Raw genomic sequence first — 561,299 nt, 5'->3', positions numbered from 1 at the left:
AATCGATTTAATAAACTTTTCGGGAGTTTTAAATTCAATTCGAATGCTAAAATACGCTCATCGTCCCTCTGCCGCCCAAAACATGTTCGCCGCCCCCTACCGCCAAAAAAAAAAAGTTCGTTGCCACTCCGCATTCGCCTACCGCCCCCGTTGAGAACCAATGATCTAGAGTAATCATATCTTTTCAGAACTATCAGGCCTTTTGTGTCTACTTATTACCTAACGTCTGCATTAGTGTTCAACGGTCTTATCCACCTAGCTATTGGCGTGTTCGGCAAAGAGATTTCTAAGTAAAGTTGTACTACTTTTCTACTTTGTTACACCTGGAGAGATTTTTAAATGCAGCATTGCAATTAATGCTATCATAGACCGCTCGTAATGCGTGGAGAGAATGTTTACTTAAATAATGATTAAACAGATGATTAAATATGCAGAGTTCTGAGATCTTTTACGAAATCGACGACTCCATATCAAAGTCATAAAACTGCATTTTTACAATTTTTATTTGCACCTAATTATTATGGCTTTTTTAATGTTTCATACTAAGAATTAATGATACCTAAACGTATTGTATGAGATGAATACATAAGAATTTATGTAAAATATATATTTATGTAAACGTCATGGCACAAGTTTTCTCAATATCAAATGTGAGCTAAATTTTCAAACACTGTTTTTCGGAAAAACAGTGTTTCTGACAAGTAGCTGCCGTGACGACACTCAATACTGAAATTAGAATATTCACTTTGACAATCCATAAATTAAAAGTTTTGTGAAATTTCATGGAAAAGTATTTTTTGATACTAAATTCTATGCAATTCCCCCCTCCCCCGAAATTGTCAGCTATTTTGACATCGAAAATGTCCTTGCCAGACTTTTTCCGAAATTTTTGGCAGTTACATTATCCTATCATGACGATATTATCATTCCTCCTAGCAAGAGTATTCATTTAGACATAGAAATATAAGGTTTTTAGTTTATATTCAATGCTACCTAGCGCTTAACCGGTTGTTGGAGTCTTGGCAGTTTATTGAACCAAAGATGGTAAAATTATCTTTCGAATTTCATCAAGCGGTAACAAACTAAACGATTTTAAACCAATAAACGCCGCCCAAACGGAACAGTGGCTAGTGACGCTTTACTGCCGTACCGAAAGGCCCGGTTTCGAATGACGGAGAAGGCATGGATGTTTATAAATGTGTAAGTGCGGCATGGAGGCACTCTGAATATGCGGCAAGCCAAAAGTCCTCTCGAGAAGTTGGTGTAAAGAGAAGACGGGTGGGAGACCCTCGGACCCATCCCCCGAGGTGCTCTTTATCAAAATTGGGGCGGAACTGAGGAAAGCTCTTGCCAACGCCAGGCGCAATCCACGATGAATTCCGTGGGCTTATTCTTATGTTGCTGTCAGACAAATGAGATACGTAACAACAACAACAAACCAATAACTCATTTCTTATAATTTTAGACGCTTGTTTTATTTTTTAATAATTTATATAATTAATATAAATTAAAATACATGCAGAGTTTCTTTTAATATGAACGAACGTTATTTGCACATAATTTTTAAATTTGAGATTTTTCTTTTCTTACAGATTAGGAAGTCAGGCTAAAATCGTTACTATGTAGAATCTTGTATACTTTAGGAACTATTCTATTTTCGTTTTAATGAACCGTAATAAAATAAATTTGGATAATGATTCTTTCTTTCTTTCTTTCTTTTTTAATTTACAGCAGAATGGATTTATCTCAGGTAATGTGGATGGATGCTGCTTTGTACAAATGGAAACGAAGAATAAACGAAAGGCCATGGCTATATGGAATAAAACCTTATAAGAATGAAAAATTTCTACAATTCGTACGGTACAGTATCACTTTTATACCTCTTTCACATCTTATTGAATTCGATGTTGCATTAAGTGGAAGGAATAATTAAAGTTCACAAGTATTTTTTTATTACACAGTGGCTTACATTTGTTTTCGAGCACTTCTGTTTTTCAATTTTATTTGTAAATATCAGTTGCTAAATATTAGCGAAATGACTTTTTTTTTCACGTATACTATTGGTAATATTTTTTAAAACCTGATTAATTTGAAGAAAGCTATTAAAAACATTTTCGATAAAAAATTGTTTATTCAGAAAGTTCTGAAAATGAACTCACATAATTATTCAACGGTGGGTTTCAGAGACGCAGAATAACAGGAACTGCACATACTCTGTGTTTGTATTAAGTATGCTTATATGTGGTACGCATGTTATGTCTTTTAATTAGCAGATTATGGCAATTACAGCGCCATCTGTGATAAAGTTGTGAACTATTTTTTCTTTCATGAGACAAATTACTGTTGCCTCATCTATATTCAGATCAAATTTCAGGCCATTCTGATCTGTGGTTTTTTTTTTTTTTTTTTTTTTTTTTTCAGCATTTTAAAAGTGGAACGTTAATTATAATCACCCTGTGTTTTGCATTTTAAGCTTTCTGGCACATGCTTACAGTTTTTCATTAAGAATATTTATATATTTATATTGATCTGTATTATTTTTTATAAAAATTAAATTTCCCCTCTCAAAGACAGCGGAACATTCTCACGCCATTATGCGTCTAGTCTCGTACTTAACAGTGGGCAACTTTTTTCTCGGATTCAGTTCTTGTTAAGAATTAACTTGTTAACAAATTGTTGGCTTTCTCCAGCCAGCAATTTGTTTACCAGACTAAAATATATTAAATTTTGACTCATCTGGAAACATGACATTGTTTCAATATGATAAATTTTTACCTACCATAGGTTTTGTAAATGTCAGTCGTACTTTTCTTGTTGACGAAAAAATTTCTTTTCGTCAATCGCCCGTTGTATCTATGCGTCCTAGTGACTTTTAAGAAAAATTCGGGGTTAAATTTTTATGCAAACCGTCCTTCACACTCCTCTGCAATTTTTACAATACTAAAATTTGAGTGATTGTTTTACAGGATAAATCTCCGATTTCTTCGTGTTAGCTTAGAATGTGGTCCTGACTTCGGTGCATTTTGAGCAGTTACACGCACTTCCCATCGTTTTCATACATCAAAGCTATTTGAATGTTTTATAATTAAAGATTTTTTAAATGTTCCAGATAATGTTTCTAAGTTTAAAATGGTAAAAATTTAAATTTCTAATAAAACTTGTCGTTAACGTGTAGCGTCTTCGCTTTAGATAAAGAACTCTCAGTATACAGGATTTGTCTGGAGAGTTGTAGGAATGAATGTTTTTATTCATAATTTTGACACATCGACTGAATAGTTTTCAAAATATGCCCCTTCTGTATCAACGCAGCGTTTTCAGCGACTCTGCCAATCACTGAAAGCTTTCTGGAACACAGAAACTGGGATGCTCTTCAGCTTCCTCGTTACTGCCTCTTGAATGGCTTGGACTGAGCCGTGGTGCCGTCCTTTCATCACCCTTTTCAGTCGGGGGATAAGGAAGAAGTCTGTAAGAGCGACATCTGCGGTGTGGGGTGGCTGGGAAGATGTGTGATGCCATGTTCGGTATAGAAGTCCATGATAGTAAAGGCGGTGTAGCTCGGCGCATTGTCGTGATGGAGCCTCCATGATCCAGTGATTGCTCGACAGACGCGGACGACCCGTTTATTGAATCTTTCAAGTACTTCTCTGTAGAGTGCAACATTCATAGTATGACCAAGAGGTACGAACTCTCTGTGAAGCTTTGCAGTTAAAAAAGATGATCAACAGCAATTTCATTTTCAATTTGCTCATGCATTCCTTTTCGGCCGAGGTAAGGCGGGGGTGAGCGATTCAAAATTTTGGCACTTTATCACGTGGTCGTACTCAAAAAGCCACGACTCGTCTCCGGTGATAACATTCTCGAGAAAATTTTGATCGTCACGAACACAATCAGGGAGTTCTTGACAAATAACAAGGCATCTTTGTTTTTGTTCATCGGTTAACACTTTCGGCACCAATTTTTCTCATTCCGAAGTTTTTATGTCACAGTTTCGTCCACAGTATTTTTTGACAAGTTTAATTGTTCTAATATCATCCGCACACTCAATCAGCGGTCAGAGTTCAAAAGGTTTCGCACTTTCACTAAGCTTCCGTCACCTTTTGGTATTGAAGGGCGTCCTGAACGTTACTCATCTTTAGCTTGTTCTCTTTCCTCCTGAAACAATTTGTGCCACTCAAAAACACTTGATCGACCCGTGGCATCACTCCCATAAGCAGTCTTAATCATATCATGGGTGTCACTCGCAGTTTTACCAAAACTTCATCGTGTAACGCTGCTCTAACAAACGATTCATTGTGAAGATGACAAGCTACCTTGAAAGGAGTTCACCGTAAAACCGATCTGCACTCAGTGAAGGCTTGGAGTCGATTGGCGATTGGTGCGCTGATAAGCTAAGATCAACCCAACTCAAACCAGTACAGTAACATCCCCCTCCTTTACAACATTTTGGCGAAAAAATAATCAGTCCTACTGCTTCCCGGACGCGTAATGGCAGACCGCACATTGAGTTGAACAGTGTTAAGCGAATTTCGCTTACTGCGGCATGCTTGATGGTGTACCTTTGGCGCGGGGAGAAATATTGGCGACTAAGCAACCCTACGCTAGCTTATTCGTGATCTCCATGGCGCTGTCGAGTGTGTTCGAGTGATGTTTACAATTGCAATGTTGTGGAACTTTGCTAATTAGTTATTTTAACGTCCATACCGATTGCTTATTTTTCTAATATATGTTTCATTTTAATTTTTCAATAACAGTGCATTTAATATTTGTTAACATATGTTCGTAATAATTCGTTACTTAGATGTAATTTGTTCACATGTTATAATTCAGTAATTGTAAACTGGAGATTCTAGCTTAGTTTGTTAGAGTATATCCGCGCTTTTATTTTCTCATTTTAAAGAATTTAATAACTAGCATTAAGGAATTGTAAAATTCAGTGTTATTTGCAAGCACTTGTTATATTCCTCAGTATTTCTTTATGTATGTACGAATGGAACGTATGGTAAATCCTGAATTGTTTTTATTGCTTAAAAGTATAATGAATAAATTTTCAACTAATATATCCTAAATTTCAGTCTTTTTCTGAAAGAAAATTTGTACAGTTCCAAAGGAATGTGCAGAATTTCATAAGTATTATATCTTACATTTTGAATGCAAACACTGCTTCACATAACTTCGCAATAATTTCAGCTTTCTAGTTGTTTGAGCAGTACAGCAAAAAATAGTATTTTAACACAGTAATTAATTTACATTTACATTATACTCTACGAAGTTTTAAACGCTAGATTTGTTTACAATCAGATGGCGGTACATATACCGTATTTATCTTCTTTTCAAATCGCGCCAACATAGTTATTACGCCAAATTCTTTTCTGAGCATGCGCAGTATGCGACATTCGTTTAACACTGTTTAACTCAATGTGCGATTTGCCATTACGCTTCCCGGACAAACCCTCTATTTTTTTAAACAAGTAATAATTTCCAAATGCAGACAATAATTTTTATGATGTATTTTAATTTAAAACAAAAAAAAACATATGACAAGAAATATCTCCTGCCAAAACACCTCAATAAAAATTTCGTATGTCCAAGTTATTATGTGAGTTACGGATTAATCTGCCGGAATAGATGAATTTATTACAAAGATATATTTGTGCTATTTATTTTGTAACAAGCAAGTCTTAAAATATAGAAAAAATAATATATTTGGAAAACATTTAGAGTCTTTGTTTCAATACTTAGCACAAGATCTAACGCAAATAAACTTCAAAAATACATGCGTCCTAAAACAAGTGTGAGCGATTGTATGTTCTAAATATATTATGTCGCATTTTAAAAGGAATGTTTCGTTTCACGTCGACGTTAAAAATAAAATTAAAGCAACAGAAGCGAAAACATTTGTTATACATTTTATGGCTTTAAATTTTGTTGAAAATATCATTCAGTACTTTTTTTTTTTTAGTTTGTAGTGGTTTCTTGTTTCTTTGCAGCAGCATTACGCAGTCCCATAAGAAAAAAAAAAAATGTCGGTAGATATAGTATCTTTGTTCGGTTCATTATGCATACAGGACCTTTTGATGTTATTTTTGGAACATCTGTGTGAGAAGTCTGGTGTGAATTTTTCTAGATTTATAACAGTATTCTTGACGAAGTTTTTGTGAAATGTCAAAAATAGTTTTGTAAAAGCAGTGTTTTCAGGGTCTCCTCGGATAAAGCGAAATCTCGGTTAAACAACGCCTGTATTTTTCTTAATGACCCTCTCATGATTATACTTTATATTTAAAATAAAGACAATTTCGGGAAACCATTCTACAAGTTTTACTGAAAAAATGTCAGTTAGATGACTAGATATGTAGACAAATAATTACTGCTATTAATGGTTACTGGTTTATAAAAGTGGAAAAGGTCTGTCGGAATCAAAGACACGCAATCGGAAAGAAATAATATTGATTTCAATCCCAATTCTATTTCCCACATTTTAGAAGCATCAGTTTCAATTTTGATTACCGTATATACTCGCGTATAAGTCGATACCGCGTATAAGTCCACATAAAAAATTCGTAGAAAATAAGAAACCTGCGTATAAGTCGACCCCCCCCCCCACTTCCGAAATCGATCGAGAAACTTCGAAAAAAATTTTTTAAGTACTACATTTATTCAAAATCATCTGAGGAAAAAAAGTAAATATACGATAAAAAATACCTTGGTAAATAAACAAAATCAATGGCTCGTCATCATACATATTTTCAGTCTCGAACTCTGTATTGTTACAATCACTACTAGAGCCTTCGTCGTCATTTTCACTTTCAAAAACAGTATCATCTTCCGTGCCGTCTAGTTCGTTGCTAATACAACAATTTTTAAATGATTTTATAATCATTTCAGAGGGTATTTCGTTCCAAGCATCTTTAACCCACTGAGCAATTAATGTAATATCGGGCTTTTTAATGTTGCCTTCCTTTGTAAATGTTGGTCGACCGGAACTAATCCACACTGCCCAATATTTTCTAACATTTACTTTGAAGGGCTTATTGAGGCAGACATCTAGGGGTTGAATGACGGATGTTAATCCTCCCGGAATTACGGCCACAGTCGGTTTAGGTGTTTTATCACTTTTGTCACTTCTTCAGAAAAGTGTCCACGAAAAGAATCGTATACTAAAAGCGAAGGATTTTTGAAAGCTGCTCCCGGTCTTTTATCCCACACATTTTTAAGCCAATCGACTGTTCCGTCAGCATCCCTTTTCATGGGCGCGAACCAGCACACCTGATGGAAACACAACGTTTTTCGGTAAAGTTTTTCTTTTAAAAATGATCAACGGACGATCTTTAAAAATGACTATCTGCATTTCTCTTTTCTTGGCATGTTGGCGGAACTTTTTTATTGCTCGATATTGATCGGTTGTTCGGGGGCCGAAAATTCTTTGGTTTAATCGAAATGTACTCTAGTTAAAGTATGAAACTCTGTGATTAGTTCGTCACATAATTTAAGTCATGAAATTACTTTAAGTAAGTGGCTTATTTGATAAAGATTTGAGTCCAATTTGAGCGCGGGAAGAAAATAACTGCATTATATAAAGAAATTTTTGAACTTCCGATTCTTTTAATTTTTTATGGACCCACGTATAAGTCGACCCCCCCCCCCCCACTTTGAAGTCCTTTTTTTGTCCAAAATATCTCGACTTATACGCGGGTATATACGGTACATCTGCAGAAATGTTTTTCAGTTTTCTTTTATTTTAGACGGTCATACAATAATTCTCCCATGTGCACAGGTATTCAGAGTTGGTCGCATATACGTGAAATATCCAAAAATAACGAATGCTATATGTTATATGATATTCACGTTACATATATAAGTGTTAAAATATTAATTTCTAAACTATACTTAGAAATAACAAAAAATGTGGCGTATGCGGAAATATATTGCATTTATAACGCCTGTTGTTTAACTTCTGATTTAACCTAATCTTCTGGAGATTTAAAAAATGGACAAAATGCAGTTACTCTCTATATATTGTCAAGACATACTGACGTTACCGATATATTTTGTGTCGTGGTATACAGCATGAGTGCATGTGTGGCGGGGACGGGAACTGTATAATTATTTTTGTTTGAATTCAATTTAAAATATCTTTCTTATTTTACTAACTTAAGATCTTCCTTGAATGCAAGACATTTTTTTCATCGAGTATTTTCTTAGTTTTTCAGTGCTTGGTCTTTGTTTCGTATTTTGACAACTCTCGGGGAATTCTGTTCTCGCTTTCAATAAACGACTTTCATATTTGCCGTACTTGACACTTTCGCTCTGCGCAGACGTAATGCCGCCCAATCATGATAGTGGTTAGTGACTCTGACTGCCGTACCGAAAGGCCCGGGTTCGAATCCCGGGTAGGGCATGGATGTTTATGAATGTATAGTGTATGTGCCGTATGGGGGCGTTCAAAATATGCTGCGAGCCGAAAGTCCTCTCGAGAGGTTGTAGGTAAGGGAAGAGTAGGTGGGAGGAAACCTCGGACACCATCCCCTCCGGTGTTTTCTCTTTCAAAACTGGGGGCGGAACAGAGCAAAATCGTACTATCACCTGTATCGTGTCCAAGGCTCTTTCCAAGGACAGGCGCAATCTAGCCTCCATGCCACATGAATTTCGTGGGCTTGTTCTAATATCAAACAAGCGAGATTAGTCACAAGAACAGAGTGGCAATTCGTTCTTGAATGCATACCGACATTAGATAGAGCAAAATAAAATTTACTTTAATTTTAGGTTTTGCTCCACCTCTTTCTTTATTTGGGTAACAACTGATTTTTGTCCTTGATTCTCAAAAGGATATTTTTTTTTAGTTTATGACGTATCTCAGTTCTTCTATTTAAACGAATATCTTTACATCGATTTAAATTCATTCGCGATTCAGGTTTTATTTTCAATTGCAGTTTAGGTTACCAAAATACTTTCAGTTTCTGTTCTTTTTCAAAAAAGAAATACAGATTTTAAATTTTGTCGGTCATGATTTAACGCGATCTCTCAATTCTAGATATAATGTCACGGTTAACACCTCCCTTACATGACGCACTTTTAAAGTTACCAGAGTAAGAGAAAGTAATTAAATTTAATTATTTGTAAATTTAGTAATTTGTAAAAGTTTAATTAAAACTTAACTTTTACAAAATATGAAACATAAAATTTAAAATTCAAAATTCGGGATTCCAGGTGCACAGGTTCAGGTGGAGAACAGCTTTCTTCAAAATGTGATGACCTAGGTGCCGTCGTTTTTTAATAGTACGAGAAACATTACATTCACGCAGATTCCTCACTGTTTAATTTCTTTAAAAGTAATACAGGACGATAATATTTTGCGGCAACAATTTGAAAAGTAATATAGACATTTTAAGTGATACTCCGCCAAATCTTGTTTCGGGACTGAAGCTTCGTTCAGACGGGGGCGTAAAGGGCATAAGTGGTTAAAGCCGAGCTCCGTTGCCAAGGCAACCAGTCTGTGCAACATCACAAAATCTGGTTTAGGGCTCGTGGCATAGGGTTCAAAGTTTTCAACTTTACGCCGAGTTTGGGATAAGCGTCGACCAATCATAGCGAAGCTAAAACGAAGCGGCGTTCTACAGAAGATTTCGCTGTCACAAAACAAGCAGAGCGAACGCGGGAAATCGAGTAGAAGAACTGCGCGGGAAAGTTGTAGACAAATCCACGCATGCGCAAGTTTAGCTTCTCTCCCTGCCCACGGCTTACACCTTGTTCTCGCAAGAGTGAACGGAATTCCTGTATTTTATGTCCTTATGACTACGCCTCTATGCCCTTTACGCCGCCGTCTGAACACAGCCTAACAGACCATTCGGGCTAAAGCTTTTTTGGGCAAAAAAAAAAAAAAAATCCTGAATAGTTTTAGGATTGTTATTACTATTAGAAGATTTACATGGTTAATTTTGAGTACATGTAGCTGCACTACATCTCTTGGTTTGTTGTGTTGTGACTTATCCCACTTGTCTGACAGTAACATCAGAGCAAAGCCCACGAAATTCATCTTGGCAAGGAGTGCAAAAATGCATTTGTCGTTGGCAAGAGCCTTGAGCACCATACAGGTGACAGTACGACTTCGCTCAGTTTCGCCCTCCCAATTTTGATGGACAGTACTCGGGGAAGGCGAGTCCAAGCGTCTCCCACCCCTTTTTCCCTAGCAGCAACTTCTCGAGAACGGCACGCCGGATATTTAGAGTGTCCACATGTCTCACGGACACTATACATTCACAAACATTCATGCCTTCTCCGGAATTCAAACCCGGGCCCTAGGATACCGTAGTAGGCTTCCCTAACCACTATACCGGATACATCTGGGCGGCTACATCTCCTTTTTTTGTCCTAAACCTTATTACAGCGATTTTTAAAATAAATTAATAATTTTTAAATAAATCCAGCATTTCATCTCTGTTATTAAATATTGAATTTTGTATGCATATGTATGTTCCTCCCAATGTAGAAAAACGGTGGCACCAAAAAGATGCACCTCAATGTTGGAATTTCGAAGTTCAAATTTGCTTTTTATTTATCTTATACTTTGTGCTAATTTAGTACTAGAAAGACTGTAACTTCGTATATACCTATATTGCCCCAAAGCAGTCAAAATGACTGCATTGTGAAAGAATAACTAATGTGTAAAGAAACTTGTTTAAAATTAATTTTTAATATTTTTTATATTATTTACTTATTAGGAAGTATTAACAATAAAAAAATTATGTGTTTATATGTTGTACAAAAAGGTCACAAAATTATAAATAGCTGTGTGATTATATACATAATTATTTTTCTAATTGAAATTGAAAAACAGTGAAAATGACTTCCTTAGGCAATCTAGTGTTAATGAATTTTTTAGAAACAAACTCAGTGAAAGCAATGTGTTGCCGTTTGGCAAAATATAAAATAGAAAATTAACTCGGGAAAAATAAGCAAAATTTAATCAGAAAACAAACTGATTTAAAAGAAATGTGTGCCACTCTGCAAAACGTAAGGTATTTATTTCTCTTTCAAATTAATTAACAAATTTAGCAAGGTAAAAGAAATGTGTTGCCTCTTCCCGGAAATAAAGTGCTTTTTTCTTACATGTGCCAGTGTTTAGTCATGTGGGAAAGTGTAAGATAATTAATTTTTTCTTTAAAACCTAATATTTGCGGAACGCGATTTCGCATATACCGAGTTATCTTAATTGTTTCCATTTGATTTGTCCAAAGAAAGACTTTCATTATGCGGTTCAACATTCGTTCATCAACATTGAATACTTGTTGGCATTGGTCAGAAATAATCAACAATTATAAAAGAATTCCATCAACTGAAAATTGAAGCCAGAGAAATAATACAGATTGCAATGGCATATGGCAGCGAAAGATTTTTAGGTACGGATGACGAAGAAGTCAAAGAATTAATCGAGAAATGGCAAATGAAAAATTGAATGATTTTATAACACCAGCCGACGACAAAGAAGAAAAAGCATCTTAAACTTTCAAGAAGTTAAACGAATTGTTGGAAAAGGTCGTAGGAATTGTCTGATTTTGCAATTTTGCAACGGATGCTGCCACAGATGAAGAAAGAAATGGACACTTTGTGATAAGAAATGAAGGAAAAAAAAAAAAAAAAAAAAACAGCATCTCAAGCATTGAAAAGTTCTGCGCTCCAGGAAAACTTTTAACAAGTTGCGTCAATCGTCAGTATTAAAAAAATGCAGCACAATCGTCAGTATTAAAAAAATGCAGCACAAACTTATCACTCGGGGGGGGGGGCGAACTTCAATTAACATTCGTCTGGTTTCCCCTTTTAATTACAGCAATATTTAGGTTTCTTTAATTTACAGAGATTTTCACCCAGCAGTTTTTTGTTCAACAGAAAGTAATCTTCGCAGTACGCGATTTTGCCGTAAAAAACGATGTGTGTTAATGAGTTAACTCCCGCGTTCTAGAGGAGTTTTTATTGTTATCTCAGGTATTGCTAGCTAGATCTATGACATTACTCTAGCTAGACCCATAAAATCATTATAATTTTTTTCTTTTTTTATAATAACCTTTTTAAGCGGGTAGTAATAAAGAAGCCTCTATCTTGTTAAAGTTTATTTTTACGGTTATGCTTCTTTATGTTTCAAAAGAAAAATAAGCTGACTCAGCGATTTTGCAAATTTATGCAGCAGAAATGAATAAATATACATATATCATGTTATCTAAGGTATTTAAAAAGCGTGACAAAATGCGAATAGCGATTCTCGTAACAACGATACTGCTACATATATAATGAGACAGAGGCAACATCTTATCCTTCGTTATACATGAAGATTTACTGAGGTAGAAAAGTCGAGAAAATGAGATTCTTTCAAGTACGAATCCGCTAAAGACATTGTACACACACAGTTCCATGTAGTAAACCTAATACAAAAATTTTCCTTCAAAATTTTATTAAATATACATATGTACTCCAAGATTCTGCGAGTTTGGTTTACAGCCGTAAACCGTAAAGTTGAAAGAGTCATGTAAATATTTGACAGTTGAAACACAGTTTAAAGAGTCATGTAAATATTTGACCTCTAGTGCATATATGTTTATATTGTAGTATAAACATATATACTGTATCCATGTATAGATACTGTAATCCATGTATACAACAAAAAGGCTTTTCTTCTTATCATTAGTACGTTACGGATTTTGTATATATGTAAATAATTTTAGTGAAATTATATATAAAATTGTAATTTTTTTTATATAATGTAACATGAAAATCTAAAGAAGCAAAGCTTTGCCAGAAGAGTAAAAATACAAGGACAAATCTATTTAAATTTGAATAAATGATTATCTCTTTAAAGTGACGAGAAATCATCAAAAGTCGCCAAAACTTTGGCGACATTTTGGTCCAGTTCCTGTATAACTGTAATGTATATTGTAATTGAATAACTGTGAACCTCTGTGTAACCGTAACCGTATCCGGCCCTCATATGCTTTCCAGTAATTTCGAGAAGTACTAGAGGTTTCTCGGGCACCCGGAAGAAAATTATATAAGACCGGCGAGAGCATCGGTTTCCCAGTTGTTAGTTCAAAACTAAATTCAGAGTATTGAGATATCCATGAGAGCTTCGCCATTTAGATGCGATTTGCATTGCGTTGTGTTTAACGCTCTTAGTAGTTTGAAGTGTAACAACTGATTGTGTTCTGTGATACTGGGAACAGCTGTACGACTATTTTTGTGGCAAGTTACAGAATTGTGAAACGTTTCTTTTGACAAAATAAATTTTATTAAGCTAACATCCGTTTTGTGTGCATTCAGTCTGTTACGAACCCGTTCACACGCAAAAATGTTTGGTGTAGGAAATTAGATTGAATGCCTGCGACAAGAGCGGTGGATGAGCAACTAAGACAGCTCGTGACTGTCCTCACTGCATTTCAAGAAAAGATGGAAGGGACTGCCAATTTTGTTAAAGAAAGATGAAAGTAATTCAAATATCTGTTAAGCAATATATGAAAGCGGGAAAGTATCCTTTAAAGAAGATATAAGCTGTTCAAGAAAAGATTGAAGCAGCGCGAGAGGAAATGGAAGGAGAGCCAAAAAACTGACGCCTTAAAGAAATTCACAGCGACAGCAGAATGCAATTCTGACGGTTTTAAATTTTTACCCATAGCTTCTCGACCCTTTTTAAAGCTGCCTACTTATGATGGAAAGATCTCCTGGATGATCGAAATAGTCTCAATCTGTCTGACTAGAGATCTCCTGGATTTCTAAAGCTGTCTACTTATGATGGAAATACTCAGTTTTCTCTATAGTAGTAGACGTAAATGGTTGGGTAAAACAAAGTCTACGCACTTTATCGTTTGTTTTTAAACTGATTTTCATTTGGCATGTCATTCCTTCCCATTTTAATCAAATTTAAGTCCTAGGCTTTGCTTCTTCTTTATATTTAAATTCCGAGCAAGAGAATATACTTTAGTTAGAATTTAAGAAGATGTAAGAATGGTGCCTGCTTGAGTTAGGTGACCGGGTCGTGTTGAGCAGGCGCCTGGACGAAAGCCCTATCTTGAATAGAACAACATAACAATTTTAATCTTAGCTTGTTTTATGGCTATCATTGCTGTGAGGATGTATTTCCGAAAAATGTCTAGGCCACTTATCAGAAACAAAGGTAGTCTTACAAGTCAGTCAAACGATAAATCCAGTGCGAAATGACCTTAAACATTATAGTGGCTGAGATTTGTAAGCAGTTGTACGCTTTCCTAGTATTTTAGTGTCAGCACATCATACTTTCATTCAAAGGTCCCAGCTCCGAGTTAAATTCTGGGGAAAAGCATCATCAATTTTAATCTGAATTCAAAACTGGAATCTCCACGTTCGGTGCTCGAACTAAATGATGGATGACTATTCGCCACTAATCTCGTATTGGTTGAAAGGTGATCGTTCTCTCTCTCACCGGTTGTAAGGTTTACTTTGATTCACATGTTACTTCTTACATCTTCTGCATTTTTACTGCATTAGAATATGTAAAAGAAATGAGTTATAAATAAGTTTAGAAGTAAAAATTGGCAATCCCAGGCCGCCGTGATAAAATTCCTCTGTTATAGTTTGCCTTCAGCGTTGTGCTACCAGCTTGTGAATTTCTAAGTTAATAATCGTGAAAAAAAATTACCTACAGTACGAACTCAATTTTTATTATCAAATAACATGAAAGGTTATTCTTATTCCTGTTCTTTTTATATGTTCTGTTACGTCTATGATACTTCTTTCGCAATATGAAGCAAACTTTATTGATGGAACACAGAAAAAATATTTTTATTTAACACTCAAAATAGTGACATACAAAACAGAAGAGAAAACGATAATCTAACATTTTTTAAAAAAAGAAATACATTCTTCGTGCGAGAGCTATACGTGGCTCTCGAGCCTGCGTTACAAACATTGCCGTTACATATAAATTAAAGTTTATTTATTTTAAATTACAATATTTTAATAACAGTATTCAGCTGTTACAACTTCTTCCTGACTTTTACCGAAGGAAAACGTTCTGTAAAATTCGAAAGTTTTTGAGCTTAAAAAGAAAAGGTAACTTCTCTCAAAAGTTTCCAAACTTCAGGACCAAAAATTTTAAGTTTTAAACAAATACTTTTACACCACATTTAAATAGAAAGAAAACGTTCAAATACATCAGTTGAGTATACATTAAATGATAAAGTAAATTATAAACTTGGTTACATACACTAAGAGATATTGTATTACTTAATTCTACTCAGAACATCTATGTTCTTGTGCAAAGATCCTTTGTGATGAATGACCATAAAATTATAAGGTTGTAATGAGAGGGCCCAGCGCATCAATCTAGAGTTACATTTGTCGTTGGATTGTAGCCAGACCAAAGGGTTATGATCAGTTTGAATCAAGAATTCTTGCTGACCATCCAGATAAAAAAGAAGTTTCTTGATAGCATAGATGATGGCTGCGCACTCCTTTTCAATAGTACAATTTTTTTTTTTTTTTTTTTTTTTTTTTTTCAAATTTAGCAAATTTTTTGCTTATATACAAGATAGGATGTTCATGTTATTCATCATCTAATTGACATATGCCATTGTCTGAGGCATCGGTTTGTATCATAAACCTTTTATCAAAGTCGGGAGCATACAGAATTGGTTTCTTGCATAGCAATTCTTTTAATTTTTTAAAAGCTTTGTCACATATTTCAGACCATTGCATATTTCCTTTTTTGGTTACCCCCTTCAAGGTGTCCGTGAGGGCTGAAGCAATTTCCGAAAATCTCGGTATGTACTGGTGATAATACCCTACTAGTCCTAAAAAAAGCACGTACTTCTGTTTTGGTCTTAGGTGTAGGATACTCCTTTACAGCCAGGATCTTTACTTCATCCAGAGTTCGTTGCCCTTGTCCCACAACATGGCCTAGGTATCTCACTTGATCTCGTGCAAATTTACATTTGGATGGTTTTAGTCGTAAGTTTGCTTTCTGTATTCTGTCTAGAACAGAAGTAAAGTTTTTAAGGCGCTCTTCTCAGTTTTTTGAGTAAATGGCAATGTCATCCAGGTATGGTACAGCGAATCGTTCACATCTAGCCGGGATCTTAGTCATAACTTTGCTAAAAAAAATATGGGGCATTTTTTAATCCAAAAGGTGAACGTAGAGGTCTGAAATTTCCAAAACTAGTTACAAATGTTGCATATCTTTGGGCTTTTTCTGTTAGCGAAATTTTCCAGTAGCCTATAGATAAATCTAATAGGGTAATATATTTTGCTTTTGCTACAGTTTCGATGCGTTTTTCAATATTAGGTAAAGAACAGTATTCAGTTTTAGTAACAACATTGAGTTTACGATAATCAATACAAGGCCAAGGATCCTTTGATGAAGATTCTATCAGAATCATGGGAGATGTATAGTCCGATTCTCCCAGCTCTATGATTTTGAGATCGAGCATTTTCTGAATTTCAAGTTTGAGAATTTCAGTCTATCGGGGTGACAGTCTGTATGGCCTTTATTTGTATTGGTTCGTTATTTAATAGCTCAATATCGTGACTAAGTTTGTTAGTCCAGGATTATCTGAAAAACACCAGAATATTTCCATAAAAACCTTTCGTAAATATTCTATTTGCTCGGGTTTCAACCTTTTCTCGAGTTCATTCTCCTCTATGATGTCCAAAAAATTTAATATACACTCATGTCCATAAATTAAGGATAATTCAAAATCAGGCAAAGGAAGAGTTAGAAGTAAAACAAATTTGGCATACTTGTAAAGCTTATTTATTAAACAAAAGGTAAAGAGCAAAAAAAGATGCTATATGTTTGATATTATTAAAAAAATTAGCGACTTTTACTCCCTGTAGCAAATTACAAAAAAAAAAAAAAAAAAAAAAAAAAAAACTTTTTACAAAAAAACAATATTACATGGTTGGTATGATTGTTAATACATTGTATGTCTCCCAGACGATGCAATACAGTCCGTACAATGCTTAGGCATGCTGAGTATCAAATTATCGATCTGATCTTGGGGGATATTACACCACTCAAAAAGCAATGCTCTCCGAAGTTCCGGTAGACATGTAGGAAGGAGGTTGACGGGCTGCAACTCCTCGGCCAAGTATGTCCCACGCGTGCTCTACTGGAAACAAGTCCGGTGAGAATGCTGGCCAGTCCATACGGGTGATATCCTCCGATTAAAGGCATTCGCTTAAGATTTTTGCACGGTGAGGACGGGCGTTGTCATCCATAAACACAAATTGTGCGCCCATGGCGCCCCGAAACAAACGTACATGTTGTTCCAGAATGACGTCCCGATAGATTTGGTTTGTCATGGTTCCAATTCGAACATGCAGGTCAGTTCTGGAACCCAGAATAATTCCACCCCAAACGAGCACTCCTGCACCACCGTAACGGTGTCGTTCATTGATGTTTCCTTGGTGGTAATGGGTACCTGGAGCTCTCCATATGAAAGTCCGGCGAGAATCAGACTGCAAGCTAAACCTGGACTCGTCGGAAAACATCACACAAGCCCACTGTTGCGGTGTCCACAATGCATGCTCTCTACTCCAGGCTAACCGCAGGCGACAATGAGTTGCAGTAAGTGGAACGCATCTGCCAGGTCTACGAGCGCATAGACCAATCTGCCCTAAGCGTCTGTACACGGTCTGTCTTGAAATTGTCGTACCAGTGGTTGAAGAGAGCTGATGTGACAGGTCTGAGGCTGTGCTCCTCCTGTTTGTTTTGGCAATAACTGCCAAATACCGGTCTTCATTCGGCGTTGTAACTCTGGGGCGACTTCTGCTGTAACGTCTACTCACATTACCATCATCTTGGAATCGCTGCCAAAGCCTGGAGATGACACTCTGGGCAATTCCAAGTTCGTCTGATACATCCAGTTGGGTACGCCCACATTCCAGACGGCCTATAATTCTACCACGTAAAAAATCATCCAAATGCGTCCTTTGTATCATAACTATTCGGTTATTGCACTGAAATGCTTATAAAGCGCCTGCGAACAATTTTACTTCTTTTCCTGTATTCCTTATATATCATTCTCTTACACTCTCGTCATTGTGACTTACCATCGGTGCCATGTGGTTACTTCCTGAAATTTGCATATGATTCTTGAAAATGTGTGTACTGATTTTACAGGTGATGTATTTATTTTAGAGTTCGATTTCCGCGTGACTCCGAATTATCCTTAATTTTTGGACATGAGTGTATTTGGATTGGAAGGTAAATGAGGTATGTCCATTTCTAAGTGTCCTTCCACTTCAGTTATCATATTAATCGTTTCTGGTCTTTTGTAATATGGTTTAAACATGTTAATGTGGTATACTTGATTTGGCTCATTTTTCTCCTCGAAACTTACAATATAATTGGTTTCTGAAATTTTCAACTCTATTTTTCCAGGTCCTTTCCATTGTACCTCTAGTTTATTTTGACGATTAGATAAAACAAGAACTAAATCTCCTCTAGAAAATTCTCTTTTCATTGCGTTCCGATCGTACCACGTTTTCCTCCATTGTTGAGCTTCTTTCATGGTTTCCACGGCAAGTTCTTGGCATTTCTTCATTCCATTAATAAGTTCGAAAACGTAACTGACAACATTATTACTTTCTTCAGTCGGTTCTAGCCACTGGTCATAAAGTAAAGTGACTGGTGTTCGTAGGTTTTTGCCATGAACTAGTTCTGCTGGTGTAAAACCAGTGCTTTCGTGTGTGACTGTTCTGAGAGCAAAAAGAACTGATGGTAGATAGTTCTCCGAATCAGAAGTCGCTCCTATACATATGATTCTTAACACCCGTTTTAGCGTTCTATGAATCGTTCAGCGGGATTACTCTGCGGATGATACACAGAGCTACTTACATGTTTAATGCAGAAACGCTCCAAAAATTCCTCTGTCAAAGCACTGACAAAAGAGGTCCCCTGATCTGTTTGGATTACTTTTGGGAAGCCGATACGACTGAAAATCTGTAAGAAAGCATCAATCACAGATGGCGAAGAAATATCTGTCATCGAACAGAATCGGGATATTTGGACGACATACACAGAACTGTAATAATATATTTTTTTCCAGTCCTTGAAATAAGTAGCGGACCAACAGCATCGACATTTATTTTAGTGAATATTTCGGAAATGACTGGTACTAACGTCATTGGAGCCTTCTTTTTTGTCATTTTCTCATCTCCCTTCCCAGTGCGCTGGCAAGCATTACAGGATTTTACAAAATCTTCGGTTTCTGTGTAAAACCTCGTCTAATAAAAATGTATAGCCAGCCTGTCTTTGGTCTTTTTGACACCCAAATGACCAGAAGTTCCTTCGGGGCACAACTTTATAATTGTCGGCTTGAGGTTTTCAGGTATAACTACAAGCTGTCTTTCAAAGCCCATTTTATCTGTTGTTTTTTTAACTAAAAGCTCTTTTCTTGTCAGACTATAGTTCTCATTTTTGCATGTACCTTCTTTAACTTCTTGGATGATTTTAGACCGTTCCTTATCAGTAAGCTGAAGCTGCGTAACTTCTTTTGAGTCAACGTTTACTAATTTCATGAGGGCTTCATCTTCCATATTTAATTCCGGTAATTTAACTTCTTCAAAAACATCTCTGGATGCTTTATTTTCTTCCTTCATCGGTTCCAAGATCTTCTCTTCAGCTATTTTTTTTTTCTTTTGAGCTCTAGTAGCGATAGCATTAACGTGGTAAGGACGACTATCAGGTTCCTTTTCTTGTTTATTCAACAGTGCAAAAGTTCGATTGCCTAATAAATACCTTCCTTTGTCGAGTTCATTTCTAATAATGGGAGCCTTAGCTATTACTCGCCCAAGATCGCAATTTAGTTCGATCTCAGCCAATGGTAAATAGGTTGGATTCAAATCTAATGGCTGTTGCACCCACACATTTTCACCTGTCAGCATTTCCGGCGTGATGTATTTGCGACAAACTATATCAATACTAGCACCTGAATCCCTTAACATAGGAATCTTATGACCATTTAGGTAACCCATACTAGTATAAGGTAATAGAAATTTATCCTCTGGTTTTGCACTAATTCTGTTAAGATTAGCAGGAGATTCAGTGCTGTTCTTAAATTTTAGACACTGGGGTTTTAAATGTTGATAGGATCCACACTGATAACATTGTGGCGTCTTCCGTGTTTCATATTTATCATATGGATGTGGACTTCTATGGAACCAGCTTTGCGAATTAAATCCTGACGACAATTTTTTTTTTTTTTTTCAGTTTTATTTTTATTATCTAAACTCACTTTGCTTTGAGTTAGTGCACTGTCTCTTTCTTTTTGCCGAGCCACTACAGGCCTTTTTTGAAAGTTTCCGGGAACGTTTGCATAGGCATCAAGTTTCTCAGCTTTAGATGAAATCATCTCTACCCACTCATTAAGAAAATGATCTCAAATTCCAGGAGGAACTCGACGTTTAAGTTGGTCAATCACCATCAAATCTAGCAACTGATCAAAAGTCTCAACTCCTAGACCAGTTACCCATTCTTTGCAATAATTTTCTATTTCATAGTTCATAAATTTCTGCCTAAACTTTTCCGGGTTCAGCTTAAACCGTCTTAACAATAAATTCTTCACGTGTTCGTAGTCTTTAGCTTTATCGGAGGGTTCTCTAGCTATTAACTGTGTTACTTTGTAAGGAAGTAGTCCTAATAAATGAGTTACAAATTCTTCTTTATCAATTTGAGACCATTATGCTTTCCTTTCAAACAATAGGAAATATAGACTGATATCTCCTTTCTTGTAATCGAATTTCTGCATAAGGTGACGCAGCTCCGTTTCCGTTCCGCAGCCAATGTAGTGCATTACGCACTACATTGGCTGCGGACTACATTGGCTTTGCCCATGTACACATCGATCGCTTTTCACTTAAAAATCAGACATTGAATAAACTCTGCATTGCTCATATACTAAGAAATCTGCTTTCACTTAAAAGAAATCGGAGAATTGCAGAAACTCGCGTATAACCAACTCCATTGATTCGCCAACTCCATTGTAAAAAAAATGTTTCTAGAAAAATTGAGCTTACTACAGGCGAACCAAGATTCTAGCATAATTGATTTCTCAGCCCTACACTTCTTGCATCTCCAAATACTACCATTCGATGACTTTTTCTGACTATCTAACCAGCATGGTATTTTACATTTCTCACAACAAACGTTATCCTTCAATAATCCACAATCCATCAAAAATCCTCTAAAAAGTTCACACTCACTTGTTAATTCATACATAAAATATCTGTTTCCAGACTTTTAACGCTTGTTTGAAAACTCCCACCTTAAATTTTTCCTTTAAAATGACCTGATACTTAATTACAACATCACTAACAGCAGTTTTAGAGCAAGCAATAACTAAACGCAAAAATATCACCTCCAAAGTAGCTAAAAAATATATGCAAAATAGCATTCACGGTATCTGACCGTTAAACAATCGCCAATAACAGTGTTACGAATTGCGTATTTAGATATTAATTTTAGTAGAATTCTAATTAAAAATGTTGTATTTCCCCCTGCAACGCAGCGTGAGACAAATTTTAAGAGAAATCTATACCGGAAAAGTGAGAATACAGAGCACGTGCATTAAACTTTGAGTAACGGATATCTCGGTAATTTGTATTGAAATTGAATAAATGCAACTGACTACTATATTAGCTATAACCGTAATTCCATCCTCTTGTTTACATTGCGTTTGGCGAAAAGTATGGGTTACCACATCATATCATTTATCGCCGCTCTTGGCGATATATATATTTTTTTAATTACGGGTGAGCTATACTGAAGCTGTGCCCTGAAAATTTATCAATTTGTTGTCCAAATCTTTTAGAAGCCGAAATTTGTTTTAGTGCTATAAATTGAATACACCAACTCTAATTTGCTTTAAGGTTTTCATTTTCATTCTTTTTTGCCATTTTTAAGGCGACTAAATGTACTCTGGTTCTTGTTACAATTAATCCATTCTGACGGTGTTCTAGAGCTCAATTCGAAACAATTTCTACTATGATAGGCCATTTTGTTACTTCTGCAAAGGATATTTATTCTTTGGCATATTAATTATTATGATTTCACTTTTCTTCCATTCACGTCTTTAACCAGCGCCAAATATCCTTGCTGGAGCACAATTTCCATTTCCTTTCGCAAGCTGAATGCTTTTGTATTTTGAAATCACCACTTTTTTGTTTTGAGTGGCAGGAGTCATATTTACTACAAAATGGAACACTAGATCAACTGTATTTCAACTAAAGCAAATGTGACTTACTAAAGTCTCCTGTGTTCACTTCAAAATCATGGCTTCAAATAACTGAAGAAAGAAATAACATCTGACTCCTAAATCTGCGAATTCATTCGTGTCGAAAGTGCGTTCTGATCCCAGTTTGTATCTCCATTTTCTCTAAAATCTAGAAACATACTTGTGCACAGCTGCATTGAATACAATTGACCCCGTTTTCAGAATTGTTTATTCCTTCAAGAACACACATATTGTTCCCTTCATCTCTTGTCAGTTTAATACCATTGTAAAAAACCCTGGGGAAAATCTTCGAATGAAGACTTCAAAAGATTACAGCATCACACATGTACATTTCAGGTTTCTTCATAAATAAAAGGTGAGGATAATATACGTAAAAATTAAAAAACGAAAATGTAACTTGAAATTAAAGGTGTGCGTTATACGTCGGAATATACTCTAGTTTTTGCGCACTGCTTAGGATTCTGTTATTAAAGAGTAAAGAGAGGAGAAGAACTCGTCCGGACTCCTATTTAGCTTAATTCCACTGGAGCTTAACTTTGTACCTTTAAATGGCAGAAAATATAAAAATTTTAAATGAATTTCTTTCTTTTGTGTTCTTATAATGTAAAGATGAGCACGTCTGTTAATTCAGAATTTTGGACTCGACTGAAGGCAAGGGGAAGGTCAATTTTCTACAAAGCCTCACTCCAGAATCCTCTTATTTCTCCAAAGCAATTTACTTTAATTTACTAGCAACAGCATCAAAGTGATTAAAGATTACTTTAGATAGCTTTATTTAGTGTCTAAGTTTGATACCGCAGCGCAGTAACATTGGCAAATTACTATCTTAGTAGAAAGATTATTACTAAACAGCCCCCTCCCCCCCAAAAAAAAAGAAAAAGAGAGAAAAGAAACTTTGTTATTGTTACGAATTTTGTACATATGCAATTAATTTCAGTGAAATTATATGTGAAATTGTAGTATTTTTCTGTATTATGTAACAGGAAATGCTTGAAAAAGATAAATCTTTGCCGAAACAACAAGAATACAGGGGCAAGTCTATTTAATATTGAGTAAATGGCTATTTGCTAAATTGGCGTTGTTTTTAACGACTTTTAACCACATTTGGCGAGCAATCCCCAAAAGTCGCCGAAATTGGCGTTACCATTTGGCTACATTTGGGTCCGGCTCTTATATAATTGTAGTGATTATTGTAATTGAATAACCGTGATTAATCTATATACGCAACTGTAACCGCATCAGGCCTCCATATGCCTTCCACTGATTTAGAGAAATGGAAGGTACTAGAGATTTCTAGGCGGGCGGGGGTAAACTATATAATATCGCGAAAGCATTAGTTTCTGAGTAGCCGGAGTTATTACTTCAGAGCTGAATTCGGAGTATTAGTTTACCTTTATGCGTTTTTTTCTAAATTGAATGGTTCTTCTTGATATTGTGAATCTAACTGAAATTAATTGTGTATAATACAGTAATGGATGTATTATATTTTGTTTGTTTGTATCATAGTTTTTTATTTAAATTAGTTGGACTCAGTTTTGAAAGTGTTTCGTATTTGCAATACAAATTATGAAAGTATACTCGGTTTATTGTTTGAATGCTATAGGTACTACTTATAACATGCTTTCTTTAGGGTTTATTAATGACTATGTTACTTATGTCCTTGTGTTCTTGAAGGCCTTGTATGCCACTGTAAACTTATTTTGTTTAGTGACAATAAATAGATTCTGGAAGCAGGGGCTTTAATCCGTGTAAGGCAGACATCATGTCAGCTAGGTAATGGAGCCCCTGTTCTCTGGTTAACAGTTAACAGTTATCCGTGACAGCCTCTTAGATGTCCTTTGCATTGCGTTGTGTTTAACGTTTTTTATGGTCTGAAGTGTAACTACTGATTCTGCTGTGTGATTCCAAGTAGAGCTGTACGACTATTTTTGAGGAAAGATCTAGAACTGTAAATTGATTGTTTTAGTGAAATAAATTTTATCAAGCTCTCATCGGTTCTGTGTGCATTCAATCCATTGCAACCACATGCTTTTTCCGAATATTTTATGTGAGACGATGTATTACTTAGCAGATGAAAGGGTGCATGATATTCGAATTAACTAAACATTTTATTTTTGAATTCCCAGCTTGAAAAGTTAAGTGACTTGTTCACTTGCATCACTTTTGTATATACATCTAAGATCGAAGATAACGTTTTATATGAAAAAACAGAGCAACTATATTTTAATATCTCATATAAATGCAATAAATTTCAAAGGCACATGTTTTCCTCTAGTTCAATTCACTGCAAAATCTTCATAATGTATCTAAATTAAGGTAAAGTAAAACATGGAATAAATATAAAGCAAAACTAGGAATACAATACGGTTTTTTTTTTAACCAGAGTAGTTAAAAAAGATTTTAAATTTCATAAGGTTTGTTATATTCTTATAAGTATGTAGAGACATTAGGTTAATCGGAAAAGCCAGAGAGATGAAAAATGAGCAACCGCCTTCGCCGGGAATCGAACCACTGGCCTCTGGAATACCGACCCAGCGTGCAGAACCACTACACCACGAAGGCACGCTAGGAAAGTGGGAGAAATACCTCATATACTCCACTTTCTAAAGTGTGACTGGGGTTTTCAGGGGACCCAATCGCCAAATCTTGGGTGTGGAGAGTCATCATCCACAACCCTTTTAGTTCGGGCGTCACTGTAGAGTTATTAGGTTAATTGGAAGCAGGAAAGATGAAAAATATGCAACCGCCTTCGCCGGGAATCGAACCACGGACCTCTGAAATACCGGTTCAGTGTGCTGACCACTACACAACGAAGGCACGCTAGGGAAGTGGGAGAAATACCTTATATATTCCCCTTTTTAAAGGGAGACTAGGGTTTTAGGGGACCTAGTCGCCAAATCCTGGCTGCGGAGAATCATCATCCCCACTCTTTTAGTTCGGGCGCTACTGTAGAGATATTAGGGTTTTTTTTTTTTTTTTTTTTTTTTTTTTTAAGCAGAGAAGATAAAAAATTAGCCACACCTTCGCCGGGAATCGAACCATGGCCCTCTGAAATACCGAGCCAGCGTTCAAATCACTACACCACGAAGGCATGAAAGGTAGGCGGGAGAAATACCTTATAAGTATATTAACGAAATTTATGATTATTCAGTTTTCCATCAAGTCATATTAAGTTGGTATTGTTTCAGTGCATTTGTACTTATAGCAATAAGCTTTTCTGCGCCTAAACACTTACCGAAAAATTTATTAAATTTACAAGAAAGCAAAAGTTCAAAACTTCATATGTCTTAATCAAATTAGACAAGACATTAAAAAAAGACAAATAGGTCTTTTAGGTTAGAGACATTAAAAAAATATATATCTAGGTGCAAAAAAAGCATGATATGGAAAAAGGATATCGGCAGTATATGTAAATGATTGTTAGTTCATTTAAATTAAAAGAAGGTAAAATTTCTGAGGATGACTATAGCAGATGCAGATATGGAAATTCCTTTTTTTTGATAAATCATCGTACAGTTTATCGTCATGTTAGCAAAATTCCAGCCACAGGTGTTTCGAGCTAGCAGAAGATGTGAGGAGGGAAAACATCTGTTAAAACTGTCAATTCATACTGTGCTGCATAGAGCAGAAGATTGCCTTGCACAGAACTCGAACCTGAGAGAAGTTAAAATTTCGGTTGAGAGAAGCTAAAATTTATTCACTCTTCGACATTAAGAGGATATAAAAGATACCAAAAATACAAATAAATTTTATTATATTTAAAAAGTATTTGGGGAATAGAAAGCGGAATTTAATGGAAAATGTGATTAATACCAAATTTCTAAAAATTTTTGCTTTAAAACTAATAGATTTTATTTCAAGATTATTATTTTACATCTGATTTTTTTTTAATTAGCCCTTTTGATTCAAGATTTTTAATGCATCAGAATAAAATAATTGACTATTAAAATAGTTAAAATTAGTGCATTTTATTTTAAAAGTAATTAAACCCATTGAAATCTCATATAGTTTCCTTATCCGAAAGTCGACAACGAAGTCCATGATGAATTACTGATTTTCTAGAGCATTATCCAGTCGGTCACTTTTGGTGCATGAAAAGCCCCAAAATGTAAATCAGCTTATATATTATTACAGGTTCAAACATTTTAAATTGAAGATGGTAATTAGTATGAATTTAAAAAACACTTGATTTAAAATTTGAAACTTTTATTTCAAACTAACAATATTTTGTTTTAAAGTTTCCAGATATTTATATTTTAAAAATCAGTGCATTCATTTCAAAATTAGCATGTAAGACACAAATTCCCTTTTTTGTATAATTTATTATTGGTCATAATGACTGGTTTAGTATGATGCACATGAATTATTTATATAAAAGCTGAAATTCGGCAGCTTTGAATATATTTAGTTATATTTAAATTGGCGCCAGCTTTTAATGAATGTGAGTATCAAATACCTCTGTTTTGGCAAAGAAATAAATAAAAAATTAAATTTTCTATTTCTGTGCATAACATTTGATCATATTATATACTGTTTGTACGTATTTATTACGAAAAATCGTTCGAAGACTGCATACCTTGAAAGGATACGTATGTGGAAAATATTGTAAGGGAAACCAGTCTTTGTTCTCCTAAGAGATGGAGATATCTCCGAATACCATAGCAAGCCACGTCAATCATCAGGAAACGAATCCTAGATAAGTTAGCAGTGTTCAATCATTTATACTCATTCAGTCATTGGTGAACAAAGTTAAATTACTTATTATTGTATAAATTTTATAAAATGGAAGGTTTTTTTTCCGATATCATAGGAGAATATTAAATATAATGAAACGTTAATATTAAGAGGAATTTTTAATAAACTATTTATAACTGAGAAGCACGTTCTAAGACTTTGGGAGAATTTTATGATGCAAAGCAATTAGCATTATGCTGTTTTGGAAATCCAAAAAAGAAAAACTTATACTGTAAATCAAGACCGTATCAGGTATCTGACGTCTGTAGTTTAAGAAGATTTAGGCGCCTGTATATATCGTCTTACATTCTTTCTCAGAACAATGAAACACCTTAAGATGACCATACACATTTCCAGAAAATTTTAATTTTTAGTGTAGATAGTACGTCTGACTATCAGTCCGAAGGTCTTGAGTTCGAATCCTGTCGAGGGCAGTGCGCATTCTTAGCCGCCCCATCGGGAGAGTGTTTTAGTGACGCTGATTGTTTTGAGCTCAGCTTCGAATCCCGAAGAAGGTATGGATGTTTGTTAGCATAAAGCCAAAATTTTCTCGAGAAACTGATAGTAGCGAAAGAGCGGAGAGAGAACCTCAGACCGCATCCCGGAATGTTCTCCGTCAAAATTCCATTTGGGGTAGAAGCATGGCATTTAACAAGCCCCGGTGATACCTAATATGCATACATGGAAGCAAAGCAGCATCAATAATTGTCAATATCAATATTCACATATGTTCTGGGAAACACAGGTCTCTTTCGTCCATGACAGCTTATTCCTTACATATTCATTTATAATACGTAATTGCATGTATAACATATTTATTTATAAACTCCAAATAATACTGATTTAATATTAAACTAAAAAGTATATTGCTATGAAGAATTTAAAGGAAGTAACAATCTACATTTTCTTTGCTTATGAGGAAATATAAGTAAGTGAGCCTTTATACCTTGGCCCCTTTAATAAGATTGCCTAGATTCACCTGATGGTGTACTGCACTCTGAAATCAGTATGTAATTTTATTTTTGATGTACTTTTTATCTTTTTATACTTAACAATAGTAAAGTATTTAATTATAATTTCATTAAGAAAAAAGTAGGTTTATTTTGATATATAACAGACTAAAAATCTGTAAAATTCAAATGAAATATATAGTGATGAGTATTAAAAGAAGTGATAATAGTATATAAACTATTCAAAGTAGTTGTTTTGAGAAAAATATGTTATATGAAATTAACTGGTAATTTTAAAAGCTTCTATTTTTTGAACCGAAATTAACTTAAACAATATGGAGAAATACATTTTGAATGAAATATATAATGCGGTAATAATAATATTAATAATAATAAAAAAAGAGAAATCCGAAAGCTTTAAGATTTTATATTACGCCCAAAGGGACGTTTTGTGCGTTATCTTTACGTATTAAATATCATGTTCTTCGCACTTAAACCATAAAATTCAACAGCAATATCACAAAATATTTAAAAGAGCAAGCATATCTTTAGAATTTCCGATACAAGTCTCGCGTGCTAAAGATAAAGTTCCCCCCCCCCCGTATAAATGTTGCCATTGCTCGCTTTGAAATCGTTGAGTTTGTTAATCAAAAATTCGTTTTATAAGAAAAGTTCTTATAAAATGTGAAATATATAATAAAACAGATTCCTAATTCCAAATTAGAGAGCTTTCAGATGCCTATGTTCGGTGGATGATTACGTTATTCCAAATTTGCTGGCTATATTCTGTGCAGTTTGTTTAAAATTCGACACGCACGCTGTGGTACTTTTGGACATGCAATGTCTAAATAAGCCCTTGGCGAGTTGTTATAATTTACGCGAAATAACGCTTCTGTGGGCAGATCATTACAGTTAAGTGGCCAGGAGAGTCCCACTTTTGAGTCCACTTGACTCCAAAGAAGGAATTGAAATACGGCGCTGATATAAAAGAAATAAAAGCAGATGAATAATAATAATAATAAAATATTGCTTTCTTAGCTATTTTTTCGTCTTCATTTCCGATTCTATTCTCTCTTTTCGAAGGTCCACCACAGAATGAGTGGTTAAGACCAATGAATGCAATAGTCTGAACTGGGTTCGAACCCAGTGAAGGGGGATGGACATGGGTGTCTTCGTGGTTTTCTTCATGTGTAACGAGAGTATGAGCCAGTTTCCGTTAGAAAATCCTGCACGGAGGTGGCATTCCTCTCCTTACGCAGATAGCCCTCGTGTACTTTACCTTAAGCGAATAATCTAACTTCGTTTTTTTCCCCCCAACATTGTTGCTACCATTTTTACTTTAGATGAAATTCTCCAAATTTTATATTCAATAGTGATTTAAACTAAGTACGATTAAATTTAGACTTTCTGCGTCATAACTATTCTAACAAAAGAAAGATGGGTTAAGCAGCAGCGAAGTGTTGTAGCGCAGAAGGAGAGAAGCAATCTGATCCAAAATGGCGCGACGTATTACGTAATAGGCTGGAATGTTCTCGAAAGTACTGGTCTAGAGGGAAGATCCTGAACTGCAGAAAGTTAATTAAAGGCTGCTTGTTCGCACAGAGCAAAGTCTTCCTATTTTTTATATTTTACATATATAAATATATGAGATGCTGTTAACAGCATTTACATTCCTCAACTAAAAACAACGAAAATTAAGAACTAAACCGGAATTCGATTGATTTTATTGTTGAACATTATAATTAGATTTTGTTTTAAAAACTTACGTATTATGTTTCTGTTTCAAATGTTCAGGGAACCGATATTTTTTTTCTAACTTGTTAAAAAACATTAAGATGAAGAAAAAAAAAAAAAAAAAAAAGGCAAATAAGCAGTATAATTATTCAAATTTTTATGGTAACCATTACATTTTAATTTTTGTCAAAAGTTAATTGTTATCGATTCGCCCTGTAAAATTATAACCACCCTGTAATACTAAACGAAAAATTTTGTTTAAATAGATTCATTGTGAAATAAATAAAATTTTATAAACTAAAAAGTTGGTATGTAGAAAATTTTCCTTTAATTTCGTTCAATTTGCAAAAAAATAAGAGTAAATAATTATTTTGATTCGAAAAGTTTGATGGAATATGATTTTGGTCGGTTGATGATAGCATTGAAAGAAAAATTAAATTAGCCGAAACGAAGATTGGTTAGGGTATTGTAATTACAAGGAAGCGTTCGAAGGTTACCTGCCTTCAAGGAGGATGCTTTAAGGGAAACTGGCTCATATTCACGTTACAGACGAAAAAAAAACACTAAGGCTTCCAAGCAGCCAGCCGTTCGCCAGGATCTGAGTGCGGGTCCAAACATCATGCTCAGCGATCTTAACACTTGATGTGGTGAGTCGGAAGATTATTGAGAATTTTCTCATGTAGTTATACAGCAGAACAGATCGTTTATCAGTAGCCATGCAAATACAATTCAACTGCAATTTTGACTACTCAAGCAATAAAATTTGCAGCTTTGGAGAGATTTAATATCTGAATGGTATATTCGCATATTGTCTTCGTTGTAAAAAATGAGTAGTTATTTCAAAGTACATGGTAAATCAAAATAATTATGGCATTTTTTATCATTAAAATCTTTTTTATCTTTAATACCGTCATAGCGAATGCTGGCCCGAATGCTGTTTTTTATGCCATTCATTTACGAGCATGTTATGTTTCACTGGGATAAAAATTCAAAGCGTAACATATAAACACACACAAAAAAGAGATATAAAATATAATACGTCTGTTATATAATGCTTACAATATTTTTCAAAGTTCAAGAAAGTTCGAAATTTCTTATGCAATAATAGGCTTTATCCTTTGAAGCATCAATAAAAATGAGAGAGCAATAAAAGAAATTACATTGTCGTTGATAAGATCAAAGATAAATTCTGTATGAAAATAAATACATAACATGTGATATGGCTGCGTTTTCGAATGTAAAATCTTCAAGTTAGAGTTCAAGCTTATGAAAACCGAAATTATACTTCAATTCAAACCACTGAGTCGAAGTAAAGGTTTGAAAGATTTTTCCTCTTATTTAAAATTATGACTAATTTAAAAATTATCCTAATTAGAGCATTCCAATAAATTTATCCAAATCAATTAACCATTTTAAAAACTTTTAAGGATGAAATTCTTTTACGGCAAAGTATTCCATCATTATCTGCTATAGTTCTACAGAAGAAAAGCCTTTGTGGAGGATACTTTTAAGAGAAACTGATTTGTATTTGTTAGGTTTTTATTTTAACTTTGGTGGTCATAGTTCATCGTGCTGGATTTCATACACTCCAGAAGTATGTAAATTTATCAGTATCTAAGATGTCAGAGCTGCCGTTAGCAAGCAAGAGTGAAACAGATGCGCACCTAAAATTTCGCGTGACTTTTAACACTTGAGCACTCTGCCATTAAGTTTACTTGAATAACAAACTTAATTTGCAACTTAAGACTAAGGATGAGAGATACCTACGGACATATTTTATTATTTGTAAAAAATTAAGATGAAATTTTCGAAATAATAAATAACTTAATTTTTTCTTAATTTTCGAAATTAAATTAAATTTGACAAAATTAAATTAAATTAAATTTTATTGTTTGTCGCATCAAGAGACTTTATTGTAGCCTTTTAGTTTAAGAGTTTTCAGTCCTTTTAGGGTAAGTCAGAACGTATAAGCTGTGTGTTAATTATTTCTCACGGAAATTTTATGTAGTATTTTAAAGTAAGTAAAGTATTTGTAAGCACTAGAGGCACTTTGGCACAAAGTTTAATATTTGTCTAAGAACTGTAGATTTTCATAGGTAGTTTAGTTGATTTTATTCCTATTGAGTTAAAATTAATCAAGTTCTTCATGGAGAAACTAAATTTTGAGGTATATAGCGAACGACTAAGAGATTTAACCACCCAATTAAGTGAATTAAGGTTAAAATGTATATATTTATATTGTGCGTCGAAAACACATAGCGACATCTATATTTTAATAGCCAGCAGTGTATTTTAAATTATTACGGTAAAGTAAAAACATAAAAAGTGGTAAAACTAGTACTGTTATTTATAACTAAGAAATAGTACAATAAAATACATTTACTTGAGAACGGAAAAGAAAACAGGAAAAATGAAATTTAGAAAGGGAATTCGTAAAACTTTGCAGAATCCTAATTTCTGAAAAAAAGTTCTAAAAATTATGAGTTTTCTCTCAACATAAAATTAATCTTAAGGAATTAGCTTCATAACATTTTACATCACATATGTCTGAAATCGAGTTGTTATTTGTTTTCATCAGGAGGCCTATATAAAGGACTATCATGATTAAAAAGTTTTGTACAGTTAGTCATTTAAATCGTAGTTCAGCGTTTAGCTACAAAGTTAGCACTTCACAATGCAATACTATTGAGCGGAACTTAAGAACTATTCACCTTTCGTCTTAGAAAGGAAATTTGAACGAACATTTTGACTTTTGGATACCTCAGTTGCCTAAGATTTCATGTACAATCTCCTCCCTGTATTATATCTCAAGATACTTTGCTCAACGCCGTCCAGCCCGTATTGTGGTTAGTCTCACTAACTGATGTACCGAAGGGCCCGGGTTCAAATCCCGAGGAAGGCATGGATGTTTGGCATATGGGGACACTAAAAAAACACGGCGAGTCGAAAGTCCTCACGAGAGGCTGGTGGCAGGGGAAGAGCATGGGAAACACTTAGACCGCCCCCGGCGTGTTCTGGCTCAAAATTGGGGCGAATACAAAAAGTGTTTGATGTACAATGTAGAGACTGATGAATCTTTTAAGCAATTATGCTACGTTTGTCATGATATGATAAGTGTCAAGGGGATGATCAGATTTCAGTATGTAGGCACTGGATACATGGCTGACATAAAAGTACAGTACGATAGTGATATATAATTCCGATGAGTGGTAAAACAAAGTTGAACCGGCAACCATTTAAGATTAATATCTAAAGTGCACAATTGTATGCGATAAAATAAAACAATATATAAAGTTTACAGAAGACATTGGATACAAGAGAAACAATCACTTGATGTATTAGTAAAGTTAAATGTTAATCAGGAGGAAACTGATGGCTGATCATATGTTTGACATTCTTTTGGCATCGCGTTCTTTTTGTATCCGTATTCATAAGTATGTGCGTACCTACATACACACGAATGTAGCTGGAATACGATTTAGAATAATTCATTTTGTTTTCTCTACTGCCGTATTTAATTAGGAAATATTATTAGAGTATACATGATAACACATTTTTGTTCTGTTTTTTATGTTCAACAACAGATATTTATTACTGCGCATGTTAATTAACGGATCGACAAGTGAGTATAAATTCTTGATCCTATCTTACTTAAAACAATTTTGCGTAATATAAAGCTGGAAGTATAGTACGGGACGTTTTTCTATCAGAAAGGGTTTATTAGGATTCCAATTATTTCTAGTGTTAGTTTGTACTTTTCAATCAAAACGTTACTTCTGTCGCCGAACTAGATGTAATTCTTCCAATCAGGACAAAGGAAAAGATCGTAGTAAACATGTCAGAGTGCCATTCTTACCATACGTGAAGTCCAGTCTAAATTACATAGGCGAATTAATTGAAAAAATTCGAAGAAGAAATATGCTTGAAATTTAAACATCTACTTAACATTAAGAATTCCCTGAGTTCTTCTTAAAGAAAGTTATGCTGAAATACGTATGAACTTAATATGTTAGCAAAATAATTTGAATTTGCGGTGATTCAATGCTTCACTTTCCTTCTGGGTAATAGCCTTTTTACTTTCTTGTATTAAGTAGAAAGGAAGTATTGTAATCGCGAAAAATTTCGGATATCATATTTCAACGAAAATACCGATTTTGACAGCTATCCAATGCACTTTAATGATGTTTTTACATGACATCCGCAAGTAGGACTCTTTTCTTCCAAAAAAATTAGAAAACTGATTTAAAATGAATTCTGAAGAGAAAACTTCGTGGCGTACGTATCTCGCATAACTCAAAAACGAGTAGCCTCAGAACGTTGAAATTGTGTATGTAGGACTGCTATAACATGTAGATGTGCACCTCTCAGCCGCATCAAAAGTATATAAATATATGTATATATATATATACTCTGTTACTCGGCTCAGCTCAGTTTCTTTATTCTTATATGTTTGTTTCTTTATTCTTATAAGTTGTGCATTTTTAGCTTTAAAAATGATTGAATTATGTTGTTCTTATCTTCCGGTTAAGGTTTTTATGCCTGTAGTAAAACTGCATGCAATATTTGTTTAGTTATCAACAATTTAAAAGTTGTTGAAGTGCAGCTAAGCCTAATGAATTTTGCGATGGCGGACATGTTTGTTTACATTTTAAACTTGGCAAAATAGTGGATTTGTTCCTAATCTAGAGAAACAACAAAAATAACCCCCTCTTTTATTATTGCGAATTAAATCGTGCTTAATCCATTCTGGAATTTATTCGAGGAAAAAGGTGTTTCAGATTTACTTCGTAATTTTTAATACAGATATTTTGAGTTTTATGTACTTTTGCCTTGTCGAAAAGCGAGAACTGAATTAATTGAATGAGAAATACTTAATCGTCTGTGAAAAACTGTTTCCTTTTTGTTTTGTTTGCTTAATTTCTTTTATACATCGTTTTAGATTTATTATAGCATTTGAATAGAACATGCGGCAACGTTTAGATAATTCTTCAAATGATATAAATTTATATGAATTCTGAGATATTACATGGACGAAATGTAGCGCTGTTAAGTGAACCTAGCGCCAGACTTTGGCTATGGTAAACAAATATAGTGAATTTCAAAGAGTGCATTTAATCTATTGTGGTTTATGCGCTATCGACAAAGTAGATTTAATTCAATCCAATAAGTTTAAATTAAATGCAAGAAAAAATGCGTATAATTTAATATTCCGTGAAGGGAAGTCATGTGGTGTATATATCAGATTTTTTCTTTTTTCATTTTTTTCTTTTCTTTAGCCTAAAGGACATTAGCCCAGAATTTCGTTTCACTTTTCAAATTGTTGCCACCAAATATTACCGCCCTATTATAGGTTATATTTAAAGAAATTAAATAATTAAAAATCTGCATAAATGTGCGTATGTTCCTCGCATTGTGATAAAACAACGGTACCCAGAGCTGGACCTAACCAGAATTTCTGGTTATAAATTTTGATAGTTGAAGATAAAAATTGTTTAGAAAACTAGTAAATGATTTTGCGAAAATAATCCGCGCCTCTCACCTGCCCGACCATGTCCATATTGTCTGTCGATTACTAAGGCTGGCACGGTGCTGGGTGGTAATAGTCGGATTAGAACTATAATGCGCCTTACATTCAAGAAGCAGGCAGATGAATTAGACTACTGACAGTACCTTACCAAATATGTAACACGACGCAAACGATATAAATAAATGTGGAGTGTGTAGCGTTGTTAACGCCGCCAAGCCACTTGTTAAATTAACGGAAACTCTTGGCATGGTGCCTTCGATTTTGGACTGGATTATTAGCAGATCTTGTTGAAAAACAAATGTTACTCGCTTATCCGTAATTCATAGTGTTAATACACCAATTGTCACGCATAAAACAGATTAAGATGTTAGAAGTTTTGGGGATTTAGAAACCATTGGTATTAAACCTTCTCAAGACATAAAAATATCCGCTAATGATACAGAAATTTTGAATCGTTTCCATAATGCTTAAAAAACACAGAAAGGCGTCGAGTTGTGATGTGGACAATGAAACAAGATGCCACCCTATCTTCTGACAAATATGATGTGGCTCTGAAACGTTTGCATATCTTGCGAAAAAATCTGTCTGTGAATCCAAATTTAGAGCATGTTTATATGGAATGCATGCAAGATTATATTGATAAGAATCCAGTCGAATTATTCTGTAATACTAATGTCAGAGCTTCTAAACATTACTTTCTTCCTCATCATGCGTTTCGAAAGCAAAAGAATGGAGAGACAAATTGGCGCATAGTATTCAATGCATTTTCTCATACACAAAGAAATCCTTCTCTCAATGAAGTCCTCGAACAATGTCCAATTTAATTCTAGGAATTTTGGCTATGTTACTACAATTTCGACTTCACAAACAAGCAACCACATGTGATGCAAGTCGAGGCTTTTCGCAATTAACATTTTCTCAAAACGAAAGAGACGCAACACGATTTTTTATGGTTCAGAACAGAACGGAACGCTGACGGCAAAAGAACTCTTAAAGAAGAAATTCTTTCTTACAGGTTTTCACGACTACCTTTTGAGTTAACTTTCAGCCTCTTTTTGCTATCTGCTACTCTACGAAAACTGGCTGTTATGCACTTAGACACTTATCCTATAGCAGCAAAACAGCTTGAAAAAAATACTTTTATGGATGACTTCATAATGGGAGTTGATTCTGAAGACGAAATCGCCAATCTTTATTATGAAATGCAAGATTTAATGTCTCTTATTAGTTTACCGTTAGCGAAGTGGACTACAAATTCACAAACACTCAAAAATATTTGGAAAAAGGTTGTTGAATTCAAAATTGTGACACATGTTTTAGGTATCAATTGGAATATCAAAGAAGACGCATTTCATCAAGACGTTCAAAGTAGCGTTTATGGCTTGACAAAAAAGCCCACAAAGAAATGTTTTCTTTTGAGAACAGTGTCTAAATTTTACAATTCGTTAGGCCTTTTTGCTCCAGTAGTTGTAAGAAAAATTCTTTTTCAGGATACCTGGCTCTGCGGATTGCTGTGGGTTGAAAGTCTCTTCCCCCCAGTTATCACTACACGATGTTACAAACGGACCACTGAGCTACCCCTTTTAACACTACATACATTCCAAGATGGATTGGAGTTTCATCTTCTGCTGTGGTAAACATTCCTATATTTTGCCATGCTTCCGAACGAACATATAGTCGACTAGAGCTGTTGGCAACAAAAATTGGAGTTCGTTTTCTCCACTACATTTGTAAAGAAACTGGCTTAGACTGGGGTACAGCAAGGCTTTGAAATGACTCCACTATAGCTCTAAGTTGGATTCGAGGGAATCTCAACCAATGGAAACGTCACTGCCAGGTAGTCAAAATCCAAGAGATCATCTTTCAAATGAAATTTCACCAGTAGAGCTCTCCACCTTAGCGTTGTGGTGGGAATTACCACCTTGGTTAATGCATCCGCAACACGTTGGGCCTACGAAACCTGTATCGATGAACCACTATCCTTCGGCTACTAATATCTGTGTACGACTGCATTTAATCCTGTCATAGATGTTACTTGATTCAGTGGTTACATCAAACTGATCCGTATTACGGACTGGTTATTCCGCTTCATTCACAATTGTAAATCGCAGCAACATTCATCCTTTGATCTTTCTGCAGCTGAAATAAAGAAGGCAAAAGCATACTGAATATATTGTATACAGAAAGAATGTTTCCCAACTGAAATGGAAGCTCTATGAAATAATTTGTCATTACTTACAAAGTCGAAAAGTTCTCGTTTCAACCCAATCCTGAAAGACAATCTTTTACGGCAATCCTTTACGGCTTTAAGGCGCATACTTGACGACTTCGTTTAGGTGCTCGAATAATTCTTTCCGAACTACGCTTTGATTCTTCAATCTTGCGAGGTCCTGATGCCATTAAACGGATACAACGCGATTGCTTACCTTTAACTTATCACAAGCGCTACCGGATAACCCTACAGGAGCTTCACTGCCACCAGAAAGAGTGACACACATCAAACCGTTCACTACAACTCTAATAAATGTTGCTGATTCTGTCTTTGTACGCAGTATGCAACCCTAGAATAAAGCGTACATATTGCTATTCACGTTTTCAACTACTCGAACATCGCATCTGGATCGGACCTGACAACTGATAAGTTCATGATGGCTCGTCAGAAGTTTATCGGATGATGTGGACTCCCTCATATCATCTATATTGACAACGCCACCATCTTCCACGCCGCAAACATAGAATTCGCCTCTCTCTTGAATACTCTAACATCTAAAATAGTCCAAAACTTTTATGTTACAAATGGCATCGAATCGAAATTTATTGTGCCACGGAAGGCTTGAGGGGAGCGTTTAATAGGATTAACTAAATGTTATCTTAGAAAATCATTTGGTCGCTTGTTGCTGGATGAAGCTCTCTCTGCTGTATTAAGTAGGGATAGAAGCTTCTATGAAGAACAAACCATTAGTGTATGAGGGAGGAAAAGGGCGATTTCGAAGAAGCATTGACTCAGGTTATTTTCTAACTGGTCAGATACTGACAACATTGCCATCAAAACCTCAATTCGGAAATACGAAACTTACACGAAATTATAGGATGCAGCAAAAATTGTTGGATACATTTTGGAAGAAGTGGTCTAAAGGATATCTTTTGAAACTACGTAGTTATCATAAGTACGCAATATCCACAAATTAGTTCTCATTAGGAAAGGAGAGTGTGTGGAAAAGGACCCTTGTTGAAAGGGTGATCGAAGGCCGCGATGGAAAATGCAGATCATGCGTGTGCGTGTTGATCACAAAGAAGTGACTCGGCCGGTGCAGCTGTTCATACCTCTTGAGGTTGGAAGGATGTTCCGACCTCTCTTTGGACAGCCACGTAAGGTCAGTCACGATTTTCCTATGTGCGGAGTTTGATTTAAATTTTGAATCTGGCAACACAAAATTGTAAGAGCGAATATTCATGTTTAGAACAGTTGCGTGTATGATGAGGAAAATACAATGTGTATATAAGTGCAATAGCTTTTATAGGGTTACCAGTTTTACTTCCTTGTACGGAGTAAAGGAAGTATTGTAATCACAAAAATTCCGGGTATCATATTTCAAAGAAAATATTAATTTTGATCACGCTATCGAATACAATTTTTTGCGTGACATCTGTTAGTATGAACAGAATACGGGACTCTTTTCCCCCAAACGAATTACAAAACTGATTTAAAATGGATTCAGAAGAGATTGTTTTCGTGGCGTCTGTACGTATGTTTGTATGTATGTATGTATGTATCTTGCATAACTTAAAAACGAGTAACCTTAGAACGTTGAAATTTTGTTTATAGAACTGCTATAATATGTAGTTTTGCACCTCTGTTTTTGGTTGCAATCGGCCGCACCAAAAGTATATATATATAAGATTAAAAAATCTGTGAATTAAAATTATAATTTAAACTAACGGTAAAACATTAATTCTCACTCTGTATTCTAATAACAGCAATAACTTCTCTGGATTGCGTCATTTCTAGATCATTCTATGGCCTGCGCAGCTCTGATGACGTAATAATTGGGAACTGATACTACCATTGTAAACCAAAACTTTTCTCTTCGCGTGCTTCTATCTTCCATAACTACGCACTTCAGCTTCTGTGCTTGGACACAATTTCGCTATGCGGCTTCCTATTGCAAAAATATCAATAATGTAAATGTTCTTGAACAGGAACGACTAGAGTGCCAAGTGATCTGTGGCCACATAATGTCAATTCGAAATAAAAATGGAATTAAAATCGCCTCGACTGCCAAGTTTTATTTACGAAGTCAACACATTAGCTTACGACGTAATCAGAATACTTCCTCTTCAATATAGGATAACTACGCATCAACAGTGTTTCGGCTTTTCCTTTCCTTGCTAGATAATATAGTAGCAAAAAAAAAATTGTTTAGAGACGAAAAATGACGCAATAAAACACATTTTTATAATAAAAGTTCTTAAAGAAAAAATTATCCTTAAAAAATTTCCAAAACAAATTTTTCCATTTTAATTTCAGCCATGAAAGTATTAATAGGGAACAAGCAATTATTCGGATTAAATCCTTAACAAAATTAGGGGAATCATAAAAAATAAATTGTAAGTTTAGAAATGATCGATATTAAAATGTATTTTATTGGTTGTTTCTCCATTATTAGCTATTTCTCCATAACAATTATTTTGAATTAGAGTAGGTCTTAATATTTCCTGAAATCCCAATGACATATATTTTAAGTATTATCACTCTTTTGTGCAAAATGTTTTTATTTTCATTTATGCTGTAAGGATTATGTTAATTTTATGAACAGTTAAATTTTGAGTTAAACTTCTTTCCTGTCAAATTCTTAACTTCAACTTACTACCGGCCAGAACGTAGTTTTAGAATCACGTCTGAATACATAATGATGAAGAGCGGTATTTAACCGCGAAGTTCTACTTGCTGAGTTAGAGAGAATCAGAGTTTCTGATTAGCGCGCGTCCGCCTTATTGGCTACTCTCTCTCAAAGCTGTTATTACGCTCGGCCGTGCTCATGCCCTTGAAAGCTCCGCAGTGAATTAGCGTTAAGGGGCCAACTCGGTTAGAATCTTGATAGCTTCGGCTATATCTCTTTAGTTTAGATTAGTTTTAGTTTATTTCTTAGCGTCTTAAGTTCAAGCCCAAGTGTCGGCTTTTATTGTACACTCCAAGACGGAGTTCTGTTAAATCTTATTTGAATAATAAAGGGCTATTTACCCTTCCATCTTGTTGTTTCTTGTCACACGAACTTAAGCGATTATTCGCTTAGGAGTTCTTAAGATTCTTCACGTTCAACCGTAAATTAGCATTTACAAAGTGAGGAACCCTACAATGTATAAGTGGTGGTGTGAATAAAAATAAGAAAAACTTGGTCAACATGGTCTTCATGCGAGAATCACGTTTATTCTTTAGTGTGATATAATATTATTTTTCTTGATATTACTATTTAATTGAATTTTATTTTTTAAGTGCAAAGAACATGATACTTAATAAATAAAGGTAACGTACAATACGTTAAATAAAGCCCCTTTGGGTGTAATATAAAATCTGAAAAGTTTCAGATTTTTTCCTTTTCTTTTCTTTTTCTTTTATGTATACATATGTAATGATTTCAAATGCGTAGATGAAAACAGTGGACCTCCCAACAGCTTACGAGACTGCGTAGATGACCGAGAAGACCGTAGTGGCTTGAAGGTGGCAGAGTGGAAAGCATGATGACGCAATTTAGCACAACATATCTTGAAAAATCACAATCTTTATTTTTTCCATGCATATCAAATCATCCTTTTTCAGACAAGATGTTTCCTAATTATATTTGAATACATAAACTGCAGTTTGAATTAGAGCGTCATCTTAAGTAAGTAAGCAGCAGCAGCATGGTTTAAGAACGTCTTGCCAGCAGGAAAGCTATGCGGGAAAGGGGAAGGTTATAGTACTTTCATAGGAAGAAGGCTGGGGATGGGAAAGTTTCAGTTCACAGTTTTGGTTTAGAATTAATTTGATTGGACAAGAGGCATCTGCATTAAAACATTACATAAGATAGAAAAGTCTGGAACCTGTGAGAAGAGATGAATTTAGGGGCAGATTACCAAATTTAGAATGTTAATTTTGAGGTCGTCAATTATTTTTTTTGAAACAGCTATCATATTTTATTATATATTACATATATATATTTTCAATTTTTAATAAAGATATTTTAAGGTTTTATGTACTTAAAACTTGTCGCGAAGTGAGAACCGAATTAATTGAATAAGAAATACATCCCGAATGAAATAAGTTTAAATGAAATGAATCAAAAAATGTGTATAATTTAATATTCCGTACAAGGAAGTCATGTGGTGTACACTTGAAATTTTTTATGATTATTTTCCTAAGCTGTTTGTAAAACTTCCAGTACGAGTACATGAATCTTCAATAGAAAATTCCCTTCATGAGCGAAAATTACGTATGAAATGCAGTGTAACAGCAAGAAAAAAATTCTCCAAAATTACTAGCATTTTTTTGTGTAATACTGTAAAAATATATAAGAAAACATCATGTATTATAATAATGCCATAAAGTGTTGTCATAAAAAAATCTGGAAGTTCAACAAACTTCCATTCTTATAGAGGGAAAAAACATGTACGTAATTACAGTTTGAAAAATTTAGTTTATTTGATAAGCGCATACATAAAATAAGACCATAAAACTTTTGTATTCTAGATAATATCACAGACTAGGCTGATACAGAGCAAACGTAAGGAATTTACGTTTTTGTCATGAAATAACATAACACAAAAATTTGGACTTTGCCACTGTAAAAGATGTTAAATCTTTTATAGAAGAAAAATACAAAAGATCTTAACTGTAATAAATAAGTGTGATATTTACACAGTTAAGAACCTTTCAAGGTCTTTAGAAATATTCCATGCAATAAATAAGCTCGCCGTTGCATAAAATGAACATAAATTTATCTATCTTCTATAAATGCTTTTCAAGCAGCATTCTACAAGTAAGTTATCTATTCCTTACCATTTTTGAAATAACTTTGCTCGATTAAGACACAATTTTGATGTTTTATGGTTTATTTTTTGTAGGAAATGACTATACATTATTTATAAACATTAATAATTTTTTAATATTGAAAAATGCTCAGCTTCTTTATTTCGTGGCACAGCTTCAGAACTTGCAAAATTTGTCATGAAAGGAAGACATTTACAGTGATATACATACATTTCCGTTCATTTGTAATTTTCAGTTTCATTTGAAAATACAATGAATATTAGCGAAATGATTCAATTTTTTTCACATATACTATTAATGATCGTTTTTTTAACCCACTTGGTTTGAAAAAATGTTTTCCATACGTTCTTGGTTTAAAAAATATTCAAAAAGCTCTGAAAATGAACTCGCTAAGTATTCTGACAATTTGAACAAGCAGTTTATATTTAATAAAAACATTAAAACAACAGGATATCCAATTTGTCTTATAACCTATAGCCAAAATTACGCTTTTCGCGTGCTTTGACGTGGATTAAACTAATTTTTTTGAGTAAGAATGTTCCATTTTTTTCTATTTCTTCGTAAGAATTGCTTTAAACAGCGCCTTTGAAAAAATGGCATGTTTCCTTATTATTTTCTGCAACTCATTCCACACATGTTCGATAGGATTTAAGTCAGAAGAATATGGAGAAGTTTGATTACTTCAAGACAGTTGCATAATAAACATAAGCGAAAATTTCGGGCTATACGTTCAAAATCGTTATCCTGACAGAACTTGAATGTATTTCACATTCCAAAATTTTTTGCAGATGCTTTCAGTTTTTCATTAAGAATATGTATATATTTATACTTATGAGGCATTTTCTTCCTCAATTCCACATACTTTCGCGGTGTAACTGGAAGCACTTTTGACGCGTATTCGAGAGATCAGGAGTTTGAATCCTGAGGAGAATTTTGAAGATTTCTTCAGCTTCCTAACATCGAAAAATTCTAAAATGCAGCTACAAGTGGCGCCCGAACTAAATGTGGTACACGATATTCGTCACCTCCAGGATTTAGTGACTGGATTCCCCCATCCCCAATCGCCCTTTTAAGGGGCAGTATATAAGGTTCCCTGCCTTCCGCATGCCTTCGTAGTGTAACTGGAAGTACGCTTAACGCATATTTGTGGGGTCCGTAGTTCGAATCGCGGCGAAGACGTTGCACATTTTTCACGTCTCCTGCATCGATGAACTTAACGACTCTACATACTAATCTACGTGATTTTCTGCAAACACAGGCAACGAATCGCTCTCGAAAGTAATGTCTCCATCCTTGGGGAGGCCAACAGATTTTCTGGATTTAATTCTTTATTCGGCTTTCGCCACACAGTAATCCGTCCATCGGACCCAATATCTGCAAACATAACATTGCATCAATATTATAAATCTTTTTTTATTGTGGAATTTGCGAAAGCCAAGTTATTCTCTTAATTTTCTTGTTCACGAAGAATTTCCTTCTTTCTGATTGCCCATTGTATGCGTTTGCTGTAATAACCCTTCTAACAGTTTCATGGTTATCTTTTATTCAGAACTGTTCTTCTAAACCCCCTGCAAGTTATTCAGAACTAACTTTTGGGTTTTATTTGATTTTTATAGGGTAAATCTCCGATTCCTTGGTATTATCTAGGAATGCTTTGCAGACTTGTAGTTTCCATAGTTTTAATAGCATCAAAAATAGTTAAACTCTTTACATTAAGTACATTTTGGATATTTAGAATGCTTTTACCTTCTTTAAACATATTTAAACAAAAATATTAAAATTTATAACAGATCTTATCGTTAATTTGAGGCATTATGCCATGTTCACTTTGTAGGATTTTTCTTAATTTGCATAACAAATTTATTTTAAGTTTTCCTGTTCTCAACTTCTGAAACTTCCCCTCACAATCTCTCGCCAGGATGTAAATTTAAAGTTAAGTGAAATGCTATTTAAACGTGTGATTATCTCAGTTTATTCAGAGCGTGTTTTGCTAGCCTAGTGCACGTTTCGTTGTTATTTCGCGGTCACTCGAGTAGGCCCTTTGGCCCCATTCAGTTATTATCTAAGTCAGTATATGTGGAAAAGTAGAGATAGATCTTACAACTTCAGATATGAAATTTTTATAGATTTTGCTAAACAAGTAATAATTTCCAAATGCAGATTCATATGATATGAATTAAAATGGCGGCGAAAGACTAAAACTATTCCAAAAATTTGTGCATTTTGGTTGAAGGTACTGAATTTTTTATGTAACGTTAAATTGTTCTAGTTCACAGATTTAAATAATGTTTCAGACATTAGGGGAGAAGAGAGAACTAAATTTTAATGCAAAATTAATTAAAATTCAACTTTACACTGGTGTTAGTATTATCGAAAATAAGAAAAACTCTATACGTTTTGAAAAAAATCTGACAGGATTTTGATCCTTCTGCGAAGGACCAAAATGTGCTCATTGTTTTTGCCTGAAATATATCTCTAAGTATGTCAAAGTAAAAAAAAGAAAGAAAAATAAAATAATAATTATAGCGCCATTTGTTGAACAAAATAGAGAAGAAAGAAAGAAATATTATAAGACATTACTTGCTAATTTCAAAACAATGCCTTTAAAATCGATTTCATTCCTTGAGTAAGAAATATTTCAAATATACAAATCTTGTAGGTTCATGAATTATGAGTTTTAAAAATTCGATGTTTATATTACTTTTTTTTTTAATTTTCAGAATTATTGTGTTCTAAAAGTTTTTCAAGAGTATATTCATATTTAACAAAAAAGAATTGCTTTACAATTTCCATTAGATAATAATTTAAGACATGTCCTAAGGAAGGCACTTCAGTACTTTAAGCACATTTGAGTAATATAGTTTTATAATTTTGGTAATGGTTTTCAATATTTAAGAGATAGGCATAATCAGATATTACACAAACAAATAATTATAAATGAAGTATTATCATTTATCTTATCATTATTAGAATCAGGATAAAAGTGATTCTTGAAACTATTTTTATAGGAGGCAAAATTTAGAGCTGTCACCAAATAATCCTTTTCGGCAATTTTTGTAAAATTCTTTTTTTAACAGAATGATTCAGTTAAAAATAATTGACCACAATGTTATCTTTTAATTCTCTGTCTTCAGACCGAATATTGAAATGATCTTAATTTATTTGAATTAAATTTATATTATTTTTTCCTTTGAACTTTATATGAAATTTATAAAACTCTATGTAAACGTTTGTAGTCTAATAGTTCTCGCAATTCAGTAATGCAGCACATTATTATTCTAAATAATTTTTTCCTCGGCAATACTTCTCCTGCTTGAAAAATTCATAAAATTTGGATATTCTTAAATATTGTAAGAAATTAACTGATATTTGTATTTAATCTTATGTTTGAGTTTCTTTCAAAGGTTTATCATTCTAATTTTTTCATATACTCTATATAGAGTCACTGAATACATTATATATATATGAATACATTATACATTATATATACATAATATACATTATATATAATATCACAATTTTCTATTAAAACATAATTATTATTTATTAATTAATAATAATTAATAGCATTATTATTAGTCTTTGTCTAAAATGGCTTCAAAACAAAATTTCTTACTTTTTATCTCTCTCTCTCTGTATACATATAATTACAAAACAATTTTTTAAAAAATATAATATAATCATGCCTAGTATTTCGCTCATTACGCTGCTGAAAAATTGTCAGTAAAGACATAAAGTAAGATATGAAATTTATTACTTATGAATTTCAATTTTTGTTTTTTGTGAATAATTTGTTCTAAATTTCTTACTTTATTTATATATATATATATATATGTGCCGGATGATTATTCTTAGAATTACTATGTGATGAATAGTCGATCTAAACATCTTTTCATTACACTGCTGTTTTAAAATACACATTCAGACTGCTCTTATTCTTTTCATTTTCAAAAACTGAGATATTAAAACGTACATTTTTTATAAAAGGAAAGCAAGTTAACAAATAATTAAAATACTAAGATTTAAAAAAGTAAATAAAACCTTTTCGTGGGACAGCTGTTCCACGTTTCAGGCTGTTTTTATTTCCCCTTAGAAAATTTCTTATTCTGCTGTACAGTAGCATATGGTAATTAAATGCACATTTGTACGTGGCTAACCATGGAAATTTGCTGCTTCGAAAAGTCAATATTCTTAGAAAAAATTGTGTAGGACTGCTCCTTTTAAATTAAGCAGTGTTAAAATAATTAGCAACTAAAATGCTTTATATAAACAATTAAAAATATGTAAATTATAAAGCTATTTGTGAGGCAGGGTTATTTGATTTCCGAGAATTTTAAAATGCTTTTAAATGCTTTCTTCAAAATGCTTTTAAATTTCTAACGTAGGAATTTAAATGTATCCCTAACAGTATTCAAACATCTGTAAAGTTAGGTATCATAACAGTATAGGTGAAACAGTGAAGCGATTTCAAAGCAGTAATATACATTTTGCAACAGTTACATATACCAGATTGAATAAATACTAAACTCAGAATTGTAAAAAATTGCAATTTGCTTACTAAACGGAAATAAAAAAATCAGTAATTTGCAACCACAGCAACTTACGTAAATATGTATAGGTAACTGAAAAGCAATCACTAACCCAGTTAGATAATAATTATAGGTTCCCAGATAAGTAATAGATAGGAAGTTTAGGTTCATTCCATATAACATTCGCTCATATTTTATGATTTATTTTTAAAATTTGCATTTTAAAATAATTTTTATAAATTTTTCGGGAAAAAATTGAATCATAACCTATAAAAGTTTTACCATCATTTTAAAGTAGACGTATTTCTAAGCATACCTGCAAAAAATTAGAATTTTTTATTCAAAATTTCCGAAGATATACGTGAATTTATATATTGGCGCGTTTTGAAGTTTGGTATATTTGTTGAAAGCGATTATAATATCAAATGTGGTTTAGGCACTTTGTTAAAAATTATTTGAAAGTAAGAACGATGTGACTTTTTTTCCGCTCATCCACAGTGTTAAAAAGTAGGAAAGATATGTTAGGTAAGTATGAAGGTATTAGCCCCACACACTAACTAGAAAACTAACAACATTCTGGCATCATTCCTCGAGTCATGATGGAAATTGTGACACCAGTCAGCACTACAAGTATTGCCACCGCCGGCGGCATCAACGGCACTCCTACCTTTCAGCGTTAAATTAGCTCAAGAAAAATGGATTAAAATACATGATATACATAGTTGTGTAGTGCATATTTTTAAGATGTTATCTATTGTAGTGCGTACAGGCAAACGTTTTTTCCGCTCCTGCACATTGGAAGGGAAATGAGATTAGGCTGCCATGTATTAAGAAGTTCGCTAAGTGAATTATTCTTGGCGCAAATTGGAAAAAATGCGCCATGTTAAATTTTTGAATTTCTCCATAAATTTCGCACCAGATTTTACAAAATTTAATATTTAGACATAATTTGTATCGTAGAATTGAAATATGCAAAAAAATTGGCATGTTATTTCAAAAAAAGTCCGATTTTATGTCAAAATACGTATATTACAACAAAGCTATATATAAATCTAATATATTTCCTGAGTCGCGCTTTCGAGATATGAAAAACGCAATTTGAATTTCGTCAATCGGCCCAGTAGAACGATACATATAGAACTGTTCCACTTTTTTTTTTTCGCAGTGTATATACCATCGCATACCATCGTCTCACATTCCAGAGCAGTTGAATAATATTCCTAAATTCGAGATTTCAGATTGAAGATTTCAGCTGTGGAGATTTGTGTGACAATTCCTACAGTAAATGATTGTTTATTGCTCTGCTTTAAATAAAAGGCGAAAATAACTGGCAGTGAGTTGTGGTGCTCCTTTTTGCATAAAAATTCACAAAATCCAATGCATGCCTCTTTTACGGGTATTATTTCGTAAGACTACAGCATAATGCTTAACTTTAGACAGAGTTTTAAAACAGATCCATACATTTAAGACAATAGAGTTTGACTTTATTTGGTATCATAAACTACACTGATAAAATAAATTAAGAGAATTTTCATATTTGATCTACGATCTCCAGAACTACTGGACAGATTTTAATAAAATTTGGTGAGGACATAAGTTGATATAATACAAACAAAATAAATATTCAACAGTTAAACAGACACACATGCTCGCGTGTAACACTCATGAGAGTCTGTAGGTCTGAAACAGCGATTGCAGGAAAAATGGGTTAATAGGGGCTATGGTTCCCTCTTACAGCCATATACAGACCTTGCAGCGTGATGTTATACTAGAAATAAAGCGGTTTATCAGTGCCTGTGGCAATTGGTCCCACTCGTTCAGCAACGCTGTTTTCAGTTCCTGGATGGTTCTCGGGGAGGTTGCAATTGCTCTTTCCAGAGCGTCCCAGACATGCTGTATAGAGTTGAGGTCTGGAGACTTGGCTGGCCAACCCATCCGGCGAATATCCTCACTCTCTAGAAATTCGTCGACCAGAAGAGCTCTATGGGGCCTCGCTTTATCGTCCTGTAAGATGAACTCGGGGCCCACTGCACCCCGGAAAAGGCGAACATAGGGCTCCAAGACCTCATCCCTGTACCTCACACCAGTCACAGAGCCTCTGTGAAAGACGTGGAGAGGTGTGCGGCCATCCAACATGATGCCTGCCCAGACCATTACACCATCACCGCCATAATTGTTGATTTCGCGGACATTGGAAGGTAGATAGCAGGTCCCTGGCTCTCTCCATATGAAAGTACGGCGAGAATCGGTGTTTAGGCTAAAACGGGACTCATCGGTGAACAGAACGGTCGCCCATTGCTCCGTACTCCCATCACTATGCTGCCTTCACCATCCTAATCGGACTCTCCTGTCCGCAGACGTGAGCGGGACGCAAACAGCCGTTCTTCTGGCAAACAAACCCTCTCTCATTCAGTCTTTTGGAAACAGTCACCCTTGTTACATGGGTTTCTGTGGCTGCATCGAGATCCGCAGAGAGCAGAGAAGCTGTAGCCCCTCTGTTATGCTTCGCTAAAATGGAGAAATATCGATCTTCTCTGGCCGTCGTGGCTCTTGCCTAGGCTTTCTCTCGATGGATCCAGTATCCTGGAACTCTTTCCATAGGTTACACACGACGCTGGGCGTTAAATTAAACTCTCTGCATATCTGGACTTGCGATTGGCCTGCCTCTAGCCTCCCCACAATTCGCCACCTCATTCCATCATCTTACTCGTTGGTGGTTACTTAAACGCTAGTTACTCATTTTTACTGTTCCGATCTGAATTTAACCGATTGCTGCAAGATAACAACAAGAAATTCGCAGAGGTATGCGAACGATGCTAGCGAACGCAATTCGTCCAATCCAAGCCGATATTACCGGGTTATCACACGAAGCGCGATGTTAACCGGCTCGTTGAAATCTGCCCAGTGGGCACCTAACTTTGAATAAGTCTGAACTGATACGACAGTCCAAGCTTGTATTCTTAGACCGGGCTTGTATTCTGTGCGAACGTGCTAGCTGCGTAGTTGGTTTTATGGGTTTTCGTCATACACGAGTTATTTTAGAAAACTCTTCACTAAGGCATCAGCCAAATAGTCCTTGCACTCTTTGTCATATTTTAATAACTCCAAAATCAGGTGTTGGAGGCAGCGTAAACAAAGTCAACAAGTCTTCAGAGTTCTTCTTTCAGACTCAAGAGCTCTGTGCTTATATAACCAAGATAATTTAGTAACATAAAATCTGCAAACCTAAGAATATGAAATAAGTATCCTCACTATATTTATTTATTACAGTTTTCAGTAATAAGTTGTTTATTCTTAACATGAATCAAATTAATCTCGCGAAACAAGATCTTCGAACTTTGGAGCGATCAATGAATTTTGACAAAAAATATAATGTTGATATCAAAAACAAGATTTAGGACAGTCATGCCTGAACTATAGCAAACATTTGAGATTCAACGATTGATGATATTATGAAGTTCATTTGCAGCATAATTTGTTTTTTGTTCAGTTCGTTATGGCCTAGTTTTTTTAGTATCTTTTTTACATTATGTTTTTATTTTCGGATTTCGCCATGTAGGCGAATACAATGAGAGTAGCTGAGATTTATCGAGAGCAAAACCCAATGCAGGTTTAGATATAAAGACTTAAAAAAAATAAATAAAAAAGAGAACCAACATTCGAGAACAGGAAATGCTCGGACTTTAATCCAAAATATTTCTCGAACGTTTGGTGCCTTCATTCAGAAAAAAAGCCTTCTCACTTTTCACGTACGTGTTTTCAGTACATTTTACGAAGTGTGTACAATAATTAGCAGTTAAACATCACTTGAAGAGATCTTGAAGTTGGAACCATGATCCCATTTAAGGAAATAAATAAGGTATGTTCGTAAATTAAAACAATTTTATTAATATGGTACCTTTTCTTTAAAATATTCACGGGGACAGAGCACAGATAAATTGCGGTAGACATCTATGCAGATTTTTGTTTATCATTCTACATGATAGAAACTTCAAGATATAGGTATGGTTTCCGATTTCCTGTTTTCAGCGCTTTTAAATTTAAAAAAAATTATGCGTTAAGAAAAAGAACAATTTTATACTGGAAATTTTCTTTGCAGAATCAAAATATCTACAAAAATGTCTGCAATAAATGTTTTCTGAAGAATATTTTTTAGTCCAAAGGGGCTTTGTCTCTGAAGGACTATTCTTTTCGGTTTGCGATTTTGCGTCGGAACCCTATAAACGGCGTATCACTTTTCAAATCGTTGCCATCAAATACTCTTGCCCTGTATTATATTTGAAAAAATTAAATAATGAAGAATCTGCATAAATGTATGTATGTTTCTCGTATTGTGATAAAACAGCGGTACCTAGAGCCATCCAATTTTGAATGACGTAATCTTGCTGCAAATATGCGCATCTGACAGCCCAAATTTGAAATTTGGAATCTGTTTTATTAGCGATTTCATATTTAGTAAAAGGAATTTTTGATTAACAAACTCAGCGATTTAAAAGCGAGCAATGGCAACACTCTACGGAGGGGGGAAACAACCTTTTTATGTCCAGCGCGCAGAAAGTGTATCGGAAATTTTAAAGACATGCTCATTTTAAAATTATTTTACGACATTGCTGTTGAACTGAATTTTACGGTTTAAGTGCAAAGAACATGATATTTAATAAATAAAGGTAACACACAAGACGTTAAAAAACGCCCCCTTTGGACGTAATTTAAAATCTGGAACCTTTCAGATTTATTTTATTTATTTATTTATTTATTTATTGGATATTCATAAGTCACTCAATTTATGTCGAATGGAAAACAAAAGTGATTCTCAAATTCAGGATCATAATTTTTTGCTTTTGAAGTTCAACAATTACTTTTTTTAACGTGTAATTTTAACGATAAATAAAGTTTTGCCAATAAATTACTTTCAAAGTGTGCATTCTTCATACATCTCTTATTTTCCTATTCAATTGTTATATATAGAGAAGGCTTTTTAATTCATTCAAATTTTTAAAGAAACATACATTAGATGATTTGTTATCTGTACTATAGACAAACTTAAAAAAAATTCTAAGTATCATCTGCTCGCCGAATGTCTATTCTGTATCTCTTTTTCTCCTACTTATCATAAAAGTCAAGAAAGAGAACGAACGCTTTACATGACGTTCGTTCTCAGCAGGAAATGAAACACCTAATTTTACAGCTGATAAGAAAAATAAATAAATGTTCTCTAGAAGATAAGATACAGCTTAAAGAAAAAAATTTTTTTTGCTTGCTCTTAACTGATTTACCTATGAACTCTGTTCGTTAGCATTTTATCAGTAAAGAGAGGGTATGTGTAATCGCACACACCTACCTTCTTATTTCGTAACTCAAAATTAATATGAGAGAAAATTCAGGATTTTTTTTTTAAATTACGTTTTTCATTTCTTCATATTAAGAGAAAATTAATTTTAACACATACTGATGTTAATTAAAAGTGAAAGTACTTTCAAGTTTTTGCTTAGTGCATTGTTTATAGACCGGAGTTACAAATGCAGTGGTTTGTCTACATAGAGAAGAAAGAAGGTGAAGGAAAATACTGTATTAGGTGCATGTTTATAGATACAACTTTAATAACAATTTTTTGTTTTTAAATATTAAAACACAGTGCTAGAACCAGTCTATAATTATACATTGAGTGTTTATATATGGAGTCTATTTACTTTCCTTGTCTGTTTGTTCATAAAAATGAACGACTTTTTATTGAATTACGTTATACATTTTCGCGTATTCTGTGTATAAGTTACTCAGAAAAAATTTTGTCAATTCAGTGTAATTTGTACTTTTTTTATGTATAAATTTGTACTTTGTGATATCTACATGTCCATGCATGTTACACGTAAAAGCTTCAGAAACATTTTGCGGTGTAACAGCAATTTTTTGGCCTATTATAGCAGATACAGCGGAATTTTTGTAGCATTTTTTCGAAGTCTTTTTCCAGCTGGCGAAACGCAAACTCACCAGATATGTTTTTAGCTTCATATGCCATTACTCAGATGCGGAGAGATCTGCTTCTTCCAATTATTTTGTCGATGCTCGAATAGATTCAAAGGAGTTCGAAATTACTCATGCTGTGCACAGGTTTTGGAATGTTTTTAACGTGGGATTACATTCCTTCATAATGGTCTGATGGCAAAGCAAAACTGAGAGTTATTGGACGTGTGCGCTTAAAAACTACAAATGTTACCATCAATCTAAATGCATCATTAGATAGATGAAAGAGCACATTAACAAACACATTTTTTTTATTGGACAAAGGGTATACGCATAGTAACGCATCCAAAATAGCGATATTTTGGTGACGTCAAAGCTCCGTGCGCATGTGCGACCGCGTGTGAGTGTCAGGGTTGTCTGGTAGACAACCAGAGGTAAACAGTCAGTGTGTTCGGGTGGCGTTCTTTGTATTTTACTTCATTTCGCCAAGTAGCAAGGCCGTTAGTGTGTTCGGTTGGTTAGGAATATAATTGCAGACATTTTAAATTATGTATCTTATTCACCATATCAACGATTTTACATAGGGTCATTTTGAGTGGATAAATGTAATAAATAAAAAATAAAAAAAAATAAAATATATACTTGTATATAAAATTTTTTGTTTATTGTATTTAATCTTCATCATCCTCTTGTTGTATTTGTCCCAACACTTTCGTTGCTAATCGTACGCATTAAACAGCAGCGGCACTTTAAACTAAAAAAGAGAGCCTACTATCAATTTCTTTCCCTCTGAGTTATTAAGCTGAGTTATCTTCATTAATACAGAGGCTAGTCCAAAAAGTAGGAGAATGAATTTGTAAAATGTATTAAGCTAAACTTTTTCAAAACATTCACTACTGACTGCTACACGCTTGTCCCAACGTATATGCAGCTTCTGGAATCCGTTAGGAGAGAATCTGTTTTTCGATGTCATCTTTAAAACCGTCTCCATCTTTTTCAAAAAACTGCTAATGAATCGAAATGGTGGCTTCGAAGTTCTGATTTTAAATGACAGATTAAAAAATAATCTCGTGGAGCTATATAGTCTATCACTCGTTTTTTAACCAAATATTGGACAGCAGCGTTAGAAATGTGACATCGTGAATTATATTGTTGTAAACACCAGATGTATAATGCTGAAATAATTTTCCTTAAACATGCTCGTTTAGAGTCATCAAAATTGTCACAGGATATTCGTCAGCAACAAGATCCTTAGGCATTGCGTGCTGATAAACCATTTCATGATTCAGACTCCATTTCTCATGGGAAAAAAAGAACTCTATCTATCTCTCTAGTCTGTTTGCGTTTTATTCCAGCGATTCTATGAGTACTTACTATTTATTTCCCCAAACATACAGTATTTGAGCTATTCGCTAAGATTTATCTGTCTGCTGTAATTAGCACACATTTAGAAATTCATTCATCCTCAATCGCTTTTGATATACTCTACGTATTTTGAAGAAAATCAAGAACCGTGAATTCTTGCCAAAACATATTCTCTCTTCATTCTCCAGCTGGTGACAAAAAGATGGTATTGTGCAGAATATTTAATTATTTTCTTTGTTTATTTGTTACTGTTTATTATTATTATTATTATTTATTTTTCTTTTTGCTGGTTTGTGAATATCTTTTCGATGAAGAAGGCAAAATCATTTGCAGCTGCATTCTTTACTTGAACTGCTTTCGATATCCCGATGCAAAGTGCAAACTTTGTACTAGTTTAATACACATAAGTGACAGGTTGTTACTAGGCGTTGCCGTATGTTATGTTTAGTCTGTAATTAATTAAAGCATTTTAACGTACGTAATTTCGTCTGGCCATATCTTATATATATAAGCATCGGGAAAATTGCATTACGCTAATCGCGTTTATTTTTCCAATTCGTACATTTGGATTCGACATAAATATTTTTTACAGGTAATATAGATTTGGCGTAAATACCTGTTTTTTTCCTAATACCACATGTTTCCTTAAAGAGCATTTTCATTCCATATGAAGGTAGAAATGAATCTCAGACGATAGAAATGATCTTCGGGAAAGTAACGTTGTAAAGAAGTTTTAAATCAACTCTTTATTGTGCTTTCATTCAGTACTGACCTTTAAGCATATTTTGCTAGATATCTATGGAAGCATATTGTTACGAATTTTGTACTTAGGTAGGTAATTTTAGTACAATTATAAAAAAATTTGTCGTATTTTTCTCTGCAGTGTAGCGCGAAGCAATTTTAAGAGAAAGCTATGGCGGAAATGTAAGAATACAGGGACAAGTGCATTTAACAATGAGTGTTTGGGTGCCTCGGTAGTTTGGCGACATTTTGGGCCAGTCCTCGTACCACCGTTATAAGTATTGTAGCTGAATAAATGTAATTGACCACTATGTTAGCTGTAACCGTAATTCCACCCTCTTATTGCTTTCCAGTAATTTCTTTAATCTTCTGAATGTTTTGCAGCAAATTTTCATTAGATCGGATGCTTTTTATTCAATACGTGATAATCACTAATTGTTAATGACATAACCAAGTGATAACTTACTTTTTCTAAATAGTTGACTATTCTTTTCCATGTTTGATTTCTTATGTGCCTATTATTCGCAAAATAATTATCTTGAAAACAGCTTTGAATTACCATAGGCAATACTGCGAAATGATGGTTTGCGTGTCCAGAAAAAGGAACTGGAATTGGTTCAATTTCCTTAGTCACGAATGTCTCAAAATGGAGTATTCCATTCGAACGTGGAATTTATGTAACACCAGAAGATAATCCTGAGTAAATTTTCTGTTTTTTTAGTCCAAAGGGATTTGAATCCCGAAGGACTATTAGTTTCGTTTTGGCATTTTGCGTCGGACGGATAAATGTCGGTTCACTTTTCAAACTGTTGCCATAAAATGTTAGAGTCCTGCATTATATTTGAAGAAATTAAATAATGAAAATCTGCGTAATCTGTATATTTCTCAAATTGTCATAAAATAACGGTACATAGAGTCATCGAATTTTGAATAACGTAATCCTCCAACGAATATGAGCATGTGGAAGACCAAATTTGAAATTTGTTTTATGATCGATTTCCTATTTTTTAAAACTTTGACGAATTTTTGATTAACAAACTCAAGGATTTCAAAGCGAGCAATGGCAACGTTGTGCAGAAAAAACATTTTTATCTCCAGCGCGTGAGTCTCTGTATCGGAAATTCTAAAGATATGCTCGCTTTAAAACTATTTTGCGATATTGCTGTTGCACTGGATCTTATGGTTTAAGTGCGAGGAACATGATATTTAATAAAGAAAGGTAATACACAAAATGTTTAAAAACGCCCCTTTGGACGTAATTTAAAATCTGAAACATTTCAGATTTTTTTTTTTTTTGGTTCCTATAGATCTAATCGAAAATTTATCTTACCCGTGAATTTTGTATTTTGTTGTCTATAGCTATAAGCAAGTATTTATATTATACGTGGGCTAGAGACGGCGGCTATAAAATACGTAAGATATGGATAAATACTTCGGGTAAGATACGGGATAAGCACGAATAAAATACGGATGGTCCCTGCATACATGATTATTTCTAAGACACCACCTGACAAGGACTCTCGTTTTTTTTTTTTTTTTTTTTTTTTTTTTTTTCATTCAAGCTCAGACATTTAATTGCAATTTCGGAAATTAATCCACATTTCTACGATTAGAGGCAACTCAACAAAGATTGTGTGATTACAGCAGCCAAGTTTACAAATTCACTTTCAGAACGAAACCAGCAACTGTTTTTATTTCCTTGTACGAAGTAAAGGAAGTACTGTAACCGCGGAAAATCCAGGTATCATATTTCAACTAAAATATCCATTTTGACCGCGACATCTGAACGCATCGACAGAGTAAAGGACTCTTTTTTTCAAAACGAATTATAAAATGTATTTAAAATGAATTCAGAGGATAGGTTTTTCTGGGGAGTGGCGTCTGTACATACGTATGAATGTATCTCGCATTACTCAAAAAAGAGTAGCCGTACAACATTAAAATTTTGTGTATGGGACTGCTATAAATTTAGTTGTGACCCCCCCTTCTTCGTTGGAAGCGGCACCCACCAAACGTATATATGCATTATGCATATATATATTCCCAGTCTTTTACCTGGCTCAGTGAACTCAGTTTTTTAACTCTTATATGGGTAAATTGTGCATTTTTTGCTTTAAAAGTGATTTAATTATTTTATTCTTATGTTCCGGCTAAGAGTTTTATGCCTTTAGTTAATCTGCATGCAATAATTGCAGAATAATAAACAGCTTAAAAGTTTAAGTGGCGCTGGGGCTAACGAAGCCGCTGTTTATTTACATTTGAAACCCTTGGTAGAACAGTGAACTAAGTGGAAGGGGTGCACCAGCTTCAATTTCATTTTGTCCAGTGGGTCCGAAAGTTAATTTTCAGTTTTGTGCACCGAAAGTTTTGTCTGCCTGCCCGCTGGCCGAATTGCTTGTTTTTGCCTAGAAACTCAAATTTTAATTATAAAAACGGCTTTTTAAACTATTTTTAACTATATTTAATGTTTTAGGTATTACTGTATTTTACAATTTTTAATGAAGGTGTTTTGAGTTTTTATGTATTTTTGTTTTGACACGAAGTGAGAACTGAATTGATTGAATGAGAAATATATCTCTAATGAAATAACATGTTTAAATGAAGAGCAGCAAAAAAATGTGTATACTTTAATAGGCCGTATTAGGAAGTCTTGTGGTGTTCACACCATTTGTGTCCATTTGTATTTACGCAACTTTCAATAAACAGAGGTTCAAGTAACAACATTGTATTAACTACAGTCGTATAAATAATGGTTTATGGCATATAGGTGCAAAATATGTGGAATGGAGTGGTTTAGGTTGTAGCTGTAAACGCAAATTATGCGTGCCAGTTTGACTTAACGGTCTAATTTAATAGATAGATATTTAATAGATAATTTATCATAAAAACCGGGAAAAAAATCATGAATAGTCAAGTAAAAGTGCCCACCAGCGGCCAAGTGGTTTCCAGGCGAACAGGCTGGCTATATGGATGTTTTCTTGGTTTTCTCATGTGTAACGTCGTTTCGAGCCAGTTTTCGTTACAAAGTTCTCCACGAAAGCATCCCTCCTCTTAGGCAGATAGCCTTCCAGTGCTTTGCCATGAACATATAAGCGAAACCAAAACCATTAAATAAAAATTTATGTAAACCACAACTCGTTATCTTACTGTATAACACAAAGGTAAGTTTTACCAATTGGCGAAAAAATTCAATATACGGCTGAAGCTGCAAAATGTTTCTAGTTCTAACAGCTAAACATCTCGAAATACTCTAAATAGTCTAATTTCCACTTCCTTCCTAAAGGTTCTCGAAATAACGTTAGTTACCAATGCAGTAATATTTTCGAAAAGCGACGAGCGTTTTCTCGAAACGGAAATAATCTTATGAAGCTTCATTAAAAATTGCGATTATCGAACTGAGTCATAAGATGCACAATATGAAGAACAATGAACATCTAAAAGGCTCTGAATTATGATATGCAACACAGAAAAAAACCATTTATGGAAACATCCAATATTAGTTTCCCATAGCTAACAGCACTTAAAATTTCTGTCCCTAATAATCATGTAAGACTTTCAGTACGATGGGTTATGATATGGGATTAAAAGCATAAACTTTAAGGACATATGCTGATGCATTTTGTTTATTTAACATATTCATTAAATTCATCGAATAGGAATTTTGATTGATTACTTTTAAATTATGGCCATCTGGAATCCTGTAAAACCCGACAGAATTTACTTACCTTTTTTGAAAAAGTTCTTCTAGTTCATATAACTTACATATATTAAAAAGATACCATCTTCATGAAATTCTTGTATTATATTTTTAAACTGAAGTATTTTGCATTTTTAGGTGGTGATAAAAATAAACTCAGCAATGCAAAGAACTAGGTTGCTAGATTCACTTGAGTAGGAAGCTTAGCTTCTGATTTCACAATAAAGAACCCTTCATTGTCAAATCAAAAGCTTGGTTTTGGTGAACATTTACTGACTCCTATATTTTCTTTTTATAAAAAACGAGAGGCAAATGTGTTCAAAGGTCGCGGAGAAACAAGTAGTTTTTGCCCGAGATTTATAATTCATACAATAAATTTGTTTTAATAATTTTGGAATATTTCAAATATTGACTGACACAATCTCTTTTTGCATAAATCAGTTGATGTTATTTCTTTTCCTGTATAATGCTTCTTGTGTGCATACATACTTTTGCACATAACTTCAGTTTTGGTTTTCGAAAATGGATGAAAAACTTTTTTTTTGGTTGGGGAGGGGGGGGACTAGCTTTGATAAATTTTGGTTTACTATCAAAATAGTTAATATAAAATTACAAACTTTTCTATGATATTTTAAGAAAAGGAACTGTAAGGCCATTAAAATCCCAATAAATTAATATAGCACCCAGTGAATGTTAGCACTGTTATTTGGCAATAGTGCTTGACTTAAGGCTACGAAGAAAGCAATTTTTATGCCGAGGTTTATGAGAAACGCAAGTTACATAGTGGTTCTGATAACATGGCTCAAACGAGCTCAAAAAAGGTGACCTTAAAGATGACATAAGCAATAACAAAACGACAGAACTGTTTTCTTGCTACTGTAAATACATCCAGAATTCATTTTCGACACATCCTCGGTCATTTCTAAATCACATGATATTAATTACTTGCTTTGTCGTTTATTTCCGTTAGTCTTACCTTTACGCCTTTTGTTACTCGTATATTACATTGCATTACACTTAGAAACACTGTACTTTTCTCTAGTAGATTAATTCTCATACATCAAAGAACCAACTTGTATATTCTCTGTTGAGGTTTAATAAAAGCAAACTTTATTTCTTTTTAAATTTATTGTTGTTATTTAGACAATTTAATCGCTTTGTTAGCTTTTTTATTTGTTACCTCATATAGGTTATTTAATATATTAGATGTTCGTCAAAAAACAGCGAATGAGTTTTTTTGCTGTTATGATCATCTGCGTTTAGTAGATAAGATTAAAATAAAAACGTCTTTTTAAAGCTTCAACTCGTGATTTCGAAAATATCATTTTGATCTCGTTATTTAATCGAAGACATAAATAGGAGTCATTATGCAATCAACCATTTGCTCACATTTTAATGTGTGGTTAAATCTACGCCTTTTAGATTATTTTTAGATAATAAAATAAAAAAGAACAGTCTTAGGCGGATTTCGCTCTTTGACCTTGTACGAGAACTGAGGCCGAGGTCTGATTAATAAGCAAGAGTTGGGTGAAAAGGGGGGGGGAGTCACGTGCATTTGCATGTGGATTACAATTTTTTTTTCTTTCTTTGTTTATTCATTGAGATACCGCAGATGGTCCAGTTATCAGACGTCTAAGATCTCAATATGAAGTTAAAAGCACTTTATTTCGTAGCTCGTAAAATTACTGTAAGATATATGAAGTTAAAAATTTAATAAAATTTGAACCTTCCCAAATTGTGTGCATTCTTAACTGAAACTTTTTGTCTGTAAAATTACGAAGCATTCAATTCGATGGCATAGTAGAGTTTGTATGCAGGTCTAGAGTTCTAAAATTAAAATTATGATTAAAAGCCAAACAGTAGTAATAAAACTCATCTCCAAAGGACCGAAGAACTTGGAGCATTTCATTCATGCTAGCGAGAGAAGCGCCGTGTCAGCCAATCAGCAAGAAGTGCATGTCACGTATTATGTTTTACGTCAGAAACTTTCTCTCACAATGCTTGCGGTACGAATTTCGTTTCTGTGTGTGAAATAAATTATATTTTTATATTAAATGCTGATCCATGCTGCTTCATTCAAATACAGGCGTCAAATCAACCGATGTCACCTTTAAACTCTAAGCACAGCTTTTTACATTATCTCTACATTAGATATCTTCAAATTTAGGTTATCGCTATCATACCCCCTGAATGAGTGGGTGAGTTTGATACAAGTTTAGTGAGATACAACTTTTCTCATTTCAGAACGTATACTAAAGTGTTCAACATTTTCGCATGAACATAAAGAAAATTACTTTATCTCACATTTATTATATCTCGCATTTGGTTTAATTAGGACTGAACTGTATTATTTGGACTACAGTAAAGCATACCAGGGCTATTTGGCTAAGTATAGGGATTCTTTCATGGAGGACGTTTTTGAGGAAATGAATTCGTATTCACTTTACACATGGTGAAAAACCATCAAGGTCGTTTTCTGAGATCTAAATCAAAGAATTTCTAGGCGTTCTAGATCTCTTAGAAGTTCTTTGCCTAAGTCATTGAGATCGCCTTTTTTACTACTCAGCTACTGATGTCCTTTGCTTAAATTGAAGGTACGAAAAAGAAGAAACTATGAGCAAGAAACGATACATCTTAATTCATCTGTGGGGTCGTGTATCATACAGATACTTCAGAAACTAGAAATGGTTCCCGAATTTTGATTTTGTTGCTGTTAAGGTAAAATATTTTTAAGGCCGACAAATTTGCAAGTGCTTATTTCGGAGCAGTAATGCACTAAGCGGGTGCAGCCCGCACCGGGTACCAGAGCACCAGGGTGACAAAAAAATCGCCATGTTCTGTGGAACAATTTAATAGAATCCGACTTAGTAAGAGCAAATGACCAGAGCGACGAGGAAATTTTGTTTCCAAAAACTAAGCTGGAACAATAAATAAATAAACTAAGCTGGAACAATAAATGATTAAGTATTTTGAGGTAAAAAAGCGTTCATAAATCAGTGCAATGCGCTGCTACATCTGGTTGCAACAATGGCTGTTATCTCGCTGGGCATCTAGTTGATCTGAACTTGGATTTTTTTTTTGACAGGTAAGGATACTTCATTCTATACGGCTTCAACTTTATGCCGCAGTTTATCATTCGTAATGACTGGTAGTTGGTAGCTTGCCAGTCTCCTGGCAACCCATGACCAACTGTTTTCAGTGAGTGAGAGATCTGGAGAACTCGCTATCTCGGGTAACAGTCGAAAACTGTCTGTATTCGGACAGGTTAAGACTGCAGAGGCAACATGTAATCGTGCATTATCTATCTGAAAGATGGTTCACGCAGGCCTCAAAGATAGGATACAACTATGAGCTTTGACAAGTCAGAAATGTAACTAACTGTACCATGGAGGTAAGAAGTATTGACTATACTTTGGAGGAGGAATTCTTACCTCCGTGGATATACGAACAAAAGGTGACTAGGATACGTATCCAGTGGCAGGCCATAACAGCAAGCCAGAAGCACTGAACCTATGATGACGAGGATGAATGGAAGCTGACAACATTCACAAGCAGAACCAGGATTTGTCTGAAAAGACCATGTGGTGCCAGTCCTATGTTAATTGTTGTTGTTTATCGCACCACTGTTGGTGTGCGTATCTACGCTGAAGCATCAAAATAAGCTGATGAGGGTAATAGGTTTAGTCAGACCAAGACATGCTTGATGTAGTGTTTCAAAAGAAGCAAAGTAATCGAGGAAAAAGGGAAGATAAATGTTAAATATTTCTCAGCTTTACTAAAACGTGCAGATTAATTATTAGCCCTTATGAATGAATAAACAGAGTTCAGCTTTAATGACGCATAGTTTTGAGCAATGTTTGATATTTTGACTGAAAGATTTTTAATATAGCTGTCGAAAACGAATATAACCAATTATGTACAGAAAAAAATTAAAAATCTATGTAAATTTTATTATTATTCCATTTTTGACGATATAAATATCTTCCATCTAAAACCTTTGGAGAGAATTGTTTTATTATTTTACGGTACCCATTCATCTTTATTAATACATGAAATTCTTAAGGTGGTATGCTGTATATTTACGTATGCATGTAGTATATGCAGATTTAAATATACATGTACGGATGAATGAAGTGATTGCAGCTACGTTACATATCGTGAAAGGAGGGGTGGATCTATGAGTGGAGAGTTAATTAAAAACGTCATGAAATCTAATTTAATTTTAGAAAAGATACATTTGTAAGGATAAACAAATATTATAAATTCACCAAGTTAAAAAGAACAGAAGGCTCTTGTAATCTTTTCCCCCTTATAATTTATGAGTCACATGCCTGCCAAAAATTGAAGATCAATTTGCATGTCGCACATATTCACATAAATTCATCTAATAGTTTCTTAAAAATATGTAGTATAAAGTGTTACATTTTTATGCTGTTTAAATCAACTAAAAAATTAAAAATACACAATCAACTTAATACAAAGCTTATTTTTTTAATCCTAATGGCGAGGGGGGAATAAGAGAAGTAATTTAGGTACGGGATTTTTGGACATCCGATATTGGGGCAGTTGGTATTATACTGAAGTCGCAAGAATGTTTTAACGACGATATAGTGTAGCACACGAGTAATGGTAATTACCCATATCTCGCTGATTAAGTAAGTCCATTTTCACAGCCATTCCTCAAAACGAAACACGTTCGTACTTCTGCTCAGTTTCTAACACGCTTACAGCACATGGTTTCAATAAAAGCGTAAAAAATAATCGCAGAAATAGACCAGACTGCTACCCACGGTCATGCTTATGACAGGAATATGCCTAATGATCCTTTTCGTGACACGTGATGTCCTCTCAGCTCCCCTCTTTCCAAGTAAAGACACTTTTATTATTGAAACCGCAGCTGTAATATCGGGAAAGGATTTTTTTTTAAGTATCACATTTTATATCTACTCCCATTGTTTGTTAACTAAAACAACCTTCAGATGGAATAAAACATCACTTCAGAATAGAAAAGATTTATTTTACCCTGAAAAATACATATTGTCAATGAAAAGTTAATAGAACAAAATTTTTATTAGTTAAATCTCATAAAATATAATCTTATTACGTATTGCGCGATTGAGTATTTTCCTCTTATGGCCATTTCAAAGGTGAAACTGCCATATATATTAACTTAACTGAGGCGTGATATCATCCGGCTTCGATGGAACGTGTTAAAATTACAGTTAAAATTATATGTGTTAAAATTATTTGAATTTTATATTAATTCCACTGACACTAGTATAGCAACTACAGAGAAGGATCAAAACATTAAGGAGTCTCCTGTAAATACTAATATGTTCTTCTAATAATTAATTTTTTACCTCCTCTGCACCAAGACTAGGTAATATATTACAAAGCGGTCAAAATACTTGTGGTGAAGGGTTGTCACCTAATTACTAATTTGTTTCTTTAGGTTTCTATTTAAATCTGCTTTAAAAGAATACAAGGAAAAGATTTTTTAAAAAAACTGAAATAACATTTTGTTCAATATTTTCTCTTTGACTGTTAAAAGTACCCTTTTGTTGTATTGTTTCCGGAATTACGGGAGCATTTTCGCAAACAGATATAAAAAACGTGGTATTAAAATAATGTCCATACCACCAAAACAGACATTATTAACACACTTAAAAAGAGTTTTCCTGGCAAGGGAAAAAATCATTAAAACCATGAAATTAATCGTGGTAAAAAGCTTGGTGTTACAGAAAAAAATAAAATCCAAACAACACCTGATAATTTCGGAAGTGTTTTTTAAAAACCTTTTTTTTTTTTTTTTTTTTTTTTTTTTTTTTTTATAAAACATATATAAATATTTTAAAAGCATGATAAATAAACAAACATGCTGTGATTTTTATTTACACATACAGTCTAGCCCTGGTGATTACCACTTAGGCCTGGGTTTAAAGACTCCAGAAGTCATCTTATGATTTGCCCAGACGGTATAGTGGTATAAGCCTACCCAGACGGTATAAGCCTGGCTGCGATAGCGAAGGGCCCGGTTTCGAATATCAGAGAAGGCAGGGATGTAAAATTGTCAGTCCCTTCATATGAGGTAACGGTAGCCGCCTATTACGTGACTCCACAATAAAATGGCCACCATTTCTGGCTTTAGTTAGTGGCCAATGCCGTTATAGGCAAATGCCCGCCATTGAAAAAAAAAAAAAAAAAAAAAAAAAAAAAAAAAAAAAACTTACGCATAAAAACAAGAAAAGTGGGCATTTGTAGGTTTCGAAAGAGAGCTGTGTACGCTGCCGTCTTAATTGCAGCCTATGCAGTCATTTATGTATTAAACTTAGTACTACTTATTGCACTTATGTGTATGTAAGTATGAAATACTTATGTGTATTTCTATTTAGATTGGATTTTTGTTAACATAATTTGTTGAATGAAATGAACCAAACATTCGTTTTGATACTTATCATTAAATACATTAGATACATACATAATTTTTACATACTGTATAAAATTCTATTGTTTACTGAACTCTTTACTTTTTGCTGAAACGTGGGCTTAGTTGTGGCTCCATTATTGTTGTATAAAAAGGCTGTACTCTATGTGTGCGACCGTAACATAAAATATCAAATACGATTAAAATGAGAATTCTCGAATTAGTGAAAAATAAAATGGACTTTTCTTAAAAATATGTTATGGGCTTTTTAAAATAAATTACGTCCATATTACGTACATGTATGTTATATTCACGTTATTATCATTTCAGATTTAAAATAAATAAATTTTTAATTCGTTCATTTTAAATTCTTGTATAATGTTGTTAATATAATATAATATAAGAATTATGTGAAATCAATTTACTTGAAAATGCTTTCAATATTTGTATTCTAAACTGATGTAAAACTATCTTTTATAAGATGTAAAGAACACCTTTCAAAATGGCATGGTTTTAATTAAATGCGCGAAAACCTAAAAATTATTTTTTAGCTATCGTAATATTCTTGTGAGTAGACATATAATAGTGGGCTGCAAACAAGTTCTATTTTAAAACCAAATTTGTCAAAAAAATTTAAGCAAATTGAAGGGAATCTTCTCCTGTTTGTCATTTCTTCCACTTCGATTGGTCTTTGGAATTATCTTAATATCCTAATACAAATCTAGTATAGGAAGACTCACGACTTTATTTTTAATCACGTAAGACGAAGAATGTTATGGCAGCTAAAATTATTTTTTCTCCTTAATGCATTTACTCTTTTGAATTTTATATACTGTAATTGTATTCAATTCATTTACAATTTTGTTTGCTTTAGAAATATAATTTTTTTACCATTTAAAATTATGGTGCTGGAAACAATAAAATATTAAATTCTTTCCTTATGAAAACTCATCACATTAACTACTGTACTGCATGATAGCAGAAAGTATGAAACAAAATTTGAAAAAACATAAAAATTTTGGCATATTACGTTAGAAATTACAAAAAGCATTCCATTTGGACGATTATTTGTGGCTCTATCTGCTGTTGCAAAGATTAAAATTCTGCGATGATTAATTTGCCCGTCAACACCAAACTAAAATAAAGAAAAAAGGAAAAAAAAAAAAAAACTAAACAGAATTTTGGAAAAATTTCTGTAGAATATTGTACCATAATCACAGATATGTATGTGTAAAAATTTTCAGGTAAATCAATTTGATAGAGTTTAAAAATTAACTATTAAATTTGACTTAAAAGAAACAGAGAAACCGCGTTATATAACACCGTGTAATAAAGATGAAGGTTCCTCAGGATCAATTTTTCCTGATGGACGATTTCATAAAAATTAAAGCATTCACCTGATAGTTAATTAGAGGCGCAAGGCCTATTTAAGCTTTGAATTCTTGGTAAAGTATCAGAAATTACTTTTGTGTAGAAATGCATAATTTGATATTCCTGATATTAATTTAAATATTTTTGTGCATACTTATGCATAACCAGTTAATTGTTTGAATGAACTAAAATATATTAAGAATTCAAATATAAATAAATCAGTGGTAATAAGATTCTTTCTTTAACTGGGAATACCTTTTATGTCGACTATCTAAAACCTTTAGCTGCCTTTAACTTTTTTCATCACTGAATAATATTTAATTAATACAATCAGTTGTGTCCAGCTAGATAAAGCTGTGCTCGTTGGTATTGAGTCAAAAGAAAACGATTTAAACATCCATCTTGATTATATGGAAAAAAATCTGATGTGGCCAGCCGGCAAAGATATGGAATTTACGGAGTTAGCAACGAGTTTTAAGTAAACTAGCACTTCCGGTTGATCGTTGTAAATAAAATTTAATTTGTTTATAGACTTCATGACTTAATTTTAATTAAAATTTGTATTCATTTGTATTAGTTTCTTCTTCCATACAATGGACAATGATAACTATACATGCTCATGTACGCCTCAGTTCTCATGCATTGCTTTGAAAATATCGCATCGATCGCAGTATATCCTCTGGTCATATAGGGTTTAGGAATCATAAATCTATAATTTAACAATCAAAAAAATTTCAAAGTTTCTATATCTTCAGAATTTTCGATAGAGCGTTACCATACATTTATTTCTATATTCCCTGTACTATTGATATTTGCTGTTTGCGGTGTTCGTTACACTTTTGCGTCGAATACCTTTTCAAAGAAAAGTATGCTGCCACCCAATGTTATTGCTGTCTATTATTTTTAAAGAAACGCTGACACCGGGCCCTTCGCTATCGCAGCCGGGCTTCCCTAACCACTATACCGTCTGGGCAAATCATAAGATGATTTCTGGAGTCCTTAGACCCAGGCCTAAGTGGTAATCACCAGGGCTAGACTGCATGTATAAATAAAAATAACACCATGTTTGTTTATTTATTATGCTTTTAAAATATTTATATATGTTTTACAAAAAAAGTTTTTTAAAAAACACTTCCGAAATTCTCAGGTGTTGTTTGGATTTGCTACATTATTTTTTTTAAAAATGATAGACAGCAATAAAATTTGGTGCAAAAGTGAAATGAACGCAAAAGTGAGAATTGAAGCTAATATACATTGTGAATCTGAACAAGTGGGCAAAACTTTAGGGGTCTGATAGAAGGCAGCTAGCTATACAAGCAATATTCCTGATAGAATGTTTGGTCAAAACGCAAAGGGTGAGAGGTTAAAGGGTAGTTTTTCCCTGTCACAGTTAAAGAATTAACACAGGTATGAGAGAAGATACTTTAGAAAACATTTTCTTAACAGAACTGGAAATTGCTCAAAAGACCTTCCGCCAGCTGTAATGCAAGCTTCACACCTGCGGGATAAGGACTGACGCACATTTGCGAAGACATCAGGCATTTGTCGAATGTCGCCGATAACAACGGCGATCCTGACGACTAGATCCATATTGGTTTCAATGGGGCACTCGTAGATTAGGCCTTTTTATATGGCCCCACAGGAAAAGTCCAAACACGAGAGATCCGGTGATTTTGGTGACCAAGCTATGGGACCACCTCGACCAATCCATCGCCCTGGAAATTTTGTGGTTCGCATAATCAGCAATCATCTCGGCAATCCACAGTAGAAAGTACGAGGACCGACGTTTTTTATACCATTTATTTACAATGTCACCTAGCGGCTCGCGGTTTGTTTTCCGAGCATACATTCTATGACGAATATTGCTCCGATAGCTGCCTTCTATCACCTTCTAAAGTTTTGCCCACTTGGTCAGACTCACCCTGTATTTTATTGCTTCATAGCGAGAGCTTCATAATGAGCTTATTCTCATGGCATTTAACACGAGTTCAAATATAGTGCTTATATCCAATGCTTATAAATGTAATCAATCATACTTTTCCCATTGATATAAAAGTTTTAATTACTAAAAATGAAAAGCTATAGATTATATTTTAATATACTTTTCCGTTAAAAACTGTTATAGGCTTTAAATAAACCGCCATGCAGTTGTCCATTAAAGGCTGTTATGGGTCCTCTGCAAAGTACCCCCTTCGGTTGTTCACTTTTACCCAAAATCTAGTCACCTCGTTATATGAATGTACAGAGTTTAATTACCTCCATTTCCTATGTATATATAAATTGGTGAAAGGTAAAAATAGCAAGTGCCTTTTTTTTTTTCTTTTAGCGGAGCTGTCAATTCATGAGTGTTTGTTTCCTGGGATCAATTCCGCTAATGTAAACGGGCTTTTAAGGGCTTGAAGTAAAATACCACTTCTGGTTGCCCAATTTTACCGAAAATCTCTTTTCATTAATGTAGAAAACTTAAATACGTAATGGAAAATTATGGAAGTTTTATGTCGTGAACAAAAATCATCGTCACCCACATACACACAAACAGACAGACATCTGTCTAAAAATAGAAAAGTAAAATGTTGTGGGAACCCCAGTTTTGCATATTCACTTAAAATTCACGTCGAGTTTTTGGACCGAAAACATTGGCTTCCTTATCTACATATATAAGTTAGCAGGAGCTTATCTACATATATAAGCTAGCAGGAGGCAAAAAGTGTTGCCAGTATCAAATTTAAAATTACAAAAATAAATAATATCTGCCTAATACTGAAAAATTAACATTAGTTTTAAGTTGAATTTTGCCTAAACACCAGCTGATAAAAATTACTTCAGGTTTACCTTGATTTTTGATTTACTTTAAATGCACGTTGATTATTAACATTAGAGAGGTATTCACTTGAAAAACGGCAGCAGAATAACAGTTTACTATTAAAATTGAAAAAAATTATATATATATATATATATAATTATAACTTAACAAAAGTTATACGAATATTTGTCTGTTCTTTTCAAATAAAAATAATATTTGGTTACTGCCAACTAATACTCATTTGTTACCCAGTTCGATTTACAGAGAACTTTAGAAACTTCGACGTTTGTTCCTGTTATTTTTCTCAAAAACTGACAAATACCAAACATTAAAAAAGGGTATTATGGCCTGAACAAAATAAAAATTAAAAATTTAAATATATAGAAATGCTTGCAATTCATATTTTGTTGCGAAATTTCATCGTAACCATCTAACTTTTTTCTTGGGAGTGGATGGTACAGATAAAACCGGTGCGATCAATGCGATAGCATCGGCAGCAGAATTTAGGGGAGGAAAACCTTTTAGATTTTACGAAGCAACTGGGCTTTAAGTTGGTTTGATTTATACGATTACGGCAAAGCCTCGAGGGTTATCTGCCTAAGGGGAGCGATGCCTTCGTAGAGGACCTTTTTAATGGAAACTGGCTCGTATACACACGGGGAAACCACGAAAACACCCATGCAGCTATCAATGCTCAGCGGAAATAATCTCGGATAGAACTACCAGTGCTCAGCGACTTTACCGCTCGGCCGCTGGTGTGCCTGGTAATTTAGAATAATTTGAGCGAAAGGCGAAAAGCCTAGCGCCGGCTTTGGGTATAAGGATAACGCACACAAGAAGTAAAAATAGAAATTTTTCAATCAACTTCTTACAGAGTTTTAGAAAACTTGCTTGATATAAATACCATAATTCATGGTATAAAATAAAACTTGCTGCAAAATGTTGTTAAAAATTTCTTAAATAATTAATTTACATGTATAGAGCAACGCACTCTCACAAGAACAGTGAAGTGAAAGATTATGAATCCTCGACAAGCAATAATATCTGTTTACGACGGATAGGGCTTTTCGCAAACTAAAACTATTAACGTTTTTTCTAGCTATCAAAAAATTTGAATTTGTATGAATATTTAGCCGCCATTACTTTACTTTTGATTCTCGTTAAAGTATGAAACTTTGTAAAATAAAATATTGTAACCTTGTCTTAAAAAGTTAAGAGCTGAGACCTCGTTTTTCTTAAGTCTATAAGCCACCTGACCACCAGATGGCGCACAACTGTCTAAGAATCGGTCAACCGTAATGTGTACTCAGCTTTACCGATGAAAGAACAAGAGGAATTAGAAAAGGAAAGGGAAAAAGGAATAAATAGTACGATGACCACAAAATTATGTGGGAACCATTCGAAATATCAAGTACACAGTGTAGTGACTCTGACTCCGAATATGAAGAGTATTCATCCAACAGTATCAACAGCGCAGAGGTAAGATGACGTGTACATTTCCCCTAAACTTTCTTTTGACCTCGATTTTTTCCCCGTTAAATTTCCCCTCTTAATCCTGTTCTCCATATTTTGATTAATTTGTTAACTCCGTCTTATTGGAATGAAACTTGTTTACTAAATTTTCGTTCTTGAAAGATCAGGTATATTAGATGGTTGGTAGAATTTTCTTTTCTTTTTTATTTGCTGGCGTGATAATTTACAAATCGTCTGGAAAAGTACTCAAAACGTTAAACGTAGCTTTTAACACCACTATAAAGCACATGACGTTTTCTTTCTTTCTTTTTTTATTTGTTTGAGTGATAAGAAACTGCGATGTTTAAAAATTTAAAATAAATATTTAAAATCGCGAACATGTAGCAGTATTCTTACGCAAGTAGATGTGAAGTGAAAGTCGCTTGAAGTATCTGTATTTTCGAAGTTTTATCTTGATCTCATTTTGCATGTACATGTTGTTTGTTCACAGCAATAGTGGTGTACGTTTATTTTAAAATTAAATGATCGGTAGATTATTATAATGGTAGAAAAGCTGTATACAACGAGTGTTTCGTGATAATATGTAGGCAAAACATGATATTAAAATAACAAATGACTGGTATTAAATCACTGGCCATACAGTTTAAGCTACGAAAATGTTATTACATCTGGTTTTTAATTTCGCTTTGGTTAGTTTCTATAGGCTTTTGTAAATTATACAATACTGTAAGATGTAACAGAGTATTGGAAATTTTAATGATTTTTAATTGATATATTTCCATTAAAAATGCCTATCCGCAAATTCAGCTATTCTCTCCGGTTTCAATTGAAAATGTTTCTAATTTTCTATTAATATTATAATAATATATCATGATATATTGTACCATGATATTACAGTTTATTCACATTTGCATAAATACCTTAAATGAAGTTATTTATTTTAGGAGTAAATACCGTTATGTTCGTGCTGATAAACAAGATAATGTTTTAAAAAATAATATTCCTAATAATATGGTGTATCAATAATTTCCTAGAAAGACAGAATATTTTCTAGTAACACAACACATTATTTAAAACGAGGAAAAATAAATACCATAGCCTGATCAATACCAATCTGGTTTTTTTAAAGTAATGTAATCATAAAAGTTGCATTTAAATATTTAAAATTCGTAATTAAAAATAATGCTTAATTAATACAATGCTTTAAACTTTATGAAAGAAAAATTTTACGAGATTAATGAAAATTCTAAAAGTATAATATAAGAAAAAATTCAACTTAATATTCTATTATCATTTAAAATGCTCACCTTCTACATCATAATATAAAAAAAATATTATCCCATGAAACATGAGATTTTGGTGGAAATGGAATAGGTAATTTTAAATTATTATCTCAATCAATTACAGTGGTGCAGGTGTTTTGAAATTATCCGAATTTAAAAGCAGAATATAACAGATAGCTAAATAGGTTATCATGACAAAAATTTAAGCAAATAATTTCGAAGCTTAGAAGCTGAACTTTATTGCAATTAGCCGTTATTTGTATCGCAGTTTCTGACCAATACACACTGTACGTTTGAGCTGAGTTCGAAGAAGGTATCCTGAATAAATATAGTTTGCTTTTGAGTGAAACTGGGAAAAAAAGTAATCACGCATTCACTTGAGTTTGTATATCTACCGTGGATGGCGAAGTCACTCGCGTTTCACTGAGTGTATGCGGTTGGAATATTGAATTTTTTTATAACGCTTAGGCTATTTCAGACAGATTTTTATCTGAATGCTGAAATGTTGGTGATTTGAAGTTTCTCAAAGTGCTTTTGTTTCCAAAAAAATCTGATGTGAACACCGCATGACTTCCATGTACGGCCTACTAAATTATGCATCATTTAAACTTATTTCCTCGAACTGTTTTAGCTTAACTACCGATCCCTCAAGACAAGTTGAAAAGGACATCAAGAACTGCAAAATCTGAAATTAAATTGACTACGACCAGCGATTGGGAAAATAAAGGCCGAGTAGGGACTTTTAAGGCGGATAAAGAGTGTGTGTTTGCGCGTATATATGTAAGATATAACAAAATGCGATGGCTGCTTTAAGAAACGATTGGCGACCTCAAAATTAACTATTCTAGATTTTATGTTCTCTACCCTAAATTCATCTGTTCTCCCAAATTCGAAATCTTTCCATGTTACATAACAACTTAAAATTAACCAATAGCAGCTTTGATAAACTTATGCATCTACTCGGTATAAATACTCTTTACAAAGTAGCTACGTCATTCATTTTCCTAGCTTTCACCATGCTGAAAACTTTGTGCTGCTCTTCTTTTCTAAGTTGCCTACGTCATACTTTTAAAAACCAATGTCACTGTGCAAAAAAAAAAAAAAAAAAAAAAAGACAGTTCTTTTGTTCTACTGGGCCGATTGACGAAATTCAACTTGCGTTTTTCATGTCTCGAAAGCTCGATGAAGGATATGTATTAGATTTATATATAGCATTTTTCGGTACTTTTCTGTTTTGCCGGCGCAAACGATAAAGTCGCCAATAGTGTTACAACTGATGCCAAACGGAATATCTTTGCTGATAACCTTTTACGCCTCATTTTCAAAACAAGTCGCAGCCATTTCTTACCAGATTGATTGTTTCTTTAAATACTGGCATACAATTACGTAGAATATTTACAAAGATAATTAAATTCTATGCCCTAAGACCATTCGCAGTAATTACGTCAATTAGGGTGCAATCACACCGCTCACCCGAAGGCGAAAATATAGAAAAGGCAAATACAAGGGTTAAATTCATCCATTTTAATGAAAATGCACTAGCGAAGTAAAGCACTGCGGTTTTACATAATTTCGGAGTAAGCTATTCGTATGAATTGAAATAATTCGTGCATTTAAACTTGTATTCCGAATTAAGATTTAACGTGAAATTCATGTAGATAATTACTGAGAGAATTATACTTTTGTAGCGTAGTTTACGTGAGATGAGATCACTTGAGGTCACGTGATACGAACCGGCGAATCAGGATGTTGAACCATAGCATAGTAAATTCTTAAATTAATGTGCTTTTACAAATTTATTGTCTTTATTTATTGGTTTTTTACAAAATTTTTAAATATTAAAAACTTTAAACATTAAAAATATTTAAACTTTTTAAATATTAAAAAAAATTTAAATATAAAAAAATTATTATTTAAAATATTTTATATATATTTAACCATATTAAAATGTTTATGCCTTCAAAATAACAAATTCTTAGAACCAACATTTTTTATGTGTATACTGTATATGTTGTCGCCAACAAAGTCATCTTGGCGAGATTTGCGCCGGCGAAACGGAAAAGTACCCATTCTTCTAATATAGGTATTTTGACACAAAATCGGACTTTTTTTGAAATAATATACCAATGTTTTTTCATGTTTCGATTATACGACTCAAATTACGCCAAACTATCAAGTTTTCTAAAAATCCAACGAGTAGTTTTTAAAAAATTAGCTCTCAAAATTTTAGCTCCTCAACGTTAGTTTTGGTATATATTTATTAATTTCTCTTTTTTATTAAGCTTATTTGATTCATTTGGAAATTTAGGTTCATTCCAAATAAAATTCATCCATTTTTTTATGATTTATTTATAAAATTTGTATTAAATAATCTTTTTTTGTAATTTTTTTAAAAATATTTTTGAATTATAATCTATAAAATTTTTACCATCATCTTAAAATACACGTATTTCTAAGCATATCTGCAAAACATTACATTTTTTTATTCAAAATTTCCGAAGATATCCATTTATTTGTATATTGGTGCGTTTATATATTGGCATATATTTGTTGAAAGCGATAAAACATCAAATGTGGTTTAGACACTTTTCTAAAATTATTTGGAAGTAGAAACGATGTAACTTTTTTTCCGCTCATGCATAACGTAAAAAGGTGGAAACGAGGTGCCCTTTTTTCCGCTCCGGCATAATGGAAGGGAAAAGAAAACTGGTTGTCACATATTAAGAAGTTCGCTAAGTGAATTATTCTTGGCGCAAACTGAAAAAATTGTGGCAAGATAAATTTTTGAATTTCTCCGTAAATTTTGCACCAAATTTTACAAAATTTAATATGCAGGTATAATTTGAGTCGTACAATTGAAATATTGGTAACAGAAAAATTGGTATGCTATTTCAGAAAAAGTCTGATTTTTGTGTCAAAATACCTGTGTTAAAACAATGCTGTATATAAAACTAATGTATATCCTGAGTCGCGCTTTCGAGACATGAAAAACGCAATTTGAATTTTGTCAATCGGCTCAGTAGAACAGGAGATGTAGAACTGCCCCAATTTTTTTTCGAAGTATGCCTAAAAATTATTGTATTTAACTATGATTGGATAAATGCCTTGTCTACCAAAAATTAGCTGATGCGAATAATCATGGAATAAAGTTGTGTTTAGAAAGAAGAAAGTTACTGGTGCATCTATCTCTCTAACTACGCATCTAAAATACTATAATAAAATGTTATATATATATAAGATTAAAACATTTTATTGAAATGGTTCATCAGCTAATTCTGGATACAGAAAAACAAGGATTTTGTTATGGAATGGGAATTGTAATTAAATTCGACATACCTCCTCCTGATGATGTTATGTCGAAGTTGACTGAATTCCTCTTCTTTCTTATTCTTTTATTTTCTATTTTGGTTTTTCTTGTGATGATATTTATTTTAATTTTTACATTTTAAAATAATTCTTATTCCACATTTATAAATTGTTTTTGAAGTTCATTTGAATTTCAATTCTTGGTCATTGTGAAAAGTTGGTTCTAAATTTCTTTCTTTATGTATGTAAGATAAAATATGAAAGCAAACTTCTAATTTTAATTGGCTATGGCCTCTTTAATTTTTTTTATTTGATTTGGGGCTTCCTTTCCCTATCTAAAAAGGAGCCATAGGTCTAAACTGCGTCTTTCAAATTGATCATGCGATCTTACTTAACGCTTGGAGCAGATACCTCTTGCCCAATCAAAATAATTGTGGACCAGGGCTTTTAACTCGAACTGAAACTTTTCCGACTTTCTCCTTTCTTCCTCTGCATTACTACTGCGACACTCTTTCCTTTTTCACTTATGCTTTCGTCTTGTTAAGACGCTTCTGCAATCATCTATGTTCGCTTCTGTTGCCATAGTATCAAAAATTTTCTAGAAATTGGCACGATTGGAGTAATGATTGAATATAATAAGTGAATTGTGACCACAAATACGAATTTAAATAAACGTGCAATTTAATCCGGCTCGACTGCTTCTTCTTCAAAATGGATGGACCTCTAAGCATCAAGTATCTACGCCATCAGTATTTCTACGCATCTACATCTTAGTGTTCTTACATCAGTGCTTCTAAAATTGTGCTTTTATTACATAAGATTAATTTTAGTAGAATTATCTTAAAATAGTGAATCAATTAGTAAGTTCAATTTCGAAAATTGTTTTAAAGTAACTTGAATGTGTTAAAAATTTTTAACGGGGACTTGAATTAAATCATGAATAACAAAATTTGAATTGTAAAAAGAAATAAATTAAAAGCAAGTAACTAAATTAAATGCAAGTAATCATTGCCATTGCGCAAGTAGTAAAATAACTCGATTTCGCACTAAGTGAATTTAAGATCATACAACATTATATATATATAAGTAATCTTATAAGTGCAACAAAGAATTTAAAAAATGTTATAAGCAAAATTGGGGTTTTGCTTGTTTGAAACATTTCGGTTTCAACATTTTTTAAATTCTTTGTTGCATTTATAAGATTATTTGAAAGTTATTAATTCTGAATTTCGATTTTTAGTCTTTGTGAAAAATTAGTTCTAAATTTCTTACTTTATGTCTTTAATGATAATTTTTCTGCAGCTTATTGCGCAAAAAATACATGGCATGTTTATATTTTGTTTTCAAAAGAATTGTTTTGTAATTATACATATATGTATAATTTATTTATTAAAGAAATATTGATTATATTATCTCCTAATATATATATATATATAATTTATTTATTAAAGAAATATTGCTTATATTATCTCCTAATATATATATATATATATATTTAAACTAATTAAATTTAAATTTTAACAAACACGTATAAAAGTAAAAAAGCAAATATAAAGCCAAAATTAAAAATGCAAATTTAAAGCAAAAAATATATATATTTAAAAAATGTGTAAACATATAAAAGATTTAAAAGATTTAATTCTCGAACTAATCTACAATATCATTTAAATTCAGAAGCATAAGCAAATCAAGTGCAAAACCAATCCATGAAAATAAATTCACTAATTTAGCAAATTAAAATTAATCCAAACAATTTTTTTTAAAAAGCATAAGGGAATGACTGTTGAGCAGGCAGGAGACAGACTTATCAAGGGGAATTTGCCTCCAAACCTAACTCTCCAATCATTCAATTCGTGTTTCGTCATTCATGCAGGCAAGGGTAAAAGTCAAAACCAAAAGTAAAAAGTGAAGAATGTCCAAAAAGAAATACCAATAAAGTGGTACCCTTAGAAATTAGCATTTAAGAATTAAAGTTTTAAAACGAAAATATTAATGAAGTCTTTTGAGAAACAAGCAAGTTAAGTCAAGTATTAAATTAAACTTTTTTTGAAAAATTAAATTTAAAAAAAAATTAATGTTTTATAAAAAATAATCTAGAAACTTATGTATTTTAGAAACCTTTGTCTACAGAAACCTCCCCGACACGAATATGCATATCAATAAAAAGAAACTAAAAAAGAACTAGACATAATCCATATAATCCAATAAGAAACATAAAGAACTAATTCACAATTTTTAAGAAACAAATATATACTTAAAAATAAAATTTCATCTAGAAAATACTTAAATACTACATAAAAAATTTTAAAAAATACTTAAAGCAAGTAAATAGTAAGTTTTAATTCTAACTTACCTACTAAATGAGCGTTGGGGGTCTGCTAAAGTGTTTTAAAAGAGAAGTAAGTGTGTTCTTCAAATTAATTATATAGATGGCGCTTATGTAGGTAAAGTTGAGTGCCAAGCTGCTATCTTTGTTATATTAAAAATTTTTCGCAAACATTAATATTAAAATATATAAAAATAAATCTAGAAAAAATTAAAAATTTAAAATCCTAAAGGTATGTAATTCAAGTTTTAATTTTAACGATAAATTATTTAGGGAGTTAAGCCAATCAAGAGAGGTAAGTTCCTTGCAACAATGGTTCCTTGCAGCAATGGCGCAAAGAATTATTTAATTAAATTTATATTTAAATTTAATTAATTTATTTAAATTAAACTTTTCTTATATATATATAAACGCGTTTAGTACTGCCGATTGCAATAAAAATGGGAGGTGCATAACTAGATGTTATAACAGTCCCATAAACAAAATTTCAACGTTCTACGGCTAATTGTTTTTGAGTTGTGCGAGATACATACATACGTACGTGCAGACCTCACGGAAAAAAATCCTTTTGAATCCATTTTGGAAAAAAAGAATCCTTTATTCTGTACGTACGTACGGACGTCACGCGAAAAAAAATTGTCCGAATGGATTCGGGAACGGTCCGAATGAATATTTCTGTTGAAATATGATATCCGAAATTTTTCTTAATTGCTATGCTTCCTTTACTTCGTACAAGGAAGTAAAAAGAAAACACATAGAATGTTTTATTGCATTTCATATGTACTGCATTTTTCTTATAAAATGAAGGTATATAGCTGCCCCGCATCAAGACACTCGTAGACGCCCTTTGTTCGCCGCATTTATTCACATCGTGATTCTGCGTCACATTCTAGTGATTTTTCGCAATATTTCACTCTTTTTCGTAATCATTAGTGTATTTATTAGTATGCATCTCTCCTTCTCGCAATCTTCCCTAGCATTTTCAGCAAATGATATATAAACTTTTGATTTAAAGTTAACGATATAATACGCAGTCACAGGAATCTTGTAAATAAAATCATTTACACGTCTACTCTTACATTTAGTAATTGTAGACTATATTAATATTAGTACCTCTGTTTGCATGTGCTTTTTAAGTGCTATGTGTGTTCTTCATTTATGCCTTCGTTCTCGAAATGGTACTCCCAATATAGTTTTCAGGCAGAATTAGGAAAAGAAAAGAGGGATAGAATACGGGAAAGAATATTATACATTACAATTAGATCAAGCAATAGCTGTATTGTGGTCTTGGAATGATTATGATAACAAGAAACGCTTCAAAAGACTATTTTCTAATTTTGTGTAATGCTAAAGTGATCACTTTCATGAAGCTCTGTTATAGGTTTCCTACATGTTTTGTACATTTAACATACAGACTGTTACTTCTCGCAATATTTCAAATAATTTCATACGAAATTAGAACTGAATAATTTTATTGAGGAAAAGGATGCTTTAAGGTTTGTTTGTTTAAATTTCATCTCATTTTTTGCTTAAAGTATGAAGATGATAGAGTTTCAGGTTTTCTTGCAGTTCTTTTCTTACCACTAAGTTCTTTAAAGAGCTTTGGGATTCGAGTGCCCTCATTTCGAAAATATATTATACAGTCAAAAGTCGTTAATTCGGACACCCATAATTCGGAATAATCTATAATCCGGACATCAAAACTAAAAACTTTCTGCGCATGCGCCGCGTTAACACATGCGCATAGGGGTTTACGCGTGCGCGTAAGACCTTTTACGTGTGCGCAAGTGCAAAATAGGTTTTCGCGTGCGCGTTTTATGTATAATGGACGTATAAGCTAAAATTATCTAATTATCTATTTCAGTTAATGTTGATGATTGCGTTGTTCCTTAATTTTCGAATTGGATCCGGTTTATTATTTTTTGCAGACTGTAAGAGCAATTTTATAAAAGTAAGCTTAAACTTTCGATTATATCAAATAGAATTTCCGATATATATTTGTTAATATGTAAAGGATCTAAAGCGAAAGTATGTTATGAAATCCGAAATCTGTTTATCAATTTCACGCTGCTCGGCGGGGGGATCGCCGCGGCGGGCGCGTAATGAATTGGAAGTTGATCTGTCAGCACTATCCTTATCTTCAGCGCAGATGTTTTTATTTTATTTGGCTTATAATTCCTTACCAAATGTAGTATTTCATCTCTATGTGCTCCGTCTTTGATATGATTTAAAACAAGTTCCTCGTCATTATAATTCGCTTCCGATAGCGAAGAAAGTGACAGAGGTTATTGAAAACGATAAAATTTCGATTGACAAATTAGTCGGTGTTCTCGTCACAGCAATTATAGGACTTGAACAGCGGAACTTTGTTACTGAACAAGAAATTATGTCTGTTTAATAGAATTAAAGAGAAAGTATTATCACATGAAGCGAAGCAAAACTTAAACAACTTACATTGAAAGAAATGTTTAATAAATTAAACAAATAAATATTAAGCTTTTTCTTTTTGCAACTTTTGATACCCTTTAGATCATAATTGTTCTTTATTTCATAAATTACGGTTTCATATTTTTAATTTTAGAATTTCTGCATGCCATCTTACGAGATTTAAACTGATGATCTATAATCCGGAAAAATCGATAATCCGGAATCGCCGAAGTCCCGACGAGTCCGGATTAACGACTTTTGACTGTAATTAAAACACAAATCTGCCTTATCTTGGATTTTGGTTAATCCTTCCCATGACATCTGGACGGCTTTGAAATTAGAGCAATTAGATAAAATTTCCTGAGATTATTTCAGTGAAAGCAGAATCGCACATATCTCGCATTTTGAATAAGTGATCAAAAATGATTAGTTTTAAATAAAAGCAAATAAACACTGAACGCCGAGAAAACCGAAAACTAGATCTGCGTCAAACGATAAGCGTAATCATGAACGCAAAGCAAACGTCTTGAAGAATAAAATGTGCTACTTCAGTGTGAACATACGGACGATTAGAGAGCAAAAGAGTGCAATCACTTTATAATCTACAGCTGGGCATCATAAATTTTTTCAGTCCCGACCCCTTTTTATCACAGAGATTTTTTCGCGATCTCAGGACCTCCATAATATCTACGAAAATTTTGTGGGACCTCATAACTATTGCAGTTTTAGGTCATTAATTTCTAATTTTAAGACATAGAGCAATGTGAAAATTTTAAATAAGTAACAGACGAAATGATGCAAAGCAATAACAACAACAACAACAATAATAATAATAATAATAATAATAATAAATAAATAAATGTAAAAAGATTGCATCGAAACGTTTTCGTTTTTTCTTTGTCTATAATGTCTTATCTATTTTCAGATACATTGCGTAAAATTATTTGGTAATTGTAAAATTATTATAAAAAGTTAAAGAAATATCAAAACTGTTAAAATTTTTGGCACCCCACAGTTTAAGAAATTCTGATCTAGAGTATAAAATATAAATTAAACAAACAAAATATTAATTCCTGAAACAAATCTATACAAATTGTAATCATTAATGCATGTAATTGTAATTATTAATCCAATCATTTAAGAAATTCTGTTTCTCTTCACTTGTAACGCCTTACGTTTAATTTTCCCATATACAGTCAAAAGTCGTTAATCCGGACTCGTCGGGACTTCGGCGATTCCGGATTATCGATTTTTCCGGATTATAGATCATCAGTTTAAATCTCGTAAGATGGCATGCAGAAATTCTAAAATTAAAAATATGAAACCGTAATTTATGAAATAAAGAACAATTATGATCTAAAGGGTATCAAAATTTACAAAAAAAAAGGTTAATATTTATTTGTTTATTTTATTAAACATTTCTATCATTGTAAGTTGTTTACGTTGCTTCGTTTTATGTGCTTTAATTCTATAAACAGACATAATTTCTTGTTCAGTTACAAAGTTCCGCTGTTCAAGTCCCGTAATTGCTGTGCCGAGAATACCGACCAACTTCTCAATCGAAATTTTTTCGTTTTCACTAACCTCTCTGTCACCTTCTTCATATCTTTATCCATTTTTTTGCAGCAATTCCACTTTTTGTTTGATGGACATCGAAACGTACTTTCGTTTTGTAGATCCTTTGGGAGCTCTAGCATCGGAAATTCTATTTGACATAATCGAAAATTCAAGTTTACTTTTATAAAATTGCTTTTATAGTCTGCAAAAAATAATAAGCCGGATCCAATTCGAAGATTAAGGAACAACGCAATCATCAGCATTAACTGAAATAGATAATTAGATAATTTTAGCTTATACCGTCCGTTATACATAAAACGCGGACGCGAAAACATATTTTGCTCTTGCGCACACGCATATGCGCAGTCGTAAAAGTAACACCTATGCGCATGTGTCAACGCGGCGCATGCGCAGAAAGTTTTTAGCTTTGAGGTCCGGATTATAGATCATTCCGGATTATGAGTTTCCGAATTAACGACTTTTGACAGTACAAGTCGCCATTTTACATACATGGATAAAACTCGGATTATTCATGAACTTTCGAGCATGATTGGTATTCCTGGGTTCAATCCATTTCGTTTAGCGGGGAGAAAATCCTTATGAGTGCCATATCTAATTTGTTTGCTACTTTTCAAAAATAAGGACTGACATTTATAATGCTTCTTTAAATACGTATCGTAAGAAATGTTTTGTTGTTGCTTATGCTCGCTTGTCTGACGTACTCAGCCCAAGCCCACGAAAGCCGCCTCGTGGCAAGGAGCGCTAGAATATGCCTGCCGTTGACAACAGCCTGTCTCCCCTTCTACCAAACCACACGAGAGGTCTCTCGGCTCACCGCATATTTAGAGTGCCGCCATGCCGCACCGACACTATACATTTACAAACATCCATGCCTTCTCCGGGATTCGAACCCGAGTCCTTCGGCACGGCAGTCAGTGACGCTAACCACTATACCGGTTGAGCGGCAGTAAAAAATTTAGCACATAAAATTGAAATGTTTCCTGCTTGAACTAATGACTTATAGTACAGTTTATATTCGGTGTGGAAGAATGTAAGAACGTTAAAAAAACAACTCTGTCCCCAAATTCTTTTAAATAAATAGGTTATACAATAACATCTTATACTTCAACATTGAAAGGTGTTACTAACATATCCATAATATGCTAATAACTTAAGTAGTAAGATATAATGCTTTTATGCGTTATTTCAATGCATAATTGCGTTAGACTTAAGCATATGAAGTAGGTTCTATGACTTAAAGATTCCATATCTGTTTTCATCAAGAGAAATGTAAATAACCCTATATATGATTATTTTAAGCATTGTAGAGTTCTCCACTTTGTGAATGCTAAGTTACTGTTGAATGTGAAGAATCTTAAGAACTCCTAAGCGAATAATCGCTTAAGTTCGTGTGACAAGAAACAGCAGGATGGAAGGGTAAATAACCCTTTATTGTTCAAATAAGATTTAACAGAACTCCGTCTTGAAGTGTACAATAAAAGCCGACATTTGGGCTTGAACTTAAGAGGCTAAGAAGTAAACTAACACAAATCTAAACTAAAGAGATATAGCCGAAGTTATCAAGATTCTAACCGAGTTGGTCCCTTAAAGCTAATTGACTGCGAAGCTATGTAGGGCTTGAATACGGCCGAGCGTAATAACAGCTTTGAGAAAGAGTAGCCAAAAAGGCGGACGCGCGTTAATCAGAATTTCTGATTCTCTCTTCCCCAGACAGTAGAACTTGGCGGTTAAATACCGCTTTTCCTCATTATGTATTCAGACGTGATTCTAAAACTACGTTCTGGCCGGAAGTAGTAAGTTAAAGTTAAGAATTTGACAGGAAAGAAGTTTAACTCTGTTAGTAAAATTAACATAATCCTTAAAGCACAAATAAAAATAATAACATTTTGCACAAAAGAGTGGTAATATTTTTTATAGTTTTGATATTTAAAATGTTTGGGATTTCAGGAAACATTAAGACCTGCTCTAATTCAAAATAATTGTTATGGAGAAATAGCTAATAATGGAGAAACAACTAATAAAATACGTTTTAATATCGATCATTTCTAAACTTAGAATGTATTTTTTATGATTCCCCTAATTTTGTTAAGGATTTAATCCGAATAATTGTTTGTTCCCTATTAATACTTTCATGGCTGAAATTAAAATGGAAAAATTTGTTTTGGAAATTTTTTAACGATAATTTTTTCTTTAAGAACTTTTATTATAAAAATGTGTTTTATTGCGTCATTTTTTGTCTCTAAACATTTTTTTTGGCTATTATATTATCTTGTTGAGTAATTTAACATAACGATGAATAAATATGCAGAATATTCTCTGTTTTGATATTTGAAATAAATGCTGTTATATATTCTTTCACTTGATTTCATAGAATTAAAAATCTGAACTTGTAAACGACTATTACGTTTTTATTTTTATTATTAGTTTAAAACTAATGTAATCCTTCTTTTTTACAAGAAATTCAGTATAAAATGTAACATTTGAGAAAGGCTTTTCTAATCAAAACTTGGAACTTGAGATATTTAGGATATTTATTAATTATCTTCTTGCCATTTTCATATTTTGTTTTTAATGTCTTTTGATTCATCTATTTATTATTTATTACAACAATAAATTTTGATTAAAACAGTAGCAAAAACCAATATTTTTTCAACAACTTCTGAAGATATAAACTGAAGCAAAATATACTTCCTCCTCTCTAGCGTTAGACTAGACTTTAGTTTAGAATTAGATAGTTTTCTAATATTTTGCAAATTCTTCCAGGAATGAATTCAAAATTTACACTTTCTGGAGTTCAGAAATGGTATTTAAAAACACTTTAAAACACTCTGTGCGCACACTTCTATGTTAACTAACCCATTACCTTATCACTATAAAAAATACTATCACTTCGTGCTTTTCGTTAGCTTTCACCAGGATGCAAATGAGATGTGTGTATTTAAGAACAGGGAGATGTAGGGAAGCACCGGAATTTCAAAAAAGATTGTTCAGGTAAAGTTCCACCGTGCAGCTCTGCCCCAATTCAAGAATGCAAGAACAAACCGCCGGCGGTCCGAGGGTCTCCCAAACTTCTAGAGTGGACTTCCGGCTCGCTGTGTATTTTGAGTACTCCCTTGCCGCACATACACTATACTCTTAGAAATATCCATCCTTTTTCCAGGATTCGAACTCGGACACATCGGTATGGTCAGCGTCTTTAACCAGTATACCGGCTTGGTGGCTGTATTTTTATTAAGAACAAAGGTCTTCGAATTTAGAAAAAATAAGAAAATCTTGTCCAACTGATTTTTCTTTTTAGGAATTTCTGATTAAAATTTTCAGAGAAAAGAAGCAATTTAAGAAAGGAAAGTTTTGAAATTAGCATGCTATTTGTATGTCTACCATCAATATCATTTGCTGGTTTCATTTTCTCGCGAATTGAAGTTTTATTCCTTGGGCAAGCGTATTCAAAATCCGAACCAGTTTCTTTTAGAAAATCCTCCACGAAGTCGCAATACTACGAACGAATCATATATAATTATCATGAGTTGTACCGTCCTAAATTATAAGTTTACTATTTCAGGTTATTCATGAACCACGAAATGCGATTAAATAAAATCCCAGTAATATTTTAAATGCTTTATTATGATTTTACAATTTGTGAAAGAATTTTCATTTCTCTTTATTTAAGTTACTCACTAATGAGTAAAAACACTAACATTAATGGTAACGTAAACTCAAAATATTGTAAAAGTGTCACATTGAAGTTTAACTGCATATCGATAAGGAATAGTAGCCAGCAGATAAATAGCCATCGAAAATACAGTTTAAAATGCCTTTTTTTCATCAGTCTTTATTATAACTTTTACATTTTCTTTATATTTAAAATTTTGAAATTCTCGAAAACTTTCAGATTTCTTTCAAGTCTGAATTATTTGGAAATCAGGCTTTTTACCCTATTGTTCTAAATAACGCCTAAACTTAACACCTACAGATTGAATTAATCTGTGATATGACAGGATACTTTAATGATTTACGCCTTAAATTTCATGAACAAATATCATCAGTAAAACAAATGCAAACTTCTAGGCTAAATGCGTCCTTTGGCTGATAAAATATATGTTTCCATATAGTTGTATACATCATTATTAGAATTTTTATAAGAAGTGAAAAACTTCTATTGATCTGAGAAAAACCTATTCTTGAAATACTTAGAAACCATTTTTAACTTTGTCTTTGATTGATTACAAATAATCTTCTTCATTAAATATACTTTGATTATTCGTAATATATGTATGTGACTTCTTGCTCTCGTTAAAAAGATCTATCATTTCCCTTCAGGAATCCAAAGGCTTTACATTCAGATCTATAATTGAAATTTCGATGCAAAATCTGCGATTGATGTAGATGCGCTGTCTTTTCTATCATTCTAGCTTGGGATGCGTAGTCTAAGTTCAAACTCAAGACAACTTTTGGGCAAAAAAATAAAGGGCCAGAGCTAAAAAAAGTAAAGATAAATTCCAATACTTGTGTTTTAATGAGAGAAATTTTTAAGTAGAAAACAACAACAGTTGTACCGTTCCAAATTATAAGTTTACTATTTGAGGTTACTCATGAACCACGAAATGCGATTAAATAAAATCCCAGTAATATTTTAAATGCTTTATTATGATTTTACAATTTGTGAAAAAATCTATTAGCTATTTCGGATTCCTTTCAGTTTTGCTTTTTAAAAGTTTAATTCAATATATGCTTCTGTTATTGCAAAACTGATTTTGGAAAAGAATCTGATAAAGGGCATCAATAAAAATGTAAAAAATGTATGAACAGGAGAACACCTGAAGACTCAGCGACACTCGAAACTGAGAGTTTGGATCAAATTAGGGTATAAGGTGTTCTTAATCCTGGTCTCAACAGTTCTTTCTATTTAGTAATCTGCGAGACAGAATCAATATTAACATTAATGTAATAATCATTTTGTTACAGGTAGGTTGAAGTACCGGTACACGTAGGTTCGTTTGCTTGATAAGAAATATAATGTCAGCAAACTGTTACAGATTGATCACACTTTGAAGGCAAGCGTTAAAGAAAGGTAGAATGCAATCATCCAATTCTGAAGTATTTTGCAGTCATTTATCGGTGGGTGAAAAGCAATATGTGTTTGATCGTGTTTTAACAGGCTAATAAGTGGATCCTACATAGAGAATTTCTAGTATTATGAACCCCTGCTGATAAGTATTGTGTAAATCTTACTCTGATATCATATTGTACATAAAGTGTAAAATAAAATTTTCTATACGCGTAGGAAATTGAGGAATGTTTAAGCTCTGAGAAACTTTCGAACCCTTATCGTCAGTTAGAGTCATTAGGTTATTTTGAAGCGAGAGTTGTGAGGAATATGCAATGCCCTTGTCGAGACTCGAACCGGGACCTCTCAAATACGCGCCGAGTGTGCTGCCGTTACACCATAAAGGCATGTAGAAAAAAGAGAGAAACCGAACCATCATCCTCAGCTGCAAAAGCGCAAATGAACGAGATAAGATATAGTGATTAGATGAGAAAAGATAAGAAAGAACGGACAAGCGTCAAGCTACTGGCGCTATCTGTTGATGAAATGTTATACAGTAAATTACTCTTCAAGGAAGCATTCGTTGGCAAGAAATTCATTCGAGATATAGGGATAGGTAGAAATATAGGGAACATCAGTTATTTACCAGACGGTGAATCTGGTATTGTTCCCATATACAACTATTTAGAAACACCACATTTAATGGCGATCTGTAGAGTTCCCCCCCTTTAAGTTCCAGACGATCTCTTTAAGTCCGCAAAAGGTAAACGCTTGATCCTACACCACAGGCTCTGCCGCCACCAGCGGCTCGTTTGGAATTCTATCCTTTAGTCCGGTGATTCAATAGAAGTACAGCAGTGGTTCTCAAAATTTTTTGCTCGACTTCTTTCAACGTTCCTAGACGGTCATCCGCTTCATTTCCTAAACTCTAAAATACATACATATTTGTTTCAATTTAGATAATTTTTTTCACGTGTTTTTATTAAACAAGAAAAAGTATAGAAAATTTTGATAAATTCCAAAACTTGAGTTTTTTATATTCATAACATATAAAAGATTTAAAAAAAAAAAAAAAAAAAAAAAAAACTGACCTCATTCTTTTCCTGAAAGTATGAAATTTCACCCCAGGGGTGGGGAAAGTCCTCCCTGGTTGAGAAACCTTGAAGTAGAAAGATGGATGTGTTGATACGCATCTGGTGTGGCAATAAATGTGAATATCCAGGTTGAAAAAAGAAGTATTTTTCTAGAATCCAGGCATTAATAAAGCATTGGCTCACTTATTTTGAAATGTAGTGTAGTCTAAATTGAGAACTAATAAAGTTCTTATGCGTGTTTGTCGATATTCCTGCAATATACAAATAATAAGCTTGATTTTCATTTCTTGTTTAGTGTATATCTTAAATAAATCGTGGATAAACATTGTTTCTCTTTAAATTAAAATTGTAATTGCATTTTAATGTTTAAAAATTGTTTAACCAGGAGTTTTGTAAATTTTAACTTAAAATTTACTAGCAAAACTTTTCTAGAAAAAAAAACTAAAAGCCACTGCACGACTAACAAACTCTCAGCCAAAGGACATTTCTAATTAGTCCAGGAGTTTGAATTCTGTATCTAGATTTCGCACTTACTTCACATTTAATTATATATATATATATATAAATATACACATTTAATACTGCAGCATCTCGTGCTTTATCAGTCTGTTACCAACACCGTCCGTATAGCTACTGAGTTCTTACTATTCTTATTTAATATTTCATCTGCCAAATTTCCAGCAAAGCACACTGTTTACCCACATATGAATATCAAACAGGTTTCTTTAGTCACTCTTGAATGGCCCGTTTCTGTTTCCTGAACAGTGATGGAATTAAATGAGATAGTGGTATCAACAACTGTCGGTGATTCTGTGTCGTCCTCAACTCCTTTATCAACCTGCAGTGTTCATGAGGTCGCTGTGGTCATTTGTTACTTTGTCCTGGCCCTGGCAAGTGGAATTTATGTAAGTATACATACTATATTTTAAAATTTCAGAATTACATATTGTGAGGCATTTCAGATGCTATCGATTATCTACAGCATTTCTTAAAAGCAAAGGCTAATACTGTTTTTATTACCTATATAATATTTTATGTTATTTGTATACCTGGACAGTTAGTTTTCTTCATAAATTACGTAAATTGAACTATGAGCTTAATTTTCTGAATGATTAATTCACGAAGATACCCAAAAATTGCACCTAAAATTTACATGGAATGAAATAAGAAGCCGCAAAGTTATAAACAAACTTTATTCTTTTAGGTTTTGTAATCAGTTTTCAGATCTGTTTTTAAATCAAAGTTCCTTGACTTCATATAAAAATTTCCATTAATAAAGTTTCAATGTTTGCTTTTTAACCTATGATACTGAATGCCGAGATAAACTGCTGACGATGTGCTCCAAAATTAATTTATTGAATTGAGTACAAGGTATTATAATTTAACAATGAGAATATTTTATAAAATAACTTTAAAAAATTCAGTTGCAGTATTCCTTCACATTAGTCCCCCTGCATTCAGCGTATAACTTTTCTCCCAATGCAAAAAGCAGGTGTGAAATAGTTGCACAGGTAATGTCTTCAAGATCATCAAATCGATGTCCTTTGATTGCAGAGTTCATATTGTTGAAAAGAGAAAGTCGTACGGTGTGAAATCTGGACTTAATAACGGACGCGGAAGTGTGGGAATTTTTTAGTTCAAATATCCAATTACTAACTGTGCTGAATGAACTGCGGCGTTATCGTGTTTAAGATACAATTTCTTATCGCGCAGTCTAGCCTTACTTGTACAACTCGGTGGCTGAAACGCTCCAGAACTTCACGATAAAACATTAAATCAACAGTTTGGTTCAATGGTACGAACACTTTGTGTAAAAGATCACTAATGTATACAAATGGAGGACAAAATAATGCGAACACCTATGAAAAAGTATGACGTATTTCACACCTGCAGTCCAGCCGCGCCACCTGCAACAGAAGTCTACCACCTAGTGAGCGTGAAGAGGAAGGTATAAGTCTCTCAACAGCAGTTACCTGCCTTGCATGCTTCGATCGAACTGTCTGTGAGAAGTTGAAATGTCAAACCTCTCAGAGTTCCTAAGAGGAATGATAGTTGGAGCGCGTTTAAGCGGAGCATCGGTTACGGAAACAGCAAACCTTGTGGGGTGTGCAAGGAGTAGAGTATCAGCCGTTATGACAGCGTACATGAAAGAGGGTAAGACAACGTCTTCAAAGCACAGCAGTGGCCGAAAGTCAAAGCTGGCTGATAGGGATAGACGGGCTTTGAAGTGCATAGTAGCCCGAAAGCACCAGCAATCGTTATCCGAGATAACATCCGAAATGAACACCGTTTCAACAAAAACTGCCAAAAGATAACTTCATGCTGCGAACAGAGTGGCAATTCGTAAACCTTTGGTGACGGCAACTAATGCTTTCAAGTGCAACCAAGTGAGTTTTCAAGTGCAAGTGATCACAAAGGCTGGCTCCCACAGCAGTGGCAACAGGTAATATGGTCAGATGAATCGTTATATTCACCCTATTTCAGAGTACCGGACGCGTTTATGTCTGGAGAACGCCCAAAGAAGCGTTTCATCCTGACTGCCTCTTGCCAACTCTGAAGCATGAGGGTGGCGCCATTATGGTATGGGGTGCGGTATCTTGGCGTGATCTTGGGCCACTTGTTATTCTGCATAGGAGGATCACATCCAATCACTATATAAGCATTCTAGGGGATCATGTCCAGACTGTATTCCCTGGGGAGCGACCGCTTTTTCAAGACGACAACGCGCATATCCACACTGCTAGGTGTATTCAAGAATGGTTTGAAGAGCATGACGATGCAATTGAACATCTCGCTTGACCCCCTCAGTCTCCGGACTTGAATATTATTGAACATTTAGGGGCATATCTGGAGTCCAAACTTCATTCCCGATTTCCACCTCCATCCGGACTTTCGGAATTAGAGATCGCTCTCCAGGAGGAATGGCTTAATATTCCATTAAATATTGTCCATGACCTTTATGCATCTATTCCATGTCGCATTCAATCTGTACTTCAGTTAAAGGGTGTTGCAACACCCTATTAATAAAGATTTTCCATTATTTCACAGGTGTTCGTATTATTTTGTCCTCCATCTGTACATATGTAAAAGTTAAGCCCACACATACATCTCGGCAATCCCATTCATACACACGTGCCTGTGATAAGGAATGCTCCTTTCCTAAATTCGCCGTCAAAATACTGCATGCCATGCAACATAATCGTATTCTGAATTTACAGATCATGTTCGCGTATTTGTAATTTATTAAATATGCGTGTGAGTCTAATAATACTTGATTAATTAAGTTTTTTGTTTCTAAGTTTAAATGACAAATAATTTCATTTTTGTTTTTGCGAACTTTCATAAAATAGTTGCGGCGTCTTGGAGATGGTATATGGTAAACAAGAATGAATTGCTATTAAGTACTGTAGTAGAAGTCCAAAACTAAGGGTATGGATTGGATTCCCACGCAAAGCTTAGCTATAGTTGAGTTGCTTTCCTTTCTACTTCTTGGCTGTAATATCACCTTTGGTGGTGCTACAGTGCCGTATTTACGTGTAAGCGAAGAAGCTATAGCTTAGGGCCTCCACTTTCTTGGAATCCCCCTCTCCGAAAAATTGTAGAATATCCCATATAAAAAAATTGACTCATATCTCTCGTAAAGGGCCCCATATCTTAAATAGTTTAGGATTTCGTAAAATCTAAAACCGGTCCTGGTGGTGCACCTGCAACATTCTCACTGATGAGATGGCTAAACAGCGTATGGGTTCGGCCATTTCCAACAAAGACTTTAGGAACAAATCTCCGGCCATTTAAAATAAATAAATAAATAAATTATTAAAGTAATTGAAATTATTCTTTAAAACGATGAAAGAAGAATGAGTTTCATTCATTAAAAAAGTACTACTAAATTATGCTTGGTTAAACTTTGTTTCAATTTTTATAATATTTTAACCATTTGTTAGAAAGAACTTGACAAAATGCAGCATTTATCTTTCACAAATATCACAAGATTAAACAGGCATGATACATAACAAAATACGAGGCATTTTTAATAGTGATTTCGAAATACATTTAGATTACCTGAAGTTAAGGACGAGAATCCTATCCTTCCAAGTTGATTTCTACTCATTTTCTGTTTCTGATAGTTCAGCTTCTGCAGAAAGATCTAAAGTCAAGCAGTTCTGTTAATTATCGCATGGCTTGTAGATAAAAGTTTCGTTTTATTGTAACGTTATTAGACACTCAAGTTACACAAGGAAGGTGGTCCGGTGTAAATTTTTTCTATGTCTTAAATGATGTGAAAATCTCTAAAACATGATAAATCCGCTATTACAATAATGCAACCGTATGTGCGGATTACTGCGACCCCAAAATAATTTTGCAAATTTATGGAAGATGGAACCTAATGAAATACAACTACTCAAATCCAAAGAGAATACTCCTGCGATAATCTCAAATATGAGTACGAATACACATACGGGGTTTAAACTGACGTTTCACTGCTTCGCAAAGTGATTTTATTATTTTATCAAACCTTGAAAGTGTGCGCGATACTACAACTTTGTACTTTTGTATATAGTGGGTTTTATTTTTTTATTATTTTTTTTTTTTTTACTGACGGTACTCAGAGACCTCTGTAGCTTGAACTATCAGCCGCAAAGCTACGAAATTTTGTACAGGGACTATTGACAACATGGGAAAAAAGAATTCGAGGGAAAAATAGTTCCAAAAGTTGCCGATAGAGGAAAATGTGGCGCTTTACTACACTTTAAGATAACTAAAATTTTGCATAAAACACGGGAAAAAATTGCAAAATCGCGATTACGTAGTCGACATTAGCGCCTGTAGTTTGAGTTCTATTCAGCTGTAGAGAGTACGGTGAACAGAATGCAATGCTTAGTCAAAGAAAATGGAAGTCATATTGAAAACAGCTGATGTCTTCCCCGGACAAGCGATTCTGTTGAATAAAAACAAAGAATAAAAAGGAAGTCGGATAGAATGTCCTCTTTTTTTTATATAATTTGTAACCATTTGCAGAAATTTTTTAGAATAAAGCACATTTGTGGAAAAATTAATTCTTTGTTATTCATTTATCTGTTTACTGTAACTTTTTAAAGTGGTCAGAAATTTTATCGTGCAGTTAAACTTCTACAATTGAGGAACTTCCGTCAGACCTTCATTTGGAAGTCATTGGTCTTCAGAATGATGACATGATAAAAATGATGTTTAAAAATGGATCTAATACCTTTTGCAAAATAAATACGGTCAATTAAAATATAAGCACAGAGATTTATATATGTATTTAAGAGTTATATATTGCTTATCAATGCGATGAGAGAGATATTGCTTATCAATGCGAAAGACACTCAAAAATGAAGTATGTAAAATTGGAATACAGATCATTGTTAGCTGATGACCGTTTGCAAAAACGTTAATGGTCGGAAGCACAATAATATTTTATTCATTTTTATGAAGTGTTAACAAAATGTGTGTAAATTTTATATAAAAATATCACTCCCTAAAAATCGTTTTAGAATTTGTTTTTGACCCGTCAAGCCTAAAAAAATCTTATGATCTGGCCCTTTCCAAAACATGTTGCCGACCCCTGCTTTAGATGAAAATTTTAAAATAACAAATGTAGAAGAGGATGATAATGATGGAGAAGGGGTTTCATTGGTTAATAAGGACTGAATTAGAGAAGAGAGAAATACGTGCTGAATAAGTTGCAGCAACTTCTTTTCATTGCTGAACGGAAATGATATTTTGTAATGAAAGTTTCAAATGCTGTTTAATACGCATATTGATTTTTGTTTCAAGGAGGGTTTCTTAAACTTTTTTCAGTCCCGACCCCTTTTTATCATTGAGATTTTTTCGCACCCCCAGGACCACATAATATTTGCAAAAATTTTGTAGGACCCCATTGCGCAAATCCGACACACGCGTGAGTGAAACTGTCAGTTTTTTCACTTGTACTGTAATATACCATTGCAGTTTTAGGTCATTAACTTTAATTTCTAATTTTAAGACATAGAACAATGTGAAAATTTTAAATAAGTAGCAGACGAAATGACAGCGTCACGTGCATAGCGAGGGAAATGAACGTTTATATTATAAAAAGAGTACGTCGAAACGTTTTCGTTTTTTTCTTTGTCTGTATTGCCTTATCTTTATCTATTTTCAGATACATTGTGAAAAAATATTTGGTAATTGTAAGATTATTATAATAAGTTAAAGAAATATAAAAACTGCTAAAATTTTTTGCGACACCCTGCTGCTGGAGTCACGACCCACAGTTTAAGAAACCCTGGTTTAAAGCAATGTGTGAAAATAAATTTTTATGCCTTCTAAAAATTTCAGTAGCAATTTTAAGAGTTGCATTAAGAGAGCTGCTCAGTAATTCTAGGGATTTTTACCCAATGAATCTGTTTACAGAAGTTTTCTTGTGGTAGGAAATAAAATTCCAAAATTTTAACTAAAAATGACAAAATATATAATTTTTCTATGATTAAAATCATCAATGATTTTTCCTATGGGACATGTACATAATAATAAGGTCATTTAACTGATTATAAATGATAAATCAACTTTATTATTTATAATGAAGTCTTAGCTTATTATAAGTTAAGACTTCTAATATATAAATAAAACTTGTGTTGCTATGCAGTCTGTTCTTGAACGATTGAAGCTTAAATGACCTATTATGAACACCAAACTTTCGTTTTTGAATAAAAGCATAAATTTACTGAAAATACTCCTGATATTGTAGATCATTTCCCTATACTTTTCATTCCCAAGAAATAACATGAACCTCTGTAAATATGATACAGTCAGACGGATTTATGTTCTACTTCTTATTTTAATGTACGGGGATTAGTCAATACAATGAATCTATAATATATTAGAGCTAATTAATGCGCATAATCTGAGTTTTGAGAGGGACGTTATCTCTGTCTGTTGCATATATTATGTTCTACATCCCTTCCATTAGAAAGTCGCATGTAACAAATGTCAGAATTTGCATAAAAGGTACTACATGGTGGGATAAGCATTCCAGCGCATGCTCACTGAGCAGACATGAGTAATGCCATCTAGCATCGAGTGTAAATAGAAATATTTCACAGCAGGTTTCTCATTTGGAAACTGCATTAGAATGTAAGTTGTTTTTGTAAAAGCGTGTTATACCCCTCGTCTAATAAGAAGAAACTATTACTGGCACGTGTCATAATTCGACCGTGTCAGGATCGTGACTTATTGGGACTGCGGTTTATTGTTCAACGGCATTGGTCAGGATCTCATGACTGCAAGACGAATATGGAATCGAGGTATCCAAAAGTGCCATACTGAATGCCATGCAGAAATTTCAGTGGGGCGGACTATTGACAGCTGACAGGATATACATGTCCTTTCGGCATTACGTGATCGTACAACTACGTCCTGTACCCTGCGTCAGGCACCTGGCTCGTCGGACAGTGCGATGACTTCTGCAGCCGCACGGACTCTGTACGGAGACCGTCTCTTGATATTGCAGCAGAGACAGGAGCGCCTACAGTGGTGTGACGATCGAGGTAACTGGACACAGGTATGGTACTAAGTCGTCTTTTCAGAATCCCAAATATACTGCATACAGCATCATGATCTGTGTGTAGAGACGTTTCCGTGGAGAACGAAAGTTGCGATTTTGCATTCATCATCGTCATGCGGGCCCAGCATCTGATGTGCTGGTATGTGGGGTGTCACTGGATGCATATTCATGTTGGAGAGACGGGTATCCCTTTTTTTGAGCTGTGGAGACACTCGTGTCCAGGTGGGCTGAAGGGGCCTCCAATTCTTACACATTCATGTTAACCTGTTGTTTGCATCTCCTATAAATTGGACACCCATCGTTATATTTCTGCCGTGTTAAGACTCGCGGTTGTGTTCTATCTTTGAGGCCTGCGTCACTCCATCTTTCAATAAGATAATGCCCGACCACATGTTACCCGTACTATTCTGACCTTTTTCGCTACAGAGGGTGTTCGACTGTTACTTTGGTTAACATGTTCTTCACATCTCTCACCCATTAAGAACATCTGGTCATCGGTTGCCAAGAGAATTCCACGCCACACATGCTGCCAGCCATCACGGTTGATGAACTCTGGTATAGAGTTGAAGCTACATGGACTACATGTAATATTTGAAGCCATGTAGCCTCAAATATTACATGTAGCTCATGTCATTCCATGAGTTTGGATGACAAATACATGCATTTGGCATCTAATCTCAGTTCGATTCGATGACGAGCTGGATTATAGCCGTTGTTGCTTCCAGAAGCGGCAGCTCTGTATACTGATTTCTTCATAGGCTGTTTATCCCAAACCACCTGCAAATTTAATCATGTTTTCTCTATTTTACTATACATGTACAGTAAATAAAACTCATGCGTTTGCTTTCTTTCCTGACGTCCCAATTTATCGTACATCTTTCCTTATAGCATGGCTTTCTGATGCCTCGGTAGAACATCAAGTCAGTCCCGGGAAAACTTTCCCTTATTATATTTTTCCGAACGAAAGAAGGCTTTTTAAAATTAGATTTGTTTTAGAGAAAAGAAAATTTTTTGCAAGTTCTAGGTTTTGCGATTAAGGAATGTGTAACGTCAATGTGAGTAAAATGTTACCTTAAAATACTCTTTCACGAAGACATCTGAAGGAATTCAGGAAAGCTAGCCTTCGAGTAGTTTGCTGTAATCTAAGTAATCAAGTTCATGCGAATGTGAAATTTTCCTCTTTGCAAAAAACTACTTTCGGAAAATTGCTTGTATTTGCGGGATGAAAGCTTCACTTTTTCTCTTTATTGAGTCCTTTAATTTCCAACATTAAATATAGGCTGCATGAAATTTAAAAAAAAAAAAAAGTTTAGATATCTTAGTAATCATTTCTATTGATTATCCTACGGCGGCATTTCTGAGAGAATTATTAAAACATTCATCTGTAAAATCTGCATCTCTTCAATTTTTCAAACCTAAGCTACGTTTAAAACACTTGGATGAAATTTTACCAAAAATTTAAGTAATTAAAGAAATAATAATAGCGATAGCTTGAGGAACTGGGAATTCTTTGTTCTAGGTAACACACGAATTACTAACAAAAATATAAAAATAATAAAAAAAAATTTAAAAGATTCGGATAATTAAAAATATAACTATATTACGGTTTCATTACTAGCGTTCCTGGAAAAAGAAAAAAAAACGTACAATTCGAATTACATGTACAGTAAGATGACTTGAAGTAAACGATTTATTAAAAAATCTAAATACTCGTGTCAAAAATATGCATTTGTTAAGATCAAATCTTCGACGCTGAAGGTCGTTTTTTATATTGTTGATACAGTATTTCTTTCTTCAGTTTATATTTCCTAAGAAACATTTCATGGCCCAATAAAATGATGGAATTCCATGATTATTAAATCTATAAAACGATTTTCTAGTAAATAGTTGTATAAGAATTATTCTATTGTTTAATAATGTAATGAACATCAAAGTCGAGTTTTATCGTTGCATCAAATACTGTATACTTTCTCTTATTAAACACTGAATTTAAAACGACTAACGAGATCATACTGATATAGTCCTTAACATTGGCCTTCTAGGGAACACAAAGAACCAAATTTGCATTAAAAAAAAGTAACAGATTGTTTGCTAGGTGGCACGCAAATGGCCATATTACCTATGTAGTATGTGTCATTAGAAGTATTTTTAATTAATTATTTTAACGGTGTAATTTTTTTCAAAAACTTCCAGTTAAATATGCTATATAAAAAACTAATATCAGAGAGATTCGTTATAAATCGTATCAGTTAGATGTTAGTTATAAAAAACACAGAATTAAGTTACAAAGGAATGCATTTATTGCTATTAAATCGCTGAATTTGTTAAATGATGTGCAGTTTTGAGTGGAAGGATAAAGTAAATATCTTACAGTTCTTAAAATGATAAGAGCTGGGAAAACTAGTAATCTGCTAAGTCGCTTAGTTTGATAAATTGGTCTTGTGACACGTGGAATAACAAAAATTTTGCAAATAGCCGAAGCAAAGATTCTTTGGCCGAAGTGGGTAGATGATAAATGCTTTGGCAGTATAACAGATTTGTAGCATGACGCGAAAATAGGAAAACTGAATTAAAGATGCTTTTGACGCTCAAAACGCAGCAAAGAAGACCAGTAAAAGTAAATTAATCAATCCATTATAAATATGATTCACTTAGGATCTCATAAACTGAATTGATTCCTAGTTGGCTTGGCTTTAATACTGTGGCTCACTTCTTCGACGTAAGGGAAGATAATGCAAAGAAATTAATATTGTCATTCAGCATTTGAGATAGAGAAGAAACTGCTGTCTTGATTCACTACTTTTACGTCTGTCAGACTATGAATAAAAATATGTTAATTTAAAAAGCAGATGTAAGAGTATGTACGCTTCTGCGCATGTGATCTGACAATGAATCATTGTAATGAAATGAACCAATAATAAATGACAGCTTTCAGAACCATCTTTACTAAACTGTGGATGTTTTCAGAGTACACAGCGTTTCAATGAGCAACTCAACAACATTAATAATAAAACTCTATTCTAAAGCTGTGGTTCTCAAACTTTTGACTAACGCGTTTCATCTAAATAAAAATTGAAAAAACTTTAGCACCACCACAACATTTTTACAATGATTAATTTTCAATTTCTCAATAGAAATATTTAAAAAATCTGATGTGTACACCACATGACTTCCTTGTACGGAATATTAAATTAGACGCATTTTTTCTTGCATTTGATTTAAACTTATTGGATTGAATTAAATCTACTTCGCCGGCAGCGCATAAACCACAATAGAATAAATGCATTCTTTAAAATTCACTCTAGTATTTGTTTGCCATAGCGACACTCTGACGCTAGATTCACTTAACAGTATTATATTTCGCTCATATTATAACTCCTAATGCTCAAAATTTATATCATTTAAAGAATAGAATTATCTAATCGTTGCCACATGTTCTGTTCAAATACTATAATAAATCCAGAATGATGTATAAAAGAAATTAAGCAAACAAAACAAAAAAGAAACAGTTTTTCACAGAAAGATTGAGTATTTCTCATTCAATTAATTCAGTTCTCACTTCGCGAGAAGGCAAAAATACATAAAAACTCAAAATATCCACTATAATAAAAATTACGAAGTAAATCTTAACACTTATTTCCTCGAAAAAATTCCAGAAAGGATTAAATATGATTTAATTGGCAATAATAAATGAAGACGTTATCTTTGTTGTTGCGAAGCTAAGTTTCTCTAGATTGGCAACAAATCCACTAGTCTGCTGTTTGAAATGTAAACAATCAATGGCCACCATAAAAAAAAGGGCTTAGGACACTTAAACAACTTTAAAATTGTTGATAATTCTAAAAATATTGCATACAGATTTACTAAAGGCATAAAATCCTTAACCAGAAGATAAGAACAACATAATTCAATCATTTTTAAAGCAAAAAATGTACAATTTTCAAACATATACGAGTAAAGAAACTGAGATCACTGAGCCGGGTAACAGAGTGGATATATATATAAATATATTTATATACGTTTGGTGCGGCCGATTGCAACCAAAATACGAGGTGCACATCTACATGTTATAGCAGTCCTATATACAAAATTTCAACGTTCTGAGGCTACTCGTTTTTGAGTTATGCGAGATACGTACGTTCGTACGCACGTACGTACATACGTTCGTACAGACACCACGAAATATTCTCTTTAGAATTTATTTTAAAGCAGTTTTACAATTTTGTTTGGAGGAAACGAGTCTTTTATTCTGTCCTTACGTACAGATATCACGCAAAAACATCATTAAATTGCATTCGATAGCGGTCAAAATGGATATTTTCGTTGAAATATGCTGCCTGAAACTTTTCGCGATTACAATACTTCCTTTTTACTTCGTAGAAGGAAGTAAAAATATATTTTGCTGTTTCCACAACCTATTGGTTATTTGTATTAAATATGCACAACTAAAAAATATTAGATTAAAAATTTGTTACTCATTTAATTATCAAAATTAAGGTTATAATACTTTAATTTTAAAATTTAGTGTGAAATTTGGACCTGTTTAAGAGAGATCAGTTTCTTTATGTCTGGTCTTATTTCATTCAGTTTTAACCGGAAATTAGGATTTAATTTTAATTTTGTTCTGTATTTATTTTTCAATTATAACATAAAAGAAAATCTTTGTTCACACAAATAGGTTGTGCAAAAAGGCAATAAAATTTTAATAGCTTTTTTAAAAAAATATCTTTAAATTCTTTTTTACGGTTCAGCCTGTGTTATTTTCGAAATCTTCGGTTCGATCACCGGAAATTTTTATCAACTGTTATTTATTTATTATTATTATTTTGGATGAGATAAAATTTCAGGTACATTTGAACAAAATGGATTTCTAATCCAATTTTCGTTTTTATAATCCTCAAGAAAATACGTGTTGAAGTTATTTATTAATAAAAAACAATGATTCAAAACAAAATTAGTTTCGGTTAGAAAACTTTCTAAAAGTGGTGAAAAGCTTAAACTATTATTAGGTACTTCGTATTAACGCCACCGCAGTTGCAGATTTGGCGGTTTTCAAGTGCTGCCAATCTACACCTAAAATTTTTGCGACAAATCATAAATTAAAACACTTTATTTAAAACCCTTCCAATCTATATCAGTTTTATACGATAAATCAAGTTGCTTTTCACAAAATTTAATCGAGGTCAACTCCTCGCACCAGCAGTATATGAATCTCAAAGCTGAACAAAATGGAATTCTGCTTCCTTCAAACCAGTTGTTTTTTCCAAGTCCCACTTGCTGATCACACTGTCTTAAATTACATTTCTACGTTTACCAAAATAAAGTTTCATATCATGCGAATTGGTACATTTTCGTTTTTTTGGCAAAATATTTCGCTCCTGAAAAAATAAAATTACATCTTCTGTGTTTGGCAAATCCCAAAGACGCATTTTCGTAGTACTAAAAAATGGCGTCAAAAATCTGAAAACAACAAGGCAAAAAGGAATCCAAAAGATAACTGCGCGGGAGCAACATAATTGCTCTTTATTGGCGCATCAGCGCAACTTCTGTTACGGTGGCGTTAATATGTAAGTACCTATTAGGGTCCAATTCTTTAATTATGCTCTCTAGTTTATTTATTGAGCTCGATTTTTTTATCAGTGCATTTATTTTATCTCTAATGGCAAACAAATTAACACTTTGCGCTTGTAATCCTAAAATTAATTCATTTAGCTTTCCAAAAACATCAGCTAAATATCCGAAACGAGCCAAACATAATTCGCTAAATAAACATATTTGCAATTCAAATTTTGAGTCACAAAGAAAAATTTGAACTTCTGATCGAAGTTCAAAAACACAATTCAAAACTTTGCGTCTGGATAACCTTGCATCGGAATATAACAAAAGCATTTTATGTTCACTGCCCATCTCTTGGCTTAAAATCATAAGTATTCTTGAATTTAAGCGGTTTTTAATAAAATTAACAATTTCCGTAGCTTGATAGAGAAAACATTTAAACAGGATGTTGGGGTATTTAATTTTCAATTTAATAGTTAAAAATACTTTGTTTCTTTGCGTACCAACGGTTGAGAATCGCTGTTCTAGAGCTTTGAAGATTCAAATAATGCTTTGCACAGAAAATTTAGAATTTTTTCTCACGTTAAGCGATTATCTTGCCCTTATAATGGAAGCAAGGTAAAATTTTACTCCATTAATCAACTCTTCTTAGACAGGTAAAACAGATTAACTTTCAGTGCTTTCAGTATACCGAAGTAAGGAAATGTATTGTAGACATATTCGTGGAACCTTTCACGGTTAATAATGTATTTATTCCCTAATAGGGGACAAATTTCCTACTCGTACATTAAATTCAAAATTAGGTCATTAATCCAGGAAACGATCACTTGATAATAATCAGTTGTTTATATTTCATTGATAAAGAAACATTGACCAGGTTTTCCAGGAAATAATAATAATAATAAATAAATAAATAAATAAAATAAAAAAAGCGCCAGTAACGATACTTTTACAAACAAGTGTGATTTAATGTCTAAGGTTCGAAGTAAAATCAATTACTCTTGAAATGTAAACAAATGCATCTCTTTCCCGTCTTGATTTATTGCATGAAACAGGTTTTATAGTTTCTAGGTTTTTCTTCTCTTTTTGCTATTTTGTGGGTTTTTTTTTTAAAATTTTCTTATTTTCAAGAGAAAACTTTTTCATATGTGGTATAAACTGACGTGACAAAAATCCCGGAATATCTCTCTTAATATCAAGTGGGATATTCTTTTAGCTCGGCGAAGTGCAACAACTCGATGTGGCTTGGACTCAGTAAATTGGCGAAATCTCCAGGATACTATACTGTCTCAATGGAGCTATACTCCATTTGTGATTGCATTTTTGTTGAAGGTGTTCTTCTGGATTACTGTTTGGCAATCTGTGTAAGCGATCTGATGTACGAAGAGAATGCTATATAAAATCCATAAATAACTACTATTGGTAACAAAATAGCTGAACATACAGTTTGTTCAAAGGACCTAATCTACGCCACCTAAACACGGCCTACACGTTATCGAACAACCATCAGCTTGCACAAGATCTTATTTTCAATTTAGATCCATAGCTGCATGGGTTTTGCGATTCGAAACCGATTGTCGGCTCATACCAAATGGAAACATGTCTCATCGGACTAATCATCTAACTTTCAAAACATGAGTTCGCGAACATTGATGAAGCGCTGAAGCAGTGCTGTGAGTAAAAGCAATTGATTCGATTTTCTGTTGCCATATCCTATCAACCCAAATTTCGTCGCAATGCCCTTACAGAGGCGTCTTTAACGTAGCTTTCGTTAATTATGGCAGTCAGTTTATGCAGTGTCAGTCGTCTGTTAGCACGGAAGCTTCTGCTCGAAAATGGCTGATTTCGATCATTCAGCACAGATGGCCAGACAGTGGGCTATGTGAGAGGTATTTTTCCACAAGATGTTGTCGGTATCCTTGACGCTTTACGGAAAGGAATCTTCAACGCTTCAAGAACATTCAAAATGTTGTATCCGATGCATCAAGCTGCAGTTATCATCCCACATTCATACTCGGTTAATTAATATTGCATAGCCATTATCACACTATTAAACGTTTCAGTAAGAGACAGCACCAGCAATAGTTTGACTTTAGGTTCTTTTAACGAGATGACAGGGTTTTTATAAGTTCATATACTGCTTTCTCATCACTTTAAATGTGTCATTTTCATACACTAGAAATAAAAGATAATAGCGGAAGGGCAGAAAACATTTTACTTTTTTGAATAAATAAAGTAATTAAGACCTTAAAATCACAAAGATAATTAACATTTTAAAATCATAATTTTAGACAGCTAACAGCAAATTAATGTTAGCAACAAAATTTCCGCCGTATTTTAGAACAGGGTATCTTAAATTACGGTTCCGACCCCTTTGGAGTCGCGAGACCTGCAGCAGAGGGTCGCCAAAAATTTTAGCAGTTTTGATATTTCTTTAACTTATTACAATAATTTTAAACTTACCAAATATTTTTACGCAATGTATCTGAAAATAGATAAAAATAAGACAATACAGACAAAGCAAACGTTTCGACGCATTCTTTTTATAATATAAACGTTCGTTTTCCTTGCTTTGTACGTGACGCTGCCATTTCGTCTGTTACTTATTTAAAATTTTCACATTGTTCTATGTCTTAAAATTAGAAATTAAAATTAATGACCTAAAACTGCAATATTATATTACAATACAAGTGAAAAAATTGACAGTTTCACTCACGCGTATGTCGTATTTGCTCAATACTTATGGGGTCCCACAAATTTTTTGTAAATTTTATGAGTCCTGGGGGTCGCGAAAAAATCTCAGTGATAAAAAGGGGTCGCTATTGAAAAAGAGTTTAAGAAACCCTGTTTTAGAATGAAGTACTTGCAACATTGATCCCTACATTTTATCTATGAAGATTCCTTCCCATCTGCAAAAGGATTAAAGATTCTTGTCTAATGAAGTTACATATGTAACTAGTTTGGTTATTCGAATATGGCAAAACACATTAGGGCTATTGCTAGGAGGTGTTTCAGAGTTACATGTAGGAAATTTAGTTAGACGGAAAGACAATTGCATTTACGGCTTCTTTTTGTTGGCTATAATATTCTCCATTGTGCTGGTGGTCTGAAGATCCGGATGTTAGATCGTTCCGGATACTGGACGTCCGGATTTCTGGCTTTGTACTGTTGTTAACCGTTTAAGTACCATGCTTTCTGAATAATACACTGACTACCAATAAGTATTTGGACACCTGTGATAGAAAAGAAAAACTAACTTTATTCAAAATCAATAGTTGGTAGAGCCTCCACGAGAGGTAATTACAGCGTGGACCCTCCGGGGCATACTTTCCATAAGTCTTTGTATGACAGCTAGTGGTATTTTCTTCCATAAGACATAGAAGTTCCTTCACCGATTTTGAACGGGTAGTGCAACTCTGAATTCGGCGATGCAACTCGTCCCAGAGGTTCTCGATAGGGTTCAGGTCTGGACTCTAGACAGGCCAGTCCATTCGATGAACTCCATTGGCACCATACCAAGCCTTGGTTAACGTCGAAACATGACAACTGGCATTGTGGCCCTGAAAGTAACAGGGGTCCAACTCGTTAAAATGCCACAACGTAGGAAGCACATTGTCATCCAAAATAGTGCAGTAGGCATCGGAGTTGAGCTTACCATAAATGGGGACCAAGGGTCCCAGCCCATACCAGGAGGAACACCCCCAGACCATAATTCCACCTCCGCCGAACTTGACTGTTTGCACAATGCATTCTGGCAGGAGACGTTCTCCAGGTAGACGCCAGACCCAGACCCTGCCATCCGAACGGTAAAGGATTAACCTTGATTCGTCACTCCAAAGAACCCGTTTCCACTAATCTACGGTCCAATTTCGATGTGCTTTGCACCACATTAACCGAGCAGCGCCGTTGAACTTTGTGATCAAAGGCTTAGGGGCAGCAGCACGACCATGAAAACCAAGCAGATGTGCTTCCTTACGGATGGTATTCTTTGAAACAATACTCCCGAATGCCTGTTGAAACTCCTCGCGGATGAGGGCCATCGTTTGGGTGCAGTTCTTTCGAATTTCTCTGGACAGCACTCGTCGGTCTCTATCTCCCAGTTTCTTTGATCTGCCGACTCGCGGCACATTCCGACAATCACCTCTCACCTTCCACCTCTAAATCACATAGGCCACTGTCGATTTTGGGTACTTCAGATCGTTAGATATGTCCCTTAAGGATCGGCCACATTTGTGATACCCGATAATTATACCTTTCTAGAAATCAGAGAGCTTCGAACAGCGAGGCATCTTGCATGCGGCTAAAGCCGATGCTGTTTCCTACACGATATATAGCGGTGGAGTCCGTGACGTACCTTAGGACCGCAGATATCGTCATTTGCATAGGTGTCCAAATACTTATTGGTAGTCAGTGTATTCTGTTTCATATTTTTCCCGTTTTACTTCTGGTTAGAAGCACTTAAAACCTATAATATGTTTTTTAAGATTCTTCCTTTTCAAAAAATAGTTAATTAACATTTTGGGGTTTCATTTTCCTTTATGATAAGTTCTTATTACAGGCAATTTCGTATGAAAGCTTTCATCACGCATGTCTCGTACGGTTTCTTATTCTCTCGGGAAATTTCAAATTGGAATCCAGACGGAATCTTAAACAACATAGTACTTGCTTTACAAGTTTTCGGGAGATCACTAATTAATTCTCTGTAAATTTCTGCCTTCCAATTACTCAAGAAATATTTTTTTTATTTTTGCTTTTATTTATTTATTTGGTTTTAAAAAGCTTTTCACACATTACATTCGGCATTTAGTCTTATCTTCAAATTTAAAATCACTTTTAGTACTTTCATAATTTTTAGCATTGTGACAAATATTGTAAAGGTGACGAATACAAAAATTTCTTTTGTATCCGTTGCCTTTACCGTGTTTTTGATTAAACCTAGTTTGGTCTGAACAAGTGGTAAATATAACTAATTTACGAATTTATAAACTGTATTTTTAAGCCCTTTCTTGCTTCCTTTCTAACGTAAAAACTTATAAACTGTGTTTCTAAATCCTAAAATTTATTTCCCACTTAAGCTAGAGTTTTTTTAATGTATAGTTTTCTTTGGATTCTGGTATATCTCTCATAGAAAAGTAACAATAGTTAATGTATCGAATTTGTAGCCTAAGGAGTGCTGTTTTTACTTCCTTCCACGAAGTAAAGGAAGAATTGTAATCGCGAAATATTTCGGGTATCACATTTCAACGACAATATCCATTTTAACCTCTCTCGAAATCTTTTGAACAGTGTTTTTACGCGACATCTGTACGTACGGATAAATAAAGGACTGTTTTTGCCAAAACGGATTAAAAAATAAGTTTAAAAAATGGAGTCAAAAGAGAGTTTTTCTTGACGTCTGTACGTACATAGGTGCAAATGTATGTATCTGGCATAACTCAAGAACGAGTAGCCGTAGAACGTTGAAATTACGTGTATGAGATTGGTATAACATAGTTGTGGATTTCCCTTTTTATTTGCAATCGGCTGCACCAAACGTATATAAATGTAAATAAATATATACTCCCACTTTGTTATCTGTCTCTGTGAGCTTAGACTTTTATTCTTATGTGTTGGTGAATTGTGCATTTTTTGCTTTAAAAGTGGTTGGATTATGTGGTTTCTATGTACCGATTAAGGTTTTTGTGCCTTTAATCAATATGTATGCAATAGTTGTAGAATTATCAAGAATTTAAAAGTTTAAATTTAAGTGACGAGTTAAGCTTAACGAACCGCCATTTGTTTACGTTTGAAATTCAGTGGAATAGTGAATTAATACAGTTTTTGCAGCATTTTCAGTGTCTTTTCGCCAATTGGGACGAAAAGTAAACTTTCAGTTTTGTGCACCGAAAAATCTTCCCTCTTGCCTCTGGCCGAATTGCTTGTTTTTGCATAGAAACTCTAATTTTAATTGTAAAAATTATTTTTTAACTATATTTGATGTTTTATCTTTTCCTGTAATTTACAACTTTTAATGAAGATGTTTTGAGTTTTTATGAATTTTTGCTTTTCCGCGAAGTGAGAATTGAATTTATTGTATCAGAAATATATCTCTAATGAAATTCAAGGAAATAAGTTTAAATGAAAGGCAGCTAAAATTGTGTATAATTTAATAGGCCAAATAAGGAAATCATGTGGTATCCATATCAGGTTTTTTTCTTACAGAAATTTCGTAAAAATGGCAGGATAGTTTTTCGTATTTTTCAATGCTGAGTAAAAGTTGCATGTTTTGTTTAATCTTGTGGTCCTAATATGTAGTCGTTTTAGTTTTGTAATGAAGAGTTGCTTTTAAATTTTTTTGCGAAATGTGTTCATGAATCATTATCCAAAATTTCAAATATTGAAACTGTCTTAACTTTAAAGTTTTGCGCACATCACGTCCGGGTCACCATTAAAGGTGGTCACATTAAAGATGATATTGGTTTATCTTTCACCTGGATATGAATGAAACAACATTGAACAGCATTGGTATAAAATATATTTTATTATGCACACAGGAATGACACTCGTACCGGGAACAGCAGTCTGTGAGGTGAGAGAGATATGATGTAAAACAGACACGTGATATGCGCTTCTAGCTGATTGGCTGATGTGGTGTCTCTCGCACGCAAAGAAGGTTATGCTACAAATATGCCTCCACAATTACAAATTATAACAGCATTTGCAATATTTACAATATATACAAAAAATGATGATACAATGCTAATATAATGAAATATAGAGAATGAAGTACAATATAAAAAAAACATACTATTCATGGTTATAAAGATGCATGACGAAGATACGCGTAACACAAAATCTACTACAACTTCAATTGCTCGCGTAAAACCTGCTTACTACCTGCGAGAAGACATTACTCATATCCCGTCTTTAACTCTTTCACTTTCAGCTGCCTCCCACAATGTTTTAATCAAACATCTGCACTACATTCCTTAGAAAAATTTTCTACTATATTTAACGCTTTTTATTAAGCATATCTTCGTACTGCATCTATAACCATGAATAATATATTCGTATTCTCTATGTTTCACAATATTAGCATTGTATCATCATTTTTTGCATATATTGTAAATATTTATTATAATATTCAATCGTTACTTCGTCCCTGGGGGCATACTCTGTAACTAACATAACCTCCTTTGCGTGCGAGAGACGCCGCACCAGCCAATCAGCTAGAGGCGCACATTACGTGTTCTGTTTTCCGTCACATCTCTCTCATGTCTCTCGCCTCACAGCCTGTTTTGGGGGTTGCCGCTACGCAATGCCCCCGGTACGAGTCTCATAATAAAATATATTGAATATCAAATGCTGTTTCATTCTTATCCAGTAGTCAGATAAACCAATATCTTATTAAAGGTTATTTGGAATTAAGACATTAGGTTATTTGGAAGCAGGAAATATGAGAAATAAGCAGTGTCCTAGCTGAGACTCGAACTACGCACCTCTGGATACACGCCGAGTGTGCTAACCATTACAGCACGAAGGCATGCTAAAAAGGCGGGAGAAATACCTTATGCATTTCCCCATTTATACGGCGACTGCGAATTAGGGGACCCAGTCGCCAAATTCTGGAGGTGGAGAATCATCATCCACCATCTTTTTTTAGTTCGGGCGCCACTGTAAAGACATTAAGTTAATTGGAAACAGGAAACATGAGACATAAGCAATGCCCTCATCGGGACTCGAACCACGGACCTCTCGAATACACGCCGAGTGTGCTGACCACTACACCACGAAGGCATGTTAAGAAGGCGGGAGAAATAGCTTATAACCTTTAATGTGACCACCTTTAACTCTGTTTGAAGAAAGCTACTCACTCTTGTTCCTATTCCCAAGCTATGCCATGTTTCTAATCTTGATGTCAAGATTTCACTTTGACATTTAAAAAAATTAATGTCCTAAACAGGACCGTTTAAGCTAAACTTGATGATAGCAATGGGTCAGAGATACTTTGTAACTGATAATTATAGCCGACCTAGCCTCTGACGTAGTTGCCTTCGACTGTGTTGCAAAATCTTGAAGTTCGTTAGAGAAATTTGGTTTCATAATCGAAATTAGAGCTGCAAAACCCAAGACACATAGATATATTTTCTGCAACAAAACCGTTGTTTATCAGTTTATTTTAAACCAGAAGTATGTCAAATTCCCATTTTTTTTCTGATTATTTATTTTTAGAAGCATGTCGAATTCGCTTTCTGTTTTTATCTGTTATTTATTTGTAAATAGTGTTAAACTGGTCTAGTTTATTCTGTCCTGGTTTCCTACTATTTGTTATTGGAAAGTTGTCGAATTCACTTTTCTGTGTATTTCGACTCTGGAAAGTGAGCGAATTTTTTTTTCAGGATTAAGATTAATTATATCCATAAACGTATCGTATTCGCTTTGTTTTGTATTATTTTCTAATCGAAATATTGCAGAATTTAATTTTTCTACAATTTTGATATTAAATATAATTAGAAAACTGCAGAATTAATCTTTCATCTTTTACTTTTCTTTTGAACTATCAATGTAAGGGAACTCGTCAAATTAACGTTTTCTTTAGGCCTTTTTATAACCGAAAATGTGTCATTCCTTCTTACCATCCTTTTTACTTCCTTGTATGAAGTAGAGGAAGAAGCGTAATATCGAAAAATTTCGGGTATCATGTTTTAATGAAAATATCCATTTTGACCGCTCTCGAATCCATTTGAACAATTGATTTTGCATGACATCTGTACGTGTGGATAGAAAAAAGACTCTTTTTTCCAACACGGATTGTAAAATGGATTTAAAATGGATTCAGAAGAGATTTTTTCGTCACGTATATATGTATCTCGCATAACTCAAAAACGAGAAGCCGTAGAACGTTGAAATTTTGAATATGGGATTCTGTAACATCTAGTTGTGCATCTCCCTTCTTTGTTACAATCTGGTGCACCAAACGCATATAAATCTATTTATCTCTCTCTACATATTCCCACTCTGTTACCGGGTTCGGTGGGCACAGTTTTTTTTATTCTACTATGTTCGTAAGCTGTGCATATTTTGCTTTAAAAGTGATTGAATTATGTTGTTCTTATGTTTCAGTTAAAATTTTTATGCCTTTAGTTAACCCGCATACAATAGTTGTAAAATTATCAACAATTTAAAAGTGACGCTAGGCCTAGCGAGGCCTGCATTAGTTTACATTTGAAACTCTTAGTTGAAAAGCTAATTTAGTCAGTTTGTGCACCAATTTCAGTGTGTTTTTGCTAAGTGGGACCAAAAGTGACTTGCTAAGTTGGGACCAAATCTTTGTGCACTTAAAAATCTGTCTTCCTGCCCGTTGGTTTGTTTTTGCATAGAAACTCTAATTTTAATTGTAAAAAAAAATTTAAGTATTTGGCGCTTTAAGCTTTTTTTTTAAATTATTTTTTTTACTTTACAATTTTTAATGAAGGTGTTTTGATTTTTTGTGTATTTTTACGGTGCCGTAAAATGAGAACTGAGTTGATTGAATAAAAAATATAGCTCTATTCAATAGGCAACCTCAGCTATAACTCTTAATTTTCAATTTATTTTGTGTTTTTTATATAACACTTTTGTAAATTCATTAACAATGAGTTTTAGGAAAGTTAATGAGAAGAGTTAAGCAACGATGAAAATTGTTAGGATCAGCATGGAATTGGAAGAAAAAGGTCGTTGAAAAGCATGAACAAAGTGCGCATCCAAGACTTAGCTATTTGTTGCCGCATGCCGAGTACTATGGTGTCTACGACTGTGAAGATCGAAGAGGACTAACGTTGCGAAGAGGAATCATCTAACGCTCTGTTGAGGGATGTTGCTTAGTAAAATACGGCTAAAGCAGATCCAGATAACAAGTCTGTCATCTTGCTGTTAGTAATATGAGTGATCTTTCTTTGAGTTACTTTGCTTCCGATTCTAAGGTAATTTAACATCTGTACTCAGCAGCAAGAAAATGCGTAATTTTTTTTTTCAGTTCTATATTTTATGTTATTTAATTTTATTCGTATTGTTTATGAGTGCATTAGAGACGAATTTTTTTAATTCATTATTATTTCGAGAATATATCGAGAATGTATTATTTTGATGCGGTTCGTAAGTTTCCTAAAATATTCAGCTTAAAAGTGCTGTTATAAGAAATTACCTAAGATCAGAGAAGTTAGAGCTTGTTGTAAAATTGCTTTTGATCTGAATAGCAGAAAGCATTTATTTACAGTATCATGTGCATTGCTTCATTTATGTATAGTATATTTTTCATTTTAGTATTAAACAGTGTGCAATAATAACAATAGGAAGAACGGATTAATTATTTTCTCTCTATTTCTTATTGGAAGAATGTGTTTGGTATACGTACAGCTCGGCATATATCCAAGGACCTGGAACGGTTTAATAACGTATGTTGAGGTACCATTGCATTCTGATTGCGGACATTGCTTTGGTTAATAAAATTTAAAAGTATTATGATTTTTTAAGTTCATCCATCATTAACAGAGCCATATGAGTGTTCGTATTTAGCAGTAAAAATCAGTGAAACGTTATACCTTCAGTTTGGTTTGTTTGATTATGGCAAAGAACGCGAGTGCTATTCTGTCAGGGTATGGATACCTTCGTAGGGGACTTTTTAAGGAAACTGGGCTCGTATCCATGAAATGTGATACATGATCTAATTTTAATTTGTTCGTTTAATAAGGTACACTGCAGGGAAAAAAAAAAAAAAAAAAAGTCCAGTTCTGTATCTCCCGTTCTACTGGGCCGATTGACAAAACACAAATTGAGTTTTTCAAGTCTCGAAAGCGCGATTTAAGATATATACTAGATTTATACATAGCATTGTTCTAAATAAGTGTTTTGACGCAAAATCGGACCTTTTTCTGAAATAACATATCAATTTTTTTCCATATTTCGATTCTACGACTCAAATTATGCCTAGATATTAAATTTTGTAAAATTTGGTGCGAAATTTACAGAGAAATTCAAAAATTTATCTTGGCGCAATTTTTTCAGTTTACGCCAAGAATAATTCCCTTGGCGAACTTCTTAATAATATGGCAACCAATTTTCTTTTCCCTTCCATTATGCCGGGGCGAAAAAAAGGCACCTCGTTCCTACCTTTTTTCATTGTGCATGAGCGAGAAAAAAGTGACATCGTTTCTACTTTCGAATAATTGTAGCAAAGTGTCTTAACCACATTTGATGTTTTATCGCTTTCAACAAATATGCCAAATTTCAAAACGCGACAATATATAAATTCATGTATATCTTCGGAAATTTTGAATAAAAAACTAATTTTTTGCAGGTGTGCTAAGAAATACATCTACTTTAAGATGATAGCAAAAATTTTATAGTTTATAATTCAAATTTTTTTTCGAAATTTTTATAAAAATTATTTTAAAATACAAATTTTAAAAATAAATTATAAAAAAGGGTGAATTTTATTTGGAATGAACCTGAATTTCGAAATGTGAAAGAAAGAATGAAATAAGTTCAATAAAAAAAAGAGAGATTAATAAATATATACCAAACTCAATTAACATCGAGGAGCTAAAATTTTGAAAGCTACCTTTTTAAAAACTATTCCTGCGATTTTTACAACGCAAGTTGAATTTCGTCAATCGACCCAGTAGAACGGGAGATATAGGAACTGTCCCATTTTTTTCCCCCTTCCCCTACAATGTACATCCAACAAGTCTACTGTGAAAAAGTTGTGAAATATTAAAGAAAATTTCACTTTTATTTCAGAGAGTGAGCACTTTAAATAAAAATATTTTATACTAAACTTGACTATCGTAAAAGTCATAACAGGGCTCTTAAAATAAGCCTTTAAAAAACATTTTATGCCTAATTTGACTGTGTTAAAAACTATAATCATCTTATATATAAAATTTTTTAATTCTGCATCCTCTATAAGCAAATGAAAAGTCGCAATATGAAATAAAATAAGTAACAAATATTGTAAACAGGAAATATTTTTTCTAATAAAATGCTCAGTATAATTTTATTTGATACGAAATAGAATTATAGAGATTTTATGCGTTGATTTCCACAGTTTTTGTATCTAATGCTGAATTCAAACAATGCATGCACATTTTAATGGCAAAATCATCACTGTAAAATTAAAATTATGTTTAAGAATTTGTCATAAGTAGATATGAATCTTGCATCCAAAATTAATGATAAAAACGTATAATGTGTCTTTTATAACAAGGGTTATCTGAGAATCTTTTCTGCCACTATCTGAAAAAAAAAAATTATGCGTACTACTACAAATTTTTCCAACATACTAAACAATATAGAAAGGTAAATAATGTTATTTATAGGCTGATTATGGGATTTTACGCAAATAGCACATTTGTTTTATGTATGTCTGAGTAGTGGACATTTAAAAAATAATGTAATAAATAAAACAAACGTACAAAATAGGGTTTTATGATTAATAACCATTTTTAAAGTTTCAGTCAGGTGAGTTATTATGTATAAAATAAAAATGAATAATTTGAAACATTTAACGAGAATTAGGATTAATTCTAGTATTAGATTAGGATTAACTCTTAGGATTAGTTCTTGAAGATGCTAGGTGTTTTAGGTGCATATCAGTAAATACTGAACTATATTTTGATTTTATTAAGTTCATAATAGAAAACATTTGTTCACAAACATATTTTGATCCAAACCTACCACAATATCTGAGAGCCAAATTGGAGAAATTTGGAAAATTTCTTGTTGGTAGAAATTTCTAAAATTCAATATAATTTGGATCATTTGTAATTGAAACAGGTTCCTTATAGACTAGAACTAGAAGAGAAACACGCTAATGTGACAATCAAAATCGTAAAAAACAACCTTATATTTAGCGTAGGTATAATGAAACACTCAATCGATTTCGAGGGCAGCTAAAGGTCCCTCCTCATCAGGAGAAAGAAATACATAGAAAGAAGAAAATAGGAATCACAGAAACACGTGGTGCTTATCAACACTGCACGTGGTTATAACTAGATTTTTAATCAGAGTTGCACTGGCCGCCTACTTTTACTGAGCCAGGCTGTCTGATCAAGCATAAAGAAATATTAGCGAAGTTAAAATAGGGAGCGAGGGGCAAATGCACATTACGCTCAAAATCTGAATTTCAAATAAAGGTTCCTTATATTTGCTTTACAGTCTGTAGTATTTAGTATGCTGTTACAGATCAATAATTTCGATTTGCTTTTCAGTTGGTCAACAGTTAACGTCTTGTAGAGAAACTGAACTATGTATTTATTCTAATGTGTTACTATCGGTGGTGTTCATACAGCGAATATTATTATTTTTTCAGTACTTTTAATTCAATAAGTCTTTGCGTGCCACTGTTAAAACTCCGCCGTGCAGCTGGCTGTTGCGCGTGTGCAGCAGGCTGGCCATCCCTGCTTTTATAACCTTTATAACCTACTAGCTGTACCCGCCCGGCGTTGCCCGTGCATTTAGAAAATGCAGATAAGTGTGAAAATGCAGGAATAGTAGTGTAGGACATGTAGACTGTCTCTCTCTCTTCCCCCCCCCACAAGCTACAAAAAAGAAATGAATTGTAATTAATCGATTTAATGTATCGTCAAAACAGCAAACTAACGCTAGAATAAAGAAATCAATTGTTACAATCGAACGTTATTTGAAAACAAATAATAATATCAGTGAGTCAAAAAAACCGTGATTAATTAATTATAAATAATTTTTTTTTAATTTTTCTAATTCAAAAATCGAAAATCGGGCTTCGAGGTCTGGTGGCCAGCCCCTTTGTGCTTCCGTATAAAAAATTCCAGGTCCCTGCGTGCGATAGATTTGGCTGGAGAGCTCGGTCAGACAGACAGACAGACAGACACATTACACTTGCTTTTAATTTTTAACCCGGTAGGCATGTTTCATCTTTTGAAAGCTCAAATAATCCAGACAATTAGCTTTTCTTACAGCTTTTCCCATTTATTCAAAATCCATGGATTAAATCATTCTTTATTATCCTGCGGTTTTTATGCACCTTGACTCATGACATTATTTTGTTCTTTTTTACTTCCTTGTACGAAGTAAAAAGGAAGTGTTGTAATCGCGAAACGTTTCAGGCAGCATATTTGAACGAAAATATCCATTTTGACCGCTATCGAATGCAATTTAACGATGTTTTTGCGTGATATCTGTACGTAAGGACAAATTAAAAGACTCGTTTCTTCCAAAAAATTTATGAAACTGCTTTCAAATTAATTCTGAAGAGAATTTTTCGTGGCGTCTGTACGAATGTATGTACGTACGTACGTACGTATCACGCATAACTCAAAAACGAGTAGCCTCAGAACGTTGAAATTTTGTATATAGGACTGCTATAACATGTAGAAGTGCACCTGGTATTTGGTTGCAATCGGCCGCACCAAACATATATAAATATATTTATATATATATTTACTCTGTTACCCGGCTCAGTGATCTCAGTTTCTTTTCTCGTATATGTTTGAAAATTGTACATTTTTTGCTTTAAAAATGATTGAATTATGTTGTTTTTATCTTCCGGTTAAGGATTTTATGCCTTTAGTAAATCTGTATGCAATATTTTTAGAATTTTCAACAATTTTAAAGTTGTTTAAGTGCCGCTAAGCCTTTTTTTTATGGTGGCCATTGATTGTTTACATTTGAAACAGCAGGCTAGTGGATTTGTTGCCAATCTAGAGAAACTTAGCTTCGCAACAACAAAGATAACATCTTCATTTATTATTGCCAATTAAATCATATTTAATCCTTTCTGGAATTTTTTCGAGGAAATAAGTGTTAAGATTTACTTCGTAATTTTTAATATAGATATTTTGAGTTTTTATGTATTTTTGCCTTCTCTCGAAGGAAGAACTGAATTAATTGAATGAGAAATACTCAATCGTCTGTGAAAAACTGTTTCTTTTAGTTTTGTTTGCTTAATTTCTTTTATACATCATTCTTGAGTTATTATAGTATTTGAACAGAACATGTGGCAACGATTAGATAATTCTATTCTTTAAATGATATACATTTTGTGCATTATGAGTTATAATATGAACGAAATATAATATTGTTAAGTGAATCTAGCGCCAGAGTGTCGCTATGGTAAACAAATACTAGAGTGAATTTTAAAGAATGCATTTATTCTATTGTGGTTTATGCGCTGTCGGCGAAGTAGATTTAATTCAATCCAATAAGTTTAAATGAAATGCAAGAAAAAATGCGTATGATTTAATATTCCGTACAAGGAAGTCATGTGGTGTACACATCAGATTTTTTTTATAAATGACAGAAAGTTTTCTTCTTATTTTACGATAAATCTCCAACAGTGCAAACAGATGTTATTGAAGAAGAAGAAATCTGCCTTAGAAGAATCTGTCATTACTCTTCATTTCGGTTCAAATTAATTCCAAGTGTAATCTGATTTACACATTATACAAGAGGAACCTTGGATTTTCCCTTTGCTAAAGGTTGACAAATTTGATGACGAGTTATCGTCCATCATCTTTAATTCATGTGTTAGTAAATGAACTTCTCTCATGAATTATCTACGGAAAACAGACGATGCAACATTAAACTTTGCTTTTAATTTTTCGAAAACTCATTTAAAAACTTGAAAAAGCGTAAAGATAAATAAGCTGACATGTGATTAAAAAATAAAATTAATCCCAATTTCTAAACTTAGTTCTGATTGGAAAATTAAAAAGAAAAGGGGGGAGAATGAAAGAAAAAGCAAGTTAAACATATGAACTTGGTAGTCTTTGTTCCACTGATCGGCAGTCCTCAGAAGAAGCGGAAACAAAGCAGCATTAATAAAAAAAAGAAAAGGAAAATAAAACGCGCGGAACATTTCACCTGATAAAAAGCTCTGTTGATTACATACGGTGTTGAAGGCGTTCTGTCGAGGGGTGTAGCATAGTAAAATATGGCTGAAGCAGATCCAGATGAAAATTCTGTGACTCTTGCTGTTCGTAAAATAAGTGATCTTTCTTTGAGCAACTTTGCTTCCGAAGCTAAGGTAATTTTACTTTTGTCCTCAGCAAGTAAAAATGCTTAAATTTCAGTTCCGTTCTTTGATTATTGAATTTTATTATGAATGCTTTAGAATGATTTTTTCCTTGAATTTATTATTATTTGGAGAATATATTCAGCATTATTTTGACTATCAAAATCGTAAGTTTCTCAAAATAATCAGCTGAAAAGTGTTGTAATAAGAAATTATCGTTTCTTCCGTGCATGCTTTCTTGGTGTTATCGGTAACCCATCCAGTTAGCAGTTGGAAGTTGCGTACTTCGAGTCCCACTTAAGGCATAGTTGATTTTTTGTACTTTAAAATGCGTAATTTATTCTACATTGTGCATATAAAAAAGTAGGAAATTCATTCCTTACGTTAAAACACGTGACATTTCGTTGAATAAATAATATGCGATTAACTCAAGCACACAAGAAATTATATAATAAATGAGAACTTATTTGTATATATTTATTAATTACATTTTGTTTGCTTCTGATATTTGAACATTTCAGTGCTCGTAGTTTATATTTTAATAGGCAAAATTACTTCAAGCGTTTTCCCTGGAAGTAGCGTCTTTGTTATAAATGTTTAATTCCTATAAATTTTTTCCCTGTCTGACAATATGTCTCAAAATTAAATTCAAACAGAAATTGTTTTAAAAGGCGCTGTTTGAACATCATTTGATCAAACTGAGCGTGGGCAGGGCAAAAAAGAGAGAAAAAAAAAGGTGCCGTATCTTTTCCGAGAAGCGTTTTATTAAAATCGTAAAGAGAAGAATGCAAGTAAATGCAAAACTGAGTGTCTTAATGCTTTTGTTCTTTATATAAATATTTTGTGGAAAAAATTCCTAATTTAGCAAACATATCCAGCTTATTCTGTAGGTAGAATTGTATTAGTGCAGCATATGTGTTAATCTCAATAGTTTAAAGCACTTTTAGTATAATTAATTCATAAAAAATTTAGTTTTTAAATTATTATAACTAATTAAATAGTTCAATAATAAACAACCTTTCTTTTCGAAAACAGACGAATTTTACTTCATTAGTCATACGTTTACCTGAAAGTGAAATATATTTCAAGAAGTGTCTTAAATTCTCTTCTGTCCACAAATTAGCAACTGAAAATAATACAGAAAAGGAAAACATAAAAGAGTGATAGCGACTTATCGTTTTCACTTGTAAGAGTACTTTGTTCGTCAAAAAGCACACATAGTATACTAGTTATTTGCGAATTGATGCGAAAGTTTAATATTGCAGTTTATGCATTTCATAAAATGAATAAAAATCTTGAATCTAAGTTAACGTGAGAAAAGATGCGGAACAATGAAAAGAACCGTTTACTTGTGGACTATAACAAATATTTTATATTGCTTGTAGAATATAACAATATTGTTAAGAATTTTGTACATACGCAAACTATTTTACTCAAAGTATATATGTAAAATGATAGTATCTTCTGTATAATGTAATATGAAAAGCCTGAAAAAACGAAGCTCTGCCTGAAAAATAAGATTACAAGGCAAGTCTATTTAACATTGAGGTAAATGGCCATTTCGCTAAATAGGCGACATGTCATCAAGATGACAGTTCTTTTGGCAAGTAATTTTTGTCACCAAATTTGGCGAGAAAGCCAAAAGTTTCCAAACTTGGTTATTATTTGGGGACATTTTGGTCCGGTCCCTGTATAACTGTAATTGATCTGTAAATGAATAACTGTAATGTTACTGTAACCATCTACAGCCCATATATGTAACTCTAACCGTATATGCATTCCAATAATTTGGAGAAATACAAGGCACTAAAGATTTCTCAGGGGCCGGAGGAAAATTATGTAAAATAGAAGGGAGATCAGCTGTGAGTTTTTTATGTTCATTCGAATGAATTCGCAGCTCCGTGCGAGCTTCGCTTTGCACTGAGTTGTGTTTAACTTCCTTAGTAGTTTGAAGCAGTAACTGCTAATTGTGCTCTGTCATTCTGAGAAGATCTGCACGAGTACTTTTGTGAAAAGTACCAGAACTGTAAAGTGTTTCTTTCGCTAAAAATAAATTCTATCAAGTAATCATCAGTTCTGTATCCGTTCAATCCATTACGAACCCATATGCATGTAACAATATTGTTGCGAAATGCCCAGCTGCGGTGAAATAGCTTTCCCGCAAAGCGAGGTTAGGGTTATCAAAAAGTGGCAGGCAAAGGCAGGGTTGCCAGATTTGGTGCAGAATCCCCCATTTGGCGATATTTGACGATAAAATTGGCTATGTGCCATAGACGGATTATTCTCGAACGCATTCTTAGCGGTTTTCTCGGGAATATTCTGGAAGGAGATTAAAGTTATATATATTCTGCCTGTACGGGGAGAAAGTAGTGTTTTGAGTTCAGAGATTAGCTTGAGAGCGATCGATCGAGTCGGGAGCTGTACTTCAGTGCTTTGTCGTGAAGCTGTCTTCACCGTTATTGCCTGAAGGCTGTGTTGCTGAGTATTTTAGCGTGTTTGGGGTAGTGTAAACGTGTCTTTCAAACTGTTCTGTGAACTGTGAAACAACGTTTCTGATTCTACATCAAGTGTTATCATAAATTACTCCAAATCCACGAACCTGTAAAACGCAACAATATAGTTCAGTTATAACAAAAAGCAATCGAAAGAGTAGCCAATTGAAAAGCGGATCGTAGAAATGCCGGACTTTCGCATCGGAAATTAAAATAATTCTTTCCTCATTAACTTAACTTATACCTAGTGATTTCGGTTGCTATGGTGGCATTTTTTTTTTGTATTATTAGATGATAATAGGAATTTTATCGCTAAAGCTTAATCAGGTGTAATCTTTAGCTCTCAGATAATGCTATCATAAACCACATTTGCAAAGAAGTGTGATATTAATAGTCCTTTTCATATTCATATACATTAAAATCTTTATTACTACTCATTATAATTATTATTTTTGTATTAAACTGTACTGATATCGAAATAAAAAAATACATTATCATCATCTTACATCAAAAAGAAAAATCTTTTATTGAAATAAATCATTTATAAAAAACATCGTGAATTTTTAATTCTATCCTTTTAATAACAGTGAGGTGATATTTAAATGAAAATTAATTCACAATAGTAAATAAATTAGAGAAAAGTATGCACATATAAAAACGTTTTCCTGTCTTTCTCTTCAAACCGCTGTTTTTTGACATACATTTTTAACGTATGGATATAAGCACAGTAAGTTTGATTTTTTTTTCCTTTCCTAGGTAAATGAACTTAGCATATTAACATAACTGCATGGAAACAGTAAGGATTGTCAAAATATAGTGTGATAGTAGAAAAGGCAATGTTTAAATTTCTTATAAATGACACAAAATCACATATTAATAATGATGATAGTTGTTCAAATGCTCAATATGTTTGAAAGATTACTTTGTTTGCATTTATACATTTGCAGTTTAAATCAAACTTAACCTTTAGGCAGATGGTTGCTGAATATGCACATCGGAAACGAATGTGTGTAAGAAGACGCCGCGTACACTCGGCTGAAGAAACTGAACTGAATGGAATTATCACATTTGACGACGGCTGAGGCTGGAGACGTTTCAGAGGAACGAGCTTGTCTGTCAACTACCATTGGTGGGTTCCTAGCCGAAACGTGCTTCTTTTTTAAAGAGCCCACCAGTGGCCGAGCGGTAAAGTCGCTGAGCACTGGTAGTTCGGTCCGAGGTTCGAATCCCGCGAACGAGCTGGCTGCATGGGCGTTTTCTTGGTTTCCCCCATGTGTAACGTGTATACGAGCCAGTTTCCCTTAGAAAGTCCTCCACGAAGGCATCCCTCCCCTTAGGCAGATAGCCCTCGAGGCTTTGTCATAATCGCACACACACACACGCTTCTTTTGAAAGCCGTATCCCACCTTGCCAGAGAATGTGCCTATAAAGAAGGAAAGCTTCCTGAGACGCAATGTATTCCAATTTGAGTACTGCGTCGCTATATCCTGAAGGGACAAATTCTCGTCACCAAGTCTCATCGCCAAAGTGCTAGGTGTGCAGAAAATTGAGGAATACTGTACAAAATCAAAGAACTTATAGTGTTCGTTCTTTGCCAAAACGTTTCGCTATAATTTAAACTCGGATTTTCGTAGATTTTGTTACTCAAAATAAATACTCCTATTAATTAAATTTACTCGCGGGGATCATTGATTTGATTTATGTCAATACGGCTGGAGAAATAAAAAGGGTATCACGAATTGTCACATGATGATCTTGGATTTGTTTAAGAAAGTGACATCATTCTGTCAGTAAATATGCAGCTTGAGGTTTTTCATCAGTAAACGTTAAATTCCTCACAATTCATGTTTGTTGAAGATTTTAATTCTTCATTTTCTTTTATTTTATCATTTTTAATAAAGTTTGGCTTAAAACAATTCTTTATTTCTTTTCTGGGAAGTCGTTTCAAGAATTTAAGGCTTCATAAAATAAAAGTCAACATGCTTTACGACTTCATCCCTTACTCAGCGACATACCTCTATCATTTAGCGTTGCTCTACTTCAACCTTATTTGTCGCCATTACTTCAGTTTAAAATATTCAGTCTATAATATTTAGCTAACATTAACCCATCTGTTGATCGCAATGAGCGATGTATTTCTATGTCTTCGTATACAAATGACCGGGCATTGCCAGTTACATAATATTATGCGAATGCTAACATTAACGTGATGACATTAAGTGTCGCCTACCGTGTGAAAAAACATTTATGCTTATTTTGAATAAATAACGTAATTAAATCCTTTATTCATAACGGAAAAAAGATTTATTTAACATATTAAAAACGTAATTTTTAGAGTTTTCTGTAAATTAGTCATCGCAATTAAATTCTGCCGTCATTTTAGGTGAAACTGTTTGCAGCCGTTTCTTCACTTTTAAATCTTATTGACGAAATTTCTCTCCCTATAGTAAGGGGCTAAAAGCAGTTTTGCTCAACTGAAAAATAAGACTAAATTTAAGGCCCTGCCTAATAAGTAAGGATTTATAGGATCGAGAATAATAAATAAAATTAGATCTTATTTATATTTATCTCTTGATAAAAAAGAAAATTTAAGTAGAGTTTTATTTTATTTTTTAGGGAAAAGAATAAAACTGGTTAATGAAATTAACTAAATTTAATCGTTAAATGTTAATTCATTAATAAAATATGTTTTTGTGACTAACTTCATTTGGTACTTTTTCCGCTCTTTTGTAATATTACTTCCTTAGCTTGACTTTGATTAATAACTTTAATGCAGATGAAGTTAGTGTTCTGCATTTCGTAAAATAACTAATTATGTATCATAAAGCATTTTATAATTTTTGCGTTTTGTAATGAATACTTCTTTATTTTTCATCATTCAGATTTTGGGATATTTTGTGCATATATTTGCAGCTAATACAACTAGTACTGAAACCTAGAAAGACCCACTAAGTGGCTGAGTGTATAAAACCACTAAAGTAGTTAGTAGTAGTTAGTAGTGCAGCTAGCCCATTCGAAGCTGGTCAAACTTCTAGTAGTTTGACCAGCTTCGAATGGGCTAGCTGCACAGTATTTTTTGGGACTTTCTTTATTTGTAACTTAAATACGAGCCAGTTTTCCTTGGGAAGTGCTCTATGAAAGTTTACTTTTTTGTCGTAATTAATTAAACTAAAAATTAATAAGGCGTACAAATTGCCATCCTGATTTACTAATTCATAAAAGTTTGTAGCTAGTGTTTTCATTTTTGATACCATAACATATTGTTATAATGCATTGCACCCTCTCTGCCCACTCATCTCTGCCATAACTCATTAACCATTAACAAAATTTGACCACTACCCTGTTTATACGACTAAGATTTTTCTATTTACCTACACGTTATAGCAGTATCTTGCTTATCGATTGAACATAGTGAGCTTTCTGAAAAGGATATGTGCCATTTCTTAGTAATACTTTGATACTTTTGCAACAAAAGGTTTTAATAACATATGCACCATTTTTATAATAAATAAAAGATATTTCTAATATAATATAGTCGATATCTCAGCTACAAGAGCTTTTCTAATTTGATATTCTTTTTACGTCGAGTTATAACCGAATTTAACCTACATACTATGTGATACTTTTCAACATTCTGAAATCCCGATTTTGGAATAGTTACTTCCAGGGTCTGATGACTGCCAAAGCCTTGGTTTAATCCCTTACATTTAGTAAATATCAAAATCATCATCTAATTTCATTTGATCTTGGCTCTCCCTCCCCATAAAAAGAAAAAAATGAACTTAAGAGCCTTTGAAATTATGCTATGTATAAAGCCTCAGAGTATCTGGATATTTCACATTATTTTCGGAAAATTGTCTCCTTACTTATTAACTTTTTTTTTTTTTTTTTTTTTTTTTTTTTTTTTTGAGAAAAGTTCGACTTTAAATATTTAATAGTCCGATATTTTGCAAACATAATTTTCAAAAAAAGTCCTGTTAAAGCTAGAACGCTTTACATTGAGCAGCATCTGGTAGCAAATAAAAAATTTAATAGACTAAGAAAAAAAAAAATATGTTTCAAACTAGATTTTGGGAACATTTCTTGAATCTATGCCAATTTTGTTTTATGCTGAGTGTAAAGGTTCCCAAATAATAAATGTGTGAAAAAACAGTGGGAAAATATACAAATCATGTAAAAGCTAGAAATCTGTTTTTAACGGTGAATACCTACTAGTATAAGGGGAAAAATATAATAAAAAAGTAAATAAAACAATTCAAAATTACATTAAAATATTAAACCAAATTTTAATTAGGAGTTTTTAGTCATTTGAATGCATGTTTCATTTTATAAACTTGTGTGTGAACATACATTTAATAAATTAGCTTTGATAGAAAAATATTACTTTTAAATGACCAATGCATGTTCATTAATGATGTGTGACTTGCATGTTCATTAATGATAGTTTCTTCTTTCCCACTTTCCGTTACTTCATTCCAAATGAAGTAGGTTTGGTTTGGTTTATATGATTACGGCAAAGCCTTGAGGATATCAGGGCTATTTGCCTAAAGGGAGGGATGCTTTCGTGGAGGACTTTCTAAGGGGAACTGGCTCGTATACACGTTACACATGGGGGAAAGCCACGAAAGCGCCCATGCAGCCAGTGTGTTCGCGGGATTCGAACCTCGGACCGAACTACCAGTGTTCAGCGACTGTATCGCTCGTCCGCTGAGGGGCCCCTAATGAAATAGGTGCTATGTCGTGAAGCTTTATATCCTCTTCCAATATATATTTTTTGTATTCTTTTAAACTACTTTTATCACAATTTCTCGTTCACTGGGAATTTAAACATGCTTAATTTCATTAGTAAATGGGGAGGGAATTTTGTTTATTTTGTTCAATAAAATAGAGGAATCTTGATGTATATATACTAATATTGACTTGAGGGGGGATTTTCATGCTCAAATTGTGCATTTATTTTGTGCGCCAAGTCAAAATACGTTCTAGAAAGAGTATATTTGTAAGAATTCAATTGAGACGCACATTTGTGAGATTAAAATGAATTGTGTAAAGAAGAACTGCATTTCTTTCTCTCGCCAACCCTGCTAGTTCAGAATCAAGTAAAGAATATTAAAGTTATAACAGAATTGGATATATTGAGTCTTCTTTCACATAACACTATTAAGAAGGTGGTAAAGTTTGTTTTTCTTTGTTTTCCTTCCTGTTACTGGAAGTGGGCGGGGCGTTTAAAATTTCTTTTATAAGGAAGTTGCGTTTTCTCCGTAATCTTTGTTTCGTTGAGTTTTTTTTTTAAAAATCTGTTAGGCTGTGTTTGTATTTTCAGCTTACCTTTCATACTTGTTCGCCAAAACCGCAAATGTAGTAACCGCGACTGTTGTTATCTATAGAAATTTTCCTTTTTATGAATATGCAAAACTACCTGATGTAAATATTTTGTTCTGTTATTCCATGTTTCAGTATATAAATATTTTCTTGATTCCACCTCTGTTTTCTTCCAAAGGAATGCAAATATCTTTATTAAATGGCTTCCCTTGGTTTCTAAACAATATAGATTTGAACTGCGCTTTTCCACTTACGAGCGCATAGAATGTTTCTTTAAAGTAAGAGATTTCTTTTTATGAACACATATTTTGATTAAGACGATGACTTACATTTAATACTCGCATAAAATAATGCTTTCAAGAATATATAGATGCATTGCTAGTACAGGGGTAAGTTTTTTATTTTTTGTTCAAATATTTTTCGTAATAACCGCGTTCACAATAACTGGCTTTGAAGGGTCGCACCCAAGGCCGAATTACTTAGATATAAAAGGTTCCACAAGGAGATAAAAGATCCACAAGGAGAGAAAACTTCTGTCTTTCTGCCACCCTCTTTAACTCTATTTTACTTTTTTCGGTTACTGCATTCAGGGTCATATTCAAGGCCGAATTACAGTGGAACCTCGAGATACGAGTTTATTTCATTCCAGCATTGACCTCGTAAAGCGAATTTCTCGTATCTAGAAACAAACTTCCCGTTCGAAAATAATGGAAATCCAGTTATTCCGTTCCGCACCCCCAAAAATATCAGTATAAAAATCAATTTTCCTGATAAATAATACTGGTAAATATTACCTGGTGTTTTGAGGAGAAGGTCCAAGTACAGATTCTTAGTGCAAATGGTAGCTTCCGACACTGAATCGCCTATTAACTTCTTCTCGTTAATCCACACCAACAACAGCATCTCAACATCTTCTAGGAGTTTTGGACGGTTCTTGGATGTAATGGTAACTCCTTTGGCCCCACCAAGCCATGTTACAGCTCCTCAGGAGATGTCACGATGAGTCATCATGAAGAGCTGGGCAGTTTCTTTGCGAATAAGTTAGTCTTTGTTAGATTAAAAGCGTGTCTTAGTTTAGGGTCCTCTCGAAATCTTTAATTTCATTCTATTTGTAATTCTGCTACAATATTAGCTACTATTTTCACATGTTACTTATGTTACCATACTTATGTTAATCAATATGGATGTTTTAGATATTATTGAAACTAAAAGGAGGGGGAAAAAACTTAGGCTTTATAAAGGTTATCAATATCGAATTCGGAACAGATATAAGGAAAATGCAGCTTATTGGATTTGCATAGAATCAAAAGCTGCAAATGTGCAGTTGAGACCAAAGCAGAAGTCGTTTTAGAAGAAAGAAAGTCATTTTAGAACTTCGTTTTAGAACGAATAGTTATTCTGAAAGATTTGTTATAATTCACCTTTATGCAGAATTTTGGAAGAATATTGTTTTTTACTTTAGGAAACGATCTTTCAGCTCATTGTAAAACCATTGCAGAGTTCGTACATAGCTCCCTCTCTCTTTTAAATACAGTATGAGCTTCATTCATGCAAAGATGGCTTAATGCAGCTTATTGGATTCATGCAAAGATGGCTTAATGCAGCTCAAAAGCTGCAAATGTGCAGTTGAGACCAAAGCAGAAGTCGTTTTAGAAGAAAGAAAGTCATTTTAGAACTTCGTTTTAGAACGAATAGTTATTCTGAAAGATTTGTTATAATTCACCTTTATGCAGAATTTTGGAAGAATATTGTTTTTTACTTTAGGAAACGATCTTTCAGCTCATTGCAAAACCATTGCAGAGTTCGTACATAGCTCCCTCTCGCTTTTAAATACAGTATGAGCTTCATTCATGCAAAGATGGCTTAATGCAGCTTATTGGATTTGCATAAATGAAAGAATTAAAAGCTGGAAAGGTGTAGTTGAGGCCAAAGCAGAAGTCGTTTTAGAAGAAAGAAAGCCAATTTAGAACTTCCTTTTAGAAAGAATATTTATTCTGAAAGATTTTATTATAACTCACCTCTATGCAGAATTTTGGAAGAATATTGTTTTTTTACTTCAGGTAACGATCTTTTAGTTCATTGCCAAACCACTGCAGAGTTTGTACATATCTCCCTCTCTATTTTAAATACGGTATGAGCTTCATTCATGCAAAGATCTGAGATCGTAAATATTTTTCGATTATTTCTTTCTTTTTTTTTTTCTTTTCTTTTTTTTTTTTTTTAAGTCTAAAAATTTTTTCTTTCCTACATTCGGAAACGGGAAAACACCGTTCAAGAGAAATGGAGTAAAATACCTTTTCCGATACCACAAATACCTGTTCCGATACTTTATTGTCTTGGAAATAACAACAAAGAAAGATAGTGAAAAATAAAGCTTAACAAATAGAATAACAGCCACTGTTTACTAAGAAATGTGAGCTGTTTATGATATTTTCAGATATAAACTCATCTTGATAATCTGCAAAATGAACTATAGCGAGAAGTATGGAATTTATCAGCGTATTTTTCCCTCTGAGAAGTCATTAATGCTCCTTTTTAAAGTATGTTTAATGCTGCTTTTCTAAGTGCAGACTTCTCCCCCAATATAACGCTATAGTTTAGATTCTTTACAATTGAAAGATGGTTGTGTAGGTTTCATTTCCACGCGCAATCGCTCCTACTCATTTCTCAGCTACTTTTAGTTATGTCAGACAAGTTAGGTAGAAGAGCATCGGAAATTTTTAGCCTGGTAATATTAACACAAATAAAATCGAGAAGTAGTAAAATACAAGCAGAACTAATTGAAGAATACAAAATACATGCCCGATTATCCTTTGCACCGTATACCGTTTCCTAAAAGTTGTCTACCTAACCTGTTCTTGAAACCACGTAAAAAAATAAATAAAGGTAGGGGGATGATTCCAGACCTATAAAAACATGCAAATAATAAATTATTTTAAAATAAACTACATTAAAGTACATATAAGTTTAATTTTTTTAAATTTATATTCAAGTATATGTTATATATATTAAAGTTATTTATAATAATCTGATATATTAAATTTTTATATATTTATATGTAAGTATATTTTATAATTCATTCATAAAACTACATGTACATGTCTAAAGAAAATAGTATGTTGATAACTTAAGGGAAATGTTAGGCAATGGTAGTGAGATATTATACTATGTTTCATTCCTTATAGTTTTCTGATAATTTTTTCTGTTCTTTCCTTCCGAATAAAGTAGGCATTGCATATTTCTTTCAATTATAATCTGATAGCAAATCATTTTAAGTCATCTTTGTTTTTCAAGTGGGTTTATGCTCACAGATTAAAATAAATTTAAAAGAAAAGTTTTTTTATTGATTTTGTAGAGTAAAGAAAAGAAACTAACATAACTATATAAAAAAACATTTTATATAGTTATGTTAATTTTTTAAATTAATTAAAATCCATTTTATATAGTTATGTTAATGACAAAATGTTTCAAATATCTTAGCGTAAATGGCATCTTTTGGTATAAATTCACATCTTTTTCTACTTTAATAAAAATGCGCTTTCGAATCAAAAACGGGACTACTTGAACCATGTCATGTTAGAATAAACTGTGCAAAAAAGGAGTTGAAATTTATTTTCCTTGTGCAATTTTAATTGTATTGTATATTTAAATTAAAATTTCATTCAATATATTTGAAATTATTTTATTCAGTATATTTTTATATCTATATTTAAATTTAAAGGTATTTTATGAAATCAAAATTTTGTAAAACAGCCTACATGAAAACAAGTTTAGATATATGTATGAGACCGACGTGATGCAACCGTGCTGCACGAAGGAATCTTGGTAAATTTTACAAAGAAAATGCGAATGATATATGTTCTAAATATCATATTCTCGCGCTTATTTTCTCTTGTGGTGATGTTTCGATATACTCAAGTTCTCTCGCTCGTTTTGAAACATCGTTTTGTAACACTACCTTATTCTCATCATGCTGCATTGGGAACTTTGGCGTACTGGTAGGTCAGGTTTACCGGAAAGTTTTACGAAAGTAACAGAAATCCAATATAACCACTGCAACGTCGCAGTATCGCTCTAACAGAACGCTTTCACTTTCATTCATTGCGTATCCAGAATCTTCCTTTACTCGATTAAAATCTCGGAAGTTCAAAAAAGTAAACTTTCAAGTCAGTAAGGTGTTAGTTTGTCAGCGATATGGCCAGTGATAAGCAATTTTTACTCACTATCATCTTCCTCTTCTGAATCTCTACTATAGGTGTTTTCGTAGAACGTTTTCACTTTTATTTATTATATACCCAGAATATTCATTTCCCCTGTTAAAACGCCTGATGATTCAAACACGTAGCTGCACTGCCTCTAATAATTCAAATTCTCTAGTTCGTGGCTGTTGCAACTTTAAGAAAGGTTTTAAACTCGCTATTGACTAAGAAGAGGCAACTATGACAGAACGAGTAAGTTTAAAATTTCCGCAATCAAAAATATTACCAAATTTAGCTTAATATTTGTTAGGATCAAACTCTTCCATTTAAATTATAAATATATAACTATAAAAATGAATCAATTAATCAACAGTCGGGTTAATTAGAAAATTCGTAAGGTTATAAGGTATTTCTCCCACTTTCCTAGCGTCCTTCGTGGTGTAGTGGTTCTGCACGCTGGGCCGGTATTCCAGAGGTCCGTGGTTCGATTCCCGGCGAAGGCGGTTGCAAATTTTTCATCTCTCTGACTTCCAAAAAAAAAAAAACCTAATGTCTCTACAAGGTAGCGTATTTTTCTAGGGTGTATTTTCTCCTTTTTAGTCCAAAGGGGCTTTGTCCCTGAGGGACTATTGTTTTCATTTTGCGATTTTGTGTCGAATCACTCTGAATGTTCGTTTCACTTTTCAAACTGTTGCCACCAAATATTATTGCCCTGTATTACATTTGAAGAAATTAAATAATGAAGAATCTGCATAAATGTATGTATGTTTTTCGAATTGTGATAAAAAATAGGGGACCTAGAGCCATCCAATTTTGATTGATGTAATCCTCCTGCGAATATGGGCATAAACTTTCAGTTTTGTGCACTGAAAAATCTGCCTTCTTGCCTGCCGGCCGAATCGCTTGTTTTTGCATGGAAATTCTAATTTTAATTGTAAAAATTGTTTTTAAATTGTTTTAATTGTATTTGGTGTTTATGTATTTCCATATTTTTCAATTTTTAATGAAGATATGAGTTTTTATGTATTTTTACCTTGCCGTGAAGTGAGAACTGAATTAATTGAATGAGAAATATATCTTCAATTAAATTCGAGAAAATAAGTTTAAATGAAATGTAGCAAAAAATGTGTATAATTTAAAAGGCCGTACAAGGAAGCGATGTGGTGTCCACATTAGATTTTTCTTTACAAAACTTCTTTGTTTTTTTTGCACAATGAAGTGCTATTATTTTTATATCTGCTTGCCATAAAATTTTTCCTGTCATATTGGGTGTTTTGAATCCTCATGTATAATACTTATCATATGTTCTTGGTATTAAATTGCGTTGCTCCATGCCCTATAAGTGAGTCATTTAGAAAGTCATTTCATCTATATAATTTAAGAATACTCTGTGTCAAGTGTTATTTTATACCTTGGATAAAAACAGATTTTTAACATTCTTTTTTTAACAGTTGGATTGCAGAATTCTTTTTTCTTATGTGCTCCATCATTTGCATCAAAATAAAAAATGTATAGTCTGAATGAGATATTAAAATTGTGAAATGAGTCTAGTGTATATGAATTAGATTTTAAAAAAAATTTGTAATCTGAATAAGATAATAAAATACAGTCAAAAGTCGTTAATCCGGACTCGTCGGGACTTCGGCGATTCCGGATTATCGATTTTTCCGGATTATAGATCATCAGTTTAAATCTCGTAAGATGGCATGCAGAAATTCTAAAATTAAAAATATGAAACCGCAATTTCTGAAATAAAGAACAATTATGATCTAAGGGTATCAAAATTTAAAAAAAAAAAAAAAAAAAAAAAAAAAAAAAAAGCTTAATATTTATTTGTTTACTTTATTAAACATTTCTCTCAATGTAAGTTGTTTAAGTTGCTTCATTTTATGTGATAATACTTTCTCTTTAATTCTATAAAAAGACATAATTTCTTGTTCAGTTATAAAGTTCCACTGTTCAAGTCCCGTTAATTGCTGTGCCGAGAATACCGACTAACTTGTCAATCGAAATTTTTTCGTTTTCACTAACCTCTCTGTCACATTCTTCATGTCTTTATCCATTTTTTGCAGCAATTCCACTTTTTGTTTGTTGGACATCGAAACATACTTTCGTTTTGTAGATCCTTTGGAAGTTCCAGCATCGGAAATTCTATTTGACATAATCGAAAGTTCAAGTTTACTTTTATAAAATTGCTCTTACAGTCTGCAAAAAATAATAAGCGGGATCCAATTCGAAGATTAAGGAACAACGCAATCATGAACATTAACTGAAATAGATAATTAGATAATTTTAGCTTACACCGTCCGTTATACATTAAACGCGCAGGCGAAAACGTATTCTGCACTTGCGCACCCGCATATGCGCAGTAGTCAAGGTCTTACGCGCACGCGTAAAACGTCTGTGCGCATGTGCCGACGCGGCGCATGCGCAGAAAGTTTTTAGCTTTGAGGTCCGGATTATAGATCATTCTGGATTATGGGTGTCCGAATTAACGAATTTTGACTGTAGTACGTACTTTTTGTTACAAAATTTTATAACAGAATTCAGACTTCAAATTTTCCTGTAGCAGTTCTTCTTCCCTTTTTTAAAACAACATTTTCAGGGGGTAATTATTATTTTTTATGCATCTTGCTATTTTTCTATTGATATAATTCTACTTTTGAAAAAGAAATAAAGAAAAAATCCGTAGCGTTTAAAAAATTCTTTTTGAGTGTAATTTTTTTTTATTCTACAATTAAAATTTGATTTTATAAATTAAGAGATATTTTATGAGGAATGATTCCAAAGGTTTAGGCTTCACAATTATTTAATTTTCTTAGATCCTGTTGAGTACCAGACTGTACACTCAGTTTAGAAATAGCAATATTCAAATTTGTAAAGCCATGTATAAATTATACAATGCTTCTATTAGCTGTAACTATTCTACCGTCGAAAATCTGCAAATGGTTGTTTTGGGATAACCCACCATATAATGATTTAAAATCGCGAAGTTTAAAAAAAACACAAAGTGTATGATAATCAGTTAGCGCAGGAAAGTGACGAAATAATACTATTTAAACATGAAAACGTCAATTATTCAACTGGCTGTGAAATTTTTTTTCGCACTTAGGTAAGATAAATATTTAAGAAATCTGAAACATTTGCTTTCACATCATCTAAACAACTGCTATCAGATCCCCTTTTCGCCCTGTAATATGATTCCAAGGAAAATATTTTGCCTCAGTTTTGCCTTTTATACCTTCCGCTATCGCTGTTAAATTTGCTATCCCCTTTTATTTTATGCCTACTTGTTTATTTATTCCAAGAAAAATATATATGTTGTGTGTCGTAACCACATTTAGGCTTTAAATGTAATACAAGTCTTTGCATTCTTAGGAATTATAATCTCATTTGGTTCCGTTAATAAGCTTGGTTAGACGCATTATAGATAATTTAAACGGCTGACTTCTCAATGATGAAAACAATCAGTGCTATTAATACACTAATTTCCATAAAATTTTGCGCCCAGCGAAAGAGTTGTCAGAATCGAACGACAGTTGTGTACATGTGAGCGCAACGTTGACATTAGTAAGTAATAACTAAATAAAAGCATAAAATTGGTTTATTAAAAAAAAAATCTGAAAGCTTTCAGATTTTAACGGTCATCCAAAAGGGTATGTTAAGGCTTTTACTCTCTCGTTGAAATCACAGTCTACCAGTCGGCTGTTACATTCATTTCTACTAATCTTTTTTTTTTTTTTCCTTTTAGCTTTATTATTAAGCACAATTTTTCTTCACACTTACGTCATATGCAATTCAACAGCAAAATTACATTTAATTCACTTCAAAACATGAATGTTTAAACGTGCAATATTTTAAAAGCAGCATAGCAGTATACATATAAAATTCCCGATTGCATACATTTCTCTGATTTTAGTTTTTTCGGTCTTTTCTCAGTTCATAATATGAATGCTCAGCTTTCGTACTAAGATGGTTTTACATTTTTTTTTGTCTGTTTATTGTTAACATTTTGTTTGTTTACTTTATGTATTAAACGCCACGTTATGCCACGTAAAATTTTATTCAACTTTAAAATCACAAAAAATTTAGTAAAACAACATATCTTTAGAATTTCCGATAAACAATCTCGAGCGCTGGAGAAAAAATGCTCCCCCTCCTCGTACAGTGTTGCCTATTCTCGCTTTGAAATCATTTTGTTAATCAGAAATTCGCTAAAGTTTTCCAGAATATGAAATAGATAATATTACAAATTCGAAATTCAAAATTCGGGCTTCTAGGTGCCTATGTTAGGGTTTAGGATAACGTTATTCAAAATTTGAAGGTTCTAGGTACCAATGTTTTTCACAATGCTAAAAAAGCATGCATACATTCTTTCAGATTCTTCATTATTTTATTTCTTTAAATGGTGATATTATTTGGTGGCACCAATATGAAAAGTGGTACGCCGTTTATAGTGATTCAATGCAAAATACCGTTTCGAGACTGATATCCCATTCGGGACTAAAAAACCATTGATGAATGAATATTCTAATACCCTGCTGGACCACGTTTAGTATTGTTACGAAATGTACAGGCGCAGTAAGATGGCTTCCCTGCAAAGCAGGTTTTAGGGTTGCCATAAAATGGCAAAAAATGCAGAGTTGCCACATTTGGCGAGAAATCGCCCATTTGGCGACAAAATTGGCGATATACCATGGACGGATGGAGAACTTTCTGGAACGAGTTCTTACCGATTTAGCCCAGAATGTTCTCGAACACAAGCCGAAAGCTATACAAACCCTGCTGTCCGCAGTCAGTTAGTGTGTGTGGGCCTTGCATAGAGTGCAAGAAAGTAGTATCGAATTGGTGTCTCGTCTAACGAGTCACTCCCTGCGGAATTGATCGAGTTGACAGCCGGGCAGCGAGTGCCGAGTGGGTTGTGGAGTTCACCGAAGGAGTCTCTTAGTGTATCGCGGTTAGTGCATCGTCGAGAGAGCGTGTTGAGCTCCGGGAACGACTGAACCGGAGTCGGGAGCTGTGCTCGTGTGTCGTCGAATGCATCGCGAGTTGTAGTGTGCAGAGTCTCGAGAGTACGTGTAGTTCCGAGGACGACCAAGCAGAGTCGAGAGCTGTATCTGTGCTTTGCCGGGAAGCTGTCTCCACCGTGATAGCCTGAGGGCTATGTCGTTGATCGTGTCAACGTGTTTATAGAAGATTTTCGACGACTGTAAAAAGTGTTATTGTAGCTGTCCTGATTAATATTGGCTAAATAAAGTGTGTTTCGATACTTCATCAAGTGTCGTCGTTATTCACTCCAAATTTACGAATCCCGTACGAACGTGAAGGAAGAAAATAACGTAACAACTGGTGTCAGGAAGAGAAAAACGTAACAGTATGAATACACAGTGCGATGCGGGCGGGCATTGTGGTATTCATTTCCCGTGTGTGTCTCATTCCGTCATCTCATTTCATTATTGGTAAAATTGCTCCTCTTCGTTAGGCCAAACTCCTAGGCCGTCTAACTTCCCGTCCCAAGTGATTCGAGACATGCTAAATCGGTGACAAATCTGTAAATCGAGTAGGGCAAGAAAGGGTAGTACGGTGGCGAAGTCACTGCTGTGTGTGACAGATCTGTTGAAAAATGCCTGCTGGAAGTGCTGCTTTGAATGGCAACACAAATGGCTGAAGGATATCACGAACGCTCCGCTGGGTTATCATGGTGCCGAGAATCAATATTAGAGGTGCCGTGTGTCGTATGCCACGACCCTCCCTACTATCACATCAGCTGTATGAGCGGCGTGCCGCTATAAAGCAAAGGCAGGATATAAGCGTTCAACGCGGGCCTTCCAGACAAGTACACGATTGTCATCACTCCACAGATTAAATCTTGATTCGTGGTTGAAAACGACCTGGTTCTGTTCGGTTGCGGTTAATCCCGTCGAGCACGACATAACTCCAAACGGAGGCAACGGTGGATGGGTGTCATTTAGCAACACACGTAATGGGCGATATCGATATCGTCCGTCCTTCATCCAGGCGCGATAGTTCAGATAGACATAGTTGTCTGCTATAAAAGTCCTGTCTGCGCTCGAATGGCATAACTGCGTCGTTATGAAACTGGTGTTGTATATACGTGTTAGAGGAAGTGACGGTTCAGTTGGTTATTGGTTTGCCGAGGGTTCCTGAACGTGATTGCCATGTATGCGATTTTTCTCTCTCTTGTCCACTGGTCCCATACCTCCTCACAATTAAAACAAATTGGTCTAGGTGGTGAGCTACTTGCCGAACTGTTCATATGGCTTACATCATCCCATTAGTTCTTCCTGTTTCGAAATCTGACAGTAGATCATGTTGTTTGCGATGACAGTGTAACGGAATCCGTAGTGGAAAAGCGTTACTTTGCAACAGATAAAGTATGGACAAAATGTCTGCGTACCTTTTTTGTACTCGAAGGAGAACGAAGCTCAGTGCCCTGTGATGGTATTACGCCATGCGCAATCAAGTTACATATCTATTTGACATGTACCGTCATGCCGAATTTCGTTATGATCCGATAATTACTTCTTTGTGCGTAAATTTGTATGACACTGAATGTAATTTAATAAATTCTTAAGGTTGTCGTGAAATTAAAGTTTATTTTATGTTAAAATTAAGGGATCTGAAGTAACAGCGACTGAAACCAAGAATGAGTTTTAGAAACTACCGCGAAGAAAAGTTGCTAAACTGTCTCATGCTGTCTTTACAGAATAGATTATTGCTGCAAAGTAATTATAAAAGTAAAAATGAAAATAGGGAAGAGGTCAACGAGGAAGACTTAGAAATGATTTGATATTTAATATGAATGAAGTATCTTCACCATGGCTGAAAGGTCAAATTTATGACAGAAATGTTAAATTTTGTATTAAAAAGCAAATATAAATTATTAGCTGAATTACATTAAGATGGCTTTAACAGGAAAACGATTTGAAATTGTGTGAAGAAAGCTAAATTTATTATACATACAGGGGCGTAGCTAGAGGGGGGCAAGGGGGGCCAAACTGATGTTACGACATTTTAGAATTAAATGTTTTCCATCCTTGGCAAGCAGTAGGGGGCGCGAAACCTTCAGTTGTCCCTGGGCGTTGAAAACCCTAGCTACGACTCTGTATACATACTATACTTATGAGTAGTGCTAAGCAATATTTCTTTAAGAAAAGGATCTTTTGACTATACAGCATACTTCAGATTGGCAATCTGCTTAAATGAAATAACTTTAAGAAAATTTAATCCTAAACATTGTGTAAAAACGTTTCAGAAAAATTATCTCTTGGTCACAGAAATTCAAATGACGTGGAAAAAGAAAAATAATGTATGGTCGCTTATGGTATAGGTCGGGCAGAATAATTAAATTACTCCGATATTTCATGTAAGTGCTGTGACATTTTGCGATTTTTTATCTTTTTAAATTCGAAAGATATTTTTTTTTATTTCTTGTTCATGGATAATTATTTGTATTTTCTGTGTTTGTGTAAAGTAAATCATTTACTTAGAATATGTTGTTTTGTTTTAAAAGAAAAAGTTCGAGCCCTTCGTTAAAACTTGCATAGCGTACCTCTGATTTTGTTCAATATTGTGTTAATGTTTTTGAGGGACTGCGTTATAACTTTCAAATTTATAAATTCTTAAGAGCCTTCAATGGTTTGCGACGAGAAAATCAACAAGAATTAGATGCTTGAAATATATTTTAGTGTCTCATAACTAAATTCGAATCAAAACGTTAGCGTTCTGCAGTCTAACGAAGCTGGGACGAAAAGAGAGAAAAAAAAAAAAAAAAAAAAAAGGGGGGGGGAACTATTAAGTGAATGCATGGGGAATGAGTCCAGGATCCTGAATGTTAATAACTGGAGACCATTAGAAAGAACAGGAAGTATCGGATATTGTTGAAACGACAAAGGCCTGTAATAGGCTTGTAGGCAAAGAATATAGGAGCAGAAATCCCAAATGGTTGCTTTATAATTATTTTAAATTAACACAGGCTGCACATTTCTAATGAAAATACACAATAGTTCCTTATTTCTCCCCCCGTTAGAAACGTTTTTAAAGAAGATTTTTCCAAAATTTTTCAACCATTACGTTACCTTGCATTGATTATTCATTCACTTTGGCAAGTGTTGCTGTTGTTCGAAATTTCAATTATTCTGCTATGGAGCTGTGTATGGTCAGTTTTCAGAGCGTTGCCATATATTTCAAATTTAATCAACCTGTAACTGCTTAACATGCTGAAAAACTGAAGCAATAAGAGCGCTTCTTGATAATTTACATTTTTATTTTATTTTTAATAATATATTTAAGCAGTGTAAACTGAAATGCATTCAGTTTATAGTACATTACATTGATAGCTTTTATTAAAATTTGCAGCGTTATTGTAATTAACAATAAAATGAACGTCATATATTAGGATTTGGTACATAACTGTTTCATTTTATAAATGAAGAGCTAAAGTAATAATTTTTATTTATTTTAGTGCTCATAATAAAAAAGGCACACGAAATTAATATGTAAAAGCGCGTGAGTTTTAATAATAATACTTCATATTATTACGTTCCGTTTTAAATGAAACTAGTAGTGATTTTTTTAAAGAAGAGCTAGTTATAATCTCTAACTCTTATATTACAAGATTTTTTTTCAAAAGCCGAAAAGGGTCTATTAATCTTGAAAAGGATTTTGCGAATAACTATAATTGTGTCTTTTCACTTTTCATTCGAGTCGATTCCCGTTCGGCAAAATGTAAGATATTTCTTTTCAAACTGAATCTATGTATTGTAGATTAACAAACTAAGTTGTATGAATCCAATAGATGGTGTTCTTAAGAATATTCATTTCGTACCTTTGAATCGGAGTGATGTAAATATTTAAAATGCATTTAGTTTATGATCTATCTAATTAAAAATATTCAATATTTTCATGGAAGGATATTATATATTTTTTATTATTTATTTCATATTTTATAAAACTTCAATGAATTTTTTCTGCTTTTAAATATTTTGTGATTTTGCTGTTGAATTGAATTTTATGTGGCATAAGGGTGAACGTGATATTTAATAAATGAGCTTAACACATTAAAAGTTAATAAAAAATATTGAAAAAAAAAAGTTTTGTAAGCCATTTTGCTAAGAAAACTGAACATGATATTGAGGACTTCTAAGCGTATGCTGCTTTTTAAAATGTTTCTGAGTTTGGTGTTGAAGTGTACATGGCGTAAATGCGAACAAATCGATGCTCAATAATAAAGCTAAGAAGACCCCCCCCCCAAAAAAAAAAGTAAAGGTAAGCCTGGTTAGAATGCAATAGCAGGGTGATCTCAGTGAGAGCACAAAAATCTTCAAAAACCCTTTAGGCGACCGCTAAAATCTGAAACCTTTCAAATTATTTATTTATTTTTATTATTAGTATTTTTTTAAAATATGAACGTTTAAAATCACGTGATGTTGTTTTTTTTTTCCTATATAAACTTTGTGTCCTCAGAAAGAAAGGGAAAAGAAATTTTTTTTTCCTCTTTCACTTGCAGAAAACACTAGTAGCAGGTCTCGAGTGCAAGAAAGCAGCAAGTCAAAACCTTAGTTTCGCAACTGCCTTTTGAATACTTAATAATAAGCATAAAAGTTTTAATTTGGCGTATAATGGAATAATATTATATGTAGAAAGTGCTATTTTTTTAAACTGCTTGGCACTGCAACTTTCGAACAACTCTTTTTAAATATGTGATTTTGTTTTTCTATATTAAGGCAGTGTACTCAGTTCAGTCAATACTCGAACTTGTCATACAAATATTGTAATAGATAAGGCATTTCAAAACATGGTTACGCAAATTCAGAGGAGAATTTATGAAGAGTATTATTTTTAGAGCCATCAATCAAGAATTCATTTACGTGATTTTATCTTATTTTTTGTTTATGCCTCAGCTTAAATGTTGGAGAATGATAAAGTAAGAAATACCAAGTTCAGTTTTATTTTTTTCCTCCTCCCGCTTAAACTCACGTGATGTTGTAAGCTATCGCTCAACTCAACTCGACAACTGTAATGAGTTTCCGACTCGGATTCTGCCAGTTGTCTGCTACATGTTCAAAGTAGTAAACTTTTGTTGTCAATGCTTCGTTATGGTGAGCAAATTTCAAACTCATAAGCGTAAAAGCTGTGTGAATCGTTAACTAGAGCTTGTTTATTGTATGAAACAATCAAAATTTGCGTGAATAATTTGGGAGGATTTCATACAGTTATGACAGCTGACAGCTGTATTTAAATTGAAAAATAATGTATTGTAGACGGTTCACTTCACGTTGCTTCCTATTGTGAATGTTAATTTTTTATTCTGTATGTTGTTTTAAATGAGTTATGAGTTAAATATCAATGTAATTAAAACGCTGGGGAAAATGAGTTGCTTTATTTTCCTTATTTTTTATTTTATTTTTCTCTCAGACAGTGAAGCATGAAATTGAATAAGAATACAGTATTGTTCCAACATGATTTTATTAAAATAAATACATATAAAACAAATAATTGTTGTACATATGAGCATTTGTTAGATTTTAAATTCATGTATTAAAATTACTTTACCAGTAACTACCCATTTATTTTTGGACATCAGAATGTTTTGTTGAAAAGTGTGGAGAGCTTATGAATAATGAAATTTCCTGAAAAATATTATTGACACCTCTAGAAATCAGTTGTAGAAAATAAATAATTTTTAATCCTGAAAAGTCATACTGTTGTTTTGTGTAATAATGTATTGAAAGTATGGAACAATAAAAATTAGGTTTAGCATTATTATAAAGGTAATGGGTGAACTAACTGTTAAGTTAGTAAAATTAATTGTTATAAATGAGAAGGATACCTTGAACTGAAATATAAGTATACATATACATTGTTAATTAAATATGAATGCAAGATAATTAAAATTTTAATTACATGAAACTATAATATAATTAGTTTTGTTATGATGGTTTTATATTTTAAAAGATTATTTATGCTTCCTTTTAGGTTTTCAATACAATGTTATATTGAAAAATTAAAAAAAGGTCATCAATTTGATTTTTATAAATTTTTAGTAATTTTTTTAAAATTTACATCCAAAGTTTGAATATACATTGCAATTGCACTGTGACTGATATTCCTTTATGACTAATGCAAATTGGAACTGATTCTAGTACTGACAGAGTACCTATTTCATACATATAAGTGAAATCTTATATCTGTATATCATGGGATTTCTTGCATGTATGTGAACAGTTGTATAAGTACCTTGCTTTCCAGTCCAAGGGAAGAGCATTTTGCTGAATTCAGATATGGCAAAATATTGAAATGTATCAAATTTAATAGTAGTCTTATGTCATATTTTCAACTGAATTTTAATGTTTTAGCATTTATAGTTTCAATGTTTTTTTATATTTTATTATCCATATCCTGAAGGATGTTTTTCTGTGTGTTCTATTTTGATTATTTAATATTAAAATTAGATTTATTGCAAATTGTGGGTTGAAATTTAACATTTTCTTTCCAGTTTTGCCTTTTTCTACTATATATGTTATCTAATAATGTTATCCAATAATTTCTAATAATGTGACACTGAAAAGTATTTTAACCTGTATAGAATTTTATGTAAGCTCACTCTCTATACATTTATATACTTTTTATGTTTACCGCTCAGTAATTTTAAATGTTAGCTAAAGATATAACTAATAGAAAAAAAGTAGTAAAAAAGAGAATTTTTCAAGATTCAGCTGCAGTTAAAATATTGACATAACAAGATTTTAATAAAAGTGTTTGCTGTATCCTGAAAAACCTACTCTATGTTCTGTAGTAAAATTTTGTGTGCAAATTCAGATTTGAGTAGATGTTGTAGATATCATGAAAATATCTTTTAATGACATATTTCTGTAACATTTGTTTATGAGTTAATTTTAAAAGGATTTATTTAAGACTGAAAGTATTTAATTTTTTATGTCTTAGTGTCTTGTTTTATTGAAATTATTGTTGTTTTTTCTCTTCACTGTTATTTTTTTATGTCTGTATTATTGACTACTTTTTATCAGATTTCTTGTATTATTCCAGAATTAAGTCTTGAAAAAACTTATTTAACTCTTAATTACTATATTGTCTACTGATCCATAAAGAGCAGACACTCAAATTTTGAGCAAAATTTGTCTCAGAAGATAGTTTAATTTTTGAATTAAATTTTTGATTTGAAGTAAATGTTAATTAAATTACAGAGGGCATTTACATTTTCTTTGAATAATTTTAATGCAGTTAAATAATTAGTATTAAAATACTATTTTTTAAGTGTTTATCTGGTAGCTGTTTTCTTTTAATTTTTTATTTATACCTAAATTCTCATGTCAAGATGGCTTTTTTTTTTTTTTTTTGTGTGTGTGTATATGTGTGGAATTTTAGTACTAGATGCTGTTGTATGACTTGTGGCTTTGTTCTACTAAAATTCAACTTTTTACATTGCACAGATAAAAGTGGAATTTTTTTTTTTTTTTACATTAAAGGCAGATTTGTGTCCATAATTGATTTGTTATTGCTTAAGTAGTTGCTAGTTTATTTTTGCATTTCTTTTGATATTACTTAATTTTAATTTCTTTCACATAGAAAGCGAGGTATGGCCATAAATTGTTTAGATTCAGGAAACGAAGCTTGACAGTAAATTGATCACTTTCTGCTATAATACTCTAATATAGCCATGCTTTATTAGCATATAATAACTGCAAATTTCCATTTTTCATATCCTGAATGATGTTCATAAAGAGTTCTACATCTGGTTTTGTGCTGAATCAGGTATTTTATAATAAAACAAGTACTATATTTTTCTTTTCTTAAATTTAAATCTTATTATGATTTCTTGATGTAGAGGCAGTCATTTTAAAAGCTGAGGATATTATCCATTAAGTAGTTTATATCTCTTTTTTTGACCACAGATTTAATTTTTGGTGTTTGGTGTATTTAATTATGGCAAAGCACACTAGGGCTATCTGCCTAAGAGGAGGGATGCCTTCGTGGAGGACTTTCGAAGTGAAACTGGCTCGTATACACGTTACACATGGGGAAAACCACGAAAACGCCCATGCAGCCAGCCCGTTCGCGGGATTCGAACCTCGGACCGAACTACCAGTGTTCAGCAACTTTACCGCTCGGCCGCTGGTGGGCCAGATTTAATTTTTGAAAGGATATTTGAAGTGCATGTTTTTTTTTTTTTTTTTCCCTGTAGAAAACAATGGTTATAAATTTTCTTCTATAATTTATGAGTGGTGCTATTTATTGTGCATCTTGGATATTTTTATTCCAAAACAGCTGTAAATTTTTTTTTTTTTTTTTTTTTTTTTTAAGTGGGGACAATTTATCTTCGGAAAGGGGAAAACTATTTCTTACATAAAATACTGTTATTTACATAAAATCCTTGGAGCTTGTGAATATTTTGATTGCAGCAGACAGTATTATCTTGAGTGTAAAGGTTGTTGCTAATTAATTTTTTATGCACTATTAATATTAGTTACTTGCTTAGTCTAAATCAGTGCTCCGCAACCTTTTCTCACCTGCCACGCACAAAAAATCTTTCTGGAATTTTGTGGCACACCAAAAGCTAATGTATATATGTATTGATTTATACACAAAATTTACAGTAAACTTTTGTTTTTAATTTGAAAAATATACAATTATAAAACCATAACATATTTATTTATATGCAATCATAATAATTATCAATGTGATACCTGCGCTTAAAAAAAGTTATATATTTTTGAGTTTCGAGTTATCAAGGAAGTGCCGAAAAAATTCAAATGATGACACACTTACAATCACACACACAACCACACAACAGTGAAATATATAAAAACATTTAAAGTAGACATTATTAAGGGAAAAAATTGTCATTGTGTATTAAATACATGACAAAAAATTGCAAAATGTCAAATACATGTATTTGATTGCGGCACACCTATATCCTACTCATGGCACACCAGTGTGCCGTGGCACACCGGTTGCGGAGCACTGGTCTAAATTATTGAAAAAAATGTGATTATAAACAATCTAATTTGTACTAGAGTCTCATTATTTATTTGCTGTAAAGTATTTAAAATATCATAAGGCTGCCAGCAAAGCCATTGTACCTGGTCTGGTTGTGCCAGGCAGCAAAATTTTTAGCACTTAGGAAGGAACCAGGCAGCAGAATTCCAGAGTTTACACCAGGTGGCGAAAAGTCCAACACAGGCCTTGTATTATATATGTATTTAATATGTATAAATATTATATAGTATATACTATATAATATTAATTTAGGTTTGAGTAATTGGCAGGACATTATGCTGGGGATTTTTATTTGTTTGAAGTATAGTTCTTTTAAGTGTATAGGGCTGTAATAATTTATATAGAAATGGGCATGTCGGGTAGGATGCAATCACTTCTTTCTTAAAATATATACGAGTTTAAAAATGTAGAGCATGATTATTGTAATATGGCTCACTAAACAGAGAACCTGTAGTCTGCATATTTATTAGATGAAAACAGGCATTATAAAGAAAATTCCAAATCCTTATATCTTTATGTCTTCAAATTTTTTTTAGCAGAACACTGGACATAAAAAATTGATAATGTATGATTATTGATTTTGTTTTTTAACTTTTCCTATTAGAATGCACTAATATTTAAAATTAAATTTTTGTTGTTTTGCAGAAGAATGTCATACTACCGAATTATGATGAGACAGAAGCTGCACGCTTATTGCCAAGAGACAGAAATACTGTGGCTCGGCTTGGTAATGTGGTGGAATCTGAGCTGGAGTCACAGCAGCAAATCAGTCATTCACAACGAACTTCGTAAGTTATCTTAGTTTTTTAAAATTTATGTATTCTCCTCTGTATCTTCTAATGTACACGTTTAGTATTTAACATTTTATTTATTTTGTTTGATATGGATTTCTTCAATTACTTGCATTGTATACTTTCTTTTATCAGAAATAATTTGATTAAACATTGTTATGTTTTTCATAATTTATAAATATTATTACATATGTAATTATGGAAATGATATCAATTAACATACTAGATTAACTATGGCTTTTTTTAATGCTCTTCCAAATAAAAAAATATAAGATTTCCTTAATCATCATCACAAATCTTTCACATAAAGTTTAAAAAAAAAACTTTTTAAGTATGTTAGTAATTCTACAAGTGATTTCTTTTGTCCGTGGTTTACCAAGTATAGTTAAAAATATGTTAAACTTCAGTTATGGTACATTGGCATATTTTGAATTTAGTAATTATTAAATAGGAAATGAAACTTATAATTTAGACTATAAGAATATTTAATGTTAACTCACTACATAAATCATTCAGATGTGATAATATATTATTGCTGTTCAATTCTGAAATGCATTCCTTAATTTCAGTACTCCCAACAGATCTTGTGGGAGGGTGGGGGGGGGAAATGAAGTAAAGTACAAAAATATATCAAGTAAATATTTTTAAATTTATAATTGCATTTAATAATTGGTTTTGGCTTATTAACAGCAATAGCAAATCTAATTAATAATTTTTTAAAAATAGTTAATCTATTACAAAGTTCGAGATCTGAACTCGGGTTTAGCGATTCTGGGCATTGGATTTTCTGGATATTAGATCATTAGCTAAAATCTAGTAAGATGATATTTGAAATTATAAAATTAAAAATAAGAAATAGTGATTTATGAAATAATGAAGCATTTATGATCTTAAGAGAATCAGAATTAAAAAAGAGTTTCAATATTTATTTGTTGGCTTTAATAAACATTTATTTCAATATAAATTGTTTAATTAGCTTTTTATGCTTATAATTCCTGTTTACTTTAGATAGACATTATTTCTTATTCAGTTACATTGTCCAGGTTCAGTAATTGCCATGTCCAGAATTCCCACTAAATTGTAAATCAACATTTTTTCATTCTCAGCAACCTCTGTGTCCTTTTCTTCACTATCACTAGTCTTATTTTCTGGATTTGGAACCATACTACAGATTTCAATGTGCATTACTTGATTGATGTTTGGGGCATTGTCGTTGCAATGGAATACTTCATTTATATCATCTTCATTTATTACATTTCTTCACAAATTCCATTTATTATTTATTTAATTCAAACTATGTATTGGAAAATGTTGCTTTTTTGCAATATCTGAACACATTCAAACTCGCGACAATCACCGTAAAGCTTAGCTAGCGTCTTCTATACACTATTCGCAATGTATCAGTAGTGTATAGCAGTATGGCAACCAATAACATGTTCCATTCCATCGTGTATTGCTTCTATTGCATGCTGATTTAATGATTAGCTAAGTTCTGAATAAATAAATTCTCCCATGTACTTAAGGTTTGTCCAAAGATGGCACTAGATATTTTTCATCCTGATGCAGTCTTTGAGAGTCCAAAATTCTGCTGCCAATCACCTCCTAAATTAAAAAAAAAATTACTAGCCTTAAATTTTGTGTCCCAGTGTCTTTTGTAATTCTAAAGATTTTGCTATCTCTTTATTTTATAAAATCTATTTTTTACAGACATAAAAAAAAAATTATGTTAAATTTCTTCTCATCAACAGACTCAACAGTTAGCAGCTGAAGTTATCTGAAATCTGTAATCGTCGCTAAGCATAATGTCAACATAAAAAGCTACCTTGCTGTTTGGCATTCAATTAATAATATTTAAAAGAAAATTGTGTAGACATAGCTGTGTAATTATATCTCCAGCTGCAGTGGGTTGATAGTCATGCAATGATGAAGCCAAATAATAATAAATATTCCCAAAGTTGGTGTCAAAACTGATGTGAAATTGAACAATTGGGACTCTTTCTTCTTTCCTTGAATAACAGAAATTTCAAAACTTGTAATATAACATTAGCCTTGAACAGAGCTTCTGTCTGACAGCTCAATCAAAGGATTTGAGTGGAATCAGAATCTATTCATATTCTTTGGTTCAGTGGTCACGTGTACCATATGGCATCTAAGATAACGTTTATTGTCTACTGTTTCTCATAGGTTCACGTCTTCTTGCAGAACATTTGTCTGGCACATAGAAAAAAAATGGTAGGAAAAAAATGGAGTTGAAGGTAAAAGAAAAGTAATATAATTGTGTTTTTCTTTAGAAATAGAGCATAGATCTTGATATCCTAAACGTGGATGATTAGTAAGTTTTAGGCCAGAATTTTTGAAAATCTGTAAAAAATTTAAAAACTACAAAAAGCGTTTTGATCGAAGATATCCATATAGTTTATTATATGCAATTTTCATAGCTTTGTAACTGTAGTACAGTCAAAAGTCATTAATTCAGACACCCATAAACTGGAATGTTCTATAATCCGGACCTCAATGCTACAAACTTTCTGCACATGCGTCGCGTTGACGCATAGGCGTTTACGCATGCGCGTAAGACCTTTACGGCTGCGAATACGCCTGTGCGCATGCGCATAATGCGTTTACGCATGCACGTTTAATGTATAACGGACGGTATAAGCTAAGCTAAAATTATCTAATTCAGTTAATGTTGCAGATTGCGTTGTTCCTTAATCTTCGAATTGGATCCCGCTTATTATTTTTTGAAGAGTGTTAGAGCAATTTTATAAAAGTAAGCTTAAACTTTCGATTATGTCAAATAGAATTTCCGATGTATATTTACTAATATGTAAAGGATCTACAAAGCAAAAGTATGTTTCAAAGTCCATTAAACAAAAAGTGGAATTGCTGCAAAAAATGGATAAAGGCATATCCTTTGTTTTTTAACCATTCCGAAATTTGTTTATCAACTTTACACTGCTCTGTGGTGGTGGTGGTGGTGGTGGGGGAAATGCCACTGCGCACAATGAATTGGAAGTTGATCTGTCAGCACTATCCTTATCTTCAGGGCAGATGTTTTTATTTTATTTGGCTTATAATTCCTTACTAAATGTAGTATTTCATCTCGATGCACTCCGTTTTTGATATGGTTTAAATCAAGTTCCTCGGATAGTGAAGAAAGTGACACAGAGTTTATTGAAAACGAAAAAATCTCGATTGACAAATTAGTCGGTATTCTCGACACAGCAATTATAGGACTTGAACAGTGGAACTTTGTAACTAAACAAGAAATTATGTCTGTTTAATAGAATTAAAGAGAAAGTATTATCACATGAAACATAGCAACTTAAACAACTTACATTGAAAGAAATGTTTAATAAAGTAAACAAATGAATATTAAGCTTTTTCTTTTTGTAAATTTTGATACCTTTAGATCATAATTGTTCTTTATTTCATAAATTACGGTTTCAAATTTTTAATTTTGTAATTTCTGCATTCCATCTTACCAGATTTAAACTGATGATCTATAATCTGGAAAAACTGATAATCCGGAATCGCCGAAGTCCTGACGAGTCCAGATTAATGACTTTTGACTGTATAAAATAACAATAACTATATGGAAATTGAATGGGACTGAGAGGTTTGTTTGTTTGTTATATTGGTGTGTATATATGTGTATGTAGGGTGTTATAAATTGGGTTCATTACAGCTGGGTTTAACTGTAAATAAAAATACTGATGCTCATCTTATTTGGAGCTCTGATGTGCTATGGCTAGAATTATGATTTTACTTAAAATCTGAAATAATAGTGGTTGAATTTAAGTTTAGTTTCTTATTATTTCAAGTTGAAAAAGAGGTTTAGTAATTCCAGTCAATTAAATTTTGCGTGATTTTATTTTATGTTGTTGAAGAAACATTCATGTAAAGATTGATTTTTGTGTATTTTGAATTTATTTATTTTTAATAACAAAGAACAGTTATATGAAATTGAAGTGTTAGTTTTCTTTAGAAAGTTTTTATTTTACAATAATTTATTACTTGAACACAATTCTTAACAATAATTTATTACTTGGTTAAATAATGAATTATAAATAAAGTGGCATTTAATTTCTTTTTTAATGCAGAAAGTTGAATAAATTTTTTTGCTAATACAAGCAAATGTTTTTCTATAGCTTAGATGAAATATTTTTTTCATCTTCTGTATCAGGCAGATATAATTTTCATTTTTCAAATATGTTTAACATTTATTGCAAAATTCATTATGACTACTTATTATATAATTTCATAAATTATATTCTTATAGTTAATGAATGATTGAATTTAGTATACTAGTCATTCTTATTTCTGTTTTCCTTATTTATTTAATTATTTTTATTTACTTAGAAATTTTGCTACCTTAATGCATTTGCTAAAGGGAAACATTGGCACTGGAATTTTAGCTATGCCAAATGCTGTGTCAAATGCTGGCCTTCTGGCAAGTATATTATCCTTCTTCTATCAATATTTTGTTGCTTTATATACATCTGTGTGTGTGTCCAAACAGGAAAAGTGGTTAGTGACTCTGGCTACCATACTGAAGGGCCCTTAGAAGACATGGACATAATTTGTCCATTCTTTCATAAGAGGTAACGTTGGCAATAAAGAGACTATTGTGTTCAACCTTAGGAGTGGAAAATGCTTATAAACAGCTAGAGCTGGCCGTTGGGAAAATATATATTTATGTATATGTATGTGTAATAATTTTTGAAATCACCCTTTTAGTTCCTATTTCTATCCTGAAAACAATAATATGCTTGTAATAAATATTTTTTAAGTGTGTCTGCTCAAAATTAATTTGTCATGTGATTTTTGCATAACACTAATAAGGTATGTTTGCTTAAGAGCTAAAATGGAAGTTAAATCTTTTATTTAGTCATAGTTAAATAAAAACTTTAATTAAACCTGTAACAGAAAAAATGCTATAAATATGTATATATCATTGATATATATACTGTTAAATAACAGTAAAAGTAAAATCTTCTATACAATCATAATTAACTAAACATAACTAAATCATTAGCAATAAAAATATTATAAATATATGAAATTTATATTTGTAATTATGGACTACTGGGTATGTGTCTCACACCGATGTTATGCCAAGAATAAAGAAGCATTTCAACCAACAATTTACTGCATTATCCATGTAACCATCCATCATTCATCATCATCATCATCATCATCATCATCATATTTTTAAATTGCCATTATGGCAACTAACAACATGTTGTTCCACTCCCTTCTGTATTGCTTCTATTGCATGCTGATAAAGTTAAGCCTGAATTATATTAGTGTATATATATTGTCTATTACTTGTATATATGTATATATATACAGTCAAAAGTCATTAATTCGGACACTCATAATCTGGAATGATCTATAATCCGGACCTCAAAGCTACAAACTTTCTGTGCATGCGTAAGACCTTTATGGCTGCGAATATGCGTGTGCGCATGTGTGTTTAATGTATAATGGACGGTATAAGCTAAGCTAAAATGATCTAATTCAGTTAATGTTGCAGATTGCGTTGTTCCTTAATCTTTAACCATTTTTTAACCATTCCGAAATTTGTTTATCAACTTTACACTGCTCTGTGGTGGTGGTGGTGGTGGGGGAAATGCCACTGCGCACAATGAATTGGAAGTTGATCTGTCAGCACTATCCATATCTTCAAGGCAGATGTTTTTATTTTATTCGACTTATAGTTCATTACTAAATGTAGTATTTCATCTCGATGTACTCTGTCTTTTATATGATTTAAATCAAATTCATTATAAATATCACGAATACACATCAAATAGTTTTCTAGTTGCAATTTTCTAATTTCGACTATGCCTAATATATGCTTTACGCGTGCGCGCGTTGAAAGAACTGTTTAATAAAGTAAACAAATAAATATTAAGCTTTTTTTTTTTTTTTTTTTTTTTGTAAATTTTGATACCCTTTAGATCATAATTGTTCTTTATTTCATAAATTATGGTTTCATATTTTTAATTTTATAATTTCTGCATGCCATCTTACCAGATTTAAACTGATGATCTATAATCCGGAAAAATCGATAATCTGGAATCGCCGAAGTCCCAACGAGTCCAGATTAATGACTTTTGACTGTATATTGTCTTATTACTTCTATATATAATTATATATAGATTTGTATGAACTTTACTAATAGTGTGTATGTTTTCAGGTTTAAGCAGGAAAGATTAGTATTTTCCAAAAATATGAAGGAAATTATTAATTTTTCATCTCAGTTCTGTTTTTCATTTTTTAATGTGTTTGCAGTCTTAGAAGGGAATTATTCAAAATTTTCTTATCTGTTGTAAAAGGTCATAAATTCAAACCGGTCAGTTTTAGTTAAGTGCTTGGTGTTAGAAACTTTTATTGCTTATTCTGCAATCTAATATATATCAACAAATTTCCTGCCTTTTGCTTGAATCATAATTCTTATAGTAATTTTAATAGTAATATTCTGCCAAATAAGCAGACGCATGGAATTTACTACAACATGCATAACACCGAGATGAGAATGGAAAAATTAAAAACGTTGAGAAAAATTTCAATTTTAAAGTTGTATGTATATACAATTTGAGACTCAGATTAAATGAACATTAAACAATTAAATAACATTAAATAAAACTTAAACAAAGGTAGGTCAGTTATTTTATTGATTTATTTTACGACATAATTTGCGCAAAGCATGACCAGTTTATTAACAAAATAAATTAATTCATGAAATGAATTAAAAACTGTACTGTGTTCAATGTTTCAAATAAAAAAATTGTCAAACATTAATGTACACCCTGCACACAAAAAAAGGAGATAGTTCTGTAGCTCCCGTTTTACTAGACTGATTGTCGAAATTTAACTTGTGTTTTCTATGTTTGGAAAGCGTGACTTAGGATATATATTAGACTTCTATATATCATTCTTCTAACGTAGGTATTTTGACACAAAACCGAGCTTTTTCTGAAATAACATTTGTAACCAATCCTTTAATATAAACTGTTGGACTAATTGTGACAATAAGGCTCCATCTGGTGAGTAGCCAGAGAAGTACTTCAGTAAAAGCCAAGCATCCCACATGATAGGTTGTATCAGACTCTTGCTCTGTAATATTCTTAAAGTTAAATGTAATGTTCATGTGTAACTTAAACCTGTTAATAAATACTTGTTACACTGTACAGGACTCTTCTATGGCCCTTAAAACGACCTCCACATACATTCTAATTTTTTTTCCATATTTCAATTCTACGACTCAAATTATGCCTAGGTATTAAATTTTGTAATTTTTGGTGAAATTCATGGAGAAATTAAAAAATTTGTCTTGGCACATTTTTTTCAGTTTGTGTCAAGAATAATTCACTCGGCAAACTTCTTAATTTATAGCAACTTATTTTCCTTTCCTTTTTTCATTGTAAATGAGCAGGAAAAAAGTCATCATTCATACTTTCTAATAATTTTAAAGTGCGTAAACCATATTTGGCATTATTATCGCTAATAACAAATATGCCAAATTTAAAAACATGTGAATATGTAAATTTACTCATATCATAGGAAATTTTGAATAAAAAACTCTAATTTTTTGCAAGCATGCTTAGAAGTACATCTACTTTAAGATGATGGTAAAATTTTTATAGTTTGTTATTCATATTATTTTTCAAAAAATTTATAAAAATTATTTAAAAATACAAATTTTAAAAATAAATCATAAAAATGGATGAATTTTATTTGGAATGAAACTAAATTTTGAAATGGGAAAGAAAGAATCAAATTAGTTTAAAAAAAGATATTGATAAATATAAACTAAATTCAATTAACATAGAGGAGCTAAAATTCTGAGAGCTAATTTTTTAAAAACTAATTGTGCGGTTTTTACAAAACTTTGCACTGTGGCATAACTTGAGTCATAGAATTGAAATATGAAAAAAAATTGGTATGTTATTTCAGAAAATGTCGATTTTTTGTTAAATTACCTATATTAGAAAAATGCTATATATAAATCTAATATATATCCTAAGTCGTGCTTCTGAGACATAAAAAATACAAGTTAAATTACAAAAATTGGTCCAGTAGAACAGGAGATGTAGAAATGTACCCCCTTTTTTTTGTGTAAGGTGTACATATAATATACATCTACAAACAAAACTTACTTTAAACGAATTGTAGACTTTGGAGCAGAAAACTCAGCTTTACTTTATAATTTAAACATAATTAAATTGCAATATAATTAGAGCTAAAGGAAAAACACTACTTTTTCCCACAATTGGGGGAAAAAATCGTCCATGCTTTTACATTATGGAGGGGGGGGGAGAGAATCCCTTTGTGTCTTGTTTTTACAAAAAGGTAAATTTTTAAAGTGTCATTTTTCTCAGTACCTTAATATCCAGGTATTTAATTATGTTTTATACTATTAATAGCTATTCATTAATATATCAAAAGTTTGATTTCCGTTTTCTCTTTACTAGGTGGGCAGTGTAGGCATTCCTATTTTAGGTGTTATTTGTGTCCATTGTATGCATTTGTTAGTCATTAGCAGTAAAACACTAGCAAGAAAGTAAGTAATTTCTTATTAAATATTGTCTATAATTAGCTTGTTATAAGTTACAAAATGTTTTTAATATGTGATTTGGATATTTCTATCATCTATGACCTTTTTTATAACTTAAACCACATTTTAAACCATGTTAAAAATATGAAAGTTGATTAAATAAGAGAAAAGGAAGAGGAGAACTTGAGTAGGTTTGATTGATTGATGGAAATTTATCTATGAGCTGCATGAGTTACCTATCTTACTATTCACTAATGCAGGGCTTGCTGAAAATCTTTATTTTAGCAGATGTGAGAGTTTAATAATTTCTTGAATGTTTGTCTGGAAGATTGCCATGAATTTAATATTGTGTACCTCGCTTCTGACATAATAAATTTTGTTTATAATGATTTCTGATACTTTTTATCATCGTCTATATCAGGGTTTCTTAAACTTTGGGTTGTGACCCTCAAGGGGGTCGTGGGACATGCAGCAGGGGGTTGGCAAAAATGTTAACAGTTTTGATATTTCTTTAACTTATTACAATTACCAAATATTTTTACACAATGTATCTGAAAATAGATAAAGATAAGACAATACAGACTAAGAAAAAACGAAAATGTTTCAATGTTCATTTTCCTTGCTTTGCACGTGATGCTGTCATTTCGTTCGTTACTTACAATTTTCACATTGTTCTATGTCTTAAAATTAGAAATTAAAATTAATGACCTAAAACTGCAATAGTATATTACAGTACAAGTGAAAAAAATTCACAGTTTCACTCACGCGTGTGTCGGATTTGTGCAATACTTATGGGGGTCCCACAAAATTTTTGTAAATATTACGAGTATGTGGTCTTGGGGGTCGCGATAAAATCTTGGTAATAGAAAGGGGTCACTATTAAAAAATGTTTAAGAAACCCTGGTCTATATGATTATGATTCCTGCCTTCTGCAGTGTGCTGACAAATTCATTACTGTATTCAGAATCTGTTTGAGGCTTTTTTTTCTATCATTAGTGGTATGAAACATTAAACTGAATTTCAGTTTTGCATTTTGTGAAAAAAATTATGTTATGACAAGTCATTTTTATATAATTAAATTGTTCTGACATAAATTTGGTATCCCATGATCCTGATTTGCATTGCTATGATTTATGTTTTCACAAATTTCATCACAGATTGTTAGAAAAGGAGTTTCTGTACCATTTAGAGATACCTAAAGGAACAATTTTCATTTGATTCATGAGGAGAAACTAATGCTCTACGATCTTTTCCTAATGCTATGGGAGGGGGCATATGTTGGTTTCAAAATTACATGAAGCATCAGTTCTTATTTAAGGTAGGATCTGATTAAGAATGTTTGCTGCTTGCCATTCTCTATGGGATCACCACTGTCTAATTTCATGAAAACAGTTCATAAGCAAAAGGCTGTGATTAGTCACTGAAAGGTTTTGGGATCCTTTAAAACCTAAGATTCTTGGATTGTACAGTAACATGTCTAAGCAGTAATTGCACCTTGATTGAAGTTAGGGTCAGTCTCTTTGAAGATGCAAATTCAAATGATTAGCAAGTTGCAGCAGTCAGGAATGGAATAAAAAGCGTTAAAATGGTAAGGAAAGAAGACCAATGTAAAATGTTTTTAAGGAAATGTTGCATGACTTCTGCCTTGGCCTAGATTACATTATGAGATTTCTTTTGCTTTTCAAATACAGTACAAAGTTTTTAATCCGTTAAATTTCATAATTGTGATTAAAATTACATACACTGTGTATTAATAATCTTTTTATCACATATAATTGTCATAAATTATAATTCTATTCATATTAAAATTTTCATCAAATGTAAATGAATGTGATCTTTATATTTTATTTACATCATGCTGATCTCTGTCATTGATCTATGAATTTTCTGTGTAATTCTAGGATATTGTTGTATTTCAGTTTTACATGTTTTTAATGAATGCTTAATATCTTAATTCCATGTGATAAAATTGCTTATGCATTCAGATTTGATGACAGCATTTTACTTCTGAGGATTTGTTGTGCTTTTATCTTTACTTCATTGTGACATTTTGTTATATATTATTTATACCTATGAGTTCTGTTAAGTTTTTGTATTATATTTCATAGATGTAAATCAGCTGTTTTTCTGTTTTTAGGATTGGATGCACATCTCTTGATTATTCGGGCACAGCAGAACAAGCATTCCGTTTAGGACCAGCACGGGTACAGAAATATGCTATGGTTGCAAGGTTAAATATTTTCATTTAATATTTTACTTCTTCAATAATTTGACTCTTTTACATTTGCAGTTTCAAGAATATAATCAGCTAATAAGGTATTTCTTCCGTCTTATTGGCATGCCTTCGCGGTGTGGTGTCTGCATGCTGGGCGTGTATTCCAGAGTCGATGGTTTCGATTTCCGGCGAAGGCATTGCTAATTTTTCATCTCTTCTGCTTCCAAAAATTACCTAATGTCTCTACAGTGGCACCCAAACTGAAAGGGTGTTGGATGATGATTCTCCACACCCAGGGTTTAGTGACAGTTCCCCCTAAAACCCCCAGTCGCCCTTTAAAAAGGGGAATATATAAGGTATTTCTCCCACATTCTTGGCATGCCTTCATGGTGTGGTGGTCTGCACGCTGGGGGTGTATTCCAGATGTCCGTGTTTCGATTCCTGGTGAAGGTGTTGTTAATTTTTCATCTTTTCTGCTTCCAAAAATTACCTAATGCCTCTACAAGTTTATCCATCAATATAATCTGTCATACTGATGGATTAAACTCATTAAGCTTCATGGATATAATCATAAACATACTCTTTCAAAAATAAGTATAAAATTGAATTTTTTCCTAGAAAGCCATCTCTGTTTCTTAAGCTGGTAGCATATAAGCTTGGATAGAAAAGCACAAAAGAATTAAAAAATAAGCTCCCTTTGAAAATTTATTTTATTAGCGAATCTTGTTGAATTTAGTGTCAAAAGTTCTGGAACACTTAAATTTTTATATATTTTAAACAAAGTTTGAAAACAAACATTTAAAATTTTAGAACATCAAAAATTGTACATACTTAATTTACTGTTATGATATACAAAGTGTATTACAATAAAAGCCTGATTATTTTGCAGTCGATTAACCAGAAAGCTTAAGTAACCAGAATACTTTAAAATTTCATTGCATATAAAGTTGTTGTTAAAGCACATATAAAACTACTTCTCAGAGCAATCAAAAACTGACGCCAAACACTATGAGTTAATGCTATTAATGGATAAGCATGATTCCACAATGCAGTTATAAGGTTTGGTTTTATGTAAGGCCTTGGTTTTATGTAGCCCTTGGTATTTAAGGTTATTATAAGGCCTTAGTTTTATGTAAACTTGATTTATTGTAAATAAGTCAACTTAGTTCTTGTGAAGAAGGATATAAGTTTTTCTGGATTTCCCTCACATTTTGAGAAAATGATTAAAATTTGTCATCTGCCTAAGATGGATCATTATGTAGTGGAATGCTTACAACTTTGCAGGATTCTAATACCAAGAAAAGTTGTGTGTTAATGGGCACAAGATGAGACTTTATTTGAAAAAGGATTATGATGTACCGTGAAAAATGATGATGAGCAATTTAAGTTTTTTATAGGCTACAACCATACTTGTATTTCTTGACTGCTGAAAATGATTGCTGTAAATGTGGAATGATCTCTGCCAACTTTGACAGTCGATAAGTTATTTTACTTTCTGTTTAACGCCTATGAAAATATTTTGGCTTTTCTGTCTGAAATGCATTTTTTTCCAAAATCTTGTGTAATGTTAAATATAGGCCTTCGCTATTCAAGTTTAATACAAATAGGATGACTGTTTTTGTTTTCCTTCCACTATTTGGCTTTTCTAATGTGAATGGTATTTTTTATAAGCTCAGTTCTCAGAAATCTTCACATATCCATTTTCACATTTCACATTTGGCATTTTCCTCTTTCCCAGAGAATTAACTTTTTATTGTATAATTTTTTATAGTATAACTCTTGTATATTATATATTATTCATTTTGAGAAAAAGTATGAAAACATATAATGGTAGGCATAAGTCTTTTTTCCTCTCCATCTTTTGGAGAATTTTTTCAGTCAGAATGGAATTTGATGTTATGTTTTGAAACTGAATTCTTATAATAGGTATGGAATTATCTTTTCCCCCTATAGTTTTTGTTTATATTAAAAAGAATTGTACAGAAATGTGAGTTTTTTTTCCCATTAAAGCCATTCCACTTGGCAAAATTGTGTTTTGCATATTTTCTCAGCATCGTTGTCACCAAATCCCCCCCCCCCCCGGTGATAATTATCTTGTAACCATTGCTAGTGAAATGTAATGCAATGATGTTTTTCATCTAGTGTTTCCTTTTTTCCCATATGAAATTAAATGGAGCAGCTTTCATTCATGTGAAGGAAAAGGTGTCCAGACACAGTTATGATTTTTTTAATCCTGCATTTCTTTTATTGATGTTGTACGATTCATTTACTTACTAAGTTAGGAGTTCATGTCTCTTGAGCTTTGGAGACCAGAGCTTGCTTCAAATTAATTGCAACATAGTAATTAATTGGAATAATTACTAATCAAAGGTATATGCCAATTTCTGTGTTATCTCATGCTAATATTAAATTTAGCAGACTCTACAAAATTTCAGAAACTGATGTTCTGCCAATGCAATGGGGCTTATAGAAGATTTTTCTTTGAAATTAGATAACATTTCCATGTTGTTATTTTCAATTGTTCTCTTTCATGTAGTAATGAGTCAAAGGTGTGAAGAAAAATGTGACAGTGTGAGACTAAAAATGTATATCATAGCTTTAACAGAAAAATGCTGAAATACATAATCAAAGGGCAATAAAAAGTATTACATTTTTGGGCAATAAGATGTATTACATATTAGATGTATTACATATTTTAGGTAAATTAGCAGGTTTGTGTGCTCTGAAATTTATTGATAAAATGCTTTCTAATTTTTTATTATTTACTTACTGACATAAGTATTGTGGTCTTGCAACAGCATTATGTTCCTATACATAGAACATTTGTAGCATTCAAATTATAATTTATAATAGTGAACATAATAATTTACAATATTGTAATAAATAAAGGAATATTGATTGAGGTTAATATTAATTTGACCCATCTCTCTATATTCACAGTCCAAAAACATTTGAGGTATTGCTTTTAATCATAATCTTTTCCTGTTCATGGGATTTTTGTATTTATATTTTTTAGTCATAATCTGTCATAATTACATAAAATAATAAATAGAAATTACTGTATGGATATGGGTTATCTGAATTGTGTGAATGCTTTCCTTCAGACAGAGCACTATAAAATGGTGAAATGTGTTTCATTCTAAAATTATATGGAGGAAATAATAGAAAACCAAATTCATAAGAAATGAATAATGATAAAGTATAGCTTCACCCAAATTGATCAATCGTTCATGAGATCTGTAAATTTAAATGATAATGTAATGGATCAATTAGATGTATTCTACAGTATCAATTTGATGAATGATAATCATTATTTCACCAAGAATATTTTCTAAAATTTTTATGGTGGTCAAGTAGTTAAACATTTTATTGATATAGTTTGCAGTGAATTTACTAATTAATGTCTTAAGTATTCAGTTGCATGTCCAAATATATTTTACTGTTTAATATTAACTTTTAATAATGGCATTAATTTAAAATTCACTGCTTAAATTTATAGGAATTTGAATAATATAAGGTTCTTTTGAATTTTGTTTTTTTTTTCCCCTGGGAAAAGTAAATTTTTTCCTCAATATAGTCGCCACTGAGATTCAGTGTGACAAGTTAAAATTCTTTTTTCGAACCAGTGGAAAATATGACTTTGAAGAAGGCTGCAAAATGCATGTTGACAGAGATGATATCTCATTATTCATTCAGAATGTTTCCCAGTTAAGATAAATTTTCAGGTTTTGAAACAAAGTTGTAAATTAAGGACAAATCTGAATGTAGTTATGCAGTTTTGCCACTGCGACAGTCATTTTGTTGTATAGTGAGTTGTCGTAGGAAAATAGCCCCCTTTTTTGTGCTGTAACCTTCACCGATTTTATTTCATGGCTTCTTTCAAGCTATCCAGTAACTTTGCAATACAGTCAAAAGCCGTTAATTAGGACACCCATAATCCGGACCTCAAAGCTACAAACTTTCTGCGCATGTGTCGTGCGCAGAAAGTTTGTAAGACCTTTACGGCTGCGAATATGCTTGTGCGCGTGCACTATATATGTTTACGAGTGCGCGTTTAATGTATAACGGACGGTGTAAGCTAAGCTAAAATTATCTAATTCAGTTAATGTTGCAGATTGCGTTGTTCCTTAATCTTCAAATTGGATCTGGCTTATTATTTTTTGCAGACTGTTAGAGCAATTTTATAAAAGTAAGCTTGAACTTTCGATTATGTCAAATAGAATTTCTGATATATATTTATTAATATGTAAAGGATTTACAAAGCGAAAGTATATTTCGAAGTTCATTAAACAAAAAGTGGAATTGCTGCAAAAAATGGATAAAGGCATATCATTTGTTTATCTAAACTTTAACGTTTGTTTATCTAAACTTTGTTTATCTTTAACGCCGCGGCACGCAAAGAATTGCAAGTTGATCTGTCAGCACTATCCTTATCTTCAGGGCAGATGTTTTTATTTTATTTGGCTTATAATTACTTACTAAATGTAGTATTTCATCTCTCCGTCTTTGATATGATTTAAATCAAATTCCTCGTCATTATAATTCACTTCCGATAGCGAAGAAAGTAACAGAGGTTATTGAAAACGAAAAAATTTCGATTGACAAATTAGTCGGTAGACACAGCAATTATAGGACTTGAACAGCGGAACTTTGTAACTGAACAAGAAATTATGTCTGTTTATAGAATTAAAGAGAATGTATTATCACATAAGAAACGAAGCAACTTAAACAGCTTACATTGAAAGAAATGTTTAATAAAGTAAACAAATAAATATTAAGCTTTTTTTTTTGTAAATTTCGATACCCTGTAGATCATAATTGCTGTTTATTTCATAAATTACGGTTTCATATTTTTAATTTTATAATTTCTGCATGCCATCTTACCAGATTTAAATTGATGATCGATAATCCGGAATCGCCGAAGTCCCGACGAGTCCGGATTAACGACTTTTGACTGTAATAAACCTTTGTTATTGTTTTTCTCTTGATCATGATGATTTCTCAAGAATCTTCCAAATAGCTACCATTACCTTTCTTTTCAGCAAAATGGCTTTTACCATTTTGGGGACATTTTCATCTGTCACTATCTTTGACTTCTTGTTATCTTGGATTAAAGTTTAATGTGAAGCTTTAAACAGACAGAAAATCCTGCAGATTATAGTTGAAAATTACCAAATACTGCTGTAAAATCTTTTTTCATGTGGACTTAAATTAACAATCAATAAGTATGGCTGTAAAATTTTTTCCTCCGTCTGTAAATTTTTATGTAGGGTATCAAACTCTCATTCATCTGAGATGCTTGTAATGTCAGCTGTCTTATACATTTAAAATTGGTAGCTTTCCATAACAATACCATGGACTTTTGAAACAGTATCTATCATGGTGACTTTAGCTGGACATTCAGAATACATTCTGTTTAAACTCATTTTTCTGGAATTAGTCTTCAGTGTTGGTGCAAAATTGCTATTAATTTATGCAGTTGGCTTTGATCTTAACAACTGTTTATTATTAATTTTTAATAAAAATCATTTATCACTTTAGTGAATCATCTTTTTCACTTCTATTTCAACTTTTCTAATGTTTGCTACAACTGCCTATAGAATGTCAACAATGCATCACTATTTCCTGAAATTTGGACTCTGTTAATTTGAAGAGAAACATCTGCCAATGTGATGCCATAAAATGAATTGACTCTATTTGTTAGAAATTCGCCAGACTTATTAAATGACCCTTGCACTTGGATTTTACTAAACAATTTAAATTGTATCCATTAATTTTATATGTTTGAAAGTTGATTATCTGTAATATTTTTCTGCAGTATTAATGTGTTTTTGAAAACTGATTATTTAAGATGAATTTTATAATATGAAGACATCACAAATAGAAACTTTTTGTGTGAGAATACAAGCTTACATGTGAGTTTAAGCATGAGAATAAAAGCTTAAGTGTGAGAATACAAGAAATATAAATGTGTAATCACGTATTTCATATATTAAGATGAAATTTGTGAATCTTTTATATGCTTGCCTATATTAGTCATACCTCTACTTTGAGACCAGGGTTTCTTAAACTTTTTGGTGTGGGAACCCCATAATATTTATTAAAATTTTGTGGGACCCCATAAACATTGCGCAAATCTGACAAACGCGTAAGTGAAACTATCAGTTTCTTCACTTGTACTGTAATATACTATTGCATGTTTAGTTCATTAATTTAAGTAAATTTAACGTTTCTATTATAAAAAAAATGCATTGAAACATTTTTCGTTTCGCAGGACCACAGTTTAAGAAACACTGACCCACAGTTTAAGAAAACAATCAACCCACAGTTTAAGAAACTCTGTTCTAGACATTTCATTCTGTATTGTTTATTTCCTTTAATACATGCACTGTACTCATATATTAATGTGAGTTATGTATTTTTTAGATGTTTTATTGTACTTCTTGTTTTTTAGACAAGCAGTGAATACTATGCTCATGCTCACACAATTTGGCTTCTGTTGTGTTTATTTCCTGTTTGTATCAAAGAGTTTATATGAGGTAAATTCATGCTTTATTATTGCAATTTTAAGAGTTTTGTAAAGTTTAAGCTTTTTGTAAAATCATACATTCTGTTATACTGAATAGCAGATATGTACTAAAGTACAATATGCAGTAGGATAATAAGTATATCATATAGTTTTTATAACAGTGTAACTAAGCAGGCAAAAGAAATTGAGCAAATATATATGTACACATACGTATACATATATATTTGTAAAGGTTAATGAAATTGGAATTGTTCAAATGTTTGAATGTTATACAAATTGTACAGTGAACTAAAAATTATAAAAATTATTTTGCATTTGTTAAAAGTTACAAAAATTGTAAAATTCAAAATGGGAGTGCCAGTGAATAGAACAGATTAAAGTGAAGGTAAAAATACACATGGAAAAGCTGTATTATCACACTTTAATTTTGTCAAGAGGAGGCCCGCCATTAAGTAATAACACTCCTTTTCCTACAGAATCTTTTTTCTGTTTGTTTCTGTATGCTTAAAAGAAACCAAGGTAACAAATAAATAAATAAATAAAATTTTTTTAGCACCTCCAAAAATTAAATGTGCCTTTTTTACAAAAAAGTCTGTTTACCTTAATTTACATAAAAATATTAAATGTAATTTAAAAAATTTTTAAAAAACTGTACAAAAGCTACAAAGTAGATAAATAATCCGATACTTAATTAAGTTAATAAAATTACTAAATTAATAATTTGCATCAATAAAATTACAGTGCAAATAATAATTACAAAAAAAAAAAAAAATTCTTGAAGAAAAGGAACTTACTAATTACAAGCTGGGATTAAGAATGCCACTGGAAGTTGACAAACTCAAAGGAGCAGACAGAGGAATGTAGTTGGGTTGCTGTAGGCTAGTACAGTACAAAGTCCGAAATCCGGATGTCCATTATCCGGAATGATCTAAAATCCAGACCTCAATACCACCAACAAAATCTTTCTCGTAGGCCCTACGCATGCGCATTTTATTTCCCCCTCTGCGCATAATAAAACATCTGGAGAGTCCCGATTCTTAATTTCACTTCACTAAATAAAATACCTTGTTACTGAAGAAACAACCATTTTAGCATAAATTTGTACGATCAGTAATTTGACTCCGTTGCTGCGTATTTGCTTGGCACATATTCTCAAACCGAAACAGTCCACATAGATACATCGTTGATCTGACGCCAACCTGGCGAATCATTATTTATTATACTTTTCCTTTCATTACTGCATGTTTATCAAAACATAACAACTTGAATAATGACTCATGTAGCGATGCCTAAAGAACTGTTTTATGTAAGCATTTGAATAATAAAGGAGTGTGGTAACCTTTTATGTTGACAATATGTTTGGCGATGATTACAGATTTCAGTTAAATACACTAAAAAATGTTGACGAGGAAAATTTTACCAAAAATTTCTTCCCATATGCTAAAAATAGATTTTGTTGATGATACTCATAGACCCAAAGATTACATTTAGAGCTATTTGAATTAAGAATAACTGATTTGCTATTTGGATAAACCCAGAACCAGTGCCAGGACTCGTATGGCCGTGCTGAGTTGCAGAATTTAGGACCCACAGAGATCAGGTGGTAAGATATCTAGTGCCGGCCCTCAATAAAGCTTAAGTATATGTGGGAATTTATTTATTCAGAACTTAAGCCTTAAGCATGTGCAAAAAATAGACATAAGTATAATAAATAACTAAACTAATACAATTCAGGCTTAATTGTCTCAGTGCATGATAAAAGCAAGATAAAATTTAACAGAACAACTTGTCATTAGCTGCCAAGCTCATGATGCTTAGCCAAACACATATAGTGAAGGATAGCTAAATTTGATGATGATAGCTGCTAATTTTAAAGGTTTTCAGATATCGCAAAACAAAGGTGAAATTTTCCAATTAATGGATTTTGTAAAGGAATTTGGAGAGGCAAGTAATAAATGAAGATGATGTAAAAGAAGTTTTTTATTGTGGTGATAATGCTTCTTAATCATCAATCAATTCATGAATGGTGAAATCTGTAGTATGGTTTTAGATGCAGAAAGTACCACTACTGATAGTGACGAAGGTGACAGAGAAGTTACTGAAAACGAGAAAATTTCGATTGACAAGAAAGTCCCGACGAGTCCAGATTTTAGACTTTGTACTGTATTAATCTTGCCATGCAAAATTGCCAAGTAGACCATATGTTAAATGAATAAATTAATATTATACTAAAAGTTGAAGAATGAAAATAAAAATATTAGGAAAGGAGACATTTTTCACTTTTATTGACATATAAAAGCGACTTTTGAAAAGCAGATGTCTTTTTTATTCAAAGAATATTAGGAATATTGTACAAATTATACAGTGAACTAAAAATTTATGTGCTATAAAAATATCTTGTACACATCCGTATTGTTCCTCATGTATGCTCTATGAAAAGATCTCAAACACCTCTGCTTTGTTCCTCCTATTACTTTTAAGAATTAACTTCATGCCTTTAGGATAATTTCATAGATTGTAGACTATTCCAGTTTTTGATAACAGTCCTTGAATGACATTTATAGAAATTTTATTTATTTTTAATATTTAAATGAGAAGAAATACTTCTTGCTGCTCTTGTTCTATCTCAGTATGGATATTTTTAATTTGCTTTAATTAATTCATTATAGTATTAGTAATTACTTTTTTGAATATAATGGTTGTAAAATTGAATTCTCTTCTTCCTTATGCAAAGTAAAGGAACTGTTATCACAAAGCATTTTGGGTATCTTATTTCAATGAAAATAGTCATTTTGAATGCTCTTGAATCTATTTGAATGATTTTTTTTTTTTTTTTTTGCATAACATCTGTATGTAGAGACAGAATAAAGGACATTTTTCTCCCAAAACAGATGATCAAATGTATTTTATTTAAAATAAATTCAAAAGATATTTATTTCATGATGTTTGTATGTATTTATGTATCTCACATAACTCAAAAACAAGTAACTGTAGAATGTTTAAATTTTGTATATGGGTTTGTTATAACATGCGTTTATGCACCAAACATACACACACGCATATATATATATATGAAATGTAGATTCTCGTATATTATTTGTGTTGTGCAGCCGGGCCAACAGGAATGAGACAAATTTTGAATTATAAAGTGATACGTTTATTTTAGCATCCATCTCACAAGCGTTCCTCCTGTACCTCAAGGAGAAGCCCTATTTATAGATATGTGTGCATCATGGTGCTCATTCAATCAGCGATATTAATTGAAATCATGAGGTGATGCTATCTTCTCATCAGGAGTGTTCTTAAGGACTTTATCTAATATGACAGATTTACAGGTTAATATAATTTATAATAAAGAAAGGATTTCGCCAAAATTTAGGAACAGGGATGCAATTTAGGTAGAGAATCGCCAACATATTATTAAGCAATATGATTAGAATTTAATTTAATCAATTGATTTAAAAATATCATTACATATGTAATATATTCAGGAGCAGGAATTTTGATGTCATAGAAGTGTTGATCCATAATGACTAGGAAATTGGAGGCGAAGGCAGATTAAATCTTCAGTTTTATTTTCAGCAACATGTTGTGGCTACACACAAGTCGGTGCATTAAATGTGCCTGTTCCAAAGGGCTTACATTTTTGATAGATTTGCAGCAAAAGAAGAAGAAGCAAACAGACTGCAGTCCAGCTAAGGCAAAGCGTAGAAAGAAAGTGTGAAATGTTCAGGATGAAATCTTAGTCAAACTGAGTTAGTTTTGGTTCTCAAAGCATTTTGATTGGATAGTTAATATTGCTGTAAAATTATTATTGGCTGCATGAGTTTTAGTTCAATTTACATCACCAGAATTACATAAGAGTCATATGACATAGACTTTTCTCGAAATGTCACAGTGCAAATAGATGTTGCTATTTTTAGAATAGAGAAGGAAAATTAATTTACGCTGCTAATTTAATTTTTCACATATTCTTTATTTTTTTACATATATATATATACCCACCCTGTTACCAGGCTCGGTGAGCTCAGCATTTTTATTCATGTATGTTGGGAAAATGTGCGTGTTTTGCTTTAAAAGTGATTGAAGTATGATGTTCTTATGTTCTGGTTAACGTTTTTATGCTTTCATTAATGTACAGGTAATAGTGTAGAATTAACAGCAGTTTAAAAGTTTAAGTGGCACTAGGCCACTTAAACCATGAGGCCATCATTTGTCTACATATAAAAAAATTTTGTAGAATAGTGAATTAAGTCAGTTGAGGCACCAACTTTAGTGTCTTTTTGCCCAGTGGGACCAAAAGTTAGTTTTCAATTTTGTGCGCCGAAACTTTAGTCTTCCTGTCCATTGGCTGAATTGCTTGTTTTGACATTGAAACTCTAATTTCAGTTGTAGAAATTTTTTTTTAAATGCTTTTGTCTGTTTAGGGTTTTTTTGTATTGTACAGTTTTAAATGAAGATGCGTCGAGTTTTGTATTTTTGCCTTAATGGAAAATGAGAACTGAATTGAGTGAATGAGAAATGTATCTCTAATGAAATTTTAGGAAATAAGTTTAAGTGAAGTATAGCAAAAATTGTATATAATTTAGTAGGAAGCACAAGGAAGTCATGTGGTGTCCGCATCAGATCATTTTTTTTATCAGGATTATAGACAGCATTACACAAATATCTTATTTTCATGTATGTCTAATTGAAACCATGTATACACTTTTATTTTATGCTTGAAATCTTGCTAGCAAGTACATTTTTTTTTTACTCCAAACACATCTAAAAATATTATTATTGTCTTGAACAATTCAGAAAGCATAAATATTTTACCCTGTATTTCATAACTTAATGATAACATAGAATTAAGAGAAAATCACAAGTGAATACAAAGAGTTCTTAATTATCTATCCAACTTGATCCATACAAATCCTACTGATTGTTTTTCCCAATACAAGAAAAATATTAAATTGTTGAAATGAATTTCAGACATCAAAATCAATTATCAAGATTTGGATGGCTATAAAAATCATGTAAGAGAGAAATTGTTTAAAAATTTAATACATAAAATATGTGTATATTTATAATTTTAATGTAATATATGTATATATAAAGCATCCTTTTAGATGTTCTGTTAAAAGAGTTTTAAGCAAGCATCTTTTTAGGTCTTGTTTAATATATTAAATAAAATTGAAAACTAAATAAGTTTAATTAAGTAATGTTGTATTATTTTCCTTTTTTGTGATCGTAAAATAAGAGTATGGTACATGAATTATGTGGCTTACTGAGTAGGCTTTAATGTGATGAGGCAGTATTTATACTGTACAGGATGTTTATAATCAAAGTTTCACTTTCAAAAAGGCTGTAAGAAAAGACCTACTGGTCAGAGTGATTTGAAATTTGATTTGAATGTATAGAGGGAAAAATAGATAATACTTTATCAATAGATGGCATTGCACTCATAATAATATGCCAATTAAACAGTAATAATGATAATATACTAATTATGTGATGTGTGCACCACACATTACACTTATAATAAAAACATGGAGTACGTGCCGTTCCCAGTATTTTGCTTCTGAGAAGCTCATCATCACTCTATCAATGAAAGATCAGGTTTTGCTTGTGAAGTTTTTTATGAGAAAGTGACTGTGCATCAATTACCCTGGAGAAGTTGCAGACCTTAACCCCTTGGGTACGGATTTATTTGCGAAAATATTTTCACTTGGAACAGATATTAGGTGATCCACTATATTTTTAATCTTTCTTATTATGTCATCTTTATTTTCCTTTTCATTATCCGTGCAATGTAGAAAGCTTGAAATATCAAAAAACCTATTGCGTGGCATAGTGCTGGCAAAAATTGGAGTACTTATTGTATATCTTTTTGACCAATACATATGCAATTTTGGCTTCTTCATTTGTGACATCAAGATGCATAATGCAATATAAGCTTTCATTTCATCAGAACATACAGGAAACCACCTTTGGTTTTTTTTTTTTTTTTGTTACACAACCTTCTTTTCTATCACTTGTCTGGCATATCTATTCGTCTCTTCTACTATAGTGTCCCAAAAATCTTCATTCGAGACTTCTTTCAAAACATCTAAAGGCTTAGGTTTACCACTTAGTCTACGCAGGCTCAAAGGATTAATTCCAGAAAAACTTTTTATGTCAGCTACATTTCTTCTTTCCAAGTCCATTCCTCTGATACTGGTTCATGAGAAGATTAATTATCACTGCTCGATAGACATCTTGTGCATCTTCGAAACCTTGATATTATATTACAGTTGTCAGCATTTTCTATTTCAATATCGTCTTTTTCACCTTCGCTTTGTATTTTGTTGTAATTGTCAATTTTAGGATCACTAAACAATTAATTCTTCTTTAGATTTCTCAAAGTCACTTTTGCTATCACTATCATGAAATATATTCCTTTTTTTTATATAATGGAGCAGTGTATCCCAAATAATGTTCACTGAAATGCTGTAATTGCCTCTTCTATTATGACTGATACAAGCTACAATGAAATGAACAGAATTGTGCCTAACCTCAAATAACGTTTTAGACACGTCATCCGCTCCTAGGGAAAACAAGTGAGTGACGTCTCTCAGACGTCAAATGTACCCAAGAGTTTAATTTTTGGTTTGACATCTTAGACACGTCATCCGCTCCTAGGGGGAAAAAAGTGAATGACATCAAATGTACCCAAGGGGTTAATGGATATAAGGTGTGATTCTAGTCCAGTGTCTGTCAACTGTCTGCAGAGATGATTCTTAAATTTGAAGAGATCAGTTGATTTAACATAAGATCTCGCAGAGGGAGGAAAGCTATTGCTTTGATTTCAGTTGAATATGTGTCTATGCCATTTTAAGAAAAGATAAGCAGTGTTGTGGAAATGTCCAGTACAAGGGAAAATGTCCAATCTTTAGACATGCATATCAGATTGGTTTGTAAATTATTTTATTTTATTACACTCTTAAGGAAGAATTCTAAATAAAAAAGGGAAAAATTAAAAGGCAAATTACTTGTAAAAAGTATTATATGTATTACCTGGCGATAAATACACTAGCAATCAGTTGTATGCTATAAATTGCTTATGAAATAAATAGCTGAGGTGGTAAATTGCTGGCAATCGATTTTCTTAGATTCTAAAATTGTATCATTTCAGTATGAAAACTGAATTGAAAATATGTCTGAAAAGTAAAATAAAAGGAAATATTTAAATGGCCTTATGTGTGACATTTATTATATTTCACATTTTTCCACAATGATAAATTTTTGCATTGGCTTTTGTCATAGTTTATAAATGAAAATGCTTTATTTACAGGTGTGCAAAAACCTAATTGGGTATTCTCCTATTGGGCCTAAAGCTTACATGGGCATACTTTTGCCATTCATGATTCTTTTTAATTTCATTCGTAATCTCAAGAAGTTATCGCCTGCATCTGCATTGGCTAATGTGTTACAGAGTGTTGGTCTTATAATGGTATTGTACTACTTATTACAAGGCCATCAGAGCACAAATCTGGATGTGTACACATCTTCCCTTTCAAAGCTGCCTCTTTATTTTGGAACAGCCATGTATGCATTTGAAGGAATTGGTGTGGTAAGTAATCTCAGATTCATAAGAAATTACTTTATGGTTAATTAACCAGAAAGATTTGATAAGTTTTTATCTAGGGAAAATTTCATAGCTCCAGTTGTCTTGTAACTGAAGTCATGATGTATTAGAGCTGAAGCTGGCAGTAATACTGAATTACAGAAAATGTTTTAAAATGAGTGGTTTGATACTTTCTCATTGAATGTCTAAATGGATCCATTTAATTAAGCTGTTATCAAATGCTGCATTCCAAAAGAATATTTTCATTTTTAGTTATCATTAGGGAATTTAATCAATTTAAATAACATTTAATAATAATAATTTAAAATAAATTTACCAATTTTAAATGAAATTATTATTATTTATGTGAGGAAACTCTTGTAATTTGTATGTAAGATATGGTGAAGAACTGCTCTGTGTAAGAAATCTAACTTACATTATTCTTATAACATTTTTCTGCCATTGATTTTGCACTTGATATCTTTGCCAGCAGAAAAAGGATAAGGCAGTATGGGAAATAATTGTTTTATGTACTTGATGACAAGCTATAATCAACTGCATTATCACTATATTAGCATCTATCTGAAACAAGTCGGGGATAAATCTGAGCTGTATTTATGTATGTATGCACAGGCATGGGTCTGATGTAGAATGAGTTCCCAGAATGCTGTCCTCAGAACAGTATATATATTTAAGAAATAAACATTGATATAGAAATCATGAGAGGCCACAAATAGAAAAGCAATGAAAAAGCTTTTAAATATTTATAGACATGTATAACTGTATTTAGTAGGAGAATAATTTATGTGCTAAATAAATTTGAAGTAAAGTCTGCTTGCTGTGTGTGTGTGTGGGGGGGGAAATCCACCTAATTGATAGCACTTAAAATATTTGTATATGTAACTAAATAACTAAGCCATTGCAAAGGAGCAATTTTTCTGTTAGATTTTCATATTAGTTGTGTAAAGTATTTTATATATTCCTTATGAATTTTTTATTTTAATAATAGTTTTTGTTTTTTATAGTACTATAGAAATCTAATAAAACTTCCAGTAATTTTTATCTACTTCTTAACTTTTAGGGAAAGTTTCTGCGCTGTATACACTCAGGTTTCAAGAAAGCCGTACAAAAATAAAAATAGCTGTAGAGAAATACAGAATTATTTATTTTTCTTTGTTGTGAAAGGTTATAACTTCTAATGGAAGTTAACAATTTTTGTTGTAAATGGTAACTTTACTATTCTTTTAATTCTGTATATTAGGTTCTTCCTTTGGAAAATGCAATGGCTACTCCTGAGGATTTTGGTGGATTAAATGGTGTGTTGAATACAGGTATGGTGGTAGTTGCCTGCTTATATACAGGAGTTGGTTTTTATGGGTATTTAAAGTATGGGAATGATGTCAAGTCAAGTATCACATTTAATCTGCCTCAGAATGCGTAAGTTCAAATTTCAATTAGTTATTTTAGAAGATTTATTGATTTTAATATTAGCTTTGCATTTGCAGTTGACCCTTAAAAAACACAACATAATACTGCAAGAATGGTAAGTGCAACTTTGGCGAAATCTTCTGCCAGCTTTCATTGGTTTGATGGCTGGCAGAAGGTTTGATGGCTGGCTTTCAACGGTTGTTGATGGCCGACCATTTTCATGGTTGACGGGATGATAACTACTTAATATCAGTTGGTTATATATGTTAAAATTTGCCAACAAATGTTTTTAGACTTCAGATGGTGTCAGTATCTGTGAGAGAAATGAACGGAAACATAAATCATATTTGCATCAAGTAATAATGATAATTGTGATATTTATAATAATAATTTCACAGTTTGCTTCTTTTGCTAGTATGGTGAATGTAGATGTTGTATCTTGCATTACTGTTAATTACTGAACATTGTATGAATTGAAATGTGCTCTTTCTTGATTTTTATTAGTTTTTATTTCATTTTATGTCATACTACAATTGCACTGTAAGTGCAATAGATGCTTACTGCTTATGCTGCTTCTAAGTAAAAGAGAAAAATCACAATGAAAATGTTAAATTGCTTGCTGTTACAATTTTAATAACGACCGTAATGATGCATGAATGTATAGGCTAGGCTATTGCAAAAGTGTCATACAAATTAGATTTACTTTGTTATTAGAAAGCCACCATATTGCTTATTCTTTGTTATTAATGCAGAAATCTTTTACGTGCAAATAAAAAAATAACTTTTTAAACATTTCATGATAAAAAAATTTTTCGAGTCTTCCCAACTGTGTTACTGTATTATTAAAATTAAAAAAATGTAATACTAAGTCTGTTAGTTCATTTGTATGTTTTCAAATTAGCCTTGCTGAATACATACATTGTATCATATGAATGTATTTAATGTAGTACATATATTTATGAAATTCATTTAAGTTTTAAGTAAGTACTATTATTATTCATTTAAATTTTAAGTAAGTATTATTATTCATTTAAGTTTAATCATTTACCAATGAAATTTAGTTATAGTTAGCTATCTCTTTATTATTATTATTATTATTTTTATTCCATTATTATCTTGTTAGAAAAATTAATCACGATGCCAGAAAAATATCGATTTTGTGCTCCCATTTGTGAATCTTCCCATCTTGTTTACATCTGCTTATAGTAAATCCATTTATATACTTTACATATCTGTTATTCCTAAACTATCATAGTAATTGTTTTCAGTTATTCTATTTTCATATAAAATTTAACAGAAATAAGAACATCTGTAAATGTTTGTTTTTATTAATTAAAATATTTAATTAAAATATTAATGTTTTATTTATTTATTTTTTGCCTTAGCTAATCATTTTAAAACCATCCTCAAGCAAGTACAATAAATAAGCTTTTATATAAAACCTGAACAATATTTCATTTAAAAATTTTAAATTTTTAATAATACAATTTTATATTGTGCTCTGCCCCCTTTTATATTCTGTTTGAATTTAGAATATCTTTTGTATTTATTATAATTCTTAAAAATTAAAGTACTTGATTTTTACCATAATTTTTTTTTTTTTTTCAGTGTAAGTGAAGTGATTCGATTGATGTTTGCTCTAGCCATATTCCTATCATATGCCCTGCAACTGTATGTGCCTCTGTCTATTATCTGGCCATTCCTGAAGAGAAAATTTGATATAGAAAGATTTTCAGAAAAGGACCAACTTCTCATGGAGCTTTTACTTCGGACTGTGCTTGTTATCATTACTTGTGAGAAAAATTTAAATTTATTTTATTATTCTGTTGCTAATAAAGGGATTTTTTTTACTAATGTGTATTATTAGTTACAGAACATCATATAAACATGCAAAGTTTTTGATGTCATGAATTTAAATTTTATGAAGCTTCTGCATTACGATAAATGATTTCCATACTAGATCTTTAGATAGAACCTTTGTTTCATCCCCTTGAACAAATTCACACATATATTTTGTTTTGGGTTAAAAAAATATCAACTAATGTTAAAAAATGTTGTTCTTTTTGGAAATTTTATTTTCTAGATATTAGTTTTGTTGCCTGAGAAAGGACTGTAATTTTACTAGTGAATTTGTTTTCAAGTTAACATTAGAATTCTCTTAACATTGAAACAGAATTCAGTATTTGAATTTGTATTATTTAAAGAAAGTTAAAGTCCCATATGATACTGCTTTTTCTATCACATAGACTAATATTTAATACACAATTTAGATCAGTGGTGTCAAACTGGATTTGCCTTAAGGGCTACCTTTAAATATCTGCTGTCAGAAATCAACAATTTCATGAAAGTAAGTAATTTTACTGAATGATTTTGTGTTTCCAAATAATAAGGTAAAATAAATATGAACCTACTGAAGAAAATCCACTGAAAAATGCAAATGTAATATAGGTATAAACTAATTTTATTTCAAATTAGAAAGTAAAGAAAAACACATGCAAATAAACTAATTTCTAATACAAGAAAATGTAATTTAATTGTCAATTTAAGTCAGTACTGCATTAAGTCATTAACTTGCTATTAATGAAATATTTGTTTATTAGTATTATCTTACAACTTATTAAAATTTGGCATATATTATGATTACACAGCATTGCCAGCACCACATTGTTTTTCTGATAATCTGGAGTCAACATGTATCTGTACTTGCTTTTTTTATTTTAAATTGTTGAGACACCTGCTCACAGAGGTGTTGTTGACCCAGCCCCCCCCCCCCCCAATTTTTTTCACGCTTAGTGTACACATAAGTATGTTTTTGTATTTTAAAGAACTTTTTTTTTAAAACTAAATGCTCCATTAGTTTAAAGTTTTCATCACTTTTATTTTTTGTACTTTTGAGTGTTATATCAGTATTAAGATTAAGAATCTGTAATCGGCCTCTGATTTTTTAGTAAAACAGAATTTTTCCATTAACAAAGTCACTTCTGTTATGTTCCAAGAAAGGATTTTTTTGTGAACAATAAAATGGGCTACAAACACAAAGTTAGCATGCCTTTTTAAACAATGAGACGATAATCGATATGAAATGAAATTACAATGCGATTTGAAGTTGACATGGGAATTCATAATGAATCAGCTCTGTTGAGCTGAAAGTAACCATTGCAACATCTGTAATGTAAAAAAAATAAGCTGTTGTTCTTAATATTTCGAATCCAAATCATTCTTATTTATGCATGTAATCTCATTTTACATGTTATTGCTCTTTAGAAGGCTGATTAAATTCAAATTACTCCTATAAATGATCGTAGGAATTTAACATATTAAAAAAATTATGGTATGCAATAATTTAAAAATACCAAGGATTTATGACATCTAAAATTTTTTTCTTTGTGATAATCGTTTTACAATAGAGAATGCATGTTCTCAATCAGAATTTCTGTGGGAGATCATTTTAAAATCTATCAATTGTAAAGTTATTAATTATAGAGTTCTGACGGTTATAGAGTCAGGCTGAAGTTACCTACAAAATAAATATAAGATTTTTCGCCTCGTAACTACAAACGTTTTTAAAGTGCTTGACGAGATTATGAAATTCTCTTTCTATTCTTGTTTTATAGAATGATGTATAAAAGCTAGTTTCTTAGAACTAAGAGACAGGACTTCTTTTAAATTCTGAACTAAGTAATGGGAAGTTTTCAACATACTTAGCTGGATCATACTCCAGAATAAATTTCGGGTCTAGAATGAGGATAAATGACAGAAAATGGTGATAGTCTTTTTGTTCCGCAAATTGATTTTAGCCAGAAAAGCAAATATTGAGTTTATCACTTCTGATACGCATTTCCCTTTTCCTTGTAACATAGTATTTAGGTCACTCAGTTTTACTGTGATATCAGTTAAAAATGCCAAATCAATAAGCCACTCCCATGCTGTACAATTTTTGGTCATAATTGAAAGAGGAAAGTTTTAATCTCTGATAGTATCATAACAAATCTTGTTAAAACTTTTTCTCAAACAAATCTTCTGCCTTACTTCTGCATGATAAATTATATCACTTTACTCATTATCTAGATTAGCAAAAGCTTAAAAAAGTTGATGATTCAAAGACTGCCTTCAGATAAAATTTATAATGCTTACTATAACAGTGATTACGGGATTGGCATTGAGCATTTTAATGGCCAAATTTTTTAATGAATAATGCAGTGGTATAAATTAAATTTTGAATATCTGTTATTCTGCTTAGAGAGCCCAATAAACCCAGTATTATTCCCAATTATAACTGGCTCATCATCGTTTATGAGTGTGTTGAATTTTTTTATTGGTGCATTCTTTTCAGTAATATAATTTTTAACTGCATCGTATATGCCTTGCTTTTGAGTGTGTTTTGTCAAAGTCAACATGATTAGCAATGCTCCTGTAATGGAAAAATGAAGAAACAGCATTCTTGTGAACATTAAAAGTTGCGGTGAATCATCAGTGACTGTATCAAACTGCATCGAAAAATATATGTATTTTTCCAAATCAGATTTCATTTGCACTTTAATGTTATCTGCATCATCTACTATGCCACCATGTCTTGCAACATAAACACATCTTTTATAGTTGAGATTATTTCATTTTTTGTTTTCAAATTTATGAAATAAAAGTCTGATATTGCCAGCCTTCTCCATTCACAGTGCCTTTCTGAATATGCTTTTTTATGCGATGCAAGAATGTAACGTACCTTGAAGGATGCTTCTGTGTGATTCTTTTCTTTGCTTTGTTTTTAAGAGTGTAAAGACTGCCTTTTTAAGCTTTTAGAAAAGATTTCAATGGCTGAACTTTACAACTACATAAAGCAGACTTGAGTGGATAGTTACGCTTGAAATCCTTATGATCGGTTTTATAATGAAGTTCAACATTCGATTGCTTTGGTACCACTACTGAAAAACTGTTTCCTCCCCCCGCAAAGTCTGTACATAAAAACTCTTTCTCCCATTCATTGCTGAAATGGTAGATTTTTGTTTTCTTTGATGGTCCCAACATATCACTCCACTCATGCTCACAAGCACACTAAAGTATCTGATATAATTAAAGTTCTATGTTAAAACTCGCCAGAAACAGTATAGTCTGGCAGCAATTACTGCCATATTTTATCAGCTTATTTCAACTGAAGTGATAACTAATGACCATTGACTGCATGGTCTTATGGGTGATTCAACATTCGTGCAGATATATACAAGCAGCACTAGCAGCGAACAGGGCTTATGTTAAAGCAGGCACTCTTATCCACTGTGCAGATAAAACTGCAAAAATGGGACAGAGTGAAGGTGATAACATGTGAACAAAAGTGCAATGCCTCTGCATGCGAAGTATAATTGTACAATTTTTCTGCTATTATGATTGTGCATAAAGATGATTTAGACTGATTCAGACTGTAACCATTTCAGATAGAGTTCTTTGGCTACTTTCCAAATATTTATAACACATGAATAACTGAATGCTTCAGAATGAAAGTTCTCACTAGGAGCAAAGTGCTTAATCTTTCAAAACATTATTAATGCCACTAGTTTCAATTCAGGTAATTGAATGAGCTGGCTGCATGGAAGTTTCTTCATTTTTTTATGTACAAAATGAACATAAGCCAGATTTTTCTTAGAAAGTTAACCATGAACGCTGTTCTCATGAAAGTTTATAGCTCTTAAGAGGCTTGGCATTAAAAAAAAATCAAGATCATACAAATATTATATTTAAAAGAAGTTTTTATTACCTTTAAAAAGGAAATTTATAATTAATATCTGATCATAATCTGTAAATTATAGTTGGCTAGACTGAACTGTACAAGGCTTATATATGCAGATTAGAATTTACAATTTACTTGCTTCATTACTGAAACAACTGAATGCTGTGTTTTGAAGTTACTAGTGTGTAATGTTGAAGTAAGGCTTAAAACTAAGATTTGAGTTGAGAAGAAATTCATATTTTTCTTTGTTGCACAAAATTAATCCCCCCTTTTTAAAAAATATAATATTTTTATTATAGTTGTGCGTAAAATAAATATTATTTGTTAGTTATATTATGCAGCAAATAAGTAAATGAATTACTTGAGGAACTGAATATGTTGATATTTATGCTTGTGCTTTTTTTTTTTCAGGCTTATTTAAATGGTTCATTCTCATTTAGCAATAATAACAGATTTATTTATTAGATCAAACACAGAATATACAGGACCATAAATAAATGTCAATTTAGAAGAGCTTTTTGCTTTTGAGGATATCATTATTAATCCTAATAAGAGGAACTTGATTATCAGTAGGCAGAAAAACTTGATTATCAGTAGCCATTAATAAAAGCAGAAAATGCAGATAAAATGTTTAAAATATTTTATGACTACTAATCAATAATTTGTTTAAATTTGCTCATTTATTCCATTAATAATAAAATTACTTACATCAAATCTCTCCTTAATTAATGCATATAATGCATATTTTGCTTGTATACATTAATTTTGAATTAGTGTGTAATTATTTGCATTTCAAAAATAAAACAACCTGTGTGCCTAATTTCTGATAAATCTGATAATTCTTTCTTGGTCATAAATTTTGTTGAACAGTCTATTTGTTCAATTGCATAGAATTTATGTATTTGTATTTTAAAGGGAAAACATCAAAATTTTATTTGATGAATTATGCATCTGATTCATAAAATCAATCTTACAATTTATTATTATTTCTTTTAATTGTTCTGTTGAATTTGAATTATATTCTTTGAAATTTTAAAACTTTTCTTTAGAAAGAAGTTGTTTATATACTTGTGATGTTTGTTAGTATGTGGATGTAATGTATATGTTTATCAAATTAATGTAAAAAAAAGTAGAGTAAGTTTTGCTCATTTTTAGTTTCTTTTCTGTTCTTATTTACTATATTTTAAAATGACCTCCTTCAATGCTACTTCATGTAGCATTTCGTTTCCTTGGCATACTTCTTTCATGTTAACTGAGATTTAAACTTGCTACAATAGCTCCACTGAGAATTCTGTTTCCTGCAGTTTTTCTCAATTTCCATTGAGAATGGTTTTTTGTATATATTATGGTCCTAAAATGGATATAGTCTTTTGTTAATTGGTAGAACTTTCCAAAAAATTGTGAAAATGTTGCGATATTCAAATATGAAGAAATTAATTTACTTGTGCTGTATTATTAACATTCTAAAAGTTAGCAAATTTGTAAATATATTTTAAGATTGCAAAGTGCTGTAATATCTTGTTATTTAATAAATAAATATAATTATTGTTGAAGTGGCAACTCCATATTTGTATTAAACTGTTCAGCAACATGAGATATTGTTTTAAAAAAGATTAGAATTCTGAAGATTTTACCAGCTAGGAGTAGTATAAAAATTTTGCCACTTAAGAATTGCATGAAATTTGTCTATCACCGTGAACTAGAAATAAAACATATGTTCCACTAAGAAGATTGTCTGTTTTGTAAATTACTGCAAAATACATTAGAGTCATAATTAATTGGAGGTTCCACCGGGATCCTGGAAATTAGGAGTGCAATTATCAATTTCGATGGTGCTGGTCTCCTAATCCCAGAAATTTGCTGAATTTTTTAGAAACGTTTTGCTAATACCAATTGCCGAGTTTGTTTATTTCAAGGAGAAATGGATGTAAGAAGTCTGCCATTTTAAAGCCAGATTTGAAGCAGATCATTCAAAAGTTATCTTCTGTGCTTCTATAACTTGCGTCCGAGCAAAAATCTGTCAAACAGGATACTGCTGATTTCTGAAGATAAGATTAACTTTTGGTTTTCTTAAAAAAGCTTTTATTGAATTTTAATACTTTATTTCAGAATTATAGTTTATCGTGTAAGATTTTGTTTAAAATAACTGACCCCAAAATTATTCAGCTTAAATTTATAATTGATATTTGTGGTAAAGAAGTATTTTGAAATTATTTTTTATGCTTTACTTTTATTTGCATTGAATTTTTATATTGATAAATGATATGTGTAAACCATCCCGGCATTTATAAAAAAAAAAGAACTGCTAGCTGAGTTTTTGAATTTGTTGCCAAGCAGGCACATGAAAATAAGTAATAACGTCAAACTGACAGTGTGATTTGATTATACTGCTGAATTGGCAAAGATTTTTTTCTTAGTTCTCGCCATCCAAGCGTGTGATAGATAGTAACGTCATCCCGACGTGTTACAGATTGTATATTCTAAAAGTTGTATTGCCAAACTGGCAAAAATTGTTTTTGTTATTGCCAACCAGGCGTGGAGATAGATAGTAAAGTCGTCAAACTGACGTGGGTAAAATTCCATTGTATTGCCTAACTGGCAAAGGTGTTTATATAGTTATAGCTAACGAGGCTTGTGAATAGTGAGTTAAAACGTCAACCCGACGTAGTATTATAGTATTTTGTGCCAACCTGGCAAAGTTGTTGAAATAATTCTCTCCAATTGGTTAGTGTGAATTTCGTATTTGAGAAATTAAGTCTCGCCAGAAATTATACATTTTTAGTACAAGTACGATCTTTTAGATTCAATTTCAAAGGGACGCCTAATAAAGGTAACTTGTGTCAACATGTCATTCTTAGCTAGGAGTAAAAAACAGGATTTAAAAATACTAGCAGAAGAGTTAGGTTTAACCGTGAAACCTGAATTTAAGATTGCTCAGTTGCATAAACTGACTACTGAAAGTCCCAATTATGATGAGGAGTTTACTCGAGAACTACTGGCTGCAATTAGAGAAGAAAGGGAACGAAAAGAAGAATGGGAAAGAGAAGAAAGAGAAAGAGAAAAGGAACGCGAAAGAAAAGAAAGAGAAAGAGAAAAAGAACGCAAAAGAGGAGAAAGAGAAAAAGAACGCGAAAGAGAAGAAAGAGAAAGAAGAGAAGAAGGCGAAAGGTAAGAAAGAGAAAAAGGTACGTGAAAGAGAAGAAAGAGAAAGAAGAGAAGAACGTGAAAGGGAGGAAAGAGAAAAGGAACGCGAAAGAGAAGAAAGGGAAAGAAAAGAAGAGCCTGAAAGAGAAGAGCGAATTAGAGCCTTTGAGCTACAGAAACTTCAGTTGGAAGCAATGGCTGCTACAGCACAGTCGGTAGAAACTACGCAGTTACCTGAGCAGCCTTTAAAAATCAGAATTCACGATGTCATGCCATGTTTCAACCCTAAAGAAGATGAAATAAGTTTATTTCTGGTGTTATTTGAACGTCAAGCTAACATAATGAATATACCTGCTGAAAATCAAGTGACTCAACTTATTTCATTGCTGCCTCCTGACATTGTTCAGCTTATTGCTAGAGAACTAGAAGAGGATGCAAAAAAGTATGAATATGTAAAAATTTTACTGTTACAACGATTTAAATTGAGTGCGGGAAAATTTCGACAACTATTTAATAAACACCAAAAATCTACTAAAAGTATTTGGTATGATTTCTACTATGAATTAAAGAATTATTTAGAAGGATGGCTTAACGGATTAAACATTAAAACTTTTGAACAGCTAAAAGATCTCATGCTGGTTGATCAAATAAAAAAGCGTACTTCTCCTGATTTCAAAGAACATTTTATGGATCAATGGACAACCATCATTTCACCTACTGAAATGGTTAAGAAAATTGAAGATTTTGAAGATGTGAGAAAAACAATAAAACCAAAATTTTCTGCCAATCAGACTGAGAAAATTAACATAGGATCATTTAAACCGCGTTATGATAATTTTGTGAAAAAAATAGTGCATCCGCCTCATTTTAAGCATCTGATAGATGGGATGATTCAAAATACAAGAAAGATCATCAGCAAAGGAATAAGTTCCAAAACAAAAACCAAGAAAATTTATATGACAAAAAATATTGACCACGCTGTTTCGAGTGTGAATCATACGAACATTTTAAGCCTCGGTGTCCTCGCTTAAAACCAAATGAAAAGGTAAATTGCGTATCTTCGAATGATGATTTGTTAGAGACATATACAATTAACGGTTTAGTTAATGGGCATGAAATGCCTATTCTTCGAGGCACAGGAGCTACTGTTGATGTTATTTCTCGGAAATACATAGATAACACAAAAATGACTGGAGAACATGTCTGGGTACAATATCTGTTAAATGACCATTTAGTGTGTCTACCGTTAGCGGAAGTTGAAATTAATTGTGAACTTGGTCATATAAAGACAAAGGCAGCTGTTGTTACAAATGATCCAGGCAGATATGTATTCGGTAACAAAACTGCCCAATTGTTCAAAAATAAATCATTCTTAAATTTAGAAAAAATAAACGCAGTTTTGACATGCTCTCAAGTAAAAAGATCTCATGAAGAAGGTCAAAATAGAGAAACCGAAATGGAGAAACTAGAAGAACTGACGTTTATTGACACTGACGAAGATATTTTACCACAAGCTGATTAGGAAGACAAGGAAATTAAGAAAGTGATTAATGTTAATTCAAAGGAATTAATTGAATCTCAGCATCAAAGCAGAGATCTAGCGTCATTGCTTAACGAAGCTAAAAATGAAAATTCCAGCAAGACAGACGATTTCAAAGTAAAAGAAAACGGATTGTTGGTGAAAAGGAAAATAGATAAAAATGGAAATGAAAGGGAATTAATTGTTATTCCTGAAAAATATAGGGATCAAATAAAGTCATTATGTCATGATAGCACATCTGGACATTTAGGCGTCGTCAAAACTAAAGATAGATTAACAAGATACTTTTACTGGCCTAATTGCTATAAAGAAATAGAAGAGTATGTTAAAACTTGCGATCCATGTCAAAGAGTGGAAAAATCTAATGATAAAGCCAAAGCACCTTTGACTTTAGTACCAATTATTGCAGAAGTATTTTCAAAAATTAACTGTGACACATGCGGTCCTTTACCAATAACACCGAATGTCAATAGATATTTAATTACAGCTATTTGTTTAGCTTCAAAATATCCAGATGCTGTACCTGTTCCTAATATTGGCACAACGTCAGTAATTGAAGCTATGTTACAAATATTTAGTAGAATGGGTTTCCCAAAAGAAATACAAACTGATCAAACCTCCTTTATGAGCAATCTAGCCATTGAATTTGTAGAAAAATTTGGAATAAAAGTAACTAGAAGCTCAGTACACCATCCGCAGAGCAACCCTGTTGAAAGATTTCACTGAACAATCAAACGAATTTAAAAAGTTTTATGTATCGAAGCAGCCCCTGAGTGGGAGAAGCAAGTTCCTGCAGCTCTATTTGCTTTAAGAACAATAAGGCACGAGAGTACGGGATTTACACCTGCAGAATTAGTATATGGTCGAAATCTTAGAACACCTGTAATATTATTATATGAACAATGGATGAATCCTGAAGATGAAGGAAATAATGTTGTTGAATACGTTTTTCAATTGATAAATCGGTTAAAAAGATGCAAAGAGCTGGCTACAGATAAAATGCTGGAAATGCAAACCAAAAGAAAAGTGTGGTACGATCGTAAAGCTATCTAAAGAGAATTCTCTGAAGGTGATTTAGTATTAGTTGTATCAACGAATAAACCAAACAGACTAGCAGTTGAATGGAAAGGTTGAGAAGAAATTATCTGAAACTAATTATGTTGTGAGTTTCGAAGGAAAAAATGACTTTAACCAAGTCTACCATGTTAACATGCTAAAACCTTATCATAGGCGAGCAGAATTGGTTAACCTTATGATTACAGAAGATCAATCTGAAATTGATGATATGGAGGAAAATTTTCCAACAATTGACACTGAACCAACATTGTTCGATTTTGAGGACATTAAAGAAAACAGTTCCTTAAGTGATAAGCTAAATAAACAACAGATTCAAGAATTGCATGATATGCTGCTAAAGTTTTCAAAAATCTTTTCTAATAAACCTGGAAAAACTCATTTAATAACGCATGATATTCAATTGACAGAAAACACCCCAATCCACTGTAAACCATACAGAATGTCTCCTAGACAAACGGCTATATTAAAAACAGAAATCGATAAAATGCTTCAGCATAAAATAATTGAAATAGGCGATTCAGATTACACTTCTCCTATGATTTTAGTAGAAGTAGCAGGGAGGGATCCAAGACCTTGTGTCGACTATAGAAAATTGAATAAATTGACTAAAACACAATTCTTCCTCTTGCCTAACATCAAACAACGGGTAGAAACGGTAGCAGGCGCAAAATATATAACTCTTTTGGATTTAACAAAGGGATACTGGCAAATACCTTTAACACCTCATGCTCAAAGATTAGCCACTTTTGTTACAAGTTTTGGCACATTTAGACCTCTACGGATGCCTTTCGGACTTAAAAATGCACCATTTTCATTTAGTAAAATGATGGCCGAAATCCTTCACGGTTGTGAAAACTTTGCTGTTCCATATTTAGATGACGTGGCAATCTTTTCAAACACCTGGGAAGAACATCTAAGTCACCTGAAAGCCGTTTTGTCCAAAATAAAGGACGCTCTTTTAACTATTAAACCAATAAAATGTAAATTTGCTCAAGATAGAGTAAAATATCTGGGACATATTGTGGGTCGTGGTATAAGAATACCAAGTGAAGTGAAAGTAAAACCTATTCTTGATTTTCCAGTGCCATCCACAAAACGTCAAGACAGAGCATTTTTAGGATTAGCAGGATATTATAATCATTACATTCCCACGTCCTCATCTATCGCAGCACCTTTAACAGAAACTTTGAAAGGAAACTTAAAGAAAGGGGAAATAAATTGGACAGAAGAGTGCACAAAAGCATTTGAAGAGCTAAAGGAGAAACTGTCTCAAAGGCCTATACTGCATGCACCTGATTTCAATAAGGAGTTTATTTTGCAAACTGATGCTTCAAACTCTAGTATGGGTGTCATTTTAGCTCAAAAAGATGAACGAGACAATGAACATCCAGTATTGTACCTCAGTAAGAAGTCTACAGAAACTGAAAAGAAGTACTCTACCACAGAAAAGGAATGCGCCGCCATAATATTTGCTGTAAAGAAACTTCAATGTTATTTAGACGGGCATACTAAATTCCTCATCATGACCGATCATAATCCCTTAGTTTGGCTCAAAAATTCTAAATCCACGACTTATGAGATGGGCACTAGTACTACAACCCTACAATTACATGATCGTTCATCGAAGTGGTAAAAACCATAAAAATGTAGACGCATTAAGTCGTACTCCCTGGCCTGATTAAATAATTTGTTTCTCTATATAGATAAAAAAAATATTTTGTTCCTTCCTCTCTTCCTCAGTGTATGTTATTATGTTATATCTTGTATTTCAATTCTGTACTGTGCTGATATTATTGTTTTTGAAAAAAAAAAAAAAAAAAAGTAAACTTTAATTTATAAAAATATTAATTAAAGTTTATCTGGAGGGGGAGAGGTTGTAATATCTTATTATTTAATGAATAAATATAATTATTGTTGAAGTGGCAACTCCATATTTGTATTAAACTGTTACTCAGCAACGTGAGATATTGTTTTAAAAATGATTAGAGTTCTGAAGATTTTACCAGCTAGGAGTAGTATAAAAATTTTGCCACTTAAGATTTGCATGAAATTTGTCTATCACCGTGAACTAGAAATAAAATATATGTTCTACTAAGAAGATTGTCTGTTTTGTAAATTACTGCAAAATACATTACAGTGCTCACATGAAATTATGTAAGGAACTATGCAAATTAAAATTTATTTTACTTAAAATTCCTTGCTAATAATATCTACACTTATGTGCAAAATGAAGATAATTTCCACATTATGCGGAATTTCTGAAAAACTAATTGACAGATTGTGAGGAAATTTCATATGAATATACATTTATAAGAGAGAAAGAGATGTGCCAATTAAAAATTTATTAGAGAGAAAGAGATGCACCATTCAAAAATCACCATGTATGCATGATTATCACTAAAGCTCATAGTGCAGGGATGTCTAAAATCCACACTGCAATATTGGATTGCAAAGGAGTTTAATATGGGGGTATGAACCCATATGACATCCAGATGGATCTTGCAGCACAATGGCGTACTGAACAGGAGATAGTTGAGGAGTCTCTGGTAGTCAATCCCACTCCTTCAGCAAGGCAGTTGTCAACTCTAACATGATTTTCAGAGGAAGGTGGCAGGGTACATCCCAGACATGCTTTGAAGGATTAAGGTCATGAGATCTCTGGCTGGCCAACCCATTTGGTGAAGATCCCTACTTTCCATGTAATTGTTAACCAGCCGAGCCCTACATGGACAAGTGTTGTTGTCCATTAATGGGAACCCAGGATCAACTGCATCCATAAAAAGTTGAACATAGGGCTCTAAGATCTCCTCTCTATACCTCACATTAATCAGATAGTCTTTGTCAAACACATGCAGGGATGTGTGTTCATCTAACATCAAACTATTATACCTCCACTACTAAAATGATCCTTTTCCTTGATGAGGGAGGGATGGTATCATGTTCCAGGCTCTCCAGATACAAATACACTGAGAATCAATGTACAGGCTGAATATTAACTCATTTGTGAAAAGCACAATGCTTCACTGAAGTCTGGTGCAAGGCATATGTTGTCTGTACCATGCTGAATGTGCTGTCTTGTGAGCGGAATGCAAACAGTGTATCTTCTGGCATATAACCCTATCTTATGAAACTTTGGCCAACTCAAGTTCCAGTGGCAGTATACATCTCACGTGAAAGTTATAAAGCTGTAGTAGTACTGTGCTGCCGCAATGAGAGTGCCAAATAACGATCTTCATTTATTGTTGTGGATCTTGGTCGACCTTGTCCATGTTTTCTCGATATGGAGTGCCCTGAAACTTTCCACAAATTGCAGGCGACATTAGGCATTACACTGAGCTTTGTAGCCATTTGTGTTTGGCCTGCTTTCAGTCTGCTGGCAATTTTCATCTCATTGCATCATCCATATGCTCATGGTTAGTCATTTTACCTAATATCTTACAAAATTTAGCCAGCTCTTGCCAGAAAATAATGCGGGAGTTCTGAAGGAGTTGGAGCACACAAATGAGTGGAAACCTCTCATGTGTTTATAATTCCCTCCATAATCACAGCTTTGCAGACGTACATGAGTACACTTACATATTTGAATCTTAATATTTGCATAAATTTTTGGCAGCATAATTGGTACCTTTTGTTCTGTACTTTTTGTCAAAATAGACATAATTTGTAAATTCTCTATATTTCACACATGAGTATATATAATTACACTGAGCTTTGTAGCTATTTGTGTAAGCTTGAAGTATTTGTGAGGCTTAAATTAATTAATAAAGTCTTTACAAACATATTCAGATGCATTCATTATTTCACTGGAAGCGTTTTTTCAAAGTTTTAGGAATGAGTGGACTCATTTAAGTTGTCTTCTAAAACATATGTAGTTAGAAGTTTTAAATAATTTTTAGTATTGTACCTTGAGAAAAATGGATAACAACTGAACATATTGGAAAACAATTGAGAACTGAAAATATTAGAGATATTGAGAAAGTGATCTGTGATTTGCTCCAGTTTCTCATCTTTTTTTCTGCTGATTATTACTTTCTTTCCAATAGTTAGCAGCGTGTGTTAGTAAATTCAGTATTACTGGAAAAGTTGTGCTTTGATTGAATTCAATAGTGGACAATTTGGTTTATATATTCATCATTAGAAGTTATTATAAATATACATAGGTATAAGTGGGATCATTTATATATGTTCATCACATTTCATTCATTTGGAAGCATTAAGAGTACTAATACATGTGACGTGTTATTCTTTTTGTGTGTGGGCATAAGACCCTTATATTGCACCTGTTGGAATAATTTTGATCAGAATTAAGATAAAGCTTAAGTAGATGACCCTTATATGTTGCTTTTCCTAAACTGTCAAATCATGTTCAATCAAAAAAAAAAAAAAAAAAAAAAAAAAAAAAAAAAAAAAGTGTTTTTTTTTCTTTGTTTATTGTGTGGATAAGATAAAACATGATAATTATTATAAAATTTGCATAATTTAAACTATAAACTTATTAATACTGTACTGAAATTTATTAACACTGTTTTCTTACAAAATGTGTCTTTTTCAGTTATGGTGGCAATTTCAATACCACTGCTTGATTTATTCATATCTTTGGTTGGTGCACTTGCCAGTAGTTCTTTGGCTCTGATATTCCCTCCTATCATTGAACTCTGCTGTGTTTGGAATACTAATATAAGTATGTTTATACCTTTAAGTAAATTACATTTGTTTTAATATAAAATTGATGTTAAAAGAAAATGAAATGATTATTTTAAATAAAATTAGAGTGAAATAAAAAAATATTACATTTACTAGTTTTAAACAACTTGAAATCGAAACATTGTTAAATGAAACAGTCAATCATTTCTCAATTATGAAAAATGAAATGTATTCTTAAGGGAATGAAAATATAATACTTATTTGTATTCTGCGAGTCTTTAGGCGAAATTATTTTTCATTTTTTAAATGATAATTTTTCATATTTTTTTTATATAAGGGGCATCTTAAAAAGTGTTAATTTTGATATAAATGTTGTAAATCCTTAAATATTTGTACTTTAGCTGTTGCAAGTGAGATATAAATGTAACTGAAACTGATTTGTAAAAATATTGCCATGTTTCCATTTTAGTAATTAAAAATTAAGCGACAAAAAATACATGAATTTTTTCAAAGGCTGTACTTTTATTTTTTTCTTACAGTGTATTTAGATTAACACAGGAAATAATGAATTTTTGAGGCAGATTCAATATTTTAAAACTTCATATTTTACAAAATTATTGCATATGAAAATTAAACATTAACATATTAAATTTTGAATATAACTGCTTGTTTGAATAGTTTTAAATTTGTTTTTTTAAGCAGTGTGTAAGCAATTGACTTAAGATTATGATATGCTAAATCATAATCTTAAGTCAATTGCTTACACATAGATGATATCTATAGATGCTATATCTTTAAAAAAAAACTGAATTAAAGACTAGACTGTTAAAATCTAAAAAAAGCAAACAAAAACTGTTAAATGGAACAATTAGCTCTGTTTGCTGCTAATTTTCTTGGTTAATGAGCTTTCTCTCTACTGGCATTTCATGGATGTCATCATTTTCGGCATCTTTCCAGATTAAATTCCTATCAGGACAGTCTATGGCATTTGAAGTTTGGATATCATGAAACTGATTTCATTTATTATTAGTGAAATTAATTTCTATATCTGACTGATTCATTTATGTGTTCTTTTCAAACTCAGTTGTGTATTTTACCTACCTTGTCTTTAACTAGCTATCAACTTTGCATCAAAACTTCAAATTGTATATCTTATTTAGTTGTGGTAAAATTTAAATTCTCCAGAAATCAGTTGCATATCCATTTTTCCGTATTTGAAAAAGTTCTTGACCTTTTTCGTTTAATGTTTGTGGATTTGCCTAATGTATCCAGTCTTATTACACTTTGCATGTGAAAATACTTGGATACCAAAAGTATATAATGAAACTAAGTGTGTGAAGAATTTGCTAGGAAATACAGTATTTAATACGAAATGCAGAATAATTTTGTATTTTCAAAATGTCTTAGTCTTCATTGTCATGTTATAAAGCATTTCTGAGAAGCTTTCCGAGATGCAAAAAAATCAGCTAATTCTATTAAACTGGGTTTTCTTAATAAACTTAATTATGCATTAAAATGGTAATTCAAAGAAGATAATACATCAGTTGATTGATATTCCATCTTTCCTTGATTAATATAAGCTTTTATGCAAAACCTTTTCCTAATCATGAAATAAATATTTTTTATATATGTCACCAAAGGTGAGTTTATTTTTCTGTTTCAGTTTTAATGTTAAGTTAGTACTGTAATGATGTATTTTCATAATATACATGAAATGGCAACTAATTAGAGAAATGATTGTATTATTTATACTGCCATATAAGTTATGTAATGTATTATATGTATGTACATGTACTGGTAGCAGAAAAATTAAAAAAAAAAATGTAAAAGTTAATCCAAGGGTATCAAAGTATTTTTTGTTGCTCCATTTAATGAAAAATGTTTTACAAATTTGCTTCTTTTAAAAAATAAGTAATGATATTTTGGGATAAATAAATAAACAAACATATTTTTTATTTTAAATTTCAGGTCGAAGAAAATTATGTCTCATCACAATTAAGAATTTCCTGATTGCATGTTTTGGATGTATTGGCTGTGTGATAGGTACATATACTGCAGTCTCTGAGATTATATTTTGTTTACAAAATCCAGAGGATGCAAAATGTGCTTCATAATGTGTAATATTCAGGGCAGCTTATATGTTATGCATGGAAGTGAATTGTGTTCCATCAGAGAAAATGTGACGTGTTTGAAACGACTGTAAATTAACAGAATTTAGGGCACAAGATAGCTATTTCATTTCAAATTTTATATAATGGATAAATGTAGGATTTTACAATTTTACAACGAACATATTTTGTAATATTCTAACATGACCATTTTAGGCTTTCTATTAATGGGATTCATAGTAGTTTTATTTTTCATGGTAGTTTTGTAAAAAAGTATTATGTTGCTTTAATTTGAAACTCTTAAGTTGGAAGTTACATTTTGTGTTTTTATTCATTAGTTAAATATTATATTTTTCAAGATTCAATAATTATGTAATTTAGAATATTTGTAAAAAAAAAAAAAAAAAAAAAAAAAACATACTCTTTTTATCGTACACCATCATTTACATAAACCTACAGCTATATGGAGGTGTTTTAGCATCTTCAGCTTTGGGTATATAGGTGCTGTTCTCTTCCATGTGATGTCTTTGTGTTTAATCATTCATATCTTGTATATAAAGTAAAGATTACCTGTATATAATTTGTGATATGAGCAGATGCAAAAGTGAATGAAATATAGCTTAAAGAAAGAATCAAATACTTTACTCTTTTGAAATTACAGTAACTTAACAATAATTATTTAATAGAATTATTCAGCCTAATATACAGTTTAAAAACATCTAAGGTAATATGAAAAAATGAAGAATAATTAAAGTTTAATTTAAAACAGAATTATATAAGTATATGTGATTGTCATTTAGAAGGAGCTAATTCAATTTGATGTTCCTTAAAAACTGTAATTCCTTATATTAAAATTTTGAGATCAATTTCTTTTAAACATAAATTTTCTAAAAAAAAAATAATGTACTTAATTGTGTGAAGATTGCATTTGTTATATATTTAATTTAAAAAATTGCATACATGTATTCTTAACTGGACAAGTAGGCTTGAACTAATTCAGACATGCACTTTTCATTTTGTTTAATATTTGCTTTTGATTCTGATGTGCAAAGTGTTAAAAATTTTGCAATGATAAATAGATATGAATAAATTAAAAGCATGGATAAAGGGAATTTCCATGCAAGTAATTTGTTTTCCCCAAGTGTAGCAAATATTTTAAAGTAGTTCAGCTGGCTTAAGTTGAGTTGAGTCTTGTGCATACATAAAACTTTTATGGGATGTCCTTAAACTTAAGAAAATTTTCATTGTATTTTATTTGGTACTTTTTTTAGCACCACACATAAAAACTTATATTTTAAATAATATTTTTTCAGTTATACCTTTTAACAATTAAGAATATACCAATTGCATGCTTTGAATGCAGTCAAAGCATGCAATCCATATAGTCTTAAATATCAGAAGGGTATTTTTATTCGTATTGTAATGAAACAAAAATATGTAGGAGACATTTATTTTAATACCAAAAGAATATGGAATTTAATTTATAATAGTAGCTTTAGTGCAAGTTTTAGGCTTTTTAATTTACTTTTAATTACTTTATTTTTAATTTAATTTTAATATATTTTTCTGAAATATTACTTACAAAATTAATTAAAACTACATTTCTGAAATTTTTTGCTGTTTAATTTATTAACTATGTGGCTACGCCATCTGTAATTGGATAGTAAAGATTAGTCAAAAGAGAATTTTCTTTTTTTGATTTTTCTGATAAAGTTACGTTTTTGTTTTGTTATCCAGCTGTTTATTTTAATTTAATTTGTTTTTATTCATTTAGTAATTAATGCTTTATTCATCTGGTGTGCAATAAGTTTAAAATTTTTCTGATTATTCTCTGTAGTCATTTTCTTTATCATCCTTAGTTTAAACAATAGCTTTAATTTCACTAAGTTCTTCATTTATATATATATAATGCGAACATATTGCCTAATCCTCAATATATTGATATGTTAAGATATTTTTAATAATGCATAATAAAGTGTACATAATTGTAAATTATGTAAAGTGCATAAAAATTATGTAAAGTTATGTAATATTTTACAATTAGAACTTAGTTTTATTTCAACTTAATAAACTGCCAGACAACCCTTATTATGGAACTTCTATACTGGGATGTATTTGTAGTTCAATTGTTGTTTGCTACATTGTTAATTTATTGGTTAAGAAATATGTATATTATGTGTATGAAATATGTAATCTAATTTAATTTTGAAATATTTAGTTTATGCTTTAGGTATATATCCATGATTCTTGTAATATATTTTTTTGTTTTGTGATTATTTTTGTGAAACTGTGATATAACATCGAGTTATAAATGATAAATTATCTTTTTGCACTTTCTTCCTTTAATGAGATGATTTTATGTAGTATTCTGCATTTTATAACTTAAAGAAGCAGAAATGAATGTAATCTTGTAATGTAAATAGGAGTATTATCTTGTAAGAACATTCAATTCATTTAAAAATAAATCTTTTTGTTTGTGTGTCCTCAAATGCAGAGTTGATACGTTTTTTGTGCATAAGGCACTTTTCAATTTCTTTCTTATTTACAAAGTGCAAAGGATGAGTGGGGGAAAATACAAGCTTACCTCAAGTCATGACATATTTTTTTACAAATTAAAACTTTCATTTGCTGACTTCATTTATTTCTCCCAAGTAATAATTGCCTTATTATTATTATAGAGAAATTAGGCCAAATAATATTAATACAGTAGCCCCAAAGTGTTCATCTGCTATTCTTATTTTCATTACTTAGGTTTTGAGTAATTATTATTCAATTTTGTTAAAATTATCTATCTGATAGATTTCTTCCACCCCATAATGCTATAGTATTTTCATCAGTTTCATAGATTTATCATATTCTATATGATGGCAAGTTCTGGCAGCATTTCAAAATGTTTTGCTGATATTGCATAGAAGTAAGAGAACGAAAATTATATTGTTAGGTGTGACTTTTTAAATGAGAGTTGTATGTCTGTCATTTTAAATGAAAAGCTGGAATAGTTAAATAAAATGTTAGAAAGAAAGACATATTGAATGCTAACTAGGCTAGAAACTAAATTATTTGCTCTAAAATTTTTCTGATTATTGGAGAGGGGAATAAATTTTGAAAGTGAAATGAAAAATGAACTTCAGGGAAGACACAAATGATGAGGAAGAACTTTATACCGGTAACTTCAAACATTCTGAGGTATGCTTGTTGTTTTTATTGTTGTTGTGCTTTTTATTGCTTGTTGAAGTGCAAAGGCTAGAATTTGCTGGTTAAATTATCATAAGAATTATATTTTGTTTTATGTACTTTTTTAAAAACATATTTCTTGTAATTCACTATGATCTAACATTAGGAATGTGTAATTTCATAATTTTCAGAAATTTTTAAAGGTCTTTTTTTATAAACTGTACTGCACCTTTAATATAAAAACAACCAAAATTTTAATAAATTCAGTGTTTGAAATGCATAGCTTGAATTGAATTAAATGATTTCAAATTAAGGTTGCAATAACATGTGTAACAAATTTTGTCTTGTTGTATGTTTTCTTTTCCCCCAGATCTAAGAATTCTCAGTAGTCTGTGCAGGTCTGCATATTTTTTATGGTGTGTATATACATTTTGCATCATTATTTAACATGATTTTGTGCGAAAAATCATTCAGGTTTATCTATTGATGCTTTAAACTATATTTAAAGTTGGTTTTATTAATTTTAAGAGAAAGAATGTTCATAAATAGCAACAGCTCTTAATCAGAGCATAAAATAGCATGCAGTGAATTGATCTATCTCATCACTAAGCATGAATACCGATGTAGAATCTAGGTAATATTGTGAAAGAACCTAGCAAATTTAATAATTAGCTGTTATTTCTGATATGGCATAAAGCATTACTGAGTTTTTGAAACTTATAATTGAAAATTAACTGAATAATTAAAGTCTAGAACGTATGCCTCTGAGCATAAAAATGATAAATAGTATGTTATTTGATTACAAGAGATAATTAAATGCTATTTGGAAATTAGTTAAACTTTAACATAAACATTCACCATAATACAACATTGAAATGTTTGCATGATGTGTAATTCTAATGTATGCAAGCTGGATTTACTTAAAAATCATTGTTTTTGGGGCAGAGGTTGTGTTAGAGCTTCCATTAATGTACATTGCATTTTGTGATTTGTATACATGATTATTGTAAGTGCTATTTTCTTCAAATTCACTGTCTTTTGATGTAATGAATTGCAGTGCAGGAGTAGTCTACATTTGAGACCATAATAATAACTTCCCCCTTCTTTTTATACTGCATCTGATATTAAAAGGAATATAGTAGAATCTAATTTTCTGAACTAAATGGAGAGGAATTATTTTAGTTAACACAGTACTGGATGATACATGTCGAATATTTTCAACAGTTAAAGGTAAAAGTAAATATTTACAATATTAATTAGCAAAAAATAAATAAAATATTGTATATCTATATCAAATATTTAATTACTTTGTTCAGAGTTATTTTTAAGCAGTTTCAGTTAAACTGGATTAGTTAAGAAAAGTCCAGTAGCACCATATGAAGTTACCTTTTACTATATGAAGAAATAAAATAGCAGAAATATTTTTCTTAGTTGCCCTCATTTAAGAGATGCAGAATTGAAACTTAAGATTTATACAATTCATGGAGTTCATATTATTACAAGTTAATTATGTTTTAATATGTTAGTTTCCTTTAAAGGATTCTTGAAAAATTTTCAAGGATAAATTCAATTGCACCATTAGTAATAATATCATTGTTCTGTGTATTCAAATTATAGCCATACAATTACCACATTAAACTTAAAATTTGGAAAAGTGCTAAAGGAAAGTTGCAAAATTATCCTATAGATTGCTGCAGCTGACATATAGCCAATAACTGATGTGGAAAATTCTTGTGTAATTTATTTCATTGCTAACTGCATTTGATCTAAAGTTGTGTTCATGAAATTAAGTACAGTCAAAAGTCGTTAATTCGGACACCCATAATCCGGAATGATCTATAATCCGGACCTCAAAGCTACAAACTTTCTGCGCATGCGTCGCGTTGACGCATGCGCGTAAGACCTTTACCGCTGCGAATTTGCGTGTGCGCGTGCGCAAAATACGTTTACGAATGCGCGTTTAATGTATAACGGACGGGATAAGCTAAGCTAAAATTATCTAATTATCTATTTCAGTTAATATTGCAGATTGCGTTGTTCCTTAATCTTCGAATTGGATCCGGATTATTATTTTTTGCAGACTGTTAGAGCAATTTTATAAAAGTAAGTTTGAACTTTCGATTATGTCAAATAGAATTTCCGATATATATTTACTAATATGTAAAGGATATACAAAGCGAAAGTATCTTTCGGAGTCCATTAAACAAAAAGTGGAATTGCTGCAAAAAATGGATAAAGGCATATCCTTTGTTTATCTAAAATTTAATGTTTGTTTATCTAAACTTTGTTTTACGTTAAAACGCCGCGGCGGCGTGCATTGAATTGGAAGTTGATCTGTCAGCACTATCCTTATCTTAAGGGCAGATGTTTTTATTTTATTTGGCTTATAATTGCTTACTCAATGTAGTATTTCATCTCGTCTTTGATATGATTTAAATCAAATGCCTCATCATTATAATTCGCTTCCGATAGCGAAGAAAGTAACAGAGGTTATTGAAAACGAAAAAATTTCGATTGACAAATTAGTCGGTATTCTCGACACAGCAATTATAGGACTTGAACAGCGGAACTTTGTAACTGAACAAGAAATTATGTCTGGTTATAGAATTAAAGAGAATGTATTATAACATAAAAAACGAAGCAACTTAAACAACTTACATTGAAAGAAATGTTTAATAAAGTAAACAAATAAATATTAAGCTTTTTTTTTTTTTTGTAAATTTTGATACCCTTTAGATCATAATTGTTCTTTATTTCGTAAATTACGGTTTCATATTTTTAATTTTATAATTTCTGCATGCCATTTTACCAGATTTAAACTGATGATCTATAATCCGGAAAAATCGTCGCCGAAGTCCCGACGAGTCCGGATTATCGACTTTTGACTGTAGTATATTTTGGCTGAATATAACCTCATGTGAACATTATTTGTATGTTCTTGAAGTTGTAAAGAAGGAAGTGTCTTGTTTTCTTTTTTATTTGTGTTTTGCTTTGTGATTATAGATGAGTGAACTAGTATTAATATGCCTGAGAGGGGGGGGGGAGAATAAAGCACTTTTTTTAAGTGCCAATTTTAAAATGTGTCTGAGCAACTCTTGCTGTATGACAGCATGCCATTTAATGGCATAGATGATGTGAGATTAGTTATAGAACATTATTTTTAACCCAGTGTTCTCCATTTTGTTATAGTTATAATAGCATTAGACAGAATTATACAGAATTGAAATTTTTTGTCAAAATTTAATGCAGGATCCCTTTTAACTAAATGTGTTTGTCATATTTATCTTGAAATCTTAGTTTTTCTTTATTTGTACACTGTTTCTTGAATTTCATATCATATTTTCATGCATAAATAAGCAAAAGGATATTTAGAATAATTTTCCTTTTTTGTTGCTAAATTTAGAATTGTTTACATACTCTTAAAATTTTTAGTATTAAAAAATCGATGTTATAATTACATTTATTATTACTCATTGTTACTAGCTGTCATTAATTTAAAGATTAAGAATTTTTTAAATGCATGTCAAACACATGCCATTTTTTTAAACACATGAAAAAAGTCAGTTTTTTATGTGTAGATTCCAGCATTAATTTTTTTAGCTCACGTTATAAGTCCATAATTGTGATTTCAGTATTTTAATTTTGTTTTCTATATAAAATGGTGTTGTGCAAGAATGCAATGTTACTAATTCTTTAATTAATTAAGAGTAGTTTTACAGGGCTTTGGTCATGAAAAAAAAAATGATAAAATAAAGCTATATATGTTATAATGTAGGTTCAATTCTAAATGTAAACAACTTCTAAATGTGATGTTGTGAATGTTTTCATTTCATAAAAAAAGGCTTCTATTTTTTTATTTATTGTATCATATATATGTAAAATATGTATTATAATGAAAATAGTTATTTTATGATGCTCTGTGAAGTATTTTGCTTACATGATTACTCTTTCAAGTAATAAGTAAATAAATCATTTTCTTTCAATCATGGCTGTCTCATTCCTAAATATGTAACAACTTATTGTTTTCAGCAGAACATTTTTGTTGCCCATCTTTAAAATTTATATCAGAGTTTAAAGGAAGGGAACTGTTGACCATTATGAAAAAATTATCATTCTTTTCATGAAATTTCTTTGAGATATCATAATTCTGTGAAGTCAATGTTGATCAGTATGCACGAACACTGCCATTAGAGGGTATAAGCCACTCACAATGTCTCATTAAAAAAAAGTATGATGTTGACAACACAACCGTCTTGCACAGCCTAATAAATTGTACACAATTTTAGCCGCATTTTACTTGAACTTACTCTGCCTCAAATTTCAATAAAGAAATATTTCTCATTCAATCAATACAGTTCTTACATCGCGCAAGGCAAAAATACATAAAAACTCGAAACATTTTCATTAAAAATTATGAAATACAGAAAAACTTAAAACACCAAATACAGTCAGAAACAATTTTTACAATTAAGAAATTCTCGCCAGAACAAGAAATTCGTCCAGCGAGCAAGAAGACAAAAATTTTGGTGCACAAAATTTAAAGATAACTTTCGGTAGCAATGTGCAAAAAGGCACTAAAGTTTGTACATCGACTAAAATCTACCAAACCTTTCAAATGTAAACAAATAGCGCCACTTAAACTTTTAAATTGTTGATAATTCTGTAACTATTGCATGGAGATTAACTAGGAATAAAAACATTTATCGGAACATAAGACACATAATTCAAACACTTTTAAGCACAAAATGCACAATTTACCGACATATAAGGATTAAAAAAAAACTAAGCTCACCGAGCCGCATAAGAGTGCGAACATATAAATGTATGTACACTCATGTCCAAAAATTAAGGATAATGCAAAATCAGGCAAAGGACTTGGAAGAAAACAAATTTGACTTATTTGTAAAGTTTATTTATTAAAGAAAAGGTAAAGAGCAAAAAAAGATGCTATATGTTTGATACTGTTAAACAAATTAGCGATTTTTTCACCCTGGAGTAAAGTACAAAAAAAAAAAAAAACTATTTACAAAAAACCAATATTACATGGTTGGTATGGTTGTTAATACATTGTATGTCTCCAGACGATGCAATACAGTTCGTACAACGCCTAGGCATGCTGAGTATCAAATTATCGATCTGATTACGCCACTCAAACAGCAATGCTTTCCGAAGTTCCGGTAGACATGTAGGAGGAGGTTGACGGGCTGCAACTAGTCGGCCAAGCATGTCCCACACGTGCTCTACTGGATTCAAGTCCGGTGAGAATGCTGGCAAGTCCATACGGGTGATATCCTCCAATTGAAGGCATTCATTTACGATGTTTGCACGGTGAGGACGGGCGTTGTCATCCATAAACACAAATTGTGCGCTCATGGCGCCCCGAAACAAACGTACATGTTGTTCCAGAATGACGTCCCGATAGATTTGGCTTGTCATGGTTCCAATTTGAACATGCAGGTCAGTTCTGGAACCCAGAATAATTTCATCCCAAACGAGCACTCCTGCACCACCGTAACGGTGTCGTTCAATGATGTTTTCTTGGTAGTAACGGGTACCTGGAGCTCTCCATATGAAAGTCCGGCGAGAATCAGACTACAAGCTAAACTTGGACTCGTCGAAAAACATCACACAAGCCCACTGTTGCGGTGTCCACAATGCATGCTCTCTACTCCAGGCTAACTGCAGGCGACAGTGAGTTGCAGTAAGTGGAACGCATCTGACAGGTCTACGAGCATATAGACCAATCTGCCCTAAGTGTCTGTACACGGTCTGCCTTGAAATTGTAATACCAGTGGCTGAAGAGAGCTGACGAGACAGGTCTGAGGCTGTGCTCCGCCTGTTTCTTTTGGCAGTAACTGCCAAATACCGGTCCTCATTCGGCGTTGTAACTCTGGGGCGACCTGTGCTGTAACGTCTACTCACATTGCCATCATCTTGGAATCGTTGCCAAGGCCTGGAGATGACACTCTGTGCAATTCCAAGTTCGTCTGATACTTCCAGTTGGGTATGCCCACATTCCAGACGGCCGATAATTCTACCTCGTAAAAAATCATCCAAATGCGTCCTTTGTGTCATAACTATTCGGTTATTGCACTGAAATGCTTATAAAGCGCATGCGAACAATTTTACTTCTTTGCCTGTATTCCTTATATATCACTCTCTTACACTCTCGTCATTGTGACGTGCCATCGGTGTCATCTGGTTACTTCCTGAAATTTGCATATGATTCTTGAAGATGTGTGTAGTGATTTTACAGGTGATATATTTATTTAAGAGTTCGATTTCCGCGTGACTCCGAATTATCCTTAATTTATGGACATGAGTGTATATTAACACACGTTTGGCGCGGCCGATCGCAACGGAAAAAAGGAGGTGCACAACTAGATGTTATAGCAATCCCATATACAAAATTTCAACGTACTACAGCTACTCATTTTTAAGTTATGCGAGATACATACATGTGTACATACGCATGTACGGATGTCCTGAAAAAGTTTCTTTTGAATCACTTTTACATCTATTTTAAAATCCACTTTGGAAAAAAAGAATCCCTTATTCGGTCCGTAACGTACAGATACCACGTAAAAACATCATTCAAGTGGATTCGAGAGCGGTCAAAGTGGATAATTTCGTTCAAATATCATACCCGAAATTTTTCTCGATTACAATATTTCCTTTGCATCGTACAAGTAAGCAAAAATGGTCCTTCGGCTTTCTATGAGATTGCGTGACTTTTGTCTTACTAAGTTCTTCAGTGAAAAATATTTTTTTGGACTGGGAATAGCAATCAGAAATCAGTCAAACTGCAGTAAGCATGACATTCATGAATATATATGATTTAGTCAGCATGGATAGAAGGATATATGAAGAATGAAAGCAAGTTTAAAGCATGCATCAGACTCTTATTTTGAAGCTTCTAAAGATACTACAAGTTCGTTCCGCCTCAGTAACCCAGTTGAGTTAAGAAAAGATATAAAAGTCTTTTTGTCACAGCAGTTTGCTTTCAGCAGGTAGCATGGGCCTTTTCATGGTTTTCCCCATGTGTAACGTATGGTTACATGTGACGCCTTCATAAGGGATTGAATGCACTTAGACCGATGAAAATCTTTATGAAATTTAATTTTACAAGAGCACTTGACAGCTATGAAACTTTTCACAGGAAAGTACTTGTACAGCTGTTCTCAGTATGGCAAAGCATAATCAGTAATTATCACTATGACACGGAATGTGTAAGGACCGTCTCAGGGTTACTGTAGTTTAGAACTTTCCGTCGGATTCTGTAACCATACCTTGTCATCTACGTTGGTTTGGTTTATGTGATTAAGGCAAAGCCTCGAGGGCTATCTGCCTAAGAGGAGGATACCTTCGCGAAGGACTCTCTAAGGGAATCTAGCTTGTATACACGTTACACATGGAGAAAACCACGAAAACGCTCATCCAGCCAGCTCGTTGGCAGGATCTGAACCTCGGACCGAAACTACCACTGCTCATCATACCTTACCACTAGGCAGCTCATCATCTACGTTGAATGATGTCCTGTGGCTGCCGTATCGTATCGTGTCTTCACCTTTTCTGTCGCCGAGTTGACTGATGTTGTGGAAAATTATACGTTACTTCAAAACGTGTGTGGAAATCCCGAATGCACTCCCCAGGCGATGCCAATCAGCAGGTCAGGACCGAAAAGCATCTGGATTGGGAAATAGCCGGTAGTCTCATGGATACCACTGCGATAGGCTAGAATAGAGGTAACTTCCGGTTCCAGAACTGTTGGTTTTTTGAAACCACCAGCGAGAGGTTATTAAGGATGGTTCGATGTAAAAGTATCGTTTCGGTTATGTCGATGCCTAGTAGCTTGTAAAGTTCTTTAACTGCAGCAGATGTAAACTTTCTTTCTTGATCGGAATGTAACTAAGAAGCACTCCAAACTTGGAAACCCAGTGCTGTATATAATTACCTGTGATATCGTGACAGTCTATTGATCAGAAATAGGATACGTTTCTGGACACTTGGTGAAGAAATCAGTGACAACGAGGATGTATTTGTTGCCATCGGCAGTTCGTGACAGAGGTCCCATGATATCAAAAGCGATGCATTCAAAAGGTGCTCTTGAAACTTCAAAAGGTGAAGCGTAACATTGCAATTTCCTTGCGTTTCTTCGGCCCTTTTCGACCCCTATAGGCACCGCAAGATTGGCGCTACTTTTGCACGTCAGCGTTTGCATTATTCTAGTAGAAGCTCGAACTCTATTCAAGGTCTTCATTATTCCGAAGTAACTTCGTGTTGGGCTGCTATGTAATTCTTTAAGGACATTTGGGATACGAGACATTGAAAGTATAAGCTGCCGTCAGAATGCCTTTCCATCATCCGATTCGAACTTCCGCAAATGGAGTGAGTCCCAGAGAGCCCAGTATTGTTTTGTCGTAGGATTTATCGTATAAATATCCTGCCAAAATAGATTTCCCACTTGAAGACATTTTTTAGTCAGTTATGGGTTTAATGCCGCTATCTTCTAACAAGTCCATCCTGACTTCTTGGTCACTCCAGGGGTCTCGGTCAGACGATGTGGAAGTTGTAACTTCACGTATGGCCGTATTAAGCAGCTCGTATTTCGTCTGGACCCCGGAAAAATATCGATCGCTTTGTGGTCAGGGTCTTCTTCTAGACATAGCATCCGCGTTTTTGCGGGATAATATTTTCCGATGATATATACTGATGTCATATTCTTGGAGTCTATGTATTCATCTGAATGTCTGGCCTTCATGATTCTCTAATATTAGGAGCCAAGTAAACGGTACATTATTTGTGTGCCGCAAGAATTTTCTGCGTCATGAATTCAAGAAGTAATGGTGGAATTCTTCTGTGGCTTTAACTATGGCATGTAATGCTTTGTTAGTAACACGGTTATTCTTCTACGGCCTATGTTACGACTTGTTCTTGGCCGTCCCATTTCTGAGGACAAAACAGCACCGACAACCTCATTGCTGCATCCATGTGTAGAATTAATTGCTGGTTGAGCTCAGGATACATCAGGATTGTCGTAGATTTTAAAGTCTCCTTCAGTTTGTTAAATGCATTATTGCATTATTTTATCCTCAAGAACTGCTTGGGCGTTTTTATGGTTTTCTCCATGTTTAACGTATATACGATCCAGTTTCCCTTAGAAAGTCCTCCACGAAGGCATGCCTCCTCTTAGGCAGATAGCCTTCAGGGATTTGCCGTAATCAAGTTAAAAAAACCTGAGTATGAAATGATTTGTAATATCTGCCTCATATAGTGTATGATGGTAAGTGGCGTTTCCAAGCGCTATGTTAAACTTCAATTATCCATCGACGTCGATTTTATTATCGGATACAATATGGTGGTTAACGCAGGGCGGCGTTTAGATGAGTTTACCTTCCAGTCGTTGAAGCACATATTTTCGGGTGATGGTAACAGTTGCTCCTGTATCGATGGTAATATTGCAAGGAACTCCTTTGCATGTCGCATGAATGGAGGAAGAATCCAATTTTACCGCCACTCATTTCAGAATTCTGAAACGCTTTAAAATGGGTCTTCTAAATATCTGGCAATCCCCTTCCACGAGATGACTACTTATTTGTTTCCTATTTTCTTGCTGGAGAACGGTCTTAGCTTCAGTGTCTTGGGGTGTGCTGCAGTTCTTTCATACGTGGTGTTCACCACCGCACTTCCAGCACTTTAGGATCAGTTTATTATCATTGCTATATCGCTTCAAGGCATTGAGTTGCCTGTTTAAATTCTCTAGATGAGCAGACAGATGATGTACTGGTTCCTGCACTTGAGCAGTTGTGATTGGATGGCTGTGTCTGCGGGTTACTTGCTGGCCTGCCTCGAATTTCATGGCGTACAATTAAGGGCTTCCTTATTTTTGACTTCAGCCGACTGCAAAACCTTTTGTATCTGGGGCTCTCGGATGCCATCGAAAAGTTACTGTGGGGACGGGTTTTCCCTTATTCCTACTGGGCAATCCGAGAAGGCGAGATGAGACAGCCTTCCAAAATCTGTGGCTTTTATTTGCGAGATTTTAACTGAATCTTGCTGTAATCTGTAGTGTCATTAGGTTATTTTAAAACACATGAGAAATGAGTAATGCCCTTGTCGAGACTCAAACCTGGACCTCTGCAATACGAGCTGAGTGTTCTACAGTTACACCAGGAAAGCATGCTGTAAGGAGGGAGAAAATACTATTTAAGTAAGACACAATAACACGCCGAATAAATACTAATTCAGAAGTCAAACAACAAAAATCAGCGTTATACCCACAAAATTTTCACAGGACTAGTTTCGATGGTTTTACCGAACCATCATCTTCAGCTTGTTCATTTGCGGTTTTGCAGCTGAAGATGATGGTTCGGTAAAACCATCGAAACTAGTCCTGTGAAAATTTTGTGGGTATAACGCTGATTTTTGTTGTTTGACTTCTGAATTACTATTTAAGTCTTTTAAACACTTTTCGCCAAAGCGAAACTTCAGCGCGCCGTATAGAAAGTCTAGCTTCTGTTTTTTGTGAAGAGTCTGAAAGATATCCGATACGTATGCTCTCACAGAAGCGGCCGAAATATTGTCGTCTCAAGATCATCGTCTTCCAAAATAAAATCCTTAGAAGCCTAACAAATTCACCGTGGTTTGTCAGAAATCAACAGATACATCAGGACTTAAAAAAAATTCCTCATGCCCAAGATTATATATTGATGATCGCGCATAATTTCTTCAGAAGTGTACAAAATTCAGACTACGTTATGTCGCACAGCTCGCAAACTATTATCCTACACCTGTGCATCCTTTCAAGCGTTCTCCTACTATTCATAATAACCCTGTATATTAAACTTCGCTAACGTAAAAGGGCAATAACCTCGTTTTTCTTCCTGCTCATAGTTACTAAATCTCATCAAAGCAATAGATATCACACTAAAAACTGTGATTCAACTCGCAAAGCATTAGGACTTTGTTTTGAATTCTCTACATCATTTTGCATTTTCATTTATAAACAACTTTCATATAACTTGCAATGAAATGGACATACTTTGAAATAATTTTCCAGTCCTCATCCCAAGAATACAATTTCTTGATATATAATCTACTTTATTTATGTTTATTATGTTTCAACTTTACTCTGCATTTCCCATATAGCAAATAACATTTTCATGTTTGTTTAACTTAGATACTGATCTAAGTTGCGCAAAAGCGCTTATTCTTCAATTTCCAGCTAAAGGCTTCATAGCCCAACACCAACTTAGAGTTCAAAACTCCTAGCTGTTGATGCCTCAAGAACCGCCAGCGATGTCCGATGTCACAGAAGAGTTGAGATGTCAAGCCTTAGTTTCGGAATCTCATTCATTTGCGTTAGCCATTATAGAGAAATGTGTCTTGTACACTTTCCAGGAGGACTTTCCATGATACGTGAATATGGTCTTTCCAGCAATAGCTTTAGAGAGGGTTGAGAAGACATAGATAGAAATTTCAGAATCATCAGAATTGTTTCCAGCTATCAGTATTTATTTCTTCAGGCTATCAACGTCTTTGGTAACAGTAGAAACCCTGTGTTTGATTTGTTGTTCGACAGCATTTACTCTTTCTTCGTGTTCCTGAATTTTATTCTTAACTGTGTCTATTCTGCTTTCCATAGCTTCGAATTTGTTTTCTATTATGGCAGTAATTTCTATTTTCACTTCCTCTTGACCTGCTTCAGTCTTTCCTTGAACTGACTTGACGGCATCTTCCATCATTTCTTGTCCGCTTCTATCTTTTCTTGGCCCACTTCCATCTTTTCTTGAACGGATTTGATGATCCGTTCCATTTTTCATTTGTTCTTTGACGATCTTTTCCATCTTTTCTTGGAATACAACAAAAGCTGTCACCAGCTTAGTTGACCATCTATCGATCATGTCTTCGGCATTCAATCCCACTTCTGACTCTAAAAATTGTTGCGTTCGCACGGGTTCGTAATTGATTGAATACAAATAGAAGGGTTGATAGCTTGATGAAATTTATTTTCTCAAAAGAAACACTTTACAGTTCTGGAACTTTCAACATGAAAATACTCATACAGCTATTCTCAGCATTATAGAGCACAATCAATAGTTACCACTTCAGATTAAGAACACTGAAAAGAAGGCAATACAAAGCGCCTGAAATGCATAAGCTCGTATGGTGATCTCTCAATACCCTGAGCTAAAGTGGAAACTGATGTTCCCTCCGATCTTATATAGGTTCCCTTCGTCCATTGAGGTATTTCCAGTAGCTTCCATTTCTTGAAGTGGCTGGAAGGCATACACAGTTACTGTTATATGACATGGCCGGAGACAGTTACTGGTACATAGGTGTCAGACGAACTGCACTACAGATAGGGCGGACCAAAGTGTCGCTAAATTGCAGCCAAGCTTGGGGACGTTTGGCGGTTTCTCGTCAAACTGAGTGACAAAATTTAGCCTTCAAAACCACTCCAGCTTGGCCTTATTTTGACTTAAAATTTGCATAATTTTCCATCTATACCTTGGCACCAAAATGGTACTATCTCGCTACTTTGGCGAGGTTAGTCATTTAAACTCAGTGTTAAAGGACTTGCCCGTGTAACCCTATTTTTCCGGCAATGCTTCATTTTACATTATAGAAGAGATGCTATATTTGACATATAATTTCACTCAAATTATTTATTATGTTTGCGAATTTCCTAAGAGTATATACTGGCTTTTAGGAAGTTCTCCACGAAGGCACCCTTTCCCATAGGCATATAACTCTACAGTTATTTTGCCTTAATTATAATCAAGCTAATCAATAATCAAACTAATCGAACCTCACCTAACCTAAATATTTTAAGGCAGAAATTTGTGGAACTGTAATGCCATTGATCTGTATATTTTCTTTCTTGTTTTTTGTTTGATTGCGGTTAAAAATGATAGTCAAACTCTTTTTTGGATTGATAGCATTCAATTTCTAGTTTGTGAATCTGTAATAAAATCTGTTCTTATGTTTTGTTTAAAATTTAATACGAGTGTATGCGTCTGTGCATATATATATATACTAGTTACATTGTAATTAATGCCCTGTACTCTAATTTTAACCTTGAATAATTGTGTATATTGCCTTATTTAATGCATTATTTTAATCTTTTTATAACAGTAACTCTGTTAAATGTTCATTGTCGCTCTCAAGGTATTACATAGCTGATTGTATAAAATATATCCAGGTAACTCAGTCATACTTTTCCCTGTACTGTAATGATCTGCAGAACTCACTAAGATTATTTAAGTTGCACCTATCCACCTTTAGCTCAGTACATGTGGACAATGAAATTATTCTCCTCCTCCGCATAGCATCGTTCTTACACTCCTGAACCATTCACACGTCCAGTACTTTTTTTTTGCACGCGTGCACTCGTCAAAACACTTGCATTAAACACCCCACAGTGTTTTGGAAACTCTGACTTTTGAAAAAGACTGAAACGCAGCATTTTAGCATTTTACCTACACCTCCGCCAAATATAGGCCTACCTGAAATCCAGGAACTTTTGTAGCAAAGTTAATTCTGTTAGCACCGCCAGTTGGCCGATATGCTAACTGCCTATTGGTGAAAAGAAAGTTATATATATTTTTTCAGCTGTAAGCCGCGTACGAATGAACACTGCGAATCGTTCCATATACTGCAGTAGTAATACAGTACAGGAAAAGATGAGGTGGACGAGCCATCAGAATTTCACCATTGGTCGTACAAGTATAGAGTCACTCGCCAGTAAACACTGGTGTGCAAAAATTAAGGATGAGACGGTTTTTTCAATATAACTTTGTACAAAAGCTTTCCAAATCAACACATTTAATACCGTAAGATCCTCAATACGTAAGGACATGAGTAATGTAAGCAACACTTACTAAAAGAGAAACCAGAGGGATAAAAAGAAGCTTTATTGAAAAAGTAGCATGGAGCGCAATGCGACTGAAGGCCGAAACATCCCTGTGATGGGTGTCCAGCAAGAAACATCCGGTCTTTAATAGGGAATATGATCTCCCCTGAGTGCTAGGCAGGTTTCACAGCATCTGCCCATGCTGAGAATGAGGGTGTCAATGAGTTGTTGAGGCATTGCTGCCCATTTGTCTTGCAGCGCCAATCGGAGCTCCGGAATCGTTACTGGTGGTAAGGTACGAGCTGCCAAGCGTCTGCATAGAAAATCCCATACATGCTCGATGGGATTGAGATCCGGAGATCGTGCCGGCCAATCCATACGCTCAATATCCTCACTCTCTAAGAGCTGTTCAGCAGCTACTGTGCGATGACATGGTGCATTGTCGTCCATGAAAGGAACTGCGGACCCATAGCGCCTCTAAAAAGACGCACATATGGAAGAAGAATCTCGTTACAATAACGGGTCCCGTTGACTGAACCTGCGTCGAAGATGTGAAGGTCTGTACGACTACCAAGCATGATGCCTCTCCAAACGAGAACACCGCCACCTCCATACCTGTCCCTTTCAATGATGTTCGAGGGATGATTGCGGCTTCCCCGCTCTCTTCAGATGAGTATGCGATGAGAATCGCTACTCAGACTGAATCTGCTCTCATCTGTAAAGAGTACTCGTCCCCATTCATTGTCTCTCCAATTCCGGTGTTCCCGGCACCACAGAGAACGCCTTCTCCGATGGGCAGGCGTTAGAGGTACACACCGTACAGGGCGTCGTGCAAACAGACTACCACCGTGCAGTCTTCTGGCTACGGTAAAACGCGATATCGGTCGTCCAGTCGCCTGTGTCGTGTGTCTAGCAATTTCTCCCGCTGTCTGCCGCCTGTTTCTTCTGGCCTGTAATGCAATATACCGGTCATCTGCGGGTGTGGTTCCTCGTGGACGACCACTACTAAACCCCCGGATCGCTGTTCCTGTAGTTTGAAATTGTCTCCAAAGTCGTGAATCCGAATTCTGCAGCCACACCTGTCACACTGCGGCCTTCCTCCAACTTCCCAATGATTCGACCTCGGGTAAAAGCATCCAGATGTCCTCTAACAGATTGATTATTCGCCATTTCTCGCTGAGGCAGCAACTCGGTGTGATTTTAACTGCTATACGGCGTACAATCTCTTTGCCAGAAATACTGATCTTACACCGACAACATGCTTTATACTACTCAGACACTCCCCCATTACGTCTACCTGCATATCTGCGCATGTGCTACCGTATATCACCTTACTTAATCTCCTGATTGGTCTTTCTGTCCGGTCTGCCTCTACCTAATGTCTCTACAATGACAGCTGATATGCTAATTTTTCGACTTCGTCCTTAATTTTTGCACACCAGTGTACACTTACAAATAGTATACATTCATAAATATTTATACGTTCTTCTGGGATTCAAACCCGGCCCCCAACAATACGGCAGCCAGTATCAACAGCCACTGCTGGTTCAAAACATTCACGCTTTCGACCAGCGTTCAAACTTGCACGTTTCTATCATTTATTGAAAGATAAATTAAGACTTCATGAAGTACTAATTTTCTCTCTCAAGTAAAACGACGCTCTTAAGTAAAAGTCTCTCGTAACCCTTTCAGTCCCAATTTATTTGTTTAAAAGTAAAGACGTAGCACATGCTCGCCTTATTATAAACAAATTCACTAACTCTCTATAAGAAGATGGGAGCGACAATTTTCAGAGAAGATTTTCAGATCTCTCTCACATGCGTGTAATTCCCTCTCGACTTCTTTAAACATCTACTGGAACTTATATAACCCATTGGGAGTGAAAGGGTTAAGTCTTAATATTTTAAGTAAAATTGTAGAGACATTAGGGTTTTCTAAGCTGGCGAGATGAAAAACGAGTAGTGCTCTCGCCGGGACTCGGACCTCTCGAATACGCGCTGAGTGTGCTGACCACTTCACCAAGAAGGCGTTCTAAGAAGGTGGGAGAAATACCTTATAAAATTACGTTAGATTGAGTATGTATATAAAACTTAAAAATATAAAAGCAAGTAATTAAAAAACTATGAAATACTCCCCTTCCTATTCTTAGAGAGAGAGAAAAATAAGAATAATATAAAATTTAAAAAAGTTTGACAGGTAAATTTGAAAGTAAAATAAAATTTTAAAAAGTTGAGTTTAACCTTTCCCTAAAAGGTCTCTTTTGAAAAGTTTAACATACGTTATTAGAAAAAATTATCAACAGAGATGGCCCAAATGGAATAGCGAAACAATTTCTAGGATACTAGATGATTATGCAGTTAGACTAAAAAGGTCTATTATTAAACTACTATAGACTAAAAAGGCTATGTATTTTCTGAATCCTGGAAAAGTAAAAACATATATGTATATAATAATAATAATAATAATAATAATTTATATAATAATAATATATAATAATGTGATATATCTTGCATTAAATGAATTTTTATTTAAATTAATTCGAGTAAAATGTAAAAAGAATATCTTAAAAGCTGCAACTATTGCTTTTAAATAGTTCAGTTTGTTAATAAATAATAGGCAGATTCAATGTGAAAGAAAAATATCTTACATTTTGCCGAATGGCAATAGACACAAACGAAAAGAAATGCAACCAAGGGCGTTAGAATAAATGGAGTAAGCCTGACGTCACAAAAGTGAAACAAAGGAAATGTCAGCCATGAACCTATAAGAAATAGACAAACACAAATAGGTTTTCTCTCTTGACCTGGCGCATTCCTGGCTGTCACCTTGACCACATCCGGAGGAGTAGGGAGGACTTGCAGAAACTTAACAATTGCAGCGCACATAATTTTCAAGAAAAAGCTAGTGATAGTGCCTCATTTCACAAATTAGATTTTTTAGATATTTTTATTTTTGAAACTGAGATTGGTTTTTAAAAATTTAGCATGTTTATCAAGCATAATTAATGTTCCAAATAATTATAAAACTGTTGCATGCTTTTAGGTCTGCATATTTTTTTAGCTTTTCCTATGCTGTACGGAAATTTGTATCTACTTCTTTTAAAAAATAATATTTTAAATCTGAACTAATAGAAAAATTCAGACAAGCAATTTTCTCTTACAATTTTTATGCATTTTATTGGTGTAAACAAGAAAAAATACTAAAATCCAGAAAATGGATTTTTGAAAGTTTTTGTTTAAAATTCTTAAATTGCACTGCTTTTTTAAAATTATAGGTGAATATTATAGCATAATATTATACAAAGGAGTTTTATTTCAATAATATTTCATAATACATCATAGTGATAAACACTTTTAACACTTTAATAATTTTTATGCATTTATTCTAGTGTTAAAAATTGCATTTAACTGTAATAATTAATTATGCTAGTATTTTATAGTGATTATTTTTTTAAATTTATTTCTAGTTCTGCATAAGTTTTCTTATTTATTGTGAATTTATTTTATTAGCTCAAAGGGGCGGCAGCTCAGTAAAGCTATTAGTTTCGAAACGGCATTTTGCTTTGTTTCACTATAAATGTCCGTTCCACTTTGCAAACTGTTGCCACGAAATATTATCGCCCTGTATTATATTTAAAGAAATTAAATAATGAAGAATCTGCATGAATGCATGTATGTTTCTCGCATTGTGAAGAAACGACGGAATTTAGAGCCATCAAATTTTGAACAATGTAATCCTCCACCCGAACATGGGCAGATGGACGGCCTAATTTCGAATTTCCTATTTTATAACTTAACGAAGTTTTGATTAACAAACTCAATTAGTTAAAAGAGAGCAATGGCAAACCTGTACAGAATGTTCGCTTATGCAGAGGCCACTATAAGTTTTGACGTCATTCTGTGACATTTCATGGATTTATTTTCATTGCCGGTACATACTAGGAAGGGTTACTCCATTTCTTCTAACCTCCTTGGATGCAACGTATTTGGTGAACGATATTCAAAGTGAATCAACCCAAAATCCTGTTTCGAGAATAGCCTTAGTGCTAAAAAGTGTGGACTTGGAAAGATGCAATTTTATGCGCATTTGCATATGCATCCTCAATATTCCAATGAATCAGAGATATAAAAGTGCGGCATTGCTGATGCCAAGCTCAGAGTTTAGAGCTTGCATCGTGATTTGTTTTTCAATAAATATTATTTGGACAGTTTGTCTTTTGCTAATGGACTCTTGCAAACGTTTTAATATGTAAAAACTCATCGCAATGGTGACCAGATGTTTACACAAATTAAAAAGGGGAAAGTTTCTTGAATTTTCAGTTTTTGAATTAAGAAACTGCCTTTAACTAAGTTCTACTCAACGTAGCAGAAATTACTGTTGTTAAGGTACCTCATATAATTACAGTTATCCGGTATTAAGTTTCGTTATGTGTGAAAGTACCTTTCAGCTTGTTGTTTCCTTACCAGTCTTTGGTAATGTTATTAAATACATTGCGCCAAACTTGCTGTCAGAAGTAGTGTCGATAGTACATGGTGTTCTAATTAATCCTAATATTTCAAATCCGTGCAAACATCTCAAACGAGAACTTATTAAACGCACTGGGGATTCATAACAAAAGGAAATTCAGAAACTGTTATCTGGTAAGCCAAATTGGCGACAGAAAACTGCCAGAACTTTTATGCTGCATGAAAGAGGTGCAGATGACTCGTGTGAGGTTCTAGAGAAGCTTGTGTTATTTATGCATAATTTACTTCATTCTGTCCATTGCATTTTAGTTCCTATTACACCATCAATAGTTGAAGAGACACGGAAGTTGCGGACAAAACTTAAGGAACAATTCTTACTCCTGTTAACGAAGTTAGGATTTTTGATATTCAATTAACGAACAGTTACTTTCTGAAATAAAGCCACTTAGTAAAAAAATTATGCTAAATCCAGCAGTAATTAGTGTAATTGGCTAGCATGCTAGAAGCAGTTGGAAGTCCAGAAACTGAAGTCCTTTTTATTTCTTAATTAATCTGGTATAAAAGCCGAGAACTGCAGCTCGCGCTGTGATTTTCCCAAAACGAATTGAGCAAAATATAGGGGTGAAATGCACTATATTTTGCACAATTCGTTTCTTATTACTTATTTCTAAAGAAAAGTGATGTAAATTGCAGTTTGTTGAAGGTGAATGCAAAAATGAGGATATTTTTCTTTAGAGAGAAAGTTAAACTTTAGGGATTGATTAATGATGAAATATTGACACCCATACGTACTTAAGGTGACAACAATTTTCAAACTGGAGATGATTTGCTCAGCGGGGAAACCGCTCTTGAAATGTCTGCCGTTGCATTTCGGAATGAAAATATCTCATCGATCCAGCACTCATTTATGTATTTCATGATTTGTAATGTATTTGTTCAGATTTCATCTTTACACCTGTACCTGTGTCTAAACCATGCGCTTAATATATCTGTATGCCTAACATGTGCCATAATACTGAAAAGTGTTCCCTTAGTCTCAACAATCCCCAACAGGCACCTTCTTTCCATGTTCTGGTCTTTCTTTAAATGTTCTTCGTTTAGAGTGGTCAATTCCCGGAGGACACAGCAATAAGCTGTAAATGTAATCAATTCCCGGACGACACAGTACTAAGCTCTTTTTTTTAATTCCATCGACGAGGTCTAACAGGCGGAAGAGCAACTAACCCAGTGGGCCAGCTATTCTGTCGATGACGAAAAGAAAAGAAAAGTATTAGGGTGATGTTACTTTTACAGATAAGCGTAAATTTTGTAAAGAAGGTAAACCAATTAAGTTATATTTTAGGATATAATGAAATTGTTGATTTTACGTAGCTCTTTTGAAAAAGAAATGATTCCCCAAAAGAGAAGAACACGTAGACAAACCTCAACGGGTTAATATTTAAAGAAGCAATAGGCGTTTTTAAAATTACTAAGCAAAATTTATAAAGTGAATTTCTTCAGTTTATATTTTTATTATTTATTTAGTTTAGCTTTACAAAACCCTTTTTCTAATTTTAAAATAATTATTCCATTTTATTCACTTACGATACTTCAGAAAGTTAATTTTTACTTTTAATTCTCCTTTTTAAATTCCTACTATTAGCTCACACCCTCCTTATACCTTGTTCAAATTTTCAATCGTTAATAAAATACTTTTTATTCATCCACTCAAGTTCAAATACATTTTTTAAACTTGAAGTGGATGATACTTGATGTTAATACAGTTTTTTAACATATTAAAGTCAATTCCTACTTATTTATACCTGTTTATCGGAACTAAAGATATGCTGTTTTTAATTAAATATTAATAGCATAGATATTCTACGTCTTACAGATAATGACCGTTTATTAGGAATTCTCACGTGCTGTAAAATTAATTTTATCACAACTTATAAATAATAGTACATGACTGTGACAAATGGGATTGTAATATTTAACAAAAACAAGTGGCAACAGTAAGACAGAGTTCTAAAGATTTTTTTATAAAGTTGGATGAAGTGGATGTAATGTCCCATTATGTATTGAAAATTCTTCCCATATTTCTATGTTTACGTGATAATAATATATGTTTAAAATGTAACCCTTTAAAATGTCTCTTGCTTCACAATATGCTTGACATATGTGGTCAAGCATATGTCGCCTTAATTCGTGTGAAATCATTAGATGGAATATTAATTGAAGAACTGGACTGCTCGAAGCTCACTGGAAAGTTTCCTTGCAATAATGAAGTATTACAAGAGATGGATAGAATGAGAAATTATAGACCACCATCAGCTTCATAAATTAGAAACGAAAAAATGTTAATAATGTTATAAAAAAGTAACTAAAATAAAAATTTTCTTTGTTGACTTAAGTAGGAATTAACTTAAAAAAATTATTTTTATATTACTTGTTGCTACTTATTTTTATAACGAATTCCTGAATGTGAGACATTGATAAATTCCTGGGTGAAAATGTGCTTTAGGCCCCTGCTTGGCGATTTTCAGCAGCGGCGATTTTTTGAAAATCGCCAGTAAAATATCAGAATATGTTGCATAAACAAAGTTGCGAAGGCGGAGCTATGTGACGTTCATAAATGGGTGGGACTAAGATTGTGACGTCACAATGTATTCTCTACAAATGTAGAAATAAGTATACAAATTTTTTGTATTTCAAACTACTATAATACGGTAAGTGAATTGTAACAATTATTAAAACTGTAAACAACGTCGCAGTCTCTCATACAGGGTGAATATTTTTAAGCTTTAGTATTTATACAAATAAAAACAGATTTTTTTAAATTTTAATTTCATATTGCGGAACATTTTAACTTATCATCTTTACAAAATTACCTTATTGCTACGTAACGACACCATCTCTTACATACTAGTAAGTAAACAATCTTCATTATTTTCTAAAAATTTTTAAGCTTTACATTAATAAAAAAGAAAAATATTTATGATTGAATATCAACATCATACACAGCTTTCATTTCCCTGTTTCTTAAGTTCCTAAACCACGTTCTATACTCTCGTATTAGAATTCTACACATTAATACATTTAAAAAATATAATTTCTCACAGTGAAAGTAAATAAGAAAATATTAAAAATAAGCAATTTTAAAAAGAAAAAATATTTTCACTTACCCTTTTCAGGAAAATAAAAAGTCTTTTTGAGTTTTTTTTTTTTTCCATTTATGTCGGGGGAAAACCTCCCTAAACCCCGTCTTTAAGAAAATTTACTCAGTTTTATCGGCCGTTACCGGCGGATAAATCTTTATGATTGCCGCTAAAAAGGCACGATTATGTCCATCACTTAGTGAGTGGTTGTGCCATTTTTGCCACATATATTCCGCTAAATATGAATCAAATTCGCCATCTACGTGGTTTGTATTTCGACGTAAATGACGTTTGATTCCAGACCAGGTACCATCTATGGAATTAGTGTGCGCACCCGACTCGGGATCACGGAAGTACAGACTGTGGTTGACAGTCAGATGGCTATAACCTAAATTTTTTAGTCCACCATATGCCTTCCAGCAGTCTGAAACCACAGTTGATCCCGGCAACACCCATTCAACTATCACTCTCTCCAAACTCTCCTTTGATCTATTCTCAACCTCTCTAAAAAAACATCTGTTCGTTCCTCTCTCTATACCACCAATTACCCAATGACCGTCCACAGGCTTTCCTCTTTAATACTTCATTTTTCCGAATTTGCTCTCATCCACTTCAACTATTACTCCTTCACCACCAATTGGAACACTATCATTTATCACAGTCGTCATACACACTTCTCTGCAAAACATAAACCAATCAACAACATCATGTTCATGCACTTTCACTTCTTGAATCTCAGATTCATTTCCCATTTTCAAAAACCAACACCTCGTAATTCTCAAAATATCACATATACTCAAATGGCTATGACTAAACCATGAACCTTTCCTTATACTCCTACAAACATCATGCGCATTCACTTTTCCTTGCTTTCTACATCGCCATTCAAATCCATCTATACTTCCCTTTCTCTCACAAAAACGCATATTTTCACCACATTTCGAACAAACAAAAAAAGTAGCAATCAAACCAACTTTCATACACCATTCAATGACGGCACGTTTCCCTTGCACTTCCAATAAAGTAATAAATTTACATGTACAATCACTCACCTCTCTCAGCATCACAGATAAATCCATAGCGACTGTTATTTAACGAAATATATGCAGAAAAAATGTTAAAAACACACAGATAAAACCACTCGATTGATAACTACCAAATAACATTCAAACGGCAACTGAATTAACTGCCCAAATTACGAAGTAAAAATTCCAAGAGAAATCGTCTGCTTGGAAATTCTTTTTAACTGCAAGTATATATTTTTGAAAACATAAATTATCGTCTGCTACTTGACAATTTGTCTTCGGACATTTGTGCTCTCTCCGAAGAAATTTATTCGTATCTATAGATAACTATAGTTATTAAAAAACGCTGTGAAAGCCATGGCTTTTCGAAATCTAAAGCTACGATAAGTAATATTGTCAACGATAGGAAATTAAAAAAAGACAACAAATATAATGAAATTAAAAATCAAAATAAAATCTGAAATTTAAGTTTAAAACACAAAATACCATTAGTTTCGCTTAAACGCTACATGTAATTCACAACAAATGCGAGAGGTTTAAACCTTATAGAAATTTACAACATTTTCATTCAAACATGGAAGTTTATTTCTCGCAAAATGCATGATTCATGCGAAGGATTCATTTGTTAAAATTTATTTGCGTGCATACATATTTTCTTAAAGAGATATCAGTCACTATGCATACCAGAAACAGTGTATAGAAAAGCCTGCTATACAATTTGAAGTCAATTAAATAAGATTAAAAAATTCAGATAATTACACAAACTTGGCATTGCGCACTGCCTTGGCTTTGTCCATGTGCAAGTCGATCTATTTTTACTTAGAAAACATTAGAGAATTGCACAAACTCGGCATTGCGCGCTACATTGGCTTTTCCCATATACACATCGATCTATTTTCACTTAAAAAAAACATCCCAGAATTGCACAAACTCGGCATCGCGCAAAACCTCGGCATTGCGCACCACATTGGCTTTGCCCATGTGCACGTCGATCTATTTTCACTTAAAAAAATTCCCAGAATTGCACAAACTCGGCATAGCGCACCACATCGGCTTTGCCGATGTGCACGTCGATCTATTTTCACTTAAAAAAATTCCCAGAATTGCACAAACTCGGCATTGCGCACCACATTGGCTTTGCCCATGTGCACATCGATCTATTTTCACTTAAAAAACGTCCCAGAATTGCACAAACTCGGCATTGCGCACCACATTGGCTTTTCCCATATACACATCGATCTATTTTCACTTAAAAAAACATCCCAGAATTGCACAAACTCGGCATCGCGCACAACCTCGGCATTGCGCACTACATTGGCTTTGCCCGTGTGCACATCGATCTATTTTCACTTAAAAAAACATCCCAGAATTGCACAAACTCGGCATCGCGCAAAACCTCGGCATTGCGCACCACATTGGCTTTGCCCATGTGCACGTCGATCTATTTTCACTTAAAAAATTCCCAGAATTGCACAAACTCGGCATTGCGCACCACATTGGCTTTGCCCATGTGCACATCGATCTATTTTCACTTAAAAAAATTCCCAGAATTGCACAAACTCGGCATTGCGCACCACATTGGCTTTGCCCATGTGCACATCGATCTATTTTCACTTAAAAAACGTCCCAGAATTGCACAAACTCGGCATTGCGCACCACATTGGCTTTTCCCATATACACATCGATCTATTTTCACTTAAAAAAACATCCCAGAATTGCACAAACTCGGCATCGCGCACAACCTCGGCATTGCGCACTACATTGGCTTTGCCCGTGTGCACATCGATCTATTTTCACTTAAAAAAACATCCCAGAATTGCACAAACTCGGCATCGCGCAAAACCTCGGCATTGCGCACAACATTGGCTTTGCCCATGTGCACGTCGATCTATTTTCACTTAAAAAAATTCCCAGAATTGCACAAACTCGGCATTGCGCACCACATTGGCTTTGCCCATGTGCACATCGATCTATTTTCACTTCAAAAAAATCCCAGAATTGCACAAACTCGGCATTGCGCACCACATTGGCTTTGCCCATGTGCACATCGTTCTATTTTCACTTCAAAAAAATCCCAGAATTGAACAAACTCGGCATTGCGCACCACATTGGCTTTGCCCATGTGCACATCGATCTATTTTCACTTCAAAAAAATCCCAGAATTGCACAAACTCGGCATCGCGCACAACCTCGGCATTGAGCACCAAATTGGCTTTGCCCATGTGCACATCGATCTATTTTCACTTAAAAAAACATACCAGAATTGCACAAACTCGGCATCGCACACAACCTCGGCATAGCGCACCACATTGGCTTTGCCCATGTGCACGTCGATCTATTTTCACTTAAAAAAATTCCCAGAATTGCACAAACTCGGCATTGCGCACCACATTGGCTTTGCCCATGTGCACATCGATCTATTTTCACTTCAAAAAAAATCCCAGAATTGCACAAACTCGGCATTGCGCACCACATTGGTTTTGCGCATGTGCACATCGATCTATTTTCACTTAAAAAACGTCCCAGAATTGCACAAACTCCGCATTGCGCACCACATTGGCTTTGCCCATGTGCACATCGATCTATTTTCACTTAAAAAAACATCCCAGAATTGCACAAACTCGGCATCGCACACTACATCGGCGTTGCACACCACATTGGCTTTGCCCATGTGCACATCGATCTATTTTCACTTAAAAAAATCCCAGAATTGCACAAACTCGGCATCCCACACAACCTCGGCATTGTGCACCACATTGGCTTTGCCCATGTGCTCATTGATCTATTTTCACTTAAAAAAACATCCCAGAATTGCACAAACTCGGCATCGCGCACAACCTCGGCATTGCACACTACATTGGCTTTGCCCATGTGCTCATCGATCTATTTTCACTTAAAAAACATCCCAGAATTGCACAAACTCGGCATCGCGCAAAAACTCGGCATTGCGCACTACATTGGCTTTGCCCATGTGCAAATCGATCTATTTTCACTTCAAAAAAACATCCCAGAATTGCACATACTCGGCATCGCGCCCAACGTCGGCATTGCGCACTGCATTGGCTTTGCCCATGTACATATCGATCTATTTTCATTAAAAAAAAACATCAGAAAATAGCACAACGTCAGCTTTTCCAATCTTCTAGGATCGAGCCAAAAAGAAATACAAAATATTAAAAATAAGCAACTTTGAAACGAACCGTACAAGAAAAATTTTTTCACTTACCCTTTTCAAGAAAAATGTAAAGTCTTTTAGAGGTGTTTTATATATGAATTTATCTCGGGAAACCCTTTGGATCTCTCCTTATCTTTAAATAAATTTACTAACGTTTTATACGCCGTTTCCGTAATATATGCAGAAAAAAGGCTAAAACCCACAGGGGGGGGGAAACACTCGATTAAAAAAAGAATCACGGCATAAGAATATTCAAACCGCAACAGAATTAACAAGTAAAAATAAAAATAAATAAATAAATAAATTTAAAAAAATGAAAGCTTTTAGATTTTACATTATGCCCTAAGGGGCGTTTTTTTTAACGTTTTGTGTGTTACCTTTATTTATCAAATATAATGTTCTTTACACTTAAACCGTAAAATTCAGTTCAACAGCAATATCGCAATATAATTTTAAAATGAGCATATCTTTAGAATTTCCGATACACAGTTTTGCACTCTGCACGTAAAAATGTTTTTTTTTTTTTTCTCGCACTGTGTTGCCGTTGCTCGCTTTGAAATCTTTGAGTTTGCTAATCAAAAATTCGTTCAAGTTTTACAAAATATCAATCAGATAATAAAAAAATTCCAAGTTTGGGCTTCCAGATACCCATATTAGGTTGGAAACGTATGTTATTCAAAATTTGATGGCTGTAGGTACCGTTGTTTTATCACAATGCGAGAAACATTTATGCAGATTTTTCAATATTTAATTTCTTTAAATATAACACAGGGCGATAACATTTAGTGGCAACAGAATAACAACACAGCTTCAAAACATCGGGTTAGCCATGTTGGCGCGTTTATTGCCCATTGAAAAACAATCGCCAAGCAGTGAGCTAAACCGAATTTAAACAATTCCTGAATGTGAGACATTGATAAAGACTGCGATTTTACTCCAGTATTTTTCTGATTTTCGGAGAACCTCGAGTGGGGGTAAATCTATGATACAAATAGATAGTTGCCAGTATCTATATCACCTTCTTGAACTACCTCCATAGAAAACGAAAATCATCTAAAACCATGGGTGGTTTCCCTTAGACAGGTTTCTCTTTGCTTTCTTTTTTTAAAGAAAACACATATTTTAAGCAATAAATTTAAAGAAATTTCTACAATTTCTTTGAATTCTTTTTTACATTAAAAAAATATGTAAAATTTCTTAAAAATTTTTACTATTTATTTAATTTATCGAAATTATTTAATTTAATTTTATCGAAATTATTTATTTAGTTTAGTGAAATTATCTAATTGAAATGATTTCTTAAAATTTTTACAATTTCTATAATTTCTTAAATTTTTTTTTACATTTAATGAGCATGTAAAATTAACTAAAAATGTTGACAATGTTTTAGGCATAGAGAGATGATACATAAATTTTTACTTTTAATAGAAAGAAATAACAACAAAAAATAGGTAATTTTACACCAATACATTTTATTTGCATTTCACATTGCAATACACACACATCGAAAAATATCAGATATAAGATGATATACATTATAGCTTTCCTACAGATTATTATATTCAACTCTATATTTATCTTTATATTGGACTGAGTTTTAAAAACAAAAGAAATAAGTTTTATTGAAAACGATTACTGAACTTCCGTTTTACATCATACATTCTCATTACATCTATCTTCATTTTATTGACAGCAAAACTAAGGAAGACACTTTTATGCTACTTTTTTAAAATGTTATTAAAATGAGTGAAATTTTTTATTTATTATTTATTACACGTTTTTAAAAGCAACAGAATGCATTTCAAATTTTTAGAGTTTGCGTTTTATTAATATTTTATATTATTTGTTTAATTACAACATAAGATAATTCAATTTTGAATCACTTCATATGCAAGAAATTGTCATTTTCTGTTATCAAGAAGTATTATTGAAATAGGCTGAAATAGAAACTCTAAGAATGCTTAAAGTGTTAAAAGAATAATTTATTTATAAACCCAATGCCTTGTTTTAACGCACGAGTGACAGATGAGCAAAACTTGCTTATTTTTGTGTTGACAAAAACATTTTTTTGGCAAAATTCACATTAGTAGATTGATGTTTGTTTTAGAGATAAACTCTTTGTATTTTGACGAAATCTGATAAAAACTTCTTTTTAAGGAGCGAAGGGTATTTATTTTTTTGAGAACAGATGTATATAATCACTTGGTTATAATTTTGAATAAACTACGGGCGTATTTACTAGTTTAATTTTATTCGCTATGCATTATAAAACTACATTTATCGATTGAATAATTATCACGAAATATAGATTTAAAATTTTATTATATTTTTTTTCTCCATATGAGGAATTTGTCTTCAATACTTTTGGCTATTTTTTAGAACATGCATAGTGACAAATTAAAGTGAAATACTTTGCATTACCTTTAACCCTGAAATGTTAACTCGAACGAATATGCGTTTCTAATTATTTATTACTTACTAATTTTGCTGAAGCAATAGTTGCTGACCTAAATTTATTATGTATAATTAATTCACGATCGCGCATGCGCGTTTCGTGGTCTATTTATCAACTAGATTTCATCATTTATAAAACTGTTGAAGAAAATGCAAACCATACAAAATAAATTCGTTCTAAATCTAAATATGTGAAAATATTTTTGAAATTCCTAAGAAAGGATGTAGAAGGTAAATTCTCCTACTTATATCTATGCAATTATTTCAGACAATTAAGTTCAGACCTTTTTTTTCTAAATACATTTGATGAAAACTATATTCTTTCCTCTCCACTTGAGATCATCAAATTCTCGGGCATATTTCTATTAAGTACTCTTCATAGGAAATATTGTTACGAAAAATAGCGAAATTTCAAATATGCATATTGTAACAAAAGTTTAAACAAAATTTTTATCAAATGAAAAAAGGTAGGAAGTTGTTCTTCTCTACGTATATAATATTAAATTGATTCAAAATGGTATTATATCACATTCCATTTCCGCAAGTACATACAGACAACAACTGATGATTATAATTCTTCAAAAACGGAAATAAATTTCTTACAAAGATTAATTTATAACAGATCTGAAATCAATTGTAAACAGACAGTGGTCCGAAAAGGTATGCTCCTGGAACATCTGTTTCTGGCGATCCAATAAATTGCGCATAAAGTTCTTGATAACGAGTTTGAGATATGCCTCCGGCTTCTTTGTCGGCATCCTAAAATTATAAAACAAAAATTGTGAGGAATATAATTATGAGTTAACAAAATTTCAGCGTAACTTAGACATAAGGAATAATTTTATTGTTCATATTTTGGTTTTCACCAAGCTCTGGGCTTTTTACAGCTGCAACTGGAATTAATTTTAGATTAAAAAGTAATTACTTTGGTAAATATCAATTAATTATTTTGTAACAGTTAATAGAGAATAATTACGAGTATTGAACGGATGCTATATGAAAGAATGAAATAATGTGTTACATTATTTTCTTTCTATGATAGAAAGATGATCAATGTGCAAATTTCATGTTTGATGGTTTGATAAAAGATTTGAATTTGCCGAAACATTTATATGTATAATTTTCTTGTATAGCATTTGTTTCTAAATTTCAGATTTACAAAAGATTTTCTTTATTACAATCTTTTCGTATCTGATATTTCATCAGAATAGTGACTGTGTTCGAGAGCATTTTCATTCCGGAAACTGCTTGCAATCCAAAGCGTATTGCCATATAAGAAATTAATTAAAGCGAATCACCATATAAGAAATAACAGAGACTCAAAAATTCGTACTAAAATACAAAAATATTCATGTGAGAATTATTAAAACGAAATACTAGGTACATAAAATAAATTAATGTGCACTTTAAACAGAACGAACCGGGCGAATTTCCATATAAGAAATAACAGAGTCTCAAATGATTCATACAGAAATACAGAAATATTCATGTAAAATCATTAATGCAAATTACGAAGTACATAAGTAAATTAATATGCATTTTATCTTTGAAAAGAATGGCGGCTGACTAATGGAATCATTGCTATCTGTTCGTTTACTTCAATCTAACAAGAAACCTATCCAAAGACAGTTCTATTCACCTTCTGAGGTTTTCTGAAGAAGAGGAAGGAGTGACTGAGGAAGAAGTAACTTTGTATTGTCTTTAAGCAGGTTAATCGCTTACATTGCTTTAACCTTATTTAGGTATTTTTTTACACCAATTTAGTCTTATGCATATTTTACATGTTTTTTTAAACCCATTTAACTGGGGATTCCTCCATCTTTTTCTCCTCCTCCTCTGACGAGATCTCGTCTGTAACCACTTACCATTGCTCGCGAGCAGATCAGATTATTCATCAGTAATCAGTTCAAGGCCGTGTACCTTCACCAGAATTTGTATGTCATCCTCTTTCACCTCAAGTCCCACGGTCTTTTGCAACAATGCAATTTCATCGACAATTGATGGCTCCTTTCCAGAACAAACTCCTCTCACTCATATCTAGGAAAGCAATCAAGACGCAGTTTTCTTAAATGTCACCATCCCAGGCACACAAGAAGCAGTTTGCTATGTTTTATAGAACACGTTGCCATTGCTTCAATACTTTTATGACCTGAGTCGAATTAAGAATTTTAGAAAGCTCTAAACACATACAAAATTTAAGCTCCCTCACGTACATTTATAGTTTTTTTTTTTCATTCCTTCCCTCTTGGTCTTGGTTTAGCTACATCACACATTCCATGGTAAAACGATACTGGGAAAGTTTTATGGTGTCCCCTTTTCTTAAGTCTCTAAGGGCCTTTTTATAGTGCCCTAAGCGCGTACTTTATTTTGGTTAGTACTCAGTTTGTGAGTCTTCTTGCATCTATTTTTTTCTTCATAGGAACTGCTGTTGCAGTGCATTTAAAACATGCCATGATGGTAGGATACAAAAAATTTAAGCCCATTGGAACGGTTACAGCCCTATAGTGAACAGTTATACTCTTATTTTGGTACTGATTACAAAAAAGAATCTCGCCAACTTAGACTAAGCACAGGAGATGATCACCCACAGTGCTTCAGCGAGAATAAAAAGAACAATCGGCTCAATTGTGAACGCATGACCGTTTGACAAACAAAGTGTGCTACTAAGTATGCTACTCATTATTTGTGATCTCAATCATTTATCAAGTACAAATTTGTTTTAAAGTTTTTGCTCCACTTGCAAAATACTCGTAGATCAAGTTATTCGCAATTCAAGGTTTTACTGTATTTTATGCTATTAACATAAATATTATTTTAATGTTCCTCACATGCTTTAATGTTTACTAAAAGTAGCAGCTCTGTTAGAAAATGAAAATTATTTTTACTCAACTTCTTTTACATAACATGATGGATCCTTATTTTGATAACTAGAACCAAAGCTTTATCTAATCGATAGTTCATTGGTTGCCATGGTAACAAATAAAGGATATTTGCGGAAATTATACCTTCAATAAAATAAAAAAAAATATTTAAAACGAACAACAAATATTCATTGAAAGCGTAGTAATTAATGAAATAAATTCATTAGCGAGGCAGTACATATACTAAAATTAAAATGATACAGAGAAGATTAGCATGGGCCCTGCGCAAGGAGTCTGATGTTTTAAAATTATTTTAAAGTCATGTATGATCATACAAATACTGCATACACGTAAGAAGATCAATGAATTTATTTATGTAAACTTTGGATCTTCAGTAATAAAACTTTATGTTAACTTCCTATGCTTATCTATTTGTATTACATGTACTACTTATGTTATGAAGAGACAGGAAAATTCAATGAAAATATCTTGAATTAAAGGGAAAATTAAAAAAATCTGAGCTGTGGTATTATTTTTAAAATTCTGATTTGTTGTTAGCTGAACCCACCGTTCTTTCGAACTCCGCGTAAATTTAGCACAGTTCCACATAAATGATACGATTAAAAGATTTTAAGAATGGTTTCCATACCTAAATAAGCAATAATATTAGCTATCTAAGTCGTGATGTCTTATTTCAGACTTTCCGTTGGTGCCCTCCCGCCCCAAAAGAAAATGCCACTTAAAGCCCTTTTGTTTCTTCCTGCAGGAATTATCAATGGGAATAACAGAAAGTGTGCCATTAACTCTTTATTTTACATCATGAAAGAATTTCGTTTCCTTCCTTTCTTTTTTTGGCAACATATAATTGGACTTCCCCTCAGGGAAAAAAAAAGGGGGGCTGAACGCATAATAGTTTGAAACTGCACTGAGTGCTGACCAAACTCACTTCACTGACTCTGATTAAATCCCTTTCCTGCTTCTTGCCATCGAATGTTTGTTAGCGAGAAAACCCACTCACTCAACGCTTTAAAAACAAACATTCAAAATTATAATGGACATTTTTAAACGTAAACAAAATTGAAACAATTAGAAATAAGTTATATGTTAAACAAGGGAAAGTCGAGAAAAAAAAAAAAAAAAAAGGAAAAGGGCTTTTTAAGGTAGATGAAGAATATTCATTTCAACTGGAAAAGGACTCTCTACAGTTTGAATATCATATTATAATTCTAGGGCAGCGGGCCGTAAAAGACCATTTCTCTCTATAAGACTCAAAGTTTTCTTCCAAAATGAAATGCACATTTAAAAAAAGATTTGTTTTTTCGTGTTTACTGTGTTTAATACATGGCTAGTGTCAGAATTTAGAGGTGGCAAAATTTTTAGAATTCAGCTGGGTCTACGCGGCAGGATTAAGAAGTCGTAGAGAGTGCACAGGGTAGCAAAACGCCTAGAGAGCAGGCCCTGGTAAGATATCACCACCACTTGACATTAATGTTGTATCTCAATAACTGTCTAAACACGAAGCATAATGTATGAATCATCATTGTGATTAAGATACCACACAAATTTCACAGCCACCTGACCTTCGATTACATTCTTCTCACTTACCTCATCGCCAGAGGCTGAAATGGAACGATTTAAAAAAAAAAAAAAATACGAGTTATTTGGTAAAGCTTGAATGGGATATAACCATCTTGTGAGAACATAAAATTCTCACGCCGTTCAGCTTAACTTCATCGCTACTGTAATCGTAATCGCTGGACTGCCACTTGCGCCGCATGCATAAAAACTGGACAGACTAGTTGTTCGATCTTTCTGCTGACGACGTTTCAACCGAGTGTGTGGGGTGTTTCGGCCTCACACATTTCGTCCTCGTATTATGGAGCATCACTCACGTCTCTCTGCTATTTTATTTCCCCCTGAGTTGGATGAGAAGATATGTTCCATTTTCTAAAAAGTGCACGATTTAGTGATAAGTATTTTGGATGGAAATTAATCTGTCGTGATGCGAGACCAAAGGTAAACCTACATCGAATGTCTGAACTGTGGCGTTCCCAATATGTGTAGACCTGTTTCGTCAACCTCGGGAGAAGCAGACCATATGCGCAAAGAATAGAAATGTATGATAAAAGAAGGCCCTTCCGTTTAGAATACAACCACTTCACATAAAATTGTAAAATTAGAAATCAGTATTGAGCATTGTACCACCGATGTTCTTAGATTAATAAGTCGGACACTCTATTTGCATGTTTCACATATCAGTTTTGTGTTTCAAAGATCTTCATGATGATTTTTGTATTGTGTGTTATATATTAATATTCAAGAGGAGTTTTTTTATGAAATAAATGTGTGATTAAATGATTCTACAAGTCTCATGCATGGGGGTTATTGGGTAAGTCAACGATTTTTGTATTCCTATTATTAAATTGTCAACGCAATGTACTCCACTAATTTTCAGGCTAGCTATTTTTATGCAGACATGATTTATATTTGATACTCCTAGTATCACACCAGATTAGGAAGTCACATTTTCATCACCACACATCTAAGCAGTAATAAATTATCTAAATAAATATCGCATTTCAAGTTTAGCAAAATGTTTGCTGAACTAAAGATGTTTTCATGAATTGGTTCTGTCGAACCAGTCGTAACTTTCTGAATGTCGTCGCTGATACCCCATTCTGAAAAATTTTTAATGTAAAATGTAATTATAATTTCAGTTATGTATATTTTTATAGATACTTTTCAAGTTCTATACAAAACGCATTAAAATATAGTTTTACAATTTTTTAATAAATTCTTCACCTGAGAACGGAAATTAACGGAACAATTGATTTGAATATGTTTATCAAGTAAGCGGGAAAATATTATGACTTTATATCCTCATGGTAGCTTGAATTAAATTAAACACTGGGAACGGTAAATTCATGCTTCCGCATTAGGTCAAATGTTAGTAGAAGCACAAATACTCCTGCTACAATCTAAAGTGGAAACACTGAGGCTGGAAATACCCGTTGAGAAAATGAGGACATATTATGTAACAATGGATTTAAAAGCTTGCAGGCTCAGACAAAGGGTGGACATTGATTTGATAGGGCTTGAAGGCGATATATTTATTTTATGAGCTATTTCAATGAAAATCTAGTTCACTGTTATGTGTTTTGAAATATAATTTGGAAAAACGAGAAGATTATTAGTTAATAATGGGTAAAACAAGCTTTCCGCACCCCCCCTCCCCCAAACAGAGGCTGAAATTTACTTACTGCAGACAGAAACCGATATAGTTAGGCTGCAAAGCTTAAAGAATGGAATATCATAGGTTAGGTTAGGTTAATTGAACATGGCAAAACCCACAAAGGTTTCTGCCTAGGGAAAGAGATGTTTTTGTGGAGGACTTTCTATATAAAACTGGCTTCTTTTTACTTTACACATGAGCAAACCACTAAAACCAACCATGTACGCAACTCGTTTGCCTTAGGATCGAACTCCCACAGCATTCAACAGACTTCACCACCCTGCACCAGAAAGGAATAAATAAGAGTGTGAAGTAAGTAATTATGTAGCTCTTCACAGAGCAAAATAAAAGTAAGTAAAGTTTTCCTTGTAATTTACGATACTTGAATGAATGTTGTTCAATTTCCTTTTGTTACATTTGTTTTTATATCAGAGATATGTGATTGATTATATTTAGCGATATTTCAGAAAAGGTTGTAATGTTATGGTTATGTGCCACTGACCAGGTTTCTGACGTAAGATAAAACCTAACGGATTTATCTTACGTCAGAAACCTGATCACTAATCTACCTAAATGATACCTGATCAGTGGAAAAAACGTATTTTCTCCTTTCTGCATCCCTTCGTGGTATAACGGTTAGGACACTCGGCGCGTATTCGAGAGGTCCAGGTTCGGGTTCCGGCGAGGGCATTGTTAATGCTCCACGTCTCCCGCATGAAAAAAATCCTAATAACTCTACAACATCATGAAAAGAATTACAAGAACAATATGTCAGTGTTTTAAAAACACAGCCTTTGCTTCATACGAGGTTGGTATTCAGAGAATAATTGTTCTTTTTGTGCAAATAGTGCACCATATTCCAAAGCTAAAAATAGTTATATTTTAGCTCAAACAACGATTTATTAACATTAAAAGTTACACATTCCTGATGTGAATGTGAAATTTTGGGATCAACTGTAAAAACTTAAAAAGAATTATCAATAAAATGGAGCTACACTAAGCCTCATTTAATGTGACACCGTGACATGAACATTAAGAAAATATAAATCCTTAAGCGAATGGAGACCTAAAAGTATCAAAATGGCCCGAAAAGCAAAATGTTTTCGAATAAAGAATCAAATTAATATCAATATATATTTGTCGTAAATTTCTGCATCTGAGCTAAATCTAATAATCTTAAAATATTCATTTTGTGGCTAATAATTTTTTCTGTCTAAAAAATATAACTTAAATAAAAAAATGGAATTTTTTTAACACAACTATTAGATTCTTACGTTTCTGATTTTAATTGTTTTAAAAAACTCACGAAACTAACAGAAAGGAGTAAAGTAAAAGGTGAAAAAAGATTTTAATAACAGTATATTTTGAAAAATAAACACACTTTTCTATTTATGAAAGATAATTTTTTTTCGTCCTGAGTATTTAAATTTTCCGAAATATTGAACAAATTAAACGTTCTTTTGATTTAGCTATTGTTTAAATAATTTTCGAATAGAACCAGTAGTTGAAAAAAATTACATCTACGTTTATCCATTGTTCTGATTGCGGATTTTTCCTTTCGTTAGAGAACAGTATTTCTTTTTACTCACTTCATATAAAAAGAGAGCTAACCAGTCAGAGAAGATCACAAAGGCAACCATTTATTAACGTTCTTCCATCCATTATTGTTGCCATTCTGAAAATAAATTGTGTAGAAAGAATATCTGGATTCTTGTGTACTGGTATTTCCTTTCAGCGTAATATATATATGAATTGAATAAACTGTTATTGAGAACCTTTAGAGAGTATCGCTAGTATTTATATGCTTTTTTCAGATAAATTTCATATGTATACTGACTAGATGATTGCTATATTTTCTTTTTTAATGTTCAGTAAATGTCTTAACGCTTGACTGTGTTAGATGACCCATTTTGAAAAACCAAACAACATAGGTTATAATTTTGCTCAAGAAACCTTATTTTAGGAAAGGAAAAAAGTGTGTTTAACTTGAACATTATTTTATTTTCTAAAATTTGAGCAATATACGATTACATACCATTCATACATGTAGTTAAAATTAATTAAATACTCTATGATGAAGTTAGATGTGATTCGGGAGGGATACATATTAGGATACCTTCGGATTTCATTGTAAAATTAGTTTCATACACAAGTTAAATAATAATTTTTTAAACGGTAATTAAATAAAAATCTTTAGTCCATTCCTTATAAATTTATATATGCAAATTATCCAAATAATAATTTGGCAATTTTTGAACAAATAAAAATTAATCAGCAATGCAAAGAAAGTCCATAGAATTGGGACACCATTTTCTTCCAGAGAAATTAAAATTTGCAAAAGTCGTTCATTGTGCATTCGTTTTTGAAACCATGGTAATAGTTTAAATATCATATGGTTTTGCTTAGAATTAGGCAAAAAAGCAACGTTAGTTTGGCGTAGATTTTGAATAAATCTTTATCCATTTCGAAGGCGATTAGACACAAGTGTCTACTCTCCAGGAGCAAGCATATTTTTGCAAAACTGCAGAACGACCATCGTATAAAACTGGAAACAATGGGCAGAGCAACGTAAACAATGAACGTAACGAAATTTGTGAGTCAAATACTAATGAACATGAAAAACTAAAATATTAGAATCCTAACAGCATAAGGAAGAACTGGGTTGCAATTAATGTCATCAACCAAAGAAGTTTAATTTTTGTTTATGTTTTTCACACACGTTCATGTTCATGCTTCGCTCGTTGCTTTAGATCATAAATATAGTCCTCGCTCATCTTATTTTACAAGTTTCTTTTTACTTCCTTGTACGAAGTAAAGTATGAAAAATTTCAAGTACCATATTTTCACGAAAATATCCATTTTGACCGCTAACGAAATGCAATTTAATGATGTTTTTGAGTGACATCTGTACGTATGGATAGAAGAACTCTTTTTCCTCAAAAAATTATAAAACTGATTTAAAATGCATTCAGAAGAGATTTTCTAGTGGTGTCTCTATGTACGTATCTCGCATAACTTAAAAACGAGCAGCGTCAGAACTTTGAAATTTTGTATATAGGACAGCTATAGGAAATAATTGTGCAACTCCCTTTTTGGTGGCAATCAGCTTTACCAAAAGTAAATAAATATATATATAAACAAATGTTATCAAGTCTACATCCGGCTCTGCGTCTAGATACCTGTCTAGACCATCAAATCTTCACTTCCACAGTAGTTTGTTAGATGTTGGAGGACAAGTAGAAATCCGTGTTCTTTCCAGATGAAGGTAAGTCAAGACTCATCTGTGAAGATAACGGTCTCCCAAATGAAGCTTAATCCCAAATCGATGCTTTCTGCGCTAAACATGCTTTTCCATGCCCAAAAGTGAATAGAATGTAAAGAGCAGATCGTTTTGCAAACAGACTTCTGTATTGTAGCCTTCTGGGTACAGTAACCCTTGAAACTTTCTGTGACTGCATGGAGGTTACGAAAGAGCGTAGAATTTGTCACCCTTATTATGGCTCGTTGAAATGAAAAAATACCGAGTTTCACTGTCTGTCGCGTGTCTTTTGGCAGACCTTGACCAGGTTTTCTTTGTACACATACGGCATCCTTATTCTGCTTCAAAAAATTGCACACAATGCTGAGCCAAAGATTATGCACTGCTAAGAAGCTTTCGAGCCGGTTTCAAAGGTCACCTTTATCAAGAGTTCAAAGTTCCGTGACTCCATTTTTTTTATCGCCGTATCGATGGAAATAAAATCGGTGATCAAGCTGCGATATGGATCAATCAACAGCAAGTGAAAGTGAAACTTCACCTAATTGCTCACGCTTCCAAAAGTCAGAGAAGAAAAGATTTGTCAAAGAATGACCCCTATAATTTCTTTAAATTTAACTTATTCCTTCGGTACACTTAGGGATTGGCGACGGAAATTTCTCCTTCCGCGTTATAGCAACGCATTAGTGAAATGGTTTACATTACGTCTATGGAACCTTTCCTTCTTCACATACATGTTATTTAGCTGAGCGTTACATTCAGAGTCTGTAGCAAACTGCATTTCAGACTACCCTGTTTACAGTCTCTCACCCAATGATTAATCACCTTATTCCACTATACAAATATTATTGGTTACTCATTTTAACTCTCTGCCCTTTAATTTCATCAAATGCTACCAGAAATACTACAAAAGTCGCCGAAATGTGCGAGTGAGCACAGTGCGCAAAATGCGCATGCTCTTTTAACATTCCTTCCTCTAAATATCCCCTTCTCCCTGAAGCCGTGTATACTCACACATTCAACTCTAAAATATTTGAACTTTTCACTGTTTGGAAAATAATTTGTGTTCAATTAATTTCAAGTAAATTGTTAAAAATATAAATTCGCTTAATTTTGAGCACTATATTATTTACATCTTCCAGTGCCTACTGATGTGACAGAAGCATTTTATCTGTGTTGTCTCAGTTTTCTTATTTTTAGCTTCATTGAATGCAAAATTTCTTTAACGATAATTGAACTTTTGTTTTGGACAACTAACAGCTTGAAAGGTGCATTCTTTAATCAGAGATTATGTTGTTTACATGTAATGTTAAGCAACTTTCGAGTATTATTGGAAATTTCGGTGTATTAAGATGCGATATAAGAGGAAAAAATTATATAATGATTTGACTTTAATGAAACATAACATTTTTTGTAATCATGCATCTTTGCAAAACATGAAGATTTAAAACAATTCTTCAGGTTTTGACCATCGTAGTACGTATTATGTATAATATTAAAGAAAGGTGGCTATATGCTTGAATTTTTTAAATATTTAACTTAGATACATGTAAGGAATTATCCCATACCTACGTGCGTGTCTTCGTGGTGTAAATGGTTAATACATGCAGTTGGGAACTGGGAAATACGTAGTTTACATACTGACAAGAGCACATTTGATATTTCAGGTTCGTGTTTCGGAAAATTAAATCATTCTTACAGAGGCGCTCGAGCTAAACTGCAGTGATGAAAACTCGTCATTACTTGGATTTTGTCGACAGGGTCTCGTGTCCATTTCCAGTCCACTTTTAATTAGTTATAATGTTCAAAATTACTGCATTTCCCGTGCGTGCTGTCTTGGTGTGAGAAATAAGTATGCCTATACAGCAGTCGGAAGATCTGTATTTGGAATGTCGGCTAAGGAACATCTGATACGTTACATTTCCTGATGAGAAATATCTAGCGATCCCTATATGTCGTTTAATGCATAAAGAATTCAGCCCAAAAAGCGAATTTAAATTTTAGACCAAAGTTATGGTTCATAGTAATTTGGCCTTTAATATGGATTTTTTAGAAGATTTCAAAATTTTCCCTCGCAGCAAACTAGTGAATGACGCAATGTAGCTTTTTTCTTATCAGAGGCATTTTGCATATTGCTTTGAAATAAGCTTTTGTGATGAAAACTGCTAAAACCTTTTACTTTTAAATTTTTGTTTTTACTTAAACTTTTTGTCTTCTTTGAGGGTTTCAAGAGTAAATAATCGCTTTTGTCAACTCTTCATTTTTTAGGATTCATTAAAATATGTTCTAACATTTTAACAATGAAGGTTTTTAAAAGCGTCTTACTTGGAAGAAATTAATTAATAAGAAGAAATTTAATAATGCGTAATTCGTAACTTTCAAATTATGTCGCATTTGCGTTGCTTTGAAAGCGGGTTTTTAAGAGTTATTTAAAAAATATTTTTTAAAATTTTTAATTAAAAGTATTTTATAGAAAATTATTAGCATTATGCATAAAATGATTATTAAAAAGCATATTTGACAACATTTTGAACTGAAAAATTAGACTTCAGTGCACTTAGGTATGATTAAAAAAGTTATTTTTTTAACAGTTTACTTTTTTTTTATCAAGCTAAACATCGCTTCCACAGCATGACACGAAAATTCTTTAAACTGAGTACGAATGTCAAACGCAAGTTCCTCAATAATAAAATCACATATGATGACATGCATTCAAGCATATTAATTTGTTTCGAAAATATTATTCCATTTGTATTTCTCAGTATTATCATTACATCATAGAATAAAAACTGCACAATGTTATGTTGAACAAAGAAATATTAAAGAAACAATTGACAATATAATTGCGTTAGACAAAAAGAAAGTCTGAAATTTAAAGATAAGAGAAGGACTTTAATATGAAAGAAAAGGTTATCGTCAGTACAAGTTCTTGTAAGCATTATTACCAGCATTTTTAACAAAAACTTTACATGTTATAAGGAATTAAAGTGTTAAATGGAGAACTTTAATTCTCTTTTCTTCTCTTCTTTCCCCTTTCGCTTCAGTTACCAGAATCTTTTTAGAAAAAAGGCTGCTGTTTAAGTGTAAATAGCACACATTGTTGAGCAGTACTTGACAAAGCAAAACAATTCTTTCGGTGGTAAGCAAAAGAAAAAACTTCAACATTAAGGCCGATAATTACTTGCTTTGTGTCAGACGGTTAATGTTCTGAATATCGTCTGAGAGGATCGCTATTGTTTCTTTGCATTTGGGTTAATCAGTGTTTCTAATAATACCAGTGCTTTAACAGTTATTTTCAGTGCGCATGCGTAGTGAATGTCAAAACATCAAGAATATCAAGTGTTAGTAATTGAACTTAGCATACGGATGCCGATCTCGGTGAAACGCAGTTTCAAAGTCATTTAAAATTTTTTGATTAGGTGCTCAATTATCAATAGTTCCAATCACAGATAGTTTGATAAATGATTTGTATGAAAGAAATCGATTTCAATTTTACTGAGTTCGTTGGATGAATAAAGATATTAACCGAATGACGTTAATTTCTAAATTTTGAGAACTGACATTGAAGAGTTAATGTAGATATTGACAAAACCTCTTCTTCAAATCTGTTTGGACAAAAACGTCAGATATTTCAAATTTGAAAACACTAGAAATCACTTCTTGAAAATCTTCCTAATTTCGAACAATGAATCATACTATATAATAAGTGCAAGAGATTATTACTATCGTATTACGATTATTATTAGGTTCTGAAATTACTACTATTAATAACGAGACGGCGATAACGATATAGAAATAGATACAGAGACAGCATTTGGAGCTCATGGAAATTTAGTATTTTTTATACAGTTATGTATGTTAATTTATCATTCAGTTATCTATATTAAACTATAATGCAATTATGTATACTAATTTTTAATTCTGTTTCAAGCATTTTTCAGACTGAAAGGCATACACTATATGGAGCTGCACTTTGAAATACTGAACACAGGAAACTTCTGGTTTTGAGCTATCGCTTTCATAAGTGCAACAAGATTTCCAAAGCAATATAATGCTAATATATTTAAAAACAGCCTTTTTTGTAAACAGGAAGAAAAGCAAGTACTGCATTTTGTGACACGTAGGCAGACTACAGTACTCCATAATTTTTCTTTGGTAAATACACCTTACTTTCAACTTTCACAGAGAACCACTAGTTTCAACATGAATGATCATTCAAATAACTAGGTCTGCACTCCTTTTAAAAATTTTATTGTGGACGGGTACTTAACTATAGTTGCAGGTGTACAGAGTATCCAACAACAAGCAGTTAGAAAAGATGATATCCAGCGGCTGCCGAATATCCGCACAGAGATGCTGTTTTACTGTCCATACGTTGTAGTGTATCATCAGGCACTGCACAGTAATAACGTTTGCCTTATTTAACATTTACTCCTTTTTTATTCGCTCTAGACACACTACGTACACATGCATGCGTTGCTGTTGCTGTAGACTAATGCTCACTTGTCTAATCTATAGTCAGCCCAAGCTCACGAAATTCCTCGTGTCAAGGAGACGACCACAAGGCTATTGTCGTTGGCTATAGCCCTTGAGCACCTGACAGATGACAGTGCGAGTTAGTAGTATTTCATATGTTAGTTTATTTTCATATCTGTGAGCAAGATGGATCAAGCAGCTTCTTTGGCTAATAAAATAACTAGAAATTTATCATTCCTCAAGTCCTATAATATTCTACAAGCATGACGTCGAAACTTAATTAGTGACGTTGGCTGTGTTTCAAAATTTCACTTTCTTCGGTGCCCTGCTCTACGATGAACTCGAGAATGTCATTATGTGATTGGCGTTATCTGGATTTCTTGTGACCAAATATGTATCTAAATTCATACTACAACAATAATGTTATGAATAAGTACGTGTTTCTCAAAGATATTACGCGTACTTTTTTGATGCTATACATGGGTAAGTCAACATTTATCTTTTATCTACCTTTAAGTTATTGAAGTACACCCAAATCAAATTTTAATAATCTCCTCATTAAAGGTTATTGTGGCAGCAGTGCAGAAAACAATTAAAATGTCTATCTCTAAATAATTAACTAGCATTTTGCTACCGTAACTCTATAAAATTTTGCAACAGGTATTCAAAGAATATGGGACGAAATACTGTATAGTTTCCCGTGATACAGCATTTAGCAGTTAACAGAGTGTGACGGCCTATGATTATAAAATTCGCCTATAATTAACGGGCTTGTGATTAAACCTGGATACAAGGACTGACATGAAAATACAAATCTAAGTAGACAGCATCTGGTATATGTTGACAAATTATTGAGAGCATCTTTATGAGAAATTGACCGCCCGATGGCGAAGTGGCCAGTGCGTCCCGAAGCTGCTTCACAGGTCCGGGATTCGATCCCCGGGCTGGGCAAGGTTGACTCAGCCTTTCAACCCTTGAGTTGGTCTATAAAATGAGCATCAAGTTCGTTTCGGAACTAAACACTGGGAAGGGGCCTGCAACAAGCTGACCACTTGCCTAGGGCATATGCTAATGCACTCCGGGGCCCAAGGCCAAGAAAGCAGATTTCGGGGAACTGCAGGCTGTGGCCTACTAGGGCTGTTGTGCCACTGAGATTAGTTTTTTATAAAAAAATATTGTTTATTCCAAACAATTACTACTAACTCGCACTGTCATCTGTCAGGTGCTCAAGGGCTATAGCCAACGACAACAGCCTTGTGGTCATCTCCTTGCCACGAGAAATTTCGTGGGCTTGGGCTGAATATAGATCAGACAAGTGAGCACTAGTCTACAGCAACAACAACGCATGTATGTGTATGTAGTGTGTCTAGAGCGAATAAAAAACTTCGGAGTAAATGTTAAATAAGGCAACCGTTATTACTGTGCAATGCCTGATGATAAACTACAACGTATGGACAGTAAAAACAGCATCTCTGTATGGATATTCGGCAGCCGCTGGACATCATCTTTTGAAACTGCTTGTTGTTGGATACTCTGTACACCCGCGACTTTAGTTAAGTACCCGTCCACAATAAAATTTTCAAAAGGAGAGCAGACCTCGTTATTTGAATGATCATTATTGAATTCCTAATAGGAAATTAGAATTTGTTTTTAATAAATGCTTCCTAATAGGAACAAGCAAGAAAAAGAAAATAGCAGCTCTCCTAAGTGACAGAATGAATGATTAAATAATGAAATATTTGTTAATTCCAGATACCTTATTTTTGCTGTCCATCGAATAGCGCAAAGGAGCAAATATACAAAATATACATATATGTATATATATGTAATAATAGTAAGGAAAAGACGGAGCACTGTCGACGATGCATAATAGCTGTATAGGATAGATCGTAGATCCATATTGAAGAGGAAGAATTCAGAATTCTGACTGCGTAGTATGCTAATATGTTGGCTTCGTAATATCTAAGAAACTTGACAGTCGAGGCAGTTTTTTAATTCCATTTTTATTTGCAACTGTCATTTGTGGCCGCAGTTCGCTTGGTACTCTTGTCGTGCCTATTCAAGGACATTTACATTTTTGATATTATTGCGATAGGAAGTGAGCCCAGCGAAATTGCGCACAAGCACTGTAGAAACATAAGCGAAAGTGCGTAGTTATCCATTATGGAAGCACACGAAGAGAAAGGTTTTGGTTTGAGTTCAAAGTGTCAGTTTCGATATTTTCGAAGATGATGTTTTTAAACTGCGAAGTTTTTGAACTACTTTATTTTTGAAGACGATATTTTGTACCACGATGTTTTAGAACTGCGATATTTTCTCTTTACTTTATTTTCGCGATGTTTTGTACTTTATTTTCACGACGATTTCGCCTTGCGTTGTTTTCTCTGCGACGTTTTCCTCCGCTATGTTTTCAGCGGACACCGTTAGAAATCACAGAGTGTAATAAAACTATTTCTGCAACAGCAATTACAGTGTTAACCTTTTATACCTGGTTAAAGTCATAGCAAATCAAAAAAGTAGATTGTATCAGACTAAAAATGAAAATCCTGTGACATGTTTACGTGAGAATTTACCTTTATGGCATACTGAAGTGACTTCGAAATTCTATTTTTACCTTAAGGAACTCAATACCATTCTCTGGGACAGTATTTAACAATCCACAATAGGACGTATGATATTTACGAATGATTCAAGGCTTGAATATGAAGTTAAGGCAGTTTTGTGACTTTTATCAAAATCTAACTTGAATAAATATATTCATTCATCAAACAACTCTTCGACTTTACGAATACAGCCTGTACACTACTTAGAAACTGCAGCTTTGAACGAAAGTTACAAATCATTTCAAGCTGACATAGGGCTGAAAACGGGTACACATAGTATGACCGTCAGTGTGCTATGAAAGCAAGTTAAAAACTTCGTTCAAGTACAGTATTAGCACTGGAAATAAAGGACTTAATCCAAGATTGGTATTTCTAGAGTGAATTTTATCTTGGACAAAAAGACATACAAGAGCAGTGGACAATAGGCAAGCATTTGAATGGAGTAAATTTGTTAGAAGTTCCCAAACATCATCATCGCCCAACACTGCAAATTGTATTGACTAAGATTAAGAATTGCTCTGCACAGAAAGGTTTAAACTAGTTCTTGGTAGGGAACTTTGAAACAGCAAATGCTAAACAGATCATATTTTATTAATGCCTATATGAGTATTTTTTAAATATTAAGAAATATTCCATTCTATTGTGCATTTATGAACACTGAGTACGTTGAAAATATTCCACCTGTTAAAGAGTTTGTGTAATGTTTTTATGTTATTCATATTTATAGGTATATTGTGGATATTATATATACTTTTTGCCTGCTGTCAGCGTATACATTTTAAAACTTTTGCAGTCATTCCTTGAATACTTTTCGTCAGCAAATGGTAAGTCAGCGCAGAATTTTATCATTTTCATTGATTTATGTGATTATATTCCACTTAAACTACAGTTTCATTGTAGCTTTCGATGGGAGACCAGATGGGAGAAGTGAATTAGTTTAAAAATAATTGTCCTCGAAGTGTTATCTGATATGTTTATTTTCCCTCTAAAATTGTCCAAAAAACATCTTGTTTTACCATTTCGATCTTTTATATTTCCTTGAAGTCTCGCATATTTATAAAATTCTATTAATTTAAATTTATGATTCCAGTTTGCAATATTCATCATTCATCTACTTTTATATCCTTATCCATTGAATTTTATATTCTTTCCTCTTAGGTGGTCACTAATATCAACTTGAATTTGAATTATGCATGTGCTGTGAATTAATTTCAAATTACGTGTGCATTTGAATTAATATGCACACCCAAAGTAATTTTTGATAATACCAATAAAATACAGGTACTGAATTTAACCATGGATTAAAATTCTATCATGTGAGAGACAGCAGTGTTCTATGATAACATTTGATCTTCCGAGTATATAGTACCTGAGGTTTTTACAAAAAAGGTGAGCATTTCTCAAATTGCTATGTGTTTTTTTGTAAAAATTAATTTCGAATTTCAACATCGCAAGAAAACATTTTCCCCTGTTAATTACATTGCCACAGGGGGTTTGAGGGCAGTTCAACCCATTTAACACTCTACCCGTGTTTTAATTAGTACAGAAATCGAGCGAAATTGAAAAGAAAACTGGAAATATAATGAAGAAATCGTGTCATCATAGTTCAGCTAATTAAGAATGATATTTGATATGTGTAAAAGATGTTGTGAAAAATCAAATATCGTGGAAAAGACTAATAAACGTCAAGTCAAAACCTACTGCGTAGCGTAAAGGAAAATATTCTTAATTCTTTCTTCAGTTTTTAATTTCTGCGAGAAAGGCAAAGAGCTTTGTTATCTCTAATAAAGAAACATTTCGTGTAATCAAGATTAAAATGTAAAATGCTTTGTCACTTATTAATTAACTGATCGTAAACAAAGTCAGCAAGCTTCAGCCAAGAATTAATTTTATAAAAAATGCTTTTAATTTTAAAATAAAAGCTAATTTGTTCTACGTCTTCTGTGAAATTTTTCTTACATTTAATTTTTGAAAAGTAACAAGCATTGGTTTGTTTTCGGTTCAAAGTAAATTAATTAATTTAATTTGAATAAAAAATGACAGCATCCAATTTTATGCAATCCCAGTTATTGTATGCAAGATTACACATATTACATATATTTAAGTTATATGTAATATACATTATATGTAAGATAAAAATTATGAAACTATGAAAAACAGAAATTTAATTTGATATAGTCCCTTTATCCTCCCCTTTGATCTGGTCATTTCGCCTTTTCATTCTTTCTATGCTTCACCTCTGTTTCTCCCATTTTTCTTACTTATTTCACACATACGAAAGCTCATTAAAGCGCAGGCGCGCTTTTAGAGCTAATTTATTTACTATTGCTTTAAAAATATGACGTCAAAAATGTAGATTTACCTCTACCTACCTTCTAGTGGTACACCCTGATAACGTAGAAATACGGCTAACTGCAAACGGCATGTGTCGCCTACACAGTTGCTTGTTCTGTCTACAGTTTTTTTTTTTTGTAATCTGCCGTTAGAAATTTAAAAAAAAAAGTTTGTCAAATTTGACAAATCATATACAGACACGTATGTATGAACAGTAACAGATGATTAACTGATCTGCGTACAGTTATAATTTACACTGCACTAACTGACAGACACATTAGTCATAGTGTGTCGTCGGAGACATAGAGTCGGAATCAACAACAATAACAAAATGAATGTGTTCCCAAATTGCAGTTCTTGTTACCAGCTGATGCATTTTTTTGGGATCATGTATCGGATAATACGCAATATCGAAAGTAAGCGAAAATCGGATAAGCGAGAGACTACTTTAGTATAGTAACCTTGTCAAAACGCATAAACACAGACTAAGAATTCAGATCTTTTCCTAGAATATCTATTTTGTGAACTACAAATTAGGGGAAAATATGAGCAAAAGCTTTGAAAACTATTAACGTTAAAAATCTAAGTTCAGCTCCTGTATGAATTTTCCATGCGATGTTAAAATCAAAAACAATCATATTTTCGAAGACTTCAAGTATTCATAAAGAAGATAAGGTTCTTATCTCTAGGATAGGATATTAAAAAAAACATTACATTTTCTAACGTGTCAATTTCTTATAGTTAGAAGAAACTTTTATAAAAATATAAAGAACAAATTTCTTTACTGAAGAATTTTTGGGAGATAAATTATTCGATGAAAGACCTGTCGATACATGCTGCTAAGTAAACGTGTACGAGCGTTTTTCTTCTTTAGGCTGGAAGTCAAAATTTGAAAGGCATTTATTAGGCCATACAGAAAGTTTTGGGGCTATCTAATTACATTCTACAGATTTTCGATTATTCATAGCCCTCGCATATACGTAATTATGCAAAATTGCAATCAATTAGATCTAAAAGAGACTTTTTCCTGAGCCGAATACTTATTAAAGCAATTCCACTAAAACGCGGATATTCCGTCGCAGTTTGTTGAGCAGACCAAATGATAAATTATACCATCAAGTGTTTAATATATTCAGGAAGAACATTAATTGTGAACCAAATTTAAATTTTATTATATTGCAAAATATCATTTTTTGAAATCTGTCTAATGTTTGAAATCAATAATTTTTGAAATTATTCATTATATATGAAAATGTGGCTTGACGCGAATCTCTACATATAATGAAACAAAGAGTCTGTCTCTGTGTGTGTGTGTCTTTCGTTTGCGCTGCGCGTAAGCTAATAGACCCACGGCTACGAAATTTGGCACATAGGTGCATCTAGATAAGAGCCAGTGCACCTCGAAGCGGTTTTTTCGAAATTCGAATTAGAAGTTTTTAAATTTTATGTTTTGTGACGAAATCGCGTCATTTTGAGACATAATGGGCTATAAAAAAGCGAGATTTTACTCTACACACTCCATTTTCCCGTCGTTATGAAACGTAGACAGCTATTTTACGAACTTAAAATAAATTTCGTGTTTCAATAAATCGATTAAATACGAATTTATTTAACAAAGGGAGCTTAATACCTTTTCAGCGGGATTTTTTCTAAAAAAGTTTATTTTAAAAAATGTACAGTTTATTTTTCTTTGATTTTTAGACGCGTTAAACTTTCATCCTTGCAACTGCTTTTACAAAAAGAATTTTGGAAAAATGATAATATTTTGTATCTAAAAAATTTTTTTAAATGAAGCTTCAGAGTACAATTCTCATATCTCACATCTTTAAAAATGTGATTTTGGCAACAATTTTCCTTTCTTATTGTTGTTGATAGATTTTTGATGAAATCGCATCATTTTGAATAGTTTCATTCTTTTAGAAATATGGGTTTGGCAACAATTTTTCATCGTATTTCTTATGTCACTGTTTGTTTTTAAAAGATTCGCATATTTCATTCTCATTTATATATATATATATATATATATATATAATACATTTTTATTGATTTTTTTTGATAAAGTTGTTCTGTAGAGTAAAATTCTACGCCGGAATTTTATGTTTTTTTGAGTTGCTTTCATGTTATTTTTTGCTTATTTCACTGTTTGTAAGATATTGAAAAGTTTTGCATGATTTTTTTCTTCAACAGAAAGTTGATTATTTTTTTTATTAGGATAATATTTGTATTAAAGGATATAGCTTATTTCATTGTAATTTTTTTCTCTTGAAAGTATAAGATAAAATATCATTAATTATACTTTGCTTTTCAGAATTTTTTGTTTTTTAAATTCTTTTATGTTATTTATTGCTCATTTCACTGTTTTTAAGATATTGAATAGTTTTCAGTGATTTTTTTTAGGAAACAAAGTTCTTAACCTCCTTTATACCATTTGAGTTCTTAAGATTTCGCAAAGAAAAGTTGGTTAATTTATTTATTAGGATAATTAATATTTGTATTAAGGGATATTGCTTATTTCATTGTAATTTTGTTATACGTAGTAACTTTTTTTTATGAAGTTGTTTTGCAGAGAAATTCTACGCAGTTTTTAAACTTAACGTTTGGTTGTTCCCTTCAGCCATTTTTCCGGTACATTTGAAAACCAGACTAAGGCTGGCAGCGAAGCTGCTAGTACTGAATAAAATACATTATATTAAAGTGAAATAAAACTCTAACGGTAGTTTTAAATACTCTAGAAAACAACAAGATTTCAGCAGAAGGTCAGAAACAAATCAACAATAGCTGTAGTCATTCTTCTTTATTTGATTACAACAATGGGTGAAACAAATCAATAAGGAACTTTGTTGGAATTCAATAATTTGTATATCCAGTGTATAAAACACGAAGCAATGAAAGCCTCCGCTAAACTTAAACGGCAGTTTTTCTTGAAGAATTTTTATGATGCAGGAAAAAATTATAATAATTACTTGTAGTTTATTGCTTATTGTGCAAGCGACAACAAGAGCTTACTATACTAGTTACAACCAATCGCGGAGGTTATTGTAGTTAGTGAGAACTGAAAGAATCTGAAGTAAAAGCTCCTAGAACTCGCATTATAACTTTTCGACTAACCGCATAAGTCTAAATTTCGTGGAAAGATTTATTTGCTTCGTATTGTATCACCACATATGCGTTTTACAGTGGCTTGATAGAATCCCACTCTTCTACATCAGACCATGTAATATCCATCTGATAAATTCTAATCCAGTTGCAGTAGGCATTTTCTTTCAGACTACAAAAGAAGGCGACGGAAAGGAGCATGCTTAATCCATGTCTTTTCAGACTACAAAAGAAGGCGACGGAAAGGAGCATGCTTAATCCATGTCTTTTCAGACTACAAAAGAAGGCGATGGAAAGGAGCATGCTTAATCCATGTCTTTTCAGACTACAAAAGAAGGCGACGGAAAGGAGCATGCTTAATCCATGTCTTTTCAGACTACAAAAGAAGGCGATGGAAAGGAGCATGCTTAATCCATGTCTTTTCAGACTACAAAAGAAGGCGACGGAAAGGAGCATGCTTAATCCATGTCTTTTCAGACTACAAAAGAAGGCGATGGAAAGGAGCATGCTTAATCCATGTCTTTTCAGACTACAAAAGAAGGCGATGGAAAGGAGCATGCTTAATCCATGTCTTTTCAGACTACAAAAGAAGGCGACGGAAAGGAGCATGCTTAATCCATGTCTTTTCAGACTACAAAAGAAGGCGATGGAAAGGAGCATGCTTAATCCATGTCTTTTCAGACTACAAAAGAAGGCGATGGAAAGGAGCATGCTTAATCCATGTCTTTTCAGACTACAAAAGAAGGCGACGGAAAGGAGCATGCTTAATCCATGTCTTTTCAGACTACAAAAGAAGGCGATGGAAAGGAGCATGCTTAATCCATGTCTTTTCAGACTACAAAAGAAGGCGACGGAAAGGAGCATGCTTAATCCATGTCTTTTCAGACTACAAAAGAAGGCGATGGAAAGGAGCATGCTTAATCCATGTCTTTTCAGACTACAAAAGAAGGCGACGGAAAGGAGCATGCTTAATCCATGTCTTTTCAGACTACAAAAGAAGGCGATGGAAAGGAGCATGCTTAATCCATGTCTTTTCAGACTACAAAAGAAGGCGACGGAAAGGAGCATGCTTAATCCATGTCTTTTCAGACTACAAAAGAAGGCGATGGAAAGGAGCATGCTTAATCCATGTCTTTTCAGACTACAAAAGAAGGCGACGGAAAGGAGCATGCTTAATCCATGTCTTTTCAGACTACAAAAGAAGGCGATGGAAAGGAGCATGCTTAATCCATGTCTTTTCAGACTACAAAAGAAGGCGATGGAAAGGAGCATGCTTAATCCATGTCTTTTCAGACTACAAAAGAAGGCGACGGAAAGGAGCATGCTTAATCCATGTCTTTTCAGACTACAAAAGAAGGCGATGGAAAGGAGCATGCTTAATCCATGTCTTTTCAGACTACAAAAGAAGGCGATGGAAAGGAGCATGCTTAATCCATGTCTTTTCAGACTACAAAAGAAGGCGACGGAAAGGAGCATGCTTAATCCATGTCTTTTCAGACTACAAAAGAAGGCGATGGAAAGGAGCATGCTTAATCCATGTCTTTTCAGACTACAAAAGAAGGCGATGGAAAGGAGCATGCTTAATCCATGTCTTTTCAGACTACAAAAGAAGGCGACGGAAAGGAGCATGCTTAATCCATGTCTTTTCAGACTACAAAAGAAGGCGATGGAAAGGAGCATGCTTAATCCATGTCTTTTCAGACTACAAAAGAAGGCGATGGAAAGGAGCATGCTTAATCCATGTCTTTTCAGACTACAAAAGAAGGCGACGGAAAGGAGCATGCTTAATCCATGTCTTTTCAGACTACAAAAGAAGGCGATGGAAAGGAGCATGCTTAATCCATGTCTTTTCAGACTACAAAAGAAGGCGATGGAAAGGAGCATGCTTAATCCATGTCTTTTCAGACTACAAAAGAAGGCGACGGAAAGGAGCATGCTTAATCCATGTCTTTTCAGACTACAAAAGAAGGCGATGGAAAGGAGCATGCTTAATCCATGTCTTTTCAGACTACAAAAGAAGGCGATGGAAAGGAGCATGCTTAATCCATGTCTTTTCAGACTACAAAAGAAGGCGACGGAAAGGAGCATGCTTAATCCATGTCTTTTCAGACTACAAAAGAAGGCGATGGAAAGGAGCATGCTTAATCCATGTCTTTTCAGACTACAAAAGAAGGCGACGGAAAGGAGCATGCTTAATCCATGTCTTTTCAGACTACAAAAGAAGGCGATGGAAAGGAGCATGCTTAATCCATTTGACTGCGAGTAGATATTTTGCAGAGACTTATAGAGAAGTAGGCTTTAAATTCTGATATGTTTTGTTGCAAGCCAGCCATCAAATTCTTAAATTCTTTGCAACACATAGTACAACCTGAGTTCTTGCAGGGAATTCATAGCAAGTTTATGGCCTCTTTTTACTTCCTTGTACGAAGTAAAGGAAGTATTGTAATTGCGCAAAATTCCGTGTTTCATATTGCAACGGAAATATCCATTTTGACTGCTATCGAATGCAATTTGCGATATTTTTGCGTGACATCTGTACGTAAGGACAGAAAAAAAGGACTCTTTTCCGAAAAAAAGGACGAATTATAAAGCTGATTTAAAATAGATTCAGAAGAGATATTTTTTTGTTACGTATGTAGATACGTATGTATCTCGCATAACTCAAAAACGAGTAGCCCGAGAATATTGAAATTTTGTATATAGGACTACAATAATATGTAGTTGCGCACCTCTCGTTTTGGTTGCAATCGGTTGCACCAAAAGTATATATATACATATGTACTCACTGTGTTGCTCGGCTCAGTGAGCTCAGTTTTTTTGTTCTTATATGTTGGTAAATTGTGCAATTTTTTTTTTGTTTTAAAAATGATTGAATTATGTTGTTCTTATCTGCCGGTTACGGGTTTTATGACTTTAGTTAATCTGCATATAATAATTGCAGTATTATCAACAATTTAAAATTTGTTTAAGTGCGACTAAGCTTTTTTTTTTTTTTTTTTTTTTACCATGGCAGCCATATTTGTTTACATTTGAAACTTAGCAGAATAGTGAATTAAGTGACTTATTGTTTTAACTATATTTGGTGTTTTATATTTTTCTACATCTTTCAATTTTTAATGAAGATATTTTTGAGTTTTTGTGTATTTTTGCCTTACCGCGAAAAGAGAACTGAATTAATTGAATGAGAAATATATCTTCAATGAAATTCCAGGAAATAAGTTTAAATGAAATGCAGGAAAATTGCGTATAATTTAATATTCCGTACAAGGAAATGATGTTGTGTACACATCATATTTTTTCCTTTTTAGCTGAACGGCATTTTGAATAATTTGATATATGTAGTAAGCTTAGGTATATATGGCGGTTTCTGCACGGCAATCACAAAACCACAGCAACTGCAAAATTAGAGGTACCAGTTTTGACGTACCGAGAATCTGGTTATGGTTAAAATCGCTAATATACTATTTAACGTTACACATGATTACCTATTTCTGTTTGCACTATTCATAGCCACTATGGGTTTAACATGACACATGATGTGAAGAAATATTTGTTGATTTGCATATTACTGTTAAAATGTGTATAACAACTTGGTATTTTGTCTTGTATTCAAACCAATTTTTCTATCTTTTCCCCAAACCTTTTGCTTTAAGTTCTGATAGCATAGAAAGAAATATTGTTATTTTTGTTCGATCTGAAACAGAATTCAGGCAAACGGGCTAGCTGCATGAGCATTTATATGGTTTTTCCAATATGTAACATGGATACAAGCCAGTTTCGCTCAAAACTCCTCCACGAATTCACCCCTCCTCTACGACGCTTAGTTACGATTAAATAAAACAAAACAACAAAAAGCTCTCATTGCAATAAAATTCCGATATGCAATGGTTCGGAGCAGGCGATAACAGCTGAAAGGCAACAAACTGAAAACCCGCTGATTTTTTTATTTGAAAATTACAAGCTATGTCAGGCAAAATGTTAAAAATTATTTCAATCTAGAACAGTTAAAGAGCAAGAGTTATTTTAGGAAAAAGATAAAAAGCATTTCAGCCGAAATGGGAACTGTTAATTCCCCAATGAAGGAAAAATTAAGACTTCCTTGAAAAATCAATCATTTCTATGGAAACTAACGCGCAAATGATTACATTGTTTTCTTTTCATCTAAGATGTAAAACGAATGAAGTTGCAATTTGCGGAAGTGAATCTTTCTCTTTTAACTCTGCTAATTATAGCAAGCTTATCAATTTCTTTTAATCACAATATCAAATAATTAGCGTATTTGTTCGTGTTAATCTCTTAATCCTCTTAAATGAAACAATAAAAATAATTCTTGAGTCTATGCATCTCTCCATGAAGGGTTGTAGAATGCCGATGAAGAAAAATATCAGCGAACGCATAAAAAATATTAGTATACTATTGATAGAGGAAAATCGTATGACACTGAGAAGAAATAGCTGAAGAGTGTACCGGAACAATATCTTTTTTGCTGATGAATTCCTTTTCTGCCATCAAACTCATAGAATTTTTGCTGAAGAGAGAAACGACGAGGCACAGAGTTTTACCACACTCGTGATTCATCATTTTATTTGTGTTAGTGCATTTGTAACATTCCGAATGACGCAAATTTCATTTTTTAATCAGAAGTTCACGTGCTAACCGCTTACATCACGAGAACATGCATCAGAGAAGGGGTAGAAGGATTCTGTGTATCTTATCCCATTTAAAGGGTTATTTGGGAGAGGTAAGCGAACCCGGCGGACCAAATTCAGGCAGTGACGAATTATAATCCATCACACTTTTGTTTGGGCGCAACCGTACAGAACCATTTTTGGAACCTGAAAACAAAAGAAATCCACTATGTCCTCGCCGAGATTCGATAACTCATCTTTCAAATATTATACCTTAAATTGAACGATTTAAACGTAACGGATATACTTTCAATAATTAAAAATTTTTGTTTATGTTTTGATTATTGCAATAATAAAAATGCTTACAAAATTATACATTACGTGTTCCTATGCAATATGAATATGTTTAACTCTCTGTGGTTCATGAAAATAATGATTAAAAATTTAAGATTAGACTGTGTGACTAACAAACAGAATTTTTGTAGTCACACAGTTACTTAAAAGATTGGGCAATGATTGTTTGATTAATTAAAAAAAGATTTTGCAAGAAATAAAGATTATGTGATGATAATTTATTCCGCGCTGCAGCTGTTTTTCAGCTGAGGATTACAGCTGAAGCACAGTAATACTATTTTTTGAGTTTGGCTGATAGTAATTTATTTTCTTCGGCAGCTGGTTTTTCAATGTTTAGAATTTTACTAACTACTATAGTGATTCAATGTTTAGAATTTTACTAACTGCTATAGTGATTCAATGTTTAGAATTTTACTAACTACTATAGCTCTTTGTTCAATGTTTAGAATTTTACTAACTATAGATCTTTGTTCAATGTTTAGAATTTTACTAACTGCTATAGTGATTCAATGTTTAGAATTTTACTAACTACTATAGCTCTTTGTTCAATGTTTAGAATTTTACTAACTATAGATCTTTGTTCAATGTTTAGAATTTTACTAACTATAGCTCTTTGTTCAATGTTTAGAATTTTACTAACTATAGCTCTTTAAGATACAATAACACGCCGAACATATATTAATTTAGGAGTGAAAACAACAAAAATCAGCGTTATATTTTCAAATTTTCACAGGACTAGTTTCGATAGTTTTACCGAACCATCACCATCAGCTGCAAAAGCGCAAATGAACGAGATAAGATATAATGAATGATACTTTTATAATCTCCTAAAACAAGTGTGTGCCTTTTGGTGTGCTGAGATGAATCAACTCTCTCATTTCAACACACCAGAAAGCACACTCTTGTTTCAGGAGATTATAAAAATTCTGTTGTCATTCCCTTCTTTCCGTTACTTAGCTATAAAGTTGCACGTATTTTGCAAAAATTTAACTTTCGGGTCGTTTATTCTCCCATCAATAATATTCCGAGTTCCATACTCAAGGACCCCATTCCGGATATGAATTCCTAGGGTATTTACAGGATTCCTTGCCAGTGTGGCTTAATTTACATTGGCCAAACTAAGAGAGCCTTAAAATTTCGCGTTAAGGAACATGAGGCATACGTTAGAAAAAAAGGAAACACAGAAGTCTTCTGTTGCCCAACATTGTTGGTCCGAAAAATCAGACTTTCAATTTTTCTGCTGCCAAAATCATTAGAAAAACATCTTCCATTGGTGAACTGGATGTTCTACAGGCATTTCACATTCAAAAAACTCTTTCTGTTCTAGTTAACAACCCTAATTCCAATTCATCTTTGACTTCAGCCTTTAAAGAAATTATGTTTTAGTTCTAGTTTCATCAACAGATGGCGCCAGTAGGTTATCTCCTGTCCAGGCTTTCTTATCTTATCTTATCTAATCATTATATCTTATCTCGTTCATTTGCGCTTTTGCAGCTGAGGCTGATGGTTCGGTAAAACCATCGAAACTAGTCCTGTGAAAATTCGAAAATATAAAGTTGATTTTTGTTGTTTGACTTCTAAATTACTATAGCTCTTTGTTCAATGTTTAGCATTTTACTAACTATAGCTCTTCAATGTTTAGAATTTTATTAATTACTATAGCTCTTTGTTCAGTGTTTAGATAACTATAGCTCTTTCAGAAGCGTAGCTAGAGAGGGACATCTGTCCCCGGGCGCAGAATCCAAGGGGCGCCAAACTGATGTTACGACATTTTAGAATTAAATGTTTTCCATCCTTGGCAAGCAGTAGGGGGCGCGAAATCTTCAGTTGTCCCTGGGCGCTGAAAACCCTAGCTACGACTCTGAGCTCTTTGTTCAATGTTTATATTTTACTAACTATAACTCTTTCTTCAATGTTAATAATTTGGTTAACTACTATAACTCTTTGCTCAATGTTTAGTATTTTACTAACTGTAGCTCTTCGTTCAATGTTTAGAATTTTACTAATTAATCTAGCTATTTGTTCAATGTTTAAAATTTTATTAATTACTCTAGCTGTTTACTCAATGTTTAGAATTTTATTAACTATTATAGCTCTTTGTTCATTGTTTAGAATTTTATTATCAATGTTTAGAATTTTACTAACTACTATAGCTCTTCGTCCGGCGTTAAATTTGACTTTTGCATTTTCATAATCATTAACAGTGGTTCAATTACTTCGATAACGTACTTTTCTACAGAACGAATAGAAAAATTGACTTCCTCAATTTGAAAAAGTATGCCATTTATATAATCTTACAACTAGTTACTGCGACTGTGTGATCCATTCTAGGCAGAAGCTATTCGGTATGCAGTTCTAAATTGGCTTCTTATTTGAATCCTGTGTTTCAATCAGACGTCTTGATTTCTGTTTTTGATCAAGCATTTTGGTTTACATTGTCCTTAAATTGATATACCCGTATTTAAGAAAACATAGCATTTTCTGTAAGGGTACAATAGTGTGAAAGAGAAAATATTGAAAAGGTTTCCCATTGTAATTTAGTCATTATGTATTTGACATGGGCACGAAAGATGTTCTAGTTTGTTGTTCCAAACATTTTATCTAGCAATATATGATTTTTTTGTCATCTTGGGTTAATGCAATTAATTTTTTATCCTAAATAGATTGTAAATTATCGGATTTTATTAATTTTCTTCATTGTGAAAAATAACAATGAGTTGTTGCTATTAGTTAGTAGAAGGGAGTAAAAAAAGTGGAAGCTGAAAGAAAATAATTAAATATTTCACGAGTTCCCTACCAGTAGCGGAGAACAGCTTTCAGGAAAAGTGAATGGATGTTAATATATATGTTATAAATAATTGTGTTTGAAATAAGAACGTTAGGCTTCAGCTAAGATTTTTGATTCACACATGTGCTAATCTTGACACGCAAGTTTTAAGAATAATATAGCGATAATGTAGTTGTAAAATTATGAAGTTTAAGGTTCTTCACTGTTGGAAACTTACCGAACTTTAGATAGACTGGGAGCGAATTATCTCTAAGTATCCAATGAAACGTAGGAAGGGGATAAAAATCCTTTACTTGAAATTAAACAAGATGAACAGCGAGCACTTCTGGTGCTTACAACTCTGCCAGCACTCATAATAATAAGCCAAATGTAAAGTCTAAATCTAAATAAACTAAAAGCCAAAGGTTGCACAGAGCAATTTAACGCGAAGTTGGCTCAGAACTCCACCGGCGCGGATTTCAACTATGGGCGAGTATATTGCAAGGCTGAAGACAAGAACCCTTATTTAAAACAGAAATCTAGTAACGTGACACGAAGAGGAGAATACGCTCTGTTTTGCAATCTCAAATCCTTAAATACCCGCAAACTAATTTATATTCTGGTGGGAAAATGGAAAGGGTGAAATAGAAGTATTGTTCAAAACATAAAGTAACTGGTTAATAAAATGAAAATGAAAGGAATCTCACTAGGTATATTTGTAAAATTGGCTTTATGGAAATAAATGAGAGAGTATATATTTGAATAATATTGAATTTTTACGAAATTGTAAGGAATTACCTCATTCCCTATTAGGTGATGTAAGTGGTTTCCATATCCAGCTAGCGTTGTAAGATCCGTAGTTTGAATCCCGAGAAGGACATCGCTGATTTTTAACTTTTTCCATATCGAAAGACTTAATAGCCTGAACTGTTTTCTTCACCTGCAGTTAGCTACGAAGTGATATAATTACTAAGCAGGAATAATAATGAAAAAAATAAGCATCCTTTTCTTTCAGATTGATTGAGATTTATGACGTGATAAATTCATGATATTAAGAACACGAAACAGGATGACTGCGCAAGTGTACGCTGTTCAATTAAAGAATGAACTTGGTTCATGATGCGTAGATGAGAGTGAAACATTACGAATAAAGTCTTACCCGACAAAAATTTGCTTATGTTACTGTTTCACTTCAATTCACGCCACCCAGACGGTACTAGCGGTGCCTACAGCGGTACCGAAGCGCCCGGTTTCGTATCCTAGAGAAGTCATGGATATTTGTAAATGTATAGTGTCTTTGCGGAATGGCTAGCCGAAAGTCCTCTCGTGTTGTTTGGTGGTAGGGGAGAAGGTGCTTTCCCTCAAAATTGGAAGTAGAAGTAGAAGTCCAACCTCTTTGAGGCTCTGACAAACTTTCGTCCATGAAATAAACAGATAAGACAACAACAATAGCAATAACAACTTCCTTTCACAGACCTTTGGACTTACAGTATTAGTATCAAGCCCGACCCGCCTAACCAAACAAGTTGGTCTTATGGTCATGGCAGACCAACCTCTGGACTTATATTTCAAGAAGATAATACCCGGCTACACACGGCACACCTTTTTACTGCTTGTCGTCTTCGAGTTTTTCAACACTTCCTAGGCTGGCGCGATCGCCGGATCTCTCTCCAATAAAGCGCATATAGGCTCTGATGAGCAGGCGTTTCCGACCTCTCTCGATTGTGCTGATCTAACTCGCCATTTGGAACATATACGGAGGGCAATCTCGCAGGAGGATATCCGAACACTCTGAGAGTCAATGCCGATTCGGATAACAGCTTGCATCAGGGTCAGAGGGTAGGCCAACGCATTACTAATTTTTTTAGCTTTTGTAGCTATATATTTCTTGAACAAAACATTCAATTTCTATGATACTGTTAACGTTTCGTTTTAAATACGTCACATCTTCCGATTTTCATCCCGTTCGGATTAATTCATTTTGGTGCGTCGCTTTTTATATGATACAGTGTACATATAAAATAGACTGAAAAATAAACAAAAAATCATATCAAGTAGAATATATAATTTATGCCCTTTAGAATTTCCAATTTGGAATTCTCATTACAATGTACATTCTAAGAAGTAAAAATTTATTCCTTGAAATGTAAAGATCATTTCTGCGGTGCATTTTCTATTTTCCTTACTTTAAATATGCTGGGAGAGGAAAATAATTTTGACTTTCCAATTATTAGTATTTGGATATAGGTTATAACAGAAAAATAATTCGTTTGTCTCATTACCATTATTTTGTTATTCTTTTCAATATAAGGGTTTGGTAGTTATTAAGCTAGGGAGCAAGTAACATCATTAGTGACATTTTTTTTGTTTAAAACTGGACTAGGAAAACCTTTTTAAGGAAAATATAATGAACCACTTGGTTTGTTGGAATTTTAAAATTTAGTTTAGTTTTTATTTCGGAATATAACTTACATAAATAATTATTATTTGTAATTGTTAAAACTTCTAATAAATATTTAAATAAGAAATATTATGTATTTAGTGATTTTAATTTAAATACATCTTCTTACCGTAGTCTGAAAATGTAACCAATTCAACTAAGCACTGCTGGTATATTTAAAGAATATGATAGGAGTCATATGCGTACAACAACAATTATAGCCTGAAAAACACTCTAGTACAATTTAAGGTGTTGTGAGATCTTAAATGTATTTAGATATGTTTCATTAAGGATCAGTAGAATGCAAAGTTGCTAAATGATAATTAAGTATTATTGTTTAAATTCCGTTGCTAAATTATTCAGACGTTTTAAAGCTAATTCTTTTACTTGAGATTCTATTTTTTTATATTCTAAAATTTCTATTCTTTTTTTAATAAACATAGTAATAAAATATGAGTATTTCTTTCACATAGATGTTCATAAAAATTACCGATACAAAAATATAGATTTGCATTTGAAATATCTCCACAAACTGAAATCAAGAAAACTAAGATCATCAATTGGGAAAGAAGGCAATCATCGAATGATTGATCTATCTTCCTCAAGCAATACCGATTATGGCAAAGTACAAGGAGGCTGTCAGCTTAAGAGAAAGATGCCTTCACGGTTTGGTCTGGTTTGGTTTATTTAATTTAAGAAAAGCACTCGAGAGATATTTGCCTAAGGGAAAGGATGCCTTCCTGGAGGTCGGTCCAAGGAAAACTGGCTCATATACACGTTTCACATCGGGAAAACCACAAAAATACCCATGCAGACAGTTCATTTGTCGGACCCGGACCGAACTACCAGAGTTCAGCGACTTTACCTCTCAGCCGCTGGTGGGCCCCTAAATGCCCTAAAGAAAATGTCTTTTATTTATGGGACGGATAGAAAACTATCATAACAATATTCAGCTAGCTTGTTTGCTAATATTTAACACCAGATTGAATTACTAGTGATCAGCGGCCTTATCCATTGGTGGACTAAAATGCTTTTTAAATCTATTTCGGAAATATACTTGAAATATTCATTATAAGAAAATCTCTTTCTGGAGATCATCAAAATTATATTACATCCAACTTTGCTGATGTAGATGCTAGCTATTAAAAGTATTGAACGTCGCTCGGATGTAATAATATACCTCACTAGCTAACTGCCACATATTTTTTGTTATAAAATGGGTTCAAGATTAAAGTTACTATAAATCCACCAAATCAAAATCACCTGAAATGAAAGTCTGGCAATATATTTGGTTCAATAAAAACTAAAGAATTTATACAGTAGCTTGAAAATTATCTCATCTCATACTGGGAAAACTATAGTTAAAAATATTGTCTATAATGCAAAAATGGACGTGAGTTTGTTATTTTTGTTCACTCTCACTCTGCAAATTATCTGCATTACTTCTTTCCCAGTGTTAGGGAAAATGGAGCGCTAACGGTGAAACATGAAAGGGAAAATTTCTTCCACGTTTAATTTTTAAGCATCAGTTTACAGAAAATCAAGAATTTTTTCTTTAAGGTTTCATTCACAGTGTCATCAGAGTCCTGCGAGTATCTTACTTAACACTGTTGTTTCAAAGCTTTACAGATTAAATATATCGAGCAAATTGTTTCGACTAATAAAATATTGAGATAAATGTAATTTAATAGGGTTAAATTATTTTTTTTTTTTAGCTTATTTAAAGCTAATGACGTTAAGGAGACCCGGCCTGTTCATGGACACGAAGCACATAGATGCATAGATGATCGACGAGAAGCGGTGAAAAAATGTATTGCTTGATCTTTAATTCTTTACTAATTTTTGATTAGCTCTGAAAAAAAAACACAGAGGCAATACCTGTAAAATGCTTTCTTAACACTGAAATTGAAGCGTCTAGCTCTCATAATAGTGGTCGAACTGATTTTATCGACCTCGTCGATTTTTCGGGCTCTGCTCTTCAGGAAATGAATCAAGCAATATCTACTCCTTCCTCTAAATATCCCCTTCTCCTGAAGCCGTGTAACTCACACATTCAGCTCTAAAAGATTTGAACTTTTACTGTTTGGAAAATAATTTGTGTTCAATTAATTTCAAGTAAATTGTTAAAAATATAAATTTGCTTAATTTTGAGCGCTATATTATTTACGTCTTCCAGTGCCTACTGACGTGATAGAAGCATTTTATCTGTGTTGTCTCAGTTTTCTTATTTTTAGCTCCATTAGAATGCAAAATTTCTTTAACGATAATTGAACTTTTGTTTTGGACAACTAACAACTTGAAAGGTGCATTTTTTAATCAGAGATCATGTTGTTTTCATGTAATGTTCAGCAACTCTCTAGTATTATTAGAAATTTCGGTGTATTAAGATGCGATATAAGAGGAAAAATGATATAATGATTTGACTTTAATGAAACATAACATTTTTTATAATCATGCATTTTTGCAAAACATGAAGATTTAAAACAATTCCTCAGTTTTTGATCATCGTAGTATGTATTATGGATAATATTAAAGGTGGTTACATGCTTGAATTTTTTAAATATTTAACTTAGATACATGTAAGGAATTATCCCATACCTACGTGCGTGTCTTCGTGGTGTAAATGGTTAATACATGCAGTTGGGAACTGGGAAATACATGGTTTACATACTGACAAGAGCACATTTGATATTTCAGGTTCGTGTTTTGGAAAATTAAATCATTCTTACATAGGCGCTCGAGCTAAAATGCGGTGATGAAAACTCGCCATTACTTGGATTTTGTCGACAGGGTCTCGTGTCTGTTTCCAGTCCACTTTTAATTAGTCATAACGTTAGAAATTACTGCTTTTCTCCTGCGTGCTGTCGTGGTGTGAGAAATAAGTATGCCTATGCAGCAGTCGGAAGATCTGTATTTGGAATGTCGGCTAAGGAACATTTGAGATTTTAGGTTTCCTGATCAGAAATATCTAGTGATCCTTATATGCAGTTTAATGCATAAAGAATTCAGCCCAAAAAGCGAATTTAAATTTTAGACCAAAGTTATGTTTTAGATGAAAATATAAGATATATAAATAAACGAAGATAAAAATCTATGGCAACACTTAATACCCTATTGAGAAATCTTAAGATATGCTGCTTTGAAAGTTTTTAGATTTTGTTATTGAATTTTATGTAGCGTAGGTGCGAATAAAGTGATACACGAGGAAATTAAAATCGGGAGTTCTAAAAGTACGCTGCTTTTAATAAATTTGGGGTTGTTAAGTCGCTGATTTGTGAATACGAAACACTACATGACCGGAGGATATACTACGATCGATCCGACATTTTCAAATAAATGACAGCATGAGAACGGATGTATACGTTAGTATGTAAAGGCATAATTTTTCATTATATGGGAGAATAAAATAATGAAAGATTAGGTGGTCAATAGAATGGCGTCCAAAAGCCACACTGATGTGCTGTGTGGTTTGGAAGACCATCCCAAACCTTAATAGTATTAAAAAAAGTCTTTTTTTCAAGCAACGTTTAAAATCCACAATTTCCAAGACTTTGTTTTTAAAGTTTTAGTCTTAAATATTACATCTTATCTCATTTGTCTTTCTACTTTTCAAAACAGCGACTATTGTATCTAAAACCACTAGAAACTGGCTTGAAAAGCTTGGTTATGTTTTTCGAATGTCACTGTTTGCCTCCGATCGAAGTTTGAATAAAGTGGAACAAATCACTGAGCTGCGCAATTTGACGAACCTATCTGCCAAACTCTTTTTTTTAATTATTCCATATTTTTCCAAGAAAATCTGTTAAAATTTATAACTATAATAGCACTTATGATTTATTATAAGTCTAATACATTGTTCTCAACTGTATACGAGTTTTATGTACCAAATTTGAGAAGTTTTGGATTACATCATAATACTTTTTTTCCCGATATTCTCAGAGCTTCAAGTAATGTATCACTTTCGGTTTATCAATTATAGCCAAAATCTGATATGCTACTTCGATTGTTAAGAAAATCTTAAATACTAAAAGTGAAAAGTATTGGATTAAATTATTACAAGCTTTCATTAAAAACTCATGTATGCTTCAAGTACAGTACTACTTCCGGTTGTCCAATTTTACCCAAAACCTGATAACCTTTTTATATGTGTGCAGAAAACTTGAAAACGGAAAACAGTAATTGTTAGAAGTTCGATTTGAAAATTATCATAGATGAAAAAAAAAATCATCATACACATACACGTAGACAGACACCCGGACACATAAACAAATAGAAATCGTTCTAAAAATAATAAAAACGTGTTGTGGGGACTCTAGTTCGTCAGCTTATAAATCAGAAAAAGAAAACTTTGAACAGAAGCAGAAACCAGCATAGGTTTACAACCATATCGGAAATTATTGTTCATGCTTGTACTCGTTAGCTGTTTAAAACCCTCTGAGCGGCCAGGATTTTCGCTAAGAAAGCACAAATTTCCCAAAACTACTATGAGAACAAATTATTTTTTTGATTTTAATGTAAAAACTCTCCTGGTATTTCATACCTGGATTTGTTTTCTTTTGATATATTTCCTTAATTTTTTTGACATATTTTAATATGCACGTATATATACGTTCTTACAGATATCACAAAAAATATTCTAGACCGTATATATACGGCCTTGCCGCTCTGAGGGTTAAGGACAAATAAGACGTTTTTCAGGACGATGATAATGTTGTTTTCCTTCATATGAAACCTTAATTTAAAATGGGCATTTGTAGTCGTACAACCTGTTGCGGCAACAATGAAGGAAAGCTTAAATGCATGAATGTATTCGTTTTTTTTTTTTTTTGCCAAAAATTCTCGTTTCTATATATTGCACGATGATGAAAAGATTTCCTTTAGAAGTAATAAACATTTCAATACTCTTGAAATGAATAGAATAAGCATCTCTTCGCATGGCTTAAGTCCTAAACTGATCTCGTCGCTAATTATAAAATAATTTTTTCACACCTATTAAAGCAATTAAGTATCTATCATTTTATTTAACTCCCGTTCGCTTTTTAAACTACATAATAAACTCTTCCCTGAAATAAAAATAATAAAAGTTATAACCTACGATATCTCATGAGGTACGATACGCAAGAGTTATTTCTTTCGCTTCGAACAAAGTTTGACCTTGAAGAGACAAAAATATTATTCATGAAAACAAAATAAGAGTCTGTTTTTCACAGTTTCACAGCTGAGTTAAAAATAATGAATTCTGAAATATAATGAATTCTTCTTATGAATTCTATTATTCAATGAGATGTATTAAGCAAGGAAATAATTTTTTGTATGTGATTAGGGTTCTATCGTTCCATTTTATGATTTTCATAGGTTTTTGTGGATTAAAAGAACCTTCTCACAATAATCAACTATTTTTAAAACACAAAATTAATAACAGAACAACTTTGAGTTTGGCTTAGAATTATCTCAAGAAACTTCGAGGACAGACAAATAGCGGCCCCTGTCCGTCAGTAGAAAAGAAATCTGCAATATTGGGCAATTTTATGTTTCACTTGGCGTGTTTCTCTTCTGTTTCATTTTTAAAGTGTTTAGCCATTTTGTATACGAGGATTATTCCGCAAAATCACAAATGTTTATATTTTTTCTTTAGATTATATAGTAGATCTTTAGATTATATAGTTTCTTTAGATTATATAGAAGATAATAAGCAGTACAAAATTTAAAATTTCTCATTTATTTACAGTATTGTTTGAAATTGTAAAATTGTTATTGTGTTATTGTTATTGTTTATTGAATAGTAAAACTGTTACCGTCGTTTTACAATATCCGCAATGCATTCAGGAAAAGTAAAGAATCTCAGCTATGAAATATTTCAAAACTTAACAGTTTAAAATACTGAAAGATTACTTTATTAAAAATAGGAAATAATTTAATTATGTCCTTTTTCTTCCATTTATAGTTAGTTATAATATATTTTTTAAACTATGAGCCATAAATTACTGACGCTAGAAAATAAAAAATTTCATCTAATTTAACTGAAATTTTTAATGAAACCTGATTAATTGTTTCATCTTTGAAAATTCAGGTATTCTGTGAATTTCATTTCATACGGAATTTCGTCACGTTCAGGAATTATATAAATTTCGTCATCATTATTTCTTTACCATCTTAGCAATATCATATGAAGATCTGAAGTTGTGCCAATTTCGAAGTACACTTTCAGATCGAAATTTTCAACATTTGTTACATTAGCAAAAATCCTCTTTTTCCACGTATCCAGTGAATCCTGAATTATGATGATGAGTAATTCTCTGTCTCCTAGTAGGAGAGTTTCAGAGAAAGCTAGAAATAAGCTAATACCAGATCAGCTGTAAAGCATGAATTTTAAACCAAACTGATTGTCATGGTTCCAAGGAAAAGAATCATACTAGTCATGAACAATATCTATCTATCTATCTATCTATCTATCTATCGATCGATCGATATATATATATGTTACCGTGAAAGACCGAAATTGGAGAATGTCGACTTTCACCGGAGAATGTGAACATTCACCAAATACGTCGGTGAAAGACCGAATATTGCATTACATTCTTGTACATTCGGACCCTCACCGGTGTATGTCGACAGTCACAGATATGTTCTGGTGTAGGTCCAAAAAAGAGGTCATAAAGTATCATAATAGTTTAAATTGTTGCAATAAATAAGATTTGAATCACATAATTTAGTAAGTTTTTTATTACTATTATTTTATTTTCTCACTTAGAACGTACTGTATAATTAAGAAAGTTTTTAACTTCTATTATTTTCCTTTCTCATTTTGAATGTACCGTGGGTTTTAAGTTCTTATATTCTTAAGTTCTTGTTTTAACTCTTAAGTGCGTTTTTTCGCGACTGAATTACGGAGAAGAAAATATAATATTCTTATATGTTGAACATTCACCATTAGTACATGGTGAATGTCGACATTGACCGGTTAAGTCCGAAATAAGAGTATTTGGAAAATATTTCTGACATACACCAAGCGACTAGGTGATTGTTGACATTCACCGGTGAAAGTCGACATTCTCCGGATTTCGGTGTTTCACCGTAACATATATATAAGATCTTGCATATTTTGACTAATAGCTTATCGCTATTTATTTTTTTTTTCTGTACATCGGCATTTCCTTTCCATTATTTACTTATTATCTTTATTACACCTTAATGTGTTAATTTAAGCGGACGCGTCGGGAAATTGGAACAGAGAATTGAGACTAAAGTTTTTGACATAGTTTATTTAATTCATTGAAAAATGTGTCGAGTACAGTTTCAATTGTCTGTTTCGGCGAAATGCGTGATGGAGTTAGCTTAGTTCGAAATTCATTAAAAAAATATTTCCCCTGACGAGCCATAATGAGCTTCGAATTGGGCTAATCGACCATTTACCGCTTCTTAATTTTATTTTTAACTCGATTAATCAGTTAGTACTTTTACTATATGTTTTAAATATATTTAATTAGTTTAGCATATAGCTTACTATTATTGTTCATTTTTACTTGTAAATAATCAAATGTTGTATTTTTCTCTTTGAACACATTTCATTGCAACTAATTTTGCAACTAATTTGCTTATGTTGAAGTTTTCACGGAACCACAGTATTTAAGGAGCTTTTTAGCGTGCGTACTAAAATTTATCTTTTAATTTCCTTAATTTTGCAGCACAATGCGCAAACTTTTTTGAGCACATAGGTCTTTTATCGTTTGTTCTTTCTACTTTACTTTAAATTATATATATATATATATATACATATAATAGGACGACTTGGAGAAAGCTGCGACAAACTGGAGATGGTCTCTGCGTTATAATAACTTGGAGAGGCTTTACTTAGCGGTTAGAGATCGAAGACAGACGTAGCGGCAAAATTTTATTACTGGATAATTAATTCTGAAGACACATATTCTTTTTCATTTCACATTATCATTGTGGGTGCGCTATTCAGCCCACAATTTTATACGGCGTCTTAATGGGAAGAGAGCTGAAGCAGAAAGTGCGTAATTATCCAATAGGGAGTCTCACCACAAGAAGTTTCTGGTTTTAGGTTGCTTATTAAGAGAAAAGTTTGAGTTACCGAAATTTTGAATTCAGGTTCCGAATTAGCTATGTCATCAGCATTTCTCAAGCCATGTGATATAGATTGATCTAGAAATGACACAGTCCAGAAAAGTTATTATTATTTTTAGAACGTAGAGGGGGAGTTATGGACTATTGCTAAACTATAATTTTGAGATTTACATATATTTTTCATCTTACATATCTTTTATATATATATATATATATATATATGAAACACCAGTAGTGACAGGAATTATATTAAGAAGTATTGAGTAATTGCGTTTTCAAATGGAAAAAAAAAACATCATGTTATTTCAACTAGCTCTATGGAATTAAGGAGTACTGTTATCGCTCCACCATTCATGTCAGTATACCATGCAAATCAATTAGCAACAGTATTGATAGTAGTCCCTGAATTTGCTCAACAGTTGTAAAGCAAAATGTTCCATTCACATGGAAATATTTATTCGAAACCACAGATTTAATTTTTTAAACGTAAGTGCATTATTATTTCTTTTTGTGACTGAAAGATCAAAACTCGTAATTCATATTGTCAGACTATTAAATAATAATAAGAAGCCCTTTATGACTATGCAATGTATAGAAATAAGGGTTCAGAATCCATTTACGGCAGCTGAATTAGTTTGCTAAAAAAGCCTGTGGTTACGGTCCTTTAACTGTGCCACAGGCGCTTATGAAAAAAGCGTGTTTTTTAGAATTTTCAAATCCATGCTATAAATAATCAAAAAAGCTTTTCAAGAGTTATAAGATAAATGCATTAAATTATAAACATTATACTTCATTCAAGGAATATGTGCAGGAGCAATCACAAATAGAAAATGCGCAAAAGTTGGAGCAAAAATAAAGAAAATTGTAAGTTTAATCTAAGAATATAAACAAAAGGTTACCAAGCATAAAACAGTTGAAAACATATGTCACATTAGGCCTATAGATATCGCTTTTCGTTTAAACACACCATCGTCCTTACGCAACTAACATTAAAATATATTAACGTAATTTATTACTTAATGTTTGCTTTAAATGAAAGCATATTTATTTGGTTTTTAATCTCATTCTGCTGTTTAGGTAATTTGATTTTCTTTCTTTTAAAATGCTATCAAGATTCCATGCCGATCCATATGAAATTCGTTTTTTTTTTCGTCGGAAAACGCTTTAAATGGAGTAAAATCACTTATGCATTAAAAAACCTTACATTCTCGCTAGTACAGCATAATGTTTGGTTGAATCCATTCTGTGTCTGAAAGGCATAAGGCATATTTACTGTATTATTAGTGCTATTTACTATTTACTAGTGCAGTATTTATTTGTCTTCTTTTTACAAAAAAATAAATTTTTTCTTTACTTGATAATTTAAAATTTTATATAACATATCTAAATTGCGTAATATTTACTAGTACATTTCAAAAGATTACGATACAAGGGAACTGATAAAACGGCAATCATTAAATTTTTATACCAGCACCTAGCTTTCGCTTAAAATATATGACACACAGAGACTAGCTTTTCTTTCTATCTATTTTTCTCAGCAAAAGATGTCTATTTTCTTTCCATTTACGAAATCTTGATTTTCGTTATGATAGTATTAAAGCTAGTGACAAGAGAATTGCGAAAAATGTGTCTTAATCCATGAAATCCATAGATTTTACCTTTTTGTAAAATTCTACGTTTCCTCTAGATTTCTTGTTTCCGGTGAAAATCTAATAGGATTTTTTTTAAGATTGTAAGAAAAATCTGGATTTTCCTTTGGTAGCTGAATTTCGTTTTTTAATACCTTCGAAAATATAGTTTTGAAGATCCTGAAGAAAGAGATTGAATCTTCAGTGACAGAGCTACAGCTGGATAACGAAAAATTTAGCTACAGGATTTATTTCCTTAAATAATGATCGCAAGAAGGTATATTTCTAATTATAAAGTTTTCAAAAAGAAGTAGGAATTATATGAAAATTCTTTCAATACTGTAAGGAATGGGTAGAAATAAAATCTAACTGTTATAATGTCCTTGTAGAGCTCCGTAGAATTTCAACCATTTACAAGAAAGTTCTGTGCTATTGCCAAATTGCGTATGTGCGATTAGTAATTTCATGCAGCAGATTGAAAGTTCAGTGATTAGTGCCTTTTTACATGAAACGGAATGAATAATTAAACGAATAATTTTCAAAAGGAGCAACTATTGTTTAGCAGTTATATCCTTTAAATGAGGTTGAAGAATTTCATTCTTGACTATCTCTGCGAATTGTTCAAGTGAAGGTTTGCAATATTTAATATTTAATTTCTTAGAACATAATGACTGCTTTACAAATATAACTATTGCTCTACTAGGATCGCAAAATTTCGATTTTATTTTTTTCCTAAGAATGAGATAAATCTTAAATTTCCACGACTCTTTCAGGGAAGAAGAAGAAAAAAAAAAGAATATTCTAAATTTTTAATGAAAGAATAATTTCAGATACAGACTTCCTTCCTTCCTCAACGGCCCGACAGCCCAGGGTGGTCCCTGGCCTTCTCAGGAAGCTTTTTTCAGGCCAATCTTCTTCCTGCTAGCGTTTTTCAGTTTTTGGTTTCTAAGAACAGTAAGTCATCTTCTAGGCAGTTTAACTATCTTAGATTTGGTCTACCCTTCACCCCCCCCCCATGTGTCTATTGGTCTGGCGTTGAAGACTTTTTTTTTTTTTTTGTTGCACGCTCTTCATCCACTCTGGCAACGTGGCCTACCGATTTTTATTCTTTGGCATTTTATGAATGTCGGTTTATTATATGAGGAATATAGCTCCAAATTCGATCTTCTTAGCCAGACGCCATCTTTTTGAATCCCAAAAATACTTATTCAAACCTTCCTTTCAAAAATGTCCAACATATAAGCATTCGTGTGCGTCATGGTCAGCTTTCACATACATATGTTAAAGTTGGTGTTCTAAGGTTCTTATACAGTAAAATATTTGTTTTTCTTTGGATTACGATTGATTTTTTTTTCGTATTGCATTGAAGCGTCTATTGACTGCAATGATTCTCTTTTGTATTTCTGTAGTAATCAATTATGGGCTTGGTGAAAATTAAATTTAAGAATACGATTTTTTAAAAGGCTTCTGATATATCCATTAAGAAGATATAAATAAAAAAAAATATAAATGCTTGAATCTTAAGATTAAAATTTCAAAGTAATTTGACAAAAACATTTGATTCACAGTATATTTTTCTTGGATCGTTTTAAAAGTCTAGTAAAGAATAAAGATTACTTCAAGAAAACGTGGACACATACTACACTTGAAATACCAGAATATTTACCTCAGATCCGTTACGAGGTAATATAAGTATTCGAATTCGCTGACAGCAACAACATTCATTTTTTTATATAAAAACTATTTTGAATTTAAATGTTTAAGGTTTCGCAGTTTAGGATTTGAAAAGTTCGAAAGAAGAAAAAAAGAGCAACGATTCGAGTTTTCGAATGGGAAATCCTCCGTCAGGAGATTTAAGAATTCTAATAGCTCATCTGTAATATGTGCTGAGTCGTTTTACCAATTGTGTTGAAACCATTTCCCCTAAATCCCACTTTTTTAGGAAATTTTGTTTTGGAAGGTTTCAGATTAATATTTAAGAGAATATACTATTTCAAAGAATAGCCATTTCTTTCAAACATTCCGTGTAAATACTACGGATGGTCTATGTAAATTTGTTTCAAATCCATCAGTATGCCATCTTATTTATAAAACGAATAACGAATAGCTTTAAAAATTCCATTTTTCTTAATTTTTTATTGTTATTCTGTTATGCAAAAGAAAGTGAGAAATGAAAGGAAAATGTATCTGCATTTTTGCAGCAAATGGCCATACTTTAAAATATACTTGCGGGATACTAATCAAAGATTTTTAAACGCTTTTATTTAGTTCACTAACACTGTTTCATTGTGAATGGAATTTTGTCATCGATTTTTAACTAACTTTCTGACAATCTATCGAGTACAAATTTTGCACACAAACTGTTGATTGAAAACAGTACAATGTAGTGCAGCGAGTTTTTCAAAATTCGGTTTACATTTTTTTATTTAACGTTTAAACATTTTTTTTTGCATATACCTCTGTTTCGAAAAAAAAAATGAACCTATCAAAATTTTACTATTTGCACCATCGAATAGAAAAAAAAAGAAATCTTTTAAAAGAAACTAAAAATAAAAATTTAGTTTTTGAATGCTTGAAGAATTTTCGAAAATCTCTGGATTATTTTGACTATTTGAGGCTCATAATTTTAAACTTTCATCATCTGAAAATGTATCAGATGTAAAGTTTTGAAAATTTTACGGATTATAAAACAAACGTTTTGTGCAATTTTGAAGCAAGAATAATAATAAAAAAATATTAATTGAGAGGTTTTCTAAGCAGACCACAGAAAAACCGTTTCTCGCTGAAAAATTGCTTTTGAGTTTTCCATCTTGGTGCTCTAGACGAATTGGTGATATTCGCTTTTTTATTTTAGTTTCAAGCGTAATGCTCGTTATAATATTGTTATTACATCCAATTTCCGAAACTAAATACTCAAAGCAGTAGTTTCATTCTCTAAATGGCGGTCAGTTATATTTCTTTATTTCATAATTTTTTTTTGATTTATTGGTTGTGTTTTAATAATGACGAAACATTTCACCGTTGATAACGAAGACTAGACAACTGTTAAGACTAAAAACAGAAAATAAAATCCAATTGAAAGAAAAAGGTTTTTATACAATAATATTTTATTTAAAATGTATATGATAATTAATTCGCTAAAAAGAGAAATATATTTTATTATATAATTAAACTGGAATAATTCAATTATTCCGGTTTAATTATGATTAAATAATTCAGTATTTAATATGAATAATTAAATAATTTAGAATTATTCAGAATGATTAAATAATTCAATTATAGAAACCATCTACAGCTTTATGTAGAGAATAAAGCTTGGAGCGCCTGAATAACTAAATCTGTTCATTTAACTGGTTGTGAAATGCCATTATCTTTAAAATTCTCTGCTAGTTTAATTGTATTGTTAAATGTATAAGCCATTATCTTTTCTAATTTATCATGTGCACCCCAGGCATTTATTATTGGCGATATTATAGATGATATCCTTAAACAGAACTATTTAATCTATTATTGCAATTAAACTATATGATAAATTATTTTTCTCTTTTTAGTGTATTAATTATGGAATCCATTTTAAACGAGATTGCTTTTAACCCACAGGGCGTTAGCCTAGAAGGGCTATTAATTTCGTTTTGGCATTTTGTGGCGTTTCACTTTTCAAATTCTTGCGATCAAATACTATCGCCCTGTATATATTTAAAGAAATTAAATAATGAAGAAGCTCCATAAATGCATGCATGTTTTTCACATTGTGATAAAGCAACGCTACGTGGAGCCATTCAATTATGAATAACCTACGTCTCCACCCGAATTTCGGCATCTGCAAGCCCAAATTAAAAATTTATTTGTAATTTCGAATTTTAATATGTGATTCATTATTTGTAATTTGAAATTATCTATTTCATATTTTGTTAAGCATTTATGAGTTTTTGATTAAGAAACTCAATAATTTCAAAGCGAGCGATGGCAACACTGTACGAAAAAAACATTTTAATATACAGCACGCGAGACTGCGTATCGGAAATTTTAAAGATATGCTGTTTTAAAATTATTTTATGATATTGCTGTTGAATTGAATATTCTGTGCGGAGAACATGATATTTAATAAGTAACGGTAACTCACAAAACGTTAAAAAACGCCCATTTTTTTTTTTATAATTTTTTAAAAATTGTATTTTATTTCATTTAATTTTTTAATTTGCAATATTATATGACACGACTACATTGCTTACTTATATATGGCGACTGAGGTTTTCAGGGGACACAATTGCCAAATTCTGGGTGTGGAGAATCATCATCCACCACCCTTTTAGTTCGGGCGCCACTGTAGAGACATTAGGTAATTTTTTAAAGCAGAAAAGATGAAAAATAAGCAATAAATTCCTCGGGAATCGAACCACGGACCTCTGGAATATGCGCCCAGCTTGCAGACCACTACACCACGAAGGAACGCTAAGAAGGCGGGAGAAATACCTTATATTCTTTCTGGAATGTAGATTTCTGTTAAAAAAAGAATATTACGATAGTACCAATAGTTTATCCATGGCTACTTCCATTTTTTATGTTCTTAATGTAATTACGTTCTTCAGAAATTAATAAATTACTCACATAATTTTCCTCTCTGGATTTTCGGAAATTAGCTTAGTTGGAAGTTAATTAGATAAAAAGGGAGAAGAAGCGTGTGGAAATACGGTCATACCTGGCCATCACTCTTCGTAAAAGTTCCCTGCGAAATGAAGATATTGCGAGAACGACAAAATGGGTACTACAGATTTTGCTGGCATTTTACCACATTTCAGTTATAGCATTTCTTACTCATATCATTTTATAAAAATGGAATAAAACATAGCCATCTGAACTTGATAGCAATATGTACGGCGTTATGAATTTCAAGATGCCAACTTACATTCAGCAGTTTATTGAAACAGTCGTCGATCTCTTGGATTTCCTGGAACGCGCTGCGGTTCACGCAGTCCATTCGGAATTCCTCTAGAGTGACGATGCCATCACCTAAAAAGAAATGATGTAGTAAAATCAAGTCATATTGTATTAATACATATTTTACATCTAGTTATTTGAAATAAGTTCACTAATGATTAAAAGCAACAAATAAAAAGGGTCCGAAAATTACAAATTTGGGATTAAAAATTACTTTTCGGTCCGAAAATTAATTTTTAAAACCAGATTTAAAAAAAGTAGAATTTTCGTAATATTCCTATCATTAATATCTTAAACTGATGGTAGAAATTACTAAATATTTTGTATCAAGGCAGGAGAAGAGATTGTGTCATGTTTCTTCATGTTTCATTTGATTCCTCATAGTAATTACGTAAATAGTCAGACAAAAGCTTTTAGAGCATAAGTATTAATTATATTATACATATATATTTTTATAAAATATTATCCGTAGAACAAGATAGTCTTACAGCATATTTCGTTGAACATAAATTGAGACAATATTATAAAGCGAAATTTTATTTTAAAGTTAAAATAATACTACTTAAAAGTAAGAAAATTCAAGTATTTTAAATAAAATTAAATATAAAAAGTAATAAATGTATAAAAATAAAAATAAGTAAAAAAAAAAAAAAAAAAACTTTTTTTTTTTCGTAAGCAGCTAACCAAAAAAATAATTAACTGCGTGAATATAAAAATTGCGCGTGATTTCCCTTACACAATAGCATTAAAAGGAAACCAAAATATCGAATGAATTGTCTTATTCCACTCAAATATGAATAAAAAAGTCATATTTCTGTAGCAGGAGTTAAAAATGTCAGCATGGCGGTTTTTGGTTTTCAGACCTGGAGAAACGTGTGTAAATGTATTTTTACGATCTGCTTCGTACAAGTGAGTCTAATGCTAATGAGATCACCATAGCTTTCATTCCAGGTAAATCAATGCCAAAACTATCTAAATCAAGGAAACATGGAATTCTTTCCAGTTTCGGCCTGTTGTAATGTTTACGGGGATTTATTTAATTTACTTAACATTTAATTTTACTTTGAAGCAGCCTTTCCTATCTCTTTTGCTTTCAACTCACGTTTTCTTGCCAGAATGCAAATGAGTTAGTGCGCGTGTATTCAAATGTGGTAGAAAGAAGTTAGTACTTAAGTTGTCGTTCACAACAGCCAAATTAGGGCTTGAGGAAAATTCAGTCCGAGCTTGGTGTTAGGGACCCTTTAGTTCACTAGATTTCAAAATTACAGGTAAAACTAGAATGCGAAGCCGTTCTGTACTACACATTAATAGTGTGGTATAGAATTATTAATGTGCGTTCTTCATGAAGCGTGGTGATCATTGTTGATAGATTATCACAAATATATCCTGGAGTACTGGAGTACATGCCTTTTCGTACTTCTGCAGTTCACTGTAACAAAACAATTAAATTAATAACGTTTAAAATACCGTTTATGTCAGTGGCATGGAACTTGCAGTTAATGGCGTGCTTGAGAGACTGTGGAAATTGTTCGAACTTCTTGCCCATGCAAACGCTCTGGACGCCTTGCTTGAACTCTTCCACCGTCACCTGGCCATCCTGAAAAATCAAACTTTAGCAATAAAACTTTCGTTATCTTCCCATACATGCATTTAAAATATAATTCCATTAAATAAAAGTGTCGTAATAATAACTATAAAACTTTCGGTTTCTAGATTTAAAATATGGTTTCATTAAATTAAAGTGTCCTGATAATAATTACGAAAATGTTGCTCTTTCAGAAAGTTGATGCTTTACCAATGGCAGAATTCTTTGTTTGATGTTAAATATAGTCTTTTAAAATTTCATTTTTGTTGTTCGGCAGCGGAGTTTAAAGTAGGAGAGTGCTCAAGGTGTATCTATAAGTTCTGTATTTCATGTATACTGTTTGTCTGTATTGTCTCTATTCTGTATTTCATGTATGCGAAATAGTATGTCAAATTAATAAATAATACAATTATGATATATCTTAGATAATATCAATGATTTACTGAAATGATTATCAATGATTTAACTGAAAACCTCAATTTGATGAAAATTATTTTTATTTAAGACAGCCAGTCTGAAAACATGAAGCTGTAGAATCAGGTTTAGAAATTAAACTTGTCCTATCGATTTTAACTGAAATAAAAAGACGTAGTCATCTGCAAATAGAAATAGATTTAACCTATTCTTCAGCGGCGATTAACAACTTAAAAGAAAATTAATTAATTTAACGGCGACATTCTAAATCAGTCAGTGGTCTTGATTTATTGCAAGGCCCTCTACAGGATCGAACCTCGGTGGAGAATCATCATTCACCACCTTTTTTAGTTCGGGCACCACTGTAGCGGCATTACATATTTTTTGAAAGTAGACGAGATGAAAAATGAGCATTGTTCTCACCGGGAATCGAATTTCGGATATCGAATACGCGCCGAGCGTGTTGACCATTACACCACGAAGGCATGCTAAGAAGGCGGGAGAAATACCTGATAACTAAATATGTAATGGAATAAAAATCTTTTCTTAAATAAACGGTCTTAATTAAATGTATTAAAATGACAAAAGTAGTTTTTAGTTGTCAAATATTCGTGTGAATAAAAATATTATTTGGTGCTGTAAATGGTAGCTAATACTAAACCAAAATTGCAAACAGAAATAAAAGCGAACAAATGCTATGACTGTTACATATATCGTTTTTATACTGTCACTTCTATTGTTTCTTGAAATTATGTTAATGGCTTAATAAATTTTATCTATAATAGCAATAAGATTTTATATTTAATCACATATAATCAAAAGTATTATAATAGGTAAATAATTTTGACATTTTATTGTATTTCATTAAACCTGTATAGTTTAAAAGGGTGCATATGCAAGTCAGTTATACTTTGTAGGATGCGGAAAAGTAATAAAGAAAAATCGTTATCTCTGGACGTAGGAAAATTATTTTTTCTAGTTTTAATGGAAGATTAAATTCCTTTAAATATTTGTTTAATTTAGGAATCTGATCTCACTAGCGCTTAAAATCATATGGATGCTAAGAATGAAGAATATGATCTGCAGCTGCTAACAGCGGTTTTATGACAAATTTGCAGCTCCAAATAGCGTTATAATGCATAACTGTCAGATAATGCATTACAGTTTAATTACCGAACAGTTTTACAAAATTTAAAAAATTTTCCAAATTATATCAAAAATCGGAAAAAAAAAAAAAAAAAAAAAAAAAAAAAAAAAAAAGCGCTAGTGATTTTCGTTGCATCTTTTACGGTAAAATTTGGCCGCTATGGATTTGTAACAAAAATTAAGCACTAGTAAACTATAAATTAATGGTGAATTTTGAAAATAGTCCTGTGGAATATTATGTTATCACCGTGAATACGTAAATCATGAGAAATGAGGGCCGAGGACAAAAGTTATTTGAAAGATTTAACCCCCCCCAAAAAAAAAACTACCTTTAGAGATTCCGAAACACATTCGTATGAATTCAGGGACAGCGTTAGGTTATTTAGCATGTTGCAATTTCTGTGGTTCCCAAACTCTGCCTCCCCAGCGCCCAGCGCCTCCCTATAAGTTCTAAAAGGTTTTCCATTTCTAATTAACTTCTCTCGGTGCGGCCACACCAAATGCACCCGCAAGTATGTAGATAGATGACTACTTTTTGTTCTAGAGTGTAGAGACTGATGTTCTGTGATGACTAATTTGACCATCCAACAAGGAACTATGAGAAAATTAGAAATGAAAGTAAAAAGATCTACATCAAATAGTGAAAAAAAAATCCTGTGGAATATTCTGTTGTCATCGCAAATAAGTTTATGAAGATTTTCAAGAAAATCGGTGTTGGTAGAAGAGTTTCAGAACTTACTTTTAAGATTTGACCCAAAGGTACAGAAGAAACAAGTCAAATAAAACTATAGAAAAATAAAATAAACATTTTAAAATATAATTTTAGTTCTATCAGATTCACATTATTTTATATCGTCGAACATTCAGGCTTTATAGCAGTGATCACCCATTTCAGAAAAAATTATCATATTCTCCTCTGCCATCAAGCTCAAAATACAATATCTCTGAAAATAATAGTTCGAATGGCTACTCTATGTAGCTGCAAATTCCAATGTACATCATTCTTTCTGTGTACTTAAATATCACACATACCGTTCAGAACACTGGTGACAGTCTGACAGATTTATATCTGTTCTCTCTTTTTGCCGAGCAATGCATACCTTTCAAAGGCAATATTCTGATCTCTTATAACTTTTATTTTTTTATTCCTCATAACTGTTTTTTTGGCTGAAATTGAATTGCTGCTATTCCTCGAATCAGCAGTAAGTAAAATATTCGTGCGAGCAAAAATATGCCTGTTGCGAATGTGATATGATTTTCTTCAAACTGATCGTCACTGTAACGATTTGTATTAATCAATCCCTTGCGAAACATGCCATTTTTAAAAATGATTCATATTTTATTTGCATAGGAATTACAATGTTACAAATAAAAAATACTGTTTTAACCTATAATTTCAAACAATCAAAACCTGAACTCTACAATTATGATTCCAGACAACTGAAAGCAAGCACTAGTAATCAGTTGTTTATAATAATATTCTTTAAGTTCATAAGAATTACACACACTCTTTCTTCTCTTCTCTGCCACAGGACAGCTACTCCACTTAGGAAAGGTGTTGTCGGCCTATTAAGTCTCATCTACGACTATAATTCTTTCTTAACGCCTTAGATCATGTTCCCTCAAATCTGTCTTTGCAAGGGGAAACGACTGAAATAATTAAAAATTCTCTTCTTCCATTAGTCATATATATACGTTTATCGTATATAGAATCATCGGTTATAGAATCATCAGTACTTCCTCTAACATACTTGTACATCTGCAGTATATACGAGTCTTGGTAAGCTGAGATTAATAGCTAATAATTATCATATTCACGACTATTCAGCAATTATACATACATATGGATATATCGGAATCACCAGTGAAACGTGTGAATTACAGAAGGTAGCATTTTTAGGACCGTAGTTTTTATAACACTGTGAATGTTTGTGCCTCACACTGTGCTCGGCTTGATCTCTATCACATGTAAAAACCTTTTCTTCAAATTTGCCCAGCAAGTTCCGCACAGCTCGAATAGAAAATCGCTCGCATAGTAAAGTCGTTTAGATGAAAAACTTCCAATGCTTTTAGAGCGTATTTGATTGGTCAAGTAGTTGAATTTGATCAGTTCACCTTGCTACTTCGCCGAAAATCTCATGTTTCCTCCACAAATATTGACTGACTAAACTTCTCGCATTTATCTCTATTGTATTGGTATGCATTGCCACTTGGTTTCTGATGTAAGAGAAATGTTATTTGCCACTTGGTTTTTGTGACTTCTGCGTACGATCGTATGCTAACACTTTCACTGCTGTCATGTATATTATAGGCTTTCTCACAACTGCGTGTCTCTTTCCTTTCAATGCATGTCTCCATTCCTTTGCTTTGCTATTACTTTCCCACTGGAATGTTTCGATATGCGATTGCAATTCAAACTGTATTTATTCTTTCTCTGCTGATCACATTAGCATCAGGAAAAATATATGTCAGTATATGAAATATTCAAAAATTTCCCCTTGTAACATTAATTGGGAAAGTTTGGTTCATAGTATTCACGTCGCTATCAATTATTTTCTGCCACATAGCTACAATACCAGCAGCTTACAGTTAACCACATCTACAGCCTTGTTCCTTCAATTAGTTCTACACTTATTAGTATCTTCCTATCTTTGGACAGTTGAAATGAAATAGATATAATTTTACAATATTACTCTACTATTGCAAGCAAATGATAAGTAGCTTCATTTATATCCTATGAACTAACTCTTTATCACTTATGAGTGTGATAATATTAGGTGTCCTCTACGTATATGAAAGACAGATTATATAGTGTCATCTTTTCATATTATACATAGGTATTTCACGTTAATTGGCAACATAAAAGAACTTTATGCACAGTTCAGATAGAAGTTTCCAGTTTCTTCTTGCAAGGAGTCAGGGACCTCAGACAAAAAGTCAAGGTACATTGACAAGCGCCACTGTTCTTTGCCCTTGTTTTTTCTTCGTTTTTTAAGACGTAGTTCCATAACATTTATATACGTGCACTGTTATGAATATTTTTTGAGCAATGTATTTAGAAATTATGGCTTTCAAGTGCTGCCGCAATTAATGCTAAATCTGACTACTGGTGTATGCAGGATGACGTCGTGCATCCACCAGGCGTGGGTCAAAGGTCAAAGGTCTTTTAGAATGTTGTCAAAGGTCTTTTAGAACCAGTATCGTATCCACGTAAAAAGGTCCTCCGTGGAAAGCATTTAAACTCCGCTGTCATTAAAATATTTATTCATCTCTTTTTAATTTGGTTTCAGGTGCCGTCTAACGTAATTTATGGTATTCACCGTGTCAGTCTCAATGCGGAAAATTGGGTTTATTATTCACAATTTCGTAAACTTTTTTTCTCTGAACCAAAAGAACTCAAATGATGTTATTCGCATCTCTTCGAACGCACATGTTGCAAATCCATATTTTGAATTTCCTTTCGATTCATCGAACAGCACGGTCAACGGAATGTAGTACTTTATTAACACCTAGCACCCTATATTTTTACCATGATTTCGTAACTGCTTTTAAAGAAGTACATAACTGGCTCAGGTGAAACAGGATAGGGCTATTTATGCCTAACAGAGATATCATCATAGGTTACACCTAGCATTTAGTGGTTTTTAATTATCTGCTGATCAGAATGATATCTTTCAAAATTAGGTTGAATTTAAAATAATTTACTTTTAGATAAGTCTTTTAATGTCATTTCTTTTTTATTCAGTCTATGAAAATTAACTACTTGAAACCATTTACAACAAATGCCATTTTTATTTGCTCGGTTTAACTTCGGTTATTCAAGTTATTCAAGCGTTTGGAAGTTTCAGTCTTTCATCATTAATTATGTTAACACATTAAAAATAATTTTAACGATTTTTTGAAAAGAAACTTCTTTTCCGTTCTAATCTGTCTAAATTGCTTTTTAAATAATGAGATTTTAGCAGAGAGGTTTTTTATTTAAAAAAAATTAATAAAATAAATCAAAATAACACTTGCCTTGTTGTAGTCGGCCAGTTCCGCCATTTCTGACCACAAGTCATGCATAACCTTTTTGTTACTTTCATGAAGTTCAGCATTGTAAGCTCCTTTACCTTCAAAAATAGTGTATTTCTGGAAAGAAAAATCACATCATCACATCACTGTAAATAAATAACAATATAAAAATACCAAAACAATTAAAAATAGTGACATAAATTACAACAATATTTAATTAACTTGAGAAATCTAAATATTTATTTTTAAATTAAATTTTTAAAAATTTTTTATTGTCTAATCAGTCGCAGAGATTATATAAAAATATCATGTAATTTTTTCCTTTCAGAAGATGTTTTACTCGGTCACTCTCTGTGTTAAATACGTATTTAAAAAGTATTACTTCGTAATCAAAATCTACAATACTTATTTAAAAAACTGAATGTTTAATAATTCATCGACACATAACACTGGTCTACTTGCATAGGCTACTAATTATATATGCCACAATAAACAGTTTAAACTTATTTTATAAAGCTCAGATAAAATTACCATGCAAGTTTTATTGTCATTATTTGCAAGTTCAGCTATGAAATTCCATCTTCTTAATAAATTTGTTCCATATCCTCTTACTTGCCAATTACTGAGACGTAATTCTTAGGATGTTTCATAAAATAAAAAGTCACCAAGACGTACAGCTTAATGCATGACTAATAAGAAAAAAAGTCTCACGATATTAAAGAAAAATAGCTTATGTTATCAAGAAGAGAGTATTTATGTTATCAAGAAGAGAGTATTTATGTTATCAAGAAGAGAGTATTTATGTTATCAATAAGAGAGTATTTTAGTTATTTCTATTGGATCAAGTTATTATTATTCGTATCGGTATACTTTAATGAACGGTCACTGGAATGCTTACCGTCAAAGTTTGTTTGATTTGCGAAAAGAAGTGATCATTGACTTATGCGAATTGCATTACAACGTCAAGTCATCATTGCATTATAATGCATTAAGTGTACGATTAACAAGAGAAGAAATTTTTTATGGCATCATAAAACGTGAGTGTATATAAGCCCAACTTCCATGATGCCATAGAAGGCATACCTCGAGAATATTGCAAGTTCCGTTCCTATCCATAGCAATAAAGATTTCGCAATTAAACGGGTTGAGTGAATAATTTAGTTACCATGGAACATAAAAGACACCATTACGTTACATATTTTGAAATTTAAGAAGACAGACCTATCACCATCGAAGTTGATGAAGTTTTGTACAGAATCTATGCCGATTTGAGTTCCTTACCCTAATTTTACAGTTGTAGTAAATGTTTCCGTTACCGTTCAGAGAGCATTAAATCCAGAGGTAAGTGATAATTCCACTTCGTTATTAATACACAGAGTTTTATTTACATTATAATACAGTGGGTATAAGCATTATTACTAAGCACACGCCTTCATCATTATTAATACCTTCGTTCTTCCATCAAACTAAAATTAAGTTATAGAATATCAAAGAGACAGGACGCTCGTAGCGCCACCTAACGGCGCGAGCTATCAATTTTTAACAACAGTAAAGTCCTTTTAAGGACTTAGTATGTGCTTTCAGAAACTTTTAGTTTATAATTTGTCTATATTTTCGGCTCAAAAGGCATTGTGTTTGGCTTTTCTAAACTTTCAGTATATTTTTGTGTTTAAGATTCTTTTCCAGTGTTTAGTTTAAAATGGATCGGATTACTTTAATTTAAGCGAAGAATAGAAATTTTATCTTCTTATATTTGATCCCAGGTTTTTTTCCGAGGAGGATCCAGAGAATGTTAATTTAAAATTGAAGACATGCGATCTTTCATTTTCTTGAGGCTACATTAGCCCACATTTAGTATTATAAGCTATTACTTGACCTCGTACAATTTTCAGTTTATTATGTTTTGAAATTTTAACGAAATTTGTTCATTAGTTTTACAATAACTTTCCATCAGATGACGCTGAAATCTCTTATTAGGTTTCAACCATTATTATCACTCTACTTTCCATTTTATACTCCTTTGATAAAAGCAGTTATCTCCAAGCACCGATTGCTTTCTCATTTCCTTCATGACCATATCTTATCTTGTAAATTAAATTCGAATCGTCTTCCTGAAACAAATAGTTTTTCTCTCCAGATTCTGCAGAAATAGCAAGCTAGTCTTCAAATCAGTTTCATGTGGAAGACAATAGCCCAGGAAGTGATTATGAAGAGTATTGTCCATAATACAGCAACTACATTTTCTGCCGCCGTTTCAACAACTACCAGTTGAGTATGAACAAACATAAAGGGGTTACACATGTGACACATAAAATGATAGAATATCAGGGTACATTGGTAAAACAATACAAAGCTGATATGCAAAATAATAAAACTTATGCATGGTAGCGCATTATCTGCAAAATTTTCATAAAGAACCTAGTAGTGGTTATATATTGTTTGTAGGAAGCATAACTTATTATAAGCAGCATAGCGCCACAAGAGCAACAGAAAAAGAATAATAAAAAGAATATGTACAAATAAAACAGGACCATGCAGAACTAGTGATATATAACAAAAACCACAATAAAAAATATAAAAGCGAGAAATTATGCTATCTGTAAAATACATATGATATATAAATACAAGTACAGAATTAGTAGACCAAAACTTGAAGCTTGCATTGGATTATATAGCAATACAATTTTAAAAGTTCTAGATTATAATTTAGCAACAGCAATTGATTATGATATAATATCTCAAGCACAGAAGATCAGTCAGGTACCAAAGTTGAGAAATCAGAAACACGACCAAACAGAGTTTTAATCTCACTATATGTGTTTTGTTTGACACACATATTACTCAGTAAGCTCTTGGCTTACAACTACAGTAAAAATTACTAAATCTTCTAAAGGTAAATTTGGGAAGGTAAAAGACGTAATAGTCGAGATGACTGATCCCGCCAAATTGGAAAGATCACTATCCCCTGATTCGATAAGCTTTAAATCTGCCATGACTTTTGAAGAGATTAGCGAAGAAAGACTTGATTATAACTGTTGGTATGCAAATAGTGATGGACTGTCGCCAATAGTGCGATAAACATTATGAACTGGAAATCCTGCAAGAGAATTGATTATGTAACTCGTTTTTAAATCTTACTTTTTCTCACTCCTTCAGGAAAGGACAGTGATATGACTCTCTTTTATATAACTCCCTTTTTTCAATATGTATTTGTGATACTAACAAATCTTAATCTATTTTCATGTATTAATACAGTATGTGTTTCACTTACAATTTCCGTCTACAACCTTTATTGGATTACAAGTTAATTAGCTATCATCTCGCTTGATGCTGCGCTGGATACAAGGTAAGAAGAAATAATTTACTCTCTACATTTATTAATTTGTTGTGAAATTTCGAGGATATAAAATGTTTTACAACGATAACAAACCTTCATTGACTTTTTAAGACCAGAATGTTTACTTATGCCAGTGAGCTTGGTGTGATGCTTCATGTCATGAGCTAGATGGGCCGACAGGCCGTCGCACCGGGATGCTAAGCCAATGACAGAAGATTCTTATATTTCTTGGTCTTTGAAAAGAATGTGAATGGATATATACTAAGAGAAAACAGTAAGGCATTGAAAATTTGACAGAAGATATCGCCAGCTTCGTGAGCTGATCAGTTATCTCATTTTTTTGGATACAAGTATATGCTGAAATCTAGTAGAGAGAATGTCTGCTATCCAGCGCAAGTGTGCTTTTGGATGAGGAAAACAGAAAACTGTTGCTGCATACGTCTGAATTTGCCTCTAGATTGGAGGTTGAATTCGTGCATGGATAAATTTTGCTTGAAGACTTCTGGTGTGTTGAATGGCTGCTTGTGTGAACCCTAATGGATGGTTAGGTATTTCAACTCTCTGCATGGAGCTCTACTTATATATAACAAACTTAGTTCCAAAACTGAGTTATACACATTCAGTGTGTGAATCCAACTGGATTTGATGCTGCCTTGCTGTATAAGACAGTAAACGTAATCTGTATGTGAGCCACCTATGGGACGCGTAACACAAAAATGAACTGAATTATTTAATTATGGTATACTCACTAGGCCTAACTGCCTATCTGAAGTGATTCTTTCACGAAATAATTTATGACAAGAAATGGTTTAATTTTCTGGATGAAAGAAGAGCTTATGCAAGCAGGTTTTTGTCCAGAGTTAGATTTCTCATTTGAGACAGCCTTTTCTAATTAAACCCCGAATACAAGCTCTATTGTCCCAGACTTTATTAGGACATGTTAGTTAACAAATGATCTGACAGCAGATGATGCATTAGGATAATCTTTTCTTCTCTTCTGAACATTTTAACTCTTATATTAAAAAAGCAGTTTTAATAAACCGCACAATTTGTTTTGCTCTAAGCCATTTAATTGTGTTAGTAAATGAAAGACATTTATTTTGTTTATAATCTGATTTTATTAACCTTCATACGTTATGCAAAGTTTCATATTTTACGTTTATTTCAAAATTTTATGTTTAAGCAAACATTATAAGCCATTTTTTTAAGAACTCCGGAAAGTAATTTTGACGCTTTGCCTTTATATAACAAAGGTAAAACAACCTTTGGATTAAAACGCAGGATTTCTTGAAATAAAATCAAATTAACCGCTACAAATCATAATTACAGCAATAAAAGCCTAATTCAACTATCAGTAAATCTGAGTTTACTGCTACATTCTAAGTTCTAATGATAGCCAAATTTATGCAAAGGAATTTTACTATTTATGGTGACATTTAAAGTTCTTAATAAATATTCTTCATCTGAGTTCAAAGATGCAGAAAATTTTGTAAATAAAGATATCGCTTACAAAGAATGTTGAAATTAAACAAGTAAAGAAGAAAGAAATCAAGAGCATTTAAGCATCTTCACGTTTTAATATTTACATAAAATTTTATGCAATCTAAAATTAGAATACAACAGACATTTTAATTATTGCAATATTTTGTAGTGTTCAGAAGGAATACTAAGAGAGCACAGAATTTATTTTCCCTTTTAGCGGCATCGACATTTTTTGAGATTTCCAGAAAATAAATTACAGTCTCTTTCAGAACTCCCTCGAGCTTTCGGGTAACGATTAAGCCTCGTCATTAACAGTATTAGATTAACCTAATATTCTGAGGAGTTAATTGCACTCTTGTCGACGAATGGTTTTTATCACCTTGGCGATTGTGGTCAGTGTTTGGTAGGTCGTAACACGTGCTGTTAATAGAAACACTTCAGCAAATTAATTCCGATTTTTTCCCAAGTGAATTCATAAAGTGCATTTTTATTGTAGCTAATAAGCAGCACGGTTCATAATAGCCTAATGACAATCATAAGGTCATTAATTTTCCTTTTAAATTATTATTTGCCTGTGTAATATAAAAAGTGAGATCTGAATAACATAGTGACATTTTTTATCTGAAAAATATGAATAATGGAATATCTTTTATTCGAATAGGGGTAATTTTGAAGGAAGGGGGAAAAAGTAAATATCTACTGAATGATTCATTTCAGACCCATGGTTGCCATTTACTAGATTATACGACACATTAAAGGCAGATAAAGGCAAAAGTCAAGAAATCGCCCAAGACATTAGCGAGATTTCGCGACGGAGTTTGAACCCAGATTGAACTAACCTGTACCAGTATTGTACCAGTATTCAGCTATATCTTATCCACACGGCCTCTCTGGACACTTCAAGTGCAAATTGTGTTACCATCTGGAAATCTTTATGGTAAGATAATAGCCTAATATAGTATGAAAGAGCCACTAGAAATGAAAAAATACACGATTTTAATATAATAAATACTACAGAAAAATTTGAATTTGAGCACATCTCCAAATAAGAATGTTGAAATTTCCGTTTATATATATATATGTTAAATTTTTGTTAAAAGTATATTTTAGAAATTTGTATTCGAAAAACTTATTTCCATAGCTTTCTTCAGCAGTATTTGCATACTGTTCATTTACAATTTAATTAATGATATTTTGAGTGTTTTTAACCAATACGCTTGATAATATTTCGCAGTGCTTCACATTTTTCTTATAAGTTCGTACGGAACCGGCTGAGCATTTTTAGTGTTCTAAACGGTTAGTAATTAGTCAGTGACTCTCAGTTATAGTTAAACCTAATAATAGTTTAAAGCAAAATATATCTTTGTTTAATTGCAACTTGGAAAAACAACTGAGCTTGGCGGGCAAGAAAACTCAATACCGTAAGTGATTTCCCATGTCGATTATGCTTAAAGCCATTTTCAGTTCAAATGAAAATTTTTAAACTTCTTATGTTTTGATTAAAATGAGTCACGTGATCAAAATATTTGCGGTGGGGAAGTTTTCTTATCATTTATATCTTTTTTTACAAAATGGGCGGAAATTAATTTCCTTCTAAAGGTTTTTTTATAACTTTCTTAATAATATATTAATACTTAATTTGAATTCATGAATTTATTCTCTCTCAAAATGCAAGGGAGAGGTTAAGTCAGTTGAATACGGCAAAGCATATTAAGGTTATCTGCCTGTTTGCCTAGGACTCAGAAGTGCAAGTGGCTTACTAAATGAGGAAGTCACAGAAATCGCTAACACAGGCATTTTGCGAAAGTGGTTTAACCCGACACGCAATCCGAACTGTTCGGAATGAAGTTAGGTTTCGTCTATGGCAATCGCATTACTACCTCAAATTATCTGTGGAAGATTATTGATCCTCGTTTGGAGTATGGAGAAATGATGTGTGCTTGACATGAAGACAGACCGATCTTTTAAGCAATATCCTGTGGACAAATATGGTCATGTTTCATGCTGGTTGGTTTTTTCAACCGACAGAGTTAAGGAGGAGGAATAAACCTAGTGCTTGCAAACGTATCACTGAAATATCTACAAAAAACTGTCGCAGACATTCCAGAACGTTTACAAGAACTTTAGAACAATGGTATTACTTATGTCGTATTTCAGCAAGTCATAATAGTTATACCATTATGAGGAACAAATTTCTTTTGGTAAAATTAAAAAGTAATAAACAGTTTTAAATAAGGAGTTAATTCTTGCCCAATTTGTAGGACCAATGGTCTATGCTCTACATCCAGACGGTATCTCCTCGTGTAGTCCTTTTGAAACATCTTGTATGTGATACATATTATGCTGTTGGAAATGATCTATTACTTCTTTACAGCAATGTATATATCAACCAAATCAATGTTAAAAGATATCAAAATTGAAATTTGATCGAATATTCAACTGAACATGCCAGACAATTGCATAGAAACTAGTGCAAAATGAAACATTGCACTTATTGCTTTTTTAATCTTGCGATATTAATCTTGAATGTAATTCAAAAGAAAGGAATGACTATTTCATTTTCATCATCGATGTAATTAATTTAAACTTGAATACAAATAAATTTGTAAATAACACAAAAAGTTGGCAAAGAAGTTGGTAAATCATTCTCAGAGAGCTGAAGTCCAAAAACTATTAAAAGTACCGCCCTTCACATTACTTTCATCGTAGGCCAATGTTAGGCATAGTTAATTCGTACTATAACTATCTGAAAATAAAATCCCAAGGAAATATCAATATAAAATAGGAACCATATTTAATATCATTATTACTATATATCTCTGCTAAAGACGCTTCATGTTTCATTTTTATTATCTTTATTTCAAAATATGATGATTATGTTATCAGAAAAAATTATTTGCAAGATTTAAAAAATCTCTTATTTTATGACCGAACTGAAATGTATCTAGTTATCTAGTTCTGCTACTCAAATAAAACTTATATATAAACTTGATAACCTCGCGATAGTAGCTTGCTAATTAAGGAACCGGAACACAATTTCAAAACATATTGACTCTATCCAATGAAATCCTCTACTGTCCGCTGTAGTTTTCAGGTCTTTCATCTGGAATTATAAATTTCATACGCATTTGAAAAATATCTTTTATTTCCGAGCAATCTATTTGCATTTGATGAATCATAAAATATTGTTAAAAATTTTCAATACGTTATCTGCAAAAAATTGAAATTCTTTTATAATGCAGGTTATACAAATATGAATGCTTTTATTATTACCAAATTTATGCATGTTGGATTATTGCAAATTACTGAGAAATCTTTGCTTATTTTCGGTTGTCTCCTACATCTGTTATTAAATTATTTTTTTCAGTACTTTCTTTGTAACTTATAAAGGTACATTAAGTAAAATTTTATTTAATTTGCAAATAGAATAAACAATTGCTGAATACAGTTATGTCTAGATTGCAGAAGACTGATGAATTGCAGTAAAGGTAATGCACGGCAGTAGGTAATATATGTAAGCAATTAAACATATAAATAAGCATAATAAACAAAAATGAATTTTTATTTACTATACTATAAGCGGTACAGAACCTGTTTATTTTAAACCTGTCTCTGGCTTGGTACAGACAGGCCTGTCTTTCTTCAGTGAAGTAACACTATATCGCATTAGATTCCTCGGTACCTTTTAGATATTGAAAATACATTTGAAGAAAAAAAGAGTAAAGGCAGCTGCAGATTGGTAGTAGCGAGGCGACAGAAGGAATGGGAAATGTCCAAGAGGAAATCTCGATGCAGAATGAACCAGTTTTCGTTAAGCTTCTATTTTGATTGGATACTTTTAAGTGTTGGTTACTAATTTGGAATTATTATTGGCTGAAGCTTTATGTAAATAACTGGATCATGAATGTTATGTAAGAATCACGTGAGGAACATCAGTTTTAAAATGGGCGCAGTTCAGATATATTTATTATATATAGCAGGTATTATTTTTAGGACAGAAATGGGAAATAATGAAATCAAATTGGAGACTCTAGCGGCTATTGAAAATAAAGGTTAAACTTTGTTTATGTACGATAAAAATATATAAAGCAAAATTCTAACTTTAATTTGCAATAGGGATTTAAGTCTCTTATTTAATTTGGCTATTTCTAATCTCTAACCCCAGAAGAATAACACATTTAAGTTTCAGACAATAATAATTTAAAAGTCTGGTAACTGAAACTTAACAATTAAAACGAAGTTAAAGGAAACAGAATCAATTTGAACCAAAGTTTCAAATTACGGTCTAAGCCAAGGGTAGACAAATAGTTTTAACCACGTGTCCAGAAGGTCTGGGCAGCCCTCCGCAGTAGAAATTTAGAAAAAAATATTAAAAAAAAAAAAAAAAAAAAAAAAAAAAAATACAAATACGCTACAATGGATTCTTTTCCTATTGGCGATTAAATGACTGACATGTACGCTGTTTCATTTTTAAATAAAAATTTTGGGGGTGAAGTCTTCTTTCCCTAAGCTCTTTTTCCCATCAGTCTTTTTAACTCAATAATATTCACGTTTCATTGTTTAATTTCAAAATTAAAGCTGCTAGAAATTATAGGATTATATCCTTCGGCTGATGCAAATGCTTTCCGGCATATCTAGTTTTTGTAATTTAGGTTGATCGCTAGTATTGTCATGTGTACATGTGTGCATCGTAAAAATAGATGCGCACTCGTGTTACTGATTTCTGTATTTTGCATACGAAATTGGACAACCAAAATATGAAAATGTTGTAACACAGATTTCATTACTAGACGGTTTAAACAATAAGAATGGCTGCATTTGGCCCGAGGGCGGGCTTTTTTGCCCATCCTGGTCTAGGCACTTTTCTCCGTTTCTTCGTCCTGCTTGTTTGCTATCGCCAGAAAGAAAGGTTAAGAAGAATATGATTCTGTTTTTATTGCTATTGATTACTTAAAATTTTGGATTTCAGATTCTAATATTGTTACGAAATGTACAGGCGCGGTTTTATAGCTTCCCCGCAAAGCAGTTTTAGGGTTGCCATAAAATAGCAAGTGAAGGCAGGGTTACCACATTTGGCGAGAAATCGCCCATTTAGCGACATTTGGCGACAAAATTGGCGATATACCACGGACGGTTGGAGAACCTTTTGGAACGAATTTACCGGTTTAGCCCAGAATGTTCTCGAACACAAGCCGAAAGCTATATAAACCCTGCTGCCCGCAGTTAGTGTGTGTGTGTGTGTGTGCCTCGTCTAGCGAGCTGATAGTCAGTCATTGAGCGAGCGTCTCGAAGTCTAGTGCTGAGTTGGTCGTCGAGTGCATCGAGAGTGTCTTTTAGTGTATCGCGAATTAGTGCATCGTCGAGTTTTGTCTTAGACTGTGCTGAGTCGAGAGCTATACTCTTTTGCATCGTTGAGTGCAACGCGAGTTGTAGCGTGGAAAGTCTCGAGAGTACGTGGAGTTCCGAGAACGACCAAGCAGAGTCGGAAGCTGTACTCGGGTGCTTTGCAGTGAAGCTGTCTTCACCGTTATTGCCTGACAGTGTGAAGGCTGTGTAGTTGAACGTTTCAGCGTGTTTATAACAGTTCGCCGACTGTAAAAGTCATTTTTGGAGCTGTCCTGATTAATACCGATCAATAAAGTGTGTTTCGATACTTCATCAAGTAGTATTGTCATTAGTCACTCCAAATCCTCACGAACCCCGTACGAAGGATATAACGTAACAACTGGTGTCAGAAGAGAAACGCAACAATATTATTATTGACTGAAAAAGTTTCAGTGTTTTGTAAGTGTATATGCGCCATAGACGTTATGCAAGAAACTTACCACAAAGATTAATTCTGAAAAGACGCAGTTCAAAGAGGTTTGTTATAATCGTGTTATTATATTTAAGATAGGAAGCAAAATACAAAGATTAAACAGGACACTTAAACCGTTTGGTATTTAATAGTCAGTACTAATTAAATGGACTACTGTATTAAGAAGATAATTAATTTACATATAAACATGCTTTTTTATATGATTCATTGGAATCACATTACTTAACAATTAATGAGAGAAATTGCAGATCAAAGATAATGTGGAGAAAACTTCAAAGGAAAGCATAGGCCTACAATGCGCTGTCTGGCCACCTGATATAATGACGGTGATGATGATAAACATGTTTTTAACTATAATTTACGCTTAGTTTATTATTTAGAAGTGGACCAAATACTCATAAATACCTTCTACTCTTAATATACCTATTGCGTAAAGATATTATTTCAAAATTTAACATATAAATTATGGTACTGCTAAAATTTATATTAGCTTTTTTTTATATCACTAGAGTATACAGGAATATACTAATTTGCTCTTTTGAAGTAAAAAAAAACTGAAACAGTAAACTGCAAAACAAAAAATGATGGGAAGCAAAACTGAAAAATTATTTACCTCTTCCTATTTAATTTTTCTTTGGAAAGAATCGCTTTCAATTTCTTCTTCACAGAATTGCTCTCAAATGCTTTTTTTCAGATGGCTAACATTCTAAGGATCGATAACATTAACGCAAATGATTTTAATTAAATTTTAGTTATTTTTTCTCTTTTCATATACATATTGTGTACAAAAAAAGAAAAATAACAGGAAAAAAAAAAAAAAAAAAAAAAAAAAAAAAAAAAAAAAAAAAAAAAGATCTGGAAATAAGTCTTGTCACTTGCTCTTTGCCTCAGGAAAAGAAGAGGCAGGTTTTTTTTATACTATTCATTTTATTGCTTTCAATGATTGTTTTTTCATGATTCTCTAGATCCCCAATTGAATTATTGAAGAGCTGCTGTTATTGACAAAAGATTCATAGCATTGATTATTCATCAAGTCATCAGGGAAAACATCTTCACAAAGAAAGTACTCAGTCTTTCCAACATACACGAAGGTGGTTTATTCTTATTTTACCCCACGTGTATCATAAATTTCCACTCGTTTGATTGTATTATTGTTTCGTTTTCTGTTGCTAGTAAAATTCGATCAGGGACTTCAGATTATAATGATATTTTGATGTAATTATTTGAATTGTTAGTGATTATTTATTAATCTTATGGTGTCCAAAAGACATATATTAATATAATATGATTTTTGAAAACGCATGCCATTTGTATCACACAGCGTAATTCTCGAGTGTATGACTGAAACACTTCTTCTGCGATAAAGCTATAAATTCTCACAATGTTCTAGTATAAAGCTGAATCAATATGGAATTTTTGTAGAAGAGGATACGATCGAAATATTAAGTAATGATAAAAAGTCTGGAAAAAATTGACAAGTCTGGGAAATAAGAAGTCTGTGCTGTTGAAAATTTTGAAAGGTTTTCAGGGCTAGTCAAGGTTTCATACTAAAGCAGAGAGTACGATTATTACACAGTTTTAACTGGTTATCTTTTGCGCTTAAGATTTATCTTGAGTTATCGCTTATATATTAACCTTTGTCATGTGAGAACAATATGTTTATTTGATAAGCTTAAATACTTGAATTTCTTGCATATTTTCATACTTTTGAACTTCTGGTACAATCAAATCTAATAGTGCAGGAGTGTAGTGATTCAGATTTGCGATTTGTACTAATTATCATCAGTTACTGTAAGTATAAGATTATTACAAATATAATTTCAAAGTAATAATGTACAGTGAGCTACATTATATAAGTTTTATACTGAAAAAACTCCTCTCAACTTAGCGGCACAAACAACCCATAGAGAGCCATTCCGGCACTGCTCTGATATCTACTTTCTAGACCGTGGACTCTGGGGTGCTTGTGCATCTTGCCTGGACAAGTGGTCAGCTTCTCGCAGGGCACCCGGTGTTTAGTCCCCAAGCGGACTTGGTACTCATTTTATCGATTCCCTCAAGAGATGAAAGGCTGAGTGAACTTTGCCGAACCTATTCACAACACAACGAATATATTCAATTTATTAACATATAACTTTTATTGTTAACAATGGATATAATCAGGTTATACACAATATGTATTCTGAATCTTACACTTTAAAAATCAGAAGAATGCAAGCACTGAAATAAGAATACACTAGATTCACTGTAACACTTCCAGTCCTTCCCAGCTCAATAATAATAAAAAAAAAACTATTGAATTCTCTTAATCCACAGGCGTTAGTAAATGCATAATACTCGATGCTCATTGTACCTTGAGTCATTTTCTCGATGTAAAGAGCGATAATATGCCGTGAACATCAATCCATTTATTAACGCGGGATAAAAATCGCGAAAGTGAAAATATCAGCGATTAATTAAGCTCATAAAACGGAAGCAGTACGAGGTTTTCTACTATTACTCCATACATTTATAACTTTGAAACAAATGCAAATTGAAACGTAAACAACACTCACACATGGACCTTATAAGAGCTTATAAAATTGCTTGTTTGCAATTTTCTATTAGTTCAGATTTAAAATATTATTTTCTAAAAGAAGTAGTTACAAATTTCCTAACAGCATAGGAAAAACTAAAAAAATATCCAGTCCTGAAAGCATGCAATAGCTTTATAATTATTTGGAACTTTAACTATGCTTGATAAATATGCTAAATTTTTAGAAATCAATCTCAATTTCAAAAATAAAAATATGTAGAAATTCTAATTTGTGAAATGAGGCGCTACAACCAGCCTTTTCTTGACAATTATACGCGCTGCAATAGGCAACCACTGTTAAATTTCTGCAAGTCCTCCGGATGTGATCAAGGTGACAGCGGGCAACGCCTCAGACGAGGGAGAAAACCCGTTTGGGTTAGTCTTTTTCTTATAAGGTCCATGCGCTCACATGCAGGAAGATTTAGCGTCACAAGAGCAATAGAAGCTCATTGGTCCATTTTTCGAAACCCCTCCCTCAGTGGCTACGTTAATGTGCACTTGTGAAATATGCTCCCCGCATGTTTCACACCCTCCCTCAGTGACTACGTTGATGTGCACTTGTGAAATATGCTCCCCGTGACGCTGATTTACTAAGAAATAACACACGGTTCATTTTTTACTACCATTTGGCTTTGATATGTTGAATATACTGATTTTAAATATAAGATTTTATATTCTGTACCTTTAATTTTTTTAATGGGTTAATAATTAATTTGTAATTTTGATCATATTGCTTTGCGTAAAACAGTTTCAGTTGTTGAAATAAAATTACTATCTTAAGATCAGTTTGTAAATTTTTTAATCTTATGGTTTTTATATTTTTTAAATTTCGGAAATTTTAATGTTGCCGAAACTCAGATGTGAAATTCTTCGAAATATTAGGGTATAATACGAAGTTTACAAATTCAAGAATTTTATCCTAAAAGGGACATTAATCTCGAATAGGATATTAGTCTCAAAACGGCTTTTGGAATTCAATATAAACGGCGTATCGCTTTTCAAATTGTTGCCAGTAAATATTATCGCCCTGTATTTAAAAAAGTGAACTAATGAAGAATCCGCATGAATGTATACATGTTTCTGGCACTGTTAAAAACAGCGGCAGCTAGAGCCATCAAATTTTGAATAACGTAGTCCTCCACCCGAACAGGGCACCTGGAAGTCCGAATTTTGAACTTCGAATTGTTTTATTATCTATTGAATAATTAATTACTGACTATTATTCTATTGAATAATTAATTACTGATTGAATAATTAATTATTGTTTTATTATCTATTGAATATTAATTCGAATTGTTTTATTATCTATTGAATAATTGTTTTATTATCTATTAAATAATTAATTACTGACGAAATTTTTAAATTTTATTAAAGTATTAACGAATTTTTATTAACAAACTCAACGATTTCAAAGCGAGCGGGGCAACACTGTTCGAAACAAAATATTTTTATCTCCAGCGAACCAGACTGTCTATCGGAAATTCTAAAGATACGCTGTTTCTAAATATTTTGTGATTTTCTTGTTGAATCAAATTTTTACGTGGCGCAAGCGCCAAGAACATGATATTTAACAAATAAAGTGGACACATAAAACGTTAATAATAAAAGAACAAAAAGACTTTTGTAAAGGCATCTTAGTAAGAAAACTGAACACTGATATGATGAACTGAAAAAAGACTGGAAAAAAATAGGCAAAATGTATGCCAACACTTTGCGCTGCATTGAGAATTCTAAAGTATGCTACTATGTTGCTTTTGAAATTTTTGAAATTTTCCTGTTCAATTATATATGGCGTAAGTGCGAAGAAAATGGTGCTTTATAATAAAGCTAAAAAGACAAAAAAAAAAAAAAAAAAAAAAAAAAAAAGGTTAATTGGAGTGAGTGTAACATCAGACGGGTAGTTTGTGAGCTCAGGGAGAGCTTAAAAAACCTTAACAAATCCTTTTGGGCAACCATTTAATCTAAACCTTTCAGACTTTTTTCCCCTTTTATTTTGCTTCAGGTCACTGCTTACTATAAAATTTGCATAGTATCTAGTTGAATCTGAAAATAAATCTAGTTGATATTTAAAATTAATTTTCTATAACTTTTCGGGAGGTAGTGTGTGGATACGAAACTTTGTGCTAAAATTAAGTAATAAGTTTTGATACAAATGGAATGAGACGTCTTCTGTCCTTTAGGGTTTCTTGATTAACGGGATTCTTCAATCTGATGCTATAAGAACGTATATTTAAAAGCACGAAATTTATTTTCTCTTTCTTTTGATACTGGAAATAGAAAGGAATTTTCTGAGGGGAAAAAACCTATTTTTCTAAGAATTCTTTACCGAAACTGGATATAAAGCTGTACTTAAAATTCCTTTACATTCTGTCTCTCTTCAGCCGAAAAAGAAAAGAAAATCTTGAGAATTCTTTGACTTTTTTGGTTGCAAGAAGAGATAAAAGACACAAATATTTCGTCTTCTTTCAAATTGTAACATCTATGAGTGTTTGCTTTTACGTTTTCGGAAGCACACTAAGATGTAATATTTTGCGTTTCTATTCAGCAGTTAAACAGCTAACGTTTTCAGTTTTTGTAAGAAATATTTGTGAAAGTGTGTATCTTTACATTTGCTTACCATTTTTTTTTCAGAGAGGGAGCATATTTCCGGCATCTCGCATAGACTATGCCAAATATGCACTTTTAACTGCATTTGGATCCGTTTTTTTGGATTCTTAAGAAAGTCAATATTTAGGAAGATTTTTAAAACCGGGATGAGATGGGGAATGCCAAGAAAAATGAATGCACGAGTGTTTTTTTATTTGCAAGATAGCTTGAAATGCTGTGTTGAATATTCAGATGGATAACTGAAAAATCCCTTGGCAATTCGTGTACACAAAATCATGCACGAATGGGAAAGAAGATAAAATAATTTAATCCGAAAGCTTCCATTGCATAACAACATTGACAGAATCAAGCCATTCCAATTCTAACTGAAAACGATGAAAAGAATATGTGAGAATTTGCTAAACTAGAATTATGCAGATAAGATAGCTCAAAAGATCCTGAAACGTGGAATTTTTAAAAGAATGCAATAAGACATATACATACACATTTTGTTCATAGCTAGATGATTTTAATGCAGTTAATATGTGAAATTGTCATATTTTTGTGTAATGTAACGCGAAACAAATTTTAAGGGAAGCTATGCCGGAAAAATAAGAACACAGGGGCATGTGCATTGAGTAAACCGGTATCTTGGTAATTCGGTGATATATCGCCAAGCTGACAACTGTTTACGACTTATTTTATCACCAAATTCGGAGAGAAATCGCCAAAAGTCGCAAAATTTGGCGACATTTGGGTCCGGTCCCTGTATCACCGTAATATGTATTGAAATTGAATAAATGTAATTGACCACTATGTTAGCTGTAACCGTAATTCTACCCTCATATTGTTTTCCAGTTATTTCGAGAAGCAGAGAGTACTAAAAATAACTAGCCGGCTGGTTGAAGACTATTTAAGGTCGAAGAGAGAGCATTTGCTCTCCTCTGTCAGATTACACTACTCACTTGGTTTTACTCTCCTGGTTTTCTTTCTCCAACGTTTGGTTTTTAAAACCTTGTTATGGTGTATGTTCACTCCCCTCTCTTCATCTCAGATCTCCTCTTATTGCGCCTGACTTATTACGTTATGTGCCTTTACGGCAGTCTTATCAGTGAGCCAGCAACATCGCACATATTAGCGATAGCCCGGCAATACCTGTATTGATTGAGTGAGTGATTTTGCTCTCAGTTGCTTAGTTATTGTTGTGCGAATCGTTAGTTTTGCGTGAATTGAGATATATCCGACTTAGCGTTTTCCTTAGATGCGCTTTTGCATTGCCTTGTGTTTAACGTTGTTTTTAGTAGTTTGAAGCATAACTACTGATTGTACTGTGCGATACTGTGACACCTGTACGAGTATTTACAGAACTTTGAAATGGTTATTTTGATAAAAGAAATTTTTATTAACCTATCATCGGACCTTTGTGCATTCAATCTATTACGAACCCGTACGCACGAAAAAATTTTATCGCATTTCCCCATGCATGCTTTCGTAGTGTGGGTGGTTAGCACGTACAACTATTAGTTGGAAAATTCAAAATCCAGTACACTGATATCCCCCATTTACCGGCTTTGAAAAATCTAATAATTTCTACAGTTTTCAAAATTTGAATTTGTTTGACTGGATCATGAGTTTATTCCCAGTCATTAAGCGGAGGAAAATATGAAGAATTATCATATTCTTCATGCAAACTGTAAATATTTAGTACGCCCAGCCAGCAAATAAAAATTTCGTGGTTCGAATCTTGGCGAGGGAAAGAGTTAATTTTTTATGTTTATAGCTCCAAATATGTTAATATCTTACAAACTTAAGATATTATAAAGCCAATAAAATATGTTTTCTAGCTGAAAATGTCACTTTATATATGCTTTATTTTCTGAATTTATCGTAAATTACGTTTCACCATTTCGTTTCCTGAAACAGACACGCAGAAGGATTTTAAATTTTGAGGAAAGCGACATAAAAATCTAGAACGCTTGAAATGTAAGAAGGTTTAAGGTAGAACATAAGGCCGAATACCACTTGAAACACGCACATCCTTTCTTTTTTTTAAGTTAGAAATAATTAATAGATTAGGCATTGGAATGAATACATTAAGTTTTTCTGCAGTTGGAAACATGAAAAATCAACTGAGATCTCACTGCTAATCGAAGCTCGAATTAGTGCAGTCTGGATCTTGCAGGTATCCGGTTTAGGTTCAGTTCTGTTAAAAGCTGTCAAGTAAAAATTTCGGTATTTTCCGCAATTTTGGAACTTATACCATTTTCCTTTTAACAGTTCCCCTTGATCTGTAGACTAAATGTTTTATTTATTATAGCCATATAGTCAGACAGCAAGGAACATAAAAACAAATCAACAGGGCCTGTCATTTCTTGCAGAATATTAAGAAGCAAATTTACATCTTCATAGTAGACTAAGTTTCTGCATAAGAGACTGTTACTATTCGCAAAATTTAACATATTTCTCTTTAAATTTTAATCAACAAACTTTGTTATTTGAAAGCAACATTTTGCCACTGGCGGAAATAAAATACTTCTAATTTCACACACTAGGTGCTTTGTTATTCAATAAAACCTGCGATTTTGAACTTTTAGATGTAATCTGGAAGATTATTAAGTGACAAACTAACCGATTTAAAAGCAATAAACACAGTTCTTAAGAACTAATTTAGATAGGACTATTAATAGTACCTGACTGCTGTACCGAAAGGCTGGATTTGAATCCCCGAGTAGGCCTGGATGTTTATAAATGTATAGTGTTTGTGTGGCATGGAGGCACTCTAAATATGCTGCGAGTCAAAAGTCTTCTCGAGAGGTTAGTGGTAGGACAAGAGGGATGGGGGAAAGACACTCGGACTCTTCCTTCCGGGGCGCTGTCCATCAAAATTGGGGTCGGAATTGAGCAAAGTCGTACTGTCAGCTGTACGGCAATTAAGGCTGTTGCCAACGGTAGAGGCAATCTTGCACTCCTTGCCACGATGAATTTCGTGGGCTTGTTCTGATGGTACTGTCAGACAAGAGAGATAAGTCACAACAACACTATTAACGAAAAAATGATACAAAAGCACTTTTTGTACATTTTCTCATCATCATTACTTGTTGGAAAGGGTTGATTCTGTGGATGATTAGCTGTGTTTTATTATTTGTTTTCTTTATGCATTTTTCGTTTTTAAATGTTTAAATATTACGCTAATTTTTGTTGCTTTGACTCTTTCAATAATAGTTATTTGGAATTTTATTTTTAACTTAAATCAGAATTAATGCTCATTAATTTCAGAAATGTAATAGTTTTTAGTCCATAGGAGGCAATTTGCCGTGGAGGACTATTAATTTCGTTTTGGCATTTTGCATCGAAAACTTTAAAAGGCTGTATTACTTTTCAAATCGTTGCCACCATGTAATATCGCTCTGCCTTATATTTAAAGAAAGTAAGTAATGATGAATCTGCATAAATGTATGCATGTTTCTCGCATTGTGATAAAACAACGGTACCTAGAGCCATCAAAATTTGAATTACGTAATCTTCCAAAGAATATGGGCATGTGGAAGCAATAATTTGAGTTTGAAATTTGTTTTCTTATCCATATCCTATTTTGTAACACTTCAACAAATTTTTGATTAGGAAACTCAAGGATTTCAAAGCGAGCAATGGCAACACTGTACGAAAAAAAATATTTTTATCTCCAGCGCGCGAGACTCTGTATCGGAAATTCTAAAGATATGCTTATTTTGATATTGCTGCTGAACTGAATTTCATAGTTTGAGTGCGTGGGATATAATATTTTATAAATAAAGGAAAGAGACAAAATTTTCAAAAAACGCCCCTTTGGACGTAATTTAAAATCTGAAACCTTTCAAATTTTTTTGTCTTTCTGATTTTTCAGTTTTTTTTAAAGAACCCAAGTGCGAGTTCCATAAAGTATGCATGAATCTGGCAGATTGATAATGTCTTTATTTCCATCAATAACTTATTGTACATTAGACAGACCGACCACAAATATTCTTTGCCAACGAATTTAATAAGGCCATAAATTATTTATTACTTCATTACATTGGATGTCACAGTTAATTTAAATACTCTCCTGAGGTATACGTTTTTATACATCGTAGCAGAATAATATTTTGGCACCTTTCCCTACAGTATTTAGTTCTTTCAGAGTTTAATTATTTAATTAATTATCATTAACTACGATTATACTACACCTATTTAATAAGAATTCTATTTTATGCTTAAAATTATTTACAGCAATAAAATGAAGAGAAGTCATAAATATGAAGATCGTAATTGCAATTCTTACATAATGATACATAATGATTATTACATAATGCGGGGAAAACTAGTATCCTAGGTAAAAAAATATAGTACACTAACTAAATTCTGTGAAATTCTTTTTTTAAGATCATGAATGTTTCAGATGAAGAGTAAATGAACAGTCCACTGAAAAAGGTAAAACAAATACTGCACATTGAGCAAAAAACTTAAGGAAATAATCTTGAAGCAAAGTCTGGCCTTAGGTATCGTTTCCGAATAATGGAAAACAGAATCAGAATAGAAAGAAAAGAAAATGTATTTAAATCTTTTCTTTAAAAAAGGCCAAAAAGATAAGCGGATTTTATAGCTACAAGAGATAAGTCTGGAGACTAAATAGAGATATCCGTATTTAGAATTCGAGTGGTATTAGAATCTCCTTTTAACCGTTTAGCTAAAAGATTTCTGTAAAACCTCCGATACTTGTGTGGAATACGAAACTAAATTTGTGGTATAGAATCAAAACCTTCTTTGTGTTCTGACTGTTTACATTTGTATCTATAAAATTTTATCCTAACAGAAGTATAGTTTACGAAACATGTTCTTCTAAAAATTATTAAAGAAGCTGTTATTATAATATAATAATTAAAAGTTAGCTAAAATAAAAAGTAAATAAATCAAAATTATTACTTAAATTTGCTATAGTCCCTTTATAACGCATTTCTACAGCTTTCTTGGCATGCCTACATGGTGTAGTGGTCTGCACGTTCAGCGCGTAATTGAGAGGTCAGCGGTTCGATTCCCGGCGAAGGCGTTGCTAATTTTTCATCTTGCCTGCTTCCAAAAAAATGCCTAATGTCTTTGCAGTGAAGCCCGAATTAAAATGGTGTTGGATGATGATTCTCCTCACCCAGGATTTGGCGATTGGGTGCCCTAAAAACCCAAGTCGCCCTTTAGAAGGGGGATTATATAAGGTATTTCTCCCGCCTTCTTAGCGAACCTTCGTGGTGTAGTGGTCTGCACCATCAGCGCATAATTGAGAGGTCCGTTGTTCGATTCCCGGCGAAGGCGTTGCATATTTTTCATCTCGTTTGCTTGCAAAAAAATACCTAAAGTTTCTACACTTAACTCTTCATTTTAATTTGTATATTTCCCCTTTCTGTTCTAAAAATAGTAAGTGCTTTATAATAAACCTCTCTAAACTGTGAAATTTCGAAATTAATAACTATTATGACTTTGACGTAATAACTAGTAAAGTCCTGTAAAGTCATGACTAGTGTTACATAAAAGTATAATGAACATATATGTATATATATATATGATTAATGCTGGTATGATATAATACGATATATAATATATATCCATATATTCTTACATATGATTACCAAAAATTTCGTAGAACAACACTAACAAAAGAATACCATGTTCCTCTGATGAATTCCAAGTAAAGATCTGTAACATAATCATACTCGTTTCATATTTATCTTTGTCCAGACAATATATTTTCTAGTTCCCCTCTTTATAACGAATTGTAATACTATGAATTAGTTGTTGTTGTGACTTATCTCATCTGTCTGACAGTCATATAAAAAACAGTCAACATATTTTATCGAAGCGAGGAGTACATGATTACATGAGACATTGTCATGGGCCTCGTGTAATATATAGGTGAGAGTGAGATTTTGTCCAGTTTTATTCCAATGACATCCAGGAAGGGTACAAAGGTGCCCAACTTTATTTCCAACCATTAAACTTTCCGAAAAGAGGCTCGCCGTATATGTTAAGTGCTCCCATGCCGCAAAAACGCTATGCATTTACAAAAATCCAAGCATTCTCTGGAATTTGGACTCAGGGCCAAAGATACAACAGGCAACATCTTTAACCACTATTCCGATCATGACTATGAAGTTGCAAGGTATTATGAAACAACAAGTGTGCTCGTTTAGGCGCTTTTTCTTCAATTATGCTACTATTTCTATTACTATGATACTATTTCTACTATTATGGTGATATATTAAAAAGATGAAATTGTATATTTATTGTACAATATCATCCATCTCGATCAAAATTACCATCTTCTACCTCAGACCTCAAACTATTATCACATATGCATAATGAATATTATTTTAATATTGACTTAATTTAATTATAATTATTATTAGCCCCAAAGGGCGTTAGCCCAGAAGGGCTACTAATTTTGCGTTGGTTTATTATAAAAGTCTGAATCAGTTTTCAAACTCTTGCCACCAAATAAATATTAGAACCCTGCATTAATGAAGAATCTTCATGAATGCATGTATATTTCTCGCACTACGAAGAAACAACGGTACCTAGAGACATCACATTTTGAATAACCTAGTCCTCCACCCGAGCATGGTCACCTGGTAGCCCGAATTTGGAATTTGTTTTATTTTGTCTTATTCATATTTTGTAAAACTTTAACGAACTTTTGATAAACAATAATGTACAATGGCAATACTGTACAGAAAAAAAAAAATCATTTTTATCTCCAGCACGCGAGACTGTCTATCGAAAATTCTAAACACATGCTGTTTTTAAATATTTTGTAATATTGCTGTTGAACTGAATTTTATGTGGTTTAAGTGCGAAGATTGTGATATTTAATAAATAAAAGTAGCACACAAAACGCTAAAAAAAGGCTGTTTTGGGCATAATATAAAATCTGAAGATTTTTAAAAATTTATTTTTAAATTATTGTTCTTCAACTTTAAATTTGTTGTTTTATTGTTGAGAGTAATACGTGGAAGGAAACGTGGTTGCGTACCATGTACCATAAGGTAAGGTACATACTTGATGTCGGTGAAACATGAGTTTTAATGGGTGCTTGTTTTGAACTTTGTGAAACAGATGAACAGGGAGTGTCAGCCTAAGACATGTGAGAAAAAGCAAGATGGATATCGGTGATTAACTGATATAAACTGTTGCGTTATATCTGTAGAGTTTGTTTGACAATTCCTTTAGGTCAGCAGGCTACAGTTGTGTGCGATACTTCATATAAATGATGTCCGGGACACTCTGTGGATTACTAGTCCTGATCTAGTCTTCAGCAGCTATATTCCATGCCAAAGTTTCATGCATCAAATCTCCGAACCATGCTGGATAGAATCACTGCTACTGGTCACGTTGATAATCAGGACCACACACACGCCGGACAGGCATATCGGGACGAGTCCCAATCTTCACACATTTCTTGGCTTCTCCCGTGGAATTATATATCGCTGAACATTTCACCAGCCACCCAGACGGGAAAGTGATTGCAGACGCTGACTACCATACCGAAAGAATCGGAGTTCGAATCCGGAAAAAGGCATGGATATTTGTAAATGTATAGTGTTTACGCGGAATGGGGGGCTCAAAATATGCAGCCAGTTTTAAGTTTTTTGAGAGGTTTGTGGTAGGGCAAGAGGAGGGGGAGACCTCCCTATCCGTTACTGAGGTGCTCTTTTCTAAAACTGGGGCCAAACTAAACATAAAGTCGGACTGTTACTTGTTTGGAGCTCAAGGCTCTGTCCAGTGGCAGATGCAATCTTGTATTCCTTGCGACGATAATAACTTGTGGCCTTGTCCTGATTGCATTAGAAAGTGAGATTAGTAACAATGAACGTTTCATCTCTTCAGCGTTGCGCAGACACAAGGCGGAATGCAAATTTCTCACCAAAATTACTAATTTTAAATTATTATTTTAAATTGTCATTAATTACTTTAACTATTTAATTATTAATTTTAGCTTTCCTTTGCTATTGTTCAAATGATAAATTGCTATTTAAAATTTTCTACTACAATAAAATATTTACGAAATGCAATGACACACGCGTGTTAACGATTTACTCCTAATAGCTTAGCATGAAAGTTTATAAAAAACATTATTCTAAACAGGAAATGTCATTAAAAATTTGTTGGAAAAGAAGAAAATATAAAAAATGCATCCTTATTTATTTAAATGCTTATATTTACTGCGGAGTTCTACTAATGGTATTTTAAATAGGCCTTTAACTTGTTACAAAAGTTGTTATCATCGTACACGTAGTAGAGTAATTACTAAAATTTTTAACTTCCTCAACTACTTCTGGAAAAAAAAATACGTATTTCAGAGAGGAACTGTGAAAGAAATTCACTTAACTAGTTTTTCGCTAACTTAGAATTGTTTACTTAAGGGGAAATATATATTCTAAATGGAATGTTTTTTTGGTCATTTTTTTTTTTTTTTTTTTTTTTTTTAATTGTAATTTTCTAAAGTTTGCTAAATATTAGAAATATCGGTATCGAATAGCAGTTTTTTGTAATGCATTCATAGTTCCAGATTTAAAATTCAGTCTGGATGCGTAGTAAAGGTTCATTCTATTTTTTGTGCGAACGGCGTTAGCCCAGAAAGGCTATTAATTTCGTTTTGGCATTTTGCGTTGAAAACTTTAAAATTCTGAATCACTTTTCAAATTGTTGCCACCACATATTATCGCCCTGTATTATATTCAAAGCAATTAAATAATGAAGAATCTGCATAAATGTATGTATGTTTCTAGCATTGTGATAAAACAACGGTACCTAGAGCCATCTAATTTTGAATAACGTAATCTTCCACCGAATATGAGCGTATGGAAGCCCTAATTTGGAATTTGTTATATTATCGATTTCATATTTTGTAAAGCATTTATGAGTTTTAAGAAACTCAACGATTTCAAAACGAGCATTGGCAACACTGTACGAGAAAAAAACATTTTTATCTCCAGCGCGCGAGACTATGTATCGGAAATTGTAAATATATGCTTTTGTTAAATTGTTTTGCGATATTGCTGATGAATTAAATTTTATGGTTTAAGTGCGAAGAACATGATATTCAATAAAGAAAGGTAACACGCAAAACATTAAGAAAAGTCCCTTTGGGCGTAATATAAAATCTGAAAGCTTTCGGATTTTTTTTTTGGGGGGGGGGGTGTAGTTTCATCATGAGAATTCTTTCAATGTTTGATGTTGCCATTTTTAAGTTCTATTGGTTCAATTATCGTAAGACAGAACGCGACAATCCGTCAATTTTTAACGCATTAAGTTCTGCACGTAGATTAAATGTTTAAAACATCGATTCCAAGTTGTGGAAATTCTAATTATGAAATGAAGTTTTTAAACTGTAATTTGATCTGCTACGCAAATTCATCACGAAAATAATGATCACGAAGTCGAATGTCATGAATCGTCAATGAAAATAATAATGATTATTGGTTGGTAAAATGCACATCATACAAAAGGGACGTTTGAACTCATTAATTTTAAGAGCTGCAGTATTTAGAGAATGGCAAAATATTTTAGATCATGATAACAAATGATTAGGAATAGATTATACTCATTCATACATTTACAGCCTGCAGCAGAGGTGCAGTAAATCCGTGATCACTAGTTATTCGACCGCATCTCCTACACTCGAGAACGACTAGGTTGCATCGGCGTTTTGTGATTAATGTATTTTTACTGGAAGAGTCTGATTAATTTTCACAACACTATTTCGAAGATATGTTGATAGAAAGCTACATTATTGTCTAATAAAATATTGAGTTAATGGGGATACCAGTTAAAGGATATGTGAAAGAAGGGCATATTACTCTTAATGTTGGTTTTGAATGTCTGAAACGCTTATTTGGGAAACAATAAAGATACTATTTGGTATAAGGAGTGGAATCCTAAGTATTAATACGCAGAAAATATTGCAAATAAATGTGGAAAACTGATATTCTGCTTGAAGAAATGTTGCAAATATTTCCATTCTCTATTGATTCTGATTCGAAAAACTGTTTATAATCTTGATAGCAACATAAGTGATGATAATTTGTATGCTGTCAAGTTCTGATGCGAATAATGGCGAATTGAATGATGATGACGGTGGTCAGGATTTTTTATAATTTATCATTGGGCTCCAATACACACTGTAATTAATTGCGTTTTTACATTAAAATCACATACTTTGTAATTTTAGAATTATATATATATTAATATTTATTTTAAAATAAACTGATAAAATAATTGCATTACAAAATTTTTTTATAAAAGTATTGCAATGCAGTTACGTTATCATTTGATTTTATATAAATTAATCAGTGCAGATGAAACTCAATGTAAATATTTGCTCATTATTCATTTATTCGAGCGTCAGATTTGACAGTTAAACCACCAATCGGTAATCAAAATAATTCAGTGAATATTTAAACGTATTCATTTAATTAACAGTTTGATACAATACAGATATTATTTCTCATAAAACTGGGGTACAATTAAGACAGAAAGAAAATGTACAGAAAATTCACATTTTTTACATGAGAAGTGACGACAAAATTAATATTTGGTACTTAAGTATTATCGCAATCATTTTCGTAGAAGACGCCAAATTTCAGAATTCGCCAAACTGTGGCAGCCATGCGTATAACAGTTCTTCATTTAAGCAACGTCGCCATTTTCGTATGCGTTTCATTTATTCTATTCAAAATTTCAACGGTTTTTATCGACAAACTGTGATACCTTTTTGTATTAAACTCAGTTTTAAAATTTGTGGCTATGGGATTTGCCTACAATGAAATATTTTACTGCAGACATTTTGTATTTTGCAGGAATACGGGATCTAACCTCAAAGAGATGGCTAGAAAATGCGCAACAGCGCAAAAGAAGCAAAACCTTCGTTTGTAAGTAGTCTTACTGGTTGATGTTTTCGCTAAAAATACCTAACTAAAGGATACAAAACGCATATAATAATTAATATTTTGCAATTATATGTAATCAGTCTTTTTCTTATGTAAAAGGATGATCAAACTGCGCCAGGTTGGTTGCATTAATACATAGGTACCTGATATTTTTACAGAAAGAAAACCGTTCTCATTTTGTGTTTACGGTAATAATCTTTGATGAAATAGTGTTGCAAATTTCTGCAAATATTTGCGCATAATTTTTGTACAGAATTAGGTATCTTGAAGCTCTGAATCCAGCAGTGTTTGAATTGAGAAAATAGCTCAAGTAGAACCCGAGGTATAATTAGAAACTACTCAGTTGTCGATATTTTGCAGTTTTCCTCTAATTTAAGGATTTTTTTGGAAGTCATTGAAAAGCGCATTTTCGAAACTCTGGCAGCGATTTTTCGCGAAGCTTCTAGAACTCTAAGCACGACTCTGGCAATCAATAAATACGACTCTGACAATCAGTAATTAGTCATTTATCATCGAAGACCTCCTATGAAGGGCACATTTCACGTACCATTCATTCTAAGGCTCCATAAGGAACTCTTTAATCGCTCTGAGAGGTACTGCTTAGGTAGTAGAAATCCAAATCCAATACTGCAGTATCGTAGCAGTTCACTACTAGTTTAGTTTTGAGTTATTTCAGAGAGAATACGGGTCAGAGTTAGCTGAATTGTGTTCCAGAGTTTACTGAATGGGTGATCTCGTCAATCTGCAATGGTTTTCTCATGTTAAATGGATTTTCTTTCCATGTGTGTCCTTCTTAAGTTATTTACAGCTACTAATTTTGCTATGTGCTCTCGTTTCTGTAGTAAATTATTAGTTTCTTTCAACTCTTCTGAAGCAAATGTTTGAAGAAATCTCCTCGACCAGCAGCTCTCAACAACATCTATGTGTCTTAAAAATTTGAACTAATAAGTAAATTTAATTATTATATTATCGCTCATGGTATTTGAATTAAAACAGCTTCAATGCTTTTATTTTGATTAGCATTAGAATAATTTTATTTTCCTAATTTTCATTAAATTTCAGTATGGAATATTGCCAGCTAGCAGCATGTTCAAATATCGTTCATTTGCAGTTAAGAGTAATATCACTTGAGCATGAAATTTGAATGTTTGTAATCAAGCTATAGTGATTCTGAGTTCATTAACGAATATGATATTGCAGATAATAAGTGCTTTGGAAGAAAAGTGATCTCACCTCAGTCTGGATAAAATAAATTAGACAAATGTTTTGATGAACAATATTCGCCCTTCACATAACCCTGAAGATAATTAACGCAAGGTTATAATCAAAACCTTGGCTGTTATTTTTGGAATCTAACTACAATAATGAGAAAATATGCCTTTTATTGATATATGGGCGTATATCTGGGCAGCGAAAACACTTTTAGGATACTGTGATAATTGTTTTGATTACAGATTTCTCTGAGAACAATAAGGTGTCGATTGCTCCATTTGGGCTTCAGTTGCGTTGAACAAAACTGAATTTATTAATTTTGTTGGAAAAGATAATCGTGGCCATTAACGGTAAATTAGTATGTTTGATCCTTAAATATATCAATTATAAACATGACTCAAGAATGTTTAGGGAGGAGAAATATTAAAAATTTAGAAAATTTGGAAACGTTTAGTCTCCAATCTATCATGCTAAAACTGCTTTCAGTCCCGACTTTATTAACTGATGCTCTTCTCGATCTTATGTAGTTTTCTCCCCGCCGCGAGAGATTTCTAGTTCTTTTCGAAATTACTGGAAGGCATATGAGGGCCTGATACGGTTATAGTTGCATAAAAGATCAATTATATTTATTTAATTACGATACCCATTGCAGTTATATGGGAACCGGACCAAAATGTCGCGAAGTTGTCGCCAAGTTTGGTGGTTTTTGAGAAAGTCCTCGCCAATTTGGCGACAAAACTTAGTTTACAAAACTGTTGCAGCTTTTCGATATCGCGCCAATTTAGAAGGGGAAAAATCACTGAAATCATTTATATATGTACTAGTTTCGTAACAATATTATGTATGTTAGCGGCGTTTATAATGTTTGTATTTTCGCCGAATGTATTTAGAAGACCCTTGATCCTTTGAGCAATATAACGCCGTTGTCGCCGTTGGTCGCCGAACTCGAGCATTTGGGAAATAGATGCAATCACCAGCAGGGCTTGCATAGCTTATTAGTTTCTAATGGATCAGCTGCCCCTGCTTAATTAGATTCTAATGAATCAGCTGCCCCTGCTGATGGCGCAAAGCTGTGTCTATCTGTTCGCGTGCGACCTTTTATCTATACCTAGATTTGCCCCAAGATTCTTTTAAAACAGTCATTTGTTAAAAATCTTTTATTTATGATAACACAGTAAGTAAAGTAACGGAAACAAATCAGTTTATTCCATTGCTTTTTAATCCACCAGATGTTTTCAGAAGAATATTTCAAGAAATAGAACATTTAATTATGAGGAAAATAACTTTCGGCGATTTAATGGTTAAAAAACAAAGAATTAACATTGAGAAATTAGCACAAATGAATGTAAAATTTATTTCTGCTAATTACATACTGATCGAAACGCACTCCAAATTTATTAAATACTTTCATAATATGCTTAAATTATTTGTAGTTTTAAATAAAAATGACTTACCAGTGCCAAACATTCGAAATCGTTTACGTCGAGGTATCCATTGTTATCAGTATCTGAAAATACAGGAAAATATATCTATATTGTATGTGATATATGGTTAATATATACATACGAATATATTTAGAAAACTGGACGCATGAAAAATTGTACTTAATATTTATTAATATTATTAATATTTTACATAGTATACTCCAAGGAAAATTTTAAAAAGGGCATGAAAATTTACATAAATGTTTTCAAAAACTTATAGAGTTTCCATTTATATAACTATTAGTTAAAAAGTAGAATGCCATTTTAAAGACTATTTGGATATTCGAATGGATAATTGGCTTGTCCTCTGTTTGTTTGTCAGATGCTTATAGTAATTACCGAAAAGGAGTTTCTTTTCGCACCTTATATTTTAGTTTATCAAAGGTTCAAAATATTCTTCTCTGTAAAAGTAAAGACTAAAATAATGCTTCCACAAAATTGAACCAGTGTAATTAATTTTTATTAGAAACTCATGTTTGAAAAAAAAAAAATGGGCTGAAGAGGCATAAAATAAATTTCGCATGTAAGACTTTTTTTTTAGTAAGGCATTAAGCTTGAGGGGAAAAAGGGCATTTTATGCTAAAAACTGAATACAAAAAGCACCAACAGAATGAAAGCAACGTGTACTGATAGGCCATTACGGAGTAACGAATAGCTATTATGTTGTGTATTGTAATATAAAATTATCATTGTGGAGAAAGAACTGTCATAAATCGACCACTTTTGTTTAATTCAGAGATTCCCCAACTTTGTTTAGCATCGAGGCCTTTAAAAGGAATCGTTTTCTTCATCAACCTCCCTTAAATTTTTCTCTGTAATATACAGTATATTTCGCTCTGTAATAATACTCCAGTAATAATTGCAAGTAAATTATATAAAGATAGCAATTTGGTTAAGTGTATGAAAAAATATCTTGGAAAAAACTGTTTATTAGATTTAAGTTTAATTACTTTAGAAATATAAACAGGTTTTTTGGAAACAAAATTTCAGATTCTAACTGCGCAAATGTTATATTTTAATTAATCTCATGGCTGCGCTTCACATATTGATACAATTGTTTTAATATTTGGCATATAGTTGCTTAATTTAGCTTTTAAATCATGTCGTTCAAAAATATTCAATCTGTTTCTCATTTTCTATTCCAATTTCGCGTTCTTCATATTTTTTTAATTAAAAAGAATACGTGCGTGTTCTTGCGTTTTACTTTATTTTATCCTGCAATTATTGCACAAAAATTTAGACTTTAAAAATATTATTGATTTAAAAAATGTATTAAAAATTTTCAGAGTATTTTCCCATTATATTTATTTTATATGCTTTCTTCCTTATTATATAATACAGTTTTATATCGACAAACAATAAATGATGAATTTTATTAATAAACTTTTTTTTGTAATGAACACGATCTTATTATGCCGATAAACTGCCGGGGCATATTCGAATGTCGGCTCCCAACTGATCCCTTGATCATCACTGAGCTCTTTTAAAATTTCATCGATCTTCAGGAAGTCTATACCTACCCAGTTGAGAACACCTGTTTTAATTTTTTTTAGATAAAGAGCTCTTCTTATAATAGAAATTAATTCTTACAATGAAAAAAACCAGTCATAGAGTAAACAAAGATTATACATTTTATATACTGTGCGTAACTATTTTTCTATTAATATTTATAGATTACGTAATTCTGAACTTTGTAGACCAGTCTGTGCGTCCTACTAATTTGTTTTAATTAATTTAATACTTTCTTCAAATTATGTACAATAGTATCTTTCGGTGCACCAGCGGCCGATCGGTAAAAACCGCTGAATACTGGTAGTTCGATCCGGGGTTCTAGTCCCGGCGAACGGGCTGGCTGCATGAGCGTTTTCGTGGTTTTACCCATGTTAAACGTGGATAGGAGCGAATTTCCCTTAAAAAATGTCCACGGGGCACCTCTCCGTTTCCACGTGGTGCCTAAGGGCGAAGCACATAATAAGTAGAGAAAGTATCTTTCATGTTGCTACAATTAGCAAGCAAAATTATAAAAACATGTAAATGTAATGATGAGCTCAACATCGAGTACTCTAGAAAGATAAAATTTACAGAAATAACGCAATGGAATAGCTGTTATGAAGGAATGTGAATATATAGTCACGTCATATAAATACACATATCTAATTCTACTGCTTTGTTTATTTACGTAATATGTCACACCAAGGACAACAGAAGAAAACAGCTTTATTAATCCTTCTTTATTCACGTATCTATTCTTCTCAATATATATATAGTAGAAATTGTGATAGCTCACGAGAATATCTTTATCAACAGATAGGTACGTGTCCTGGAACATTGACGAACACAGCGCATATTTAGTTTAGAATGATAACAATATATTGGAGAATGTATAGTAATAATAACACAATATAACAAATGATGTATAGTAATAAAAAAACAATATAATATCCTATAATAATAACAGCTTATATTATTGAATGTAAGAAAACATAACTTTGATTAATGAAGATTTTTCTCACAGTGGAAACGCTTTCTTTATTTAAGCAGGATCATGTAGGGGACTTAAATGTGTGTGTGTGTGATTATGGCAAAGCCTCGAGGGCTACCTGCCTAAGGGAAGGGATGCCTTCGTGGAGGACTTTCTAAGGGGAACTGGCTCGTATACACGTTATACATCGGGAAAACCACGAAAACGCCCATGCAGCCAGCACGTTCGCGGGATTCGAACCTCGGACCGAACTACCAGTGTTCAGCGACTTCGCCGCTCGGCCGCTGGTGGGCCGGTACTTAAATGAAAAACAGGTTACAAATAGAAAAAATAGACTGAATAAATCTTAAGAAAATACTAGAAAATTATTACGACTCGCTCTGTAATGAAAAAAACGGGGGAAAAACAAAACAAGTGGCACCTCATCTAGGAAATAAAATATAATTATAAATGATTACATTTTAGCTTCTAGAGATTGGGTAATGAAAACGAGTTAAAATATGGAACATTCCAAAATTATAAAGTACTTTCTCCCTCCTTTAAGCTTGCCGTCGTGGTGTAACGGTAACACACTCAGCGCGTATTCTTCAGGTCCAGGTTCGACTCCCGACAAGGGAAATAAATAGCGTACACATTGTAATAATAACGTAATAATGACTCTACAAGATTATACTTGACTAGTACTGTTACTTTAGCCTTAGGACCCTAACAGACTTGAAGAGAGTTATCGCTATGTCTGAGACAGAGCAACAAAGTCTTAGGAAGGCTATGGAACAACTTTCTATTTAAACAGAACTTGGAATATAAAACCATGATTTCGTGCTAGAATAACCATAGCCGGTGGAAATGGAAAACTGACATAAGAACAGCCAATTCATATTAGACGTTCATCCGGAGTCTACACAATTAAATAGTAAGCTGGCTCAATAATTAACCGGCGAGTCAGAATAAATATAGGCGGCGAGAGACGCGAGGCCCAGATAATTATAACTGCTAGAGCTGGTAGAAGCTAACAAAGAAGTGTGCAATGACAGAAATACTCGCTCTCTGAAAATCCAAAAACCTCAGCTTAAATACACATGAAACTAATTCGTATTGTAGTGAGGAATGCGGAAAGGAGAAGTTAAAGTAAAGACCGAAATCATAATAATTGGTTAATTAACATAAGGTATTCTGCACATAGATCAACACACCAAGATTTTTAAGGATATGAAAAGCTTCAAAGAAATCTAATAAACCAATTAAGAAGGTTTATTTTGAATGATTTTGGCAGAAGCAAAACTTAATCTGTAAGCTAGTAGTCCAGTTCTGGATGACAGAATAATTATTTGTTTTCTTTGTTTCGAACTTACGATTCATACTCTATGATTCAAAATTTAAGCTCAATTTGTTTTCCAATGTACTTCAAGCGGCACTGAAAAGAAATGCTAAAAAGTGCCCAAGAGTTCATATGAAAGAGATTTAAAAACATAACTAGCGTATTTTATTGACAGAAAAAATAAACTCGAAAGTTAAATTCCTGTAAAAAAACGATGCCATGATTTCGTTTCGTAGCGTACGGTGGGAAAGAAAGACGGTTTGGTTTGTTTGATTATAGCAAAGCACTTAAGGACTATCTGCTTAAAGAAAGGGATAGCCTTCATGGAGGATTTTCTAAGAGAAACTGATTTGTATACACGCTACACATGTGGAAAACCATGAAAACGCCTATGCAGACAGCCTGTGCGCAGGATTCGAATTTCGAACCGAACTACTAGAGTTTAGGGACTTCCCTCTCGGCCGTTATTGGGCGCGGCGAAGGAAGACATTCCGATTAAATTATTATATTGATTGAAGAAAAGAATGCTATTTTGCTTTAGAACTGGAATATACTTGACGTCAATACTTAAAGCCGTAAAACCTCTGTCAACTGCAATGGCTCTAAAATGGTTTTTGGATAAGGCTAATTTTGACTAACAAAATTTGAGGGCACAAAAGTCAAATGTGCAGAATAGACTAACTTTTGGGCAGCAAATGACAAGTTCAGGTATGACATGGAAGACAAATTAACAAAGGTTTATGATATACTGAGGTATCAGAACGAGAATTGTGTGTGAGAATGTAAATAAATGAAAGAAAATTGGACTTTCCAAGCTAAGTGAATTGGATGGTTTGATCTTACAGAATTCATAGTTGTGAGGATTTACGGTAAATAAACATTATTGCTTTGAAAAACAACTAATGTGTCACTGACATAATGGATGCAGAAGGGAAAGTTAAGTTTCTCAAACATTTTTAATTCAAAATAGTGCACATAGATATTCTCGAGAATAGGATTAAGAGGATTCCCCATATTTAATCCTTTAGTTTGACGATAACAGGCCATTTGGAAGACAAAACGCGTCTGGTTGAGAGAAAGTCGGGGGATGGAAATTAATTGTTCAATTAAACAACTTAGAGAATATTATTATTTATAATAATTGAATATCATTATTTTGAATATCATTATTGTAAATAATGATATTTTCTAAGTCTAGTTCCTAGAAAAGCATATAGCACTTTCTTCGAGTATTAGCTATCAAATGAAACCATGAGGAATGTTTCTGAGTTTATTATATTCTCGGGTTTACTTGGTGTGCCATTCTTTTCTAGCCTTGTACTGTTCTATTAATGACAAAATATTATGCTTGTTCCTTTAATTAAAAAAAAAAACAAAAACAAAACAAACAAAGTGATGAAATAACCGTTTTTGTAAAATCCTATTCTTAAAAGCACGTACAAATATTTAGGAATTAAAATAAGAAAAATATTTATAAATATACCAGTATTTATATCAAGTAATTAAATAAATTCTTGAGGTTTACCAAGACATAAAACATAGTTTTAATTGACAGAACAGCATACTCCTTTTTATGACGTAAGGAAAATCTCACCAGAGTTTACCGCCCAGCGTTTAATCTCAGGATCAATTACCGTTGTTAGAAGAACCGGCTGGCTGCATGAAACCTTTGGTGTTTCTTTCTTACGCAATTAAAGTGCAGGCCAGTTTCCTTCAGAATGTCCTCCACGACAGTTCTCCTAAGGTAGGTAGCCTCTGAGTTTAGTTCCATAATGACCATCTAAACTTGAAATAATCTCATCTTATATCGCAGTTTCCCAATTGTCACTTACTTGTGAGTCCCAGGAAGATCTAGGCAGGAGTTAGGCTAGTTATTGGGATACGGCAAAGTGCACGACAGCTCTTTAAGGAAGGGAAGCCTTCGTGGACGACGTTTTAAGGAAAATGGCTTGTATTCACGTTACACACGGGGAAAACCACGAAATTCTACCACGCAGCCAGCCCGTTCACCTGGAATAGATCCTAAAGCTAACTCCCCAAATGCAGCTACTTTAACTACTAGTGGGGTCTATGCAGGAGTTACGGTTCCGAAAGTCAGTACAGGAGATTGAGAAATATATGATCAATAAGCATACTTTTGGATTATTTGTCTGAGTAAACACTTTTTAAATACACATTTAAATACTCATTTGTTTATACAAATATTAATTCACGCATTGTTATAAGAACTATACCAAATTATGTCAGTCGAAAACATTCACACATGTTGATCCGATTGAGTGTAGTTTCATGTCTCTCTTCGAATGGAAAGAAATCCACACTTGGCAGTGATATCCAATGTTCTTGAACAACGTGTTCTTTCAGTACACACCACTGCATGTACGTAGCTGTGAATGCTTCGAGATTTGTCAGTTTAAATGTTTTGAGAAATCTTTACCAATTTACTTTCCATTTTTCATATGACGTAAAAAGCTTTAATTAACAATTTGATGCAATATGAGTGACATAACTACCTTAAACGTTTCCCTCTTTTTTTTAGACAATATATGATTACGTTGAAAGGACATTTGGTGTACCAATGTGTGAAGTGTAGAGGACGCTGCAGAAACTTGAAGGGAATGCTCAGAGAAAGACGAAAAGAGAGAGAAGGATAAAAGGATAAAAAAAAGAGAGGAAGAAGGATTAAAAAAGAGAAAGAAATAAAAAAAGAACACTGAGTTAAAAAGTCCGGGAAAATTGTTTGGTTTTATGTACTTTTACGGAGTATTTTGTTAATCCTATTTGAAAAACACTCTTGTATATTAAGTGACTACTGATTGTGAAACTTCAAATTAATGCTCAGAATGTCGTAAAACTAACATTTATACAGTAAATACTTTTCGAAATAGCATCCGCTCATGAAATTATAATGAATTGACTAAAATATAACAAGAATGTTTTTAAGAAACGAAAAAATAATGCAGCTTAAAGCCAAAACGCATTACGAAATTGTGAACTAATATGATACTTAGATATTTACTCAACCTAGACAGGTCGTTAAAATGTGGTAATTCAGTGACATGCTCTGGCTAAGAATTCCAATTAAACTTCGCATAAAACTTCAATCAATCTTCATCATTATGATTTTTAGTACGCTGCTCAATTAAGAAGATCCAATATTAAGTGCTTAGTAATTAAAATTTTAGTGTGATGTTTTTATTGCTGCAGCTATCAAGTCCGAAAAAAATTTGTTTAATTTAATTAAATTTTCTTACTGAAAAGAGGTTTATTTGGTTATTTATGAATAGTTAATTTTATCTGTGGTTGTTATTATTTGTTTTTAAAGGAAAAATCTCTAATCATATATTAATTTAAAGTTAGGTTTAATACATCATAATAATTCAAAAGCGTTGTAAAACATAAAGAGAATATGGAGTTTTTAGACGTAAAATTTCTTCCATGCTTCAATTTTAGTTGGTATTACTAATAACATTTGTTCAAACAAGAATAGATGAAAGGAATGTGCAGATTATTTACTTGCTGCATTGTGCTAATTTTCAAAATTCGTTTGACTATTTACATCATTGCAAATGAACATTAATAAAAGCCTCTGCTAAGTAAAAGCAACTCTTAATACGGTTTAAAGTATTTTCTGTTTACCTTTTATACTTATATAATATTCTATAGCAACAAATGTTTGCTGCTTCAAGTTAAAATTTATGTAAGCATGCATTAAGAATTGTTTTACATCATTACATACTGCAATATAGAAATTGTTGCTATAGGAAAATCCAATTAAAAACTTGGATACTATTGAGTCATTCGTAAAGTTCTGAGGTTTTTTTAGTAATCAAAGCGCATTTCTCTCTACTTTTTGTTATGCCCAAAAGGGGGCCAATAGTCTCGAAATGGAATTTTGCGTAAGTTGCGTACTTTACTGCTCGGTCGCTGGCGGGCCCTATTTTTTAAGGAATTAAATAATGAAGAATCTGCATGAATGTATGTATGTTCCTCGCAATGAGAAAAAAACTATGGTACTTAGAGCCATCAAACTTTGAATAACGCAGTCCTGCCTCTGAACATGTGCTCGAATTTGGAATTTCGTTTATTATTTGCTTCATATTTTGTAAGCATTTAAGGATTTTTTGACTAACAATCTCAATGATTTGAAAGCGAGCAGTGGCAACCCTACCCGAGATAAAACAACTTTATCTTCAGGGTGCAACACTGTTACCATTCGGGAAAATGTAAGCTATTTATCTTTCAGTTTTACTTAATAAACTCAGAGCTCTATGAAAGAATTGTGTTGTTGGGTTGCTGCGCCCGGAAGTAACGTTCTTTTATCTTCCACGTGTCAGCGTGTTGCCACTCAGTAAAAGTTCAAACATTTTGAATTTAATCCGGAAGGTTACTTAATAAATATAAACTTAGAGATTTAAAAGCAACAAACACAGTTAAGAATGTTTTTTTGTCGACCTTTTAATGTGTTGATTTAAATAAACATGCATTAAAGTCATGAGATGTCTAATTAGAAATATTCAATATTTTTATGAAATTACGTTAGATGAACTCCTTGAAATGACGATATACCTTTTTTTAAGTAACAAGTTTAGGCGGCTGGTCGTGCGATCGCTGATTTTTGAAGTAATAATACAGTTAATATAAAAATATAAACGGCAACATCTAACATTCTATCGGAAATTCTGAAGATATGCCATTTTAAAACATTTTGTGATTATGATGTTGAATTGAATTTTATGTGGTGTAAGTGAACGTGATAATTAAAGTTAACACTCAAAAGGTTAATGATAAAAAGACAGAAAAAAAGGTTTTGTAAGCCATCTTATTGAGGAAATTGAACCCTGATATATTACCTTGAGGAAAGGCTTAAAAAATAGTTGAAATATTTGCCAACATAACACTGCATCAGGAATTATAAACATATTCCGCTTTAAAAAAGATTTGTGATTTTGCTTTTGAATTGTATGTGGCGTTAAGTGCTAAGAAAACAATACTTAGTAATAAAACTAAAAAGACAAAAATAATGGGTTACCAGGAATAAATATGACAGCAGACTGGTAGTCTGCGATAAGCGTAAAATCCTTAGCAAACCTTTTTAGGCTATAAAATCTCAAACCTTACAGATTTTTATTTTATTTTATATTATTTCCACTGATAAGGAGTGATCTTGGTTCGACCTCATATTAAAACCAATCCTGTTTACACTGTGTTAATTTTGCGTGCAATGTAGCATTATTTTTCTTTCAATGCAGTATTAAAACTGCACGATCAAAAATTCATTTTCGTCATGTAATAATCTTTTATTTCAAAGTAAGAGAAATGCTAGTGAGACAGGTGGTGAATTTGTTACAGTATATGAACAAAATATTGTTTCAATCTAAGAACAGTTCCAGTTTGAGTACGAAAATGTGAACCTCAAATAATGATGTCTAACTCAGGATATTCTGCAAAGGAAGACCTGTTGAAAAGAACTGATACTGAAATTCTTTGTATTAAGAAAAGCAGACAGAATAAATATTTTGCAGAGTATACAGTACATACTTCTTTGTAGATGCTTGGGTAAGTAATACTTAAATATATGGAAATTTTGAATATCTAAGTACTTCCTAAGTATATGAGTACTTAACTGTAGTCGAGTGGCTGAAGTTCCTAATCTATAATAGTTCACCTAATGCCGTCTGTCTGGCAGATGGGCTCATCAAGTGGGACTTTTATAGCTTTCATTATATGATGCGGATGTAGGATAATTTAAAAAAATCATGTTTTGTGATGCATATCGAATCGAATAATTTCATAAAAAAAAATCGGTATTTTTCCGTTTCACCGGTGCAAATCTCGCCAAGCAGACTTTATTGGCGACAACATACAGTATACACATAAAAAATGTTAACAAATGTTAGTTCTAAGAATTTTTTATTTTGAAGGCATAAACATTTTAATATCGTCTAAAATTTTGTAAAAAGCCAATAAATAAAGACAATAAATTTGTAAAATAACATTAGATTAAGAATTTAGTATGCTTTCATGGTTCAACATCCTGATTCGCTGATTCGTATCACGTGACCCCAAGTGATCTCATCTCACGTAAACTACGCTACAAAAATATCAAATCTCAATTTGGAATACAAGTTTAAATGCAAGAATTATTTCAATTCGTACGAATAGCTTACTCAGAAATTATGTAAAACCGCGGTGCTTTATTTCGCTGGTGCATTCTCATTAGAATGAATGAATTTAACCCTTGATTTTGCCTTTTCTATATTTTAGCCTTCGAATGAGCTATGTGATTACATCCTAATTGACTTAATTACCGCGAATGACCTTAAGGCATAAAATTGAACTATCTGGTAAAAATTCTATGTAATTGTATGCCAGTGTTGAAAGAAACAACCAATCTGATAAGAAATGGTTGCTACTTGTTTTGAAAATGAGGCATAAAAGGTTACCAGCGAAGATATTCCGTTTGGCATCAGTTGTACCATTATTGGCGACTTTATCGCCGACGCCGGAAAAACGGAAAAGTACCAAAAAATCATGCACGGAGATATCCTTCCATTACTGGCTAGCCTTCGAATGCGTTGGGCACTCGTCAATTAAAATTTGACAGCTCTCCAATACGTGCATAATAATTTATCCATTTCCGCAACAGTCACACTTGTATGAAGACTGTAATGATAATTAGCATTGTAATGGAATGCACCAAGATTTTAATCAACGTGCAGTGTTCATCTGAATGGAATAATGCGTTTTGCAGACTTGCTTCGCGTTGTTCTTCTGCTTCAGACAAACGGTATTGAGCCAGTTGCGTACTCGAGCGTTTTTTCAATCTTCCTTCCCATTGCTCTTTTGTTTCCGAAGCTCGTGATCCATTTTCGTTCGTGCTTGAGGTGTAGATCGAGTAGTCGAATTTCGTTTTGATGGTATAAGTAATTTCCCAGCGAAAGTAATGCTTTGAGGCGACTATTACAAAATCACTTTAAAAAAGAAAAGAAAATGCATTTGCTGAACGATAACACACTTTAAAATATTTTAATTTCGGCAGTGGCAACACATTTCTCTTACATAGCCGAGTTTGTTTATTAAATTCGAGACAAAGTAATATCATTACGTTTTCCGGAAAGGCTACACTATTTTTTATATCGCCGAGATTTCTGATTAAATTTGAAACATATTATATCTTACACATTGCAGAGTGGCAACACAAACTTTTAAATCGTGGAGTTTTTAATCAAAATTAGCATAAAATATAAGTTTATAAAAAGTGAGGATCCCATGAGCTGGTTTTTGAGAAATACTCGTATTATGTAGACAGTGAGCTTCCTCTTGTTTTAAAGTTCGAGTGGGGCAAGTTTCATAGAGATCGGAATTAAACTGTAGATTTGTATAAAAGACAAACAAACAGTCATTTATATGTATTTATGTATATATATAGAGAGAGAGAAAGATGTGTAGGTATATGCATGTTACGAGAAATGTTTTATATTTATGAAGACGTCTTTTTATACTTAATTTTAAAACATCTGGCCTAGTGGTAGAAAAATTTATTGGGCCGTATAAAAAGTCTCCGCGCTTTTTTCGTACATTTTTGAACAAAAATTTTCTTTATTGAAAATCAGTTTTAATCAAGTACATACCGAGAACTTATAAACTTTGAGTGTAACAAAAAATCAAACAAACAACGAACCACGTACCATAATCACTTCCACTCGCCAATAAAGCTCCAAACCGAAACACAAAAGAAATATGTATATACATCTGTAAATAACTTATTAAAATTATTGTATTTATCAATCCAACTGCAAAGTACCCGTGTAAAGTATATCTTAGACAATATTGTCTGCAATGCAAATTATGCACCATTAATATATAACTGTATATTATGAATGCTGTAATGTAAATAAATGCCCGAGCATGGCGTTAGCGTGATCCGTCAGGCTGCACTTCTATAGATGGTTAGTGCAGTGAGGCGATACCAGTTTTGCCCGTGGCGATGTTTTGGTGCCCCCGTACTTCTTTCTGTCTATCTGGCTATTATTATCTATGACCTTTTGCCATTTTTCGAAAAGCTTCATAATTCCATCGGTGTAGAACTTTTGTGGTTTATCGTCGAAAAACTTGGGCGAGTGATTTTCAGCGGCTCTTCGATTGGTCAATTTTTTACCATCAAGAAAGTTTTGAAGAGACCGAAGAAAATGGTAGTCAGACGGTGCAAGGTTCGGGGCATATAGTGGTTGCATCAAAACGTCCGAACCAAGTTCCGCCAATTTGTTCTAAGTCATCAGAGATGTGTGTGGCCGCGCATTGTCATGATGGAACACAACTTCCTTTCTCTTGGCCAATTCTGGTCGCTTTTCCTATATTGCTTCGTTCAAATGGTCGAATTGCGCACAATACAGGACCGAAATGATGGTTTCGCCAAGTTGCAATTTATGTGGCACCTAAAAATTCAGCTTCGTTTTGTAACCTGCTTTTTACAAATGATTCTAAACTGTCATGTGGTTGATGTTTAGTGCCTCTGCTATTTCCTGACAGCTTATGTGCCGGTCTTGCCCCACCAGTTGCAAAATTTCATCGACGTTTTCAGTGACTGGCCGACCAGAGCGAGGTGCATCTTTGATATCAAAATTTCTAGAACGGAATCGAGCAAACCACTCCTGGGTCCTTCCTTCATCAATTCACAGCATTCTCACCATACACTTCACAACTTTTTCGGCATGTTTTTGCAGGCTTTTACCTTTATAGTAAAAAAGCATCACATGACATATTTCTTCAGATATTTCACTCATTTTCAAATCAAAATATCCTTTTACACAAGCAACGAATTAGAAAACTATTTTCACAAACAATGGAATCTGAATGCCACCTTTTAAGCACATGTTCGTTTGAGACAATCGGGTGAGTGTTGCCGGATATATAGGCATCAGCACCATCTAGTGGCAAAAAAGCGAGGAGATTTATTATATGACCCAAAATTACCTACTAAAAGGGAAAGTGCTCGTGGTGAGGAAAGCACCAAATACAGCGCTTTGCAAGCAATGCTTAGCAGGCTCCCTTTATAGGCTCTGTGGAGTGAAGTTTGTAGAGACATCAGGTATTTTTTCAAGCAGGAGTGATAAAAAATAGCAAACGCCTTCGCCGGGAATCGAACCACGGACCTCTGGAATACCGGTCCAGCGTGCAGAACAGCTACACCAGGAAGGCATGCTATGAAAGTGGAAGAAATACATTATATACTCCCCTTTTAAAAGGGCGACTGGGTTTTTTTTAGGGGACCCAATCGCCAAATCCTGGGTGTGGAGAGTCATCATCCACAACCCTTTTAGTTCGGGCGCCACTGTAAAGTCATTAGGTATTTTTTTAAAGCAGGAGTGATGGAAACTAGCAAACGCCTTCGCCGGGAATCGAACCACGGGCCTTTGGAATACCGGCCCAGCGTGCAGAACCACTACACCACGAAGGCACGCTAGGAAAGTGGGAGAAATAACTTATAAGTTATCTGGATAATTAGTGCGGCTGGACGATGCCCACATCGCCAATGGTTAAAAAACAGATGTGCGCTACACTTTACTATAACCATATATCCATATATACTTAATTTCTCGTTTTTCCAGTCCGATTGCCGTTTTCCTTTAAATGTAAAAATAATTCAAGAAGTAATTCTGGAGAACCAAAATCACTAGTGCACTCGTTCGTTACCACGATGAAAGAAACCTATAGAAATTTAAAAAATTCTTTTTTTTTTTAAAAGATCCTGTACAAAGAATCAGTAATGGAATATTTATGATTATTAAAAGGGTATTGTCACTGGACATAGAGAAGTTTATGTAAAATACTATTATTTATTACGGGACTCGGATAGCAAAGACATGGATCGATCATACTTTGATGATCTTTGCAAATCGGATAGCACAGGTCATCAAAAAGATAGCCCCCCCCAAAATCCTCATTTGAAAAACATTGATTTAAGTGAATATCACTAGCAGTGAAAGAGGGGTAATATTATCAGTTTAAACACTGAAATGCTAATAATTCCCTCCGTTACACATTTGGTTACATCTTACGCAGAACGTTGCTAAAGCAATGGATATTGATGGATTAGGCTTCGTTTATTTAAGAAATAACTTTCTTAATGTCAATGGTTATAAAATCAAAAAAAGAATTTTGTGGAATTACGATCAGTAAAAATATTAATCTATCAGAAACCTCGATCAAGGGTTTGATACAATTGTGAAAATATTAATATGACAGCACTGCCAGAATGGTTGCAATAACTCTCATATATTAGCCGAAAAAAGCAACTTTCATTTTGTAATTTATTCTTAATGTAAGCCAAAAACCTTTAAGTTTTATCGGCGGCAAGCAACGAAAAGTAATATAAACCAGCGAATTCCTTTTCGAACATCCTCTCGAAGTTTGAAAGCAGGTAGGTATCACATCTTTTGTATTGATCATATTACTTATAGAAAAGCACTTTCTTAGTTGTATTTTTAACCTAAGAGGTCGTAAAAGATAGTAGATTTTGTATACACGCAATTCTGCAATTCTCCTACATATAATGTCGAGCCTGTTCTGATAAAATAATCTATCTTATTTTGAGAAAATTCAGAAGTGGAAATACATGCCTAAGAATAAATACCGAAATCTGGAGGTAAAACCTCTAGCCATATATTTTGAAGATCTTAATGTAAATGCTAGATATTTATTATGTAATTAAAAATTTTCTGATGTTCACTTTCATTTTCATTTTTCTGTTGATGTCATTTACTCTGGAAGACGATAATTAAATTAATTTGAAAAGCAAAAAAACAAAAGAGACTGCATTGTGTTGAGACGCAGTTAGTTCTGAACTGAGTTTTAAAATCGTCAATCATTTAGAGCATTTAAATTGGTATTTTGCTCGACTCTTGCCGCGTGAATTTAATTCAGACTTGAACACGATTGAACTTGTATTTTTATAATTAATGGGCTGAAAGGTTTAGCGTTTTGGTAAGTGAGCTTCAAATTAAACGTCTGTAGACTAGAATTGATGAAGATTATAAATACTAACTAATTAAGGATTCAAAAGACTTATTAGTGACAAATAATTGCCTCTCAAAAATACTCCAAGTCAATAAGGATTCATTAAAACTCCAATTTGTTAAAAAAAAAAAAAACACATTTATTAGACGTAAGCACATCGAAACTCAATATGTGCATCTTTAAATAACAGAAAAATATGCCTTTTCTTCTTATAACTCAAAAAAAAAAAAAAAAAAAAACCCACAGCGTAAATATATTACTCTTAAAATAAAAAAGAATAGAACAGAGCAATATTTTTACTGTTGCCAAAACCTAACTACTAAAAAATCGCGCAGTTGCAAACACGTCAAAAAATGAAATTCAGCATGCATTATTCAAAGATAAAAATAAAATATAAACAAAATAATAACTTACGTTTGTAAATATTTGAAAAAAAAATTTTTTTCCAATTAGTGTATTGAGACTTTTTCCTTAAGTGTATACATTAATATTTTTATTTGCAGCTTGCAGAGGTTATAGTTAAAATTTTCAATCTGAGATATGTAAAAGGTTATTAATTATCGCTAAATAATTTAGATATGAATTAATGTTTTTGTGGTTACTCAGATTTGCAAAGAGCTAACTCGCTTGTCAAAGGATAATGGTGTGTTGGTGTATTTAATTATGGCAAAGCACACTATGACTAATCTGCCTAAGGGGAGAGATGCCTTCCGTGGAGGACTTTCTAAGGGAAACTGGCTCGTATACACGTTACACATGGGGAAAACCACGAAAACGCCCATGCAGCCAGCCCGTTCGCGGGATTCGAACCTCGGACCGAACTACCAGTGTTCAGCGACTTTACCGCTCGGCCGCTGGTGGGCCTGTCAAAGGCTAATGAGCTGACAGCAAAGTTTGAGAAGTAAGAGCAAAGCAATTCTAACAAATTTTGAAAATGCTCTTAATACTTGATAAAACTGATAATTATCAATTCAGAGATGTCAGAAATTTATCAGGTTTAAAGGGATGGATGGAAATTTTTAAATGAAAAATAAAAAAATTACAAAAACATAGTTTTCTGAAAATATGGAAAATGTTTAATTATAGAAAAGACAAAAAAAAAAAAAAAAAAAAAAAAAAAAAAAAGATTAAATTTTATTTGAAATTTTGGGCAGTAGCTGGTAAATGAACCACTGAAATTTATTTGCGATTTATCAGAAGCAGAAACGAAGAGACTCACGAAATGCAATACCGATATTTCAATCGAGTTATAATTTAATTTTTTATCTGTCGAATTCAATCAATAAACTATTGCTTAATTAACTTTTTAAAATCTAATCAATTGTTATGTATTAATCCTTTTTATTTTTAAGCTTAAGTTGTTTTGCTTATTATTTCAGTTAATGTTATTTGATCTGTAATTGAAAGTTCTAATTTCTTCTTTTGTTGTTTAAAGTTGGTTGTAAGTTTAAATTGTAACTTTTGTAAACTTTAAGTTTTTGTTAGGTTGTAGGGTTTATATTTATTTTAACTAACATTTATTTTAAATTCAAGCTATCTTTCCTGTCAAGCCTTTACTTTTCCCTATAATTGCCAATGCCAGAGTATGTAAATCGTAGTAGAACGCGCAGAATATTCAAATTTTTAGCAGAAGTAAATTGAGTTAAATAGAAGGGAAACGAGATTGTAAGTGTGCTTCTTGAATCACGAGCGTGAAGGTTGCTAGGTAGAAATTTAAGAACCGCGCGTTTCGGCCTGTGTGCCTATTTCGGCAGTTCGTTGAATCTTTCAACTTCTTAATCAGTAAGTTTGCTGAATCTCAGCTGTATCTTAGAACGCGGTTAAGTTAGTTACAATTATAGAGCCTCGTAGGTAGTGACTTCGTTATTTATTCATCCTGTCATTTATTTTTAGTTGCATTTTTGTCTACTTTGTTCAACCGCCGGGTCCGCGTAGTTTGTGAGCGTCAAGTGAACGCAACTGTGATTTCTAAAGTGAAATAAAAAGGGATTTAAACCCTTCTTACGAGTTTGTGTTATTTCAGTTCATAGCAGTCACTACTACTGTTGCTGACAAGTTGGGGCCTCCCAACATCATAAGGTTGCTTTAAAAGTTTTTTTGAGTTGAAGTTGTTTAATTTTAATTTGAGTTTAGGGACTTAAGATTTCTGGTTTTTGTATCTTGTTGTTTTGACCTTTAAGGTTGTTTAACTTTTAACTTTATTTTTAAAGCCTTGTTGCTACACCTTGGTGTGTTAATTTTTTCTTCTTAACCTTAAGTAACTTAATTTTTACCCCTCTTTCTTTAAAGTTAAACGAATACATATTTTCTGACTGGCGGTGGAAAAATCGATTGTAATTGAAATTCAATTTGGATAATATGTGTGTATACTTTAACTGCTGCTGAAGAAACAATTTTTACAGTGCTGACATTTTTATTATGAATTATAATGTTGTGTAATTAGTAGTTTCGCTTTTTAATTTCCCAAAGTCATTTTTGTGTTAACTTGGTTCAGAAAATCGTCACCCCTTGCCGTCGTTTTGGAATTCATTCTTGGAAACTTTTATCAGAGGATTTACTGCACCCCAAAATTCCTTTCTCCCAAACGAAACACCATATGTGGGGGGGAAGTGCTGGATGGATACACCATATGGTATTTCCCGAAAAGAGGACCCTGTTTTGCTGGACAGGCGAGCATGGAGAGGTTCTACAGCATATTTTATAGCGGGGGAAAATATTCGTTGAGTTAGAAACTTTGCATTGTCGATTGGGACATCGAGCGAGGCTAGTTTCTTCCCCCCTTGTTTTCATCTGCGGAACTTGTTGACGCATTTGGTGTGGCCTTGGAAAGTTGAATGATGGAATAGCGAAAAACGGCTCTTCTGGTAGTCGGGAAACCCCTTCCCGTGAAGATTCCTCGCGTTGGGTTGCTGGTTTTTGCTTCCTTGCTGTTCAACATCTACGCCAAACTTTCAAAAAACGCGCCAGCTATTAAGGTGGCTGCGCGGTGTTATCGGGAGGAGAGGAGGTAAGGATTTTCGTTGACACTTTTATTTTTCTGAGGCTTGACGCAGCTGCAGCGACAAGATGAGACCTTCTCCTATCTTACCCCGAGAGCCGCAGGGAAAATACATCCTACACCATATGCTAAGCCGAGAAGGGAAAGGAAGCGATCCGTGATCCTCTCAGAAATGGTCTATAGAGGTTAGACGTGTTGGACCTTCCTGACGGAATTGCTGTTTTGAGCGGAAGATCGGAGCCAGACCTCGTCATTGTTGTTATCATGGGTTGATTTTATTTGTTTCGCTAACTTCTATTCTTTCCTTTCAACAGATGCTGAAATACCTAGTAAAGATGCCTAAGTCCTACTACATGTTAACTTTCAAGATTTTTGTGGTTATGGGGCCTTATGGTTGTGGCCCTTATGGTTGTGTGCCCCTCTAACCCTGTTTGTTTTTTAAAGGTATGTTTTATATTTTTGTGTTCTTCAGCTATGCTCAATATCCAGCCACCTCGTAATAATTGTAACGTAAAATAGTGAGTGTCATGACTCTATTCAGAATTGTAACTTAATATTTTTCCTCCAAAAATAAACGTTAGTTTGATTTTATTTATCTTGTTGTGATTATTGTAATTAACTCTTTTACACTGGACCTTAGTCATAGAATGGGTTTAGCATTTCACAACGCAAACTTCCTGAAATTTAGAATTGTTTGCATATTTTGTTTTTATGTTACACTATGATAACTACTCATATACTAAGTTATGTGACTGATACAATATTGGTTGAAATGTTCTGTTATGTTACATATATACATACAGTTACCTACCTCATAATCTAGTATGAACATTGATAATAGTTATTTCCCAGTAATAATGTTCAGTAGTAAATATTACGTATGAATTTCTATTATGCTATAATAATATAACACAATAATTTCAGTAATAAATTCGTTTTTCTTAATTTTTATTGTTATATGTTTCTCTCCCTAGTTTAGAAACATAAATCTGTTTCATTAAAATAAAAATTTGGAAATTAAAATTCCCAAATCAAAACAACTACGCAATTTTTCTACTACATGTATGTTTTCTTTTTTAAATTTAAAAAATATGGATGAAAGGATAGGATAGTATGAAAGATTCAATGATATTGCCAACAACTCTAAGTAAAACTGCAGTGAAGAAATCTTTATTGTATTTTGAAGACCACAATACATTCACTGTCGCAACTTTCAGAAATGTCTTGTTGCAATTCAGTCTGAAATTTGAAGAGAAAAAGTCAAATATGCAAGAAAAAAGGGTTATATTTTCAAAACACATTTTTCCTTGAAGCGTTATTCAAAAATAAACTTATTTTATGCTTTCAGCTGCATTTTCCTTTTTAGGAGATATATCGCTATTGCTGCTCTTTGCATTTCGATTTCTCATGAAACATATATATAAGTTACTAATATCAGTGACAGAAATATTCTGCTAGAGGAACTCTGCTATTTATCAAAGATTTTCAAATAACAGGAAATATAAAAGGGATGTTTACTTTTAAAATTTTACTGTCGCTACAAATTTAAGATTTATAACTTTGTTGGGATGTATTTTTAAATAGAAACATGTCTCGTTCTTTCAAAATATATTTTACTTTCAAATTTTTATTCATACCTAAGCTCTTTCAAATTTTCACTCCGCGGAAAATTACTTTTTTACAAAAATAGTTTCACATGTATATATTGATAAGAGACGACATAACGTCTCCGAAATTTATCCAGAAAGTTGCTCCAGTTCTTTATCTTCTACAAATCCCATTTTTTTAGTTCCATATGTCGCTTCTTGGGCTTTAATTTCAAATCCAAAACAGTGCAGATAAGTTACAACTATATAGTAACATCAAAGGCTATCTCGTTTTGCTCTGGAAAATATTTTACGAATGTTTCTTTCGAATTTGATGAAAATTTTAAACATGTATTCAACAAACTGATACTGAACTCAACAATTTAACTCAGGACTGGATTTTATAACTAAAGTAAAAATTTTATTGATTGAGTATTTCAAGTAAATTTTAATCTTAATTTGCTCTGCCAATTTTTTTTTTCATCTCAGTCGTTAGAAGTCTCAAATATTTAACAATATATGAGAAAAGTATTGATCAGTTATTAAGTTTGCTAAAATATTTAAAGTACCCGTATACGTTGAAATGTTCGATTTTGGTGACCATTTGTATTTGCATTTTATTACTTTATTTCTTACAACATATTTTTAGCTTTCTAAAACAAGTTTATTTTTATATCTGTGCTAATTAGAAGGGAATATGTTAAGGATTTTCTGAAATAAGGAGAATCGGAATTGAGCCTATAAATCACAGAAAGTTGCCTTCGAAAAAGTTGGAAATCAAGAAAAAAACAAACTTTTTAAGAAATTTAATTTAGAAAACATAGTTTCAATAACGTTTCTAAATAAAAAGAATAGTTTAGAAAATAAATATAATCAAATATGAATATGCTGAGCAAATATGAAGTGGGTAAATATTCAGAATATGTTGAGCAAACATTCAAATATCTTGGGCAATATGAATATATTGGCCAATTAATCACGAGGCTTTGTCGGAAAAAGTGGAAAATTAACTAATGTTTCTACTGATAAGCTGCAAAATTGCTATAGGATTGCATTTAGAAGGAAATGGCAATAAATTTCAAAGTATGCTGAGGGCAAGATTTGCAGCAATGATCTATCACTATTCAGCCGATGCATGGTTAGTGTCTTGTTAGACAGGGAAGCTAGCACAAATTTCAACAAGCTACAACAACCGTCCTAGCATGTAGAAATAAGTGTAAAGAACGTCGAAAAGTATAACGACTATAATTAGAGATGTATATATGCAACTGTGTTATCAAAAATGATATAACTGATATACTTACACGGGAAAACACGGAACACAAGAAAGTCTTGCAAAAGTATTATATGAAAACTTAACTGAAAAATATTTTTGATATTAAAGCTACATTTATGAGTATAACGGAAGTCAGACTGTAGAGACATTAGGTTAATTTGAAGCGAAAGACAAGGAAAATGAGCAATGACCTCGCCGGGTGTCGAAGGTGTCGAACCATGGACCTCTCGAATACGCGCCGAGTGTGCTGACCACTACATCACGAAGGCATGCTTTAAAGGCTGGAGAAATACCTTATACAACTCCCCTTTTAAAGGGCAACTGGCGATTAGGGGAACCAGTCGTCAAATCTTGGTGGTGAAGAATCATCATACACCACCTTTTTTAGTTCGGGCGCCACTGTAGAGTCATTAGGTACGTATTGAAAGTAGGAGAGATGAAAAATGAGCAATGCCGTCTCTTGGGACTCGAACCTCGGACTTCTCGAATATGCGCCGAGTGTGCTGACCACTACACCGCGAAGGCATGCTAAGAAGGTGGGAGAAATAATAAATTCTATCAGTTGTTTCAAACGATTACTAGATGTTCAAAAAGATTATTATATTACTAGATGAAACTCGAAAGACTCTACTTACTCAAAAGATTACTAGATGGTCTTGAAATTGCTTAGGTACACCGTGGTGTTTACACATTGGAAAGATTTTTCAGAGCTCGAAGAAAAATGAATTGTAAAATCCAGATGTGTTTGAGTGCGTCAGGTAAGCAAATAGAAATGGATTGACTAAAAGAGGAAAATTAGCTATTTTCGTTGTTACTAATCTTACTTGCCTGATGGAATCACAAAAAGCCCACGAATTTTTATAGTGGCAAGGAATATAAGATTACATCTGTCGTTGGCCGAAGCCTTGAGCGCCAAATAGGTGAAAGTCCGAATTTATACTCAATACCTCTCTCATTTCTGAAGAAGGGCACTCCGGACGAGGATTGGAATATCTCTCAGCAACTAAACTACGAAGATAACATAATTTCGCATCAATGAGATACATTCCGATGACCTCATTGATCACGTGACTTACGTATACATTTTATTAACAAACAATGCAGATGACCTCAGAGATCACGTTACTTATGTATAACTAATGCAAACAAGCAAGGTCCTTCTTCCTCTTCTTCTCTTGCGGAATGCATCTCATTTGAGATGAAAATTTCGTACCCCTACACATTAAGATTCAAGAAATTCTATTAAATGATAATCGAATTTTTGCACTATAATGCATTTGGTAATATTAACAAAAATCATATTCAATTATACAGCTTTCGTTAACATTTTGATTCACTATTTACCGTTCATTATTACTTAATTTTTAAATGTAAGCTTCCTTAAACATTTACATATTTGTTGCGTGTCTGCATTGAAAACTGAATGCAAGTGACTTATAGTGACTCGTAAATTTGTGAAAAAATATGCTGCTGTGGAAGCCAGGCTTCTATTTTGTAAAACTGAGTTGCCATTTTTGTTTTGAGTGTGTGTGTTCTAATTAATGGTATATTCCATTGATAGTATACGCTTTTGAGGCACTAAGCCGTAGACAATATTACTGACGCGAAAATAATTCTATATCGAAACTTTTTTATCTCTAAGATCTAGCTTTCTATATATGAAGAGTATTATATCTGTATCTAAGATTGACTCAAAGCTAGGTTACGTTAAATATTTATTTGTTTACTATACACAGTTAATCAGCTATTGAATCTACATATAAAAATTCTACAAATCAAAGGACATGGCTTAATACGCCATTCCCGTCTAGCATAACTTCTAACTTTCACCTCAAGTGGGGGCACTACTGTCTTGGTGTGTCATCACAATTCTCTACAATTACTGTACTGATTACATCATAGGTCGCCAGAATTCAAAGGGTGCCTATAACAAAAGCTAACCCTCTGTATTGAGATCGGCACTATGGTGAAAGCGACAATATTACCAAATCCTTTAGGCCGGATGACTTATTAAGAGCATCAAATATGACAAAAACTCTGAATTAAATATTTATATTCGATTTTTTTATTGTGGTTCCAGTAAGGAAAACTTTATAAGATATTTTCTCCTTCCTTTTTCGCATGCTTTTTTTGTGTAACGGTAGCAGACTCGGCGCGTATTCGAGAGGTCCAGGTTCGAGTCCAGACTAGAGTACTGCAATTTTTCACATCTCCTGCTTTAAAAAATCCTAATGGCCCTACAACTTAAATGTAATTTTAAGCATTAATTTTCTATTTACATGAATAAAGTACTTTACGTGTTTTATTATATTGTTACGAAATGTACAGGCGCGGTGAGATAGCTTCCCCGCAAAGCAGTTTTAGGGTTGCCACATTTGGCGAGATTTGGCGACAAAATTGGCGATATGCTATGGAAGGATGAAGAACCTTCTGGAACGAATTCTTACCGGTTTAGCCCAGAATGTTCTCGAACACAAGCCGAAAGCTATATAAACCCTGTTGGTCCGCAGTCAGTTAGCGTGTGTCTCTCATCGAGTGTGTGTGTGCCTCGTTTATAGTGCGAGTTAGTTAGTATCGAGTTGGTGTTTTGTCTATTGAGTCAATCCCTGCGGAGTCGATCGAGTTGACAGCCGGGCAGTGAGTGCCGAGTGGGTCTTCGAGTGCATCGTCGAGAGAGCGTGTTGAGCTCCTGGAACGACTGAACCGAAGAGTCGGGAGATGTGCTCGTGTGTCGTCGAGTGAATCGCGAGTTGTAGCGTGGAGAGTCTCCAGAGTACGTGGAGTTCCGAGAACGATTAAGCAGAGTCGAGAGCTGTACTTCGGAAAGCAGAGTCGGGTGCTTTGCAGGAAGCTGTCTCCACCGTGATAGCCTGATAACTTGAAGGCTGTGTCGCTGATTGTTCCAGCGTGTTTATAGTAGATCTTCGACGACTGTAAAAAGTGTTAGTGGAACTATCCTGATTAATATTGGCTAAATAAAGCGTGTATCGATACTTCATTAAGTGTCGTCGTTCTTCACTCCAAATCCACACGAACCCCGTACGAACGTGAAGGAAGAAAATAACGTAACTGGTGTCAGAAAAGACAAACGTAACAATATTAAGAAAGTATGATCATGAAATGGTTAAACTCTAGCAAGCGTCTATATTACTTTCAGATTCATAAGAAATAAATCTATATGAAAAGCTTCATTTAAGTAATATTTATAAGTAATATTTACGGGAGGCAAGGTCCAAATGGATGTTATCGCTGCTATTTTAGAATGCGCAATTTACCTGTCACCATCCGCCTAGGTGTTGCAAACGTGACAGTGGCTATGAAATTCGGGACTGCCTTGTTCCAAAATGCACAGAAACTAAGTTCGTAAATTGGCCAATAAAACATGTCTTAAAATATAATGGTTGTGAGACTTTCTTAATTTCCGTCAAACCCTTCAAAACCACACTAAACGCGAACGCAGATTCATGTTTAATAAATCCTGTGCGCAAGCAGCGCAGAAAAATATTTCATAGAGGCTGAGAAAAACAACAACCGAGGCACAGAAAATCAGAAAATTTTTTCGGATCTCATTTTATTGCAATGGCAAACTAGCAGAAGCCTTTCTCCAATTATGAATGCCGTCAAATGCTGAATATTGTGCACATAATCATCATTTCTAAAATTTTCACTGCTGAAACTAGAATAATAATAGTATTCAAATATCCAAAAGTATTTATAAAAATTCAAGAACTGAAATTTCATTTTTATTTTTCGAAGCGTGGCTTTACAATTCTCAGAATAAAAATTATGGATGTAATGAAATAAAAAAAATGAATTTCTTTACTAAAATTTTACACTAATTAAAATATAATTCGGCAACAGAAATAGGTAGAGTCTAAATATTCTTACAGCTACGTTAGCTTTTCGATCTCCTCTTTTACATTCATTTAAAAATTAAGCAGCACTGGGAGCTAATTTTGAACTTGTTAGTTTTTTAATAATTTTTTGTAAATTAAACTTTCACGACATCCTTTTCATCGAATTAAAATATAAATATTTAATGATAATAAAAAAGATTAAATTGAAGAACACAAATTAAAATTAAATTTAAAATAATAAAATAGGAAAGGGAAATTGAAAACAAACAAAGGTTTGCTTGAAATATGTTATATTATAGAAAACTAATATAGGTTTTCTTGAAATCTATTACTAACCCATAGGGGCAATTTACCTAGAAGGGCTGTTAATTTCGTTTTGGCAATTTGCGTCATCCATTATAAAACACATAATAAAACATATAAGCTGACACATAAAACGTTAAAAAAGGGACCTTTGGGCGTAACATAAAATTGAAAGCTTTCAGATTTTTATTTTTTAAAGCCTTTTGCAATTCTTTATATTGCAAATGAATAAATTCACCAAGAAACACTCAATTTAATTTTACATATGCACACGCTTTTCAATTATTCAATTTTACTTAGATCATAATTTTTATGCAGATATTAGCATGCAAATACCAAAAATGTAGTAATCAAAATTAAGCCATCGTTGCCATTATTTGATTTAAAAGTCAAACAAGATACATAATTCTAATAAGTTTTTAAAATTTCACATTTATGTTTAATGCCTTTCTATAGATAAAAATGGTTGACTATGTAGGCCAGTTCTTAGTTAAGGTACTTGCCTTAGTTATAATGCATTCTCAACTTTTTAATCCCAAGACGAGACGCAATATTGCTGTTTGTTCTAAACAACGACTACAACAAATGTACAAAATGGATCCGGTACGCTGACACCAGCCCACTGACAATCTCTCTGGTGATACAAATTTAACGGCTCATTAAGTAAAACTGCATGTACCTGACATTCATCTTACCTCTTTTCCCAGAGGCTTACCCTTAAAAATCATTCTGGCATTCGCAACAATGGCTCTTTGTTAGACATTTTGATATGAAGTGTTAATGTTATTTAAAATACATTTGGCGTTGCCACAGCCTGATATAAATGGATCGTAAAACTGAATAAATATTTAACTGATTTCTGCAAATCGGTAAAATGATCGGAACATATGTTCCTCTAATCACATTAGAGGGGCCAAAGAACATTGTTGAAGTTGCCGATTAAGTGTGGTCTTATTTAACCCTTAACTTATGCCATTAACCTTTTTATGGCATATACAGTAAGACCCCGCTTAACGCTGTTTCGATTTAGCGCTCTTTTATTTCAACCCGGGGATTCCACGAAATCGCTCGCAGCATACGGGGATTCCCCGAAATATTATGCAGCGATAGGTTTCAAATACATATCCGAAAGAGTGTACTTGTATTTCTTGTTTGGTGCGGTATTGTACAGACATATTTTGAAGGGGTAAATGTGGAAGATGTTGAAGAAATAATTCAAGAAGCAGCGGCTAGTCTTTCTAATGATGAGCTCAAGGAATTAACTGAACAAGAAGAAAACAAAAATGTTGACAGCAGTGATTCAGAAGAAGAGCAAAAAGAACTTTCGATGGCGTTTGTAAAAAGGAGTTTGTCTACCATAACTGAAATAATGGATCAATTCATTGAAAATGATCCGAATTTTGACAGGAGCTCAAAAGTAAGGCGTGGTGTTAGAGATGCTCTATCCGTTTATGAAGAACTTTTAAGAGAACAACGCAAAAGAAAAAGGCAAACAACATTAGATGCTTTTGTCACAAAAAGGCAGAACACTGAAAACGCGGAAGGCTAACTAAATATGACTGACTTAGAATTTTATTTGTTTTTTTTAAGAATATTCGTTTTGTTATTTATATTTTGTTTTTATTTTTGCAAGAAATAATAATGTGGTATTAATTTGGGCTTTAAGAAATAAATGTTTGGTTTTATTTTTATTAAAAAAACATACTTTTTAAATTTAATACCTAACCAATTTCCTAGCCATCTTCCCCTAACCCCAATATTTACATGTAAAGATAGCCTCGTTTAGCGCTGTTTCGCATTACGCTCTACTTTGATGGAACGTATCCCCCGCGTTAAGCGGGGTCTTACTGTATCTATTTGTATATACATGTAAGATAAAAAATAAGAAAACAAACTTCTAAATTTAATTCACTATAACCTCTTTTATTTTTTATTTCATTTGGAAACTTCATCTATCTGTCCTAAAAATAGTGCTTAAGTCTAAACTGCGTCATTAAAATTAATCATGCGATCTTATGTAACCTTTAATGCAGATGCCTCTTGACCAATCACCAAATTGCAAACCAAAACTAAAAAACTGAAACTTTTGACTCCCTCCGTTGTTTCTATGAGCTGATGCGTCACTTTGCTTGTGCTTTCCTCTTGACCAGACGCCTTTCTGCAGTCATGTATGTACTGCTATATTCTCTTCTATGGCAATAATATCAAAATTGTAAATGTACTTTAATAGGCACGAGTAGAGTTTTGAATGAGTTTTGTAAATGATACTTCTCCGTTAAAAAATGATTTAGTAAACCTTGAAGGCACATAGCCCTGCAGTTGCTTTGCCTAAATCGACTTTTAATCAGTCCGCAATCTACAGTGTGGCCAAAATAAGAGGCCCCATGTTAAACTGAACGTGATATTTGAAGCCATCTGAGTGTTGTTACTTCTTGAAGTTAGTGCGGCGCTCGAGCGGGGTCTCGTGATGACACGTGATGTCGAGCGACGATTTAGTGATCAGTGTTATGTTGCCAGTAGTCAGTTTAAAGCTTGCTGTGAATACATTTCCGCAAAATGACTTTTCAATCGAACAAAGAGTGTTTATTCTTGAAACTTATTTTCGAAGTAAAGCGTTTAAAACGTTAAACGAAAAGTTCAAAATAAAATATTCAGAGACGGCAATTCCTGTAAAAAGTGTTGTGCAGAATTTGATCACTAAATTTAGAGCAACAGGTTCAGTTGCTAACGCCAAACGTAACCCTGTAAAGAAAGTTTGTTCGCTGGAAAATATTGAACGTATTCAAGAGAATGGTAAGAAGTGCGCGGAAATCAATTAGGCATCTATCCACCCAACAAACATCAAACGAACGTCATGCCAGAACATGGTGAAGCAGTTACATATGCGAAGATACAAATTAAAGGGTACGCAAACATTAAAATCTACGGATTACGCACAATGACAACACTATTTCGAATCGATACTCATGCATGTAGCTGATACTTATTTGGATCCAAATCTTTATTTCATCACTGACGAAGCATGGTTTCACCTTAACGGGTACGTGAATTCTCAAAACATACGTTATTGGTCAACAGACAATCCCAGAGAACGTTTTAAGGTAACTCTGCATGATCTGAAAATAAGCATTTCGTGTGCAGTTTCAGGCCAATTGATTGTAAGCTCCATTTTCTTTAATAACAGCATAAACTGTCAAGTGTACGTAACGGAATTGTTGGAATTATTCATAGCGCAGCTGACGGAAGAAGAACAAGGGTATGAAGTTTTCCAGCAACATGGCGCTACGGCACATCTTCACGGTTTTCTATGCCATACGTCCATGAAGCTTTCGGAGAAGAACGTGCAGACTCCGCAGGTTTATGGCCTCCCAGATCTCCCGATTTGTCTACTTGTGATTTTTATTTGAGGGGTAATTTAAAGGGTAAGGTCTAAAGTATCAACCTGCATATAATTTAAGAGTTGAAAACAAACATTTGCAATGCGATTGCGGAAATCACTCCAAATGAAATGGCAAAAGTTTCCAGAAACGTGTTGTGATGTGTGAGTTGTGTATCGAAGTTCATGATGAACATTTTCAGCACATCCTGTGAATTATTGACTGAATGTTTAGTACGTTGTTCTTCATAATAATAATAATTTACCATTCTGTACTCTATATTTATAATAAACTAGTGAATTGTCTTATGTTATTAATAAGTCATAGGGTCTCTTTTATTTTAGCCACTCGACATAAGCACTGAAATCATACTCTGATTTTCAGACGTTTTTGGAGAAAAGTATTTCGAGCCAAACATGTAACATATGTTTCAATGACGCCAATCCGTTTAATGAATACACTGATCAAATCGAATTGCATAATACTAATTAAAGTTTAAGTTTCGCTTATTCGATGAAAATATAAATCAATTTGTTTGATTATTTCAAATAACATCATTATTTTTATTCACGTAAAGATTATTTTTGACGCCAATGGATTGAAAGTGAGTTTTCTGAGAAAATGTTTTCCATCTGGATTTTGTGACTTTGTATCATCATTTCGTAAATATTCTATGAATTTTAAATTTGATATTTTGTCATACACTGACTTATCCTCTTATTAAAAGATAATTATTAAAAGATTGTTCCTCTTATTAAAAGATAAACAACTTTATAATTTTTAATTTTATAAAAGCATTGGAAATTAAGTCGTAGGAGATACGTAAATACATAATTTTTAATACATTGATTATGTGGAATCAATTAATACTATTTTAATGTTTGATTAAAAAACATATATTTTTATATTTGTTTAAAAGTATTAAAAATTGAAAAGTAAGAGAACTAAAAGTGCTTGCAATTAAATTTATTCACTTACAATTGACATTATATCTTTATATTAACTTAGACATTAAAATGAAAGTATATTAGATTATCCTAATTTTTTATTTGTTTGTATAACTTTCATTTCAGGAGGTGGCAGAATTTAGAAATCAGAGATTACAAGACATTAAATGCATTTTACGGCTAATAGCAGCTTTGAATATCTTGAAAAGAACTTTTCGTGCATTAATTTTCAATTTCCCTTTCGTTCTTTTGTTAAATTTAAAATGGAAATTTTCTGGTCAAACGCCAATTGTACCTCTTCTTCCTTAAACTAGCAACTCAATTAAGTCATTTATAAAACCAAGCAGAGTGATTTGAGTAACTTTCTTAAATAAGTTAAAAAAATATTTTATTTTCGCTTGCATTTTTTGCTCTTATTTTGCCATCTTTTTTGCTAATCGAAAACCGATGATCGAAAAGTGAGGAAATTTTTCGAAGATAAGCCAAACCAGTGCTTATTTTTAGATTACCTTCATTAACAAAAGTATTGGTTTTTATAAAACATATTTAATATTTAAATTCTAACGTACTTAAATTAATTCGAAATTTTTCTCTGTAAATCCCCTGTAAGAAATCTGTTTTTGTTAATAACGCATGCTCTAAAAATGAAATGAAGAGCTGAATTAACGACTGATTTGTCCTACCTATGAATAATCTAACAAAAAACATTAAATGGGAACATTGATTTTAATCTGAGTTTTGATAAATCGAAATAATAATGAATTTTTAATTTTTCTCTGCGGAATAACGTCTATTCGTCCATGTCACATTGGAAATCTTGTTCTTCTTAAAACGTTTGTCAATCATTATTAGTAAAACAAATTTTCGTGCCTTCGTGATTTATTAGCAAATATGTTTCAAACTTTGCCGTTAGATTATATATCTAGACGTTAAGATGCATTTGTTTTTAGTCATGCACTCAGAATAAAACCTTTGAAGTAAAACCTTTATCTCTGCTAGATAAGACATCAAACCGTTATAAGACAGAAGTTAAAGTGTCAGAAATCATACTCAAATATGTTCGTTTTTCTTGAATGACCTTATTCGCACCTCGATTTAGATAATCGATTTAAATACACCTAACCTTTTTATTATTCATTAAAATTATTGCAATATAACGTTTGGAGCAAAATTCTCATGAGAATAATACCCAAAAATTATGTGGTGGTGAACATTATGGCGAGAATTACTGTCTTCTACTTAGTCTAAAATTACGCAAGTAAGTTATTGGTTCCAAGCACGTTTGCTTTGAGGGTTCTTGTATCAAAATTTTGAGGCTGTACTCAGAATCCGAACATAGGCCGATCTAAAATTTACGGCAAGTCGTCTGATGCGGCTAGCTTGGTTAATCAAAAATTTAAATGGAATATATGTTTCAAACTACACAACTATTCTAAATAAGTACTTATTTTGGAAAATCGTACTATTGAATAAATGAAAATATACGGATTGCAATTAATGGGAAGAGTGAGCTTTTTTTAAACACATAATTTGAAATCTTCGAATAAAATGGGGGTATAGCTGCCTCGCAATGAGTTTCCTCACTGTATTTGTTTTACATCACAACGATTATCAAAAAAAGTCATTTTTGAACAAATATGATTCCGCACATAGAATATTCATTCACCTTTATTGTCTATCTGACAGACAGATGGGTTCTTACATTTTAACTGTCTTGTAAAACAGCGTAATAAGACTTCCTTCTGTGAAAGTACATTCAGATGGAGCGTTCGCTCTAAAAGTGACTTGAATCCATGCCAGCTTGTCCACATTATCTTCTTGAAAGTCATTTCCAAACCAGTTAATATGCTGATAGATGTTTTTAAAATGCTATGTTTTGTACAGTGGGTATTAGATGTCCTTAGTTTCATAACACACATACACATATGGATGGTTCGATTGTAAAACCATACTAGCTAGCTAAAGAATGCGCCAGAAAAATGAACACGTAATTTAACAGATGGTATCTGCGTACCGGTTTTGAAGTTGAATTATCTCTACAATATGCAGTACGGTGTTTTTTACGAAGGTGTTGAGCACAGGCAATGCTGGAGGTCCTTCGTCAAGAAATTATAGCGGAATGTGCTACAGTCCCCGCGGACACATTTACCAAAGTGTTTCAAGCAGTCACTACGGATCTGGACACTAATGGCCACCACTCTGAGTAACTGTAAAGGTACAGGCGCATGAAGATTGTATTAAATCTAAGCTAACTTATGATATGTATATGTTTATACATGCATGAACTTACAGTAAAGTTCGGTATAAGAAAGTATTTTCTTTCCTTAAAGTGTGTATACACTTTTCTAATGAATCCTGTATTATTTTTGTGAAAGTAGGAAATACCTTGAGGGCGCCTCTAGGATCTTCCAATATGTCATTCTTCTTCGTGAACTAAGTTCATGTGTTTGGGCGCCGGGGTAAGAAACCTTATCCCAGTCTAGCAATTGGATCTGCTTCCGAATGTTGGCGATCGTGGTGTTTGGATTGAAGAGTAGCAATAATAAGCATAATGTTGAGGTATGGCAGATGAATTTTTTTTGTAGAGAGCCCTGAGGTAAATGGCAATTTTAGAGAGTGATGATAGCAATTAAAATGCAGTAGAAGCGGCGTTGAGAGATAATACTTCCAGAGAATGACGAGCAGAGTAGCGTATGCCATTCTAGGGCTTCAGAACTCACAGTTTGGGAGCCAATGTTGTAAGCATTTTTGTAATTGGAATTAGCGTTTATCTATGGTCAAGAATTGCGAAAATAAAGGAAGCATAACTTTTGTGGATACGGCGTATAAACTACCTATATATACTTATAAAAGACTTGTTAATAGCGCTAAAACAGCTTTTGTGTAACAATAATGCTTTCCAAGTAAAGCTTTAACCGCTGCTAAAATTTAATAATTTGGAATTTTATTTTAAATTACTTAGTCTTGAGGAAGCTTCAGATTACAAAAATAAGATTAAAAAGGTAAACATAGTTCCATCATTATAATTTAAGATGGAGATTTTATTGTAGAGAAACTGAAGGAACAGGAAATAAAAGCGCGATTTCTAAAATCATGGTATCATTATACTTAGATTAATCATACACTATTAAAATTTCTTATTTTTTTAAGTATTATCTTGTATACAAAAAAGTAATACAGTACTTAAAATATACTTACCATACATATGTCTGACTACGAAACGGACTCGGTTGTCCCATGTGTAGGGATCCATCACTAGAAATATCTGGAAAAAAAATTACGATGAAACATTTCTGTCTTTGTTGCTGTTACATATATATGTATATGTACAACATCACGAAACTATATTTATATACATGTATTTCAAGAATTTACAGAGCTGTGGCAATTTTTTATTTTCGCGATGACTGCATAGAATTTTCTTGCTTTAAGCTGCGAGAAATATGAATAAAAGATGATTTGTAGTAAAACGCTACTTCTCAAAGTGAATTTCTCATCTCGTAGAGAGCCATCTCTTCAACAAGTGGTTGCAAAATAACGGCAATATTTGACGTATGTTTTATGGATTTATTTTTGCCATATGGATATTCGCCATATTCGCCGTTTATGGATTTACATTCGCGATTGTAATAGACTCCAGGTATCAACTCCAGGTAGCATGATCAGGTATCAACAATGCAGAAAAATTTCGAAGAGAATGTTTTCAGAAAAAAGAGCTTAATTTCAATTGTTTTTACAAGTCTTTAAAATAACGTTTTTGTCATTCTATGTATTATGTGAAATCTTTAACTATATTCAAGCTAATTCTACATTTTAGCAAATCTGCGAATTATTTATTTCCATAAGCGACAATAAATCAGCTGGTATTATTTATTCTCATAAGCGATAATGATCTTGTTTTTCAGAGAAAAAGACTCGTGTTTTCATTACGTAGTTCCAGTTATAAAACTTCCTAAATCTATTAAAAAGATATGCTCAGGATACAACACGCATTCAATGCCACATTCAGTACTCGATACATTTCATAAATTCCTTATAGATGATGAAAACTCTAGCTTTCCAAAACTTCATCTCTCCTTATTTGAATCAACATGCAAATCGATATTTTAACAGAAAGCAGGATAAATTTGCCCCAAAATGGAACGTGACTGATCTTAACTTTTGCTTTGCTTATGTGGCTTATTCTGCATTTTCTTGTGCCCTGAAGAAATAATTTAGAGGCCGAAGCTAAGAGTATCAATACGTGTACCAAATTATTTTTATTTCAGATCCTAAAATCTAAATAAAGAACTTTTCATTTTCATCCCCCCCCCAAAAAAAATTCTTGAGTTATTGTAGCAGATTCTTAATTTTAGTTTTTAAGAATTCTTAGCTCTTATGCAGTCTACACATAGTTACATACTTGCCATCGGTTTAATTAAAATATATGTATATATGCTATTATACCTGTTACTGAAGCTCCAAAAGTAGAAAATCGTAAAATATTTACTGATATATTCGCTGAATTTGGATTTACCAATATCGGCGGCAAAAGTCCAGGATATCTAGTAAAATATTCAGTTTTGATTCATTGAATAATGTCAATAAACTCCAAGGTTTATTCATACGCTTTGTTCGACAATATTAGCCATGGTAAAGTAGTATTGATAAGTATTATTCTTATAAAAATTAAAAGAGTTAACTAGGAAATAAAAATCTAATGAACCAATGTTTAAAAAGTTATTAAAATTCTTACAAAAAGTTACGTAAAAATCTTTGTCCAGTTTGTTTTCAAATATAATCTATATTTAAGGTTTTGGAAAATAAGCGTTTTAAGACTCATCGTAAAATAGTAAAGCAATACATACAGCTATTACAAATGCTCAGAAATTAACAATGTACGCTACGTAAAATATTTAGGTATGGAACCAGATTAAAATTTGTTTCATGCTGGTGCATCGACGGCCAATACATCACTGCAAACGGCCTGGGGGAATGAGATACGAGTTTGAGAAATGCCTTCTCGCATGAATTATTATATGCCTTCCATCTCTTATGCAATGTTTGTCTGGTTGTATAAGAGCTGCTGTTAGAAAAGGCAGGTTCCTCGCAAGAACTTCTAATGTACAGCTGCGGTTATGCGGAATTATTATTGCATACCTGCTTCAGTGACTGATCTGAAAGGTGCTGAAGATTCTCATAATTTGTAATTTCTTCAAAACCTTGAAATAATTTTTTCATGAGCTCATTTTTTGTTAACATGGATTAACATAAGTAAGATTATAGGCACCTAAGTCTGACTCTGGTCTGCTTCGAACCAGCCGATTATTGTTTTTCCGCATTACCTCATACAGCCGTCTTGATTCGGTCAAAGTGAAAATGAAAAGAGCAAATCAAATGTAAAATAACTTCTTTAATTTTTTATCAGTGTCTTCATTTATTAGTTCTATGCTTGCGTTTGCTTTCCAAAAACCTTCCTTTTTTAATAATGATCGGATACTTTATCGAAGGCATTTGCCAAGTCTGACGTAGCCCATCTGTCTTCTAGCCGTCTCATCGCCGAGAACGTTACATAGGGGGCATTGTAAGGGGTAGTCCGTTCGCCTATTTCCCAAGTGCACATCTGTGTAGCCACCAAAGGAGTGGCTTCTGGCTGCACCAATGGGCATCCAGTAATATTTCTGTCATATCACATGATCTTTCGGCGAGCTTTAAGATTTAAGCAAGATGATTGAAAATATTTTCCCACGCAATTTTCTGTACAAAATAGAGCATCGTCGATTTCTTCTCAAATTTTCATTGCGAAGTTAGATCAAATGTAAGTAATTGTGAAGATTTCACTACCTTCACAATTGAAACCCACACAGTTGAAAGAATTGAAAATAAATACAAACCTATGTTGGATACTCCGCAAAAATATCCGCGTGAAATATCACTTAATAAGTGGTAAATAAGATGAAGAAAGAAATATGTGATAAACATCTGAGCCCAAATGCTATCTTTACATAAAACTATGCATATGAGAAAAAATATTTACACCAATTATATATGTAAATAGAAGTCAGCACTTTTTATTGCAGTCTATATGAAAAAGATGTTCTATAATAGTAGCCAGTGCAGAATTTTACTCAAAGTGAACTTTACTAATTTGCATTTGTACACATTTAGTGTGTTAAATTTCAGATTTAATAACTGCTTACTGTTAAATTTACTATCTACACAAGAAATACTCATCAAACCGAATGAATGTATCTCACTCACATGGAATATATTCAATTTATTCACGTATAACTTTTAATGTTAACAATAAATATAATCAGATCATACACAGTATGTAGTTTGAATCTTAAGCTTTCAAAATCAAAAGAATGCAAGCACTGAAATAAGAAAATACTAGATGCACTGTAACACTTCCAGTCCTTCTCAGCTCAATTAAAAAAAACTATACACTTGAATTCGCTTAATCCACAGGTGTTAGTAAATGCGTAATATTCAAGGCTAATTGTAGCTTGAGTCATTTTCTCGATGTAAAGAGCGATAATATACCGTGAAGATCAATCCAAATAACAATGCATGATAAAAATCGCGAAAGTGAAGTGTCTGCGATTGATTACACTCATAAAACGAAAACGCTACAAGACTTTCTGCTAAAACTCCATACATTTGTAATTGCGAAACAAATGTAAATTAAACATAAAGAACATAAGCTCACCGTCACAAGAGCAATAGAAGCTCATTGGTCCATTTTCGAAAGCCCTCCCTCAGTGGCTACACTGATGTGCACTTGTGAAGTATGCAGTCCGTTCTTATTCGCAAGAAGAAGGAGCGCGACACACGTGCAACGAAGCCTTACACAGGAGACAAACCTACAATGTTGTTTACGGACTGGCAGTCCAATGTTGTTTACGGACTGGCAGTCCACTATATCTTTCTGAGTGGTTATTTGTAGATCTTTTCTACTGGATTGACGAATGGGAGCTTCATTTATTTATGGAAATCCTTAGGTATTTGGATAAATATGCGCATTAATGTAATTTATATAAATTTACTTACCTCCTGACATGGGGAATGTATTAGACAGTGTATGAATTCAATATTAAAATTTACATATATATTTTCGTATATAGGAACGGAGAAAAAGAACTCTGAAGACCTGTTCATTTGCAAAATAGAAACTGCATGTTCTTCAATATTACTTTTGAATTTATTATTGAATCTGAATGCAGAAGGGATATGAGTTAGCCCTCAGTTACATCTATTCAGAATACCACTCATAATTTTCGTATTAACTTAAACATCAATATCATTTCATAATTGAAAACCTATGACCTTAATGGGAGGAAGTTAATGAATTATCAATGATGAAATGATTTTGGGGAACAATTAAATTAAAATGGTTCTATTCTTTTACGTGACCAGTTTGCGAAATCCATGCACTTGATTTTCTTTTTAACAGCAGACATTAAAAATCCGCTTCGCTAATGAACGGAATACATTCTGCAGATGAATAAATTATCTGAACAAAAGCCGAGGTTTTAGACAGAAGAAGAATACAGAACAGCTGCCTATCAAAATGCTCTGCTAGTTCAGATGACAACACGGTTAAATATTCAAAAGGAATGACAGGCGTCAGAAATAAAATATCGGAAAAAAAAAAAAAGAAAAGAAAACAGAAAGATCAATACTAAACGCTACCTAACAGGCCTCAATATCTGTTGAGAATCCATTAAAAAAATCTGCAATATATATGCCAGCAAAGACGTCTGACATCTGTGAAGTGAAGTGAACCCGTGCAGGCATACCCGTTGCTATTTTTAGCCAAACCGGACCGACTTAGAAAAATGGACTTTTTTGGAACTTCTTCATATAGATGTTGAGAAACTCATGTTTGAATCGAAGGAAACGGAGAGAGGAAGAAGGGGGGTTTAAGGTGAGGGATAGAGTAGATTTATCTTAGAATATCCTAAAAGTTCCGGAAAGTTTTGAAAGGTATTGGAAACATTATTAAACGTGCGCATTATGTATTATGCTGTAGAAGTAGAAATGGATTTTGTTCTTTGCTTGACTATACTGTGTGAATTTTAACCTTCCTGTAGTAAAAATCTCTTTCTAGTTCTTTAACTGTTCTAGAAATAAAATAAAAATCATTTACTACACATTAGGAAATTAATTTCCTAAATTCATGGTGATGTACTGTCCTATATATAAATAAAATAGGTTATGAAATGATCTATCTTATAAAAAGATAAAAGTAATTTTTTAAATCCTTTTTATGCTAATATTAACATGAATTATTATGATAATATTAGCATAAAAAGATCATGGAGAATTAGCATACTAAATTCACTGATTAATAAGCAGAGTGATTACAATGGGTTTCCGATTATTTTATTAACCCAGAAGGGCTATTAGTCTCAAAAGGGCTATTAGTTGGCATTTTTAGTTGCATCATTAAAAGCCGTTTTTCACTTTTCAGTTTGCTGCCGCCAAATATTATCGCCCTGTAGTATATTTAAAGAAATAAATGATGAAGAATTTGCATGAATGTATGTATGTTTTTGGAATTGTGAAAAAAGCTTTAACTAGAGCCACCGAATTTTGAATAACGTAGTGCTCTACCCAAATATGAGAACGAGGAATAACGAATTTGTAATTTGTTTTATTATCTATTTCATGTTTTGTAAAACGTTAACGAATTTTTGATTAACAAACTCAACGATTTCAGAGATAGCAGTGGCAGCATCGTACGGAAAGAAATATTTTTTCTCCAGCGCGTGAGACAGTCTATCGGAAATTCTAAAAAATAATTTCTGTTTTTAAGTATTTTAAGCCCAAAGGGACATTAGCCCGAAATGCAAATATGTTTGTAAATGAAAGAATGCCCCTTTGAGCGTAATATAAAATCTTAAACCTTTCAGATTATATATATATATATTTTAATATTTTGCTTTCATTCTGGTTCCTGCGATAGCTTTACCATTCCGGAAATGATAATTTTATTTCTTTGTTTTAAGTAAAATGAAATCAGTGTCAGAAGGATTGTTATTAATATTTTGATAAGTGTTTTTCCATTCAAAGATACTAAAATGTTAATAGGCACAGTGTGCCATCGGTTTCATCAGTGAGCAGTTTTGCAGTTTGGAAGCTATGTTAAAGATATTCCCATGATTGGCAATAATACATCTAGTATTTCCATTACCACATTCAATTTTGGTTTCTTTTCATGATAATAAAAGTGTCATGCCGATTTTAAGCTATGCATTTAAATATTAAGAGTAGATATGGCACTGAATTAAATATGCAAATTTCATGTTAACTTAAACAAATAATATTAAGCTCAACGAAGATAGTAGCTTATGAAAATATGTAGGTAAATCCAAAAGTTTCTAACTTTATGGGCTCCTAAGAAGAAGGAAAGAAAGTTTTCATAGTTTGTGTTTTAGCAAGATCTCTTCTCACATCGATGCACTTTTCACATCTTTTAATGAGCAACTATATGCCGGCGGGAAAGTAATCGTAATTTAATGGTTTGTTCACGAAATGTTCGATAACTGCTCTTTTCATGTCATGATCATCATTAAATCTCCTTCCCTAAAAGTCACACTTTTGTTCGGAAAACAAATAAAAATCCGTTGGAGATAAATCTGGTCTGTAAAAGGGATAGTTAAGCTTTTGAAAATAGCTTGTGATTTCGAATAACAAGTTTTTTTTTAATTATTAAAAGACACGTTGTTCATGTGAAAACGTCCGCATAGAATAATTGTATTATAGGGATTATTTTAACTTTCTAATAGTTATTTTTAATTTTGAAAGTTTTTTCTTTAATTTCTTGTTTTCCACAACTTCCTGCCAGAATGAGATTTCAGTATCGCGTTTTACGTAAATGAAGTAAAACCAGTACTTAATGGGAAGTCCAGTCACTTCCGTAGAAGATCACAGAAGTTCCCAATAAAGCGTATTCTGCCTTCGGGCCACGTAGTTGCTTTAAGCCTATCGTACTACGCTCGGCCATAGTCTTACGTGCCTGTTAGTAATCGCCGGTGAGGTTTAATTACGGCCCAACTCGGCTAGTTACTCTTGTACAGCTTCGGCTAAAGATTAGCTAGTTAGAATTAAGTTTAGTTCCTTATTTTCTTAATTTCTAATCGACACATTGGAGGTTTTCCTCTAAGGCAGAGAGTTGGAACCAAGTGGAGGTTTTCCTCTAAGGCAGAGAGGGGCCTTCTGTAGTATTTCTTTAAGTGAAGAAAAGGGTATTTTAACCCTTTTTGGACTTAAATTTTGTAATTGCAAGAAGACCAGCGAATAGTCGCTAGACACGTCAGTAAATTTCTAGTAGCCAAGGACACGTAAATTAACTAGAACTTTATATTGTAAACAGTTGGCATCCAATTGTTCCCTTGACTTTTAATTTTTAATCATTCAGAGATAGACCTTTTTCCCCTTGCCACAAGAGACAGACCTTGTAAGGACTATTAGCACTTAAATTTTGAGTTAAACTTCTTTCCTGTCAAATTCTTAACTTCAGCTTACTACTTCCGGCCGGAACGTAGTTTTGGAATCACTCTGAATACTTAATGAGGAGGAGCGGTATTTAAACCGCGAAGTCTACTTATTGAGTTAGAGAGAATCTGAGTTTCTGATTTGCGCGCGTCTGCCTTTTGGCTACTTTCTCTCTCAAATCTGTTATTACGCTCGGCCGTACTCAGGCCCTTGATAAGCTTCGTAGTCAAATAGAGTTAGGGGCCAAATCGATTAGAAATCTTGATAGCTTCGGCTACATCTCTTTAGTTAATCTTAGTTTTTATTTTAGTCTCTTAAGTTCAAGCCCAAGTATCGGCTTTGATTGTACATTCCAAGACGGAGTTTGGTTAAATCGTATTGAAATAATAAAGGGTTAGATACCCTTCCATCTTGTTGTTTCTTGTTACACCAACTTATGCGATTATTCGCTAACTAGTTCTTAAGATTCGTCACATTCTACATTAACTGAGAAACACACTAGTGAGAATCTTATAACCTTCACGAAAAGAATTTCTTTACCTGACTTTCGGCTCATGTGACATTATTTTATTTATTCTTTCACAGTAGAATAAACAGACGAAACAACGTACACATGATCCAGGTGTCATATTTTATCTTTGGGTTTAAGACTTTCTTTGAGTTTTAATCACAGTATAATATTTTTAGTCCAAAGGGGCTTTGTCCCTGAAGGACTATTGTTTTCGTTTTGCGATTTTGCTTTGAATCATTATAAATGTCTGTTTCACTTTTAAAACTGTTGCCACCAAATGTTAGTCCTGCATTATATTTGAAGAAATTAAATAGGGAAAAATCTTCATAAATGTATGTATATTTCTCGCATTGTGATAAAACAACGGTACATAAAGCTATCGAATTTTGAATGACGTAATCCTCTTACGAATATGAGCATGTGGAAGACCAAATTTGAAATTTGTTTTATTATCGATTTCATATTTTGTAAAACGTTAACGAATTTTTCATTAACAAACTCGAAGATTTCAAAGCGAGCAATGGCAATACTCTACGGGGGGGGGGAAACCTTTTTATCTCCATCGCGCGGAACTGTGTATCGGAAATTCTAAAGATAGGCTCATTTTAAAGTTAATTTGCGACATTTCTATTGAACTGAATTTTATGGTTTAAGTGCAAAGAACATGATATTTAATAAATAAAGGTAACACACAAAACGTCAAAAAAACTCCCCTTTAGACGTAATTTAAATTCTGAAACCTTTCAGTTTTTAAAAAATTTTATTTTATTTATACGTATTTAAGGCGACTCATACACCTTAAAACCCATAAGATCTTCGAATATGTGACTATTGCAAGAATTGGGATAACTTACTTATTTTAAAAGCAATTACTTCCAACTTTTTACAGCTGACTACATAATATAGCTGCTTTCTGAAATATTAATCAGAAAATTTGTGTTGCCACAAATATTTTTATAATTTAATCCGCTCTGTGACAAAATGTTTCGTCAATTTTCCACCGTGCGCGCACAGTTTAAAACATTCTTTTGCATAATTTAATTCCATATTTAATTTACAGCTTTTATAACATTTGGAAACTACTGTGAACCAAAAATTCTAAGAATTTCGTGTTAAGATTTTATTTTATTTGGAGTTGAGTTTATAAAATGTATTTTATTAAAAAAATCTGTAATGTTTTCGTGCATAAAATTTTTTAATATTAAACTATTCATCAGATTTTTGGTTCGGTTAGAAAATAGAGCCCATATAAAGAATTCTATCGAATTTCAAGTATGTACCATTAGCCATTTTTAAAATATCATGCGCGCAAGGTGGAAACATGACGAAATATTTTGTCATAAAGCGGATTAATTTACAAAAATATTTGTGGCAACACAAACTTCCTGGTTACTAGTTTCCAAAGCAGCTATGTTATGTAGTCAGCTGTAAAACGTTGGAAGTAATTGCTTTTAAATTAAGTAAAATATCCCAATTCTTGCAACAGTCACATATTCGAAGATCATAAGGGGATTAAGGTGTATGAGTCTTCTTAAGATCAAATTAGTACATTAATTTATAAGTAATTTTCTACTCCCATGCTACTTGCCTTTTGTGTAATTGGTAGGTCTTCCGGCAAACAGTTGAAAAATCCAAAGCTCGAACCCCGGCGAAGACATTGATAATTTTCTATGTGTCGTGTTACGGAGAAATATTTACTTACTCTACCATTTCATTAAGTAAACAGTTAAAACGAATTCACACAATTTTTCTAACGAAACAATATAATTTATTGATTTAGTCTTGTACTACATTTATGCAAAAGAAAGCTATTACCAAACAATTTTTATATGTGAGGATGGAAACATTTGGGTCTATCTATGCATGTTTTTAATTATTATTTAATTTTATATATTAACAAAGTCTTTGAGAAATACATTTTGGGTCTTATTAACAAACTGATTATATTTGGCTCCGAAGCAATTTAAAGGAGACAGAAGATTAAGAACTTTAAAGCCCACTGGCCAATAAATTTGATGACATTCGGAAAAAGATCTCTGAATTACAAACTTTTAGGACTCTTCTGAGGGAAGAAAGTTCGTAAAAGTCAGAAGTTAAATGTCAGATCTTTTACCTGAAATTTAACGCATGAGACAAATCCCAGGATAGTTTATTTTAAACGTAAAAAACGAAAATGAGAAAGGGGAGAAGAAGAATCTACCTTATTATGGGATTACATTTATTGTCAACATAAAATCTTTGAATGTATCGGAAGTAGTAAAGGTTTTCTCATTTCTAGGCTATTTCTTTTCATAGAAAACAGCACACTATTTCGTGAATGAAAACAGAGATGAGAACAAATAGATACCATCCAGCTGTATATTTCTCTTTTTTTGTTGTAATCGGCCATACTAAACATATATATACATATATATGCATGCCCCCTCTCTTATCCAGCTAGGTGAGCTCTATTTTTTATTCTTGTAAATTGGTAAACGTTTTATATTAGTATGTATTGTGCATTTTTTGCTTTAAAAGTGATTGAATCATGTTGCTCTTAAGTTAAGATTAAGATTTTATGCCATTAGTATATCTGTATGCAGTAGGTTTAGAATTATCAACAATTTAAAAGTGCAAGTGGAGCTAAGTCCAACGAGGCGAATTTTGTTTATCTTAGATTCTGAGTAATTCAGGAATTCAGTTGTTGCACCAACTTTAGAATCTTTGTGTCCAAAGGCACCAAAAGTTAACTTTAAATTTCTGGTAGAACTTTAAATGAACTCTAAACTTTGGGTAAAGGAAGTCATAGACTCATTAATCAAGAAAATTTTTTAACTGAGTTTTTTTATATTGTTACCTAGAGATTTTATCGTAAACAATCAAAGCAAAAGTTTACTGAATTTCAAACTCAATTTATTTTTAAATAAGATTCTAAAGTTCGTAAACAGATTCAAGTCGAAAGCGCAATGACCAGAATTCGAACTTATCAATCGAAATAACAAGTAAATAGAGGTTTTTAATATGAAAATAAGAAAACAAAAGGCATATTATCAATCAATAACTACAAAAATTAACTTAGTTTTATCTTATTCTAAATATGTTATCGTAATGTTCTATTGTCTGGCATCAAATACGTCTTAGTTACAACCAACCACCTAATTTCCAGCCAGTTTCGTCTTTGACACTCAGCTGAAGCGAATTGAAATTTTAATGGTAAAAATGTATGCAAAAAGACGTCAAACTGCAAATTAAGAATTTATTAACACTTATGTTCGCTTGCAGAAATGTTTAGCACAAACTAAAAGTGGCTCTGCAGACTTTGCAAACGTGTTTAATTAGACAGCTAACTATTCACAGACGCTAATTCGCTTGAGAAATCTCCTGGCACACGTCTACTTCGAATGTTATTTACCTCGGACGTTTCTAATTTAAATTTAACGAACTTTAAACTTCACGTTTCTCTGAAGATATTTTATTAAATTCAATAGCTACATAGCAATTCCATCTTCTAAGAGGGACGGACATTAAAGGAAAGTCTAAAATTTCAATCTCAGTTTCAAAAAAGTAATGAAACATTATGCAATTCCAAAGCGTTTCTGTTTTTTTTTTCTTCCATTAGTTCGATTCAGTCAGTCTCTAATGCATATATGCTTGTAGCGAATATGTGGAATGAAAATAAAGAATTAATAATGAAAGAAATATTAAAAGGATTTAGTTATTATAAAAACTGATAGAAGCACATTTTGAATCTGCTTTCAATGGAAATGAATTTTTAATTTATTTCAAATTGAAAATTTATTTCCATTGAATTTGGCTCAATAATGGTTAACAGCGCTGAATAGTGATCGTTCAATCGTGTTCATTTTTCAGTGAAAAGGTTTGTTGCAAGTTGCTTTCTTCACATGTAGTATGAATTCGATCCAGTTGCTTTTAGAATGCTCTTCGAAAAAGGCATCATTTTCCTAATGCAGAGAACCATCGTAGGTTTTGCCAAAACCAGTTAACCAATCAACAAATTTAATAAGAATTTATGACATATTCAACATCATGGCGCATTTGGTTTGCATCTAATATCTACTTCGCCAACAAAATGCATAACATAACATTTTCAAAATTTGTAATATCTCCTTGTAGGATTTACCAAACAATGCATAGGCAATTCTTAACAAACAGAACTTTATTGCTGATTCATATAAAAAAAGATTCGAGATATTACTAACTTCGAATTCTTTAAATTTAACAGTTTGCTTAAAACTACGAACCTTTCATCCATTTCTGTTTTATTGCCAATTTAGATAATTTAGGCCATTATTTCTGTCCAGATATCATCGAGGAGAGGAGGGAAAAGATAGAGAAAGACGATTTTATGTAGCAGTTTTCGACTTCCGCTAGAAGATGAAGTGTCATTCTGTAAGAACGCTATCGAAAGTAGATAGCAGTGTTGTTATTTTATGTTACGAAATTCTGACAATATTCTTGAAGGTATTTTTAGCAATTGTATTGAAAAGTGCTGTGTTGACTGAGAATGCCACTAAAATGTTTAGATATTTTGTAATTTTTTTAGTTTCTTCCTATTAACGTAAAATAAATCCCGAAGCTAGCAAAAATCTAATTGTTGGGTTATTTATCTTTATTCATATCAGATAAGCTATGTTCTCAGCTTTTTGATTTTAATACAAGATTACCACCAAATACAATAAAAACAGTTAAAAAACAAATTTTTCAATTAAAATTAGAGTTTGTACGCTAAAACAGGCAACTTGGGCAAGGAACGGTAAGACAAAAGTTTCGGTGCACAAAACTGAAAGCTGACTTTCGGTCCCACTGGACAAAAAAACACTGAGGTCGAGGCATCAACTGACTTAATTTACTACTCTACTAAAAGTTTCAAATGTAAATAAATGGCGGCCTCGTTAGGCCTAGTGCCACTTAAACTTTTAAATTGGTGATAATTCTATAACTATTGCATGCAAATTAACTAAAAACATAAAACCTTAACCAAAACATAAGAATAACATAATTCAGTCACTTTTAAAGCAAAAAATGCCCAGTTTACCAACACATAAGAATAAAAACACATAGCTTATCGAGCCGGATAAGAGATGGGTATTATATAAATTTGTTTGGTGCTAAAGATTGCAATAGAAAAGTGAGGTGCACAACGACATGATATAGGAGCCCCATATACAAAATTTCAACCTTCTACGACTAATCGTTTTTGATTTATGCGAGATACATAAATACGTATGTACATACTTATGTACCGACGTCACAAAACATCCCTTCCCAATCATTTAAATCCATTTTACAAACAGTTTTGAAAATAATAATCCGTTATTTCGCCCGGACGTACAGATGTCAAGCAAAAAAGCGTTTAAATGGTTTCGAGAGCAGTCAAAATGGATATTTTCATTGAAATATGACACCCGAAATGTTTCGCGATTGCTAGGCCTTCTAATTCTTGCCCATAGGTCACTTTCCCATTTTCCGAGTACTAATTATTACTAATTCCGAAGTCAAAAAACAAAAATCAGCGTTATATTTACGAAATTTTCACAGGACCAGTTTCGATGGTTTTACCGAACCACCATCCTCAGCTGCAAAACCGCAAATGAAATTTTGTAAATATAACGCTGATTTTTGTTGTTTGACTTCCGAATTAGTATTTATTCGGCGTGTTATTGTGTCTTAATTACTAATTATTAATTCATATAAACAGGGAAAATTTATTTATTCTATGAAAAGCATAGCACAAATACTAATTCAGAAGTCAAACAACAAAAATCAGCGTTATACCTACAAAATTTTCACAGGACTAGTTTCGATGGTTTTACCGAACCATCATCTTCAGCTGCAAAACCGCAAATGAACAAGATAGGAAATAATGATTAGATAAGATAAGAAAGCCTGGACAAGAATAAGCAAGTGGCGCCATCTGTTGGCGAAACCAGAACTAAAACATAATTTCTCTAAAAGCCGAAGGCAAATTTGGATTGGAATTAGGATCGTTAACTAGAACAGAAAGATTTTTATGAATGTGAAATGCCTCTAGAAAATCCACTTCTCCAATGGAAGATGTTTTTTGAATAATTTTGGCAGCAGAAAAATTGAAAGTGTGATTTTCGGACCAACAATGTTGAGCAACAGAAGACTTCTGTGTTTCCTTTTTTCTAACATATGCCTCATGTTCTTTGACGCGAAATTTTAAGGCTCTCTTAGTTTGGCCAATGTAAATAAAACCACACTGGCAAGGAATCCTATAAATACCCCAGGAATTCATATCCGGAATGGGGTCCTTGAGTATAGAAGTTGGAAATTTATTGATGGGAGAATAAACAACCCGAAAGTTAAATTTCTGCAAAATATGTGCAACTTTATAGCTAATTGATGGAAAGAAGGGAATGACAACAGAATTTTTATAATCTCCTAAAATAAGAGTGTGGCTTTTAGTGTGTTCAGATGAGAATTTTTTAACTGCTTGATTAATAATGTTGGGTGATAAGCCCCTGTCAATAGCTATTGCTTTTAAATAATTTAGTTCTTCATCAAGGGCGAATTTGGAGGAGCAAACTTGAAGAGCACGGAAAACATAGGAATAAAATGAAGCTAACTTTTGTTTAGTCGGATGACATGATTTAAAGTGTGGTGGAAGGCAAACCGATGAAGGTTTACGGTAAACTGTAGTACTGAAGTTGGATGTGTTACGTGTGACCAGAATGTCGAGAAACGGAAGAGAATTTCAAGTCTCAAGTTCAAAAGTGAACTGAATAGCAGGATCAATAGAATTCATTGTTGAAAGAACTTTACTTAAATCATCTTTATTACCTTCAAACAGGGTAAAAGTATCGTCTACGTAGCGGAACCATGCCGGGAAGTTTAAAGTTTCAAACAATTTTGATTCATAATAATGCATGTAGATATCAGCCAGGATGGGACTGAGGGGGCTTCCCATGGCTAATCCCTCAGTTTGTTTGTAATATTTATTTTGGAAAACAAAATGTGTTTGTTTCAAACAGAGTTGAGTGAGAGAAATTAGCTCCTCAATTTCGATGCAAGAGAAATGAAATTCGCGAAGTCTGGTTTCTAGACATCTTAATGCACCCTCCACTGGGACATTGGTGAATAATGATTTTACATCAAAAGAAACCATGAGTAAATTAATAGGAGAAATGTTTTTAACCTTTTTTACAAACTCTATTGAATTTTTTATGGTGTAAATGTTATTGTCTAATAGAGTGGAAAATCTAGAAACTAAATATTTAGCTAAAGGATACGAGGATGTACCTAAATTTGATACAATAGGGCGGAAAGGAATACCACTTTTATGAATTTTGGGAAGAGCATATAATCTGGCACAATTCGCAACAGATGGGATAAGCGAATGTTTTAAGTTGCTTGAAATGATTTGCGAAGATTTGATCGCAGTTTTTATTTTGGATAAGTCCCAAGGTGAAGGATCTTTAGGGATCGAATTATATGGTCCTTCGTTTAAGAGTTTAGTGACACCATCGATGTAAGTGTTCTTATCCATGACGACTATCTGGCCACCTTTGTCGGCCTTTGAAATGATAATATCCGGGTTAGAATGAATTTCGCGCATTGTAGCTCTTTCTTTCGCAGTTAGATTTGGTTTCAAAGGTTTATTATTGAATTTCACATTATGAGCGATAAGATGCCTAATCATTTCTTTCTGTGAATCTGAAACTTTACTGAACTTGAAAGCTTTTTCGATAGGAGCCAAAATCTTTGGAATCGAGGGTTTACAGGTTTGTGAGAAGTTAAAATTATATTTTAGAATTCTCTCTTGTTCTTCTGAAAGACTAACATTAGAAATATTAACTATTGGCTTGATGTTTACAATGGGAAGATTTTTTGAACTACTTGAACTGGAAGACTGTAAAAGAAGTTTTTCGAATTTAACTGCAAGGGTGTTTTTATGACGGTTAACTGCATTCTCCGTTCTAGACCAGACTTTTGTTCAAGGGCAGTGAATTTTGGATATGATTTAGCGAGTTCCAGATGAAGCTTATAGAGTTCATGTTCAATTTTGGACAATTGTTGACGTGTATCCCTTATCACGGACCGAAGTAAGGCAAGCTTGCAATTTAACAGAATTCTTGAAACTCGACTCGAAGGTTTTTGATTAGATTTGATTTGAATAAAATTGGGGATCAATTTTTTACATTTACATTTAAGTAAAAAGTCAAGATGATTCAGGAATTTTTGCCGTTTCAGGCGTAATTTAGTGAAACGATTAACGGATGAAGGCATGATAAACAATGCAAAAATCAAACTAAATTAACTGAGCAATAATAAAGTACACACAAAACACAGAAAAATCCCTCACTGAAATGAATAGAAAACAAAACGTTTGTAAGCAAAATACATGAAATCAGACAAGCAAAGTACAATATCCAAATGTACAAAACATAAACATAACTTGAAAATTGCAAAAATGTACTCACCGAAACTCCTACAATCACAAAATGGCGGCCACACCACGTGCAAAAAAGAAAGCAAAATTAAAGCCTGTTTGGGGCTTCTATAATTAAGACATTTATTCGGCGTGTTATTGTGTCTTAATTATAGAAGCCCCAAACAGGCTTTAATTTTGCTTTCTTTTTTGCACGTGGTGTGGCCGCCATTTTGTGATTGTAGGAGTTTCGGTGAGTACATTTTTGCAATTTTCAAGTTATTTTTATGTTTTGTACATTTGGATATTGTACTTTGCTTGTCTGATTTCATGTATTTTGCTTACAAACGTTTTGTTTTCTATTCATTTCAGTGAGGGATTTTTCTGTGTTTTGTGTGTACTTTATTATTGCTCAGTTAATTTAGTTTGATTTTTGCATTGTTTATCATGCCTTCATCCGTTAATCGTTTCACTAAATTACGCCTGAAACGGCAAAAATTCCTGAATCATCTTGACTTTTTACTTAAATGTAAATGTAAAAAATTGATCCCCAATTTTATTCAAATCAAATCTAATCAAAAACTTTCGAGTCGAGTTTCAAGAATTCTGTTAAATTGCAAGCTTGCCTTACTTCGGTCCGTGATAAGGGATGCACGTCAACAATTGTCCAAAATTGAACATGAACTCTATAAGCTTCATCTGGAACTCGCTAAATCATATCCAAAATTCACTGCCCTTGAACAAAAGTCTGGTCTAGAACGGAGAATGCAGTTAACCGTCATAAAAACACCCTTGCAGTTAAATTCGAAAAACTTCTTTTACAGTCTTCCAGTTCAAGTAGTTCAAAAAATCTTCCCATTGTAAACATCAAGCCAATAGTTAATATTTCTAATGTTAGTCTTTCAGAAGAACAAGAGAGAATTCTAAAATATAATTTTAACTTCTCATAAACCTGTAAACCCTCGATTCCAAAGATTTTGGCTCCTATCGAAAAAGCTTTCAAGTTCAGTAAAGTTTCAGATTCACAGAAAGAAATGATTAGGCATCTTATCGCTCATAATGTGAAATTCAATAATAAACCTTTGAAACCAAATCTAACTGCGAAAGAAAGAGCTACAATGCGCGAAATTCATTCTAACCCGGATATTATCATTTCAAAGGCCGACAAAGGTGGCCAGATAGTCGTCATGGATAAGAACACTTACATCGATGGTGTCACTAAACTCTTAAACGAAGGACCATATAATCCGATCCCTAAAGATCCTTCACCTTGGGACTTATCCAAAATAAAAACTGCGATCAAATCTTCGCAAATCATTTCAAGCAACTTAAAACATTCGCTTATCCCATCTGTTGCGAATTGTGCCAGATTATATGCTCTTCCCAAAATTCATAAAAGTGGTATTCCTTTCCGACCTATTGTATCAAATTTAGGTACTGCCTCGTATCCTTTAGCTAAATATTTAGTTTCTAGATTTTCCACTCTATTAGACAATAACATTTACACCATAAAAAATTCAATAGAGTTTGTAAAAAAGGTTAAAAACATTTCTCCTATTAATTTACTCATGGTTTCTTTTGATGTAAAATCATTATTCACCAATGTCCCAGTGGAGGGTGCATTAAGATGTCTAGAAACCAGACTTCGCGAATTTCATTTCTCTTGCATCGAAATTGAGGAGCTAATTTCTCTCACTCAACTCTGTTTGAAACAAACACATTTTGTTTTCCAAAATAAATATTACAAACAAACTGAGGGATTAGCCATGGGAAGCCCCCTCAGTCCCATCCTGGCTGATATCTACATGCATTATTATGAATCAAAATTGTTTGAAACTTTAAACTTCCCGGCATGGTTCCGCTACGTAGACGATACTTTTACCCTGTTTGAAGGTAATAAAGATGATTTAAGTAAAGTTCTTTCAACAATGAATTCTATTGATCCTGCTATTCAGTTCACTTTTGAACTTGAGACTTGAAATTCTCTTCCGTTTCTCGACATTCTGGTCACACGTAACACATCCAACTTCAGTACTACAGTTTACCGTAAACCTTCATCGGTTTGCCTTCCACCACACTTTAAATCATGTCATCCGACTAAACAAAAGTTAGCTTCATTTTATTCCTATGTTTTCCGTGCTCTTCAAGTTTGCTCCTCCAAATTCGCCCTTGATGAAGAACTAAATTATTTAAAAGCAATAGCTATTGACAGGGGCTTATCACCCAACATTATTAATCAAGCAGTTAAAAAATTCTCATCTGAACACACTAAAAGCCACACTCTTATTTTAGGAGATTATAAAAATTCTGTTGTCATTCCCTTCTTTCCATCAATTAGCTATAAAGTTGCACATATTTTGCAGAAATTTAACTTTCGGGTTCTTTATTCTCCCATCAATAAAATTCCAACTTCTATACTCAAGGACCCCATTCCGGATATGAATTCCTGGGGTATTTATGGGATTCCTTGCCAGTGTGGTTTAATTTACATTGGCCAAACTAAGAGAGCCTTAAAATTTCGCGTCAAAGAACATGAGGCATATGTTAGAAAAAAGGAAACACAGAAGTCTTCTGTTGCTCAACATTGTTGGTCCGAAAATCACACTTTCAATTTTTCTGTTGCCAAAATTATTCAAAAAACATCTTCCAGTGGAGAACTGGATTTTCTAGAGGCATTTCACATTCATAAAAATCTTTCTGTTCTAGTTAACGATCCTAATTCCAATCCAAATTTGCCTTCGGCTTTTAGAGAAATTATGTTTTAGTTCTGGTTTCGCCAACAGATGGCGCCACTTGCTTATTCTTGTCCAGGCTTTCTTATCTTATCTAATCATTATTTCCTATCTTGTTCATTTGCGGTTTTGCAGCTGAAGGTGATTTTTCGGTAAAACCATCGAAACTAGTCCTGTGAAAATTTTGTAGGTATAACGCTGATTTTTGTTGTTTGACTTCTGAATTAGTATTTATTCGGCGTGTTATTGTGTCTTAATTATAGCACAAATATTTCAAAAACAGATAAGTTTAGACGTTTCTAGCAATCTCGAAAATCAAGAAAGTTAGCATGAAATTAGAAACTTCGGGTATGAAAATAGCTCGAAATGAACTGCTGAATGTTGTTCATAATTCATTCAAATCTGTGAGTTATCCACTTGTTAAAAACATATCGAAATTTGTATTTCAGCTATAACATGAAGACGGAACTACTTTAAAATGGGGCATGACAATTTTCGAACTTTTAGGGACTTCTGAAGGAAGTTTTCCTGGCACTTCTAACATTTACGAAGTTTTAATATAGGAATGTTGGCGAGGTAGCGAGACTTGTCATGAAATTTGCTACCAAGTTCTCTGAAAATTAGATTTGCAAATATAATGAAACCTGTAGATCCGGAATTGAACCACGGTCTTCCTCCCTGATGAGAATCCCTGATCCTGAAGGGGGAATTTCATAGTTTCAGGGAAGAAGTTGGTCGGCCTTTTATTCATCTACTAAATATTTAGTTTATGAACATAAAAAAAAATCAAGTTTTGGTATTTATCAAAATATTTTACACATTTCTGGTATAATTTATAAAACACATTTAAAAATGATCTAAATTTAAATAAATGTATATGTATTGTTGGAGTTTCAGAAAGAAAGGTGAGGTATGATGGTCTAGCAATGGTAAGAGAGGTATATGGGATGGTGAGGGTTGAGAATTACAGCACTGAGTGATATATGGGCGTTTGGAAATATGCTGTAATTCAAGTTAAATTAATGACTGATAACACATCTTTTGAAATAAAAATTGTCAACTTGTATTTATTACTTATTTGTATATTTCATCACGATTCATTAATGTTTTCTAAATAGTATTATGTATACTGATTAGTCATTTAAACACGAGAATTATTAAGTTATGATTTTATTATGATTTATTAAGTTCGATCTCGTGTCTCATAAAATAACAAAACCTATCCTATCTTTACTTGAATAGACTGAATGATAAATGTGCCTAAATTCTGTTGAGTAAAAAATTGATAACACAATTATGCATCGACAGTTTCATTACTTTCTCAGTTATTAGTTCTGTAGAAAGCTCGATTAAAAGCAAATTTAGTTTTTTTTTTCCTACTTACCACGGGGAAATTTTCATTAAATATACCATACTCTGTTTTGAGGAACATTTAGGACTTGAACAGTTAAAAATATTTTGATCGATGAATCTGATAGAAGAAAATTATTGATCATCGATGTAATCTTTCGACTTAGCTTGTTGCAGGTTTTCAAATATATTAATGATTTTTAAGTTTTAAGTAATATAGAGTTTATCTTTACTCGATGAGTCTGGTTACCTTATAGTTTGATTGTGTATTAAAACTGTATTAAGTGTATGTAAACTGTATTAACTGTATGTATAATGTTAGGCATTAGGAATACAGTACCTCTTAAAATACTCGAACATGTTAGTAACCTTAATTTTAAAAACATAATATGCAACATTTTAATCATACCTTTATTTTTCATAAACATTAAGCATAGACGATCACTATTTGAATTAAACCATTATTATTTTGCAAAAATATTAAATGTATAGAAAATAAGATAACTTTCAAAAAAGCTACATGAAAAACGCGAACATATGAAGACGAGCAAAATTTCATACAAATGAGAAAACATTTTGAGCTATCATTTCTGAAGTCAGGAAAATATGAGTATGCCTGTGTTGCGAAAAAAAAAATTAAAGTTTAAATTATGTTATTTACGTAAAAATTACTTATTAGCATATACTATATGTTATATTCTCCTCATGATCACAATTAGAAGGCGGAAAAGTAGTAAATGTCTCTGACTGCCGTACCGAAGGGCACTGGTTGGAATCCCGGAGAAGACATGGATGTTTGTAAATATATAGTAGCTGTGCGCAATGTGGGTACTCTAGATGTGCGGTGAGCCGAAATTTCTCTCCAGGGATTGCCAGTAGGGGTGTCTGCTGAAAACATCGCAGACGAAAACGTCGCGGAGAAAACAACGCAAGGCGAAAACGTCGTGGAACAAAATATCTTCGGAGAAAATATCGCATTTCTAAAATATCCTGGTGCAAAATATCGTCTACAGAATTAATAAAATAGCGTAATTTCTACAGAACTAATAAATAAAGCGGTTCAAAATTTCGCAGTTTAAAAACCTCCTCGTCGAAAATATCGTGGTAAAAAATAAAGTACCTACAAATCATCGCATGCTGATAACATCGCAGACATGCGTTCATGATTTAATAACTTAAAAGTATACTCGCATAATGACTTCTGAGCGCAAGATGGAAAGAAGGATATTTTTTACTTTGTCGCTCAAATTTGGCGAGAAATCGCCAAAATTCGCCAGTCCGGTCCCTGTATCACCATAATAGGTAATGTAATTGCATAAATGGTAAAAGTTTACAATTGGGTGCCCCTTGTTTTTGGCGATTCTTTTTTGACGCCAAGATCGGCGCCAGAAGGGCACGATTTCAAGGTGGCCGCTACACAAAACCAAAATAAGAAGACAAGGCATTGCACAAACTATGTGTCCATGTACACACCGATCTGTTTTCACTTAAAAAGACATCCCAGAATTGCACAAACTAGGTATTGCGCACTGTCTTATATTTGTCCATGTACACATCAATCTATTTTCATTAAAAAAATCAGGAAGCTAAAACAAAGTTAAAACTATCATGGTAACCAGGAATGAGGTTTTATCGCCAAAATTTAACACATTTGTCGCTAATCGAAGGGGCACCCAATTCTACACTAGAGCCGTAACTGATGTTAACTGATCACCGTATTGAAAACTCTAGCTACGGCTCTGTTTACTACTAGCTTATTCCATGGTGAAGTGGTATCGTTCAACTGTCTTAATTGTCCATTCATGCATTGAAATTTCTTTTGAACACTCTCGTTGCGGATAACAGAAACTGCAAATTTAAACCAAATACCTCCTTCTATTGGTATAAAAGCCTATGGTGCGTCACGACCTGTTTTAGAATACTATACCATTTCTCTCTCCGCTGGCTAGAAGTTTCCACTTGGTCATTCTAAAGAAGTCATTATCAATTCACCATTGATGTTTGGGAATTCTGACTCGTTAAAATCAAATACCTAAGTTAAAGTTAAGTTTGATTTGATTATGGCAAAGTACTAGAGAATTGTCTGTCTAAGGGAAGGGACGCCTGCGTAGACGAATTTCTGAGGAAAACTGGCTCGTAGGCATGTTACACAAGGAGAAAACCACGAAAACGCCCATGCAGCCAGTCCATATGCTGGGATTAGAACCGCGGTCCCAGCTACCAGTGTTTGGCGACTTAAGCGCTCGGCCCCATACATTAAGAAAACAAATGAAAGTGAAGTAAATATCAACGCGAAATAAAAATTTAGACTATTGTACTTTTGTATCTGCAACGAAAATATCATAGTGATCTGGTCTTGATGACTTGGGAGAAACTATATAAATAGATACATGTTTATGACCATATTGATATAACCATGTATTTAGTTAGGCATAACCATATTAATATTTTGCTAGACGTTCTCGGAAATCTATTTCTCATACAGAGGAAAAAAGGAAATTATTTGTAATCCCCAAAGCTGCTAATCCAACAAGAACGCACATTGGAAGCTGAAGGTACTCTGTATAAGCAGAAGCATTCAATATTGTATCTTTACATCGCCAGGAAGCTTATTTGAATCTTACACATCTGGTAGTTAAAGCAGTCAGAGAAATCTTTATTGTAAAGCTTTATTTTACAATTATCGGTGACATGTTTTAATATTTCCTTAAATAATGCCACGAAGGAAACATTTAAATTTCAATTGATTTCCTTCATTAGCATTCCTTACAATATATCCATTAAAAAATTAGTCCCCATTTCCTACAATAAACTAGATTTTCATCTAGCGTTTCTTCATCTATTATTCCTTATGTGCGAGGTCTAATTAAAGGGAAGATGTTGTTAGACTAGGCGACAAGTTAATTAGTTGGTTTTCATCGGGAAAGTAACTGAATAACAGAAAAGCAATAGTTTTCAAAGCTTCGCTCAAGTTCTCGAATTTCGGAGCGCTTCTACTTTGCTTAGTAATTAAGCTGCCGGTGTTAATTTTATTATTGGAGACACGATGAAAAGAGATCACAAAAGACACCTAAAATCTTTGATGAGGCGTATTACCAACATCGATTATTTATTTTCTCCTCGATTCAGTAAATCGTATTATTGAAGGGCTACGCAATTCAATTCTGGTTCTAAGTGAGTGATGTGATTTTGGGAACATGATTAAAATGAATTTGCTGTATGAATTTATAAATGCATACTGGCACCACATAACAATATGGAAAGTTAAAGGCTAATTTGCGGTATTTTTTAATGAATTTCAAATATTTTAAATGTGATTACAGGATTTCATTATGGCAAAGCATAAAAGAGTTATTTGCTTACGAGAAGGAATGCCTTCGTGGAGGATTTTCTAAAGGAAGTTCTTTCTCATCTGTCTAGCACAGGAGGGAAAGTATAAAAAAGATTTACGCAGCCAATCGGGTGCCCAGGATTTGAAGTCGGGTCGAAATTCCAGTGTTTAGTGGGCTTATCCACTGAGCATTGATCAGCCACTTCCGAAAACAGGAATACATCTCAGCAGGATTAGAATAAGCTGAGCTTGGAATTAAAGAAGGAATTATCTGACCTGTAGAATATTTCAAAGCACCAAATGGCTCCAAAATGACTGCTAGATGTGTGGGTAAGTCCTAAGAAGGGATTAAACAGAATTGGAAGGGTGGTTTACAAGTAAAGTCTCTAATAACAAAAAATGAATGAAAATTACTTGTGTTTAACATTACACATTTGTGTTTCGATATTATCATCATATGTTACTAAATGTTTTGTTAAATGGACTGGTTTTCAAAATGTAAGCTGAAGTTAGCTGTAATTCCCCCATAAATCAATTAAGTGACATGAAATTCATACTACAGATGCACAATGTAGAACTTAGAGGATAAGAAACGTACGAAAGCCAAAAAAAAATAGGACGCCTACAATACGGAATAAATGGAAAACTATTTTATTGACAGAATGGAATTGGTACAAAAAAAAAAAAAAACAAAAAAAAAAAAAAAAAAAAAAAAAAAAAAAAAAAAAACCAATTAACCAAAGAACCATAGTAAAAGATATGACTTCCCCTAACTAGAATGGTTGCGTTACACTGTCTGCCGAATTCAACATCAGGTTATCTAAACGTTCTTGGTTTAAGAGTTCCCATTATTCAAGAAGCATCTGTTTCAGTTGACTGGTGTTCTTTTGAGGGTAAGATCGTGCATCCAGGCCTCTATCTAAAGCATCTCACACATGTGCAAAGGAATTTAAATCAGGGGAGCAAGCTGGGTAATCTATTTTGGGGATCTCTTCATTTCCCAGAAGCTCCTCAACGGCATGAATCCTGTGTGTCAAGGCATTGTGATCGACAAAAAAGAGATCAATGCCCCCCTGGAAAAGACACACGTTGGAGGGGGGGTTAACGTCATCGAAAATGTGGAGCTCATCATAACGCCTCCTTATACAAGCACGACAGTTCATCATAACGTCTTCTCATAGTTCTCTTTCCCTGATGTTAGTGAAATGAAAGTGTCTCCGTATCAATATGCGCCGAGAAAGGTTTGTTAAACTGAACCGAGTCTCATCGGTAAACAGGACGTGACTCCGTTGATTGAGCAGTTCAGTGTTTATGTTCTCTACTCCACTGTCAACGGAACCGCCAATGGACTGCTATCAATGGTATGCAGCGTTCACGACGGCGGTTAAATAGACCACATTTATGAAGTCGTCTGTCCACAGTAAATCGTTTCAATTGTCGTCCGGTTGCTGAGCAGAATTGTTGAGCAATGTTGCTGTTGTCTGGTTTCGATTTCTTTCTGTTTGAAGGTTGATATATCGAACATAAATCACCGTTGTTTTCCTTAGCTTACCACCACCAAACTTTCTTACAGTTGTACGTGTCATGTTGAAGGAATTCCAAATTCATAACGAAACACTTTAATTATTTCGAAACTCTTGGTCGAAAGACGTCAAATTATACTCTTCATCAAGCTTGCCACTTATTCTGTGACGTATAATGGCATTTTGATTTTCCTTGTAGTTATGCTGCACGTATAATTTCATTTCACTCTGAGACGGATGCCTGAAAAATGAGACTTCTTTATATTGTGTTGTCTTGCACAGCGGCTACTGACTCTTCGCTCCTCAACACCTGATGTCATGGTGGCCTGACGTCATAGTGCTGATATATGCATATGCATCACCTCTCTACTGAGTTGGCGTTTCACTGTATTGGTCGCAAAAAGTTCCTTTTCAAAAATTTCATGGTTGTATGTTGAAAAATGAATTTGTTACTTTTGCTCACTAGTATATGTAATTCACCTTTTTCTTCGTTTGTGAAGAAAGTTTGCGATTTAGTCTGAGACACATAAACCTAAATTTTAGAAGCAGGCCAAAACTTTTGATTTAATAACGTCTCTTTGGATTTGAAAAGAAGAGTCATTCGGAAGGTGCCAAATTTGGTAGGAAGTTTTCTGTGCAACATTACAGTGCAGAAAAGTAGAATTTTCAAGTTTGTCTATTGTATCTATTGTTTATTAATTACAATGTGGTTTTCTTTGCCCTGATGGAAAAAAAAGAAAAGTATTCCTTTCATGCCTGTATATACGGATGCGTTGTTAAGCTTAAGTCGATATTACTGTATTATAAGTCCCTGTTTTATACGTAACTCCAGAGGTAATAATCATGATTAACAAATGTTACAGAAGGTCGTTCGCACTTTATGGAAACAATTTTGATAATGAATATTTATCAATAAAGAGCGTATTTTTTACGGATAATTCCTTCCATCGGAAAGCCTTGATTCTTGGCTATAAATCTATCTCCAGTTTTCAGTCACAGTAAACGTTTTCTTAGCACCGTCATATCAAATTTATCTCCCTCTTCTTGGGTTTTTCAAAGTTTTTAAATGTTTGTTCAGTTTTTTTGGACGCCGTTTTCTTAAAGCTCTTTTAACCAACCAAAAGCTCAAAGTCCATAGGAGAAGAGCCTGGTGATTTTACAAGTGTTTCATTAAAATGGGATGCATTTTATTTTTGTTCCTTTCTTTGCTAAGTTGCTTCCTTTGCTCCATAACGTAGGTATATAAATAGAGGCTTTGTCGATATGAAACTCAAATGCACCGGCGTCCTTTCCATATAAGGCTGGAAAGTTTTCTTCAGAACTGGTTCTAAAACCTTCTGCTGATTCTACTGCAAGGATTATGTTAATTTTATTAGCAGTTAAGTTTTAAGTTCCTTTCCTGTCAAATTCTTAACTTCAACTTAGTACTTCCGGCCAGAACGTAGTTTTGGAATCACTCTAAATACTTAATGAGGAGGAGCGGTATTTAAACTGCGAAGTCTACTTGCTGAGTGAGAGAGAATCAGAGTTTCTGGTTTGCGCGTGTCTGCCTTTTGGGTACTCTCTCTCTCAAAGCTGTTATTACGCTCGGCCGTACTTGGCCCTTGATAAGCTTCGAAGTCAAATAGAGTTAAGGGGCCAACTCGATTAGAATCTTGATAGCTTCGGCTATATCTCTTTAGTTAATCTTAGTTTTAGTTTAACTTTTAGTCTCTTAAGTTCAAGCCCAAGTGTTGGCTTTTATTGTACACTTCAAGACGGAGTTTTGTTAAATCTTATTGGAATAATAAAGGGTTTAGTTACCCTTCCATCTTGTTGTTTCTTGTTACACGAAGTTAAGCGATTATTCGCTAACTAGTTCTTAAGATTTATCACTTTCTACAGTAACTGAGAAATACACTAGTGAGAATCTTACACTACAAGAAACTAATTTTAGCCCGTTGGAGCATTTTTTTAGTTTTAATTTACTATTGTAACAAAATCCTGCAACTATCATGAAACCCATTGGGAATATTTCTGCGCATTAAGGAACGCATTTTGTACTGCCATTTTCCTCTTTCGAGCAACGCAAAACTGCTGTAATAAAAAAAAATGATGTCTTTTTTATTAAAATAGCTTAAATATACCTATGTTTCATTGAAGTTACCACAACTTTGCTTTTATCAGCAGCTAGGTGTTTTCAAATAATTTTGAACAATTTGTTCTTTTATTCCCATAATACGCTTTGGCAAAAGCAGATGAGCTTTGGATTTAAATAGCATTTTCAAATTAAATTTTTATGAATGATTTTACGTACATAACCAGAAGATATTCCCAGTTCCGAAGCAATAATTGATCTTTCAGTCGCTGGAATTTTTTTAGGGTCAGAGATATTTGTTTCTTGATATTTACCCGCGTTCGAACAGTCTTAGACTGAGATTTTGCGGCAAGTTTTCATTTTTAATTTCAGCTAGACACGTTTTTTCCCCTTCACACTTAATATAAAATAAAATACTTTTCTTTGAAAAGCAATAACTTCAAATTTACACCGCTTTACAATTTGTTAATACCAATATTTTTTCTCGAAAAGTTCATTTACGTACACTTCAAGCCATCTATCAATTTTAAGAGCCATTTACAGAATAGATCTGTTATTCTGCATTTCAATCAAAATAAAACAATAGCAGACGATTGTATTGAACTAGCCAAATCTTTTTCTCAAAATGCTAGCGAGAACATTTAAACAGAAAATTATTTCTGTAAATTGCGAACAAACTTTTGTGTATTACTCAAGAAGGTTGAACAGCGAAATGCAACTAAAATCATTTTCACCTGATATTTTCAAATATCAGGTGAAATAAATTCAAAATAGCAATACCAGCAAGCGATTTTCTACACCAGCTAAAAGAAAATCCATATGAGCGGTAAGAGATCTACCTTAAAGTCAAATTTACGCTATAATCTTAGACAGACCAAAATGTAACTCATCACCTGATACCAAATTGCATATAAAATCTAATAAAAAAATCAGAAGGTTTTCAGATTTTATACTACGCTCAAAGTGGTTATTTTTTCCATTTACACGTGCATACAAGTTCGAGAGCATTTAGTCTAAAATATTCAAATACAATCTTTAGAATTTTTGATGAACAATCTCTCGCACTGGACATAAAAATATTATTTTTCTGTACAGTGTTGCCATTGCTTGCTTTGAAATCGTTGAGTTTGTTAATCAAAAAAATTTTCAAGTTTTTGTTGAAGTTGTAATTTTATAAAATAGGCAATAAAATGAATTCGAAATTCAAAATTCGGATTTTCCAGGTGTTAATATTCGGGTGGAGGACTGTGTTATTCAAAATATGATGGCGTTGTTTTTTAACAGTGCAAGAAACATACATACATTCAGGCAAGTTCTTCATTATTTAATTTCTTTAAATATAATACAGAGCGATAATATTTGTTGGCAACAATTGGAAAAGTAATACAATGCTTTTATTGATTCAACGAAAAATTCCGTTTCGAGACTAATAGCTCTTCTCGGCTAACGTACCACTGGGATAATAACAATTAAGTATATCAGAAGAAAAGTGATATGACAGCTACGTGGTCCACATGAAAAGAAATGATGTGATCACACATTTTGAGATCGGAAATTTTAAGCAAAATGGAAGGATTTTAGGTGGTTATATTGATGACAATGGCTTAGGCTGACACATTGAAGCTAAGTGGTGGGAGATGCAGGAAACTACGGACAAAATAACATGCCATCTGCTTAGCTAGTCATTAGGGCTTAATATGTCTGTTCTGTCTACATATTCTGGTGTGCCTTCTTACCTCAATGCAAAAAAAATTAAGTTTGACATTTGCTATGACCGATGTGGAAAGTATGAAATACAACTATTTGCTCGACGGCTCACACTCGCTGTAATTTTCAGTCACATTTTCGTAAGCATCGAAAGCGACTTTGAAAATTGCCGTACGATTTTGTTCTCCTTTAGAATTAAAATTATACTTTTCTACGATCATTACCTGAAGTAAAAGACTTTTCGTAAAATCGAAAAGTTTGTTTGGGTTTCTAACAGGTAAAGAAAACGCAAATCTTTCCTAAGTAAAGGGAACTTTCGCAAGGCAGAAGATAGCTGTATATGTAAATATTGTTCTTTAGTTCCTGTTCAGGTTGATTTCGAAATTGTTTTAAAGATTGGGAGGATTTATTTATTTTTAAATACTGTTTTATGTTTAATAGCTTTTCTGTCATTCTCGCTTTCAGTTTTCCTGCCAGAATGCAAATTTTATTTTGCGAGTATTCAAATGAGGTAGAAAAAGATAGTATTTAAAGAAAGGTTTTAGATCGTTTAATCAGAGCGTGCTTCGCCTGCTGAAGTCCACGTTACTAGTTCAATTTCTGCTATAGCAGTCTGTCTTCGGTAATGCGTTATTCTTGCCATTAGGCTCGTCACGATTAGCCAATTTGCGTGTATTCTTTCTGCTTAGCCTATAAGATCTAATCTTCGTGGCTGTCATACAATCTGACTAGATCCACTTGGATGTCAAACCTTTACGAATTCTCGCACAGGGGTGAAGATGAACATACCAGGAAAGGGGTGTAACAGACCCTTTTATTAATCACGACTCTTTAACAGAAAAGCTCGGACTTACGAGCGTACAACAGCACCGACTACATGCGGAGACAACTTAAACGTAATTTAACAATAAATTTTAAGAGTAGTGCTAGACTACACAATTCAAGTTTAAATCTCACAGGCTGACTCAGAAACCTACTACGGCGATATACTAAGTAGACGGCCAGAATGCGTAGCCTTTACTATGATTAACTGCTAAAGGACAAAATGGCAAAAGTGCGTTTCACTAGCGAAATTCCGCTCTGTCTAACCTTTTTCGGTAAATATTCTCGCTGGCTGTTTCTGAAAGTACAAGCAGAGCCTTCTGTTAATTTACGGAGTTTAATAAAAGGGCCTTGTACACCCTTAGTACGCCTATGTTGTAATTTCCAAGACATAGCGATAATTCGTTTACGTCTTCCTGAGCCTCGAGTTGGTTTATGCTTTCAAAGAAGATGAGATTTAAAATATTTTATATGAATATTTTTTTTATCTAACATACGGTTTTTACTTCCTTGTACGAAGTAAAAAGGAAGTATTGTAATCGCGAAAAGTTTCAGGCAGCATATTTCAACGAAAGTATCCATTTTGACCGCTATCGAATGCAATTTAACGATGTTTTTGCGTGATATCTGTACGTAAGGACAGAATAAAATACTCTTTTCCTTCAAAAAAATTATAAAACTGCTTTAAAATTAATTCTGAAGAGAATTTTTCGTGGCGTCTGTACGAACGTATGTACGTACGTATCTCGCATAACTCAAAAACGAGTAGCCTCAGAACGTTGAAATTTTGTATATAGGACTGCTATAACATGTAGATGTGCACCTCGTATTTTGGTTGCAATCGGCCGCACCACACGTATATAAATATATTTATATATATATCCACTCTATTACCCGGCTCAGTGATCTCAGTTTCTTTACTCTTATATGTTTGTAAATTGTACATTTTTTTCTTTAAAAATGATTGAATTATGTTGTTTTTATCTTCCGATTAAGGATTTTATGCCTTTAGTAAATCTGTAATATTTTTAGAATTATCAGCAATTTTAAAATTGTTTAATTGCCGCTAAGCCTGTTTTTAATGGCGGCCATTGATGTTTACATTTGAAACAGGAGACTAGTGGATTTGTTGCCAATTTAGAGAAACTTAGCTTCGCAACAACAAAGATAACGCATTCATTTATTATTGCCAATTAAATCATGCTTAATTCTTTCTGGAATTTTTTCGAGGAAATAAGCGTTTGAGATTTTCTTCGTAATTTTTAACATATATATTGTGAGTTTTTATGTATTTTTCCCTTCTCGCGAAGTGAGAACTGAATTAATTAAATGAGAAATACTCAATCGTCTGTGAAACACTGTTTCTTTTTTGTTTTGTTTGCTTAATTTCTTTTATACATAGTTCTAGCTTTATTATAGTATTTGAATAGAACATGTGGCAACGATTAGATAATTCTTTAAATGATATACATTTTGTGCATTCTGAGTTATAATATGAATGAAATATAATACTGTTAAGTAAACCTAGCGCCAGAGTGTCGCTATGGTAAACAAAGTGAATTTTAAAGAATGCATTTATTCTATTGTGGTTTATGCGCTGTCGGCGAAGTAGGTTTAATTTAATCTAATAAGTTTAAATAAAATGCAAGAAAAAATGCGCATAATTTAATATTCCGTACAAGGAAGTCATGTGGTGTACACATCAGATTTTTTGTAATGAAATTCCTAAAATATAAATTTAGTAATATAGTTTAACATTTATGAAATATTATTATTTACTGTTTACATTGAAAATTAAAATTTTGGATGTAAAATTAAATCTACAGAAGTATTGTAAAATTATATCATTTTCGAGCTTCAGTGATTAACATGTGTAAAATAAAATTCTAATATTTAATATTCTTTTTGAAAATATAAAGACAATGGAAGTAAACAGGTAAATAACATTAAAACTGTACCGAATAATTCTGAATAAACAGCGTGGTATAAATTTCAATTTATGTAAGGAAAACCCAGAAAAATAAGAAGATTACACTATACACAAGTAATAATTACAAAGGTGTTTTAAAGCAGAAAATTAGCAACATTTTGAGAAGATTAACTTTCTAATTCTATGAAAAAGCAGCCAAGAGAAAAGAATTTTCTTCATTTGATGACAAAGAGAAAATATCAGAAATATTCCTTGTTTCCCACCACCTAAGGCAAAGCTGCCAATTTAAGATTTCTAACTTGTGTTCAGTTTTTAACTGAATTTTATTGTTTTACTAAAAGGAAAAAACTAAAAAAAATGTTAAATATTTTAATACCTTCTTTTGTAAAATTGAAATGTAAGATTAATAATGAAAAAATGGAGTCATAAAAAGAATAAGCTAACATTTCGAAATAATTACAAAATTTAAAATTATTTTGCCTCTCAGTGGGTTCTTACATTCATATTTTGAAAGCTTTATTCACATCTTTCTTATTTGTTTCCTTCGTATACTGTTTATTTATACTTCTGCCACCGGCTGAGGATCTGAACAAATAAATTGTCATAGGAATAAATTTTATTTCATTTACATGTTCTTTAAAAAAATGTCAGGATTATTTTTGCTCAAAAACTGCTGAATATATCGAAATCATCATATACCAATATGTTAAAAAAGGTGTCTTGACTATTTGTTTTACCTTATTTAAATTGCGATACGTACTTACCGTAATCGTGAAAAATTACAGGTATCGTTTTTCACGAAAATATCCATTTTGACCGCTCTCGAATCCATTTGAACGATGTTTTTGCTTGACTTCTGTACTTACGGACAGAATAAAGTCCCCCCCCCGCCCCAAATGGGTTCAGAAGAGATTTTTTTCCATGTCGTCTGTACGTACTTATGTATGTATCTCGCATAACTCAAAAGCTAACAGCTTTGAAATTTTGTAATGGGACTACTATGACATGTAATTGTGTACCTTCCTTTTTTATTGCAATCAGTCGCACCAAATATATATATATATATATATATATATATATAAATTATTATAAATATAATAAAGATCATACAACATTTAAGATTTAAGATCATACAACATTATATATATATATATATATATAAATTTAAACAAATTTAAATTCTTAACAAATACGTACATTGGTTTCTAGATTTTTTTATTATTTCATAAAAAAATAATTTTTAAAAAATTTAATATTTTAAGAAAAAGTTTAATTCTTGACTTTACTTGCTTGTTTCTCAAAAGACTTAATTAGTATTTTCCTTTTTGAACTTTAATTCTTAAATGTTAATACTTAAATGTAAATTTCTAAGGATACCACTTTATTGGAATTACTTTTGGTTTTGACTTTTACCCTTGCCTGCATGAATGACGAAACGCGAATTGAATTATTGGAGAGTAATTTTTGGAGGCAACTTCCCCTTGATAAGTCTGTCTCCTGCCTACTCTACGATCATTCACATATGCATTTTTTAAAAAAATTGCTTAATTTAATTTTAATTTATTAAATTAGTAGATTTATTTTCATGGATAGATTTTGCACTTGATTTGCTTATGCTTCTGAATTTAAATGATATTGTAGATTATTTTAAATTATTTAGCTTTTTTCCTTTTTTTAGAATTTAAATTTGCTTTTTTACTTTTTTACTTTTATACGTATTTGTTAAGAATTTAAATTTGTTTAAATTTACATTTCATTCCTTGCAGCAATGGCGCAATGAATATTTAATTAAATATGTATTTAAATTTAATTTTTTTAATTAAACTCAATTTATTCTTATGAAACAATATATATATATATATATATACATACATATAATTAAAGAAAGAAGAACAAGCTAAAAAGGACCTTTGTGGTCAAGTATTTTCCGCATTGAGCTGCAAAAATTAGAAAACAAGGCAAAAAGAATATTCTTAATGCTTCCGCTTAAAAGTGGCTGTGATACTGTAGTTCCAGTGAAAACATTTTTTGAACGTAAGAAAAATATAAAGTGCAATGAAAAGTGTAAATACAAAATAAACGAAATTATCACTAGAATACTTACAAATAAAAAGGGTATTTAAAACTCAAATCTAATTGGAGTAATATGTTGATTAAAGTTAAGAGAAGCTTTAAACATTTGAATAAAAATACAATTGTGATATAAGACTTAAGCATAAATACAAAAAAAAAAAAAAAAAAAAAAAAAAAAAAAAAAAAAAAAAGCGGTAAATGGTAAATTAGCCCAATTTGAATCTCATTATTGACTCTTCAGGGGAAATACATAATGATTTTCGAATCCAGCTAATTCCATATCGCGTTTCGTCAAAACAGACAATTGAAACTGTACACGAAACTTTTTGAATATTAACTGAAAAAAATAACTTAGACAAACACTTTAGTTTCAACTATATATATATATACACACAAACACATTATATATATATATATATATATACAAACACATTATATATATACACACAAACACATTATATATATATATATATATATATATATACAAACACATTATATATACACAAACACATTATATATATATATATATATATATATATTTAAACTTTATCACTCGGCCTCGGTGATCTCTGTTTTTTATTCTTATATGTTGGTAAATTCTGCATTTTTGCTTTAAGAGCGATTGAATTATGTTGTCCTTATGTTCTGGAAAAGGTTTTTATAACTTTAGTTAATCTACAATGAATAGTTCTAGAGTTATCAACAATTTAAAAGTTGTTCAAGTGTTACTAAACCTAAGGAAGCCGCCATTTGTGTACATATGAAACTCTTACTACATTAGTGAAATAAGTCAATTTTTGCACCAACTTCAGTGTCTTTTTGCCGAGTGGGACCAAAAGGAAACTTTCAGTTTTGTGTACCAAAACATTTGTCTTCCTGCCTGCTGATCGAATTGCTTGCTTTTGTACAAATACTCTTAATTTTAATTGTGTAAAGGGTTCGTTTTAGATAGGGTCATAGAAGAGTCTTCTATAGTGTAAGAAGTATTTATTAACAGGTTTAAGTTACACACGGACATTACATTTAACTTTCAGAAAATTACAGAGCAAAAGTGTGATACAACTTATCAAGTGGGACGCTTGGCTTTTACTGAAGTACTTCTCTGGCTACTCACCAGAGGGCAGCCTTGTTGTCACAGTTAGTCCAACAGTTTATGTTAAGGGATTGGCTACAATTGTAATTTTTATTAATTACTGTTTTTAATTGTATTTAAGGTTTCCCGTTTTCCTGCATTTTACAAATTTTAATAAAGGTGTTTTGAGTTTTTATGCATTTTTGCCTTTCCTTGAAGGGAGAACTGAATTGACTGAATGAAAAATATAGCTCTAATGAAATTCGATTAAATAAGTTTAAATGAAATGTAGAAAAAATGTATATAATTTAATAGACAATACAAGGAAGTCATGGGATGTCCACATCAGACTTTTAATATCAGGTTAACCCACAGCTGATTTCTAAAGCTAATTTCCAGTATTACAATATCGTTAAATTTGAAGCTTGAAGTTACGTTAAGAAACAAAAGACTACAGAAATCTAGAATACCGATGTGTATGAGGCGTATAAAGAATTTTTTAATTTTGTCTGGATTACGTATTTCATAAATTAGCTTTTAATTTATCTGGCATGCTCAATTTGAAATACGTCCGTAAAATACTTTAAATAAGTAATCTCTTGCTAATATTTATGTTAAAAAGATATATCTTTTTATGTTCGCAGAAGCACTTAAAAGTAATTTAAACATGTCTGGATAAGACTAAACGATTCTATCAACTCACGTTTTCAACGAAAACTGCAGCTTTTACTGAACAAAATAAAAAAATTAACAATGGCGAAGTTGATGAATGATACCTTTCATTTGCGATGGAATTTCTAAGTTTTCCAAAGTGTTCGAAGTTCGCTTCGATGTTTCACTTGAAAAAGAGGGAAAAACCCCTACTCTGATTTATGATTGTTTTCTGATTGAAATAAATATGGTTTCTTTACTAATTTTCTTTTAATTGCTAAAAAAAGTTCTTTCTTAGTGAAATGCTTGAAATACCTTCTTTCTTATTTGAGTACACTTGAAATATGAAAATCATTAGACATATAAATGCAAGCAAGACGGTTTTAAAAATCACAAGTTATTACTCACAAGCAAACAACATAAATACGAAGTACGGAAATAATAACGTATTTATTAACAATTAAAAACATAAAAATAGGCAAAAAAAAGTCAAATTTAGATGGGCATAGATTTTGGATAAAACTTTATCTATTTCGAATTTTATGTGTGATCGATCAATCTGAAAGTGAACGTAGTTTTATTCATATTTTATGCCAATGTATCATCGCCAATGTATCAACGCTAGGCCGGTATTCCAGAGGTCCGTGGTTCGATTCCCGGCGAAGGCGTTTGCTACATTTTCATCTCTCCGCTTTTCAATTAACCTAATGTCAATACAGTGGCGCCCGAACTAAAAGGGTGTTGGATGCGGATTCTCCACACCCAGGATTTGGCGATTGGGTCCCCTAAAAACCACAGTCCCCATTTAAAAAGGCGAAGTATATAAGGTATTTCTCTCGCCTTTTTGGCAGGCCTGCATGCTGAGCGCGTATTCCAGAGGGCCGTGGTTCGATTCCCGGCGAAGGCTTTGTTCATCATCTTGTTTTCATCACTTCTGCTTTCAAAATATCTAATGTCTCTACAGTGGCGCCCGAACTGAAAAGGTGTTGGATGATGATTCTCCTTACCCAGGATTTGGCGATTGGGTGCCCTAAAAACCCCAGTCGCCTTTTAAAAGGGGGGATCATATAAGGTATTTCTCCCACTTTCCTAGCGTGCCTTCGTGGTGTAGTGGTCCTGCACGCTGGGCCGGTATTCCAGAGGTCCGTGGTTCGATTTCCAGTGAAGGCGTTTGCTAATTTTTCATCTTTCTTGCTTCCAAAAAAATTCTAATGTCTCTAGTAATGCTCTGTGATGTAATTTTCGAAACTTTTTCCCAGACTTCGTTTTGGAATTCAACGAAAACCGAATCTCGAGCACTAATCATAATTTAAAGGAGTTGATGGATTTTTTACATCGTTCCATTACTGCAAGGTAAAGAACATTTCATATACACTCTCTTTCTTCGCACGCAACGCGTAGCCAATATAAACATTTATTTACAGAAATTTTGGAGTCGCCAATCGCAATAAACTTCTATACTCCGCTAATGAATTGCTAACCTGTTTTACTTCAAACACTTGTATATTTTGCAGCACATTTGAGAATTTGAACTGTTAAAAAAAAGAGGGAGAAGCTTTTACAAGAAAAAAAGATGTTTATTGCGTTACTGTATAAATTGCTGTGTAAACGCCTACAAAAAGGAGCAAATTGCTCCTTTTGCAATGGTAAACACATCTGTGCAATATGCTGTAAATTTGAAAATTCTAAAAAACAAAGGATTGAACATGGTTCGGATAACATTTTTTTAAATATTTATCTTATGCGTATTTGAAATGCGAAGAAACATACTATGTAATTCCAAAAAAAAATATTTAACGTTTTTCATTAGATATATCATGAATTAAACGCAGATTTATTTTAATTATTCAGATTAAAGTAAAAAATTATATTCTGCATCTCTTGCTTCAGTTTGTTAATGAATAAACGATAGATTAAACTTCAAAGGTAAATAAATATCTTACATTTTACCGAATGACAACAGATTTGAACGAAAAGTGAAGAAACGCAAATTCATGCTTCGAGACTAATATCCCTATCACGCTAATAACAAATACAATCGAAATGCGAAATGTGTATGCCAATATATAAGGCAAAGAACTTCAACAAATTTTGGGATGCAATACCATTTTAATTGCAAAACAATATTTTAAAACTTTTAGCCACATTTTATAATTCTATTGATGCAACCCTAAGACGATTTTCAATGAATGTACGAGCGTTAACTCGTTCATTTTCAGTGCTTTAATATTTTAAGTTGAAAAGCATTTCCTTCAGTAAAACGCGGGAAATTGTTGCACTGCCATATTACAGTCATCAATATTTCTTAATTTCTCTAGTTTCTCTAGAGCTTTAGTAGTTAAGAGATTCAAAATATAAGATAACTGAGTGGATTAATAATCCTTGCAAATTGCAGTTAAATTAAATGACTTTCCTAATTGATTTTTTTTTTATATTTTATGTTTTAATTAACATTTCAATTTACAGTACTTCTGACACCACTGGAATTGTCAATTTACAGTAATTCTGACACCACAGGAACGTTATAGTGAGAAATTCCAGTGATTTGTAATACATTTAACATGTCACCGTTTTGGCAGAACTTATCAGTTTGCTAGGTAAAAGATCTTTAATTTATATTTCGAATTATAGCAAAGTTAACAGTTTATTGGAGTAATAAAATGAATCGTTTAACAATATATACTTCTTAAAAATATTTTTATTTGGTGCAAGAAGAACGGAATTTTATAAGTATTCATACTATTAATGCATTAATAAAAGGCCACATATTATGGCCTCTTATAAATTATGTTACTATTTTTCTTCTTATACACTATACTTTTTACACAACATTTCTATAATTTAAAATATACTAATACCTTTCACTAATTTAAAAAATAAGCTAATATTTTTGTTTAAGTTTCTGTATCTGTTGGAAGGGATGTGTCTGAGATGTAAATGTGTCTTCTAGCAAAGGTGAAAGGAGTGCAGGGGACATAAAAGTTTGAAAACAACTTCTGTAGACCCACAGCGTCATTATGCTGAATTCTGCCTAATTTGATTGCTTTTATCGAAATAAGGCCAAACACCAGAGTCAGGCTTTAGGAAATGGGTGCCTTCGGAAAAGACTTTCGGAAGAAAGGTGAAAAATTACGAAAATGGCCTTGCAGCCAGCTAGTTCATGTAATTTGAACTTAGGCAAAACTACTAGTGTTTACTTGTCTTTCATCATCGGCCATTGTTAAAACGGGTTAATATTAAATAATGATCCTCTGATAACTTAATAACGAATATATTATTAGCTATAGATTATAAGGTATTTCTCCAGCATGCCTTCGTGGTGTGGTGGTCTGCACGTTGGGCGCGTATTTCAGATTTCAGATGTCCGTATTTCGATTCCCGGCGAAGGCGTTGCTCATTTTCATTTCTCTTGCTTTAAAAAAAAAAAAAAAAAAAAACCTAATGTCTCTAAAAGAATTCTTAAAGACCATCGCATAATTAATATTCGACACACTCTGAATATGATAATAACAAAGAAAATTTGAAATATTGTCGAAATTGCTAAAATAAATCACATATAAAAACGCAAATAAATTTGGTTCGGATATGACATCAATGAATACCATTTTCTGTATCGACTTAGTGTAGAACTGCCTCACGACTTCAATTTGTAAAACTGCGCAGTGTCTTAGAAATGTAATAAAATTAGATGAGCCTGAATGGCTGCATATTCATCTATACTGGAAAACGAATCACTTACAATACCCCAGAACAAGTTGAAACTTACTGCCACGGGAAGTAATGCAAGACGCATACTCAATTTGCTGAAAGAAATTTCATTCAAGCAATGCAAGCATTCGAAAAATGTTTTAAGCTGTGTTTGCTCGGAGTGCTTCTGTTTGCTGACATAGACTTGCTTAAATGAACAAAAGAATTACATCAGATGCTGAAAATGTTCTTACTGCTATCAAATCAATTCAAGTTAGAGCTTGAATTTCTTCAGCTGTGTAAAATATATATGACACTAGAAACTGTTACATTTTTTCAAAATGTTATTTTACTCTAATCCAATTTCATATTTTCCCCCAGTTTGAGATTATTTTTGATTAGATTTTTCCAGTATTTTTAAAACACTTTTATATATTTCAAATTTTCGTAACAGAGTAATTCAATGTATAAACACATGCTTGAAAGAATGTTTCACGGTGTTATGATATTTCAGAGAAGATATACCAAAATGAGACTGAGAAACTTTCAATGAATTAATAGGAGATAATTTTATATTGCAAGTTTATAAATATATTTCTAAACATTTTGAAAAAGAAGTGTCTTGTCTTTCTTAAAATTCTATCTAAAAACATATTGATTCTCTATAACATTAATTATTCATTCTGGATATACGCAAAGCGTAATTTTAACCAATGAGTTAAAATTTTTCTTGTGTAATCTTATAACCTTAATGTTAGCATTAAATATAGTCGTCACCGAGACATCTGAATAAAATACTTACAAGATTATGAACTTTTGTAGAGACTATTCCAATGTTATTTGGAGATGGGAAGGGAAAATAACAATTGTGTCCTAGCGGGGTTTCGAACCATAGACCTTCCAGTGCTAGCTCAATGTGCACTGGAAGTTACACTACAAAAGCATAAAAGAGGTAATGCGCTAATTTGGCTCATGTCGATCTCAAAACGAGATTCATGTTTTCTGACTCATAATGGGGACCAGCCCACCAGCGGCCGAGCGGTAAAGTCGTTGAACACTGGTAGTTCGGTCTGAGGTTCGAATCCCGCGAACGGGCTGGCTGCATGGGTGTTTTCGTGGTTTTCCCCATGTGTAACGTGTATACGAGCCAGTTTCCCTTAGAAAGTCCTCCACGAAGGCATCCCTCCTCTTAGGCAGATAGCCCTAGTGTGCTTTGCCATAATTAAATACACACACACATAATGGGAACCATAATACTTGAGTTGAATATATAAACTATAGTAACTATAGTAATATATAAAACAATGCTTTAGTGTGCCTCTACAATGGAAAGCATGTCTAAAGGATTCTAGTCAATAAAGTTGGATACTAGTGTAAGGCGTAAAGTCGCTCATAATATTTCCTGTTACAGATAAATGAACATGTAGGTACTATATCATTAATTTACTTGAGATAAACAAATATATCTTAAATTCTCAGATGCAGTTAAATATTCATTAGGACTTAATACGAAACACTGCTAAATTTTTTAAAATGAAATCTTCGATAAATCATAGTTTTAAGATAAATGATTTTAAGTCCGGAATGCTAGTGCCCATTTTAGCAAAGCAATCCGCAGTTTAACGCGGGCTAGTTTTGAGTTGACGCATTTTACATTCATATATTATAAACGGTTAGTAGTTTAGGACAGGAAGGGACAGGTCAAATTAAAATGAGGAATTAAAAGGCTTATTACTAAATTCAAATTAGTAGTTTTTTATATTTTATTTGATATCTGGCCAGATTACCAGGCTCTTAGAAGACAAAAGTATAATTTGCTTCACTCACCTGAGAATTGCAGCATGTATTTACTCCTTGCATCCTCTCCTTAGGGAGGATACAAGCAATGATAACATATGCCAATTGTCTCCTAAGTACGCTTCTAAAATTGAAAATTAATTTTTTTAGAAGAATCAAATATCGCTATGAATTGGCGAAGTGTTTTCACCACTTACATTCTTCTAACCATAGTTTTCACACAAAAGTTTGACCCACATATTCGTACACACAGATTACACGCTACAAAACGGCAATGTTAAGTTTTTATTTACTAAATTTATAAGAACTATCTTGAATGTACAAGTTATTAATCTTAATTTGAATTTGAATTTTTAGTCCAAAGTGGCTTTGACCCTGAAGGACTATTGTTTTCGTTTCGCGATTTTGCGCCGGAACTCTATAAACGGCGTATCACTTTTCAAATCGTTGCTATCAAATTTTCTCGCCATGAAGAAGAAACATATTTGAAGAAATTAAATAACGAAGAATCTGAATAAATGTATGTATGTTTCTCGCATTGTGATAAAACAAAGGTACCTAGAGCCATCCAATTTTGAATGACGTAATCTTACTGCGAATATGGGCATTTGAAAGTTCAAATTTGAAATTTGGAATTTGTTTTATTATCGATTTCATATTTTGTAAAACGTATTTTTGATTAAAAATCTCTAGGATTTCAAAGCGAGAAATGGCAACGTTGCACGCAAAGAAAAAGCGCGTGAGTCTCTGTATCGGAAATTCTAAAGATATGCTCGTTTTAAAACTATTTCGCAATATTGCTGTTGATCTGAATTTTATGGTTTAAGTGCGAAGAACGTGATATTTAATATATAAATGTAACACACAAAATGTTAAAAAAGTCACTTTGGACATAATTTAAAGTCTGAAACCTTTCAGATGTTTTGTATATTTGTTTTCATTTCAATTATTTAACATTGAAGAATTTTACAAACACAAATCATAATTAATAACATAACTATTTATACAACGCTAAAACCTAGTTTCCGTGTATACAACGAACAAAATATTTTATGTGCTATTTTATTCAAGCATTCCACAGGCATCAACAAGCAGTTACATTGATGTGCTTGTGAAGGATTTGCCCATTTTATTAAAGTTTACTCTGCAGTTTATTTTGTTACTATCGTATGTTTATTAATGTCTAAATTTCATTTTACACTGCTTTAAAGATAAGTTGGACTTTTTTGTAATAATAAGTAAATAATTACTTTTAATAGAATTTCATAAATAAATGAAAGAAAATATTGATTTGATATTGATTGCAGCATATCTTGTAAGAGACTTTCAAGACAAGATCTGTAAAAATTACATTATAATATTCAAACAAACATTTTCAAGAACTGTGAATTTTAAAGATGATTTCTTGAAAAAATTAGGACTTATAATTAATAATTTTTCTCAGAATGCTAAATTAGGACTGTAAAGACAATTTTTATTATATTTGGAGTGAACATTTGAGGAACTTATATTTAAAAAAAAAAAAGAAGTTACAAACTTTAAAAATTGGACTATACATTTAGCTTAGATATTCTACAATAATTTTTTTAAATATTTCCAAATTACATTTTTATGTGCCGTTTTGTATATTAAGATATGATTAATTGCATGAACAAAATGACGGAGCATAGCGAAATCTAAAATCTACGTCTTTGAAAAAAATCATTTACGTTCTCTTTGAAAAAACACTTATTGTACATAATGTACAAAATTAATTTTCATTTGCTAACTCTGATGCTTTTCCTGAAAAGGCCTTTTTTATTTCCAAGCCTTTTTCTCTCCGATAAAATATGAAAGAAATTACTAACTTTAATTTAGGAACAGTCCTTTTAGTTCCGGCCCACCAGCGGCCGAGCGGTAAAGTCGCTGAACACTGGTAGTTCGGTTCGAGGTTCTAATACCGCGAACGGGCTGGCTGCATGGGCGTTTTCGTGGTTTTCCCCATGTGTAACGTGTATACGAGCCAGTTTCCCTTAGAAAGTCCTCCACGAAAGGCATCCCTCCCCTTAGGCAGATAGCCCTCGTGTGCTTTGCCATAATTAAATACACCACACCACCTTTTAGTTCCTCATTTTAATTTGGTTACATCTTCTTCTTGCCCTAAAACTATTTATTATTTCTAACATATGAATCGAAAGTACTTTATCTCAAAATTAACACGCATTAGCCGTTATGTAAGAATAGCACTGCAGATATGTCTTATCCAATCACAGTTCAGAATTTAAACAAAGATACTCTATAAATAATGCTTTGTTAAAATGCGCACTAACTTCCATACCTTCCTTTCGTTGTGCAAACATGTGCTCCTCATTTCGCTGCTCTATTCATTTTCTTAGATGTGACACATTATATAAAATTGTGGGGTGCTTATTGCATGGATAATGATGATGTGAAATGATGAATATGTGTCTTCAGAATTATTTATCAAGGAATAATATTATATATTTAAGACACGTCTGCAAGTTTTTCTTATCCATTATGTCATCTTGAGAAAGTTACATAATTTATTACACACACACACACACACATATATATATATATATATAAATTGTATATAATAAAAAGAAATAAAGTAAGAAATTTAGAACTAATTTTTCACAAAGATCAAAAATCGAAATTCATAATTAATAAATTTCAAATAATCCTCTAAATGCAACAAAGAATTAAAAAATGTTAAAACCAAAACTTTTCAAACAAATAAAACCCCATTTAAAAAAATTAAGGAAATTTGGAAAATTAGTTCTAAATTTCTTACTTCATGTCTTTAATGATAAATTTTAGCAGCTTAATGCACGAAAATACTAAGCATGTTTATATTTTGTTTTAAAAATTGTTTTATAATTATATATATACATTTAAAGGAAATAAATGTAATAAATTCAATTTGCCTAATAATGAGTAATATATAGAATTACTAATATTAAAATAAAAAAATAGTATAATAGAGAATTCAAACAATATTTAGCAGTGTGACATTTCAGCAGCATCTTGGAAATGATTGGATATATTTTTGTTGTAAAAACAAATTCTGTAATAATAATGTGCATATATATATATATATATACAGTGGCCTCCAAAATTTAAGGAACAGCATGTGTTTCTTATAATATTTCTTATAACATTTTTATATAGCTCACTATTATAAAAATGTCAGTAACATTTAAATTAAAAGTTTGTATGCATAATAGTAACGAAGTTTAAGAAAATATATGCAAAAACACTTTTATTTTATAGAAAAGAATACTTATATAGGCGTTAAAGAAAAAATGTAAAAATTTGAAAGTTTGTTCAGGAGTGTAGATCTTCAACTATTATTAGCAGTTTCATTGACAATATCCAGAATAGTCTATTCAATGTTCAGTAGAAGACGTTTTTCCAATTCTTTTAGGTGCCAGGCGATCGTCTGGATGGAAATGGGGTTGTCACAACCTGATGCTGCTTGCTGTCTTAATGTCTCTCCTAGTCTCTCGTGTCTCATGGCTCGTGTTAATGTCTCTCGTGGTCTACCGACTATGGAATAAGTTTGAATCCGAAGATTCGGTGTCTAAAAGACATGTTCCAAACAGACCGAGTGTTACAACACCTGAGGAAGACCGTTTTTTAGTTATTTCGGGTAGAAGAAGGAGCAAGATTACAGTGTCTCAGCTCACGGCAGCTCATTTAGTGGCAGCAGGAACAAGAGTTTCAGCTACTACAGTGCTTAGACTCCTGCACAATACAGGTCTGCATGCAAGACGACCTAGTTGTTTGTATTCCCTTGACCCGAGAACACAGAGATGTACGTTTATCTTGGGCAAGGCAACAATGAGCGTCTGTTCCCTTCACAGATGAGCGCAAGCTCACAATGGAGAGTGATTCATGTTGTCAGCTAATCTGGAGGGAATAACGCACGAGATACAGCCGACATCACATTGTGGAAAGTCACAGTTACAGAGGTAGTGGAATAATGATTTGGGCTGGGATCTCTCTCGGTGGTCACACTGACCTGCATATGTTCCATAGAGGAACTTTAACCGGTGTGAGATATCGAGAAGAGATCCTCAGATAGTATTTCCGCCTATATGCTGCTGCTGTTGGTCCTGGATTTGTTCTTATGGATGATAATGCGCGACCACACCGAGCTCGGGTTGCTGAAGAATATATTGAGAGTCACGGTATCGAGCAGATGTAATAATTATCTCAATCCCCAGACCACACTCCTATACAGCATCTTTGAGATTACCTTGGGACACAAGTTGCTGCTTAAAGTCCTCCCACAAGGTTGTTAGAGGTGCTTGAACGAGGATTATTACGTGCTTGGTCATTGCTTCACTGATCAACAACTTAATTGACAGCATTGAACGTCGCTGCCAATTTATTGTAGTTACTATTCCTTATTAAACCATTTTTGTAATGTTATCACCACATTTTCCCTCAAAACACTATAACATACTGTTTGTCGAAGACTGGATTATCTTTCAAGGGTGTAGTTGTTTGTTCTAATTCATGTTTGAGTTGAACTTTAGAAGCATTCTATGTCGCATTCATTAAACAACTGTTTAGTGAACATGTCCTTAAATTTCTTGTTTCTATGTTGCTTCATTTTCAAATTAGTCGCAAAAACATGCTCTTCTTGAACTTTTGGAGGGCTCTGTGCATATAGGTAAGTTGAAAAATAAGTTTCCCCTGTCGACTGTGGTCAGAGTTGTGTATGAAAGTCAAAAAATAGAATGAGACATTAAAGAGATAACATACCTTTATTTTTCCACATACGTACCAAGTACATTGAGACATTTGTCATATCGCTTGATAAGCTTCAAAAAGCTTTCCAGGAAAAAATCAGGGCTTTGCATATGGAAGAAGCGTTGAACGGCTTGTTTCACTTCAATATTGCCTCCAAAGCGCCTTCCCCCGAGATTTTTCTTCAAAGCCGGAAACAGATGGAAGTCGCTTGGAGCGAAATCAGGACTGTATCGCGGATGGTGTAGGCGCTCCCAACCAAGAGTTGCAATATGGTTTAGCGTTGCCATCGCCGAATGTGGTCTGGCATTGTCATCCAACAGCAGAACGCCAGATGTGAGTCGAGGTCATTTGTCGGAGCACCCATCGTGCTGACACTTTTCTGTTTCGAAGAATGTCGTGGATGATGTTTTGAGCTCGCTCATGTGAGATTCCAAGTTCTTCCGCTACTTCATCGATGGTGATACACCGGTTCGCTCTAATCATGTCATCCACCTTCCTGACATTTGCATCTGTAGTGGCCGTGCGCGTCCGTCCAGCTCTCGGTATGTCCTCCACTTGCTGACGTCCATCACTGAATGTGCGACACCATCTCCGCACCATTTGCTTCGACATCACACCTGGCCCATAGACTTCCACGAGGCGGTTATGAATTTCTGTTCCTGATACTCCACGTGCCCATTCATAGATGATAAATCTCGGGAGAAGGCGCTTTGGAAGCAATACTGAAGTGATACAAGCCGTTCAACGTATCTTCCGCATATGCAAAGCCCTGATTTTTTCCTGGAGGGCTTTTTGAAGCTTATCAAGCGATATGACAAATGTCTCAATGTACTTGGTACCTATGTGTAAAAATAAAGGTATGTCATATCTTTAATGTCTCATTCTATTTTTTGACTTTCATACACAACTCTGACCACAGTCGACAGGGGAAAATTATTTTTCAACTTACCTACGTACATTATTACAGAAATTTTAGAACTCATGAGGTGATAAAATATGGTAAAAGTCACAAGCAATGCATAGTGCAGTGGATATGAATGAGGAATATGAAAAAGAAATTTTTCACAGATTTTCTCCTTCAATTTAATCACAGATATTTTCATAGAAGAGCGTTTGGTAACTACAAAACATTTTTAAATAAACCACTTCTAGTGCATGCACTAAAATGATGACGAGTCTCATTTGCTATATGCAAACTGATTCTTCTAAAGACACTGCATCCGGAATTGTACATGACATGCCAAGCATCTTCCAAACTATATTGCAATCCTTTCTTATGATTCTGATGCCTGTAGTCCAGTTGATGTTCGTCTATTTGAAAACTCTTTTAAATATCAAGATCAAACATTTCTTCTTATAAATACCGTATTTACTTGCATATTTAGTCCTCCTTAGTATTCTTCCTCGTCTTGCTGTGGCTAATTTCACTGGTCGACCGAATAAGAACAGGCCCACCAATTTTATTGTGTCAAAGAAAAGATTGCTTCTCTCGTTGGCAAGAGTTTCGAGCACCATATAGGTGAAACTACGACTTTGCACAGTTCCGTCCTAATTTTGAAGGACAGCACTTGGGGGGACGAGTCGAAGAGTTTCGCCAGGCTTTCTACGGAACAAACGAAGATACCGAAGAGCCCAGGTACAAATCTCCGAGAAGGCATGGATATTTCTAAATGTATAGTGTCTTTGCGGCAAGTGGACACGCTAAATATATGGCGATCCTGTCGGAAGTCCTGTCGTGCGATTTAGTAGAAGGGAAGAGAGGTGGGACACCCTCGGATCCCTCCCTCTTCCTCGGGGTGCTCCCCTCAAAACTGGGGTGAAAGTATTTTGAGGCTCTGCCAACCATTCTTCCATGAAATTCATGGACAAGACGACAACAACAACCTGAAATGCAGTTACGTGGTAGGAAGTATAATAAAGCGGAGATGTCGAGGGGAAAAAAATAAAAATTTAAAAATTAAATGCATAATCACATGGACAAAATATAATGTTCTTTAAAAAGTTAAATAAAACATTCCTCTGTTTTGAAATGGATTTTTGTTTCATTATAATAAATTTTATTGTTTTCTTTAACTTATAAAGCAGAGAAAATTTCTTTCGAAATGATACGAAAGAAGACAGAAAATCTATTTAAGTTTCGAACGAAACATAATTGTTTTCTTAAGGAAATAAATTATATCAATGGCTTGACCCTTGAGGAGTTATCGAGATAAAATATGGAAAACACGACATACGCTACAGTTCAGTTTATTTCATCAAAATATTTTTTGAAGTGTTCATACTTTAATAAATTTCTTATGCCAATTATTTACATTGTGCTGGCCAAAGTCAAATAACCGAAAATTAAAAAAAAAAAAAAAAAAAAAAAAAAAAAAAAAAAACCATTTTTAGGTATAAGCCAATTTCTTACGTAATAACAGTTATCTTAATTTTCTTTTATGACTGTGTATTTTTAACGTTTGTAGCGTTGCATTATATTCGAGGGCAATATTATTTAATGTATTGACCGAATATTTTTTCTTAAGTAATGAAAATGTAATTTAAAGAGCTGTGTTATTTAAAATGTAATTTAAAGAGCTTGATCGTGTCTCTTAGAATCTAATTTTAACAGCAGAAATGTAAAGAATTCAATTTAACTTAATTAGTTGCATAATCTTTCGATTTAACGTTGTGAAAAGAAAATAAATTAATGCATTTTTGTTTGTACAAAATGAGCCACTTTTAATGATAGAAATTAATTAAATGAAAAGCTCAGGAGCATGAAATGTGACGCTAAGAACAGAATTTTGTTAAGCTTTTCAACATAAATAAAATTTATAAAATGGTTATTTAGTGACGTTCGAAGAATCGTTGAACTATTCTAACATAAAAGATAAATTCTAATGTTTTTTACTTTTGCTTTTCCTGATTAAATCTGCTATTGACTTTTAGCAATAGAACATTTTCAATCATTTGCGATGAAATGGTGGGACACATTCCTTTTCAAACGAAAAAAATACGATGAACTGTGTAATTGTTTACGCTACGTTTATTTTTATGTTTGATTGAATACTCTAGGGATAAATTAACTAACAATTGAATAACTATTGTTTTGATTTTTTGATAACTCAAAAACAAGCAGCCTCAAAACGTGGAAAATATCCACTCTGTTACTCGGCTCAGTGAGCTCAGTTTCTTTATTCTTATACGTTTGTAGATTGTGCATGTTTTGGTTTAAAAATGTTTGAGTTATGTTGTTCTTAACTTTCGGTTAAGGTATTTATGCCTTTAGTTAACCTGCATGCAATAATTGTGGAATTATCAACAATTTAAGAGTTTTTTTGAGTGTGACTAAGCCTAATTTTTGTTTAGGATAGCAGCCATATTTGTTTACATTTGAAACTTAGCCTAATAGTGGATTTGTGGCCAACCTAGAGAAACTAAGCTTCGCAATAACAAAGTTAAGTTTTCTTTTATTATTGCGAATTAAATTATGCTTAATTTATTATGGAATTATCATTTACGTGATTCGCTTGTTTTTGCGTAGAAACTGCAATTTAAATTGTAAAAATTGGTTTTTTAATTGCTTTAACTGTACTTGGTGTTTTATGTTTTTCTGTATCTTTGAATTTTTTTGTATTTTTGCCTTGCCGCGAAGTCAGAACTGAATTAATTAATAAGAGCGCATGCGCATTAGGTAAGCGGCGCTGAATCGTCTGTGAAAAACTATGTCTTTTTTATTTGTTTAATTTCTTTTATACATCGTTTTAGATTTATTACAGTATTTGAATAGAACTTGTATTAATTCTTCAGATGATATAATGCTTGTGCACTCTTAGTTATAAAATGAATGGTGTATTTATTTAATTATGGCAAAGCACACGAGGGCTATCTGCCTAAGGGGAGGGATGCCTTCGTGGAGGACTTTCTAAGGGAAACTGGCTCGTATACACGTTACACATGGGGAAAACCCGAAAACACCCATGTAGCCAGCCCGTTCGAGGGATTCGAACCTCGGACCGAACTACCAGTGTTCAGCGACTTTACCGCTCGGCCGCTGGTGGGCTATAAAATGAATGAGATGTAATGGTATTGAGTAAACCTAGCGCCGAAGTGTCGCTATGGTAAATAAATTTAGTGAACTTTAAAAAGTGCATTTACTCTATTGTGGATTATGCGCTTTTGACGAAGTAGATTTAATTCAAAATTCATTAACTGTTAATTCAATATGTTTAAATGAAATGCAAGAAAATTGCGCATAATTTAATATTCCGTACAAGGAAGTCATTTGTTGTACACACCAGATATTAAAAAAAATATATAAGAACATTTCTAACTATAGAGTATACAAAGTCTTCAAGAATTGTTTTAGAGTTTACTGGAAGTAAATCAGCACCTGAAAAGTAATGCACAGTATAATAAAATTCTAATGATCCGAATTCCAATTACTCGAATTTTCAGTTACCCGGATCGTTTGTTTTTCTTCTGTGGCTATTTAAAATGAAATTTCCTGATTTTTTTTATATATTTTCCATTGTTTTCATGGATTTAAGTAACACAAAAAAATAAAATAGCTTAGCTTATGATCTAATGGGTAGTCCGCTGATATCAGTGAAGCAAAAACATCGCATACTAAAATATCGCGGATTAAAAACGCAAGACGAAAACGTCATAATACAAAACATCTTGAGAGAAAAGAAAGCATCGTAATGTAAAGTGTCTCATCGAAAATAAAGCAGCCCGAAAACATCGCAGTTTTAATACATCGTCGTAAAAATACTGTGGTAAAAATAAAGCACTTACAAATCATCGCATAACCATAACACCGCAGGCATGTGTTTTTCAGGCTTTAAAAGCTGTAAATGTATATTTGAATAATGATTTGTGATTTTACTGAAGGAATAACAAATATTTTTAAGTCCATGTTTCATATTTTTAATTAACTAATAAATTTCTGAAGGAAATTTACACTTTTAAAATCTTGAAATGAGCATAAAGTTAATGCTGCGTATAACAATTAATAGAATTTTAAACTTTTTTAGTTAACTATTAAAGGTCATTCTAATCTTTTTAGACTACACGTTTCATGCAAAACAGCCAATATTACTTTATAAAACATCTTAAATAAGTAATGACCTTAAGTAGTTAACTACATATATTTCTATTGACTGCATTAATATTCTTCTTATTTTCAGTTGTGAAGGTTTATGTTTCCTTTTTGATTTTTCTGCAAAATATTTTTAGTTAATTAAAAAAATATTAAATTTGGAGATTAGAAAAATTCCTCCTTCCTTTTCCCGCTCTCAAATCATTATTCGAATACATATTTACTACTTCGAAAGCCTGGAAAAAAAAAACACGCCTGCGATGTTACACCCATGCGATGATTTATAGAAGCTTTTTTACTGCGATATTTTCAACGGCGATGTTTTAAAGCTGCTATGTTTTTGAATCGCTTTACGATGCTTTATACTCCATACAGACATTATACACAGAAACGTCTATATTTTTCCGAGAATTAAAATTATTGTCCCTCAGAGAAGGAGAAGAGTTCGTTGAGTTTCAACCGAATGTAAAGGTAACATTTACTGCAGTTAATAAAATTCATAATTCCTTCTTAAATGAAAAGATTTAAATATAACACAAAAATTCGCTCATTTGCACAGAATTAAATATAATATTCAGATTAACTAAAAACGGTTTAGTATGCTAAAAAAATTGTGGCGTCTCATATGATCAAAATATGTCTCAGGTAGACCATCTCTAACGCAAAGAAGTTATACATAAAAGTATTATTAGTTATAAATTTAGTAAGTGACAAATGGCAACAAGGATGTTGAGGAGATCACACTTTTACCATTTGGGAATACCCGATGTTTTTTTGTGGGAATAAAAAATGAAATTCCCAACTATTACGTAATACATCACATGACAGAATGAAAAAAAAACTGCGGGTGGGCTCTTAATGCTGCAATAAATGGAATGGAAACCATTACTCTCACGCCGACATTCATGACTAATATACTCATGTCCTAATGCATCAGACATCTGTTAGATAGAAAGGTGAACGGAGGCACAAATGATGAAAATATATATTAATATTTTTATAAATCTTCAATAGAACCTGAAATATTTTGCTCTTGGCAGTTTTGCTTTGCAAATGATTAACATTAAATAAGTGAAAAATTTTGTATTTTAGAATTTTTGGTATTTATTTAGTATTTTAGATTTATTTTAGAAACATGTGATGTAAATCACTTTAATAAATTTATAAACTAAAAACCTGATTCATAAAGCATGAATGTGGTACTTTTTCGAATAACTTCATTTCAAATCACACCTTATTTTTTGGTACAAACGAGAGAAAATGGCCAGTGAGAGAAAAACTGAAAACGATAGCTCCACAAAAGCAATGCTCATCTATTTTTGGTGCAAATGGAAGAAAATAACTCTTTAGGCTGTTTCGGTGAATTGCGCATTTTTCGAATAGTTCTTTTGAGTGTTTTCGTTCGGCTCGTTTGATAACATTGGATGAGTATGTTATATCTTGACTTTATCTGACAATTTTTCGTAGAATTTGTAGACATTTTGTTTTCGGGATGAAATTTTCTGATTGTTTATTTAACAATTTGTTTGTTAAGATATGAAATAAAATAAATAATAGAATAAATTTAGCATACTAAATCCTAAGATACATTTTCCAAGATATGTATGATGCATATTAAAATATAGTAGTTAGATCCCAAAGTGTAGTAAAAATCTATACTACATGGAATAAGAATAAAGATCATCTGCATGTTTCCAAAATCAAGAGATTAGCTTTCTTTTAACTGTAGACCAAGAACATGCTTACTGTATAAAAAGTGCAAGAACATGATCTTTCTTTTAATTCATTTTCATTTAAAAATCATACAGTTGAAAAATAAAATATTACTTTCATAAAAAATAGAAAACACGCTGCTTGTTGCTAGACGTATTAATAGCTTACTCTTTCAAACTGCTATGTGGCGTTATGTTACAGTACCAAAGAAATTATCACTTATAATGCCTGGCAAGTAGTATTTCTATTTTTCAAGACCTAAAATACTTAATACAATTTAGCAAATAATCAGATCTTGCAGTGTTGTTTTTCCATTCCGATAGAAGACCTTATGAAGATCAGCGGCCATATTGGTTGTGGTTTTCGTGTGCTTCGTTAAAAGTGCTAAAATCTTGATAATTATACCACTCGTGTTTGTGAAAATGTGATTTTTCCATGGATTACTAGTTCCAGTTGCGATATTTGTGGTGTTTTTTCTGCGAGGAAGGTGAATCTCCGAGGATAGGAAGACTTTTAAAATTGTTGGTGTCCGCCGCCTTCATTTGCATATTCTGAGAAAGCATTGTTTCTCAAGGTTTTTATATACTGTGCAAATAACGTTTGAGTATAAAATAAGATTTTATATGTGTTTATCTACCTATATATTGAAAATCGTGACTTTGGTACTTGTATGAAAAATGTTATATGCATTTGTAATTTTCAGTAAGCGTTAGGCTTATGGTGGCGGATGTTTGTTGACACCAGGTATTTGGTGCACCATCAGATTAAGTCAATCTGCCCGCCGGAAGGGCGAATCAGTCTTTTTGGTGTAGCAAAATTGAAATCTTCTTGCCCGTTGGCAAATTTGTTCAATTCACGTGGTAAAATTGTAATTTTTGCGTAAAAATTTATCTTACAACTATTTAAATCACAAAGCGAGATGGTTCGTTCAAAAAATAAACAGCGTAAGGGGAAACGCCCCGACAATGAAACGCAGTCGCCCAGTGCGCCAATAATAGATAAGGCACAGAAACAGAGCAGTACACGACAGCTAGACGTTGATATAACTTTGGTAGATGCGAGTACAGAGTATCAGGAGGCTTCAGAGTGCTATACTAATCTAATTGGATATTTAAATAAAGACGACATTTCCACAAAAGCAAATAAAAAGATACGAGGTTTCTTTGCCCATATGTTAAGAATAGTTTCGAGGCTGAGTTGCAAAATAGCCAATTTGGAAGGACAAATTGAACAAATTAAGAATATAGAGACATACATCCAAGGAATAGTCGCCACTGAAAAGCTGTCTTATGCAGAAGTTGGAAGATCTCGACGGCCATCCAGAAGTAGTTCTAGGTCTAGACGATCACAATCGAGAACACGACAAGAGACAGAGCATGTATTACTAGTCTATCCTAAGATTGAGGGTAGCACATCCGACGAGGTAAAGGAGAAGCTGGTGAAGTACATACATCCAGGGAAACTCAAAGTAGGCGTCAAGAATATAAAGAGAGTCAACAAAGGAGGGCTCCTAGTAGAAGTTACGAAAAAGGAAGAACTAGCAATACTTGAAGAGGCCATAAATGAAAATCGGAAGCTGAAGGACGTAGTAGAGACGAAACATCCACAAAAAAGAAACCCCAGAATAATAGTGTACAATGTCAACGAGAACATTAATAAAGACGAGATAGTAAACTTCATTAAAGCACAGAACACCGCCCTAGCAGAAAGTGAATTAGAGGTTCTGTTTGCCATGAAGGCCCGCTTTGTACAGCACTGGGTTCTATTTATAGACCCAGTAGCTTTCAAGATCCTTATGAAAACGAGGAAGTTGAATATACAGTGGACAAGAAACAACGTAAGGGAGTTTATAAAGGTTTCGCAATATGTCAAATGCTTTGGGTATAACCACCCAGCGAAATATTGCAAGGAAGATAAAGTCTGTGCCTGATGCGGCTCCACAGATCACGAGAAGACCAATTGTGACTAAAAAACAGTTAGCTTTGTCAACTGCACAAAGGTGAATAAACGATATAATACAGACCTCGATGCCCAACATGATAGCCGAGATAAGAAATGCCTATGCTACCTAAGAGAGCTCGAACGACTAAAACAACAACATATTATGGATAGTATGCAAATAATCCAGATTAATCTTAAACACTCCAAGAGTGCAACAGACAACTTAAAGATAAATTTTGAACAAAACGACAAATTCAAAGTAGCATGTATCCAGGAACCGTACACAGTACAGAACAAACTGTACGAGTTCCCCACAAAATATAGGAAGTTCTACTCTCGAACAGACGCAAAAACTGCAGTGATTCTCCCAGTTCTGGAACTTTTCAGCTTTCCGGAGATTATAGCGCTTGCAATAGGCAGTGACTCAAGATTTATACTAATCACGGTATAATGTCCTCCATCGCAGGACATTGCACCAATTCTGACAATCCTAGAAAGATTTATGCAGGATAATAACAACATGACTACAATAATTACCGGAGATTTCAATGCCAAAAGTCCCCTATGGGGCTCACATAATACGGACTCACGAGGCCTCAAAGTATGTGAATTCATAGCCAGCACTGGACTATCGATTGTCAACGAGATAGGGAATACACCAAACTTCGCAGGATTAAGTGGCAACAGTTGGATTACCTCACTTACAGACAGAATACGGATTGATAATTGGAAGGTAAGGTACGAAGCAAACAATAGCGATAATAATAATATCTATTTTGACGTCTCCAGCATTCATTACCCAACATGAAGAAGATCGAAAATCAATGTACGACATACCGATTGGCTAAGTTTCAAAAGGGATGTCTTAAAATCTCTAGCAGACTCTAGAAATCTGACAACTATTGATAAATATATAAGAGAAGTTACGAAGAAATTGATAAATATATAAGAGAAGTTACCACTAGTCTCCACGATATCTATCAAAGAACGGTTCTCTCACAGAACTCGAAACCAAGACCGTGCACCTGTCCATGGTGGACAAAGGATCTCACTATTCTCAGGAAAAAGGTTAGAGCAACAAGGAAGAGCTTTCAAAAAACAACTGGAGAGGTAAGGGCCTATAACAGGCTGCTTTACCAAAGAGTACGTGCACAGTACCAGCAAAAGATGTATAAAGAAAAGAAAAAGCATGGGACGTGACATGGAATAAAATTACTGTCAGCTCTCCATTCGGAACATACTTCGATCTAGCTAAAGGAAAGAGCATGGAACCATTACAGATAGGTTCAGTTCAGAAAAACGATGGCACAATGACGAGCACGATTGAGGATACAATTAGGGAAGTAACGAGGTTCCATTTTCCAGAAGACGACACCAATCAGGACTCTACATATCACGCAGATATCCGTGCCCAATCCGAGATTCCAAACTCGGAAAACGATCAGCCGTTCACACTCGAAGAAATGCAACGTACGGTAAACTCAACATGCAGAGGTAAAGCTCCTGGTCTGGATGGCCTCACGGTTGAAACCATAGAAGATCTCAGGCTCGCGGACGAGAAGCAAATTCTAGCACTCCTTAACAAGTGCCTTGAATTAGGTTATTTTCCAAAGGAATGGAAAAACGCAGAACTAGTATTGTTCCAGAAAGAGGGAAAACCAAAGTCCACGCCCAGTTCTTACACACCTATCTGCTTACTCTCAGCGTGGGAAAAAGTCCTTGACAAGATGCTTACGCAGATATTAACCTATTACCTGCTCAAAAACATACTAAACTCCGCCCAATACGGGTTTACTAAAGAGCGGAGCACCACCGACGCCCTCAACCGTGTTCAAGACATCATCTTAAATAACAGACAAAATAACCTGCATACGTGTATAATATCGCTTGACGTAGCGTCAGCTTTCAATAAAATATGGTGGCCAGCTCTCAAAACAAAACTAAAAGACCTGCGATGTCCAAAAAATCTTTATCAACTGATCAAAAGCTACCTCACAGAACGTCAAGTGACCCACAAAAGAGACGCCCTAAATATTACAATGAAATTACCACAAAGGAGCCCCACAGGGGTCTAATATCAGACCCATCCTGTGGAACATAATTGTAGACTCAGCGCTGAACATCAACTTTGGAGACAATGCCAAGATACAAGCTTATGCCGATGATATTATACTCATAATAGACGGAGGCAATAGGACAGCAGTAGAGCGTAAAGCAGACGCAGCACTCATATTGCTTACAAAATGGAGCCAAGATAACAAACTATGTTTCAGTATTAAAAAGACACAGATGATAAGTCTTTCCAAAGAACTCAAAACTAGACGCGAATCCACCACGCTTAAAGTGGGAAGGGCATCCACTGCGACGCCAGGATACCATTAAATACCTCGGATTCATGCTTGATAAGAAGCTCACGTGGGTATCACATCTTACGGAAGTCCGAGATAAGACGCATCGAATCATCAATAAACTAAACAGGCATTTCTGACATCTTACGTCCAGTGATTCTGCCCTATCTTCGAATTGTGTTCTGACCGGTGTCCGCCGATAACATCGCGGACGAAAACGTCGCGGAGAAAACAACTCAAGGCGAAAACGTCGTGCTACAAAACATCGTGGGAGAAAACATCGCAGTTCTAAAACATCATGGTACAAAACATCGTCGTCGAAAATAAAACAGTTCAAAAACATCGCAGTTTAAAAACATCGTCGTCGAAAATATCGTGGTAAAAATAAAGTATCTACAAATCATCGCATGACGATAACTTCGCAGACACGCTTTTTTCAGGTTTTAATTATTGTAAATGGATATTCCTATAATGATTTGTGAGCGCAGTATGTAAAGAAGGATAATTTTTATTTTCACATATTTTATTAACTAATAAATGTTTGCTGAAAAAGTAAGAAGGAAACTTAAGCATAAAAAATTAAATGCAAATTATAGATTATACTTTTCATGAAAAATTACCAGTAAAAACTTTATAAAAAAGATTTATTAATGGCCTTTGTTAGTTAACTATGTCGGTTTAAAATTCTATTAAGTGCTATAAGTTGCATTAATTTTCTATGCTTAAATTTCTTTCTTATTTTCTCAGCAAACATTTATTAGTTAATAAAAAGTATGAAAGTAAAAATTATCCTTCTTTCCATCTTGCGATCACAAATCAATATGGGAATATCCATTTACAGTTATTAAAGCCTGAAAGAAGCATGTCTGCGATGTTATTGTCATGCGATGATTTATAGATACTTTATTTTTTAATACGATATTTTCGACGACGATGTTTTTAAACTGCGAAGTTTTTGAACCGCTTTATTTTCGACGACGATGTTTTGTACCACGATGTTTTAGAACTGCGATGTTTTCTCCCACGATGTTTTGTAGCACGACGTTTTTGCCTTGCGTAGTTTTCTCCGCGACGTTTTCGTCCGCGATGTTTTTGCCGCGATGTTTTCGGCTGTAACCGTTCTGACCATCCTTGATACACAGCGTATTCGACTGCTGTCCTGGTCTGCACGGTATCCAGATCTGTCACCCACTGAAAACATCTGGTCATGGGTTGCTGAGCGACTGGCTCGCCACCCCTCTTCAGCGAAATCGGTTGATGAAGTGTGGCATAGACTTGAAGCAGCCTGGAATGAGTTTCCCGTTTCTGTCATCCAAGCCCAGTTCGACTCCATGCCTAACCGGGTAAGGGCCGTTTTAGCTGCGAGGGCTGGCAACTGTTTCTACTAATTTCGCCGCCGTGTAAACCCCAAACTGCTTACAAATTTAATCATTTTGTGTTCATGCCATATCTTTTTTGTATTTTCTTTCCTTCATGGTTTTGCAATTTTAATGGCCAGCAGTGTACGGAATCCAGATCTGCAATTTTCTGCCCAGCCATTACTGGCTGAGTATAAATCTATTATTGGACAGATCAACAGAGACTTATTATATGCTTTCATACAACAGAGTTTGGGTTTAAAATTTCTTTGATAATTTTGTGAGAAATTAGCAACAACTGGACTTTCAGGTTATTTTCTAGATCATAAAATTGTAAAATTATCAGTTAGAAATACCGCAGTGTTACCCTCTTCTTTATCAACAAAACCCTTATTTCAAAACTTATCTTGAAAAGGATTTCAATAAAGAATCCCTTAGTTTTGTTATCAAATGATAAAGTGTAAACGTCAATTTATAATCGTAAGTATAATCTTATATCTAAAAGATTTATAAGAAGCACATTTTATGAGATTTCATCTGTCTAAGAGCATAAAACTCTTAATACAATTTATCGATCAGTTCCTCTTTCATTTCATTATTCAAGATAAGAGAAGATAAAAAAGGATCAAATTTCTGATATTTATAAGATTATATAAGACAGCAGTATAAAGAAGGATCACATTTTTTGGTACCGGGATTTAAGGCTTTAGCATATGTAATCCATAGATTGAATATCAGTATTCTTAGACTGGCAAGTGTGTTACATTGTAATGCAATTTAATATACGAGTATGTTGCAAACGTCCTAACTGGTAATAATCGGCCTCATGGTTAATGCAGTATACCCAACAGAGATTCAAACAAAAATACTGTTAAAATGATCAAAATTCCAAATATTGTTCTATTGCGATTTATAAAGTTCATCAAATTCTTTGCAAATCTGCGGCAGTAGAATTCTTTTATGCTACCATACTTTTCCCTAACATGTCTCAAAATACTTACTCGTCGACGAAATGTCGCGCATAGCCTTCAGCACTACGAAAATTATAGACTATTATTTTGCAAATTAAATCTTTAAAGGAACGCCGAGAAGTAATTGTTTGATTATAATCAAAATCACATATAATTCTCATATTTTTAGAAACTTCGAAGTTTAACAATTCTTCCTTCTTTTTTCCCGAGATGTTCTATTTTTCTTTCCAGCAATCGTAATAAAAAGACTTGATTTTAAAAACAATTCTTTTTGATGCCTGAACATCGAACGCATCGCATCCCCGGCATTACTCATAGCAAGCACCGGGATTAGCCCTCGGCTTAGTGTTACATTGTGAAAATGAATACCTATCGTTTAAAGCAATAATATTTAATTGTTTCATAATTATCATGAAACTTTACGTATAGAGTAATTTTCAAAATTGTGTACTTTCATTAATTTGCGCTTGTATTATTTATATGAAAAGTATTCAAAATTTTTGAATACTTATGGGCAAAGTATTCAAAAGCGAATGTGTAACTAAATTTCTATTAAATGATTAGTCGGAGACCCATGTTTTGAGTTCAAAATTAATAAATTAATTAAGTTTTAAGGTTATTTTTAACCCTGTGATCAACCGCACAGAGACAGTCCAGAGATATGCGAGCGGTATGTGGCCTGGCATTATCTTGTAGGTAAATGGCCCCAGGATGACGTGCCATGAAGGATAATGCAACCGGCCGCAGGATGGTATCAACATATCGTTGAGCTGTTAAAGATGTACGGAGGATGACTAAATATGATCTACTGTCATACGAAATAGCGCCACACACCATCACACCAAGGGTTATGGCTGTATGCCTTTGTAAAATAAAGGATGATTGGGACCGCTGGTCCCGCTGTCCTCTCCAGAAACGAACACGGTGGTCATCTGCTTCAAGAGTGAAGCGGGATTCATCGCTGAACACTAAACGATGCCAGTCTGATGGCAGCCATCATGATCGGCTGCGACACCACTCCAGATGACTCCGCCGATGTTGTGGTGTCAAAGGCAAACGTCCTCTGTGAGAAGCGCCGTGAGATGATAGACGGTGCCACGGGAGGGATAGACGTGGTTGTAGTGCGTTGAATAGTCGACAAGGATACCATTGGGGCGGTTGGGGCCTGGTGAACAGTCATCCTATCTTGCCTAGCATTTGTGCTCCTTGGCCTTTCAGAGCCTTCATTTTATCGGCAATTTCCTTGTAGCAACCATTGCTGCCAACATCTTTGCACAGCAGTGTCTGTACGCTGCAGGTGGCGGCCTATTGCTCAGTATGACCAACCAGCTTCCCACAACACCTACAATGCGACAACGTTCGAAGTGGTTTAGTTGTCTGTAAGGTCTTCGATGCCGTCGTAATGGCATCTTTAGTTGCTTCTTTATTGAATTACAATGGCAGCAACAAAAAAAAAAAAAAAAATTCCGCCTCTGTTATTGGTTTTATACTTCGCGAATTCACTGAAATGCGCGCTATGATCGCAATTCCTGTTGCCTTGAAACTTTGATCGTTTGCATGCTCCATCAAGATATTTTTGCATACCAAATTTCGTCACGATTGCAAAAGTCTTTATTGGTGCTTTGAGTTTTTTGCAAAAGTGTGAGTGTCTTTAGCGTGCATGATCTTCTGTAATTTTAATATAGGATTCTCAAGTAAATTTAATAACAATATTTTTAGCTCTGAAAATAATTTTTCTTAGATAGAATTATTCAATATAAAAATTTAAGTTTCAATAATTTTAGTAAATAATCAATACTATCGTAGGCTAAAATGCTAAATTATTTGGTTCATTATTTAAACCAAACTATTGGTACAAGAATCACTGCTCATGAGGTAATTAGTTCTGTAATTGTTTAAAATTCATTTCAAATCCAGTTCCAAAATCATTGAAATTGGTTCATCATTGAAATTCATAAATTTATGGATGAGAAACAAATGTGAGAATAAACACTTTTTTTAACATTTTGTAAGGTAATTGTCAATTTAACAGCCCTAATTAATGCAATTAGTTTTATAGTAATAACGTAGAAACTTCATCAATATCCTTGAGAAGAAGTTTGGAATATTAAGCTAAGTGTAAATGTTTTAGATAAACATAACGGTAACAAGTGGCAAAACAACAATAAAACATATAATAATTTGGGTATCAAACGGAAACTGCTTTTGAAATCAAAAATAACGTCTGAATGATGCGCTTGATGAATAAACAATATGAATAAGGAAAAAAATATTTCTAACCACTGTAGAAGGTGCGGAATAAAGACATGAGATATAATGAAAATTTGTACAATATTCGCCTTAGCTGTTATCGCATAAATGAAAATGGCGTGTTTGAGAACATATTCAGGTAAAGAATTATGCTTCTAAATTCCCAAAAGGTTACAAACAAAATAAATGAATGATATTTAGCAAAAAATCTCGCCTTTGAAGTAGTCTGTATTTCGCATTTATTCTGAAACAAATGCTATTCGTTTGCTGTAATTAAATTTTCTCCTCTAGAGTTCCATGGAAGCTAGTACTTTAACGGTAATGGATTAAACTAAGTTATCTTCGTTTCTTTAATTGCACAAATAAAATTTGCTGTGAATGGGATGAAGCCTTGGGCTTCATTCGCCATGTACTTAAGATTTCATTATTTAAGACAGAGCTTTAGAAATGGTGCATCGTCAAAAATTTCTAAAAGGTACTTCAACAAATGCCTGTGGCGTTTACTAATTTATCTGTTCGAAGCATGAAATTAAGGGAAAGTATTTTGGCACCCTTTTGAATTTCGTTCGATCACATTGAGAGTAAAATGTAAACACGATCTTAGAAGTTATTCCAAATATAAAGAACTGAAGGGTAGTTGACTACACTTTTCTGACATTAGTTGTTGAAAATCAAACTATTATCATATGCTCTTATATCATACATAAAACAATAATTACGAAGACGGTTAAAGTCGATGTTTAATATGAGCATTCAAGTTACAAGAATAAAAAAAATTCTGAAAGGTTCCAGATTTTAAATTACGTCCAAAAGGGCTTTTTTTAGCGTTTTGTGTGTTACCTTTATTTATTAAATATCATGTTCTTTGCACTTAAACCATAAAATTCAGTTCAATAGCAATGCCGCAAAATAATTTTCAAATGAGCCTATCTTCAGAATTTCCGATACACACACAGTCTCACGCGCTGGAGATTAAAATGTTTTTTTTCTAAAACGTTGCCACTGCTCGCTTTGAAATCCTTGAGTTTGTTAATAAAAAATTCGTTAAAGTTTTACAAAATATGAAATCGATAATAAAACAAATTCCAAATTTCAAATTTGGTCTTCCACATGCCCATATTCGTAGGAGGATTACGTCATTCAAAATTCGAGTATCTGAACGACCTCTTTTTATCAATAAACTAACATTTCTGAAGCTTAACTATTTCTTTCCCCAGTTTCATCTTTAAAAATATTTCTGTTTACAAAGTTAAAAAAAAAAAAACTTTAAAAGCCTTTTGATATGTAAAATGGATGAACACAGATGACGCTGACGTTTTTATTCTCTTTTCTTCAAAGATCTATATTAATATTTAAAATAAAATAAAATCTATCCTTCATACTTATGAGGAAATGAGAAAAACCTCTTCAATGAAGCAAAAAATAATTATCGAAGTCTCTTACATAGCTTGTTATATCCACAAATGAATCATCTTTTAGAAGATTGTTGCCTTAGCAACCATCAAAATAGTTAATGAACAATTTTGAAAATCGTGCTTCTTATCGTAAACATTGGATTAACTGGTATATCTGCAGAACTAGATTTTATATAAAGTATATAGTTCAGAAAAACGTTTAATCGTAATCGTTTAATACTTAATCACAGATTGTTTTAATTTTCGCAATTCAATGTACTGCTTAATTGTGGCTGGCTCCTCCTATAGTATTTTGCTCTGAAGCTGCATAAACATCTTATGACTAATTAACACCAGAGAGATTGACACTTCTTCCGTGTCACTTTTCAAATCAAAAGTCAATCATATAGGAAACAATTCTGTAGTTGGCTTGACGATTAGAAGATAGCTGTTCAAGCTGAGATATTATTTGTACAATTAATATGGAAAGGCGTTGTTACTTATGATGAGAGAACGGAGAAGAAACGGTTTCATATTTTGCCACTGATTAAACACAATTTTATTTTCGTAACAAGCAAGCCTTGATACTCATGTTAACACAGCAAGAAAACGGATGAAGTACGTCATAGGTGCGCTATGTCACTGGGCACTATGTAGTGTACTAAAATAATTTTGCCTACTATTTTGTACAGCTTACATTTTCAAAGCAATGGACAACAGGTAGTAGTAGAGGATAAGCAATACGTCTATGCAGCAACAAACGGAGTAGACAAAAAAGGGCTGCGCAATATTTCAGTGGTCACTCTTTTGAAAAAAAAAAAAAATCGAAGCACCAAAGAAGGACTTTAGCGATCGTGACGAAATTTGGCATGCAAAAACATCTTGATCGAACATGCAAATAATCAAAGTTTCATGGCAAATGAACAGGAATTGCGATCATAGTGCGCATGTCTAGTGCGCAATTCGCATAGTATAAAACCAGTAACACAGGCGGGAAAATTACTTTTTTTGTTGCTGCCATTTAATTCCGTAAAGAAGCAAATAAAGATGCCATTACGACGATATCAAAGACCTTACAGACAACTAAACGACTTCGAACGTGGTAGCACTATAGGTTTGCGTGAAGCTGGGTGGTCATACCGAGCAATAGGCCGCCATCCGCAACGTACAGACACTGCTGTGCAAAGATGTTGCAGTAATGGTTGCTACAAGGAATTTGTCGACAAGATGAAGGCTCTGGAAGCCTAAGGAGCGCAAATGCGAGGCAAGATAGGATGATTGTTGGCCAGGCCCGAATCGCCCCAACGCTATTGTCGACTATTCAACGCACTAGAGCTACATCTATACCTCCCGTGGTACCGTCCACCATCTCACGGCGCTTGTCTGAGTCGGGGTTACGCTCACAGAGGCCTTTAAGACGTTTACCTTTGTCCCCAGAACATCGGCGGTGTCGTCTGGAGGGGTCTCGCAGAGGATCATCATGCCTGCCATCAGACTGGCATTGTATAGTGCTCAGCGATGAATCCCGCTTCACTCTTGAAGCAGATGACCTTCGTGGTCGTGTCTGGAGAGGACGGTGCCAGAAGTCCCAATCAGCCTTTGTTTTACAAAGGCATACAGTCATAACCTTTGGTGTGATGGTGGTGGGCGCTATTTCGTATGACAGCAGGTCGTCTTTAGTCATCCTCTGTACATCTTTAGCAGCTCAATGATATGTTGATACCATCCCGCGGCCGGTTGCATTATCCTTCATGGCACGTCATCTTGGAGCCATTTTCCTACAAGATAAAACCAGACCACATACCGCTTGTATATCTCTGGACTGTTTCCGTGCGGATGATACTCTTCCTTGGCCAGCAAGGTAACGAGACCTTTCACCAATCAAACATGTCTGATACAGAGTGAGCGGCCAGATTCGGGCACCACAAAATATATCAGATCTGGAGCGACAACTGATGAATGCCTGGCAGAATGTGTCGCATGTATGACCTTGATTTTTTAATAATTTTATTATTTGTGTATAAGCTACAACCACGTCCTTCATGGTGCTTCGATGTTTTTGCAAAAGATTGTATAAACGCAATTTCATTACTTAAATTTTGGATGTACGATTGAAATCAAGCTGACGTAATGCACGAAGATTACGTAAGCAAGCTTGAAATGGAAAGACACGGTGCAGAAAAATTATTATGAATAATTTGAAACACAAAGTGGAAATAGCCAAATTAAAATGAGAAATAAAAAGGACTATAACCAAATTAAAGTTAATACTTTCTAGATACATATTTTATATTTTACATACAAACACGCCGCCTCCATTTTGAACCTCCCTATGTTATAAATTCGATGTTGTTGTGAATTTCTGTAAATATTTAAATTCTACTACCCTTACGCTTATTATTTATTTTTACAATACCTTCAATGCATGGACGCTTATAATGCTGAAGATTATTATGCTGTTGAACGTTTGTTTTTGGAAAGACAAAGCATATCGCTTTTGACATATATAACGCTTATAATGTATTCTCCCATATGTGGTGTATCACTTTTAACATATATAACGCTAAACACTAATAACTACTTTTCTTCATTTTTTGAGTTGAATCACTTATTCGGGTTATCACTCTTCAAATAACGTATGGGCTAAAAATATCTTGTCGGAAGTTTACTTTCCGAAAGGTAACATATATCGTTTAAAACGGTTACAACTTATTTTTATAGTGCTTATATACTATATGTGTGTGTGTGTGTAAAAGAAGAAATATAAAGTAAAATAGGGCTGCTTCAGTTATTTACTTCTTTCGTTGTACCAACTCCCTTATGTTGATGTAATGGAAAATGTACATTTCATATTTCCTTCTTGGTTTTTGCAAATTTTCCTCCCCTACTTCTTGAGGTTTCCCACCTTTTTTTTCCATGGGATTTATTCCGAACCGAATATGTGATGAATTTTAAAGTATTTTAATTTTATTTATTTACGATAGAGTCTCACCATAGGGTATGAAATCCCTATTTTCGGAATATTTTCTAAAAGAATTTTACTGTAATTTAAAAATCTAAATCAAATGAAATGATCTGTCATTACATATATTTTCATAATTTTTAAGAATACAGATAACTTTTAATTTATGTGAAATAATCTGGCACTGTAAAAGCTGAATAGCATCAATGTCTAACGCTCTTTTTGAGTACATATATATTTTTTTTAAATGGGTAAAAACAACAAAAAATATTTTAAAAAATCTGAAAGCCTTCAGATTTTACATTACGCTCAAAGAGGCGATTTTTTAACGTGTTGTGTGTTATTAAATAGGTTCTTCGCATTTAAACCATAAAATTACGTTCAACAGCAATATCTCAAAGTAATTCTAAAATGAGCATATCATTAGAATTTCCGATACACAGTCTCGCGCGCTGGAAATAAAAATGTTCCCCCTCCCCCCCCCCGTACAGTGTTTGTCATTGCTCGCTTTGAAATCGTTGAGTTTGTTAATCAAAAATTCGTTATAGGTTTACAAAATATGAAATTGATAACAGAACAAATTCCAAATTTGGGCTTCCAGATGCCCATATTCGGGTGGAAACGTGCGCTATTCAAAATTGGATGGCTCTATGTACCGTTGTTTTATTACAAAGAGAGAAATATGCATATACTTATGCCGATTCTTTATTATTTAATTTCTTTAAATATAATACAGGGCTGTAATATTTGGTGGCAACAGTTTGAAACGTGAACCGACATTTATCGTTAGCCAACGCAAAATGCCAAAACGAAATTAATAGCCCTTCTGGGCTAAAATGTTTTGCTCTTTTCTCAGAATTATAATATTATATTTAGAAAATCGATTGAATATGGCGTTCTTCTTCCAGTCTTTAACCCAATAACCAGAGCCTAAAAAAGTGCGCGGAATGTGTTAGTAATTCTAATGCAAAATAATTAATTTCATGACCATTTCATAAGCATGGATACTGCTGATAGGAAACGAATAAATTTGCTATTAGTTTATATTTTAAATATCTAAAGATAAATAAACTGAATACTTCCAGCTATTGGGTATCAAAGTTAATTTATTTACTGAGAAATAAACAAAACTTACTATGGACAGGAACCGTAAATGAATTTGTATATTAAAAATTATCTGATACCAGCCCTTCTACGATATTAACATTTACTTAAATGTGCTGCTGCAATTTTGTGTACTAATTAAAGGCAATTTATGTATCCTACGGAAAGCCATTCTGAAATTCTAAGGCATGATGCGTTGCAATTTAATAACACTATATATTTTATTTGCAGTTAGGGCAACAAATATTTTATTGAGAACTTTATCAACTGACTCCTTACTAAACAACTGCTGTATCTAAAATCTGTGAATATGAAGGAATACATGAGATGGTAAAAGTCGTGGCTATAGGTCGTTAAAAATCATGACGTCATAATTTGTTAGAGTTGCCATTGTTGATATAACATTTACGTTCTCTTTGCACGGAATTTCGTGAAACTTAAATGAAATTGTACATTATTTCATGAAGTGAAATTCAGTGCGACTTCAACAATAAACTTGCAAAATTCAGTTTTATACTTCATTATAAAAGCGATGCCTCAAATACTATACAATATCGTATATTATTACATGATTTATTTTAGATTATTTCGTGAAAATTTGGAATGTAAAAATGCCGTGCTTTAATAATGAGCAATTATTTTGAATGCAAAGTGAACATTTCTTTTGGTTTTCAACAGAGATAAAAAAAAATGGTTGAAGATCTTTTACATATAAAACTCTGTTTATAAAAACGAGATTTTCAGTAAAAGACAAATTTTCTATTCAGAAGGAAAAAAATTGGCGTTTTCATTGTCATACAATGCAGCATAGTCACATAAAGATACAATAAACACAAAACAAACTTGTGAAGTATAAAAACACATGCAAATTAGTCTCTGAGGGACATCGCATACGACATTGAAACTAACGAATATGTGCTACTAGAAAGTGTTATATTTGCATTCTTTAACGACGAAAGTTCCGCAACTATGGCAACTACAGGGAACTATGGCAAAATATTTAATTTCGAACTCAATGTTCATGAAGATATGCATTATTTGAGAGCGAAAAATCTCGAATAATTTATAATTTTTTTTTATTTATTTAGGAAAATTATTTAAATTTAACAACTAACCCTTACTACTTAAAGGCAGCGAATTCAAAAATCTGTATTTTTTGTAGTGTTTTATAAATAGCTCAAATAAAGGCAAAATTTCTTAAAAATCTCGAAGATATTTAGAATTATTTAGCAATGAACGTAGTGTTGAGCCAATATATAATCCGAATGCCAAAGCTCAACACATCAATATTTGTTTGTTTATTTAGTTATGACAAAGAACTCGGATACAGGTTAGCGAGGCTGACTGCTTTACTGAAGGGCCTGAGTTCGAATCCCGGAGGATGTTTTAAATGTGGACGTTTTTAAATGTGTAGAGTCTGTGCGGTATGGGGGCACTCTAAATACTCGGCGAGCCCAAAATCCTCTCATGTGGTAAGGGAAGAGGGGTGGGAGATTCTCGGACCCATCCTCGCGGGGTGCCCTGCATTAAAATTGGGGTCGGAACTGTGGGGGACGTTTCTGTGGAGGGCTTTCTAAGGGAAACTGGATCTTTTATACGTTACACATGGGGTGACCACGGAAACGCCCATACGGCCAAGACGTTCACCAGGATTCGAATCCCAGACCGAACTACCAGTATTCAGCGAATTTACCGCTTGGCTGCTGGTGGGCTACTTTTCCTAACCAGAAGCCAAGCTGTGAAGTGAATTTCGATCTATATCTGATATTCTAAATATAAATCATGCATTTAAATTATTTTTACCCAAATTCACATAAAGAACATAGGTACTTAAACCTTTTTTCTTTGAACTTTTACTACCTCAACATTTTCAATATAATCATTATCACACTTAATGGATTTCTTTTGACACTAGATGAAATACTTGAAACGTTTACAAAAGTCATCTTTCTTCCATTACCGAGCTATTGTTGAACTACTTTGAAGACGAGTCCTTTCTTTAATAAAAAAGTCTTAATTTTTTGCAAAGGCCGAAAGTGAACTGTGCCTGATTAGGAAAAGAGAAAAACTGAAACTGATTGATTCCTGACAATCCTTTCAATGGAGAAAATTATTCAAGTCTGAAATATTATAAACAAAGGTATCAAGGAATGTATCGGCTGTTACATAGAAAAGTGTTTAGTAACTAAGCTTTCAAAAGAAAAATATTTTTTTTAATTGTTTCTCTTAAGTAAAAACGCGCTTTCGAACTTCCTTATATAAAATTAAAATTTCCAGAACTTTAATGTATTTGTGAATCTTCTGATTTCTCATTACAATTATTAATTCTTCGTGAGAAAAACTGAGTGAATTTGTTAATAGTAGCGGAATTTTCGCCTTTTTTGGGAGAGAACCTAATTTTTTACGTTATCATTGGCAATACATTCATTTCAAAGTCGCATCTTTGTATTTTTCGGTGTAGAATGCCTTTAATAAATTTATTTGCTCAAGAATGACTCTAGAGTGTGTGTGTGTGAGTATGGCAATGCCTCGAGGGCTATCTGCCTAAGAGGAGGGATGCCTTCGTGGAGGACTTTCTAAGGTAAACTGGCTCGTATACACGTTACACATGGGGAAAACCACGAAAACGCCCATGCAGCCAGCGCGTTCGCGGGATTCGAACCTCGGACCGAACTACCAGTGTTCAGCGACTTTACCGCTCGGCCGCTGGTGTGCGAATGACTCTAGAGCTCGGAAAGCCATTTCTTTGTAAGTAAAATGTAACAGTCTCCAACAAACATCAATTTAGATAACATTTACGAAAAAACATATATTTTTGCAATTTATATGCAATTACTTTTATACAAAATAATTCCTGTATTATTTTTACAAGAATTTATTTAGATGTTAGGTTAGTACAAAGAATAGAGAAACTTCTTTTTTTAAATTTTATTTACCTATATTTCTTTAGATCTTAATTTTACACAAAAAAAAAATCAGCAAGGTTTTAGTCCAAAGGGGCTTCGTCCCTGAAAGACTATTGTTTTTGTTTTTCGATTTTGCGTTGAATCACTATAAATGTCCGTTTCACTTTTCAAACTGTTGCCACCAAATGTTAGAGTCCCGCATTATATTTGAAGAAATTAAATAATGAAAAATCTGCATAAATGTATGTCTATTTCTCGCATTGTGATAAAACAACGGTACATAGAGCCATCGAATTTTGAATGACGTCATCCTCCTACGAATATGGGCATGTGGAAGACCGAATTTGAAATTTGGAATTTGTTTTATGATCGATTTCATATTTTGTAAAACTTTAACGAATTTTTGAGTAACAAACTCAACGATTTCAAAGCGAGCAATGGCAACAATCTACGGGGAAAAAAAGAACCTTTTTATCTCCAGCGCGCGGAACTGTGTATCGGAAATTCTAAAGATAGTCTCATTTTAAAATTATTTTGCAGCATTGCTATTAAACTGAATTTTATGGCTTAAGTTCGAAGAACATGATATATAATAAAAAAAGGTAACACACAAAATGTTAAAAAACGCCCCTTTGGACGTAATTTAAAATCTGAAAACTTTCAGATTTTTTTTTATAAATATTTTCTTAGAGTTATAAAATTAATTCATTCTTTTTAAGACTTCGACATTTTATCCGTTTTTTACTTCCATTCTTAAAAGTTATCAGCTATAATAGAAATCAAAATTAATTACTATGCATAATTTCATATTTATTTTTTATTATAATTATATTTAATGAAAGTTGTTTATATTTTAGTTTTACAACAAAGAATTAAACAAGTTTCTTATTTATCTTACATTTACCAACATTTTTTTATATCTTAGTTTTTCACTAAGAATTAACAAATATCCAATTGCTTGCAGACTTCGTGAGAAATCAGAAAATGTAACATCTAGAAATAATTGGTAGTAGCAGTTTTGTTTGCTTTATTTAAGAAAGTCGAAGCACACGAGGCTGTTCCACTTTGGTAGGTAAAAGGAAGTGAACTGTTATTCATACTACAAATGGGAAAATGTGCCTCCGAACCGGGAAAGTGGTCAGCTACGCTGACTGCCGCACCGAAATGCCCGGGTTTGAATCCCAGAGAAGGTGTGATGTTTGTAAATGTATAGTGTCTGTGCGGCATGGGAGCACTCTAAATATGTGGTGAGCCGGAATTCCTCTCGAGAAGCTGGTGGAAAGGGAAGAGGGGTGGGAGACCGTTGAACTCGTTCTCTCGTGGTGCTCTCCATGAAAATTGGGCGCGGAACTGAGCAAAGTTGTACTATCAGCTGTGTGGTGCTGAAGGCTCTTGCCAACGGAAGGAGCAATCTTGCACTCCTTGCCACGATGAGTTTCGTGGGATTGCTCTGTTGTTACTGTCAGACATGTGTGTTAAGTCACACGCACGCACATGAAAATGTTCATGTAACCAATTTATTCACTGAGATTTGAACCTGGCTCAAACTACTTGTGTTAGCGGTCTTGTTACTAGGCTGCCGGTGGGCATTAATAGCAGTGTTGTTTATTTAATAAAATATCTTCCTTAAGAATTATGAAATAGACTACGCATTTTGCTAACTTTTACGTATACTACTTAAATTAAAAAATTCGACATGTGGAGGTCTCTCATTATTATAGCATTAAGTTACAAAAACTAAAGTAAAATACGTATACATGTATTCAGTTAATCGACACAAAGAAATCTATTATATTAGATCAAATATAAGATGAATTACGTTCGTTTGCTAACATTAGGCAAAACACATGAGGGCTATTTACTTAACAGATTCCTTCCTGATTTTGCCTGGGAAAACCCAGAAGGAAAATGTGCAAGACGATGTATCTTTTTTCTCCGTTCACCCGGAGGCGACCTATAGGGAGCTCGTATATTTTTTTCCGAGTATTTTGTTAAGATATAAAGTACTACCGCCAAATCTATACATGCCTATATAATAAACAGTTTAAATTCAAATGAAGTTTTTAAAAACGATTTGATAATATCGTTTAACGACGTTTCGTTTAAATGGACCTCTTAAATATTAAGGAGAAAGTCGAGAGTTGCTATCAAACTTCTATATAATTGTCCTAATACCACAACGGGTATACTCCAACTGCGCGAAAAAAAATTCCCCCCACCCGTCTGGGAATAGTCCAACTGTGCGAATGAAAAATTCTTCCCCCCGTTTCCTACCGGGGAACTACAGGGTTACAATTTTACTTTTCGAAGCCAATTGTAGCCAAGAGGAAAATAAAAATAAGGAAATAGAATTACATATCACAAGAACAAGTAAAGATTATCTAACAAGCAGGCTAATTACTTGAATAAAAGTAATAAATCCGAAAGCTAACAAAGCAACAAAAAGGTATTACTAAACATACATATTAGCATTACGAACATCTTTCATTAATTATAATACTAAAGAAAAGAGTATTATAATAATATCATAAATTAAATAACTATGAAGTATATAATTATACTTTTTATAAATTACATCAATAATAGATATGATGTCGGAACTAGACTGGAAAATTTAATATAGTTCACTGGCGGGCAAAAGATCATACGGTACCACAGTGTGTTAAAGTGTGCTAGAAATATTTTTTAAATTAAAGTAATCATGGTAATGTTTGCAGAAATTAATAGTTAGATTAAAAAAACTTAGCATGAAATCTATTATAGCAACATTATTATGTGTTTGGAACTCTGACATATAAATTAAAATTACTATGCTAAGAAGATTTTTCTAAAATTTATCTAGAAGAAAAGAATTAGATAAACAGAACTGCAAATTAATATAATCAATCAGGCCTCTCAATAAATAAAAGCTTAATTTTTTAACCAAAAACTAAAAATTGGGATGCAAAAGTTTGTGTAATATAATATACTTGGAAATATCTGAACATATAAATAATGAGAAACGTATAACTAAATTAATAACAAGCTAATTAACAGTAACATTAAGCTTAATTTCATTCAACCTAAAACAAACAATCGATCAGGTGCTCCGCATAATTGAAGTTTTATTGTTATTTTACAAGATTTTCGTATAAAATAAAAGTTGCACTTGTGAAACAAGTGAATAATGCACTGATAGTCAACAGGAATTAAAATACAGTGTTTAAAAATATGACTACTTGTCAGAAGATATGCATAGTTGCCATAGATAGAGAAATTGAATGATTATAGAAAACTCATAAAAGCGCTACAGTGTGAAAAGAAAATTTTGGAATAAACATATTAAGAAAATTAGATGGAAAATAATCCTTAATTTATTGATATTGATATAAACTCTATGCTTTTGGATAAAGTTACATATAATTTGCACCGACGTATCAATCACAGAAACCGAGTTAATCTCCAATCAATTAATAATCGAGTTAAGGTGTTAGAAACATCTTCTGTTAACTAGAGTTATGACACAAGAATTTATAAAAATTATCATTTAAATATGAACTGGCATAAATACAATATAAAATATATAAATTCTACATACATGAAAATTTGAATACAATGCAACAATATGTTAAATATATATATGAAGTATGAAAGCTTGAATGCAGTACAACAATATGTGAAAAAGGAATGGATTAACAGGAAACTGAAAATCCCAAGATATGAATATAAGGGAGTTCGAATTTTTTCTGTTAATTATGAAAATTCTGCAAGGGCTCATAATTATCAATTTATTAATTAAATGTGTATTTAAAATTAAATGTATGCCAAAGTACATCATGTAGAGTAACTGGAAAACAGAATAAATATTTAAACGGTTCTAATATTAAAATATGGAATTTGTAAGAAAGTTAAATAACTTCAATGATTAAAAATGGAAAGCCTGTCATATATTGCAATAATATTAGTGTGAATTTAGAACCACTTAAGAAATCCAATTTTTAGATTTTATAAAGATAATTTTTTTAAGTAAATTAGAACTATTTACCTAAAATGGTAAATTTCGAAGTTAAATTCTGCTATCTAAGAAGATTTGTTAATATTTATCTAGACAAGAAAACGTATTTAAGGTGCGCTACAAATCCTATATTTGATAAATTGAGTATGTATCATTAATCTATCAATTTTATTCAAATTCAAAATAAAATTATTCAAAACTGATATATATATATATATCAGTTTTGAATAATTTTCAATTTATATATATATATATATATATAATAATTCAATATATATATATATATATATATATAAATTGAAAAAGAAAATGTAAAGCTAACAAGTAATTAGATGTAAGACCTATTTGGTCTTAAAAATTTTTGCGCATAATGCTGCAAAAAGATATGAAATAATAGTAGTAGGTAGAAACATTGCAGCGATCTTGCTAAAAAGTTACCAGGAGCTGTAGCTCCACGAAAAATTTTAACGCAGTATTACAAAAATAAAAACTAAGAAGAAATTTGTCTGGAAAAACTGTAAACACGCGAAAAAACTGCCAAAATTAATGCTGGAAGACTTGCTAATGCACGAAAAAATTAATCTGACCGTTGTGATATGTGAAAAGTTAACTCACATGAAAAATAGATCGACGGAAAAAATATATATATATAAGGAACGTACATATAAAATATAGATTGAAAAAATGCCAATACATAAAAAGTAAAAATTAAAAATGAAAATGAAAACCCAAATTGCAACAAAACAAAAGACAATAATTACATAGCGGAAAATGGTAAATTAACCCACTCGTACTCTCAATTGGCTTTTCAAGGGAAAAAAAAATCTGATTGTCGAACTAGGTTAAATACCATTACGCGTTTCGCCGAAACAGACCATTGAAGCCCTTGCTTAATGCGAAAAAATTTTTTATAAAAGAACATTAGTATTCCCGAATATATCTTTTTTGGAATAAATCCTTTTTTGGAGCTTCACTGCTCTGTTCCTTTTTCTCGACGCGTCCGCTTAAATACACATTAGGGTGTTAAAAGCAATTGCAACCCCGAGCAATGTAAAATTAAAATCAAAATCAAAATAAAGTAAAATAAAATAAATAGCGATCTGTTATTAGTCAAAAATTACAACAACGTACGGGCTGGTCCTTTAAACCTTAAAGAAGATGAAACTTTTATAAAGAGAATGGTGCTGTAATCAAATAAAAATGCAATTTAATTTGTAAGAAAACAAACGTCGCAGGGTCTTATTAGGACCAAAAAAACATAGACAATAAAAACGAATAAACTGACCTGAGAGGTGCCGTCCTTTGCTTCCGAAAAATTTTTGGAAAAGGGTGCAAAACCCCTCCGTCCCCAAACCAACCTTCCTTATCGTCTAGTGACGTAGTTGGGCGGGGCGAAACAATAAAATCTGTATAGGCCAATGGGCTGAGATTGTAGTTTGGCGGGAGCTCTTGTCCCCCCTTTTTTATAGAGGGTGTGACAGACGAGAAAAGACACTGAAAGAACTCAAAATGGCGTCAGTCAAGTTGTTAGAAGAACAAAATTGTTCAAAATAAGTGAAAATGGCTAATTCAGCTAAAATTACTTATTTTTGGCCACAAAAGAAAGAGTAAATTGGAAAAAAGTCATTTGTTAATAAAAGTCGTCATTCTTCAAGCTAGAGGACGATCAAGCTACTATGAAAAATGAAAAGGCCCGATTTGTTAATAAAAGTAGAGTTTGGCCTTCTAAGTAATTTAAAACTATTACATAATAGTATTAAAGTATAGTGCCAAAATCATTGGAGGAAAGAAAATGTATGTAAAAGAATAATCTGTACATTTATACAATTTTTACATTAAATAATCTGAATCAGCCATCCACTTTATACCTTCCCATGGGCTTTAAGCATAAAATTTCATTATCCAAAACAAATTATCTAAAAATTGGTAAGGCTAATGCCAGCTTTTTTTAAGGTATTTTTAATTATTTTATGAGGAATTTGGTTATTTTTCAAAATTGTGACGAAGTAAAGTGTAAAGTATTTCTTCTTGTAAGTGTTCTGTAGTATTACATATTCTTTTTATTCTAAGTAGCTGTGAAAAAATTGTGTTAATGATGACTCTTTTGGAAATATTAGAATTCCAGTTGGTTAACTTTAGTGTAGAAAAAGTGAATTCTCTCTTCTTGTCGTAGACTTTAATAAAATTGTAATCAAGAATATTTAGGTCAAGGTATTCTACATTATTTTGCACCGTATTTGTTTTATTTAGTTTTAAGCTAGTTGGGTAGATATTAGCTGCTTCTATTTTGTTATGGTTGTTAAAGGCTATGATATCATCAATGTAACGATATATGTGTTGGTAAAATTTATGTTCTTCTTTGTTTAGTGAACGGACAAAGGTCAATTCTCTTGTGAAAAGGAATAATTCGCACACAGCGCTCGAAAATTTTTCTCCCATTGGGATTCCTTGAATTTGTTTAAAGATGCTATTGTTAAAGAGAATAAAATTATTGAAAAGCACGTTCGTAAGATAAAGTTGCCATTTTTCGTTATCAATTATTGTCGAAATCTGTGGAAATATATCTGGTAGAGCAAATAAGCTGGTATAAATTTCTTCAAGTGGTAAGGTAGTATAAAGGTTTTCGAAATCGTAGCATTGTATATGGTCTATTTGAATTGAATTAATTGTCTTAATTAGGAGTTCGTTACTTGAAATCATCCAGTTGCAATGCAGATCTTGAAAATCATAGTTATTTATCAAGTCACGTATTAAACGAAGTTTTTTTGCAAAAAGATAATCTATTTCTTTAAGATAACTTTTGGTACTATTGGCAATGAACCTGAATTTAATAGGAGACTTATGAAATTTTGGAAGGGCATAGAGATTAGCAAATCTGTTATTATAGTTCCGTGGATGTATCTTAAGTCTTTTATGTAGTGCGTTAAACTTATTGATAAGAATTTTGGTGTTGATGGTAATTTTTTGGTAAGTGATATTACTATTTAGTTCTTTGTGCAGAAGGTCGAAGTAAAACTGTTTTCAAATAACACTAAAATTGTTGCTAGCTTTGTCAATTTTAGTAATGATAAAATTATCTTGCAGTTTTTTGATTAGATCATAGAGTCGTTTCTTATTGTGTAGAGAGTTGAAAGAAGGTGTCTTGAAAAGTAAATGTTGAAATTCTTTAATCAGTGCAGCTTTCCATTCAAGAAAAGTAGTAGTAGGTAAATTGGATTTATTACTAACTAAGATGATAAATTTATCAATATCTTGATTGAATTGTTTGAGGCAAAAATGTTTATTGATACTGAAAGTAGGACGAAATTTGGTTCCAAGTTGTAAAAGGGCTCGCAATTCTAAGTCTTCAATGATGTTAAGATCTCCTGTTATAACATGTTGGTGGAAAGGATCGACATATTTTTGGTAAAGAGGTAGTTGGCAATTACACATGCTATTTTCTTGTATCTCGTTGGTGGTTGATAACGAGTTGACCTAAGTCCTTTTCAAATTTAAAGCAGGGCTTAATTTGTAGTTGTTGTTCAGGAAGCAAGTGTTGATATTTTTTTAAAATGTTAGGTATTTTTAGTTGATCGTAAGAAGGGTGTTTGAATTGTACCGTACAAAACAGTTTTTTGTGAAATATATATATATATATATATATATATATATATCAGCAACTAAAATCTACAACTTGGAAAGTTTTTACTTATAGAGAAAAGATTATAGAAAAAAGATTTAGCTCATTATTTTTTTAAGCGTCATAAAACATTAAAATGAGTGTAAAAAAAATTCATTTTTACTTTAGCATACGCCAGATTTTAAATTAATATTTGTTTTGTATGAACAATTTTTGCAATACCTGATAAACGAAATAGAGGTTTGCAGTCTCAATAAAATATCCAATTAATGGCGATAAATGACTTTTTGTAGCAATCTTCTTCTTAGAAAGAGGGGACAGGAAAACGTCGCGCAGTTCGTGAATTAGATAAAAAGGGGGGGGGTTCAGTTAAATTTCGCGCAGTTCGTATCCTACCATCGCAACTTTATTTTACTGCGTAGCTTCTCGTTTACGATTAATATTAGAAGATTCCGTAAAAAATTTAAATTAAATGAATCATTTTGAAATATTTCGTGATGAATTACATACTTTTCATCGCCACTCTCTCTATGGTCAACTAAAATTCAGTGAGATTAGTAATGATCTAGCAGTCGAAATATAGAAAATCGGCCGTAAAAATTAAAATTAAGAATTGGGTCACGATAAGCAGCATATAATTTTAAAAGGTTTATACTGTGTGAGAAGCTATCTAGATTTATGCAAGCATTTTGTATCGGGCAATAAATAAGAGAGTTTTCAAATCGACTCCTAAAGTTCGGAATCCCTAAAAGTCCTGCACTGATATCGATATCTTACACGAATTATCTGAATTTTTGTTTTCAAATCTTAACACATTTTTTAATTAAATGCTTTTCATTATGATTGCATATGTTTTCTCTTCTTGTGAAAAGTAAAACATTTAATTAAAATTTAATATTTTGTTTTTATAAGTTAAAATATCAAAGATAAAGTATTTATAAGATACAGTTGCAAGGATTATGTTAATTTATTTAACAGTTAAATTTTGAGTTAAAGTCCCTTTCCTGTCTTCCTGAATTTAAACTTACAACTTCTGGCCAGAACGTAGTGTTAGAATACGTTTGAATGCAAATAAGGAGAAATATTTAACCGTGAAGTTCTACTGACTTCGTGAGAGAGAACCAGTGATTTTAACTAGCGTGCGTTCACCTTCTTAGGCTATTCTACCTTAAGCTATCATCACTCTCGACCGTACTTTAGGCCCTTGATAGCTTCGCCGTTATTTAACATTAAGCGGCCAACTCTGTTAGAATTTTGATAGCTTCGGCTATATCTTTTTAGTTAAAATTAGTTGAGTTAATTTCTTAGTTTTTGAGTTCAAGCCCGAGTATCGGCTTTATTTTAAAACTCCAAGGCGGAGTTCTGTGAAATTAATTTGGAATAATAAAGTGTCTTTAACCCTTCTCGAGTTTTATTTTCTCTCTCACGAACTCAAGGGATTATTCGCTTACAGTTCTCAAGGTTCTGCAACTTTAACTGTAACTTAAAATTACACAGCATAGAATCTTACAAAGTGTTAAAGACATTGTAGAGCCTTCAATGATAACTATTTAACAAGAGATAAATGGAAATGTATAGTGACTTATGATGAAGCACGGATTTACCTAAATGATTGCAACAACAAAAAAAAAGGGGGGTATTTATTATGGAAAACGAAAAGGTAAGAAATGTTCAAACACGGTTCCGTTAATGAAAAGAAAGTTTTAGTATGGGTTTTATGATTATCACAGGATTCTCTTACAAGGGAAAATTAAAAAGAAGAGGAGTTTTAAAAAAATGCTAAAATCAACTCAATGTACTACCAAGAGGGAGTTTTATATCCGATATTTTACAGAAGAAATTCTATTAATTATGGTAATGTCTTCCAAAGAGTGAAACTTCATCAAAACAAAGCAACAAGTCATATTGCAAAAAGTACCACTGCACTTCTTGAAAAAAAAAATGAAGACTGATACCGGTATTGCACATACACCTTTTCAACCCATTCCTGGGGAGTCCTCTGACGTTTCACATATGGTTAATTGTGTGTTCGGTCTTGAGAAAAGAGATTTTTCTAAGCGCAAACCCACCGCGATTGATGGACTCTGAAACATATTCCAAGAAGGGAAGTCCATGAATCATGAAAAAATACCATGGAAATTTTATGAAAAGCTGCTCTATCGTGGAAATCACGATGCAGATTTGTAGTATAGAAAAATGGCTATCAGACTGAACATTTAGAAATATACTGTTTACATTTTAAACATTAATTAAACGGCTCCGAACTTGCTCTAAAAATGAGTAAATACCCTCTGTACTAGTTGATTAATAGTAATTATATTTTATATTAAATATATTATATCCAAGTGACAGATTTTTTATGAATGTTTCCATTGTTGTAATTAGTAAAAGATGATCTTTTCGACTGGCCGAAACAAGAGAACTTTCCTGAGATCTCTCGCATAGTCAGCTCTCAGCGTAGGAACCATTCTTCAAACCATAAGAATTTTTTCTCTCAAATTTAATCAATCATGTCTTGATCCATCAATTAACAGGTTAAAAGGAATAACACATTTTTTAGTTATGTAAATTGTAAATTTGCATTTTTAGCCCAAACGGCGTTATCCCAGAAGGGCTATTAATTTCGTTTTGGGAGTTTGCGTTGTAAAATTTTAAATGTCAGTTGACTTTTCAAACTGTTGCTGCCAAATATTACAACCTTGCATTATATTTAAAGAAATTAAATAATGAAGAATCTGTATAACTGTATGTACGTTTCTCGCATTGTGACAAAACGATGGTACCTAGAGCCATCCAATTTTGAATAACGTACATTTCCACCCGAATATGGACATCTGGAAGCCCAAATTTGGAATTTACTTAATCATCTATTTCCTATTTTGCAAAACTTTAACGAATTTTTGATTAATAAACTCATTTCAAAGCGAGCAAAGGCAACACTGTACGAGAAAAAAAAATTATCTCTAGCGCACGAGACTATGTATCGGAAATTTTAAAGATATCCTCATTTTAAACTATTTTGCGATATTGCTGTTAAACTCAATTTTATAATTTTAGTGCGAAGAACATGATAGTTAATAGATAAAGGTAACGCATAAAACGTTAAGAAACACCCCCTTTTGGGCGTCATGTAACTTTTTAAAAATAATTTATTTATTTGGCATAACTTATAAGGTATTTCTTCCGCCTTCTTAGCATGTCTTCGTGGTGTAGCGGTCTCCACGCTTGCCGCGTATTCCACAGGTCAGTGGATCGGTTCTTGGAGAAGGCGTGGTGGTGAATGATTCTTCACCACCAGGATTTGGCGATTGGGTCCCCTAAAACCCCAGTTGTCCTTTAAAAGGGGGTGTATATATAAGGTATTTCTCCCGCCTTCTTAGAGTGCCTTCGTAGTATAGTGGTCTGCACCGTGGGCCCGTATTCCAGAGGTTCGTGGTTCGATTCCCGGCGAAGGAGTTGCTCATTTTTTAATCTGTCTTGCTTCCAAATAACGTAATGCCTCTACAAACGTAAAGCATATTTGGTGTATAATAAATCCAACTAACAGTTTTTACGAATAATTGCAGCTTACTTGCAACTAAGAAAGTTGCCATATGTCACGTAAAATATTTTTCTAAAATAATTTTTACGATTTCTTTTTATTTAAAATTTTTCAAAAACTTTTGCAATTTTTTGAAAATTTTACTAGTGTGAAATTTTTTATCCGAAGCGTTAGATCGTAATCCGAATTTTTCAAACTGCAATTTTCATGTTTTTCTTGTTCACAACTAATAAACGTTAAAATTTCACATCCTAATATGTTTGATAAGATATATTTAAAATAAAATGTATAGTATCTTAAATTTTTATTTGATCTTTAGGTTGATTTAAATACCGTTTGCAATAATAAACCACAATGAAGAACTTTTCTTCAGGCAAATTTATTTTCGACACCCAAGCGATAGCATTTTCAGAATCCCGTAAATGTTGAAAGGGTTATTTTAAATTCTATTTCGAATCATTTCGTTTTCTTCACAAGAAAATTTCAATTCTATTTCTATTCCTATTTCTTTATGTAACAGAGTTTGCGAGAGTACCTGAAAATCCACTTTTCTTTCAATGCGATAGTGAAAATGAGATATAAATTTAAGCAGGGAAGATAATATGACGCTTCAGGTAGTTTCGTTTATTGTCAAAGAGAAGAAGGCTTCATATTTTTGATACATCTTCCCATTTCCTTTTCGTTATTTTTCTCCCAGCACAAAACACAAAATGAAGTAACTCTTTTATAACAATTTAAATAACGTGTCAAGAGAAAACTCTCGCCATTGCAATTTTAATGCAATGTGTAAAAGTGTTGCTATTTTTAAGTTACAATGATTTTGAGCGCTCCAGTTACCGTACCTATCATAATGCAAATATGTAATGAGTGTATAGTTATGTGATGTATGTGCACAGTAGTAATTCAAGAGTCATTTAGACTTTTAAAACACAGGTTTCTTGAAAAATAATTGTTCTCTTTCCAGATTATAATGCCATTATTGACATTATATGTGGCACTGAAATGGCATAAATGTATTTTAATCGCAAATTTCTGAAGAGAAGAGACCATTATACTGTCTTTTGAAATTCACTGGCGTATTTTAAATATCAACATCAAAGAAAACTAGAAATTTGGCCTTAAATGTTTTCCAGTTTGTTATACGATTTTTACAGTCTGTTGATATATATTTTTACTGTATCCTCTGCCTAAATAACTATGATATGACAAATTTTTATTTTTTACGATGTAATACATATCAGTTAATTCGTAATTTTCCATATGTTTTATCTTTAAAATAACTATCTGAAAATCTGTACTTGCCTTATATGTGCCTGACATACTGAGTAACACATTTCGCATTCCTTTAAAAGAAAACTAAATTAACTTTACTTCAAAGTATGGTATATTTACTTCAACATATGGCTTCATTTAGATACTTCACTAGTACAGAACTATCGACATAGTAAATAAATATATTACGTATGTAAAACTCTCTGATAGGTAAGCCTATAAGGCACTTTTCCCGCCTTCTTAGCATGGCTTCGGGGTGTAGTGGTCAGCAAGCTTGACGCGTATTTCGAGAGGACCGTGGTTCGAGCCCCGGAGAGGGCATTGCTCATTTTTTATGTCTCCCGCTTCGAAATACCCTAATGTCTCTACAGTGGCGCCCGAACTAAAAAAGGGGATGGAGGATTCTTCACCACCAAGGTTTGGCGATTAGGTCTCCTAATCCTCAGTCGCTCTTTAAAAGGGGGAGTATGTAAGATATTTATCCCGCCTTTTTAGCATGCTTTCGTGGTGTAGTGGTCAGCCCGCTCAGCGCGTATTTCGATAGGTCCGTTGTTCGAGTCCCGGTCAAGGCGTTGCTCATTTTTCATGTCTCCTGCTTCGGAATAACCTAATGTCTTTACAAGCCCTTTATTTTATTCTAAAACAGCTTCATTAAATACTAAATAATATTATATGTGACGTCACACTTCGTTCCACTAGTAAAGTACAGCTTTTACAAAAGGGTGAGAAATTTACTTCTCAAAGGTTATTTTAAGTCCCTGATTCTCTAAGCAATTGATTAAACAAACGTTTGAAACCCGCTACGGAATGAATTGCATGGGAATGAGAATGAAATAATTAAAAAGAAGACTACAAATCCATCTTTAAAGTTGTACATACATTATTTTTTTAAAGTTGGCGATAAGATTAACCCATTAGCCGCTGGTGTTGCGTTGACGCAACGGTAAAAATAAATGCGTATGTAAATATAACTACCTAACATATTTTATACCCCTATATGATTTTGTGTAGGGAATATTATGAAGATTATTTCTGTAAAAATATTTGCCTTCAACAATCATTTTGTTTATAATAATTAATCTCATACTTTAAGCAAAATTTAAGCAAAATTTTCGACCGGGTATTTTTGCTGAAAATATTTAACGAAAGAATCGCCGTCTTTATGAGTGATCTATTTTTAGTAAAGGTCACCGTTTATCAGAACATTGCATCAGTCAGATGTTTATATTTGTGTTGAGAAGGAAGGGAAAACAGGTGTTGCGTTGACGCACCGTCAGCAGGAAACGGGTAGTCAACTTTCATTTTCACTCATTCCTTTCGATGTTCTGGTTGTTTAAAAATGCCTAGAACGAGGTATCTTACATTAGAAGAAGTTCTTCAAAGACTTTTTAAATAAGAAACAGATGATAATGTTAATAATGACTAGAATGAAACTGATATTGTTGTTGTTTCCCCAGAAATTGCAGAGGCTAGTGACGAAGAAGAAAGGAATGGCAATGTTTTAAATAATGATAATGATATTTTACCAAATGATACTGCTGAGGAAGTTGAAATTCACGTAAGAAGTAAGTTTCAGCCTTCTAAAAGCAGAACATGAAGAAAGAGATAGAAGAGAAATTATAAAAGACAAAACACAAGGTAAAACTAGTGCACAGATTTTCGATTTTCTTTTTGGTTTAGACATTTACTCTCTTCTCGTTGAACCGACAAATATATACGCTCAGCAAAAAAAAAAAAAAAAAAAAAAAAAAAAAAAAAAAATCTGAAATGTTTCAGATTTTAAATTACGTCCAAAGGGGCGTTTTTTTAACGTTTTGAGTGTTACCTTTATTTATTAAATATCATGTTCTTTGCACTTAAACCATAAATTCAGTTCAAGAGCAATATCGCAAAATAATGTTAAATTAAGCATATCTTTAGAATTTCCGATATACACAGTCTCGCGAGCTGGAGATAAAAGTATTTTTTTTCTATATAACGTTGCCATTTCTCGCTTTTAAAGCATTGAGTTTGTAAATCAAAAATTCGTTAAAGTTTTACAAAATATAAAATCTATAATAAAACAAATTCCAAATTTGGGATTTCAGATGCCCATATTCGCACTAGGATTTCGTCATTCAAAATTCGATGGCTCTATGTACCATTGTTTTATCACAATGCGAGAAATAGACAATCCTTTATGCAGATTTTTCATTATTTAATTTCTTCAAATATAATGCAGGACTCTAACATTTTGTGGCAACAGTTTGAAAAGTGAACCGACGTTTATGAATCCGACGCAAAATCGCAAAACGAAAACAATAGTCCTTCAGGACAAAGCCCCTTTGGACTAAAAAAAATGCCCACAATTTATTGCATCTGAAGAGATGATTTATTTAATTTATTTCTATATGACAAGATTTATTGGAATATTATTGCTTACAGGATATCATTCTTTACCCCAAGAAAAAAATCTGATGTGTACACCACATGACTTCCTTCTACGGAATATTAAATTATACGCATTTTTTCTTGCATTTTATTTAAACTTATTAGATTGAATTAAACCTACTTCGCCGACAGCGCATAAACCACAATAGAATAAATGCATTCTTTAAAATTCACTTTGTTTACCATAGCGACACTGTAGCGCTAGGTTCACTTAACAGTATTATATTTCATTCATATTATAACTCAGAATGCACAAAATGTATATCATTTAAAGAATTATCTAATCGTTGCCACATGTTCTATTCAAATACTATAATAAAGCTAGAACTATGTATCAAAGAAATTAAGCAAATAAAACAAAAAAGAAACAGTTTTTCACAGACGATTGAGTATTTCTCATTTAATTAATTCAGTTCTTACTTCGAGAGAAGGCAAAAATACATAAAAATACAAAATATCTATGTTAAAAATTACGAAGTAAATCTCAAACGCTTATTTCCTCGAAAAAATTCCAGAAAGAATTAAGCATGATTTAATTGGCAATAATAAATGAATGCGTTATCTTTGTTGTTGCGAAGCTAAGTTTCTCTAGATTGGCAACAGATCCACTAGTCTCCTGTTTCAAATGTAAACATCAATGGCCGCCATTAAAACAGGCTTAGCGGCAATTAAACAACTTTAAAATTGCTGATAATTCTAAAAATATTGCAAACAGATTTACTAAAGGCATTAAAACCTTAACCGGAAGATAAAAACAATATAATTCAATCATTTTTAAAGAAAAAAATGTACAATTTACAAACATATAAGAGTAAAGAAACTGAGATCACTGAGCCGAGTAACAGAGTGGATATATATATAAATATATTTATATACGTTTGGTGCGGTCGATTGCAACCAAAATACGAGGTGCACATCTACATGTTATAGCAGTCCTATATACAAAATTTCAACGTTCTGAGGCTACTCGTTTTCGAGTTATGCGAGATACGTACGTACGCACGAACGTACGTACATACGTTCGTACAGACGCCACGAAAAATTCTTTTCAGAATTCATTTTAAAGCAGTTTTATCATTTTTTTGAAGGAAAAGAGTATTTTATTCTGTCCTTACGTACAGATATCACGCAAAAACATCGTTAAATTGCATTCGATAGCGGTCAAAATGGATATTTTCGTTGAAATATGCTGCCTGAAACTTTTCGCGATTACAATACTTCCTTTTTACTTCGTACGAGGAAGTAAAAATGTATTGGTCTTTTGATAAGAACATTTTTGTTCCTGTTGTAGGAGAATTAATATCACATTTGCAGTACAGGTATATGAAGCAGAATTTCCATTTGACAATACTGATAAATTATATGAGACCGTATCTAAACTTACTAAATATCATCAAGTTTTACTACTGGAAATATAAAGTCTCTTTTAGATTTCTGACGCGAGAATGCATTATTCCTTTTGCAAACTCCTATTGAGTGTGTAGAATTAGCCAGAAATAGATAAAAGACAGGAAGACCTAATAAATTCAGCATTCAAAAACCATTACATGGAGATGGTAGACATTTTATCGTAAAGTCCGTTGATAACAAAAGACTTTGTTGTAAGGAGTACCATAGCCAGACTGTTTATAGATGCAATGTATGTAATGTAGCTTTACATCATGATTATAATCAAGCTTTTCATGCTTGAATCGCTCAATTGAAATAATCTGTATTTGTAAAATACAATGTATATTTTAATATTAAATTAATTACAAGTAAAGTGATTTGTAGATTTATAAAACGTTATACAGCTAAAACGTAATCCTGCGCTCCACTCAAAAGAAACATTAAACGAGTACATTCCTACTCACTCAACATCCGTAGTCGCTGACGTTGCGCGAACGCAACACTCGCTTTTTCCACAGGTAAGAGCATTTTTTTTTTTTATTTTCAATGTAAATTTATGTTGTAAATGCTTAATTTAATATTTGTTATTATTTTAATGACAAAAGAAACATTCCTTGTAGTTTTGGCGGTTAATGGGTTAAAAGAAGATTAAATAGAATTATATAATAAATAAATATTATATATTGTAGCGCGTTTTCCCCTTTCGCGTTTTATCGCTAAGTTCAGTATTTTTTTTTAAAAATGTATTCGGTTAATTTTCTCCTTCTTCAGTGCACGCAGAGAAATATTTCCCTTAAATATTAGAATGTATTTGTCCATGTCTTTGTCACAAACATGGATTTTGTGACAAAGCTAAGCCAGCAAACTTCCTTTGAATATGGCACCTAATCATTCACTTTTAGCTAACTTTATGCCAGCCCTAATGCAAAAACCGACCAGTCACAGCGAAGCAGTCACAAATTCAGTCTACGATTTCGCTGAGTCATCTATACATGAATATTGTCTAATTATCTATCCATGATTTAAGGCCCAAGGAGTAACAAAGACAACAATAAGAACGGGAGATTACGATAGTTACTTGTAGTTAATACATAACTATTTTTTAATTGTTATATTCGTATTGCAACCGCTTTCGTCGGAAATTAAATTATTCGCATAATTTTTTTTTTTAAATTTTCAAACGATAATAGTAGTAAAAACATTTGTTGTGGACACCACATGACTTCATTCTAAAGCCTATTAAATTATGCACACGTTTTGTTGCACTTCATTCCTTAAACTTATTTCCTCGAATTGTTCTAACTTAATTAATCGAACCGTCAGGGAAATTTGAAAATGACATAAAAAATTCCAGTTTTTAAATTAAGTAAACCGATCAGTTTTTATCACACGGAAGTCAAACTTCCTCTACTTTTATTTTTTTATAACAAGTACAAAACTTTTTCAAATATAAATAAATAATAGGAACTGCGAGATCGCATTAAAAGTTAGATTTTTTTTTTATTTGTCGAAAACTATTTTTTTTTTAAATTTGACGGTGATAAAAGAATATTTTCCTTATTTAAAACGCTCCTGTAATTGGTTTGGTTTATTTAATTATGGAAAAGCACACTAGGGCTATCTGCCTAATGGGAGGGATGCCTTCGTGAAGGACTTTCTAAGGGAAACTGGCTCGAACCACGAATACGCCCATGCAGCCAGCCCGTTCGCGGGATTCGATCCCAGGTTCAACTACCCATGTTATCGCTTGGCTACTGGTGGGCCAAGGAGTTAGGAATGAAAATCTAGAGCGTTATTGTTAGGTAAAGTATTTTTCTCGTCATAAAGCCTAAATGTCAAAACTTCCTTAGGCTTTAATGGGTAGCTAAGAGTAGAAAAAATAATTTTTATTACTTTTATTTACTTTTTGTTCTCTTTACATGTATACCTTTGAGTAGTCTGAAACTATGTATCATATATATTATTACGTATCTTCAGAAATAATCCTTGCACTTCAAACTCGGTATTCTACTTAAGATCCTAAAAGCCAGCGTCGTTCAGAACTAGCGCACAGTTCGTGAAAAACAGGAAGTTCTAGAATTTAAGCTTTTACCCACTTGAAGCCTGTTTTCTCTTTCAGTAAACTTGATCTTCTGTTTCGAAAATACGCTGGAAAAGTTAAGAAAGAGAAAATCCAAAGCCGTGTTTTTTGAGAGAAGCCATCAAATTAACTTCAAGTTCAAACTATTTAATAGGAAACATCTTTTTCAAGAGTTTTTATAGTCCTATTTTAAGACAGGCAACTTTAGGGCAAACAAATGGCATTTCTGCAAGTAGAATCGAAAATTTTATCTTTAATCAAAATTAATGAATTATAAGAAGGTATTTATATTCCGTTCTGAAAATTGTAAACTATGATCTAACACTGATAAGCGACTTAAATAATGCTTAAAATAATTGTTTAATGATGAAAATAAAAATAAAGCTTATTTTTGCTAACAGATATACCAGACTTTTATTCTTAAAGTGCTATTAAAGAACTGATTTATTTTTACTTCCTTGCAAGTAGTAAAAGAAATAAAAAAGTAAAATTAAATCCTTTACTTCCTAGTACGAAGTAAAGCAAGTATTGTAATATTTCGGGCATCATATTTCAAAGAAAATATCCATTTTGACCGCTATCGAATGCAATTTAATGATGTTTTTCTGTTACAGCATAAAGGATTTTTTTTTCAAAAACGGATTGTAAAATGGATACAGAAGCGATTTTTTCTTGATGAACTGTACATACGTACGTACGTATGTATGTATCTCGCATAACTCAAACATGAATAGCCTCAGAACAATGAAATTTTATATATGGGACTGCTATAACATGTAGTTACGTATCTTCCTTTTTGGTACCAATCATCCGCACGAAAAACATATACATATACATATATGTTTTTCGTGCGGATGATTGGTACCACATTGTTTGTCTGATCCACTTTCGGTGTGCTCAGTTTTTTTATTCTTATATGTTGGTAAATTGTGTATTTTTCGTTTTAAAAGTGATGGAATTATGTGGTTCGTATATTCCTGTTAAGGTTTTTATGTCTTTAGGTAATCTGCATGCAATAGTTGTAAAATTATCAACAGTTTAAAAGTGGGACTAAGCCTAACGGAGCAGCCACTTGTTTACATTTCAAAAGTAGTAGAATAGTGAGTTAAGTCAGTTTCTGCACCTTCAGTGTCTTTTTGTAGAGGGGGACCAAAAGTAAGCTTTCAGTTTTGTGAACCGATAATCTGCCTTCTTGATCACTGGCCGAATAGCTTGTTTTTGCGTCTAATTGTAATAGTAATTTTTTCTTTGTACTGTTTTTGACTGTATTTGGTGTTTAAAGTTTTTCTATATTTTTTTAATTTTAACGAAGATATTTTGAGTTTTTGTGTACTGTTCCTTGCCGCGAAATGAAAACTGAACTAATTGAATGAGAAATATATCTCTAACGAAATTCGAGGAAAGAGTGTAAATTAAATGCAGCGAAAAATGTGTATAATTTAATGGGCCGTATAAGGAGGTCATGTGGTGTCCACAACAGATTTGTTTACTCTTATTTTAACTAGAGAAAAGTTGTTTTCGAATTCGAAACCATAACGCATTTAAGTGAACGATCCTAAATTTTCTTTAAGACCCTAAGGAATTGTTTGTGAAAACTGCATCTTAGGGCAAGGAAGAGGAGCTTCATATTTTTATCTAGTTTAAAAGATAAGTCATTATTTTAATTTGTGTTAGCATTTCAGTTATAAACTACCAGAAATGAATGAATAAATTTTTAATTAGATATTGAACTGTTGTGTTTGTGATGGCAGTTAAATAGCTGTTTAAGACGATAACTCACTAAGAGGTTAAGATAATTCTGCGATTTAGGCATTAGACTAAATAGTAAATTCAAAGTTAATTTAACATAGCAGAAGGCAGATATTTATTTAGAAGATACAAATGAAATGTTATAAAAGAAATACAAAATTGTTGATATCTGAGATTCAGTTTCTTCAACATAATTTGATAAAAAAATGATATCATTTCCTAGAATCTTTTTAAATCAAAGCAAATGTAGAAGACAAGAACATTAATTTAAGGTTTAGCATAGAAAAATGTCTAACATAATTGTCTAAATTCTTTTTAAAAAATTTAAAAAAAAAATCAAAAACTTGTTTATTTTGAATATTCCAGCGGGGTACTCAATGTTGAAACAATGCGGTTAGGTTAGGTTAGTATGTAAACGTAGTAAAGCACACAAGAACCAATGGCCTGAGAGAAAAAATGCCTTTGTGGAGTTCATTCTAAAGGAAACTGGTACGTATTCACTTTACTTATGGGAAAAAACACTAAAAAGAACCACGCGGCTTTGCACATTTATCTTTACTACAAGAATTCAGCAGTCGCTGCCAAAAATTGAAACTGAACAAGATTGTGTTCTACATTTGTAACAAACGTATTTCTTTACAATTTATGCTTCTAGTGGACGTCAGGAAAGCTAGTTTTACTAGCTTTTTACTTAAAATGTTTAATGGTTTTTTTTAGAATAGAATTTCAAAGATCCGAATGCCGAAAAATATTAAATTTTTTTGCAGATTTTGGCAAATCATTTTCAAGATTCGGGGGAATTTGAAAATGCTAATGTCTCATCCTTATATATATATCCATTTTATTTGTCTAATAGACTGCCAATTTTTCGATGGTGTTGTATGCATCATTTTTAGGGTTTTTCTTTGCAACTTTTAAGTAGATCGGTATTCTTTGATCTGCTACGATTCCGTAGAGGTTCTATCTTTTTGTTTGGTAACGACAGTACAGCTGGTCCTCTACTCAGCAGTCTGTTGAGACCTATCACCGGAATTCCTTCGAGATGTGACAATGTTACTTACTGGGCTCTCATACTCTACATTCTGTTTTTAGCAGAGATGGTGATGATAATATAACCTCCAGATGAGGACATATAGATAACGTTAAATGAAATAGCCAGAAATTCTCTTATGCATAGCAATATTTTTGCTTACCTATATTTTTAAGCCCATGTTTCCATGACTGTTTTAAGTGTCATGTTTCAGTTATAACTCAATCTCAGTAAAAAATGTGCCAATCACTCGCGAACTGATTAAAAGAACCAACTAATTTTACTCAGTGAGTGAGCGCTGATTAGCCCCCGCCCCCCCAAAAAAGAGCATTAGCTCTTTAAAATTTCATTCAGCAAAAGCTCTTGTTGGAAACATGCCGTGGAGGCTCAATTCCATTTTAAGTGAGAAAATAATTTTCATTCTCCCACGTTAAAAACGAGTTTACTTTTTATCATTTCACAACTATTTAAACTTCCTTTTATTCTAGAACTTTATAATTAGTTTTGTAGAGTCATTAGGTTATTTTGAAGCAGGAGATGTGAAAAATGGGCAATGCTTTCGCCGGAGCACGAACGTTGGCTTCACGATTACGCACTGAGGGTGCCAGCGTTACACTACGAAGGCATATAGGAAGGAGTGAGAAAATGCCTTGTAGTTTTATTCACGAAGGATTAGGGATTTTCTATAATACATTTGGAAGTAATCTATCCAAAGAACTTGCTGTTCGATTGAGCCCATTCTTCCGATTTTACTGATCGTTCGATAGTTTTCGCTACGTCCTCGCTCGCCGTTCTTGATACAATCCCCGTTCTCTCTCTTATTCTTAAAGGTTAAGCGGTGAGTTATAAGAAAGAACCGATTCGGTTCAGTGAGCTAACGATTTTGAACTGAGCTCATAAAAGAGCGTTATTCCCACCTCTAGTACATATACTGGCCTAATATGAATAATAATGTCTGGACGGTCTAGAATAAATGGTTTCCCCCGCAAAACGGTATTTAACTGAACACAAACGTTCTTCTCTGCAACATTTTTCGAGTGCTTCATAGTCACTCAAATATTAATTCAAGTTACTATCCGTCGAGATTACTTAAAAATTTTATAGTATACCAAAGACATGGATTTAAGGATGTGCACCCTAGGTACTGCGTTACCGAGAACTGCAAGAGCAGGGTCAGATATATTGATGCCGCAATAAATGAAAAAAAATGAAAAGGAAAGGTTTTCTTTGAGTAAAATTGCGGAAGGTATTCTACGATATTTCCATTTGAGCAAAAGTGGTGTTTCGAGAGCACTTCGATTATCTCAAGGTGTTTTTCATATGTTGGGTATCCTTATATACCTGTATTTCTCATTGTGAGTAATTATGACATTACTTCGTCGGCATGTTGTTGTAAGTCCATGGTTAGCATAATGATCCATCAAAGGGAAGTTCCTCGCACGATTTCTAAAGGATTACAGTTTCATGTTCAAGTACTTCTTTCACCTGAACACAACCGTTTTCTATACTTGACGCTAGAACCAAAAAGAAGGGCCGTTAATTCGTTCCCAATTCAAAATGAGCTGTTTGAGTATATCCGGTATTTCTTAACTACACTCGTGTGAAAAATAAAGAGAATTTGCACATTATATCGCATTTCGGAAAACCTAATTGACGTATTTTAATGACCTCGGTATTAATATACATTTATAACAGAGAAAAAGATGCGCCATTCAAAAGTCATTTTATGAACGCAAGATTATCAGTAAAGCTGATAGCACAAGGATGTCCAAAATCCACTTTGTGATATCCAATTAAAAATGACTCAAATAGGGTGTACTCTCTCCTCACAGCCAGACAGGTCGTTCATCGAAACGACATGCTGGACAGGAGGCAACTGAGGAGTCCCTGTTGCAGTCGATCCCAGTCCTGCAGCAAGGCGGTTTTCAACTTTGGGTTGGTTATCCGAAGGGAATGGCGAGTTGAAATTGTCCTCCCAAAAGTGCCCAAAACATGATATATAGGGTTAAATGTAGAACATCTATCAGGCCAACCCATGCAGTGAGTATTCTCACTTTCCACGTAATGTTCGACCAGTTGATCCCTACGTGGACGAGCGTTGTTGTCCATTAATAGAAATCCAGGACCAGCTACGCTCATGAAAAGTTGAACATAGGGATCTAAGATCTCACTACACGTTATAGCAGTCAAAAAGCCTTTGTCAAACATATGCAGGGGTGTGCGGCCATCTAACTTAATGCCTGTCTAAATCATTACACCTCCAACAACGTAATGATCCTTTTCCCTGATGAGGAAGGGAATCGGGTTCACAGGTTTGTCCAGAAACAGGTGCGCCGAAAATCAGTGTCCAGGCTAAATCTCCACTCATTAAACGAGCTCTCTTGTATGCTATAGTGAGTGGGACGCAAACAGAGTGTCTTCTGGCATACAGCCCTATCCCATGAAGCCTTCAGGCAAGTGTAGACTGTAAATTTCGGGTTCCAGTGGCTGTATGCATCTCAAATGAGAGTTGGGAAGCTGTAGCAATCCTGTGCTTCCTCAAAAAGTTTCAAATAACGATCCTCATTTGTTGTTAAAGATCTTGGTCAACACTCTCCAGGTATTCTCGATATGGATCTAGTGTCCTGAAAGTGTTTCCCCAAATTTCGGACGATACTGGCCGTTACATTGAGGCTCTGTAACAGCCAGCGCTTGTGATTGGCCAACCTCCAGTCTACCGACAATTTTCATCTCATATGTTCGTCTATCTGATTTTACCTGATACGTTTTAAAATTTACTCAACTGTTACGAGAAACACCACAAATATCATGAAGGAGACTACACAAATCGCCGAAAAGCCCTCTTGCGCTCTCCCTCCAGTATCGCAGCTTCATAGGTACACATGTACACGCTTTATCGACTGTGAATATTTGCATGTAATTAGCATTTTTGGTACAATGCTTTTCGTGAAAAGACATCGTTTGCAATTTCTCTAAATTTTGCATACGAATGCACTTTTGTATTGGGAAAAAGCGTAAAGATTTAAATAATTTCTCCCATATTCTCTTCGACTGTCGCAATTAGTATATAAGTACACAGAAATTAATATATTCGACGGAGAGAAAGAACACAGTTTATTTTTACGTATTTAGTGCTGATTATTTTATTTTGTCTAAAAGATATTCATGTCAAAGCTTTTATAAACCTTATAAATTTGTACCAGGAAATAAACAGATCGGTCGAGGTTGCAGTATGTTTGATTTTCTTCAATTCATAAAATCTATTTTTTAGAAACTCTTACAATTTTTATCGCTTTCATTTCCTGTAGGTCAGTGATATGAAGGTCTTCATCCTAATATTTTTTGAAATTTTCTATACTTTAGTGGAAGATAAGAAATACATAAGGTTACTTCTATAAATATATTTTATTGAATGCAGTTACAACTGTCTCATAAAAATGGGTCTATTTCTTAGAAATTTGAAGTTTTTCATCATCTGAATAGAAGTTATTGTGCTCTACTTTAGAAATAGCCTGCAAATCGATTTTTATCTACCCTTGTGGCCTACAGTTTATAGAAGCCTTTCCAATATCAGTGCCAAATGCTTCAAGCTATATATAAAGTCGATACCTAAAAATGACAAAAATACTTTTTTATATCTGAAACGAAGAATAGCTTCCCTGATACTATACTTTTTTAGTGTAAAACAACGAAAATAAATTGATACGTAAATATTTTGTATTTAATACTTTCTGTCAAATTTTCTTGATTCCTTTGACTTTTGGAAGTGTTCCTAAACTTTTTCTTTCTCTAATAGTTCCTGTTGTAGTTTACTCAAATTTTAAATATCAGAAACAGCACTGTGATATAGAATTTGATAGCCATATTATACTGGACTTGAATTCGTGTAGTTATGGCGCAATTTCTTTCTAGAGACGTTTAAACGTTTAAAACGTTTTTTTTTCAGCTGTATCAATAGTATTATAAGAGAAAAACTAAACTATGAAAAATACAATTTTAGGAATTTATAGATATTTTGGGGTTAGGTACGTTTAAATAAAACAATAAATTGAATTTTTTCTTTCACATTTAAACTGAATTTCTTACAAGCATTTTAAGATTAAACTCATGTAAAATTTTTCTCTAGATCTAGGTATACCAGACGCCCCAGTCTGACCGGGAGATTCCCAGTTTGATGACGTAGTCCCTGAGGTCTGGCTAATTGGTCATTTTGTCTTGGTTATTTGGTATAATTCCACAACTGACATCAATACAATTCTTGAAGAGTTTAGAACTCTTTTTGACGGATCTCTTTCTTACATTGAGCTATGGGGAAACAATTTTTGTGCAACACAATCTTGTATTTGGATATAAAACTGTGACATGGTCTGATTTAAATAAGATAATAAATAGGATAAAATTATCTGAGATAATGCAATAACTATGGATATCCTTTTTGATGAAGTATTAAATGCAAAAGCCTTTTTTTCAGCTAATTATGAAATGTGATAAAATAAAAATTATGAAGAAAAATAGATACAACTATTTTCAGAGTACAGAAAACATTTTCCGCATAGCAGGTGCATCTGAACAAGACTAAAGATAATTCAATTATGAATATCATAATGATCAGAAAACAGAGGTAGAATGGCTGGATCAACCGTAAAAGCTTTAACTAAGCTGCAAAGTTAGCAGTGAGCTAAACTAATGTGAATAAAAACAAATGATTTTTAAAGAAAGATCACACTAGTGATAAATAATAACTTTGTAATAATAAGCTATGCTAATTTGAGTTACTATAAATATCTTTTCACTCTGGGTAGTTTTTTTGTTAACAATTTCCTTGTTTATCATTTTCAATTACTGGTACTTATCCAAAGGGCTATATTTTTTATTGTGACTATTTTCTCAAATTTTTTCCAGTTTCAGCAAAATTTATTATGATGAGCATAGTTAGATCCCAAACTATGGTAAAGGAATATTTCTAAAATTCTGCCATTTGACCAAACACATGATTTGTTTCCTCGCATTCAATCCTCAGAACTTTATAGAACGCTTTCATGTATAAATAATTCTGTAGAAATGTATGGTTACGTATGATTGATTAGCATACCTATCTGTGTACTTACTGAGTTTCATAAAATAATGTGCTTACAAGATTTAAAGGAAATTATAGTTGTCAATTAATGTTTCACAAAAATGTGATTTTACTGCTTGCGTGCATGATATTTCTGAACTAGCTGATTAGAATTTCAAGACGTTTTGATTAATTTTGTAAGGACTATATGTGCACAGAATAGTTCATTGTGCTTTTAAATTGCGCTTTCAATTGTGCTTTTAAAATAAAAATCTTAAAGCTAGAATAAATTTTCAAATCTTATGAAAGTCTAGTTAGCTTAGTTTTTTATTGCCTAAATTAAAGTTATGATCGTTGTGTATGCAATACTATTTAAATATGACGCCCAACCGGGACAGTTAATACTCTACTCTAACCGGTGTAATCCAGGATGTTGGCTATGTACGTCAAACAGTATTCAAAACAAGAACACACTTCAAAGCAAAAAGAACAATATTTTAATTTATATTATTGCTCTTGTATTTTGGTAGGCGTTAATGGGCAACAAAAGAGTAACAGTTACGCGCTTCAATTAATTTTATGATTTATCGGTTTATTTATAACAGATAATTTAACTTTAATAAGTAAATGCTTATATGTAGATTCCCGATTATCTTTAATTAAGTTATGTACTGTCGTGGATGAACATAATTCCTAAATACTGTGCTATCGTCTGCTATCAAGTCGGTCACCGCACGCATTATTTTCTCCTTTTTGTATTTCCCGTAGAAAGTTTTAAAGGCTAATACATTTTTCAAATATTCTTTCGTTATATTTTGTTTCCCTCTAAAGCATTTCTTGTCAAAATGTCATTTAATATGTGACATTATTATACAGTTTAGAAATATTAACACTGACGTCTTTGACAACATCTTCTAATAACAGACTAAGAATATAAAATAATTAAAAAGGTATTTATACAGAAATTTTTTATTCGTAAAAAGAAAAGATATAGCCGTCGAACCAAAATCAGTTTACATGTTTAGTTTTAAACTAGGCAGTCTTTTATCTATCTCAAACAAAATGTTCAAAAAATGCATTGCAAATTATTCTTTTGGAGCACTTACTGCGTGTATTAATTTATTTCCTTAAATTCGTTCGAAAACTGTGTAAACAATCTTAGTAGAAGCACTGACAGACATAGATTAAAAAAATTAATTCATAATTAATATGAGTATAGTAATGAATTTTAAGGGGGAATAAAACAAGAAAATATGCAATTTCGTCAGCGAAACAAGACAAAGAAAAATGTACATTTTCATCAGTAAATCGTAAAAGCAAACTTGAATGGAATAAAACTATGAATATTTCATTATTATTTCTCACAATATGTTTAAGGTTATTTCTTTAGAAACATTCATACATGTTTCATAAAAACAATATATCGCTGTTGGAGTTGCGTAGGCAATTATATAAACCATTTTAGTATTCTTTAAGTATTTGCAAAAACATTATGTTGCATTTATCATTTTCATAGAGATATGAGAAGTGCTCCCATTATAATTATCTGAAGCTGTTGAACAATTGCTATTTCTATATAATAAGCTTTACTTTCGACAAACGTTATGGAGGAAAAGATAATATTAAAATTATAATTTTAAGATTTTAATAACAGCTATAAAGTAGACTTATAGGAAAGCTTAAAAATGTTAGAAAACTATCTTTTCTGAAATAGTTTTACAAAACTAAATGCATTACTACATGGTTAAGGTTCTTAAATGAAAATAATAATTAATGTTCTTCCGTAGGACATTTATTGCAAATTTTACTAACGTTTTTTCTAAACATTATAATAATTTGGAAACTAGACTAAAAACAGGAAACTACAGCTATTGTATTTAATTATTAGTTTAAACTCAGTTATTTCCAAAATATATTGCTTTTTAACAGGGAAAAAATGAATCTGCATTTATCTATTTTAGGATTCTCTGATGGAAAAAAAGAAAAAAATTAATTATTTTTCATTTACTCGCAGAGATAAGGTAAATATGTTTTCCTGAAACTTTGCACAAAAGCAAACAATTAGAAAAGTACTATTCAGGAGAGAAATCGATTGCGTGTTGAGATCCAAAATAGCTTATACAACCAACAGCTCTACATTGAACGGTTTTCGCTTTATTGAACTATGTTACATGCAACAGTCTCCAGCAAAGAGATGCAAGGAAGAAAAGTTAATTTAACTAAAAATCTCAGATTCGAGCAGCATTTCCCTGAAACAAATGCAGACCTGAAAAAAAATTACTCTTTTCGTTAACACTGATTGAGCTTCCTTGAAATACTTTGAAAGAAATATATCAATTGCCTCTTTATTCGACTAGCCGCCAATAATAATTCATTCTTTTGATTTCTTCGCATTGCAAAGCATGATGAATTTTTGTTTTGAAGGAAAATTATTTCTTTTGTGTATAAAGTTTTAGAAATTGTTATTTTCTTTGTGCTTTGAATTGTGTTTCTTCAAAAAAAAAAAGGTCTTCTGAGTTTTATTTTCTTTTAATTTTTTATGTTTATTCTATATTATTTGTTTTTGAGAATTTACTTCTCAAAGTGAGTTAAGCTTCACGAGGACTTATTCGTTAGGCTTAGCTAGAATTTTAGACTGTTCCGAGCTTTCATGAATGCTGCATATTGAACGATACAGATGGAAGCCGTACCATCGAATAATTCTGATATTGTAAAAAACAGAATCTGCTTTATAATCAAGATGATGTGTTTTACTTTTATCAGGGGTTATCAATTGTTTCCCCGCTTACTAAAGAATTACATTCATGTTCTAGTAGCGAACAATCATATGACTTCCTGACACAAATAACTACACTTAGCTTAAATATCACTTCAAACATACATGTGCTTACAGGCTACAAAATCGCAATTCAAAAGTTAATACCAGAAGCTCATATTCTAGCTTAATGTCAGTATGAAAACGTTATGGCCAACAACTCCAAACATTTTCACCATCTTGAAATAAATCTCCAACAAACTAAAATCAGTAGTGCAAACGTTCAAAATTCCTATTTAAAATCAATTCCAAAAAACTAGAAACTGGAAAAAACTGAAATTCAAATGAAAGAAACCGAAATCACCTATGTCAGCCAAATACTTCGTCTATAAAACCAATTTCTGCTCCTCGGAATCATAATATTTTATATGTAGCTGCTCTGTAATGTTAAAAGCTCAAATAAATCTTTAGAATCAGTTTATCCAACAAATGGATAAAGAATTACTGGTAAACTAATTGGTCAAAAACAAGCAATTAATCTACCTGACTCTAATGCTCACAGACAAATTAGAAGTGTCGTAGATTTTCATGGTTTTTCAGGCTGATAGCTATGAATTTCTCGAAGATAAAATGCTCTAAGTCATCGTAAGAGGTCTGTCTACCAGTCACAGAGAAAACAAAATAAATTATTTATAATGCCAGAGCTGCAGGTTTCAGTCTGTACGTATGACATAATTAATGAATGATAAAGAAAATAGACACCTTCTTCCATTTTTAATGTATCTGCCACGCAAAGAAGAAATCTTTAATCTCATCGAGTTTGGTTCCCTAAAAATCAAAACTGAAGCCCTAAATAAAGACCTGCGCAATGTTTTAGCTGTTAGGAATTTTATTTTATTTTGCTCTACGGCAACTGCAACTGCAATCCAGGGTGCATCAGGCGTGTAGAAAGGCCATTTTTAAATCAAAGTAAATTGTCTAAAGATTAACCAGAGAAATATGCCCATCGGGCTGAACCTCGTCCAGCAAATTATACCGGATATCTTGGTTATTTATATCTCCGATATAAATCTGCTCGAACGATTATTACACCAAACCACCTTATTCCAGTTCACATCATCACCAGTCTTTGGACTGCAAAGAATGTGAGAATTCCAGTAAATGATTGTAAATACAGCTATCATTTTCCATTGCTTCCTGGAACTTTTGAATTCTGCGCACATTAGCTTCGGTTCCACTAATATTGATAAAACAACTTCTACTCAACATCAGATTTCTTTGACTCCTCTGAAGACTTTAAAGAATATTATAGAGACAGCTCTCGTTGAATTTATAAACTAAAGTTAGCGAAACCAAACTTTAGTGCAAATTACCATCCATATGAATCAGAGCACCAGTCGTACAGTCAGCAAACGGATAGTGCAGTGCTCGCTTCACCATATGGGCTTCGGAAGCCGTAGACACACGAGAGTACCATTCTTTAATCCATGCTCCCGAGCTTCACAAATTACATGGGCAAAAGAACACTGAGGATGAACTCTAGAACGACTGGAAACGAGTAAGTAGCATGGGATGATGAATCTCGATTCGGACCAATTAATACTAACAGGAGGCCGAGATGTGCCATCATGCTCATGAAGCCATGGATTCTGCATGCCAGGATGGAAATGTACAAGGCAATGGCGGATCAATCATGGCCTGGGTGTTTTCTCTTGATGGTGTTTGGGATCTTTGGCACTTGTACCAACCTCCCTCAATATGATTCGGTAGGTAAAGTTGATAGGCGAACATGTCCATCCAATTATGATTTTCTGTCATTCACACGGATGGGAGTATTTCAGCAAGATATCTGCACCCCTCACAGGTCCCGGCTGGATACTGCCTGATTGGATGAGGATTCCTCTGACTTCTCTGTTATTAATTTGCTACCTAGAAGCGCTGACGTAAATCCTACTGAAACCACATCGTACAACACTACTACTAGTAGTAGTAGTAACGGAGGATGTGGGCACCATCCCTCTACCATTACGGTTAATCGGTTTTGCCCACGCCCGCCCTTGTCTAGTATTTATTAATAATTCTAAAATTTTTACAGTGCCATATTTTGTGGCTGATTTACAAATAAAGTCTATACAATAATTGTATTCATGTTATTAACATAACTTATTATATAAATTTCGACTGGAGAATTTTCTCTAATGAATTTCTTTCTTTTGTAATTTCTCTTTATTTTTAAACAGTCTATATATTATTTCTTTATTGTGAAGTTTCTCTTTTTTTATTTGTACCGTTTCAACTAGAATGTTGTCTAAGTCCTGTTACAAAATTCCTTTCATTTTGCTGCAGTTCTTTCACGAGTTTCTCAGTTTCAAGGTTTCTATTGTATTCCTCATATTATACCTTATATATTGTACTAATGTCTTCCAGAATAGTACGTTTTATTTCCAAGTTTTTCGTCTCTTTCTTTTGTATGTCGCTGAATCCTATCTGTCTTTGATCACACCGAATCAACATGGGTAAGCTTTCTTGTAACTTGGTTTTCAAGTTTATAAACTTGAAAGAAATTATAAGCAGAAAGTTTATTATTATTAAATTTATTATTATTAAATAGAAAGTTTATTATTAGTAAATTATAAACAGAATGTTTATTATTAGTAAATTATAAACAGAAATGACAGACAATTTAACTACCAATGCGTCATGCCTTCATAATCGCGAAATGTCAGTATTTATTTATCGTAATTTGAATGCATGTACATTTTAAATATAATATGTATGATACTTTTCGCTAGAAATTTATCACTTTTTTAAATTATGAGCACTAATGTTATTTGCTTTACTCTAGTATAGATTGCACTTTACTTCTTTTATACTTTTACTATCTTTATTATAACTTGTTATATGAAATTATTTTATTTTACACAAATCTGTGCCCAATTTTTTTAGGATGTTCATTGTTTTTGTGACTTTTTTGCACTATCTATTTTTGTTTTATTAAGAATTTACTAAAAGCTTGAATATTTGTTGTTGGCATTTTAATATGAAAATCTTTAGTCAGTGGACAGTTAGTAATGTAATGCTCAGGCGTTCCCAGCTGGCCACAAATACAGGTACTCGTGTTTGAAATACCAAATCTTCCGAAATATTCGGGGGAAGGTCCGTGGCCTGAAACAAAGCGCACTAATTGTGGGTTTGCAATTTGCCGTTGTGGGTTTACCTTGGCAAAGTGTTGATGTGTTCTTTTAGCCGTTTCACTGTTATTCCATTCACTGTTATTCCTTGCCTTTTGATATGGCAATTGATATAAGATGCCTTTTTAGATGAGAAGTTGACCATGGGCTATCTATAAATTCTGCATCTTGGCCTATAGCAGCCGTTTTAGCTAGTTGGTTCACTATTTCATTGCCGTATATTCCGGCATGACCTTTTATCCATTTTAGAGTTATTTTTAATGAAACATTAAGTTGTAAATCTTATTGCCATCGCCTCGGCTTGGAACACACTATTATTTTTATGAAGCTGACCCATCCATTGGTGAATTATGATGCCATTATGAAGTGTCACAAAAGCGCATCCAACATTATCATTAAATCGTACAACACTAACTTACAACACTTTCTGAATTATGGACAGCTCTATCCGACGTTTGACAAGCCATTCCCGTAGAATGTTTTCGCAAACATATATATCTAGGCCTAGTCGTGCAGCAGCCATTGTCAAAGCCAAGCGAGGACCAACTACTTATCGACTTGCTATTCCTAATTCAGTATCACAATATATATATATATATGCTGTGTGTGAAAATAAGATAGCCATTTGACGAATATTTAAGCAATGTATCCATAGTATCCATAGAGCGAAAGAAATATCTCTTACTTCGTATTTATATAACAATGCAGTAGTCTTTCTGTCCTTGAACAGAAAAATAATAATATTTAAGGAATATTATCTTCATTCCTGTGACGGTCTACAATCATCAGAGTCTTAAATAGCAGGAAACCAGTTTATCTTTTGCAGTTTTGTTAAGTTAAGACATGGCTTGAAACTTATTATTATTTGTTTTCAAAACTTATCGCCAAATGGTCTGCTAAAGTTACTTTTTAGAGATCGTTAAATAAACATTACATTTGAAATCTAATTATGAATTTTAAATACAATTTAATAAATATTACTTTTTGTATTCACAAATGCCTCATTTCGTTGTATTTATCTCCCCTATCTATTTTGGGTAGAAAAAGTGTAATATCCCTGTATTTTTAAATACTAATACCTAGCTATCTAATGGATAGTAGACTTTCGTATTTTGCTCTTAAATATACAACTTGCACAAAGAAAAATTACGGTCAGTTCTATATCTCCCGTTCTACTGGGCCGATTGACGAAATTTAACTTGCGTTTTCATTGTCTCGAAAGCGCGGAGTATATTAGATTTATATATAGTAATTTTCTAACATATGTATTTTGACTCAAAATCTTATTAAATTTTGTGAAATTTGATGTGAAACTTACTGCGATATTTAAAAATATATCTTGGAGCACTTTTTTGAATTTGCGCCAAAAATAATTCACTTAGTGAAATTCTTAATTTATTTTTCTTTCATTTTATTTCACTGTGCCCAAACGAAAAAAAGGTGCATTTTTCACACTTTCAAATAATTTTAACAAAGTGTATAAATGTATAAAGCACCTTTGCATTACTATTGCTTATAACAATCTTTGGAAGTCATGAATAAAAAACTCTTATTTTTTGCGGGTGTTCCTAGAAATGCATCTACTTAAAAAAGTTGGTAAACATTTGATAGGTTGTAATTAAAAAATCTTGTGAAAAAAGTAATCAAGCAAGTTTAACAAAAAAGAGACATCAATAAATATATAGCAAACTCAAGTAGCATTGGAAAGCTACAATTTTGAGAGTGCAATTTTTTCCAAACTTGGCATTTTGGCATAATTTGATTCGTAAAATAGAAATGTGAAATAAATGTAATATGTCATTTCAGAAAGGTCCGATTTTGGGTCCGAGTACCTACGTTAGAACAACGCTATATATAAATCTGATATATATCCTAAGTCACGCTTTCGAGACATGAAAAATGCAAGCTAAATTTCGTCAATCGGTCTGGTAGAACGGGAGATTATGTTCACCGGTCTAGTAGAACTTCCCCGCCCTTTTGTGCAAGGTGTGCTTTCCAAAATATACAACTAACCAATTAAAGATCTTTTTTTTTTTTTTAAATTTAAGTATTTTGTAACAAAATATATTTTTTTATCTTCCAGAAACAAGCTTGATTGGAATGTTATCCTTTTTCCTATTCCTCGTTAAAGTGTATAATTATGTTTAAGAGGAGATAAAAAAATTATACAGTTAGACTAATAATTGTTTGTTGTTATTGGATGATAGAGAAATCAGTAGTTGTTCAAATTTCTCATAAGGACAAATTTGAAAATTAAATCACGTTACCCACCTCAGAATCTTAATAAGGTATTCTAAGATCACTAAATATAATGAAGCAAATGAATATCATTTGCACATTAGATGTAGCAAAGAATATCCTTTTGTACTTCAAGTTCATGTTTCTTATTTTTAAAGATAATTGCATTGGAGTCTTATCCGATTGCACTGTGAATAAATTTAAGTATATGCAGAAGTCTTTCAGAGAACCATGAAAGTTTCAGAAAGTGTAAATCAATTCAGTCTTCTAGGCTGAATTTGTGAAAAAAGATATCAGTTATTCTCTAGAAAGAAGCGGATGTCCGATTGCAAAACACCACAGACAGCAAGCAACCATCCCTATGACTGCACTGTTGTCCAATAATTTTGAAATGTAGATTTACTGGTGCAACATTTACTCCAGTCTCCAATATGTTGCATTCACTCTGCTGTTGCAAGTACTTTACAGAGTAAAATAAGAGGAGAGTAACCATCTTCTTTCTGCCACAGCGAATGATAAAAAACTTCTATGTGAATTTCATTTCGAATTACTCATTGAAGACTGTAATCTAACCGGAACAGTTGAGATCCAAGAAGAGTTAATACGACTCACGCTAGATCTCAGCAGTTTTTGGATGAATAGGTAGCAACTTAATTAAACGAACTGTTTTCAGGATTCGAAAAAGATTAAATCATTTTCAACTGTTCCGGTTAGATTACAGTCTTCAATGAGTAATTCGAAATGAAATTCACATAGAAGTTTTTTATCATTCGCTGTGGCAGAAAGAAGATGGTTACTCTCCTCTTATTTTACTCTGTAAAGTACTTGCAACAGCAGAGTGAATGCAACATATTGGAGACTGGAGTAAATGTTGCACCAGTAAATCTACATTTCAAAATTATTGGACAACAGTGCAGTCATAGGGATGATTGCTTGCTGCCTCTGGTGTTTTGCAATAGGAAATCCGCTTCTTTCTAGAGAATAACTGATATGTTTTTCACAAATTCAGCCTAGAAGACTGAATTGATTTACACTTTCTGAAACTTTCATGGTTCTCTGAAAGACTTCTGCATATACTTAAACTTATTCACAGTGCAATCGGGTAAGACTCCAATGCAATTATCTCGGATGCAGTCGCTCAGTAACTCTGGTGTATATTCTCCTAACAAATGACATTTTTCTCTTTGCATAGAACCACTACGTGCACGTCGGAATGAACGATGTGATTCTCAAAATATACAAATTGAAAAGAAAGTGTAATTTTAACTTGTTAATAAATCTCATGTAAAATTGTACAGGTCCCCATTAACTTTTAATTTATATTTAAAAGCAAATACGTTACGTATTCTTGAAAAACTAATTACGTATATTCTGGTCTACAAGATAATAAATAATTTCACTAGCTAGCGTACTTCATTTAAGGGAATAAGCTCCGTAAGTGGGGAACATTTTCCAGATTTTAAAGGAGCTAAGACATTCTGAAACAGAAACTAACGACGAGGCAGGAAACCCCAAGTGGAAAGTCGAAAGAACGCTGAAATAGCTCAATAAATACTCCATATAGCTTTACTTGCATCATTTACAGATGAACAATCCAGTCCCTGCTTTCTAATTAACTTTGAAATGGAGATCAGCCCAAAAACGTGATGAATAATTTATTCAAAAGAGGAAATGATGGAAGAATATGCAGCTTCAAAGGAGCTTTTGATTCGTGAATTAGGTATCATATTTTATTGGAAAGAAATGTTGTATTTAAAGGTTCTACATTTTTGATATCTTGCGAAACAGCTTTTGCATTTCACCGTGTCTGGTGAGTATAAAGTTAAATTTCGCGTTAATAACTACAGCATCCTTACACTTTCTCTATCGGTTTGATTTATTGTACATTAAAATGTAGCAGATATATTGATTGCTGATTTTACAGTTTGTAATTGAATGTTAAAAATAATTGTCTGGGTTTTACAATGAACGCAATACATTTTATTAGTAGTAACTATGAAATATGATATGCGTAACATTACACAATCTACGTAGCATTTATTTTACTTTATATCTGCTTGATCAGGATTTTTCATTTCATATGAAATTCTATTCTAGAATGAATCTACAATTTTGCCGTGCATTATAAATGCAATTAGGTCAGTGCATGTGAGTAAACCTTATTTACATATTAGTGAAATGAAGGAATGAATTCTCTCCGAACAGTGGTATAGAAGGACTGCTTTCGCCCTACCAGATTTATAAATTCCTGTCAAACTGTATAATCATCTGTTCATGCGAATCGTACGAAATCGTTTTATACCAGGATAATTTTGATATTCAAAACAAAGCGTGTAAACTTCTTGATGAGATGATTATTAAATGATTTGGAATCGAAATATTAAATTTTGCCGCCCAATCGATGTTATTAAAGCATTAAGTCTGATAAAGATTTATGGTACAAAATGTCTACAGACATTGCGAAACCTGATTTTTTAAATTTGCATTTATATAACAAATTTTAATATGAGAATTCTTTCCAAGCAATAATTAAATAAATTTATGAAACCCCCTCCTTTTTACATTGCATATGAAATAGTTTCTAAATATATTCATTACTGAGATTTTCAGTCTTAGCTAAATGTAGAATTTCAGTGTTTTATTGCATATTTTATTCTCTGCTATAGTGTCTTCCAATTTAAAGACTATTATCACCAATCTGAGGTCATTCGTTAAATAAATATTCACTCTATACGTTCAAAAATTACGTTTAATGCTTTGAAACCACAAAATTCTCCCGTGATATTTTATTACTTTACACATGTTTATAACAAGAATACCGGCAGATAAATTTCTGTTAAAGACATTTGTACAAAAAAAGATCGCTTTAAAATAAGCAATGTACCATTTTGCATAGTATATGAGAGCTGAAGCTGCAAGATATTGCAAGAACTGTAACTGATCACATGAATGATATTTCAAAATCAGTTTTAAATCATAAAGTAAACAAAGCACAAGATACCATACCATTATAATAACATGTAGGCAGTACACTAACTATGGGATTATAGTCAATACTATCGCTTTGGGAACTATGAAGAGAAATGCAGATTTTAATGTGTAGTTTATTGAACATGAAGTAATCTAAGTTACTATTAAGCTTCTGTACTCGTTCGGGGGATTCCCGTTATATCTCTACCTTTAATGAAAATGCATCTATTTAAATCCTCAGTTGCTGCATTTGCTTACATTCTGCGTGCATGTTCACTAAACCTCAATCTTCTATCAGTTTAATTCCATCTTGCACAGTGACTTCTAAATGAGACTTCGGACAATATTGCCTTCTTCGGATCTATCGATCTAGATAAACTGGAGGAACATAAACCCTCATACCTTTCCTACTCCCTCCGATTAACCAATAGACAGAGTGGGGAATGAAATTGGCTGTATTTGGAGTGATCAGACTCTGAATAGTGTATTTTCGAGAGGACCTTTGCCCTATTCCTATGGTAGCGATGATATCACGTAATACAGCAACGAAGTTAGGGCCCAACCTTGTGATCTTTTGGAAGAAAAGGAACTTGAAGTTTTTCAGTGATTAGGTGATTATTTCAAGCATTTTTCATGCATGATATTGATTGAAGAAGTCAGAAATACTTAGAGAGGTTTTAAAGGTTCACTATAATTAGAGAATACTTAGACAGGTTCACTATACTTAGAGAATAGATAGACAGGTTCATAATACTTTATTCATAATGGCTGCCAATTCATATGTTTGAATTTTAAACAGTTATGTCATAGTTTCATATTAGTAACAAGCACAATTTTTTGTTTAGTTCCAGTTTTAATTGCAAAATATATCAATCTATTTTGTCAGACAACTAAGTGGTTTCCTTTTCGAAAGGAAATTATAATAGTAAATTACTTTTAACCAGCGGACACCCCATTTGTCTTTAGGAATATATTAAGACTTTTTAATACTATTAGTGAGGATAAACTCTGAATGTAATCGATTTTTGATGTTTATTTTAATAAACATTTTCTGCATGCTTCGCTTATGTAGAGAAGAAATTGGTTTAAAGAAGGAAAGGGGAAATATATTTCTTCATAATCAGTTGCAAAGTGTGTTGAAAAAAATTTTTAGTTGAAACTTCCAGCCATTTTGAATGATTTATACGTTTTATAGAAAACTGTGACACATAAATGTATTAAAACTTCTTAGATTTTAGACAGTAAATCGCTACAATTCTGAAAAGTTAATCATTAATTGTTTGATATTAAGATAAAAAATGATTTCTTATCCTCGTTATTAAGGTATCCTTTTACGTTCGACACCCAAATTTTCGAAATTTGTACAAATAAATCTATTATTGTCATTATTTAGCAGAATACTACTTAAAATGATAAAAGCAGGTGATAAATATATTATAAAAGAATAATTTTTCATATTTCTTACACTTTGAGTTAAAAATATCTTAAATTTCAGGATTATTAGTTATGTTCTCACAAAAATATATATCAATATTTTACTTTTATGTTTGTCATTTATATTTATTAAGGTATAAGAATTAAATGGATTAAAATCTGAGCGATAAATAAAATATCTATTAAATATACCTGTTTGAGTACTTGTTCTAACTATTTTTCGAGAAATTCTCCTCTTTTTGTTTGCAGTATTTTCTGAAAGAATTTTAGATATGTACATAAAACCATGCTTTTAGCTCATTTAATTCACAGTATTTCATAGAATATTTGTGGAAAGTTTCATAAAAGTACTATAGTAACATTTAAGTTAAATTTGTTTTCGTAACAGAGAGTCGAAAAAAATCAAATTTTTCAAAAAATACGTTTAATGTAATGCTAACACAAACAGAAGGAAAAGAAAATTTTGTCGAGTAAGAAAATTAAACTGCGAAACTCAAAACTAATCTTTTTCCTGAGCTTTTAATAATGAATAGAAAGCTTCAAAGTCTTCTGAACGTCACCAAAAGTATACAAATGAAACATTCTCATTTACAAATTATTTAGAGTAATCTGTATACCTTTAGACATCAGCTTCCGAGTTCTTAAACTTTCGGTTCACGGCGTAGAACAAGAACAGCCATAATTCTGCTAACGACCGTACAGTTAAAATAAAAATAATTCGGGAAGTTAAATGTACGAGCTTTAAAATAAAGTAATAGAAATTTTAGTCCAAAGGAGCGTTAGCTCACAAGGGCTATTAATTTCGTTTTGGCATTTTGCGTCGATTCACTATAAATATCAGTTTCACTTTTCATATTGTTGCCACCAAATATTATCGCCCTGTGTTATATTTAAAGAAATTAAATAATGAAGAATCTGCATAAATATGTGTATATTTCTCGCATTGTGATAAAACCATCAAATTTGAACAACGTAATCCTCCACCGAATATGGGAATCTGGAAGCCCTAATTTAGAATTTGGAATTTGATTTATTATCAATTTCATGTTTTGTAACACTTTAACGAATTTTTTATTAACAAACTCACGGATTTCAAATCGAGGAATGGCAAAACTCGGAAATTCTAAAGATATGCTCATTTTAAAATTATTTTGCGATATTGCTGTTGAACTGAATTTTATGGTTTAAATGCGAAGAACATGATATATAATAAAAAAGGCAACATACGAAACGTTGAAAAAACGCCTCTTTGGGCATAATGTAAAATATGAAAGCTTTTAATTTTTTTTGAAACATTTCATCAAAATTTATGATTAGAATGTTGTCGGATACATTAAGAGTAAAATTCGTCATAGCAATCTTCTAGAAATCCAAACAAAGAAAGTAAGGTTGATAAACACTAATTCAGAAATCAAACAACAAAAATCAGCGTTATATTTACAAAGTTTTTCACAGGACTAGTTTCGATGGTTTTACCGAACCACCATCTTCAGCTGCAAAACCGCAAATGAACAAGATAGGAAATAATGATTAGATAAGATAGGAAAAGACTGGACAAGAATAAGCAAGTGGCGCCATCTGTTGGTAAAACCAGAACTAAAGAACTTTAAAGAAACATAATTTCTTTAAAGGCCGAAGGCAAATTTGGATTGGAATTAGGATCGTTAACTAGAACAGAAAGATTTTTATGAATGTGAAATGCCTCTAGAAAATCCAGTTCTCCAATGGAAGATGTTTTTTGAATAATTTTGGCAGCAGAAAAACTGAAAGTGTGGTTTTCGGACCAACAATGTTGAGCAACAGAAGACTTCTGTGTTTCCTTTTTTCTAACATATGCCTCATGTTCCTTGACGCGAAATTTTAAGTCTCTCTTAGTTTGGCCAATGTAAATTAAACCACACTGGCAAGGAATCCTATAAATACCCCAGGAATTCATATCCGGAATGGGGTCCTTGAGTATGGAACTCGGAATTTTATTGATGGGAGAATAAACAACCCGAAAGTTAAATTTCTGCAAAATATGTGCAACTTTATAGCTAATTGATGGAAAGAAGGGAATGACAACAGAATTTTTATAATCTCCTAAAACAAGATTGTGCCTTTTAGTGTGTTGAGATGAGAATTTTTTAACTGCTTGATTAATAATGTTGGGTGGAAAGCCCCTGTCAATAGCTATTGCTTTTAAATACTTTAGTTCTTCATCAAGGGCTAGTTTGGAGGAGCAAACTTGAAGAGCACGGAAAACATAGGAATAAAATGAAGCTAACTTTTCCTTAGTCGGATGACATGATTTAAAGTGTGGTGGAAGGCAAACCGATGAAGGTTTACGGTAAACCGTAATACTGAAGTTGGATGTGTTACGTGTGACCAGAATGTCGAGAAACGAAAGAGAATTGCAAGTCTCAAGTTCAAAAGTGAACTGAATAGCAGGATCAATAGAATTCATTGTTGAAAGAACTTTATTTAAATCATCTTTATTACCTTCAAACACAGTAAAAGTATCGTCTACGTAGCGGAACCATGCCGGGAAGTTTAAAGTTTCAAACAATTTTGATTCATAATAATGCATGTAGATATAAGCCAGGATGGGACTGAGGGGGCTTCCCATGGCTAATCCCTCAGTTTGCTTGTAATATTTATTTTGGAAAACAAAATGTGTTTGTTTCAAACAGAGTTGAGTGAGAGAAATTAGCTCATCAATTTCGATGCAAGAGAAATGAAATTCGCGAAGTCTGGTTTCTAGACATCTTAATGCACCCTCCACTGGGACATTGGTGAATAATGATTTTACATCAAAAGAAACCATGAGTAAATTACTAGGAGAAATGTTTTTAACTTTTTTTACAAACACTATTGAATTTTTATGGTGTAAATGTTATTGTCTAATAGAGTTGAAAATCTAGAAACTAAATATTTAGCTAATGGATACGAGGCAGTACCTAAATTTGATACAATAGGGCGGAAAGGAATACCACTTTTATGAATTTTGGGAAGAGCATATAATCTGGCACAATTCGCAACAGATGGGATAAGTGAATGTTTTAAGTTGGCTGAAATGATTTGCGAAGATTTGATCGCAGTTTTTATTTTTGACAAATCCGAAGGTGAAGGATCTTTAGGGATCGGATTATATGGTCCTTCGTTTAAGAGTTTAGTGACACCATCGATGTAAGTGTTCCTATCCATGACGACTATCTGGCCACCTTTGTCGGCCTTTGAAATAATAATATCCGGGTTAGAATGAATTTCACGCAATGTAGCTCTTTCTCTCGCAGTTAGATTTGGTTTCAAAGGTTTATTATTGAATTTCACATTATGAGCGATAAGATGCCTAATCATTTCTTTCTGTGAATCTGAAACTTTACTGAACTTGAAAGCTTTTTCGATAGGAGCTAAAATCTTTGGAATCGAGGGTTTACAGGTTTGTGAGAAGTTAAAATTATATTTTAGAATTCTCTTTTGTTCTTCTGAAAGACTAAAATTAGAAATATTAACTATTCGCTTGATGTTTACAATGGGAAGATTTTTTGAACTACTTGAACTGGAAGATTGTAAAAGAAGTTTTTCGAATTTAACTGCAAGGGTGTTTTTATGACGGTTAACTGCATTCTCCGTTCTAGACCAAGACTTTTGTTCAAGGGCAGTGAATTTTGGATATGATTTAGCGAGTTCCAGATGAAGCTTATAGAGTTCACGTTCAATTTTGGACAATTGTTGACGGGTATCCCTAATGACGGACCGAAGTAAGGCAAGCTTGCAATTTAACAGAATTCTTGAAACGCGACTCGAAGGTTTTTGATTAGATTTGATTTGAATAAAATTGGGGATCAATTTTCTACCTTTACATTTAAGTAAAAAGTCAAGATGATTCAGGAATTTTTGCCGTTTCAGGCGTAATTTAGTGAAACGATTAACGGATGAAGGCATGATAAACAATACAGAAAATCAAACTAAATTAACTAAACAATAATAAAGCACACACAAAACAGCAGAAAAATCCCTCACTGAAATTAATAGAAAACAAAACGTTTGTAAGCAAAATGCATGAAATCAGACAAGCAAAGCACAATATCCAAATATACAAAATATAAATATAACTTGAAAATTGCAAAAAAGTACTTACCGAAACTCATGCAATCACAAAATGGCGGCCACACCACGTGCAAAAAAGAAAGCAAAAAGTAAGCCTGTTTGGGGCTTCTATAATTAAGACACAATAACACGCCGAATAAATACTAATTCAGAAATCAAACAACAAAAATCAGCGTTATAATTATAAAGTTTTTCACAGGACTAGTTTCGATGGTTTTACCGAACCACCATCTTCAGCTGCAAAACCGCAAATGAACAAGATAGGAAATAATGATTAGATAAGATAAGAAAAGCCTGGACAAGAATAAGCAAGTGGCGCCATCTGTTGGTAAAACCAGAACTAAAACATAATTTCTTTAAAGGCCGAAGGCAAATTTGGATTGGAATTAGGATCGTTAACTAGAACAGAAAGATTTTTATGAATGTGAAATGCCTCTAGAAAATCCAGTTCTCCAATGGAAGATGTTTTTTGAATAATTCTGGCAGCAGAAAAACTGAAAGTGTGGTTTTCGGACCAACAATGTTGAGCAACAGAAGACTTCTGTGTTTCCTTTTTTCTAACATATGCCTCATGTTCCTTGACGCGAAATTTTAAGGCTCTCTTAGTTTGGCCAATGTAAATTAAACCACACTGGCAAGGAATCCTATAAATACTCCAGGAATTCATATCCGGAATGGGGTCCTTGAGTATGGAACTCGGAATTTTATTGATGGGAGAATAAACAACCCGAAAGTTAAATTTCTGCAAAATATGTGCAACTTTATAGCTAATTGATGGAAAGAAGGGAATGACAACAGAATTTTTATAATCTCCTAAAACAAGATTGTGCCTTTTAGTGTGTTGAGATGAGAATTTTTTAACTGCTTGATTAATAATGTTGGGTGGAAAGCCCCTGTCAATAGCTATTGCTTTTAAATACTTTAGTTCTTCATCAAGGGCTAGTTTGGAAGAGCACGGAAAACATAGGAATAAAATGAAGCTAACTTTTGCTTAGTCGGATGACATGATTTAAAGTGTGGTGGAAGGCAAACCGATGAAGGTTTACGGTAAACCGTAGTACTGAAGTTGGATGTGTTACGTGTGACCAGAATGTCGAGAAACGAAAGAGAATTGCAAGTCTCAAGTTCAAAAGTGAACTGAATAGCAGGATCAATAGAATTCATTGTTGAAAGAACTTTATTTAAATCATCTTTATTACCTTCAAACACAGTAAAAGTATCGTCTACGTAGCGGAACCATGCCGGGAAGTTTAAAGTTTCAAACAATTTTGATTCATAATAATGCATGTAGATATAAGCCAGGATGGGACTGAGGGGGCTTCCCATGGCTAATCCCTCAGTTTGCTTGTAATATTTATTTTGGAAAACAAAATGTGTTTGTTTCAAACAGAGTTGAGTGAGAGAAATTAGCTCATCAATTTCGATGCAAGAGAAATGAAATTCGCGAAGTCTGATTTCTAGACATCTTAATGCACCCTCCACTGGGACATTGGTGAATAATGATTTTACATCAAAAGAAACCATGAGTAAATTACTAGGAGAAATGTTTTTAACTTTTTTTACAAACACTATTGAATTTTTATGGTGTAAATGTTATTGTCTAATAGAGTTGAAAATCTAGAAACTAAATATTTAGCTAATGGATACGAGGCAGTACCTAAATTTGATACAATAGGGCGGAAAGGAATACCACTTTTATGAATTTTGGGAAGAGCATATAATCTGGCACAATTCGCAACAGATGGGATAAGTGAATGTTTTAAGTTGGCTGAAATGATTTGCGAAGATTTGATCGCAGTTTTTATTTTTGACAAATCCGAAGGTGAAGGATCTTTAGGGATCGGATTATATGGTCCTTCGTTTAAGAGTTTAGTGACACCATCGATGTAAGTGTTCCTATCCATGACGACTATCTGGCCACCTTTGTCGGCCTTTGAAATAATAATATCCGGGTTAGAATGAATTTCACGCAATGTAGCTCTTTCTCTCGCAGTTAGATTTGGTTTCAAAGGTTTATTATTGAATTTCACATTATGAGCGATAAGATGCCTAATCATTTCTTTCTGTGAATCTGAAACTTTACTGAACTTGAAAGCTTTTTCGATAGGAGCTAAAATCTTTGGAATCGAGGGTTTACAGGTTTGTGAGAAGTTAAAATTATATTTTAGAATTCTCTCTTGTATCAAGCAGTTAAAAAATTCTCATCTCAACACACTAAAAGGCACAATCTTGTTTTAGGAGATTATAAAATTTCTGTTGTCATTCTCTTCTTTCCATCAATTAGCTATAAAGTTGCACATATTTTGGAGAAATTTAACTTTCGGGTTGTTTATTCTCCCATCAATAAAATTCCGAGTTCCATACTCAAGGACCCCATTCCGGATATGAATTCCTGGGGTATTTATAGGATTCCTTGCCAGTGTGGTTTAATTTACATTGGCCAAACTAAGAGAGCCTTAAAATTTCGCGTCAAGGAACATGAGGCATATGTTAGGAAAAAGGAAACACAGAAGTCTTCTGTTGCTCAACATTGTTGGTCCGAAAACCACACTTTCAGTTTTTCTGCTGCCAAAATTATTCAAAAAACATCTTCCATTGGAGAACTGGATTTTCTAGAGGCATTTCACATTCATAAAAATCTTTCTGTTCTAGTTAACGATCCTAATTCCAATCCAAATTTGCCTTCGGCCTTTAAAGAAATTATGTTTTAGTTCTGGTTTTACCAACAGATGGCGCCACTTGCTTATTCTTGTCCAGTCTTTTCTTATCTTATCTAATCATTATTTCCTATCTTGTTCATTTGCGGTTTTGCAGCTGAAGATGATGGTTCGGTAAAACCATCGAAACTAGTCCTGTGAAAAACTTTGTAAATATAACGCTGATTTTTGTTGTTTGATTTCTGAATTAGTATTTATTCGGCGTGTTATTGTGTCTTAATTATAGAAGCCCCAAACAGGCTTACTTTTTGCTTTCTTTTTTGCACGTGGTGTGGCCGCCATTTTGTGATTGCATGAGTTTCGGTAAGTACTTTTTTGCAATTTTCAAGTTATGTTTATATTTTGTATATTTGGATATTGTGCTTTGCTTGTCTGATTTCATGCATTTTGCTTACAAACGTTTTGTTTTCTATTAATTTCAGTGAGGGATTTTTCTGCTGTTTTGTGTGTGCTTTATTATTGTTTAGTTAATTTAGTTTGATTTTTGCATTGTTTATCATGCCTTCATCCGTTAATCGTTTCACTAAATTACGCCTGAAACGGCAAAAATTCCTGAATCATCTTGACTTTTTACTTAAATGTAAAGGTAGAAAATTGATCCCCAATTTTATTCAAATCAAATCTAATCAAAAACCTTCGAGTCGCGTTTCAAGAATTCTGTTAAATTGCAAGCTTGCCTTACTTCGGTCCGTCATAAGGGATACACGTCAACAATTGTCCAAAATTGAACGTGAACTCTATAAGCTTCATCTGGAACTCGCTAAATCATATCCAAAATTCACTGCCCTTGAACAAAAGTCTTGGTCTAGAACGGAGAATGCAGTTAACCGTCATAAAAACACCCTTGCAGTTAAATTCGAAAAACTTCTTTTACAATCTTGCAGTTCAAGTAGTTCAAAAAATCTTCCCATTGTAAACATCAAGCCAATAGTTAATATTTCTAATTTTAGTCTTTCAGAAGAACAAGAGAGAATTCTAAAATATAATTTTAACTTCTCACAAACCTGTAAACCCTCGATTCCAAAGATTTTAGCTCCTATCGAAAAAGCTTTCAAGTTCAGTAAAGTTTCAGATTCACAGAAAGAAATGATTAGGCATCTTATCGCTCATAATGTGAAATTCAATAATAAACCTTTGAAACCAAATCTAACTGCGAGAGAAAGAGCTACATTGCGTGAAATTCATTCTAACCCGGATATTATTATTTCAAAGGCCGACAAAGGTGGCCAGATAGTCGTCATGGATAGGAACACTTACATCGATGGTGTCACTAAACTCTTAAAAGAAGGACCATATAATCCGATCCCTAAAGATCCTTCACCTTCGGATTTGTCAAAAATAAAAACTGCGATCAAATCTTCGCAAATCATTTCAGCCAATTTAAAACATTCACTTATCCCATCTGTTGCGAATTGTGCCAGATTATATGCTCTTCCCAAAATTCATAAAAGTGGTATTCCTTTCCGCCCTATTGTATCAAATTTAGGTACTGCCTCGTATCCATTAGCTAAATATTTAGTTTCTAGATTTTCAACTCTATTAGACAATAACATTTACACCATAAAAAATTCAATAGAGTTTGTAAAAAAAGTTAAAAACATTTTTCCTAGTAATTTACTCATGGTTTCTTTTGATGTAAAATCATTATTCACCAATGTCCCAGTGGAGGGTGCATTAAGATGTCTAGAAACCAGACTTCGCGAATTTCATTTCTCTTGCATCGAAATTGATGAGCTAATTTCTCTCACTCAACTCTGTTTGAAACAAACACATTTTGTTTTCCAAAATAAATATTACAAGCAAACTGAGGGATTAGCCATGGGAAGCCCCCTCAGTCCCATCCTGGCTTATATCTACATGCATTATTATGAATCAAAATTGTTTGAAACTTTAAACTTCCCGGCATGGTTCCGCTACGTAGACGATACTTTTACTCTGTTTGAAGGTAATAAAGATGATTTAAATAAAGTTCTTTCAACAATGAATTCTATTGATCCTGCTATTCAGTTCACTTTTGAACTTGAGACTTGCAATTCTCTTCCGTTTCTCGACATTCTGGTCACACGTAACACATCCAACTTCAGTACTACGGTTTACCGTAAACCTTCATCGGTTTGCCTTCCACCACACTTTAAATCATGTCATCCGACTAAGCAAAAGTTAGCTTCATTTTATTCCTATGTTTTCCGTGCTCTTCCAAACTAGCCCTTGATGAAGAACTAAAGTATTTAAAAGCAATAGCTATTGACAGGGGCTTTCCACCCAACATTATTAATCAAGCAGTTAAAAAATTCTCATCTCAACACACTAAAAGGCACAATCTTGTTTTAGGAGATTATAAAAATTCTGTTGTCATTCCCTTCTTTCCATCAATTAGCTATAAAGTTGCACATATTTTGCAGAAATTTAACTTTCGGGTTGTTTATTCTCCCATCAATAAAATTCCGAGTTCCATACTCAAGGACCCCATTCCGGATATGAATTCCTGGAGTATTTATAGGATTCCTTGCCAGTGTGGTTTAATTTACATTGGCCAAACTAAGAGAGCCTTAAAATTTCGCGTCAAGGAACATGAGGCATATGTTAGAAAAAAGGAAACACAGAAGTCTTCTGTTGCTCAACATTGTTGGTCCGAAAACCACACTTTCAGTTTTTCTGCTGCCAGAATTATTCAAAAAACATCTTCCATTGGAGAACTGGATTTTCTAGAGGCATTTCACATTCATAAAAATCTTTCTGTTCTAGTTAACGATCCTAATTCCAATCCAAATTTGCCTTCGGCCTTTAAAGAAATTATGTTTTAGTTCTGGTTTTACCAACAGATGGCGCCACTTGCTTATTCTTGTCCAGGCTTTTCTTATCTTATCTAATCATTATTTCCTATCTTGTTCATTTGCGGTTTTGCAGCTGAAGATGGTGGTTCGGTAAAACCATCGAAACTAGTCCTGTGAAAAACTTTGTAAATATAACGCTGATTTTTGTTGTTTGATTTCTGAATTAGTATTTATTCGGCGTGTTATTGTGTCTTAATTAAGGTTGATAAACTTGAAATCTTTATTTACATTGATTACATTTATTGATTCATATGAAGTCTGAATTCGGTAGTAACCGTATAACAAAAAACCTTTGAATATGAGAAGACAAATGTAAAACCTTAATGTAAAATCAATGAAAATGAATGCACCGAATATTATAGCTCTTCAATAATGTAAAATTTGAAATTATTAACTTTTAATCGCCATTTCTAATTAATTAGTGGAGATTTACTTTTACTACTGTAAATTAGCAATGCAGGACCTCATTTTACTACGAATAGATTACGAATCAAATATCTTTCTCTGATGTCACTAGCCAATAATAGCCAGTCAGAGTCAAAATCGCTCAGCTGATCAAAACCACCGAGCACTGGTAGTTTCATCCAGAGATATTGTATTCGATTGAGAGTTTATTGAAAGAATCAATTCCCTTTTCTGAGCGAGCGAATATTGATTCGACGAAAAAGGGCAATAGTTCTTTTAGAGTTCAAGCCTGACAGGGAAGTTATATTCCCATTTTAAGGAAGGAAAGATTATTTCACCTCCCACGTTAAAAGTGAGTTTGTCATTTTCTAACATTTTAAAAATTAATTCATTCTAGAAAATTTGATGTCATTTGTCTGTAGAAAAGGAGTTTTAGAAAAATCTTTAAACTACAGTCGAAAGAAATCAGTTCAGGGAATTAGCAGTTCTATCGAGTCGATCACTCAGATCCCACTGCTCGTTCGATGGTTCTTCATTCTCGCACACCGATTTTGATTCCATCTCCGTTCCTGATCTTATTCATCAAGGTTTAAGCAAATATGGTTTGGAGCTTGTTTTCGGTTTAGTTTTATTAGTGACAGGAAAGCCATAGCAGGCGGTTCCTATCTTACGCCATAAAAAAAGGAGTGGTTTTACTATTTCCAGTTTCATCTGGATTCGATTAATCGTTAGAACATGTTGGCGAAAGAAATTTGTCATGTTTCTCCTCGTATACTTTACCTGCAATTTATTAGTTCTTCATAGAGACACCTTTCCCAATTTTCTTACTCGAGTTTTTGCAGGGGCAACAACTTCTTTCTGTAATTATGAATGCTGGAGAAGGAGGGTTTTGCCACCCCTTAAGTCAAAGGCTCTAGACCCAGATTTTGATAGCATAGGAGATAAAATGATTCCGGATTCTTCTTACATTCCCATCACAAAATTAAACGTAGTCTACAACTAGACAAAGAAACTACTGGCATGATGTCTCTGACTTAATTAAATTATCATTTTAAATACCACCATCATGGGTTTTCCGCAGCAGTGCGTCAAGAAATATTATTAACTATGTATCGGAATTTAATACGAGTAATGTTGTGATCTGAATCTCTGCCTCTCAATTGTTCAGATTTGTTGAAATCTGACCAATTAAAGGAATGTAAAATAAGATTGTTATGTTCAAAAACAATAGCAGTGTTATTATTATTTTAGTTTAAAATCATTATGTTAGAAGTAAAATACTATAGTAATGGTATTAACTACAGCTTAGGTATTTTGCGAAAACCAGAAGGTGTCGATTTTCCGATTTATTAAGGAACATAAATTAAACAAGTTTTCAAAAAACGAGCAAATAGGGTTTGGAGCTTGTTTTCGGTTTATGTTTTATTTATAGATCTGAAAGGGTAAGTTAAGTTACGCGCATTCTGTATGCTAGGTCATAGAAGATATAAAAGAACATCTTAAGAATTTCAGTGTTCTAAACTAGAAATACGATGGGTTTTGAACGCCTGAATTCAAAATATATGGTTGAAACTTTAGCTTTCGAAAGCGTTCTAAAGCGAAATTCGGAAACGTGATATTGTCTGAGGTAAAGCTTAGGAATTTACGAAGGTTGAAGAAAATACATAAAGAAACTTCTCTTCAGATGCACTTTTATTTCTGCATATTTCTTGTTAGATTGTTCTAGATTTCAATGGATATTCGGGATTGATTGCATACATCTTTGTGAATGTTACAAACCTAAAATTACAAAGCACCTTTATAGGGCCGCAGAAAGACTCTAACACCATTAAGAAAAAAGAATTTAAGTTTCTTTTTTCTTAATGGTTTATGAATATATTGTTTATAAATATATCGTAATGCTCGGACATGTACGCCCAATATACCTACTAATGTGGATATTTAAGACATTGAATATCACAGTAGAGATAAAAATATTAACACTATAATACATATAACACCTCTAAAATATAGCTTCTTTTTAAATATAAAAATTGTGGAAGAATTAATTATTTAGGATGAGGTTTGAAAATAATTTATATATTTGTAGCAAATATAGGAGAGTTTCATGCTCTTTAAATATGTTCGTTATTGATTAATTATTCGGAATCTTAGAAAGAATATTTTTTTTCATATTTTAACTTTTGTTGAGTATTTTTATATATTTTAAACATGTACTAAAAAACCACTAAATTAGAATGAAATGTTTTTAAGCACTATTTTTAAATCATTATTGTATACTTATTGCATACTTACTATTTTTTGCATACACGATATCTAATAATAAACTGTCTTCTGTAATTTGTCTTACTGTTATTCGTATACCGTTAGAAAAATCTGTCTGATCAATACCTATATAATTACAATGTTTTAAGCAATTTCGCGAAATCGCATCTTTGAAAGCGCAACTGATGAAGTCATATTTGTAGTCCATATAGATTATTTCAAATAAAATCAATTTTACGTTAATTGTGGTTTCATACATCAATAGTTTCATTTGCAGCTGCAACTGGTGTATCAATATTTGAAAAGAGAATGACTTCCTTATAATATTTATGATAATTCTGAATGGGAATCTTAACATTTTTCATGCTCAGTCTGTTCATGTGCATGATTACTTTTATTTAGAATGTCAATTTTTTTCGTTAAAATCTATTATGCAATGTTTCGTCTGCTTTCCCCGGAATATGTAAATTAGAGAAGTATTAGGCAAAAGTTGAAATATAAGATTAAGGAACAGAATTTTGGCAGCCTCATCCGACCACAGCCAAAATTGTCTGTAAGTTTCTGTCACTTTAGCTGCTGGTATGAGTTTTCTTAACTGGTTGAATATGTTTTTGATAGTCTTGGAATTGAAAAATCGGTTTATTATAATCTAAATTTACATACTGAGTTTAAATACTTTAAAGTATTGTTATCTATCCATCGTCCAAGAAGTTCCTTATTTTGTAATCATTCAGTTCTGTACTCCGTGAGGAAGATCAAATTTTTAGTAGTTTTATTCTGTTGCATTTACATCGGGATTTTGAATTGATAAGCTAATATGGGATGAGAATTCGCTAGAAGTTTAGAAGGTTAGACTAGTGTTTAGATTAAGTCAAACTGTTTCTAACCTTATATATGTATAAGGTTAAGTCAAACTGACTTTAACCTTATATATATATAATTGTAATTAAAGAGAAATATTCCTATTATAATTTCCATATGTCAAAGTAAAATTAAGAAAGCCAATAAAGTAAAAGAATTACAATTTGAAGTCTAAACAAATTCCAATTCGCAATTTTTCAGTAATATTTAAAAATAACAGAAAAATTAAAATTTTTTAATTAAAAAATTATAAAAGTAATTGAAAGAGTAAAAGGAAAATGGGAAGATGGAAAAATTGTTTTACAAGCAATGGCTAGCAGTAATGGATATGCATCAAATTGTGATGCCAAAATTGCTAATAATAATTATAGCCAATTGAAAAGATAGCGAAACAATACCAGCTCTTCAGGGGGAAATTAACTGATTTCACATTCCTTCCAACCGTTGAGACACCGTGTTTCGTCCTTGCTTATGCATATGCAAATCGAAAGTAGATATGAAATTAAACGTAAATATTTAATTCCTCAAATTTAGCAAACTCATATGCATATCAAAAATTTCCCTACACGATGTGAATTAACTTTAAAAATATTTGGAATAAAAACCATTATGTAAATGCTAAAAGAACCATTATAACAAAACGTTAAGTATCGAACCAGTGATATAATCATAATTTATTTTGCTTTACATGTACTATATACACTTGAGTTGATGCAGAGACACAGATACCATATACTTTCGCTCTCGCGCGGTGTTATAGACGATGGTGGTAATGTAGAATGCCGAACTATATAGTTTTTATCATGTATAGCTGTCGAGACGATTTAACACGTTTTATTTATGGACAAAACAATTCTTGAGAAGCACATTCATATTACCAATCACACATTTTAATGGTTGCAATCAGCTTTTATTCTTATCACGTTTGTTCCTTTTTACATTATGACAATAATATTGCACTTGAAGAAATACAGAAGACAGCGGTGACATATTAGCTGGATAGGAGAAGCAGAGAGAAAATATGAAATGTGAGACATTCAAAAGAAAAACAGGGGATAGAAATTTAAAAAAAATACTTCCCAAAATTAATTTTGATTTTCAGGTAATATGATTGGCTAAAACGTTTACGTTCAAGAACCTGCCTGCATCAGTAGCACTACGTAAGATCACATGACATAAATTAATTTAAAAGTGACGTAGTTTGGAAAGTATTTAATAAGTTTAAGTTAAATATTTGCATAGTCACCTGTAGTAACGGCAACCGCCGGCAATAAAAGGAGGTGCTTTCCTTAGTGGCACCGCAGTTCCTTTTAGTTCGAGCCAGAAGAGACCTGCCCGGGGAGAAGCCAGGGGATGAGAGATTCCGGTTCCCGCCCTGTTCCGGTTCCCGTCTTGTTGCGGATCCAGTCGTGTTCCGGTTTCCGTCTTGTTCCAGTCCTGTTCCGGTCCTGATCCGGTCCTGATCCAGTCCTATTCCAGTTCCAGTCTGGCCGTTTAAGTCCAAAACACGTAGGAGCGGATGTCTGAATTCAGCGAATGGAGATTTCCCGCCGAAAGGGCTAGATGGATTCTGTCTTTTAAAGGAAAGTGTTCTTCACCGTGCCGGCATAGCTGTTACTTTAAAGCACTTTGAATGTTTTCCGCCCAAGATGTTAAGTTTTCGTTTATGATGTTAAGTTTTCATCAGTGTTGAAGTTCCAGTTAAATAAACCTTTAAGTTTTAGACAAGGTTTTTGTGTTCTTCAGAAAATTTTGGATTCGAAGTCAGATATAGCACATAGGATTATTATCGGAAAAATCAACAATTTTTTTAAGCAGCTGCAATTTCAGTGCACATCCCATCACCATTTTAAAGAAATAGAAATTTAGTATAAGAACTAAACAGTGGATGCAGAGATCGACGCGATTTAATTATTTGTTTCTTAAAAGTTGAAGTTACGGGAAAATTATATTAGACAGTTAGGCTCAATTTAACAGTTGTATTGGTTTGGAAGTACAAAAACATCAACTACCTTGTCGTTACGGAGAGTGATTGTAATCAAATAAATAGGTAGTAGAAGTAGCAGTTTTATTAATAAATGAAAGTGTTAAGCCATGTGTTTCTTAGCGGAAAGGTCTTGGCCAGTATTATGTAGCACTACGTAAGTAGACACACTGCTTACGATCCTCTAGGGATCTCTGACAGGGCACATATGATTTTTCATGTTTATTGCCTCAAAAAATCTTAGAGTTTCTACAAGCTTGTGGAACCAACAGTTAATGATAAATATCCATTAATTCTTGTACATTATTTTTAAAACTTTACAGTTAACATATATTACTTGTAACGTTAAATCTAACTCTTCGGCCTTCGACGAAAAAAATCCAGTTAAAACTATACGGGTATAATTAAAACTTATATATGTAATATAAACAGGAGCAAAAATTTTGATGTCGTAGATGATCCATAATGACTAGGAAATTGGAGGCGAAGGAAGATTAAATCTTCAGTTTTATTTTCAGCAACATGTTGCTGCTACACACAAGTCGACACATTAAATGTGCCTGTTCCAAAGGGCTTATATTTTTGATAACTATGTAGCAAGAAAGCAACAGCAGACAGACAGAAGTCTAGCTAGGCCAAAGCGTGGAAAGCAAGTGCGTAATGTTCAAGATGAAATCGGAAGTCAAACTGAGTTAGTTTTGGTTCTCAAAGTATTTTGATTGGATAGTTAATTTCGCTCTAAAATTACTATTGGCTGGTTAAGTTTAAGTTCCATTTACATCATCATTATTACGTAAGAATCATATGATATAGAATAGTCTGAAAATGACTCAGTGCAGAGAGGGGTTACTATTTTTAGAATAGGGAAGGGAATTAATTTTCGCTGCTAATTTAATGTTTTTACATATTCTTTATTTTTCTTACATTTATATACACTACGCATATATATATATATATAAGATAAAAATTATGTAAGTCAGCATTTTAGCAATAGGCGTTTAATCCCTGATTTTTGATTTATGTATTACCTCTCTCTATTCTAACAATTGTAATAACTTTTCTGGACTTTCTCATTTCTAGATCAATCCATCTTGCACGGCTTGCGTCAAGCTGATGACATAGGTAATTCGAAATTTCAACTCAGAATTTCGAGAAACTGAAACCTTTCCAATAGTATAAACCAAAACCTTCTCTTAGTGAGTCTCCATATTGCACAGTTTTACTTCTGCTTCCTGTAATGATGCAGTTTCGTTGTGCTTCTTCCTATCGCAAAAGTAAAGTATCAAAATTTTAAGTATTCTTGAATAAGCACAATTACAGTTCCAAGTAAATTGTGGCCATAAATGTCAATTTAAATAAAATGCAATTTAATCCACCTCGACTGCCAAGTTTCTTAGTTATTACGAGGTCGACATTTTAGCATTCTACGCAATCAGAATTCTTCCTCTTCAATATGGATTCTGAGCTATCTGCCTGCTTAGCAATCAGTTATTTCTGCGTTTCTATGTCTCAGTGTTCCTACAGCAGTACTTTCACTAAATTTGTTTTAATAAACTGATACACTTGTTCTGACCGATCTCGTTTAGAATATATATATGTATATATTCTAAGCGAGATCGGTCAGAACAAACGTATGATCTTCAGTTTATTAAACGTACGTATGATTTTATAAATTCTATACATCTAATATTAAATCTGCTGTTTCTTACAAATGACACTTACATTACAATTTATCACTAGGTTGTGTGAAGAATTACCTAATTGCTGCCAAATGATGGGAAGAATTAATCGAAAGATTAAATAAAGTTAAAATGCCTACTAGCAGCAAAGTTGTCTCTGAAACTTCTCGAATATGAATACCATAAAAATGCTGAATTGCTAGTTGTTGTAGTTAACAAATGGCTTTAAATACATGAACGAGAAAAATTGTTGTTACTTAAAGTTTAATCGATCAGAGGACGTTCATGGTGATCTTAGATTCCTTAGACTGAGAGATCTCTTTAGGAAATTCATTGTTAATTACGTTTGAAAGGAACAGTTATTAGATAGAAGAAATTAAAATGCAAGGTCCAAATTTACCAAGCAACAGAGAAAATTATTTGGGAAAATGAATGAGGGCTAATATATTTAGGGAAGCAAGATTAGATCATTATAACTCACATATTGAAACGGAAGTATAGTTAAATGCTAGTGTGAAAACAAATTGCTGGAGTATTGTTTTAACGCATGTGAAGCTGACAAGATACAATATTATCGAGAAAACACTGAAGTTAGGGAAATTTATTGCATAAGTTATCATGAAATAATAACTATTGCTAAAGTCAAACATCAGCTAAAGGAAATTTGCATATTCCAGATTTTTTTCACCTAGTGGCGATCGCCAAGGTACGAGGATACAGTATTTTTAATTGTGGTTGATGCGGAGAATCACCAGACGGCAAGCATGTAGTCTTTGAGCAGCAGTCCAGAGGCCTTATGCTATCCAAAAGCCTTATGGCGTTCGGATGAGGGCAACAATTAGAGTATCTCATAAGCAAAGTCCTGCCTAGTTTCTTTCTGTTTTTCCTGCAGTGTTTCTTCTGAGCTTTGTTTGTTTTCACAAAATAAAAGCAACTGAAGAGGCTATCTTTTCCATAAAACTAAGCAGCCTTTACAGATGCTTTACAATTTCACATTTTAAGCAAGACGGAATTACAGCTACAAGTTAAATTAAAGACCAAGTTTCAACAGAATGGAACTCTTAATAATAATAAAAGCTTTCAAGTAGAAATAAATTTACAATTTTCGAAGATTTTTAAGCATTGGAATACATGAACTTGACAGAAATAGCGAAATCCACAAATCGGGTGAGGTTTTAATTTATCATAAGAACATTATTTTCACTTGACGCATATCGTGAAGAAATGTTGTGTACTGATGCAATGAGTGAAGCGCTTAGAAAGGCTCTAGTTTAGATGCATTAATCTGTACAATTTAAAGGGCAAATTTGTGTGCAAATGCGGATGTATGTATGTTATATAGTACAGGTATAGAAAAGCCTAAAGAATTCGATTAGATACTCTGGAAACTTGGGAGAAAACCCAGAGGATACAAATTTTACCACAGAGAGTTTCGAGATGAGCTCCGCCGGCACATTACAGAGCAACGTTTAATAGCCGATATTGATATTTTTATTTAATGTTGAAGCGCTTGTCTACAGAATTTTCATGTATATTCTTGTTTGATGACTGATTTGCTCTATGTAAAATTTGCTATCGGATAGGTAGAAAAATAATTTTTCCAATGAAGTTTATTTCATATCCTTGACTTTATTTACCGATATTTGGCGATTTTTCAAAATCAGTAGAATTACGGTAATATATCTTTTAAGAATAGAAATTAATTGTAATTTTTTTCGGTGAAGCAAATTCACTATTAGAATTTCTATCAGGCCATTCCAGGGTTATTTTCAGACGTTTTCTCCAGAGTAGTTAATAACAGAATCCTAACCTACTCATATTCATCAGAAAAGTATCATTTTAACTTTTACAAGTCTGTATAAAGCTTCGTATTCCAGTATATGAATCCGAATTGGTTTCATGTGGACTCATTCACTTCAGTGCCAAGTCTTATCTTGTCCAGTGGCTCTAAAGTCCTTGAAGAAATGATCTGAGATTCAAGAAATTTAAAATTGTTTCAAAGCTCTCTTCTTTACTTTAGCTTCGGCATGATAAAGATTCTGTGTGTTTCGTTGTTATAGACGGTTTCGTGATGAACGCGAAAACGCTGATTATGAATCCAGAAGTAATCGCCTTTCGCAGTATCGAAAGGATGAGAACATCGAAAACGTTCGATATGCGTTGCTGAAAAATCGTCACTTATCTCTTCGAATGATAGCTGTAAGTATCACATCAATAAATAAACTGTTAGAAAATTTGTTATGAATGAAAACAATGGAAACCTGTTTTCTTATTTTGTCTCTAATAAATTGACTGCAGACGGGAAAGAAGATTAAATTTCTGCATGTCATGATTTAATCTAATGGTAATGTTGATTTTTCAAACACATTGTAATTGGATATGAAACTTGATAATTTGTTTATGATCCTGCGACAAAATGGCAATCATTTCCTCCAAATGATGAGATTTACTACGGCCAAGGAAATTTCGGTTTCCGGAATTTATACTTCTCCTGAAGGACAAACTTAAGTGTGCGTTACACTTGAGAAAACCTAATCGAATACCTAATTTCTCCTGCATGACAATGTGGCATCACATAATTATATTCTCGACTGCAGTTTCTAGCAGCAGATAGTGTCAGAGGTCTTAGCTATCCTTTTACTAGCTTGATTTTGCATTTGCAGACAGCTTTCTATTTCCTGAAGATCATTGTTTTAATAGCATTGAAGGCATTGCGAAAATCTTAAACACATACGTATCAGTATTACACATGATGAGCTCCTCGTATAAAGCAGATATATCAATGAGCTACTGAATGAATATGAAATGCGTTGCATAGACACAGAAAAATCTTTTATTGATGGGTAAGAAGTAAGAATGTTATTTTTTTGAACTTTCGATTTTGTACGAACGTAGTCCCAAAACTGTGTAAAAGTACTCACTGTGTAGTAGTAGCACAAAACTGTGTAGAAACATACACACAAAGTAGCACAAAAGGACAAGTAATATCCCAAAACTATGTAGAAACTGTGTTATGACTACTTAAGTTTTTTCTTAACAAAACTGAAGCATTACCTTTAAGAAACATTAAAAACTATTTTAAGCGCTTTGCTTTATTTAAATTTTAAAAACATTTACTAATTTTAATATTTTAAAAATTTAAAAACTGTTTTTATACCTTTGAGAAATGTTAAAACTATGCTATACTTTTGGCTTTATTCAAAATTCAAACATTTACGTAATTTTAATATATTAAAAATTTAAGAAAGGGAAGTTTTTATAGGGAGACGTAAATAAAAATAAACCTGATATTTTTTTTTTTCATTTGAAATAAAAATAAGTTGAATAATTAAGTATCTAAAATAATTGCATTGTTTAATTTAATCCAAATTTGTATGTTTTATATTTTGTTTCAGGGACATGAAATGTTTAATTTATTTTAAAAGCTGAGGTAATATATAATTTTTTTTCAACTCTTATTATTCATTATTTGATTTTTATATCAATCTTATACCATCATGTATACATTTCTCATTTCTTTCTTAGGTTATGGCCCTCTCTACCGTCCTCAGATTCTTTTTGCATCGTCTCACCCGCCCTCGAGCGACCTCTCAAGTGGTGCGCTTCTCGGCCAAGGGGGATGTATGATAAACGAAAAAATAACGTTTTCCCTTGTATTACGTTAACCCTTGTATTACAACAAATACATAGCTAGGCCTTCCCATGAAAAAATAACGTTAACGCTTGTATTACAACAAATACATAGCTAGGCCTTCCCATGAAATTTATACAGTTTTCGGATATTTTAACCAGGATATATCTTATTTTAACTCAATCTTATTTTGTATTCAGAAGTCAAATATTGAAAACCGCAAATAGCAAATGTTTAATTTTTATTTTCATTCTAATCGGAAGCCTATTTTTTGAGCCAGTTTAATTTTTTTGTGTTTTTCACAGTATCTGATTACCATTACAAATAGTCATATTCGACGTATAAGAGCAGATAAATCTATTTCTTTTGGAAATGTCTGAAATGTTCTTCCATGCATTATTAGCTCAATCCCAAGTACTGTTGTAAAGATCTATTATTTGAACTAATATTGACAGGGGACTATATCTTAGGAAACGACCATATTCTAGGAAATTCTTAAACAGATGGGATGCATTTTCTTAGTATCCTTAAGAAACAAGTAGGAAAAAAACAAATGTATTTTTCAAAGAAATCGGAAAGTTCCAGTTGCTTCAGATTCAGAAGGTGTCCGCTTTATATTTAGAAACTCAATTCCTTTCAGAAATAAAAGCATTAGCTCTCATCTGAGATAAGACTTTTTTTGACTACCCTTTCAAAAACCTTGAACAACAGAGATCAAAATAGACAACATCGTGGAGTAAGCTTCTTTTCTGTAATTAAAAGAAGTAGAAAGTAGCTTAGTTGCTGTTCCAAGAATGTTTTCTCATTCTTTACTACTCTTGATTTCAGCATTACGGTGGAAAGGGTTTTTTTTTTTCTCGCAGCATAGTAGTGTCAATTAGTAATTGATATTAGGAAGTATCTTTGATGCTCTTAAATGGAAATAAGTGTTAAGAGTTTTTTTACAACGTACTGCTATAATAGGTATAGCTTAATAGGCTAATGAAAGTTAAAATATGCATGTATTGCTACGCGTTTTATTCGTGTTAACACATACTTGTATTGTTGACAATTTGCCCAGAAAGGCTATTGATTTCGTTTTAGTATTTTGCGTCGTTCACTATAAAACGAGCTTTCACTTTTTAAATTGTTTCGAACAAATATTAGAGCCCTGCATTATATATATATATATATATATATAAAGAATCTGCATGAATGTATGCATGTTTCTGGCACTGTGAAAAAACTAAGGTACTTAGAGACATCAAATTGTGAAACACGAATATGGGCATCTGGAATTTCAAATTTGGAAATTGTTTCATCATCTATTTCATATTTTGTAAACCTTGAACGAATTTTTGATTAACAAACTCAAAGATTTCAAAGCAATGGCAACATTGTACGGGGAAAAATATTTTTATCTCCAGCGAGAGACACTGTGTGTCGGAAATTTTAAATATATGCTCTCTTTAAATATTTTGCGATATTGCTGTTGAACTGAATTTTATGGTTTAAGGGCGAAACATATGATATTTAATAAATAAAGGTAGCACAGAAAATGTTAAAAAAAACGCCCCTTTCGACGCAATATAAAATCTGAAAGCTTTAGGATTTTTGTTCTTTTTTTTTTTTTTTTTCTTTGTCATTTTACTTTCTTAAGTGGAAGGTTTTAGTTTTTTAAAAGCAGATTTCTTAGGAAAATTATCATATCGTTTTAAATTTAACAGAATATACTCAAGGAACAAGGAATGCTTCAAAAGCAATCTCACGTATGCTCTCGGTATTCGTTCAAATAACTCAAATATACATTGCAGAATTACATATGCAATTATTTCTTTGAAATACAAATCGTTTTCATGCATTTCACAGGGGGTGAATATTTTAACGGTATTCCATTATTTATTATTTATAATGCAAAACTTAATTTTTTATATTTTTCCTGCTCTGTTCTTTCTTCCCCTATTGATTAAAACAGTGCGGACTACCTAGTGTTACTGTAGATTTCCAAGTATGCACTTTCCTTTCTTTTTACTGCAGAAGAGGATCATGAGGGAATTATGATTTGGTGTTAGGTTTGGTTTGGTTTATTCAGATTATGGCAAAGCATTCTAGGGCTATCTGCCTACTGGGAGGGATGCCTTTGTGGAGGACGTTCAAATTGGCCCGTATGCACGTCACACATGTCGAAAACTACGAAAACGCCCATGCAGCCAGTCCGTTCGCCTGGAATCGAACCGAGGTTGGAACTACCAGTGTTCAGTTGCGCAAACGGTATAGTGGTTAGGGGAGCCTACTGCGATGATGGCATCTATGTACCCATCATAGGAGGTAACGATAGCCGCCTATTAGGTGCCTCCATAATAAAATGCCCCCCACATCTGGCCTTAGTGGTGGCCAAGTTTAAGTCGGCTGAATGCCCGCCATTAGGAAAAAAAAAAGCTATCACTATTCAGCTACTTAAGCAGTCGGCCGCTGGTGGGCAGTATGATATGCGGATTCCGTAAAATCTAGATCCTTATGCCTAGATAATACTCACGACTTAACTACTAAAAGTGCCTGCCTCACAAGCCAGTTTGCTATTCAGTTGCAAGTTACCATTTTTACTGCCTTGTACGAAGTAAAAAGGAAGTATTGTAATCGCGAAAAGTTTCAGGCAGCATATTTCAACCGCTACCGAATGCAATTTAACGATGTTTTTGCATGACATCTGTACGTAACGACAGAATAAAAGACTCTTTTCCTCAAAAAATATTATAAAACTGCTATAATGAATTCTGAAGAGAAATTTTCGTGGTGTCTGTACGCACGTACCTCGCCCAACTCAAAAACGAGTAGCCTCAGAACCATGAAATTTTGTATACAAGACTACTGTAACATGTAGATGTGCACCTCGTATTTTGGTTGCAATCGGCCGCACCAAACCTATATAAATATATTTATATATATAGCCACTCTCTTACCCAGCACAGTGATCTCAGTTTCTTTACGCTATTTGTAAATTGTGAATTTTTTGCTTTAAAAATGATTGAATTATGTAGTTCTATCCTATGCCTTTAGGAAATCAGCAAGCAATATTTGTAGAATCATCAACAATTTAAAAGCTGTTTAAGTGCGATTAAGCCTAATTTTTAAATAACATATTTGTGTACATTTGAAACAGCAGAATAGTAGATTTGTTGCCAATCTAGAGAGACTAAGCTTCGCAACAACAAAGATAACGCCTTCATTTATGATTGCGAATTAAATCGTGCTTAATCCTTTCTGGAATTTTTCGAGGAAATAAGTTTTTAATATTTATTTCAAAATTTTTAGTAGATATTTTGAGTTTTTATGTATTTTTTGCCTTATCGCGAAGTAAGAACTGAATTAATTGAATGAGAAATACTGAATAGTCTGTGAAAAACTGTTTCTTTTTTGTTTTATTGTTTAATTTCTTTTATACATCGTTCTAGATTTATTATAGTATTTGAATAGAACATGTAGCGACGATTATATAATTCTTCAAATGATATAAATTTTGTGCATTCTGAGTTATAATATAAATCAGAAGAATAATTTTTATGAAATTTTAAAAATGCCTTACAATACATCCTGCAAAAGATGGCGCAACCAGAGCTCCAGTCAACTAAAATGCTTTTCATCCCTACTAATAGATGACGCCACACGACGCCTCATTTGTTCTAAGTTCACTTATTCTACGGACGGCGGCACAGGAGCCTCCGTCGCTAGTAAGCTCTGAGTTCTAGCACAGCATGTGCACAAGTACTTCCATATTATTGGATGCAACTTACTCGATTCCTCAAGCATTTAAAAGTCAAGTATAATATATTGGTAAAGGCCGTTAATGGTCGATTGCCTCTTACTAAGTGATAAGACATAGGCATAGACATAGACATAGTTATAATATAAACGAAATATAACGTTGTTAAGTGAATCTAAAGCCAGAGTGTCGCTATGGTAAACAAATATAGTGAATATTAAAGAGTGCATTTATTCTATTGTGGTTTATGCGCTATCGGCGAAGTAGATTTAATTCAATCCAATAAGTTTAAATGAAATGCAAGGAAAAATGCTCATAATTTTATATTCCGTACAAGGAAGTTATGTGGTGTACACATCAATTTTTTTTTCTTTTTGTTTATAGATTTATTATAGTATTTGAATAGAATTATACGTATTTTCCTTTAGTTTATAATTTAATAAACGTTTGGAGCTGAACCTCTTTGAGATGTGAATTATTTTCACTTCGCGAATTTTTCGTTCTGGCATAATAGAAGGCCTTGCTAATTTGCCGGGAAGAAGTTATTTGTTGGACGCCGACATTTTGAATAATAAAGTCTGTTCTGTACTAAATAAATATGCAAAACTCCAGTGTCATTTATTATGGAGGAAGCTAATCTGAGACCGCCGTTGCCTCCTACGAAGGGAGAGACAATTCACATCCATGCCTTCTCTGGGATTCGAACTCGTACCCTTCGGTACGACAGTCAAAGTCACTAACCACTTTCCCGTCTGGAATAAGGATAATGGTTTGCTTTACTGAGAGATTTCACCTTTAACAGGATATCATTTGTCACAGAGTAATGCGATGTTAAAACTGCATTACCCTGTCTAGGGACTTTGAAATGCAAATCTGACAAAAGGAAACATTAAATCCAAGATCTGCTTCTAAGGAAACTGTGAAGTTATCATTGGGAAATGAATAAGATGCTATCTGTAAAATTACTGTAAAATCTTAGAAACAATATTTTATGCAAATGACGTTTTGAACATTTGAGCTGGAATGAAAGAAAGGCAGCAAATAAAAAGTATGAATTTGAAAATCAATGGAATGTTTCATAATCTATTCTGCCGTTTGTGGTTTATGCTCATCGTATTATATTTAGATATATACTATATGTAAAAGGAATATTTCAGAAATTTAAAATTTTACCTAGTCTACTGGAATTGCCTTCACTGAGTTTGATTAATTGTTCAAACTTGGACTTAATTGCACTTTTCGAATTGGAAAAATTAAATATTACTGTTTTTAAATGTGTTATAATTAATTTAATGAATCTCATAATACTGAGCATTGTTGTGTGTACCATAGGTTGAACCTGATTTTGAAGAGATATCTAGCTGCTTTAAGGAATGTCTACGCATATAGACATCCATTAATGAAGATGTCCAGTTTTCATTAATGGATTAATGGTTTCATTTCGAAACTAAATTGGCTCTGGATATTGTTTAATCATAATGATATCTCGTTTATCTAACTTAAATATAGTGAGTACTTTTTTTTAATCGCGGATTAGTTTTAATTTTGATAGGAGGAACTTGAATTATTAGAAAAATATATATATCTGAACTTGAAGGTTTTTAAATAAATAAACATATGTTAATATGAGGAAAGTAGCATTTGGAATTTGCAAGTAGAGAAAAAATATGTAGAAAAAGTAGTAGGCATTAATTATTATAGTTTAGTTATGCAATAGGTATATATTTAGTATTATGCCTTGTGTGTAAAGATGATGCCTATAAACCTATTAAACTTTAATATTATTGATATATAAACTTAGTGCCTAAATTTAGTTCGTTTAAATTTACTTGAATATGAACCTGAATATTTATTTTAGAGTACTGGTACATTTAATACATGTTAATTGTTCTGTGATGTCTTGTTATATGTGAGATAATGTATTCAATGAATAATGTTTTGAATATATGTGTAGTCGAATGGCACTAGGCCAGGGTTTCTCAGCCGGTGGCACGCAAGAGAAAAGTAGGTGGTACGCTAAGAAGCAAAGTACTTTTAACTATTAAATTCAAAAATTAAAACTCCAATATCCTGACTGAGTTTTTTCGCTAACACTCGTAAATTAATGCGAATTGAGCTCTGTTCAAGAGTGGCGGTTGTAGTAGTAGTTTGTAGCGGTAGTACTAAAGGTTTTCAAATTTTGTTTAGATAGTACGCGCTAGTCAAAAGATTGAGAACCGCTGCAACTAGGCTAAAACAGAAAGTTTAGTAGATTTAATGCCTTATGCGACTTCATGTGATGCGGATTATTTTAAGAAGGATATTTTAGTCGAATATAATGAAAGCATCATTGATTCGATACCAAATAGAAGTACAATTTTCTGCATATATTAATTAATATTAAAGCATCCCAAGAAACAAAAACACATTTTAGATATTAATTATCAGTTTTAAGATTTAAATTTAAAGTAACTCAGCATCAGTCAGTATTTGTACGTTTATCTGATCTTACATCTATTTTATTCTGACGTATAAGAACATATATTAAATTTATATAACAATTCTCTCTAAATCCACATTCATTTACTTTTCTGACAAAATGGCAAATTTGAAATTTAAATAAAAATTCATATTTAATAGTAAGAAAGTAACGATGAAAAGTATAATATCCTAACTGGATATATGGCTGAGAAGTAAATAAAGAAAATACCAAGTGACAATATTTTGCTTTCTTATGACCTACAATATACGATCCATAAATTTCAGATATCTCAGATACGGATTCCTGAAGAAGTATGTGTTATCAAGAATTCTTCTTTTTCTCGCAGGTGGTACTTTATCTTCTACGAGCTCCAAATATAGACGTGACTTTTATTCACTCCTAACGATGTTAAAGAGAAAACATTTAGCTTCCAGGTTATACTAAACACAATATTAATCGTTCTTTATAACACAAAATTGAAAGAAATGAGCTTGATAATTTTCAGGGAAATTCGGGAAAAAATAAACACATTTTAGTTATATAAATTTTAAAGCAATATGGGAAAACTTTAAGTACACAGGTGAGATATTTTTAATTTTCGAAATATTTTAATCCCAAAGAGATAGTATCATCACCACACTGTTGTGAAAGAATTTGTAAAAAATACAAACCCTTAATTATATTATTTTACTTTTTAAGGAGAGTCGCGGAAGTTTTGCTGAACTAAAGAAAATTTCCGTCATTTCTCGAGTGACATTAGAAGACAGTTTGAATGTTCCATAAACTTTGTTCCAGTAATTTATTTTCTGCCTCCGTTCTTGCATGCATTCGGGTGTAACGGTAGCACACTCGGCGCGTATTCGAGAGGTCCAGGTTCGAGTACCGGCGATAGCGTTGCACGTTTTTCAAGCATCAGAAAATCAGAAACGCATCTGGAAAACCTAATGACTCTACAAGCGGCGCCCGAAATAAAAATGGTCGTGGGCGATAATTCATCAACACCAAGATTAAGCAATTGAGTCCCGTCTAGTCGCCCTTTAAAAGGGAGCACATGTAATGCAGTTTGTCCCTCCTTCCATCATGGCTTCGTTGTGTAACAATAGCATGCTCGGCGCATATTCGAATATTCGAGAGGTCCAGGGTTCGAGTCCCGGTGAGGGCATTGCCCATTTCTTAACTCTCCTGCTTTCAAAAAAAAAAAAAAAAAAAAAAAAAAAAAAAAAAAAAAAAACCTAATGACTCTACAAATTAATTTTTTAAATAGTAAATGAGGTTTCGAACTTTTTGAATTGCACTTTGTTTAGTCACAACTTACAGTTAATGAGATTTCATAAGAGACAGAATTTAGTGAGTCTATAAAAACATATTATGGGTGGTGTTGAGTTATGGCAAAGCACACGAGGGCTATCTGCCTAAGGGGAGGGATGCCTTCGTGGAGGACTTTCGAAGGGAAACTGGATCGTATACACGTCGTATATTATGGGATTTTCATATATTACATTCCCGAGTCAGAGCAGCAGGAACTTCTCATTTTTCTTTTATCTTTTCAAAGTTTTACACAATTTTTGGTCACGTGTGATATTATGAGAGAACTTTTGAGTGAATTTTAAGAGTAAATTAGGCAATCAGTCAATAGCATTTAATTATGATTGAGTGATTTTATTTAATAAAAAATAAATAATTTTAATAATTATTTCTGCTGCTAAAACAGCTCATAAATGAAGTGAAACATATGTGCCGTATTTGAAATATTTTGTAAATGTAACTGCACTGCCTACGATACTTTTATTTGGTGCTTATATATTTCGAAATCATCTATAAAAGTCTTCCACACTAGCCTTATACAAGTATAAAATGTTCTGAGACAAGTTAATTTGTTTTCGGGATAATAACAGATATGTACGAGGCGACTGTGATTAAATTTTAAAAATGTATAGTCTAATTTATTCAAGCATGTAGAAAAGTATAAGATCGGTGCTAACCTATCGCGTTCGAATTAAATATTTACACTCCCTCGAACAGATTTCTTATGTTCATCCCTTTTTTCTATATTCAGCTCTCTGCTGTCTCTAGTAACTTAAATTCAAAATCCGAATACTCTTGCCAATTCAAGTCTTGAAAATAATACGATTTCATTGTTCGCTTTCGTAAGAATGAATATAGGCACAAAATGCTTTTGTAGTCTGTATATTTTCAGTTTCATAGTATATATGTTATTTAAATACCTTGAGTTATACATCTTCCTTCAAAGCTGTAAAATTTCATACTAAGCTGTCAAATTTATTTCTATATCTATAGTGCAATAGAAACCAATTCAGTCGAGTCATGTTAAAGGTTATGAAACCCAACTTCTAAATCTTGCCAAAGATCAATCTATATCAAATCAGATTCGCGGCAAGTTACCCAGTTAAAGGATGACTGCAAATAAACGAACGAGTAATTCACTCTTAAAAGATTTGACAAAGAATCAGCGTACCAGTTCAAAAACTGATTGAATTATTTTAAACTTTTATACTTTTATAACTTACATTTTCACTTCCTTGTACGAACTAAAACGGAAGTATTGCAATGCCGAAAAGCTTCAGGCAGCATATTTCAACGAAAATATCCACTTTGACCGCTTTCGAATGCAATTTAACGATGTTTATGCCTGATATCTGTACGTAAGAACAGAATAAAACTCTTTTCCTCCAAAAAAACTAAAAAACTGCTTTAAAATCAATTCTGAAAAGAATTTTTCGTGGCATCTGTACGAACGTATGTACGTACGTGCGTATTTCGCATAACTCAAAAACGAGTAGCCTCAGAACGTTGAAATTTTGTATAGGACTGCTATAACATGTAGATGTGCACCTCGTATTTTGGTTGCAATCGGCCGCACCAAACGTATAAATATATTTATATATATATCCACACAGTTACCCGGCTCAGTGATCTCAGTTTCTTTACTCTTATATGTTTGTAAATTGTAAATTTTTTGTTTTAAAAATGATTGTATTATGTTGTTTTTATCTTCCGGTTAAGGTTTTCATGCCTTTAGTAAATCTGTATGCAATATTTTTAGAATTATCAACAATTTTAAAGTTGTCTAAGTGCCGCTAAGCCTTTTTTTATGGCGGCCATTGATGTTTACATTTGAAACAGGACACTAGTGGATTTGTTGCCGATCTAGAGAAGCTTAGCTTCGCAACAACAAAGATACGCATTCATTTATTATTGCCAATTAAATCATGCTTAATTCTTTCTGGAATTTTTTCGAGGGAAAAAGTGTTTAAGATTTACTTCGTAATTTTTAATATAGATATTTTGAGTTTTTATGTATTTTTGCCTTCTCGCGAAGTGAGAACTGAATTAATTAAATGAGAAATACTCAATCGTGTGTGAAAACTGTTTCTTTTTTGTTTTGTTTGCTTAATTTCTTTTATACATCATTCTAGCTTTATTATAGTATTTGAATAGAAAATGTGGCAACGATTAGATAATTCTATTCTTTAAATGATATAAATTTTGTGCATTATGAATTATAATATGAACGAAATATATAAGTTAACTGTTATATAATTATTAATACTGTTAAGTGAATCTAGCCCCAGAGTGTCGCTATGGTAAACAAATACTGGAGTGAATTTTAAAGAATGCATTTATTCTATTGTGGTTTATGCGCTGTCGGCGAACTAGTTTTAATTCAATCCAATAAGTTTAAATGAAATGCAAGAAAAATGCGTATAATTTAATATTCCGTACAAGGAAGTCATGTGGTGTACACATCAGATTTTTTATAACTTATATTTGTTTAAAGGAGAGCATAAGATTCCTTTTCTAAAAAAATCTGCGAAAAACATTTTTCATGTGCGCACGATCGGAATATGTGAAGCAAGTGTTTTCAGAAGACGAAACAGTCAAATATAATACAAAGCAAAACAAATCTGGAAACCTCAAAAGATCAAAATTATTCAACTTTTCCTTAAACAAAATCTTCTAAGTCTCGTTTAAAAACTGCTTAAAATTTATGCAGATTAAATTTTCAGATGCAAATTTATACATGAATAGTAAAAAATATATTAAAACTTTCGCATGAATTTTGAAATCCATTTGTTAACAGTAATTCGAAATTTCTTTCCTAAGAAAATTTAGTTTGATTTGGGCTTCTAAAATCATTCTTTTAAGCTTCTTTTCTTTGAATGCTGCATATCACAGGACTGTCTTTTCAAAACATTTTTTGTAGGATGGGAAACGGTTTATTAATTGAACAAATCTTTATACGGCGACAAAGTAAAAAATTTTAATTTCTAACATTTTATTAAGATAAGTTAAAAAGCACAGACCAAAACGCTACCTAATTTGAGTTGCCTTTTAAACTGTCTGGTTGTAAGTATTATTTAATAAAATCATCTTGCCATAATATTACTTTAAAATAATGCAGATGGCTTAATTGTAAATGTTGCAATGAATGAATAAATTGATAAATAAAAATTTGATTTGATTGTTTTTGAGTATGGCTAAGCACTCGAGGGCTATCTGCCTAAGAGTAAGGATGCCTTCATGGAGGACTTATTAAGGGAAACTTGCTCGTATACACGTTATACATTAAAAAGCAACAAAACCATTCATGCCAGGCTCCTAACTCCGGATCGAGTGCTCAGCGACTTTACTACTAGGCCCTTTGTGAGCCCGATAAGTGGCGAATAATTCTTAAGTTGTCTTTAAAAGTCTTCAATGGTGTGAATTCATTTCTCCCAGAGATATCAAAATAAAATATATTACGTTGTTTTTCTAATTTAATTCATAGGTTAAGATTTGAATATATTGATTTACTCAAGTAGAATTAATTGTAAAATAAAGATAAATGGAATGTTTTATTTGAAAGAATTGCATAAATATACTGTGCATACAAACATATTTAATAAATACAATAATCGTACAATAATTTACAAGTGATATATTTAAATGTTTTAAACGTATTTGCAATGAAATGCATTTGATAGTAAATTATTTTTATTTTTACTTTTGATACTCTTCTATTATCAGGATCGGATGCAGAAATGTATGGATGTATGCACGGGCATATATATTATGTGCATAGAGATCTGAAAGTATACAGCCACATACATACGTACGTAACCCACTTGCAAGCGATACGTACTGTACGTACGTACATGTACACATGCATACATGAACACATACATGCATGCATGCATAAACATACATTTCTGAATCCAGTCCTGATAACAGAAGAGTACTTTACTTTCAAAAAGACAAAGTACGTACGCATTTAAAATGAAAAACTGTGCTGCCTACTTTGAAAATGTGCTGAATAATAGAAAGAGTTAATAATATTTCAATAATAATTCCCAATTTTTACATGTTTTAGATAGTTTTGATGTTATTAAAATGTTCTTCGTGTCTGTGTCCAAATTTACCGCTCTACGGAAGAGTAATTGGTAATGATTGAAGAGCTAATCTGCGCATGCTTGTATGGCGTTGTAATTTCGGGAAAAAAAAAAAAAAAAAAAAAAAAAGAAAGAAAGAAAGAAGAGAGAGAGAGAAAGACAGTTAGGTCAAGGACTCTATTTTTTTCTCACACCAAATCAATCTCAAAGGAATGAGAAATAGCATATTTTGAATTCTCGAACTAAGGAAAATATCTTGGAGACTGTAATATGAACTTTTCGACTTGCTAGATTGCATATGAACCTGACAGCGAATCTAGTTTAATTTTCTCGATCTATTATGAGACGATATATTTTATTGCTTTCAACATTTCAGACAGTCTTATAAAGCATTTTCTCCCTCCTTTCCGCTTACCTTCGTGATGTAACTGGAAGCACGTCCAACCTGTAATTGGGAGGGACAAAATTCTAATCCCAGCGAGAACATTGCGGATTTCCTGATATCGAGAAAATTCTAAAATATTCTACAGGCTTATTAAATTTTATTTAGACTACCAGAATCAGATTCTTATGTATTTTAAGTTATATGTACAGGATTATGATGACATATCCTCATTGTTTTATACTTTAAAAGAAAGAGATCGAATGTCGTGCGTATTCGCACTACTTTCAGTTTGAGTTTCGTTTGATGTCGAACGGCTTTCGAACTACAGGAGAGTAGTAACACACTACAAATATTTTTTTAAATATTTAACAAAGTTCTTAACTTTCTCGTACGAATTAAGACATCTAATTCCTTAGCTTATAATCATAAATCTCTTGCAATCTTCTCTCAGTAAATTTTAAAACATAAAATTTTGCGAAAAAAGGAATGGCATTATGTTCTGTCTCAAACTTGAACAGCTTGATAATTTTAAGGACCATAAAATATCTTCAAAAATTCTCAAGCTAAACTTTCCCTTTGAAGAATGACGGCCTTACAAGTTTTGCCATTGTCAGAGCAAATTACTAGATGACTTGTTCATTTGAGAAAGCTTTACTAACGACAGATAACTATTCTTGGGAAAACAAGGAGAATATATTCAAGGACAATAAGTGTCTTTTTAAGTAATCGGTATGTGAAAATATTCAAACTTTCATTAAATTTATTTACGCGCTAAAGTGCTGTAATCCGTTTAAAGTAATTTTTCTTAATTATGCATTCATTTTACCTTAACCACATTCCTAAGAGTAGAATAGAATGCCATCTGTTTAATTATTTAAAAATGACTTTTGTAATAAGAATTAGAATTTCTTTATTTAAGTGCCTATGAAAGATTAACAGGTTGTAAGGATCTTAAGTTTTACTAACGTTTATTTTATTTTAAATCTTTACTATCACTTCTTATTTTCTACTTCCGGCCAGAATTAAAAGCTTTAAATTATTTATGCAAATTTGTCTAGCGAACGCCAAGTACTTAAGTTGTGGCTTTTTGCCAAGCAAGAGAGAGGAATGAGTTAGGAGAAGCAGGCCGATTGCCTTAGCAGTTTTACTCGGTTGCTGGTTGCCTTCAAGGCCAGAGGTTTAATCCTCTTGATAATTTTAAACGTATCGTAGTGTTAACAGTTCTCTGTACTACATACGGCCTTTCTGTTAATATACGGTTAATCTTCAAGTAGCCACTTGTTTATTAATCCAAAGTTAGTTTAGTTAGAATTTAGTTAATAGTTTTATATTCTTACGTTCAGACCACAAGTGGTTGGTCTCTGTATTCCGAAGTCCGGAAATGATTGTAAAGAGAGAAAAATAAAGGGTTTCGTATACCCTTCCTGTGTTTCTTGTCTACTTCCCACATTTATTGAACATAGCTTTAGTAAGCTCCCTGTTCCGAGTCAGGTCATTGAATGTTCCCCAAGCAAGTAAGGAGGAATACTGAACCTGATAAGGTGTGGGAATAATATAAGCAAAGAAGCAGAAATAGCAAAATGAGTCTTAGCTGTTGGGAATGTAGAACATAAAATAGGGAATTAGAAATAAAGTAAAATTTTCCTTTTAATATTTCAATATATAATATGTACTCGGGGACTTTGCTCAACATAATTTCGGCTATTTTTATGAAAGGGTTAAAATAGTCTTGTTATTGTTGTGACTTATTTCACTTGTCTGATAATAACATCAGAACAAGCTCACGAAATTCATCATAGCAAGGAGTGCAAGATTGTGCCTGTCGTTGGCATGAGAAGAAGCATGAGCACCACACAGGTGACAGTACATTTTTGGTCAATTTCGCCCCCAATTTTGATGGAAATCCTTGCGGGTGACGGGTCCGAGGGTCACCCAAACCTCTTCCCGTACCAGCAATCTCTCGAGAGGACGCTCGGTTAGCCATATATTGAGAGTTCTCTCATGCCGCACAGACACTATATATTTACAAACATCTATGCCTTCTCAGGAATTCGAGTCAGTCACAGCAGTCACTTCTCAGGCAGTCACAGCAGTCAGCGTCGCTAACCACTTTCCCAGTTGTGTGGCAGTATTCTTTTACGCAAAAGAATACTTAAAAGTATAATTTTGGTTTCATATTCTGTACGTAATAAATAATTAAAGAATATTATAGATTACATCATATTACAATATTTTCTCACGCAATTTAAGTGGCTAGTAATATGTCTTCTCTAAATTTGTTTGAGTAGTAAGTTTAAATATCTGTTTTTTTCCAAACTCTTAATTGACTCGAGATAAATAGTGTGAAAGAAGAAGGTATACTTATTGAAATGTTTAAATTATTTTCGACTTTGTTTTTAAAATCATCCTTTAAAGAACAAAATTTTTAACACTAGAAATATGATCTCTGGGGCAAAATAGTACTATGTCTTTTAGTTGACTGGTTAGTGTGTTTTAGTCTGGTCACGGGCATTGTTTTCGTGGGAGCTTTGCTGTTGCAGTCGTGGAATCTTTTTTGTACACTTTGAGGCACTATTTATCTAGGGGTTAAAAATAATCTTTGAGTGAAACCAAAAGTGAATATAATGCTCCTAAAATTTATGTAAAATTATTATATGATCTGATAGTAAAAGTTTGCCAAATTTTGAGGCAACCCCATTAACATTTTGCTGTGGTTTTATTATGTATCTGCAACGTGTATCGAAGAATCTGAGAGAATGCAGAAACGAATCCCTCTTCCATACATGCTCTTAAATCGATAGTTCCATATGAGCAGTGAAATCAGGCGAAAGCAGAAATATTAATTACCTGAATTATATTTTTCAATGATCTGTTACGAATTGTGTGAAAAAGAGATAAGCAAACAATTTCCACAGTGTTATATTGTTTGAAAATCATACACACAGAGTCAAGCTGTGTTTGACGTATCAGAATGTAAAAGTTAAATTACATGCAACAGTTACTTAAAAAACAGTCCACTGCTGATTTCAGGAGACTAAATTTTATTAACCTTTCATCCATAAAATAAATTCTTTCAATTGAAGCCGCAATTAAACTAATTCATCTTTGCTACCTTCATGTCTAGAGTACTATTCCCTTTGTGTACTTCATATAAAATGAGGTTTAAATACTAGATGACGCAAAATGATGGATGAATTTTAAGAAATTACGTCTGAGAATTTAATTAAGCTACGCAATATAAAATGTGTAAATAGAAAGCAAGATATCTTGAAGCAGATAAAGACCCTCTGTACTGCTGGTAAATAGGTACAATCTTTGTTTACTAGCAGTCTGTCAGTACGTAATTTGTAAAAAGTTTGAAAAACTTCGTATGAAAGTATATCGTATTCATATAAATTTAGAAGCTGGTCTTCAATTGTTTTTCGATATTACGTGTACAGGTAAGGTTTTGCGCATAAAAAGAAAATATATGTGAGCAAACAATAACGAGAAATCAAATCTAAAGATGTTATTGACATTTCAGTTACTCAAATGTCATACACAAACGCAATCCTGTTCAACAGCATCCCTCGATTTAAGAACATTTGCAAATATATTTTTCCCATATACAGTAAGACCCCGCTTAACGCTGTTTCGTTTAGCGCTGTTTCGGTTTACCGCTCTTTTATTTCAACCCGGGGATTCTCCGAAATTGTGCGCAGCGCTAGGTTTCCAAATAACATATCCGAAACAGTGTAGTTGTGTTTCTTGCTTTTTAATCATTTGAAACAACATTTGTTGACATTATTGTAAATTTGATATATAATACTATAACGATTAATAATACAGTGACAAATATTATGATCTTTAGTTTTTATCATGGGTGATAATAATAAACAAGAAAAGAAAGCAACCAGAAAAAGCATTTCACTGGAAACTCAAACGCAAGTGATTAGAAGATTAGATTCTGGTGAACGTCAATCTCAAATTAGTGCTGCATTGATTTTGGCAACTTCATCAATAAGGACGATTCTTAAGAATAAAGAAAAAATACTGTCATCGGCAACTGCAACTACGTCAAGCTCTGCGACTAGAATTACCCGTTCTAGAAATAACATTATAGAGGAAATGGAAAAACGACTGTCTATATGGATTGACGACGAAATTGAACGCAATATGCCATTAAGCCAATCTATCATAATGCCTTCTTAACAAAAAGGCAGAAGATTGGAAACCCAGAATAGACTGAATGATCTGACTGAGAATTTTATTTGTTTTTAAAAGTATATGCGTTTATATTGTTTTTATTTTTGTAAGAAATAAATGTTTGATTTTATTTTTATTAAAAAAACATTATTAAATTTAATGCCTAACCATTTTTTATCCGTCTTCCCATTATTTACATGTTAAGATAGCCTCGCTTAGCGCTGTTTCGCATTACGCTCTACTTCGATGGAACGTATCCCCCGCGTTAAGCGGGGTCTTACTGTAGTTATTTGTTTTTCGAGTTTTAATCAAAGATATCGAAATGTTTGAATAAATGTTTAGACTTATGAAATTTGTGAGTAGAACTGGTATTAGTGAATTTCACATCGCTTGCAATTTAAAGGCAGGTGTAGGTTTCGAATACTTATGATGTTTTTCATTTGTTAAAAAGCAAATGAATAAACAGAAATTGGGGTCTCCTCTTCCCAGCTCACATATTATGTTATGTAGAGATCTGGCTCTATGTTTAATTCTAAATGCTATGAGATTACATTATAGGAAAGTCAAGTAATTTGAGAATGAGGGGTAAGTTGCAGATGCCGATAGAAAGATGAAAAAATAGATTGTGAATAAAGTAACATTCACTTTCTGTGGAGAGAGAGGATACTCCCTGTTTCCTTAATGAGTTAAAGTATTTTTGAGCGCATTTTGAAGATGAAAGAATATGGCCTTTTAAGGAAAAGGCTACCTTGCAACTGTTTGTGAAAATATACTAGAACTAAAATTAGAGAAACTATGAAATAAAGTAAATAAATTTATTATAGGACATCAGCTTCAAAAATACGTAACTTGAATTATGGTGCCATTTTATTGCTTAAATGGCCCTTCGAAACAAAATATAGACGTACTGTCTACTAGAACTATTATTTTCTTGATAGACGTTTTACGGGGCATGAAGATAAGCAAAATTAAATAGTCACATTTTCAAGGGGCGAAGTAGGAATCAAAACGTGTGGTGCATAATTTTTATTGCTGCAACGCTATAATTGGTTTGGAAAATTTGGCGTGAGACATTGAACAATTAAGATTAAGTGAGGAGTGGTTGCATTAGGTGATGGCTTTTAATTAATAATCAGTGCAGTAGTTCAATAGGAAAGATATTATGATGAAATGTATCAATTAAATATTTAAAGAATAACTGAGATACACCCTTTGAAATATGCCTTAAAAAGTCAGCCTTTTTCCATGGAATCAGCAATAATTAATTTAGTTCAGTTAATAAGTTTTTCTATAATGAATCTTTAACTAACAATAATTTTTACTGTTACAATAGTTTTGTAATTGCAGCAGTTTTTTCTTTGCTTTTTCCGGAAGATAATAAATTTAATTAATCTTATCTCCACGAAAGGTAGATTTTAATTTTGAAAGTCCATTTTTGCATAAGTTTTCTAAATTGGATTTAATATCTTATATATATGCGGCTTAAGGGTTTGTCGCCGATAGTTTATTGGTTGCTTGCGTAACTGTAAATTGTTTTATTCCCCGTGCTGTGCAGCGCGTGACGAATAATGTGAGAAAGCTAAGCCGGAAAAATTAAAAATACAAGAGCACGTGCATTTAATATTTAATAAATTTAAAATCTATATATAATAGAATTCGGAAATATGCAACCGGCAAAAACCGGTAACAATGAAAAAATAAATGAAATGAAATAAATAAATATCCTTATTATACGCGGCTTAAGTCTCTGTTTGTCACCGATAGTTTATTGGTTGCTTACGTAACTGTACTAGCCAATGGGGTGAAGTTGCCACGGCACAGGGTTGCCGTTTCGATTGAGACGTAGGCAATTTCCTGTAAAACTTGACTTTGCTATGACCATCAATAAGTCTCAGGACCAAACGCTTAAGCGTGTTGGCATTTTTTTACCTGAGCCTGCATTTGGACACGGTCAACTTTATGTTGCCTGTTCAAGAGTTCGTGAAAGAACGGACGTAAAACTAAAAATAATGGATGGTCCTCTGCAAGGCGAGCTTAAAAATGTTGGAAAGATATATACAAGAAATGTTGTTGACATGTGAATTAACATTTCATTATTTAAATCACCTTTATTTATTGAGCTAGCGGTGGCTCTTAAGAAATGTACCGCTAGTGGTTTCTTTCATTGCACTCTACTTTAAAGCAATTAAGCAAGTAGAAGGGGAAAACCCCGTGGAGCAGTAAGCAAAGGGGCGTCCTCACCGCCTTCCCTGGGTCATTCAGTTTGAATTAGCAGACACCTTTGGACAAATCATTTTAATTACAATTTATAATATCTTGAACAGCGGTCATTTCGTATGTCCGCCGGGCCTTCTAGTATATATATATAAAAGCGTAACAGAATTCAGTCACTAAATCACAATATTAAACAATATCAGTTTTCGCTTTGTAACAGCTTTAAATATTGTTGTTAAAAATCTTGTACAATTTAAATAGATGAACATTAATGTATATGTTAACGGCAAAGTTTGAAACGCAGTCTCTAGAGCCACGTGCGGGTCTCGCACGAAGAATGTCATTATTTTTATTTTAAATAAATTAGAATACGTTTGCTGTTTTGTTTTTATGTCGCCATTTTGGGTGTTAAAATAAAGAATGCTGTGTTCCATCAATGGAGTTCGCTTCAAATGCGAAAGGAGTATCACAGCTTGTTTTAACACACAACCAATTGAATTTGAATTTTCTACACCCTGCAGCAGCCTGTATTTAATTTTAAAAAATTGCTGAAACATTGAAAATCTGTGCCGAGAAAGATCTAATAAAAGAAATTTAAGACAAAAATTTGATATCGAGATTTAAAATATGAAGAAAGAAGTAGATTCATCTTAGTCTTTTTTTATTTTATTATATTTAATAAAAAGGGCTTAAAATCTAGGAAAAGTTTCGCAACAGTGATTTTGATGAAACTGCGTCCGTAACTCACAATGCAATAAGGTTTCTTTCTTAAATAAAAAAGTAGAGTTTGTCTTTAGCTGTATGCTCTAGCATTATAAACTCGATATAATAGAAGTAAAAAAAAAAAAAAATATAAAAAAGTAACAGTAAAAAAAAAAAAAGAAGATTAATAAATCTACAGAAAGAATTTTTATATAGCAACATTACATCCATAGTTCCGTATTCGATTAAACTTTTCCTTAAATGAATTATCTCGAACAAATATTTTATTTCAGGTAAAACGTTTAAACTTCTCCTTTTTGCCAAAGTTTTACGAATACTGTCTTTAAAGATCAATCAGACAGTTTAAGAAGCAAAAGGCTTGCCTTAAGGTTCACATCATCGAAATCTTTGTTTCTAGTTTCATATATAAGCATATGGCGCATATAACATTTCAGGTTTTGCGTCAAAATAATGCACTTTCACCAACATTTCTAAGCAGAAAACACGAAGGTATCTGCCAAGCTCAGATTTAATGATAATCTAGATTTGACGATTTGTGTAGCTGGCCGCTGAATTACAATTCAATTGCATTTAATTATTAAATATCAAAAGATTTCATAATATTTATAAGCATGCATTTCTTTAGTTACCAAGAAAAATCTTGGTTCTGAATTTAGAAATTAACATTAAGTTTGTGAAATTGATTTCATTTGATTTTCATACAAAACACGTTTGAAATTTTATTGGAAAAAGTTAAAACAATTTTGCGTTCTATCATAACAGAGACAATATTTTTTAAGTAACTCTTCTTTTGCTGTGGTATTCCTCATTTCATTTCAAAAATTCTTTATGAAATGCAATGAAACTCCAGTGTATAAACTATATTAAGTTTGAATTTCTTTTATATTAAATCTAAAGTTTTGAAAATTAATCTATCCATTTCTCGTTTTTTTTTCTTTTCAATTAATTGATCTTTATTTAAAACTTTCCTTTAAGAAGAATTCTTTCATTTGGTATAGTTTTACTCATTCTTTATGAACTGCATTGAAACCACAGAAATGAAAAGTCTCAGCACTTCCATATTAAATTTTAAATTCTGAAAGCTGATTCAGGTCACATTAATGACCTTATATAAGGATGGTATTTAGATGCTAGTATTTTTGTAAACTTTATTTTCTAAAACTTCCGAAGTTATTTAAAAATGTCGAGGCAATATAGCGAAGTTTAATTTTGAACTTAATTACGTAAGTCATCTTGAGAGATCTCTCTAACCGTTTTGTATTTCTTGAAAACACACCACTCATTATAGGAGTGCGACTTAAACTAGTAGGAAAGAAAGAGCAGGGAAATTCTGTAGAGAAAGGTGCGGTGATATTTAAATATTATGAATTTAATATATGCTTTTCTCAACTATGTCCATCTTGATTTTTATACGAGTCAGTTCATTCAAAAATGGGCAACCATTTCGGTATATATAATTTCGTTTAACTTTTGGCGGAGAATGCATTTAACTATTAATTCCTGTTTGAGGAGAATTCAGTTAATTAATTTTCAGTAGTATAAGTCAGATACTATATGCTTACATATTTGATTTAACGTATGATGATAGAATAATGCTAAAGGAAATCAGATACTGCAAAAACATCCAACTAAAAGAACTTGGATTGGATTGCATTATTTTAATTATGGCAAAGCACACGAGGGCTATCTGCCTAAAGGGAGGGATGCCTTCGTGGAGGACTTTCTAAGGGAAACTGGCTTGTATACACGTTACACGTGGGAAAACCACGAAAACGCCCATGCAGCCAGCCCGTTCGCGGGATTCGAACCTCGGACCGAACTACCAGTGTTCAGCGTCTTTACCGCTCAGCCGCTGGTGGGCCCAACTAAACGAACAATACACAACAATGTTAACTAGATTTGCGGAGTCGCCCAATCGGTATAGTGGTTAACGTCGCTGACTGCCATGCCAAAGGACCCAGGTTCGAATTTCGGAGAAGGCATGGATGTTTGTATAGTGTCGGTGCAGCATAGCGGCACTTTAAATATGCGGAAGTCCTCTAGTGTGGTTTGTTGGAAGGAGAGAGGGGTGGAAGACCCTCGGACCCATCACCCCAGGGTGCTGTATATCAAAATTGGGGGACGAAACTGAACTATATCGCAGTGTCACCTGAAAGCTGCTCAAGGCTTTTGCCAACGGCAGGCGGGCGTATTCGAGACAATTCCACAAGACTTGATCAACACATTGGTAAAGTCTATGAAATGAAGATGTGAGGAATGCATATGTGTCGGAGTGACCATACACCATATTAAAGGAAACATTTTCCACAAGCGATGACTTAATTTTCTCATCATTTTCAATTTCCATAAATTTGGTTTTAATTTAAATATTTTGAAATAATCAACTGCCAGGCATTGTAATTTATGTTAACTAATGCTTTTGTTCAAATTTCTATAAATAAGTTTTCGTTAAGTATCCGTTACGTTTTGTTTTTGTCATTATCCTTTAATTTCGCTGACCTTGCTGCCCAGTATATTTTTCAATTTAAAAAATGTTATATTAATTTTCGTAACGACGTAAATGCTCAGCTAGCTACCTGACATCAAATGTTATCTGAATTGTGGTTAAAAAGAGTTAATAGGAATAGTGATATATTTTTAGGTCACTAATAGTTACCAGATTATTAATTTTACAAAAGGTTTATGAATAAATCTACGTTCGTTTTAATTTAATCATTCAGCGCATTCATTCAGACTTGTCGGAACACCAAGCAACAAAGTTAAAAAAATCTGATGTATAGACCATATGACTTCCTTGTACGGAATATTAAATTATACGCATTTTTTCTTGCATTTTATTTAAACTTATTAGATTGAATTAAACCTACTTTGCCGACAGCGCATAAACCACAATAGAATAAATGCATTCTTTAAAATTCACTTTGTTTAACATAGCGACACTCTGGCGCTAGGTTTACTTAACATTCATTTATATTATAACTCAGAATGCACAAAATGTATATCATTTAAAGAATTATCTAATCGTTGCCTCATGTTCTATTCAAATACTATAATAAAGCTAGAACTATGTATAAAAGAAATTAAGCAAACAAAACAAAAAAGCAACAATTTTTCACACACGATTGAGTATTTCTCATTTAATTAATTCAGTTCTTACTTCGCGAGAAGGCAAAAATACATAAAAACTCAAAATATCTATATTAAAAATTACGAAGTAAATCTCAAACGCTTATATCCTCGAAAAAATTCCGGAAAGAATTAAGCATGATTTAATTGGCAATAATAAATGAATGCGTTATCTTTGTTGTTGCGAAGCTAAGTTTCTTTAGATTGGCAACAAATCCACTAGTCTCCTGTTTCAAATGTAAACATCAATGGCCGCCATTAAAAAAGGCTTAGCGGCAATTAAACAACTTTAAAATTGCTGATAATTCTAAAAATATTGCACACAGATTTACTAAAGACATAAAATTCTTAACCGGAAGTTAAAAACAACATAATTCAATCATTTTTAAAGGAAAAAATGTACAATTTACAAACATATAAGATTAAAGAAACTGAGATCACTGAGCCGGGTAATAGAGTGGATATATATGTAAATATATTTATATACGTTTGGTGCTGCCGATTGCAACCAAAATACGAGGTACACATCTACATGTTATAGCAATCCTATATACAAAATTTCAACGTTCTGTGGCTACTCGTTTTTTAGTTATTCGAGATACGTTCGTACAGACGCCACGAAAAATTCTCTTCAGAATTAATTTTAAAGCAGTTTTATAATTTTTTTGAAGGAAAAGAGTATTTTATTCTGTCCTTACGGACAGATATCACACAAAAACATCGTTAAATTGCATTCGATAGCGGTCAAAATGGATATTTTCGTTGAAATATGCTGCCTGAAACTTTTCGCGATGACAATACTTCCTTTTTACTTCGTACAAGGAAGAAAAAATGAAAAGCATTTATTTGAGTTCGATTTTTTTTATAAATCGTGGATGGGAAAAATACGAATACACTCATTAATACATAATGAAGTAATAATAGTAAATAGAAGCACAGTTTCTTGTTTCAAAAAGGTTCTTTGGTGAAGGTCTGTCAATAAAATATATCATGCCTTCTGCTGAAAAATACTTACCACATTGATTTATGCCAAGAATAAAATTATGTATCACATTTTTAGGTACTTATGTTCATTCAAGAAGGAGGCATATTTTTAGCTCCTTAAGTCTCTGAGAAGATTTCATTGAGCATCCTCCCAAGCATATTCTTCACATGCTGAATAGGATTCAAATTAAGTAATCTCGATGGTCATTCCATATGAAGCAATGTTTTAGATCATGATATAAAATTAGACTGCTAGCTTATAATGATGCTTTTATTTTATTCGTAACTGTACTACGAGTTAAAGCTGCTTCTACCTTGCTTTATATGCTTTATTGCTACAAATTTAGCTATCTTTCATTTTTAAGGCTTCAGACAATCAGTTATAAGTACATGGTTTCTGCTTACATTTCATACACAATTTGCATGCTAAACCTTTTGATCGCTTGAAAGCATAAAACCAGCCTATCTCAATTAAGATTGGAGTGATAAAACCTGCTACTTGGATGCCACCTTAAATTTTCTGATATCACAGTATGCACCTAACAGTACAAGATAACAAACCTACTAAGCAAATAATCAAATACTCTTCTAATATTACTAAATATTATTTTCCAGAGATATCGCAATAAAATAAAGAAATTCGTTAATACTATTTTTGAGAAGTATATAATATTTTTAATTTTAATATAATTAACTTCTTCAGAGAAAAATTTATTTCTGCTTCAGAATAATATTGCGGCTGAAAGAACGGCACATGGAGAGGAAGGCAAAAATGTTCAAATGAACAAATACATTATATTATGTATATAGGGAACAAAAAAAAATCCCATTGTTAATCGAAGAGGATTCAATAGAAGATAAAATAAATATTTCTATAAAAATATTTATTTTGCAATACTATTTCATGACTACTAACTTGTGCTACTGAAGTTAGAAGACCTACTAGACTATTTCGAAATATACTTTTTTATTACGACAGACATCTTGGAAACAATTGCGGGAGTTTCAATACTTGCTTCAAGAATTACAAAGAACGTATGTTTGTACTTGTTCGGAGTAGAATGTTTGCTTAACAAGTTGAATGTATTGTAGAGGTGTACATTCGTTTACATTGTCCATTTGTTTTCTCTTTTAACTCAGGAAAGGTATTTTCAATTTAAGCGACTTTTATTGTCTGAGCTTTTGTATTTTTCATACATTTCGCATTTTATGTGGAATATATCTGCAAAATAATTTCATGTCTGTATGTACAAAATGGCTTCTGAACTGATTTTCTAAAGTACGCTTATATTTATAGTTCACAACTTAGTTATTAAATAGACGGTAATAGTAATTGAAAAATACCTCTCAAGTATATACAAAGCCATACATTATTAAAAAATATATGTAAAATTTCCCATATATATAAATTCAATACATTTATAGAAATAAACTATGTATTGGTAAGAAGAGCATCTAACAATGAACGAATACTTTTAAACTGTTTTTAAAACATACAAAGACTCGCGTATACACACACACACGCAAATAAAAAAAAGAACCCTTAAAGATTGTAAGGATTATGTTAATTTTATTAACAGTTAAATTTTAAGTTCCTTTCCTGTCAAATTCTTAACTTCAACTTACTACTTCCGGCCAGAATGTACTTTTGGAATCTTGCTGAATATTTAATGAGAAGGAGCGGTATTTAAAACGCGAAGTTACTTACAGAGTCAGAGAGAATCAGAGTTTCTGATTTACGCGCGTCTGCCTTTTTGGCCGCTCTCTCTCTCAAAGCTGTTATTACGCACGGCCGTACTCAGGCCCTTGCTAAGCTTCGTAGTCAAATAAGTTAAGGGGCCAATTCAAATTGAAGCTTGATAGCTTCGGCTATACTTCTTTAGTTAATCTTATTTTTAGTTTAATTCTTAGTCTTTTTAGTTCAAGTCCAAGTGCGGGCTTTGTTTGTACACTCCCAGGCGGAGTTTTGTTAAATCTTATTGGAAAAATAAAGGGTTAGTTACCCTTCTATCTTGTTGTTTCTTGTCACCGAACTCTAGCGATTATTCGCTTATCAGTTCTTAGATTCCTCACTTCCAACATTAACTTAGAATTCCAAAGTGAGGTACTCTACAAGGTTTCACATTTTAACGGTCTCTTAAACTGTTTGTCAATTTATTTTACAATCTCACTGAGCTCGCAGTCTATCGGTATGCTTTTGTACTTACTTTTGTTAACCCATCTTTTACGCCAAATACAGTTCAACAACAAAAATCACAAAATTTTTAGAAGCTGCATATGAATAGAATTCCCGATGCAGTGTTACGTGTTGGCATGCATTTTTATACTTTTTTCAGTCTCTTCTTAGTTCAGCATATCAATATTTAATCTTCTTAAATAATTTTTTGGCTAAATTTTTTTGTCTTTTTATTATTAACTTTTTATATATTAATTTTATTTATTAAATATCCCGTTCTTCTCACTTACGCCAATCAAAATTTAATTCAACAGCTAAATCACAAAGTACTTAACTACATACCTCTAGAATTCTCGATAGGGTGTTAGAAGTTACCATTCATATTTGTGTATTCGCTATATCATTTATTTAAAAATTAATCGCCAGCGCGGCTAGTCGCCTGAAATACTTACAGTTATCACAAAAAAGGAAAAGGTATATTATGATTTTGTGATGTCCAGAGTGTAAGTTCATAAGAATATTTAATACTTCTAATTAGATATCTCTTGATTTTAATAGGGGGACCGGAAAATAATGTCGCTTTCTTACATTAAATTCACACGAATAAATTTTTAACACGTTTTTATTTTTAATCAATAATGTAATCACCCTCGTTTTCATCAACATTTGCCATCTAGTGGGCAGATTTTCAATCCCCAGACCGATATAAATCAATTGGTTTTTGAGTAAAATATCTCAAGATGGCATTTTGACATCATTCAAATTTTCAAATTTTTTGGCACTAAGAAAATGTTGTAGGGATCAGAATAAATGGAAATCAGAGTGTACGATATCGGGCGAGTATGGTGGGTGATGCAGCACATCCCATCTCAAATCATTCATTTTTTCCAGTGCCCGTCTTAAACAGCGCGGTCTTGCATTGTCGTTTTGCAGAATGATGCCTTTTCTATTGACAATCGCCGAATATTTTTCGATTAAAGATTGGTTCAGTCGATCCAATTGTTCATAATAAAGCTCTGCATTAACAGTTTGTACAGGTTTCAGCAATTTAAAATGAACTATTCCGCGAATACTCCACCAATTACACAGAAGAGCCTTTTGGGGATGTAAATCCTTTGTAACCCCTATTAAAATTGCCTTTTGCGTTTTGGATTACCATATAGGACCCATTTGTCGTCTTCAGTAATCAAATGATCAAAACAAAAGTTCTGTATGGTGCCATTGAAGCAATACGTTGCATGTGATGGATCGGTTGGCTTTGTTCTCTTCGGACAGATTATGGGGGACTCAAACACCTGCTTTGCTTATTTTTCCATTCTGCTTTAAATGTTCTCGGATGGTCAACCAAGGTTGGTTAAGAGTTTTTGACATGGACTTGCTTCCACTTCTGCCCATAACATGTTGTTGTTGATATGTACAGAAACGACATTACTCTTCGGTCCCCCTATTAATACATGTTTGTTTAAATCAATCACATTAAACAATAAAAAAAATATTCTTAAAAACTGTGTGTATTGTTTCTAAATCGCTCAGTTTATTACTCAGTAACCGTCCAGATTAATTCCATGTTCGGGTGGAAGATTACGTTATTCAAAATTTGGTGGTTCTAGATGTACTTCTACCGCCTCATCCGCGACCATAAGCGCAAACACGCATGCGCCATTCAGACCAAATTATTCTCAAAATAGGGTGGGAGGTTGGGGAATTTCTTTCTCTCGAGCATATAAATTCTCTCTTTCCAGATGTCGTCACGTGACCTTTCACGTCGCAGCAAGTAATAACGCCCCTTTTGGACGAGCCTACTTGTTTTGGTAAAATGCCAGTCAATGTTGCTTTTCAGACGGTCGAACTATAGCGTTGTGCGAGAAAAAATACATAAATTCATGCATATTTTTCATTATTTAATTTCTTTAAATATAATACCGGGCGATAATATTTGGTAGCAACAGTTTGAAAAGTGAATAGGACATTTATAGTGAACCGACGTAAATGCCGTTACGAGTTAAAAGAGTTTTGGGCTAACCCTCCTTTGGGCTAATAATAAAGTAAATTCGAAATTCAAAATTTGGTCTATTAAATTGACACGTTGGGTTGGAGGACTACGTTTTGGTGGCAACAATCTGAAAAGTGATATACAGATTATAGTGAACAGAAGCAAAATCCTATTTCAAGATTGATAACCCCTTTTGGGCTAAAAAACTTAAATTTATAGAATTCAGAATTCATTTTGGTTTTATATATTATTGCTATTAGTGCTCAGAGGTAATTAAAATGCAACAGAAATGTATGTATTTATTTCAAGCCACACTACCTACTATGTTATAAATATTTCCATAACTTGCTATCGTCGTCTACTAGCTAGATTTTGCCTGAGAAAATTCATGTAATTGTTGGCTTTCAAAGGCTCAATATAAAAGCAACTCCTAAATGTTTTCATGTAGCTTATATCTGATATTTTATGTCGCAATATAAAATAACCTGTATATAAGGGGCAATATATTTCTAGAACATCTGTGTTTTCAGAGCAAAAGAATACGAATTCTACGAAACCGTTAAATCAATTTTTCATGGAATGAAATTGACATGCATCCATCTTACTCTAAATAAAGCTAGAAGAAATGTTTGCCATCAGCTATGTTCTCTCTTGGTGTAAATGATCGCATTCCGGGTAGAGTCTGAAGGGTCAAAGCTCAAATCTTGGGAGACTGATTATGATTCCTGCTTCGGAAGAACCTAATAGCTCTGCAGTGGCGTTTCACTAAAACGTTAGACGTCTTAATCTGGATTTGGAAATTGAGACTCGTTCCTTCTCATCAATTCGCGCTTTAAATGTTTGCAGGGGGATAAGGACATATTGTATTCCCAGTGTGTGATATATCTTGTAACATGTCTGGCTAGCAGTCCAAAGAAGTGTGAATCCCTGTCAGGGCATGGCTGATTTTTCATAATTCTGCTCTGAAAAATAATCTAATAACACACAGCGAATTTTAAAAATACCTCAAATTTTGCCTTAATTTTTTTCATTGGCAAAAGAATATCTTTAGAAGAATACCTTACGTTTAAGAAAAGTTTAAGAACGTTCTGATTCTGCACTTTCTTTTTAAAGTAAATGATTAAACTAGATAACACAGTTACATACTTGTAGGGTTTATATTTATTTTAACTAACATTTATTTTAAGTTTAAACTATCTTTCCTGTCAAGCCTTACTTTCCCCTGGAACTGCCAATGCCAGAATATGTAAATTTGAGTAGAACGCGCAAGGATTCAAATTATCAGCGGAAGTATTCTGATTTAAATAGAAGGAAACGAGTTCGGTGTGATATTCTTACTGCACGAGCGCGGAGGTAGTTAGCGAGAATTGAAGAACCCCGCGTTGCGGCCTATGTGCTTGGCGGGAAGTAGTGGTAATCGTTCCAGTGAGCTTCAAGTCTGCTGAATTAGCAGCGGTATTGTAAAACGCGGTGAGTTAGTTATTTTAGAGAGCCTCGTAGTTAGAGTCTTGTCTTTTGTTTCTTTTCAGGTTATTATTTTTATTTGACTGCCGAGTTGGCACCGTCTGTAAGCGTCAAGAGGACGCAATTGTAATTTATTACGTTGAATAAAAAAGGACTTAAACCCTTTACAAGACTCTGTGTTTTATATAGCTTTCACAGTCACCTCTTGGTTGCGTGCAAGTTGGAGGCGCGCAACGTTATATACTAATTGACAAAGAAATGCTCAATTAATCTTTTTGCTTAGTTGATAACGGATCAACTGATCGGTACAGCAGTTCGCGAAGCTGGCTGTAGAACCAAAGACCGCGGGATCTTATCCCGAAGAAAGCATGAAAGGCATAACGGTACCTCAAATGCTGGCGAGTCCTCTCTCAGCTCATTTCTGGATTTTAATACGCAGTAATCAGTTACTGCAGTGATTTGAACATAATGCCTTGCGATTGTCCAGTTTCTTATTATTTCATGGCAAGTAAGAATTAACCATCTCACGGAAGCTGCATTTCAAATCCAATATGCTATCAATACTCTTCCTGGAATCATAAAATATCAAATATTACTTAGAAACAAGTAACATATGTATTTATTCCGTAGTTATTGAAATACCTCTAAACTGGAATGCACAATAATGTTTAAGTTATTCCTTATATGTTAAATAACATGTTGTTTAGTTGTTTGTTAATTGATTGAGGGTATGTGCTTAAAATGAGAAATACAGATGCTGTTCGAAAATTTTTAGACGATTTTGTTTTGCTGTAAAAAATGTTCTCCTTGGAAACTTTTCTAACTGTAACTATATTTTTGAAAATAGAAATTATCGTCTGCTACTTGACAGTTTTATTTTAATTTAACTGGCCGCTTTTAAAGAAGTAATGGATCGAAGGCTATGATTGTGTTTTTTCCAAAGAAATTTGTTTGTATCTAGTTATTAAAAAACGAGCCATGGATTTTTGATATGTAAAGCTACGAAAAGTAATGTTGTTAACAACAAAGGAAAGAAACGCCAAAATTTAGTTTCAAGTAAGAAAATTGTTCCAAATACGTATCCAAGAATAAACAGAATGTTTCGAATATTTCAAAAGGAAGATCTACAATGTTAAAACAAAAATCCACCAATTCAAAGGACAGTTGCAAAATTATTAATATGCTCAGTGTAAACTATAAACAAAGCATCTGCGCTGATTTGAATCTTAAAATGCGAACAAAAAATAATGTGCATCGTCTTTCCCCATGACATATCACCGAACGCAGAACACGCTGCAGTATTCTTTATGAGAAACATTTGTCCAGGCAAAAATGGAAAAATTAGTCATTATAGACGAACCTTGGGCGTACCTTAATAACTGCAATAAAAAAGAGCCTTTTATTATCATCAAAGAGAAGGAAAAAACTTAAAACATGGTTCAAGGAATCTAAAGAAAATTTCTCTATCGTATTTATGATTGTTACTGGTTTTTAATGTAACAACAAATTAAAAATAAAGATAGAGAAGAAAATGTTATCTCAACTCCACTTATTATCAGAAACATATTTTATACCTCATTTTCAAATACTAAGAAGTACTTTTCTCTGTACACACACTGTAGTCAATTAGTAGAACTGCATCAAGACAAAGAAGACAGGAAACGTCGAAATCTACTGTTAATTTTCTGGGAAAAAATGGATCAAGAAACGGTGTCAAGTACTCTTCACTCATATGCCTATAAAATTCCCTAATCTATCACCAATGTAATTTTGCTGTTGGACTTTAAAATAGTGGGTGGACCAAATGTCGACCTACAACTTCTTTAGACTTTCGAAAGCTGTTTGAGAGCAATAGGACAAAATAACTCTTCGGATACTACAAAAGGCTTTATTGTCTTGACACTACGGTGTATAAAGATAGTGAAGAGTAAAGTTTGTCAAACAAAACATTTAAAATACAAAACGTTTAGGTAAATTATTTCTGTTGTTATAGTTCGACCGTCTATAGCGCAATTCTGGTTGGCATTCTGCCAAAACACATAGACTCGTCCATAAGGCCCGGTATTACTTGCTGCGACGTGAAAGTTCTTCTCTTCTCCGGAAATAGCTATGCTGTAGGGAAAGAAAGTCCCCATCCTTCCACCCTATTTTGAGAATAATTCCGTCCGAATGGCGCATGCGTGTTTGCGCTCTTGGTCGCGGATGAGGCGGTCGAACTATACAATGAAAATCGTCTAAAAATGTACGAACAGATTCTTTAACATTGCAGATGATTGTTTTAGTGGAAACTGTTATTACACAAAAGAAAAACCATGAAAACTCTCATGCAGTTAGTTCGTTCGCTAGAAGCTGAATCCGGATCAAAATACTAGTTTTCAATGTTTATATCCACCAGGCTATTAAAGAAGAAATGTTTTATTAATAATAATGTTTATTAAAATGTCTGTAATAAGAAAAAATGTTTTATTAAGATTCTGTTTATTTATCACGAAAACATGTACATGAAGACAAAGATGAAAGACCAGTGTTGTAGTTAGATAATTAATAACGTACTTTTTATGATTTACAGAAAAATATGGACGAAATATTTAAAAAACTTGCCTATAGAACTGTGAATGTTGAGAAATCATATTTGCTGCTTGAACGCAATTTAGAACATTTGGAAGCTTTTTTCTTAAGTAATACGTTAGAGGATGAACAGATGTTTGATCGAAAACTGTTTAGTTCCATAGTTAAAAAAGCATCTAGCTTTGATGTTTATTGTCAACATTAAAGGTGCAGAGTTACAACTGGTATTCGTTGAAAGGACTTTGAATTTATTGAAATGGTTGCATTATGAACCATCTTTTGAAGAGTATAATTCCCATCTCTCCATTTATCTAACTCATATTTTGCGCAGTATCGTATGACATAAAAGTGATTGCGATAACATTCCCATTTACGGATCAATGCTTAGTTCTCAATATCTTCATAATTATTACTTTTAATATACTTATGAATCCGAAATATTACTCGTTGTCCTTCTACTTACAAGTATAATAAGGGATATTTTGGATTAAGGTCTTTACGTTCTCTCAGATTCGGATATGAGAAATTCGTAAATAGTAAGTTTGAACTGAGTAAAAATAAAGGCGAAAAGTTAGGAAGAGGGAATGAGAAAATGAGAGGAAATATTTAATCTTGTAGGGTTCTGTTGTATCTGAAAGCTTGCGTTAACCTTCCAGCACGCGCGCTTGGCAATTTTACATGAGCACGCGCGCTTCGTATTTTTTACGACATCCGTTATTTTACCGTTTTTGGCACGAAAACGGCAGAAATGAGTGAATATTGATAACAAATTTTTTAAGAAATAAAATAGTAATCTTACTATCGCAAAATACGAATGATATCACTTATAAATATAAGTAAATTATTCTTAAGTTCTTTTGTTAGTGAGATGGAAATGCAATGATGTATTTCATTATAGAAAATTTTAAATTTATTATTTAATAATTATATTTTAAAATCGAAGCTAATTTTAATATTCATCAAAGACAAGTATAGACAATAAAAAAGGAAAACACCTTGGTAGGAAAAAAAGTAAGTTTAGCATTAATTACTTCTGCAAGGAAATTTACTTCTTACTGGTTACAAAAAGGCACTTTAAGCTAACTTTAAGGTTTTTATTTATTTCCAAAAAATAGAAATAAAAGAAAACAAGGAATGGAAATCGCTATTGTTCTCCGATCCAAAGTTTTCCTTTTCTGCATCAAATAATTCTTGAAGAATCGGAGCAAAATCAGCCGATTGCACATATTTTTTTGCCATGAAAACCGAAATAAAATTTACAGAGACAGAGTAATACAGAGTATTTAAATTAAAATAATACACGGCAATTAATAACACAAAATTACAAAATATTTAAGAAAAAAATGTTTTCCCAATTTTAAAACACGACCACGCGCGTGTCGTAAATTTTATGAAAAAGCTGTCACGTAGCACAAAAGCCCAGTTAAAAAAAAAGTCAAATGACTTCCTGTTGGACATTCCATGGTGTGGGGAAGGGTAGAAAGGAGAAATATAAATGACCTAGAGACGTCTCAGCTTCGATATGCGAAAAATGTGCATTAAAAACTGAATTTGTCGTAAATTTAATGTTCTGTAGACCCTACTAGATTGGAAGTAAGTTAACGCGTTAGTTAGAAACAAATAACCAATCAAACCCTCGACTTAAGTACACAATAATTAATTTGTATGCTGGTGAGGACTACGGACAGAAGAAGTTATAGTAAAGGTTCAACTCACAATAACTGGATAATTATCATAAAATCTTACAAACTATTAGTAACAAATCCACTAAAGCAATGATAACTGAACAGAATGGCACTGCTTGTCCGACAGATGAATCTCCGCTAGGTCTGTTCCTAGTATACGGTACAATGGGGTTTGGGAACTGGGATCGGATGGGTTCAAAAGCATCATTTTGGTACTGTCGACAATTTTCAAAATCATGTCAAGGTTGTACCGTATGCTAGAATTCGGCTACTTGCGAGTATTTAAATTAACCCGAAATAAAATTAAATTCAAATTGCAGTTAACGTAGTTCCTTCAAATTTTCTAATACACAATAGCTAATTTGCATTCTGGTTCCGCGGAAAGAAGAAATTATAATAAAGTTTCGATTGGTTAATTAACATAAAACCTCACAAACTATTGGTAACAAATCCCTATTTGGTTGATGCTATATGTAAACGAGCTAACAATGATTTGAATTTTTAATTACTATTATTACTATTATTAGTAGTAATAGTACTTAGCCTAATAATAACAGTGACAGCAACTTATAAGTTTGTTATTAGTTCTTTTGGTATAGAGGCTTAATCCTAAAAGGACAAATATGCAAAACATCTTTAAAAACAATAGTCAGATATTCTATTTGGATTGCTTCAGAAAATTTAAATTAACTCAAGCATGAGGTTCAAAACGGAAACAAAATGGTCACACGTATATTTAAATTGAAACATTCAGTGATTTAGTTTATTTGAGTACGGTAAAGAACTCGAGGGCTATCTGCTAAGGGAAGGGATGCCTTCGTGGAGGACTTTCTAAGGGAAACTGTCCCGTATCCGGTTTTACACATGGAAAAGTACGGATTACATTTACAGAAGCACCTACGCAGCCAAATGTTTCATCTGAAATCGAGCCCAGGTTGAACCACCAGTGTTCAGGGACTTTACTGCTCGGCCGCTTGTGCGCCCGAAATGTAGTGATATGCATAGTAAAGCTACACTATAGTAAGTCACGAAGCATTGTTTCAAGAATGTGGAATTTAAGTATTAAACTGAGACTATTGCTTAAATTTATTTAAAAGATATTTCACTAAAAACCGAAAATTGCGCAGACTTTATCAAATCGAAACTTGTGAGGTATTCAAAATTGACAACACATACATGTATTCAAGAAAAAGAATGACAATCACGAGGGAACTTGGGGCATTACTGAGGAAGTTGTGCTGGGTGCTTTGTAAGAGAGAGAGAGAGATTTTCTTTCAAGTAACAAGCAAGAAATCCTGCTTCCAGGAATAAGAAAAAGTACTTTTGGGAACATGCCAAAAATATTCTGCTCAGTATTGAACTAATTTACGTCACTTTACTTTTACATCTTAAAGAATATTTGCTCAAAGTCTTTTCAGTTTCATCAGAATAAAATCTCTTTAGCCCCTGTGGGAAAATATTGCATTAAATATAAAGTGGAAATAAATTTCATAATTTCAGAAATGTTTTATAAATATAGTCTATATTGATTATATATTTATTAACCAGTTCTGTTATTATTTTTGCTTTAACTATCACTCTTTTGTCGGCTTCCAGTAATATGCAAATTCGTTAATTTAAGTTCTTGAGTTTAAGAGAGAGCTTATGGTAGCATTCGCTGACCGTCTAGATACAATTTTTTTCCAGCGTATGAATTTACTTGAATTCGTTAGCTTTGCTGTTGGTCTGTTTGTTTAAATTGAAGGTTTGACGAAAAACTTGTAAGCGTGTTTTATCTTGTAAATCTCACGAATTAAATATTTAAATTGTACTTTACTTTCGGTTTCTTTTAATCCCCTTAGAAAGCCTTTAATCCCTTTGTTTTTATATAGAGTGTGTAAATTACTAGGCTAAATAATTAATAAAAATTTTTATTTTCTCTTTTCGGTGGAAGGTCAAGACAGATAAATCACTTGGCTTGCTTTTACGGAACCATATTAACATTTAAATAGTTGGGTTCCGTATACTGGCCCCCAAAGGGCAACATTAAGTGTCTGGAGACCCAGCAGCTTTTGGTTTAGCCCCTGCCAGGTTCCAGGACGGAGGAATTACGGCAAGCCACATGAAAGGTTTCGGATAAATCTTAGATGCCATGTGAGCTTCAATGAATAAAAACGGCTATAGCAGCGTCTATGTTGAAAGGGTAGACTCAGAGGTGTTTTAAAGGCTTCGCAAAAAGACTTACCAGCAGCGAGGCGTACAAATTTGATGTTTTTAAAGCAGTATTAATTAATTCATTTCCTACAGTAAGTGACAGAAAATATTAGGCAGGGGTAGGAATCGTCCGGAATCCACAACTATACAACGCAACAACTCCCTGGCGACCTAGGAGAGCGGGGTCGGGAGTTTAAATGGGACTTCTGTCTGTACACGGCCATACAGGGGCAAGGTATGAGAAAATGAAGATTACCCAAGATATAAGACACAAGACATACAAGACACAAGATGCTGTTTCACTGATATTGTACACTGATAATGATGTTATATTGATACTGTACCTGATATTTCGAAATTTCACACTGATATTTGAACATTTTACACTCATACGGTTACACTGATATTTAGATATTTCATACCGATTTTACTCTGAGGCATATAAATTTCACATTTTTTAGCGGTTATACACATTGCCTTGCTGCGTTTTATGCGCACATAGATTTAGACATTAAGAATAATACAAAACATCTATTCTACATTGATGCGTATGTCGTTGCACATATATAATGATATTACTCAGATTTTTAGAATAACAAACTTTTTATACTGTTTCCCTATGATAAATACAAACTTCTGCGCTGTTGCGTATATTTGAATATATATTACCTGGTGCATTTTATAGGCTCTTAGGTTTAAAAACTAAGGATACATTTACACGTGAAAGTCTATTTGACATTGCAGCGTACAGGTTTGTGTATACATAAGCATTTACACTGATATTTCATCGATATTTAAACATTTTACACTGATTTTACGCTGGGACGAACACAGATTCTACACTGATGAGCATATATAAACAAAACTTATCCTGGTGCATTTTTTGTGCATATGGGTTTAGACACTGAGGATAAACTGATACGTACACAGTAGCATATACATAAAACTTTTACACTGATATTGAAACATTTTATGCGATTTAACTCTAATATATCTACAAATTCTACGTTAATGCATACATTTAAACATAAATTATAATCTTGACAATAAAATATAACTATAAAACATCTTTATAATAAAAGACCTTGCCCATTTTGAAAATTAATGAGAAACTTAATAATTTCTTTATGGAAATATGTTAAGCTAAATAAAATATTCTCTTCTGTTTCCAGCATCACCGTAAAATCTGAATATTTCTAAATGTAATTTTTGTTTGCACATATATTTAAACTAAGCAGATTTTAAAGGCACCAGGATGGTATAGGTTAGTGAAGCCTACTGCGGAACAAAGGCCTGGTCTCGAATCGTGGAGAAGGCATAGTTGTAACTGTTCGTCCCTTCAAGAGCGAGCAACAGTGGCCGCCTAATTAGGTGCCTTCACAATAAAATGGCCACCACTTCTGGCCTTAGGAGTGGCCAATGATGAATAGGGAACTGACCGCCATTGGATTAAGAAAAGGTTTTAAAGGAAGTTTTTAAATAGTATGATATTTTTTAACGTGCAGCTATAATTATTATATCATTTACAAAGTATTACACAAACTAACAGTGTTTTTTTCCTCTAAACAAAACTTGTTTAATTTTTGATCCCAAATATCTATATCGAAGCGAATATTTTCCAATGTAATCTCAAATTTATTGATGTGAAGAAGAAGCAATGGAATTGGAAACATCAGGTCCTAAAATGACGGCGTTTCGCTTTTGCTCGAAATCCAGGAAGGAACCATCAAGTAAACAGGCTCGAGGTTCTTGCTGATCCTTAACCATAAGCAGAACTAGAAGGAAAATTTGAATTCCTTATATGCCACTCATCTACGTCAACCAATTCAATTGCAATGAGATACACTAGTTTCAATTTAGAACCCAGATAGGAAGAAAAGAGAAACTTGGGAGCAATCAGAAAAATTTTCAGATTTCTCTTTTCCAAGCGTTCCTCACTTTCGAGGCACTTGCCCAGAAGCCAATATAGATCTAAAAATTGTCTCGATATGCTGCACTTTACAATATAAAATCACATGTCATAAATGTGTTAATTACTGCCATTGCACATTGCTATGCAAAGTAATTAACTTTTTCAGTTAGTATGACGTTTATATTATACAAGTTTCCTCATTTGGTTTTCAACAGACTATGAAGGAGATCTCTATTTATAATATTCTCGATCTTTTTCTGAATATCGTCAGTAAATAACATCAGGTACAATAAAATTAAAAGTATGTGTGGTGTTTTTAGGATGGCATATGAAATGTCCTGCACTGAAAACGACTTACAAATTTTCATGCGCAATATATTAAGAAAACGTCTTTCTGTATTACACATTGACATGCACATGGCTAACAGGACACATTTAATAGCTGATACGTTTGATGTATTATGTCCTGGAGCAAATATGCAGGTTTGGGATAAAATTACCAAACAAACTCTTTGCCAAGGTCAGGAAGAAAGTCAGAATGGCCATTTGCAGTTACAATACATTTAGTAACTTCTGTTTGGAAGCTTCCTTTTCAGATATCACAAGAAGAAACCTCAGGCTTATATATATATATATATATATATATATATATAATATCTTCTAGCGTCTACACTTGCCCTTCCACAAACTCTATGGTTATTGGTGGGACATTAAAAGGTGTTTAAATTTTCAATGCAAGCTGTCAGACTGTTTTAAGGTTTAACTTCTCAGTTTTGGGCATGAATATTTTGAAGCCTTTGTGATCTATTACCGATATCCACAAATATTTCAAAGCTGTTCAATGCAGTTACCAGAGATTTTCGATCTCTCTCTTGGGATTCCTTGTCAGGCTATCTGGGGAGAAACGTCTGTCCTCAGAAATCCCCAAATACAGTTAATTGCGACTTACTTTGGCTGACTGATTAAAACTTTGCAAAATAACTAACTGATGTGTCGTGTTATATATTGATATTGGGTATATTGAACATGACCTACAAGCTACACAGCCGTACTTGTTAGCGATTAATTTTAAACAAAATTTCTTAATATTTTCAATATTAAAACTCTTGTAAACCAATTTCAGCGTATGTATTTCATGCGCTGCTTTCTATTTAGCTGTAAAAGAATTATGAAAGTTAAAACTTAAGAGCGTCTTTCTTAATAAATACATTTAGAAATAATTAAATGTATTCTTTGTTCAGCTAGCAATTCCTATTAAGGTACTAAAGATTTCAATAAGAAACTGTGCTTTTCTAATTTTGGGGAACGAATGAAACGTTTTAGAAGAAAGAGTCAAATCAAAATTCGTCATATCTTCTTACAGACATGAAAGTATCTTTTGTTTAACTTTTTATTACACGGTTTTATTTAAATTGCTTTCTCTGTTTGGATGAAAATTTGAAATCAATATTTCACTCGTTTTGCAGTGGCCTAGATTTCTTGAAAATTTTGAAATATACGTATTAGAGAGTATTCTAAATATTTCTTCAAACATGAAACAAAATTCGTTACGGAAGGTTTTTTTTGGTTCTGTCTTGTTTAGTGTAGAATTTTTCATATATATTTTTCTTCAACGGTTAAACCTAACCACTGAAGTTTTTTTTTCGGGGAAGAGGGATGAGTGTTTTTTACACTAAAATGCAGATTTAAACTTAATTTTACAGGATAAAATTTCTTGAAGTTTCTAACGTAATTTACCGAAATTTTTTTTTAATATTGTTAAATTTTTTAGTTGCTGTGCGTTGATAAAAATGATGGGCTTTTAAGTCGAAAATTTAATTCTTCGCTATTAGCAGCCCCATGATTTTATATCAGAGTTTAAACCTCAGAGCTGGCTTCCTCCCCGGATATATCTGTATATACCCATACGGATGAGATCAGATTTCTAAATGAGAAATTGAAGCAAATCGAAAGTATATTTATAAGCCAACGGATATATGGAAAATAATGTGGGAGTGGGTAAAAAGTGATCCACATCTTTGCTGGGCATAAAAATAGAAATAACTTTCTTAAATTCAGAGGCAATGATTTTTTGTTTTAATTAAATTAATTAAATATAAATCAAATGAAAAAAAGGTTTCTTTAAATGTTATATGAACCTAAAAATAAAAACATGAACTTCAGTAAATGAACTGGATTAGAACATTAACAGACATTTAAGGTACAACTGGTACAGAAGAAATTAAACATATATCAGGTTGCTTACTTTCAAATCAATTAAATTTTTACTTTATAGTTTTGATTTAATATCTGCCATTGTTAGCAGTTCCAAAATTTTATCTTTAGTTCCATATGACCAAGAATATTATAATGAGTGTTGTTTTTTTATTTTTAGTGAATTTTATTATAACTGCGTGAGCTAAAATGACTTTACACATATATTATTTTGCTTAATTTATTTCAAAACCAAGATCGTAAAACAAAATTAAAATTCAAGTAAATAATAATGCAAATTTATATAAATAGTAATCCTGACTTTTTTCGATGTATTTAAGCCTTTTTTAGAAATGATTACACTTGGTTGCGGGACATTTCAGCTCATATATAAAAAATGAATAAGCTATGGGTATTTACAATTTAGTATCAATGCGAAAAAACATTAAGAGAAGATTTTAGTTTGAAATTATCTTTACATTGAAACTATAAGACATTCTTCTGTGTTTCAAAATATTTTCTATTTTGAAAATATAATGAGATTGATAAGGGATCGATCTTAAAATAGTTCAAAGAACAAATATAGTTTTAGCAATTAATAAATTAATGATGACAATTCTATGAGTTTAAAATATTGCATTCATTTTGACGAGGTGACACTCCACAGATCTTCTATAATTTGGAAGCGAGTAAAATTAGCAATAATGAGAAATTTATCAAAAATATAATGAAATTCACAATTTCTTTAAATTTTAATTATTTATTTAAGTATTATTTTTTCGTTGAATTATAGTGTTGTTAATAATATTAAAAGTGTTGTTATATGTATACATTTTTAAACTTAATATGAAGTTGAATTCTGATATATGAAATATTACATATTAAGTATATATCAGGATGCTGACATTCAAATCAGCTAAATTTCTACTTAACAATTTTGATTTAATATCTGGTACCTTTAAGAGCTCCCCAGGTTTTACGCATAACACTTTTATGTTCTATTTACGATACTTAAGTACCAAATTTTAAATTAATTATAAATTCCTAAATTAATTATTTTAATTTTAAATAATCAATATTTTTTAATATTTGCTGAAATTATTAAACTTTAAAAATACGGGAGATTTTTCACTTTTGACCCTAAAGTAGAATATTACTAAGCATTTGAAATAATATTAATTTATGTTATATATTTTTATATTTGAGTTTCCAGGTATTTAAATAATTAAGAAATGCATTCGGAAACTATTTTCCATACTTGCACCGGAAATTTAATAATATATTTACCTTTCAATAATTGCACAAAATGAAGAAAATTAAAATATAATAAAGCTAATTCCCCTTCTTAATTCAATTACTGTATGCATATGTTATAAAGTTATTCATAAAGTTATTAAGTCACAGATTCAGATAAAAAGAATTATTATAGCATAATAATGATATTTTATGGATGTTTGAAGCAAATCAAGTTGCAGTTTCAGAGTTCAAAATTATATTATGCATTTATTTTATGTACATTCAGATTAAAAAACTATGTTTTTATAAAATCTTCTTAATAAGCTACGAAGGTCAAAGTGCATAGTTTTTGCACTGTGAAATTAAAAAAAAAAATTAAATTTACCTTCGAATATAGTATATATACTCCTCAAAAGTCGCCTACGTTTCGTCTTTCCCAGCGACTGCAGCCGAAACAGCAGAGGGAAGAAAATTCTAAGACTACCTGTTGAGGGATTAAAATCCCGGGCAAGATGCTGTCTTCAGAGGACTCGGAACGTGCACGCTCGTCCAGAGTAGACTCACCTGTGCTAGCTACCTAGAAAAGCGCCTTTCGCTTTAGAAGTAGCCAAGTCTCTGGTTGGCAAGTCAGAAACGGGCTTACGCATGCGCGCGCCTTTTCCGCTGCTATGTTTTTGGAGATCTTTTGTTTGCGTTTATTTGCAGGTATAATTTTTTTTGCTCTTTTCTTTAGCGATCCGATGCAGCTATATCGGCACTTTTTTATATTGGTGACATAAACATTTTGATGCCTTTTCACTCGCCATTAACGGTTCAAAAGATGTGCCTTGCAGACATACAGTTGCTTATATTTCAAGGTATAAATTATTAAAAAAATGCTTGGGGTGATTTTTTTATGCCTTTTCTTATCCATCATCTGGTTTTGAAAGTAAATTACAGCGCCCGTTGTACGAATACTGTCACAGTTAACCTAACTTATAAACCTAAAAAATAACCTAATTAACAAAAGTATAATAATGAAAAGAGTGTTTAAGGGTACTCATACATCTTAAAACCCATAAGATGTTCGACTAGGTGACTGTTGCAAGAATTGGGATACCTTATTTATTTTAAAAGCAATTACTACTAACTTTTTACAGCTGACTACATAATATAGCTGCTTTCTGAAATAGTAATCAGAAAGTTTGTGTTGCCACAAATATTTTTATAATTTAATCCGCTTTGTGACAACATTTTTCGTCATGTTTCCAACTTGCGCGCACAGTTTAAAACATTCTGCTTCATAATTTAATTCCATATTTAATATACAGCTTTTATAACAGTTGGAAACTACTGTGAACCTAAAATTCTAAAAATTTCATGTTAAATTTTTATTTTATATTGAGTTGAGTTTATAAAATGTATTTTATTAACAAAATTTGTAATGTTTTCGTCCATAAAATTTTTCAGTATTAAAATATTCATCAGATTGCTGCTTCAGTTAGAAAATAGTGCCCATATATAGAATTCCATCCAATTTCAAGTATGTACCATTAGCCATTTTTAAAATATCGTGCGCGCAAGGTGGAAACATGGCGAAATATTTTGTCACAAAGAGGATTAAATTACAAAAATATTTGTGGCAACATAAACTTTCTGGTTACTAGTTTCCAAAGCAGCTATATTATGTAGTCAGCTGTAAAATGTTGGAAGTAATTGCTTTTTAAATAAATAAAATATCTCAATTCTTGCAACAGTCACATATTCGAAGATCATGAGGGGTTTAAGGTGTATGAGTCCCCTTAAGATGTCATCCTCAGCTTGTGGATGTTAGTAACTTCTTTATTTGCAAACCAGTTTTGTTGAAATTATAGTTATTATGCATCTTTAAGACTCTGATTTACATAATTTCAGAATTCAGGATTTTACGATTTCCGTAGAGGCTTTAAAAAATACGTGGAACTATAACAATCCATGCATAGATTTCATTGTTACGGATCGCGCCGCTATGTTTTGCTAAGATCAGGATTTCCGGTATTTTTTTGTACTGTGAAATGAATCTGAGTCGATTACTGCATCCGCGGTACTGATTTGTGTACATTCCTGCTCGCATCATTCTGATATTTCTGCGATGTGCGACCACAAAAACAAACAGCGCTCGTGACTGCTAATTTACTTGCTGAATAATATTGCAGACGAGACCGTATGACTTCATCAAAACTTTAAATGTGTGGCTTTGATTACATCACAAGTGTATGGTATTTTCTTATATTAAAAAACGGGGACGTGTCAGATGAAGTCAGCTATGATTTAAACGTCAACTAACGAGCAAAAACGATGAAAATATTGAAAATGTGCGGTAGGTTATTCCTGACGATCATCGAAAGCTTCTCCGCCAGATCTCCAAAGAAACCCTCCCCATTCGATAATACCTAGAGATGACAAGGTGTTTGCGTTTTATTCAAGCTTCTCACTTAATATACTCTTGTCTCGCAAAAAATTCAATGATGTGAATGAAGAACAAGAAAATATATTGCATGCCTAGAATAACATTCTGCATCAAATGTTTGAGAATTGTTTCCATATTACTAGCAATGGGCAAAACGTTGGGAAATAGTAGCGATGCTGGCTAAAAACATTTTGACGGGACTGAAATATGCAATTATAATATAATTTCTTAAAATGATTATAGTTAATTTTTGGTATTCTCTTGTGTTTCTTAAATGAAATGGTACATTTGTTAGTGACGACTGTTAGAAAATTTAGTTAGTATTCTTGGAGATTATTGCTTCTTTTTCATCTGAAGTGTGCCATTTTCTATCGTACATCTCTTTCTGTATCAATCGCTAGAGGACATGTTTACAAATGTCTGAACTGGGATGCGGATGACGTCGTATTTATGTGTGCCTCGTTAGCCGCCACATCGACCTAGATCATGCAGTTAAATCATGAATAGCATTTGTATAATGCTCTATAACGTCACATCCTTACATTTAGTAGAGACGGAGTAGGATATAGGAAAAGTTACTCTTTCACTTAGATATACCTGTTTGGAACAGTTTATTTGGAACTGTTATAAGGTATTTCTCCCACTTTCCTAGCGTCCTTCGTGATGTAGTGGTTCTGCACGCTGGGCCGGTATTCCAGAGGTCCGTGGTTCGATTCCCGGCGAAGGCGAGTGCTAATGTTTCATCTCTCCGGCCTCCAAAATAATCCTAATGTCTCTACACTGTGATAAGGGAACCATGCCTGAAAACACTCCAACGTGGCTCACTGGGAAAAATGGATTTCTATGTACTATTGTTCAGGATTACAAGTTCGTAAAAATCTTTTTACTAGTTATAGCGGATGATCCAGAAGCAATTTACACTTTGTTGAAAGAAGTGACAGTTCATAGTAAAATAAATAGCCATATTATAGTAAAGGATAAAAATGACAAATTCGCCTTAACAAGCGAGGAATATCTCAGATCGCCAATAACTCTCACAGAGTAAACTGAAAGAGCATTTTGAAATAGCTCGACATATTGGCCCAATTCTAAGCTGATTCCCACAGCTCAAATACAGCCACATATTTAGCATTACCCAACATCTGGGGGCTTCGTCAAGAAATCACCTTTTAGGGCTTACATAATGCGAAAAATATTCAAAAAGTCGCCTAGTTGACAAGAATTTACCAAATATTATTCATTTAATAACAAAATTGTCGGTTAAATCGATCAGGATATTTTCGGCCTATATACTAGTTTCGGAACGCGATTTCTTTACAAATTAAGTATCAATCGTTTCAAAGTTACAATGTCTATAATACCAAAACCATATTAAACATTTACAAACACAATAAGTGAACACAAATGTTACTAATAATAAGTGAACACAAATGTTATCAATAAATATGCATTTCACGAGCGCCATTCAAAATGAGATTTAAATATGAGCAGAATTCTTTCAGAAAATACCTGGAAATAATTTGCTTCTGAAAATTAGTTAATCATTACCTGCGGTATTGTAACATTACTTTGTCATAGCGAATATCTAGTTTATTACACTGACTTTCAATATGTTACTTTGTCAAATATATGTACTTGGCTATGCAATGTATCCCGATCCAGTTGTTAGTCTTTTGAATTAAGTCGAATTCTGAAGGCTTTACGCATTTCCCATGTATCAGTACTTCCAGTCACACACTGATGGCTATTATATTCGTTTATTTTTATTTCTTTTGGTATATCCTCTGTGTATTGCTGTAATCATTTACATTCATTATGTCACTATGTTCTCTGTTTTTATGTTATATTGTCATTAAGTCTAATTCTACTGTCTATATTTTACTCATTGTATATTATTGGGCTGCCCAACACCAGACTGTACTTTAGCTTATGTATATTCTATATTTGTGTGTATTACACCTTTGTAAAATTTTTGCTTATTGTCAAAACTCGCCCTTTTTGGCCCTGTATGCTTTTGTTATTTTATTTAATAAATGTGGGGACTGGGTGGTTGTTGGGACTGTCTTTCGTGGGCATTTGGTCTGTTGGACTGCCCCCGGGTTGAATTTGGATCTGGGTTTGGGCGCCCGGTGCGTGGCGTCTTGTGATTCCTCTTTAGGCTCTAGATATAGGTGGACGTGGTGCTATACCGATTAACCTTTTGGTAAAGGGTCAGTGCCCACGTCCTCCGTTGCTTATCGCTTATATTATATTAAAAATCATTTTATATTACATTAAAAAATCCTTTTATATTATATTAAAAATTTATTTTATATTATATTAAAAAATCATTTTATATTATATTAAAAATAATTTTATATTATAATAAAAATAAATGCTAAAACTGTTGCATAAAATGTACCAAATAAATAAATAAAATTAACGCCTAAAACTATTAAAATACATAAAAATCGAAATATGATCAAATACGTACAAAAGAATTATAGTTTTAGTTATTTACATAAAGTTATAACTGCATTATTCATCAGGGTTTTGCCACCAGCAGATATGTAGCACATAAATTAAGAAATTTGTCAAGGAAGTTGAAGCATGCGCTGTGATGTTAATAAGCATAATGCTCTGTTGTATGTGAACCGCCTATCAGATTTTAGGTACTCGGTGGATGTTTTTATATTTTAGTAAATTCATTGTTGCTATTTTTACATGGGACGTAATCCAAAACAAAATTTGGGAATTATTTCATTAAAATACATTGTAACCAAGTACATGGAAAACAATGTTTAATTTCGTGGTATACAGATTTCGGTTTTCGAGATTTCAAGATAGCTGAAGTACTTTTAGACCCTGACTGATAGTGTCAAAAATCTATTGAAGAATGCTATAATAATTTTAAAAAAATTTTCTTTTAAATCTTTTTTAAAGATTCCTTCCCACCTTAGATTCTTAATAATTCTGAAACAAGCATTTCAACTATTTTTAATAATTATGACAACTCTCTTTGGCTAATTATAGACAAAAGTTGATATTAAATATTACTGATGTTTATCGATAAATATGCATTTCACGAGTGCCATTCAAAATTAGATTTAAATATAAGCAGAATTTTTTCAGAAAATATCTGGAAATCATTTACTTCTGAAAATTAGTTAATAATTTTATATTATATTAAAAAATCATTTCTGGGGACTATGTAGTTTTATTTAAATTGCTAGAAGCAGTCCCTGAAGCATTCTTTTAATGGTTCTCTTGAAAGGCGATATAAATAGCATATCTTTGAATCGCTTTATTTTCAATTTGGATTTCACATTAATGAGGCAAAACCCGTTTAGATTCCAGTTAGGAGAACGTGTCACATTTTCATTCTTTACGCGTAGTATAATGCGTCTTTTCAACCGCGGTGTTCACTAATAAGTGTCGTTTCGAATTCTAACTCAAACAGTCACAGAAACATATTTCTACAGTTGGTTTTCTTTTATACTGATAATGGGGAAGACATTCAGTGGGTTAATTAGCTTTTCTTAAGAAACCACTATTTATACAGTTATCGAAAAAGATGGTTTTGTGAAAGAATTTAGTATTATATCATTGTGTTGAGTCGCTTCCAAATGCTATCTCATCTCATTTCCGTTGTTTTTTATATGAGAGGTGACAGTTCTTGAGATAATTAAAGTTATCTGGCCCATCCTTTTATGGGTAAAAGGTATAAAATAGCATATATCACAAACATCAGTTCAAAACAGTTATCGAGATTCGCTTGACCCTAGAGTTCGTTAATTATTCTGAAACAGGAGCAAACGATGTCAGAAAAGTGCCTAATAATTATCAGTTCAGAATGAATAATAAAAAGATATAAAAATTTACATCATTTTGAAAATTAATGGTGGATGAAATGTTATCAATCCTAAAAGATAAAATTCTCAGTTTCTGGATTGATTAATCTCAAAATTTCGTCCATCTTAGAATATCGAATGATCTAATCCGATGAATATTTACTTTGCAGAAGATTACGCGTATGGTAATGCTTTCAATAATCTCAAAAACCATAGTGATGAAATTTCATAAAATCAGAGGCAAACTAAATGCCTTATGAATGAGAACAGCAAACGTTCCCTGAGAAATGAAGCGAAAGAGAAATTCTTTGCAAATCAATTCAGAAATATTGCTACTATATCCTGGCCAGTCTGGAGCCAATGGAACCAAATGCGATTTACGTAAAATGCACGTTGCAAAGCAAAATCTTCGAGATTTGGAAGATCAACGTGATAAGTACTAAACAATATAACGTGATAAATACTAAACACAGATTCATGATCATATTTTAACACTTGTTTTAATATTTTGTCGTTCTAGTCCCAAATCCCAAATTCAGCATCTTACAGAATTTATTCTTTCTTCCTTCTCGAAAAGTATTACGAATTCTATCCAAGCAAAATATTAGTTAAGAACAACTTGCTTAGAGTGGCAGTAGATTCCCTTTCATGGCCCGTAGAACAATCTGGGAACTTTGACTACCAAAGTGTGAGAAAGGGATCCCTGCATGGTCTAACTTCTCACTATATCCTATAGCATTGATACTGCAAACTCCATTTCGAACTCTATGCTTTACCCCAGATTCATTAAAATAAACAACATTAATCCTGTATAACTGTTGAAAACATTTGATTTATCTTTTCTTTGCAAATTGTTAAGTACATACGCTTATTACAGATTCATTTGAAAAACAAAATAATGATTTTCTTTAGTTTATAGCTGAGATAATAATCACTGTTTAGATTAGGGTTTTCATATATTCGCTACAAAACCTACTGAGCCAGTCCTTATTGTAGATAATTTTTAAAAGCTAAAATATGAATAGATAAATTTGAAAATAAGAACATTTTACAAAACATTTTATTGCACCGGCTAACTTAAGGTTAAACATTGATTTGGCTGAGTCGGGTTCATGTCATCAAATCAAATAACATCAATCAACACAAAATGTAATTTCTCAAAGAGGTTCAAGAACTCATAAACAAGAATCATACATATAGTGTTGTGAAGTATGAGATACTATAGGTGGCGCTGACGCGCCAAAAGAGTTAGACATTGTAACTCATCGTGAGTAGGCGCATATCTTGAAGCGTCGAAAGGGCTAAAATCCTGTATGCCCACTCTTGAATGTATATAGTATTAGTGTAGTGTATTGTGTATTATCATCGTAATAAATGTTGTATGTGAACTTCGCTTAATCCTTGAAATGTTACCAATCACAAACAGCATCTTGCAACTACACCTCTGGGTACTTGGAGCTTTCATGATCGCTCGCCTACATATAGTAAGCGTGGTTCATTAATATAGCACCGAATAACAATATGTAACACATCTTTTATCGGAAAGCCTTCAAATATTGAACTTTTTGATATTTCGTAATGATTTGGTACCGGGTACCGCACTCTCCTGTCACACAGGTACAGGTACAGGTAAAAGTATTGGAGACGTTAAAACGATGTAGTAACACTAGTCAACTGGTAATGCTTTCCCATACTAACTAACGCTAAAAAAATTGCAAGCTTTATAAGAAATGTAGGTCAATTTTTTTAATAGTTGTATCAATATTACGTCAATTTACGTACGTCAATTTTTTTAATAGTTGTATATCAATTGAAGTTGTACGTCAATTTTTAATAGTTATTTTTAATTCGAAAACCCTTTTCTTTAGATTCTTTTTTTCCACCTACGGAATGAGATTTCAGTATCGCGTTTTGTGTAAATGAAGTAGAACTTTGTTTTTAATGGGAAATTCGGTCATTTTCCAGAAGAAGAGCTCAGAGCTTCTCAGTAAAGAGTGTTGTATCATCCGAATTCTGAAATTAGTATCATTCATTAGTATTCCGATTTTAAATTGTTAAACATTCTTTACTAATTTAAGTTCATTGCTGTTAGGGATTTTTGTTTTAAAGAATGAATCCATATCTTCATTGCTTGCGTAAGATAGATTTTATAAAACACATTTTAATGTAAAGAATTAGCAAGCGTAGCTTTTCAAGTAAAAACATCAAAGCATTCGGCACTGACGGATATGCATTCCATTTCATTGTTTAGGAATTTATTGCTGTTCCAAAGCATAAAAAAATTCCACTCATTTTTACTTCCTTGTACGAAGTAAAAAGGAAGTATTGTAATCGCGAAAAGTTTCAGGCAGCATATTTCAACGAAAATATCCCATTTTGACCTCTTTCAAATGCAATTTAACGATGTATTTCCGTGATATATGTACGTAAGGACAGAATAAAACACTCTTTTCCTCCAAAAAAATTATAAAACTGCTTTAAAATGAATTCTGAAGAGAATTTTTCTTGGCGTCTGTACGAACGTATGTTCGTACGTATCTCGCATAACTCAAAAACGAGTAGCCTTATAACTTTGAAATTTTGTATATAGGACTGCATTAACATGTAGATGTGCACCTCGTATTTTGGTTACAATCGCCTGCACCAAAAATATGTAAATATATTGATATATATATCCACTCTGTTACCCGGCTCAGTAATCTCAGTTTCTTTACTCTTATATGTTTGTAAATTGCACATTTTTTGCTTTAAAAATGATTGAATTATGTTGTTCTTATCTTCCGGTTAGAATGCAATATTTTTAAAATTATCAACAATTTTAAAATTGTTTAAGTGCCGCTAAGCCTAATGTTTTTGATGGCGGCCGTTGCTCTTGTTTACATTTGAAACAGCAGGATAGCGGATTTGTTGCCAATCTAAAGAAACTTAGCTTCGCAACAACAAAGATAACGCCTTCATTTATTATTTAAATCATGCTTAATCCTTTCTGGAATTTTTTCGAGGAAATAAGCGTTTAGGATTTAGTTCGTAATTTTTAATACAGATATTTTGAGTTTTTATGTATTTTTGCCTTGTCGCGAAGTGTAAACTGAATTAATTGAATGAGAAATATTCAATCGTCTGTGAAACACTGTTTTTTTTGTTTTGTTTGCTTAATTTATTTTATGCATCGTTCTAGCTTTATTATAGTATTTGAATAGAACATGTGGCCACGATTAGATAATTCTTTAAATGATATAAATTTTGTGCATTCTGAGTTATAATATGAACGAAATATGAAACTGTTATGTGAACCTAGCGCCAGAGTGTCGCTATGGTAGTGAATTTTAAAGAATGCATTTATTCTATTGTGGTTTATGCGGTGTCAGCGATATAGGTTTAATTCAATCTAATAATTTTAAATGAAATGCATGAAAAAATGCGTATAATTTAATATTCCGTACAAGGAAGTCATGTGGTGTACACATCAGATTTTGTTTCAATATTATTCATTTTCCTTTCTTGGGAAATAAGTGTTTAGACTCTTTGCATTCCAACGAACACTACATACATTTGAGCAGTTTTTAAGACATTGCATTTTTTCAACCCGAACAACAATACAACTTATGTGACATTTTTCATCCTCCTGAGTGATTTCGGAGTGTAAAGGTAACACACTCGGCGCGTATTTTGAGAGTTCCAGGTTCGAGTCCCAGTGAGCGGACTCCACACTTTTCACGTCTCCTACTTCAAAATAACCTAATGACTCTAATAACGTGTTTCAAGAGTGATTATATTTTTAAATGAAACTAAGAGTAGGCTAAGAAAATGTACTTAAAATAAAAATTTTAACATTAAAAAAAATATTTGGCTTTTAAGCACAAAATTATATCTTGGCAGACACATTTTGGTTGCAATTGCAGCATTGCTGTGGGACATGATCATTTGTTGCCAGAATATAACAATAAGGGCAGACACATTTTGGTTGCAATTGCAGCATTGCTGTGGGACATGATCATTTGTTGCCAGAATATAACAATAAGGGCAGACACATTTTGGTTGCAATTGCAGCATTGCTGTGGGACATGATCATTTGTTGCCAGAATATAACAATAAGAAGTTCATTTCTGTAAGATTAAATCTGTAAGATTTTTTAATCTGGTATTTCTTTAAAATATACTATGGTGGAAAATCAGTGATGAAGCTGAATTTCAAAAACGTAATCACGGCTACAGATCATCGAAACAGAAACAGCAATTAATAACACCTGCAATGGTGGAAATACCGGGAATTTTGGTAAATTTTTTTTTAAATAATGATACTGGTTATATTCCATTCGGAAATAATTAGTATTAATAAGGTATTTCTCCCGCTTTCCTAGCGTGCTTTCGTAGCACAGTGGGCCGGTATTCCAGAGGTTCGCGGCTCAATTCCCGGCGAAAACGTTTGCTCATTTTTCCTCTCTCCTGCTTCCAATTAACCTAATGTCTCTACAAATTCTTTGTAGATTTAGTTTTGAATAAATGCAATTTTCCTGCCTTAACCTTATTTTCTTTACCTTCCTTTCTTTAAAAACATGAAAACATGATGGTGGCTTTTGATACACATTGAATGTTAACCATGTTGATAAACTGCAACTATGGAGAAGCCATTAAACCAGGCTTAATACACAATAAACCAGAATAATGGAAAGGAGTCCCTCTAACTTGCGACAAGAATAGTACTGTGAAGTTAAAAACTCAAGTCTGTTTGGAGGAATTCAAATTCGTTATTGATCAAACATACTAAATTTATAATAATAATTAGACCAAAAATGCTATTAGTCTCGAAACACAATTCTGCGTTTAATATGTTGTTTAACCTTTCATTTGAGTTGCCATTCGAAAAACAGAAGATATTATTCTTTCACATTTAATCTGTCTGTTATTAACAAACTAACTAAACTAGTTAAATACAGTTCTTATTTTTTTTTTTTACTTTTTAATATGATTGATTGTAATAAAAATGCATTTAATTCATGACATATTTAACCATATATAGTAAATATTTTTTTAGAATTATACAACATATTTTTCACTTTTTAAATATACAGGATACATATAACGTTCCTGTGTTAGTTTAAATCTATTGTTTATGTGAGTATCGTTTGCTTCATTTTATTGTTGCAAACAGCGTAAATTCCTTTTGTTTTTCTTCTTTTAGTTTTGAACTTTATGTGTGGCAACAAGATTATTGATTGATAGAATTGTGTTTGTGACAGCCATGTAGAATGGCTCGCTTATTTTGTATCAATTATTTCGCATCGCTGACAAGTGTAATAAAATAAAAGTGTAGGAATACAGTCCATTTGTTGATTGATTATTGTTTGTGAAACATATTAAGTTTAAGAACATCTATATTCATCTAATATCCTAGAAAATGTTTCGCAATTCCATCTAGATCATGTCTATTGATTATTTCTACCTGTAAACTATATTATATTTTAAAAGAACACTTTCGGGCGATCGTTAAAATTCGAACCATTTAAGATTTTTTTATTAAACTATTTTTGGTTACAAAACCTTTACTGTGAATTGCAATATTAAAGGTTATATTATAAGATATTTTTCCTACCTTCTTGGCGTGCCTTTGTGGTGTGGGGGTCTGTACGCTGGGCGCGTATTCCAGAGGTCCGCGGTTTGATTCCCGACGAAGGTGTTGCTAATTTTTCAATTCTCCTTCTTCCAAAAATATAACTAATGTCTTTGCAATAATGCAAATTTAAGCAATTGTAAAATTTATAATATGATTGCAATATAATTAATTACATACTCTATTTGTATCAGAATTAATTCTCGCGTAAGAACCTGTTATAAAAATGTTGTTAGAGTTTTAGATAAACCATCTGAGCTATAACCTAGGTTTTTAATTTAGTTTCTTTTTAATGGCAAATTAATACTGTACGTATGTAATTATAGCGTATTCTTATTTCTTTTTTTCTTCAAATCCAGCAATAGAACTACAAACTTATTTTGCTTCTTGTACTATATATACTCTGTAGCTAATAGCGTTTTTCTACCCCTTCCTTAGACCCTTCCCAAAGGAAAACATCGCTTATAGAATCTTGAAATGTAAGGTTCTACAAGAAACTCCATGGGAAACTGGTAAGATTGGGAATAATTTCTCCTGAAGACCGGTAAGCATCATCAAAGCGTTATTTCTTCATAAATGAGCTCTCAAATCAAGATAAATATCTCAAACGAGTATAAACGGAAGAAATGTAGTATTAGATATACAGAAAAAATTTACATTTTGAATTTTGAAAAAAAATATAAATAGTAAAAGAGTCTAAATCACATATTTTATTGATGATTCGCTGCAGTGGATATGTAGTTCATCGCAGCATGTATTAGTTTATAGTGGTTAGGGGAGTCTACTGCGATACCAAATTGTCTGGGTTCGAATCCCGGAGAAAGCATGGATGTTTGTAAATATATAGTACCTCTGCGCCATGGAGGCACTCTAAACATGTGGCGATCCGAAAGTTTTCTCAAGATTTTGATGGTATTAGAAGGAGAGTTGATAAGAAGAGAGTTCCTTTCCTTCAAAATTGGGAGCGGAAATGAGCTATCGTACTATCACCTGTATGGCGCTCGAGGCTTTGCCAACGACAGGCTCAATCTTGCTCTCCTTGCCGCGATCAATTTCGTGGGCTTGTTTCGATGTCGCTGTTAAATAAATGAAATAAGTTGCAACAAAACATTTTAGTTTCTCTCAGTATTTGGGTACACACAGCTTAATTGCCTTACTAATGAGATTTTTTAATTATTTCCACATCCATCGAAAATCTGACTTCTAGGCAAAACCCTTCACAAACAGTCCTTTATCTTAAGTAGAAAATTCTTGAATGATTTCCTACAGCTGAAAAATCAGTTTATTGAAGACAACCAAAAATATCAATCAAATCCTTACAAATGTTAGGTAACCAAGATTATATTACTTCTATTTTCAAAAACTTTGATCAAAGTATCTGAAGACATTGTTATAAAACTAACTAAAGTATTTCACGCACAGAAATAACTACAGTATAGAATCTTTCCTGCTTTTATTCTGAAGGAAAACAACCTTCAGTATACATAAACCAGCTTTGACATAACAGAATTCAGCTTATTAAAAATATGTCTCTAAAATACATTTGATTAAATTTTAAGAGAATGCATTGTTCTGTTCTAATAATTCTGACTTTAATTCAGGGTTCGATTTTGCATAAGGATTCTATGTTTAAATCGGATTATTACATTAACGTTCAGTATTCCCAACCATTATTTAATGTTTAGAACATAATTAGTATTCTGCAAATTAGAGATTTACCTGGAAGTTTCACCAATAATTTTGATGTTACTGAAACTAAAGATTGAACCAAGTTTGAAGTAAAATAAGTAAATTTAGAATCTGATTCAAACAATTTAACGAACAAATTTCGCTTCGTTGATAAACAATATACATCATTATTTATAAATTTATTTCACCGATTAACGTTTATTAACTAGTTAACGAATTTCCGATTCGATTGCTTGTCTTGAGTTGTGTTTGTTTATTCTTTAGAACACTGTAGAACTTCAACAGTACAGAACATTTAAAGTAGTATTTAAGCGTTCTCTTTATCAGTTTTTCGCGAGTATTTCAAAATGATGAAGAAATCGGTTTCTACAAAAACAGTTACATTGCACTGTGCGATTACATGGACTGCTTACAATTTTATTTGAGCTCGCTAAAATCTTTCACTATTCAGTTTGTACCAAAATTTAGAATAAAATCACTGTTTACCTTACCGAAAAACTTACCTCTATCCCATTAAATAAAGCCCCGTTACTGTGCGTGAAGCCAGGGCAATGCCGAGTGTCTTTAGTAAGTTTTATATATTACTTGCAAGAAGAAATTTGTTGTTTTGTTATCTGAAGTAAAATTTTATTTCTTCGTTTTATTTGAGTGGTGTAACGCATTATAATATTCATATTTATGAACAGCAGGAAATTATGTCCGCACTTTAATATAGGATTACTATTTTTATCACATTCCTTTACAGTTGAGAAAAATCATGAGTTGTGTTTCAATATTATTTTATATTACATATATTTATTGCATTATGCAGAAAATCATTAATATTATTTTCCCTAACTGTAACGGTATATATTAATAAAATAATATATATCGGAACAAAAAATGTCAAAGGGCTTGGCAATAATCCATTGATTTATGATGTCATGTTTTTATAACATATTTTTTGTTTCTTCTGTTACAAAAGAAACGTTTCGTGATAATTAAAGTGTTCTATTTATATTTGTTTAGGAGTGCAGTGTTGTGAAGCTTTAACTTATAACACATTACGTTTTTAAATTTTATTTTGCCATGTAGTTTTTCAAGTCAAAAAAACTCGCACGAGAAATATTAAAATTATTGTTTAAGAAGGCGAATATAATTAACAAGAACAGTAATTTGTCGTTTTGTCGTATGCATTATTACGTTATTTAGATCCTTTTGACCGGTTAACAATCGGAGCTGAATGTGAGTAAATAAACGTTTTTAAGACAGTTTTCTGTCCCTTCAATTTCAGCCCTGAAAGAGTTTAAAGGAAACATTGATTGTAAACAAAAATTACCATTTTAAAGTTATAAACAGTAATTTTAAAGTTGCATGAAGTAAAATTATTTGAAATTGTTATTGTTTCTAGCTTTTAACTGAAAGGTAATATTGACATATAAATGCTTAAATTAACGATATACTCTTTCTACTATACACTGGAAAGCAAACCGTAAAAGAATAACTAATACTGCATTACCTTTGATAAGCAAATGAAAATTCGGTGTGGAAAAATAAAATAAAAACATTTTTATTTTGTGTTCTTAATTCTTGTAGATATCAATCCCAAACAAAAGAAATATGAAAGAGTTTACAGTAAACCTAAGCTTAAATGAGTTACTCATACAGAAAATTCTACTAAACTCACGCGTTCGTATGCCGTCGCCATGTCTAGCATAAGGATTGCGTTTTCATTGTATGGTGCAGAGCTGCCACGATAAATTCAGACAGCCTGGGTAGTTGCTTTGACAGTTGTTTTCTGAATCCATACCGATTGGAGGGAAGTAGCTGAAGATACGATTCATCCTTTTTAAGACAATGCGTTTTGCCAAAATTAGAAAGCAAACTTTCTGGGCGAAAATTCTCCATTTCCGTGCTGAACCTTCCAGACTTGGCGATAACAAAGATCTTCGCACTTTTCCAAGGACTGGGAATTAGAATCAGGCAGGCATTGGTAACTCCAGTGAAATTAGCGATAGTATTGGAAGATAAATTGCATAACATGTTGTTAGTGATTCCGTCAATTTGCGTGGAGAGCTTGGGGTCTCCCAATGCCATTTAGATTCTCTCTTGAACTCAAGAACTCTTAGAAATTAACTAATTTGTATCTTGGTGAAAGTCGACGAAAGCAGAATTAAAAGTACAGACAAAATAGTAGAAAGTCAATGATCAATAAGTAATAACAAGTTGTAAGGATTAAGTTAAAGTTCCTTTCCTGTCAAGTTCTTAACTTCAACTTACTACTTCCGGCCAGAACGTAGATTTGGAATCACGTCTGAATACATAATGAGGCTACTCTCTCTATAAGTTTTAGTTTACTTCTTTGCCTCTTAAGTTCAAGCCCAAGTGTCAGCTTTTATTGTACACTCCAAGACGGAGTTCTGTTAAATCTTATCTGAATAATAGAGTTATTTACCCTTCCATCTTGTTCTTTCTTGTTGCACGAACTCAAGCGATTATTCGCTTACTAGTTCTTAAGATTCTTCATGTTCAACAGCAACTTAGCGTTTACAAAGTGAGGAACCCTATAAAGTTAATAAACACCTTTTGCTTTCTCCATTTTAAAACTAAAAGCATATTTCTATCTTTGTATTTATATAATGTCACATTTCTATATCATGTCACATATCTTTTCTATATAATATCGCAATAAGCTTTTACCTGATAGAGCTACGAGGGAGCCATCGAAATAAATTATATATCAGAATGAGTTATTTATATAATATCCTGAAAACCTCTAACTGAGATTTCGTAAAATGCTGTTAAGACTGCTCTGACATTCGCACACACATTGTCTTATTCTCAACTTGAGTTTAATTTCATCCTAGATGCAAATGCCTGTAATGAAGGAATAGACGCAAGAAATGGATGGCTTAAATATAATACAGCTGGTTTCAATTAAAGCTTCTGAAAGATTTCAAGAAATTATTGCGTTACTTGGAAAGAATGTTAAAGGCATAGAAAAATTTCCACATTATCATTATGAGCAATATCTTGCTGCATCCACGTTACCACTGGTCATATGATACCAGAGAGAGGTCACTGCTACAGAAAAGAAAATGCGGAATGACTAAATTAAGATCCAGAATTGAATGGTTGGGGAGCGGGAATCTCAGTTATCGAAGAATAGAGACATATCCGATAAAGGAAGATAATATACTCTACCATTCATGGGAAGCAGAGAACAAAACGATGTTTAGATGATTACATCATCCTATCAGAATTTAGAATAGATAGTGTTCTTTCAGAGCTTCACAGTATTCTTCTTCATATTAGTTTTATTAAAGCCCTACAGTAGTTCTACTCTTTCTTCATGGTAGTCTTTAGTTTATTTTCAGTGATGTGAAACAAGTACTGGATGGGATTTTGATCTTTGAAAAGGATGTTATAGAATACACAAACATTTTTTATGGCATAAACTTAAAGCAGATGAAAAAATGATGTAATGTGTGCGAGGGACGAAAAGGCACACAAACACGTACGTGAGGGCAATTACGGCGTGAAATTGCAGGCTGACAATTTGAGAAGGTCCCCTTGAACATTCTCAAAGGACTCTGAAGAATTAATTGCAAAGAATACATCCTGCTTCTCTGCGATTATTTCAAAAAGTAGTCGTAGGCGTATCCTATTCTTTACCCAGTGAATAGCTCCTGCCATAGAAATTGTACAGAACAAGATTTTGTGATTTTGATCTGTTTATTCTTATCAGGGAATAAACTTTGCTGTACGGTAATCATAAGACTGTAAATTGCCCGCAAGGTATAGATCCTCCAGCTTCCAGCCAGATGGCAAATTAGAGAAATTTGATTAGATAGTTCTTGGATATCTTCTCATCATTAGCACCCCCGAGCAATAACAATGGGGTCAAATTTCCTTTTATTCTCATTAATTTGTCCATCATTCATGAAAGTATCGAATTTATACATTGTAGATAATTATCTGTCGTGCCATCTATTTTGAGGAATATCGCTAGGTTCAATTTCATATCCTGAACAGTACGCCGAAGACTTAAAAGCAGGTATGAAAGGTGATCGACGGCTTACCACAATGGGTATTACTGCAATGACAGAGCTGCAGATAACTAAGCGAGAAAAACGAAGGGGCGGGATTGAAAGAAAGTAGGTGAGGAACGAATATAAAACTTCTATATCTTTACAGATAATTAAAATTATTAATTTAGACAAAGTACAAGACTGCTATCTGTCTAAACCGCATATACTAGATCAGAGAGATGATTATCTGAGAGATAGAATGCGAATGCTTCTACCGCTGTTCTCTTAACATCAAGCTATTGATTACACGTTCAATTCGACTTATTTAAGTAGACACTTGCGACAAAGACACTATAGTCATAAACATTTTTGTCGTACTCGGAATTTGATTCCAAATTCAATAGCATAAAGCATCAGCCCGCGTACACTAACCATCTGGGATGGTTTTGCCAAGAAGAATTGTTCCATGTGTCAAGTTATAAGCTATTTCTCCCGCCTTCTTAGCATGCCTTTTTGGTGTGATGGTCTGCACGCTGAACGCGTAATCCAGAGGTCCGTAGTTTGATTCCCGACGAGGGCGTTGCTCAAATGTCTTTACAAAGTTACGGATAATTTCATTACATTTAGCAGATATATTAAATACAAATGCTTACGGTAGCTTTCTTTGAAACTATTATACTCGGGAAAGTTTTAGAAAACAAATTTCGAGAGCTTATAACCGTATGAAATGATTTTTCTAGAAAGTTGAAGTAGTTTTTTTTTCCTTTCCTGATCATAATCTGTTGAAAGTCTATTCATTCGGCTTCTAATCTAGAGGTATTGCTCCTTGACATATATTTTAATTCTTTTGCATGTTCCGAGTTCTGAAGCTGTGGATGTTTACTTGCAAGTTACTTGCATTTTACACTTTCGAGATGTGGTGGTGTGCACTACTAGGAGGCGTTATAATGTGACAATCTAACCAAATATCTATCTAGAAATCCTTAATTAATTTACATGTGCCCAATATTTACTGGCTTCAATTCTTAGTGGTAGTACATTGCAAATTAAAATGTCTAGTGACAAGAATAATTAAATATTTGACTTACCCAATAACCCACATGCATGAGCCTTGCGGAGACACATTTCTTTTTCCTAATCTCACATTTCTTTCATCAAACACATTTTCTGGAGTAAATATGGAACATTTATCACAGAGATATAAAATATCAAAATATTATAACTTGGAACACAAAACGTGATAAATTAAAATGGAATAGTAGGCTAATGCAGGAAACGTGACTATTCGGAGATAAATTACAATCCGGCCGCATCGAACATATATGCAGTCACAATTTTCTCATATTAATTTCGTGCAGTGCCCATAATATTGTTGTACATGTGCAAGATCTTTTTTTTCACTTTCACATTCTTTACACACTTAAAATAATCACGTGACAAGTCACACATAGCTGGTAATGCACATTCTGGTGTCGAACACCTATAGATAATCTGCTTGAGATGTTTTAGAACGGTATAGTAGCAGATGGATTTTAACACTGAGCATTTTCATCTAAATAAATAACAATCTTTTTATGCAATCTTCTGCTTCTTTTTATGCAAAAATACGATGACACTCCATGTGAAAATATCAGGAACGATGAATCTCTATTAGCGCGACATGCAGGGGCAGAGCCCGCACATCGTGCGGTCTCGCTGATTGCCAAGCGACAGCAGGAAGGTCACGGGCGCGAAAGGGAAGAAACCAGTCTGACCGGAGATTATACTATACACACGTGCAGTTCCGCGATTACGATTAAATTTGCGCTGCTGGCAAGCTGCGTGGTGTGAAAAATTATTCTCACAGGAGACATCAATTCTAATATTTGTTCCGGTCAAAACAAGAATTAGAATGATAACTCTTGATTTTCTTGAAACTAACATTGACTATTTAATTGCTTTTTGTATTTCAATAAATTTCAAGTTTTCTTGTCCCTCTATTTTATTTATTCAAGACAACAAGATGAAAAATTAAAAGCCAAAATTGTCAACCATAAAAAAACTGTGGTTGTTGACCATTCAATAAATTGCGAGATTAATAAATTTTAAGACTGCAATCATATACATTTGGAAAATATTTTAATATCTTATAAAATCTAAAATGAAATTTCTGAGAGTAGCATATTTTCAACAAATAACTGTCTCCCAACAACGATTTTAACATACTATTTGAAGCTTTTTTAAATTAAGCATTGATCTGCAAAATATTTGATACCCCTTTGAAACCTTGCAGGGTCTCGCTTTGAAACGTTGCAGGCATATTAACATGCAATATAGCGTAATGAAAAATGTAATGAAACATATTTGACTGACAAATTCTTGTCTGGAAATATTCGAAGGTTTCTAAATTAAAATGAGAAGAGTGGGCGTCTTGTGAAACATATAATAAATCTCTTCGTGATAAAAAAAAGCAATAAATTGAAGACGTTGCGCGATTTATACGTAGAAAATTTCATGCACGTTTCTTTAAAATTACTTTTCCTTACCATCATTCTACATGTTAGGAACCTATGCGACAATACACAATACAATTTGAATTATTCAAGACTGACTACAGAATATATTTCTCAGTTCTTACATATTTATTTAAATTACCTTGAATTTAAATCTAGTAAATATAAGTGTGTCAGGGGACAAAATATTTCCTGTAAACAAATTCGTAAAATAATATTAATAATTCAAAAAAGAATACTTAACTTTCTGCAAATATGAGTATAAAAAAATGTATTTTTTTATAAAAATATATCTAAAAATTCAGCCATTTAGGTATAATTTCGAAATATAAAATTATTGCTTTCAAAGGTTTCATGTTATGTTTGTAGAGACGACAAAATTTCATTTTATTTAAATTTATGACAATATTTTTATCGAACTACGAAATAAAATATATCACCACTGTAAAAAAGTACGCAACCACAGGTACACGTATAGGAAATTACAATAGACGAGGTAGATGACGACAAATTAGGCAGTTTCTTATGAAAATTAAAATTTAAAAAAATTAAAGTATTTTTTGTTTAAATTTTCGTATGCTGTTTATGTTTTAATTTTTCTAAAGGTTTTCAAAACGTTTTCGTTAGTATTTGGAGTAGACGATTTATTGATTAATGCAATAGAAAATTTAATTGAAAGTTGCTTTAGCATTTTATTATATTATTTTGAACGTAGTAAAAATGTTTCCGATATTTAAATTTCATTTCTATTTAAAGGGTGTCTCAAAAATCATACAAGATTTAAATTTTGCACCAGTTTTGCAATAAAGTGTTGTCGACGAAACGAAAAGCACAGCGGGACAGCTGAGAGCTCAGGGTTATTAAAAATGGAGTGGTGAAAATAGCGATTCTGCTTCATCAAATGTAAAGAGATTATTAGTTAAACAATTTATGCAAAGTGGATAAATTAGTGATCTTAAACACTCTGACCATCCTTCAATAAATCGTTCAACACAAACATCGAAGCAGTTCGTGAAAATATTGCTGAGAGTCCAGTGTCTCCATTTGACACCATGGTCAAGAAATGGACATTTCGAGAAGCTCTCCACAGCGTATCTTCACGAATGATTTGCATCTTTATGCTTACAAACTTTAATTGACTCAAGAATGGAAGCCTACCAACCCACAAAGCGAGAAGTTCGTTGAGTCGATTATGGAGCAACAAGTAGATGCTGCATTTTCGAACCAAATCCTTTTCAGCTATGAAGGTTAATTTTCCTTTTGATATGGCTTGGTTGTCGCATTTGGGGATTAGAAAATCCACAAGTGATTGTTGAGACACAAAAGCATCCACAGTGTATCACTATTGGTCCGAATTTTGAGCTGAAAGCCTTATCGGACCGTTCTTCAACATTGCGGATGATCAGGCAATAACAATTAATGGTGCTTGTTATCGCAACATGAAAATTCGGTTAACATGTAATTGTGCACTTCCTTCTTTGGTTAAATCGGCCGTACTAAAAGTATATATATACAGATAGATATACGTACTCTATTACCCGTCTCGGTGAGCTCAGTTTTTCTATTCTTATATGTTGGTAAATTGCGCATTTTTTGCTTTAAAAGTGATAGAATTATGTTTTATTATATTTCGGTTATATATTAAGTTTTTATGCCTTTAAATAATCTGCATGAAATAGTTGTAAATTATCGACAATTTAAAATTTGCTCAAGTGGCATTAAGCCTAACAAACCTGGAATTTGTTTACATTTGAAATTCTTAGTAGAATACTGAATTCAGTTTCAGCACCAACTTAATGTCTTTTTGCCGAGTGAGACCGAAAATAAACTTTCCGCTTTGTACACTGAAAAATCTTCCTTCCTGTCCGCAGGCCTAATTGCTTGTTTTTGCGTAAAAACTCCAATTTTAATTCTAAAATTTTTTTAAACTGTGTTTGGTGTTTTATGATTCTATTTTACAATTTTTAATGAAGCGTTTTGAGTTTTTATTATATTTTTTCTTTGCCGTGAAGTGATAAAAATTAATTTAATGAGAAATATATCTCGAATATCGATGAAATAAATTTAAATGAAATGCAGCAAAAATCTGTATAATTCAACAGGCCGTACAAAGAAGCCATGTGGTGTCCATATCAGATTTTTTTTCGTGAATCAAATTGGGTCCTGAATCCTCCGTAGGGTTCAGACAGCCAGCCTTCACATTTGTATATCTCTAAAGTTCAGCTTCATGTAACTGCTAAAATATGCATTTCTGTTTTATGTTCCTAGGATATGTTTTACATATTTTCTGTCATAAAAGGCATGGCTGGCGACTGCACCTTTCTCATGAGATACTATGTGTAGTGATTTGTTTATAAACAGTTAAAGGGGAGTTTACAAGCGCAGACATAGCAAATAAAATAATGTCACATTTTATCAATTGCACGAATATGAGAGAAAGTGACGTATTTAAGAATATAATTTGCTAATCTTAGTTTCTCCTTTACCATTCTTTCAGTGATAACGAATGCAAAGACTGAAATTAAATAACTGAAATTATAATAAATGGGCAAAATTAAATCACTGTAGGATATATTTAAAATGTTCTTAAAATACAATTACTTGCTAGTAATTAGTTAAAATAGTTAAAAATGCTGCAAAATTTTTATAAAACTCATACTTCAAGAATACGCGAAAAAAGAATGCATTTTCTGAATAATGCTTGTAGAGAACGTGTTTCTGCATGTCTTTTCTACTTTTACAGGATTTTGTCTTAATCCTAGTCAGCACAGAATGTAGTGAGAACGTGACTCACACAATAGTTGTGTCATGGTTTCTTCTTTACTTCTTTCTTTAGTCTATAGCTAGCACTTTTATTTTCAAGATAGAAATGTAGTATTTCATGTCTATCATGGTTGTTACTCAGATTACCACATTCCCAGAAAGAATTATTAATGCACAATACTGTTTCAGCCGCTCTTTTTACAAATTTCTACAGTAAAATTTTCAGTTAAAAGATTAAAAAAAAATTTGAAAGGTTTCAGATTTTAAATTACGTCCAAAGGAGCATTTTTTAACATTTTTAGTCCAAAGGGATTTGAATCCCGAAGGACTATTAGTTTCGTTTTGGCATTTTGCGTCGGACGGATAAATGTCGGTTCACTTTTCAAACTGTTGCCACAAAATGTTAGAGTCCTGCATTATATTTGAAGAAATTAAATAATGAAAATCTGCGTAAATGTATGTATATTTCTCACATTGTCATAAAATAACGGTACATAGAGTCATCGAATTTTGAATAACGTAATCCTCCAACGAATATGAGCATGTGGAAGACCAAATTTGAAATTTGAAATTTGTTTTATGATCGATTTCCTATTTTTTAAAACTTTGACGAATTTTTGATTAACAAACTCAAGGATTTCAAAGCGAGCAATGGCAACGTTGTGCAGAAAAAACATTTTTATCTCCAGCGCGTAAGTCTCTGTATCGGAAATTCTAAAGATATGCTCGTTTTAAAACTATTTTGCGATATTGCTGTTGCACTGGATCTTATGGTTTAAGTGCGAGGAATATGATATTTAATAAAGAAAGGTAACACACAAAATGTTAAAAAACGCCCCTTTGGACGTAATTTAAAATCTGAAACATTTCAGATTTTTTTTCTGTTACCTTTATTTATTAAACATCACGTTCTTCGCATTTAAACCATTAAATTCAGTTCAAGAGCAATATCGCAAAATAATTTTAAATTGAGCATGTATTTAGAATTTCCAATACAGAGTCTTGCGTACTGGAGATAAAAACGTTTTTCTGGTACAACGTTGCCATTTCTGGCTTTGAAATCCTTGAGTTTTTTAGTAAAAATTCGTTACAGTTTTACAAAATATGAAATCGATAATAAAACAAATTACAAATTTGAAATTTGGGCTTTCCACATGCCCATATTTGCAGTAGGATTACGTCATTCAAAATTCGATAAATCTATGTACGTTTTTTTATCACAATGCGAGAAATATGCATACATTTATGCAGATTTTTCATTATTTAATTTCTTCAAATATAATGCAGGGCACATTTGGTTAATGTAGGACACATTCTAACATTTAGTGGCACCAATTTGAAAAGTGAAATGGACATTTATAGTGAACCAACGCAAAATCGCAAAACGAAAATAGTCAGTCCTTCGCGTACAAAGCCCCTTTGGACTAATAATGACTTTGAATAGATGTATGCAATAAATAAGCAACCATTGCGTATTCAAACATGTCAAGCTAAAACAATTAGCTAAGTAAATTATTTTTAACATCTAGAAAAATTACATGGGAGCTGTGCATAAGTTGGAAAAGGAAGGAAATCGAGTTTTGTGCATTAGAAATAATTACTTATGTTAATGTAATCGAATAAATATTTTCAGTTCTATGAACAAAGGCTCATTATAATAAAAACTAGCAGAAATTTCATAAAAATCTATATTTTTGAATAAAATTTTATAACCTTAGCTTATATCTGCCAAAATCAGTACGATTTAAGTTAAGCTATTATAAATTAAGGAACATACAGGTACAGATAGGAGTGTGCGGGAAAACAAAAATTCACAATTAGCTGTACAGGTATAGCACTAACTGTGCAGCTAACTGCACAGTTAGTGCTATACATATATTAGTGCTATATATCCACCGCACTAACTGTGCAGCTGCACTCCAGCTTTGAGAAAATCAGAGGGGGTGGTCAGAGGGTCTACCCCCTTTTCCCTTATCATCAACCTCTTGAGAGAATTTTCGACTCTCCGTTTATTTTGTGTGCCACACTTGTCGCACAAATACTGTTCGCTTACAAATATACATTTGCAGCCTTCTCGGTGATATAAATCGGGCCCTTTGGTACGGCAGTTTGCATCACTAATTACTATATGGGCTGGGCGGTTTTAAAAAACATACTAATAAATAAATATCTCCAACTAAATTAAAATGCTCAATTTTAATGATGTACGGGTAAATATCTAGCAGAAATAGCAGAAATTTTGGCGAATTAAATTGTGATATAATTATGCTTATTCTATATCCTTTCCAGTTCTTAAATGTTTTAGATACATAAATTAGAATACTATAGTTCATTCATTTGTGAACCAATTACTTCATTAACTTCCAATGTTTTGTTAGTCTATGGAAAGTACTGTCTAAGGAAATTTTTAAAATTTTATTAATCATTAGAATAAGGTCGTTTAAAAGAGAAGAGACAAGACGGTTTTACATATTTATTTCATGTTCGTAGAATACCTAAAATACATCTGTGGAAGGAATTTTAATGTATTGTAGAGTTGCCCCAAGAGCTGGGCAAAGAAAAAGAAGTTTGACGACTTTTCCGGCAGACCAAAATTTTCCTCCCGCAGAATGCTGCAAAAGGTAATCATCTTTAAGCCAGTCGACTTCTGTTTGGAGTTTGCAATTGTTATCGGAGTCTTTACATCAAGAAATATTGCGCAGAGTTCCAAACCTATCACTCGTAATGTCTATATGTTAGGAATGGACAGTATGAGGGAGATTAGCTGTCTTTACAGGACTAGAACAACTGGTGGTTCGTGCAGGCTCGAGAGGGATTATAAGGGAACTGTCAAGTCTGTCTCGGGCTGAGTCATCGCTGGATGTCAAATATTCTTAAAGGTCGTCCTTGGACGTTTCTGCCTCCTGGGATCATTTCCAGATGCGAGAGACCATAAAATCTGTTATACAGGGTTATTCAGAATTCATCATCAATATTTGGTGGGGAGGTAGGGAATAGAAAAAGAAGGAGATTTCACATAGGAAAGTATGGGCGGAGACGACCGCATGGGGGTGTAGAGGGCGCTGTGTGTACACAACTTTCCATACATAAACACAGCTGTTTGACGTGCGCAGCCAGTGATCATTCGACTAGGTGACTTTGCAGAAGTAACATGAACCGTTATATGTGGAATGAACTTGCAGATGTGCATGTAAATGCCAAGCATATTCCAGAAGGTTCGGTTGCCCATGAAACGCCGTTGTGAGTCATGCATTCTAGCACATGGTCAGCAGTTCGAGCCCCTCTTGTAATTCTGTAAAACCGATGCAAAGAAATGCTACATGTAAGATAAGAAATGTTTTTCTCCTTTCTACTTTCTTCTTATGTGTTCGTTCCATCATTAAACTGGTGTCATTTTGCCCTACTACATGGCATATGCGCCCATGCATTCCTATGTGAAATATCCTTCTTTTCCTATTCCCTACCTCCCCACCAAATATTGATAATGAATTTTGAATCTCCCTGTATATATATATATATATATATGTTTTTGGCCTGGGTCTTGGCGGATCTCGCAGTGATGCACTGTTGTACTAAGCTCATTTAGAAGACAATATATCTGAATATGTGCTGAGAATACAAGAGCTGAAGTAAACAATGATTAATATTTGTAATATTTATTTCGAAAAGATACAATTTATATACGTATTGATAGTACATTTGCATTAAAAAAAACCAAAATTATAATATATCCTTTTGAGGTGGTTATATTGTCCTTGGGAACAAAATATGAGATATCCTTAATGAAATGAGGTTATAACGCCCTCAAAAATAATTTTACTACGGAATGTAAAACAATTCTTCTATTCATGATTGTCTTTGTAACTGCCAATGTTGTAATAAGCCTACGCAGAATTCGTCAGACCTGTATTTATTTTTAATGTTATTATAGGTAATGCAATTGCATTAAGAATTAGTCAAATGAAAAACTATTTCACAAACACTGTCATCCGAGAATAATGTGGAGTGTCAATCTTAAAATTAAAATTCTATGTATCATTGTTCTGGAACTCAGTGAAGAAAGTCTATTGAAGATATCAGCCTCTTCCAAGAATAGTCAAGTTTTTGAAATCTTCTATAATGGAGAAATTGAGCTGAGTGCTTCAAGTTTTAGTTAATACTTTAAATTTACGTAAGTGGTGGAGTAGACACGTTGCTTTAAATTTCAATTAATACTTTTATTTCCAGCATGAAAACTTGTTGCACCTATCCTGGGCTCGACATAATGAGATACAATTTTTTATTTGTATTTAAATTATTAATTTTTTTCCCTAAGCACTTTTTTCTTATATTTTCCCAATATTTAACTATGAAACTTATATTCTGTTTTGCAAGTACTTATATTTAGTTTGATTATGTTATTAATTTAATTATAAGGTTTTGCTTTGGAAAGCTAGCCACAAATTCTTCAATTTTATTAAATAGGTTTTTTTTTTTTTAAAAAACCTTTTTTTCTAAGTGTATAATTCATTTTGGTCGCTAGGATAACCGCAGCTAGTAAGGTAGTATAATCTGTTGCTTTAGGCACTTCAAGGCCGTGCCAGCTCTTCTCATTTGCGATTGTAACGGGAGTCGTCATCACGGAGAATTAGGTGACTCGAATCGTCTGCTGCAGATGTTTCCATAATTATGAGGCAAATCGGAAGAGGAAAATAAACCTTGAAATTCTTGCTTTAAAATAACAGACTATGTAGTATTTTATGTTTAACATTAATTGGAACAACACTAGCAAAAGGATACAGTTAAACATAATAAAAAAAGAAATTATACAGTATAGATATTCAGTATTATTAACTATACTCATGCTACATAACTTAATATTTGTTATTAAGTTAATCTTATTATATTCATGCTATGTCTCATTATATTAATGTTGTTATCAAGTATGGAATTATTGAGTTAGTGGTATCTCCCATTAATATTTTGCAAAATGATTGATGGGAAATACCATTGTTTTGAAATCTCTCTCTCTATTACAAAGAGGTGCTTGTAATTTAGGAGAAGTAAACATTTTTTCAAAGTAAATTGGCAATTTGATTCGACGTAAGGAACGTTCTTTAAGAACAGGCTTTCTATAATTTCTAGAACATTAAACTACATTCTCTTATTCTCCCAAGCACTTATCATCCACTATATTATCAAATAATGTTACTGCAGGGAAACAAAACACTGCAGTTAAGTATACTTTGTCTTGTTACCTATAATAAGGCTTACAGACCTATAGGTCACCACTGAAAATAGCCTTGACAGTCACGGGGGAACACGAGTTCAACAGCCATTGGCCATCATCTTTTGCATCATGTTGGTCACCAGTATTCTTCTGTTTATTTTTTTTTTAATTTATTCAATCTGCTCTATGGCGCAACGTTTGTTGCCTAGGCCTTTAGCCTTTAGCCAGTGTTTGTTACCAGTGTTCGTTGCTTCAAATTTCAATTAATACTTTTTTTTTGAACATGAAAACTTGTTACACCTATCATAGGCTCGAGATAATGAAATTAAAACTTTTATTTGTATTTAAGTTATTTAATTATATAAAGTTATAGATCATTATGGACCAACAGCCTTGAATAGCAATTTTCATTTTAATATCCATCTAAATTTAAGGCATTATCTTACTCTGTTAACGTGGTGATCTGTGATGCGTTCTATCAACCTGTAATCACTGGAAAGTGACCGTTAACCTGAAGGTGATCTATGACCAACAGCTGCGTGCCTATATAATTTTTCTTTAAAATTCTATCCAAATTTACTGCGCTGTCTCGCACTGGTGACCCTAATACTTGACTTTAATTTGCCTTGAATGCGTAAATCACTGGGGAACATCAGTCTTGAAAGGTGCCTATGTTTCTATAATTAAATGTTAATATAAAAATCTATTTAAATTTACTGCACAGCGTTGCTCCAGGACCTACATATTCATCTCTAGTGTGAACACACATAATCATCAGTTATCAGTAGCTTTGGCAGATATTGGTGTGCTCCGATTTAATTTTTATTTATGCATAAATTTACTGCATTACGTACAGCTGTGACGTAAAGTCATATTGCGTCACAGCTAATTCCAAGTGACCGACAAATTAATTCCAAGTGACCGTCAAAGTATAAGTCATCGGTGACCAACAGACTTGAAGGGTAAATGTACGTTCCAATTTAATATTACATTCAAATTACATCTAAATTTATTGTACTGCCTGACATCGGTGGCACATTCGTTGACTTCGTGTGATCTTCAGACTGTGGATCAAATGAGACCACCGTCGAACAGCGATATATTCTTAGTGGAGCGTTTCAGTAAATTTTGAAGTGTTATGTTACGTTACGCTATCTGAAGATATCATTACTCGACAAGTATTGCTGCGCGAAAATTAAGCGTTTAAGTTATCTTCGAGGTGGCTTGTACATAACCAGTTTTCAGATTTTGAATATTCGGCAAAACCTAAATCTCTACTTATGCGTAGAATTTCAGCAGCCGCCCAACTGGGATAGTTGGCGTACCGTACCGAATCCCTAGGTCCGAATCCCGGAGAATGCATGGAGCATAAGCAGACTTATCGTCCCATCCGTAGGGTATGCTGGGAGCCGAAAGGTCATTTCGAGAGGTTAATAGTATGGGAAGAAGAGTGGGAGATCTCGGACTCGTCCCCCCTAGGTTGCTCTCCCTCAAAGTCGGAGGCGGAACTGAGCTAAAGTCAAGTTGTCACTATATGGTGCTCAAGGCTCATGCCAGCGACAGGGACATTTGACTCCTTGCCACTATGAATGTCGTGGGTTTAGGCTGACCATTGTCAGGCAAGTGAGATTGATAACAAGAACAACAGAATTTAATCTCTCTAGAACTGAATTTAAACTGAGACAGATAAAAGCAATAAAATACTTTTTAATAGTTGAAATCTTTATTTTGTTTTCTATTTCTCTATGTAATTGATATAAATGAAAATATATTGAGATGTAATAATGAAATTCAAATGCAATGTTTTCAATGCTATTTATTACATATCTGTGTAGAATTTTTATTTACCGAATATTTATATATTTTTTTGAAGACAAAAATTTTATATGTATTTATCGTGGTCGCAGTGGAATACTGTTGCGTGCGTACGGGTTCTTTATGAAATGAATGCACAAGTCCGATGAAAAATGAACAAAAATTTATTATTATCACAACAAAAATGCTTAAATTTTCTCAAATTATCATGCAGTATTACAATATCTCACAGTAGTTATCTTTTAACTACTCAAATATCCAATAGAACGTAATTCAAAACAGCTAAAGAACGCTAATCCGCGAATTCGCTACAATCAACAAGAGCAGTTTTCTAAGCAACAACAATAACTAAGCAACTACTACAAACTGAGATGTTTTCCTCCTTTTATAAGATTTTAAAATCACGCGCTAGAATTTTCCAGTACTTTCTTGAAATCAAAAAGAGATATTTATTTATTTAACGCACGCGCTCTTGTATTCTTAATTTTTCCGGCTTAGCTTTCTTTTAATATTCGTCACGCGCTGCACTGCGCGAGAAATAAAACCATTTAATTTATAATTGAACTAACATTAGCTTTTTAAATAGCAAATTCGTAACACTGCCCCCTTCCCAAGGACTGCACGTCCCGGGCAGGACAATCCCTGGACAGGAAGCTAAACTTACAACTGTGGCATAAATGCATTAATAAGCATTACATTACAATATTAAACAACATGAACAATAAATGCAATACGTAAAACAAATCAAATGTTATCAAATACAAATCAAATACTAAATTCAAATCAAATACTAAATTCAAATCAAATACTAAATACAAATCAAATCAAATATACATTTAAAAACAAAAAGGACCATGGTCTTACACTATTTACAATTATTTACATTACGTACTATGGCCATAGTAATGAGCTAATCTGTCGTAAGAGTTCGAAGACTCACGGATCCGAACCACGACGTCATTCGTGTTCAGCACTGTATATGGGCCATCCGAAGGTGACTGTAATTTAGGACTCAGTCCTTTTCGTTGAATCGGGTTCCACAACCACACCTTGTCTCCTTTGTTGGATCTATGTCTAGTAGCTCTTGTGTCGCATCTGGTCTTCACCCTGGTATGATTTCGGCAGCTTCCCGAGCTGGATCTTTCGGACAAGGCGTCGACATTTCCAGGCGAGGATCTCTTTTGAGGATGGATAGTCATGCCACCAGATGCTGAAAGCAGCTTATTGTTTTTGAAATCTAAGGAAAAATTGTATTTCCTTAAAAAGTCCAATCCGAGTATGCATGGATCTGTAATATCCGCCACATATGCCGTGTGATGGTAGGCGGCACTTCCAAACGTGATGTTTACGTTTAACTTCCCAGTTATGTCGATCTTGTCACCAGACGCAGTCTGAAGGGTAACACAGGATGGCGTCCAAATAAGTTTATCTTTAAACTGTTCAGCTAAATCTTTCCTAATGATGGTAACATTAGCTCCTGTGTCAATGATCATATTGCAAGGAACTCCATCGATATTCCCATTGATGGACAGTCCGTTATTGTTGCCACTCACTATAGAGATCTTAAGCGCTTTAAAACAGGGTTTCTCATTATATGGCAACCTCCGTTCCTTGATATGGTCATTAATTTGTTTCCTGCGTCGTTGCTCAGAAATTGTCTCAATTTTCGTACCCTGGGGTGTTCTGCAATTCTTTCGTACGTGGCCTTCAGCTCCACAGTTCCAGCACTTTGGTTTCTTGTCAGTCCTTTTCCTTCCCGTGGCATTTAATTGTCTGTTTAAATCGTATGCCTTATTTTCCGTGCTCTGGGGAGTTCTGCAGTTCCTTCGTAGGTGGCCTTCAACACCGCAATTCCAGCACTTTAGGGTCGGTTTCGTTTCACCACTATTCCGTCTTAAAGCATTCACTGGTCTTGTCAACTCATCCGTTTTATTATCCGTGCCCTGGGGTGTTCTGCAATGCCGTCGTAGGTGAGCTTCAGAACCACATCTCCAACATCTTACAGCCACTTTGTTCTCACTGCTACTCCGTATCAAAGCATCGACTTGTCTGGATAAATCATCTAAACGAGCCATCAATTGGTCCCCTGGGTCGTGGACTCGCACAGCTCTGACTGGGTAGCGATCTCTAAGAGTTGCTTGCTGGGCTGCCTCCAATTTCACGGCGTACAACAGAGCGCTTTTTACATCCTTTGCATCTGCCATTCGTAGAGCTTTCTGTATTTCGGGATCCCGGATTCCATCGATAAAGTACTGCAGGGACATGATTTTCCTCGTTTCTCTCGGGCACTCCATAAAGGCGAGGTGGGACAGCCTTTCAACATCTGTGGCGAGTTCCTGGAGGGATTCGGTGATCTTCTGTTGACGGGATTTTAATTGAAGCCTGCTGTAGTCTTTTAAACATTTCTCGCCAAAGCGCAGCTCCAATGCGCCGGATAAAGCTTCGAAGTCAAGTCTTTGGTTTTCTGGAAGCGTCTGCAGGATATCCGCTGCGTCTGCTCTCAGAGAAGCGGCGAGATGGCAGGCCTTAGTTTGGGAATCCCATCCATTCGCATCCGAAACGATAGAAAATTGTGTTTTATACACTTGCCAGCATGTCTTCCCATCATATGTGCATAGCTTCAGAGAGGAGCGAGCAGGCATAGATAGAAATTTAAAACCTTCAGAATTGCTTCCTGCCATCGCTATGCACTTCTTTAGGCTGTCAACTTCTTTGGCGACGGCAGCAGAAACCCTATCATCAATTTGGGATTCGATTTGTTGTTGAACAGAACAAACTCTTCCTTCTATTTCTTCTTTGACAGAATCAACTCTGTAACCTATTTGTTGTTCCACTGCCGAAACTCTGTCTTCTAATTGCTCTTTCACAGAAATGACTTTTTCTTCAATTTGTCCAACTTTAATTTCAACCGCGTCTACTCTGCCTCCTATAACCTCAAATTTATTTTCTATTATGCAGGTAATTTCTCTTTTCATCTCTTCTTGTCTTGCTTCAATCTTTTCCTGTCCTGCTTCAATCTTTTCCTGATTAGATTTCATATCTTCTTTCAACGAGGCAAAGGCTGAGATCAACTGCCTTAATTGCTCTTCCATCGCTCTTGTTATTGGCATTCAAATCCCACTTCTGACACCAAAAATTGTTGCGTGCGTACGGGTTCGTTATGAAATGAATGCACAAGTCCGATGAAAAATGAACAAAAATTTATTATTATCACAACAAAAATGCTTAAATTTTTCAAATTATCATGCAGTATTACAATATCTCACAGTAGTTATCTTGTAACTACTCAAATGTCCAATAGAACGTAATTCAAAACAGCTAAAGAACGCTAATCCGCGAATTCGCTACAATCAACAAGAGCAGTTTTCTAAGCAACAACAAAAACTAAGCAACTACTACAAACTGAGATGTTTTCCTCCTTTTATAAGATTTTAAAATCACGCGCTAGAATTTTCCAGTACTTTCTCGAAATCAAAAAGAGATATTTATTTATTTAACGCACGCGCTCTTGTATTTTTAATTTTCCGGCTTAGCTTTCTTTTAATATTCGTCACGCGCTGCACTGCGCGAGAAATAAAACCATTTAATTTATAATTGAACTAACATTAGCTTTTTAAATAGCAAATTCGTAACACTGCCCCCTTCCCAAGGACTGCACGTCCCGGGCAGGACAATCCCTGGACAGGAAGCTAAACTTACAACTGTGGCATAAATGCATTAATAAGCATTACATTACAATATTAAACAACATGAACAATAAATGCAATACGTAAAACAAATCAAATGTTATCAAATACAAATCAAATACTAAATTCAAATCAAATACTAAATACAAATCAAATCAAATATACATTTAAAAACAAAAAGGACCATGGTCTTACACTATTTACAATTATTTACATTACGTACTATGGCCATAGTAATGAGCTAATCTGTCGTAAGAGTTCGAAGACTCACGGATCCGAACCACGACGTCATTCGTGTTCAGCACTGTATATGGGCCATCCGAAGGTGACTGTAATTTAGGACTCAGTCCTTTTCGTTGAATCGGGTTCCACAACCACACCTTGTCTCCTTTGTTGGATCTATGTCTAGTAGCTCTTGTGTCGCATCTGGTCTTCATTTTCTCCGTTGCCAAGTTGACTCGCTTTCGTGCAGAATGGTGCATCCCCTCAAACCGGGCCTGGGCGTCTTGGATGTGTTCCTCAGGCGATGAAGGCGCATCCGTAGGGCGACTAAACAGGCGGTCACAAGGCAGACGAAGGTCTCGACCGAAGAGCTCCTGAGATGGAGAATAGTTGGTAGTCTTGCGTTTCTTTTCGACCCTGGTAAGATTTCGGCAGCTTCCCGAGCTGGATCTTTCGGACAAGGCGTCGACATTTCCAGGCGAGGATCTCTTTTGAGGATGGATAGTCATGCCACCAGATGCTGAAAGCAGCTTATTGTTTTTGAAATCTAAGGAAAAATTGTATTTCCTTAAAAAGTCCAATCCGAGTATGCATGGATCTGTAATATCCGCCACATATGCCGTGTGATGGTAGGCGGCACTTCCAAACGTGATGTTTACGTTTAACTTCCCAGTTATGTCGATCTTGTCACCAGACGCAGTCTGAAGGGTAACACAGGATGGCGTCCAAATAAGTTTATCTTTAAACTGTTCAGCTAAATCTTTCCTAATGATGGTAACATTAGCTCCTGTGTCAATGATCATATTGCAAGGAACTCCATCGATATTCCCATTGATGGACAGTCCGTTATTGTTGCCACTCACTATAGAGATCTTAAGCGCTTTAAAACAGGGTTTCTCATTATATGGCAACCTCCGTTCCTTGATATGGTCATTAATTTGTTTCCTGCGTCGTTGCTCAGAAATTGTCTCAATTTTCGTACCCTGGGGTGTTCTGCAATTCTTTCGTACGTGGCCTTCAGCTCCACAGTTCCAGCACTTTGGTTTCTTGTCAGTCCTTTTCCTTCCCGTGGCATTTAATTGTCTGTTTAAATCGTATGCCTTATTTTCCGTGCTCTGGGGAGTTCTGCAGTTCCTTCGTAGGTGGCCTTCAACACCGCAATTCCAGCACTTTAGGGTCGGTTTCGTTTCACCACTATTCCGTCTTAAAGCATTCACTGGTCTTGTCAACTCATCCGTTTTATTATCCGTGCCCTGGGGTGTTCTGCAATGCCGTCGTAGGTGAGCTTCAGAACCACATCTCCAACATCTTACAGCCACTTTGTTCTCACTGCTACTCCGTATCAAAGCATCGACTTGTCTGGATAAATCATCTAAACGAGCCATCAATTGGTCCCCTGGGTCGTGGACTCGCACAGCTCTGACTGGGTAGCGATCTCTAAGAGTTGCTTGCTGGGCTGCCTCCAATTTCACGGCGTACAACAGAGCGCTTTTTACATCCTTTGCATCTGCCATTCGTAGAGCTTTCTGTATTTCGGGATCCCGGATTCCATCGATAAAGTACTGCAGGGACATGATTTTCCTCGTTTCTCTCGGGCACTCCGTAAAGGCGAGGTGGGACAGCCTTTCAACATCTGTGGCGAGTTCCTGGAGGGATTCGGTGATCTTCTGTTGACGGGATTTTAATTGAAGCCTGCTGTAGTCTTTTAAACATTTCTCGCCAAAGCGCAGCTCCAATGCGCCGGATAAAGCTTCGAAGTCAAGTCTTTGGTTTTCTGGAAGCGTCTGCAGGATATCCGCTGCGTCTGCTCTCAGAGAAGCGGCGAGATGGCAGGCCTTAGTTTGGGAATCCCATCCATTCGCATCCGAAACGATAGAAAATTGTGTTTTATACACTTGCCAGCATGTCTTCCCATCATATGTGCATAGCTTCAGAGAGGAGCGAGCAGGCATAGATAGAAATTTAAAACCTTCAGAATTGCTTCCTGCCATCGCTATGCACTTCTTTAGGCTGTCAACTTCTTTGGCGACGGCAGCAGAAACCCTATCATCAATTTGGGATTCGATTTGTTGTTGAACAGAACAAACTCTTCCTTCTATTTCTTCTTTGACAGAATCAACTCTGTAACCTATTTGTTGTTCCACTGCCGAAACTCTGTCTTCTATTTGCTCTTTCACAGAAAAGACTTTTTCTTCAATTTGTCCAACTTTAATTTCAACCGCGTCTACTCTGCCTCCCATAACCTCAAATTTATTTTCTATTATGCAGGTAATTTCTCTTTTCATCTCTTCTTGTCTTGCTTCAATCTTTTCCTGTCCTGCTTCAATCTTTTCCTGATTAGATTTCATATCTTCTTTCAACGAGGCAAAGGCTGAGATCAACTGCCTTAATTGCTCTTCCATCGCTCTTGTTATTGGCATTCAAATCCCACTTCTGACACCAAAAATTGTTGCGTGCGTACGGGTTCGTTATGAAATGAATGCACAAGTCCGATGAAAAATGAACAAAAATTTATTATTATCACAACAAAAATGCTTAAATTTTTCAAATTATCATGCAGTATTACAATATCTCACAGTAGTTATCTTTTAACTACTCAAATGTCCAATAGAACGTAATTCAAAACAGCTAAAGAACGCTAATCCGCGAATTCGCTACAATCAACAAGAGCAGTTTTCTAAGCAACAACAAAAACTAAGCAACTACTACAAACTGAGATGTTTTCCTCCTTTTATAAGATTTTAAAATCACGCGCTAGAATTTTCCAGTACTTTCTCGAAATCAAAAAGAGATATTTATTTATTTAACGCACGCGCTCTTGTATTTTTAATTTTCCGGCTTAGCTTTCTTTTAATATTCGTCACGCGCTGCACTGCGCGAGAAATAAAACCATTTAATTTATAATTGAACTAACATTAGCTTTTTAAATAACAGATTCGTAACAATACATTAGACAAAAACTTCTGGCCTTTCGGATGGGACGGTTTGCTGAAAGCTGGTTTTGATTTGCTCGATTTGTATGCTTTACTTTATGTTTACTAGTTGCCTTGTGTATTACATAAGAATTTATGATAGTCTGCTGAAATGTAAAGCCAGCATTAGGGTAAATGAATAAGCAACAATATTTATTTGTAAAATCATAAATAGAGCTGAATAATATTGATAATATGAAAAATATTGAAAACGTTATAGCTTATAAGGTGTTAAATTAATTATATTTATTCTCAAACTTAAGTCAGGACAGTAAAATATTATGTCTAGTAATAAATCACAAGTTAACACAGCTTTTATTGTATAAATACTAAGTCACAGGATAAGACTAAATTTAAAACTAATCCAAAGCTTTATTAGACACACCTGGTGTAATACGTCTAAAAGAAGTAACAAATTAAGCTATGTCATACGACGTACAATAATAAAAGTTATTCACACCTACACCTTTTGGGTAGGCTGAAAATTATTAGGTAACATTCTAACACTTATAGAACTGTGCCAAATCTTTTCTGTAAGCCTAAATTTGTATTCTTCCTTCAGCAAAGCGGAGGTACTATAAAGGAACTTCACCAGGTAAGATTGCATCCTAATTTTAAACGATGTCGTTTATGGTAAAATTTGCACCGTGACGAGGCAAGAAATAGAGGAAAGAAATTAACATGATGCTAACTATTAGCAAAACTATAAATGTCACAGGCTACATTACATCAACTAACTTATTGTTGAATCTTCGACAGAAATTAAGACAAACTTGTGTAAATTTTACTTATAACTCTGAATACGGTTAACTCTTGAAAGGGATCTGCTTTCTTATATCATTGGCAAAGTTATAAAAAACTTATTAATTCATTTACTTTTACTAAACCACCTTATGCGTTAGTAAATGCTTTCCCAGAGAATTTGAAAGACATATCTTAAACATTTTCAGAAAAAATATAAGAGTAAATCTAAAGAATATATTTTCCTGCTTTAGATTACATCAGCAAGATTAATTCTTCTTTTCCTCTCAATTTAATTTCATAAAGTCGTATTTCGTGTTAGTGTCTTGGATTTGTTATTAAATTATGCGTTACTTTTTCCCCTTTTACTGTTTATAATAATGAAATTCATAACTATGTGAGAAAGAAAATGCTGAAAAAGAGAAAACTGCTACTTACTTATAAGTTGTGTTTTTTTTAACATTGAAAAAGAGAAATAATTTTAATTTTGTATGCTAAGAGAAATGTCGAAAATTATGCGTAATACGAAATTGGAATTTCTGTGCACGTTACGAGCAGTAGGAGCAAAAATAAAAATAAGAAGATATTTTAAATTAGAAATTAAATTTTAAATAGGGGATATATTATCAAAAGAAACATCGTTGACTGTGGAACCTTATGAAAGAGTCATCCGAAGCTGCAATCAATATCAAAATTCTTAAAGGAAGCGAAACTTAATTGAATTTCTTTTCCAAAAATATCGTGGGAGCTTTAGTAGATGCTATTAGCCAATCATAAATTGTGGAATCTAATATTTCTTGTCTTGAAGAAAAGAACTAAATATTAACCTTGAATGAAGGAGGAAAAGTAAAAAGAAATAATTCGACGTATTTTAGATTAAAGGAATGACTATCTGAAAAAAAAAAGACAGAAGTTATTTAATATAATAAAATGTTGTCGAAGAATCAAAACAGTAAAGATTTAAATGTTAATTAATTTAGCATCGTTAATGTAAATGTTTCAATATTGCAGACGCTCTATCGGCAAAACTCGAGCTATTCATAAATAAGCAGCTTCATACTAAGAACAGATGCTTAAAATAACTTGAGTATGAAAATTGCAGAAGATTCTCGTTTAAGTTGATTGATTGGTTGATAAGTTTCTAGACCAAAATTTATGGATTATCTGCACCATACACAAGCTTAAACATCAACGTAAAAAAATACAATCCTTTCCCTTGTCATAAGAAAAAGAAACATGAAACAGGATTTTAGAAACTTAAACTGAAAGCCACCAATCATCGAAATTTTAAAGATTTTCTAAAAACATTGTTCAGAATTAAAACAGATTTTCCTCCTGAAATAAATTCAGAAAAGCTGCTGATTGTGTAGAATTGTAGTCTGTTCCTTGACGAAGAGCAGAAATTTTACATGGCCCTTCTAGTTTTTCAATCTTCCTTTATTTAAATGTGCTGGTTTTTCTTTTGTTCTTTGTCTTTTAGCCATAAAAACCTTTCTTACACGTTTATTCGCATGTATTATGTATTCTATACACTGGAATTCAAAATTAACATAATTTTCTCATTTGGTCGTCCAAAACCTTATGGGCAGGTTTTAATGTAATTAGGTACGGACACTAACTAATATTATACTAGCGAGCTGAAGCCCGCTATTCATTGTTCGTGTGTATAAGAGTTCCTATGTTAAATTTCACCAGTATTCGAAAGTGGGACTGAACTACCAGTGTTCAGCGGTTTTGCGCGGGCTCCCCCCGCTTTATTCACGTATGCATCCAGAAGATACTGAATACACGTTACACATGCTTAAATCACGAAAACACCCATGCAGCCAGCCCGTTCGCCGGAATTCGAAACTTGGACCGAACTACCAGTATTCAGCGATTTTACTGTTCAGCCGCTAATGGGATTTTCTACAAAGTGTAATCGCAAACATTTTTGGGTATACTATTCAAACAATAGATTCGTTATTAAAATTCCTTTACTTAAATTCCTTTTGATAAACTTCAACATAATCACACACAAAATTGCTTCAATATATATATTACGGACACCGATTAATATCATATAACAATAATTACAAAGTGTCATTCAATTCTTAGGGTGCTTAAGCAGGATCGTGTGTAAAGCTCATCGGAGCAGGAAGGTCTAAGCTAAATGTTAGAAGTTCGAACAAAAAAGGAGGCTAATAATTAGATGGTTAACTCTAACAATCACCTAATTATCAAAAGGTAACTTCCTAAAAAGACACAGAGTATCAGATCTTTTTTACTCCCACTTCTCCACTATTTTCTGGCTTATTCGAACTCAGGCTTTAACAGACAAACAATTCCGGTGGTATTTCTCAAATAAAGAATGTTTCACCCAAAACTAAACTTACTAACTGTTCCATTCATTCTGAAGCTTTAGTAGCCGAAACAACCCTCCAAAACCTGAAACCAAGCAGTGAAAATATGAATTTTATAAAAAGTCGAGTTTAAATTCTAGAATATTTACGATTTTATGCCAAGAGAAGGGCAATAAACATGAAACGCTTTTGTTATATTCCAAAGTAAGGTGGTTCTTCAAACATCTTTTTGAACTTCCACCAGAAATTCTAACTTTCCCCTGTGATTCACAATCTGAATTGAAATTCACAATCTGAATTAAGTGAATTATGGTTGGCACGTTTAGCGTATTTAGCTCATATTTTTGGAAAGTTAAGAGAATTAAATTTAGGATGAAAAGGACAAAGTGTTAATAATTTGTTTACCATTAGAGATAAAATAAATGCAGTGATAAAAAAATCGAACTAAGAATCAAAGAATAGAACATTATTATTTTAAGCTTTTGATCACTTTTAGAAAATTTTCTAATCAAAAATAATTTGAAAATAAAAGAAGAACTAACATCTGATATTAAAAATCATTGTTTTTCATTGATAAATAATTTCAACATGTCTTTTCCCAAGGATTATGAAAAAGAAAATTGAATTTGAAATCCATTTTGTTCAAATGCACCTGAAATTTTATTCGTGAAGAAAAAGAACAATTGATAGAAATTTCCTGTGATCGAATTTTAACTGAAGATTTAAAAAATACCACACATGTTAACTTTCGGCCGAACCGAAAAACGAATTTCAAATGAAGCTATTAAATTTTTATTGCCTTTTTGCGCAACTTATTTGTCTGAAGAGGGATTTTCTTCCATGTTATATTTGAAAACTAAATACAGAAAATTAAAAGTGAATCCTATTTTACGGTTAAAACGAAGTGAAGCAAGATCACACATAAAGAAATTGATCTCTCTTAAACAGGCCTAAATTTCATACTAAATTTTAGAATTAAAGTATTATAACTTATATTTTGATACTTAAAATGGTAACAAATTTTTAATTTAATATTTTTTATGCATGCATGTTTAACAGAAATAGCCAACAGATTGTGCAAATAGTAAAATATATATTATTTTAATATTGAGAAATTCATAAATAATCATTTTAAAATATATTAGTGGTATTAAAGTTTTTCAGTATTTTTATATTTTTAGATGGTATGCATTAATCAAAATGTTATGAATCGCTGGTCTAGCATAACTCTTTAAAAGTAATTCCATTAATCTTTGAGATACAATATGCTTGAAATCGACAATTTCCAAGCATGTATTGCATAAAAAGAGTTCAGTGGCTCTCAGTACCTCCCGAAATATAAATATGAAATATAAATCAGTATTATGAAATTCTCTAAAAACTCCCGAAACTGTATGCATTTAATCAAGCATTTATTATAGTCTGATGTCTGCAAAACACTTAGTTTGACAATTTGAATAAAGAAACGATAAAAAATAATGAAACACCTCTGATATTAATAATAGCATGTCATAGTTTTAAAAATAGTTATTGAAAATACATTGATAAACAGAAATAATTATCTCTTGCTTAAATAAGAAATATTTAAAGACTTTGTTACGAATTTTGAACATAGATAAATGACGAATTTTGTACATAGATAGAGAATACGGAAGCATGTCCTGTATTCTTACTACATTGGGTAAATGGGTATCTCGGTTATTTGGCGAAATATTACCCACCTAGCAATGGTTTTGGCGACTTATTTTGTCGCTAAATTTGGCGATAAATCACCAAAAGTGATCAAATTTGGCGAACATTTGGTGACATTTTGGGCCGGTCTCTGTATCACCGTGATAAGTATTGTAATTGAATAAACGTAATTCATCCCTGTATTAGCTGCAACTGTAAATCGACCTTCCTATTACTTTCGAGTAATTTGGAGAAGCAAAAAGTACTAGAAATACCTTGGCGGTCGGTTGAAAGCTATATAAGGCCGGAGAGAGCATCTGCTCTCAGTTATTGTTGTTGCGAGTTGTTAGTTCAGCGTGAACTGAGATATCTTCGGTTAGCTTTCTCTTTAGGTACGCTTTACAGTGCGTTATGTTTAACGTTCTTAGTAGTTTTGAAGTGTAACTACTGATTGTACTCTGTGAACACCTGTAGGAGAATTTTTGTGGAAAGTTCCAGATCTCTCAAATGTTTATTTTTATAAAATAAATTTTATCAACCTATCATCAGAGCGGTGTGTATTAAATATATTACGAACCCATACGCGCGCAGCAATGCAATAAATATAGGCGTTTCTTAAGGAATTAGGGTACTAATATCAGTTGCTTTATATGTTTTTGTCCTTTACAGGTTTGCAGTGGTCTACAGTGCTTTATAGACATTAAAATATATATAATTATGCCGAAAAACCCTTTTTTGTTTCCTAAATCTAGAAACTCGGAAAACGAAATGTGTAGATTTTAATTTAGTATTTTGTTTCTTTTCTTTCCAGCATTTTGTTTTGCAATTAAAAAAGGCTAGCTGTAAAAAACATGAAAGGCAGCAAAAATGCGCTTGGGTATGATTCCTTTTTTTCATAAAAATGCACAGTTATTACAAAACTCATTTCAGCAATAATATTAATTTTATTAAAGTATTCTTTTATAATATCAAATATAATCAGTTTAAACTATGACATTTTAGAAAGAAAAGGCAAAAGCATATTTCAGTTTGTATTTTAATTCACTAGAAATATTAGTCGGTAGGGGAAAAAAGTTCAGCGATGTTTCTTTTTTAATAATTCCATTTATTGCAATGAATCCTTAGATTCAATTACATTTCCATTTTGCCAGCAAAATTCAGTTCCATTTAATTATAAAATATCCAATCAGAAAGCAATAAATAATTAATTTACTTGGATATATAAATTAATAATTCAATTTCGAAGACAACACGACTAATAATTAAGCATACTGCTCCAAGATAATTAATAATTCAATTTCAATAAAGCAGATCTGAGTAAAATTCAGAAGTATATCGACACAAGAGACTTTTTTACTAACTACTTGATTCTTTGAGGAAAAAAATTTGAATTTATAATATCACGTTAATCTTTTTAAGTTTTATATCTAAATATTTTATTACATAACTCAGAGTAAGAACAGTATATATATATTAAATTTTTCTGATAGCTTCTTTTGAAAATTTATCTAGTGAACATTTAGTATCTATCCATCATAAAAACGATAACCGTAATTTATAAAGAGGGACAACGTTGTTCCTTGCCTAATACTATAACTTAGATGTTTAAATTATATATCTTTTAAATTTATTGATCTCTATTAATTAGTTTTCTTTTGCGAGAGTTTATGGGTTTCTACCGCTTATTCTAGAAATTCATCTTTTTTTAAAATTAGTTAAGCATGACATTTTTTTAATTAAGTATTAAAAGATTACATAACAATTTAGTTTCAGTTTGCATTAAGGCTCGTTTCCACTACTGCGTACGAACGCGTTGCGTCAATTGAAGACACGCCTACGGCATCCGTACAAGCGTTTCCACTGCTGCGTATCCGTAAAATATTTTCATTTTCCGCCGCTAGGTGTCACTGTAATATTTTGGCGCCAAACAAGCAGTTCGCGAGTTACGACGCTGAACATCTGAATTTTTCCCGCTTAAGCGAGTATTGTTTGTTTTGGATTTGATATGGATCCTGACGTAAAACGCAGAAAAGTTTTGTTTACTAAATTTCCATGTTATTGGAAATTTTTATTTCTGCTTATGAACTGCGAAAGTAAAGTAGCAATTTTTACATAAGTAAGGTTATAATGCATATTATGAACATCACTAATTCTATAGAAGCTTAAGTAAATTTAAAAAAAAAATTGTGTTTGTAGAAGCCTTAAATATTATGAAATAATATATATATTCTTAAAACTAAAATGTACTGTTAGTGAAAAGTAAACAAATAAATAAATAAAATAAAAAAGTTAAAGGGATTAAAAAATAGTTGGTACTTTAAAAGTACAGAGCAACTGTAAAGAAAGGTTCACAATATTTAAGCAAAATTTGCTATGCTTGTATACCGCTGACTTCAGGGTCATAGCTGGATAATTTATTAGAAATCTCGTTTGTTTTAAAATGCACTATGGGCAATTATATTTTATGCATAATCCATAAAATATTATTTTTAATTTAAACATTTTAATTCATATCTCTTTTTATAGAAGTTATAAAAATAAGATTTTTCTCTTTATATATACACACATTAGGTAAAGAAAATGGAAATATTTAATTAATTAATTCCTGCGCTTCTGCTGGAGAGGACTGAATTTAAAAGCAATTATTATAGTAATTTTTTGTTAAAAAATGTTTAAGGCATTAATACTGTCTCATGTTAATTGGAATGAAAGTTTAGAGTCGTAAACATCCCAAAGTCTGAGCACATGTATATACATTCACATAAAAGTGAAACGAATATATATATATATATATATCTGCAGGGTTTCAAAATAAATTAAATTTAAATAATTCTCTTGCACCATTGCAGCAAGGAATGAAATTTGAATTTAACAAACATTTTCTATTCGTAAAAAGCAAATAAAAAGTTAATTAAATTTAAATGAAATTTAATGCAAACAAATAAAGGATTAATTATTGCTGCGAACTAATATACAATATCATTTAAATTCTTAGAGCATATGTAAATCAAGTGCAAGTATCAAAATCCATAAATAAATATATAATTCCAAAAATTTATTTATCCTATTATTCACTTATGCATTTTTATTTAGGATTAAATCTATCCTATTATTCATTTATGCATTTTTATAATTTTTTTGGGATTAATAATCTATCCCATTATTTACTTATGCATTTTTATAAATTTTTTAGGATTAATAAATTTTTGGAATTATATATTTATTCATGGATTTTTATACTTGCACTTAATTTACATATGCTCTCAGAATTTAAATGATATTGTAGATTAGTTCGCAGCAATAATTAATCATTTATTTCATCTATATTTAATTAACTTTAAATTTGCTTTTTGCGAATAGAGAATGTTTGTTAAATTCAAATATATATATACAGGGTATGCTTTAAATTAGTATTATATAATTTTCAAACTTTTTTGCTGGGGGGAAATTTAAATAAATAAGAGCATAAATAAAACTATATATTTAACGCATATAACAATAGAAATAAATTATAAAACACGAATATAGATCAAATTGGAACAAAAAGCTGAGAAAGTTGCAAACAGGGTGAAAAAGCGTATGGGATTCGAACTCACGACCCCCCCAAAAGTAAACATTATTATTGTCAGCTTAACCACTAAGCTAGCAGCACACAGCAGTTGCAAGCATATTTTGGCTTACATACATTATCAAGTAAATCAATTCTTAAAACTAATTTTTTTTGTCTTATTTTAGTGTGATATCGTCTGAAAAATTCACCAGAGTTTGTTCTTCAGCTTCTAGTACACTTTTTACAAAAAACATTATCTTTTAAAGTGGCGTTCCGATTGAAGTTAAACGGGCTGTTAAAAATATATTTCATGTGCTTACAAATATATGTTAGCCAAAAAGATATATTTATAAAGGGAAATACAAATTTAACATACTCTTTAATGCAGTGGAATATTTAAAAGGCTATCAAATTTAATTTATAACTAACTTTTTAGTTTTTACCTATTTCAAAAGAAAAAAATACCAAATCTTTTAATCATATCTAATTTGCTATAGCAGTTTGATATAGTCAGATATTCATTTTCATTAAAGGTAAATGAATATGCAGAACTAGGAAATAATTGTCAGGACAAATTTTGCTATTTCATGGACTTGGAATTATAATTTTTGCCGCTGATTTTCTTGAACTGAATTTCTTGAACGCCTGATTTTATCTGCGAACAAGTACTGTAGTTGCAGCTATCTTATTTTTCTTATCTTTTTTTAACTAAATTCAGCTGATTACTGTCTTTTTCAGCACGCAGATTTCTCGCTATAATGTTAATTCAGAAATAAGTATTTTTTAGCAAAACATTCTTTCCCTATTAGCGAGCGTTCATCGCTACTTCTGCCGCCATTAATTTTTAGTGACTACACCTGATTGCTCCTTTTTTACCACGTGACCCCAACGCATCCGCAGACATACGGATAGAAGTTGAACATTGTTGAACTCCATCCGTATGTCATCCGTCACCGCACACCGACCGGATCGCTGATGTCAATCAAAGTGAATTCGCTCGCTGATTGGAGAAACGCATACGCACCGCAACGCATACGCAACAGTGGAAACGGGCCTTTACTCAGAAAAGCATAAAATGAGTCAGCTTGAGTTCTTGACCCTCTAATGGTCATTGCACAGCTCTAAAAAAATTGGCTTTCAAATAAAAAATGACCCACTGATATTTCGCACCTAAATGTTTCAAGTTTTAAAAATGTTATAGCAGTTTGGGTTAAAAATTGTTAAGCCTGTAAGTTGTTTCCGTTAAAACAATATAAATTGCTAAATGCAAAATACTTGCGTAAATTATTTTTAGAACTTTTCTGTTTAATTGGAGATGAAGAAAAAAATCCGTTTTGGAAAACTAAACGAACAATTCGTTAAATATTTCCGTTTTTTGTTTTTATTGGTTTTGCTTTGCTTAATTCAATAACAAAATTACTTTGAATCACATTCATTTCATTTGGACGGCATACAAACCTAAGCGAATTCTCAGGTAATTAGGAATGGAATTTGGCAGATGGAAACAGATAAAATACCGGCATCATTTTATAAAACAAAGATTGGCTAACTCTTGAAAGGTTAGGCCTTACAGATACAGCCTATCTACAACTAAATCAAGTCAAAGATCAACATCCATCCAGTCCAATCAAAGATCCAGCCAATCAATCAAACAATCGCCCAATCAAATCAATCAAAAATCATATCAGTCAGAATTCAGTCAATCAATCAAATTACTAGCCAATAAAATCAAAGCTCTGCTGGTTCCAGCCAATCTCCTAACTCCTTATCATCACTCGGTTACGCCTCATCTGCTACAGCTCTGCTCTCGTTCATTTGAACTTCGACCTTCTCATATATTGTACACCTGTATTCAACAAACGTTACATTACCATCTATTACTGGTTATTGCTTTTGACTTTTGTTGCTGTCTACAGATTAGTGCAGATAGAGCCAAAAGTATCTAAAAAGCCCTAGCGACGTCGATGATAATCGAAAAATATAGGAGATGGCACTTCGAGGGAAGAAAATGGATTCTGAAGAGCCTGGCCAGTATGGCAGGACAGTAAAAAATGTATCCTGGAGAAAGTTGTGTGCCAGGACAATGAGGGCAGAAATTATAACTTCGCTGATCATTCGGGGATATTTTCATTCTTTTAATATGGCTATGGTAGATGAAACAATTCGGTTGGAGTTTAACACGGGAATAGAATTTTTCTTTATTTGTTGGAGATCAGTCTTCGGCTGGCTATAGCATCTGCATCGGCAAGGGTAAAACTGCTTTTGACCATTACTTATCGCTTATGCGTACTGAACTTTATGCTTCCAATCAATGCAATCTAAAAGTTATGGATTATTTACAATGTAACACTGGGATAGATCTTCGGCCCAGGAACCCGAGTCTTGTGGCCTTAGGGCACCTAAGTATAAGATAAGGTCTTCTCTTAACATAAAAATTGTACTAATAATATTAAATATGGATTATCACTAGCTCTTTAAGGATTTTAAAATAATACCCGATTGGAAAACTTTAGTAAATAAAAAAGCAATTTAAATTTACATAACGCCAAGTTATTATACACAATGACCGGACATTATGAGTAATAATATAATACTGATTTAATTCATCTCGCATGCAGTATCTAGTTATTTATTTGGTCCTGGTTAAGCAAACGTTCAACAGAAAAAATTGAACCGAGCATCCTGGATTATTGAAATACAGTTGGAATAATATTATGAAATCAAACAAATGTATAGCTAATTATATGCATTCAACAAGTTTTATAGCGTTTGCATGAACCAGAATTCATAATTCTAACCTGATCGATATAGAAATCTTCATGTATTTAACTAGCCAATATTAAAATGACTTTGACTCACCTCAAGTATAGTGTCTTCAACTAACCTACATTAATACTCGAAAAGAACCAGCAGAACGTTTCGATTTACATTCCTACCGTGTCCACTTTTTTTAAAAGGTCTCCATAAAGTTGTATGCTGATGTAAACATCTCATGAAATCTACAAAATAAGTATTATAGTTTTGTTTGCTCTTAAAACAAAGGCAAAAATCTTTAGGCCCGTAAAATAAATTTTAGATCACACTTTCACTGACAGATGGTGCTGTTATTACCACTCTCTAAATACAAGGAGAAAACTAAATTGTTATATGCATTCGTTTTCTATATTAGTATTACAGTTGAACCTCGGAACACAAACGCCTCGCTTATCGATTAATTCGATTCGCGTTCAGATTATCTGAACAAAAAACGCCTACGATGATGATGAACGGTGTATTGAATCTGCAAAATATGCTTTTCAAAGGTATATTGAAGTAACTTGAGCCAATTACATAACACTCGACTTCTAGAAATAATATATTCCATTACTTAACGATCATTATTAACAAAGTCTGGCGGTAAGCGAGCTACAGGATCATGAATGCTGCTTAGACTAAATTATCGAGAGACTGGATTGCAACCAGAAACTTTGAATACTTCGTATTACAGTGATTCCTTTTTCAAAAGAAATTTCGTTCAACTCTTTATGCTGCTAGAATATTAAGAACAGATATACACAATAATTATTGGAACTAATTTTTGAGTTAGCATTCTTCAGAATTTCTTTCATTAGCTCTGTTACGTAAACTTGTAAAGAAATCATGACCAAAAAGCGTTTTAAAACGATCCATTTCTTTAGGATAATTATGGCCAGTTGCAGGAAATCTTTCATTAACCAGTTTAGATGTAGAGCCTTTAGCAGTAGTTTGTAACAAATAATTAAATTTATCAGAATTCAGTATGCTAGAATCATTATGATTTTTTTCAAAACTGGCTCCAAAAAGTTTTAATATTAAAATTTTTAATCCAGTTTTTAATATCAGCGTCATCTAGAGCCAATTTCCTGGCAAAGAAAGTAACGATTGTTCTACTGATAACTATATGACTTTTAAATCTGCAAAACTCCTAATTAAAATGGAATTTCAGAGGAAATTTGCCTTCCACCTATCAAATAAAGATATTATATTAAGCTAAGGGAAAAGCCTGAGGGGGTGTCTCTTTACTTCAAAGCCAATTATTCCAGATTTTCCTCGTCTTGTAGCCTTAGGGTTATTTTGTCTTTTGACTGGGCACTTTGCCTGAATGCCCATTTTTTTAAAATTTCACTCTTTCCTGCTCTTCAGTATGTACTCTTTGTAACTCTGGACAGTGCATGGATAAGGAGAATATTGGCAAATGCACTATTAATATTTTAATTCTACTGTTCTTAAGTAAGATCAAGTGGCCAAAAGTCTGGCATTTGTATAAATAAATAAACAAATTAATAGCACAGTTAAATTTTCATAACTTTAATTTACACTGTTTAAACCTCCTTTCTTTAGTAATAGTATTTTCAGGAGAAATAATAGAAACAGATTGACTTTGAATTTAAACTAGTACTTAACAGTTAGTTAGTTATCAACAATTCTCATTACTTTAGTTTAAATCCGTGTAGCTTTGTCATAATGATGCTCAATAATTTCGAATTCTGTTTATTGTTTCGAATTCTGCTTCAAGAATACTTGTATATGTTACTTTCAGACGATCGACTTTCGATTTCAAAACACTCATTTCTAATTCCGTTTCAAATATGTTTAGATTTTGCAGGGCTATCAATTTATTTCCTTTATTATATGCTTTTGAGAAAGCAGCTGTCTCAGCACTTCTCGAGTTTTTTCCAAAACTTCTAAATTAAGTCTATTTATGATTCACTCTTCGTTTGCATAGCCACGAGAAGGTGCCAAAATTATTACAGTTATCCCTTTGATTTCAGAAAAAAAAAATCCTTCATACATTCTTTTGCAAAAAAATCGAAGCACCATGAAGGAAGTGGTTGTTTTGACGAAACTGTATATATGTATAGCTCATACACAGATAATAAATTGATTAAAAAAATCAAGGTCATAGTACCTGTTCGCGGCTCACAATCACCCACTAAGTGTTCAAATTAGTAGTTGGTTGAACCGCCCCTGGCGGCAATGCATGCTTGAATTCGTCGAGGCAAGCAGTGGTAGAGGTTCCCAGGGTCATCCTGCAACACATTATGCCAGGCATTCATCAGATATTGCTCCAGATCTGTGATATTTTGTGGTGCCCGAATCTAGCGACCTACCATGCCCTAGACATGTTCGATTGGTGAAAGGTCTGGGACCTTGCTGGCCAAGAAAGAGTATCAACCGCACGGATACAGTCCAGAGATATGCGAGCGGTATGTGACCTGGCATTATCTTGTTGGAAAATGGCCTCAGGATTACGTGCAGTGAAGGGTAATGCAATCGGCCGCAGAATGGTATCAACATACTGTTGAGCTGTTAATGATGTACGGACGATAACTAAAGATAACCTGCTGTCATGAGAAATAGCGCCCTACACCATTACACCAGGGGTTATGGTTGTATGCTTTTGTAAAACAAAGGCTGATTGGGACCGCTGGCCTCGTCCTCTCCAGACACGAATACGGTGGTCATTTGCTTCAAGAGTGAATCGGGATCCATCGCTATATACTAAACGATGCCAGCCTAATGGCAGCTATGATGATCGGCTGCAACACCACTCCAGACGACTCCGCCAATGCTGTGGGATCAAAGGCAAACGTGTTAAAGGCCTCTGTGAGCGTAACCCCACCTCAGACAAGCGCCGTGAGATGGTGGACGGTACCACGGGAGGTATAGATGTGGCTGGACCACGGGATCACGTGGAGGTTTAGTTGTCTGTAAGGTCTTCGATATCGTCGTAATGGCATCTTTAGTTGCTTCTTTACAGAATTACAATGGCATCAACAAAGAAGATAAATTTTCCGCCTCTGTTACTGGTTTTATACTTGTCGAATTGCGCGCTAGAAATGCGCGATATGATCGCAGTTCCTATTCATTTGCCTTGAAACTTTGATCATTTGCATCTTCGATCAAGATGTTTTTGCATACCAAATTTCGTCACGATCGCAAAAGTCCTTGGAGCGTCGATTTTTTTTTTTTTTTTTTTTTTTTTTTTTTGCAAAAGAGTGTACTACACGCTACCAGGGTATCAAGAACAGAAATGCATAATTAATATATTTCGTAACAAAATAAAACTAACGGGAATACTAGTCGAGTGCACTCTGAGTACAAACTTTTATTATGAAACACATCACATAACAACAAACACTTTCTCTGTTGACAATCACTAGAAATTAAATATAAGTTAAAACTTTAGGATCTGACAAAATTTGACACTTAAAACGTTTTTATCACCTATGGTATCGTGCCTGTAGGCAAAAACTTAGACTAAGAAGTTAACGGCTTGAGACATCAAGAAGTTCGAGAGAATCATAGAAGTGAGTTAAGTGCGTAAAAAATAAAACTTCAGAAACAGCAACAACAAGCGATTTGGGGAGAAATGTCTTCAGTAGATGAAGGAAAAAGGTAAAATAACGCTCGATCTATGATCCGCGGAATTTGGGTGCAAAATGGTGTAATATGCAAAGTTTTCAAGCATTATCCTAATAAAGCAGTAGCAAGCTATAGCATAAGCATTTTAATGATAATATTATGGCTTGCTTTAGAAGCATTTTAAAACATAAGCAACAGCAAATTACATTGGGAAAATTTTTAGTGAAACGGAGGCCATTCAATCTCAAGCAGAGTCGAATGGTGCTTAGAGATTAAGAAATGGTAAAAGAGGATGCCCTTTAAAAACAGATATCTGGAAGCAAATTTCGCATTCGAAGGATAACATTTTTCTCATCAATTTCCACTTATGACTTCTTTTTCGTATATCTTCCTTGGTAAAGGACCTGTAAAATTAAATTTAAGATTTTCCTTAATTTGTTTAATATTGCCTTTATCTTTTTTACTTCCTTGTACGAAGTACAAAACGTATCGCAAAAACTTTTGGGTATCATATTTCAGCAGTAAAAATTCGTTTTGACTGTTCCCGAGTTTTGCTGTAACATCTAGATGCGCCCCTCCTTTTTTTATTGAAATCGACAATCTTAAAATTATATATATGTATAATAAAATTTTAGAGAAATACAAAGAGAAAAACTTTAAAATTAATTAATTTCAAAATTTATTTCAATAGGACTTAAAACGTAAAATGCGCTATCGCTGCAAAGTCTACAAAATTAAATTTAATAGAGAAATATATTAAGGAAAATCTCTTAAGAGATAGGGATAATTTTTCATATTATTCATTCTTTCATAACTTTATACGATATTTCTCAGTTGATGCTTATTCTCTCTTTTTTAATTATTCTTTTTCTAGATAATATCTTTTTAAATCAAGTAATCACTGAAGGAGAAAAATATGACGTAATGTAAAATTCTGTTTTTATATTGAGGACGGAAGTTGACATTAGACCTTTGATTTCCATCCCAGGGAAACGGGTCCGGGGGTCTCCCAACCCGCTTCCCTACCGCCAATCTCTCAAGAATACTTTCTGTTCGCCAAATATTGAGAGTACCCCATGCCGCACAGATACTGTGCGCTTACTAACATTTATGCTTCCTCCAGAATTCGAAACCTGACCCTTCGGTACCGCAGTAGGCTCTCCCAAAACAATATACCATCTGGGCGGTATTTTTATTTTACTACGGAAGAATAGATTTCAAATAGCTTTCCAGCTTTTGTAGTACTTTACTTGTACCCACTCAATCTGTTTTACTTTGTTTTCAAATCAACTTTTTCATCATATTTCTTTCCAATACAAAATATCAGACCTGGAATGCTTTGTAGACTTTTTTTATTATTACGGATTGTCCGAAGGTAACTGTCTCATTTTTATTCCTATTCAGTCTATTTTGAAATCTTGATTCCGAAGCTGTTACATTTTGAGGACTGTCGAAGCTTTCACTTTAAGTGATGCAATCGCGAATGTTAAGATTCCTGGAATTTGCGACTCCAGACTACCCTTTTATCAAGTGTAATAAAAAATCACACGAGGAATAAAACTCAACGCTGATCATATACAAACAGTTTTCAGTTACCTAACATATTTCAGTTCCTTTACAGCCATTTAAATATGAACCATCATAAGCCGTTTCTATTAACTTTCCCATTTAACAGATCGATAGTAAACAAAACTTTTGGTTGTAAATTATGACTTAACATAATTTACATCCAGAAGTTTTGTTTAAACCTACTGGAGAATATATCTCTCAAATGCTAGATTTTATCTGACATTTAAAGAGATATTTTCTCCGGCATGTTTATCCTTACTAAGTAGTTTAAAATGTTCAATAGAAATTTTTAACTTCATATGACAGGAACTTTCAAACGTCACATATTTTATTTCTCGTTTTTTATCAGTGGTAGATTCCCATTTTTTTAATTTTTGACTTTCAAAGAATTTACATTAATTCGAATCCCTGTTACGTTTAAACTTTTAAATTTTGCTGAAATATTTCAGCAAAGATTTTACATTCCGACCCTATGGTATTGTTGTGAAAAACCTTTTTAAAGCATGAAACAGATATCCTTCTTCTTGTATTGTATTTACTTTCGTTTCCTTAAAAAAATACTGATTTAATTATCAAGATTTTCTATTACAAACATTAGTTTTTTTCCATACCTTCTTATTAGTTCTGTATAATATTAGACATACAGGAATTTTTACCGTTCTTTGGAAATACTATTTTAAAAGAATAGTATACCACGTTAAAATAGTAGTATTTTTTATAAATAGTAACCATTTACACCATTTTAAAAATATATTGAAATCATGTGGTCACAGTGCATACGAATGTTTTTTACCAAATATTGGGCTATATGTTGGTTAATTTCTTTTAAATTTCATTTTGTATCCTTTCTCTTTATAATCTCATTGTCTTTTATGAGAGTGCTTTCTTTGAAGTTAATTTTACTCTGCTAGGAAAAGTGTTTTTTAGAGTTTTAAATGTTATTCTCCATATTGAATGAATTAGAATAAATATGAAAACTGAAGAATTATTAAAGTATAATATTACACGACTTATAATTTTACATTTCTTAAAGAATGATTTTCACTTTTAGAAGAAGAGTTTTCATATCTTTTCTGTATTTTGATTTTCTAAATTCTGTATTTCATGGGAGGTTTTAGTTCGCTTTTTCAAACACCCATCATTGCTTTCTTGCAAGTATTTAGCCCATCACAGAGAAGTAAAGTCACTGATCATTAGTAGTTCCATCCGAGGTTCAAATCCCGCGAACGTGCTGGCTGAATGTGCATTTTCGTGGTTTTCCTCATGTGTAACTATTATGCAAGCCAGCTTCTTTTAGAAAGTCCTCCACGAAAGCATCTAAACATCCCACCCTTTGAGCAGATAGCCCTACAGTGCTTTGCCATAGTCAAATAAACTAACAAAATCTTGCAAAGTATTCGTAATTTCTTTACTGCTATAAAATTGTTGTCTTTTTTATAAGGATAAGTGACTTTTCTGAAATTCACTCGTAGTCCAAATTTCTTCGTCATCTTCTGATTCTGCCTGAAACATAGCATTCGCTTTTTTGACACAAAAATACAACTTATATATATATAAAATTCTTACACAGTAATAAACATTATCTCTATATATAATAAAAGAAAGAGTCTCTCTGTGTGTGTGTGCCTTTCGTTCGTGCTGCGCGTAAGCTAATAGACCCACGGCTACGAATATTGGTACATAGTTGCATCTAGACAAGAGCCAGTGCACCTCGAAGCGATTTTTTCGAAATTCGAAATAGAATTTTTTTTTAATTTTATGTTTTGTGACGAAATCGCGTCATTTTAAGACATAATGGGCTATAGGAAAGCGAGATTTCACTCTACACACTCCATTTTCACATCGTCATGAAACGTAGGCACTTAGCTATTTTACGAACTTAAAATAAATTTCGTGTTTCAATAAATCGATTCAATACGAATTTATTTAACAGAGCTTAACACCTTTTCAACGGGATTTTTTCTAGAAAAGTTTATTTTTAAAAATGTACAGTTTATTTTTCTTTGATTTTTGGACGCGTTAAACTTTCATCCTTGCGACTGCTTTTACAAAAAGAATTTTGGAAAATAATATTTTATATTTTTAAAATACTTTTAAATGAAGCTTCCGATAATGTTTTACATATATATAATGTTTTACACATAAATAAATCTTACACATATAAAATGTTTTACACAAAAACAAACCTTGTATATATAAAATATTTTACACAGAAATATACCTTAAATATATAAAATATTTTACACAAAAGTAAAACTTATATATATGTATAAAATTGAAATTATAGCGATAAGTTTAGTAGTATCTTTTTTTTTAAGCTAAACCATGTTCTCATATTCTTTTGTAAAGGTCTAATACGGCAGAAGGAAATTACAGACGCAGTAGAAGATCTATGAGCGTATTCCATTCTGGATCGTTTTATAATGATTAACTAGGTGCATACTGACATCGCTTTATCTTGACAAGCTTGACAGAATGAATCCAACCTCAAAATCGGGAGAAAAGGAAAAGCAGGAGAAAGTTCAGATAAGGATGCTCAGCAACAAAATAACACTATATAGGTCAAAATATTTCTTTGCTTTAGCCAGTTGGTAGAAAAGGGTTAAGGTAGGTTTATAAGGAATAAAAGAATCCGATATATTGCATTTAAAATAGGAATACGGACATATAAATAGTATTTAAACATAAATTAAGAGGAAAAAGGTTCGGCTCTGTAGAACAGACAACAATTAAAACTGAGAACAAAATAAACGTACCTACTCTTTATCACCAGTAGAAAAACGTGAAGGTGGGATACATATGGAAAGCTAGGGCTTTTCGATGATAACTTAATTAAAGCATCTATACTTCAATAAAAGCCAGATAGTGATCAAAAGGGATTTAGGGAGCGATGTTAATAAGAAATAAAAGAAAGAACCCTGTACGTAATGCGTTTCATCACATACATGGCAAGGAAACATGCCATAATTCTTCAGTTTTAAGACGCACTTATTTTCAACAGCAAAAAAGGAATCTTTCTCTGAAAAGACATTTTTCCTTGTAATTGATGGCGTTCTACAATTGCAATTTTTTCCCACTGTTTGCGCAAAGCATGCAAAGTTTTGTTTTTAGGCGGACGTTCCGCTTCCCAGTTTGATTGTTCCACTTCACTGAAAACTAAAATAATGTCTATGTTTACCTGAGCTTCTAAAAAAGCAGCTACTGTTATTTTATTTAGTAGAGGTTGTTTACTGACAATTAGAAAGTATTTGCCCGTAGCTTTGAAAAATCTGAGTTCAATGTATTTTAGTGCTTTTGTTTTTATTTTCCGCATCACATTTTTGTCAGAAAAACTATATTATGTTGTAGAGACAATCGGTATTTTTTGGAAGCAGGCAAGATGAAAAATGAGCAATCGCCTTCTCCCTGAATCGAACCACGGACCACTGGAATACCGGCAAAGCGTGCAGAACCACTACACCACGAAGGCACGCTAGAAAGGCGGGACAAATACTTTATATACTCCCCCTTTTAAAAGACAACTGAGGTTTTTAGGGAACCCAATCACCAAATCCTAGGTGCGGAGAATTATCATCCAACACCCTTTTAGTTCAGGTGCCACTGTAGAGACAT

The 561,299-nt window shown here is 32.9% G+C and overlaps 2 protein-coding genes, 1 long non-coding RNA gene and 1 pseudogene across 6 annotated transcripts; 3 read left to right on the top strand and 1 right to left on the bottom strand.

Moving 5' to 3' along the window:
• Nucleotides 1–70,465: 70,465 nt before the first annotated feature.
• LOC118190032 (proton-coupled amino acid transporter 1-like) lies at nt 70,466–195,338 on the top strand. The gene is made up of 12 exons (XM_035360716.2): nt 70,466–70,592; nt 88,367–88,552; nt 143,475–143,617; nt 147,983–148,073; nt 152,104–152,192; nt 154,324–154,416; nt 160,856–160,940; nt 168,246–168,524; nt 169,780–169,955; nt 171,555–171,739; nt 185,979–186,107; nt 188,039–195,338. The coding sequence occupies exons 2-12, from the start codon at nt 88,415–88,417 to the stop codon at nt 188,182–188,184; spliced, it is 1,554 nt and encodes a 517-aa protein (XP_035216607.1). The 5' UTR covers nt 70,466–70,592; nt 88,367–88,414; the 3' UTR covers nt 188,185–195,338.
• Nucleotides 195,339–218,462: 23,124 nt separating this feature from the next.
• LOC118190030 (sarcoplasmic calcium-binding protein 1-like) lies at nt 218,463–560,532 on the bottom strand. 3 transcript variants are annotated; one of them, XM_085811902.1, is made up of 7 exons: nt 560,444–560,532; nt 335,129–335,195; nt 302,738–302,790; nt 273,328–273,441; nt 267,633–267,762; nt 266,134–266,237; nt 218,463–220,223 (listed from the first exon to the last, which is right to left on the bottom strand). In XM_085811902.1, the coding sequence occupies exons 2-7, from the start codon at nt 335,181–335,183 to the stop codon at nt 220,095–220,097; spliced, it is 585 nt and encodes a 194-aa protein (XP_085668028.1). In that variant the 5' UTR covers nt 335,184–335,195; nt 560,444–560,532; the 3' UTR covers nt 218,463–220,094. The 3 variants fall into 3 exon arrangements, with proteins under 3 accessions (XP_085668028.1, XP_085668029.1, XP_085668027.1); XM_085811903.1 differs by having other exon boundaries at nt 560,448–560,510; XM_085811901.1 differs by lacking the exon at nt 560,444–560,532 and adding an exon at nt 505,090–505,291.
• LOC118190033 (U6 spliceosomal RNA) lies at nt 222,546–222,639 on the top strand (annotated as a pseudogene).
• LOC118190031 (uncharacterized) lies at nt 285,591–309,454 on the top strand. Of its 2 annotated transcripts, XR_004758347.2 has the most exons (3): nt 285,591–285,752; nt 299,982–300,053; nt 309,107–309,454. It is a non-coding gene; the product is annotated as an uncharacterized LOC118190031 (long non-coding RNA). The 2 variants fall into 2 exon arrangements; XR_015039815.1 differs by lacking the exon at nt 285,591–285,752 and having other exon boundaries at nt 299,774–300,053.
• Nucleotides 560,533–561,299: the final 767 nt, after the last annotated feature.

This window comes from Stegodyphus dumicola, chromosome 2 (assembly GCF_044657685.1).
Source record: "Stegodyphus dumicola isolate Sdum_Otavi_A_Nest chromosome 2, ASM4465768v1".
In the NCBI taxonomy this organism is placed as follows: domain Eukaryota; kingdom Metazoa; phylum Arthropoda; class Arachnida; order Araneae; family Eresidae; genus Stegodyphus; species Stegodyphus dumicola.
The sequence above is the reverse complement of the archived record's forward strand: the minus strand, read 5'-3'. Positions and strand labels throughout refer to the sequence as shown.

Coding starts and splice junctions, on each gene's coding strand:
- LOC118190030 (XM_085811902.1), bottom strand. CDS start 335,183: ATGGATCCCTACACATGGGACAACCGAGTCCGTTTCGTAGTCAGACAT. Junction 266,238..267,632: donor CCATGCCACTGACATAAACG/GTATTTTAAACG, acceptor ATTTCTTTTTAG/GTGATGGCATCGTCACTCTA. Junction 220,224..266,133: donor GTTTCAATAAACTGCTGAAT/GTAAGTTGGCAT, acceptor TTATAATTTTAG/GATGCCGACAAAGAAGCCGG.
- LOC118190032 (XM_035360716.2), top strand. CDS start 88,415: ATGGAATTAAATGAGATAGTGGTATCAACAACTGTCGGTGATTCTGTG. Junction 152,193..154,323: donor AGTAAAACACTAGCAAGAAA/GTAAGTAATTTC, acceptor TTCTGTTTTTAG/GATTGGATGCACATCTCTTG. Junction 160,941..168,245: donor TATCAAAGAGTTTATATGAG/GTAAATTCATGC, acceptor CTTTATTTACAG/GTGTGCAAAAACCTAATTGG.